Below are 576,716 nucleotides of genomic sequence, written 5' to 3' on the forward strand. Positions count from 1 at the left end.
TTTCTATGGCTTGAGGCTTTGCCATTTGTTAAAATGCAAACAACTTCAAAGAAGTCATGTCTTCAACACAAACTTATTTTCATTAATTCAACAAATATTTATTGAGTTCTTTCTTTAAACCAGGCAGTACCCAGAGTCTGAGAACACAGAAATTAATTAAGTCCTACCCAGAGCCAAACCTTCAAGGAACTGGCAAGCTCTGTGCGGATAGCAGGTGGAAAGTAGGGGCGGGGATGCAGTAAGGAAAGCTGACCATAATGGTGTTGGAAATGATGGTGGGAGCGAGGTGCTGTGGGAATCCCCGGCAGAGATTATTCATTTCAAAGTTGCCAAAGGTGAAGCCTGACCTGGGATCTAAAAGATAAGGAGGATAAAGGTTAGGGGCTGAGAATCCCGGATGGAGGGCACAGCAAGGGCAAATGAATGGAGTCATGAGCCAGTATGGGTGAGGGGGACTCCATTCCACTAAGCAGAGGGCTTGGCCATAAGGCAGGACATGAAGAAAGGGCTGGAGCAGCGGGAGGAGTTCCGATTGATCGGATCACATTCATAATCTCAGGCAATGGCGATGGCGACTATCTCAGGGCTTTGTTTGCCTCCCCAGCCTCCATGTCACCACTTCCCATCAAGTCCACAGACCCTCCCTCAGGGAACTACCCTGTCCTCTCAACACGCGCCCTGAACGACCCACCCTCAGCTCCAGGGCCGGATTCTGATTGGCCTAAGCCGTGGGTCTAGCCTATCTTGCTGGATACAGTGATTGGTTCAGGAAATGGCACATGACCCAGTTCAGACCACTGAAAGGCGAGGAGATGTTTGCTGGGGTTTCTGGGAAAGAGGAGCTGTCCCTCTCTTCAGAGGGAGGTCCCGGAAGCGACTGGCTCTTTTCTTCTGGTCGCTGCAGAGTGAGGGTGTGACGGGCCAGCAAGGACGGCAACAGTCGAGGAGAGAGGAGAGAATGCCAGAGAGATGGAGCCCAAACCTGAACCCAGGATCAAAGGGCAACTGGGTAGCACTCGCTCTGGAGTTCTCGGTCGGCTGCACCGCTGACCTGCCAAATTTGCCTAAGCCCGTTTGTTGGTGTTTGCAGGTCCTAACTGATGCGGTGCCATTTTTCAAGTACAGAATTGGATAAGGGTTGGAGACAGGGAGCATCCAGCAGGTGCAAGCACTTCTGTGGGTCCAGTCCCTTTCCTTCTGATTCTGTCTCCGTGTACACTTATCACAAATCAGGGTCTTGCCCTGGAAAACATCTCCCGACCCCTCTTGCTGGCCTGGCACCTGCACAGTAAGTCCTGGTCGTGCAGCCCGAGTGTCAGGAACCCTGGGCTCTGTCCCAACCCTGTCTGCTGTCTGGCTGTGGGACCTGGGCTGATTTGTGCCCACTCTCTGGGCTAAATTTGTGATTCATCCACCAGCCCATAGACTGTGAACTCCCCGAGGGAAAGGGCGATATCCAACCCATCCATGTGGCCCCCAAGCCCAGGACAGGCCTGGCATACAGCAGGTGTCCATGGAGCTGTTGACCAGTGTGGGAGTGGCACCTTCCTGCTCTAACCTCCCAGGATCAGGGCCATTCATGATGCTGACAGGGACAGCTGCAATTCCTTCTGTCCACCCCAACAGCCTCCTAGAGGCCCCGGCCCGATGCTAGAGCAGCAGGAAATCTCACAGGAAGAGATTTCACATGGAGGCTTTGAGGCAGAGGCCTCAGTTCGCACACAGCCTCTATCTCTGTTGAAGGTTCACTGAGCCACAATTAGACTACAGGGTGAGGAAAATCCCCCAAAGCCTCAACCCTTTCTTTACTCTCCAGCTGTAGCTGACCTGGGCAAGATTTGAAACTCCTTAGTTCATTGGTGTCTGCGGCAGGGATGAAGGAGGAAGAGCAATGATGAGGAGCCCATGTTACAAGACAAGAATCAAAAAGAGAAACAAGGCTGGGCAAGGTGGCTCACGCCTGTAGTCCCAGCACTTTGGGAGGCCGAGGCGGGCGGATCACTTGAGGTCAGGAGTTTGAGACCAGCCTGGCCAACATGGCAAAACCCTGTCTCTATTAAAAATACAAAAATTAGCCAGACATGGTGGTGCGCACCTGTAGTCCCAGCTACTCTGGAGGCTAAGGCAGGCGAATCACTTGAACCTAGGAGGCAAAAGTTGCAGTGAGCCGAGATCATGCCACTGCACTCCAGCCTGGAAGACAGAGGGAGACCCTGTCAAAAAAGGAAAGAAAGAAAGAAAGAGAGAGAAGGAAGGAAGGAAGGAGAAAGAGAGAGAGAGGAAGGAAGGAAGGGGAGAGAGAGATAAAAAGAAAGAGAAAGAAAGAGAGAGAGAAAGAAAGGAGAGAGAGAAAAAAAGGAAGGAAGGAGAGAGAGAGAAAGAAAAAAGAAAAAGAAAGAGAGAGAAAGGAAAAAGAAAAGAAATGGGTCGGGCAAGGTGGCTCATGCCTGTAATCCCAGCACTTTGGGAGGCCAAGGCGGGCAGATTATGAGGTCAGGGGTTCGAGACCAGCCTGGCCAACATGGTGAAACCACATCTGTACTAAAAATACAAAAATTAGCTAGACATGGTGGCAGATGCCTGTAATCCCAGCTACTCAGGAGGCTGAGGCAGGAGAATCATTTGAACCTGGGAGGCAGAGGTTGCAGTGAGCCGAGATTGCACTATTGTACCACAGCTTGGGTGACAGGGTGAGACTCTATCTCAAAAAAAGAAAAGAAACAAATCCATGGTGTTCAGCTAATGTTTATTCCTTAACAACAGCAGAGCCACTCCTCTGCCCTATTGGGTGGCATGGGCTGAACCTCAGATTATTCAGAGGATGAGGACCTGTGTGTCTGTATTCACAGGCAGGAGCAGAGAAGGTGGGGTGGAAAGACCCACTTTCTCCCATGGGGAGAGGGTTCAGTCTAAAGAGAACTGGAGGTGGGTCAGGGGCTCAAAGCGACCCTGTTGTTATGTGTAGGGAGTTTGGGAGGGGAGAGTAAATCTTGTGTGACATGTGAGGGTGGGCAGGGATGAAAATAGAGGAGGAAAACGAGGAAGTGGTGGATGATGATCGGAAAAAGTTAGGAGCCAGAACATAAAACGTTGAATTCCAAGTTAAGGATCTTGGCCTTCACTCTGTGGGCAGTGTACCTCACACCACACACCCCAGAAGAATTTTGGCAGTGTGCCCAGAGATACATGAAGCCATAAGATGGGTATAGGACATCCTCCCTCTGTGTGGAAAATGCCCATTATTTTATATTTTATATTAAAACAATCATGGATATATCACAGAGGGCAAAATATGCATGGCTTTGAAAGATTAGATTGGAGAATTCAAAGAACCTATGAGCCTGTGGCTGGAGTAGACAAAGCCCTGTCTGGATGCAGACCTCTCAGTAACCTGGGTGTCCCCATATCCTAATGCTATTAGCAGGAAGCTCCCAGTTTCTCCTTCCCAAACTTATCAAAATGGAACCTCAGCCTCCTCCATTACTGGGAGGGAAGAAATTGGGGGCAGGGGTAGGGGGCTGTCCATGGTGCTAAAACTGAATTAACCCATTTCCACAGATGAGCTCTGACCTTAAAGTTTCTATTCTGTCTTCACCTTCTGGAAGCTAGATGAAGGAGGGTGGCTCGGGGAGACCCCAGGAAGCTGAGTACTCCAAGGGCTAAGGAAGTAATAATCCTCAGGGCAAGGTAGGGCTGGAGAGTAGAGAGAGGACCTAGAGGAACAAGATTAGGACAATTATCATGTGTAGCATTCACAGGTCCTAGGAAAAATATTTTCTTGAGTTTGGAGACTATCTCTGCTTCCTAAGAACCATTCGATGTTCTTGAAGTGAGCCCTGAAAATGGTCCCTTAGGAAAATAGTCTCCAGGACCTCCTCTTTGTGTGTGTGTGTGTGTGTGTGTGTGTGTGTGTGTGTGTATCTGTGTGTGTAGTTACTTCTGTATGCATGTGTGCGGCTGACTATGCATGTAATAGACTCTGTGTGTGATAATGCATAGCTCATATTAAAACAACTGGCATCTCATAATTCAATTCCTCAGGAGGAAAAATCTAGAACAAATATTTAGCTGGTATTTTATCCCAATTCAAAAATGTGTACATCCTGAGTTGTCTCATCTCCACCCACAGCCCTGTAGTCACAACCACCCAGGTAGCATCTGCTAAGAAGAGAAAGCTCCAGTCTCCAAGTGCAGGGGTGGGGGTGACTATCTTGGAGGGGGCTGAGGGGAAAGCCTGCAAGGATTTCACAGTTCCAGGGAGATGGAAAGCCTGCAGCTCAGCACAGCCAACCTGGGCTTGCAGACATGGTCTCTAGCCAAACTTCTTGTCTGGCCCATCATGACTAAAGGGAAGGGGCCCGCACCCCAGGTGTCTATACCCATCCGTCTAGGGCTGCTCTGTTCCCCAGTCTTGCTGGGCCTTACAGGCCTGGGAATATCCAGCCTTCAGACATGGTGTTAGCCAACTCAGAGCTTTGGCTGCAGGCAGAGCTGGGTTGGAGTCCAGGCTCCACTACTCACCCATTGTGGGACTGAGGGCATGTTGTTTCCACTGCTGCACCTCATTTGCTGTCGACCCCAGTGAGTGCCCCAGTGTGGCTGCCACACAGTCAGTGCTCCCTCACTGTGGAGCGCCCTCTCTGTCTCCATAACAGGAGACATGACAGTTATTTGCTCATGGGTTCTCCATGTACATTTCTTCCTGAGTGATCTATTGACATGAAATTGGCCTTCAGCTTTTTTTTTTTTTTTTTTTTTTTTTGAGACGGAGTCTCGCTGTATCCCCCAGGCTGGAGTCCAATGGTGTGATCTCGGCTCACTGCAACCTCTGCTTCCTAGGTTCAAGTGATTCTCCTACCTTAGCCTCCTGAGTAGCTGGAATTACAGGTGCCCACCACCACACCTGGCTAATTTTTGTATTTTTAGTAGAGATGGGGTTTCACCATGTTGGCCAGGCTGGTCTTGAACTCCTGATCTCAGGTGATCCACCCACCTCGGCCTCCCAAAGTGCTGGGATTACAGGTGTGAGCCACTGCGCCGGGCCTCAGCTTCTTATATATTTATCAATTTAGCCACCATTAATACATAAACTGTTGTCCTCACAGTAAAATTTGTTAACTGCATTCCTTTGCATGTGTGATTTGGGCTTCTGTGCCTCTTCAGACTTCCCTCAACTTGGACAAATCCATCTGCTCCTCCGCATGAACAAGCCCTCTTATCTTCCAGTGGGATGGGTTTTCCAGACTCTCCCAGAACACACACATTTGTAGATTTACAGCTCCTTTTCCCACTTCTGCTGCCACTCTAGCTACTGCATATTGAGGACTTGCTCCTGGCCAGGTATAGCACTGAATGCTTTGCCAAGATTATCTCTAAGAAATGGGCACCATTCTTATCCCCATTTTACAGATGTGAAAACTGAAGTTTAGAACAGTTGAATGATTAGCCCAAAGTCCCCCAAATACTGAGTGGTGGAGCCAGCCTTTGATTTTAGATTTTTCCGATTCTAGAGCCCACAATTTCTGCTTGCATTTTGTACCATAGAATGGAAACAGTCCTCCTCCAAATGTTCCGCTGTCTCCTTCTCTTTGTCTTTCTCTTCCTCCTCATCCTCTCCCACCTCCTCCTTTTCTTCTCACTCTCCTCTTCTTCCTCCCCATTCCTCTGTAAACCTCTTCTTTCTCTCTTTCCCTTCCCCAGATATTTGCCCCCAGCCCAGCACTGCCAAATCTTTGTAGCCAGGATGTTTAAGAGCTGAGATTCCATGTCACCTGTGGGGACAGCAAGGGGAATATGGCTTCAGAGACACCCCTACATTATGGGAGGAAGGATGCCCAAGGCCTCCAGACTTACAACCCACCCTGAGGCCCCTCCCCTGGCTCAGAGCTTTGTGCCTGGAAAAAGACACGTTGGTTTCTCCTTCACTTCTAGCAGCTAAGCTGAGGGACCATTCCTGTCCTCAGCATCCCGTCACTGCAGGTGTGTGGGTGACGATAACACTGTTCCCAGGTTTACTTTCACAGAGTGTGCCAATGAGTTTCTCCTGGACCTCACGTGATCCTCACATCATCCTGGGAAGTGGAGCATTATGCCCCTTGAATGGGGAAACTCAGGTCACACAAGAAGGTAGGGGCAGAACCAGCATCAGATCCCAGAGTCTCTCATTCCCAGGTCAGTGTCTGTAACAAAAGGGCAGGCCCAACCTGTGAGTCGGTCACGATGTCAGTTGTTTTAGTTTTTATTTCAGCACGAGTCTCACCTGCCTGCTCTTCAGAGCCTTGGGAGAGGGTGGGGCCAGAGCTGTCTGGATTCAGCTCAGGGCCCCAGGTCTGCCACTGGCTGAGTGTGTGTGACCTTGGGCAAGTGCTCCTTTGCCTCAGTTTGCCACAGGCCTGTTTTCTCATCTGTAAAATGGTCTTTTATGGGACCAGGGCGCTGAGTTTGACTCCCCGGCAATCTGTGCTCGGAGCATCCTGTTCCCCAGGGGCTTCAGGGCTGGATGTGGCCTGTACGGCCGCTTGGCTCTGCAGCAGCTGCTTCACTTCCTCAGCCAGGATTTTAATTCCTCCTGCTGGAAACTGGGTCCATGCGTTTGGCTTGAATACATTGATTTGTCAAAATTACCATTTCCTGGGGCTGCTCACATCGGAAGCTTCAGGTGGTTCTTTCATGTGCTTCAGAAAGCACCCCAGAGTCCAGCTGGGACAAATCCATCCCTCCAAAGCGGTATCTGCTGGAACGCAGCACTGAATTATGTCGCATTATAACAGCATTTCACTCGGTTCCTATGAACCTTTATTTAGCCAGAGCCAGAATCTCCTGCCGAGAAGCCCACTCCCCTGTCTGGGGACTTTTCCTGGCCTGGACCAGGCAAACTGCGTCATAGCAGGTAGGACGGGGGAGTGAAGGAGTTGATGGTGGGACTAGGGGAGAGCTTAAGAAAGGCGGAGGATCTGAATAGTCCTTGAAGAGAAGGGACTCTGGGCTAGGCGTGGGTGGGCAGGGTTAGGCCCCCTTGATGGAGAGGAGAAGGCAGGTTTGACAGGACCACATCCATGTGGAGACAGTTCTCTCCGCAGGGCTGGTCACCCACCGTGGGTGGCCCTGGAGACTCCTATCCCCTTCATCCATTCCTTTTCTCACTCATTCAGTAAACATTTCTTGGCCACTGATGTGCCAGGGTGACGTGCCAGGTTAAGGGGACACAGAGGTGGGGAAGAGCTTGCTTTTATCTCAGGGACTCACAGTCTGGAACAAGAGACAGCAACTCTGTGTCAAGAAACAATAACAGGCATCAGGGAACAGGAGAGGGAGCAGTTAACTCCCTCCAGGGTTAGGGGGACAGGGGTGTGTCTCAGGGTGGCTGCCCCAAAGGGTGCTCTTTTTGAAGCACATGGATGAACCACCTGCTGCTTCCAATGTGAGCAACCCCAGGAAATGGTAATTTCAACAGCTTGCCCTGAGTCAAGGGCCCCAGTGCTGATAGTTTATCTGAGAGGGGATCCCTCTCAGATAAAGTGTGGAAATGGAGCGACTAAGTGGGGAAAAGAGAAAAGTCAGTGAAGCGTGAACTAAGCAGTGGGTTACAGCGACGGCAGCTTCGGGGCTCAGTCCCACTGGGGAGCCTCTGAGGCCTGCATGGAAGACGCCTCAGAGTCCACTCTCATGACTCAAGGGGCAGTGGGCACTGTTCACCACCTCTCGAGGCATTAACTCCTCCTGTCCCCTGTACTCCTAGCTGACACCTGCCACACAGACAAGCAAGTTCTCCAGGTGCCAGAGAAAGAGAGAAAGAGATACAGGCATTTGAGGCGGGAAGCTGTCAGCATGCTCAGAACTGTCTGTAGCTGCAGAACTCAGAGTGCCAAGGGGAGGGGGACACCAACCACATCTGTTACAGCAGCTTAGGAAAGCTGACATCTGAGCTGGGTTTGAAGGTGAGTAGGAGGTTTGCAGCTGGAGCAAGCAGGGTGAGTGGCTCATCTGGGCAGTACGAACAGTATGTGGATGGGAGGGGAAGAAATGAAAGTGGCTCAAGGGGCCAGAAGATTTCAAGAAAGGAATTTATTTTAAAATTAAATATGGGGGAGATTGAGCAGGCTTCATGCAGGGAAGTCAGGGGTGCTGACAAATGCCGGGGGAAGTGGGGACAGAGAGAGAGAACTCAATAGGGACAATGTCCCACAAAGGCAGAAAGGAATCAGTCCGGAAGGTGGAAACGGATTGGCCCTCAACCAGAGGAGAGAGTCTGTCCTAAGATGGTTAAGAGTCCTCTTCCCAAGCAGGCTGAGAACAGGTTCAGGAGAGAAGGGAGTATTTGAGGAAATCAGGTCACTATTGGGAGTGAAAGAGTTGATGGTGGGACTAGGGGAGAACTTAAGAAAGGTGGAGGATCTGAATAGTCCTTGAAGGGAAGGGAGGTCGGAGCAGATGACAGGGAGCTGGCAGAAACGATGGGCGATGCTGGAGCCCACTGACGTTGGCAATCACCCCTTGGCGATGTTTTCAGTACTCACTGAGTGCAGTTTTCTCAGCAGCTTCCCAGCAGCTCAGAACAGGAGTTGACAAAGCAGATGGCTGCATTGGCAAGTGGCTGGGGGTTGGTAAGGCAGGGAGGCGAGAGGAGAATGTCAGCCACCTGCAGGCACAGAATTCCTTGGGGAAGGTTTCACTGGCTTTCCATTGCCTTCCTACCCTTGGACCTGGGAGAAGAATGGGGAAGGGTTGAAAAGACCAGGGCTGGGGGTTTCAGTGCCTAGGCTCTTATCCAAGCTCTGCTGCTCACTTTCTGTGTGACCCTGGGCAAGCCACCTCCCCTTGTGAGACCTCTCTTTCTATACCTATTAATTCAGGACTTCTCATCCTCAGCACTACTGACATTGCAGGCCAGATAATTTCTTGTTGGGGGGGTCGGGGGGGCTGTCCCATGTATTGTAGGATATTTAGCAGCATCGCTGGCCTCTATCCACAGATTCAGTAGCATAACCACATTGTGATAACCAAATGGTCCCTGGGAAGCAAAATTGCCCCCAGTTAAGCAGCACTGTATTAATCAGAATAACAATAATATAATTGGAATGATAATGTAAGTGGAATAATAATGATAAGATCTATCCAGCCAACCCATAAGAAGAAGGGTTGTCATAAGGATCACAGAACATCATGGAAATTGAGGTGGGGAGAAAGCCTTTGCAGGTCATTAGAGCAGCTTGGATGGAAGTAGGCATCTGACACAACTTCTCCTCACTTTCCCCGCCTGTAAAGGACATAGGTTAGAAGCTGAGCTGGGCCTAGAACCCAGGCATCCTGATTCCCAGCTCCAGGCTTTGGCCTTTCTGCAAGGCATGCTGGGAAGATGCCACATCCTCATCTTCCCCATGTTCGCACAGAAACTGGGACTTGCCAAGACGGATCTGAAAGAGGCAGAGGTGAAGAGACAGGCCAAGAGAAGAACAAGGGGGAGGCCATATCTTCATCTCAAATCTGATTGAGATGGAGGCAGCAAGGAGGCCAGATGCCAGGGTGGAGAGTATGTGAATAGAGACCATTCAGAAGACAGAGACCACACCAGTAACCTGAACATGGAAAATGTAATCTAAAGAACTGTTCATGAGGCTGGGCGCGGTGGCTCACGCCTGTAATCTCAGCACTTTGGGAGGCCAAGGCAGGTGGATCACCTGAGGTCAGGAGCTCAAGACCAGCCTGACCAATATGGTGAAACCCCGTCTCTACTAAAAATACAAAAATTAGCTGGGCATGGTGGTGTGCGCCTGTGGTCCCAGCTACTGGGGAGGCTGAGACAGGAGAATTGCTTGAACCTGAGAGGCAGAGATTACAGTGAGCCAAGATCACGCCACTGCACTCCAGCCTGGGCAACAGAGAGAGACTCCATCTCAAAAAACAAAACAAACAAACAAAAAAAAAAACAAAGAAATGTCATCCGTCTCTATAGCCTTTCAATACCCCTCCACTGCCCTCTATTGACAGAGATTAACATTGCACCAGCCTGCAAACAAATGTTTATAGGGTCCAGCTCCAGTAACACAAAGCAGGACACAGAAGGGTGGACTTGAGAAACAATTGGTGGAACCATCACAGTCCTTGCCTTTGACTAATCAGCTTCCATATATATCTACTACACACCTTTAAACTTCCATTCACAACAAGGCAACTCTGTGTTTCCACCTAAGGAGATGCAGTTATCCCTTGTACACATAAGGAAGTTCCCACTCTTGCCTCAAAATAAGGAGATACATAGTTCCAACATCATTCACCCCTTGCTGGCTATATGAACTACTCCTCAAAATCAGCACAGTCACACTGAATATTCTGTTTCCTAAAGGCCATATGGTAAAGTTAACCTCCAATAACTGGTATATAAATAACAATGGGGAGAACACATGGACACAAAGAAGGGAACAACAGACACCCAGGCCTGCTTGAGGGTGGAGGCTGGGAGGAGGGTAAGGATCAAAAAACTACCTATTGGGTACCATGCTTATTACCTGGGTGACAAAATAATCTGTACACCAAATCCCTGCGACATATAATTTACCCATGTAACAAACCTGCACATGTATCCCCTGAACCTGAAATAATAGTTGGAAAGAAAAATAGGCCAGGCACAGTGGCTCACGCCTGTAATCCCAGCACTTTGGGAGGCCAAGGCGGGTGGATCACGAGGTCAGGAGATCGAGACCATCCTGGCTAACACAGTGAAACCCTATCTCTACTAAAAATACAAAAAATTAGCCCGGCGTGGTGGCACATGCCTGTAGTCCCAGCTACTTGGGAGGCTGAGGCAGGAGAATCGCTTGAACCTGGGAGGCAGAGGTTGCAGTGAGCCGAGATCGCACCATTGCACTCCAGCCTGGGCGACAGAGCGAGACTCTGTCTCAAAAAAAAAGAAAAAGAATAATACCAACGGGAAGAAGGGGAAGGAAACAACATAATCATAAATGTATACACGTAACAATAAATGAGAAAATATGCAAAGCTACTCTAGTCCTCATTTCTGTAACTGACCACAAGGCCATAGTTTATATCTATGATTTCCTTCCACTACCCATTCCGAATCTCCCCTACCCTCAACCAGAACCTCAGCTAGTTGGGGTTTTTTTTACCAGGAAGAGTAAGTCAAAACGTCATTCTTGAATGATATGAGCCCTCAATTATCCTGCCTTTTCTGGATTGATGAAGTTCTCCATTAACATTTACAGCTGGGCATGGAAGTACTGAGAGGCACCCCCGCAGAATCCCCTGAGTTCCAGACATAGCCCTCCTGTCCCCATTGTGTAGAAGCAATCCAATTTTTCCTTGGAAACCAGGATCAATCATTCCATCCAAAAGAGTAACCCTTTTATCGGCCTGTTTGATAGGTGACGTAAGAACCCCAAATGGCTAGAGGCAGTCTCATCCTTCCATTCATTGGAACCAATGTTGTGTCCTCTAGGATTCCCCCCATCCTTGCCTTAGGAACAAAGATATCCAAGCCAGCAGAGCTCAAATTTGCAAAGACAAGAAGCAAACATTCTCCAAGTGGGTGATTAAGAATAATGAGAGGAGCCTGTACCAGTTGTAATTTATTGCTTCTGAGTTCCAAATCCACCCCTCATGGCCTGCTTGTGAAACTAGAACATTTTCTCTTGCAAGCTGGCATGGTGTTGATTTTGTCAATAGATGGCACTGGCAGGATGTTGGACACTCTGATTCCAGAGTACTTGGCTTCCTCTTGCATTCGGTGGTGTGCAGGACACTCAGTAGAGCACACCGCTGGTGATAGCAGCAGCCCTCCCATATCTGGCTTCTCAAAGGCAGGATCTATAGAAGCCCCAGCTCACTTCCACTCACCTTCCCAAAAATGGCTTACTATCCTCCCACCCCAAATACTCTGAGAAACTCTTGGCAGCCAGTGCTCCAGCTGGCTTCCCAGCAAGTTCAACAGAAACCCTCACAGGCAGCTTCTGAATTTCATCAGCATCTCAGCAGGCATGCCCACTAACCTTGGCCCACCATAAGACCATCTCTGGGCTGACAATCCAGTGAAATTTTCTGCCATCCAATAGGCTGCAAGTACACCCTCCTGAAGGGTCTGAATCCCAGCTGTGGAGAGGATCCTCTCTTCCTTCTAAGTTTTGGGCCTTGTACATTCTCCTTCACTTTAGTGGTACTCTTTAGAGTTCTCTTTTATTCCCCCTTAGTTAATCTCATATGTTTTCTGTATCTTGATTGAAAATTGACTGACATAGAACCACTCCCACTTCCACCCCTGATTAACGGACCCAGGTATTCTAACAACGAGGAAGGTAGCACTATACAATGGTGTCTGATTCAAAGCATATATTGCATCCTTTCAGGGAATGTCTCCCAAGTGGTGCCATAGCTGAGCCTTCAGTAAGCCATTCCATCTTTTAATTAGACCGTTCACTTCTAGGTGATGAGTGATGTGGTAAGACCAGTTAATTCCATGGGAATCAGCCCACTTTTGCATTTCCTTTGTTGTGAAATGAGTTCCTTGGGAAGAGGCAATTCTGTGTACTATACCATGATGGTGGGTGAGACATTCTATGAGTACATAGATGGTGGCAGGGACAAAAGAATCACAGGCAGGGACATAAAATATATCTCCAGATAATGATTCTATTTCAATAAGGAAGAATCTATGCCCCCTACATGATGGGAGACATACAATGAAATCAAGATGAAACCTGGTAGATGACCAGTCTATCCAGGGAATGGTGCCATATTATGGGCTCATGTTGGTCTCTTCCGTCAGAAGATTGAGCACCCAGCAGTGGCAGTATCCAAAGAAGTCCTCAGGAAAGGGATGTTCATCTTTTTAAGCCCAGGCATATCTTCCATCCCTGCCACTACAGCCACTTTACTCATGGACCCATTGGACAAGCATAGGGACAGAGGAATAAAGAGGTTAACTGATCATCACAAAGCATGTCATATTGCTCACCTACTTATTGAAAGCCTCCTCTGCAGTGGATGCCCTTTAGCAAACATTCACATGGGACACAAATCACAGTCTATGCCCATTCTGAGAAGCCCATCCACATGACTCTTCTGCAGAATTCCCCCTCATCAATCTTCCAATCCTGTTTCTTCCAAGTCTCTGACCAACCAACCAAACCATACCATTAACAACGCTCATGAATCAGTGTAGAGCCATACTTCTGGCCATCTCTTATTCCAGAATGGACAACCAAATATACTGCTTAAAAGATTTTCCCTCACCACTGTATTTCAAGGTCACCCTAATGGGGCTGTGATACCTCAGTCTTCTGTTTTGGTTGGTATATCGGACAGCACCATCTGTAAACCAGGCTTGAGTTTTCATTGTTCAGCAACTGGTCATAAGGAGCTCCCCAAGAAGCCATAGGCATGATTTGAGGGGGACAAGGCAATGAGGCAGGAGTTGATGATAAAGGAGTTTGAACTACTAATTCATACAACTTACTCATACCTTCCAGACTTGCCCAAGTGAGGTCTCTTTAATATCATTCTCATTTGATGATAGATTGCTGCCACACAAAGCTAACCTTATAACTAGTTGCGTCAACAGAATCTCAATTAGGAATCTTAGGCTGCATGGTCACTTGATGTCCCAATTAGGCACCCAGTCTCTACCACAGTCCAATAGCAAGCTAGAAGCTGTTTCTGAGGAGGAAAAAAGTGGTGTCTGAATAAACAGGAATAGATTTACTTTAGAATCCTAAAAGTCTGCATTGTGATTCCCCTTTAGGGGCTTAGCTGTGATTCCATACAGCATCCCTACCTGCTATGGACAATTTGAGAATCACTGGATCTACTGGATCATCCAAGTGGTAGAAAAACTTTTTCTGAAGCCTCAATTTGCTGCAGAACCTCCTTGACTCAAGACTGGAAGCCTTATGGAGATTTTTGCTCATGAGTCAAAGTTACACACGCAAATGTGACACGTTGCCTCTAAAATCCAAAATGCCTACCAAGTGCTGTGCCTCTTTTTTAGCAGTAGGTAATGTGCAGCAACTTGACTTTCACCTTGGAGAGACATATCAACATGTTCCAGACCACTGAACCTCAGAAACTACCGAGACGGCAGACCTCTGAAATTTTGTGGGATTTATTTCCCACCCTGACATTCACATATGTTGTACTTGCTACTGCCTGTTCATCAGGCATAATCAGCTCATCATCAATGTAGTACACCAGTGCAATGCTTTGTAGAATGTCAAAATGATCATATTATCTGTAGACTATAAAATAGGAGAAAGCAAGAGAAATTGACTTGGTTCTGAGGCAAGACTGTGAATGTGTACTGTTGGCCCTTCCAGGTAAAAGCAAACTGTTTTTGACAGCCCTCACTAATTGGTACAGAGAAAAATGCAGTAGATGGGTCAACAGCTACATACCAAAGTGGTATACTGAGTTGCTCCAGTAAAGATGCTCTATCTGGGGCAGCAGCTGCAATTGGAGTTACCACCTAATGAAATATACAATAATATAGTCATTCTCCAAAACCCTTCCAACCTCTGCATAGGTCGAATAGGCAAGTTAAATGGGGATGGGATAGGAATCACCACCCCTGCATATTTCAAGGCTTCATGAATCTCTGAAATTTCCCTGGGGATATGGAAGTGCTTCCAGTTTGCTATCATGGCAAAGAGAGGAAGTTCCAGAAACTTCTATTTAGGCCCTTTCTTCCATGATGGATCTCATTCCATAAGACAAAGACCCAAAATGGGGTCTCTTCCAGTGAGAGTATGCCAATTTCACTTATACATTCAGAAACTGGGGGAATGACCAACTGAACACATTTGGGCTAAATATCTATCACCTGATGATCTAAGTCAAGACTTTCAGTGGTGGACCACAGTGGCATTTTGCACCCCCAGGAATTATCATAAATTCAGAGTCAATGTCTAGTAATCCCCCAAAGGACTGGGTACTTTCTTTCCCCAAATGCAGTCATTCTAGTAAGTGGCCACAGGTCCCCTTGGAGAAGGCTTGGAGAAAGTTTTTTTTTAATTCTTTTTATTTCAAATGTTTTGGGGGCACAAGTAGTTTTTGGTTACATGGATAAGTTCCTTAGTGGTGATTTCTGAGATTTTAGTGCACCCATCACCCAAGTAGTGTACACACACCCAATATGTAGTCTTTTATCCCCCGCACCCCCCAAACCTTACCCACTGAGTCCCCAAAGTCCATTATATCATTCTTACGCCTTTGTATCCTCATAACTTAGCTCCCACTTATAAGTGAGAACATACAATATTTGGTTTTCCATTCCTGAGTTACTTCACTTAGAATAAGGCAGGCATGGAGGAAGATTTATGGTATATACTTATAGCACTACTGCAAGAATCTTCTTCAAAGGGTCTGGCATCCTCCTAAATCAAGACGCTCTGATCTGTGAATTGCTTTAGGTCTAGAAACCGGATGAGAAGCCGTAACTCCAACATAGTCATTCAAGTCAGGTTTTGGGCACCAGTGCTAGAGTTGTGTTTGTTCATTTGTTTTTCTGTTATACAGATCAAGCAATGCTTTAGTAGGCTATCTGTCTATTTCCTTTCTAGGAACAAAGTGGCCAATCAGTCACCACCAAAGATCCCTATGGGCCAAGGCATTCTAATTACAGGCACATCCATGCTGCCCTTTATGGTACATCACCCATATTGTCTTTAGCTATTAAGCAATCCCACTTAGCCTCTGCAGCTCCAGGATGCTATCATCCCCATGAAATCAAGAAGTTCACAGGAATGATAGCATAATCTATGGTAATAACTGGACTATGAAGGTGAATGTCCACAGAGTTTCTTAAGGATGAAGGTTCTCCTCTCAATAACATATTTCTCAGTGCCTTAGTTAAGAAGGTGTCTTCTGAGAATTTTCATGGAACATAGTTTGCAGGGGTGGTTGTGCAGGTCACACATGATATATTCACTCCAACGTCCTATCTCCTTAAGCCTTTGGATTCCCTCTTCCACATTATGCCATGGAACCTCTGGCATTTCAATTTCATTAAATGTAAGCCACCTTCAAATCCAAGTTTCAGTCAACCAACTGAGTAAACTGTTAGATCCAACTTCAGCTGCACAACTTAACACATTAAATACCAAATCCACATCCATGAATTCAGAATTATTACCTTCCACCCTTAGAATCAGCTCCCATATATATTCCCTGAATTATGTAAAATCTTGCCATTAGCAAAATCTTGCCTTTCTTCTGTTGCGTTGCCTCCTTCTGCATCACAGTGAGTACCTGTCCCCTTGGAGCATGCTGAGATTTGACCCTAGTTAAGGATCTAGTGGTAACAAAGGGTGCTTGTGGCATCTCCTGAGGATAATGGTCATGCTGTCTCAAGGCATCTGCCCCATACGAGGTTATCTCCACGTTTTCAAACAAAGGAAAACTAACCTCCTCAGATACAAGAGGGGAAGATATTTCCATTGGCAAGGGAGGCTCAGAGGGCCTCAGGGAATCAGGATTCTCCATTTCATCTGAGTCCAACCAGATGTCCCTATTCCAAGTTTCAAGATCACATTCTTCCCTGATTTATACCCAAACTTTCACATGAAAAACTTGTGATGCTATAAATTTAACTGACATTTAAATTCTGCCACCCACACAATTAAATTTTATGTTTGGTTTTGAGCAATATCAGCCCTGTGGCTACATGAAATATGAGATTCTTTTATGGATGACATGGAAGCTCTGTGGTTCTCAAACTATGATTTGAGCTGAGAATTAAATAACCTTGACTTGTCTTTTTTTTTTTTCTAGTAAGTGCTCCAGTGCATGCAAGATTCATCCCACACCATAGTCCTTGCGGGCATCATTACTGGTGTAATCATGGTCAGGTGCAGGAGTCACCTGAGTTCTCAAGACACTTGCTCCAGTTGGCATTGTACCAAAATCCATTACAGGTGATAGTAACATTATGGTGCCATTATGCTGTAGATTACAAGCATCCCATTCCCACTGGCAAGGAACTCAGCATTGTGCTCAAGCTCAAAGGCACAATGAAACCTATCAAAATCTCATCTTTGCGGGTCTGTCACCTGGGACCATTCCTGCTCTCAATTCCTTATCAATTAGGATCCAGTCAGGAGACAGAGCTCACACCCATAATCTGAACATGGAAATTTTAATATAAAGAATTATTATCTAACAAAGGATAGTTAATTACTAAAAAGGGTAAAAGAACACTTTATGAGACCCAGAAGCAGCAAGGGCAAAAAAGTAGCTACTGTTTCTAGGCTGAGGGAAAGTGAATAATGAAGGAACTAGGGCCTCAGAAGAAGGTCCTCCCCCTGACACAGACCTCCTCTACGAGGGAGTGATGACCATGAGAACATGCAGCCTCCAGTGGCTAAGAAACCTGCCAGGGAAAGTAAGCTGGCTCAGTCTGTGGACATGGCCATCTTTGTGGGAACCTGATCCCACACGGGTTCAGGCTGGTGTCAAGTGTGAGTAGGGCTGGTCTATAGAATCGATGTCCAGGTGGAGAGAGTGAAGCCTGACGGTTCTTTTCTGTTATACAGAAAAGACGTTTGGAGCTGGTCCACACAGGCCACTGAGGTGATAGCACTGGGCCTTGGCTCCTGTGCTGAGGAAACAAAAAGATGGAAGGAGGACCAGAACCTGGAAGGGAAGTGCCTTCCCGCTGCTATCACCTTACAGTGTCCCTCTAGCGCCCTCTCCTGACAAAGCCTAACATTGCTCCAGCTGGCACAAGAGAACTGTTCACAGGGTCCAGCTCCAGTATTACAAAGCAGGGCAACGAAGGATGTATTTGGAGCTCAGAGACAATAAATTAAGAACGGTCATGGGGGAGAGAGGCAGACATGGAAGGGAGCAAAGGGTTGATTGGGGAAGAGGCTAGAAGGGGAAGAGTTGCTATGCCTTTTGTAGGGAAAGGAGCATGCATGGGCTGGAGCCCTGGGGAGCAATCCCAGCCCTCTTCAAAGAGAGAATGCAGTCACAGAATAAACACAGCTCAAGAAAGCCACATTGTTCCACTTTCAAATGAATAGAAAATAAAATTCCTGGACAGGTTCCCTCTTCCCACTTCTGGGAGTAAGTAGGGAGTGGGTTGAGATACATTTCATTTTTCTTCAAAAGGCTTTCTCAGCTCCTGCTGACTCAGGCCACCTCCACTCTCTGCAGATTCAAGACATTCAATTGTCCAGTCACTGGCTTTTGCTGCAGGCCTACTAGATGCCCAGCCCTGAGCCCTGTTTGACTGTGGGCCTCAGCTAAGCCTGTTTGTGGCTGTGGCTGAGCCTAGCTTGAGTGAGTGTTGAGAGGGCAGACTGGTTCACAGACAAGAGAAACTTCCAGCAGTTAATGTGGTTCAGGTTTAGATCTTCCAGTATTTCTCCAATGATTATAAGAGCAATGGTTTGGAGTCAAGTGACATGGCTTCTAATTCTGTCTTGGCTCTTTTCTAGCTGTGTAGCCTTCAGCAATTCACCCCATCTCTCTGAGCCTATTCCCTCATATATCAAATGGTTTTGGTAACATCTGTCTCTCAGGATTTCTGGGAAGATTAGGGACAATGTCCACATTAGATATAATGCAAGGACCTGCCAAAGTAGGTACAGAGGCCCATCAGACCAAAGCTCAGACTACACCCAAGATTTCATCAGGCTCAGAAAGCAGATGCTTAGGCCAGTGGCCTGGGCACTAATGAGCAATGCCAGCCCCACTGTCTCTGAGGGATGTTGAGCCCATTGCTCTTCAAACAGGGACGCATTAAGAGAATAAACACAGCCCAAAACAGCCACATTATTCACTTTGAAATGAACAGAAAATGACATTTCTGGTCAGGGTCCCTCTTCCCATCCCAGGGAGAGAGTAGGAGGTGAGCTTAGACGCGTTTCCTTTTTCTTGAAAGGCGTTCTCAGCTCCTGCGCTCGCGCTGACTCAGGCCACCCTCACGGTGAGAATGCAGCAGACTAGGATGATCAGGCACTGTTTCAAGCCGGCCCTGGGCCTGGAGAGGCTGTTGATGGTGAGGCACAGTGGAGATGAGCCCAGCTAGAGCAGGGTTGGGAGAGCAGCCTGGCTGAGGGTTGAGAGCAGCCTCAAGCAGCTGGTGTGGCATACACTGGCTGTTGTTGCTGAGTTTGCAAGAGCACCGGCTTTGGAGTCAATCCCAAGTTCTAGTCCAGAGACTGAATCTTTTCTAGCTGTGACATTGAGAGCTCTGCCCTCATTTCTCTGAGCTTCAGCTTTCTTGCCTGCCAAACGGGCTTGGTGATACCCACCTCTCAGGATGCTGGGGAGATTAGGAACAATGTCTGTATTAGGGACAATGCGCAGAAGTCACTATTGTAATCACCAGGACCAGCCAGGGTGGGGGTACAAGCCCATCAGACTAAAGTCAGTGTAAAGCCACCAGCCTGATGCTTAGGCCAATGGCCTGGGCCCCACTGAGCAATGTCAGCCTCATTGTCTGAGGGATGTTGAACCCGATGCTGTCCTACTTAGAATGAGCTCCTAGAAAGCACCTAGTTCTGCCTCCTCATGGACAAATCAGGAGACTGAGCCCCAGATGTTTGCTCAATGCCACACAGCATGGTGGTAGCTGAGCCAGCATTGGAACCCAGCCTCATGACATCAAGCCATGTGGTCATCCAAGGACTAAAAATTATGTGCTTATTAAGAGTATAGGCTTTGGAGCCAGACAGACCTGAGCTCCAGTCCCAGCTCGCAACTTTCATTCATTCAACAAACACTCATTGAGTTCCTGTCATGTGCCAGGCACCATGCCCAGTGCAAGGGACACCAGGAGGACAAGATCTACATGGCCCTGGCCTCTCACTGCTCACAGTCTGGTGGGAACAAATATCCAGTGAATGAACAAGCTCATCACCCACTGTGAGAAAGCAGTGAGGCACAGACACAGGACGGGCCCTGAAAGAGACAGGGACAGTGGGTGCTGGAGGGCCACTCAGGGCATTCAGGGAGGGCATCTCAGGAAGGGGACATCTGATCTGGGAACTGGACACCAGGCAGGAGCCAGGTATGCAGGACTGGAGAAGGGTGTCCATGCAAAGAGCTCAGAATGATGGGGGAAGAAGAGCCTGGAGTGCGCAGGAGCGTTCAGGAGGGACGTGGACAGAGAGGGTGGAGCCAGGACAGGTGGGCCTCAGAGGTCATGGTCAGGAGCACAGTGCTCATGCACACAGCAGCAGGAGGCCCTGGAGGCTTTGAGCAGGGGAATGATGGGGTCTGGCCTGTTTTCTCAAAGGATCACATTGGTTGCTTTTGTTTGTGTGACCTTGTTGGCTCTCTGACCTGGGGCAAGTTGCTTAAGCTCTCTAAGCCTCAGTGTCCTCGTCTGTAAAATGGCGATGATCACAGTACCCACCTCACAGGTGGAACTGGAGACTGACACATGACAGTCTACAGAGAGCACTGAGCAATGTGCATTTCAGTGCCGAATAAAGCTTTGCTTTCTCACATCCCCATGTCCAAAGCCCTCATCCTCTACCAGCTGGCCATTCGTTGCCTGACTTGAACCTGTTGATCCTGCCTATGCAATGACTCCATTATTTCTGCACTGCCCTTAGCCATGGGGGTGTTGAGGCCAAAACTCATTAAGCTCCTGTCCATCAGAGGTCACGAGGGGGAGGTCCATGGAGCCCAGGGAGAGAGAGTAGCCAGGCCGCACTCCCAGTGAGGGCCTTGCAAGTGGCGTTGGCATCCATCAATGTCACGGCTCCATCTCCTGGGTGCCTGGGATATATAATGCATCCCAATCAGGGGCTGAGAGAGGTTGTGTGAAGTAATCATTGCTTTCACTGACTCCTACGGCCAGATTTATTATGGTATAAAGAAACAACTTAGCTTCTGGCAGTAACAGGCAGCTGGCCTAGCTGCACTTGTAGAAATCTTATTTGCTGGGGCCTGGGTGGCTGGAGGTTTCTACCCACACCTGCTCAGCCAGAGGCCCTGGACAGAACCCAGCTGGACCATTCATCTTCCTGTGCTCCAGGCCACCTTGTCTGAGAGGCCGCCACCTCTGACACGTTTCACAGCATTTGAAAAGCAGTGCTTAGGCCACAAATTCCCCATCTGGTGTTACACCAAGGGGATCCTCAGGCTTTTGACCCCAGGGAGGCCACAGAGCAGAGCAGTTAAAGGTCAGGTGTTGGAGTCAGCCTAAACATGGGTTCAAGTCCCTGCTCTGCCATATATTGGCCAGGTGACCTTGGGTGAGTAAACTCACTTCCCTGAGCCTCCATGTCTTGTCTCTAAAATTGAGGGGTAGGAATCCCCGCTTTAAAGAGCTGCTGTATGGAGTAAGGAAGAGCTAAAGGGTGTAGGACACATAACACAGGAATAGGCACTAGATGAAAGGTGACCGCCACCATTTTCATTATCCAGGGGCTTCAGTATTACGGCATGAGATGCCCTTTATTGAGGGCCAGTTATGTTACCAGGGACTATGCTGGTTCCTTTTCAATATTTTGTCCCTAGACCTCACAACCAATCCTGCAGGTAGGTCCTGTTATGTTTATTGCAGGGTTGTTAGGGGATTGTGCAAGGTCACCCAACTGTCGGTTGTGGAGCTGGGGGCGGGACTATGGGTTCTGGAGCTGGTGCTCCTCCTAATACAGAGCCCACCTCCCCAGCTTCTCTGAGAGGCCACACAAGGCCCCTGGTCAGTCAGGCAGGCAAGTCCAACCTCTCCTTCCTTCCCTCCCTCGTGCCAACATTTCCAGGGCACTAGCTCCATGACAAGCCCCTTACTGGGCAATGGACACAAGATGGCACAGAAATACTCCCCGCCCTTGAGGAGCCAGCACCGAACAGAGCAAAGGGCCGAGCCGCATCCAGACTGCTCCACACACGTGTGTATCAGTTAGCAAAAGCTAACTGTGTATGTAACAAGTGATTTCAACAGACTGTCTTCAAAAAAAAAACCATTTATCATCTCTCCCAGTTCTAGGGGTTGGTTGGGCAGTGTCTTCTAAGCTTAGCCATATGGCTACACTTACCTGACACGTCAGCTAGACTGGAAGGTCCAAGACAGCCTCACTCATAGCCTGGGAGTTGATGCTGACTGTTTATGGCACGCGCTGGTTCTCCTGTGTGTGCCCTCAAATCATCCGGTAGGTGAGACAGGTTCCCTTGTATAGCAGAGTTCCAGAAGAGCAAAAGCAAAAACTACAAGGCCTCATGAGACCTGGGATCCAGAACTCACATGCCGTCACTTCTGCCCATGCTATTGGGCAAAGCAAGTCATATTCTATCGCTTGACCAGTACCCGTGACACACATTTGTGATCCATCGCGTAAGGCTCAGAGGTCAGCTCAGAATGAGGATGAGGGGGTCAGTCTGTGCCCTGTCCAAGTGCGATCCTAACTGGCCAATTAATTTTTAACTCAGATTAAAGTATGCTGAATTGTGAGGTCATTAGAATGGGTTGTATCCTCTGACCAATGGAGAAACTGAGGCACAGAGGGTCAGCTGGTGTGCAAATAGAATGAGTACATCATAGAGTCAGCCTTCATATGAAGAAACTGAGGCCCAGAAACAGGAACTGTCTTGTCCAAAGTCAGGCAGCAAGTCTGTGACAGAGCCAGGAGTGACCAGGGTCCCTACCAGCCAGCCTGCTCCTCCTCCCTCTCTACCCCATGAGGAGGCTGGGGCTGGGAATGGGCTGGGCTGGGGCAATGGGACGGTCATCCCCAGCAGGGCTGTGTCTCCTCTGCCCCCGTCTCTGCCATGTTTGTAAAGTAAGCCCTTTCAACACACCTGACACTGCATAAGGCACTTAATCATTACCTCATCTGATCCAAACAGGACTGTCCCCACTTTACAGATGATAAAGTAGGCCCCCGAAAGGGCACTAAGTCGCCCAGGGTCTCGCAGCTGCTGGGCCCATCTGCCTGACACCAAAGCCTGAACCTCCCATGCTGCCCCAGAAAGAGCTGAACCTGATTCAGGGCCCCCAGTGGAGTGAGAGGCAGCTCTGTGGCCCTCAGGGGTCTCGAGATGATATACTCTACCTGAGGAACTGCTTCAGAGGCCTGGGTGGGGACAGCAATGGCCAGGGTCCCTTGGAACCAACTCTGAAAGTGGAAGGACCCTGAGTGATGTCCTGGTCCACACTCCCACCATTTTACGAATGGAAAAACCAGGACCAGATCAGAACCCAGGCTTCTCCAGGGCCCTCCCACTGCACTGGAGGCTGGGGGCAGGCGAGCAGGCCCCATCAGGCTGGTGAGACACACACAGGGCTGCTCTGTGGCATTCAGAGAGCATGTTTATTTACAAAGCGCTTTACAAACATCAGCTTATGCCTCCCCACAGCCCCCTGCGAGGTAGGTCAGTAGTCATATCTACAGTTTACAGATGGGGAAATTGAGGCACAGAATGGGGATGTGGCCTGCCCCATTTTAAAGAGACCTTCCCACCCACCCATCCAAAAATAACAAAAGAAACAAAAAAGCACTGGTCCTACCTCTTCCTCTGAACTCCAGAGGGTATGACCAGCCCTGTTCTAACACTGCCCCTCTCCACAATGGGCAGCCTGACCAGGAGCTACAGCGGCCTCAACCCCAGGGGCTGTTGTTCAGCCTTGCAGATTGTCACTGGCCCAAGCTGAGCAGGACAGACCAGTGAGGCCTGAAGATTAAAGGAAGAGAGGAGCGAGGCGACTTCATTCTGCAACAGTGGGTCAGGCAGGGAAGGAGCCCCCCATGGGGCACAGCAGGAATAGGCAGATCCTGGTTCAGGGAAGCTCAGAGCACATATCAGGGAAGCAGAAGTGGGGAGGGATAGTGAGCAAAATATCCCAGGGGCTGCAGGGGGCAGTGGGGAGGAGGGCGCTGCAGTTCCCCTGGGGAGGACAGTGTGCCCCACTGGCTATTCAGAACAGAGTCCTGCTTCCCCAGGACCCTCAGGGGCTGGGCCAGATGGAATACTAGATGCTAAGCCCCAGTACACCCTCTACCCACATGCAGAGGGGGCAGGCTGAGTGGGAACCTTGGCCTGGGATGCTCTCTGCAGGGCCTCACTCATCCCTGCCAAAAGCCAGGATGGTGCCAAGGGGCTTGGCCTGAGTCCCCCAGAGCCAGCCATCCTGAGCCCTTGTCACTCTGCCAGGCAGCACCAGGCCTCTCAGCACAGGCCTGCCGGACCCTATGGAGGTGGGGCTGGGCTGCAGACTTGCTAAGCTCCTCCTTGGCCCACGACCTGCCCATGGGACAAAACGAAAGGCCCTGCCCACTGGAAGGGGCAGCGAGATAGCCCAGCATCCACTCCAGTGCCTGCCCCATGGGAGTGTGTTTGGGCAGAGCAGGAGGCACTGATCTTCCTCGCCAGTCCAGGATGGTGGGTCTGGCCCTGAGTGTGCAGTGGGTGCCCCAGGCCAGGGCCCTGCTATCTTGACTCCAGCCCCTCCAAGTACTCCAGGGCCACATCGTAGCAAAAGTGGTACTGATCCTGGGGAGAGGAAGAGAGGGAGGGAATCATGAGCCTGACCCCGACTCCAGTATTGTGGGGGGAGGGGAACGGGGAGCGAGAGGGCAAGCACAAGCCCGAGCCCATGCCCGCCCTCGGGGAGAAGGGGGAAATGGGGGTAATGTTTTAGGACCACAGGGCTAGAACCAAGGCCCAATGGTGGGGCCCAGATATGGGAGAGTGGGTGCTAAGGAACCTGGCCTGGCATGGACCAGGAAGGTGGAAGTGGCTGGGCACGGGACACAGTCCCTCACCATGGTCTCCACCATGTTGGGTTTGTAGTTCCGGAGGGTTTTGGCAGCAAAGAAAACGTCCACCAAGTTGTGGCAGCGGATCATCTCCAGAACCGTGGCGCAGGCGCAGAAGGTGCCGCTGCGTCCTCCCCCGTTTCTGAATGAGAGATGCAAAAGGTGAGGGGCGGGGCCTTGGAACCTGAAGGTAAGGAAAGGGCCAGGGAACCACGAGGGAGGGGCAGAGAGCCTAGAGGAGAGGGACGGAGCTAGGGAACCTAGAAGGGTGGGGCAGAGAGCCCAGAGGTGAAGGGCGGAGTTAGAGAACACAGAAAGGAGGGGCCCGAGAGCCTAGAGGAGAGGGGCGGAGCTAGGGAACCCAGAAGGAAGAGGCCAAAGAGCCCAGAGACGAGCGGCAGAGCTAGGAAACCCAGAAAGTAGGGGCCAAAGAGTCCAGAGGTGAGGGGCGGGGCTCGGAAACTAAGGAGGGCCAAAGAGCCCAAGGTGAGGGGCAGAACTAGGGAACTCAGAAGGGCGGGGCAGAGGACCCAGAGGTAAGCGGCGGGGCTAGGGAACCCAGAGGGAGGAGCAGGACCAGGTTAAGGAGGATTAGAAGCTAGGACATCTCAGAAGACATATTCTCAAGGCGAAACAGACTGCGGATTCTGAGAAAAAGGAGGCCAGACACATTCCAAGATAAACACTCGGAGAGACAAAGACAGTGACAAAGAAGGGCGGGGGAGCAGCAAGCGCGTACCCAGAGAGCAAGGTGGAACAGGAACTCTGAGAAGACCGGTCACCACCTGGCAACGTGGGCACACAGGCACAAACGTACCCACACCCCAAGTCAAGCCCACAGCCTCCCACAGAGCTCCATCCCCTCCGTGCCTCCCCCTCCTTCCCCGTGACTCCACGTGTGGGGTGCCTCCTGGGGAATGGCAACTGATACGGCCCTCACTCCCCTTCTCAGGGGTCTTTCCCACCAGAACCAAAACCCCTGGGGGCCAGACCCGGACTGACTCAGCTCCCCACCAGCTTCCAGTAGGCCCAGCCTGCCACTCGAAAGGCTCAGTAAGTGCTGAAAGCATGAAAAACTGGGGAGCAAAGGAGTGACTGCACCCAGACATGAGTGAATACATGAACTTATGAATGGGGCATGCAGATGGATGCATGGATGGATGGATGGATGGATGGATGGATGGATGGATGGAAAAAGTCGCATGTGTGCATGCATAAACAAAGACTGGAATTCTGTTGGCATAAAAAGTGTGCCACAATCTCATGGGGTAAAAAATTCTGACCAAGGACTCTAATTAAATTGGCAAAGTCAGACATCACACAGAGGGTACTGGGCAGTTGTTCAGGGCTGAGTCTATAGCCTGGAAACTCACTGGATTCCTCCAGAGTCAGCCTTGGCTGGTTGGGCAGCATCCAGGCCACAGCCATCTGAGAGCCCAGGGGTTTCGGTGCCAGCTTTGCAGTCCAGCCAAAGCTGGCACCCTTTCAGACTGGACCTCTGCCCCTGGCTCCCCAACCCCTCCACCCGCCCTCCCACAGGGCAGGTACTCACAGGCAGTGCACAATGGTGCGCCCATCCCCACTCTCGGCCTGCCACTTGTCCACCTCAGCCAGCAAGTGCAGGAAGGCCTTCTTGGAGTCAGGCGTGTCCCGGTATGCAGACCAGCGCAGGAACTGGAAGTGCCGCACCAGCAGGTGCCCCTCCTGCAACTGGGGACAGGGGCAGCCAGCCAGGGGGGACATGAGCACCAGGGTCCCAGGGGCCCCTGATGACACAGAGGGTCATTAAAAGCTGCCCCAGCCACCACCCAGGGTCCTTCCCTGGGGCTCCTCAGACCACTCACCCGAGAGATGTTCTGCACCCGGAAGACTCGAGCCACTAAGTCTTCATCTGCTGTGCCCGACATAAACTCCACCTCCATGAGGCCATATTGCTGCCGGCCTGGCTCTGGCCAGTACTGCAGGCAGGGCTGGGCATGAGCACGGAGAGGGGAGAGCTGAGTAGAGCCTGGCCGGGGCTCACCCCACAGCCATGCCCACCCCAAGGGCTCCACACTTGCCCTGTGGCTCCCACGCACCCTGGCCCACCCACTCACTCCAGACTCACCTTCAGCAGCCCCCCAATCACCACCAATCGCCCACAGGCTGCAAGGCCCACCCGCCCCAATGCGTTCTGCACTGACACGTTCAGATCAGCCAAGATGAACCCTTCGCAAACAGTGCACTGATGCCTACTGCTGTGCAGCTAGAAAGCTACACCTTAACCAGTTCACACGCTCCTACGTGAGGCTGCCTGCTTCCAGGAATAGGCCTGGATCACTCCCACCCACCCCAGAACCTCCCCCCAGCCTTCTCTCTCACTGCCTCTGCCCGTCAGCACCAGCTCACAGAGGTGAGGTGTCCCTGATGCTGCAACACAGTTCAGTACCCCCACTTCTGCCCCAGGACCCCTCCATGGAGTCAGGGTCCTAAATACAACCCCCTCCCAGACTCCAAACTATGGAGGGACAGAGGAGGTACAGCCCTATGACCTCACACACACAAACACATGTACAAATACACACATACGCGCGCACACACACACACACACACACATCCTCCAGGCTAAGTATCCTGAGCCTCAGTTTCTAGTCTCAGCTCTGCCTGAAGCCCAGGAAAGGCTCTTCCTTTCTCTTGGCCTCAGTTTCTCCATCTGTAAAATGACTCCCATCCTCTTCCAAAAAGACACCGTGCTCATCAATCCCCTCTGACCATAGCCCATGACAGGAGGACACCTTCTGTTTTTGCCTCAGGTCCTGGCAACCCTGTGCATTCAGAACCCTGCACAGGCTGCACCCTCTCCACGGGTCACTCTTCCTCCACCTCCTCACCTTGTTAACTCTGCCCTTCCCACACATCTCAGCTCAGACACTACCTCCTCCAGGAAGCTGTTGCCAATACATGATCCCCTGGGCTTCTCTGTCCCTGTGCCAGCTCTTTGATAGCTCTTTTCCCTCTGTGCTGTCCCTATCAGTTTTTCTACCTGTTTCCTCCTGGACCATGAGATCTGGGAGGGGCTGTGTCTCTTCTCCCTGTCTCCTCCCTGCCCACTGCAGGGAGCTGTTCATGGGCAAAGTTGGTTGAGCAGATGAGCAAATCAGTGCCCAGTGAACAACGTCTCTGTGAGCCTCCCTCTGGGCCTCTCCCCTCTACCCTAACAAGGATGGTTCCTGCTGCACCCAGGGCTGAGGCCCATTATCCTGTAGTCCTGGGTCATTTTCACAAAGTGCCTGACTCATAAAGAGCCCAGTTAATGAAATCTTCTCCAGGAGGCCATTAAGAAGCTGTTGTACTCATTTTACAGCAGATCTTCCTAGCCCCCTGGGCCCAGCAGAAAGCTGGGGTGGGAAGGGGTCCAGAGACCTAAAGCACATGGTCAGGCAGGGCTGGAAGGCTGGGTATCTGTACTTCTTGGGAGCTCCAAAGGGAAATGGGGGAGTCAGAGGGGCTGCCCCCAGGCTGAGGTCACTGCAGCAGTGTCTGGACCAATCTCAGATGCAACTATCACCCTCATCATCTTTGTCCCTGCCACATACCACATGCCTACTGTGCAGCAGACACAGCAGTGCCACACATCCTGTGCACACCTGACCTGGTCCTCACAATAACCCCATAAGAACAGGTCCTGTGATGGCCCCCATTTTACAGAGAAGGAAAGTGAAACTCAAAGAGGTCAATCAACTTACCCTAGATCAAACAGTCAGAAAGTAGGGGGCTTGAATTGTACTCTACCTCGGAGGCCCCCGTGATGGGCGCTTTAGTGGAGCGACTAAAAGAGCAGAAGCTCTGGAATGAGGCAGCCGAGGCTGGGGAGCGCAGCTCTGCCCCTCCTCAGCCATGTGGCCCTGGAGAAGGCACTGAACCTCTTTGGGTCTTAATTTTCTCACTGAAGCCTTCCCTCCAAGGTCATTATAGATTCTAAATAAGACCATGAATGCAAAGCAGTCCCTGGCTTAGCAGGGGGCCAATAAAGAGCAACTGTGGCCAGATGCAGTAGCTCATGCCTATAATCCCAGTTCTTTGGGAGACCAAGGTGGGAGGATCACTTGAGGCCAGGTGTTCAAGACCAGCCCAGGCAACACAGTGAGACCTTGTCTCTACTAAAAAAAAAAAAAAAAAAAAAAAATCAGCCAGCTGTGGTGATGCAGCCTGTAGTCCCAGCTACTCGATAGGCTGAGGTGGAAGGATGGCTTGGGCCCAAGAGGTCGAGGCTGCACAACTTAGTGAGCTATGATCGCGCCACTGCACTCCAGCCTGGGCAAAAGAGTGAGACCTTGTCTCAAAAAAAGAAAAGAAGAAGAGCAATTAGTGGTCTCCCATCTGACACCCTTGTTTACAGATGAGGAAACTGAGGCTTTGGGAAGGTGTATGATTCATCACACAATAAAGAGATGGCGGAGCTGGGACCCAACTCTTGGCTTTGGGGACCATGCCCCTGAATACACAGAGGACCTGGGCAGCAGGCAGCCCATCGGCCTGGCCAGTGGAGGCCTCACCCAGGCGGAGTTGGACTGGTTCAGCTGGTTGAGCATGACGATGGAGGTGCACCCGTAATCGTAGACCAGCCGCCAGAAGTCGGGCGTGGTGCTCTGCAGCGGGTGCAGGGTCACGATGAAGGCTGCGCTCCGTGTGTAGCTCTGCAGGGAAACCGGAACTCAGCAGGGCCCTGTTCCCGGCCCCTGGCCTGGGCTGAGCCTCTGCCCCAGGCTGTCTTCCCGCACTGCCCACCCTGAGTTGGACGGTTGTGCCCCACAGGACCAGGCTGCCTCCAGTGGGCCATTTCTGATGTTGGTCGGCACACTGAGGCCTGGGTTGACAGGGTGGGCCCAGGCCTCTGGGGACCAAGCCCATGACCCCCCAGAACTAAACAGCAATAGTTTCCAAAGGTATGGCGAGGGGAGCTTACGCATGAGGCTGAGCTCAAGGCAGAGGCTGGCTGAGCTTACTCCCTGCCTCTGCGCTTCGGCATCTGCTATTTTGGCTGACTAGGCCAAATTTCCCAAATGTCCATATGGCTGTCTCCCTCACTTCTTTCTGGTCTTTGCTTATCACCTCCTCAAAGAAGCCCTCCCCTACCACCTCATCAAAAATAGCCCCCCACACACCCCAAATCCACATTAAACACTGCCTGGCTGTTTTTGTAGAAATTTCCAGTTGATGACATTTCATTATATATTTCCTGACTATCCCACTCCACCTGCTAAAAGCAAGGTTCAGGAGAGCAGAGCTTCTAGGGTATGGTCTCCACTCAGAACCCTGTAGGGGCTCAATAAATATTTTGAATAAATCTCTAGGTCTCTTCCAACTCCATAAATGAAGGGTCTGGGGCCCCAGGCTCTCCAGGCAGTGACAGGCCCCGACGCTGCTCACTGCTCCCTTGTCCTGCCAGGGGGGCTGGCACCTGGCCTTCTCCCATCAAAGATCTAGCTCCCAGGCTCCCCTGGTGACCTGCCCTGCCCCACCCTGTGCCATGTCCCCCTCCCTTTCCTGAGCTCTTCTCCTGACCCCCGGTCTTCCTCGTGACCTAGGGACTGGCACAGGCTCCCATGACCCTGGTCTTTGTCTGGCTTCTTCTGGCCTTGACCCTGACTTGGGCCCTGACCATGACCAAATGTTGATTTGCCCTTTGCAATCCTGCAAGGTGCAGTGCAGAGAAACAAGGAGCCCCCCTGGTCCCCCAGCGATCTCTCTCCAGGACTCTCTGAAGGCTTATGATTAACAACTCAAGGCCAGGCCCAGCCAGACTCCAAAACTCAGGCCTGGGTGCCCAACAGGGCTCCTTGCAGACTTGACCACCACAAAAAGACTCCAGCTGGCCCCTCACTGACACGTTCAGGGCCTGTCTGAGAAATGGGACCTCCTGGCTCCAAGCCAATAGGACCTGCATGGGTCAGACGTCAGAGGCATCAACGACCTCAGGAGGGGACAGGGCTGTCTCAGAACTTCTCCACGTGATAACCCACCCATTAGGGCTAGGGAGCCCCAGCTCAAGACCCTCAGACAGTCTCCCTTACAGGCCCCCAATGTGCAGATGGGCAAGCTAAGGCCAAGGAGGAGGCTGGGCGGGAGGGCACAGCTTCCTAAGTTTAATTCAAAAATCTTCCCAGTGCTACATGCCACCCCTCCAGGACCCCTGACCCCTCAGCAGGCCAGATGTCCCCAGGCGAGCATGTGGGCACACACATTCCATCCACCAAGCTGAGTGACAGTGACTGATGGGCCCCTCACATCTCTCTCATCAGTGGCTAGGGCAGCTCTTCCCCTCCCCTTCAGCTGACACCTGGAAGCCCCCAGGGTGGTCACCCCCTTTAAAGAAACCCCGCTGTCCCCTGCACTGTCCTGCCAAGGAGTTCCTGGCCAGGCATCAGGCCACAAAAAGCCCATCTCCCTCTTACCCGCTGTGGGAGAACCTTTCCCTTCGGCATCCCTCATTTCTGCGTGGAGAGACGCAGCAGTGACACACCTGGCCCTGGCCCACCCTTCACTCACTCCTCCCATGAGCAAGGCCGCTTGGCTCCACTCCTTCCTCTTTTTCCAGGCCAGCCTACCCTTGGAAAGTGTGCACTCAACTGCTCCTGCTCCCTGCCAGTAAAAGCCAGTCCCTGATGGGGAGGGGTGGCCTGCGGTTGCACGGCTATATCGGGGAGGGGTGAAGGAGCAGCCCACCCATTGGCCACACATCTCAAACTCCATCTCCAGTTTTATCCATAACATATGATCTCCACCCGTGTGTCTCCTGTGTCTATATCTGAACTGGTTCCAGTGTGGGAGAGGAATAGGGATAATAATCCTAGACCCTTCCCGCCTCAGACAGCAGCATCTTGGAGCCATTTAGCAGGGGCCTAAAATGCCAGCACCCATCTCCTGCGCTGCTTGCAACCCTCAGTAAAGGAGGCAGAGCCCCTGAGCTTGGAGCATGGAAAGAGACTTCTAAAAGGCTCCTGAGCCCTCAGAGGGCCCATGCCCACCCAGGGAAGAATGGGGCCAGAGATCACTGTCCCAGGCCCGGTCCTGGAGCAGACTCCAGCTCATTCTCCCCAGGACAAGCTCCCCTGGCTCCAGACATCAGGTCTCGAGTTCCATCCCCAAACCCTCGAGGTCTCCCCAGCCAAAGTCCCCTGAATCACTTGCTGGGCCTAATCCTGGAGACAGCCCTGCCTCAACTCCACAACCAGACTCCATTCAGGCAGAGTGTGGGGGGCACTGGCTTGAATGCCCTGAATGGAAGCTCCCTAGGGGTAGGAGGGTCACACACGGGCCTGTTCCCCAGAATGGGCAGGAGTCCCCCCAATCAGAGCCTTCAGCTTTGTTCCCTTGGCCCCTGGACCTTCCCTGATGCTGCTGGGAAGGGGAGCCCCAGACCCCACTCCACCCGGAGCTCTCACATCAGTCAGGGCTGCATTAATGTAGTTGTTGGGGTCCCCATCAGTGGAGATGAGGAAGGGCAGGCAGCGGTCGGGCGGCAGGACGTCCATGCTGCGGTTCTTGTCGCGGTTCCGGGGCAACAGGGCAATGCTGCACTCCTCCACGTCCAGTGGCGGGGTGACCGAGTTCAGCGTCTAAAGGGAGCGGGGGTGGGGACAGAGAGTTACGTCCAGGGCTTGCTGGGCCTCCTCACATCCCCATGAAGGAGGCTGGACTGAGTTACTAATCCCATTTTATGGATGGAGAAACTGAGGTCCAGAGAGAAGGGTACAGGGCAGGGAGCCAGACTCCCTGTCTCTAGGCCATTGTAGGGCCCACACAGAGCTCTAGTGACCAGAGTCTACCTCCTTGCCACCCACATAACCTCAGACAAGCTACTGCATCTCTCAGCCTCAGTTTCCTCGACTGTAAAATAGGGAAGTAATATGCCCACTTCATGGGGCTGCTGGGAGGCCAAAGTGAGATCATGACGAGCACTGGGCTGAGCTCGGCACACACGGGCACAGTAAGGATCTTTACTAGCTGACCAGTGTCTTCACTGAGGCAACCCCTGAAACCCCACGCCCTCCACAAAGCGGACTCCAGGCACTTGGAGAGGGGGTCACCTTCCTTGGTCATGGCCCTGTCTGAACAGAATGAAGTCCTAAGCACCGGGCACTGAATCACACTTGGATCTCCGGGGCGTCTCCTCCGCCCGCGTGCCTTCACACCTCACGCATCCAGACCCAGGGGCTCTCAGTTTCTTTCTCTTGTTCTTGGAGATCCCTCACAGAGAACCACAGTCTATCATGATCCCCAAAGCCTGATACCCTCCTCCGGGAATCCTGCACCTCCTGTGAGAAGTGCCAGGTCCCCAGCACGTGCCATCCTGCTGAGCCGTTGCAGGAACCCTGGAGTGGAGGGGACTTCTGAGGTCTCTGCCCACCCAATGATCACTCTCAGGCTTCTCTGGAGAACCAGCCTTTTCCCATCTCAGCCATGTGATATGGTGAGGCTGGTCCTGCCCCAAGAGCCAGGCCTTGGGCATGTGACCAGAGCCAGGGGCAATCAGTGAGCTCCACCTCTCCAACCTGTGACTGGTCCAGGGATGGGTACATGAGAGTCTGATCTAGGACTTTTAGGGGGATACTGGGAGCAGCAAGTGCCTTTTTCCAAAGTCACCGGACAATAGAGATGATGGGAGCCCAGCGCTGCTGGGGGCCAGGTGCAGGTCTGAAAATGAAGCCAAAAATAGGAGAGCAGAACCAAGGCAGACAGAAACCACCTGTTGGCATCATCATCTGAGCCCCTGGATCCAGCCACAACTGAAGCTGCACAATCCTCAGACTTTTAGTTACAAAAGCTGGATTTTTATCACTCACAATCAAAAGAATCCCAATGAATACAAACACTCCAAGGGACATAGTAACTACTTTTCTTCTCTGGGTAACAAAACTGAGGCTCAGAGAGGTAAAGGGAATTGTTCAAGGATACTCACAGCTTTTAACTAGGTAAGCCAGGATTTGAACCTGGGTTTATCTGACTTCAAAGCCTGGGCTCTTAACTGCTTTGATGCACCCCCTCTTCCGCTGTCCCAAAGTCCTTCCTAGTAGCTCAGCTCTGTCCCTCCAGCTGTGGCCTCAGGCTGGTCCCTGCTTCTTGGCCCTCAATGACTCCTGCAGTACTAAGGATGCCCCAACACACACACAGACACACACACACACACACACACACACACCTATACACACGCACTCGTCCCCCACCTGGAACTCTTCCCGCAGCTGGGAGGAATTACTCTGAGGATCAATGCGGATCATCTCCTTGTAGGTGGCTTTGAACTCACTGACAGGGATGGTGGTCTCCCCACACAGGCAGGCCTCCAGGATTGCATCATGAATGAAGATGTACTGCTCCTGGAACACGAGATGAGAATGAGGCCGAGGAGGGGCCTACAAGCTGGAGATCTGTGGTGATGGGGCTTAAGCAAGCTCAAGGTTGACGCAGGGTGTCCTGAGGTGGAGGCCAACCGTGTTACTACAGGCTGGACCAAGCCTACCTGAAACAACCTCCATGGACGTGCCCCTTTATCTCCTATTTCATCCCTACCCCCTATAACAACCCTGTGAGTGCTCTGAGAACTAGGGGACAGCTCACGGTCACACATCCAGTGAGGATGCAATCCCAGGTATGTCAGCTACAGGACCCGTTGTCTGACCCCACCCAACAGAACACAGGGGAGCAGTCCAGGATGACCCTATGTGGTTGGCAGCCCAAGGTCAGGGATGATCTAAGGGAAGGGAAGAGCCTCAGGACACCCTTTGGGCATGCCCCGCCGGCTCCAGGATCCTTCACGAGAAACTCCAGTCCTAGAAGTAATGGTGAGGACAGGGCCAGGTCCCCGCACCTCAGTCTGGATCATGTTGACGCGCCGGGAACAGAGAGTCTTCACACAGTTGTAAATGTCCACGACGCCCTCACACTCTGCCATGTCCAGCATCACATCCAGGACGATATAGCAACCTGTGCGGCCGGTGCCCGCGCTGGAGAGAGAGCAGCCCCAGACCACGTCAGAGCTCTGGGGAGGAAGCCTGGGACTAAGGAGAAGAGAGGAGGGCACTGGCCATGCCTACACCATACAGAGGACACGGACACAGAAATGATTGCCCCTCCCCCAGTGAGGAGCCAGGACGCAGCCTGCTGGATGGAAGAGCTCTGGTGAAATGTGCTAGAGAACAGAGATGGGATGGGCCTTGGGGAAGGAAAACAAAGAGGGTGGGGAGAATGCAAAGGTGACACTGGCTCAACCTAGCAACTTAGATTAGGAGAGAACAGAAATGATGATCCTCCGAGCTAATTCAAGAATGTTCTTTCCTCCTGAAAACCACCAAATCTCCTACACATCCTTGAAAAGCCCACACACTCATACCCATTCACATACCCGTTGGAGCCTCCCTGACCCCTTCCAGGATGATGTCATTCTTCTTAATTCCCAAAGCAATGTGGGCAGGTTTTTATTAAAACACTCTTCATGGCCAGGCGCGGTGGCTCAGGCCTGTAATCCCAGCACTCTGGGAGGCTGAAGTGGGTGGATCACTTGAGGTCAGGAGTTCAAGACCAGCCTGGTAACATAGTGAAACCCTGTCTCTACCAAAAAATACAAAAAATAGCCGGGTGTGGCGGAACGTGCCTGTAATTCCAGCTACTCAGGAGGCTGAGGCAGAAGAATCGCTTGAACCCAGGAGATGGAGGTTGCAGTGAACCGAGACCACACCACTGCACTCCAGCCTGGATGACAGAACAAGATCCTGTCTCAAAAAAAAATAATTAATTAATTCAATAAAACACTCTTCCTGCTACATGGTCACTGTTTATGTGGCTGTCTCCCTAACTTGACTGGGGGCACATCAAGATTGTTGTCCTCATGCAAGGTTTGTGCAGAGTTGAGGGGGAAGGAGAGTGGACAAAGATGACAGCAAGATTTCAGGTTTGAAAACGGTGCTGGCGAGGACATATAGCAACTGAATACCCCATATACCCCTGGTGGGGCTTAACTTAGCACAACCCCCTTGGAAAACTGCTCAGCAATATCTCCTAAAGCTAAACATTCACACAGATAACAGTTCTACTCCTACGTACATACCACACAGAAAGAAATACATTTCTTGGCCAAAAGACATACAATTGAATGTCCTTAGCCGCACTACTCATAATAGCTTAAGACTGGAAACAACCCAAATGCCTATCATGGCAGAATGGACAAACACACTGTCATTTATTCACTCGATGGAAGATGATCCACTGTGGACAAGCCTCACAAACCTAAGGCTGAAGAAAAGAAGACAAACAGCAAAGAGCACATGCTGTATGATTCCATTTATGACAAGTCCAAAAACATGCGAAACTAACTGTGCTTTAGAAGTCAGAATAGTGATTTCTCTGGGACTGGGGATGGGGGAATTCAGGCCAGAAACGGGCTCAAGGGGGCTTCTGGGAACTGTTCATGTTCTGTTCCTTTCTTGACTTTAAAAAAAATTTTTTTTTAGAGGCAGAGTCTTGCTCTATTGCCCAGGCTGGAGTACAGTGGTGCAATTACAGTTTACTGTAAACTGGAACTCCCATATTCAAACAAACCTTCCGCCTCAGCCTCACAGGTAGCTGGGACTACAGTCTTGTGACACCACAACCCACTAATTTTTTTTATTTTTGTAGCAATGAGGTCACACTATGTTGCCCAGGCTGGTCTAGAACTTTTGACCTCAAATAATCCTTCCAACTGGGCTTCCCAAAGTGCTGAGATTACAGGCATGAGCCCCTGTGCCTAGCCAATGTTCTGTTTCTTAATCTGAGTAGAGCTGGTTATTTCACAGGTGTGCTCAGTTTATGAAACTTCATATTTTTAAACATATTTCCGCACTTTAAGTGTATATAAATCAATAAAGTTTTGTTTTTAAAAGATGGCATCTTAAGGCCTAAAGAAATCAAAGACAAGCTGGTTTAGGTGGCAGGGCAGGGAGGACGACTCTACCATGCGGCAGTTGGGGAGCTGATGAGAACACAGTAGAGGAACCACAATGAAACACAGAGGCCATGGACAAAGCCACAATGGTTGGGGGTTAGGCGCTCCAGGAGGAGACAGAGGGCAGGCCAGGAGAGCGTGCTGGGTCCCCATTTAAGAAGCAAGAGAAAGATGTGGAGCCAGGGAAGAAGCAGAGAGAGGAGGAGAAACTGGGGTCACGGGAGCCAGTCAGGGTCTGCAGAAGGTGTGAAGGCCAAGGGGTGGGCAAGGCCCACTGGGTTTGGTGGAAAGAAGTGAAGTCCTTCCCACCCCCAGGCCAGACCTAGCACGCAGCAGGTGTGCAATGAAAAGCTGCTTACTAAAAGCAGGCAGAACTCAATCGTGCCTGGCACCTCACCGGCCCCTAGGCCCCTCCCTATCTCCAGTGCCTCCTCAGCACCTGGGTCAAGGAGCTTCACAGGTCTTGGGCGGCACATGAAGGTGCCAACCTCAGAGCCAAAGCTCAAAGTGGACAGGGCCTTTGGGGGTCATTCCCTCCTGCACTCCGTCTCTAAGCAGGAGAACCCAGGCCTGGTCCCCACTACGGATCCTGAACCAACTCAACCCCAAGCCCAACTTCCCAGGGAGAAGGGCCCCTTTTCTCCTTGGGATTCCCGGTGTCCCCACCTGCAGTGGATGACAATGGGCCCAGCATCAGGTGGGGTGGAGGCCTTCACACGCCGGATGAAAGCCAGCAGCCCCGTGGCATGGTAGGGGACGCCATGCTCTGGCCACGCTGTGAAGTGGAACTGGCGGACCTCGTGCCGGGCAGAGTAGCCTCTCTGGGGAGACAACGGGAATAATAGTCAGAGTCCCTGGCAGCATCTGTCACCATTAGACACCTGCTGTGTACCAGGCACTGCGGTGAGCATCTCATTGTATAATATCAACTAATCCCAATGATCAATTTATTGATGAAGTAGGTATTAATGTCCCACTGTACAAACAAGAAAACTAAGGCTCAACGAGGAGAAACCACTTTCCCAAGGTTAGAGAAACCGACAACAAGCAGGATTTGGACAATGGTCTGCCTGATGCCTAAACCTGGGCTATGAAATACTCACCTCTGCCACCAGGTTGTTGTGTAAGCATAGACCATTTTGACTCCCAGGGTCTTAATTTAAAGGAAAAAAAACTATCTTTCTTCTGAGGACTTTACAGAGCAGATCAAATGGGATCATGGACAGGACTCGCCGGCCAGCCACTGACTATGTGGCCTGTCTCCTGTCTGGCATAAGCCCTCTGAGCCTCACTTTCCGTATCTGGGCTAATCCCATGGAGCTTTCCAGGACTGAAACAATATTTATAACAGGCTCCTGAGTTAGAGTAGGAGCCAGCACCTGGCAGATACTGTCACTCCCTTCATTGTCTCAGCTTCTTCCTATGGGCACCAACAAAGGCAGTGACCTTCCTGCCCTTCTAGAGTGCTCCCAGCCAACAGTGACCAAGTAGCTTCCTTGCTGGGCTGGGCAGTGGTGCGTTCCTCACCCTCCTGCTCCCAGGGCTGGGGGAAGTGGGAGTGGGCTCTGATCCCTGCTCAGGCACCCTCTGCAGGGAACAGGCAGTGGGGAGACTCACCCGCTCCAGGGCAAAAGTGCGCACGACATACTCAGCCAGGGTCTCCGTCTTCACCAGCGTAATCTTAATGTCCCCGTAGGTGTCTGAGTCCTCCGGCCAATACCGTGAGCATTTCACCTGGAGGCCCCACAGGACGGGACTCAGTGGGCTCTTCGCTGCCCCCTTGGCCTGCCATGCGCCCCAGCTCACCCCACAGCCCGGCTTACCCTGCCCACCTCGACCAGCTTGGTGATCATGACGATGCTGGAACAGTGCTCCTGCCACACCATGCGCCAGAAGTCGTAGACCATCTCGGGCTTCGGCCCTGGGGATGCAGAGGATGCCTGTCCCTGAGAGAAGGTCTCCACCCCAGGTCAGCACATCCAGCACCATCCAGCACCACACCCCAGGCCAGGAGGCCTCCTGAGCCCCAACGGGGGCTTCATGCCACCCACAACACCCAGCTTGCAGCTGACGCATGCCTGTAGGGCCCTGAGGCTGGGTCGCATCAGGAGAGGGCCTGGCTAAAGAGCCCGCTCATCCTGAATGGGACCCTGGAGGAGGACCAGATGGTTGGGCAATGGCATGAGTGTCCAGGAGGGACAGACAGATGGACAGTCGTGGAAAGAGATGCAAACAGAAGAACCCAGGCAGCCACCAGACCGAGAGGCCCAACCCACACCCATGAGGCCTGAGCCCGGCTGGCCCTTTTGCAGACACCACTTTGGAGACAGGCAGGTGGACCAGGAGCCGCAGATGAACTGAGCACATCAGGGAGACACAAACACAAAGAGGGGACAAAGGCAGTCAGCCAGATTCCAAGAGACCCAGCAGAATAGGGAGCAGACGAACAAGCAGGGAGCCAGAATGTGGCGACGGTGGGGAGACATTCAGGAATCAAGCGGATCAGCAGGGGAGGCAGAAAGGCAAGCTGAGGGCATTCCAGCATGCCGGGAGGCACACGGGAAGGCGCATGTGGGCAGAGGTGCCAGGTACCTTGAGTGGCTATGAAGTGGTTTGACCTGTGGTAACCCTGGAACAGGAGGAGAGGGCACGGTTAGACCCCAGGGAGCAGCCCCTCACTCCCTCACACCTCCTCTGCCCTCCCCTCCCAGCAGCAGAACCCCTACCCCACCAGGGAACTGCTCCCTCGCATCCCTAGGACCTCCCAAGCAGGGTGACTTTGCATCCCCCCCGGTCCCCAAGAAAGTGGAGAAGTGCAGCTGGGACACCAGAGCCGTGGGCCTAATCCAACCTGGGCTGTGCAACCCCAGGGAGGAGATGACTCCTTTATGTGCCTAGAGGGACCCCCCACCCATAAAGTGGAGAGAGGCATCTGCTTTCAGCCAGGCTGTTGTTGGGAGACAGAGTCCCTGATGGCCCTGCCCTGTTCCCAGGGTTCCAGAAGCTCTAATCAACCCAGATCCCAAATGTGGGGTAACCAGAGCTTGTCAGTTATCTTAGCCCCCCGCCACTCGGGATAACCAGAATGGACAGTAACCCTCCCCACTACTCCTCAGTCACTCAGAGTGTGGGGGGCCTAGATGAGGGCTTCAGGATGGAAGTATATGGGCACAGGCGTTACTCATGGCCCTTAGATAAAATGTTAAAATCTTTAAGATCAATAATAATGACCCTGTTATGGTCACATACTGTGCTAAGCACTTTACCTGTACCACCTCCCATGAGAGAGAGGCCAAGAGCTACTTCATCCTCCATCCCCAGAGCCCCCAAGCTGAGGAGAGAAACCTGCCCTCCGACACACCACCCCAGGGCCACAGCCACCCATGAGGTCCTGCCACAAGGCCTCATCTTTCTGAGCACAAGAATTCACCAGATACCAAGGGCATCAATGAGGGCAATTCGGAAAGGGAAATTAGTACTGCAGGGCTGGCGCTGAGAAAATTAGCCCAGCCCCCTACCTCAAGTTTATACTCTCGACACAGCTCCCAGCAACTCCTCCAGTCTCGTGAACTTCCCAGGCCTGAGGAGACCGGGGGCCAGACTGCCAAGGTTCAAATCCCAGCTCTACCTCTCACTAGCTGTGTGCCTTTGAGCAAAAACCCCTTCATTTCTCTATGCCTCCATTTTCATGTCTATAAAATGGAATAATTACTGCATTTACCTCTGAGGGCTGTTGTGAGGAGCAAATAAAGTAGTATGTTAAATGTCTGGCACTGTGTCTAGCACAAAGTCAGTACTTAGCCATTATTATTACTACTACTATTTTAAAGCTGAAGCAGTATCCCTGAAGATACAAATGAATCAAGTGTATCAAATGGAAGTCAAGAACTGCTGGGGCAGAAGGCGATTGACTATGGGGTGAAGAATCTGAGTCTTGGAGTTGAATGGACCTGGATCCCTACCACAGCTATGCCGAGTACTATCTGTGTAACTCTGAGCACTGAGAAGCCTCAGTCTTTCTTGAGACATAAATCTCCCGGGGGATCTTGTTAAAAGGCAGATTCAGATTCAAAGGTCTGGGGTGGGGCCCGGGATTATGCATCACCAGCTCCCAGGTGGTGTCCATACTGCTGGCCTCAAAACATCCTGAGTGGCCAGGCTCTTGACCTCTCTAAGCCTTTGTTCTCCTCTGCAATATAAGGATAATAGCAAGACAAACACTCACAGATTCTGCTGGATACCTGCTCACTGTTCCCACGACAATGACCAAAACATAGTCAAAGTGACTAATGACCAAAAGCCTCCCAGTGACTCTCAGCCCTCAGCACTGGAACTTCTCCATGTCTAGCCCAATTCCCTCCTGCTGTTGCTCCATGCCACTGTCTCCACTGCAGCCTCAACCTCCAGTGCTCAAGCAATCCTCCCACCTCAACCTCCCAAGTAGCTGGAACTACAGGCACAGGCCACTACATCCAACTAATTTTTGTTTGTTGGTTTGTTTGTAGAAATGGGGTCTCACTACGTTACCCAGGCTGGTCTAACTCCTGGGCTCAAGCAATCCTCCTGCCTCAGCCTCCCAAAGTACTGAGATTACAGGTGTGAGCCACTGCACCCAGCCAAGAAATATATTTTTTAAAAGAAAAAGGAGACAAAATGGAAAAAGCACCCACAAAATAGCAAATAATCACATCAGTCATTAAATATTATGAAAACAGTATATATGTATTAAAAATCCCCAGCCTAGGCAACATAGTGAGACCCCATCTCTCTCTCTTTTTTTTGAGACAGGGACTGGCTCTGTTGCTCAGTCTGGAGTGCAATGGCATGATCTCAGCTCACTGCAACTTCTGCCTCCCAGGCTTAAGCAACCCTGCCACTTCAGCCTCCCCAGTAGCTGGGACTACAGGCATGAGCCACCATGCCCAGCTAATTTTTGTATTTTTTGTAGAGACAATCTCACTATGTTGCCCACGCTGGTCTTGAACTCCTGGACTCAAGCAATCTGCCTGCCTTAGCCTCCCAAAATGCTGAGAAGACCCCATCTCTTAAAAAAAAAAAAAAATGAAAAAAATTAGCCGGGCATGGCAGCACATGCCTGTAGTCCCAGCTACTCAGGAGGCTGAGGTAGGAGGATTGCTTGTGCACAGGAGTTCAAGGCTGCAGTGGGCCATAATCACACCCCTGCACTCCAGCCTGGGTCACAGAGCAAGAACCTGTCGCAAAAAAAAAGAAAAAAGAAATCAAATCAGAGAATAGCTAGATGAATTAGGGTAGTTTTTTTAATTTTAAAAGGCTAAAAAATGGGCCAGGCGTGGTGGCTCATGCCTGTAATCCCAGCACTTTGGGAGGCCAAGGCAGGTGGATCGCCTAAGGTCAGGAGTTTGAGACCAGCCTAACATGGTGAAATCCCACCTCTACTAAAAATACAAAAATTAGCTGGGCATGGTGGTGCATGCCTGTAATTCCAGCTACTTGGGAGGCTGAGGCAGGAGAATCGCTTGAACCCAGGAGGCAGAGGTTGCAGTGAGCCGAGATCGTGCCACTGCGCTCCAGCCTGGGCAACAAGAGCGAAACTCCACCTCAAAAAAAAAAAAAAAAAAAAAAAGCATAATTTTTAAAAACAGAATATCCAAACTGCTTCCACCAAAAAACATTCAAATTAAGGCTAAAATGGTTGGGGTTGAGTTTCAGGCAAACTGATCATGAAGGTATTTGTACACTAGGGAAAGTAGTTTTAGGAGGCTGACCTGGGGCTGTCCAAGATCTTGACCCTCAAGCAGCAGAAACAGGGCCCTCCAGGGCAGCTTCCCCTGCACCCTCCAAAGGGTCCTGTAGAAGGTGCAGCTAGGGAGGACTCCTTGGGAATGGCGGAGCCAGGGAAGGGAGGTGACAGACTGTGGTGACCAGTGCAGAATGGGGCAGGGGAAGCACCCCCAATACTGCTGCCCCTGCTCAAGGCAGTGGAGGATGGGAGGAAACTGCTTACAATAGGAACACTCTCGAATCTTCAGCCCTGGGCGGCCCCTGGCCAGGCTGCTGAAATGGACGGTTGGTGCTGGGCACATAAGTAGAAAGGAAGGACAGAGACAGAGAGAGAGAGACAGCCAGAGACCGTGAGAGAGTCTGAGATACAGCCAGTCAGACAGACAGGAGGAAGAGGAGGAGGAGGAGAAGGGGAGAGAGATACTTACTTCTCGGTTTATCCGAATCTTAATGATTCCAGTGAGGGAACAGTACAAAGCAAAAGAGACAGATATTAGGCCAGGGGCAGATGGAGGTGGACGGAGCACAGGAGTGGCCAGAATGGGCGATGTGAGCAGGGCAGGCAGAGCGGACACGGGCAGGCCGGGCCGGGCTGAGCCACAGAGCGGGGAGTGGCATGTCCCTGCCAGGGCCCAAGAGAAGCCACCTGGGACCTTGACAAGACCAAAGAGAGGCCTGCTGTCACCAAAGCTGCCCAAGTCTGCGAGGCCGGGCCTGGCCCTGACTCCAACCAAGGGACAGGATGAGTGGGGGAGGCAGCAAGGGATTCTGGGAAACATTGCATGGCACATCTGGCCCCAGGAGGAGGAGAAGAAGAGGGAGAGGAGAGGCCACCTCCAGAGGCCCTGACTACCTCGGCTCCCAGACCTGTGCCTTGCTCTGCCTGGCCCCCCAGGCCTTTGCTTAGGTAGCTCCCCATCCGGGATACTCTTCCCTCTCCTCTCCAGCCACCCAGAGGCAGCTCAAGCCCTGCTTCCTGGCTCTGCCACTAGCCTGCTGTGTAACACTCAAGCTGTGTGATCTCTCTCCTGGCCTGCACTTGCTCATCTCATCTGAACTTATTTTGATTTGTAAACATGTCTATCTGTCTCAACCACTCGAATAGATATGTTCAAGGAAAGCAGAGGCCATGACTGTCTTGTTCACATCTGTATCCCTGGTGCCCAGCACAATGCATGGCACAAAGGAAATGCTCAAAATATATTTCATATGTGATTAAATGATGCTCTCCCAAACTTGGTTTGCTGTAGGGATTAGGGGCCCTGTCCCGTCTCACCCCTCTTCCACACCTCGGGAGTAGACTCATCACCTCTCCTTGACACCCAAGCCCAGGCCTCCTGGCTGCCTGCTCTGTCTCTGGCCCCTCCCTCCAATCCATCCAAGTCCTGCTGCTGCAGCAGGGGACAGGACAGTCTCACAGCAGCAAAGGCTTTAGAGACACAGACAGGCTGAGATTTGAGTCCTTTCTTTACCACTCACTAGCTGTGCAACCCAGGACAAGTCGCTCCACGTCTCTAAGCCCCGGTTTCCTCACCTATAAAGTGAGGTCATGGTTCTAAGTGCCTCAAAGGGTGGGTGGAGGGATTACAGAAAAGGAGATCTTGGGTGTAAAGTGCTTAGCACAGTGCTTGGCACTCAGTACGTGCTGGATAAACATGCATTATTATTCTTAAAGGACCACTCTGATCATGGTCAAAACACTTTAACAACTCCCTGGCGTCCCTAGGAAAAAGCCCCCACTCCTGAGCCTGCCATCTGAGGTCTTCACAATCCAGCCCCTGCCTACCTCTTCAGCCTCATGGTGCTTGATGAGAATCCCATTCTGCATGCCTCCCGCCTTCCTCACCTCTTGGCCTAGCTGTCTGCCTCTTCCCTTTGCTTTGCTTCTCTAAAGCACCTCATCTCTCAGGCCAACTCCAGCCTACAGAAAGCCTTCCAGAAGCTGCTGCCCACTGTCCTCTCTCCTCTGAGCTCCCTAGCACTGACTGCAGAGATGGGGGCACTCCGAACTCAGCCATTTGAACCCCCATTTATCCCGACAGGTTTCTGCCCTGCCTGGATAGTAAGCCTGGAGTGGGCAGGGCCAGGTCTGCAGAAATGACAGGGCAAGGCACTCACATCTATGTAGTTGGCATTAATGTAGTCAGCATTGGGGTCTCCCAGCATCGGGTGCAGTTTCACTCGGTGCCGATCATCTGTAAACACAGAGCAGGTGGGCAGGGGCTGAACTGGGGAGCCCAGAGCTAGGCAGTCAGGGAGGGATTCCTGGAGGCTGAGGACAGGGCACAGGCAGGGCAGCCAGGGAACCTAGAGTCTCAGGGCTTACCAGTAGTCTCTGAGCACCATGGGAGTCAGGACATGCCAGGGGGTAGAGTCTGGGCTATGGAGTCAAGGAGGCCTAAGAGTGTATGCTGCTCAGGCAATTACTGGCTCTGAGACCTTGAGCAGGAATCTTAATCTCCCAAGCCTCAGTGTCCTAATCTGTAAAATGGGGATTATAGTATTTCCCGCTTCACAGGGGAATTGAGGGGAATAAATGAAACAAGCACAGGGTGTGGCATGTGGTAGGCCCTCAATAAAAGGTGGCCAATGCTACTCACCTCTGAGGCTGCCCCAGCTCACCCTGGCTGTGCTCCCCCTCCTGATGCCCTCCCGCCCACTGCCCTGGACCCCAGGCCCTTCCCCAGGACTCACAGGCAGGCATTGGCTCCTGCCGGCTGCCCTTGACCTTGTCTTTCTTCTTTGTGGCGTCCCAGCCTTCAAAGAAGCTCTACCAGTAAGGAAAGTGGTGGTCAGTGGGAGAGAGGGACCCTCCCTGATAGGGCCCCTTCCCCTCAGTGGGGATGATGTAGGCAGGATGGGGGTGGGACGATAAGGGCCAGATTCAAGCTGAACTTGGGCCTGAAATAAAGTCACTGTGTCACTGTGGGTCCTTTTATCCGCCAGGGACCAGGCTCAAAACCAAGGCATGTGGAGGGAAGGGAAATGAGAAAAGAGGAAAAGATGGTCAGGGTTCAAAGACATTTTGGAATAAGGGTCAGGCTTAGAATAATGGTTAGAAAGAAGGTAAAGGTGAGGTCAGATTTAGATTAGGATAAGGGCGATGTCAGAGTCCAGACAGAGGTGGGATGAGATCCAGAGTTCAAATGGAGCTTAGGATGACAGTCAGGATCAATGTCAGGCTGGGATTAGGTCAAGGTCAGTGTCGGTGGGCAGGTTCAGTTTAGCGACAGAATAAGGATCCCGATCACAGTCCACATAGAGATGGAGACGAGATTCAAGGTCAGATTTCAAATCAGGGTTAGCATGAGAGTGAAAAGCCAAATCAGTCTAAAATTAGGATGAGAGTCAGAGTCAAGGTAAAAAAGGTTGAGTTGGGAACTGTCAGAGCAGGGGTCCAACCAGGGCTAGGCTGAGGGTTGCCACGGTCAGAGTCCACAGAGAGTCAGAGCCAGGTGAGGCCTCTGCAGGGGTCCTGCTGGCCTGGGGCTGGCGTGCACCTCGTACTCCTGCTTGAAGCCGTAACCCTCCGCCGTCTTCATCTGGTTGATGTGCTGCAGAAGGTCTGCGACACGCACCGCAGGATGCAGCTGCCCCGTGTGGTATGGGGAGCCCTTCCGGCCACAGGGACGCCTCGGGGAGCCCCCCAGGAGGCTGCTGGCCTCAGTGACCCCACCGCTGCGCTGGTCTCCTGCAGTCAGAGAAAGACAAAAGGGTTCTTGACACACACGCCCCAGCCTCGGGGGTCCCGGAGAGACTGGGGTCTATGGGGGTGGGGAGGCACAGCCAATGCCAAGGATAGCTGGGTTGTTGGCTGGAGCCAAGCAGCCTAGCCAGGCCCACCCTGTGTGGTCCTGGGCACATTCCCTCCCTCCGAATCTCGGTTCCACCTGTAGAATGAGCAGGTCAGATCAGGTGGCCTCCAAGGGCCCTTGCGGCCCTGCCTGGCTAGATTTCATTATCCCCTCACTCCACCCGGTGAGGCTTCACCACACTACCTGCAGAAGGCAGCACTCCACAGAGCCCATGACAGCCGCTTCTTCCTCCCCCTCTTCCAGAGAACAACCTGGAACACTGGCAACTCCCAGCAATTACCCCCATTCAAAGACAAGCAAATCGGAAATTAGCAGCTGCTGCCATCCCCTCTGCAGATTAACACGAGGCACCTGAATAGGCGCCTTTCTCCTGCGCAGGCAGTTCCACCGTCAGCCTGTGCGGGGCTGCAGCCAGTGGGGGAGTGGGTGGAGAGGTCCACAGCTCCTCACACACCCTGGGAAACCATCCTCCCCACAGCCCCCAGGACCACCCCGTCCCCGGCTGTTCCGCTCAGCATTCCCAAAGACGTCCCACTCTGGTCTTGGAGATCAGGTCCTGGGACTGAGAAAATAGCCACACCCGCCTTGGGACATGCACGCCCACTCACTCACATAATACTTATGCATCGCTTAACAACAGGGATGCATTCTGAAAGATGCATTGTTAGGTGATTTGGTCTTTGTGCGAACACCACAGAGTGTATTTACACAAACTCAGATGGTAGAGCCTACTCCATGGACCTGGGCTGCACGGCATAGCCTATTGCTCCTACACTACGAACTTGTACTGAATACTGTAGGCAATTATAACACAATGGTAAGTATTTATGTATCTCAACATAGAAAATGCACAGTAAAAATACGCTATAGAACATAATAAATGGGCCAGATGTGGTGGCTCAAACCTGTAATCCCAGAAATTTGGTAGGCCGAGGCGGGCGAATCACGAGGTCACGAGTTCGAGACCAACCTGGCCAACATGGTGAAACCCCGTCTCTACTAAAAATACAAAAAATTAGCAGGGTATGATCGCACGAGCCTGTAATCCCAGCTACTTGGGAGGCTGAGGCAGAAGAATCACTTGAACCTGGGAGGCAGAGGCTGCAGTAAGCCGAGATCGTGCCACTGCACTCCAGCCCAGGCGACAGTGCGAGACACCGTCTCAAAAAAAAAAAAAAAAAAAAAAACCATAATAAATGATACACCTATATAAGGCATTTACCATGAATGGAGCTGCAGGACTGGAAGCTGCCCTGGGTGAGTCACTGAGTGACTGGTAAGTGAATATGAAGGCCTAGGACATTCCTGTACACTACTGTGAGCTTTATAAACACTGTATGCTTAGACTACAATACCTTTATTTAAAAATAGTTTTCTTTCTTCAATAATAAATTAACCTTAGCTTACTAAAATGTTTTAATTTGAATTTTTTGACTTTTGTAATGACATGCACATAGTACAGCTATACAAAAATATTTTCTATCTTTATTCTATATACTTTTTTCTATTTAAATTTTTTTTGCTTTTTAAATTTTGTTAAAAACTAAGACACACACACGCGCGTGCACACACACACACACACACACACACACACTAGCCTAGGCCCGCACAGGGTCAGGATCATCAGTATCGCTGTCTTCCACCTCCACATCTTGTCCCACTGGGAGGTCTTTAGGGGCAATAACACACATGTAGCTGTCATCACCTATGAAAACGTTGCCTTCTAAGACTTGGAACCAATCCAAATGTCCATCAGTGATAGACTGGATTAAGAAAATGTGGCACATACACACTATGGAATACTATGCAGCCATAAAAAAGGATGAGTTCATGTCCTTTGCAGGGACATGGATGAAGCTGGAAACCATCATTCTGAGCAAACTATCGCAAGGACAGAAAACCAAACACTGCATGTTCTCACTCATAGGTGGGAACTGAACAATGAGAACACTTGGACACAGGGCGGGGAACATCACACACCAGGGCCTGTCATGGGATGAGGGGAGGGGGGAAGGATAGCATTAAGAGATATACCTAACGTAAATGACGAGTTAATGGGTGTAGCACACCAACATAGCACATGTATACATATGTAACAAACCTGCACATTGTGCACATGTACCCTAGAACTTAAAGTATAATTAAAAAAAAAAGAAGAAAATGGTGCCTTCTTCTGGGACACTTCCTGAAGGACCTGCCAGAGGCTGTTTTACAGTTAACTTTTTTTAAAATAAGTACACTCTAAAATAATGATTAAAAGTATAGTATATTAAATACATAAACCAGTAATAGTCATCATTAATTATTATGTACTGCACATAATTGTATGTGCTAGACTTTTTTACAACTGACAGTGCAGTAGGTTTATTCCAGCTTCACCATAAACAAGTGAATAATGCATTGCACGACGACATTATGACAGCTACAGTGTCACTAGGTCATAGGAGTTTTTCGACTCCGTTATAATCTTATAGGACCACCATGGTATATGTGGTCCATTGTTGACCAAAACTTCATTATGCGGTGCATGACTGTACACATGTCCCTTCTCCTGCTCTGGGTGAGGCTGCAAGGGGCTTATTCAACTCCAGCCCTCCCCGCATTTTCGAGCCAATCTCTGCCCAGGTCTAAGCTGGCAGGGTCCAGTGGGGGACTGTCAGTGGGGCCTAGATACCTGCCCCCACTCCCTGTGCCTTCACATATGCTGTCCTTCTCCCTCCAAAACCCCTCCTCCCCCTACTTTTCTTGCCTGATGAACTCATACTCATCCTTCAACTCTCAGCTGAAATGACCCTCCCTGCAAGAACCCTCTCCGGTGCCTGGCCCAGAATTCCTACTCAGCAACTAACTGGCAGAATGAATGCAGGATCACCAGGAGACCTCCTGATGAGCTCAACTTCCTCAAACTCCAACCAGGTCAGGGAGGCTGCCCCATTGTGCTTGGGTTCCACCTTCCTGTGCCATGGTTTGAAGATGAATTCACCTCATTTGTTTCTCTGCTCTCAGGAACCACAGTCTTCAGCTGCCTATGGTTCAATGTCTGAAAGCAATTGATTCCTATATTTTAGCTGGATTTCTGGTTGCTTACAGCTGGATGGCAAATCAAGTACCAGTTATGCCATTGTGGTGGGATGCCCAAACCCTTAATTTTACAGATGGGGAAACTGAGGTCCAAAGAGAACAGACTGGCCTAATATGGTGGTTGCCAAAGTGTTTCAGAAAATCGTAGGTATGCAAGATGATTAAGTGGTGTCCCATTAAAAAGAAGAGCAAGAGGAGGAAGAGGAATTCTGTGTTTTAAAGGAGTCTGTGAAATTCTGGTTTAAACAAAAACAAACAGGTTTCTTCCCTGCAAGACCTCTCGGGGCTTTCGGCATGTTTGTGTGCATTTTAAATCTTCAAGAGAGGAGTGGAAACAGCAATGTTTCATAAACATCTTTTTCCATGGAGGGCTTTTCTTGTTTGTTTCATGAAACATCCTCAGGAGAACACAGTGCAATGTAGACACTGAGAGATGGGCTCTGGAAAGACTTCAGATCAATTCCCAGCTCCGTATGTGACCGTGGGGATGTTACTTACTCTCTCCAAACTTCCATTCTCACAAGTCAAGTGAAATTAAAAATTGTTACAATCCAATATGATGATGTAAATATTAAATATAATAATGTATATAAAGCACTCAGCCCAGTGCCTGGCACACAGCGAGCACCTGCAAGGGCAACTGTTGACATCACTAGTCATTTCCAGGAAAGGAAGGAAGCCCCTGAGTGCCAGAAAGCCATGGCAGCTGGCTGACAAGAGTCTTGGTCCTTCTCTGCTGTAAGATCTTGGGTCTGGGACCTAAAAGGCAGCTTGCAAAGATGATTCCAAGGAGCATCTGTAACGCACCACAAGGCAAGTGCAACAGTTTCAAGAAGAGGGACTTCTGTTGGCTCAAAGAACTCAGAGAATAAACTGGCGAGATGGAGAAGCCCTCGTGCTCTTTGTGGAAAGTGGGCCGACAGCTCCACAGAGAGCTCTCCTGGCAGAGAAAGGAGCAAATGAGGGTGGCAGAGAATCAAAGAGTTTATCCCAGAGATCCTGAAGGGCTGGCAGCCCTGGCACAGCCCTACAAGGAGGCGTGCAATCAGCGCACAGTGGCTGAGGACAAGCAAAAAGTCCCGCCTGGAAAGCCAGAGCCACATCTGGGCAGCTGACAGCTGAGCCTAAGAACAACACAAGATGTTCTACAAATAAGACCACCAGAGAAGGACGGGATGATGATGTTCCCAAAAGGACCCTCCAATTCCTAGGCCCAGAGAGGACAGGTCCCTACTCTCCTTGCCTATGAGTTCCCCTGTGGGACTTGAGACACACTTCCTACCCCACCCCATCCCCTACCCCTAAGAACCAGTTTGCCCATAGGCCCACCTTCAAAGTCTCCACTCTGGGGCTCTCCCAGGCTCTTCCTAGCTCCATCGTGACTGTGGAACATCTTCTGTGAGTAACCACTGGACAGCTGATGCTTTATGGGGAGGGCTGAGGCCCAGAAAAAAGAACACTAGGTTTGGAGTCAGAGAGACCTGAATTCAAATTCTGACTCAAGTTCCTTGACCTCTCTGGGTCTCAGTTTCCTCATCTGGAAATGAAAATCCTCAGCCCTCCCTCAGTGATGGCACTTTCCCTGATTCCCACCACCCTCAGATGAAGAGAGGCCCCCAGTTATTCAATTTGGTAGCACCCCAAACTTTTCCTCCACTGTTTGCAATTAGCAAGTAAGTTTCTTTCTTAAAGAAGCACAGCCTGTAATAAGAGCTAGCCATATCTAACATGCTGAGTGCCCGGCACAATTCTTAAGTCACTTATTCCCTAGAATATCCGTATGGCAGGGGCACTATCATTGTTCCTCTTGTGCAAACGAGAAAACTGAGGCCCAGAAGAGTTAAGCTACTTGCTCATTAAATGGCAGCACTAGGATTCAAACCCAGGCTTGAATCCACCTGACTCTGAGGCCCTGCTGTCCCCACTGCTCTCTCTGCTTCCCTGATTAAGGGGCATTGATGGGCATGAAGAAACCTGGCACTTATTTGACAAACAATTTGGCCAACACCGACTGGCACCCACAGGAGTCAACAGCTCCAGAAGGACAAGGCCCAGGAGGATCTGAGGGTTTTCGCAGGCAGGACTTCAGAGACAACAGGCTCATTCCAACACCTTGGGAAGGTTCCAGCTGGCTTTTTCACACCAGCCCCGCCACCAGTTACCCACGGTGATAAGTCCTTCATTTAAAATTTGCATAGAAGGATCCACCAAAATCAACATCGCTTTCCATTCTAAACCACAAAAACCTGGCCTCCACTGTTTGGAAAAGAAGGAAGTGGAAGCCAGACCAGCAAGTGGAGGGCAGAGAAGAATAAAGAGAGAGAAGGTGCTGAGGCGCAGCTCAGCTCATCTCCTGGACACGTTTTGTTTTTTTTGTTTGTTTTTTTTTGTTTTTGAGACAGAGTCTTGCTCTGTCTGCCAGGCTGGAGTGCAGTGCAGTGGAGTGATCTCAGCTCACTGCAACCTCTACCTCCTAGGTTCAGGCAATTCTTATGCCTCAGCCTCCCAAGTAGCTGGGATTACAGGCGCCCACCACCATGCCCGGCTAATTTTTGTATTTTTAGTAGAGCTGGGGTTTCACCACGTTAGCCAGGCTGGTCTTGAACTCCTAACCTCAAGCAATCTGCCTGCCTCTGCCTCCTCAAGTTCTGGGATTACAGGTGTGAGCCACTGCGCCTAGCACCTTTTGAGTTTCCAACCATCACCTCTGCCCAAGCTCAGTGCCCCTTCCTCCTCACTGTCAGTCAACCATACCCATCCCACCAAAATGCTGACCACTCCTGCCCAAGGGCATATTTTCTCAAAACTAACAACACTGATCGTCCCCACTATCCACATAGCAATTAGCCTGGTCCCGACTTCCCTGGGTCAGTCCTGACTCCCCAACTCATCAGTGAATCCCAGGAGCGGAGCCCGTGTTTCCTGCCTCTCTCTGTCTCTCAACAAGACTCAGCGGTTAGGCATGAGCCCACACCACCCTGATCTCCCGCTATCTCTAGCACCCACTGGAGGATTTAGTGCAGTCACACCTCTCCCTGTCTCCTCCCATGCCTATCACCACACATTTGCACATACGGTGCCTCCTCTACACACGCCCTTTCCTTCCCATCTCTGCGGTCTGAATCCTACCCATCCCTCAAGGTGCAGCATGATGCAGTAGAAACAAATTTGCAATTCAGAAAGACTTGCATTTAAGTCCTGACTCTGCCACTTTCTGGCTGTTTAACCTGGACAAGTGACTTCCCCTCTCCAAGCCTCTGTTTCCTGATTTGTAAGCTGAAGGGTTAATAACAGCTACTAAGCAGGCAGGTGCAGTGGCTCACACCTGTAATCCCAGCACTTTGGGAGGCCAAGGCGGGCGGATCACTTGAGTTCAGGAGTTTGAGACCAGCCTGGCCAACATAGTGAAACCCCGTCTCTACAAAAAATACAAAAATTAGCCAGGCGTGATGGCAGGTGCCTGTAATCCCAGCTACTAGGGAGGCTGAGGCAGGAGAATCACTTGAACCTGGGAGGCAGAGGGTTGCAGTGAGCCAGGATTGCACCACTGCACTCCAGCCTGGGTGACAGAGTGAGACCCCGTTTCAAAAAAAAAAAAAAAAAACAGCTACCAAGCAGGGTAAAATGGTATAAAATGGTGAAAATTTAATGAGAGAGATTACAAGGAGAATATGATTAATAAGCGCATAACACTGAGTTTAAAAACATAAATAAAATGGCCAAATACCTAGACAAATATAACTTATCAAAAATATAACTTTCTATTTTTAAAAAAATAGAAAGGCTGAATAGTTGTTTAGTCCTTTAAATATATCAAATTAGAAGTTTAAAATCTGGCCAGACACGGTGGCTCACACCTGTAATCCCAGCACTTTGAGAGGCAAAGACAGGTAAATCGCTTGGGCCCAGGGGTTCGAGACCAACCTGGACAACATGACAAAACCCTGTCTCTACAAAAAATACAACAAAAAAAAAAAAAGTAGCGAGGCATGACAGTGGGCACCTGTAGTCCCAGCTATTCAGGAGGCTGAGGTGGGAGGATCACCTGAGCCCAGGAGGTTGAGGTTACAGTGAACCATGATCACACCACTATAGTCCAGCCTGGGCAACACAGTGAAACCCTATCTCAAAAAGAAAAAAAAAAAAAAAGAAAAGAAAAGAAACATCATAATCATCATGACCAAGTTGAATTTATCCCAGGAATTTAAGGTAATTTTTTAAAAATCTAAAAATATCACTCATCCCATTAGCAGACAAAAGGGGAAAAAATAATTATCACAATAATTGCAGAAAAAAGTATTTGGTAAGTTCAATGCCCACTTAAAACCTCTCAGCAAACTAAAAACTAAAAGGAACTTGGTTAGCCTGATAAAAACATTTCTACCAAAACCCCAAAGCAATCTTCATTCTGTGTTTAAATGTTAGAAACATTCCTGTTAAAGTCAGGAAAAGAAGACAAGGATTCCAGCTACAACCACTCTATTCAACACAGTACCGGAGGTCCCAGCCAGAAAAACATGGGGAAAAAGAATAAGAAGTGGGAAAGAAGAAACAATTATTTCTTCTGCAAAGGATATTCACAGATCCTTTAACTGCTCAGAAAGCCTGAAACATTCTACAGACAAATGAGAATAAGAAAGCATATCAAGAAGTATGAATATAAGGCTGGGCACAGTGGCTCACGCCTGTAATCTCAGCACTTCGAGAGGCCAAGGTGGATGGGTCACCTGAGGTCGGGAGTGCAAGACTAGCCTGGTCAACATGGTGAAACGCCATCTCTACTAAAAAAAAATACAAAAATTAGCTGGGCGTGGTGGCGCACGTCTGTAATCTCAGCTACTTGGGAGGCTGAGGCAGGAGAATCACTTGAACCAGGGAGGCAGAGGTTGGAGTGGGCCGAGATTGCGCCACTGCACTCCAGCCTGGGTGACACAGTGAGACTCCGTCTCACAAAAAAAAAGAAGTATGAATATAAGATCAATATGCAATCAAAAATAAACTGCATTTCTCTATATAAGAAATAGAAATGTAATATTTGAAAAGTGTACCATTTGCAATAGAAGTCAAAAATAAACAACCTAGGGACATCTATCTAAAAAAAGATGTACAAGATTTTAAGAGAAAATTATTGAAAGACATTCAAGACCTAAATAAATGGGGCAATATACATCACTTTCATGGGTGGAAAGACAATTTCATAAGATGGCGATTCTTCCCAAATTATCTATAAATTCAATACAAAACCATCCAACAAAGTTTTTCAAGAAACTTAAAGAGATGACTCTAAAATTTACAACAAAGAGATTTAGCCAGGTGTGATGGCTCATGCCTGTAATTCCAACACTTTGGGAGGCTGAGGCGGGTGGATCACTGGAGCCCAGGAGTTTGAGACCAGCCTGGGGTAACATAGTGAAACCCCATCTCTACCAAAAAAAAAAAAAAATGCAAAGATTAGCCAGGCATGGTGGTGCGCCCCTGTAGTCCCAGCTGCTCGGGAGGCTGAGGTGGGAGATCGCTTGAGCCCGGAAGACGAAGGTCGCAGTGAGCCCAGATTGTGCCACTGCACTCCAGCCTGGGTGACAGAGCTAGACCCTATCTCATTAAGAAAGAGAGAGAGAATGAAAACAAAAATAGCCAAGACATCCTTGATGAAGCACAAAGTTGGCACGGCTTCATGTTTCAGATATCAAGACTTAAATAGCCTCGATAATTAGACCGTGTGGTTGGGAATCCACCAAACCGACCAATGAAAGAAACAGGGAACTGAAAAATGATCTACGTATCTGTAGAAATGTGGTGTGCAAAAAAGATGGCACTGCAAATCAGCAGGGAAAGCGTGAACTATAATAAATGATGCTGGGACAGTGGCTTATCGCCATGGAAAAAATAAAATCCTTAATTTATACCACCACACATAAAAATCAATTCCAGATGGATAAAGATTTAAATATAAAATGTAAAATGTTATAAGTTCTAGAAAAAAAGCAAAAAATACTTTATAACTTTGGGTAGGGAAAACTTCTTTAAAAAACACAAAAAGTAGAAATCACAAAGAAAAAGACTGATGAATTTAAATACGCGAAAATAAAAATCTTCTGTTCATCCAAAGACACTATAAATAACCTAGGAAGATAAGCCACAAATTGGGAGGAGATATTTGCAATTCATAAGTGACAAATGATTATTATCCTAAATATATAAAGAACTCCTAAAAACCACTAAGAAAGCAACAGAAAACCCAATAGAAAATTAGGTGAAAGACATGAACAGGCATTTCATGGAAAAAGAGACCTGAATGGCCATTGATGACTTGAAAACATGTTCAACCTCATTAGTCATCAGTGAAATGCAAATTAAGACTATAGAGAATTACCATTTTATACAAACTAATGTGGCAGAAGTGAAAAAGGCTGGCAAATTTTGATCTTGATGTAGAGCAACAGAAAGTCTTACACACTGCTGCTAGGAAAGAAAACAGGCAGAGTTGCTTTGGAAAGCAACTTGGCACTCTTATTAAGCTGAAGATGCACATACTCCATAATCCAGCAATTCTATTTCTAGAACCTTGTGTGCAGGTGCATCTAGACATCCACATCAGAATATTCACAGCAGTCTCATTTGTGATAACAAGAAAACTAAAAACCAATCAAATGCCCATGGATGGCAGAATGGAGAAGTCAATTGTGATACAGCCATACAATGGGAAACTACGCATCAGAGAAAGTAAATGAACTGCAGCAAAACATCCACATGGGTACATTTAAATATGATGTGGAGTTAAGCAGCAGTGTGTGATTCATTTTTATAAAGGATGAAAATGAGCAAAACTATACAATGCATTGTTTGGGGATATATGTACACATGGTAAAACCACCCCCAAAAGTCCGGGCGCCATGGCTCACACCTGTAATCCCAGCACTTTGGGAGGCCGAGGCGGGTAGATCATGAGGTCAGGAGATCGAGACCATCCTGGCTAACACGGTGAAATCCTGTCTCTATTAAAAATACAAAAAATTAGCCAGGCGCAGTAGTGGGCGCCTGTAGTCTCAGCTACTCGGGAGGCTGAGGCAGAAGAATGGCGTGAACGCGGGAGGCGGAGCTTGCAGTGAGCAGAGATCACGCCACTGCACTCCAGCCTGGGTGACAAAGGGAGACTCAGTCTCAAAAAAAAAAAAAAAACTACCCCCGAAAAAGGTAGGAAAATTATAAACACAAATTTCAAGGGAGGCTGGGCACAGTGACTCACGCCAGTAATCCCAACACTTTGGGAGGCAGAGGCGGGCAGATCAATTGAGGTCAGGAGTTCGAGACCAGTGTGGCTAACATGGTGAAACCCTGTCTCTACTAAAAATACAAAAACTGGCCAGGCGCGGTGGCTCACACCTGTAATCCCATCACTCTGGGAGGCCAAGGTGGGTGGATCACCTAAGGTCAGGAGTTCAAGACCAGCCTGGCTAACATGGTGAAACCCTATCTCTACTAAAAATACAAAAATTATCTGGGTGTGGTGGCGCACACCTGTAATCCCAGCTACTCAGGAGGCTGAGCCAGGAGAATTGCTCCAACCCAGGAGGCAGAGGTTACAGTGAGCCAAGATCGTGCCACTGCACTCCAGCCTGGGCAACAGAGTAAGACTCTGTCTCAAAAAAACAAAAAAATCAGCTGGGTATGGTGGCAGGTGCCTGTAATCCCAGCTACTTTGGAGGTTAAGGCAGGAAAATCGTTTGAACCTGGGGGGCAGAGGTTACAGTGAGCCGAGATCATGCCACTGCACTCCAGCCTGGGTGATAGAGTGAGACACCATCTCAAAAAAAAAAAAAAAACACACAACAATTTCAAGGGAATATTTACATCTAAGAAAGAGGCAGGGGATATAGCCAGAGAGGTGTACCAAGATAATGTTCTAATTCACCAATGAGGTTCACTGCTGTTTGTTGTATTGTTATGATTTTATGACTTTCATAAACATTATGTATTCTCTTATGTACAAATCAACACTAAACAGAATAAAAAGATGTGGGATGAAGCAAGTTATGACACAGACCTAGTACATAACGGCTGACTCACTATATTCTGTGAATACAAGCACAGCCCTAAGTGATTTTGCACACATTATCTCATTTAGTCTTCACATCAGCCCTACTAGCAGAGGCAATCTGCATTCCCATTTTATACACAAGGAGACAGACATCCAGAGGGCTTAAGCAACTTGCCCCAGGTCACACAGCTAAGAAAGGGAGAGGCAAGCCCAGGTCTGACTCTATATCAGTCTCTCTCAGCCACTGTATCCCCACCTCTCACATAACAGGTGCTCAATAAGGGGTGAGGCCACCCTGATCCCTCTGATCCTACAGCAGCACCTCCTCCTTGACAATTGTCACAATGGACCTTGCATTCCTCTTATTCTAGCGGAATTCCTTGCAAGCTCCTCCAGTACACAATGCAAAAACGCCACCTGTGCTGGCTCTGTATCCAGAAGGTATCCAGCAGGAGCACCATAGATGTTTCACTTTTGGTTGCAGGTGTTACAGAACTCACCTGATGTGGGGACCCTATTGTCTCAGGTCAGGAACCCCAGAGCCATGAAGAAGAGGTACGAGGGTCAGGCACTCACCCCGGGTGCTATAGCCATGGGTGTCCATGAAGGACAGGCCCAGCCGCTCGTCCTCCTGCAGGGTGCTCTGGTCTGTGAAGCTGCGGTCCACGGCGCTCATCATGTGTGTCTTCTCCTGGCGGTAGTTGACGGTGGCCTTGGTCATGTTCACCGGCTTCCTGGAGAGGGGGGTTGAGGGGAGACACAGGCACTGTGTGGGGCCAGACAGCACCCAGAGGTGGCTGGGGAGGCCCTGGAGTAAGGGGACCTCAAGGCCAGGAGCCAGCAGCTGTCCTAGAAGCACCTCTGGATGCTGAGGGCTCTGCCTCCATCCTTCACTCACTAGACCCAGAGCTGCTTCTTCCCTGAAAAGGGCTTGGCAGAGCCCATCCTAGGGACCTTTGCTAAGGGAAAGGGGTGGAGCAGCAGTGGCTTCAGGCTGGGATCTCACTCCTAAGTTTCACTGACCCCCTGGGCTTAGGAAATGGGAAAGAAAGTCACTCCAGGGCTAATTTGGTGTCACAGCAGACAGCCCCCCTCACCCCCACTGCACCCCAAACTAGGAAAATGGCTGGCCCAGCTCCAGGCCCAGCATGTCCCCACCTCTCTCCTCCCCATGTTAAACAGGGACCGCTCTCCAGACTCCTCTTTCTCCTGCAGGAAGGAGGGACTACACCCCTCCTTCCCCGCAGAGGGTCTGGCTCGTGCTCAGCCAGAGCTCCGGGGCTTCCCCCACACACAGAATAAACTCCACCCTTGGCTTCTCCCTACTCCCAGTAGCACCTAGGATGGTGTCAGCATAGACCACCACAGACTTATAAAGAGACCCACAGAAGGTCCAGATTCCCACCACTGCCCACCAGTCCGTCCTGCTGCTCAGAGCAGCAGGAAAGAGAAAGAGTGACCTCCTCTCCCTCCAGGCCCAGCTTCATGGATGAGGATGGCAGTCTGTGACTTCGAAGGAACTTGGAGCAAAGTGGGAGGGAGAAAAGGAGGTGGGGAGACAGGGCCATGGACAGAGGACAGCCAGCCAGCCTGGCTGAACATGGAGCCCAGAGAGGACCCGTCACTGAGCAGATGCTGGCCTAGAGGGCGGTCTCCGGGGTGTGCCACAGGCTCTGTTCCCAGCCCAGGACTCCTGGCCTACCTGGAAGAAGAGCTACAGAAACAAACCAACCCAATCCCCAGAAGATGGAACCCGGGAGGGACACCTAACGCTGTTGGCATCCAGCTGAGCTCAATGCGAGATTAAGCAGATGGAATTTAATACAGATTCTTTGAAAAGTTCTGCATCTGGTTTTGAAAACTAACTGCACAAGCAGCAGGGAGGGAGAGCTGCCTGTCCACAGCCCCTGCAGGAGCCGAGCTGGGGGCTCAGCACGAGTCGCTGGGTGTTGAGTTGTTGGAAAAGCTCGTGTCAGGAAACGCTAAGGTAAGGAGCCGTCCAGGGAGGAGGAGGTGAGAGACCCACTGTCCTCAAGGCTGGCCTGGCACTCTCCGGTCCTGCACTTCAAGGGAGGGAAAACCAGCACAGGTGCAGGAGGAATGTTCCGGAAGGCTTGCAGAGTAGAAGACAGAGACAGAAGACAGAGTAGCATCGGCAGGCTATGGAATCAGCAGGGGCCTGGGTTGTATCCCAGTTCCAGCGCATTCTGCGACCTCCCACAACTCCCTCGGTCTCTCTGAGCCTCAGTTTCCTCATCAGTAAAGTGGGAGTGATAAAAGCTCCTATTTCTCAGAGCTGTTGTGAGGACTCTGTCAAGAACTGAGCACAGGGCTTGGCCCAGAGGAGGCGCCCAGGAAATGACGGGTCTGCACAGCTGAGGCTGCCTGGCTGGAGAAGGGACTTGTAGGGGCCTGAGAGTTGCCTGTACTGTGGGAGGAGCTGCCAGTCTCAGAACAGGTAGGCCCCACCCACATGCACACAAGCACACACATGCACATGGACGTGGGCTCCAGAGCGTGTCCTGAACGTGGATTTGGTTGGAGGTCAGGACATCCTTCTAACCACGAGGAACAGTAGACGTAAGGGGCTGCTCTGGTGGTGAAGGGGACATTGAGGCTCAGGGACTTGCTGAGGGTGACTCAGCAGGGCCAGCTCTGAACCCATGCCTCTTAGGGGCAGAACCAGCACTCGTGACCACGACTTGAGGAGGAAGATGCAGAGGGGAGGGACAGAGCAGAGGAGAGAAAGTCAGAGGCCGAGGTGACCAGGGAGAACGGGGTGGACACCAGGCCAGGCTGGGTGCAGCGAGACTAAGCCCAACCAGAGACGGCAGGGGTGGGGGATCTCCCCCTAGGCAGGGCCGAGGACTCCCAGGCAAGGTAGAGCTACTTACGGGTAGTAGGAGTAGGCATAGTGGTCTCTCCTGGCAGCGTGCAAAGAGAGAACAGCACAGTTGTGTCCGAGGTCCGTCCACCAAGGCCAGGCTGAGGCAATGCCCAGGCAGCAGGGCAGGGCCTGGGTGCCTCCCGGGCTGGGGAGGGGGCTGGCCAGGGACTGGACAGGTCAGAAGGACCTTCCTGGTCCCAAGAGCTGGTCAGGCTCAGATATTAATGACCAGGACCCAAGGCCCTTCTGAAACCTTCCCTAAGCCCACTGCAGGAGTGAGGAGGAGGTGGGAAAAGGGCCTAGGGGGCCACAGAGCTTTCACACACAGTCATACACATATGCACACTCACACAGACACACATGTAGATATATGCTCACATACACTCATACATGGAGAAACACATACCAACACACACAAATGCAGACACACAGGTGCAGACATGCATACGCATGTATTCAAACACACTTGACACACACTTAGACATATATTCACAAACACACACACATACACATTAGACATCCCCTGACACACACAGACTCATACTCTCTAGGCTAACTGTGCTGACCAGGGCTGTTCTCATCCCTGCAGACAGCACCCCACCCTCCCTCCCTGCACGGCCCTCTGCCCCTAAGGGGTCAGCCCTTTGCCTGCACCTCCGCCTGGGTGGGGACAGAAAGGGGGCAGGGTGGAGAGGACTCCAGATGTCTGCCCAGGACACACCTAGGGCCCACCCTCACCCACCCTGCCTGCCCCTGGGTGTGGGATCCACTAAAGGAGACAGGTCATCCCCTCTGGGAGCACCTGGGGCACAGCTTCCATCAAGAGCCCTACCCTACCGCAAAGCACCCACAGTGTAAAGCAGGTCAGATTCCCATTTCACAGGCGGGGGAAGCTGAGTCAGGGAGCATGGGCTGCCTGGGCCTCTCTGGGGGTCAGTGGCAGAGTCCAGAGCAAACACCTGCCCCGGGACCCTGGTCCTGGAACCTCCTCTGTGCTCCCCTCCCAGGCTCTCCAGAGGCCTCCATTCACTTGCCCCCACATCACCCTGTCGGCAGGGACCCCAAAGAATGGCCTTCCACAGGAAATCCTGCAGATGAAGGGGAGGAGAGCGAAAGACGCACCAGCAAAGGCAGGAGCTTGGCCCCAGGTCACAGAGCACATCTCCTCCATCCCAGGGAGAGAGGGGAGGGTCCAGGGTGCTGGGGCTGTTGCAGAGGCCCCACGAGGGAGGACACAGCTGAAGAAATGGCATTCTTCTGGCCTCAGTTGACACATTGTGCCTTCAAAAGGGCCTTCCCGGACCACTCTCCCATGCGTGCCAGCTACATGATGTCTCCTGTATTCTCTTTGCCCCCAACACCCAGCACCCTGTTCTTTTCACATTTGTGCTTTTTCTAATTTCATGCCAGGCTCTCCACTGGCTACAAAGTACAGGAGGACAGAATCCTTGCCTTTTTGTCTCCCTTGGTTTCCCCAGGGCCCTACACATTGTAATCCCACAATAAATATTTTGTTGAATGGAGTAATCAATAAATAAGTAAAAATAAATAAAAGAACTTCACCTCCATGCGCTTCCACTTTCTTCTTTAAAAAGTGAAGTTAAGCCTGGGCACAGTGGCTCAGGCCTATAATCCCTGCACTTTGGGAGGCCGAAGCAGGTGGATCACCTGAGGTCAGGAGTTCGAGACCAGCCTGGCCAACATGATGAAACCCTGTCTCTACTAAAAATACAAAAAATTAGCCAGGTGTGGTGGCAGGCACCTGTAATCCCAGCTACTCAGGAGGCTGAGGCAGGAGAATGGCGTGAACCCGGGAGGCAGAGCTTGCAGTGAGCTGAGATCGCGCCACCCCACTCAAGCCTGGGTGACAGAGCTTGAGTCCGTTTTAAAAAAAAAAAAAAACACACACACACACATACACAGTGAGGTTAATAATCATCTCCCACAAGGACTGCTGTGAGGCCCCAGCACCAGGAAGTACCCAGCAGTGCCCACAAACCACTCCTCCCTACACCTCAGAGTGGGGAGACCCAACTCCCCTGGGCTAGACTATGGAGATATAGACAAGGCTTTCTCTGCCCTTCATGGAGCTCTTAACCCAGGAGGGGAGGCAAGCATTGAGCAAAACACTACAAGTAAGTAAATGACAAAGTGCAGAGAGAAGAAAGTGCTGCCACGGAGAAGTGTGGGGTATGGGGACTTCTGGAAGCAGAGCCAGGGGATCTGACCTGGCCTGGGGTCACCAGCCTCCCTTCCAGGCCCTGGAATTCCCCTACAGCAGATGCATCCAGTCTGATCGTCCACAGAGGCAGGGCAGGATGCAGAATCTGAAATCTCCTTCCAGCTGGCCTCTATTACCCATAATCCCCCTGGGACTCCCTCCTGGGGGCGTGGTAACTGCCCTCCTCAGCAACTTCCTACTCGTTAGTTATGTTGGCACCCCACGTTGATCTGAACACCCCCATCCCTGCCAGGGCTGCTGCATCCCATGATACCCACAATGCAGACTGCAAAAGCCCTGAGGAGCACGGAAGGCCCTGAAGGCCAGGCTCAGATCCAGGGGGATGCAGTAGGTGCTACACAGTGAGACTGAATGGCTTTTAGAGGAAGTAAGGAGGTCCAGGGTGATGGGGGATGAGGGGTTCCTGGAGGCATCTGGGATAACCTGGGTTTATGGGGTAGCAAATACATAATGGAAGGTTTCCTAGTGAGACCCTGACAACATTTCTGATCCACCCTGTCCTAGGCCCAGTGCTCTCTTTGCAGCGCTCTCTGTGACACCCCCCACTCTGCCAATCCTCTTCTCCTTGAGGGTAGATTTCTAGGACCTCAAATACCACCTGAAACTGAAATCTGCCCCCTCCATTATAGCCCTCTCCAGCCCCAGCCCTACTTAAAGTCACTTCTCAGGCCTCCTGCTGGGAGAAAGTCAGGGGCTTGCCACTCTGGGGGCACCGCCTGTGCACCAGACTCGCTGAGGCCTTCACATTTGTAGGCGAGCCTGAGTTGAAGTCAGGCCCTACTGCTCATCAGCCAAGTGGCCTGGGCAAGGTGCTTTCATTACAGTTTCTTCATCCAGAAAAAAGGGAGGAGTCAGTCAAGATCCAAGAAGGAAATGTTCTCTGACACATCCTGAGTGCCAGAACAGTGCCTGGTACACAGTAGGTGTGCAATAACTAATATACTCATGGATGATGTGTGTGAAGCTCCTGGCACATGGTAATCCCTCATTAAATGATACTTTAAAATAGTCTCTCTTAAAGCTGTGCAGGAACGACGACGGGAAAAATCAGAGTGTATCGCTCTGGCTGGGCCATCCCCTCCACATCTCCTCCACTCCGCTGCACACTCCACCCCTAGACTCTCTCTCTCTTGCTGGTGTCTGGCCTCAGGCAAGGTGGCCCCAGCTAGCTCTCTCTCATCTTCCTGGATCCTATTATCTGCTCCCGGTAGCCCAGAGATACAGCCAACTCATCCACGTGTGCCCAGCCTGGCAGCAGTAGGGGCTATAGAAGCCAGAGCCCAGGTGGGGAAGGGTGGAGCTAGCTCTGCCTCTGGCTCTCTGGGTAGCCTTGGGCAGCCCTGCGTCCCCTCTAGGCCTCAGCATCCCCATCCCTCATTTAAGGTGCTTGGACCACAGTGTCCCACGGCTGCCTGGTGGGGAACATGGTGGGGCAGAGCTGGCAAGTAGAAAGGTCCCAGAAGCCCCCACCCGGCCTCCGACCAGCACTGCTGCTCAACCTTCATGGGCTCCATTTACTAGGCTCCCAGGGAAGGGTTTTCTGGTGTTTTGAAGGCAGGTTCTGTTTCTTTAAAAAGATTTGAAAACCACTAGACTAGATGGCCTTGAACTACCTGGCAGCTCTTACGTTCTGGGGCTCTGAGCCTCTACAATTCTAAAGCCTAAGATTCCTAGAGTCCTAAATCCTACATTTCTGAAACTGCAAGATCCTAGGTTCTGGATTCTACAATGTCCTGGGATTTATGCTGCCCTCTGCAAATCTGCTAGGAAACACATTTCGTGCAAACACAGGCTGGACCTTTGAGACATGAGGGATAGTAGGGGCAGCAGGGGGAGGGGTTTATCAGTCACAGGCCCAGGAGGGCTCGTCAGATCCATCTGTAGAGGCGATGCCCAGGCTGGCAGCCCTCCACACAACTGCAGAACAGCTGCCCTACCAGCTCTTAGCCACTACTCCTCTGTGCCACCAGGCCTCTAAGGGGTAGAAACCATTGGTGGGACAGGGCACCAGCCTCACTCACCCTTTGCGGATGATGACAATGATGGCACCCAGAAGAAGGATGAGGACAGCAAGCCCCCCTGCACAGATGCCTAGGATAAGCCCCATCTCCTCCGATCTCTGGGACACCTCCAGGGGCCGCTTGCTTTCCTTGCAGGCAGCTGGGGAGAACAAAGCAGAACATGGGATCAGAGGAGAGACAGGGACCATCAAGCCCCTCCTGTAGGTGGCTGTGCCCAAGGAACAAACTGGGCTGCACAAACCACCCCACACCCTCAACATGTGTCCTGCCTTTTGAGCAAATCTACCTCCTCACCATCCCTGATACCTTCTGCACTTCCACGCCACAGTCCTCACTGACATGGCTCCTTTGCCAGGAATAGCTTCCCTCGCTCCCCACTTTCTCAGATCCTCCCAGCTCTCAGTGGATAGAGGAGAGCAGACACCTGGGCTTCAGCCCCACCCTCTTGCCCTCCTGGGAGGTAATAGGGATTAGGAATTGTGTACCTAGGGCATGGTTAGTCCATCTCAGGATGGGAAACCAACCACATTCCCTGTCTGGAAGCAGGAAAGATACCTACAGCACAGGGCCCATGCTGACCTCACCTTCTCCCCCACCACAGGAAAGCCGGGTAGATACGTAACCCAGAACCAGCACCCAGTACCCACCACCCCCAAGGCCCCATGGCTCCTCTCCACAAGCCTGCTCCAGGCCCCTGCTGTCAGCCTGGGAGAAGGCGCCCTTGAGGTAGGGCACATGGAAACCCAGCAGAGAAGCCCCTCCTAGCCTCAGGCCTGCCCAACCACCCTCCTCTACTCCCACAGCCTTAGGTCCTCAGGATCCACCTCCCCAGCGCTCGGCAGGTGAGAAACCTGCCGCTGAAAGGCTGCAGGAACTCAGCGGACTTACCTTTCCTGGCAATGCGGATACAATTCAGCCGGGTCTCCTGGAGGCACAGATGGGGGTCTCAGCGCTGCTGAAGCCCCGACCTCTCCCTCCCCAGGGTGGGAACCTCAGACAGCGTTTCTTGGGCCTGTTCAGGGCTTTGTCTGGTGCTGATGGCATCAAGGGACACCCCACCCGAAGGCAGGCCTGGGGGGACCCTTGAGAGCGGGGCCTAGAGGGGAGGCACCTGCAGTGCCTTAGGAAAGGGGGATGAGATCGGAGGCAAAAGAGAAACAAACGTCATGGGGAAATGGGCGGGGCCTCGGACATCGGGGCGAGGCCTAGGGCCAGAGGTCCAGCTAGGAAGTCAGAAACCAGGCAAGAAACCAGTCATGTAGCAGAGGAGGGAGGAGCCTGGAGGATAGGGTGGGGCTTCAGGGAGGAGGCGGGTCCTAGGCCTTAACACAGGAACGCTGGAATCTGAGATGGACTCCTCTGGGAAGAGAAGCATCTAAGATAGAAGGCAGGGCTTCAGGAAGAGGCAGAGACTAGACTGGGGACCTGGATAGAAAGGAGGAGACTGGGAAAGAAGGCTCAGGAACGGGGTAGTGCTCTGTGGGAAGGAGCCTGGGGTCAGGAGGGCTGGCTATGGGAGGGGGTGGGACCACGGGGGCGGGGCTATGGGAGGAGGGACTATGGGAGGGACTCTGGGAGGCGGGGCTGTGGGAGGACGGGCCGTGGGGGTTGCTCTATGGGAGGTAAGGCTATTGGAGGTGGGGCAATGGGAGGTGGGCAAACGGAGGCAGGGCTATGGGAGGGGCAAGGTTATGGGCAAGGAGCTGTGGGGCCAGGGCTATGGGAGGTGGGGCTACAGGAGGTAGGGCTACAGGAGGTAGGGCTATGGGGGTGGGCTGTGGGAGGAGGAGCTGTGGGAGGTGGGGTTATGGGAGGTGGGGCTATGGGAAGGGCTGGGCCTGGAGTATGTGCTGGGCCTGCTCCAAGGTATCCCCTGTCTGCCATCCCCCACACCCAACCACGCCCACCATGACCCTGGCCCGTCCCTCACCCCCTTCAGGTGGCTTGCTGCCTGGAAGTAGATGAGATAGGCCTTCCTAGGCTCAAGTGGTGGGTTCCAGAAGCCTCGGTAGGTCTGGTTGTCACCCACGGTAAAGGGCATGGCCTCAGGTAGACTGCTGGCCGCCAGTTCGGCCCCGAAGTAGTGCACCAGGCCTCGGGCCAGCGCTGCCTCGAAGGTCAGTGGCACTGGGAAGCAGTCCTGTCCACCTGGCTCCCGCCGCAGCCTCCGCGCCCGCTCCTCCTCCACAATCACCTGGTACACACTGGACAGGGAGGAGAGCGTACAGGGGATCACAGGCGGCCAGAGGACTGGGAGAGCCAGCTAAAGGCATGGGCTTTGTGGTCAAGCCCTCCTGGGGACTAACTTCCACACACTGCTCCTTACTAGCTGGGCAAGTCCCCTAACCTCCCTGGGCCTCGGTTTCCTCCCCCATAAAATGGGAGTAATTGCAAGACTGTTCCAGAAGACAGATGGGAAGAACAGGCAAGTTAAGCAAGCAGCCAGCACCTGTCAGCGGTTATTCCTGTTACTAATCCAGGCTAAGAGGATCATGGACCCTGCTCAATATAACCAAGCCATAAGGCCCCAGCCTGCTTCCTCCATGAGTCCTCCTGTGCGTGTGACACAAGACCTGGGAAACCAAAGCTACTGAAAGCTCCCTTCTGGGACTCAGTAAATGACAGGGTTAGCCAGGTTCATTCATTCATTCATTCAGAAAGAGATGACTGAGCTCAGACGATGAGCCCTGTGCTAGACACTAGGCATCTGGGCTCCCTAAAACTGACCTCTAGTGAGAGACAGTCATTTAGCAAACAAGGACACCCAACACTATGTCTCTAGCACCCTCCCAATGCCAAGGCAGCCTCTGATCAGCAAATCGGAGCCCTGCTGTTTCAGGATCCTGACTGCCCACTCTGGTTCGTGCTCCCTGGTCCCAGCTGTGTTTCTATTCTATCTCTTTACTAAGTAGGTTTCTGCTATGAGCTCCTCCAAATCCTCTGCAGAACAAAGTGGAGAGTAAATAAGTGAATCCTGACAAATTTAAATATTTCCAGTTACAGTCTCGGTCACGTCTTGGCGTGTGACATCCCATACTGACAGCCTCTGCTCGGGGAAGCAGAAATGCCTTTTCCTTGCTCACCAGATGTTTCTTTGGAGCATCTAAGTTGTGGGGAATCATCCCAGAGTGTTGGACACCAGCCCATGGCTTGTCACTAGCCCATTATAAACACCAGTCCAAGCCCCTTTCAGCCTCCATTACCCCAGGCTAAGGTCAGGCCTCTCCTAGCCCTAAATCCCACCAGGAGGTAATCATTAACATTAGCCATGAACAAAGTGCATCTTAATCTAGAATAATCCCCATTGAGGCTCAGGAAGGTAACGGGACATGCCCAGGGTCATGCAGCCATCTTGCCGCTCCCCTCCCACCAAGCCTGCCCCCACCTAGCCTTGCAATCATCATCCTGAGGGACCCTCACCAATGCTGCTCACAGGATCCCTCAAGAGGACAAGGAAGGAAAGGTTCCCAACCCATCCCAGACTCAGCGGCATAAGGGCCCTGAGGCTCCAGCAACAGGCAAAAGGCCCTGCAGACCCCATGACTTTTTCCTGGGTCTTCCCTGAGGGTCTGGGAACAGCCCAGGGCAGGATTTGCAGTGGCAAATACAGGGAAGACAAAGCAGAAGAGGAGAGGATACAGTGGGGAGTGAGGAGGTGAGGGACTGCCATGGTCACCCGGGCAGCCCACTCTCTTCCTGGGGAACTGACTAGGACCCTCAAACCCCCCCACCTAAAGGCTGTCACCCTCTCCCAGAGCAGGTACCTTCGTGGAAAGAAGGTGTGGACCAGAAGGGCAGGGAGGCTCTATAACTTCTAGAAAAGGTACAGGCACAGCAGATAGACCTGGCTTCCAAATCCCAGCTCCACCACTTACTAGCTGTGTGGCCTTGAGGGCAAGTGATTTAGGCTCTCTGAGTCAGTTTCCTGATATGTAAAATGAAGGTAATAATACCCATGCCACGGGGCTGCCATGAGGATAAATGGCTTCATGCAGATAAAGCCCCTAGCACAGGGTCTGGCTAACAGTACGTGCATACGGTTGCACAAACATCCTCACACTCTCACACAAATGCACACTTATGTCTCCCATACACACCTCTCACACACTCTCACACCACACATCTCATGTCTTTATCACAAAGACACACCCAGGTTCACACCCCACGTACACACACACACACACACACACACACACACACACAGTCTTGTCTCCAGCACCCTCTCCCCAGCAGAGGCAGCCACCACGGCACCAGCAAGCCCAGCTTCCTCTGGGGAGAGGAAGTGGAGAAGCCAAGCTCCTAGCCATTCCAGAGAGAAGGCCCTATCTGGCTGGCTGCCCCAGCATTCTAGAAAGCCCATCTCTGTGCTTCCAGGAAAAGGCTGGGATGATATAAGGCCCCCAGAGTTTCACTTCTCCAAGGTGTCTGAGGAAAGGCCCCCTGGACAGGCCTGGACAGTCCCCTCTCCAGGCTGGACCTATCCAGGGTCCTCCTGACAGTCATCATCTGAGACCCATGGCCTCAGAGGGGAGGGACTGCAGGCTTCTCGCCTGCCGAGCATCACAGAACAATCTCCTCCAGACACTCCGAGCTCTGCGTGGGAGACTGAGGGAGGAAAAGGGTGAGCTGGCCTGGGTTGGGGCTCTGGGTCAGAGTGGGGGCCTCTTCCCTAAGGCCCTGTACTCCCACCCCTCCGTCCCCGCTTTCCCACCTGATGGGCGCACCGCGGCCCTGTGCCGGCCTCAGCAGCACGGTGATGGTGTTCTCAGACTCGCCCAGGGGCGACGGCATGTCGGCATAATCAAAGCTGGGAGCTGGAGAAGGGGACAGGGTCACAAGCTGGAGCTTGGCCACTGGACCAGGAAGACCAGGCTTCCAGCCTCCTTGACCACAGTCCTCAGATCTCCCCTACTTCAACCTTAGCCTCTTTGTTCCTGCTGACATGACCTGAGCTACCCTGGCCCCTGACCTCAGGCACCGGCCCCAACCTCAATCTTCTGATTCCACTGACCACAGTCTCCTGACTCCTCTGACTTCATCCTCCCTGAGCCTGACTTTAACTCCTAAATGGCATATTTATCTCAGCAGGGGCCCTCTGTAACTACCCCCAGGATGCCCCCCATTTCCCTTCTGCCCATGGAACCCTGGGATTCTGGGCCACCTCCAAAGAGGCTGGACCGGGTCAGGTGGGGCTCACCAGAGATGTTAGTGGTTATCTCAGTGAGTGCCGCCTGGCCGAAGCCTTTGCCTGTGCGGGCCCGCACGGAGAATAGGTAGGTGGTGCCTGGGTGCAGGTTGGAGAAGACGTGGTAGGTCTCATTGCGGAGCTTGGAGATGGTACGTCGTGGGCCTGGCACGTTCACTGCCGGGTCTGATGACTCGATGCTCTGGTAGCTGATCTGGGGGCAGGATTGGCAGGCAGGTGGGCACTGGATGGGCAGAGCATCCCTGACCAGCAGCCTCCACCCACCATGTTCCAGGGAAGTGAGAGATAAGGCTAAGCAAAAGAGACTATGGATGCCATCAAGTCAGGCTTCTAGTCATCTTCGCCTCTCCCTCCTGCCTTCAGGACCCTCCTCTAGAATGCACAGAGCACAGACCTGGCCATAGTTGAAGAAACTATGACAATCACATCTGTCCTCCCATGCACCTCCTACCGTAGCAGCAGAGAGAAAGAGGGTCACCTCTCACCTTCGACCAGGGTCCCCAATGTAATAGGGTCCCAAACCCACCTCATACTGAGTGATGAGACCATTGGGCTCCTGGGGCTCCTCCCACTTGAGGAAGATCATGTCCTCCAGTGGAGTGAAGGTCAGGGACTCGGCTGCAATCCCACTGGGCACTGCAAGGGAAAGGCGGCAAGGGCCAGGGGAAAGTGGGCTTTGGTGCCAGACACCTGGGTTTAAATTCCAGCCTTGCCGCTTCCTACCTGGTTCTCATGGACTATTCAGCCTCTCTGCACCTTACTTAACTCAGCTGTGAAGTGGGAATGATATAACCCCTCTCAAGCCAGGACTCAAATGATGTGATGTACATAAAGCCCCAAGGCAAACATCAGCAATTGCATATGGTTCAACCTATTACTAAGTACTCAAAATGGATAGCTGGCATTTTCATTACTGGGTAGGTTGCATTCAGGAGAGAAATACGTTTGAAGGCTCCAATTTTGTTCCAGTTGGGTAGTTTTCAGAAAATATGCACATGGGCCAGAGAAATGAAAACAGCAATTGCATTGCGGTTATCGGGATTATGGGTGGAGATATTTTCCTGTCTAAAAATTTCTAATTACATAAATGACATGTTCAATGTAGAAAATCAAAATGAGCTTAAAGAAAATCAATGGCATCTACAATTGTATCACCCAGAGATACTGTTAACTTTTTAGCATTAACACTTGCAGGCATGGCTTTGTTTTGTTTTCCTTTGTGTACATGTATACTGTAAATGGCAGGCACAGGAGTGTCATTTAGGAAAAGAATGGTCTTTGTTTGGGAAAATACCTTGATAAACCACTACGGGAAAGCTGAAGTCCTAAGGCAGAGAAAAGCAGAAAGTAAGGAAGGAGCTGAATTTTGCATCTAGGCCATTGCTGTGCAGAACAGAAAACTGTGGATGTGCGGCAGCAAGACAAAGCCATAAACCAAGGAGCTTAGGGGTAACTGGGATCTATAGGAACCCAGGGAAAGGCTTCGGACCTGTGATAGCATTCGAGTGTAGCTCTTAAGAATGACAACTGGCTGAGCACGGTGGCTCACGCGTGTAATCCCAGCACCTTCGGGAGGCCGAGGCAGGCGGATCACTTGAGGTCAGGAGTTCGAGACCAGCCTGGCCAACATGGTGAAACCCCCGTCTCTACCAAAAATACAAAAAATTAGCCGGGCGTAGTGGTAGGTGCCTATAATCCCAGTTACTCAACAGGCTGAGGTGGGAGAATCACTGAACCAGGAAGGCAGAGGTTGCACTGAGTTGAGATTGCACCACTGCTCTCCAGCCTGGGCAAGAGAACAAGATTCCATCTCGAAAAAAAAAAAAGAATGACAACTGTGAAGCCAGATGGTCAGGTTAGAAAGCCAGGCTTTCTGTGACCTCTTCTGTAAAATGGGAATAGAAATAAAATGGGAATAGAAATAGTAACCTACCACATAGGGTTGTCATGGATATTAAATGCAGTAATATATTAAAACCATTCGGAATGGTGCTTGACATGTACTAAGGGCTAAATATTAGTTTGACATATGTAGAACACTGCATTCAACAGCAACAGAATACATGTTCTTTTCAAATACACATGGAACATTTACCAAAATTTAACAATATGTTGGGCCACAAAGTAAAGATCAAATTTCACAAGATAAAATTTAGAGTATATACTCTGACTACAGTGGAATTAACCTAGAAATCAATAATAAAAAGACAATTAGAAAAGTCCCAATTGCTGGCCAGGCGCAGTGGCTCATGCCTATAATCTCAGCACTTTGCGGGACCAAGGTGGGCAGATCACCTGAGGTCAGGAGTTCTAGACCAGCCTGGCCAACATGACGAAACCCTGTCTCTACTAAAAATACAAAAATTAGCTAGGCGTGGTGGCGGGCACCTGTAATCCCAGCTACTCAGGAGGCTGAGGCACGAGAATCGCTTGAACCCAGAAGGCGGAGTTTGCAGTGAGCCAAGATTGCGCCACTGCACTCCAGCCTGGGTGACAGAGTGAAACTGTGTCTCAAAAACAAACAAAAAAGAAAAGTCCCAATTGCTTAGAAATTCAGCAACATAATTCTAAATAACTCAAGTCAAAGAAGAAATTATAACAGAAATAACAGTTCAATTGTATAGACAACAAATTGAACTGAATGATAATGAAGATAGGAAATATCAAAATTTGTGGGACACAGCTAAAGCAGGACTTAGAGGAAAATGTGTAGCTTTAAACGCATATATTAGAAATGAAGAAGGGCTCAATATTAATGATCTAAGAAACTTCTATCTCAAAAGGCAAACAAAACAGCAAATCAACTCCAAAGAAAGTATACCAAAGGAAATAAAAAATAGAAAATAAAGAAAATCAAGTAAGCCAACAGTTGGTTCTTTGGAAAGATTAATTTATACAGTCCTCACAAGGGTAAACAAAAAAAAAGAAAACAGAAATTACCAATATCAGAAATGAAAAAGGTGTTATCACTATAGAGCCTACGGGCATTAAATAAATATAATAAAAGAATATTGGCAAATGAAGTGGCTCATGCCTGTAATCCCAGCACTTTTGGAGGCCAAGGTGGGTGGATCACCTGAGCCCAGGAGTTCGAGACCAGCCTGGGCAACATGGCAAAACCCCGTCTCTACAAAAAATACAAAAAAATTAGCCAGGCATGGTAGTGCACGTCTATATTCCCAGCTACTTGGGAGGCTGAGCTTGAGGGATCATTTGGGCCTGGGAGGTCGAGGCTGCAGTGAGCCATAATCGTGACACTGCACTCCCACCTGGACAAAAGTGTGAGTCCCTGCCTCAAAAATAAATAAACTAGCTTGGTGTGGTGGTGCATGCCTGTAGTCCCAGCTCAGGAGGCTGAGGTGGGAGGATCGTTTGAGCCTGGGAGGAGGAGGCTGCAGCGAACTGAGATGGTGCCACTGTACTCCAGCCTGGGCAACAGAGCAAGACTCTGTCTCTAAATAAATAAAAAAAATTATAAACAACTTTATCTCAAGAAATTTGACAATTTAGGTGTAATGAACAAATTCCTTAAAAAATACAGTCCATCTAAACTGATACAAGAATAAAAAAATCTGAATATCCCAATATCTATTTTAAAAACTAAAATTTACTAAAAACCTTGCCACAAAGAAAACTCTATGCCCAAATGGCTTCACTGCTGAATTCTTTCAAACACTTAAGGAAAGAAATTAGACCAATCTAACCCAAAGTCTTCCAGAGAAAAAATAGGAGCTATCACTACTTTGGTGTTATACAGTTGCTTTAATTCTAAGCAAAAAAAAAAAAAATACCCTCAGTAAATTCCAGTCTCAGACATGGCGTATCTGTGGGAGGTACACAGGGCCCTGGGAATTGGGACTGAGACTCTTACCATCCTCATCTGTCTGGAAGGTGACCTCCTTGCCCTCTTTGCGCCCCTCAGGGTTAGTGAGGACAAGCCTCACGTGAACGTTCCGATAGGGCAGCAGGTTCTTGATGGTGTAGCGGCTGACACCTTGCTCTGTCTTCACACACTCTCGGATGGTCTGGTTGTGGCTGCTGCCCAGGGTGTAGTGATAGCACAGCGACACAGTATAGGTGTGGCAACGCGTCACGTTGTAGCCCAGTGGTTCCCATTGCAGGGTCAGCTGGCGGGCCTGGATCTCAGCAAAAGCCAGGCCTTTGGGGGCCCTCATGGGCTCTGGAGAACGCAGGAAGCAGAGAGAAGAAGTTAGAAGAAATGGGAAGAGAAGAGGAAGAAGAACAGGGAGAGAAGGCATCAGTCAGCTGCCTGAAATCATCCCTCCATTGCCTCCAAGAGCTCAGGGGACCCCTAGAACATCAAACAGGGAGTAAAAGTATGTGCTTTGGAGTCAGGAGGACTACATTTGAATCCTGGCTCTGCCACTTGCAGCTGGCAACTGCTGGCTGAATCACTTCACCCCTCTGATCCTTAGATTCCTCAACTACAAAATGAAAAGATAACAGGCCCTGCCTCATAGGATCATTGTAAGGTTTAAGGAAATACGCACAAAGGATACATGACAATGGCTAATATACAATAAGCCCTCCAAAATATTAGCTTTTTTTTTTTTTGACAGAGGCTCACTCTGTCACCCAGGATGGAATGCAACGGCACCATCTAGGCTCACTGCAACCTCTGCCTCCGAAGTTCAAGCAATCCTTCTGGCCTCAGACTCCCAAGTAGCTGGGATTACAGGCGTACACCACCACACCCGGCTAATTTTTGTATTTTTAGTAGAGACAGCGTTTCACCATGTTGGCCAGGCTGGTCTTGAACTCCTGACCTCAAGTGATCCGCCCACCTCAGCCTCCCAAAATGCTTGGGTTACAGGCGTGAGCCACCGCACCCAGCCAATAATTTATTTTTAATAGCACAGTTCACCTCCTAATTCAAGATCACCCTGGACTACAACAGGCCAGTCTGAATCAAACTGTTGATATATTTTTCTTAAGGTATTAATTCCAAACTTGTTCTGAAACAACGTATAGTAATACATATAATATAATAACATACAGAAATCAGGGTAATGAGGGAAATGAGAGCCAAATAGTTAAATAAGGCCAGAGAATGACAAGGAAACAGAAACAGAAACACATGACATTAGGTCCTATGTGGAGGTCTAAAGATAAGGTTGAAATTCAGTGGTGGGTTCCCTGGCCGTCAAGGCAAAAAGGGAAACACAATCTATTATATAATGATAATAATAATAAAGGCAGTTAACAGGTATTGGGGGTTTTGGATAGGCCAGGCATTGTTATTGAGTCTTGAAAATGCTTTATCTCGACCGGGCGCGGTGGCTCATGCCTGTAATCCCAGCACTTTGGGAGGCCGAGGCAGGCAGATCACAAGGTCAGAAGTTCAAGCCCAGCCTAGCCAATATGGTGAAACCTCATCTCTACTAAAAAAAAAAAAAATACAAAAAAATTAGCCGGGCATGGTGGCGCGTGCCTGTGGTCCCAGCTGCTTGGGATGCTGAGGCAGAGGAGTCGCTTGAACCTGGGAGGCAGAGGTTGCGGTGAGCTGAGATTGCACCATTGCACTCTAGCCTGGGCAACAGAGTGAGACTCCGTCTCAAAAAAAAAAAAAAAAATGCTTTATCTCATTTAATCCTTGTAATCTAGTGAGACAAGTGCTATTATTAGCCCTGTCATACAGATATGAAAACAATGGCACAGAGAAATTCAGTAACTTGCCCACAGTCACAGAGATGGTAAGTGGTGAAGCTGGGATCCAAACCTGGTCAGGCTGGCTCCGAAATCCATGCTCTTAACCACCACTCCCCACCTCCCCAATAGGAATTCACTGATGCCTCAGGAGAGAGAGAGCTACCCCAGCAGAAGGGAGGTGCATGTTATGTTTTACGGTTTCTTGATGACTCTATGGACCAGAATGTTATCCCCATCTTATAAATAAAGAAACTGGGAGAGGAACCAAGATGGCCGAATAGGAACAGCTCCGGTCTACAGCTCCCAGCGCGAGCGACGCAGAAGACGGGTGATTTCTGCATTTGCATCTGAGGTACCGTGTTCATCTCACTAAGGAGTGCCAGACAGTGGGCGCAGGTCAGTGGGTGAGTGCACCGTGCGCCAGCCGAAGCAGGGGCGAGGCATTGCCTCACTCGGGAAGCGCAAGGGGTCAGGGAGTTCGCTTTCCAGGGGTGACAGACGGCACCTGGAAAATCGGGCCACTCCCACCCGAATACTGTGCTTTTCTGACGGGCTTAGGAAACGGTGCCCCAGGAGAGTATAGCCCGCACCTGGCTCAGAGGGTCCTACGCCCACGGAGTCTCGCTGATCGCTAGCACAGCAGTCTGAGATCAAACAGCAAGTCAGCAGCGAGGCTGGGGGAGGGGCGCCCGCCATTGCCCAGGCTCGCTTAGGTAAACAAAGCAGCCTGGAAGCTTGAACTGGGTGGAGCCCACCACAGCTCAAGGAGGCCTGCCTGCCTCTGTAGGCTCCACCTCTGGGGGCAGGGCACAGACAAACAAAAAGACAGCAGTAACCTCTGCAGACTTAAATGTCCCTGTCTGACAGCTTTGAGGAGAGCAGTGGTTCTCCCAGCACGCAGCTGGAGATCTGAGAACGGGCTGACTGCCTCCTCAAGTGGGTCCCTGACCCCTGACCCCTGACCCCCGAGCAGCCTAACTGGGAGGCACCCCCCAGCAGGGGCAGACTGACACCTCACACAGCCGGCCAGGTACTCCAACAGACCTGCAGCTGAGGGTCCTGTCTGTTAGAAGGAAAACAGAAAGGACATCCACACCAAAAACCCATCTGTACATCACCATCATCAAAGACCAAAAGTAGATAAAACCACAAAGATGGGGAAAAAACAGAGCAGAAAAACTGGAAACTCTAAAAAGCAGAGTACCTCTCCTCCTCCAAAGGAACGCAGTTCCTCACCAGCAACGGAACAAAGCTGGACGGAGAATGACTTTGATGAGCTGAGAGAAGAAGGCTTCAGACGATCAAATTACTCTGAGCTACGGGAGGATATTCAAACCAAAGGCAAAGAAGTTGAAAACTTTGAAAAAAATTTAGAAGAATGTATAACTAGAATAACCAATACAGAGAAGTGCTTAAAGGAGCTGATGGAGCTGAAAACCAAGGCTCGAGAACTACGTGAAGAATGCAGAAGCCTCAGGAGCCGATGCGATCAAATGGAAGAAAGGGTATCAGCCCTGGAAGATGAAATGAATGAAATGAAGCGAGAAGGGAAGTTTAGAGAAAAAAGAATAAAAAGAAACGAGCAAAGCCTCCAAGAAATGTGGGACTATGTGAAAAGACCAAATCTACGTCTGATTGGTGTACCTGAAAGTGACGGGGAGAATGGAACCAAGTTGGAAAACACTCTGCAGGATATTATCCAGGAGAACTTCCCCAATCTAGCAAGGCAGGCCAACATTCAGATTCAGGAAATACAGAGAACTCCACAAAGATACTCCTCGAGAAGAGCAACTCCAAGACACATAATTGTCAGATTCACCAAAGTTGAAATGAAGGAAAAAATGTTAAGGGCAGCCAGAGAGAAAGGTCGGGTTACCATCAAAGGGAAGCCCATCAGACTAACAGCTGATCTCTCGGCAGAAACTCTATAAGCCAGAAGAGAGTGGGGGCCAATATTCAACATTCTTAAAGAAAAGAATTTTCAACCCAGAATTTCATATCCTGCCAAACTAAGCTTCATAAGTGAAGGAGAAATAAAATACTTTACAGACAAGCAAATGCTGAGAGATTTTGTCACCACCAGGCCTGCCCTAAAAGAGCTCCTGAAGGAAGCGCTTAACATGGAAAGGCACAACCGGTACCAGCCACTGCAAAATCATACTGAAATGTAAAGACCATCGAGACTAGGAAGAGACTGCATCAACTAACGAGCAAAATAACCAGCTAACATCATAATGACAGGATCAGATTCACACATAACAATATTAACTTTAAATGTAAATGGACTAAATGCTCCAATTAAAAGACACAGACTGGCAAATTGGATAAAGACTCAAGACCCATCAGTGTGCTGTATTCAGGAAACCCATCTCACGTGCAGAGACACACATAGGCTCAAAATAAAAGGATGGAGGAAAATCTACCAAGCAAATGGAAAACAAAAAAAGGCAGGGGTTGCAATCCTAGTCTCTGATAAAACAGACTTTAAACCAACAAAGATCAAAAGAGACAAAGAAGGCCATTACATAATGGTAAAGGGATTAATTCAACAAGAAGAGCTAACTATCCTAAATATATATGCACCCAATACAGGAGCACCCAGATTCATAAAGCAAGTCCTGAGTGACCTACAAAGAGACTTAGACTCCCACACATTAATAATGGGAGACTTTAACACCCCACTGTCAACATTAGACAGATCAACGAAAGAGAAAATCAACAAGGATACCCAGGAATTGAACTCAGCTCTGCACCAAGCAGACCTAATAGACATCTACAGAACTCTCCACCCCAAATCAACAGAATATACATTTTTTTCAGCACCACACCGCACCTATTCCAAAATTGACCATATACTTGGAAGTAAAGCTCTCCTTAATAAATGTAAAAGAACAGAAATTATAACAAACTATCTCTCAGATCACAGTGCAATCAAGCTAGAACTCAGGATTAAGAATCTCACTCAAAACTGCTCAACTACATGGAAACTGAACAACCTGCTCCTGAATGACTACTGGGTACATAACGAAATGAAGGCAGAAATAAAGATGTTCTTTGAAACCAACGAGAACCAAGACACAACATACCAGAATCTCTGGGATGCATTCAAAGCAGTGTGTAGAGGGAAATTTATAGCACTAAATGCCCACAAGAGAAAGCAGGAAAGATCCAAAATTGACACCCTAACATCACAATTAAAAGAACTAGAAAAGCAAGAGCAAACACATTCAAAAGCTAGCAGAAGGCAAGAAATAACTAAAATCAGAGCAGAACTGAAGGAAATAGAGACACCAAAAACCCTTCAAAAAATCAATGAATCCAGGAGCTGGTTTTTTGAAAGGATCAACAAAATTGATAGACCGCTAGCAAGATTAATAAAGAAAAAAAGAGAGAATAATCAAATAGATGCAATAAAAAATGATAAAGGGGATATCACCACCAATCCCACAGAAATACAAACTACCATCAGAGAATATTACAAACACCTCTATGCAAATAAACTAGAAAATCTAGAAGAAATGGATAAATTCCTCAACACATACACCCTCCCAAGACTAAACCAGGAAGAAGTTGAATCTCTGAATAGACCAATAACAGGAGCTGAAATTGTGGCAATAATCAATAGCTTACCAACCAAAAAAAGTCCAGGACCAGATGGGTTCACAGCCGAATTCTACCAGAGGTACAAGGAGGAGCTGGTACCATTCCTTCTGAAACTATTCCAATCAATAGAAAAAGAGGGAATCCTCCCTAACTCATTTTATGAGGCCAGCATCATCCTGATACCAAAGCCTGGCAGAGACACAACAAAAAAAGAGAATTTTAGACTGATATCCTTGATGAACATTGATGCAAAAATCCTCAATAAAATACTGGCAAACCAAATCCAGCAGCACATCAAAAAGCTTATCCACCATGATCAAGTGGGCTTCATCCCTGGGATGCAAGGCTGGTTCAATATATGCAAATCAATAAATGTAATCCAGCATATAAACAGAACCAAAGTCAAAAACCACATGATTATCTCAATAGATGCAGAAAAGGCCTTTGACAAAATTCAACAACCTTCATGCTAAAAACTCTCAATAAATTAGGTATTGATGGGTCATATCTCAAAATAATAAGAGCTATTTATGACAAACCCACAGCCAATATCATACTGAATGGGCAAAAACTGGAAGCATTCCCTTTAAAAACTGGCAAAAGACAGGGATGCCCTCTCTCACCACTTCTATTCAACATAGTGTTGGAAGTTCTGGCCAGGGCAATTAGGCAAGAGAAGGAAATCAAGGGTATTCAATTAGGAAAAGAGGAAGTCAAATTGTCCCTGTTTGCAGATGACATGATAGTATATCTAGAAAACCCCATTGTCTCAGCCCAAAATCTCCTTCAGCTGATAAGCAACTTCAGCAAAGTCTCAGGATACAAAATCAATGTACAAAAATCACAAGCATTCTTATACATCAATAACAGACAAACAGAGAGCCAAATCATGAGTGAACTCCCATTCACAATTGCTTCAAAGAGAATAAAATACCTAGGAATCCAACTTACAAGGGATGTGAAGGACCTCTTCAAGGAGAACTACAAACCACTGCTCAAGGAAATAAAAGAGGATACAAACAAATGGAAGAACATTCCATGCTCATGGGTAGGAAGAATCAATATCATGAAAATGCCCATCCTTCCCAAGGTAATTTACAGATTCAATGCCATCCCCATCAAGTTACCAATGACTTTCTTCACAGAATTGGAAAAAACTACTTTAAAGTTCATATGGAACCAAAAAAGAGCCCGCATCGCCAAGTCAATCCTAAGCCAAAAGAACAAAGCTGGAGGCATCACGTTACCTGACTTCAAACTGTACTACAAGGCTACAGTAACCAAAACAGCATGGTACTGGTCCAAAACAGAGATATAGATCAATGGAACAGAACAGAGCCGTCAGAAATAATGCCACATATCTACAACTATCTGATCTTTGACAAACCTGACAAAAACAAGAAATGGGGAAAGGATTCCCTATTTAATAAATGGTGCTGGGAAAACTGGCTAGCCATATGTAGAAAGCTGAAACTGGATCCCTTCCTTACACCTTATACAAAAATCAATTCAAGATGGATTAAAGACTTAAATGTTAGACCTAAAACCATAAAAACCCTAGAAGAAAACCTAGGCATTACCATTCAGGACATAGGCATGGGCAAGGACTTCATGTCTAAAACACCAAAAGCAATGGCAACAAAAGCCAAAATTGACAAATGGGATCTAATTAAACTAAAGAGCTTCTGCACAGCAAAGGAAACTACCATCAGAGTTAACAGGCAACCTACAAAATGGGAGAAAATTTTCGCAACCTACTCATCTGACAAAGGGCTAATATCCAGAATCTACAATGAACTCCAACAAATTTACAAGAAAAAAAACAAACAACCCCATTAAAAAGTGGGCGAAGGACATGAACAGACACTTCTCAAAAGAAGACATTTATGCAGCCAAAAAACACATGAAAAAATGCTCACCATCACTGGCCATCAGAGAAATGCAAATCAAAACCACAATGAGATACCATCTCACACCAGTTAGAATGGCAATCATTAAAAAGTCAGGAAACAACAGGTGCTGGAGAGGATGTGGAGAAATAGGAACACTTTTACACTGTTGGTGGGACTGTAAACTAGTTCAACCCTTGTGGAAGTCAGTGTGGCGATTCCTCAGGGATCTAGAACTAGAAATTCCATTTGACCCAGCCATCCCATTACTGGGTATATACCCAAAGGAGTATAAATCATGCTGCTATAAAGACACATGCACATGTATGTTTATTGCGGCATTATTCACAATAGCAAAGACTTGGAACCAACCCAAATGTCCAACAATGATAGACTGGATTAAGAAAATGTGGCGCATATACACCATGGAATACTATGCAGCCATAAAAAATGATGAGTTCACGTCCTTTGTAGGGACATGGATGAAATTGGAAATCATCATTCTCAGTAAACTATCGCAAGAACAAAAAACCAAACACTGCATCTTCTCACTCATAGGTGGGAACTGAACAATGAGAACACATGGACACAGGAAGGGGAACATCACACTTCGGGGACTGTTGTGGGGTGGGGGGAGGGGGGAGGGATAGCATTGGGAGATATACCTAATGCTAGATGACGAGTTGGTGGGTGCAGCGCACCAGCATGGCATATGTATACATATGTAACTTACCTGCACGTTGCGCACATGTACCATAGAGCCTAAAGTATAATAATAATAATAATAATAATAATAAAAAGAAAAAAAAAAGAAAGAAATTGATAATAGAGAAAAAAAAAAAAAAAGAAACTGGGCTGGGCACAGTGGCTCATGCCTGTAATCCCAACACTTTGGGAGGCCAAGACAGGAGGATCGCTGGAGCCCAGGAGTTTGAGACCAGCCTGAGCAACACAACAAGACACCATCTCTACAAAAAGTTGACCAGGCGTGGTGGCTCACACCTGTTAATCCCAGCACTTTGGAAAGCCAAGGCAGGTGGATCACCTGAGGTCAGGAGTTTGAGACCAGCCTGGCCAACATGGAGAAGACCCATCTCTACTAAAAACACAAAAATTAGCCAGGCATGGTGGCATATGCCTGTGGTTCCAGCTACTCAGGGGGCTGAAGCAGGAGTATTGCTTAAACCTGGGAGGTTGAGGCTGCAGTGAGCCATGATCGCACCACTGCACTCCAGCCTGGGCGACACAGTAAGACGCTGTCTCAAAAAAAAAAAAAAAAAAAAGAAAAGTCAAGGCTTCTGAAGCAAAGGCAAGATGGAGCCCAGGACTCAGCCCTTAGTCCTGCATCTGCACTGACCAGCTGTGTGATCTTGGGCAAATCTCTGGGCCTCAATTTCTGGATCAGTAGAATGAGGGAAGACACCAAGACTGCGTCAAATGATCCTTTTCTCTCTTGTACTCTGATTCCATTACTGTCAAGTTCTGTGAGCTCCTGCAAAGTGTCCCCAGCTAGAGGGACCTCAGCATCCCTTAATGAACAGGTGAGAAAGCACTGCTATACAACCTCTTAAGAAGATTAAGTACAACCCCTAGGAGCATTTTTTTTTCTTTTTTTTTGAGACAAGGTCTTGCTCTGTCATCCAAGCTGGAGTGCAGTGGCAGGATCACGGCTCACTGCAGCCTTGATCTCCCCGGCTCAAGTGATCCTCCTGCCTCAGTCCCCCAAGTAGCTGGCACTACAGGTGCATACCACCAAGCCCAGCTAATTTCTGTATTTTTTGCAGAGATGGGGTCTTGCTGTGTTGCCCAGGCTCATCTCAAACTCCTGGGCTCAACTGATCCTCCTGCCTCTGCCTCCCAAAGTACTGGGATTACAGGCTTCAGCCACCGCACCCAGCCCCTAGTGGCATTTTTTATGTGATTAATTTGTTCAGAATTCCCCTTATGAAGAAGATGCAAAGGAAAACATTCGCCCAGGCTGCTCCTATCTTGGGAGTGCACCAGTAACACAGTCTTCAACACTGGCCCCAAGTACAGCACAATACAAGTTTCTGTTTCCACCCAGAAGGTTTCCTTTCTTCCCTGGAACGTAGGCAAGCAGCATGTCTCCAGTTATATATGGAGCCATCGAAGAGAGATTTCAGCACTCACTAGGAACAAAGCCTGCCTCCTGACTGGCTCCCTTCTCCCCACAAGCAGGGCCCACCCAAATCCCATCCCATATGGACACTGAGGGGCTGGCTGCCACTGCTCCCTGTATCCTGGGTACTGTGGGCTGCAAGCCCATTCACCACACTTGGGTTTTCTCTCCCATTCCTGGCCCATAGAGATTTTTCTAATTTTTTTAATGTAGTTTTGTTTTAAGCCATCATTCTTCTATGTTTGTGCCAGAGGGGGCAGATCTGGGGTGTGCTCACTCGCCATCTTTCCCAGAGGTCCTCACGTTATTCTCCAATTCTCTGGCTGTGGTCCTGGCTGCCCTGTGTGCACTGTCCTGGGAGTCTACAAGAGCCGAGGTACCACTGCTTTATTTGCACTGCTGGGAGTGGCTCCCTGTTCCCTGCAGCTCAGCTCACACCATCCCCACCCCCTGGAATGCAGCCCTGCATTCCTTTCCAGCCTCTAGGGCTTGGCAGAAGCATTCTGCTTCCTAGTCCTCCTGCGGCATTTACAGAAGGGCAGGAGAAGTTCCATGTAAACGGGGGACATATGCTGGGTGAAGACCACGGCAAACAGGACAGTAGTGTCCCATCCAAAAGGGGCAGCTACTGCTCACCTCTAGATGACTGCTGCCATGCAGGACTACAGGTTCAGAGTTGCCAGATCCTCCCATTTTTCAAGAGGAGCCAGAAATTCCAATTTGTATGTGAAATCTCCAGATTTTTAAATACTGGCAACCTACTCAAGCTTCTTAAAATCACCTTACAGGGCCCAAGATAGCAACTTTGGAGGATGAAACTCCCAACTTCAGACTTAGGCATCTCATTCTTTGACAACTGTGCCACCTCCCATCCACCCAGGTAGACTGAAAGCTCTTTGAAAAGAAGGTCCACTTCTCTTTTTTCTTCCTGCCTACCCTGATCATATCTGGACAGATCCAGGGAGCTCAAATAGTTTGTTGACTACAGACTGACATGTTGATTGAGGGGTTTGAATCCATGAGTTTCTCCATGTTTCTAAAAACCATCTGGCACCCAGATACACCCTCTTCAACTGTCAACACACACTGACAAAACAGAACTTGGGGACCCCAAAGCCTCATCCCTCTAAATTACACAGGGCTACAGGTCACTCCGAGATCAGAAGTCAAAATGCACATTAAAACAATGAGGATAACATTTAACAGCTGTTGAATTAGGCCACCATGTGTTGACTTTAGTAAGGCTAAACAAGATGCAATAACCCTGAAATGTTCAACTTTTTCTCATGGGAGGAGCTTTGGACTGGGATCTGGTACACCCAACTTCACATCCTAACTCCACCCCTTGTTAGTTCTTTTTGTCTTTGTTTGTTGTGTTTGTTTTTTTTGAGATAGAGTCTCACTGTCACCCAGGCTGGAGTGCCGTGCTCCTATCATTGGCTCACTGCAGTCTCAATCCTCCCACCTCACCTTCCTGAGCAGCTGGGACCACAGGCACATGCCACCATGCCCCTGGTTAATTTTTTTTGTATTTTTTGTAGAGACGGGGTTTCACCATGTTGTCCCAGGCTGGTCTCAAACTCCTGAGCTCAAGTGATCCACCTGCCTCAGCCTCCCAAAGTTCTGGGATTACAGGCCTGAGCCACTGCACCTGGCCATAGTTCTGTGGCTTCAGGCAAGTTACTTAACCCCCTTGAATGTCAGGTTCCTCCACTAAAAAATGGAGATTATGGCTGGGTGCAGTAGCTCACGCCTGTAATCTCGGCATTTTGGGAAGCCAAGGCAGGATCGCTTAAGCTCAGGGGTTCGAGACCAGCATGGGCAACATAGTAGTGAGACCTCATCTCTACAAAAATATAAAAATTATCCAGGCATGGTGGTACGCGCCTGTAGTCCCAGCTACTCGGGAGGCTGAGGTGGGTGGATAGCTTGAGCCCAGGAGGTAAAGGAAGCGGTGAGCCAAGATCATGCCACTGCACTCCAGCCTGGGTGACAGAGTGAGACTCTGTCAAAAAAGAAACAAAAACAAACAAATGGAGATTATGCTGCCTACTTTAAAGAGCAAGTGTGAGAGTTACATGAGATAATATGAGTCAAATTGCCCAGCCTACAGTCATTACCAGCCTACAGTCATTACCAGTCTATAGTAATTAATAAACATGTGTGCATTAACATGAGATGCCAGTAGCAGTATAAATTAGCACAACCATTTTTTAAAGCAATATATTTAAAAGCCCTTTCTTCACCCACTCCTGACTCTTTATCCTAAAGAAATAACTCGGGGTGGGGGGAGAAGGGAAGAACTATAAGCGCTAAGTTTCTCAATATAGTATTATTTATCATTATAGAAGTCTGGAGGCAAACAGTCCAGCCAAATGGGGACATTCAATGGACTTCTAGAGTCAATAAACATAATTATAAACAACATAACACACGTAACAACACCAAGCAAATGAAGCAGCATACGGAATGCTTTCTACATCCCAATGCAAGGGTGTAAAAATGTCTACTGCAGGCATATAGGCAGAGATGTGAAGAAGTCAGAAAAATTAAAACAGCTGTTGGGCTAGGATGATGAGCTTCGGAGTGCTTATTTTTAAAAACGCCTTCGCCTGATGCTATATTATTGTTTTTACAGTAAATAATATAGTGTGAGGGGAGTTTCATGGGGATGGAGGAGATGACAACACAGCTGGCCAACAGCAAAACAACTGCCGGCCAACGCGCCTAAGCAGGGAGGGGCCACGATGTCAACAAAGAGAAGCGTGTAATTCAGAAGGGCAGGGGGCCGTATTTGCACCCTGTCTGCCAGGCCCCTGCCCCAGCTTCCGTCCTGGCCAGCCTATGAAAAGTGTTTCGCAGTGCCCAGCACAAAGTGGGCATTCAGCCCATGATGGTTGCAGCAGCTGCTGCTGCTGCTGCTGTTAAAAACACTGGATTAGGCTGGATGCACTGGCTCCTGTCTGTAATCCCAGCACTTTGGGAGGCTGAAACAGGAGGATCCCTTGAAGCCAGGAGTTTAAGATCAGCCTGGGCAACACAGTGAGACCCTGTCTCTACAAAAAAAAAAAAAATAAATATATATATATATATATATATATATATATATATATATATATATATATATGTATATAAATTAGCTGGGCATGGTGGTGCAAGCCTGTAGCCCCAGCTGCTTAGGAGGCTGAAGCAAGAGGATCACTTGAGCCCAGGAGTTCAAGGCTGCATGCAGTAAGCTATGATCATGCCACTGCACTCCAGCCCAGGTGACAGGGTGAGACCCTGTCTCTAAAAACAAAATAAAATAAAAAACTAAAACAAAACACTGGATGAGAAATCAAGAGATTCAAATTTTGATTCTAGCTCTGCCATGGACTCACTGTGTAGATTTGTACAAGTGGCTAAATTTCTAAATCTGAGTTTATTCATCTGTAAAATGGGAATAATCAACAGCCATCATCATGAAACCTGGGTTCTTGACCCACTGTCTGATCACAGCCAAGTCTCTTCCCCTCTCTGGGTTTCAGCTTCCCCATCTGTACACTAAGGGGAGTGCAATAGAGATCCTCTACGGAACCCTGTGCTATGATTCCTTTTATCCTAAGTGGCAAACCAGAACTGCCTTTGAAAGATTAAAAATACCATCATTTACTGGGTGCTTACTGTGTGTTAAGTGCTATACTTCACATGCATTTAATGCATTTCCCTGCAATTGTCTGCATTTAACCCAAAACACTGGAGGCTCCAAGGTTCAGGCTTTACAACTCCTCTTTCTTCCATCTACATTTATTCCCTAAAAATCTAAGGACTAAATCGGGGATTCTCAACCTCAGCACTATGAACGTTTTAGACTAGATAATTCTTTCTTATGTGGCTGTCTGTGCATTGTAGGGTGTTTAGCAGCTTCCCTGGCCTCTATCCCTTTATATGCCAGTAACACTCCATTGCCGCCATCCAGTTGTGACAACCGTTATGTCCTAAGTCACTGCCAAATGTCTCCTAGGAGACAAAATTGCCCCTAGTTGAGAACCATTAGCGTAAAAGATCTCATCCAACCTCAGGGCTTTAGATGCCATCTATACCATCTCCACGCTGATGACTTTCAAATTTATATCTGCAGCCCAAACCTCTTCCCTGAACTCCACACTCATGTATCCATCTGCTGATGAATATCTCCACTTGAATGTCTAACAGGGATCTCAAAGTCAACATTTCCAACACAGAACTCCTGATCTATGACACCACGTCAAATCAGCTCCCACCACAGTCTGCTCCTTCACAGACAGCTCCATCGTTCCTGCTGCTCTAGCAAAACACCTTGGAGCCATCCTTGACTTCTATTTCCCTTTCTCTCATCCCATATTCAATCCATCAGCAAATGCAGTTAGCTCTGCCTTCAAAATAAACCCAGAATCTGACCACTTCTCCCCACCAGCACCACTTCCACTTGGCTCCCAGCCATCACCACCTCTTAAGCAGATCATTGCAGTAGCCTCCTCCCTGGTCTCTGTGGCACCTTTGCCCTCCTGGAGAACATTCTCCACAAAAGGGCCACAGTGATCCTTTTAAACAAAAGTAGATGATGCTCACTCCTGCTCTCTAAACTCTTCAATGGCTCCCCAGCTCTCTGTGTACAACGGCTCTAAGTCCCACATCTGCAGCTCAACTTCAGCCTCTTCTCCTGCCATCTCCCACTCAGTCACTAACACAGTGACACTGGTCTCCTGGATGCCCCTTGCATGTGCCAAGCATTCTCCAGCCTCCAGGCCTTTGTGCTGGCTGCTCAGTCGGGCTGGTGCTTGCTTCCCCCAGCAAGCCCCCAGCTCTCTGCACGGCTCAGTCCCTCACCTCCTTCAGATCTCTGCTCAAATGTCAACTTCCCTTGAGACTTTTAAAAATAACCCTCCAGGCCCCACTCCCTGCTTTTATCACCGTCTGACAGGCCATAAAGTCCTCCCTCGGTATATGCCAGGGATTGTTTCTAGGACCCCTACATATAACCGAATTCACACATATTCAAGTCCCATAGTTGGCCCTTCATATACGCAGGCCCTAAAAACACTGGAGTTTTTTGTATTGTTGGTTTGTTTGTCTCTAGATAAGATCTTGCTCTGTCATCGAGGCTGGAGTGCAGTGTGAAATCTTAGCTCACTGCAGCCTTGATCTCCTGGGCTCCAGCAATCCTCCTGCCTCAGCCTCCTGTATAGCTGCGACTACAGGCACATGCCACCACATTCAGCTAATTATTGTTGCTGTTGTGTTGTAGAGACAGGGTTTTGCTATGTTGTCCAGGCTGGTCTCAAACTCCTTCCCTCAAGCATTCCTCCCATCTTAGCCTCCCAAAGCACTGGGATAAAAGGTATAACCCACCATGCCCAGCCCGCAAATACCGCATTTTTGATGCACGTGTGAGTGAAAAAAAAATCTCTGTAAGTGGACCTGCCCAATTCAAACCTGTGATGTTCAAAGGTCAACTGTATACTTCACTTGTTTACTCATCTATTATCTATCTCCTCTTGCCAAAATGTGAGTTCCATGAAGAACTCACATGTTGGTGGCCTTTGTCTGTCTTGGTTATAGTCATATATCCCTAACAACCACAATAGCACCTCGCACGTAATAGGCACTCAATAAGCATTTGTTGAATAAATCTTCAAACTAACCCTATATGGTAAATGCTATTATTCCCATTTTGTAAAACAGGGGGACTGAAGCTCAGAATGGTTAAGTAACCAGACCCAGACCCCTTCGCTAGAAAGCAATTCCCACTGGAACACTCTGATCCACCACTCAAGGGTCTCCCAAAGTGTGACATTAAACCAGATTTTAGACCTAGCACCCAAGGAGTTCCCAAAGTGTGGCTTTAAACTGGATTTTAGATAATTCACAGATCAGCTTTTTAAAACACTTAGGAATATTGATTAGCAACAAGTAACATTGACCTAAACCTCACACTTTACCCAAAATAGATCATGAACTTAAATGTAAAATGTAAAACTATAACACTTTCAGAAAAAAAACAGGAGGCCAGGCGCGGTGGCTCCTGCCTGTAATCCCAGCACTTTGGGAGGCCGGATCACCTGAGGTCAGGAGTTCGAGACCAGCCTGACCAACCACCTCTACTAAAAATACAAAATTAGCCAGGCATGGTGGTATATGCCTGTAATCCCAGCTACTCAGGAGGCTGAAGCAGGAGAATCGCTTGAACCCGGGAGGTGGAGATTGTGGTAAGCTGAGATCATGCCATTGCACTCCAGCCTGGGCAACAAGAGTGAAACTCCATATCAAAAAAAAAAAAAAAAAAAAAACCCAGGAGAAAACCTTTGGGAGACAGGGATAGGCAAGGAGTTCTTAGACTTGATACCAAAACCACAATTCATAAAAGGGAAATTTTATAAATTGAACCTCATCAAAATTGAAAATAGTTCTGTGAAAGTCCATATAAAGAGGGTGAAAGGACAAGCTACTGGGAGGAAATATTTACAAACTCCACATTTAACAAAGGACTGGTACCTAGAATGTACAAAAAACTCTTAACACTTAACAACAACAACAACAAAAAAAGAATAATCCAATTAGAAAATGTTCAAAGACATGAACAGATGATGCACCAAAGAGGATGCACAGATGGCAAACAGCACACGAAAAGATGTTTGTCCAGGCGCCGTGGCTCATGTTTGTAACCCCAGCATTTTGGGAGGCTGAGGCGGGCAGAACACTTGAGGTCAGGAGTTCAAGACCAGCCTAGCCAACATGCCAAAACCCCATCTGTCCTAAAAATACAAAAATTAGCCAGCCGTGGTGGTGTGTGCCTGTAATCCCAGCTACTTGGGAGGCTGAGGCACAAGAATTGCTTGTACCTGGGAGGTGGAGGTTGCAGTGAGCTGAGATCATGCTGCTGCACTCCAGCCTGGGCAACAGAGTGAGATTCCATCTCAAAAAAAAAAAAAGAAAAGAAAAGATGTTCGACATCACTAGATGCTGAAGAAATGCAAATTAAGACCATGATGGGATATCACTACACAACTCTCAGGAAGTCCAAAATAAAAAATAGTGACAACACTAAATGCTGGCAAGGATGCAGAAAACTGGATCACTCATACGTTGTTGGTGAGAATATAAAACAACACAGGCAGTTGTTTTATATTCTCTGGCAGTTTCTGATAAAACTAAACATGCAATCACCATATGACTCATTGATTGTACTCTTGAGCATTTATCTCAGAAAAATGAATAGTTACGTTCATGCAAAAACCTCTGTATGAATGCTCACAGAAGCTTTACTTGTAATAATGAAAAAGTGGAACCAGCCCAGATGTCATTCAACAGGTGAATGGTTAAACAAACTGGCATTTCCACCGCATGGAATAAAAAGTAATAAAAAGCAATAAAAAGTAATAAACTACTGATATACACAACTTGGATGAAGGAAACTATGCTGAATGAAAGAAACCAATTCCACTGCCAAGATAATTCAATAATAATAGACTTTTCAACAAATGGTAATGAAGATCTACATACAAAAGAACGAAGTTGGCCGTGCATGCCTATAATCCTACCACTTTGGAAGGCTGAGCCAGGTGGACCACCTGACATCAGGAGTCTGAGACCAGCCTGGCCAACATGGTGAAACCCTGTCTCTACCAAAAATACAAAAATTAGCTGGGCGTGGTGGTGCGCATCTGTAATCCCAGCTACTCAGGAGGCTGAGGCAGGAGAATCGCTTGACCTGGCAGGCGGAGGTTGCAGTGAGCTGAGATTGCGCCATTGCACTCCAGCCTGGGCGACAAGAGTGAAACTCTGTCTCAAAAAAAAAAAAAAGAAAAGAAAAGAATGTGGTTGGATCCCTACCTCACACCACATTTGAAAAATTAACTCAAAGTGGATCAAAGACCTGAAAGTAATAGCTGAAACTATAAAACTATTAGAAAAAAACACAGGAGTAAATCTTCATGCCTGTGGATTAGGCAATGGTTTCTTAGGTATGACATCAAAAGCACAAACAACAAAAGAAAAAAATAGATAAATTGAAAACTTTTGTGCTTCAAAAAAAAACTATCAAGAAAAAGAAAATATAATCCACAGAATGGGAGAAAGTATTTGCAAACATAAACATCTGATAAGCATCTAGTGTCCAGAATATATAAATAACTCTTTTTTTTTTTTTTTTTGAGACAGAGTCTCAGTCTGTCACCCAGGCTGGAGTGCAGTGGCACCATCTCAGCTCACTGCAACCTCCACCTCCCAGGTTCAAGCGATTCTTGTGCCTCAGCCTCCCGAGTAGCTGGGACAACAGGCGCCCACCACCACACCTGGCTAATTTTTGTATTTTTAGTAGAGGCTGGGTTTCACCATGTTGGCTAGGCTGGTCTTGAACTCCTGGCCTCAAGTGATCCACCCTCCTCGGCCCCCCAAAGTGCTGGGATTACAGGCGTGAGCCACCACCATGCCTGGCCTACTCAGAATATATAAATAATCTTACAACTCAACAATAAAAAGACAAATAACCCAACTTAAAAATTGGTCATTTTTAACACTCTGAAGACATTTCTACAAAGTAGAAGATATAGAAATGGTCAATAAGCACATGAAAAAGTGCTCGATATCATTAGCCATCAGGGTAATGCAAATCAAAATTACAATGAGATACCATTTCATATACACTAGAGTGCTTATAAGACGACAGATAATAACAAGTGGTGACAAGGATGCAGAGAAACTAGAACCCTCACAGACAAGTAGCGAGAATTTAAAGTGGTACAGCTGCTTTGGAAAACAGTCCAGCAGTTCCTCAATGAATAAACACAGAGATATCTTATGATATATATGGTACATAAGAAAAATGAAAACATATATCAATATAAAAACCTGTACACAAATATAGCAATACTGTTCATAATAGCCAAAAAGTGTAAACAACCCCAATTTCCATCAACTGATGAATGACAAATAAAATGTGATATATTTGTATAATGGAATATTATTAAGCAATAAAAAAGAATGGAGTATTGATACATGCTACGATGAGGATAAACCTTGGAAACATCATGTTAAATGGAAGAAGGGTCAGGTGCGGTGGCTCACGCATGTAATCCCAGCACTTTGGGAGGCCAAGGCAGGCGGATCACCTTAGGTCAGGAACTCGAGACCAGCCTGGCCAACATGGCGAAACCCCATCTCTACTAAAAATACGAAAATTAGCCAGGCGTGGTGGCAGGTGCCTGTAGTCTCAGCTACTCGGGAGGCTGAGGCAGGAGAATCCCTTGATCCCAGGAGGCGGAGGTTGCAGTGAGCCGAGATCACGCCACTGCACTCCAGCCTGGTGACACAGTGAGACTCCATCTTAATAATAAATAAATAAATAATAAAATAAATGGAAGAAGCCAGTCACAAAAGATTATACATTGTATGATTCCATTTATGTGAAATGTCCACAGAGAGGCAAATCCATAGGGACAGGAAGGAAATTAGTGGTTGCCTAGGGCTAGAGGTGTTCGAGTGAAATGGAGATGACTGCTAAAGAGTACAAAATTTCCTTCTGAGGTGATGAAAATGTTCCAAAATTGATTGTGTTAATGGTTGTGTAACTCTGTCAATACAGTAGTCCCCCCATATCCACAGGGGACACTTTCCAAGACCCCTAGTGGATGCCTTAAACCACAGAGAATTCCGAACCCTAGATAAACTATGTTTTTCCTATACATACACACCTATGATAAAGTTTAATTTCTACATTAGGCACGGTAAGAGGCTCACAACAATAACTAATAATAAAATAGAACAATTACAACACCACACTATAATAAAAGTTATACAAATGTGGTCTGTCCCTCTCTCTCTCAAAATATCTTATTGTACTGTACTCACCTTTTCAAGCCTCAAGTTGACCACAGGTAACTAAAACCATAGAAGGAGAAACCTCAGGGGACTACTGTATACTAAAAACCACTGAACTGTACATTTTAAGGATTGAATTGTATGAGATGTGGATTATATTGCAATAAAGCTGTTATCCAAAAAAAGCCAATTCTAGAGGTTATATACTCTGATTTCATTCATATAATATTTTTGAAACAACAAAATTTTAGAAATGAAGGACAGATTAGTGACTACCAAAAGTTGGGGAGTAGAGGAAGAAAGGGAGGTGAATGTGGTTATCAAAGAGTCCTTAAGGGGATTGAACTATTCAGTATTTTGACTGTAGTGGTGAATACACAAACCTACACATGTGATAAACTGTGCAGAACTACATACACATATACACACACACAAACAAGTACAAGCAAAACCAGAAAAGTCTGAATAAGATCTGTGGTTTGTATCAATGTGAATATATTGATTGTGATATTATACTATAGTTTTGCAACATGCTACCACTGCAGAAAATAGGGTGACGTGCACAGAGAATCTTTCTGTATTTTTTTTACAACTGCATGTGAATCTACATTTATCTTAGTAAATCCATTAAAAAAACACACTAAGCCAGGCACGGTGGCTCACGCCTATAATCTTAGCACTTTGGAAGGCCGAGGCAGGTGGATCACCTGAGGTCAGGAGTTTGAGACCAGCCTGGCCAACCTGGTGAAACTCTGTCTCCAGTAAAAATACAAAAGTTAGCCAGGCATGGTGGCACATGCCTGTAATCCCAGCCACTCGGGAGGCTGAGGCGGGAGAATCGCTTGAACCCAGGAGGCGGAGGTTGCAGTGAACCAAGATCGCGCCACTGTGCTCCAGCCTGGGTGACAGAGCAAAACTCTGTCTCAAAAGGAAAAATAATAATAATAACAACAATACTAAAGTCACAAAAAGAAAAACCTGTTGTGTTCTCAATTTCTCTTCTGATTAAACAAAAAGACCCTCATCTGGCACAGGTGTACCATCCTCCAACAGCTGCTTTGCCCTTTTTAACAAGGAAGAGCAGACCTCAGGCTCAATGCCCAGACAAGAGAAACCAGCTAGAACGTATAATATACTTGTATTTGATGGTGTTTAGTTGCTTATTTTATCTAGATGTAGAATTAAGAACACAGATTCTGGAGCCAGTCAGTCAAGAGTTCCAATCCCATCTCTGCCACTTACTAGCTGTGTGCTCTTGGGCCAGTCACTTAACATCTCTGTACCTCAGTCACATCTGTAAAATGGGTACGACAAGAGCACCTACATCGTGGTGGTGTTGTAAGTTTTAAATCTATAAATATGGGTTTGTGTGTGTGTCTACACACAGATATGTTTAAGTGCCTGACACAAAGTAAAGTATTCGCTATCATTATCTTTACCATAACAAGGGTTGAGGAAAAATCGCAAAGTTTTAGAAAGGTTTACAAGCACAGATCCAGGCCACGCTACCTCTCGAATGCGCCCCTCCATAGCCCTGGGCCCACCAGGGACTGAGGCCAGGGGTAGCGGCTGCACCCACCTGCGCATTTGGTGCGGCTGATGAGGGGTGGCCCGGGGCGGCCAGTGCCGCCGTCTCCGGGACGCGTGAGCAGCACGCTGATCTCATACTCTGTGTCGGGGTCGAGGTGCCACAGCTTGTAGGTCTGCAGGCTGACGGCGTGCACCTCAGCCCAGGGCCCGCGCGCCATGCGGTATTCAATCTCCTTGCGCACGATCGGCCCATCGCCAATGATGGAGTTGGTGTTGAGCTGGATGATGAGGTAGGTGGGGCCAGCACGCAGCAGCTGTGGGGGCGCGATGGGAGTTGGGGGCTCTGCGAGGAGATGGGGGAAAGGCGAGGCGGACCGATGCTGCTGTGAGACCTCAGCACCCAACCCTGAGTTCCACCACACCCAAATCCCTCTCCGTCCTCCCAGGGCCTCTCACGCTGCTACCAAGCCCTCAGCCAGACGCGCTCTCCTACCCCCACTAAATTCCGGGCCCTAAGGGGCACCTGGCTCCAAAGGCTGACCCCGCCCTCGCCCATCAGCCCACAACCCCTCTCTCAGGCCCCTCCTAATCCCCCAAATCCTCGCCTCCCGGAGCCGACCGCAGGCCAGCTAAGATCAACACAGAGGTCACACAGCCAGAACCCCACCCCTCTCTAGGCTCTCACCTTGACCCTGTCCGTTCCCCTCGACGCCAGCCCCGATCCCTAGATCAGATCTCATCCCGGCTGGGCCACTGCCATTTCCACATGCCCATCTTCAGATCGCGCCCCAGCGACACTCTGCCGGCCCCACCCTCCTACGGCCACGCCCCCGGGCAGAGCCCGCCCCCGCCGCCGGCCCCGCCCCTCGAGGGTGAGGTCCTGGCGCTCCCCGGCGTCCACCAGCTGACCCTTGACGATGAGCTCCGCGAAGTTGGAGACGCCCGCGCCGCGCGGGGCCTGGGACACACAGCGGTACAGGTCCTGCTCGGCGCGGCTCACGGCAGCCAGCGGGAAAGTGGCCAGGAAGCGCCGGTGGCTGATGTGCCGCACGCCCGCCGCCGGTACCAGCGCCCCGCTCTGCCGCTGCAGGGAAGAGAGTGAGAGGGTCAGGGGCGCCTCCGAGTGAGGGGTCCCGATCTCGCTCTGACCCGGGCCCCATTTAGCCGTCCCTACTACACCGCGCGGACATAGGTTCCTGGAGCCGCGCTCTGACCTGGGGGAATGGGGGACCCAAGAGAGCGCAGAGCAGAGCTAGGGGAGGGCAGGGACGCTGTGCGCGGTGCTGGAGTATGAAGCAGGGACTCAGCAACCTGCCGGGAGTCAGGGCCAGAAGCAGCCACCAACCCCCTCCCACCCCGCCCCCAGCCAAGGTCACCGCTCCCGCTCACCTGCAAGAGGAAGCGTTCGGCCTCGGCCGCTCTGCCCGCGGCCATGCACTGGAACGACGCGTTCTGGCCCGCGTTGACCTCCACGTCGCCCAGGCGGGAGAAGTGTGGGGCCTTTGCTGCGGGGTTAGAGCCGCGTCGTGAGCTGGGCCTGCGCCCCCTGCAGGCAGGAGCCGCGGCCGCCCGCACCCCTTACCCCTGCGCCCCAGTGGGCTGGGACTCACCGCAGGGGTAGCTGAGAAGCAGGATGTCATCTAGGCCCATGTAGCCCCTGCGGTCTGGGGAGATGAGGGCCTCAAACAGCACCTGGGGGAGGCGGGAGGGCCCCTGTCATACTGATATTCCTCCAGCCTTGCCTGGGGAGGTGCCCACTTTCAGCTCGGCCTCAGCCTCCTCTGCCTCAACTAGCAGAGGTCAGCCCCGCTCACACTGACCCTCCCTCCCAAGCCAGGTAGTTGGGGGTGGGGTCCCAGCGCCCATAGTGAACAAGGTGGAGGCCAGAGTTTCCATCCAAATCCTGGACAGTTACCCTCAAGCAGCCAGACAGCATTTCCAGGCCAGCACTGTTCCAACTCACCCTTGACCTGGGCCAGAGGCTATTCCTAGGAACAATGACCTCAGATGCTGAACCCAGACTGGCCCCAGACTGACCCCTGGCCTTGACCACAGGTTGCCTCTGATACTGAATGCAGACACATTCTAACTTCAGCCACTCATCTACTCCAACCTCAATCTGACATCCATCTGCCCCACCTCCAGGCACAGACTGACCGCTGACTGAACCCAGCCCACCTGATATTCATTGGGCCAGAAAGTGCTGACAGCCAGCTCAGCCTGGTGCCACTGACGGCCGTGGGATCCAGTCATATTCCACACAGCACTGCCCAGGGGGCCCCCATTAACGCGCACGTAGACGCCCAGGGTGCCCGGGCTGTGCCCGTCCCGGCTGTACAGGAAGTAGCTGAACTGCACACAGTGGGTGTCATTCTCGCTCAGGCTCTGGAAGATGACATGGGCTCGCTGGCCTGGGGCATGCTGGGAAGTGTTGACCATCAAGTAGGAGCCTGGAAAGAAAGGAGGAAGAGGCAGGAGATGAGGAGACCTCAGGGGAGGGCCAGGGCCAGGGGGGCACTGAGGAGGACTCCAGGCATCGGGACCCACCAGGAGTCAGGGATTCTGAGTTCTGGCCCCAGCTCCACCTCCCTGGGTGAGTCCCTTCACTTCCTAGCATCTGTTTCCCATAGGAGACCTGGAGCAGTAAAAAACACACAAACCTGACTTTGTCAAAACCATTTAAAGGCTGGGCGAGGTGGTTCATGCCTGTAATCCCAATGCTTTGGGAGGCTGAGGTGGGTGGATCACCTGAGGTCAGCAGTTCGAGACCAGCCTGACCAATATGGTAAAACCCTGTCTCTACTAAAAAAACAAAAATTAGCAGGGTGTGGTAGCATGTGCCTGTAGTCCCAGCTACTCGGGAGGCTGAAACAAGAGAACTGCTTGAACCTGGGAAGCAGAGGTTGCAGTGAGCCAAGATCACACCACTGCACTCCAGCCTGGGTGACAGAGCAAGACTCGGTCTCAAAAAAAAAAAAAAAAAAAATTACAGCTCCTTACAATCTGCAGGTCACAAAGCCCATGCCCAGCCTAACCACAGCTTTCCCCATGTTCTGAGCCATCCCTGGAGGCAGGGACTAGGTCATTCATCCCTGGAGTCAAGAGCTTGGCACACAACAGTCCCTCAAAGGCCACCCCTTCCAAAGCCCTCCCTCCACCTCCCACCCTGGGCTTCTCTCCTGCCCCCTGGGTTATTACTAAAGTGCCTGTATGTCTCCCACCAGACTGTGAGGCCTCAGGACGCAAGCTGAATGAATATGTAGAAGAGAGATTGAATGAAAGGATTCCAATTTCCCTTCCAGTCCCCATCCCTGAGTCTAAATTCCTGGGATACAAATCCCCTTGACTTCCAACCTGGAGAAAGGCAGCCTGTCCCTCCCCAGAGACCCAGGCTGGGTACTGGGGGAGTAGAAGCGGACTAGGCTGGCTCAGGACCTGGCGGGGGGATTTGGGCTTCCCAAAGGGCACCCAAAACCACCCAGCGCTGCCTCCTCCTGGGCTTGGCTGCCAGCCAACACAAGCTCATTCAGATCCCTGCTCCAGGAGGGCTCCCCAGGGACTCTGCTGGAGGGGATCTCATTCATCTCTGTAAGCTAGAAGCCCTATGGAGGCGGCTCCTGGATCAGTCCCAGCAGGGCAGTAGTAAACTAAACTCAAGTCCCCATCCCCACCCAGGAAGGGGCACTTCCCAACCCCCAACACACTCCCTCTTGGCCCACTCATGCTACTTCTCTCTCCTCTCCCTGCGAGCAGCTGTGTGCATCTTTCTCCCTCTTCCAATCTGACACTTTGTTCTTTCCTCCTCCTCCTGCTCCCTCTGCCTCCCCCTCGGCTCACTGCATCCCTCCCCTTCTCTTTCATTTACTCCCTTTGTCCCTGTCGCTCTTCCTTCTCTTCTCTCCAGCTCTCCATCTCTGAGTGAATCTCTCTCCTTTCTTCTCCCTCCACCACCAGCTCCCTTTCCTAGAATGTGAGAACCAGGAGGACAAAGACTGTCCATCTGGCTCACCACCACATCCTCAAGACCTAGCACAAGGCTCACACTAATTGCTAAATTCCCTCTCCCCTTTCTCACTGGGTATGTCTCTGCTTGCACGTGACAAGAGAGGCAGCGTGCCCTCAGGGTGGTCAGGACTGTAAGAGGTGAATTCCAATCAGCTGCCTTGTACCTGACTGCCAACCATGTATCAGACTGAGGCTGGGCCCTGGGAATATGGAGAGGCCCACACAAGGTTCCTGCCATGGTGGGTACCTTTACAGATTATTTTCAGAGAAATCAAACTGTGATACCCACTAACACCTGCAGAGACAGAGGTAAGTGCCCCAGGAAGGGCACAGTGTGAGCAAATGCACAGAAGGGGAGGCAGTGCAAGCCATGAGACTCTGCAGGAGGTGCCTGTGCCAGGTCATGAAGGTCTTCTCTCCTAGTGGCTTCAAGTCCTGGCCCCACCACTGAGAATCTTTGCTGCCCCTCCCTGACAACAGATGCAATCTCAGCCATGCTGTGAGCTGGGCAGTAAAGACCCTGGGCACTAGTGTGGTGGGGCAAAGGGAGGGGGCTTCAGACTGTGGAATTTCAGGATTCACTCAGAAGGCCCATTTGATACCCACACTATCTATGTCCTCTGACACAGCCCTTATCAGTAATAAAGTTGACAATTTGGCCTTTATTTGTCTCATTCTTTTTTAATCCCAGTTGTTTCTGCATCCAGTGAAGAGCAGCACTAGTAATCAAGGCCCCCAAAGACCCTCAGCCATAGCAATTAAATAACTGACCCTGCATGCCACCCCTGTGCTCTGTACTTTATATGCATCATCTCGTGACCCTCTGAAATGGAGTCCTGTTTGCCTCATTTTACAGTGAAGACAATGGAGCCTCAGAGACGTTAAGTGACACTGCTGGTAAAGTGATTGGAGACAGGGTTTGAGCCCAGGTCTTCATGACTCTGGAATGAGTGTTGTAGGGGCCATGATGAAAGCAGGAAGTGAGTACTATAATCCATATTATTAGTCTCCTGACTCCCAGTCCAGAGCTCAGGATGACAAAGGTGCCCCATCTTGAAATAGGAACAGAGCAAGGTAGAAGTCGAGAAGGATCTGGGACTTCCAGGAGGAAGAGGGCAGAGGAAGGAAGGTTTTATACACATCTAGTCCCACTGTTACTGCTCTTTTCAGCATCTTCAACTCCTGGAGAGACCAGGATTCAGGGGCTCTTTGGGAGAAAAGAATCTCTGAAGAGAGCCTCCCAAAGATGGAGGATTTAGGAAGAACTGAGAGTGGGAGTGGGCTGGATCCTGAGCTAGGCAGCAAGGGGAGTAATTGGAAGTGAGTTTTAGCTCACAGCCATGAGGGCCTGCACTCATTTTACACACGAAACTAGCTGACATGCACAATTAGACAGTGTCCAGAGAAAGCCACATTCAGTGTCACGTATGTCATTAAAGACGCAAATGTAGATGGGGCCCAGAGAGGTTAAGTAATGTGCCCAAGGTCACACAGCAGGTGGGTAGAAGTGCCTCCGGAAGGAGAAGAAGGGGTAATGGCGATGGAGAGTAGACTTACCGTGGGGCAGGTCCACAGGTGCCCGGGTGCCAGGGTGGATTCGCACTTGCTCCCACTGGAAGTCATCATACTGGGCCTGGCTGTACTCGCAGGGCACTGCTGGGTCACTTGCCTCCTCGAAGGTGCAGCCAGCTATGAGAGCAGGGCCTGGTTAGCCCAGGCTAAGGCAGGGCTGCTGGCCAGGAGGGCTCCTGGAGGGTAGCCCCACTCTCCCTTCTACCCAGGCCCACCTGCCCTCCTCCCTCTCTTCAGGCCCTTCTCCACACTGCTCCCTCCCTCTAGCGAAATTCTCCCTCCTCCACCCTCTCCCTCTACCAAGGTCCCCTCCCAATACCAAGATGTGCCTACACTGCCAACGCCCCCAGTACTTCCCAGGACCCCCCAACCACCACTGGCTCAGTCATCCATCAAAGACCCTCCTCAAAAACTAGTTATCAGGATTGCTATATTATTGGAACTTCACAACAATCCATAAGATCAGGAATAGAATTATCTCCACTTTGTGGATAACGAAACTGAGACCCCCAAAAGGCTGAGTGACTTCATTAGGGCCACACAGCTCACTGGTGATGGAGGTGGGGTTTGAACTGAGATCTCCGGATTGTTACTCAGTGTTCTGTCACCTGCCCCTCTATCTTCCCATAGAGGACAGACAGTGGGCCCTGGGCCTGGCAGGACCATGCATGCCATAATCCAGCCCAATGAGATCTCCTTTAAAAACAACAGTTGCCACCAATCCACTCAAGCCAGGCACGATGCTAAATGGCGTAAGTACAGAGCCTCGTTCAGGCCACGCATTCTGAATCAGGCACCACTATTTTTCCTACTTGACAGATGTCAATGGGATTCAGTCATTGCCCAAAGTCAGCCAAATTAGGTCTCTGCCTGCAGGAATGTGACATGCAAAAAGCACAGTCATGTGTGGACTAGGCACATGTATGACTAGATGAAGCAACTTCCCATGATTTGCAACCAGTACTAACAGTTTAAATGAGAAAGGGGGGAGGAAGTGAGGATTGAAATAGATGTGAGTCCTTCGGTTGGTAATGAGGTCCATATATCTTAGTGAGTTCATCAAAGGCCTGAGCTAGTTGCCTGATAAACCTGAGAACACTATTGGTTCAGAAAGGAATTGCAAGCTTCTCCCTGGCACTCACTCCCAAACCTTAGTGTTTGGAGCCCCATAAGGAGCCTGAGGCATCAGAAACCCAGGAAAATGCCCAAGTAAGTGGCGAGGAAGCAAGCGCAAACCATGCCAGACCCTGTCCTGGGTGCCTGCCAGCCACTGGTACTCCTCCCGATTTGACAGATGACGTGACTGAGGTTCTGAGGAGTGAAGGGATTTGTCCACAGCACCATGTGGTGGATCAATGAGTGGGCTTTGGTATCACAGACTTGGGATCGAATCTTGACTGCAATTTGCCAACCCTTGTGACCAGGGGCAGGTGGTTTCTCTTTCTGAGCCTCTGTTTCCCTATCTGCACATAGGCTTGTTGAGGATTTGATGTAGCAGCCCACTCAGCACAACGCCTAGCATACTTAAGCACTCAGGAAATAGCAGCTCTTATATGTACCATGCAAGTCTACTAAGGAACAGAGGTGGGATTTGAATCCATGTGGGTCAGATGATGAAGTCCAGGCTTCCTACAAGAGGTTTCGATACCAGAAGGAGCAGACCTGAGCTACTTCCCAATCTCAAGAAGAGGGAGAGGTATAGATAGTTGTGATATTTACATATATTTGGTTAGTGCAAAAGTAATTGCAGTTTTTGCCATTTTTTTAAAGTAATGGCAAAAACAGCAATTACTTCTGCACAACCTTATATTTATTTATATATATAAAACCCTTTGTACAGTCTTATGTTATAATGTTGGACACTTTAGGCCTCAGAAACAGGCCTCAGGAAACAAAATTTCTCTCTAACCTACTCCTGTCCTCCTTTCACCTGTCCAAGGCAGGGCTCTAATCTAATCATGGGTCATTCCAGAGACGGTCCTGCCCCATACCCTAGAGGAAGGAATGCCACGGAAAGGCCAAGTAACATCTAAGCACACAGGCCTTGCTGGGTTTAGATCGGGCACTTTATGTGCAATCACATTTGTCAATCATGCTTATGTAAGGAAACCTCCGTAAATACCCAAAAGGACAGGGTTCGGAGAGCTTCCAGACAGCTGAACACATGGAGCTTCCTGGAGGGCGGTGGGTCCAGAGAGGGCAAGGAAGCTCCACGTCCCTTCCCCCATACCTCACCCTATGCATCTCTTCATCTGTATCCTTTGCAATATCCTTTATAATTAACCAGTTAATGTGTTTCCCTGAGTTCTGTGAGCTGCTCCAGCAAATTAATCAAACTCAAAGAGGGGGTCGTGGGAACCCCAACCTGCAGCTGGTCGGCCAGAAGTTCTGGAGGCCCAGACTTGCGACTGGTGTCTGGAGGAGGAGGCAGTCATGGGCACTGAGCCGTCAACCCATTGGGATCTGACCCTTGTGCTAGAACTGAATTGGAGGACACCCAGCTGGTGTCTGCTACAGAATTAATTGCTTGCTTGGTGGTGGGGAGACGCCCCCACACATTTGGTCACAGAGGCCTCCTGTGTTGATGACTGCTGCTGTGGTGGTGTAAGGGCAGAGGAAAAACACCGTTTGAGGGAGCTTTTCCCTAACAACAGTACTTGGGGAGTGAGTGCCACATGATATTTGAGGAAGCTTTTCCCAAACAACAGCACCTGGGGAGTGAGTGCCATGTCACAGGCACAGTGCTAGCCATCTTCACATGCAGCAAGCGACTTCGCTTTTAGGAGGCTCTACTGTTTCATCTGCCGCTGCAACTCCTCTAGGGTGTGATGTGGATGATGTGAAGTAGCACATGAAAAACACACCCAGGCCAGGCGCGGTGGCTCACACCTGTAATCCCAACACTTCGGGAGGCCAAGGCGGGCGGATCGCCTGAGGTCAGGAGCTCGAGACCAGCCTGGCCAACATGGTGAAACCCCATCTCTACTAAAAATAAAAAAATTAGCTGGGCGTGGTGGCGCGTGCCTGTAGTTCCAGCTACTTGGGAGGCAGAGGTAGGAGAATCACTTGAACCCAGGAGGCAGAGGTTGCAGTGAGCTGAGATGGTGCCACTGCACTCCAGCCAGGGTGCCAGAGCATGACTCTGTCTCAAAAAAACAAAAAAAGAAAAAAGAAAAACACACCCAGAAGAGCCAGGCACAAAGGGGCTCCTCACTGCTGGGGGCTCCCTGTCTTTTCCTGAAATGGTGAGACGTGTGTGTGAGGATGGCACCAAGCAGATGGGATGAAGTAACAGAAGACTCTTTCCAGAGCTGGGGCAGGACCTTGGCTGAGCTCTTTGGCTCTTTGTTTGAAAAGCCCTGGTCAGCATCATACCCTATTGCCTGTGGGAGGTGGGTTTTAACCCCATCTCTACCCGGAAGGTCTCAGCTTCCCCTCTAGAAAAAGACCCACAGTGCAGCAGAGAGAGAGAACATGGCAAGTACAGAAAGAGAGCATGGTAGTCAGGGAGGACTTCCTGGAGGAGGAGGCCAGCTGACTTCAGCTTGAGCTGGGCCTGCCCTGAGGCTCTTAGCCAAGGCCTCCTTGAGGTAGAGGGGTTGCCAGAAAGGGAAGCCCAGGATCTAAAGCCCTGGCTGGGGTTCAGGCCTTTCCTGTTCCTTCACAAGTAACAAAGCCGCTGCCCTGATGTCTCACTCACCACCCTGGGGAGAGCCTGGGAATGCCAGCACCTTGGCTTCCTCTTGTTCATCCTGAGCCAGGCCACACGAACAGCCAGGACCCCCAGACTGACTAACCTGCACAGTGACACCCAGACCACCTGACCTCAGTCACAGGAGCCCCCAGATAGACTGACACCAGTCCTGTGATCCCCAGACAGACTGACCCAAGTTGGTGACCCCCAAATAGGCTGACCTCAGCCAGCCTGGCTCCCAGCTGACTGTCCCTGTTGAAAGTGGCCTCTGCCTCATACAGATGACCCCCAGACTATCTCACTTCAGCCAGAATAACCATCAGACTGACTGACCCCAGACCTGCCCACCCCAGCCACAATGACCCCTGACCTCTGCCAAATGACCTCTACAACTGACCCCAGCTAGGGTGACCTCCAAGGAGTCACTCTGGATGGGCTGACTGACTGACCCCATCCAGAGTGATTCTTTTTTTTTTTTTGAGATAGAGTCTCGTTCTGTTGCCCAGGCTGAAGTGCAGTAGCATGATCTCAGCTCACTGCAACCTCCAGCTCCCAGGTTCAAGCTATTCTCGTGCCTCAGCCTCCAAAGTAGCTGGAATTATAGGCACGTGCCACCATACCCAGCTCATTTTTGTATTTTTAGTAGAGACGGGGGTGTCGCCATGCTGGCCAGGCTGGTCTCAAACTCCTGGCCTCAAGTGGTACCCCTACCTTGGCCTCCCAAAGTGCTGGGATTACAGGCATGAGCCACTGCACCCAGCCTCAGAGTGATTCCTTAACCAGATTCACTCCCTCTCCCTGTCCCATGTCTGTCTCTAGACCTGTGTCTCTGGGCCAGGCCCAGTTCTAGCTCCAGCCCATAGTGGGTGACATCTCTGGGGCCAGGCTCCCCAAGGAGAGCCCCACCCTCACCCCTTCCCCTGGTCCCCTGAGATGGGAATGGGCAGCTAGGAGCCAAGAGCCCCAAAGCCAAGTCCCAGTTCTGCTAGAGACCCAACTCCTGCTGGAGGCCACTAAATCTGACTGAGTTCAGAGCAAGAATGGTAGCAAGGAATCCTTCTTGACTCCATGGACACAGACATGGGCACAGACACGCACATATACACATCAACACCTCTACGAGGGGACTGTGAATTACCATCATGACCGCCTGTGCCGGTGAATCCTCATAGCAACTCAGAAGGTAGGTAGTATTATTTTTGTCTTATTGTTAGTTTATTAGGTACTATTGTTATTCCTAATTTACAGATTAAAACAGGCTCAGAGAGATACAGCTGCTTACTCAAGGCCATACAGCTACAATGTGCAGATGCTCAGACTTAAACCCCCTATCTTTATTCCAGGAGACTGGGCACAAACAAAACAAAGCCTGCCCTTCTGCTGGGCATAACTGTTAATTCAGCTTCATTCACAGGGGATTTTTCCCTGCCAGTACAAAGCAGGTCCCCGACTGGCACTATTAGAGGTACAAGGATGATGAAGACTCTGCCCTGCCCTCAGGGACCTCCTAGTCACAGTAAGGGTGAGGAAGAGGGAATGAGGGAATAATGGAAGAGTCAAGGCCACAAGAGGGGGTCCAGGGGAGGGGGCCAGGTAGAGGGGAAAGGCCTCCTGGAAGAGGCGGCATCTAAGCAGAGCCAAGAAGGATAGGTAGAGATGGGTGGAAGGCATTTGTGGCAAAGGACTCGGGGGAGCAAAGCAAGGCGGTCAATAAACACAGTTTGTCCAGGGCACAGAAAGGAGCCCAGGTTGGCTAAAGCCATGGGAGCTATGACTGGAGGGAGGGGAGGTTGAGGCCAAATCATGGAGGACCCTGAACGCCAGGGTGAGGAGCTGGGCCTCATTTTGAACTGAGAAGCCACAGTAGATGTTTGAGTAGGAAAGTGCCTGGATTCAGATGAGATAAATGATATATCCTATAAGCCATGAGTAGGGCAGGTGGTGTCTCCAGAGAGCACAGCAGGATCCAGAGGGAGCTTGGGACCAAGCCACCAAGGGGTCCAGAGTCAGATGTCAGAAACTGGTGAGGACAGGGGCCTCAAGTCCCCTTCCAGGATGTAAACGGCACATCCTCCAATCACACTCAGAGAGGTGCACAGCACACAACACACATATGCCCTGAGCCCCGCACTCAGTGTTCACACACACTCCCTTTCTGCAGCCTGGGCCAAGCCTGGGGATGCAGTCTCAGACTGGGAACAGGGAGAATGCCTGCCCCTGGGCACCCCATCTCTACGGAGGCCTCCCTGAGAGGGTGAATTGAATCAACCCAAGACCCCCAAGGGCTCCCCCAGCCTCAGTTCAAACTGGCCCAGCTACATTCCTCAGCTAATCTCCCCAATCTGGCAGGCGGTTGCCTGAGCAACCGTCAGCCACAATTTGGGAAGGCAGGGGGATGGTTTAGCCACATCCGGCTGGGCTCGGGATGGGGTGATGTAAGGGGCAGAGCTGCCTCTGGAGGAGTGTGGGAGGGGTCTCCCTGGTGGGAGGGGCTCCACACCTCCACGTGCATGTGTCCACATGCAGGTGCGTGTGTGAGTGTGTGCAGGTGTGCGTGTATGTATGTGTGTGCACACGTGTGCTCATGGCTCTAAGATGACAGGACAGCCTGGTACTGAGTTTCAAGTATTCAAATGGGAGGCGGGAGACCGGGATCTCTTTCCCGCTGAGCCTCTAAGTCCCTTTGTGACCTTGGGCAGGTGACTTGCCCTCTCTGAATCCTTACCTCCTCACCTGTAAAATGAGAGTGGGGACCGCTAAGGTCGGATGACAGGTTGCAGTTGCGTGAGTGTGCACGTGAGCAAGAGTCATCTTGGGGCAGAGGTGCATGAGGGTGGGCATGGGTGTCGGAAAGGGGAGGTCTCCCGGGCAGGCGCTGTGAAGCCGTGGGTGTATAGACGTGCGTTTACAAGCAGAGGTACAGGGCATATTTAGTGGTAAGCCTGCACCTAAGGGGGAGGTGGGTGTGTGCAGTAAGGTAGATGGGAGTTGGGCATACGTGTGTGTGTGTGTGAGTGTGAACACCACAAGCACTGTGCACCACACTTTCCTCACACCAGACAGGGAACAGCACTCCACGCCCAATGCGGCTGCAGCTGTAACCAGTATTTTCTGAAGACACCTGGCAAACAGAGCCTGTTTGTAATGAGACTTTTCTGCCCTTTGGTTTGTCAATAGAACATCCAATTCCCAAGAGTGGTCCCAGGAGAAGCAAAACTTCTCCCAACAGTTTGCAAAGTTAGGGGCTGGGATTTCACCCAAGCCCAGGTACATGCCCAGTTGTGGGTGGGGGAACTCAAATACAACCCCAACAACAACACTGGACTATTTCATCATCCAGGGTTGTACCCCTATTCTCAGCAGCCCAACCCAAGCGTGGAACCAACACTGGCCTCACCCCTGACTTTCTTGCCTAACCCAGCCCCATCCTGGGTTCTCCACCCCAACTACAGCTCCATCTCAGGCCTGTCTAATCCCTACCTCCTCCCTGCCTGAGGTCAAGGACCATCTCTCATGCATCTGAACCCCATCCCAAGCCCTGTGTATAGCCAACAGTGCCTGGACTTATTGACCCCATGATCCCAGCTAGTCTGACCCTCACCAACCACACCCAGCTCTAGGACCATGACTCCAGCCCAGAGGCCTGGCCCAGCCCACCTTGCTACTCTCCTTGCCCAAGTCAACTCATCCAGACCTAGGCCGAGGCTCCCAGAGCTGCCCGAAGAGCCCTGACGAACTGATGGGTCATTAATTGTAGTCAGGGCTGGGAGCAGTATGCCCATTTTCTAATCACCCAGGAGTCACCATAGCTGCAACCAGAAAGATTGCCCAGGGCTGGGCCACAGGGAAAGTTGAGCTAGCACCACCCACAGAGCCAACACACAGCCTGACAATGCCAACATCTTGCCATCTCCACTGAGAGTGGAAGTAAACCAAGTACAGCAGGGGATCTTATGCCAGGCCCACTCCCCACCTCCCTGATCAATATGTGCTGCAAATCCAGAGTTAGCAGTAGAGCTGCCACCCTGGCAGTATGAGGGGAAGGCACAGGCCAGGGCTGGATGCCAGACAGAGGAAAAGGGCCGAATGGAGGACTATGTTGTGCAGTGGTGCAGTGGGCAGAGTTCACAGATCTGCCCTGCAGACACCCTGCGACATATGAAGACAGAGTACAGAGTAGAGGGGCATGAGGCTGTGCACAAACCCGAGCAGTGTGAAGATCTGTACTTCATAAAGGTCCATGGAGAGAGGCCTCTGCTGTGCCACAGTGCAGTGTGTGGAGGGTGCAGTGCAGCAGCTTTGCAGTGTAGACACAGAACACAGTTACACAATGCAGGGAGCAGAGCCCACAGTGTGCACAGGCCTCATTACAGACATCTGGTACAGCATGGCAGAACTGGCCAGGGCCATGATGCAGCATGGGAGTGCCACATCCATCACGGGCATGACCCAGAGCTGCACAAGGCACACCGCGCCACTGCAGTGCATTTAGTGGTACACTGGGCTGGCACCCAGTTCTACGTGATAGGTGTATGGAGGAATGCCAAGATGGTAAGTTTAAGTTCAAGCTTCATGCATTCTCAGGGGAAGGGTGTGTGCCCTGCATAGACATGCAGCACAGGCACACAGAACAACAGAGAGATACAGGGATGGGAAAGGGGCAGTGAGTGAAGAAGAAACTGCTGGGTGCAGCAACCCAGCCTAGAATATAAGCCCAATAAATACAGTCCTGAGGAACAGAGTAGATGCAGACTCGAAGCAGGGGTAGGAAGTGGCACAAAATGGAGTACAATTAAGATGCTGTGTGGAGCTGGGCGCGGTGGCTCACGCCTGTAATCCCAGCACTTTGAGAGGCCGAGGCAGGTGGATCACTTGAGGTCAGAAGTTTGAGACCAGCCTGGCCTACATGGTGAAATCTCATCTCTAGTAAAAATACAAAAATTAGCTGGGTTTGGTGGCACATGCCTGTAATCCCAGCTACTCGGGAGGCGGAGGCAGGAGAATCACTTGAACCCAGGGGGCGGAGGTGGCAGTGAGCCCAGACCGCTCCATTGCACTCCAGCCTGGCCAACAGAGTAAGACTCCATCTTAAAAAAAAAAAAAAAGATGCTGTGTGGAACCAGTGGATTCAATGCAAGGGCTCTGGGTCCCGCAATCTGGTAGAGTGCACACAACCCAACAGTGAACAGGTTCATTGCAGGGTAGAGGCCCTGGGCAGTAATCTTGTGCAGTGCACAAATGCAATGTCAGATACTGTGCAGTGGTGCTGCCTTTGCAAACCCAAGCCAGTCCTGAAGCCCAAGAAAGTGGTCCCAAGCTGTACTATAGGTATAGACTCCCTGAGTCACGTGCAACATGGGGCAGTGAGGACACTCAATGCAAAGATGTTGTTCACGTAGGGCTGACAACAAAAACCTGGAAAAGGACACCAGCCTACAGATACCATGCTGGTAGGACAGTGAAAGGCCAGGACACCATAGGGGCAGCGTTTCAGCAGCAGTGGTGCAGTGCAATGGCTGGGCCATGAGGCACATATCCAGTGCAGCAAAGCATTGCACAGGCACAGAAGTGCTATGTGGGGCAAAGTGCACTGTTGGTACAATGCAACCATGGAATGCAGAGGGGCCGTGCCCAGAAACTCAGGAAAAGTTCACAGTCCTGATGCAATACTGACGTCCATGCAATAGTGCTGTGCAGTACAGAGATGCTGTGTGATGCCAAGATGCGATGTTGTGGTAGCATGCCATCTGTTGGCACGGTGCAGTGCTGCAATGCGAGGAGCTATGCCCAAACCCCAAAGGAGTCCACGTGCCCAATGCAATGTAGACTGCCCAGTGAGGCACTGAGGTGCAGAATATAAATGCTCTGTGATACAAACATGCAATGTGGCCACAGAAAACCATGTGTTGATCTCAGACAGTGGTGCAGTGTGAGGGGCTCCGCCCAGAAACCCAGGAGAATCCACCTTCCCAATGCAACACTGACATCCAGCAGAGTGACACAGTATACAAGAGAGCAGCAAAGACACACACACGGCAGGACCACGGCAGGATGGAGGCATGGTCCAATGGGACAATGCAGAGGCAGAACATGCAGAAACTCAAGAGAATCCACACCCTCGATGCAATGCAGCAATCCCAGTGAAGTAGAGGGCTGAGACACAGGGCAGTGTGAGGAGGCTGGACCCAGGAACCCCAGATAGCACACATCCAGAGCAGTCCAGAGTCTGGCACACTACAACAGTGTTGCTGGGAGGGTCGTGATGCCTCCCTGTGATGCACTGGAGGAGAGGGGAGCTCAGATCCCTGGAAAACCCTCTACCTACAGCTCTGCCCAGCCACACTGGCTCACCCCACAAGTTGGGGGCCGAAATCTCATCTGGCTTGTCTTCCTCCCTCCAACATCTTCTATCCCAGGGACTCTCCAAGGGCAAAGGATGGAGCCACTGCCACCCACAGGATAGGCCATCTAGAATCGAGCACATTGTCTAGGTATTATAACTGAGCAGAGCCCCAGCATGCTGGCAGGAAAACAATGAATTCAAATTCTGCTGGTAAAGCTTTCAGATAATTAAAGTACAGCCCCTGGCCCCCAGCCCAGGGCAGGACAGAGGAGTGATAGAGAGAAAGACCTATTATTGGATTAGGCCCTGGGACAGGGTGGGCAGGAAGTAGGATGAACAAGAGGTTAGGATGTCAGAGACAGCCAGACTCAACCAACCTGGCTAGTCACTCCCCAACCACCATCCCCATCCCCATCACTATTACTCCCTCCCAGGCCTGGACTTCATCAGAAACCAAGAACAAACTTTTCTGGGCACACAGGATGCCCGCATGCATGCACATACACACATCATAACAGTGAACACTTACACAGTGCTTACTATGTGCAGGACCTGTTCTAACCTACATAATCATAACCATAAAACATATCCTCATGACAAATGCATGCAGTGTGTTCTATTATTATCCCCATTCCGCAAATGAGAACACTGCCCAGAGAGGTCAGTAACTTCCCAAAGCATCACACAGCTAGAAGTGGTGGGCTTAGGATTAGAACCCAGATGGTCTGGGCCCTGAACCCATGCTCTTAACCACCACACGCTAGACAAACACATATTGACAGGCATGCACAGCCACAAGTCCACAGGCACACTCCTGTAAACACACATACATACACATTCTGAGCAATGTACTTCCCACTCTCAGCTGAGACTCACCTGTCCTATCCACTAGGTTTCTGATACCTCCCAGTTGTCACCTCTTATCTCCAGCTGTCCCACATCTCCCTGTTCTATCGTCCACCTGTCCCCCAACCCTCAGTTGTTCCCCCAATACCACCTGTCCCTTCACTGTTAGCTGTCCCATCCCCCAGTATATCTTTCCCACCAGTTATCTTCTATCTGCCAGTGGTTCCCCAGGCCTCAGCTGTCACCCACCATAGTGGACATCTGACAATGTGCTGCGGTTTTCCATCCCCTTTTTCCACTAGGCTGGGAGCCCCCGGGGGCTGAGCTGTCACCCCAGCCCCAGCTTTAATCTTGTCGTGTCAAATATCCTCAGCATCTCCCCTTCCTAACAGCCCCATCTCAATCTTTCTCCCCAGCTTCTGCCCTCAAACTCCCAAGCCTCAGCGGCCCTCCAAGCCCCCTTTCTCCTTGTCCCTTCTGAGTCATCACAAGGTCCTGTGGTTTGCATCCTGGGAATCTGCCCAAGACCTCCTGCGTCATCTGGAAGCAGCATCTTCTGAGCTGTCCCCCTCAGGGGTCTTCCCACAGTCATTCTGCAAGCAATGGCAGCCCCCCACCCAGAGCCAGAGGAGGAGGCATAGCCAGCCCACCCATGACTGTGCTGCAGAGCCCCAGCTCCTGCCTTCACCCCTCCAAGCCTTCCCTGTGCACCCAGAGGCATTGAGATGCAGCCACTTAGTGGGCATCTGCCACGTATAGGCCCTGGGGACCACAGATGGCAAAGACACAGCTCAGCCCCTGGGGGCTCCCAGCCTAGTGGAAAAAGGAGACGGAAATCTGCAGCACATCCGCAGCACATCGTCAGACGTCCACTATGGGAGAAATTCGACCAACTGCACCAGGAGAGGGCTGGGAAGGCGTCACTGCATCAGTGACAATGGAGCTGAACTGTGAAGGGTGAACAAGTAGGTAGATCCCCCACCCCCACCGCGAGGTGAGAAGTGGGGAGGGGCACAGTGTGTGCAAAGGTAGAGAGGTGTGAACCAGCATGGCAGGATCCTGGATCAGCAATTTGCCTGGTGATTTGGAGCAGACAGTGGATAGGCAGGAGTTGGGTCAGGGAAGAAAGGCATCATGTGAAGCTGCTTCAGAAAGAAAGGGCTGGTCACGCAGGGCCTCATCTGCTACGCTAGGGTTTCGGTTTTGTCCCATGAGTTCTGGGGAGCCTTCAGCTTGGGACAAAGGAGTGGCAGCATCCTATGTCTGCCTTAGAAGCTTATTCCGGCCACAGGATGCTAGAAGCATTAGAAACCAAAAGCCTGGGCCAGGCCCGGTGGCTCATGCCTGTAATCCCAGTACTTTGGGAGGCCGAGGCAGGCAGGTCATGAGGTCAGGAGATCAAGACCATCCTGGCCAACACAATGAAACCCCATCTCTACTACAAATACAAAAAATTAGCCGAGCGTGGTGGCACACGCCTGTAGTCCCAGCTACTTGGGAGGCTGAGGCTGAAGAATTGCTTGAACCCAGGAGGCAGAGGTTGCAGGGAGCCAAGACAGTGCCCCTGCACTCCAGCCTGGGTGACAGAGTGAGACTCCATCTCAAAAAACAAAAGAAACAGAGAGCGTGATGGCAGGCAGAATAGAGGCCAAAAAAGGCTACCAGGCTACTGCAATAGTCCAGGCAAGATCTAACAAGGCTGCAGAGAAGGGGCCTGGATTGAACAAAACCTTTTGTCAACAGCCACTGCCACTGAGTCACGGTCCATCCAGACCAATTCCCCTCCCAGAGATGCCCAGGCCTCAGTGAAGGTGCTGCAGGCCGCCTCATGCCTCTAGACCAGTGCTGTCTGCAGAACTTTCTGAGAGGATGGCAATGTTCTCTGCCTGCATTAACCAGTACAATGAGAGCCACTAGCAACATGTGACTCTTGAGGACTTGAAATCTGACTAGTGTAAGTGAGGGACTGAATTTTTGTTTTAATTAATTTAAATGTAATAGCCATACAAGACTCAGGAGCCACTGCATTGGAGAACGCAGGTAGAGGACAATTTCCATCACCACAGAAGCTTCCATTAGATAATGCAGCTCTAGGCTGACCGTTGAAAAACAGAACTATCAGGGCCCCTTCCAAGGCTTCTGGCTTTGGAGTCTGAAGAGCGATCAGGAGGCAAGTCCCAGGGAAGGAGCTACCAGAGGTTGAGTTGGGTACAGCCACCAGGACATTCCCACCCAACACATCCACACCCCTCGTGGACACATCCTGGATAATTGGACACCACCATAAGTCCCAAGGGCACCTCCACATCTAAACATACAAATAGACACAAGAGGCCAGGCGCAGTGGCTCACACCTGTAATCCCAACACTTTGGGAGGCCGAAGCAGGTGGATCACCTGAGGTCAGGAGTTCAAGACCAGCCTGGCCAACATGGTGAAACCCCATCTCTACTAAGAATACAAAAATTAGCCAGGCATGGTGCCGGGTGCCTGTAATCCCAGCTACTCGGGAGGCTGAGGCAAGAGAATCGCCTGAACCCAGGAGGCAAAGGTTGCAGTGAGCCGATATCGTGCCATTGCACTCCAGCCTGGGTGACAAAGTGAGACTCCATCTCAGAAAAAAAAAAAGAAGAAAAGGCCATGCGCTGTGGTTCACGCCTGTAATCTCAGCACTTTGGAAGGCCAAGGCAGGCAGATCACAACGTCAGGAGTTCAAGACCAGCCTGACCAAAATGGTGAAACCCAGTCTCTACTAAAAATACAAAAATTAGTCAGGCGTGGTGGCGTGCGCCTGTAATCCCAGCTACTCAGGAGGCTGAGGCAGGAGAATCACTTGAACCTGGGAGACAGAGGTTGCAATGAGCTGAGATCGCGCCACTGCACTCCAGCCTGGGCAACAGAGTGAGACTCTATCTAAAAAAAAAAAAAAAAGAAGAAGAAGAAGAAAAACAAAATAGACACATGGCACCCCACACCCAGACTCACTAACAACTGGATACTTCAATGACTGGGTCCCTGTTGTTTCATATACAGACACCCCCACCCTCAGATACCCGGACACTTGGGGACCCCTACAACCAGACACTCAGGCACCTGGCCAGCCCCATACCTGGACACAACACAGAGACACTCCCCACTTATAAATACCACTAACCTGAGGACTCCCAGACACATGGATACACCCACCTCCAGACCCAGGGATGCTGGGATAGCCTCTGTCTGCACACCCTGATCCTCCCACATGCTGGTACTGGGATGTCCACACCTAGATACTGAGACACCACCCATCCAAATAGCTCTGCACCCAACTCCAGGAATGTGATACTTGGATAGCCAGACACCCTTAGCACCAGGCTCCCCAGGGGTCAAAGCAGCTGGTTACCTCCCTACTCCAAACTCAGATCCTGCCACACCACACGATAACCAGATGGCTAGACACCCTAACAGGTCACATGTGTCCATGCCCCTAGCTACAATCCCTACACACCCCCCACTCTGACTGCCCAGATGCTGGAGTCACATCTGCACACACCTCAGCCAGCCTCCCCAACCCCATCTGCCACGGCCACCACGGGACACAGTTCTCCTCCCTTCCCTCCAGTGCACAAGCGGTCAGAACAGAGGCTGTGACCCCACCCGCCCACCCTAAGATCTAGGACTGAGGACTGAGGGAGGGTCTTCCAGGAAGCTTCCCTCCCTCTCCTAACACAGGGCCCTGCGGTCTCCCTGCCCCCTCCCCAGCCACTCACACAGACTGTTGAGACTCAATGTCTCACTAACTGCCAGGCCCCATCACAAAAGGCTGAGACTGGGGGCTGGAAGGGCCCTGCCAGCTGCCAGGGGTGGGACCAGAGCCTGGGGGAGGGGCTGGCAGGCAGGAGGCCCATTCCCTTCAGTCTCTTGCCAGGGACTTAACCTCCCCAACTCAAAGCTCCCAGATGACACTCTCAACATGGCCTTTTCACAACATAACACCATTCCCCACCCTCCAGGAATTTTCCAGATTCCTGGAGGGAAACCTGGTTCTTCAATCTCTACCTTCAGTGGAATCAGTGCGCCCCCATCTGGCATCTCCACTTCTCAACTTGACCCCGTTAAACTTTATTCTTTCAGGCCATATATATTTATTCAGACCCGGTGGGCCAGGCCTTGTACCTGGCACTAAGATTCAGAAGTAAACTAAAAACCCAGTCTCTGTCCTCAGCTCTCGGTCTGGTAAGGGAGATAGCACTAATAAACTGTAATTACAATAATTACAATGCTATGTAAAAATCCAATTGACCCTCACCCCCCACTTCCTAGGCTAGAACAGGGCATCACTGAGGAAGGCTTCAGGGAGTGGATGGTGCTTAGAGCTGAGAGCCGATCAAGTTGCAGGAGTTCACCAGTGAAGAGCTGGAGTTAGAAAGTTCTGCAGAGAAAGCAAGGCTTGCCCAAAGGCCCAGAGAGGAGACAGCAGGCTGTGGGCATTTGGGTCTTTGGTAAGGTCAGGCTGGCCAGATCATAGGGTGCAAGGGACAGTGACACAAAACAAGATGCAGCTGGACAGGCGGGCAGGAGCTACAGCCAGCAACAGGGCCAAGGGATAAGGACTTCACCCTGAAGGCAATGGGGAGCCTTCAAAGGGTTTTAAACCCTTTGAGTTAAAACGTGTTTTACAAAGATTCCCGGCACCATGAGGGAAAGAGGGAAAGAGGAGGCTGGAGCCTTCCTGCAGGTGAAAGATAGCTGAGGATGGACAGAAGGAGACAGATGAAAGAGTCTCTGAGAGGGCAGACAGGACGTTCCAGGATGCAGGAGGGCAACTAGGAAGAGAAAAGGGGGGAGCGGGAGGAAGGAGGAGCACAAGGTACCCCCTGCAACTCTGGCTAACCCAGTCCTGCATGGAAAGGCCACCCCATATGCCCAGCTTAGCTGATGAAAATCATGGAAGGATAGTGGCCTGTCTCCATCAAGCACAATGCTTGCCCTAGGTTTTTTCTGACACCAGAGCTGGGCAGCAGGCTGTCCAGGAGCTCAGCGTCCCCACCCCGGCCACTGTCACTGCTTCCTGCTAAGTCCCCTCCCCTAGCCCCAGGGAAAAGGGAGGGATGCCCAGACAAGCCTTTATTGCCCAACCTGAAACCACTGGGCAGCCGCTCCCTCATTCCTGCCGTCCACAACTCCTGTGACCAAAGGGACAAAATAGCAAGAACACAGCAGAATAAATAACTACCAGGTTTGCAAGGCTGAGAAGGCATCACACACCGCCCCTACCCGGAAGCTCCGGAGCCATTCAGGGAGCTAGGCTGACTCTGTCAAGATTGGGGACAAGGGGATATCACATCTATTCTACTTGGGCTTCTGAGTTCATCTCTAAGAATAACAAAGGCGGCCAGGAACTTTAGAAGTGAAGTGATTTGCCAGTGGTCACATGAATAGCAAGTAGCAGAGGCAGAATTTGACCCCGGATCCCCCACCTTTAAATCACAGCCTCTGTCTGGGGCTTTGCAATAACTCTCAAATCCATTTTTTGTTCCCTGGCACTCACAGACAGAGCCTTACTTTACAAGGTACTTGGTATCTACCAAAAGTGCCAGACACCATTATCATGATGGCTATGAGGCAGAGGAGGAAACTGAGGCATCAAAAATGGAAGTAACCTGCTCTAGGCCTCACTCCCAAACTTCAGTTCCTGACAGTCCTCCTGCTGGCAGGGCTTGGGGCTTTTGAGTGTTCTTGAAATCAAAGCGATGGTGGTAGGAGCGGGGGTGGGGCGCATACGGAACCCCGAGGGTTGGATTTCACGGTGGGAGGGGGAGGCAAAGTTGCTGCAGGACATGGGGGAGAAGTTGGGGAGGATAGGGTGGGAGGTCGCCTTGGGCGTCCTTTCGGGAACGGGGAGGTCAAAGCTAAAGCTGTGCCCTATGGCCCCGGAGCTGCAGGGCGAGGCCCAAGCGCTGGCCAGTGGCCGGCGCGAACGCGGGAGCCACGGGAGTTCCGGCCCGAGACACCGGAGCCGGCAGCAGGGCCGCGAACGCTATGCCGGGGAGGTCAGTTGTCTGCGGCTGGCGATCGTGAGGAAGCGGCTCCGCTCCGGCAAGTGTCTCGGCTGGGATCCCGCCCCGGGCGTCTCCCGGCTACCCGGAGCCCGCGGAGCAGCCCCGCCGGTGGCGAGGGCGGGGGAGGTCGCCGGGAGCAGGGCCCCGAAACTCCGCGGGAAGGGGCCGCGGTCTAGGATCCCAGGCCTCAGGGTGGGATGTGGGACACGCGCACGCACACACACCCGACACACCGTCCACACTCCGACGAGCACACGGACACACAAACACAGGCTCCGTATACATACATTCAGCTGCGCGAACACACACACGCGCACGCACACCAAAAGACACCAGACTCCGAAACACACCCGGAGAACGCGACCACACAGCAGACAAGCGCGGAGACACACGCTCACACTCACGCTCACACTCAAGCACACACCTGGCGGTCCCGGCCGGCCGAGAGGCCGCACAAAGTTGCGGGCTCCACCGAGGGAGTGTCCCGGGAGGCCCGGGAGGCCCCCGCGCGTCCTGCGCGCCAAGGGAGGGGGCGCCGTCCCCCGGCGGCGAGCCAGGCCCTGCCCGCGCCCCGACGTCGCAGCCCAGCCCGGGGACAGCCCCCGCCCGGCCGCCCGGGGCGCAGCCGCGGCCCGGCCACCTCAGGAGCGCCCGCCGGCCCGGCCCTCCCCTCCCCGCCCGCCGGCCCCTCGCTGGGCCCCCGCTGGCCCGGGCGCCCCGCAGCCCCGGCGCCGCCTCGGATCAGCCGCCCGCCAGCGCCGCGCGGAACTTGCGAAACAACAAACAGTCCGACATGCCCGAGGCGGCGGCCGCGGGCCCGGTCCTCCCCTGAGCCTCGGGCCCTGCCCGACCCGGGCAGCCCAGGGGGCGCCGCCGCGACAACTTGTTCCGGCCCAGCGCGCCACACACGCGCACACGCACACGCGCGCACACACGTCCTGCCACCGCCCCCTCGGGCGGCCCCGGGCCCAGGGCACACTCGCAGCCGCGGCCCAGGCGCGCTCCACAATCGCAACATTCCTGGACGCGCAGCCAGCACACACGGACACATTCGCACACACTCACATCCGTTCCAGACTCGCTCCCACACACGCATTCCCGGCACACTTGGCATTCACTCGGACCCACGCGGCCCCCGGCGGCACACACCACATACCCCAGACACTCCGCACACGTACACAGCGCACGGACACACACGTTCCGGACCCGTTCCCACGCCTTCACACATGCACACGGACCTCAAAAGCACACACGCCACACACGCGTTCCCGGATCCACACTCAGGCGGGATCCAGAGAGCACCCCCGGCCACAGGCATAACACAAACACACAACCCATTCTCAGACACAAAACAAACAGCACTCCCGGCCAGGCATGCAAAATGCAAACAAATGCAACACATTAGCAGATACAACTCCCGCAACACAACCAAACTCAGATGCACACACAACCCACTTGGCCACACAAACACTACACACTGGCAGACCCACAAGACACTCAGCGCACACCCAATGCCTCGATGCACACAACATTCACCCCCAACATACTCGCAGACACACATCACCTTTTCTTGCGCACAGAACTCACGGACACACAACATTCGCAGTCACGCAACACCCCGGGCACACAATCGCCCATCCTACGCTCAGACACACACAGGGAGCACGCTCGTAACGCCCGGTCACTCAACACTCACACTTTCTTCCGAGCTACGCCACGGGCCCCGAGGCTCGCCGGGGCAGGCTTGGTCCGGCCGCCGCGCGCTTACCTGCCGGAGTCTCGGTCTCCGGCGCGCAGAGCTGGAAGGTGAGCGCCAGCACTAGCGCCTGGGCACGGGCCATGGTTGGAGCGCCGCCGCCCGTCCCGGGGCCCGGCGCGGGGGACGCCGCCGCCGGAGCCCGAGCCCAGCCCGAGGCGAGCCGGAGCCCGAGCCGGAGCGGAGCGGCGCGGCGCGGAGCGGGACTGGCGCCGAGTCCAGAGCGGGAGCCGGAGCAAGCGGGGCGCTGACGTCAGGCCCGGCCGCGGGTTCGGCGGTCTCGCGGCGCTCCCTGCTGGCCACGGCGGGTGCTGCAGCGGGTCCGGCCGCCCGCTAGCCCTGGCGCGCCCCTCCCCCGCTCCCGCATCCTCCCCGCCATGAGGCCCCGCGGCTGGGCCTGGACGCCCACGGACGTCTCCATGGACCAGGCACCAACACTGCCAGGAGAGCACGCTCATGGCCCACGCCTTGCTCCCGTACAGCGCTCTCAGGGACGGTGACCCAGGGACACCCGGCCTCTGTCCCATCCGATGCCTGAATCCCCTGTACCTTGGCGCCTTCAAATGCATGTTCTACATACCTCCAGGAACAGGGCGCTCATCACCTGGCCAAGAGCGGTAGCTGGGGCTTTGGAAACGCCGGCTTTTAAAAAGTTTTTCATTTCATGACGTGCAAGTCTACCTCCCTCACTAGCCCTCACTGGTCCTACTCTACCTTCTGGCTACACAGGTTAAATATATTTGGGCCTCTACCCAGAATGAGCCCTTGCACTACGATCTGCAAACTCGTTGCTCATTACTATGTAAGACCAGGTACCTTCTATGTGTTTTACCCACATGGACTCATTTAATCATCATATATTAGGTATGCAACAATTATACTGCATAAATACTGTTATGCAACAGTATTTGACAGCACTGAGATTTGAATCAAAGTTGTTTGGTTTGAATTGAATAGGGGCTGAGACCTTCCTCCCATCTGGACACCTATTCATTCAACAAATATTTATTGGGGTCTATTCATTTATTAAACAATTACTATAGGCCAGGGTGGAGATATAAAACAGACAAAAATTCCCTACTTTCATGGACCTTACATTCCAGTGGGAAGACAAGAACAGTAAACAACCAAAAAAAAAAACAAAAAAGCAAACCCTCTGGTGTACGTCCCTTATCACTGTCTCATACACCAGGAAATTTGGGGGTGGTGGGGGGACAGGGAAGGGAAGGGGAATTGTTGCAATTTCAAACAAAGTGTGGGCTATATGATGAGTTCATTATCTGTCTCTACCTCTAGAAATGAGCTCCCTTGGGAAAAGACTCATCTTGTATTTCAGCGCCCAGTATCTGGCATTTTTTTTTATTTTATTTTATTTTATTTTATTTTATTTTATTTTATTTTATTTCGAGATGGAGTTTCACTCTTGTTGCCCAGGCTGGAGTGCAATGGCGCGGTCTTGGCTCATTGCAACCTCTGCCTCCCAGGCTCCAACAATTCTCCTGCCTCAGCCTCCCAAGTAACTGGGATTACAAGCACCCACCACCACACCCGGCTAATTTTTGTATTTTTAGTAGAGACAGGGTTTCACCATGTTGGCCAGGCTGGTCTGGAACTCCTGACCTCAGGTGACCCACCTGCCTCGGCCTCCCAAAGTGCAGGGATTACAGGTGTGAGCCACCGCGCCCGGCCTCTGGCATGTAATTGATGCTCAATAAATACTGACTGGATGGAATGAATGAAAGGGAAATGGTCCTAGCCTTCATGAATCTTACATTCTACTAGGAGAGCCCAACAGCAAACATGTACATAAATATATCATTACCATCTAAGATATGCACGCTAAAGGAAACGAGGGAATATAATGATAAAGAAGATAGGGAAGGGGCATCTCCTCTAGATAAGTGGTTCAAGAGGGCTTTGCTATAGAAGTGACACGGTGACATTTGAACTGAGACATGAAGTATGAGAAGGAGCCAACCTCATGCAAATCAGTGGAGAGGAACATTGCAATCAGAGGGGACAGCCTGTGCAAAGGCAGGAGCTGGTGGGTACAAGCAGCTGCAAGGAAGCTGGGCAGCTGGCATGGAGTGAGTCGGGGGCAGAAGGGAGCCAGGTGCAGCTAGACAAGTCAGCAGGGTCTGTAGGTCAGGGAAGAAACTATGAGCAAGGAAGGGGCTTGAGGTTCAACCCTAAGAGTAATGGGAGGCCACTGAAGTGGAGTAATTAAGCAGAGGAGTAATAAGGAGTAATAAGTTCTGATCTCTGGTTGTTTTGTTTTGTTTTGTTTTTACAGCTCCAGCTATAAAGACTGCTGAAGTAGGGAAAGCCATGGGCAGATGGGTCTGACCGCTGAGTAGTGACACGGAACAGAGCGTAGGAGTTCAAGGTATATGTAGGCCCTCCCTGGGCCCTGCCCCCTCTCCTAGCTGGCTTCATGCTGAGATGGGCACACCTTGAAGCTGCCCTGGGGCTGGAGGAGGTATCACTGAGCTGAGAGTTCCTGGGCTCTTGGTCTCCTCTCTTGTGAGAGCTGATGAGCTCAACGCTGAGTTAGGAAAGGGACCAAAAGACACAGGGCAGGCAAGAATCAGACACAGATAATTAAATAGGGAGAGGGAAGCAGAAGCAAGAAGAAACCAAGGGGAAACCTTAGGGAAGAAACTAAGATACAGAGACGCTGGAGCAGAGAGGAGCCAGAGAGGCCCACTCAGAAAAGGAAAAGGAAACTCAAGGAGAGAAAACCAGTGAACAGAAGAAACAACCAAGGGTGCTGTTTGCAGAGGGCTCTTGAGGGAGCCTCAAAACAGGAGTTTAACCAGTGATCCCATTTTATGGGTGTGGAAACTGAGGTTCAGAGAGCATATGACACTTGCCCAAGGTGACACAGCTAGTAAATAGAGGGTGGGCCCTAGATTTGAACCCAGATCTGACTGATTTCAGATCCCTTTGCTCTTTGTGCAGGGGAAGATGGCAGAGACTATAATGGAGGGAGAAAGAGAACACGAGCAACAAGTAGACAGATGAGAAGAGGACATTCTGCTTTACTTAAAAAGACCACAAACTTCACCTGTAATCCCAGCATTTTGGGAAGCAATTACCACCTGTAATCCCAGCATTTTGGGAAGCAGAGGCGAGGTCAGGAGTTTGAGACCAGCCTAACATGGTGAAACCCTGTCTCTACTAAAAAAAAAAAAAAAATACAAAAATTAGCCAGACGTAGTTGCGGGCACCTGTAATCCCAGCTACTCAGGAGGCTGAGGCAGGAGAATTGCTTGAACCTGGGAGGCGGAGGTTGCAGTGAGCCGAGATCGCGCCATTGCACTCCAGCCTGGGCGACGAGCAAAACTCTGTCTCAAAAAAAAAAAAGACCACAAACTTCTATAATCCTTGAGAGAAGAAGGAAGAAGGGAATTCCTGGCCTAGAGTGACCGGCCCAAATCTAGGGAAAAGGAGATGGCACCACAGACAGTTCTAGGCCATGAGGAAATTCAATTACCTGCAACTCATGGAATATTTATGACACCTAACCCGTGCCAGGCTCATATCGGGTGCTGGTGTCATGGAGATAAACCAAACATGGCTCCACTCTTGCCTGGAGGGGAATAAATAAGAGACGATGTACTAAAGGCCGTAACACAGCTCCAGAGAAAACACAAAGGCAGCAGCAGATGACCTAGGGAGTTGTGAAACATCAAAGAAATGACATCTGAACCTGGAGTTTCCGAGGCAGGGAACAGCATTTCAGGCAGAAGGAGTGGCCTGAATAAAGGCACACGACACACTGGGGAAGACAGGTATCAGATGCAGCTGGATCACAGGCTATGCACGGTCCAACAGGAGAATATGAAACTGGGAACGCAGCGTGGGAGTCAGAGTGCAAAGAATCTTGAATGCAAGGCCGGGAAATTGGACTTGAACCCCTCAGTCAGTAGCTCTCAAACTATGCCCCTGCAAGAACCCAGATGGCCTAGACTAAAAGTGAGGGCTATTGGGATGCACAGGAGGCTAAAGTCCAGCCCCAAGGAGGAGGACTTGCTGGATGATTCTTCAGGCTTCCTGACTGGGCTCCCCAGAAATTCAGAGGAGCCAATTTGGTGAAGAAGAGAATGTCAACATCTCAATGTCACCTAGGGAGTCTTACAACAGAAGGTTACGTTGTACTTCCCAGCTCAAGTAGGCCTATGTGTCACTGGGGAAAAGGGTAAGCAGGACTGGTCATCGTGTGTGTGCTGGCACATAAATGTGGGGCAAAGCCTTTCCCCCACCATGGGACACCAACTTTCTCTAATAATGAAAACAAGTACAGACATTTAGTGAGCACATACTATGAGCCAGACTCTAGTCTGAGGGTTTTATGTGTGATATTTCTCATTTAATCACAATAACACCCTGATAATATTTATCAAATGCTTCCATGTGCCAAGCATTGTACTAAATGCTTCAAGTGGATAATATCTCACTTGACCTTCACAACAATCTTGAAACAGATAACTAGTATTCCTTCCATTTTAAGAATAAGGAAATGAAGACACAGAGAGGCCTGGTGACTTGTCCGAAATCAAATGGCTGGAAAATGCCAGAGCTAGGACATAAAGCCAGGTTTGTCCAAATCTAGCTCACAGTACTTTGCTGTGCTGTCTTCCTCAGAGGAAAGGCTTGGAGATGGCAAGCTTCAAGTCAATAACATCCAGAGAAAGGAACTCTTCCTTATCCTTCAAAGCCCTGGCTCAGTATCTTAAAACCTGTTTCCTGGGACACCTGCATCAGAATATTCTTGGGAGCTTGTAAGGATGTAGATTCCTGGAACCCCCATCCGCAAGATTCTAATTCAGTAGGTCTAAGATGGGACCTCGGATTATTTTTATGCACACAGAAGATTTTGAATCACAGGGCTGGCTCTAACAGCACCTCCTCCAAGAGCCCCCACCCCATCCCACCCCATCCCAGAGCACCTCTCTTCAGACTACAGCATTGCACTCTGGCACGAGCCACAGCTCGATCTGGGGTTTTAGTAATGTTCATGTCTTCCCTACACCAAAAATAAGACTAGATCCTTCATAGGGCTACACCTTTTTACAAGCATTTCCAGTGTTCCACTTAATCCCTTTCTACACTGTGAGCATTTTGAGAGAGGGCCCTTCTCCTTGTGATTCCTGTCTTATATCTGAACAGAGTTTTTTACAATGCATTCTCCCACCCACAATAACATTCCTCTATTATTTCATCCAATCCTCACAACAATCTGGAAGGAGGCATATTATCCCCACTGTACCGATGAGAAAACGAATTCAGAGTTTCACTTGCCCAACGTGGACAAGCTGGGAAGTGGCAGGGCTAGGATTTGAACCTAAGTTTTCTAACTCCAAGCCCCATACTCCTGCCTCCACAGCAGCTTTCGTGTACTCTCCTTAGTGTAGGGAAGTAAGCTTTGCCTCCCTATGCCGTTACATGGTAGTGGAGATTAAATGAGATAATACCTTAAAGAGCCTGGCTCGGTGAGCACTCAATATATTATGTGAAGGGTAAACTGAAGCCAGGGAGAGTAAATGATTTCCTCCAAATCAAACACCAAACTGCAGGCTGTAGACACGACTTTGGACCAGCCCCAGACTCTCCTTGTTGAGACAACAGCTTTGGCAGCCTCGCAAGCTCCGCACCCCCCAGGTCCCTCCGGGACCCACACGCAGTCTAGCCACGCGCCACCACGTGGGCAGCGGAGGAAGGAAACGCCCTTCAAAGGGAGCGAGGGGGAGTGGTCACCCGGCGGGGCAGGGGCGGGGCGCAGGCGCGCGGTCGCTGGAAGATGACGTAGCCGGGGGCGTCAGGCTCTGTGTTGGTTGGAGGGAGCATGTGGGTCTGCGGTACCGTGTGGCGGGTGCGAACCCGCGCCCGGCAGTGGCGGGGGCTGCTCCCAGCTTCAGGCTGTCACGGACCTGCCGCCTCCTCCTACTCCGCATCCGCCGAGCCTGCCCGGGTCCGGGCGCTTGTCTATGGGCACCACGGGGATCCAGCCAAGGTCGTCGAGTAAGAGACGGCGCCGAAACCGGGGAAGGGGACTGGGGTTTCTGGAGGGCTTTAAGACGAGCTGCGGACTGGGAAGAGAGGGACAGAGTCCGAGGAAGGGGGCAGAGAATAGCAAACCGAAGCCGAAGCCCAGGGCGCTTTGGGTAGCTCAGAAGACCGTACTTGAAGGTAGCTGAAGACCTGAGAGGCAATTATCAGGGTATTGATGGCTGATGTTCATTGATCGAATATTGTGTCAGGCAATCCCTTGTTTAAATGGATGCTCTCATTTAATTGTCGCAACAATGTTTTGGGGTAGTTACTTGATTTATCCCCATTTTGCGGATGAAAACTGAGGCAGAAGAGGTAAAATCACTGTCCAAGGTCACACAGCCAGTAAGTGACAGAGTCAGAATTTAAACCTATGTCTGACTGACTGGCCTGCCTGAGTTCTTACTATTATTATTATTTTTTGGAAGAAGTTTTCAGAATACGTTTACATCCATTTGGATCTTCACTTGTCAGTAAAGAGTAGATCATAGATCATTGTTTCCAGAGGGCAAGGGACATGCCCAGAGTGATCGCTAATAAGTGATTGGAACGGGGACGGGAATCCATGGCTTCTGATTCCAAACTCATGTGAGTTCTCTCCACTGCATCTCATATGCATCTTGGCTTGGTTAAAAAGAGCTGCTTTGGTGCCATACAGACCCAAGTATCTATATTTGGTCAAATACAGGCTCAACCTCTTAGTAGCTGTTTGGTCTTAGAGAAGTCATTCAACTTCTCGTTACTTTTATGACTTTGTCCTCCTCCTAAAATTCTGTTGGATCTTAATTCATGCTTTTTGCATATGGTTGATAAAAACAGTATGTCAGTTGCCAACCATTATAAATCTGCACATAAATAGCCATTCAGAAGAGGTATCGGGGCCACTGAAGTGGAGCTAAAGCAAAAGCACAGGTCTGGGAGTCAAAATACTTGGAGTCAAATCCTTGTCCTAGCTTTGCATTTGGCAAGTTACTGAGGTTCTCTGAGCCTCGGTTTCATCATCTTTAAAAATGGAGATACAGACAAAGTTCATAGTGGTAATCACCTAAGATCTGTGTAGTGCTCTCCACCAAAAAACACCTGCATACTCTTGTGCAGTACCTTCTTTTTAACTCTTTGATTCCCAGCAAATAGTTTGATTATTTTCCAAAGGATAGGCAAATGTGGTATTACTTTAATGGTTAAAATTCAGGCTAGAGCTGGGCACGGTGGCTCACGCCTGTAATCCCAACACTTAGGGAGGCTGAGGTGGGTGGATCACCTGAGGTCACGAGTTCTAGACCAGCCTGGCCAACGTGGCGAAACCCCATCTCTACTAAAAATACAAAAAAAATTAGCCGGGCTTGGTGGTGGGCACCTGTAATCCCTGCTACTCGGGAGGCTGAGGCAGGAGAACCACTTGAACCCAGGAGGCAGAGGTTGCAGTGAGCCGAGATTGTGCCACTGCACTCCAGCCTGGGCAACAGAGCGAGACTCCATCTCAAAAAAAAAAAAAAATCAAGCTAGATGTTTTGACAGGTGGTGAGGATAAGCCTCAGATAAATTCAAGGTCATGCGATCAGCCTAACCACATCCAGCATTACAGAAACGAAAAGAATGTCAAGAAGACACATCAGTCAGTAAACTCCAAATTGTATGTTGATCGTAGGTAATAAAGCATTGTGTCAGGGAAGACATCTCACTAAGGACTGTGTTGTAAGGAACTGGTACAGCTCTGATGAACACTCCTCCATTTCCAGGAATGTACCCCAAATGAGAACCATGTAGTGTCTCTCCCACGGACTTGTAGTTTGTGTCTGCAGCAGGACCTGCCACAAAACAGGTGCTCCTAAGATGTTAGTTCAATCTAAATCTAAATTTCTGAAAAAAGTGAACGTTTTATTAAGTTCTGCTGCGGTGATGACGAAGGCCTGGGAAAGTTCAGCTGAATGCAGTTGCCTCCTAATTGATTCCCTCCTCTTGGAGAGCCAGAGAAGCTGGAACAGACCGGTCTGTTTGCAGATGCCACTTGGAAAAAAAAAAAAGACAGCTTCTATTATGTCCTCTGTGGAACTTCAGTAATTTCCCTCTAGTTCAAAACATACTTCCGGCCGGGCGTGGTGGCTCATGCCTGTAATCCCCGCACTTTGGGAGGCTGACATGGGCAGATCATGGCGAAACCCTGTCTCTACTAAAAATACAAAAATTAGCTGGGCATGGTGGTGCACGCCTGTAGTCCCAGCTACTTGGGAGGCTGAGGCAGGAGAATTGCCTGAACCGGGAGGCGGAGGTTGCAGTGAGCCGAGATCAGGCCATTGAACTTTAGCCTGGGTAACAGAGGGAGACTTCCTCTCAAAAAAAAATAAAGATACTTCCACAAAGCATTATATTCAACTTTGGCTTCACAGCACAGTCACCATTTGTAGTGCTTTTATTTTTTTTATTTGCCCACATAAATATCAGACAGCTTTTATTTTATATATATATATTTATTTATTTTGAGATGAGATCACGCCATGTTGCCCAGGCTGGTCTTGAACTCCTGGGCTCAAGGGATCCTCCCACCTCAGCCTTCTGAGTAGCAGGGATTGCAGGTGTGTACCACCACAATCCTGTAGTGCTTTTAGAAACTACCATATGTATTCCTAGGCCCCACTCCTAAGGTACTTAGTAGGTCTAGGATGGCTTGGAGCATCTGTTTTTTTCAAAGCTCTCCAGGTGACTCTGCTGCCCAGGCCAGGCTTGAGAACCACTGCCCTGTGGATACAGATTGTCAGACAAGCAGTAATTCTCCCCGTGCTCCAGAAGGGCAACTTTCCTTTCTGACCCAGATTCAGGCGGCTTTACTTGTTCTTGTATGGACCGAAGCCAGAGACTGGGATTCTCTTTGTAGTCATGTCTTACAAGGTTTAGGGTAACCACACTGTCACAGAAAGAATCAGGTGTCCTTTACACATCCTGGTAACTGGGTGTCTGGGTCAGGTTACACCAGGTAGGGGTCATGGGACTACCTAGAGTCTGAACAGAGCATTCTCAGAACTGGTGTGGGTGTGGTTTGTGATGCTTGCGCTGTGGGCCACACCTCTGCAAGCAGGAGGGAAGGAATGAGGAACAGCCTGCTCAGGTCTGACTCCTCAAAAGGAGGCCTCCAGGTTTCTCCTGTTCTCACATCCCTATTTTCATTCCTGTTGGCCTCCAAACATTGCAGCTGTTCTCTCCTAAGCCATTTTCCCCTGTTGCTTAGTTTCTTTCCCTTTCTTCCAAAATGGGATTCCCTAAATAAGTATTTGGGCCTTTTTTATTTAAAAGATTAAACTGCGGATCTAAGTAAAGTAAGACTGTGCAGAAGAATGACAAACATTTGAGAAATTTTAGAGTTCTCCATAGCCACTGTCCTTTGTGCAGAGTTCTAGATTCCCTATGAGATAGTTCCCAGAAACCCAGGGGCCAGCCGTGGTGGCTCATGCCTGTAATCCCAGCACTTTGGGAGGCCAAGGCGGGCGGATCACCAGAGGTCAGGAGTTTGAGACCAGCCTGGCCACATGTTGAAAGCCTGTCTCTACTAAAAATACGGAAGTTAGCCGGGCGCAGTGGTGCATGCCTCTAATCCTAGCTACTTGGGAGACTGAGGCAGGAGAATTGCTTGAACCCAGGAGGCAGAGGTTGCAGTGAGCTGAGATCGCACCACTGCACTCCAGCCTCAGCGACAGAGTGAGGCTCTGTCTCAAAAAAAAAAAAAAAAGATAGTTCCCAGAAACCCTTAGTTCTTCTCTTGCCTTCTTTTTTTCCTGAAAGTCCCCTCAGAACTTTGCCATTCTCTGGATCTTCTGGTGAAAACAGCTTTCATTTATTGTATACCTGCTGTATAGCAAGCATTGGACTAAATGCTCCCTGTATATTACAGGGTTTTAAAATCACAACAATCCAGTTTGGTTATTATTACTTCTACTTTACAGATAAGGAAATTGAAGCTCAAGTAGATTGAAAGTCTCAAATGATTTTTGAGAATGAGATGGACTATAAAATTGGGAAAAAAGTCAGAAGACAAGGTGAAATTGTAGGTCATTCAGGTAACCCCAAATTTCTACGCTATAGAAAGGGCAGCCCCAACCCTGGGAAAGTTTAGAAATACCATTCTCTGTCTCCTCCCCTTTTCAGGATCGCGAGGCTTTTGTAACACAGCATCCTGATCATCTTGGCTTTCTCACCTGCCTGCTGCTAGTACAACAATGAAACTAAGCTGGAAAACCCGTGGACATATACCCATTGTGTTTTTTGTTTTTTTTTTTTTTTTTTTTTTTTTGGATAGAGTCTGGCTCTGTCCCCCAGGCTGGAGTGCAGTGGTACGATCTCGGCTCACTGCAACCTCCACCTCCCAGGTTCAAGTATTCTCCTGCCTCAGCCTCCTGAGTAGCTGGGATTACAGGCACGTGCCACCACACCCGGCTAATTTTTGTATTTTTAGTGGAGACGGGGTTTCGCCATGTTGGCCAGGCTGGTCTTGAACTCTTGACCTCAGGTGATCCACCTGCCTCAGCCTCCCAAAGTGCTGGGATTACAGGCATGAGCCACCGCACCCGGCCTACCCATTCTATCTTAAGGCAGATGGACTTTGGAGGAGCAGGTGGTGGGCCCCAGGCTATCCATTCTCACTATAGGGCACTGTTTACTCTCAGGAATTTCTTCTTTTTATAGTTAATATGAAGTAAAACTACAGGTGACTTGATTTTTAAACCCAAATTTTAGTACTTTGGGAAAAAAATAGCATTTTGGGTTTGGTGCTCTGTTTAGAGCTCTTTATTGTGGTCATGAATGGAGTGGGAACAGAAGGCATTGATGTAGTAAGTTGGCCAGCATGTATTCTTTGAGAGTTTACTGAGTACAAGGCACTGAGGGTACAGAGTTGAATCTGTTGTGGTCGTTGCCCTCAGAGCCTCACAGCCTAATCCAGGAGAAAGGCCACCATAGTCCAGTGGGGTAAATGCTGTGATGGAATATGTTCAGAGTGCTGTGGACACCCAGAAGGGGGGTACTTAACCCTCTTGGGTTAGAGTGTTCTCTGAAGAGACAGGGTGTAAACTGAGTGCCCCAGAGATCCAGTGAGCAGTACATGAGGAGAGAAAGTGGAGAAATGTCCCAAGCAGAGGAACCTGCATGTGCAAAGACCCCGAGGGAAGAGAAAACATGGTGTGTGTGATCAGTCCGTATTTGTTGACTGCCTATTGTGCACTCATGTGTAATCCTGTGAGAAAGGTATCTGCTGAAACCAGCTCAGAGGGGACTACCCTTAGATCACAGGGCTCAAGCCTAAGAGGATTCCACATCCTATAACTCGTACATTACCTTCCATCTGGCCTTCAGACTAGGCTGTGGAGTTTACGGCCAAGCCCTGCTACCCTGGTTTTCTCATTGTTGCCTCTGAAGGTGAAAGCTGCAGGCACACCCCCCAGGAATCACACAAAAGACTGGGGTTTTCTCTCCGTCCAGAGAGTCTGTGAGGAAAGCTGCCCCTCGGTGCCACTCCAAGTTGTCTCTTGCCCTCTCCTAGCAGCTCTCTGGGATGAACTGGCCTTTCCCACCCTGGGTGAGGTGGGAGGGGTCCTCATTTTAGAGAAGGAAAAGCAAAGATGACACAAGGTGAACCTGTGACTTGGGATGTTTCTTGCCTGTGTTCCAGTCCCACCGCTGCCACTAATTATGGCAGTGAGGAAATCACGATAGTCTCCAATTATCTTCAGTTACTCCTTGATAAAATGAAGAGAGTGACCAAGGTCAGCAGTGGTAAATACGGGTATGTGTGCTGTCCCCATGCAGACCTTCACAGTCCCGAATTCTATAGACCTCAAAACCTACACTCCTCTTTATCACATTCTCCCCAGACAACGCTCTTCCTGCCAAGACAAGATGGGCCCTCAACATCCTTCTCAGCATAACACTGCAGCCGTGGAAATCACCATGACACATGAATCATCTTTGCTCCAACAATTGTCCAGCTGTGACAATTCTATTAAAGTAACGCAGGCATTGACTGCCTGCTCACCAGTGGTTGTTCCAGCAGCCTCCAGGGAGCAATGATTTGGTTTGAAATCTGGGATCCTGGGCACAAGATGTTACCAAGGACCCCTCCTTGGCCCTTGGTTGGTTACACAATCAATAGCCCTCCCAGCCTCCAGCCAGACAGGAGCTGCATGGTTGTGTTTTTACCTGTCAAAGGGATCCAAGCAGCTTGCAGGCAGGGACTGTGCCCCCGAGAGTTGGTCCTCAGCAAGCTGAGTGACAGACTCTGCAACTCCCTTGTAGTGGAGTTTCCCTGGTGTCAGCAGATGTAGAATATCATGGGGCCCGCAGACTTTCTGGTCCTCTTAGTTTAGAGAACGTAGGGGATTGAGAAGGTTTCTTTGCCAACTGGGTAGAAACTTCCAGAAGTTGCTCTAAGTCTCTGATTCCTTCAGTTCAAAACGATTGTGCTAAAGAGCCAAAAAATGAGTCCTGAATGGTGGGAGTCCTAGAAGCCATAAGAGGCGCAGGGAGGGCGTGGTTGTGTCCAGCACACCAAACCACCTGGAACAAAGGAGCTTTGCTCAGGGAAAGGAGCTCTCCCCGAGAGCCCAGGACTCCCTTAGTTCCCTGGGAGCCAGGCCCTTACAAGCTGCGAGCTGAGGAACTTCTTTCCTTCACAATTGCCTAGTTGTGCCCTGCTTATTAATTATTAGTCAAATCCCGGAACAATGTACCTAGCACACCAGGCATTTCACTGAATCACAGAAGGCAGTTTGGTGACCAGGGGACTGCAGACAGACTGGGGAGGACCACGTGAGGGTCAGTTAGATTCACCCAGTGCCCTGTGATGACACAAACATTCTTGGTTCTGTACTAAGACGAGAAAGTCTCTGGCCAGTGACAGTTTCTCCCTACCTGTTCTTCCTGCTCAAAATGATATTGACCATTTGATGTGATTGAGTAAAAGATGAAAGATAAGTACAAATGATTGCTAATTAAATGTGGAACGCAGGAAAGATATCTCAGCAGAGCTAGCTAATGCCCACCTTACACAGCAAGTATAACTGTGCCAGTCCCCAGAGTACTGGCCTCTTTTCCCCCCTCTCAAAAGGCTCTTTCTTCTGCCTGCTTTTGTCTCCCTTGTACTTCATATGGCATCACAGGTGTACAGCCTTGGCCTCAAAGGAGCCATTGTGACCTTATCCAGGCTGGGATCTGTTGATTGAGGACAGTGGCATCCCCTCGAGTTACATGGCGCCATTACACTCACAGAGGGAGGACGTGAACGGTATGGGGGAAGCAATTTGAGATCTAGCCAGGCTGGGTTGGGTGCCTCATTTGTACTCCAAAACATAGCCACTGTTTCCTTTGGTGAGTTTTCTTTCTTTTTTTTTTTTTTTTTTTTTTTTTTTTTTAAAGAACAGGGAAGAAATTGCTATCATTACACTAGAGGTTTAACTCTTGGAATTCAGACTTGGTCCCTGTTTTCCCTCCTGTCTCAACAGAATGGTATCCTTGACGACGTGGTTAGCACTGTCTGCGGGAACAGCAGTGTCTGTGGTATTGATGGCATTCCCTGGGGCAGGCCAAGGCTGGCCTCTCTGGTGAGAGGCAGCTGGACCCCCCCCACCCCCAGGCTTGCAGCAAGTGTGGGGCCAGCCCCCGCCGCCATCCACCTGTGTTTGCAGCTTCAACTTAACTTCTCATCTCCTAAACCCTCACCCCTGCTTGGCCCTCTTCACTCTACTTCCCTCCCACTTCGGTGAATCTCAAATGGCAGAGCTGCTGGGCTTCCCAGAAGACGAAGAAGAGAACGAGGGGCCCAGAGCATCTCAAACTGCTGTTTGGGGCAGGCTGTGCTGTGAAAACACTGTAGTGTTCCCAGCCCGCGTTAAATCTGGAAAGCTCTGGATGACACAGGCCACATGGGTTTCTTTATTCCAGGACTTCTCAGAGCCTTTTTGACTAATGTGTAGTCAGAATCTTAGAAAAGGGGCTTAGTAGGCAGCATTTCCCAAATGAATTGGATCCCAGGAAATACCTAACAGCCGGGCGCAGGGCTCACACCTGTAATCCCAGCACTTTGGGAGGCCCAGGTGGGTGGATCATGAGGTCAGGAGTTTGAGACCAGCCTGACCAATATGGTGAAACCCTGTCTCTACTAAAAATACAAAAAAAAAATTAGCCAGGCGTGGTGGCATGCACCTGTAATCCCAGCTACTCAGGAGGCTGAGGCAGGAGAATTCCTTGAACCCGGGAGGAGGAGCTTGCAGTGAGCCGAGATTTCTCTACAGCCTGGTCAACAAAGCGAGACTCTGTCTCAAAAAGAAAAGAGAAGAAATACCTAACAGTATCTCCAAGAAAAATTCAGCACACACAGCATAGTGAATGCTGGCGTAGGGTTCAACAGCCTGCCTTTTGGAGTCTAGCTTAAGATCAAGACTCTTGAGCAAATTATTTCTGTGAGCCTCAGTTTCCGTTCCTTTAAATTTGGGTGATACCACCCTCCACATAGGCATTTTGAGGACTGAACAGCGATCAGTCCTCATGTATATAAAGTGTTAAGCATACTTGGAGCTCAGTAAGCCATCGACATAAGTTGTCATTTCATTGTTCAGTGAAATCACCCAGAATAAGTTTTTCGACTCTCCTAGACTCCACCCACCCAGCCAACTCACAGTTCTATATGTCTAGCCCTGAGCACTCTCTGCTGTGTATCCATACTGCAGGTCACCTGTGTCCCCTCTCCAAATCTACTCTTCCTTCCTCCCTAGCTCAGCATTCACTTGTCCAAGCCAAAGGCCTGGGAGCCATCAAAGACTTCTCTTCCCTCCCGCCACATGGAACTGGTCACCAAGTGACATTAGTGTCACTTATTTAAGAGATTTTGCGTTATTGAATCCTCTCCATTCTCCTGGCTCTTACGCAGATTACACCTGTTGCCTGGTCTACTCCTGGGTCAGATTCTTTGTCATTCCCTCTGGCAGGAAAACCTTTTGTCTTTTCTCCATCCACCCTGTAAATGCCTATTTATCCTTCAAACTATGGTATCCTTTCTTCTAAAGACCCTTTTCTAATCTTCTGTTTTCTTCCTCCCACCAGGCTAGACACTGTCAGCCAAGCTCAGCACCACAAGCCTCCCTCTATTATAGCCCTTCTCCCAGTGTTTCCACGGATGGGTTCCCAGTCCATCAAGGCCCTGAGAAGGGGATTTTTTTTTCCCACCTGAGACAGGGTCTCCTGTTGCCCAGGCTAGAGCGCAGTGGCCATTCACAGGTGTGATGATGGTACACAATAGCCTTGAACTCCTGAGCAGAAGCAACTCTCCTTCCTCAGCCTCCCAAGTAGCTGGGACTACAGGTGCATGCTACCATGCCTGCCTTTATTCATCATGAAACCCCTTGGCACAGCATCTGGTACTTCGACTGTCCATAGATATTTGTTGAATTACGTTTACTTGAATTTTCCACAAAGTTGCTGTCTTCCTTTCAGTGACTCAGTGATTCTTTTCAGAGGTATAACCAGGGAATTGTTTCAGAGGTTTCCTTGGATATTCCTACAACTGATAACAGCTGCCATTTCTTCAGCATCTACTGTGTAGGTACTACCATAAATGCTTTACATACATTAACTCATTTAATCCCGTGAACTGAGTTCTCGTGTTATCCCATTTTACGGAGGAATATTCTGAGGTTTATCTAGCTGATAAATGACCAAGGTAGGATTCAAACCCAGGGCTGCCTGCTTCACTCCAGATCCGTGCTCTCCCATCATCTATGAACTGAGATCTACCTGTATTCTCATCTTGACCACGGTCATCTAGATTTTTAAGAAGTGCAGTCTCACTGCACATGTGATGTGTAGGCCTAGACTGAATGCTCTTAAGGATAATCTCCATCTTTATTTGAGCCCATCTTGCAGGAGTATTTTCCTAAACAGCCTAGAATGAGGAAGAGCAAGTTCAAATAGCTAAGTCCCTTTGGTTTGGGCCCTGCGCCTGATTTCCTAAATGACTGGCACTTTTTTTTCTTTTGGGACGAAGTCCCACTTTGTCGCCCAGGTTGGAGTACAGTGGCATGATCTCCACTTGTTGCAACCTCCGCCTCCCAGGTTCAAGCAGTGCTCCTGCCTCAGCCTACCAAGTAGCTGGAACTTCAGGAGCTCACCCGGCTAATTCTTGTATTTTTTTTTTTTTTTAGTAGAGACGGGGTTTCGCCATGTTGGTCAGGCTGGTCTCCAACTCCTGACCTCAATTGATCCACCCACCTCGGCCTCCCAAAGTGCTGGGATTACAGGCGTGAACCACCGCGCCCGGCCATGACTGGCACTTATGCCACATTTTCTCACTAGTGAGAAAAGTTCGATCCTAGACATTTGCTTAACAGTGAGTTAAGACTAAAAGTTCCCTGCCCTTGGGGAGCTCACAGTCTAACAAGGAGACAGCACATACACAGAAATTCCGACTGCAAAACTAGGTGATAACTAAAAAGAGCTCTGAACTCAGAGTCTGAAAGACCTGAATCCAAGTTTAAATTTGTATCTGCAGTTCTAAAATCCTGAAAGCTGTGGAAACTGACAGTTTTTTTCTGTAACTCATTGGAAGGAAACTGATCTACCATGAGGTTTTTATGTGGTCTTTTTTTTTTTTAATTTATGAAGTATTTATTGATGATTCTTGGGTGTTTCTCGGAGAGGGGGATATGGCAGGGTCATAGGATAATAGTGGAGAGAAGGTCAGGAGATAAACACATGAACAAAGGTCTCTGGTTTTCCCAGGCAGAGGTCCCTGCGGCCTTCTGCAGTGTTTGTGCCCCTGGGTACTTGAGATTAGGGAGTGGTGATGACTCTTAAGGAGCATGCTGCCTTCAAGCATCTGTTTAACAAAGCACATCTTGCACTGCCCTAATCCGTTTAACCCTGAGTTGACACAGCACATGTTTCAGAGAGCAGGGGGCTGGGGGCAAGGCCATAGATCAACAGCATCCCAAGGCAGAAGAATTTCTCCTCCCAGACGGGGCGGCCGGGCAGAGGCGCTCCTCACTTCCTCCCAGATGGGGTGTCAGCCAGGCAGAGGCGCTCCTCACCTCCCAGACGGGGCGGCCGGGCAGAGGCTCTCCTCACTTCCCAGAGGGGGCGGCCGGGCAGAGGCCCTCCTCACTTCCCAGACGGGGCGGCCGGGCAGAGACGCTCCTCACTTCCTCCCAGACGGGCTGGCGGCCAGGCAGAGGCGCTCCCCACCTCCCAGACAGGGCGGCCGGGCAGAGGCGCTCCTCACCTCCCAGACGGGGTGGCCAGGCAGAGGCGCTCCTCACTTCCCAGATGGGGCAGCTAGGCAGAGGCGCTCCTCACTTCCTCCCAGACGGGGTGGCGGCCAGGCAGAGGCACTCCTCACTTCCCAGACGGGGTGGCCGGGCAGAGGCGCTCCTCACTTCCCAGACGGGGCGGCCGGGCAGAGGTGCTCCTCACTTCCTCCCAGACAGGGTGGCAGCCAGGCAGAGGCGCTCCTCACCTCCCAGACGGGGTGGCCGGGCAGAGGCGCTCCTCACCTCCCAGACGGGGTGGCCAGGCAGAGGCGCTCCTCACTTCCCATACGGGGTGGCGGCCGGGCAGAGGCGCTCCTCACCCCCCAGACGGGGTGGCCAGGCAGAGGTGCTCCTCACTTCCTCCTAGACGGGGTGGCAGCCGGGAAGAGGCACTCCTCACCTCCCAGACGGGGCGGCCGGGCAGAGGCGCTCCTCACCTCCCAGACGGGGTGGCCAGGCAGAGGCGCTCCTCACTTCCCATATGGGGTGGCGGCCGGGCAGAGGCGCTCCTCACTTCCTCCCAGACGGGGTGGCGGCCGGGCAGAGGCGCTCCTCACCCCCCAGACGGGGCAGCCGGGCAGAGGCGCTCCTCACTTCCTCCCAGATGGGTTGGCAGCCAGGCAGAGGCGCTCCTCACCTCCCAGACGGGGCGGCCGGGCAGAGGTGCTCCTCATCTCCCAGATGGGGCAGCCGGGCAGAGGTGCTCCTCACTTCCTCCCAGACGGGGTGGCAGCCGGGAAGAGGCACTCCTCACCTCCCAGACGGGGCGGCCGGGCAGAGGTGCTCCTCACTTCCTCCTAGACGGGGTGGCAGCCGGGAAGAGGCACTCCTCACCTCCCAGACGGGGCGGCCGGGCAGAGGCGCTCCTCACCTCCCAGACGGGGTGGCCAGGCAGAGGCGCTCCTCACTTCCCATATGGGGTGGCGGCTGGGCAGAGGCGCTCCTCACTTCCTCCCAGACGGGGTGGCGGCGGGGCAGAGGCGCTCCTCACCCCCCAGACGGGGCAGCCGGGCAGAGGTGCTCCTCACTTCCTCCCAGATGGGGTGGCGGCCAGGCAGAGGCGCTCCTCACCTCCCAGACGGGGCGGCCGGGCAGAGGTGCTCCTCACTTCCTCCTAGACGGGGTGGCAGCCGGGAAGAGGCACTCCTCACCTCCCAGACGGGGCGGCCGGGCAGAGGCACTCCTCACCTCCCAGACGGGGTGGCCAGGCAGAGGCGCTCCTCACTTCCCATATGGGGTGGCGGCCGGGCAGAGGCGCTCCTCACTTCCTCCCAGACGGGGTGGCGGCCGGGCAGAGGCGCTCCTCACCCCCCAGACGGGGCAGCCGGGCAGAGGCGCTCCTCACTTCCTCCCAGATGGGTTGGCAGCCAGGCAGAGGCGCTCCTCACCTCCCAGACGGGGCGGCCGGGCAGAGGTGCTCCTCATCTCCCAGATGGGGCAGCCGGGCAGAGGTGCTCCTCACTTCCTCCCAGACGGGGTGGCAGCCGGGAAGAGGCACTCCTCACCTCCCAGACGGGGCGGCCGGGCAGAGGTGCTCCTCACCTCCCAGACGGGGTGGCCAGGCAGAGGCGCTCCTCACTTCCCATATGGGGTGGCGGCCAGGCAGAGGCGCTCCTCACTTCCTCCCAGACGGGGTGGCGGCCGGGCAGAGGCGCTCCTCACCTCCCAGACGGGGCGGCCGGGCAGAGGTGCTCCTCCCTTCCTCCCAGACGGGGTGGCGGCCGGGCAGAGGCGCTCCTCACCTCCCAGACGGGGCGGCCGGGCAGAGGCGCTCCTCACCTCCCAGACGGGGTGGCCGGGCAGAGGCGCTCCTCACTTCCCAGACGTTGGGCGACTGGGCAGAGGCGCTCCTCACTTCCTATAAGGAATAGCGGCCGGGCAGAGGTGCTCCTCACTTCCCAGATGGGGCGGCCGGGCAGAGGGACTCCTCACATCCCAGACGATGGGCGGCCAGGCAGAGACGCTCCTCACTTCCTGGACGGGGTGGCGGCGGGGCAGGGGCTGTAATCTTAGCACTTTAAGAGGCCAAGGCAGGAGGCTGGTAGGTGGAGGTTGTAGCGAGCCGAGATCACGCCACTGCACTCCAGCCTAAGCAACATTGAGCATTGAGTGAGCGAGACTCCGTCTGCAATCCCAGCACCTCGGGAGGCCGAGGCAGGCAGATCACTCGAGGCCAGGAGCTGGAGACCAGCCCGGTCAACAAGGCGAAACCCCGTCTCCACCAAAAACACAAAAACCGTTCAGGCGTGGCGGCGCACGCCTGCAATCCCAGGCACCCGGCAGGCCGAGGCAGGAGAGTCACAGGAGCCCGAGGCAGGGAGGTTGCAGCGAGCCGAGATCACGACAGCACAGTCCAGCTTCGGCAACAGAGGGAGACCGAAGAAAGGGGAGAGGGGAGAGGGGAGAGGGAGAGCTTATGTGGTCTTTATTCATCCCACTTAGCCTGAGTATTCCTATATTTTGCTGCAGAAACATTCATGTATCTGATCACAGGGTGCTACAACAGCCCCCATTGGGTATGTAGATAATACATGGCCCCAAGAGTTTTGGAAAAGGGATTGTGAACCTATGTCTTGTCCTGATCAATTGACAAAAATGTATGAAATGGCTTCACAAACTAAACATTAGTAAACTCATATGAGATAGTCTTAAATAGCATGATGTATAATTCTGTACAATGGGAACACCGAGCAAGTGATTTTTTTTTTTTTCTGGACTAGGAAGAGGGTCAAAAGATGTCTTAAGGGAAGTAAACTTTGAACTGGGCCTTGAAGGGTGAGTTGAATTCCTCACTTCATAGAGAAGCTGTGGAAGAAACATTCTGGGCTGTAGGAAGAACGTATAGAAAATGTGCAGAAAAAATGTCTTTAAACAACTTGAGCACATGAACTTTGTCAGCTTACAGAAAATCTCTGATGATCTGTGAAAACGCAGGAGAGAAGCACTGTGGATAATATAAAGGGGCAGCTAGTCCGAAATCCATTTGCTCTGGGCAGGATTTTTCTTTTGAATGCAGACTTAATACACACATTGAGAGTGAAACATCACTATCTGGACTGATGCCTCCTTGCTTAGTGCCCACCTGTTAGCACTCCCTCCATCTCCCCATAAGGCAACGGCAGCCAGTCCAGCCTATGCTCATTTCACTGCCTTCTGCTTGGTGTGGGGTCAGCCCCTTACCTGCTGGCTTCTCTAGATCACACTGCCAGGTTCAAATCGGGTCAGCCACTTGCTACTTTGTAGTGGCCATAAGCAAGTTGTTTACCTCTTAGAGCCTTTGTTCCTCAGCTGTAAAAGCAGAACAATAGTATGAGAGCTATTGTAATAGGAAAGCTGGCAGGTAAAGCACTTAGCAGTGTGCCTGACTGGTAAGCACTGAATAAACAGTAGTTATTACTATTACAAGGACTCCCTGTCCTCCAGCTATGTGTAAATACATACATTCCTTAATTGAGTAGCTGGGACTATAGGCACACACTACCACACCTGGCTAATTTTTGTATTTTTAATAGAGATGGGGTTTCACTAGGTTGACCAGGCTGGTCTCAACCTCCTGACCTCGTGATCCATCCACCTCAGCCTCCCAAAATGCTGGGATTACAGGCGTGAGCCACCGCGCCCAGCTATTATAAAACATTTCTTGAAAATCACACTTTTACCGCAAGATCAAGCCTCCAGTATAATTAAAAGGTCAGATTTCTGCAGGAAGTAGGTGGAATTACATCAGCTTAGTTGGTGATACTGTTGCCTAATGCTAAGAACCTCTTGTTGGCAGTTATATGTGTCTTGGGTAAGTAAAAATGAATTATTACTTAATAAATGCATTTGGGCAGAGGGAAGCATTGCAAACATGAAATCTTAGGGCTGTGGAGAAAGAAAGAAAGCAGTCACTGGTGATTAAAAAGTCACAGGCCCCATGGGTCCAGTACACTGACCAGTACTATCTGGTTGGCAGAGCTCCTTTTTTAAAAAGCTTTTTTGAAATAACAAAAGTAACACATGCACATTGCCACTTGGCCTACCTCAAAAGCCTTCTTGCAGGTTTTGCCCATTAAGCAAAGTTTCACTGGGATAAAGATGTTGCCACCGTGGTGTCCAAGACCCACCATGAGCAGAGGGACTTACCACTTAACATGGAAGAGGCTCCCAGAGGGGATCAGGTCCAAACCACCACTGCAACTCTGTTTTACAAATGGAGAAACAGAAGCCTAGAGCAGAGAAGAAACTTGCCCATAGTGACCCAGGCATCCTGCAGTGGAGCTTTATACCCAGGACCTTCAGCCCTCCACCCAGGGTCCTTTCTGCCAGACAAGAATCCTCCTCCAGAAGGGACATCACTCAGAATGAATCACGGCCACCCAGGGAATTATTTGTGAACTACATAGGCCATCTCCCCATTACGCCCACACTCTGCAACTAACAGAAATATCTCCTCTCCCCTGTATATGTTAGGACCAAGAATAAAATCAAATAGGTGGAGGACATGTCAGCTAGCCTGGGATTTCCCAGATAACCCCTGTTGGTAAGAACTACTTGGGGTGCCCTCATCTGGAGATTCTGGCTTAGTAGATCAGAGGTGGGCCTGAGAATTTATATCCATGAGCGTACCAGGTAATTCTTATAACCAAGCAAGTTTTGGGAAACACAGGGCGCATCTAGGACAGCAGAGGTTTCCTGTCCCAGAATGGGCAGTGGGGTTGAAAGGCCGGGCGCAGTGGCTCACGCCTGTAATCCCAGCACTTTAGGAGGCCGAGGCAGGCGAATCACGAGGTCAGGAGTTCAAGACCAGCCTGGCCAACATAGTGAAACCCCATCTCTACTAAAAAAAAAAAAAAAAATTAGCTAGGCGTGGTGGCAGGCACCTGTAGTCCCAGCTACTTGGGAGACTGAGGCAGGAGAATCGCTTGAACCTGGGAGGCAGAGGTTGCAGTGAGCCGAGATTGTGCCACTGCACTCCAGCCTGGGCAACACAGTGAGACTCTGTCATGAAAAAAAAAAAAACACTGTGGATTTTCCACTTGCAGTTAATGAGAGTCAACCTCTATCCTATGTTGATTTCTTTTTTTTTTTTTTTTTTTTTGAGACAGAGTCTTGCTTTGTCACCCAGGCTGGATGGCACAATCTCAGCTCACTACAACCTCTGCTTCCCACATTGAAGCAATTCTTCTGCCTCAGCCACCCAAGTAGCTGAGATTACAGGCACTCACCACCACGCCCAGCTAATTTTTGTATTTTAGTAGAGACAGGTTTTCACCATGTTGGCCAGGCTGGTCTTGAACTCCTGACCTCAGGTGATCTGCCTGTCTCGGCCTTCCAAAGCGCTGGGATTACAGGCGTGGGCCACCACGCCCAGCCTCCTGTGTTGATTTCTTATGGTACCTCTCTTTTATAACGGAACCATAATTCCTGGGCACACATGGCAGCTCAGAAATGTTGCCTGACCTACTTTGGGGAGATGATTTGAGCGAAACACCCATTCTAGCCTGCATGACATGAACATCTCTGTTTGGCTTTGTGCTTAGACTCAAGAACCTGGAGCTAGCTGCTGTGGGAGGATCAGATGTCCGTGTGAAGATGCTGGCGGCCCCTATCAATCCATCTGACATAAATATGATCCAAGGTAACCTTGGTTTCTGTGGCTTATGTTAATTGGCTTTTTTGTTCAGCTGCCACCTCGTTTTCATTCCTCCTCAGGTGTGGGTGTGAAATGCCTGTGATTAGCAGCAGCTGTTCTCCAGATGAGCCGTCTGCAGGCTGTGTCAGCCCTGTCTGGCCTCCCTTTTCTGGAATGTGAGGCTTTTTGAGAAGAAGATTGCAGTGGGGAGTAAACTAAGCATTGTGAAGTGCCTGCGACATGCTGGTTTCATTTCATATGTTACCTGATTTTCATGATAACCATGAACACTAAAGAATATTGTCCCCCTAAACAGACAAGCAAGCTAAGGCTCAGAGGTTGGTTAGACAGGCAGTCCAAAGCAGAGCCCAGATCAGGCCTAGGATGGCGTGGACTCAAGTCCATGCTGTTTCACTGCCCAAACATCACTGGTTGACCCTTTAATGCTCTTCTCCCTCAGGAAACTACGGACTCCTTCCCGAACTGCCTGCTGTTGGAGGGAATGAAGGTGTTGCACAGGTCATAGCGGTGGGCAGCAATGTGACCGGGCTGAAGCCAGGAGACTGGGTGATTCCAGCAAATGCTGGTTTAGGTGAGTTTCTCCAGGTGTCAGCTGCCTATTCGTTATTCCAGATCCTATTTCACCCACTCTGTCAACATCCACTGATTGGCTCAGTGTACCTGGGTAATGCAGGGTTTATTTATTTATTTATTTATTTTTTTTTTTTGAGACAGAGTTTTGCTCTTATTGCCCAGGCTGGAGTGCAATGGCGTGATCTCGGCTCACCAAAACCTCCGCCTCCCCAGTTCAAGTGATTCTCCTGACTCAGCCTCCCAAGTAGCTGGGATTACAGGCGCCTACTACCACGCCTGGCTAATTTTTGTATTTTTAGTAGAGATGTGGTTTCACCATGTTGGCCAGGCTGGGTCTCAAACTCCTGACCTCAGGGATCCGCCTGCCTCGGCCTCCCAAAATGCTGGGACTACAGGCGTGAGCCACCACGCTTGGCCTTGTTTTGTTTTTTTTGAGACAGAGTCTCACTTTGTCACCTATGCTGGAGTGCAGTGACGCGATCTCGGCTCATTGCAACCACCCAGGTTCAAGCGATTCTCCTGCCTCAGCCTCCCGAGTAACTGGGATTACAGGTGCACACCATCACGCCCGAGAAATTTTTGTATTTTTAGTAAAGAGGGGGTTTTATCATGTTGACCAGGCTGGTCTCAAACTCCTAACCTCAGGTGACCCACCACTCAGCCTCCCAAAGTGCTGGGATTACAGGCATGAGCCACTGTGCCAAGTCTGAATTTTGTTTATACATGGAGATGAGCCAAAATTCATTTCATGTGGAGGATGTAAAATGAGGAAAGACACAAAGGTGAGATTGGGAAATGGTGGAAAATCCATTGTAGCCTCAGCAGAGGGTTTGCACATGGGAGAGGATTGCACGAGTGAGAAAGAAGGCCAGAAAGGCAGGTTCAATCACGTGAGCCCAGGAGTTCCAGGCTACAGTGAGCTATGATCGCACCATTGCACTCCAGCCTGGGCAACAGAGTGAGACCTTGTCTCTATTTTTTTTAAAAAAGGTAGCTTGGGTCCACATGGGGTAAGGCCCTGCCCAAGCCAAGCTAATGAGTAGGATTTTCTTTGATATATTATAAGGAGTCATAGGTGAGTTTTGTGTTTTAGCACTTAACAGTTTTCAAGGCACATCTGTTATAAATCCTCACAGCAGCTACAAGAGGGAAGCAGGGCAGGTATTATCCATCCATTGGACATAAACTGAAGCTTGAGAAGTAAAGCCCTGGCCCAAACTCAAACAGCAAAATGAGAGTGCCCACTGGATTCTTTCTCCTGGGTTCCCATTACACACCAGTGTTATGATCTTCTGGGTTGTAACTTACGGCGACCCAGCTCAAACTTGCTTTAAAAAAAGAAGTTGGGGCTGGGCGTGGTGGCTCATGCCTATAATCCCAGCACTTTGGGAGGCCGAGGTGGGTGGATAACAGGAGTTCGAGACTAGCCTGGCCAACATGGTGAAACTCTGTCTCTAATAAAAACACAAAAATTAGCGGGGTGTGGTGGCATGCGTCTGTAGTCACAGCTACTTGGGAGACAGAGGCAGGAGAATCTCTTGAACTCAGTAGGTGGAGGCTGCCGTGAGCTGAGATCACACCACTGCACTCCAGCCTGGGCAACAGAGCGAGACTCCATCTCAAAAAAAATAATAATAATAAGGCCAGGCGCAGTGGCTCATGCCTGTAATCCCAGCACTTTGGGAGGCCGGGGCAGGCAGATCACCTGAGGTCGGGAGTTCGAGACCAGGCTGGCCAACATGGTAAAACCCTGTCTCTTCTAAAAATAAAAAATTAGCCAGGCATGGTGGCGTGCACCTGTAGTCCCAGCTACTCAGGAAGTTGAGGCAGGAGAATCACTTGATCCCAGGAGGCGGAGGTTACAGTGAGCCGAGATTGTGCCACTGCACTCCAACCTGGGCGACAGAGTAAGACTCCACCTCAAAAAAAAAAAAAAAAAAAGGTTAATTGATTTGTGGAACTGGGAAGTATAACAGAGTGAAAGCTTTGGGTTCAGCTAGATCCAGGAACCCCAGTACTATCAGAGTCGTGTCTCTCACTTGTTCTTTGATGAGATCTCCCCACGTATTGATATAATCAAACCAACAAATATTTATTGGCCACTCTCTTTGTGCCAGGCACTGCTCTAAGCACTTCATGTATATTAACTCAATTGTTCCCACAAGATGAGGTGGATACTTCATCATTCCCACTTTGCAGGTGATATAACAGTAAATGCAGCAGAAAACTGTAAACTGTTAAGCAGTTTGTCCAAGGTCACCCAGCCAAAAGTGATGGAGTTAGAATTCAGATTCACTCTGATAACTTACCTCTCGTAGATGGCCACCAGCAGCCTGAGGTTCATATCACCCTAAAAACAAACAGATGAGCATATCCTCCACAATCATGTCCAGCACAACCATATCCATCCCCGAGAAGGGCCCTGAATGGGCCTTGCCCGTCCCTGAACCAGTCCCCTGGGGTGGGTAGGGCCACTCACCCTCCTCTGTGGTACAGAAGGTGGGGCCTTGTGGTTGACAGCCCCGGAGATTAGGAAAGAGCACTTGTAGAAAGAAAAAGATACTAGGCAGGAAAAAAAAACAGTAATAGGAGTCTACTACAAGCTCTTTGCTTCTCTGAGATCAGGAAGGCTACCAAGAATGGCTCCACCGTCTCCTACACCCACCTGGCGGTGAAGGAGCTCAGCCATTTGAGCACATTGAGAGCTGCAAGGATTCACTGGATCCTGATGCCAGTGCTTCGGGCCAGCCCCTGTGCTGAGTGAAGGTCCTATCAAGGTGAGCAGACAGTTCCTGCCCTCAGAGTGCTCTTGGCTGGCAGTGGGAGGCCCAGGAATGGAAAAACAACACTTAATACAATACAGTATTACAAGTGCTATAATCACAGGATTGACACAAAGACAAGAGTCCTCTATCTTGGAAAGCCTTAAGAAAGGCTTCCCAGAGAAGTGATACTTGAACTCAGTCTGGAAGAGCTGCTGGAAGTGCAGCCAGTGGGCTAGGTGAGGAGGGGCTTGCCAGGCACAGAGTGCAGCATGTGTGAACGTAAGTGATGAGAGAAGGCACAGCACTGGTGGGGAACTGCAGGTAGCTCAGGGTGGCTGGCTCATGGGTGCGAGTGGGAGAGAAGTGAGATGGAGCTGGAAAGGTGGGCTGGGGCTGGGTCCCGGCAGGCCTGCATCCACAGTGTGAGGGGTACCAACAGAGAGTTAAGTAGAGGAATGATTTGATAGGATTTGTGCAATGCAGAGAATGGTCTGGAAACCATTGGTCTGGAAAGGCAGAGGGTGGAGGCAGAAAGCCAGTGAGGAGGTGGGCAAACAAGTCAGTCTTCAGATGATGAAGTGTGAGGGTCTGAATAAGACAGTGCCATAGGGCTGGAGAAGAGGGCATGGAGTCAAGAGCTAAAGTAACAGGACTTGGCAATACTTTTAGTTTGGAGAAGAGAACAATAAAGGATGTCTGCCAGGTGTATGGGTAATTGTACATGTGGTGGTGGGGGTACCCAGAACAGGGATTCTTCCCTGGAGAAAAGGTGATTCTTTTGTTTTGTTTTGTTTTGTTTTTCTTTTGAGACAGAGTCTCGCTCTGTTGCCCAGGCTGGTGCAATCTCAACTCACTGCAACCTGCAACCTCCACTTCGTGGGTTCAAGCAATTCTTCTGCCTCAGCCTCCCGAGTAGCTGGGACTACAGGCGCCCACCACCACACCTGGCTAATTTTTGTACTTTTAGTAGAGATGGGGTTTCGTCTTGTTGGCCAGGCTGGTCTTGAACTCCTGACCTCAGGTGATCTGCCCGCCTCGGCCTTCCAAAATGTTGGGATTACAGGCATTGAGCCACTGCGCCCAGCCAACAGGTGAGTCTTTTAAGCAAGGTGCCAGCCAGAGAGGATGAGGATTTTTATAATTGTGAGGACTGCAATTAACTCAGTGTATTCAGTAAACATTTTGTGAGCATCTGCAGCATGCTGGACTCGAGGACACAGCAGTGAACAGACATGGTCTTTCTTCTCATGAAGACTGCCATTTAGTAAGAGTGGCAACTATTAAACACATAAGTTATTAGCTGGCCACAGCTTGGTCATTTTTCATGGTTCTGAGCTGCCCAGCTGTTGCTAAGCCCATAGCCAGCCTTTTCCCACGTGTAGCCAATCCCAGGGGAGACTAGACCAGCTGGTGTGGCTAGATCTTTGCCAACTGACTTTCTCCTTGGGAAATATGCAAAACCTTCCTGAGGAAGCACAGAGCCGTAGAAAGAGCACTGGCTTTGGAATCGGGCAAGTTCTCTTTCCAGCTCCACTGTATGACCTGATTTAAGTCACAGCTACTTTGAGCCTCAGTTTTTTTTATCTCGAAAATGGGACTAATAGTCACTGCCTAGCATGTCTCAGCAGTACTCAACTGAGAGAATATGTGCAATGACCTTTTCAAATGCCAAATTTCTGTATGCATTAGATCAGGAGTTGGCAAACTTTTACCTTAAATGGCCAAATAGTAAATATTTTAGGCTTTGTAGGCTATACCATCTTTGTGACTACCCAACTCTACTATCGTAAACAGCCACAGACAATATATAAACAATTGAGTGAGCATGGCTGTGTTCCAATAAAACTTTATTTACAGGACCAGGCGTGGTGGATTATGCCTGTAATCCCAGCATGGGAGGCGGAGGCAGGCAGATCGCTTGAGTCCAAGAATTCAAGAATGGCCTGGGCAACTTGGTGAAAGTCCATCTCTACAAAAAATTAGCCAAGTGTGGCAGCATACACCTGTAGTCCCAGCCACTGGGGAGGCTGACATGGAAGGATAGCTCGAGACCAGGAAGCAGAGGTTGCAGTAAGCCACACTCCAATCTGCGCAACAGAGTAAGACTCTTGTCTCAAAAAAAAAAAAAAAAAAAAAAACACACTTTATTTACAAAAACAAGTGGTGAGGCAGATTTAGCCCACAGGCCACAGTTTGCTGACCCCCAGGTTCAACAATGGACATGGTTAAGGGTCAGTTGCATATGAGTGAGGAATTGGGAATCCTCAGAGCTAAGGTCTGGGAATTAGCATCATTAAAGGAAAACAATGTGTGTTATACACCCACTGTGTACTAGGCATAGTGATAGTCTCTGTACAGATGTCTTTAGTTTAATCTTCACACTATGACATAAGTGTTACTCTCTGCGTTCCACAGATTAGGGAAATGGAAACTCAAAAAAGGTGAAGTGATCATTCAAAGTCACACACTAGTGAGTGGTAGAGCCAGGGTTTTTAAGCAAGTCTCTCCAACTTCAAGCCTAAGAGTTCTACTTGAAACCCTGAAAGCCCTTGTCTCTGACCACGGGTGCTGCCTCCCTCCCACCCAGAGTCTCTTGAGAAGAGGATTAGGGACTGCTAAGCCCCAGAAATCCATATCAAGGGTTGGATTTCCATTGTCGTTCCATAAGGGGAATTAGAAAATGCCCTGGATTTCATACATAGAAAGCCCTGCACTAAGCATTTGGTGCACGGTAGAGTGCAGTAAGTGTTAGCTGAGATGAATGGGAACAATGATTTGAAGGCCAGTCCAGGGGAAGCCCACAGGATGCTGGGGCACTTCCTGGATTCCAGAGGAATCCTCGCCTTTTCAGTCTTTTATTTTCTCAGCCATAGACCTACTCTAGGATTGACACAGCCTTCTATAAAAGGTGTTCCTGGGCCGGGTGCAGTGACTCACACCTATAATCCCAGCACTTTGGGAGGCCAAGATGGGCAGATCACGAGGTCAGGAGATGGAGACCATCCTGGCTAACACAGTGAAACCCCATCTCTACTAAAAAATACAAAAAAATTAGCCAGGCATGGTGGCGGGCGCCTGTAGTCCCAGCTACTCGGGAGGCTGAGGCAGGAGAATGGCGTGAGCCTTGGAGGCGGAGCTTGCAGTGAGCTGAGATCGCGCCACTCTACTCCAGCCTGAGCGACAAAGCGAGACTCCATCTCAGGGAAAAAAAAAAAAAAAAAGTGTTCCTGCCTCCTGCCCCCAGTTCTTGGTCCCTAAAGCCCACACTGACATCCCCGTTTCCTATAGCACAGTTAGTGATTACCCAGGCTGCCCCCTGCTTCCCACAGCTGACCCACATAGGACCAGGACACCATTAGAACCCCAGCAACTGGATAGTGAGCAGGCACGCCCAAGAGCTTTGGAAGCATAGGCCAAGGGCCCCAAGCTGCCACAATGACCAGACGCTGAGCCAACAAGGCTCCAAGCAATTTCCCTAAGGTGACACAGTGAGGACACTGTGGAACCAAGGCTGGAGTCTCTCTGACTCCAAAGCCTACCCTCTTCATCCCTTCTTCATACAAGATCCTGCCCATGTGAGTGCAGACCCCTCACGCAGTCCTCACCAAATCCTATTGATTCTGTCTTTAAAATAGAACTCGAATCCATCTTCTGTTCCTCATCCCCACTGCCAAAGTCCCAGTCTAGGCAGCCATCATCTCATACCTCGACTTCCACAAAGACCTCTGGCTTCCACACTGCCCCTCCCCACTCCACAGACTTTACCCAGCAATAAAGTGATCTTAAAGCATACATCGGATCATCTCAGTCTCCTCTTAAAGCTTGTTACAGGCTTCCCACTCACTCATTTACTAAAACAAGATCAGCTCTCCATACCACGGCACTGAGGTCATGTTCTCATACCACAGGTTGTGACCCATTCGAGAAATCAATCTAGTGAGTTGCAAATAGCACTTTTTAAAATTAAAGTTGAGCAGAAAAGAATGAAAAATAGCAGAGTATCTCACACATAGTAAGGGTAAGTATTCTGTGAAACACAGGCTTGTGTTACATGTATATTCATGTATGTATACGTACGAATTCACAGTGGAACTCATGGTTACTGTGGGTCAGAGTTCTGAAAGTCTAATATCACCTGCCCCACCCCTGCTGCATCAGCCAGGCCAGCCGTGTCTGAAGCCACTCTTCCCATCACTCTCCACCCTGCGGTGCAGCATCATCCCATCCCAGTCCTGTGTCTGTCCTGCTACAGCATCTCTGCATCTGCTGCGTCCCCTACCTAAGATGTTCTTTGTGTGCTCTGAGTGGGTAGCACCTCTATCCTTTCACTCTTAGCCTGTCACCACCTCAGAGAAGTATCCTTGACTCCCATCTAAAGTAATTCTCTTGATGTTACTGTCTCTTTATAATTTATCGTTATCATATCTGCTTTTTTTCACCTGTTCAACTCCACTAGAATGAAATTAAGGAAACTGTCTGTATTGTTCAAGTGCCTGGGTGCAAGATAAATATCTGTAGATGGAAGGAAGGCAGCCCAGATACCCAGGTTCCAGCTCCAACTCTGCCTAGATAAGCCAGGGGGCTCTAGGCAAGTCACTTCCTCATTTCCTCCCCTGTTGCATGAGGGGTTCAAAGTCGATGCTCAATAAGGGCTTTCTCAGTACTGACATTCTAGAATTCTTTTGTCTGGAACTGGAATGTGGGCTGGGAGTTGATGCTTATTTCTTTCAAGCTTATAGAATTTTTCATTTCCTTATCTCATTTGATTTCTACAGTAGCTCCTGGAGGAGGCGAGTCAGGCTGTTCTTGCCTGTGCCATTTACACATTAGAGTAACTGAAACTCAGTGACAGGAATTTTCTCAAACTAGCAGAATAGCAAAACCAGGTTTGGCATCTGTGCTCTTGACTTCTACTTTTATGCTTTGTTCCCTAAAACTACCTGAGTCAGGCCGGGTGTGGTGGCTCATGCCTGTAATCCCAGCACTCTGGGAGGCCGAGGCGGGCGGATCAGCTGTGGTCAGGAGTTCAAGACCAGCCTGGCCAACATGGTGAAACCCATCTCTACTAAAAATACAAAAATTAGCCGGGCATGGTGGCAGGTGCCTATAATCCCAGCTACTTGGGAGGCTGAGGCAGGAGAATCACTTGAATCCAGGAGGCAGAGGTTGCAGTGAGCCGAGATCATGCCATTGCACTCCAGCCTGGGAGACAAGAGCAAGACTTCGTCTTAAAAAAAAAAAAAAAAACGTGAGTCAACCTGCTCTGGATGAGAAGAATGAGGACTGTGTAGGAAAAAGGGGGTTTCTCAGCTTCTCCTGCCCTGGTGGTAATGTTACTACTGTCTTACCCTTAGATTGCAGCAATTTGAGGTCATTAACTACCTGCGCGGTGACATTAACTAAATCTAGTGGTAACTCAGAGAAGCAGCCTCTCTGAATCGCCCTTACAATGCTATTTGGCATTTTTTGTTTTGGTTTGTTTTTTGTTTTTTGGGTTTTTTTGAGACAGGGTCTTGCTGTGTCACTGAGGCTGGAGTGCAGTCACACAATCATAGCTCACTGTGTCCTTAAATTACTGGGCTCAAGCAATCTTCCCACTTCAGCCTCATGAGAAGCCGGGACTGCAGGGCATTATGCCCAGCTAATTTTTTTTTTTTTTTCTTTTTTTCTGTGGAAACAAGGTCTCACTATGTTGCCCAGGCTGGTCTTGAGCTCCTGGCCTCAAGCAGTCCTCCCACCTTGCCTCCCAAAGTGCTGAGATTATAGGCATGAGCCACCACATCCCATTTTTACTACATGTTTAAGATAAGAATAACTATCTATTTTGGGCCAGGCACAGTGGCTCATGTGTGTAATCCCAGCACTTTGGGAAGCCAATGCAGGCGAATCACCTGAGACCAGGAGTTCAAGACCAGCCTGACCAATAAGGCAAAACCCTGTCTCTACTAAAAATAAATTAGCCATGTATGGTAGTGCATGCCTGTAATCCCAGCTACTCAGGGGGCTGCAGCATGAGAATCACTTGAACCCAGGAGGCAGAAGTTGCAGTGAGCCAGGATCACGCCATTGTACTCCAGCCTGGGCTACAGAGCAAGACTCTGTCTCCAAAAAAAAAAAATTAAAAAGAATAACAATCTATTTTGCGTAATTATCATGAGGACTCAGACATTCAGAGGAAAGTCCAGATTTTCTTCTTTTTCTAAACATCCTGGATGCTTCCAGTGGATGCTACCCACTATCCTGGATGCTTATTGGCCAAGGAGGGTGAGCTGGGGTTGAATGTGCACAGGGCTCCTTCCTTATGATCCTGGCTTCATCCTCTGACTCAGGAACCTGGCGGACCGAGGCTGTGTTCAGCGAGAAAGCACTGATCCAAGTTCCGAGTGACATCCCTCTTCAGAGCGCTGCCACCATGGGTGTCAATCCCTGCACAGCCTACAGGATGCTGATGGACTTCGAGCAACTGCAGCCAGGTAGGAACCCACAGCATCCAGGATAGCATCCAGGATGTTTAGAAAAAGAAGAAAATCTGGACATTCCTCTGAATGTCTGAGTCCTCATGATAATTACGCAAAATAGATTGTTATTCTTTTTAATTTTTTTTTTTGGAGACAAGAGTCTTGCTCTGTAGCCCAGGCTGGGGTGCAATGGTGTGATCTGGGCTCACTGCAACTTCCGCCTCCTGGGTTCAAGAGCAGGCCAGGGTCTTGCAACTAGGGTGCCACTCACATCCTGACCCCAAGGCCAGGAGAACTTGCAAGGTGGAGGTTTTGAGGGGGTGATGGACCTCTCACCTGGGTGAATGTTGTTGCTTTCACTTAGAAAGATGTTAGCTTGGTTCCTAGGAAACATGCTGAAACCTCATGAGGAGTACACTCTCGAAAACTGCTGCAGGGTCACGTTCTCTAGAGCTTGGGATTGAATTCTGTCATTCAGCAAAAATGTGTTGAGCTGGGCTAAGCTCTGGGATACAAACGCAGACAAGATAGACACAGTCCCTGTGTTTTCAATAAAATGCTGAACTTAGTGTTAATAATTCCACTCAGCATTTACATAGTACTTTCCAGTTCACAGAAGTGCCTTGACAGGCATTATCCCCATTGAGGGCATTAAATCTTCAAAGCATTGCAGTGAGGTTGGTACCATCATTGGTTAAGAGCTCAAGCTCTGGGCAGATAACCTGGGTCTGACCCCAGGCTTCACCTTTCCCTGACTGAATTCGCCTCTCAAATCAGATTTTTCTTCTGTAAAATGGGGAGGATAAAGAACGTGGAGGGTGAAACACTACAGCATAATACTTCACACAGTGCTGGGCATACAGTGCAGAGACTGTCCGCTGCTTTTATTCTTCTTCCCTTTCATAAATGGGAAAACTGAGGTCCAGAAAGGTAAACTGTTTGCATGAGATCAGCCAGCAAGTAAATGATAGAGCCAAGAGCTTTTATTTGGGTTTCCCTGAAAGCGGAGCCTAAGACCAGGACTAGGTGCAGAGTTTGTTTGGGAAGAAGAAATGAGGGGGAGTGGGGAGAGTGAGACAGAGATGCAGGCAAAGCCCATGAAGTCCGGTTACTGCTGCGGGCAACTACTGCTCTGGCTGTTTTTTTTGAGATGGAGTCTCACTCTGTCGCCCAGGCTGGAGTGCAGTGGCGCGGGCTCACTGCAACCTCCACCTCCAGGGTTCAAGGGATTCTCCTGCCTCAGCCTCCCAGGTAGCTGGGACTACAGGGGCCTGCCACCACACCTGGCTAATTTTTGTATGTTTAGTAGAAACAGGGTTTCACCATATTGGCCAGGCTGGTCTCTAACTCCTGACCTTGTGATCCGCCCACCTCAGCCTCCCAAAGTGCTGGGATTACAGGCGGGAGCCACCCACCCCCAACCGGCCTGCTCAGTCTTGCTGGGGCCCTCCGAAGACTCTCATAGAACCCGCCGCAGAATTAACCCTTAAGGCTGGGCATGGTGGCTCATGTCTGTAATCCCAGCACTTTGGGAGGCTGAGGCTGACAGATCACTTGAGGTCAGAGGAGGGCATTAACCTCCTGGGCTGCCTCTGCACACCGTGCACATCCGTGAGCCACAGTGGCTGTAGAACTCACCCAAGCCATCTCTCATGCCAGCAAGGAAACTGAGGCCCACAGTTGTTGGAGTGTGATGAAACATGGTGCCCAGCCACTGTCCAAGGCCTGGCTGAAAGCCAGTTCCCACAAAGAGAAATATAGGTTTCTCGCAACTATGGCAAATGGTTCCTGGGAGCCTTTGGTGGAGAAAGCCAGTGGCTGTGACCAGGGACCTTTGCTGGAGTCCTAGTGCAGCAGACGCTTTGTTTGCCTGCATCCCATGCCCTAAAGCCACCTCCCATTTAGACTGCAGCTGTGGTAACAGATGTAGGCGTTTTGACGCTGCCCACCCTAAGTACCCACTGCGCACCTCTCCACTTTCCTGCCTCTAGGCTGATATGGCCTGAACTAGATCACTGTTGAATAAACTTAGGATCTTGCCACATGTTAAGAATTACATTTTACATTGTGATCAGTTTATACAAATAGGGATATATATATATAATGGAAACCAAAGTTTCGTGAAATACCCTTACTATGTGTGACACACTCTGTTATTTTTTATTCTCTTCTCAATTTTAACTTTAAAAAAAAAGGTGCTTGCAACCAACTAGATTGATTCATAATCCACTAGTGGGTGACAACCTGTACGTTGACCCCTGGTGAAGGAGAGTGGGCATTCTTCTTCCAGGAAGTCCTCTATCTCTAGTTTCAGCCCATTGTGTGACAGATCCCTGCTGCCTCTCAGAAACCAGATAGCATTTCAAAGTCAACAAAGCACTGTCCCGGATGCAATGCATTTGACTCTAATCAGGGGCACTTTTTTTTTTTTTTAAATAGAGGGAGTCTCACTCTGTCACCCAGGCTGGAGTGCAATGGCGTGATCTTGGCTCACTGCAACCTCCACCTCCCGGGTTCAAGCAATTCTCCTGCCTCAGCCTCCCTAGTAGCTGGGATTACATTTTAAGGGAAGGAAACTGAAGTTCACAGAGGTCATGACTTGCCCTGTCTGTTTAGTTACAATCATTGGTGAAGCTGAGACTCATGCCCAGATCCGTCTCATTCCAGAGCCCACATTTTTCCCAGCATGCCACACTGCCTTCCCCAATGGCCAGATCCAAAGCTAAACCTGGGCTTTGCCACAAAACTGTAGGACCCTGTTTCAGGGGCTGCCAGTTTCTCCAGCACAGCTCTAATCCCATTTCAAGGCAGTGCACCTTTATTAAACACTGCGGAGGGGAATAGGGCATGACCCTTCCCTCTCAAGAATCTGCAAGCTGTTGATAGAAATGGACCTATATACAATGAAGTGTAAGACGGGGCAGACCATGGTATGTGCATTAATACAGAGGCCCACAGAGCACTGTGGGAGCACATAGAGGGAACAATCCAGGAAGGCTTCATGAAGGCTGCACTTGAGCTGCGCTTCAAAGGATCTACAGGATTTCAATAGGAAGGAAGAGAGAAGGAGGGAAACATTGCAAACCAAGGAAATAACCTAAGCAAAGACTTGAGGACATAAAAGTTGGGAGGATGATGAAGGCTATAAAATCTTTTACATAGCAGGGCAAGGTCTAAATTATATCCAGTGTAGATGCTGAGTTGCCAAGTCCTGGAAGGCATCGCGAGTGTTGTGGAAGTTTAGGAGGCATTAGGAGAACAGTGAGAAACAGTGAAAGATCTGAGAAGACTCAGCAGCCAGCTCCTGGATCCCTGTTGAGTCTGAGGACTCCCTTGCCTACAGAAGGATCCCCGGCTGGGAGCCTTTGACCTATTGCAGATCTATACAGGGCTTGATTTGGTTCTCTTCCTGGCTCCACAGGGGATTCTGTCATCCAGAATGCATCCAACAGCGGAGTGGGGCAAGCGGTCATCCAGATCGCCGCAGCCCTGGGCCTAAGAACCATCAATGTGGTCCGAGACAGGTGCGTGGGGGAGGAGGCTTCATCCCAGACCATGACTTGGGTCTTTCCCACCTCCCATCCCTGCGGTGCCCAGTTGTCCACCAGAGGGCGCCCTTGCATAAGCATAAACTGGCCTTAGGCATCACTAACAGTTGGTGGCTGAAACAGATGAGTCAGCCCTAAGAAATGAAGTCCAGCTGGCTTTTGGCGATAGGATGAGTGAATCTGACATGTAAAGAGAGGGCAGGAAGGAGGTGGAGACTGCCCTTACTGAATGGCTAAGACTTTCTGAGACTTTTGGCTTGTAATAACCTCATGTTATTGCAAATATGAACTGGGCTGGTCCCAGTTCATATTTGGGAATGTTTTGAGCTGTATTATTCTTTCTGTGAACTATCTAACCCAAGGCTCCTTTACCCTTGCTTTTGTGTGGTACTTGGAGGTGCACTAAATACAGACGTGAAGGAGATGGGCAGGTTTGTCATCTGTCTTTTACAGATGAGGAAACTGAAGTTTCAGGGAGCAGCTTGCCCTGGAAGACACAGCAAGTCAGTAACAGACTCGGTTTCCTCACTTAACTCTCTTTCCATCATATCGTCCAGTTTTTCTAGGCCTCACTGTCCATGAATGTGGCTGTGGCTGTCATGGAAGCCCACTCTTAGGATAATTGACACCAGCTTCAGTTCCTCAGTTGTACTTGCAAAAATCATTCCGTTTGCCTTAACCGAAGAGACCCAGAGCCACTCCTGGGCTAGACTGTGTATGTCCAACACCCTGAAGAGCCACTTGAAAACAGGGGGGAAGTGGAGTTTGTCTTTTCAGTAGAAGAAATCAGGAAGTTAAGTGACTTCTCCCTGGGCGCAGATGGCTTCTAGCACTGTTGAGCTGTCAGGGCCTGTGAAAACCACCCAGTCTCACTCTGTTTCCAGTGAGGAGACAGCCAAGAGCTTTTGAAGCTGGATGAAATTAGGTGGCTGGTCCCTGCTCAAGCCTGGCTTAAACCTAATCCCAGCTTCCTGCAAAAAGAAGCACGGGTTCTCCCAGCTGTGGCAGAGAGGTCCTGGGGGACTTTGGTGGAAAAAGCTGGCAGATGTGACCAGGGACCTATGTTTGGTTTCCAGACCTGATATCCAGAAGCTGAGTGACAGACTGAAGAGCCTGGGGGCTGAGCGTGTCATCACCGAAGAGGAGCTAAGAAGGCCCGAAATGAAAAACTTCTTTAAGGTACCTAGGAAGAGGGACATTGCCCCTCCAGTCCACGCACATCTCCCTGAAGAAAGCTGACATGCATTAGAGAAGCTGGGCACTGGCCCCATTGTTCCTCTCTGGAAACCTCCCTTTGCCCTCTTCTTGGTTGGTTAAAGCCCATTCCCCCTAGCCAGACGGTAGGCAGCATGCGTTAAGTGCCCAGATGCTGGGACGGAGGCACAAGAAACAGACAGAGTTTAGGAAACCCAGTATGACTTGCAGTTTTAAACATTTGTGGTGGGCCACATCAGCCCACATGTGTGACTCTTAGAACTGGCCGGACAGGACCTGAGGAAACAGAGACACAGAAAGAGAAAGAAAAGAAGTAACCTTTCCCGACTACCTGCCTTACATTTTATCTGATATTTCCACAAAAGCTCTTCAAAGGAACTGTTATCTGTTTTACAGATTAGGGAACTAAGACTCAGAAAAGAGGAAATGCTTAACCAAAATCATATAGTTTATAAGGGGGAGAGTCAGAGCTGGCCTCCGTCTCTCTGAACTCAAAGCCTCTTAACCTTCCAGAACCTCCACCCCACAACATGCCTAGTAAGTGACCAGACCCTCAGCCCCTTTTCACTGAACCATCTGGAGGAACCAAAGACACACACTCGAGAGCATGCGTTTCTTGCGAACACTTCTGAAGCAGTAGATCAGCATATATAATATCAGCTGAGTCAAAGGACTGAAAAGGGGGGCACCCAGGGAGCTGAAACCCACCAAACTGCATGCAGATGCCCTTTGCCTATTCTTTCCCAGAGAAGATGACTTCTGCCAGGTCCTAAAATGGACAACAGGATTAAGTTGCTACAGAAAAGGCCCTTCTTGGCCGGATGAGGTGGCTCACACCTGTAATCCCAACACTTCAGGAGGCCAAGGCAGGCAGATTGCTTGAGTCTGAGAGTTTGAGACTAACCTGAGCAACATAGTGAGACCTCTATATCTACAAAAAAAAAATTTTTTTTTAATTATCTGGGCATCATGATACTCATCTGCAGTCCCAGCTACTTGGGAGGCTGAGGTGGGAGGATTGCTTGAGCCCGGGAGGGTGAGGTAGCAGTGAGCCATGATTGCACTACTGCACTCCAGCCTGGGTAACAGAGCGAGACCCTGTCTTAGAAAGAAAAAGAAAAAAGAAAGAAAAGACCCTTCCTAAGCAGAGAAAAAGGTGAGTTCAGAGGCATAAACACACACACACATACACGCGTGCGTGCACGCAAACAAAGGCATAAACATCTCATTTACTCCCTCCTTTTAACACAGCACTTGGGCAAGCTTCAGACCCCATATGTAGAGCGGGGATGCTCCCTCACTGCACTTTTGTTGTTTTCCAGGAGATGCCCCAGCCACGGCTTGCTCTCAACTGTGTTGGTGGGAAAAGCTCCACAGAGCTGCTGCGGCAGTTAGCGTAAGTCCCTTGGGCCTGCAGGTCCAGCTCGCCGGAGCTCTCCAGGTCTTTAGCTGGGAGGACCATCAAGTGACTGAGTCCCATGGCCAGTTCGAGCCAAAGCCAGGTCAGCACAGTGTTGAGTGGAAACTAGGACCAAAGTCATCCAGCTATTTGGGCACTGCTTTCTCAGCCTTCCCCTTTGTAGATGACCAAAATTTTGGCCTATCCAGGTTTATTTTTCCAAGGGACCCCAGAAGTAGACTGCTAAGCTGCCTGCCATAGAGGAAGAGTCAAGGATTTACAACCTAGGGATGTCTGAAAAAGTCACTTAGTCCTAGCTTATTTAACCTTTCAAAATTTGTTTTAGCTTTTAAAATAGATTCTAATTTTAAAGGTAACATTATGCTTATTACAAAACATTTTGAAAACATGTAAAAGTGCAAAGGAAAACTTAAGCATAAAAGTTTCCTGTTGGCTGGTCACTGTGGCTCATGCCTATAATCCCAGTACTTTGGGAGGCCAAGGAGGAAGCATCACTTGAGGCCAGGAGTTCGAGACCAGCCTGGGTAACATAGCGAGACCCCATCACTACAAAAAAAAAATAATAATTTTTTTTTTTAAGTTACCTGGCCAGGCATAGTGGTTCATGCTTGTAATCCCAACAAGACAGGCAGATCACTTGAGGCCAGGAGTTTAAGACCAGCCTGACCAACATGGCGAAACTCCATCTCTACTAAAAATACAAAAAAACTAGCCGGGTGTGGTGGTAGGCACCTGTAATCCCAGCTACTCGGGAGGCTGAGGCACAAGAATCATTTGAATCCAGGAGGTGGAGGTTGCAGTGAGCCGAGATCGCACCACTCTACTCCAGCCTGGGTGACAAAGGGAGATTCTATCTCAAAAAAGAAAAAAAAGTTACCTATCACCCCACCACCAAGGGGGATAAGCCCTGTTGACAATATTAATGCATGTCCTTCCATTCTTCTTTCCCTTAATATAAGCTTCTAGGCCGGGCACAGTGGCTCAAGCCTATAATCCCAGCACTTTGGGAGGCCGAGGCGGGTGGATCACGAGGTCAGGAGTTCCGAGACAATCCTAGCTAACACGGTGAAACCCAGTGTCTACTAAAAATACAAAAAATTAGCCAGGCGTGGTGGCGGGCACCTGTAGTCACAGCTGCTCAGGAGTCTGAGGCAGGAGAATGGCGTGAACCCAGAAGGCGGAGCTTGCGGTGGGCCGAGATTTCGCCACTGCACTCCAGCCTGGGCGACAGAGGGAGACTCCATCTCAAAAAATAAAAATAAAATAAAAGTAAGCTTCTTGAGCTAGAGTGTGCGTAAAAAGACACTTCCTAACTAAAGCAGGAACCCCCTCAATAGCATGGATTCAGCTAGCACATACTTGCTGAGCACTTACTAGCTACCAGGTACAGAGAGGGCTGCGACACTGATGTGCCCTCTGAGAATTCACAGGCTAGATGAGCAGGTGAGTCACGTGGCCAGAGCGCTGTGGTGAGTATTCACCATGCACCAGACTGTGTGCAGTGCTTGACTTACCCCTCCCACAACCACCTAGACAGGAGGTGCAGTTCTAACCTCTGTTTTATACTTTTAAACAATGAGGCCCAGGCCGGGCGCAGTGGCTCATGCCTGTAAACCTAGCATTTTGGGAGGCCAAGGCAAGTGGATCACCTGAGGTCAAGAATTCGAGACCATCCTGGCCAACATGGTGAAACCTCGTCTCTACTAAAAATACAAAAATTCGCTAGGCATGGTGGTGGGTGCCTGTAATCCCAGCTACTTGGGAGGCTAAGGCAGGAGAATCGCTTGAACCCAGGAGGTGGAGGTTGCAGTGAGCCAAGATCGTGTCATTGCACTCTAGCCTGGGCTTCAGAGAAAGACTGTGTCTCAAAAAACAAACAAACAAAAAAAAAAAACTGAGGCCCAAAGAGGTCAAGTACCTGGCCCAAAGTCTAGTCAGCAGGAGAGCCAGGCTTGACCCCACATTTGAGCACACCACTTCAGCCCTATACCTGATAGCCCCTGCGGCAGACCTCAATCCCAATGTCATTGGAGGAGGAAGCGTTGTTACGGGTGTAGGCACTGGAGTCAGAATGGCTGGGTTCAAGCCCCAGCTCTGTGACTTACTAGCTGTGGGCCTATAGAAAGTTAGGCAATACATGAAAAACAATCCAGGCCTCCGTCTCTTCATCTGTAAAATGGGGGTTATATAAACCCTCTGCCTCTGAAGGGTAGTCTAACACAGGGGTCCCCAGCCCCCAGGCCACAGACCAGTACCAGTTCGTGGCCTGTTAGGAACCAGGTCACGCAGCAGGAGATGAGTGGTGGGTGAGCAAGCATGGCCGTCTGAGCTCCGCCTCCTGACAGATCAGCGGCAGCATTCGATTCTCATGGGCATGTGAACCCTATTGTGAACCACGCATGCAAGGGATCTAGGTCCCATGCTCCTTATGAGAATCTGAGGTGGAACAGTTTCATCACAAAACCATCTCCCCCACTCCAGTCCATGGAAAAATTGTCTTCCATGAAAGCGATCCTGGTGCCAACAAGGTTAGGGACCGCTGGTCTAAAGGACACTGGGTGATATACAAATTGCTGTACAAATGATGGATGGACTTCAGCTTTCTCGTCTCTAAAACAAGGTTGTTATGAGGATTCCCTAAGGCAGTACATGCAAAATGCTTAGAACTATGCCTGGCACATAATAGAAGCCTGGTAAGTGTCAGCTAGTCTGATTAGACGAAGTGCAGCAGGGATACAGAGGAGAGAGGGCTTGGCTCCCAGGAGCTACTTTCTACAGCAGGTGGCAGTCGAGGGGCACTTAAGACCAAACTACCCAGCAGCCTCAGGGACAGAAGTACCTGCCCTAGGACAGCAGCTCCTTCTATTCGGTAGTTTTGAAAGTCTACCTTGTGTTGTCCCCAAATGTGCCTGAAGTCATCCTTGATCAACAGACTCCTAGAAGAGCCAGGGAGTGGAGAGGAGAATATAGGTGAACTCCAGGCTTATTCAAGCATGTGAACTCCAGGCTTATTCACTTAAAAATTATATTAGCCTCACTCCTGTATGTCAGCTGACGTGGGGGTGTGGGTGTCAGACAGCAGGTACTGAGAAGGCACCTCCTGCAGTGAGAGGATGCTTGTCATTGTTCCCTGCACCGTCCACATCACTCCTTATCTGTAGAGCTGTTTCCTCACGTTGATTCTTAGAATGAGCATTGGCAGATGAAGAGATGAGGTCTGGGCCATTTTCACTGCATCACCCAAGGTCGGACACCTGTGAGAGCAGAGCCAAGGCTGAACTCAGGTCTCGAGCTCATCTGGGGGGAGCATGTTTCTTTTCAGCACTTAATCAAAGCCTGACTGGGTAGGTTAGATCAGTGGATTCCCAACGGTGGCTAAACACCCAAGTCATCCAGAGCGGGTGTGTGTGTGTGTTTAATATGCATTCTCGTCTCCTGATTCATTGGGTCTGGGATTGGACCTAGGAATCTGGTTTCTTTGTTGTTTTGTTTTGTGTTGAGATGGTCTCACTGTGTTGCCTAGGCTGGAGTGCAGCAGTGCAATCTTAGCCCACTGCAGCCTCAACCTCCCAGGCTCAAGTGATCCTCCCACCTCAGCCTCCTGAGTGGGGCCACAGGCGTGTACCACCATGCCCAGCTAATTTTTTTTATTATTATTTGTAGACACAGGGTCTCACTATGTTGCCCAGGCTGGCCTCAAACTCCTGGGCTCAGGCAATCCTCCTGCCTTGGCCTCCCAAAGTGCTGGTATTACAGGTGTGAGCTGCCATCCCCAGCATGCGTTTATTTATTCATTCATTCATTCATTCATTTATTTTCTGAGACAGGGTCTCACTCTGTTGCTCAGGCTGGAGCGCAGTAGTGCGATCAGGGCTCACTGCAGCCTCAATTTCATGGCCTCAGGTGATTCTCCAACCTCAGCCTCCCGAGAAGCTGGGACTACAGGCATGCCACCTTGCCCGGCTAATTTTTTGTACTTTTTTTGTAGAGATGGGGTCTCCTTTTGTTGCCCAATCTGGTCTTGAACTCCTGGGCTCAAGTGATCCACCTGCCTCAACCTCCCAAAGTGCTGGGATTATAGGCATGAGCCACTGCACCCAGCTGGAATCCGTATTTTTCAGCCTTTCCCAGAGATTCTGAGAGCAGGGTTTATAAAGGAACCAGGGCTGGAGTAGAAGCGCCATGGCAGGTTCAGGAAGGGCTCTGTCTCTGCCTTGCACCCACTCTTTGTTCTCTTTGGACTCTTTAGGCGTGGAGGAACCATGGTAACCTATGGGGGGATGGCCAAGCAGCCCGTCATAGCCTCTGTGGTAAGCTGGGTGCGGGGGGAGGCATGCCTGGAGCCGGGCCAGACACCTCAGCCAGGCCACATCCCCTGGCACGACAGCTGTCTAAACAGGCAATGCCCCATCCCTGGAGGGGAGTCTGTACCCTTAAGCGGTGCCTGAAGTTCCTGCCCTCAGTGCCCAGCATGTCCTTCCTGTGTCTGCAGAGCCTGCTCATTTTTAAGGATCTCAAACTTCGGGGCTTTTGGTTGTCCCAGTGGAAGAAGGACCACAGTCCAGGTGAGTGCATGGCCCAGTGCCAAGAGTCACAGATGAGGGCAGTGCCTAAAAATGGCAGCAGAAATGACCAGCTATTCTGAGCCCTGGAGGGGTGATTGGGTCACCAGCCCCACAGAAGGATCAAAGAGAATAGCCTTAGCCCAGCTACAGTCAGCAAATAGTTATTGGACTAAACTGGGTTAGTCTTAGGGGCACAGAACAAGACAGACACTGCCCCCATCCTGAAGAGCTGACAGTGGGGAAAGATGGATAGCCAAGCAGAGAGAATAGACTGGAGCCAGCCTGCCTGGGTTCAAATTCTGCTTCCACACTACTGGATAGAGGTTCTGCCTAGCCAGCGGTGGGACCTTGGGCAAGTTACTTAATCTCTGCCTCAGTTTAAATGTCATAAGTTTAAATTCTTGTTAGCCGTGTTTGACAGAGGAGGAAATTGAGGTTCAGAGTGGTTAAGTAGCATGCCCAAAGTCACCTGCCCACAGGGAGGGATGCAGCCAGGATGTAAACAGATCATCTCCCTGTTCATCTCCTGGAGGACTGGCTCCCCAGAATGGGATCTCCAAACTCAAGACAAAGAATAACATGGAGTTATCCAAGTGAAGGGGAGGAAGATGGTGGCATGAAGGCAGTGTTGCAGGTAGAAAAAATCGAAAATCACATGTGCAACTAGGCACTGAAGTGGTTCTGAGCGACCTGGAGCACTAGATCTGAGCTGGGGCTAGAAAATTGAGTGAGTGGGTTGTGACCAGGTTACAAAGGCCTTACAAACCTGACTAAGGCATTCAGACTCACTGGGGGTTTTTTGCTGTTTTGGGGGGTATTTTTTTTTTAGACAAGGTATTGCTCTGTTGCCCTGGCTGGAGTGCAGTGGTGTGGTCACAGATCACTACAGCCTCAACCTCCTCGGTTCAGGTGATCCTCCCACCTCAGCCTCCCAAGTAGCTAGGCCACAGGCACACGCCACCACATCCAGCTAGTTTTTGTATTTTTAGTAGAGATGGGGTTTCATCATGTTGCCCAGGCTGGTCTCAAACTCCTGGGCTCAAGTGATCCACCCGCCTCAGCCTCCCAGAGTGCTGGGATTATAGGCATGAGTCACCACGCCCAGACAAGACTCATGCTTAAAGGCAACTGAGGAGCCACTGAAGTGTTTTAACCAGTAGATATGACTAGATTTGAAGGCTGAATGAATTTATGTCTATGGAAAAACACCTCTCAGCCGAGGCCTTCACTTCTCAACTTCCTGTACCATATAGGGTCCTTCGCGGGAGGCAGGCCCAGGAAGGGGACATTGGTGGTGTCAGGTTGTGGGGTTCTAAGGGAGTCCTGGGCTCTCAGGGAGAGCACCATTTCCTGAGCAGAGCTCGACCGTTCCACATCACTTGGCGTGCCAGGCACGCCCACTCCCTCCCTGGGCCTCCTCTGGCCTCCCTGCCTCTGCCATCATTCTCCCCCCACCATTCAGTGCTCCTGGCTCCACTGCGGCCAGGTTCTGTGAGTCTGTGCCATCTTAGCCACCACTCTGAAGGGTGGTCTCTGCCTGCCTGCCTGCCCCTCAGCCCCTAGAGCCGCTCCTATGTTCCTCTCTTCCCCATCTGGACCTCACTGTCCTAAAGATAGGCAGGGACCAGGCTGCCTCCATAGCCACCCTATCCTTGGCACAGCCAGGACCCTCAAGGCTTTATTGGAGCTCGGTGCCAGCTCCTGCCCATAGGGCAGCCCCGTGCCACATCTCACCAAGCCCCAGCTGCTGTTCTCCTGTCTGATTTCCTCCAACCTTCTGCAGACCAGTTCAAGGAGCTGATCCTCACACTGTGCGATCTCATCCGCCGAGGCCAGCTCACAGCCCCAGCCTGCTCCCAGGTCCCGCTGCAGGACTACCAGTCTGCCTTGGAAGCCTCCATGAAGCCCTTCATATCTTCAAAGCAGATTCTCACCATGTGATCATCCCAAAAGAGCTGGAGTGACATGGGAGGGGAGGCAGATCTGAGGGGCTGGGTGCAGTCCTCTCAGTTGGGGCTTCCACCTTCCCCAGACTACTGCTCTCCTCAGTGCCTCTTCCTATTAGGAGGATGGTGAAGCCAGCCATGGTTTTCCCCAGGGCTAGCCTTAAGGTATCTAATAAAGTCTGAAGTCTCCCTTCCAAAAAGTAGAAGTCATCCCTGTCGAGAAGGACCATCACTGTGCACTGGTCAGCTCACAGCACCAAGAGGCCCCTTTCCTGCTTTTCTGTCACGTGTTCCCCCAGTAATCATTTTCTGACCACCCTGAAAGCAAAGCCTAGGTGGGTACTGGCAGTGCAAAGGCCAGTAGGCCACCATCCCTGGCCCCATGCTGCACAAGCCCACAGAGGAGGGTCCTGTAGAACGAACGCTTTGATGTGCTTCTCAGGTATCGTGCGGCCCAGTCCAGGGCTGGGGGAGGATCAGCTGCATGGAAGAGTGAATGCCACTCTGAGGTCATCAGAGCCCTGAGGAACTTGGACGTGGGGTCTCCACTGTCATGGAACTACCGTTCTAACTGGAGACATAGACAATATACCAGTGGTTCTCAACCAGAGGCAATTTTACCCCCAGGAGACATTTGACAATGTCTGGGGATATTTCTGGCTGTCACAGCTTGGGAAGGAGGTTGCTACTGGCATCTAGCAGGCAGAGTGAGTGCTGCTGTTAAACCCACCACAGGACACAAAACAGCCTCCTGCAACAAAGAATTATCCAAGGCCTGGCGCGGTGGCTCACACCTGTAATCTCAGCACTTTGGGAAGCCAAGGCAAGCGGATCACTTGAGCCCAGGAGTTCAAGGTCAACCTAGGTAACATGGTGAAACGCCATCTCTACAAAAAATACAAACATTAGCCAGGCATGGTGCTGTGCACCTGTAGTCCCAGCTACTCGTGAGGTTGAGGTGGGAGGATCACCTGAGCCTGGGAGGTCTAGACTGCAGTGAGCCATGATCATGCCACTGCACTCCAGCCTAGGCAACAGAGCAAGACCCTATCTCAAAAAAAAAAAAAAAAAAAATCCAGCCCCAAATGTTCAATGTTCATGAGGTCGTTGATAAACCGTGCATTAAACAATCTCACAGTAATTACCATAGTGACTAATGCTGTAAAGAAGATATGTGGGGTGCTGTAAGAGCAGAATAAAGATCTTGCCCTAGGCCCCAGGGTCAGGGGTATGCTTCCTTGAGGTGAAGTTTGAAGGTGGGCTCTGGCAAATGAGTGAGCTTTGTTCAGGCCGAGAGAAGAGCTTGACATGTGACTTTTTGGTATTTGCTTCACGATTCATTTGCTCAAAGCAAAGCACAGAGGCTTCAGGGTGTCTCCCTTATCACGTGGCCCTCTGTACCCTATACTCAGGAGCCTCATTCAGGACATATTTATTGAGGGCCTAGTGAGTGCCCAAAGCTAAGGATACCAATGAAGAAGTGCTGCTGGCCCTCAGGTTGCTTAGCCTAGTGCAAGATTGACCAGTACAGTATAATGATGAGGTCACTGACATGGAGGTGTTCAGAGGGCCTTGAGAGGACACACAGGGGCCCCAGCTCTGCCTGAGGGCATCAAGGAAGGATTCCTAGAGGAAGTGTCTCCCACAGCCAGTCTTGAAAACCGAGCAGGAAACTGCGTACCAAGCAAAGCCAACAGCACATGTGAGAGTTTAGAGGCCTGGGAGCCTGGCATTCAGGGAACTGCAGTCAAGTGTAGCTGCTGCCTTAGACGTGGGGGAAATATGGGAACTGAGGTGGGAGATGTGGGCAAGGGTCAGATCACAAAGGACCATGATGTCAGGACTTACCCTGAAGCCCTAGGGAGGCACCAAGGGATTTTAGGCAGCGGAGCGATATGGAAAAAACTGGCTCGGAAGTTTTTATTTTATTTATTTATTTTATTTATTTTTTTTTTTTGAGACGAAGTCTCACACTGTCGCCCTTGCTGGTGTGCAGTGCAGCGATCTCGGCTCGCTGCAGCCTCCACCTCCTGGGTTCAAGCAATTCTCCTGCCTCAGCCTCCCGAGTGGCTGGGACTACAGGTGCACGCCACCACACCCGGCTAATTTTTGTATTTTTAGTTTCACTATGTTGGCCAGGCTGGTCTTGAACTCCTGACCTCGTGATCCGCCCACCTCGGCCTCCCAAAGTACTGGGTTTACAGGTGTAAGACACCGTGCCCGGCTGGAAGGTTTAATTGCATGCCAGATTGCACACGGACTCCCAGCGTAATCATCTTTTCTTTGGAAGCATCTTTTGTGTCCACTGGAAAAAAGGACTCAGCTTCAGCCTGGGGCTGGGAAAGGTCTGCATTGCCCTCTGGGGAAAATTTGCCACCTTCTGGGCTCAAGATCAGCCCCAACTCTTTACTGTTCCCTGTCCTCTAGGTTAGTGGGACAAGTGATTGTACAGATGATCAATGCAGGCAAGTGAAAAAAGCCTAAGAAGGAGGGAAGGCTGCCAGAGGCCACAGGAGTAAAATTAAGGTTAGGTTCTTTAGGCCAGTTGAGGTGCCTCACACCTATAATTAGCCAGGTGTGCTGGTACGTGCCTGTAGTCCCAACTACTCAGGAGGCTGAGGCAGGAGAATCACTTGAACCTGGGAGGCGGAGGTTGCAGTGAGCTGAGATCGCACCACTGCACTTCAGCCTGGGCAAGAGAGAGAGACTCTGTCTTAAAAAAAAAAAAAAAAAAATAGGATTCTTCAAGGGGAATCCATAAGGTTGGGGTTTACGGAGAGTGGTAAGCCTGAGTCCTGGTGAAGGAGCAGGCCCCTGGTGCCCACTCTAAGAGTAGGCATATAGGAATGTTCGTAACACCATGCTTCAAGATCTGGAGGAACGTGCAGAATGCCTGAGAACAGTGAAGGCATTGATTCCTTGTACCTTTAGGGGTCTGGAGGTGACATTTGGGCTGGTCTTTAAAGGATGATTATAATTTACTCAGGGAAGGGTGACAAGCATTACAGACTAAGAGACGAGATTAGGCAGTTACAGAGACAGGGCATTTATGTTAGAACTATCTCATTTTCCCCATTCTCTTCCTGAGAATTAAAACCTACAACTTTTAGGTGGGTACATGGTAGGCCGGAATAAACACTGTTTCTCTGCATCCCTTGCAGCTGACAAGATCTGCCCCAAGTGATGTAAGCAGAGGTGTTAGGTGTCAGTTTCTTAAGAACCTCTTTTTTTTTTTTTTGGAGAGATGATGGAGTCTTGCTCTGTCACCTAGGTTGGAGTGCAGTGGTGCAATCTCGGCTCACTGCAATTTCCACCACCCAGGTCCAAGCAATTCTCCTGCCTCAGCCTCCCGAGTAGCTCGGATTACAGGTGCCTGCCACCACGCCCAGCTAGTTTTTGTATTTTTAGTAGAAACAGCATTTCACCATGTTGGACAGGCTGGTCTCGAACTCCTGACCTCAGGTGATCCGCTGGCCTCTGCCTCCCAAAGTGCTGGGATTACAGGTGTAAGCCACTGTGCCCTGCCCAGGAACCTCTTTAAAATATAGCTGGCCTGCATCCTGTACCTTTTTCTTCCCCTTCCCCTTCCACCCTCCTTGTAGCTGTGATACACAGACATGATTCCTGGAGTTTACCCAGCCATCTTTGACTACGTTGTTTTTTTTTTATTTTTTTGAGACAGAGTCTGGCTCTGTCGCCCAGGCTGGAGTGCAGTGGCACGATGTCAGCTCACTGCAAGCTCCGCCTCCTGGGTTCACGCCATTTTCCTGCCTCAGCCTCCTGAATAGCTGGGACTACAGGCGCCTGCCACCGCACCCGGCTAATTTTTTTGTATTTTTAGTAGAGACAGGGTTTCACTGTGTTAGCCAGGACGGTCTCGATCTCCTGACCTCGTGATCCGCCCGCCTCGGCCTCCCAAAGTGCTGGGATTACAGGCGTGAGCCACCGCGCCCGGCCTTGACTATGTTAAGAATGGGACAGCAGCAAGATCAAAGGAGCCTGGCTCCCTGACACCCAGAATCCCCAACTGTCCACCTCAGGACTTGTTTTACATGAGAAATAAGCTTCTGTTTTATTCAAGCCCCTAGTATTTGGGGTTTCACTGAACCTAATCCTAAGTAATACAAATTCAATGATTTAACTTAGATTGAAATCAAGTCAATCTGAAGCCGACAAAGGGAATTGTGGCAGTTTATGATTCCCAGCTAAGGAATTTGGACTTTATTGTGTTGGCAGTAAGGAACAAAAGATTTCTGAGACAGAAGATCAGAACTGCTTTGAAAAAAAATCCCTCCAGCAGTAGCCTGGAGGACAGTTTGGAGGAGGGAAGCACTAAAGAAAGAGATAAAATCAGAGACTCCCAGGTTCTGAATTTCAGGTAGGTAAACCCACCCCGCCCCCTTCCACTAAATGTCAGAGACCAACTAGGGGTTGCCGACATTTCAGAGGCCAACATTGGAAAGGAAACAGTGCCAAAAGAGAATCGGACTTAAGATGGATCCTCTCTTCTCTACTTTACAAGTGCAGGAGATTGTTTTTAATTTCAGATGGTCCGGGCACAGTGGCTCACGCCTGTAATCTCAGCACTTTGGGAGGCTGCGGGGGGCAGATCACTTGAGCCCAGGAGTTCGAGACCAGCCTGGGCAACATGAGACCCCCATCTCTACAAAAATACGAAAATTGCCCAGGTGTGGTGGCTCACACCTGTAACCCCAGCACTTTGGGAAACTGAGGCAGGCAGATCACCTGAGGTCAATTCCAGACCACCCTGGCCAACATGGTGAAACCCCGTCTATGCTAAAAATATAAAAATTAGCCAGACGCAGTGGCTGACACCTGTAATCCCAGCACTTTGGGAGGCCGAGGCAGGCGGATCACCTGAGATCAGTTCGAGACCACCCTGGCCAACATGGTGAAACCCCGTCTCTACTAAAAATACAAAAATTAGCCGGGAGTGGTGGTGCATGCCTGTAATTCCAGTTTTTCGGGAGGCTGAGGCAGGAGAATTGCTTGAACTCAGGAGGTAGAGGTTGCAGTGAGTTGAGGTCGCACCATTGCACTCCAGCCTGGGCAACAAGAGTGAATCTCCGTCTCATACAAAAAAATTAACATAGCCTGGGCGTGGTGGCTCACGCCTGTAATCCCAGCACTCTGGGAGGCTGAGGCAGGCAGATCATGAGGTCAGGAGTTCAAGACCAGCCTGGCCAACATGGTGAAACCCCGTCTCTATTAAAAATGCAAAAATTAGCCGGGCGTGGTAGCGGGCGCCTGTAATCCCAGCTACTCGGGAGGCTGAGGCAGGAGAATTGCTTGAACCCGGGAGGTGGAGGTTGTAGTGAGCCAAGATGGCGCCATAGCACTCCATCCTAGGCAACAAGAGTGAAACTGTCTCAAAAAAAAAAAAAAAGACAAATAGGCATTACCTGCTAAAACAAAGCTTGAGTGCACCTGAAGCCCTGCAGCTTCATGACTCTGCCATCTCTCCCTGTCCTCTTCTGGGACCATCCACCCAGTGACTACCTATAGTTGCTGCCATAATATTGGTAAATGGAGGCCAGGCCCAGTGGTTCATGCCTTTAATCCTAACACTTTGGGAGGCCAAGATGGGCAGATAGCCTCAGGTCGGGAGTTCGAGACCAGCCTGAGCAACATGGAGAACTCCTGTCTCTACTTAATTAATTTGTACTAATTAATTTGTACTTAATTAATTTGTACTTAATTAATTTGTACTAAAAATACATGGTGGCACATGCCTGTAATCCCAGCTACTCAGGAGGCTGAGGCAGGAGAATCGCTTAAACCCGGGAGGTGGAGGTTGCAGTGAGCCAAGATCACGCCATTGCACTCCAGCCTGGGCAACAAGAACAAAACTCCGTCTCAAAAAAAAAAAAGAAAAAATATATATATTGGTAAATGGAGGCCGGGTGTAGTGGTTCACGCCTGTAATCCCAATACTTTGGGAGGCCAAAGCAGGCGGATCACTTGAAGTCAGGAGTTTGAGACCAGCCTGGCTAAAATAGTTAAACCCCGTCTCTACTAAAAATACAAAAATTAGCCGGGCATGGTGGCAGGCACCTGTAATCCCAGCTCACCGGGATGCTGAGGTAGGAGAATTGCTTGAACCCAGGAGGTGGAGGTTGCAGTGAGCCAAAATTGCACCACTGCATTCCAGCCTGGGCAACAGAGTGAGACTCCATTTCAAAAAAAAAAAGTAAACTCCAAATCCTTCCCATGATCCTTGAGGCTGCTCAAGATCTGGTCTCTCCAGGGGTTCGAGGCTAGCCTGGCCAACATGGCGAGACCCCATCTCTACTAAAAATACACAAATGAGCTGGGCATGGTGGTGTGCGTCTTTTTTTTTTTTTTTTTTGACAGAGTCTTGCTCTGTTGCCCAGGCTGGAGTGCAATGGCACAATCTCGGCTCACTGCAAGCTCCGCCTCCTGGGTTCACGCCATTCTCCCCTCAACCTCCCGAGTAGCTGTGACTACAGGCACCCGCCACCACACCAGGCTAATTTTTTTGTATTTTTAGTAGAGACGGGGTTTCACCATGTTAGCCAGGATGGTCTCAATCTCCTGACCTCATGATCCACCCACCTGGGCTTCCCAAAGTGCTGGGATTACAGACGTGAGCCACTGTGCACAGCCTGTGATGTGCGTCTTTAGTCCCAGCTACTTGGGAGGCTGAGGCAGGAGAATCGCTTGAACCCAGGAAGCAGAGGTTGCAGTGAGCCGAGATCGCACCACTGCACTCCAGCCTGGGTGACAGAGTGAGACTCTGTCTCAACAAAAAAAGAAAAAAAAAATTGATAAATGTGTTCTTTCTTGGGAGATGGGATAATTACACCCACTTTCCTCAGGGGAAGACTGAGGCCGAGAAGAATAAAGCTCTTGCAGCCAGGCATGGTGGCTCACGCCTGTAACCCAGCACTTTGGGAGGCCGAGGTGCGCAGATCACCTGAGGTCAGGAGTTCGAGACCAGCCAACATAGTGAAACACAGTCTCTACTAAAAATACAAAAAAAATTACCCAGGCATGGTGGCTCATGCCTGTAGTCCCAGCTACTCGGGAGGCTGAGGCATGAGAATCGCTTGAACCCGGAGGCGGAGGTTGCAGTAAGCCGAGATCTCACCACTGCACTCTAGCCTGGGCAACAGAGTAAGACTTGGTCTCAAAAAAGAAAAGAAAAAAGCTCTTGCGTTAACCTGTGTGTGCCAGGCTGTACTTGTGCATGGAAACTCTCAGAACACCCACCAGCCCCACGCTTATTGTCAGGCACCATGCCCTGAGTAAAGCACTAGGCCAAGCCAGAGCAGCTGGAAATGGTGGAGAAGAGAAGGCTCAGTCCTGGCACAATATCTGCTTGCATCTGAAGGCAGGAACATTCCTGGGAAGACAGCAGGGCTAGCTGAAAGGTAAGTAGAAAGGAGACATTGGCGCTTTATGAAAGAGAAAAAAGAGATTCTTACAACTTTCCTGTGTCATTGAGATGTTAATGTCACCACTTTACAGAAGCAGCAGCCTCCCAGAGATGTGAAGTGAGTTGTTCCAGATCACACAGCAGGCAGCAGAGCTGGCACTAGAAGCCAGATCCCCTGACCATATCTGGTCACTACAGCAGACAGTCCAAATTCTTTTGGTTCCACAGGTGGCCTTGGAGGTCCCACTCTTCTCAAGACTCCTTGATTTTGTTCTTGACATGTCAACTGGAAGAGAGTTCAAATTTCCCTGAGTCTGTGTCTCATGGGGAGGCATGAGAAAAAGGCAGAATCAGGAGGCCATTGAAGTAGTCCAGGTAAGAGATTATTTATGTATTCATTCAATAAGTATTTTAAACACTCTTTATGTGAAAGGCACTGTTGTTAGGTGCTAGGGATAGAGCAGGAAACAAAAAACATGGTCCCTGAGACCAGCGAGCTTACATTCCAGTGGTGGAGAAAGACCATGCACAAGTAAATAAATAAACCAGGTAATTACAGACTGTGTAGTAAGTGTTGTGAAATATGACAGACAGCACTTGAGATAAGGTGGACAAGGAAGGCCTGAGGCCTGAAGAAGAAGGAGCCAGCTGTATTCTAAGCAGAGCGAGTAGCACATATCAAAGCCCTGACTGTGAACAGTCTGATGAGGCCTGAACTAGTTTAGGAAGTGGGAATGGAAAGAAGGGATGAATTTGTGAATATTTAGAAGGAATAATCAGAAGGACAGACTGAATGCAGTGGTTGAAGGTTGAACTTTGGCACCTCGCTGATGGTGGTGCCACTTGCGTTGGGGAAGGAGGAGCAGGTTTTAGGGACAAGCATTTCCCCTCTGGAGGGCTCTCTTTCCCATCTGTACAATAGGTTAATATAACAACCAAGCTTAGTGCTAGGATTTTTGTTTTGGTGGTTTTTTGTTGTTTTTGTGTGTGTGTGTGCATGTGATGGGGTCTCACTCTGATATCCAGGCTTGAGGACAGTGGCATGATCACAGATCACTGCAGCCTCAACCTCCCTGGGCTCAGGAGATGCCCCCCATCTCAGCCTCCCAAGTAGCTGGGACTACAGGCATGCACCGCCATGGCTGGCTAATTTTTTTTTGTTGTTTTTTCTGCAGAGACGGGTTTTTGCCATGTTGCCCAGGCCAGATTGCTAGTTCTTAAGAATGTTATGTTCCTCACACCTTACTGAATTCCAAATGAATTAAAGATTATGGCCGGGCAAGGTGGCTCACACCTGTAATCCCAGCCCTTTGGGAGGCCCAGGCGGGTGAATCACCTGGAGTTGGAAGTTCAAGACCAGCCTGACCAACGTGGAGAAACCCCGTCTCTACTAAAAATATAAAATTAGCTGGGCGTGGTGGCACATGCCTGTAATCCCAGCTACTCAGGAGGCTGAGGCAGGAACCGGGAGGCAGAGGTTGCAGTGAGCGGGGATCGTGCCATTGCACTCCAGCCTGGGCAACAAGAGTTAAACTCTGTCTCTAAAATATATATATATAAATTAGCTTGGCATGGTGGCATGGGCCTGTAGTCCCAGCTACTCAGCAGGCTGAGGCAGGAGAACCGTGTGAACCCAGGAGGCACAGGTTGCAGTGAGCCAAGATCATGCCACTGCATTCCAGCCTGGGTGACAGAGCAAAACTCTGTCTCAAAAAATTAAATTAAATTAAATTTAAAAAATAAAATAATAAATAGGAGGTCGGGTGCAGTGGCTCATGCCTGTAATCTCAACACTGGGAGGTGCAGAAGGGAGGATTGCTTGAGCCCAGTTGTTTGTTTGTTTCTTTTTTGAGACAAAGTTTCGCTCTTGTTGCCCAGGCTGGAGTGCAATGGCACGATCTTGGCTCACTGCAGCCTCCGCCTCCTGGGTTCAAGCTATTCTCCTGCCTCAGCCTCCCGAGTAGCTGGGATTATAGGCACCTGCCACCATGTCTGGCTAATTTTTTGTATTTTTAATAGAGACAGGGTTTCACTATGTTGGCCAGGCTGGTCTTAACTCCTGGCCTCAGGTGATCCACCCACCTCGGCCTCCCAAAGTGCTGGGATTACAGGTGTGAGCCACTGTGCCTGGCCTGAGCCCAGTAGTTTAAGACCAGGCAGGAAAACAATGAGACTCCATCTCTAAAAAAGTAGAATAGGCCGGGCGCTGTGGCCTATTTTTGAGATGGAGTTTTGCTCTTGTCACCCAGGCTGGAGTGTGATGGCACGATCTCAGCTCACTGCAACCTCTGCCACCTGGGTTCAAGCAATTCTCCTGCCTCAGCCTTTTGAATAGCTGAACTACAGGCCCACACAATCACACCTGGCTAATTTTTTGTATTTTTAGTAGAGATGGGGTTTCCCCATGTTGACCAGGCTGGTCTTGAACTAACCTCAGGTGATCCTCCTGCCTCAACCTCCCAAAGCGCTGGGATTACAGGCATGAGCCACCGCACCCAGCCACTAATTATTACTTTCAAAATAGATTTCTTGCCGGGCGCGGTGGCTCACACCACCTCACCTGAGGTCAGGAGTTCGAGACCAGCCTGGCCAACATGGTGAAACCCAGTCTCTACTAAAGACACAAAAAAATTAGCCAGGCGTGGTGGCACATGCCTGTAATCCCAGCTGCTTGGGAGGCTGAGGCAGGAGAATTGCTTGAACCCGGAGGCAGAGATTGCAGTGAGCCAAGATAGTGCCACTACACTCCATCCTGCGCAACAGAGCGAGACTCCATCTCAAAAAAAAAAAAAAAAAATGCCGGGTACAGTGGCTCACGCCTGTAGTCCCAGCACTCTGGGAGGCCGAGGCAGGCAGATCACGAGGTCAGGAGATCAAGAACAGCCTGGCCAACATAGTGAAACCCCTTCTCTACTAAAAATACAAAAAAATTAGCCAGGTATGGTGGCAGGTACCTGTAATCCCAGCTACTCTAGAGGCTGAGGAAGGAGAACGCTTGAACCCAGAAGGCGTAGGTTGCAGTGAGCTGAGATCGCGCTGCTGCACTGCAGCCTGGGCGACAGTGCGAGACTCAGTCTCAAAAAAAAAAAAAGTAGAATAAATAAAAATTTAAAAATAAAATCCAGAATCAAAGAAAAATAAAGGATGGATAAATTGATCCCATAAATATCTAATGTTTTTGCATGGCTAAAAAACACTCTTGACAAAGTCAAAAGTCAACAAATGGAAAAAATATTTGCAACTCGTTTGACAAAAAGCTGATTTTCCTAATATATAGTGAGCACCTATGAATAACAAAAATGGGGAAAGGATATACACAGACACAAATAGGAAAATATATCTCAAACATATGAAGAGAGACTCATATCTCTGCAAAATACGGTATTTGCAAATTAAACCACTTGGAGATAACATTTTTCACCTCTCAGATTGGCAAAGATCAAAAAGTTTGATAACACGGTGTTGATGAGGATATGAGGAAACAGCCACTTAAGGGGAATTGAGCAATAACTTATAAAAACTCTGACCCAAATATCCTATTTCTAGGAATAGATGATATATATAGAGAAAGAGAGAGAGAGAAATGCAAAGTTACTGCAGCAGTGTAATAACAAAAGGTTGGAACTTATTTCAATGTCCTTCACTAGGGCACTGGCTAAATAAATTACTGTGTGTAAAATGGTATGAACCATAAAACTAGTCCTTTTATACTCTTATGGAATGATTTTCAAAATATATTTTGTGTAGAACCATACGTATAGTATCCTACTATTTGTTTTATAAGGGTAAATTAACCTCCTAAAGGACATTTCAGAAACTGCCTCTGGGAAGAGAAACTAAGTGGCTAGTGGACAGCGAAGACTTTTCACTGTATATCATTTGAACCTTGAGTTATCCTTTCAAAATATGCAAAAAACAAAAACAAGCAAAGAAACAAAACCCTTTGTGGTTCTAGGTACATGGAGTTAGTGAGAAGGGAACCAATATTTATTGAGCTCTTACCATGTTTCAGACACTGTTCCAAGTACTTTCACATACACTACCCCATTTAATGACCTGTGTAATCCTTGAGATGGGTATACATTATTCTAATTTTACAGGTTAGAAAATAGATTGGATATGCCAGGCGCAGTGGCTCACGCCTGCAATCCCAGCACTTTGGGAGGCCAAGGCGGGCGGATCACCTGAGGTCAGGAGTTCGAGACCCGCCTGGCCAATATGGTGACACCTCCTCTCTACTAAAAATACAAAAATTAGCCGGGCATGCGGGCAGGCGCCTGTAGTCCCAGCTACTCTGGAGGCTGAGGCAGGAGAATCGCTTGAACCCGGGAGGCGGAGGTTGCAGTGAGCTGAGGTCGCGCCACTGCACTCCAGCCTGGGCGACAGAGCGAAACTCGTCTCAAAAAAAAAAAAAAAAAAAGGTTGGATTGTGGTCAAGTAATTTACTCGGCGTCATGCCTAGTCTAGCTCCAAAGCTCCAGCCTTCTCCGCTTCTCACACTGCTTTTATTTAAGCAGTGTCCTCTCTTAAAAATAATACTGGTCTCATTTATTGGGCACTTGATATGACGAAACTACTAAGTGCTTTATGTACGTATTCTCATATAATTCTCAAGACAACTCTGGAAGGTAGGAACTACTCTCCCCCTTTTACAGAAAAGATAAAGGAGGGTCCGAGACATCGCGCGTAACAAGCCCAAGGTCACGGGTACACAATCGTTTGGAAGCTAGGTTTGATTCCAAAGCTCCAGCTCCAAAATCCAAACCACACCCGGTTCAAAGGACAAAAGCAGGAAGGCTCGCTCGCTGGGCTCTGGGAGGTGCCGACACTTCCGGGGGAGGGGCGAAGCCAGCTGGCTGCGGAAGGCGGTGCAGGAACCCCTTTGGCGAGCTCGCGCGAGGACGTGCTGCAGCGCCGCCTGTCGATCACCTTTCCCCGCCCCACGTCGGCGCGCCCCCGGGCAAGCTCCTCCCCCAGTCCTGGCCGAGCGGGAAGCGAACGCGCGCTCTCTCCGGTTACCCTCCGCCTAGGGGAAGGGCGGGGGAAGTGGAAGCGCGCGCTCGCGAGCTCCGTGCTCGCGTACGTCGCCGGGGTTCGGCTGCGTCCGTCCCGCCGCCCGCCCGTTGCCGCCGCCGCCGCCGCCGCCGTGCTCTCGCTTTGCCCGCCGCCGCCTGAGGGGGGCTGGGGCCGGGGCCAGCCATCACTGCCGTTGCCGGGATGCCGCGGGTGTACATCGGCCGCCTGAGCTACCAGGCCCGGGAGCGCGATGTGGAGCGTTTCTTTAAGGGCTACGGGAAGATCCTGGAGGTGGATCTGAAGAACGGGTGAGGAGGGCGAAAGAGGGTCCGGCCGGGCGGGGACAGACCCCAGCGGTGGTGGGGAGGCCGCGGCGACGGGAGAGGGACGCCTGGTCCGCGCGGAGCGGCTACCGGCCTGGCCAGGCTCCGCCATAGTGGCGGCGCCTCGGGGGCGCGGGTAGGCCCCGGTTCCCACTGCGCCTGCGCGGGTGGGGGTGGTGGAGGCATAATGGGAGCTGTGCTGAGGCCCTGAGTGGGACGGGGAGAAGGAAAGCCCGAGTGGGGCTGGTGCTCCAGGCAGGGGGGCACAGCTTCAGGGCGCCCGGGAGACCTGGGTTTTCCCTTCTTAGGCCCGGAACTGGGGCCTGATTCGTCTCTGGGTAGAGACCAACCTTTCCCGCTCTGAGGACTACTGGAAATAAACAGGATTTCCTGCTCCCTTTCACCTCTTGCCCAGTCTCATGGATCAGACGGTCACAGCGCGTCTTTCGCGAGGACTGGAGCCTTGGAGGGAGGCCCTTTTTAGCCGTGTGCCATGCTCTTTTGGGCGGGAGACTCCAGTTTGAGTAGTCTAGTGACAGTTTCGAAAGTATCGTCTTGCCGTGCTGAAAGCCTTCACCGTTCCCTCTGCAAGAGGAAATTAGTCTTAATTCCTTATCTTTAAGACTCTGTGCAGAGTTTCCACGCTGTGGTTTCCGTTCTCCAGCTTACCGAAAAATTGCTTTGCCGTTGTAGAATTTGTTAGGAGAATAGTGGTCACCCTGGCTAGTATCTGCGTCTGGTTAACGCAGACGGAGACGAAATTGTTAACTTACTGCCTCCCCCAGAGTATGATCTATTACCTGTATTCTTAAATCTACTTCGGCAAAAATAGTGCCAGCATGAGCTACAGGTTTTAGGGAAAACTTGAGGAATCAGGCCTGGAGAAAATACTCAACGGGGAAAACTGGGGACCAGGAGATGTTAGGTAGGGCTTGGAAGGCATGGATATAAAATTAAAAGGACTGGGGTGACATTTTAGGGCACTAAACCTTGGGTGTTAGAGAACTCTTGGCTTAAAAAAAAAAAAAAAAAAACCTCTACTTTGCAACAGGAGTAATATAGCTACCGTTTACTCCCCAGGGTTATGTATAGCAACTGACACCTGAAACATTTTGAAGGTTACCTAAGTATGTTTCAAGTATGAGACAAATTGGTAGCTACCGTATTCTGAAATGATTATCTTGGTTTAAAAAGTCATTTCAAATTAATCGTTAGGAAGAATCGTTTTCTTTCTGAGGACGTCTTTAGTAAAGTACTGATTTCTTTTACAGTAAAAGGCTTAGAAAACTACTCCTTTTCTACAGTAAAATGTTCAGTTCTTAAGGATATATTGAAGTGGCGGGTAGACGTTATTGTGTACATATCATATATGTGAAAGTTAAAACTCCAGTTTTTTTCAGAGCCCAGCTAAATTGACAGAATAACTAACTTTTGTGGGCAAAGTGTGGATTTTGAAGCCAGCCAGGCCTAAGTCAAATCCTGGTTCCACCACTTACTACGTATGGGCAAGTTACTTCTCTGAACCTGGTTGCTCATTAATGTGGAAGAGGAAGATTAGAGATAATAAATGTAAAACGTTTGGCTTAGGCAGTAAGTGGCAGCTATAATCAGAGGGATGAGGAAACATCTTTGCTTGTTGGTGTTTGATAACATAAAGCGTGTTTGGTGAGGTCTATTTTCTAAGGTTACTCAGGTGATAGTGTGCAGGAAATGACAAGACTGTTAATGGGAAACTGATTCATCAACCAAATGTATTGATAACCCATCAAGAAAATGTCCACCACTGTGCTTAATGAATTGGGGGAGGAGGCAGAAAACAGTTCTGCTCTTGAATAAATTAAGCAATTATGACATGTGCACTTTGAATTAAGAAATGTTTGCTTTCGCTTTAAACTCTTAACTAGTAAAGCTTGGAATGATTTGCTTGAAAAGATGTGTTGAAATGGGCTTTGAAGAATAGATTAGAGCTTGAAGTGAAGAAATTTAGGTTTCTGGGAATAGTATATGTCGTAGTTGGGGTTCAGGCATGGTGACTTGTGCCTGTAATCCCAGCTGAAGTGTGAGGATTACTTCAGGCCAGGAGTTTGAGACCAGCCTGACCCCATCTCTACGAAAAAAAATTTTTTAATTAGCCACGCATGGTGGCACTCGCCTGTCGTCCTAGCTACTTCAGAGGATGAGGCCGGAGGATCACTTCAGCCTAGGATTTCAAGGCTACAGTGAGCTACGATTGTGACACTGCACTCCAGTCTGGGTAACAGCAAGACCCCCATCTCTAATAAAATAAGTACAATGATGACTTTTTTTGCTTTTTGATGAATAGGGAAAAAATATTTTTTTAATGTCATAATTGGTGTTGAAGATATGGTCCAGTAAGAAGCAATTATGAAAAATAATAAGCAATCTAGCATGGATCGAGCTTTATGAAGAATCTAGAAATTTAACAACATAAACCAGAAACAACGACTATTAAGATTTTACACTAAAAATTCAAAATCAATGAGTAGGAATTCAAAGGCTCTGGAAGGAAGAAGTGAGCGACCCAAAAGGAAGATGGAGTGATAAGAGGAAAGAGCCTTTCAGGACCCTAAATACCTGGGTGGTTTTTTAAAGAACTGTTCATTCTTACAGTTATGCTGCCAAACCATGATATGCGTGAAATGTCATTGAAAGTCAAGGTTGAAATGAAGTCATTTTAGAGTTTCAAAGACAGGTATGACGGTCACCAAACAGCACACAATATGACCTCCTGGCATCATTGAGGAATCATTACAGAGGAAAACGACTTCTGGGAAGAAGACCAATGGTAAAGATGTATTTCAAGTAAAAATTGCCTGTATAGCAAAAACGCTGGGGAGTCTGAAAGGAAGGAGTGAGTACAAAAGAAAAAGCATAACTTAGCTATATATGTAAGCTTATAGTCCCCAAACAGAAGGGCAGTTTATCTCCCTACTGAGAAGCATGTTTGAGCATACCTAGATTGTGATTAGTAATTGAAACTCAGAGGCTGGGCTCAGTGACCTGTAATCCCAGCACTTTGGGAGGCCGAGGCGGGCAGATCACAAGGTCAGGAGATCGAGATCATCCTGGTTAACATGGTGAAACCCCGTCTCTACTAAAAATAAAAATAAAATAAAATAAAATTAGCCGGGAATGGTGGCAGGCGCCTGTAGTCCAAGCTACTCGAGAGGCTGAGGCAGGAGAATGGCGTGAACCTGGGAGGTGGAGCTTGCAGTGAGCTGAGATCGTGCCACTGCAATCCAGCCTGGGCGACAGTGAGACTCTGTCTCAAAGAAAAAAAAAAAAAAAAAGTAATTGAAACTCAGAAACAGATTTTGAATGCTTTAGATAGGTCTTTGAAGAATTGCTGGAGTTCAGATTTGTAGAAGTGAGATGTATCAGTAGATATGTTAGGCTGAAGGGTTGTAAGTTAAGTTTAGAATTAAACAAGGCATAAAATGCTTGTCTAGACCGGTCACGGTGGCTCACACCTGTAATCCCATCACCTTGGGAGGCCGAGGTAGGTGGATCACTTGAAGTCAGGGGTTTGAGACCAGCCTGGCCAACATGGTGAAACCCCATCTCTACTAAAAATACAAAGATTAGCTGGGTGTGGTGGTGGGCACCTGTAATCCCAGCTCCTCTAGAGGCTAAGGCAGGAGAATTGCTTGAACCTGGGAGGTGGAGGTTGCAGTGAGTGGAGATTGCATCACTGCACTCCAACCTAGGCAACAGAGCAAGACTGTCTCAAAAAGAAAAAAAAAAAAAAAAAAAAGCTTGTATAATAGGAAGATGACCAAATAAGGAAACAAATGAGTTCTTCAAAGGAGATTTAGTGTTCGGAAAGGATTCTGTGGACCCTGAGAGGATTTGGAGAAGAGGTATGTAAGCAAGAGTTCATTGCCTGCCATTTTATTACACCAGGCAACACTAATGTAGATTGCCACTGTTTTAGAGAACTTTTTGAAAGATGGTTTGGGACCACAAATACAATGAAGATCTCCCAGGATCATATAGACCATTCCGGTTCCCATTAAGGTCTCCTGCATTTCTACCCGCCCCATAAACTTCAAGAGTCACTGCAAGGGCCTGGCGCAGTGGCTCACGCCTGTAATTCCAGCACTTTGGGAGGCCAAGGCAGGCAGATCACCCAAGGTCAGAAGTTCAAGACCAGCCTGACCAACATGGAGAAACCCCTGTCTCTACTAAAAATACAAAGTTAGCCAGGCGTCGTGGCACATGCCTGTAATCCTGGCCACTCGGGAGGCTGAGGCAGGAGAATCGCTTGAACCTCGGAGGCGTAGGTTGCGGTGAGCCAAGATCGTGCCATTGCACTCCAGCCTGGGCAACAAGAGCAAAACTTTGTCTCAAAAAAAAAAAAAGAGTCACTGTAGTGAAGGGAGGGGCAGGAATCCTAGATGCACGTCAAGGAAACAACAATATTAGCAACACTTGTTTATACCCTTTCAGCTCTGTGGTAACTTTTGCTGGCTTTGATTGTATATAGATTTTATTTTTTATAATAAGCCACTTCATGTAAAGTGTGAAAGAATTTTGAGTACATTAGTTGCCCTTTTGTCACAAAATCTTCTGGTTTTAGTCAGATATTTTTATCTTAGCTTTTCCATATTTTAGTTAATGAATAAAACTTACCACGTATTAAGATTATTTTGCCTGTCTAGTAGCTAGGAGGATGAACCCCCAGATCATTGAAATTTATAGTTTTATTTTTTAGTTAAAGTCATGAATTAAAACTCTCAAGGGAAACTTGGATTTAAACTTCAGAACCTTTGTTTCATGGAACAGTGAAATCATGAATAGCCTGAATTTTCAGGGGATGTTGTGGTCTGTTTAGTCATGCTATCTAATTATTACCAGAAAATTTTTGTTTTCGCCCTTGTTTAATGCACCATAACTTTTTTAATGTGGAGTTCAAGACTCTTCGAGTGAGGCAGGTCGTTGTTCTGTGTGTCACTGCTCACTGGAGGGCATTATTAAGCCTTAGATACTGAGAAGAATTTCTGCCAACCCCAGCACCTACACAGGGATTTTTCTCTTTTGACTCCGGAATTCTTGACAGATTAGGAAGTATATAGTTAGTTTAATGTTCCAGGTTGCTGGTTTCTGGTTAGATGAGCTGTTACAGTATTTTTTTTTTCTTTTTTTTTTTTTTTTTAAGTTTTTAGTTTTAATTCCAAGGCTTCTGCCAAGAATTAAATGGTTACTGTATTCTTAATCATTCATGGTTACTGTATTCTTAATCATGAGAGGGATTATCTTCACCTACCACCAAGTGGCAGAAAAGTGCTTTATCATTTTTATGATAATGCTATAACTAATGAGTGACAAAAGAAAAAGCAAACACTTTGCCTTTAGGAACCCTACCACCTATTTGTTGTTTTTTTGGTTTTTTTTTTTTTTTGAGATGGAGTCTTGCTCTGTCGCCCAGGCTGGACTGCAGTGGCACAATCTCAGCTCACTGCAACCTCCACCTCTTGGGTTCAAGTAATTCTCCTGCCTCAGCCTCCCAAGTAGCTGGGACTATAGGCGCGTGCCACCACGCCCGGCTAATTTTTTGTATTTTTAATAGAGACAGGGTTTCACCGTGTTAGCCAGGATGGTCTCGATCTCCTGACCTCATGATCCGCCTGCCTCGGCCTCCCAAAGTGCTGGGATTACAGGTGTGAGCCACCATGTCCGGCCACCTTTTTGTTTTTAAGCCCTTCTGCCAGCCTCAGAAATAGCATCCCATTTGCACTGGCAAGTAGAAAGCATTAGAGTCTATGTTAAGACAAGGAAGACATTTGGTTCTGGATTAATTTTAGGATTATCTTAAGAAGAGGTTAAAACAAGTTTTGTTTAAAAGCATGTTTGAACAACTCTCTTTATGTATAGTTAAAATTAAAGACCCACTCTTAATTTTCAAAGTAGCACATATTTATGATTGGAATTTTTTTTTTTTTTTTTTTTTCTGAGATGGAGTCTCTCTCTGTCTGTCACCCAGGCTGGAGTGCAGTGGCACGATCGTGGCTCACCTCCCAGGTACAAGCGATTCTGCTGCCTCAGCCTCCCAAGTAGCTGGGATTACAGGTGTGTGCCACCACCCCCGGCTAATTTTTGTATTTTTCGTAGAAACGGGGTTTCACCATGTTGGCCAGGCTGGTTTTGAACTCCTGACCTCAAGTGATCTACCTCACAAAGTGCTGGGATTACAGGCGTGAGCCACCTCACCTGGCCTATTATAATTTTTTTTATATGGAGAAGGACCAAAAAAAATCCAAAGATGAAACTCGTTGCATTTTGGGTTTTTTAGTTTTGCTTTTTTTCACATACAGGTATGGGCATGTGCATGCACACATTCTGTCTCCTTTTTTTTTTTTAATTAAAAAACCCACCGGCCGGTTGCGGTGGCTCACGCCTGTAATCCCAACATTTTGGGAGGCCAAGGCGGGCAGATCACAAGGTCAGGAGATCGAGACCATCCTGGCCAACGTGGTGAAACCCTGTCTCTACTAAAAATACAAAAATTAGCTGGACGTGGTGGCGCGCGCCTGTAGTCCCAGCTACTCAGGAGGCTGAGGCAGGAGAATTGCTTGAACCTAGGAAGTGGAGGTTGCAATGAGCCGAGATTGGGCCACTGCATTCCAGCCTGGTGATGGAGCAAGACTCCATCAAAAAAAAAAACAAAAAAAGACCTATCTCCTGCACAGTCTCTCCCTTTTCTTATGCCTCTGCCAACTCCTTTTTTTTCAAACTTGGAATCATACTATAAGTTATTTTATAATTTGCTTGTTTCACCCTAACAGCCTGATCCTTTTCCTTTGTCATTAAGTATTCTCCTACAACCTGGTTTCTAATGGCTACACAGTACTCCTACATACATATGTTATTTAATGGACATAATTAGAACCATGTTGCAAGGCATTTAGGTTATCTTTATTTTTGTACTATTTTATGCATGTATAATACTGTTGAATATCCTTTATATGAATTTTTGTATACATTTCTTTTTGCCTTAGGGCAGATTCCTACAAGTAGACTTTGGGAGTCAAAGTATATACACGTTTTTAATGCTTTTGCTAGCTGTTCCATTACTCAGTAAATTAATATTTATGTTTCCACCTGCCGTGTTTAAGAGCTCCTATTTTTCTTTTTTTTTTTGAGATGGGGTCTCAATCTGTCTCCCAGGCTGCAGTGCAGTGCAGTGGCATGATCTCAGCTCACTGCAACCTCTGCCTCCTGGGTTCAAGCAGTTCTCCTGCCTCAGCCTCCCAAGTAGCTGGGATTACAGGCACCTGCCACCACACCCCGCTAATTTTTGTATTTTTAGTAGAGACAGGGTTTCACCTTGTTGGCCAGGCTGTTCTCGAACTCCTGACCTCAGGTGATCTGCCCACCTCATCCTCCCAAAGTGCTGGGATTACAGGCGTGAGCCACTGCACCCACCAAGAGTTCCTACTTTTCTGAACAGTGCCCTTTATTATAATTTTTTAAACTAATTTTTTCTAATTAAAATGTTTAGAATTATATGTGAGGAAATCATCTGGCAGCCTTTAAGGCTTGTCTATTTAGCCTATCAAGCATAACAAATTCAAAAACTTTTTGGACCAGGTGCGGTGGCTCACACCTGTAATCCCAGCACTTTGGGAGGCTGAGGTGGGCGGATCACTTGAGGTCAGGAGTTTGAGACCAGCCTGGCCAGCATGGCAAAACCCCGTCTGTACTAAAAAGACAAAAATTAGCTGGGTATGGTGGCACTTGCTGTAATCCCAGCTACTTAGAAGAAGCTGAGGCAGGAGAATCGCTGGAACCTGGGAGCCGAGATTGCACCATTGCACTCCAGCCTGGGCAACAGAGTGAGACTCCATCTCAAAAAAAAAAAAAGAACTAAAAAAAAAAAAACTTTTTGGGCCAGGCATGGTGGCCCACACCCGTAATTCCAGCACTTTGGGAGGCCGAGGCAGGCGGATCACGAGGTCAGGAGATGGAGACCATCCTGGCTAACATGGTGAAACCCTATCTCTACTAAAAAAAATACAAAAAAAATTAGCCGGGCCTGGTGGCCAGCGCCTGTAGTCCCAGCTACTCGGGAGGTTGAAGCAGGAGAATGGCGCGTGAACCTGGGAGGCTGAGCTTGCGGTGAGTGGAGATCGCACCACTGCACTCCAGCCCGGACGACAGAGCGAGGCTCCGTCTCAAAAAAAAAAAAAAAACCTTTTTGACTCATTAGAGAATAAATGTAGGTTAATTGTAGATCATTTAGATATTATGAAAGCATAAAGTGAAAAGTATCATTAAGAATCCTTTTAAGATGGGTGAGCTTTTACGTGCAATTTTGTGTCACACTTTTTTTACTTAATTTATCTCATGTATTTTCTATTACATTAAAATCTTCCTTATTAATGGCTTCATAAAATCCATTGTATGGCCACATTATGATTTACCCAACCATTTCTCTTATATTGTCTATCTTTTTTTGGTCTCCTAATTCTTGCTGTTATAAGTAACCCTGTGATGGGTATTATCTGCATAAAACTTTGTTTGCATTTTTATTATCCCTGAGTACATATGGATTCCATGAAATAAAATTCATGTGTCACAGCAGGAGTGAACATATTCGAGTATCTCAGTGCCTGTAACCAAATAACTTTGCAGAAAAGCTGTACCAGCTACACTTAACACCTGCAGTGTATGAGCATGCCCGTGTGATGGCCACCTAAACAGCATGGAGTACCCCTGTTGTGTTTGCTGGCCAGGCGTGGTGGCTCACATCTGTAATTCCAGCACTTTAGGAGGCCAAAGCAGGCGGAGCACCTGAGGTCAGAAGTTCAAGACCAGCCTGACCAACATGATGAGACCCTGTCTCTACTGAAATTACAAAAATTAGCTGGGCATGGTGGTAGGCTCCTGCAATCCCAGCTACTTGGGAGGCTGAGGCAGGAGAACCGCTTGAACCCGGGAGGCAGAAGTTGCAGTGTGAGATCACACCATTCCACTCCAGCTTGGGTGACAGAGTGAGACTCTGTCTCAAAAATAAAAAATAAAAATAAAAAATGCTAATTTACCAAGTGAAAAATAATCAGGAAGTTTTTTTTGACTGAATAATAAATAGTGAGAGAGAGGACTATGAGTTAAGTACCATTCTATCATTGTTTTATTAGTAATATAACTGTTACAATTGTGATCAAATTTTTTTTATTAAAAGTCACTTTTTGAAGTCAACTTACCCCCAAAAAAGTGTATTTTTTCCCCCAATACATGGGGAATTTAATTTTTTTATGTCATTTTGAAAAATCAATGCCAAGAGATAATACCACATTGAGATTTTTGACCAAATGTTGCTAGCATAAATTGCCCTGGTTCAAGACCTCCACTCCTTGGTTCTTGGTCCCTTCAGTTTGTGGTATGAATAAACATCATTTGTAATTATTTGCCTAAGTCATTTAAAATCCCTATTCTTCAGTTTAATATACTGTTTTGCTCCTCCTTTCTCATTGAGGTATTGTATGAATTTAAGGGCCATGTGAAGTATTTATCCCTTCTTAAAAGATAGGCACAGGATATAGACTCGGTAATAAAATGTGGTTTGGGTTTCTAGTATTTTTTTATGCTTCCAGGTACCCAGAACCGCAAATTGTACTTTGAGCTCCTCAGAAGAAAGGTGCTCCAGGCATCTGAGAGAATACCATTGGGGTGATACTTACAAATTTGTAAGCTAACACTGAAATCTTAAAACTTTCGAAAATATTAATGCATTTGTATGGCTTATTTTTCAACTGAGTATGTCAAAGCACTTTATAAACAAGTGTTGTCCCTAGTTTGTACTGATGGGGAAACTGAGGCATGGGGTGATAAGATGACTGGCCCAAGGTTACAAAATGAGTTATTGACAGCTCCGGAAATAGAAGATTTTTAAAATTCATATATTAGATACATGTGGGCATTGGCATTCGAAGCTTCCCTCATGCTATTTCCTTTAGTCCTGTTCTTTGGGAACTTGCCTCCGAGGCTGAGAGGGTAGTTCAGGTTTCCGGGCTTGTTCAGCCTTTAGTCTCTGTAGAGGCTTCCAGCAAGCTGACAAGTTACTGCCAAAAGTGAGACATGGTATTTTTTATGGTGTTGTCCTTAGTTGGAGATTGCTAGTGATTCTCCTCCTCAGGCTACTTTTTGAAAAGCTATAAGGTGGTATCAGCTTTATTGTGGTTGGCTGAGGAAGGATTTGTACAAGTAAATGTTCTCTGCCCTATTGTCATTCCTAGGGCCATCTGGTCTTGCAGTATCCTGAAGGTGAGGGATTAGATTATGCTCTGAATTTGTATGCCCATAGTTTGAGGAAATGTTTTACTTGACTTTTCTGTGTGTTGAGATGAAAGTCTCCCAGGCTAAAGATTTCTGAACTGCACACAATGCCTGAAGAAGCACTTGAAAGGCACTTTATTTCTCCCAGGTCCCCAACCATGGGTTTAGGTTTTTATGCCAGAAAGGAGACCTTCATGAACAAAGACCCCCAAGACCTAGAGAGAAGAAGAAGTCTGAAAGAGGGAGGTTTGAATTCAGCCTTCAGGAATGAAGAGGGCAGACAGAGCAGGAGGCTCAGGCAGGGGAGTCAGGAACCACAGACCAGAAGCATGGGCTTGGAAAGGTTTTCATGTAATTGAAATGAAGCTATTGATTCATCCATTTTAAAAGAATTTGAAAAATTCATTAAAATACTTAATTAGTGGCATCCACTAATTAATAAAAGCATAGGGAGTGGCATCTTTAACCAAAAATGAAAATGAAGAAACAGACTCCAGCCCAGGGACCAGGGGCGTTTATGAGGGACATGGTGCCTCATACAGCCAAGATGATCCAAGAGGCATCATCTTTATGAAGCTTTAACACCTGGCAGCCTGCTCATTGTGTTGTTTAAGAGGTAAGTATGAACTGGTTTTGTTTGTAGCTTTTGTGTGGAATCAGGTAGTGCTGTCTGCAGAGTGTAAACCTTTATTTAATTAAGTAGGAATAACAGATACAGTAATTCTATATTAAATCCCAAGAGTTTTATTCTAAATTGGTAATGTGACTTTCATCTCTTGAGTTTTTTCAAATCGTTTTTAATTTGTGGTTGAGTCTTCATGAACTTTTAGTGTGTCATCAGGGAATAGTTGATTCCCCTTTTTTGAAACCTTTCAATTTCATTTATCCTTAGTGTTGAAAAGTGTCAGAAAATTGAAATGGACACAGATGATTGTATCTGCCCTCCCTTTCAGGAAAGCCATGTTGACTTTAAAATATCAAAAAAGAAAGTTCAGTTATGATTGCAGGGGGTAATGATAGTTTGATCCACAAACTATTTGCAGTGTAAAAGTGAAATACCTTAGCTGACTTAGTTCATTTTTGAAAGTTTTGAATAGCTAAAACAAAGTTGGCAAATAGGCTCATAGAGCAGTTACAGAGTAAGACTAAATTCATATTTGATACAGACTCCTTTCTACCTTCCATTCTGGGAGGATTTAGTTTTACTGTTTGGTGTTTAGGATAATGATTGTTCTATTTTTCTCACCCTGCTATGTGAATATATATTCTGTTAGAGATGGGCTGTTATCTGCAATGTGGACTCAATACCATGGGCTTGAGTTTGGTTAGTTCATTATTAGAGATTTTTTTTCAACAGTTGGTTTACTTTATGAGAAAGGATCATGAGTTCAATTTTCCCACTGATATATTTGTGTTCTCATTGCTGAGATATATTTCTTAATGATTTGTTACCTTTTTTTGTTTTCCTAGACTAGTATTAAAATTTTGATGGCATATGGGTTTGGTTCCACTTGTAGAGAATAAATGTTCACAACTTACTGGTATTAGCACACATCACATGCAGAAATGGTATTTTCTTGCCACTTACTCTTTCTCATAAGATGCTTATATTCCTGTGGGCATTTGTCTTCCACACTACAGCACATAATTTGATGAAACTGATTTTCTGTGCAAGAGCTTGCGTTTCTCCAACTCTGGTTTTATGGACCACTTCTTTTCATTGGTGTATAGGAGGCGGTTAGAACGTGGTGGTAGAATGCAGGTTTTAGGTTAGCTGGGTGTGAAGAATCCCAGGTCTTTGGGATAGCCTTGGCAAGTTACTCACCTCCTCTAAGTTAGTTTCTTGATCTGTCAGATGACAGTAAACCTCAGAGTTGTGAAAATTAAATGGCTATAATGTGTGTAAAGCACTTAGCATAATGCTTTATACATCGTAAAACTTTCAAAAATAGGAGTAGTTATTATTACAAAGAAATGTGAAGAAGAGGCCTAGTGGGCTGCATGTTAAAAATAGTTTTTAGTTAATGAAAATTAAATCACATCTTAGATGTTTATCATCTGCATGGTACTTTTCTGGTTGCTGCTTTAACCTTTGTATAGTTGAAAGTCTGTAAACTTTCTAGTATTCTTTGATTTCTGGCCCATTTCCCTCCTACCATTCACGCTTATATTTTTTGGTTCGAGTCACCATTCCTTGCAAAACTAATTAAATACATTCCTAAATACATAATATTGCCAATATTCATTCACATCCACCACGTCTAGGTCCAAGTCTTCATCTTCTTTATGCTGGTCTAATTTTTGCTGAGCCTTAGAACCAAAGACAGACTCCGGGGGTTGATATGGGACCTCCAGAATGGGGATTGCACAGAATAATCTTATTTTTCCTCTATTCTTCTAGTCTGTTATGTTCTGAACCCACACATGTTTTCGGAAGGACCAGATGGCTGACACTGGCTAATGGGAACCAAAAGACGAGTGAAAGTAACCTGGTTGTCACATACCCCCAGCTTAGAGGTGCTTCACCCTGCCCCAAGGTCAATTTCTTTTTTCTCTAGAGACTTTACCCCATTATATCAAAAACCTTTACTACAGCCTGACTTTATCTGATGTTAGAGTATCATTAAGTCAAGCAGCAGCATTTATTGAATGAAAAAAGATGGTACACAGGACTGGAAGAGAAGCATCTGCCTTTAAAATACAGTAGAAGGCCGGGCGTGGTGGCTCATGCCTGTAATTCTAGCACTTTGGGAGGCTGAGGCAGGTGGATTGCCTGAGCTCAGGAGTTCGAGACCACCCTGGGCAACATGGTGAAACCCTGTCTCTCCAAAAAAAAAATATATATATATATATACAAAAAATTTGCCGGGCATGTTGGTGCACACCTGTAGTCCCAGCCACTCTAAAGGCTGAGGTACAAGAATTGTTTGAGCCCAGAGTTAGAGGTTGCAGTGACTGGAGATCGCGCCGCTGTGCTCCAGCCTGGGCGACAGAGCGAGACTATCTTTAAAAAAAAAAAAAAGGAATTAGAACCTTGTGGTTTAGAGCTGGGGTTTTTAGAGTCATGGGTCTGGGTTCAAATCTAGCTCCTTCACTCATGAGCTCCTTGAAAATGAGCAAGTTGCTTAGCCTCTCCAAGCCTCAGTTTCTCATTGTAAAATGGGAAGAAGAATAATACATTCTTCACATTTGATATACGAATGAATGAAATATTATGGATAAATTATTTACTGTGCCAGGCACTGTGCTAAATAGCCAACAGATATTAGCCTTTGTTTTTGTTAGTGAAGAGCTCATAATCAAAAGAGAAGGTAAGCACAAAGACAAAAACAAGACTTAAAAAGCTACAGAAACATGACTGGGCACAGTGGCTCACGCCTGTAATCCCAGCACTTTGGGAGGCTGAGGCGGCCGAATCACAAGGTCAGGAGTTCGAGACAAGCCTGACCAACGTGGTGAAACCCTGTCTCCACTAAAAATGTAAAAATTAGCTGGGCGTGATGGCGTGTGCCTGTAATCCCAGCTATTCAAGAGGCTGAGGCAAGAGAACTGCTTGAACCTGGGAGGTGGAGGTTGCAGTGAGCCGAGATTGTGCCTTTGCACTCCAGCCTGGGTGACAGAGCGAGACTCCATCTCAAAAAAACAAAAACAAAGCATAAAATTGAATAGAAGTGCTAAAGCTAAAGAAAGTCCTAAAATAATTGGAATAGGCAAGTTTCTGAGGCTTCATGAAAGAGGTAATTCTCAAGCATATGGAAGAAGATTGATATAATTCAACTTGTGTAGTCAAGGTGTTCCAAGTTTAGAGAGTGACATAAAGATACTTAGGAGTCGTTATAGACTTCTAAACAAAAAAAAATGATTTAGTAGCTGACTTTTCCTGATACAATGCAAAAGACAAGTTGACTAAGTAAAAATAGCTCTAGCCTAGAATTACATAAATTAATCCAAATGGTAGAGACAGCCCTGAAGGCCCAGCAAATGAGAAAACTGCAGAACTTGGCAGTAGACCCAGTGGGTAACCAAAAAGGTATAGTTAGAAGTGATTACAAAGGTGTTGGGAGCAAATTAGATGGTCAAGGGATCCGGAAGAGAGAAATCATGAGGTAGGTTTTCTTCTTTGAAGGTGGGGAAAGATCAAGTGCAGACTGAGCTGTGGCCAACGTTTGCAGACCAGGAATCCACACTAGCTCTAATCAGAGAGCCCTTGGTGTGCGGGAACTGCCAGTTTGCCGACGTGAAAAGAGTCCCAGACTGGGTAATGGTGAGCCCTGAAGTCGCACCCCAGCTCTGCCACTCAGTGAGCACGGGTAAGTCATCCACCTCCTCCAGGTGGCCTTGATGGCCCTCCCTCCTCTGAGACTAAAGAGAGGCCACGATGCCCAGAGCAGCCTCCTTCCTGTCTCAAGGAAGGAAAGGATCTCAGGAACCCATTTCATGTGGTAGCAGCTTTTAGTTGTGGGTTGTAAACAACCCTCTGTTGCCAGGAAAGTCAAATTGCAACCATAATCACTGATCCTGAGCAGTAAATGTGACACTGGTTAATTCTTCTGTGAGTGCCTGAACGCTGGTTCCCTGGAATGTTGCAGACCTTTGGAATCGGGGCAGTTACTTACACTGTTCTCATTCACAAGCTTTTCTCTGAGTTGGCCTCTTCGGAGCACTAGAGTTGGTTGCAGAAGTGTCTTTCTACAGTTTGCCAAGCACTTTATGCAGACAGCAAGAATTACCGTTTTTTTAGTACTGTCCTATCAGTGTGTCCTGACTTTTTAACCTCATAAGACCAAGTTGGCTGAAGCATAGGACATCACTGAGTGCTTTGAAAGAAAGCTGTTTGATTCCTGTTCACTGAATGCCATTTCTTTCAGGGTAGATTTAAGGGCTTTACCCTTAAAGTACAGTGCTACTGACTCTAGATTGAGGGTTCAAGCCACCCCGTGGGTTAACTTCAACAGATGAAAATTTTTCCTTGGCTACAGCAACATCCCTAATCCTGACCAGCCATGGAGAGGTTCGGTTCTTACAAGGAAAATGAGTGAATGTGGGAATGGCTCACCACATTGTGAAAACAAAACTCACATCCTGCTGATGGTTGGCTGAGGACTGTCATGTCCACATACAAAGAAAAGCATGTGGCACAGTTTTAGAACAAAGGTGAGCAGAGATCCACCGTGGAAAGGGGCATATTTTCTTATAGAGAGACCACCCAAGGCATGCCCCTCGGTAAGCAGTGTTGGTGGGTGACCACGGTCACACGCATGGAGGCTTGCTTTCCCCTGCTCCTCATACCCACTCCCTAGCAGTTTCTGGTATTGAGCACCCCCTTAGTCGTGCCTTGCCCAGTTAGCCATTGATCAGCCTGTTTCCAGAGCAAGCCATGGGCATCAGATTGCAGACAGGACTTAGTCTCCCTGTTCAGTGAAGATGTTTGGAAGACACAAGTGACCCTAAGCTGTTCTGAAAAGGGTTGAGGTAAATCCTATTCAGTAGAACATAACAGAGCAAAGGGCAGACTTGGTGGTGTTTGGGACCATTGGTATAGGCTATTAGGATCAGAGAAAGCATATTTAGCAAGGATACAAACTCAGATAATAATTCTTGCCTGAAGAAGTGTGGTTAACATTTCAAAAGTTGAAGTCTTAGAGTACCTTAGTTTTAAAAATATGTCATTCCAGTTCTACCTTTTCAGAATTATGACTGATAACCTGAACAGTACATCAGCTGTTGAATGAGGAAGATGAGCGCATTGGCAATGGGATAAGAATGGACTAAAGTTTAGAGCAGCCCATGTAATTCAGTGTGGCTTTTGTTTGTGGTATCCAGATACCTGTCTATACTTGGTAAGAATCATGGTGCCTGCCTTTTTTTAGAGGGAAAATGACAGCAACTTCCCCTCATTCTTTTGACTAGGTTTGTGAGGATAGAATGTGACCAGAGGAAAATAGTTTTGGTAAAGACAACACAGTGTTTGGGATCAGACCAATTTTGGATTTCAGGGGGTTTTTTTTGGGATTTGGGAATGTTTGTATTGAACTTAATGGTTGAGCATTCCTAAACTGAAAATCCAAAATGTTCTGGTGAGCAAATTTGAGCATCTTGTTGCTGCTCAGAAAGTTTCAGATTTTCGAGCATTTCCGATTTTGGATTTTTGGATTCAGAATACTCAACCTATTACAGAGAAACATTAAAGAAAGGAGTTTCTTCTTTTACTTGAAGGGTGTTGTATATTGAATAGTGAGGTCTTGCTTTTTATTCTTTCATATGCATAGGGGAGGAAGATTGAAAAGTGTATCGCAGGGCTCTTTGTGTTTCTGTCAATCCCTGCTGTGGAGGGGTTTTTACATTTGTCTTAGATTCTTTCTCTTGAATTCCTGCATCCTATGAATTATTGAAAGATGTTCTTTGTTTTTAATAGAGCAGAAGAGGAAGGATTTCTGCTGTTAGAATTAGAGAAATTTATCTCTTGGGTTGTTTTGTGAGGCTTATTCACAAGTCACACCAGAGATGTATATACATATCATATGTACACACGTGCATACATATAATAGTATGTATACATGCATGTGTGTATTTTATATTCCTTTTTCCTCTGACAGAGGATTCAAAAGGAGATTGCTTTCTGAGAAAAGAGATTTGTTTCACGTTACTTGCTGCAAAGCACAAAGGGAGTGTTAAGCTTGGCTTTAAAAGGCTCTAGTGTTAGTTACCAGGAAGAGCTTTACTTCGTTGAAGGCACTAATTAATTCAGGAACAGTTAAAAGTGTTTAAATGAACTAAAATTGGGACCTATACATAAAAGGTATTTTAGATGATAAAAATTTATCCTTTTTCATCTGTTGGTGTCTGGTGGTACCATCCTAGTGTAGGCATGTCAAGTTTTAGAGTTTAAATTTTCCATTTTTGAAGCCCAGCACAGTGGCATGTGCCTGTAATCCCAGCTACTTGGGAGGCTGAAGCCGCAGGATCCCTTGATCCCAGGAGTTCAAGTCCAGCCTGGATAACATATTGAGACCCCATCTCCATTGTTAAACCAAAGGAGCACTAATTTTAACACTTAACCTGTCATGCTTTTGATGTTAGTCGAAGCCTTGGAGATACGCAGTATACCTCCCTCATTGCATGAATAAACTAAGACCCAAAGAAATAAAATGATTTAAATTTGCTCTTCAAAGTTTATAGCAGAACCAAGACTAGAACCCAGGCCGGTTCTTGCTGCTTCAGTCTTAATAGTTAGGGAGTTTCAGCCCTGGTGTCAAACCACAGGTGTGAATGCCAGCTCGGCGGGGTTTTTTAATGCAAGTTATTTAATACTCTGTGCCTCGATTTCTTCATTTGTAAAACAAATAATAGTACCTAGCTGAAGGGTGCTATGAATATAAACTACGATACCATTGCTTAATAGAGAGATTGTTTAGTCAGAGGTAACATTTTATTTTTATTATCTAGTCTTCTGTCTTAATTTATTTCTATCTTATTCACTCTATTTATTGAATGAAATTAAGTCATTCTTCAAGTAAAGCAGACTTGATAGAAACAACCACACTGATCTGCTCTTTGCTTTATTCTCAGAACAAGAGTCCCTATCAGATATGGTTTGTCGTATGCGAAGATGTTTGTTTTAATCTTCCAAACCCACTCAGCATGTCAGTGGCAGAGAGAAGTGACAGTCAGGTGCCTGATTTGATCCTTGAACTGAATTTTGATATGTTTCAAATAGATTTTTTCACAGAATAGTAGCCAAAATTTTTCTGTAAAATAAATTTAATCTCAAGTCAGCTAATTTAATAAATGTTTTGGATACCCCCAAAACAGGCTTACCAGGTGACCCACTTGCTGGAACTTTTCAGAAGTAAATACTGGGGAAGGCTTGTAGGGATTTTTCTGTAGCATTACCAATTGTCCCTGTAACTCAAAGAAGTTTTATTGGCAAGATATGCCTTGCTTCATTCTCAGCTTGCAAAGAAAGATTCATCTGTCGTAACATTAATTTTTATTTTTAAATTAACCTGCCTCCACTGAACAGATTGTCACTGCTTTCTCTGAAAGGTCAGGATAAGTTCTGCATATGAGCCTTGGAACAGGGTGATCTTTGAGTCTGGGAGAATGTATTACCATGTAGGTCTGACAGAAGCATCACTTGCCATCAGCGGCCACTGGGCTTTCTATTTCAGTTGACCTGCAGAGTTTAGGGTGTTGCATTCTTTGACCACCCCCTCTGCCCAGTAGTTGTAACCCTTCACTATTTTGAGGAAAACAGTTGGTATTTTCCTGTGGTTTGTTTAGTCCTCAGGATTCGGTGATGTCCTTCTGAGATCACGTTAGATCAGTCCTGGTCATTTGGCCATTGAACAGTGCCAAGCCAGAGTGTGACTCGAAGGGAGTGGAGGCCATTCCATCACGCCCAGGCCGAATGTCCCTCCTCCCTCTGCGTGGCGTCAGGCTCTGACATGCTGCCAAAAGCAGTGATGCTGTGGACAGAGCAGACTTGGGACTGGTCTTGACAATTACATTCAGGAGGGCACTTTTGTTGTTATTGTTTTGAATCCATCTAGAGATAAACCAAAGTAGAAAATAGTTGAGTTGGTTTTTTATTTGCCTTAAAAGAAAAATTGTCTCTGAAAATAATAGTATAGTTTTCCTAATGACCCATTCTATCTAAGAAAGGAAAAAGCAGCTACATTATATCATCTATCATAGATTTTTAGTCACTGTAAAGCACTTTTGAACATAGTAAGTCAGTGATTTCGAGAGGCTTTACTTGCCTTGTCTAAGATAACAAGCATGTTCAAAATCCTTCTTACTAAGCTGCTCAGCAATTCTAGCCTATGGAAGCGTGAAACTATGTTTTAAAGACTTCACAGCCCATAAATTGAGCCAGGTGGCTTCTGAATTGTGATACTGCAAGACACTTCCTGTTAAATAACTGGGTGTGTCTGTGTTAATATTTTTTTAATGGAGTTGACATTCAGTGCCACTCAGACATTACAACATAAAAAACCCTCCAACGTTGTTACCTACACATTGTAACCTAGCACATTGTCACCTTGAGAGACTGTTGTATAAAAGGAACTCTTTAGTAAAGGAAAAATTCCGCAATTCTGATTTCTCACTTATTTAACATGTTACTGAGTACAGCATCACATTCTAAAGAAACTGGAGGCTGGGCGCAGTGGCTCACGCCTATAATCCTAGCGCTTTGGGAGGCCCAGGAGGGCGAATCACCTGAGGTTTCGAGACCAGCTTGGCCAACATGGCAAAACCCTGTCTCTACTAAAAATACAAAAATTAGCCAGTCATGGTGGCGTGCACCTGTAATCCCAGCTACTCGGGAGGCTGAGGCAGGAGAATCGCTTGAACCCAGGAGGTGGAGGTTGCAGTGAGCCGAGATCGTGCCACTGCGCTCCAGCCTGGGTGACAGTGAGACTCTGTCTCAAAAAATAAATAAAATAAATAAATAAATAAGTAAACTGGAATCATTTTTTGTCAGCAGGCTGAGTGACCCTCTGACAAGTCTTGTAACTTGTTCGTAGTGTCAGTGTGTTTAAATGCAGAGGAACACTAGTCAGTGTGTGCCCGTGTACACACAGCCTTACTAGAGTTTAAAGAAATGGCTTGTAACTTTCCTTTCTGATTAGTTATGATCAATAAGATGGTTTTGGTTTTTAAATGTAGGCAATGGTCACAAAGCTGGACTTTTCACAGCTGTGTCAGACCAAACTAAATATTTCTTGAAAACATAATTTACAGGGCATTTGTATAACCTTGCTTATAAGTATCTTACAAATTTTGCACTTTAGCTATATAAATTGTACTCTTTAATAGGCATTAGTAGGATGGTGGGGGTTCTTTTGGATATATGTTAAGCCACCAAACCTCTTGGCTGGAAAAGATGTAGCAATACCACAAAGAAGTTTGCACGAGTTGTATACAGATTTCAGAGAATTCCATCCTATTCTAAAACTTCATGGAAATGAATTTGGAATCTCACAGGGAAGTAAATAGCTCCAGTCTTTTTTTCACTGATAATCACATGTGACAGATGTGTTTACGTAGAGGAACAGGAACCTTTAAAAAAAGTTTTTTTCTTTCACACGATTTAACAGTTATTACACAGTGCCTCAATGTAGGTCTAATTGTTCTCTAAGATACCACTTTTAAAGCTAAAAAAGATGAGTTTTATGTGGTGTTTGAAAGAGCGTTATATGTCTTGTAGCATTATATATTTTGGATTCTTATACCAAGCATCCCTGTCTTTGCAGTTGCCACCAACTACTTTGGGAAACATAAGAAGTGTCCTGTGTATGTAGCCAGCCTCCTCCTAGAAAGATAGGAGTCTACTTGAGAAGTCTCCCTACCTCTTGCAGTGCCTGTTGGCACAAAGCAAAGTGGTTTCACCTGAAGAGAAGACAAAGCTGATCCTTAGTTTGCAAAATCCACCTAACCTTTGCTAAGCATGAACCTCATTGCTTTCTCTTTAATGTTAGTGAAGCTGGATGTCAAAATGGTACCAACCAGTATTTTCTTTGCTCTCTTCTAGATATGGTTTTGTGGAGTTTGATGATCTGCGTGATGCAGATGATGCTGTTTATGAACTGAATGGCAAAGACCTTTGTGGTGAGCGAGTAATTGTTGAGCATGCCCGCGGCCCACGGCGAGATGGCAGTTACGGTTCTGGACGCAGTAAGCATTCGAAGGGCATACTTTTATCAGTAACGTGCTTTTGTTATCATGCTAATTTTTAAAGTAATTAATTGATATTACATTTAAACGTATTGATGTTTAAGCTATTTTGTAAATTATGTTTTTTAAAAAATGTAGAATTACAAATAAGCCTTTGATAATGTTTAATTTTAATTAAATTAATGACAATTTCTTGTTTATAATACTTTATAAATATGTTTAATGATGTGTGTTTGTGTTGTTGTTTTTTTCTCTGTAATGCAATTGTTTAACATAGATTTAACAAAGACCTCAATGTTTTAATTAAAAGAATCCTTTGAGGCTAAGATGACTGCCTGTTCCATTTGCTGACCTTGGGTTACCTTTCCATGCGTGGCTCTTGGAACCATTGTGGCCCTTGGCTGACCAAAAACAGGAAGCCATGTGACGACCGCAACCTTTCCCCATTAGACCTGGGTGGTGAGGATCCCAAGGGTTAGACACAGATGAGATTAAACTGAAATAGGTGCCTGAAAATCTTTTTTTTTTTTCATATAAAATATTCACAAAATTTTTAATCACTGTGAGTAACACCAGTAACTGATTTAGTAATTTGGTTACTTATTTCTAAATTGTTAAATTGTTAATAGTTTTTAATTTATGCATGTTAATCTTAAATGCAAATATTAATGAATATGTATACTTACAACTTTTAAAATTAAATGTTTATATTTAGCTGATTGCTTCTTTAAAAATCTATTTTAGAATTAAGGGTGGGAATAGAGTTAAAACGTGCTATTGTTTGGGGTGGGGGGGGGTAAATAATATATTTAAGGAGGAGTGTGTGCTGTGTCTTTTTTTTTCCTTTTCCTCCACTGAAATAATCTTATTTATTTGAACCTTCCAAAGGTGGATATGGTTATAGAAGAAGTGGCCGAGATAAATATGGCCCTCCTACTCGCACAGAGTACAGACTTATTGTGGAGAATTTGTCAAGTCGGTGCAGCTGGCAAGACCTAAAGGTTTGGGCCCCATTAACCTTTTGGGGTAAGGTTGGGCAGGAGTTAAAGTTGGGAAACAGGTAGATTTGTGCAGGCCTAGGCATACACAAAATACAGTGTTACATGTTTGAAAGCCTGCACAGAGCTGGAAATAATTAAAGTGCCATATGAGTACAAAATATATCAGAATTATACTCCTACTGTACATTGTGGGACCATCATTCTAAGGACACATCTGTGAGTTTGGTTTGGTTTGGTTTGGTTTGGTTTGGTTTGTTCTGTTTGTTTTGTCTGAGATGGAGTCTCGCTATGTTGCCCAGGCTGGAGTGCAGTGGCACCATCTCTGCTCACTGCAACCTCCACCTCCCGGGTTCAAGCAATTCTCCATCTCAGCTTCCTGAGTAGCTGGGATTACAGGCACCCGCCACCATGCCCGGCTAATTTTTTTGTATTTTTAGTAGAGACGAGGTTTCACCATCTTGAATTCCTGACCTTGTGATCCACCAGCCTCAGCCTCCTCAAGTGCTGACATGACAGAAACCTGGCCCAAATGTGTGATATGAAATTTCCCTCTGTAAAGAATGTTTGAAACCCCGTCTCTACTTAAAAAGATACAAAAATTAGCCAGGCGTGGTGGTGGGCACCTGTAGTCCCAGCTACTCGGGAGGCTGAGGCAGGAGAATTGCTTGAACCTGGGACGTGGAGGTTGTAGTGAGCCAAAATCACGCCACTGTACTCCAGCCTGGGCAGTAGAGCAGGACTCTGTCTCAAAAAAAAAAAAGGGTTACAAGAAGATGGCAGTGTAGCTACTCACCAGTCAATAAAATGGTTGAAACCACCAGTGTTTCCTGCAGCATTTGCTATAACATGCAAATTCACATCAGCTTCAGTGTGTATCCTTACTGGTGAAATTGACAATCTGACCCATGTTTTTTCATAAGGTTTTTGATGGAATATTTGTCCTGAAAGAGGTTTGGTGTCAAGAATTAAGATTCAGTGCTAATGTTGGCCATCCAGTGTGCTGATTCCAGCTTTTTTTTTTTTTTTTTTTTTGAGATGGAGTCTCGCCCTTTCGCCTAGGCTGGAGTGCAGTGGCGCCATCTCAGCTCACTGCAACCTCCACCTCCGGGGTTCAAGTAGTTCTGCCTCAGCCCTCTGAGTAACTGGGATTACAAGCGCATGCCGCCATGCCCGGCCAATTTTTGTATTTTAGTAGAGGCAGAGTTTCACCATGTTGGCCAGGCTGGTCTCGAGCTACTCCTGACCACAAGTGATCCACCTGCCTTGGCCTCCTAAAGTGCTGGGATTACAGGCGTGAGCCACTGCACCCGGCCCCATTTATTGACAACAGTGTTTTTAATCTCAATAGGAAGAAAAACTCACTGAGCAGTATCATAATCTGAATGGTCTTAGGAGGATGCATGAAACAGGTTTTTTTTTCTGTCTCCCTTCTCGCTTTTTTTGGCCATATTTAAACAAGTCATCTCTAGCCAAATGAATGAGCGTATTTAGGTTCAGGAAAGAATAGTTAGGAATCCTTTACATTTGTATAGTTTAATTTAAAGCACTTTTTTGTTTTTCTTTTTAAAATTTAATCCCAGCAACCTTCAAGTAACAGATGCAGAAGAGCTGGGACCAGGACTCCTGACTCCCAGTCTGCTGTTTTTTCAGGTGCATCGTGCTTATCATCAGCACCGTAGCAGACCTTTACTGAATGTCTGCCAGCAAGATTCTGCTTGCTGAAGGAATGACTCCAGTATTCTGAGAGTTAGGGATTGAACATCATGGGTAGAAACTGGAAAGCTACTCTCTTCATCAGTAGAATGCTAACTCGTCATGTGGTGTCACTAAATGTAGTATTAAATTAAGAAAAAATTAATAAAAGTATTAAGAAAACGTCTTAATTTTTTTGTTAAAACAGCTTAGTTACTGTTGGGGGAAAGGCTTATGGGGTGCCTGTATAAACTGGCCATAAAAATATGGGACAATAAATTGTGCAAAGCCACAAGAGGCCTCTTGTGGGAGGAGGAAAGCCTTATCATCATTCTGTTCCCATGCTCTCAGCAAGACTTGCTCTCTTATCCATAAACACTGTGTTCAAGGAGAAAGACACTCCTTTGAAGCACTGGAATGTGGCCAGATATGCAGGCTCCTAGTTAAGCTCGCTCCCACCAGCTACTCTACGATGAGTTAAAGATATGCTGTTTAAGCACAAAGGAGATTCATTTAAACCACCACTGCTATAGATTACGCGTATGACGCACTGCCTCCCTTTCAGCACTGCCTCCCTTTCACCGTTTCATCCTGAATGTCTGCTTCTTAGATCTAAGTGATTGTACTCAATAAATAGTGTGGAGACCAGAACTCTGAGCCTTTTGCAGCCTCCATTTTGCAATTGGCCCCCTGGCCCCCACTCTTTATGCACTCTTAACCTCTCTATTCTCATTCCTTTGTCGCCACCAGACTTTGGGTACCCTACGGGTGGTGTTGAGGCTGGTACCACCCTTAGTTGGTTCTACATGTCTGTACCTTCAGGCAGTTCCACTCTCAGGAAACGAGAGTAATAGATAATTGAGCAGATTTCCTAGCTCTCAAGGTGGCCAACCTGGATAGAATCCTGGCTCTGCCACTAAGGTCACTTACATGACCCTTAGCAAGTTACTTAGGGACGTCTTATGCCTCATATTCCTCAACTATAAAACGGGGTTAATATTAATTTCTACTCAAGGTTATTGAAAGAATTTAGTGAATTTTATATATAAAAAGCCTAGAACAGTTTCTGGCACAATGTATGTTAGCTATTTATCAAAGAAATGCAAAAATAAAACAAATTAGGGGATATTAGTAGTTTAAAAATTAAATTTTTTTTTTTTTTTTTTGAGATGAACTCTTGCTCTGTCGCCTGGGCTAGAGTGCAGTGGCACGATCTCGCTCACTGCAACTTCCACCTCCTGGGTTCAAGTGATTTTCATGCTTCAGCCTCCCAAGTAGCTGGGGTTACAAAGCGCCTGCCACCACGTCTGGTTGATTTTTGTATTTTTAGTAGAGACAAGGTTTCACCAAGTTGCCAGGCTGGTCACAAACTCCTGACCTCAGGTGATCACCCGGCCTTGGCCTCCCAAGGTGCTGGGATTACAGGTGTGAGCCACTGCACCCGGCCAAAAATAAATTTCTTTTTGTTCTGTTTCGTTTTGTTTTTTGAGATGGAGTCTCGCTCTGTCGCCAGGCTGGAGTGCAGTGACACTATCTCGGCTCACTGCAACCTCCTAATCATATCTCATCTTATTTATATAATAGTTTAGCGTTTGTCTAGCACATTAGTTGTATTCGCTCATTGAACCATAGGAAGTCCTCAAAGAGAATGAGGAAAGAGGCCTGTGGTATTGAAGGGACATGATGGTTATAAACAAGGAATTTGTCACTCTAAGATTTAGAAAATGGGCTGGTCACAGTGACCCATGCCTATAATCCTAGCACTTTGGGAGGCCGAGGCAGGTGGATTGCCTGAGCTCAGGAGTTTGAGACCAGCCTAGGCAATATGGCAAAACCCCATCTCTAATAAAAACAAAAAAATCAGCTGGGTGTGGTGGCGCGGACCTGTAGTTCCAGCTGTTTGGGAGGCTGAGGCACAGAATCACTTGAACCTAGGAGGCAGAGGTTGCGGTGAGCCAAGATCATAACGCTGCACTCCAGCTGCCTGGGCGATAAAGCAAGACTCTGTTTTCTGTTTGTTTGTTTTTAAATTTAGAAAATGATAGCTAACTGAAAACTTCTATATTCACACAAAACTTTATTTTTTTGTTTTGAGGTAGGGTCTTGCTGTGTACCCCAGGCTGGAGTGCAGTGGCACGATCACGGCTCACTGCAGCCTCAACCTCCTTGGGCTCAGATAATCCTCCCACCTCAGCCTACTAGGTAGCTGGGACTACAGGTGTGTGCCACTACACCTGACTAATTTTTTTCATTTTTGTAGAGATAGGGTCTTCTGTGTTGCCAAGGCTGGTCTCGAATTCCTGGGATCAAGTAATCCTCCCGCCTCAGCCTGTCAAAGTGCTGGGATTACAGGCATGAGCTACCACACTTGGCCCCAAAACTTTATTTAAAGGAACAATTTAATGTGTATTTATTGTCTCTCCCACCCACCTAATATGGCTGGTGCTTTAAAGAACCTCAGTACATGATTGATGGGTAGATGAAAATATTTAAGAGTAAACTTTATTCTGCGGAATGCTGGCATTTCTTAAAGGAAAAATTCACTCAGATGATTGCATTAGATATTTTAGCAAAACATATCCTAATGTAGTCACGCTTTTCTTTTCTTCAGGATTATATGCGTCAGGCAGGAGAAGTGACTTATGCAGATGCTCACAAGGGACGCAAAAATGAAGGGGTGATTGAATTTGTATCTTATTCTGATATGAAAAGAGCTTTGGAAAAGTTGGATGGAACTGAAGTCAATGGCAGAAAAATCAGATTAGTTGAAGACAAGCCAGGTTCCAGACGACGCCGGTCCTACTCCAGAAGCCGGAGTCATTCAAGGTACTGTTGATGTCTTTTGTGTGTTGGAGCGCATCATAAATTCATTAGTGAGCACATAGATAATTTATTTACATTTTCCTGTTGAGTTCTTAATAACATGATTCCATCTGGTTCAATAACTTAGAATTTTGAACTGAACATTTATGTGTAAAACTCTCGAACTCTTGGTCATGAGTACAAATAGAAGTCCCTTCTCTTAGAAATCAGAGGCTTTGCTCACGCCTGTAATCCCAGCACTTTGGGAGGCCAAGGTGGGCGCATCACGAGGTCAGGAGTTCAAGACCAGCCTGACCAATATGGTGAAACCCCATCTGTACTAAAAATACAAAAATGCTGGGCGCTGTGGCGCACGCCTGTAATCCCAGCACTTTGGGAGGCCGAGGTGGGTGGATCACCTGATGTCAGGAGTCGAGACCAGCCTGGCCAACATGGCAAAATCTTGTCTCTACTAAAAATAACAAAATTTAGTTGGGCGTGGTGGGTGTCTGTAATCCCAGTGACTTGGGAGGCTGAGGCAGAAAAATTGCTTGAAAATTGCTTGAACCCAGTAGGGGCAGAGGTTGCAGTGAGCCGAGATTGTGCCATTGCACTCCAGCCTGGGCAACAAGAGCGAAACTCCATCTCAAAAAAAAATGGCATGGTGGCGCACGCACCTGTAGTCCCAGCTACTCAGGAGGCTGAGGCATGGGAATCGCTTGAACCCAGGAGGCAGAGGTTGCAGTGAGCCGAGATCGCACTATTGCACTCCAGCCTGGGCGACAGCGAGACTCCATCTCAAAAAAAGGAAATCAGAGGCTGGGCGCAGTGGCTCACGCCTGTAATCCCAGCACTTTGGGAGGCCAAGGCGGGCGGATCACCTGAGGTCAGGAGTTCGAGACCAGCCTCAATATGGAGAAACCCCGTCTCTACTAAAAAAATACAAAAAAATTAGCCAGGCGTGGTGGTGCATGCCTGTAATCCCAGCTACTCGGGAGGCTGAGGCAGGAGAACTGCTTGAACCTGGGAGGCGGAGGTTGTGGTGAGCAAGGCGCACCATTGCACTCTAGCCTGGGCAACAAGAGCAAAACACCGTCTAAAAAAAAAAAAAAAAAAAAAAGATGGAAATCAGAGGCCGCCTTTTTCACATTTCTTCTTGGGACCCCTAGATCCTACTACCTTGGTTGAGGGCACACATGGCAATTTTGTCTTATTTAGCACCTGAACAGGCCAGGCACTGGGCTAAGCATTGGAAAGGCTTTGTAAAGAAGACAAATGGCCAGACACAGTGGCTTACACCTGTAATCCCAGCACTTTGGGAGGCTGAGGCGAGTGGATCACCTGAGGTCAGGAGTTCAAGACCAGCCTGGCCAACGTGGTGAAACCCCATCTCTACTAAAAATACAAAAGTAAAAAAAATTAGCCAGGCATGGTGGCACACGCCTGTGGTCCCAGCTACTAGGGAGGCTGAGGCAGGAGAATCGCTTAAACCCGAACCCAGGAGGCAGGGGTTGCAGTGAGCAGAGATCACTCCACTACATTCCAGCCTGGGCAGCAGAAAGAGACTCTGTCTCAAAAAAAAGACAAATATGGTCCTTGCCCCCCTGAAACTCAGTCTAGTGTAGAAGATGAGTATTGAATAAACCGTGCTATTGTGACAAGAAAATGCACACAGCACAACTAGTCTAGAGAGCTGGCAACAGCTTCCCTAAGGACATGCTATAGAACTGAGCCCTAATGAATAAGGCAGAGAGATGGTGAGCAGAAGAAAATGCCTTTTTTTTTTTTTTTTTTTTTTTTTTTTTTGAGACGGAGTTTCTTTCGCTCTATCACCCAGGCTGGAGTGTAGTGGCACAATCTCGGCTCACTGCAACTTCCATCTCCCGGGTTCAAGTGATTCTCCTGCCTCAGCCTCCTGAGTAGCTGGGATCACAGGTGCACACCACCATGCCTGGCTAATTTTTGTAATTTTAGTAGAGACAGAGTTTCACCATGTTGGGCTGGCTGGTCTCAAACTCCTGACCTCAGGTGATCTGCCCACCTCAGCCTCCCAAAGTGCTTGGATTACAGGCTTGAGCCACCATGCCCGTCGAGAAAATGCCTTTCTATCTAACAGAGAAAAGGGTGTTTCTGAAGGCCTGGGGGCAGGAGAAAGTTTTCCAGAGTAGAGAAGCTAATACAGAGAGGTAACGGGAGGAGAGTGGCTTGAGATAAGGCAGAGAAGGACCAGATATACTGACCATTAGGCCAGAGCAAGAATGGAAGAGTAGTGGGAAGTCATTGGAGACTTTTCAGGTTTTGTTATTTAGGTCTTTTGACTTTTTATTATGGAAAATTTGAAATTTATATATGAAGCATTGGAGAACTCTGAATTGCACCTCCCACTCCTCCAGCTTCTGTAGTTTTTATTTTGCCAGTCTTGTTTCACATCACCCCCTCCTGCTGCATTGTTTTAAGGCAAGTCTAGACATCTATCATTCCACCTGCAACTGCTTCAGTATGTATCTCTAGTATTTTAAAAGAAACCATGATAACATAGCTAGCAAAATTACCAATAATTCCATACTATGATGTAATATCCAGGTTGTATTCCAGTTTTTCAGTTGTTTGTTTGTTTGTTGTAGAAATGCAGTCTTGCTATGTTATCCAGGCTGGCCTTGAATTCCTGGGTTCAAGCGGTCCTCCCACCTCAGCCTCCCAGACTGCTGAGATTACAGACGTGAGCCACTGCACCCTGCCCTAGTTGTCTCAAATAGATATTTTTGCAATTGGTTTCTTCAAACAAAAGTTGAAAGAATAGTTAATGAACACCTGTATACCCTCCTCTGGCTTTAACAGATAGCATTTTGCCTTTTCTCTCTTTGTATGTATGTATTTATACAAGCACACTATACATTTATTTTGTTGTAGCATTTGAAAGTAAGTTGTAGAAATTGTGATACTTTGCCCCTAAATACTTCAGCATGTGTCTCCAAGAATGAGGATAACCGCAGTTGTTTTTTCACCTAAGAACATTAATAGTAATTCCATCTAATTACTAAATGCCCAGGCCAATTCATGTTTCCCCAGTTACTCCATGGATGTCTTTATAGCTGAGTTTTTTCTTAACCAGGATCTAATCCAATCATAGTACAAGGGGTTTTTAGTAGTAAAACCTAATGTAGTCAGGCTTTTAGTGTGGAGCAGTTCCCTTCATGACATGTATTTTGCTTAGGTTTGGTTTTGTTTGTTTGTTTGAGACGGACTCTTGCTATGTCGCCCAGGCTGGAGTGCAGTGGCACCATCTCAGCTCATTGCAGCCTCTGCGTCCCAGGTTCAAGCTATCCTCCTGCCTCAGCCTCCCAAGTAGCTAGGATTACAGGCGTGAGCCACCACGCCTGGCTTATTTTTTCAGTTTTTTAATACTCACATTCTGTATTTATCTGTTTCTTCTTAGTATCATTGAACTTGTATCTTATCCCCTGAACTTCCTATGTACTGGAAGTTAGGTCTGGAGAGGTGTGATTGAGATGCAGGTTAAACATTTTTAGCAAGAATACTTCATAGGTGATGGTGCCTGGGCAGCTTTGAAAGTTTCCCTCTTTCTGTCATAATGAGATGGTGTAGGCCCATCTTTGTGCACTTCCTGTTTTACGCCTGGAGTCAGTCATTTTCCCAAGGAGTCCTGGTTGGTGGAAAATAAGAATCTACAGTCTGGATGCATTAAAAAAATTTTGTGAAGCTTGGATTGTCGGTCTCTTTAAAACGCTCTTGTCACAGTGAGATGAATAGATCGTAAAGGGGAAAAGTATACGCAGAAAGGCTGGTTGTTGAACAAGGGGAGAGATAATGGTGGCTTGCCCAGAGAGGCAGCAGCAGAGGTAGAAAGACCGAAGATCAGGAGGCATGATCGTGGGTGTGTAAGGGGATAGGGAAAAGACGGGGGAGTCAAGGATGGCTGTGATTTCTGTTACGAGGAACCGTATGAATAACAGTGGCATCAGTGCACATAAGGAGCCCAGCAAAAGGAGTAAGTATCGGAAACAGTTAGAATTTCAGGAGCTGGTAAGAGGTTCAGGTGAACCATCCAGATGGAAGGTTTGCAGGTGACTTCATCTGTGGACCTAGAACCCAAGAGAGAGTTTGTGCCCGGACACAGCCAGTGCTGTACATATTGAAAATCTTGGCCGGGCACGGTGGCTCGTGCCTGTAATCCCGGCATTTTGGGAAGCCGAGGCGGTGGATCACCTGAGGTCAGGAGTTCGAGACCAGCCTGACCAACTTGGAGAAACCCCGTCTCTACTAAAAATACAAAATTAGCCAGGTGTGGTAGCACATGCCTGTAATCCCAGATACTCAGGAGGTTGAGGCAGGAGAATCGCTTGAACTCGGGAGGTGGAGGTTGTGGTGAGCCGAGATCGTGCCATTGCACTCCAGCCTGGGCAACAAGAATGAAACTCCATCTAAAGTTCATATATATATATAGATAGATAGATAGATATAGATATATATAAAGATATATATATATATATCTTGATTGATGCTCATCAGCAGCCTCTTGTCAGCAAGTATTAAAAAATATTTTCTCCCCCTAGGTCTCGCTCTCGAAGCAGACATTCCCGTAAGAGCAGAAGCCGAAGTGGCAGCAGCAAAAGCAGTCATTCTAAGAGTAGATCCCGGTCCAGGTATGTCTTCCATGTTATAAGTGGAGGTGGTCAGCAGGGAATGCCTGTACCCTGTCTCACTTTTTTTCTTTTCTTTTTTCTTTTTTCAAAGAGACAGGGTCTCACTCTGTCACCCAAGCTGGAGTCCAGTGGTACAATCATGGCTCACTGCAGCCTCACCTCACTGGGCTCAAGCAAGCTTCCACCTCAGCCTCCCAAGTAATTGGGACTACAAGCACATACCACCACACCCAGCTAATTTTTTAATTTTTTTGTAGAGACAGGGTCTCACTATGTTGCCCAGGCTAATCTTTAACTCATAACCTCAAATAGTCCTCCCAGACTACTGTGATTACAGACATGAGCCACTGTGCCCAGCCTCACTTGGATTTCAATCATGTGACCAGTCTTCCTGCTTTTCCAGCTTCTTCTTCTTTTTTTTTTTTTCCCTCAAGACAGAGTCTCGCTCTGTCGCCCAGGCTGGAGTGCAGTGGCGCGATCTCGGCTCACTGCAACCTCTGCCTCACGGGTTCAAGCGATTCTCCTGCCTCAGCCTCCTGAGTAGCTCGGATTACAGGCGTGTGCCACCACGCCTGGCTAATTTTTGGTATTTTTAGTAGAGACGGGGTTTCACCATGTTGGCCAGGCTGGCTCTTGAACTCCTGACCTCGCGATCTGCCTGCCTTGGCCTCTCAAAGTGCTGGGATTACAGGCACGAGCCACCGCACCTGGCCAGTTTTTCCAGCTTCTGATTGGCATTGTGAGGGTTCAGAAAGCAATCCTCAGCCAGTGCTAGCCATGCCTTATATTGGGGGGTGTAACTCCACATGTATGCCCTTTGGTCTTTTTATCTCCTGATTAGCATGAAGTCACATGTGACACAAACAGTATCCCATGTCTCCTCAGGTCGGGCTCCCGCTCCCGGAGCAAGAGCCGGAGCCGGAGCCAGAGTCGGAGCCGGAGCAAGAAAGAGAAAAGCAGGAGCCCCAGCAAGGACAAGAGCCGCAGCCGCAGCCGTAGTGCTGGCAAGAGCCGCAGCAAGAGCAAAGACCAAGCTGAAGAGAAGATCCAAAACAATGACAATGCCGGGAAACCCAAGAGCCGGAGTCCTAGCAGGCATAAAAGTAAGAGCAAAAGTCGGAGCAGGAGTCAGGAGAGGAGAGTAGAGGAAGAGAAGCGAGGGAGTGTGAGCAGAGGCAGAAGCCAGGAGAAGAGCCTCCGCCAGAGTCGGAGCCGGAGCAGGAGCAAAGGGGGCAGCAGGAGCCGGAGCAGGAGCCGCAGCAAGAGCAAGGACAAGAGAAAGGGCAGGAAGAGAAGCAGGGAGGAGAGCCGCAGCCGTAGTCGCAGCCGCAGCAAGAGTGAGAGGAGCAGAAAGCGAGGCAGCAAGCGAGACAGCAAGGCGGGCAGCAGCAAGAAGAAGAAGAAGGAAGACACTGACCGCTCCCAGTCCAGATCTCCATCCCGCTCCGTGTCAAAGGAGCGGGAACATGCCAAGTCTGAATCCAGCCAGAGGGAAGGTCGAGGAGAGAGTGAGAATGCTGGCACCAATCAGGAGACCCGGTCCAGGTCGAGATCCAATTCCAAATCGAAACCAAACGTTCCATCAGAATCACGCTCCAGATCAAAGTCAGCTTCAAAAACCCGATCTCGGTCCAAGTCTAGATCCAGGTCTGCTTCCAGATCACCCTCCCGATCTAGATCTAGGTCCCACTCAAGGTCCTAACTGGCTACGGCCACAGCTGGAACTACCCGAGAAGTCTTTTGTACATGTTTGGTAGCCGTAGCACAAGTGATTGGAGTAGAACATGTCACTGCTGTACATTTTTAACTCCCCTAATGGTGTGTCTATAATTGTTAAATCTAAGTGCTTCCTCTCAGTAAAGCCTCCTGGCGCCAGGCCTTCCTGCTCGACTGAAAAAAATTTTCTCTTTGAAAATCCCCTTTTACTCATGGCCCACAGTAGAATATCCAAAACGCCTTGGCTTTCAGGCCTGGCGTTTCCTACAGGGAGCTCAGTAACCTGGACGGCTCTAAGGCTGGAATGACCACATAGGTAGGTATGGTGAGTTCAACCATTTTTGCTCTTGAATTGATGCCCTTCGATGTATGCCATTTAGTGAAAGTGCTAAGTCTTAAGTTTCCTACCACTTTGGTTTCATATTTTTGGACTTAACAAAGTTGTGAATAGCACAGTCGAGGAAAATTGATACCTGCAGTAACCTATAGGAAATAAACTGTAGAGTTCCATATTCTGGTATTGTGATTATATTGTTTTATATTAAAAAAGAAAAGAAAAGAATTTTTTTTAATTTTATTTTTCCCCGTCTTGCAAAGTATAGTGACCCCTGTTTCCATTAAATTTGAATAAAGACTATTTTTGCTTGACAAAATTTCATGGTGTTTGAATTGAAGTTGTACTTTCTGATATATCTTGATATGTCTTTTCTTAGCATAAAAAGTTCATGTGTAGGCCGGGTGCAGTGGCTCACGCCTGTAATCCCAACAGTTTGGGAGGCTGAGGCGGACGGATCACAATGTCAGGAGTCTGAGACCAGCCTGACCAATATGGTGAAACCCCATCTCTACTAAAAATACAAAAATTAGCCAGGCATGGTGGTACACGCCAGTAATCCCAGCTACTCAGGAGAATGAGGCAGGAGAATCGCTTAAACCCCGGGGGGTGGAGGTTACAGTGAGCTGAGATCATGCCATTGTACTCCAGCCTGGGCAACAGAGCAAGACTCCGTCTCAAAAAAAAAAAAAAAAAAAAGTTCATGTGTAATGACTGTTTTGTTCCTTGGGATCACCCATCTTAGGGAACCAACACGTTCCTAAAGGATTTTTCTCACCCAACAGAATAAAGGCAGGTTTCCGAGGAATTTATCCTTTCTCTTAAACGTATGGCCAGGCTGATGAAGAATGAATCAGTTTGGAAACTTGGAGCATTACCAGATGAGTTGTTCATGAATATAGAGTTCTGTGCTGTTTTGTCAAAATTGCCATGAATCTGCAGTGTCATGATCTCATCACCTGAAGATCTGAACTAATCAAAAACCAGGGGAAAAAAACTATACTAGAGGGTTTTGTTTTGGTTTTGTTTTGTTTTTCTGAGACAGAGTTTTGCTCTTGTTGCCCAGGCTGGAGTGCAATATAATGGTGCAGTCTCAGCTCAGTACAGTCTCTGCCAACTGGGTTCAAGTGATTTCTCCTGTCAGCCTCCCAAGTAGCTGGGATTATAGGTACATGCCACCACTTCCGGCTAATTTTTGTATTTTTAGTAGAGACGGGGTTTCGTCATATTGGTCAGGCTGGTCTCGAACTCCTGACCTGAGGTGATCTGCCCACCTCAACCTCCCAAAGTGTTGGGATTACGGACATGAGCCACCGCGCCTGGCCTGCTGGATTACTTTTGTCCTAATTATTCTTCCACTGCTTGTTTGGCCTAGCTCTCTAGGAGGCACCAGAAGTACAGTGGTTCCAATCTGGTCTCAGCCCGTGAGGGACTATTGAGGGGCATCACAGCAGGGAGGAAGCTTGAGGGCTTTCATTACATGCTGCAGCAAAATCTTGGGAAAGGAGATTCACTTGACTGCTGCCTGTGACTTTGTTGGGGGCTGTCCCTAGGCTTAAAACAACTGTCCCGTTGCTTCCTATAGACCAAAATCTTAGAATGCACTGGAAAAACAAAAGTAGAGTGTCTCTTGCCCTCCTGGAGTTTGTGATCTGGTGCTAATGATGAAGGCAAAGTGTATGTTCAGAGAAGAGTCAGAACTTCATCTGGGATCAGAGGTAGCACTTAAGCTCAACCTTTTGGGGATGTAGGGTGGGACGCATTCCTGTTGAAAGCCCGTGAGCATGGCTTTCATGGAGTTGGGAAAGCACAGGGTACTGTGCCCAGGGAACATGGAGTTTGATATTGGAGAGTTAGAGTTTAACAAAATGGATTGTGTCATAGAGGGCCATAGATACCAGGAAGAGGAATTTGACCTTTATCCTGTAAGCACTGGGTAACATTGAAGGTATTTGAATAGGAGGGTGCGGGGAAGTAGGGTTATGCTTCTAGACCTGACAGCAACATGAAGGATTGGATGCAGGGAACCCAGCAGTTCAGGGCATGCAGCCCCAGATGATACGGGGCTTGATCAAGGCCGTGATAGGAGGGAGCCGAAGAGGCAAGATTAGCAAGACTTGGCAGATGTCCCGGCAAAGGAGCTATCGGAAGCAGTCAAAATGATGAGGCATCATCTGACGAATGGGGAAGATGACAGGGGAAATAGTTCAGTTTTGAAAACGTGTAATTTCAGAAACAGACTAGGCAGCCAAACCAAGGAACCTCACTCAGTTTCTGGAGAGTTTCCCAAACCTTTTTCTGGGCCCATTCTTGTGTCATGACAAGGTGATGAACCTAATCAGTAAAACTGCCACTGCCTCAGAGTATCTCATGCTGGTCTCCAGTGATGACGATAATTTATTATTCCGATTTTATCTCTATAAGGATAGAGATGTTTGTTGTGGCATTTTGTTTCTTTTAAGTTTTGTGTTTTTTTTGTTTGTTTTTTTGAGATGGAGTCTCGCACTGTCACCAGGCTAGAGTACAGTGGCGCAATCTCGGCTCACTGCAACCTCTGCCTCCCAGGTTCAAGCGATTCTCCTGCCTCAGCCTCCGAAGTAACTGGGACTACAGGCGCGTGCCACCATGCCCAGCTAATTTTTGTATTTTTAGTAGAGACGAGGTTTCACCATGTTGGCCAGGCTGGTCTCGAACTCTGACCTCGTGATCCACCCACCTCAGCCTCCCAAAGTGCTGGGATTACAGGCACGAGCCACCGTGCCCAGCATGCCCGGCTAATTTTTGTACTTTTAGTAGAGACAGGGCTTCACCATGTTGGTCAGGCTGGTCGCGAACTCCTGGTCGCATCCGGCATGTTTATGTAATGTAATAAACTCGCCGGGCGCGGTGGCTCAACGCCTGTAATCCCAGCACTTTGGGAGGCTGAGGCGGGCAGATCGTGAGGTCAGGAGATCGACACCATCCTGGCTAACACGGTGATACCCCGTCTCTACTAAAAATACAAAAAATTAGCTGGGTGTGGTGGAGGGCGCCTGTAGTCCCAGCTACTCAGGAGGCTGAGGCAGGAGAATGGCGTGAACCCGGGAGGCGGAGCTTGCAGTGAGCCCAGATCACGCCACTGCACTCCAGCCTGGGCGACAGAGCGAGACTCCATCTCAAAAAAAAAAGAAAATTTAATAAACTCAATATCATGAGCATTCAATGTTTAAGGCACATGGATTCTAACCAAATGAGTTCAGCACTGTGTTAATAGTAGCAAGGAAATTCCATGTGTACACAGACAGGGCAACAATTGGTCATGTTTTTTCCAGCAATTTTTGAATGCTTTTGTGTTGGATTCTGAATGAGGAAAAATTAACAAGAAAGATGGAAACTGTCATCTGTTGAATTCTGAATGTGCACTGGAGAAAGAACACTGGGTATTTTCATGTTCATTTTTCATTTTGTTTTCACAGCTCCTTGGGTTCAGTATTGCTGGGCCCAATTGCAAATGAGACTAGTACAATGTCCCGCCACCCCCCCAACATTATATTTACATTTGGAGTGCCTTCTGTGTAGACCAAGCACTGTTCTAGCCTCTGGGGATAAAGTATGAACAGCAAGGCTCCCCTCCCATGGAATATATGTGTTACTTGTAGGACTGATGTCACAGGGATTAGTCCATGATGATCTCAGTACTGAACACCTGCGAACCAGATAGTGCTTGGTGAGCATCAGTCAGTGCTCACTGTGTAGCAAATCATTGCAAGGGACTCCCTGCCACCTCCTAAAACATTCACAGTCCAATGAAAGGCCTTGGGTAACCAAAAGGAAGACCCTAAATTTGATTCATTTGCCTACCAGCACCTACTATGAGCGAGTTGCTTTTATGTACATTACATTATCCCATTTTAAAAGATGAAGACCAAAGCTCAGAAGTGGAGTGATTTGGGGCCGGGCGCGGTGGCTCACGCCTGTAATCTCAGCACTTTGGGAGGCCGAGGCAGAAGGATCACAAGGTCAGGACATCGAGACCAACCTGGCTAACATGGTGAAACCCCGTCTCCACTAAAAATACAAAAAAATTAGCCAGGTGTGGTGGCAGGCACCTGTAGTCCCACCTACTCGGGAGGCTGAGGCAGGAGAATGGCGTGAACCCAGGAGGCAGAGCTTGCAGTGAGCTGAGATGGAGCCCATGCACTCTAGCCTGGACAACAGAGCGAGACTCTGTCTCAAAAAAAAAAAAAAAACAGGCTGGACGCGGTGGCTCACGCCTATAATCCCAGCACTTTGGGAGGCCGAGGCGGGCGGATCACGAAGTCAGGAGATCGAGACTATCCTGGCTAACATGGTAAAACCCCGTCTCTACTAAAATACAAAAAATTAGCTGGGCGTGGTGGCGGGCGCCTGTAATCCCAGCTACTCAGGAGGCTGAGGCAGGAGAATGGCATGAACCCAGGAGGTGGAGGTTGAAGTGAGCCAAGATGGCACCACTGCACTCCAGCCTGGGCGACAGAGTGAGACTCCATCTCAAAAAAAAAAAAGAAGAGAAGTGATTTGGTCAGGGATGGTGGCTCACGCCTGTAATCCCAACACTTCGGGAGGCCAAGGAAGGTGGATCACCTGAGGTCAGGAGTTCAAGACCAGCTTGGCCAACATGGTGAAACCCTGTCTCTACTAAAAATACAAAAATTAGCTGGGCATGGTGCAGGTGCCTGTAATCCCAGCTACTCAGGAAGCTGAAGCAGGAGAATCATTTGAAGCCGGGAAGTGGAAGTTGCAGTAAGCTGAAATCGCGCCATTGCACTCCAGCTTGGGCAACAAGACTGAAACTCCCTCTCAAAAAAAACAAAAAGTGGCCGGGTACAGTGGCTCATGCCTGTAATCCCAACACTTTGGGAAGCCAAGGCAGGCAGATCACCTGCGGTTGGGAGTTCGTGACCAGCCTGACCAACATGGAGAAACCCCGTCTCTACTAGAAATACAAAATTAGCCAGGCATGGTGGCACATACCTGTAATCCCAGCCATTCGGGAGGCTGAGACAGGAGAATAACTTGAACCCGGGAGGTCGAGGTCGCGGTGAGCCAAGGTCACACCATTGCACTCCAGCCTGGGCAACGAGCGAAACTCCATCTCAAAGAAAAAAGTGAAATGATTTAATCAATGTAGCACCGCTAGTGACAATGTGGGATACATCTCTAGATTTTTCTGATTCTCTCCTAAAATGTCATTATTTGTGATAGTTACAGGAAGACATTTGAAGTCTCACAAGTGAGTTAATAACAGCTAAGATTTGAACCCAGATTGAAGTCAAGGCAGGATTTCTACAGGACGGAATCTGCTTTCTTCAAGAAAAATATCTTCAAATTGCTGCAGAACAATGCCACTAGCCCACTGCTGTAAATATGTTTTAATTGTTACATCATCATCTGATCAAGACTCAAAGGTCTGTCTGGGAGTACCGGAAGAGTGAAGAGAAGGAGGTTGGCTCAATTTCCTCAGTGGAAAACGATGCATTAATACTGCACTGTTTGTGTGAAAATGCACACAATAGGAAATTTCCGAAAAATAGGAAGCAGCCAGAGAAATACAAAAGTCCACTACAGTCTACCCTTTTGGGTGCTCAAAATCTACACATACTCTTCTCCCCATAATTAACCACCTGGCCCCCAAAATGCAAGACAAAAATAGGAACAAAGAACAATGAAAACAGTAACAAATGTAAATATTAGGCTATTTCTTTCATCACTAAATGTCAATGGCCTAAATAAAAGACTGTCAGAGTAGGGTTTGTTTTTTGTTTGTTTGTTTTTATGAGTTGGAGCCTCGCTCTGTCGCTCCCAGCCTGCAGTGCAGTGGCAGGATCTCGGCTCACTGCAACCTCCGCCTCCTGGATTCAAGCAATTCTCTTGCCTCAGCCTCCCAAGTAGCTGGGATTACAGGGGCCTGCCAACATGCCCAGCTAATTTTTTTGTATTTTTAGTAGAGACGGGGTTTCACCAGGTTGGTCAGGCTGGTCTCGAACTCCTGACCTCAGCTAATCCGCCTGCCTCGGCGTCCCAAAGCGCTGGGATTACTGCTGTGAGCCACCGTGCCTGGCTAGAGTAGATTTTGAAAAGCAAGACCCGGCCTGGCGCGGTGGCTCACACCTGTAATCCCAACACTTTGGGAGGCTGAGATGGGCAGATCATGAGGTCAGGAGATCAAGACCATCCTGGCTAACACGGCGAAACCCCGTCTCTACTAGAAACACAAAAAACTAGCTGGGCGTGGTGGCCTGAAGGTTTTACTTTTAAAAAGTAAAAACCCACTTGTGCACAGACATGGACCAAAAGTAAGGGGCTAGAGAAAGACATACCGTGAAGATAATCAAAAGAAACTTGGAAGGGCCTGGGGCGCGGTGACTCATGCCTGTAATCCCAGCACTTTGGGAGGCTGAGGCGGACGGATCACCAGGTCAGGAGTTCAAGACCAGCCTGGCCAACATAGTGAAACCCCATCTCTACTAAAAATACAAAAATTAGCCAGGTGTGGTGGCAGGCACCTGTAATCGCAGCTACTCTTGAGGCTGAGGCAGGAGAATTGCTTGAACCTGGGGGGTGGGGGTTGCAGTGAGCCAAGATAGCGCCACTGCACTCCAGTCTGGGTGACAGAAAGACTCCGTCTTGAGAAAAAAGAAAAAAAAAGAGCCAGGCACAGTGGCTTACGCCTGTAATCCCAGCACTTTGGAGGCCAAGGCAGGCGGATCACGAGGTCAGGAGATCGAGGCCATCCTGGCTAACACAGTGAAACCCCGTCTCTACTAAAAATACAAAAAAGTAGCCAGGCATGGTAGCGGTCGCCTGTAGTCTCAGCTACTCAGGAGGCTGAGGCAGAAGAATGGCGTGAACCCGGGAGGCAGAGGTTGCAGTGAGCCGAGATCGTGCCACTGCACTCCAACCTGGGCGACAGAGCAAGACTGCGTCTCAAAAAAAAAAAAAGAAAGAAAAAAAAGAAACTTGGAGTAGCTATATTTCAGACAAAGCCAATTCAGAGGAAGGAAAATTGCCAGGAATAGAGTGGCATTACGTAATGGTAGAGGGGTCAGTTCTCTAAGAAGATAGAAAAATCGCCAGGCCCAGTGGCTCACACCTATAATCCCAGCACTTTGGGAGGCCGAGGTGGGTGGATCACCTGAGGTCAGGAGTTCAAGACCAGCCTGACCAAGATGGTGAAACCCCGTCTCTACTAAAAACACAAAAATTAGCCAAAATGTGGTGGCGCATGCCTGTAATCCCAGCTATTTGGGAGTCTGAGGCATGAGAATCACTTGGACCCAGGAGGCAGAGGTTGCAGTGAGCCCAGATCATGCCACCGCACTCCAGCTTGGGTGACACAGTGAGACTCAGTCTCGGAAAAAAAAAAAGATATGAAAATCTTCAATTAGTTTATGTGCTTACATTAAAGCATCAAATGTGTGAGGCAAAAACAGACTAGCAAGAAGAAAGACATTCACTGGTGCTTCAACACCTCATATCAGTAATTGACAGAGGCAGCAGGCAGAAAATTAGTAAGGACATAGTTGAACTGAACAGTGCTGTCAATAGATTTTTTTTTTTTTGAGACAGAGTCTCACTCTGTCTCCCAGGCTGGAGTTCAGTAGCGTGATCTCAGCTCCCTTCAACCTCCAACTTCTGGTTCAAGCGACTCTCCTGCCTCAGCCTCCCAAGTAGCTGGGACTGGGACTACAGGCGCCCACCACCACCCCGGCTAATTTTTGGGTTTTTTTGTTTGTTTTTGTTTTCGTGTTTTTGAGACAGAGTCTTGCTCTGTCGCCCAGGCTGGAGTGCAGTGGCGCAATCTCGGCTCACTGCAAACTCTGCCTCCCAGGTTCACGCCATTCTCCTGCCTCAGCCTCCCGAGTAGCTGGGGTTACAGGTGCCCGCCACCGCACCCGGCTAATTTTTTGTATTTTTAGTAGAGACGGGGTTTCACCGTGTTAGCCAGGATGGTCTCGATCTCCTGACCTCATGATCCACCCACCTTGGCCTCCCAAAGTGCTGGGATTCCAGGCGTGAGCCACCACACCCGGCCCACTTTTTGTATTTTTCTTAGAGACGGGATTTCACCATGTTGGCCAGCATGGTCTCAAGCTCCTGACCTCAAGTGATCTGCCTGCCTTGGCTTCCCAAAGTGCTGGGATTACAGGCATGAACCACCTCTCCCAGCAACCAGCTAGATGTAATTGACATTTATAAAATACTTCATCTGTTGCTGCGTGTGGTGGCTCATGCCTGTAATCCCAGCACTTTGGGAGGCCAAGGCAGGCAGATCACGAGGTCAGGAGTTCGAGACCAGCCTGGCCAACTCAAAAAAAAAAAAAAAAACAGATGATTTCCTCCTAAGGTAGGAACAAGGCAAGGGTGTCATTTCTTATCCTCCTATTCAACATCATAGTGGAAGTCCTAGCTAATGCAATAAAACAAGAAAAGGGAAAGCAGGTATACACATTGGAAAGGAATAAATAAAATTGTCTTTGTTTATGGACAACATGATCATCTTTGTAGAAAATCCCAAAGAGGCTGGGCTCAGTCACTCACACCTGTAATCACAGCACTTTGGGAAGCTGAGGCAGGCTGATTGCTTGAGCCCACATGTTTGAGACCAGCCTGGGCAACATGGTGAAGCCCCATCTCTACAAAAAATACAAAAATTAGCCGGGCATGGTGACATCCACCTGTAATTCCAGCTACTCAGGATGTGGAGGTGGGAGGATCACTTGAGCCCAGGAGATTGAAGCTGCAGTAAGCCGAGATCACGCCAGTATACTCCAGCCTGGGTGACAGCATGAAACCTTGTTTCAAAAAAAAAAAAAGAAAAATCGCACACACAAGACAAGTGAAAAAGAAGCAAACCCAGCACTTGCACCTCTTGGTATAGACCTACTACAAGTGTGTAGGCCATGTTGGGCACAGATGACTCCAGCACAACATATCCTGACCACCAAAACCAAAACAACCTGTAAGCCTTTTCAACAGTAGAATGGACAATTGTGGGCTGGGCGCAGTGGCTCACGCCTGTAATCCCAGCACTTTGGGAGGCCAAGGCGGGTGGATCACCTGAGGTCAGGAGTTCGAGACCAGCCTGGCCAACATGGAGAAACCCTGTCTCTCCTAAAAAATACAAAAATTAGCCGGGCGTGGTGGTGCATGCCTGTAATCCCAGCTACTCAGGAGGTTGAGACAGGAGAATCGCTCGAATCCGGGAGGCGGAAGTTGTGGTGAGCCAAGATCGTGCCATTGCACTCCAGTCTGGGCAAGAAGATCGAAACTCCATCTCAAAAAAAAAAAAAAAAAAAAGGCTGGGCACGGTGGCTGAGGCGGGCAGATTGCCTGAGGTCAGGAGATCGAGACCATCTTGGCTAACACAGCAAAACCCCGTCTCTACTAAAAATACAAAATTAGCCGGGTGTGGCAGCGGGCACCTGTAGTCCTAGCTACTCAGGAGGCTGAGGCAGGAGAATGGCAGGAACCCAGGAGGCGGAGGTTGCAGTGAGCCAAGATCACACCACTGCACTCCAGCCTGGGCAACAGAGCGAGACTGTGTCTCAAAAAAAAAAAAAAAAAAAAAGAATGGACAATTGTGGTGTATTTATATAACAAAGTGCTATGTATTATAGCAATGGAAATGAACAAACTTCAGGTACATGAAGGAACATGGGTGAATTTCACAAACATGAAGAAGCCAGACACAAGCACAGCTCCACACACAGAAATTTCAAACAGGCAAAACTATATGACAGCTGTTTAAAAAACTAAATGAGGGGCCAGGCACAGTGGCTCACACCTGTAATCTCAGTGCTTTGGGAGGCCAAGGCTAGAGGATCACTTGAGACCAGGAGTTCTAGACCAGCCTGGGCAACAAAGCAAGACAGTCTCACTTTTTCTTTTCTTCTTTCTTTCCTTTACTTTCCTTTTTTTCTTTTCTTCTTTCTTTCCTTTACTTTCCTTTTTTTCTTTTCTTTTTTCCTTTTTTTGACAGTCTTGCTTATCACCCAGGCTGGAGTGCAGAGGTGTGATCTCACCTCACTCCAATCTCTGCCTCCCGGGTTCAGGCTAACCTCCCACTTTAGCCTCCTGAGTAGCTGGGACTACAGGCGCCCGCCACCATGCCCAGCTAATTGTTATATTTTTAGTAGAGATGGGGTTTCACTATGTTGCCCAGGCTGGTCTCCACCTCCTCAACTCAAGTCATCTACCCGCCTCAGCCTCCCAAAGTGCTGGGATTACAGGCGTGAGCCAACAGGCTCGGCCAAGACCCTGTCTCTTAAAACTAAACTGTGGTATTAGAATCAGAATAGCACATACTTCTGGATAGAGGGAAGAGGTGGCACTTGGAAAGGGACATGGCGGGGGCTTTCTGGGGGTGCTGGCAGTGTTTTAGCCTTTGCCTGGTGGGGTTCTTACCAGGTTTTTGCTTCATGATAGTTTAATCAGCCAGACCAGGCAGGCAGATCACCTGAGGTCTGAGTTTGAGACCAGCCTGGCCAACATGGTGAAACCCCATCTGTACTAAAAATACAAACATTAGCCGGGCATGGTGGCGGGCACCTGTAATCCCAGCTACTCGGGAGGCTGAGGCAGGAGAATAGCTTGAACTCAGGAGGCAGAGGTTGCAGTGAGCCTAGATGGCGCCACTGCACTCCAGCCTGGGCAACAGAGCGAGACTCCGTCTCAAAAAATAATAATAATAAAAATATCAGCTGAACATTCAAGTTTTATGTAATTTCCTGGAGGTGTATTGTATTCACAATAAAAGGGTTCCAAAGTGGGGTACAGTGGTGCACTCCTGTAGTCAGAACAACACAGGAGACTGAGACAGGAGGATCGCTTGAGCCCACCTCGGCCTCCCAAAGTGCTGGGATTACAGGTGTGAGCCACCGTGCCTGGCCCCCTTTTTTTTTTTTTTTTTTTATCAGATAGAATATTTGTCCTTAATTCACACTTTCCAGGAAACCCTGGTGTTTCTTAGAGAGTCTATTAAGAACTCTGGGATAGTCCTAAGGAAATGCAAATTAGGACAACCCCGCGGTATCGCATTACACCTGGTATCTATTATGAAACCCAGCACACAGCCAGGCTGTGACCATGAACTCCACCCCCACACTGCTGCGGCGGCCAGAAATCACTGGCAGGAGCTGCATGAGAACTCCCACTCCTGGGCATCTCTCCTGAGGTGACAACTCAAAAGCGCTCCAAGTACAAAGGTGTTTAAACTGGTGTTATTTATAACAGCAAGAAAAGTGGAAACCATCCAAGCCCGACACCAGGGCAGGCTGGTGGATCCCCCAGGGCGCCGCTCCACAGCCACCGGGGTTCACACACCGCAATTCCTTTTCCCTACTCCTGAATTTACTTCCAACCGCATATACATCAGCAACTACAACGTGGACAAAAAAACATTGTCGCTTAGCCACCACTAAATTGGACTGTAGATTCTTTTTTTATTTTTTTAGATGGAATTTCACTCTTGTTGCCCAGGCTGGAGTGCAGTGGTGTGATCTCGGCTTACTGCAACCTCTGCCTCCTGGGTTCAGGTGATTCTCCTGCCTCAGCCTCCAGAGTAGCTGGGATTATAGGCGCCCGCCACCACGCCAAGCTAATTTTTTTTTTTTTTTTTTTTTTTTTTTTTTTTTAGTAGAAATGGGGTTTTACCATGTTGATCAGGCTGGTCTTGAACTTCTGACCGCAGGTGATTCACCTGCCTTGGCCTCCCAAAGTGTTGGGATTACAGGCGTCAGCCACCGCGCCCAGCCTGTAGATTCTTTCAATGATCTTTAATTCGTTAATTTTTCCTCTCAAGCATTTCTTGGCAAGAAGAATTAGCAAAGAGGTTTGAAAGGTCTCTAGGGGCATCATTGGCAGTTCTCCCAAACCAGAAATTTTCAAGGACCAAGTGATGTTGCAGAAGCATGTTGAACAAGCACTTCCGGCAGGGGGTTTTGCCTCAGTGATCAGAGGTGCTGGCGTCCCTGGGAAGAAAACCTTCAAGACCTCCAACCATCTGAGGACATTTTCTCCACATCCTTTTGGCTGTCTCTCATGACTGTAATATGATTAGAGACATAACGTGTCTTTCAAAATATCTGTAGAAGACCAAACAAAGGATCTAACATGGACCGTGCACTGAGAATGTGCCAGGCATGAGGAGGGGGTTTCACACGTTGAGCTGAGTGCAAGTGAGGACACTGGAGATTCTAGGAGTGGTATGGCTGTCTCTATTTTCTTGCTGTGTGACCTTGGACAAGTTACTTAAACTCTCTGGGCCATCGCTTCCTCACCTGTAAAATGGGAATAATTCATACCTTTATCTCCCAGCTCTATGTAGAGAGGGCTCTGGAGTCAGATGATTTGGCCTGTAGTCCTGATGCTGCTCCATACTCTGTGTGACTTTAGCAGGGGGTCATTTCACCCCCGAGCCTGGAAGCAGAAGGTAGCTCTGTACCTGCTTCACCTGCAGGAGGTAAAGCCAGTGGCTTTGTGCAGGGCTGGCTTAGAGAGAGCGGGTGACAACTCCTGCCTGCTCTAGGCTGCCCAAGTGCCTTTCCTGCCCCTTTCGGGTTCATCCACACCAGCTCCTCCACTGCTGCTGCCTCCTGAGGTCCCCAGCTCCCTCCTCAGAGCCTTGACACTGGAGATGGAGGCACCACCTTGGGGACCCCGACTGCAGCCTGCCACCTCCTTGGTGGCCTCCTCTGTAAAATGACCTGCCAAGCTACACTGATGCACAGACCACTGTGCATGTGGGGGCAGCTGGCCGCTGGGTCTGGCTGCTTTCTGCGCCTCCCAGGAAGGGGCTTGTAAATGAGGGAGCTCCCTGGGCCTCTTGTCCCCCTTTGCAATGGGAAAGCAATCATCACAAATGTCCAAAAACATGTGACCTGATAAAGAAGCAAACTTCTAGAGGCCTGGGCTGGACACTCACCTAAAGAAGGCCAGGCAAGCTCTGGCCGTGGAGGGTGCAGCGCACCATGGCAGCTCATCTAGGGCCGGATTTGGGCTTAGACTCAGGAAGTCCTGGGTTGGAGCCCGGCTCTGCCATTTCCCCTCGGGTTAAGTCCTTTTGTATGTCAGAGCCTCCGTGTCCTGCCCATGGGGCAGGGACAAAGGCAGTGCTGCCCTCACTGGGCGTTAGAGGAGTACCCGAGACCTTGTTGGAGCCGCACCTAGCAGGGTAAATTTGACTCGACTCCCACCCCACGCCCCCATCGGGCTTGGCGCCATGCGGTTTAGCCACAGCGTTTTGTAGGTCCCCACCCCGACCGCTCCCAGGGGAATTCTTTCTGTCGCAGGCCAGGGACTGTTTGCAAGAGGGCGCATCCTTGAATACCGAGGCCCAGAGGGCAACACGTGAGCGCTGAGGGTCCCCGAGTGGGGAGGCAGCGGAGAGCCAGGCGGGGTGCCCGCTTCCCTGCGCTGAACGCGGCGGGGCGCGGCCTCACGGCCCGGGGTTGGTCCGGGCCCCGGGAGGAGCCCATTCGCCGTCTCCCGCCTCCCGCCTCCGCCGCCTATCCTTGGGCCTCGCTGCCTCCCCCGGGCCTGGGTACGGAGCCCTCTGCACGGCTCCGAGACCGGGGTCGCCCCTCCACCTGGGGCCTGCCCTGCAGGATTCTCACCGGGAATCCCAGAGGTCCAGCCTCTGCTTTCCTTCCCAGCGACGTGCAGCTCAGTATCTCACCAGCAGTGCGATTTGTCACCAAATGGAAGAGCCCTGTCCCCGTGGTGTCTGTGGCAAAGACTCTAAGTTATCTCCCACGTGGCCACGCACCCTAGTTGAGGCAAAGGGCGTGCTGGATGAGCGTTCTGGGTGTGCATTGTGTGCCTTGCAATGGTCTGCAGACTCGGGAGAGGGAACAGCAAGTGTCTTCAACCACCAGACAGGGAGAGTGCCACACCCGAGGGAGGGCAGAGCAACAGGAAGGAGAGGGCCAGGGCCTCCCTGCCCACTCGGAACAGCTACTGCTCCTGCTGCAAGCGAAGACGAACTCCCGTCTCTCTTGCTCTAGCAAGAACCTGCTCTCAAACTATTCTGGCAGCATGAGCCAGGCCCATTGTTCTGTAACTGGCAATCATACCATTTCCGACTATTTAACAAGAGCTTACTACCGCCACAGAGTACCAGTCTGTTGGCAGTGGGTTACACTGGAGTAACAAATCACTCCAATCACAGTGTTGCACGGCGCACGCAGTTTCCCTCCCTCCCTCCCTTCCTTCTTCCTCCTCTTCTTTCTTCTTTCTTTCCCTTTTTCTTTCTCCTTCCTTTTTTCCTTCCTCCCTTCCTTCCTTTCTTCTTTCCTTCTCCTCTCCTTTCTCTTTCTTTCTTTTTCTTTTCTTTTTTTTTTTTGAGACGGAGTCTTGCTCTGTCGCCCAGGCTGGAATGCAGTGGCACAATCTTGGCTCACTGCAACCTCTGCCTCCTGGGTTCAAGCGATTCTTCTGCCTCAGCCTCCCGAGTAGCTGGGACTACAGGCACCCGCCACCATGCCTGGCTAATTTTTTTGTATTTTAGTAGAGACGGGGTTTCACCATGTTGCCCAGGCTGGTCTCGAACTCCTGACCTCGTGATCCACCCGCCTCGGCCTCCCAAAGTGCTGGGATTACAGGCATGAGCCACTGTGCCTGGCCTTTCTCTTTCTTTCTTTCTTTCTTCCTTCCTTCCTTTTCTTTCTTTCCTTTTTTTTTTTCTTCTTTCTTTCTCTTTCTCCTTCCTTTTTTCCTTCCTTCCTTCCCTCCCTCCTTTGTTTCTTTACTTTTTTTCTTTTCTTTTTTTTTTTTTGAGATGGAGTCCCTCTGTTGCCCAGGTTGGAGTGCACTGGCACGATCTTGGCTCACTGCAACCTCTGCTTTCCGGTTCTGGCAATTCTCCTGCCTCAGCCTCCCGAGTAGCTGGCACTACAGGCATGCGCCATCATGCCTAGCTAATTTTTTTTTTAATTTTTAGTAGAGACAGGGTTTCACCATGTTGGCCAGGCTAGTCTCAAACTCCTGACCTCAGGTGATCCTCCCGCCTTGGCCTCCCAAAGTGTTGGGATTACAGCCATGAGCCACTGGGCCCAGCCCCTCCCTCCCTCCCTCCCTCCCTCTCTTTCTTTCTTTTTCTTTCATTTTCTTCCTTTATGTTTCAGAGACAGGGCCTTGCTATGTTGCCCAGGCTGGTCTTGAACGTGTGGCCTCAAACTATCCACCCGCCTCAGCCTTCCAAAGTGCTGGGAGTACAAGTGTGAGCCACCATGCCCAGCCAAATACACATTTCTTGGTGTCAGCCAGGGCCGGCTGTTGCCCTGCTCCCCGTCTAAGGCACACCTTCCAGCACAACAGTGCTTTTTTCTTAATTGACAGTGGCACGGGTGGTGGGGGGAAGGGCATATATGTAATTTCCTCAATGGAAGCTTCTCCTACCCCATGCACCTTGCTGTGACCTGTGACCTATGAGCCCTCCCAAAGGGAGAAGTGAGAAGCAGATCTTCTTAGGACCCTCCAGCCTCACTCCCTTGCTGGACACACAGGTGGCAGGTGAGTGCCCACAGTCCCACTTCCAGCCAGCAGCCCTACTTCAAGCCCTTGGATCACCCAACTCCAAGGTCCAGCCTGCGCATCCCCTAGGCTGCCAGTCACTTGCAGGGACCCCCGTCACCACCTCCCAGGCTTCCGAGAGAATCGACGTGTCCAGCCTGTCCAGGCTTCCTGACCCTGTTCTCTCCCTCTAGTCCTTAGCTGATGGGACTGGAGACAGATGTCTGATCCAGGCTGAGTCCACTGGAACATTCAATAATTTGAAAAAGCTGGGAGCGGTGGCTCACATCTGTAATTCCAACACTCTGGGAGACCAAGGTGGGAGGATCGCTGGAGGCCAGGAGTTTAGGCAACATGGTGAGATTCTGTCTCTAGAAAAAAATACAAAAGTTAGCTGGGTGTGGTGGTGCATGGCTGAGGTCTTAGCTACTCTGGAGACTGATGTGAGAGAATCGCTTGAGCCCAGGAAGTTGAGGCAGCAGTGAGCTGTGATTGCACCACTGCACTCCAGCCTGGGTGACAGAGCAAGACCCTGTCTTAAAAAAAAAAAAAAGAATTTGAAAAAGGCCACAGATATGAGGTAGAACATCAGAGCTCAGTTAATAGAAGCAGAAATAATAACAATAACAATAAAGGCAGCTAAGGTTTATCGGGCACCTCTAGCAGGGCTCAGCGATCTTTGATGACCTTCTGAGATGGGTAATTGACAGGTAGTCTTTTTTTTTTTTTTTTTTGGAGACAGAGTCTCGCTCTGTTGCCCAGGCTGGAGTGCAGTGGCGCAGTCTCGGCTCACTGCAAGCTCCGCCTCCCGGGTTCACGCCATTCTCCTGCCTCAGCCTCCCGAGTAGCTGGGACTACAGGCGCCCGCCACCACGCCTGGCTAATTTTTTGTATTTTTAGTAGAGACAGGGTTTCACCGTGTTAGCCAGGATGGTCTCGATCTCCTGACCTCGTGATCCGCCCGCCTCGGTCTCCCAAAGTGCTGGGATTACAGGCGTGAGCCACCGCGCCAGGCCAAGGCAGGTAGTCTTGAGAGGTGACAGCGTGCTGGCAGTCCTCACAGCCCTCATCGCTCGCTCAGCGCCTCCTCTGCCTGGGCTCCCACTTTGGCGGCACTTGAGGAGCCCTTCAGCCCGCCGCTGCACTGTGGGAGCCCCTTTCTGGGCTGGCCAAGGCCGGAGCCGGCTCCCTCAGCTTGCGGGGAGGTGTGGAGGGAGAGGCGCCGGCTGGAACCAGGGTTGCGCGCTGTGCTTGCGGGCCAGCGCGAGTTCCGGGTGGGCGTGGGCTCTGCAGGCCCCGCCGGCTCCGGGCAGTGAGGGGCTTAGCACCTGGGCCAGCAGCTGCTGTGCTCAATTTCTCGCCGGGCCTTAGCTGCCTTCCCGCAGGGCAGGGCTCGGGACCTGCAGCCCGCCATGCCTGAGCCTCCCCACTCTCTCCGTGGGCTCCTGTGGGGCCCGAGCCTCCCCTACGAGCACTGCCCCCTGCTCCAGGGCGCCCAGTCCCATCAACCACCCAAGGGCTGAGGAGTGCGGGCGCACCGCTCAGGACTGGCAGGCAGCTCCATCTGCGCCCCCTGCGGGATCCACTGGGTGAAGCCAGCTGGGCTCCTGAGTCTGGTGGGGACATGGAGAGACTTTATGTCTAGCTAACGGATTGTAAATACACCAATCGGCACTCTGTATCTAGCTCAAGGTTTGTAAACACACCAATCAGCACCCTGTGTCTAGCTCAGGGTTTGTGAATGCACCAATTGACACTCTGTATCTAGCTACTCTGGTGGGGACTTGGAGAACCTTTGTGTCCACACTCTGTATCTAGCTAATCTAGTGGGCACGTGGAGAACCTTTGTGTCTAGCTCAGGGATTGTAAATACACCAAACCACACTCTGTATCTAGCTACTCTGGTGGGGACTTGGAGAACCTTTGTGTCCACACTCTGTATCTAGCTAATCTAGTGGGGACGTGGAGAACCTTTGTGTCTAGCTCAGGGATGGTAAATACACCAATCGACACTCTGTATCTAGCTACTCTGGTGGGGACTTGGAGAACCTTTGTGTCCACACTCTGTATCTAGCTAATCTAGTGGGGACGTGGAGAACCTTTGTGTCTAGCTCAGGGATTGTAAATACACCAAACCACACTCTGTATCTAGCTACTCTGGTGGGTACTTGGAGAACCTTTGTGTCATATCTAGCTAATCTGGTGGGGAGGTGGAGAACCTTTGTATCTAGCTCAGAGATTGTAAACGCACCAATCAGTGCCCTGTCAAAACGGACCACTAGGCTCTCTGTAAAATGGACCAACCAGCAGGATGTGGGTGGGGCCAGATAAGAGAATAAAAGCAGGCTGCCCCCCCAGCCAGCAGTGGCAACCTGCTGGGGTCTACTTCCACGCTGTGGAAGCTTTGTTCTTTCGCTCTTTGCAATAAAGCTTGCTGCTGCTCACTCTTTGGGTCCACACTGCCTTTATGAGCTGTAATACTCACCGCGGAGGTCTGCAGCTTCACTCCTAAAGCCAGCGAGACCACGAACCCACCAGGAGGAATGAACAACTCCAGACGCGCCGCCTTAAAAGCTGTAGCACTCACCGCCAAGGTCCGCAGCTTCACTCCTGAGCCTGCCAGACCATGAACCCCACCAGAAGAAAAAAACTCTGAACACATCGGAACATCAGAAGGAACAAACTCCGGACACGCCGCCTTTAAGAACTGTAACACTCACCGCGAGGGTCCGCGGCTTCATTCTTGAAGTCAGTGAGACCAATAACTCACCAATTCCTGACACAGTCTGAGGCAGAAACAGGCCTGAGAGGTGAAGCGTCTGCCCTGAGGTTATGGGGGCATGACTCCTCAAGCAGTCAGCTGTGGCTTCTTCCACTTTTGGTGGACGAGTCTTCACCTCAACCCCTGAGGCATCTGGATAGGGCCCAGCGCTGCTTCCTTTCTGGTCCCTAACAGCCAGCCCAGAGGATGTGGCTGAAGAGATGCAAACAGTAGCCTCAGTCTCACACGCTACAGGGGGAGAGGCGAGCACCAGCTGAAGGCCAGAAAAGACATCCCCCAACTGTGCTCTGTGTTTGCTGCTACCAGAGCTGAGGGGTTTGATCCTAATAGGCCTCCGTAGAGGAGGAAACAGACGCATAAAGAAGTAAAATGGCGTCCGGGTGTGGTGGCTTATGCCTGTAATCCCAGCACTTTGGGAGGCCAAGGAGCAGGGATCCCAGCACTTTGGAAGGCTGAGGCAGGAGAATTGCTCAAACCTGGGAGGAGGAGGTTTCAGTGAGCCAAGACAGTGCCATTGCACTCCAGTATAGGCAACAAGAGCAAAACTCCATCTCAAAAACAAACAAACAAGTAATCTGGACCAGGTGCGGTGGCTCACACCTGTAATCCCAGCACTTTGGGAGGTCAAGGTGGGTGGATCACATGAGGTCAGGAGATCGAGACTAGCCTGGCCAACATGGTGAAACCCTGTCTCTGCTAAAAATGCAAAAATTAGCTGGGCGTGGTGGCACATGCCTGTAATTGCAGCTACTCTGGAGGCTGAGGTAGGAGAATGCTTGAAATCAGGAGGCGGAGGTTGCAGTGAGCCGAGATCACACCATTGCACTCCAGCCAGGGCAACAAGAGTGAAATTCCGTCTCAAAACACAACAACAACAACTACAACAAAAACTATGCCAGATGTGGTGGTTCACACCTGTAATCCCAGCATTTTGGGAGGCTGAGGTGGGTGGATCACCTGAGGTCAGGAGTTCGAGACCAGCCTGACCAACATGGTGAAACCCTGTCTCTACTAAAAATACAGAATTAGCTGGGAATGGTGGCCCATGCCTGTAATCCCAGCTACTCAGGAAGCTATGACAGGGGAATCACTTGAACCCGGGAGGCGGAGGTTGCAGTGAGCTGAGATCGTACCACTGCACTCCAGCCTGGGTAACAGAGTGAGACTCCATTTCAAAAAAAAACCCAAAACAAAATAACAACAAGAACAACCCCACCACACCTGCTTCTGACCCTGGCTCTGCCACTGACCAGCTGTGTGACCACAGACAGGGCCGGACCTGGTGAAGCTGTTTCCACATGTGTGCTACAGGTGAGTGCTGCTCCAGGCTCACAGGAGTGTCTTGTACTCTGAAGTGATGGGTACAAAGGTCCTGGTAGCCGGGGCATCTCGGTGAGGTGGTGCTGTTCCTATTGTTATCCCTCCACCAAAGGACTCAGGCAGGAGGCTGGCATCACCCTGTCCCACAGGAGGGTCTCATCTCCTTGACCTTCCCAGCTTTACCCAGGCTCTGCCTCTGTCTTCTCTGGGCTACAGAAAGCCATGGAGATGGGGAGCTCATTCTCCATCAGGCTTCTCCAGGAGCCCAGATTCACCCAAGTCAGAGCTTTCATGCAGTGGGAGATGGATTTGGGGTTCACATTTCAGGACCATTGCCCTCTAAGATCCTGAGTCCCAAATAGGACTTTGTGACCATGGGGCTTGAAGCCCAGCTCCACCATTCCTTAGCTGGGTCACCCTGGGCAAGTCATTGCCCCTCTCTGGGTATTGATTCTGCCTTTATATAATGGGGCATTGAGACCAGGATTCTGGATTCTACTTTCCAGTCATCTCTCCCTGAATCTGCAAGCCAGTCCTACCTGCGAAGGGCTCATGACAGAGGCAGGGGTGGTGAGAAGGGCTGGGTCTTGCCCAGCACCCAGTGGACGACTCAGCAGCAACAGCAAAACCAGGCCCCAGACTATGCTCTCCCCTTTGAAGCTGGGCTCCAAATTCTTAGTTGAGGCTGTGGTGTCTCTGGATAGGAGCCGTAAGGCACAGTGTCCAGAGACCACCTTAGCAGCAGGCTGTGTCCTCTGAGCCCTCCCGGCCACCCTGAGACAACGACTGGAGCCCAGGCAGCCCAGATGGGATGTTCCTAAAGAGGGGATGAGAGAAAATGAATTTGCAGGCCCCACTGTTCCATGGTCCGGAGAGGGACGGACATGCAGGAGGCAACAGCCATTCCTTCTGCGAGGTGGCTTCTGGAGAGGACATGGAGCCTCAGGTTGGCAGGGGCCTCGGGGTCACTGAATCAGGTTTCCTGCTTCCACAGAGAAGGTTAGGGGAGAAATGTTCATCCCCTGGTCCCCAGGGGACATCTCATCCAGGCCCCTCCAAGTTCAGAAGTGGAGTCCAGGTCACACAGATGCCAGGGCAGATTCAGGAAGGGTCCTGGCCTCCTGGGAGCAATCAGTGTCCCAATATTGAGGCCACTAGCTGCTCACACATCTGCATGTTCACAGGGCCTAACCAAGCAGTCCTGGGGAGGGTCCCTCCGAAGAGAAGTGGGCACTGATCAGCCTGGCTGTGCCTGTGGGTAGGTCGCTTTGCCTCTTCCAAACCACATATGTGAACTGGACATAGCACTGACCTCCTGGAGCTCTCAAGAGAATTAAACAGGACATCTGGGAAAGGGGGCCCTTCCCTCCTCTGCCACCCCAGTGACCCCAGGGAAGGTTTCTACCCACCCCAAACACTGCCCTCTGTACCTGAAACATCATGATCAGAAGAGGGAGAGGTGTTTGCTGGAACCCACTTTGTGCCAGGCGCTCAACATGTGAACCCTTTCTTAAATTTTTTTTTTTTTTTTTTTTTTTTTTTTTTTTTTTTTTGAGACTGAGTCTCACTCTGTCACCCAGGCTGGAGTGCAGTGGTGCCATCTCGGCTCACTGCAACCTCTGCCTCCTGGGTTCAAGCCCATATACCTCTTCTCTAAATCCTCTCAGGGTCCATAGAATCCTTTCCTGGACACTAAATCTCCTTTGAAGAACTCATTTGTTTCTTTAGACAGAGTCCGCTCTGTCACCCAGGCTGGAGTGCAGTGGTACCATCTTGGCTAACTGCAACCTCCACCTCCTGGGTTCAAGTGATTCTCCCACCTCAGCCTCCTGAGTAGCTGGAATTACAGGCACCCACCACCACACCCAGCTAATTTTTTTTTTTTTTTTTGAGACAGAGTCTCGCTCTGTCGCCCAGGCTGGAGTGCAGTGGCACAATCTCGGCTCACTGCAAGCTCTGCCTCCCGGGCTCACGCCATTCTCCTGCCTCAGCCTCCCGAATAGCTGAGACTACAGGCGCAGACTACTGCACCCGGCTAATTTTTTTATTTTTTAGTAGAGACGGGGTTTCACCACGTTAGCCAGGATGGTCTCGATCTCCTGACCTCATGATCTGCCCGCCTCAGCCTCCCAAAGTGTTGGGATTACAGGTGTGAGCCACCGCACCCAGCTAATTTTTGTATTTTTAGTAGAGATGAGGTTTTACCATTTGGCCAGGCTGGTCTCGAACTCCTGACCTCAACTCATCCTCCCATCTCGGCCTCCCAAAGTGCTGGGATTACAGGCATGAGCCACCAAGCCCAGCTTCTTTAAAAAATTTTGAAACAGGATCTCACTCTGTCACCCAGGCTTTGCAATCATGGTTCACTATAGCCTCAAACTCCTGGGGTCAAGAGATCCTCCTGCCTCAGTCGCTTGAGTAGCTGGGACTATAGGCATGCGCCACGGTGCCTGGCTAATTTTTAAATTTTTTTGTAGATACAGGGTCTTGCTATGTTGCCCAGGCTGGTCTTGACTGCCTAGGCTCAAGTGATCCTCCCTCCTCAGCCTCTCAAAGTGCTGGGATTACAAGTGTGAGCCACCGCACCCGGCCACATGTGAACTCTTATTTAACCTTCTAAACAACACTGTGGGGTAGGTATTTTTTCTCCCTTTTTACAAATGGGGAGCCTGAGACAGAGGAGTCCTTTCTTTGCTGCTGTCTGGGCCAGGGCACCTGGCATGGAGATCAGGAAGGGATTCGGGCTGGAGGAGACACAGGCCTGCACACCCTCCTCTAATGGGGATGGCCAGCTGTGGGCAGACACTGTGCTGGGCACAGGGCTCCAGAGATGAGCAAGACAGACCTAGTCCTGCCACTCAGAGTCATGGCCAGTGGGAACACAGACAGGAAACAGACTCCACTCCCAGTGGTTTCAGTTTGCAGGTGCACAGGGAAGCTGCTGGAGTTGTGAGGGTGTACAACAGAGCAGGAGAGCGGGTACTGACCTGGTCTGGGGGCTGGGGGAAGACCCAGGGTCTGAAGGATGTGTAGAAGGTGGCAAGGGCACGACCAGGGGGTAAGTGTTCCTGCCAGAAAGCAAGGACCAACCAAGCCCCGAGGGAGCGTAAGAGGCCAGGGGCCAGTTTGTGGAGACAAGAAGAGATTTCCAACTCGATTTGGGGAGTCACTGATGGTTTTAAGCAGGGAGTGGGAGGCTCAGATTCAGAGTGGAAACCCTTGCTGCCTGTCTGCAGCGCACTAGGACGCGGGGAGGCAGGAGACCGTGGGCTCCAGGAGGAGCCTGGACGCCGGAGCAGGACAGTGGCCACGGGAAAGGGAGAACGTGGCTGGCCCCAGATGAAAAGAGCAGGGCCCCCAAGGCTCTGTGGGTAGGATGAGATGGGGAGAGGAAGGGGCCAAGGCTGACCCCGTGCTTGGGTGGACAAAGGGCCCTTCACAGAGCTGGAGGCAGGGGATGATCGAGGGGCCCAGGGAGTCAGACTAGAAGCCGGGCTTATTGGAGGAAGAGCAGTGGGCCGGCAGGGGCAGGCGTGGGGTGGGATTGAGGGAGCCCAGGGGTGGGAGGGAGAGCTGGGAGGCGGAGGTGCGACCGCGGTGGGGTCAGTGTGCGGGGAGTGGACGAAGCGGAGGGTCGATGGGGGCGGGGGTCCCAGGCAAAGGAGCTGGAGGGAGGCCTCCGTGGAGCGGACCGAGACCTCAGGAGCCTCCAGTCGGACTGGGCAGGCAAGAAGGAGGCCCTGGCTTCGCTCTCGCACCCGGACTCGCAGGGATGAAGCCCGGGAGCCGAGGCTCGGTCTTCCCCACTGTGGCCCCTCTGGTCCGCCCGTGACCTCACCGACCCCCCGAGGGGGCTCCTAAGAGCTGGGAGAGGGGGTCCCGGGGGCACTGATGCACCCCTACTCTCCTCCGCCGACCCAGAGGGCGGGAGCTCAGGTTCAAGGCCTGGCCTGGCCGTGCGGCTCCGGGACCCGGCTCCGCCCCGCGTCGGGGGGTGGCCCCGGCCCGCGCCTTCCTCGGGTCCCCTCCCTGTCCGCGGCGCGCAGCCGGGTCTCATTAGCGCCCCTCCCCCCGGCTGCGCGCCGGGGGTCTCCACGGCCGGGGGGAGGGGCGGGCCTTAATCAATCCTAGGCCGGAAATTCCTCCCGGGGGGCCCGGCCTGGCCGCTGAGCCTGGAAATCGGTCGCCGCCTCCCCCGAACCCGCCCCCCGCATCATGGAAACTGGGCCGACCGCCGGCCGCCCTGGCTCCCCCGCTCTGCATTCCTGCCTCCAGGGGCGGGAGGGCGCGAAGGCCGGCCCGCCCCCTTCGGGCTCGTCGGCGGGGTCGCAGCTCTCAGCACCCTCCCCGTTATTGGGAACAAACCCGCTTCCCCACTGGCGAAGGGGCGCCTGTTCTTAGGAGTACCCGGCGGCACTTCCGCACCCCGTCCGGTTCTTTCAGCTACGAGGCCCGCCCCTCCCCGGGCTCTGCTTTCGCTGGGGGTTTTGCGGAGTCGCCCGGGGCTGGCCCGTGGCGTCTGGCTCTTGCCTCTCGGCATCTTGCGAGGCTGACGCCTTGGGACCCATTGCACAGATGAAGTCGGCGAGGTTCAGCGACAGCAAGGGCTGCGGGACCGGGGCAGAGCAGGGATTCGGGCTGCCTCCTCCTGGAAGCTCCCCGGGCGCCTGGGATGAGGGGCTCTGGGAAGCGGGGAAGGACGTGCGGGTGTCGGGGCTCCTGGGTCCCGGGTCTCAGTTGCCCCATGTAGGGAGGGGGCGCCTTTCTGGGCCTTTGCGACCGATGTAAGCTGGGGGTGGGAGAGTGGGGATGGCAGGACTCGGGCCCCGGGTGCCCGGAGTCACCAGGCGCGCACACGGCGCCTACCTGCGATCCTTTGACCTGAGCTGCCGCCTTTCAGCAGCGGTGGGGCCGGGCCCGGCGCGGGTCGGACGGTCCCGGGGGCTGGAGGCGGGGCCGGGGCGGGGCCGGGGCCGGGCCGTGGAGACCCGGGCGGCTCCGGAGCCTCGGCGCGCCGACTGGGACCCGGACCCGCGCGGCGCTGCGGCGCCAGGTGAGCGGAGCTGGGGTCCAGGGGTCCGCACTCCACTTTTCCCAACTTTTCGTTTGGTCCCTCCCTCCCTCGGTCAGGGCCCCTGGGGGCGGGAGCGCGGCCTTCCCGTTCCCCCAGGCGGGAGTGTGGACGCGGGCGGTGGCGGGACTCTGGAGTCCTGGGTACTCGGCCCCAGCAGCTTCCGTCGGGCTGTGCGCTGTGTCCCCAGGTTTCCTCCTCCCTGGTGTCCCCAGCGTCGGCCCACTCCCTCCACGGCGCGGGGTCTCTGAAGGTGTCCCCATGTCCCCACTCTGCTTGTTTTCGCCTCCCTCGAGGCAGCGACGCGCGGGGGCTCCGGGTGACCTTGCTGGAGCCGGGGCTGGGAGCGCCAGTTCTGGCTTGAAGCGATGATCGCTCCTCCGGTTGCGGGCTGGGGAAAGGGCTGCAAACCCAGGGACAAGGAGGGGATGGGCCTCGCTTCCTCCCGGACACTCCCGTGGCTGTCCTGAGAGGGGTCTAGGGCTGGGGCCCCGGAGCCCGGCGTCGGACCTGGCAGAGCCCCCACCTAGTGCGGGGTCGGGCAGGCTCCCTGGCCTCCCTGGGCCGTAGTTGCAATCTGTGAAACCAGGCTTTGGACGCGGGAGAGTGGCAGCTCCCTGCTGGGCCCAGGCCTTGAGCGCTCCAGTCGGAGGCAGGGATGGGTGTCCTGCTTTGAGCTTTGGGGTGCAGATGGGGCGTGGGTCGGGGAGCAAGGCCGCCTCCCCGAGGTTTTGGCTACGGGCTCCAGCGCGGTGGTTCTTTAGGAAGCGGACGCGAGCAGTGAGGACGACCCTGGACAGCTAGGCCCTGAGCCTCCTCTCCTGCGGCCTGGGGCGCCTGGGCGGGGGCCGCGTCTTTTCCTTCGCCCTCCCTTTCGTGGGGGCCACACCGCACGCAGCTCGGCTATTCCTGCTGGGGCCGGGATCCAGGCCACAGGCCGCAGGCAGGGGGCGGCCAGCAATCGGGAGGGCTTAAGCTGTGTGGCCCGGATCCCGAGGCGCAGGGGCGGTGCTGCTCTGACCGGGCCACGGGCCACGGAGGCCTCGGGCGGAGGAGGCGGGAAAGGAGGCCAGGCGGCGGGAAAGGGGGATGATTCATCCGGAGGAGCCCGAATTGGAAACGCCGCAACCTGGGAACAGCCTTGCCCGGGCCGACGGGGGAGCCGAGAGGGCATCCGTCCGGCGGGGCCCAGCGCCTGGCACCGGCAGCCCCGCCTGCTGCCGTGGCCCCAGCACGACCGCTGGGGGAGGGAGAGGCCTCTCATGCGTGGACTTGATGGAAATCTTGGGCGAAGTCGGCGCCGCCTTTCCTCCTCTGCCTGGCTGGTCTTGGTCCGAGCGGTCTTCCTGGTGTCTAGCTCAAGTCGCTCCTGCTGCAGCTTCGGTGCGGGCGGAGGAGGTCTGGAAGGAGGGGGCGGGCAGGGAGAGGCTGGAGCCGGTGACGCCCCCTCCTCCCGCGCTGCGGTATGTAAAGCGCAGTAGGGGGGAGGTGGGGCCCGGCGAGCGACCCCTGCGGACCTGGGAGGCCCGAACGCCCCCGCCCCGTTTGCTACGGTGCAGCCACGTGCGGGGGTGGGGTCGAGCCCGGGAGGTACTTACCCTGGAGACGCGGCTGCTAGGGGCCGCACGTTTCCCGAGGCCCAAGACCCCGCGGGCTTGCGAACCGGACGCAGGCGGCAGGAGATTCGCAGCCCGGGATGCGCCAGGGAACAGCCTGCGCTCCCCTCCCTCCTCACCGCCCGCGGGCCGGGCCAACTCCGGCTTCTGCCGCGCGTCCCTGGCTCGGAGCTCCGCTGCGGAAAACCCGAGCGGGGGCGGCTCCCCGCCTCGCCGCCCGGGAAAATCCGGGGGTGGCCGCCAGGGATCTCCAAGCGGCCTGGGCTGGGCGGCCGGAGCTTCCCTCCCGGATTTGCGCCCCGAACCTGGCGCCCTGAAGCTAGAGGCCCGTCGGTCCAGTCCTTGCCTCCTATCTTCTCTCCGCAGAGCGCCCAGACGACGGCGAGATGACGGCCGGGAGCCCCGAAGAATGCGGGGAGGTGCGGAGGAGCCCCGAGGGCCGCGTCTCTCGCTTGGGCCGCCGCCTGGGCCGCCGCCGGCGCCCGCGCTCCCCGCCCGAGCCTCTGCGGGTGCGGGCGCGGCTGCGGCTGCGCTCGCCGTCGGGGGCGTTCGCGGCGCTGGGGGCGCTCGTGGTACTGGTGGGTATGGGCATTGCAGTGGCCGGCTACTGGCCGCACCGGGCCGGGGCCCCAGGGTCCTGGGCCGCCAATGCCAGCTCGCCCCAGATGAGCGAGCTGCGACGCGAGGGTCGCGGCGGGGGCCGGGCTCACGGCCCGCACGAGCGGCTGCGGCTCCTCGGGCCGGTGATCATGGGCGTCGGCCTGTTCGTGTTCATCTGCGCCAACACGCTGCTGTATGAGAACCGAGACTTGGAGACGCAACGGCTCCGCCAGGGGGTGCTGCGGGCCCAGGCGCTCCGGCCCCCCGACGGCCCCGGCTGGGACTGCGCCCTCCTTACCAGCCCCGGCCCTAGGACTCCCCGAGCCGTAGGCTGCGCAGAGCCAGAAATCTGGGACCCGTCCCCGCGTCGGGGTACTTCACCCGTCCCGTCAGTGCGGAGTCTGCGTTCAGAGCCTGCTAATCCTCGCTTGGGGTTACCTGCCCTGCTCAACAGCTACCCGTTGAAGGGCCCCGGGCTGCCCCCACCCTGGGGTCCACGGACGCAGACTGGCCATGTGATCATCACCGTGCAGCCGTCTGGCTCCTGCATTGAACATTCCAAATCTCTGGATCTGGGCCTTGGGGAGCTCCTCCTTGGGGCCCCAGCAGCTCGGGAGTGTGCTCACCGAAGCTGGCCACGGCTGGACCGCCTCAGTCTTGGGGGCTATGCCAAATTGGGAGGAGGAGGGGACTTGGGGGCCCGGGTCTGAAGAGAGGGGAGACAGCCTGCTCTGAGGCTGCAGCATGGACCATGCTAATAGGACCAGAGGACCAGGAGTCCCAACGTCTAATAGATGTTTCAGTCACATCCCAGGCTGGGGATGGATGCTCTGACCACAGCAGCTGTGAAGGGCATCCTGACCTGCATGTGGGCAGAGAAATGCCAGCTGCACCAGGGCTCAGTGAGCTGGAGAGGGTGCGTTTCACTGTGGAGTGTGGAGGACTCGCCTCAGGAATTTCTTCAGCCTCTGTAAGTGGCCTTAGCCCTAAGGGGGCTGGAGGTCCAGGCCAAGGTGACTGGGAGATGTACCCAGTGTCTTGGCAAACCCAAGAAAGTGGTGGGTAAGGGCCCCTAAGACTGGGAGGTAGGTTGGGATGTTACAGGCTGGGGCAGGTTCCTTCCAAGGCGGCACTGGTGATGGAGTGTGGGGCCTCTGGGAAGATGGACCATGGGATGAGACTCTCCACTGCCATCTGGGACGGGGACTGAGCCTTGAACTCCTACCACCTCAATCCCTTTCTTCCCTCAGCCATCTGGGGTATATCCCTCTAGAGCTACACTACTGCCAATGCCTTCATACTGAGGTCTGGGCACCTCTGCAAATAAGTCTGAGAAGCCCCTTCTCTCCTTCCTTTATTGTGGCCTGTGCTGCAGAATCTCACTGCAGCTGGCAAGAGGCATTGGCCAGCTCTCAGAAATCCCTTTACTCAACGTTGAAGCTGCATTTTGGTCAATGTGGGTAACTTACTTTAGAAAATGACTTGAGTTTAGGTCTCCCCTACCCATATTTAATTTTTCCCCAAGTTGCTGGTAGAAGAGAAATTTAAAAGTGGATCAATCCTCACAGAGTCGGTTCTTTTTGTTGTTTATTGAAAAAAATGCAATACAAGAAGCAAGACCAAACATATATCTAAACACTACAACCACTTCTCCTACTACGAAAGGCCAAAACAGCAGACTTGATTATTGCCTGTGTAGTCTAAGGATTCTGCCAATCTGATTCTGCTGCCCGAGTTCCTATTTTTTCAAGAAATGTAAACAACTACTTGATATGATTCATAATTTTAAAAAAATTTACAAAGCTCCTTCATTTTTGTCACCAAAATAATACATTTGAGAGAGATTTGTAGAAACAACCAGCCTGGGGCTGAGATCCTGGGCAGAAATTTCCCGTGAGCATCAAAGGGCGTCAGTTAGGCCACAGCTCTGGCTCCATTTCCCGAGATTTGTTGTCTCCTCACCCCCAGCTGCCAAGCATCCCCCAACACACACTGACGGGCCTGGCCGGGGTGGGGGTGGAGGAGAGAGGGGGATGGGTCACGGTGCCCTGACAGGTCCCGCAGTTAGGCTCCCTGAGCCCTCGGCTTATAAATACAGGTCTTGCTTTGTGGGTGGGTGCCAGAGTCCTCATGTGGCTTGGAGGAAATCTTTATTTCTCAAATTAAAATAAAATTGCAGCGAGAGTTGTTACTGTGGTGTGTCTGAGTCACTCTAGGAAAACTGTTGCCAAGTTTCTGACCCTGGAAATGTAATTATCTTCCCCCTCTTCACCATTTCTACCTGGACAGTCTGTTTTTCTTCACACAAACACACACACACACACACAACTGCAGAAAGAAAAAAATCCAAACAATTGCCAAACCCCAAGAACTGTTGCCAGAGATGGAGGAAAGGGGAAGAGGCCTGGAAGGACACCCATCTTGCTGGGCTTGTCCAAATCTATGGCTTCTAAGAGCCTGAAAGGCATTAGAGCTCTTCTCATCCAATTTACAGACAATGAAGCCAAGAGAAGTGAGTTGGTGACAGAGCTGAAGGAAACGTTTAGGCCCCTGATGAACGGTCCTGTGCTGTGAAAGCTGCCACGCTGTTCTAGATCACACGGAATATTCAGTGTGTTAGTTTTTAAAGGGACACTCAGTACCCTCTGCCTTTTCCCCATCCTCTTCGTTCCACAGGTCTGGGAGCCCTGGTAGCTCTTTCTACAGGCCATCTGGCCATCAGGCAGTGGGCATGCACTACATGTTCGTTTGATGTAAGCTGCATTTCTCACTTGTCACCACTCCTGGCAACATGGCCAGGCTTGGGTACTACCCCAAAGCCCCACCTTTCAGACCCTCTGCCCACAGCCTGTAAGTTTGTTCCTGAGATAGGACAAGCTCTTTCCCCTAAGCCTGTCCCATGTCCCACCTGGGCTCTTTCCCTCCCTCTTGTTCATGTCTCACATGGGTACCAAAAGAAAAATGCATACACCCGAAATGAGTTCAAACCAGCTGAAACAAAACTCAGGCAGTGGAGACTTTGGACGGTGTTGGGAGAAGCAGCTTTAGACATTTCTCTTGCTCACTGCCCTTGAGCCCCAGTGACTGCTGCCCGATACCCACTGTCTATTTTAGGAAGTTCACTTCTAGCCTGGAACTGGGATTCTAAGGAGCCTTCAGGCCAATGTGTTTGTGGGAAGCAGTTGGAAGGAAGGTTAGAGAAGTTCTGTTAAATAAAAATGCCCCAAATCGGCCGGGTGTGGTGGCTGACACCTGTAATCCCAGCACTTTGGAAGGCCAAGGTGGGGGGATTACCTGAGGTAAGGAGTTCGAGACCAGCCTGGCTAACAAGGTGAAATCCTGTTTCTACTAAAAATACAAAAAATTTGCCAGTCGTGGTGGTGTGCGCCTGTCATCCCAGTTACTTGGGAGGCTGAGGCAAGAGAACTGCTTGAACCTGGGAGGCGGAGGTTGCAGTGAGCCGAGATCGTGCCACTGCACTCCAGCTTGGGCAACAAGAGTGAAACTCCGTCTCAAAAAAACAAAAAACTATGCCCCAAATCCTTACCAGGAATTAGGGCATCATCTTCATTTTCAAAAATCATAACGAAAAAAAGGAAAACTAAGCCCCAAACCCACCACAAAATCAAGCCTTCAAAACCTGACAGACCTCAGCTGGCGAGTGGGAATGAGCAGGGCTGGGGCTTATACCCCTTGTCATGTGGTGTCTTGTGGGGAGAACGGCTCCTAAAAGCCAATTCCTTGCTCTAGAAGGGTGTCCTCAGGCAGGTTCCTGTTGAGAGAAGAAAGGTCAAAAAAGAAAAACTCTTCTCTGAGCCACATTCCTTGTCATTTGGGATGAAAGAAAGGCCCAGGATCTGACAGAAGTAACCCCATTCCCCTGTGTGAAGTGCACACTCTCAAAACTAGAAAACCTTAGTTTAAAAACCTCATTAATTTTCCTTCCCCAAATCACCACTAAAAATGTTCCATTAGAGCTTTTGGCCCAAAGTGCCTATTTTTCTGTGAGATTTGGTCTCCTGAGATGGGAGCTAGGGGGAGCACTTAGCTGAGCCACTGCTTCTGATGAGGTAAAAGGGTAGCTGGAGAGGTGAAGGCCACGGATATGTTCAAACATTCACAGTATCAGATATCTGAAGCAACTTCTATGTCTTTGACCCAAAGAAGCTCCAAAAAGAGCGAGCAGGAGGGAGAAGGGAAAAACAATACTACATTCTCAGCAGAGGGCTCTGCCTTACCAAAACCACCCGCAACAAAGGAACAGGGGCATCGTTCCGAGGTCTGTGGATCAGGGCTGGTGCCCTCCCCGGCATTCTGATACACTCACATCACTGGCTCTAAGAAAGGGCTGGTTCATGAAGTTTCTGCCGTCATCCAAAGGGGATAAGACTGGGGAGAGACGCGGAAGTCCCACTAAGCTGGCTTTGGCCTCCAACACAGCTGACAAGAGTCCTTGGAGGATTTCCCGAAGAATTCCGTGGACCCTGTCAGTGTCTGTTGGGGTTGGAAATAAATGGGCAGAGAGGCTAGGCTGAAGGGGTTACAAACCACCCAATTAAAAAAACCCCAAAACTCTTAAAACAGTCTATAGAGTGAAAAGTTGAACAATTCTGATATCCTAACATAGAAAAAGCTCTTCAAAAGGATCAATGAGATCTAGAAGAATCTCTTGGTATAAACTCCCAATAGACAATGAAATTAATTTTCTGGTGATTTAGAATAATCTTCAAAGTCTGAAGTCTGACTATGGCAGGTTAGCTTCTTTATCATTTTGCTGGTTTCTCTTGGATGGGAGAAGGGCAGAGTTGGGGTAGGTTAGTTCCTAGAGAAAACAAAGAAGCAAAATTTAAAATCCTGCAAAGGAAAAAGCTTCCCAGTCCCATTGCCAAGTTCCTGTGGCCATCAGTGACAACGGGGATGTGAGCAGCTTTACAGGGCCTGGTCCCACCTAGTGAGATTGGAGGCTTCTTCAAGTCTTTTGTAAATTACTTTTAGGCATGAATTTATCTGGATCCCTGGTTCCCAAAAAGCAGCTTCCCTGCTCCCAGCTCTCTACTCTGGTCTCAGAGCTTCAGCCATTCCCTCCCTGCTCTGCACACCCACCCATCTCCAGACAGCCTGGTCCTGCTCTTCTTGGTTTTTTCTTCTCTGGCTCTCCCAGGTTCTGGCTCAAAGATACCTGTGACTGGCCAGGCGTGGTGGCTCATGCCTGTAATCCCAGCATTTTGGGAGGCCAAGCCAGGTGGATCATTTGAGGTCAGGAGTTCGAGACTAACTTGGCCAACATGGTGAAACCCTGTCTCTACTAAAAATACAAAAATTAGCTGGGCATGGTGGCACATGCCTGTAGTCCCAGCTTCTTGGGAGGCGAAGGCAGAAGAATTCCTTGAACCTGGGAGGCGGAGGTTGCAGTGAGCTAAGACCATGCCACTACACTCAAGCCTGGGTGACAGAGTGAGACTCTGTCTCAAAAAAAAAAAAAAAAGAGACCTGTGACAGCAGCAAGCAGAGCAGTAGAGAGAAGAGAGGGGGAAGGTGAAGTGGATGAAGTGGATCTCCAGCAGGATGCATGAAGACTCAGGGGGTAGCTGGGGGCTTATATCCAAGTTTGGGTCCCTCCTCTTACCCAATAATGCTGGCACTGCTACAGGCTGCTTTAGTTGGAGCCAAATACTTAATTTCCTGTATCTCCCGCATCAGCCTCTCCTCTGCCTTTATCAAGTCCCAGGGTGGACACCTCTTTGTGGGGATGGACTCCCAGTGTGTCCGAGGGTCCCATCCAGAGGCCTCTCAGGCTGGGACAGTGGGCACCCTCAGCCCCAGCAGGAATGCCCAGTACCTGAGCTCACTCATCAGTAATCTCGGTCTTCTGGTGGACGACCACCTTGGTCACTGACATGTCTGGATGCTGCTCCTTTGCCTCCTTGATGGCTTGTACAAGGACCTACAAAAGACAGAAACAAGGGCAATGAGGCAGAAAATAGCCTGATGGCGAAGGAAGGCAGGGGTCGTCATTTCTCTGATGTTCTGACAAATCCAATACTCCTGTCTGCAGTACCAGGGCAGCTTTAGGCTAAGCCAAGCTATAATTACCTTACCCACCCTATCCTGCACAGGGAGGCTTCTGGACTGACAACACAGGGACAGGGAAGGTTAGCACTGTCTTCTAGGAACTGGAGAGGGACTTCGGGGGTCACAGCTGTATCTGTTATATGATCCTTTATTTATTTATTTATTTATTTTTGTTGTTGTTGTTGTTGAGATGGAGTCTCGCTCTGTCACCCAGGCTGGAGTGCAGTGGTGCAATCTCGGCTCACTGCAACCTCCGCCTCCCAAGTTCAAGCAGTTCTCCTGCTTCAGCCTCCTGAGTAGCTGGGATTACGGGCGTGTACCACCACGCCCAGCTAATTTTTGTATTTTTTGTAGAGATGGGGTTTCACCATGTTGGCCAGGCTGGTCTCGAACTTCTGACCTCAAATGATCCACCTGGCTTGGCCTCCCAAAGTGCTGGGATGACAGGTGTGAGCCACCACACCCAGCCTATATTATCTATTATACCTATCTATTATCTATCTATTATACCTAGAGGGGTCTGAGAGGATTCACTCAAGACATGAATCTGAAGGACAAAACAAAATCTGTGTTCAACATGGGGTAAGTGGCAAGTTCAGGACAGGAGAGGAAAGTAAAGAAGTGTGCAAGAAAAAGGAAGAGATGTCCTTGGCCAAAGTAGAAGAAAGGAAGGAAGAGGAGAAGGGACTGTTATATGCCATGCACTAGCCTAAGCACATTACTTATTACTTAAACTCTATTAAGTTATCATTTATTAATAACTATATTATTATTAAGATAATATTATCATTACTTATTATTTACTTAAACTTTACAACTTAGTGAATTAAGGTAATGTCATTATTTGCATTTTATAGGTGAGGAAACTGAATTTCAGTAAAGAGTTTATTGTTTCATAGCTAGTAGGTGGTGAAACAGGGACTTTTTTTTTTTTTTTTTGAGACGGAGTCTCACTGCCCAGGCTGGAGTGCAGTGGCGTGATCTTGGCTCACTGAAACCTCTGCCTCCTGGGTTCAAGCGATTCTTGTGCCTCAGCCTCCCAAGTAGCTGGGGTTACAAGTGTCCGTGACCACGTCTGGCTAATTTTTGTATTTTTAGTAGAGATGATGTTTTGCCACATTGGCCAGGCTGGTCTCGAACCCCTGACCTCAGGTGATCCACCCTGCTCGGCCTCCCAAAGTACTGGGATTATAGGCGTGAGCCAACGCGCCCAGCCATGTAATAGGGATTTTAACTCAAGTCGATCAGACTTTCCTCTTTACCACACTGTTGTTTAGTTTCTGAGGGAGTCCCTGTTTGAGAATCTGGAGGAGCTTTGATTACTTTAGAAAAGCTAAAGGGAGCAGGGGGAAAGTCAAAAGAGCAAAAACACCATCCTCTTTGGGCTGCAGTCTCTGAATTTGTAGGCTCCCCTATGGAAAAGGACTCAGCTAGAAATGACCAGCTGACTACTCACCTGGCTCTTAAGAACCATCTCTAGAAGGGGCAAGGGAAGAAAGAAAACCCTCTTCTGGTCTCCTGGCTCTATGAATGGCATTCTTAGAACTACCACCTCTATGGGCCCCTGACCATCCTCCCTGATCCTGTTTGCCCACCCCATCTGCTCACACCTCGGGCCCAGCTCAAGCCTTCTCTTTGTGACTCTGCCTCCACCCACCTCTCTATGAAAGCCTGCTGCTCCACACTGCTTCTCCTTAACAGTTCTTGAAGTGCCTCCCTCCCCAGCCAGAGTGTACCATAGCTTACCCCTTCCATGCACTCTCAGTAACTAGAAAAACTGAGGGACACTGGAGCATCTCTCTGAGCTATCAAGTGTGTTTGGCCCTTATGACCCTGGAAGAAACCTGTGATCATCCTTATTTTACAGATGGTGAAACTAGAGCTCAGATTGGTAATATAAGTTGCTCAAGGGCATATAACCAATTAGGTCGCAGAGTCAGGATTCAGCCCAAGTCTGTCTCACTCCAAACCTCAAACACCTTTCACCCCATTGCTTTTGCTGTCTAGTGCAGACTGAGCACGTAGCAGGGGCTCAGATCACACCAGACTGAGTGGGTGGGTGCAGGCTTCTAAAGCAGCGGGACCCACTGAGCTGGGCCAACAGGCTGCAAGGTATTTAGGCTTTGCAGCCTTCTTTCTGGGACCCTGTGCCCGCTATTCTCAGCTGTAACTCTCAACCCTGCCTCCAAGGGAACTGCCAGCACTGTAGCTCAGTTTTTCTTTTTTTAAAGGCACTCAGCATATCAGCATAAAAAGGCCACAGAATTATTGCTCCAGCAACCCTGTCAATGATTCCAGAAGCATTTGCATGCAGTCTCTTCCACCCCCTCTTCTCTGCAGCTTTACTGTTCTAACCTCACCCAGCAGAGAATTGGGAACATTAATCCTGACCTTATTATTTGCTAATTACTTGCAGCACACAATTAGCACCCAATTAACATAAAAATATAGAATTTTAGCACTCAGGCCCAGAAATTATCTAGATCAACCCACTCTCTTTTAGGAGAGGAGAAAAAAATCAGCGGAAAAGTGATTTGCCCAAGGTCACACAGCAAGTTAGAGATGTAGGGCAGAAAACAAGTTTCGAGTCTGCTGCTGTCTTGTCCACCATACAATGCTCCTGCGCTCGTGTCTGCTCAGCTGTTACAGCTCTCTAAGGGTAGGGGCATGCTTCCCTTTGTTTTGATGTTGTCTAGCATAGGTTCAGGTACCTTTACCTTCGGAATAACAATAGGTCCATTTAACTGAGCTCACCATGTGCCACCAGCTGTTCATCCAGTATTTCACCGGATTGTCACAACAACCCTGAGAGGGAGATACTATCATCTTCATCTTACAGATGCAAAATGGAGGCCCAGAGAGTTAACAGCTAGAATATATTAAGAACCAGCAATTGAATCAAGTCTTGGAATCCAAAGCTCATGTTCTTTCCATTACATTTTCTGGCTCCTCAATCTGTGGCCTCCATCCCACAGGCCTCTTACTTTGATTCTCTTTGTCTTTCTTCTCAATTAAGAGCTAGAGTGGCCAAAGAGGCTTTTTGCAGATGAAGATGGCAAACAAACTCCTGTATTCATCGGTCTTCCTGCCCAGGGACCCCTCCCAGGCCCAGATCTCTTCAACATTCCCACCTGATCATGGTCAATATCAGCATCTCCTGTGATCACAATTCTCTTTTCAATACGCGTCTCTGAAATCCCACCTTTTACAGTCTGGAACCAAAGAGAGGATGTCATATGAGATCAGCGATATAACAAGAATAAAAAAAAAAGAAAAAGAGGCCAGGTTTAGTGGTTCACACTTGTAATCTCAACACTTTGGGAGGCTGAGATAGAAGGAATGCTTGAGGCCAGGAGTTTGAGACCAGCCTGGGCAACATAATGAGACCTTGTCTCTATTAACAAACAAACAAACAAAAAAAGAAAAATAGCAAAGATTATTCCAAAAGCTCCACTCCAAATTTTAATCTACTGCTGGGTACTGCAAAGGACAGCTTTCTAACCTACTTGTCCAAAATCTCAACCAGACCTGCTACTTCTACTCCCTCGTAGAGCACACTTCTACTCCCTTGGATTATTAAAATCTTTTTTTTTTTTTGAGACAGAGTTTCACTCTGTTGCCCAGGCTGGAGTGTAGTGGTGTGATCTCAGCTCACTGCAACCTCTGCCTCCCGAGTTCAAGCAATTCTCCTGCCTCAGCTCCTGAGTAGCTGGGACTACACGCACGCAACACCATGCCCAGCTAATTTTTGTATTTTTAGTAGAGATGGGGTTTCACTATGTTGGCCAGGCTGGTCTCAAACTCCTGACCTTGTGATCCACCCACCTCAGCCTCCCAAAGTGCTTGGATTGCAGGCGTGAGCCAACCACACCCAGTCTTGATTACTACAATTTTTTTTTTTTTTTTTTTTTGAGAAGGAGTCTTGCTCTGTCGCCCAGGCTGGAGTACAGTGGTGCAATCTCGGCTCACTGCAAGCTCCGCCTACTGGGTTCACACCATTCTCCTGCCTCAGCCTCCCAAGTAGCTGGGACTACAGGCGCCCACCACCACGCCCGGCTAATTTTTTCTATTTTTAGTAGAGACGGGGTTTTTTGTTAAGCTAGGATGGTCTCGATCTCTTGACCTCGTGATCTGCCCGCCTCGGCCTCCCAAAGTGCTGGGATTACAGGTGTGAGCCATTGCACCCAGCCTGGATTACTAAAATCTTTATTAAGCTAAACAGAAAGTCACAATTCTGTATTTACTTTCTCCTTTTTCTTCCTCCTGAATACCACAGAAATCTAGCAAGCAAACAAAATAGGACTTTCTGTGCTCTTCTCTTATACATTTGTGTTTTAGAGACCGGATACTGATCCTATACATTTTAATTGATCATTTTCTTTTTCTTTTTTTTTTTTTTTTTGAGATGGAGTCTTGCTCTGTTGCCTAGGCTAGAGTGCAGTGGCATGATCTCAGCTCACTGCAACCTCCGCCTCTTGGGTTCAAGTGATTCTCCTGCCTAAGCCTCCCAAGTAGCTGGGCCTATAGGCGTGTGCCACCATGCTCGGCTAATTTTTATTTTTTTAGTAGAGATGGGGTTTCACCATGTTGGCCAGGCTGGTCTTGAACTCCTGACCTCAGGTGATCCGCCCGCCTTGGCCTCCCAAAGTGCTGGGATTACAGGCGTGAGCCACCGTGATCATTTTCAAGAGGAAAAAAATCTGAAGGCTATGAACAAATATGTCACACAGCTTGAAATTGGACTCTTGTATTTTAAAGCATTTTCATATTATTGATGTCAAAAGGTCCTCACATAATCTCCTGAGGGTGGGTAGATTTCTCTTTCTGGTAGATGAGGAAAACCAAGGTCTAGACACATTAAGTTAACTAGTTTCCAGTCATCTGTGTATTGATGACAGAGCTTGGTCAAGAAGCTATATTTCTTACCTATTAAAAAAAGTATTTTCCTCTAGTGCTACAGCAAACATCAATTGCCTCTGATTTTCTGGGGGTAGTTCCAATTTTAGATATTTTCTCTCTCTTGCTTCCTATAAACTACATTCTAATAATTCCAATATTTCAGCATCCAAACAAGTTCTCATGGCCTTGTCCCTGGAATGCTGTAAAAATTCTTCCTCAGACCCAGAGTTCTGATTTTGGGCTTGGAAAATATGGTTGTATAAAAATACCAAAAATAATTTCCCTTAAGCTGACTTTTTTGTTTTGTTTTGTTTTTACAGAGATAGGGTCTTGCTCTGTCACTCAGGCTGGAGTGCATCACGGCTTACTGCAGCCTTGATGCCCTGGGCTGAAGTGATCCTCCCACCTCAGCCTCCCAAGTAGCTGGGACCACAGGCATGCACCACCATGCCCAGCGAATTTTTTTTTTTTTTTTTTTTTTTTGTACAGATGAGGTTTCACTATGTTGCCAAGGCTAATCTCAAACTCCTGGGCTAAAGGGATCCACCCGTCTCAGCCTCCCAAAGTACTGGGATTACAGGTGTGATTACACCACGCCTGGCCCCTTAAGTTAACTTTTTATTGAGACAGAGTCTGCTCTGTCGCCCAGGCTGGAGTGCAGTGGCACGATCTCTGCTCACTGTCATCTCTGCTTCCTGGGTTCAAGCAATTCTCCTCCCTCAGCCTCCCGAATAGCTGGGACTACAGGTGTATGCCATCACACCCGGCTAATTTTTGTATTCTTAGTAGAGATGGGGTTTCACCATGTTGGTCAGGCTAGTCTCGTACTCCTGATCTCAGGTGATCCACCTGCCTTGGCCTCCCAAAGTGCTGGGATTACAGGTGTGGGCCACCATGCCTGGCCACGCTGACTTTTTAAACTTACTTCCACAGCCAAACAGGGGACTCACTGACCAGACAGACAGATGTGTAAAGAGAACAACCACACCTACCTTTAGGAGACTACTAAGTAGGCAGGGATACTCTCAGGGTATCTCCCTAGATTTATTGCTGGGGAAGGCAGCAGGGCCTTTCCATCCAGGACTCTTTGAATAATGTGGCTTACTAGGGATGGAGCTGAAAATATTTGCTTATGGACTAGGGTCCTTCTTGCAGAGAGGTGGCAGCAAGCTTAGCCTGCCCCTGGGTTCCATAAAGAGGTTCTAGCTGGTCTGTTACCTTGGTAATTTGAGTTGTGGTGGTGCTGCTTGGGGTCTCAGATGTGATAGTCTGAGCTGTCAGCAAGACTCCTGGGTCCAAGTCTCCATTGTTGTCGTCAGTCTGCAGAAGAAAGCATGGCTCATCATCATGCCTCTCAGGAAGACTGGGCAAATGTTGCAGGCTGCAGCTTTGCTCTTCAGCTGCACATTCTGATGCAAAAATCTCATTCCCTTAGAATGATCTCTTTTTTTTTTGAGACGGAGTTTCGCTCTTGTCGCCTAGGCTGGAATGCAGTGGCGTGATCTCAGCTCACTGCAACCTCCGCCTCCCGGTTTCAAGCAATTCTCCTGCCTCAGCCTCCTGAGTAGCTGGGATTACAGGCATGCACCACCACACCGGGCTAATTTTGTATTTTTAGTAGAGATGCGGTTTCTCCATGTTGGTCAGGCTGGTCTCAAACTCCCCACCTCAGGTGATCCACTTGCCTCGGCCTCCCAAAGTACTGGCATTACAGGTATGAGCTACCGCACTCGGCCAGGGTAACCTCTTTTTTTTTTTTTTTTTTTTTTTTTTTTAGGGTGACCTCTTAATAAATAAAATAAATTGGGCCATGCTCAGTGGCTCATGCCTGTAATCCTAGCACTTTGGGAGGTGTAGGCGGGTGGATCACCTGAGGTCAGGGGTTTGAGACCAGCCTGGCCAACATAGTGAAACCCTGTGTCTACTAAAAAGACAAAATTAGCCGGGCGTGGTGGTGCTTGCCTATAATCCCAGCTACTCGGGAGGCTGAGGCAGAAGAAATGCTTGAATCTGGGAGATGGAGGTGGCAGTGAGCCAAGATCCCACCACTGCACTTCCAGCCTGGGCAACAGAGTGAGACTCTGTCTAAAAATAAATAAATAAAATAAAATAAATTCCCTGGGCACAAAGTTCCTTCTAAAAAAGTTGGATGGGTATATTTCCTTAGCATTGAGTCAGTGACAGGAATGGATCAGAAATAGGAGGCAGGGGCCAGGCGCGGTGGCTCAGGCCTGTAATCCCAGCACTTTGGGAGACCGAGGAGGGCGCATCACTTGAGGTTGGGAGTTCAAGACCAGAATGACCAACATGGAGAAACCCCATCTCTACTAAAAATACAAAACTAGCCGGGTGTGGTGGTGCATGTCTGCAGTCTCAGCTACTCGGGAGGCTAAGGCAGGAGAATAGCTTGAACCCAGGAGGCAGAGGTTGCGGAGAGCTGAGATTGCAACATTGCACTCCAGCCTGGGCAACAAGAGTGAAATTCTGTCTCAAATAAAAAAAAAAAAAAAAGAAATAAGAGGCAGGAACGTAGCCACAGGTCAACATTAGTGACAATAATTAAGCACATGTATAGCATTTTATAGTTCACAAATGCCTTTCAAACATTAGGTTTTTTTTTTTTTTTTTTTTGAGACGGAGTCTTGCTCTGTCGCCCAGGCTGGAGAGCAGTGGCGCGATCTCAGCTCACCGAAACCTCCACCTCCCGGGTTTAAGCGATTCTCCGGCCTCAGCCTCCTGAGTAGCTGGGAATATAGGCATGTGCCACCACGCCCAGCTAATTTTTGCATTCTTTTTTTTTTTTTTTTTTGAGATGGAGTTTCGCTTCTGTTGCCCAGGCTGGAGTGCAATAGTGTGATCTCGGCTCACTGCAACCTCTGCCTTCCAGGTTCAAGCAATTCTCCTGCCTCAGCCTCCCAAGTAGCTGGGATTACAGGTGCCTGCCACCACACCTGGCTAATTTTTGTATTTTTAGCAGAGATGGAGTTTCACCATATTGGCCAGGCTGGTCTCGAACTCCTGACTTTGTGAACCGCCCACCTCCACCTCCCAAAGAGCTGAGATTACAGCTCTTTGAGCCACCGCGCCCAGCCACTAACTAATATTTTCTTCAGCCAAGACCAGTCATCTACTTTAGATTCAGACTCAACTAGTATTTATTATACTCCTACTATGTGCCAAGCATATAATTCAACTGTTATCTCAATTATGCCTCTCAATATCCGAGGGAGGAACCATTATTATACACATTGTACAGTTAAGAAAACAGAGCTCCAGAGAGGTTAGGAATTTGTCCAAGACTCTAATGGGTGTTTGAACTAGGACTCAGGGCAAGAAACTCCCTGTTTGAAATCTGGGGTTTGGGTCCCCACTCAGACAGTAACCAGCTGTGGGACCTTGGGCAAGTCACTCTGACTTCTCTGAGCTTTAGTTTTCTCATTTATTTGATTTTTAAATTTTTATTTATTTTATTATTTATTTTATTTTTTGTTGAGAGGGAGTTTTGCTTTTTCCCCAGGCTGGAGTATAATAGTGGGATCTCGGCTCACCGCAACCTCCACCTCCTGGGTTCAAGCGATTCTCCTGCCTCAGCTGCCTAAGCAGCTGGGATTACAGGCGCACGCCACCACACCTGACTAATTCTGTATTTTTAGTAGAAACAGGGTTTCATCATGTTAGCCAGGCTGGTCTCAAACTCCTGACCTCAGGTGATCCACCTGCCTCAGCCTCCCAAAGTGCTGGGATTACAGGCATGAGCCATTGCGCCCAGTCTAGTTTTCTCATTTATAAAAGCAATACTGGGGACTGGGTGCAATGGCTCACACCTGTAGTCCTAGCACTTTGGGAGGCCAAGGCGGGCGGATCACGAGGTCAGGAGTTCAAGACCAGCTGACCAATATGGTGAAACCCCATCTCTACTAAAAATACAAAAATTAGCCAGGCGTGGTAGCACACGCCTGTCATCCTAGCCACTCAGGAGACTGAGGCAGGAGAATCTCTTGAACCTAGGAGGTGGAGGTTGCAGTGAGCCGAGATCATGTCACTGCACTCCAGCCTGGGCGACAGAGGGAGACTCCATCTCAAAAAAAAAAAAAAAAAAAAAATTCCCAGCTACTTGGGAGGCTGAGAGGTTGCAGTGAGTTGAGATTGCGCCACTGCACTCCAGCCTGGGCAACAAGAGTGAAACTCCATCTCAAATAAATAAATAAATAAATAAATAAATAAATAAAAGCAATATGGGAATATGTGTTCTGCCTACACCGTAGCACTGTTGTGAGCATACAAAGAAATTATACAAATAAAATTAGCTTATAAATTGTTATAACATGAATTTGCATGCCAGAAGGGCTAAAGCTTTTTGAAGAACTCCTCTATAAACCTGTGACTCTATCTTTATCTACCTCCTGCCCGCTCTCTCTCGTCTCTTTTCTGTCTCTGAAGAATGCTAAAGATACAGGAGACACTGTTATGTTTTCCTACTTACCCTGTTCCCATACAGGGCCTCTTTTCCTTGATCCTCTTACCAATGTTTCCTCATAATGGTCATTTGTCCTATGACCCAGCAATTTGACTCTTAGATGTTTACTCAAGATAAATGAAACGCCCACAAAAAGATTTGTGGCCGGGCACGGTGGCTCATGCCTGAAATCCCAGCACTGTGGGAGGCCGAGGCAGATGGATTGCCTGAGCTCCCACAGCCTGGCCGACATCGTGAAACCCTGTCTCTACCACAAAATACCAAAAAATTAGCCAGGCATGGTGATGCATGCCTGTAGTCCAGTTACTCTGGAGGCTGAGGCAAGAGGATCGCTTGAACCGGGAGGCAGAGGTTGCAGTGGGCTGAGATCATGCCACTGCACTCCAGCCTCGGCAACAGAGCCATACTCTGTCTCAAAAAAAAAAAAAAAAAAGATTTGTACATGAACATTCATAACAACTTTATTAATATTTTCCCAAACTGAAATTCATCCAATTGTCCATCAACAAATGAATGGATAAACAAATTGTGGTATATTCATTCGATATGATACTATTCAGCAATAAAAAAGAGGGAACTACTGATTCACATAACATGGATGAATCTAAAAAATATTATATTCAGAAAAAAGGCAGACACTGTTGGGCACAGTGGCTCAGGCCTGTAATACCAGCACTTTGGGAGGCCAAGGTGGGTGGATCACCTGAGGTCAGGAGTTCAAGACCAGCCTGGCCAACATGGTGAAACCCCATCTCTACTAAAAATACAAAAATTAGCCAGGTGAAGTGGTGGGCACCTGTAATCCTGGCTACTCAGGAGGCTGAGGCAGGAGAATCGCTAGAATCTGGGAGGTGGAGGTTGCAGTGAGCTGAGATGGTACTACTGCACTCCAGCAGCCTGGGTGACAAGAGTGAGACTCCAATTCAAAAAGAAAGAAAGAAGCCATACACAAAAGTGTACTACTGTATACTTCTACTTACATGAAGTCCAAACCAGGCAAAACTAAGCTATACTGATAGAAAGCCAGAGCACTGGCTGCCTAAAGGGGTAGAAATCAGATGGAAAAGGCTATGAAGCCAGTTTCAGGAGTAATGTTCTGTATCCTAAATGTGTCTTGGTTACACACGTATAGCCATTTGTCAAAACGAATCAAATTGCTAGGCATGGTGGCTCACATCTGTAATACCAGCACTTTGGGAGGCTGAGGAGGGAGGATTGCTTGAGCCCAGGAGTTCGAGATCAGCCTGAGCAACAAAGTGAGTCCCATGTGTACAAAAAATTAAAAAATTAGGCCGGGTACAGTGGCTCACACCTGTAATCCCAGCACTTTGGGAGGCCGAGGCAGGAAGATCATGAGGTTAGGAGTTCGAGACCAGCCTGACCAACATGGCGAAGCCCTGTTTCTACTGAAAAAAGAAATACAAAAGTTAGCCAGGCGTGGTGGCCCACACCTGTAATCCCAGCTACTCAGAAGGCTGAGGCAGGAGAATTGCTTGAACCCGGAAGGCAGAGGTTGCAGTGAGCTGAGATCACGCCACTGCAGTCCAGGCTAGGTGACAGCGAGACTCCGTCTCAGAAAAAAAAAAAAAATTAAAAAGTTAGTCACATGTAGTGGTGCGTGCCTGGAGTCCTAGCTACTCAGGAGGCTGAGGTGGGAGGATCACTTGAGCCCAAAAGGTCGAGGCTGCAGTGAACTGTGGTCATGCCACTGTACTCCAGCCTGCGCAACAGTGCGAGACCCTGTCTGTGCATTTCACTTTATGTAAATTTTACCTCAAACACACCCATATACACACATAAAAAACTACATGTAAAAACTATCCCCTCTGACCATGTTTTCCAAAGCACGGAGACTGTGAATGAATAAAAAAATGGTGCTCAGGCTTACTTATCCAGCAAGATAATAAAAGCAAAAGTAGAAATAGTAAATAAATAATAACAATTGCAAATGAATATCTAGTGCTTATTATCTGCCAGGCACTTTGGAAACATTTATGTGCATTAATTCATTTATTCCTGACAACAATCCTATGAGGTACAACTATTAGCCACATTTTACAAATGAGGAAACCGAGGCACATGGCGATTTAGTAATTTGACTGCACACTAGTAAGTGACAGGGCAGGTTCAAAGCCAGGAAATCTGACTCTGACTTGAAAGTCAACACTCTTCCCCACTCTACCCCACTGTCTAGCATAAGTAATAAAAAGCAATGTGGGCCGAGAGCAGTGGATCACGCCTGTAATCCCAGCACTTTGGGAGGCCAAGGTGGGCAGATCACCTGAGATCAGGCGTTCGAAACCAGCCTGACCAATGTGGCAAAACCCATCTCTACTAGAAATAAAAAAATTAGCCGGGCATGGGGGCGCATGCCTGTGGTCCCAGCTATTCGGGAGGCTGAGGCCAGAGAATCGCTTGAACCTGGGAGGTGGAGGTTACAGTGAGCCGAGATCACGCCACTGCACTCCAGCCTGGGTGACAGAGTGAGACTCCATCTCAAAAATAAATAAACAAACAAATAAATAAATAAAATAAAAAGCAATTTGTATCTTGACTGTCTTAAGCCTGGTTAAAATGAAATAAAGGCAAATGTTTAACAACGCAATATAATAATAGCTACCATTATGAATAGCTAATAAATACCAGGCAAACATTGTGCTTATTTCAATAACTTGATCACAGTATTTTTCAGAAGAGAAAACTAAGGCTCAAAAAGATAAGGGACTTGCCCAAGGTCACAAAACTAGCAAATGTCGGAATTAAGACCTAAATCACTCTAATTCCAAAGCCCATGGGCTCTGTCAAGCATATCACGCTGCCTTTATATTTCTCTAATATGTCAGGATATTTTAAAATGACTGCTTCCATTTCCTTTTTTTGTAGGAGCTACCTACACCCACACCACATGGACTTCTGTGGGCAGTGTGGCTCTAACTTTTAAAACAATTTATTTTGAACCATTTAAATTTTGGGGATGCAGGGTGCAGTGGTTCATGCCTGTAATCCCTGCACTTTGGGAGGTCGAGGCGGGCTGACCACTTGAGGCCTGGAGTTTGAGACCAACCTGGCCCACAAGGTGAAACCCTGTCTTTACTAAAAATAGAAAAATTAGGCTGGGTGCGGTGGCTCACGCCTGTAATCCCAGCACTTTGGGAGGCCAAGGTGGGTGGATCACGAGGTCAGGAATTCAAGACCAGCCTGACCAACATGGTGATACCCTGTCTCTACTAAAAGTACAAAAATTAGCTGGGTGTGGTGGTGGGTGCCTGTAATCCCAGCCACCTGGGAGGCTGAGGCATGAGAATCGCTGGAACCCAGGAGGTGGAGGTTGCAGTGAGCCGAGATGGCACCACTGCATTACAGCCTGGGCGACAAGTGGGAAACTGTCTCAAACAAAAATAAAAATAAAAATATAAATATAAATATTAGCCAGGTGTGGTGGCATGCACATGTAATTCCAGCTAGTCAAGAGGCTGAGGCATGAGAATCACTTGAACCTGGGAGGCAGAGGTTGCAGTGAGCTGAGATCATGCCACTGAACTCCAGCCTGGGCTACAGAGCAAGACTGTCTCTAAATAATAATAATAATAATAAAATAAAATTTTTTGGCTATGTCTATGCTATAGAAATTTTAATACTTCAAAATGTTGTACAGTGAAAAGTCAGTTTCCCTCCCACTCCTGACCCGAGTCCTACAGTCTCAGTCTCCTTCATCAGGGGCCACTATACGTTTTGGTTGTTGGTTTTTTGTTTTGTTTTTTAGTACCCATTCAGAGAGAGTGTATTGATATACAAGCCTAAACACACATAGCTGCAATATACATCCCTTCTCCCCTCCATGAACAGTACCACCATAGTGCACCATGCTTGTTCACTTACCAATTTATCATGTAGCTTGTTCCCATCAGAAGCTTTTATTAAAGGCCACACAGAATTACCTTAATTGGATGTACCATAATGTATTTAACCAGCTATCCACTGATGGACATTTAGCTTGTTTCCATGGTAGTGACAACTTAGAGGGATTCTGCCATATGAAGTAATTATTTCCTATATCCTCTGGCTAATAGCGTGTACAATTTTTAAGTAATTTCCTATTCCTTTCTTTTTCAGTCCCCTTCACTGCCAAGACCTATTCATTCATTTCTCTGTCTCTCTCGACTGACACATTTCTTTTTTCTTGTTTCCTCAGACACTTCAGTTCTTTACAAGCATTTCTCCAGAGATGTTCTAGTCATATTCCTGGTCCCAGACCTCTCCCTACTTTATTTCATTTTGTTTTTTTGATACAGGGCCTCACTCTGTCCCCCAGGCTGGAGTGCAGTGACACAATCACAGCTCACTGCAGCCTCGAACTCCTGGGCTCAAGGGAGCCTCTGCCTCAGCCTTCCGAGCAGCTGAGACTATGGGTGCGTCCACCATGCCTGGCTCATTGCTTCAATTATGCCACTTTGTTAGTATCGATAAGCTTTACGCAACCTCTCATTATTATTTGTTTATTTATTTACTTATTTATTTTTGAGATGGACCCTCGCTCTTTCACCCAGGCTGGAATGCAATGGCATGATCTCAGCTCACTGCAACCTCCACCTCCCAGGTTCAAGCGATTCTCCTGCCTCAGCCTCCCAAGCAGCTGGGACTATAGGTGCACGCCACCACGCCTGGCTAATTAAACTCTCATTATATACCAAACTCAAAATCCGCACTCTAGACCACAAAAGAGAGAATAGGGAAGCATACTGACACTAAGTGTCCATGAACATGCCCAGTGCTTTGCAGACATCATTTCACCTAATTTTCCTCCAAAGCTTGCAATGGTCAGTGGTATTATCCCCACTTTACAGCCAAGGAAATACAAGCTTAGAGAGATTAGCAACTTGCCTAAGGTTACCTAGTTGGTATCTGCCTGATTGAGCTAGGATACAAATTCTATTTCTCTCTTTCTCTTTTCTTTTTTTTGAGATGGACTTTTGCTCTTGTTGCCCAGGCTAGAGTGCAATGGCGCCATGTTGGCTCACTGCAACTTCCACCTCCCTTCAAGTGATTCTCCTGCCTCAGCCACTCGAGTAGCTGGGATTACAGGCGTGCACCACCATGCCCGGCTAATTTTGTATTTTTAGTGGAGATGGGGTTTCACCATGTTGGTCAGGCTGGTCTTGAACTCCTGACCTCAGGTGATCCACCCACCACGGCCTCCCAAAGTGCTGGGTTTACAGGCGTGAGCCACTGCACCCGGCCCTCTGTTTTTTTTTTTGAGACAGGGTCTTGGTGTGTTGCCCAGGCTGGAGTACAATGGCATGATTCTAGCTCACTGTAGCCTTGAACACCTGGGCTCAAGAAATCTTCCCAACTCAGCCTCTGAATAGCTGCGACTACAGCTATGCCACCACACCCAGCTAATATATATAATATATATAATATATATTTAATGTGTAATTATATATTAATTTATATATTTAATATAATTATATGTTGTATTAAATATATATTATATATTATAATTATATAATTTAATACGTATAATTATAAATATATAAATATGATATTTTTTATATACATATAAAAGAGATGGGGGTCTTACTTTGTTGCCCAGGCTGGTCTGGAACTACTGGTCTCAACTGATCCTCCCTCCTCAGCCTCCCAAAGTGACTGTGACCAACCCTAAAGTCACTGTGACCAACCCTGACTCTCTTTTTTCTAATTGCAGTGCACATGCTTTTATTTTATTTATTTATTTATTTATTTATTTTTTTTGAGACAGTTTCACTCTTGTTGCCCAGGATGGAGTGCAATGGCGCGATCTTGGCTAACCGCAACCTCCGCCTCCCAGGTTCAAGCGATTCTCCTGCCTCAGCCTCCTGAGTAGCTGGGGATGCGCCACCATGCCCGGCTAATTTTTTTGTATTTTAGTAGAGACGGGGTTTCTCTATGTTGGTCAGGCTGGTCTTAAACTTCTGACCTCATGTGCTCCGCCTGCCTTGGCCTCCCAAAGTGCTGGGATTACAGGCCTGAGCCACCGCACCCGGTAATGCACATGCTTTTAAATTACCAAGCCACACTGTTTCCTAAATGGAGATAACATCATCCAGTTCATGGTGAGGTGAGGATTAAGTTAAAAGATTTATGTGAAAGCACCTAGCCAGAACTTCACATGGCTATCTCTTTCCCATCATTCAGACCTCAGCCAAAATGTCACCTCCTCAGAGAGGAATTCCCTGATTATCCTAGTCCCAAAGCAGCAATCTTTCATGTAATCCCATATTGTCTAACTCTTTACCCCATTTTAGTTTCCTTATAGCATTTACCACTGTCTGAAATTTACTTATACATTGTTTATGTGCTTTATTACCTGTTTCTCCTAACTAGAATGTAAGTTCCAGAGGGTAAGGACTATGTATACCTTGTACATTGCTTTGGCTTAATATTGTGAACACTCAATAAATATTTGTTGCAGGAATGAAATAGCAGCTCAGTTTATAGAGGGAACTGTTTTTCTTACTTTTGGCTTCTGTGAATAACAAAAGAAAAACAATTCAACATAAATCAGTTCTAGTCCATTCAAACTACCAAAAGTGAAAGAGACATTTTACTGAAAGTGGGAAGTAAAAAAATTTTTAGCAGGGCATAGTGGCACACCTTGGGAGGCCAAGGCAGTTGGATCTCCTGAGCCCAGGAATTTGAGATCAGCCAGGGCAACATGGTAAAATCCTGTCACTACAAAAAATTAGTGAGGTGCAGCTGTGCATGCCTGTAGTTCCAGCTACTTGGGAGGCAAAGGTGGGAGGACTGCTTGAGCCTGGAAGTCTAGGCTGCAGCGAGCTAAGATCGTGCCACCTGCACTTCAGCCTGGGCAACAGAGTGAGACCCTTTCTCAAAAAAGAAAATTTGGCCAGGCATAGTGGCTCACCAGTAATCTCTTCTTTTTTTTTTTTTTTTTTTTTAATGCAGTGGAGCAATCTCGGCTCACTGCAACCTCCTGTGTTCAAGCGATTCTCCTGCCTCAGCCTCCCGAGTAGCTGGGATTACATGTGGCTGCCATTACACCCAGCGAATTTTTAGTAGAGATGGGGTTTCACCATGTTGGCCAGGCTGGTCCTGAACTCCTGACCTCGTGATCTGCCCGCCTTGGCCTCCCAAAGTGCTGGTATTACAGGAGTGAGCCACTGTGCCCGGCCACCAGTAATCTCTTCTAAAAAGAACTATAATCCCAGCACTTTGGGAGGCCGCGGCAGGCAGATCACTTGAGGTCAGGAGTTCGAGACTAGCCTGGCCAACATGGTGAGCCCCAACTCTACGAAAAATACAAAAATTAGCCATGTGCGCATGACTGTAGAGGCTGAGGCAGGAGAATCACTTGAACCCAGAAGGCAGAGGTTGCAGTGAGCTGAGATCATCACGCCACTGCACTCCAGCCTGGGCGACAGAGTGACTGAGACTCCGTCTCAAAAAACAAACAAACAAACAAAAAACACAAATCCTCATAACACCATGAAGTAGATATTAACGTCATGGGCAGAGGAGATCAAGGCTCAGAGATATTCAATTACTTGTCCAAGTCAGTAAGTGGAGGAGCCAGGACTTGAACTCAGGTTTTTTCAGACCCAAAGCCCATGTTCTCAACCATTACACTAGACTGAATTACGCAAATGAATTGGGTGGATATAAGCAATCAGATCTAAGACAATTTTGCTTTAAAAAAAAATTTAGGCCGGGCGCGGTGGCTCATGCCTGTAATCCCAGCACTTTGGGAGGCCGAGACAGGCGGATCACGAGGTCAGGAGATCAAGACCATCCTGGCTAACACGGTGAAACCCCGTCTCTACTAAAAATACAAAAAAATTAGCTGGGCGTGGTGGCGGGCACCTGTAGTCCCAGCTACTCGGGAGGCAGAGGCAGGAGAATGGCGTGAACCTGGGAGGCAGAGCTTGCAGTGAGCCAAGATTGCGCCACTGCACTCCAGCCTGGGCGACAGAGCAAGACTCCGTCTCAAAAAAAAAAAAATTTAGATGGCGTTTCCTGGGCTCAAGAGATCCTCCCACATCAGCCTCCTGAGTAGATGGGACTACAGGAACACACCAGTGTGCTCTGCTCAATTTTTTGCTTTAGATAAAGTCGTCTGGGACCTTCTTAAACAAGTAATCTCTTCTAAAAAGAACTGCCCCAGAAAAACCTGGTATTCTTGGTGATAAATGACTAGAAACTCTGTGAAGAAAGGTTATTAATTTTGTTTGCAGCCTTTGGTTCTGAAGCATCAAACCATGTCCTACCTGGGCAGCCTCATAAGTGATGGTCTTGGTCTCAGTGTGGACAATAGGGACGTCTTTGGTTGGGATTTCACTTTTCACAGCATTGGCATTATCTGAGATGGTGACAGTTTGTGTCTTCACCAGGGGAGGCTGTGAAGCAGTAAGGAAAGAGTTACTAGAGTATTTCTGAAGGCAATGGAGAAGTAATCTTCTGACACTGATCTGATCAAAGTGTTAGCTTTAATTAAGTACAGGGCTAGATCAATCTCCAAAGGTGTTTACCCTGCCCAAGACTTTGACAGTATTCCAAAGTAACCCTGACAAGGTGTCAAATCATGAGGGATATTAAAAAGCAGCATTACTGTAATCACTTTCATAAGCTTAATGGAAAGCTGTAAGAGCAGACAGTTATGATTGGCGAGATAAAACACTTCAGACTGACCTTCAGAATTTGAATATAAAACGATTTGCCAAATAGCAATCACTTTGATTTGTCCTTGTGTCTGTACCATTATAATTAAGAAAATCAGCCACATTTCCTCCACTAAGTACAAATGGTACATGAAACAGCAGTGGCAATGGAATGCATTACCCTCGAATTCATTAACTTCTTTCAAATCAATGTCAGAGATTCACTTTGGAGTTATTGAGAAGAGACAGTATTTGGAAAACTGGAAAGAAAAAAACAATCAGTTCTACCACCACCTGGTGATTAATCCCAGAATTTCAGAAGAATGAACATTAGTGGAATACCGAAGGCCTTCTTGTCCATCTGCTCACCTTCCCCAGGGGTATAAATCACACTGAAACTACCATTTGATTGTGATAAGGTTAAGTGGCCAACCACCTTAGCATAGGAAATCAGTGCCTATGATCCTGAATGCTCTTGTGGGTGGGGTCAGTGGGAGTGGTGGGCTGCACAATGTGGCTGCAGTACATAAATTATTTGGGGCCTGAAATCTCATAAGAAGATGAGTTGCCCCTTTAATTAAGAGTATTTGAATTTTTTAAGCATGGTCTCAGAACACTGAAGCCTCCTCACCACAGAAGTCACCGCAATTCACCTCTTTCCATAGCCCACACTTGAGCAAGGAAAAGATGAACACACTTAACCAGCTTCATAAAGACCGACAGCCGGAGTTTTGTTAAGTTATCAGAGAAGAAAGCATTTCTAGCCATGGAGTTAACTGCTCTGAATGAATTTCTTTGGCACAATCAAAGGCTTTATTTTAGTCTGTGATTTTGAAAACAGCAGGGAGGCCACTACCCTCACCACACCACCACCACCTCCTCCACAGGACAGATTCTGGCCCTCTTCCAAAGACAGTCATTAGACCTGCATCATTGAATAAGTTACTACCTGGAAACTTCGAATGAGGGTGGGGAACTGGTTACCCACATGAAAGTCAAGAAATGATCCATTTTGTTTTCCAAGTGGCTCTCCTGGTGTAACATGTTCTTCACTACTCTCTGCCTTTTTTACACCAGGTTGCAGCTGACAGGAAGCTGGTGTTACTGAGAACTTTAAGGCACTGGCCTGTTCCTCCACTCCTATACATTCCCCAGTTGGGCCTCTTGGCATCTCCTTAATATCAAGATAGCCAGCTGCCCCCTCCTCCTTCTCTTCTGTCTCCTTGCTGCTTATGGAGAGGGAGCCAAAGGCAAAGCTTTGCAGAGACTCCGACGGGGTGGTCATCTGGCTTTTGCTAGGAACTACTGAATGCTTGGGACCCTCCCATTCAGAGTCAGGGTTAGTAGATGGCCCCTTTGTCACGACAGCCACCTCCTCTGTGCGAATGCCATTTATACTCTACAAATGAATGAACAGATACAAAAGCAAGAAGATTAGGTACAAGTGGGAGAATGAACTCTGAGAATCAACAATGATTTTTGGAAGCCTCAAAAATATTGCTACTAATATAAACTAAGAATCTTAGCTGATAACATGGTCAAAAGGAAGAGCTGCTGTTCACTACACATTATCAGCAGCTTAAGCAGTTCCAACCTAAGTTTGGTCCTATTTCTATATCATTGTTAATCTGAAAAACAATTATCCAGCAATTTATATTCCTATGGTCTTCATTGTGTAACATACTTAAAGGAGTTACTTTGTCATTCCTAAACGCCTAAGTTATTACTATGCACAGGACACAATGCAATTTGTATGTCAATCAAAATACATTCTTTTTTTTTTTTTTGAGACAGGGTCTCTCTCTCTCTCTCACCCAGGCTGGAGTGCAGTGGCGTGACCATAGCTCACTGCAGCCTTGAATTCCTGGGTTTAAGGGATCCTCCTGCCTCAGCCTCCAGAGTAGCTAGAACTACAGGTATGCTCCACCAAAACCTGGCTAAGTTTTACATTTTTTGTAGAAACAGGGTCTCACTATGTAGTCCAGGTTGATCTCAAACTCCTGGCCTCTCGTAATCCTCCCACCACGGCCTCCCACAGTGCTGGGATTACAGGCAAAACATATTCTTGAGGAACCTAATCAGGTTGAAAAATGTTTCATATTTCCAAACTGTATGTATCCTCACACTAGCCCTGCATGGAGAAGCTAAAATCTGGACTAGTTTTCAGGGAGATGGAAGTTGAGTACATCTAGCACAGGCTTACTTCAATCATTGTCATGGTATCAAACATGATATCAAAAATGGTGAAATGTTTCTTTGTAAACAATTAAAATGACCCAGCAGCTGAGATGTATTTCTTCACAGATTAATGACACAACACCTCCAACCTCCAAGAGAAATAAATCCTGGAAACACAGAGTTCCCTCCTGGGCCAAATACCTCACTCCACAGGAAAAACAGTTCTAAAGCAAGTAGAGTCAGCACTCTGTATCTGTGGGTTCTGCATCCATGGATTCAACCAACCATGGATCAAAAGTATCTGGAAAAAAAATTGCATCTATGCTGAACATGTACAGACTTTTTTCTTGTCATTGTTCCCTAAAGAATACAGTATAACAACTATTTACATAGCATTTATATTTTATTAGGTATTATGAGTAATCTAGAGATGATTTAAAGTATTCAGGAGAATATGCATAGGTTATATGTAAATATCATGTCATTTTAAAACCAAGACTTGAGCATTTGTGGATTTTGGTATCCAGGGGAGGTCTTGGAACCAAGGCCCCACAGATATTGAGGGACCACTGCACATGGAAGAGAATGTAGATGAGAAGATACCATCCCAGTAGACGGACCTATTCCTAAAGTCAAAAGAAAGGTGCTCTAGGTGGAAGAAGAAGGAATTCACACTAGTATGAAATGAATTAGTCATCTGAAAAATAAATAACCTTGCCACAAAAAGAATAAAACATCTAGAAATGCCAGCTAACCAGGAGGGTGAAAGATCTCTACAATGCTACAGTAACCAAAACAGCATGGTGGGCTGGGCATGGTGGTTCATGTCTGTAATCCCAGCATTCTGGGAGGCTGAGGCAGGCACAGATCACCTGAGGTCAGGAGTTTGAGACCACCCTGGCCAACGTGGCAAAACCTTGTCTCTACAGAAATACAAAAATTAGCTGGGCATGGTGGCATGTGCCTGTAGTCCCAGCTACTTGGGAGGCTGAAGCAGGAGAATTGCTTAAACTCGGAAGGTGGAGGTTGCAGTGAGCTGAGATCAAGTCACTGCACTCCAACCTGGGTGACAGAGTGAGACTCGGCCTCAAAAAAAAAAAATAAATAAATAAGAAAACAACAATAACAAAAAACAAACACCAGCATGGTGTACTGGTATGAAAACGGACATGTGAAACAGAATAGAGAACCTAGAAATAAGGCCACACACCTACAACTATTTGATCCTCGACAAAGCTGACAAAAACAACCAATGAGGAAAGGAAGGATTCTCTATTCAATAAATGGTGCTGGGATAACTGGCTAGCCATATACACAATATTGAAACTGGATCCCTTCCTTATACCATATACAAAAGTCAACTCAAGATGGATTAAAGACTTAAATGTAAAACCCAAAACTAATAAAAACCCTGGAAGACAACCTAGGCAATAGCATTCTGGACATAGGAATTGGCAAATATATATATATATTTGGAGACAGAGTCTCACTTTCTCGCCCAGGTTGGAGTGTAGTGGTGTGATCTTGGCTCACTGCAACCTCTGCCTCCTAAGTTCAAGCGATTCTCCTGCGTCAGCCTCCAGAGTAGCTGGGACTACAGGTGTGTGCCACCATGTTGGGCTAATTTTTGTATTTTTAGTAGAGATGGAGTTTCACCATGTTGGTCAGGCTGGTCTCGATCTCCTGACCTTGTGATCCACCCACCTCAGCCTCCCAAAGTGCTGGGATTACAGGCATGAGCCACAGTGCCCAGCTAAGAACTGGCAAAGATTTTATGATGAAGACGCCAAAAGCAATTCACAACAAAAGCAAAAATTGACAAATGGGATCTAATTAAACTTAAGAGCTTCTGCACAGTGAAATAAACTATCAATAGAGTAAACAACCTACAGAATTGGGGAAAATATTTGCAAATTATGCATCTGACAAAGGTCTAATATCCAGTATCTATAAGAAACTTAAACAAATTTACAAGAAAGAAACAACTCCATTAAAAAATGGGCAAAAGGACATGAACACTTTTCAAAAGAAGACATGCAGGTGGCCAACAAGCATAAGAAAAAAGGCTCAGTATCACTGATCATTAGAGAAATGCAAATCAAAACCACAGTGAGATACCATCTCCCACCAGTCAGAATGGCTATTACTAAAAAGTCAAAAAATAACAGATTCTGGTGAGGTTGCAGAAAAAAGGGAATGCTTATACACTGTTGGTGGGAATGTAAATTAGTTCAACCACTGTGGAAAGCAGTGTGGTGATTCCTCATGGAGCTAAAAACAGAACTACCATTTGACCCAGCAATCCTATTACGAGGTATATACCCAAAGGAATATAAATCGTTCTACCATTAAGACACATGCATGTGTATGTTTATTGTAGCACTATTCACAATGACAAATATATGAAATCAACCTAAATGCCCATCAATCGCAAATTAGATAAAGAAAATGTGGTACATATATACCATGGAATACTATGCAGCCATAAAAAAGAACGAGCTCATGTCCTTTGCAGGAACACAGATGGAGCTGGAGGCCATTATCCTTAGCAAATGAACACAGGAACAATAAAAGCAAATACTGCATGTTCTCACTTATAAGTGGGACCTAAATGATGAGAACACATGGATACAAGGAGGGGAACAACAGACACCAGGGCCTACTTGAGGGTGGAGGGTGGGAGGAAGGAGAGGATCAGAAAAAATAACCATTGGGTACCAGGCTTAGTACTTGGGTGACAAAATAATCTGTAAAACAAACCCCCATGACATGAATTTACCTACATAACAAACCTGCGCATGTACCTAAAACAAAAGTTAAAAGAAGAAAAAGAAATAACCTAACGAAAGCCAAATGTTATGGCAAGTGACATCTGCATGTGCTCACCAGAGAGCTGTATATAAGCCACTTAGGCATGAAATCTTGGTAAGAGCCTTTGACCATATTACAAACCACAGAGAAACAATAAAGAAAGGAAGAAGGTGTTCCTGGCCGGGCACGGTGGCTCACGCCTGTAATCCCAGCACTTTGGGAGACTGAGGTGGGCGGATCACCTGAGGTTGGGAGTTCGAGCCTGTCCAACATGGAGAAACCCCATCTCTACTAAAAATACAAAATTAGCCAGGCGTGGTGGCACATGCCTGTAATCCCAGCTACTCGGGAGGCTGAGGCAGGAGAACTGCTTGAACCTGGGAGGCAGAGGTGGTGAGCCAAGATCACGCCATTGCACTCCAGCCTGGGCAACAAGAGCGAAACTCCATCTCAAAAAAAAAAAAAAAAAAGAAGTTGAGAAGGTGTTCCTATGAGTAAACAATACAGTTTGAACCAGCTTACACACTGTAGTACTCAAATCAATATTATATGTATTATATTAGGAAAATCACTGCTGCTCCTTAACTTGTAAACCAGCCTCCATTGTGATGAATATTAACCAGGGCTCCATAAAGGCAAGGAAAGACACACTGCACACAGGAACTTCAGGCCAGCTTCACTCCCAAGCCATCTTGAAACATGCAACTCAAAAGCATCTCAAACTGGCACCAGCTGAATTCATATTGGGTAGATCTTTCACTGGCTGATAACAAATATGACTTAGGATATGAAAGACGGAACTGAAAGACTGACAACAAGGCTGTCTCTGTCTGCAAATGTATCTGAGATACAGCAATTATTCTTGACAAGAATGTATGAATTTCCTCATATTTAACATGAAAATAATACTTGGTTTGACTTATAGGGTTCTGAGGATCAAATACAATAATATACTGTATATGAAACCATATTGTAAATTCTAAAGTACTATACTGACTCATTTAATTCAACCAACCAATGAGCAGAGCACCTATAATGTCCTAGGGCCTGGGGGACACCAGAATGAATTTGTCATATTGTTAAGATGCTATGCTACTTTCCAGGCCACTTATCTCACTGTTTCTTTTGAGTCAGGCAAGTGGCTATAGAGCTGTCCAAAAATAGATCAGCTGGTATTAAACAAATAGGCTTTCTGAAATTGCTACATGCTAGTCCTAGCATTGTGAATAGCCATCTAAACCCATTCACATGGAGAGGAACTTTGGGCTTCTTCAAATAATTTGTCACAACTGAGAAGGCTGATTAATAATCAGACAAATACCTAAGATAATCAAGTAAGAGCCAATTTTGTGCCAGTTGTTCAAGTGATAAATGGTAGTCTGTCATCAAGAAGCTATTTGTGAACTAAACATTACTTAGGCCAGCACCACCTGACCCAAACTTGCCTACTGCTGAGTTAAATTAGACAGAACAATCTCTTTTTTTCCAAAGCATGTATAGAAGAGAACAATGATAAAAGCCCTAGCCACAGTAATTTCAACTCAACAAATATTTACTGAGCACCTAACATGTACTAGTCTTCAGAAATAAAAGAAAAACATAACAGTTGGGTTGGATTACCATTTATAGCACACTCACATATGGTCAAATCAACTTCTCCAGGTGACACTGTTATCCAGATCTCTAGGACAAGACAGACAACTATTTGTTGAGCATCCTCCCAGGGGTGTAGAATGCAACATGTTGCAAACTAAACTCATCTCTGCTGCTGTCTGGGATTCCCACCCCAACTTCCTCTATCATTTCTTTTTTTTTGAGACAGGGTTTCGCTCTTGTTGACCAGGTTGGAGTGCAATGGCGCAATGTTGGCTCACTGCAACCTCTGCCTCCCAGGTTCAAGCGATTCTCCTGCCTGAGCCTCCCAAGTAGCTGGGATTACAGGCATTTGCCACCGCGCCCGGCTAATTTTGTATTTTTAGTAGAGACAGGGTTTCTCCATGTTGGTCAGGCTGGTCTTGACCTTCTGACCTCAGGTGATCCACCTGCCTCAGCCTCCCAAAGTGCTGGGATTACTGGAGTGAGCCACCACATCCGGCCCCTCCATCACTTCTATCATATTAGTAGAAGGCATCTCCATCCATCCATCCAATCATCCATGCCAGAATTCTGAGAATCTTCTTCAACTTCTTCCTTACATTTATCCGCTAACCCCCAGAGATTATGTCATCAAGGCATTTTTATTCCATTTTAATATCTACTTTATCTATTTGCTTTAATGTTTCCCTCATCAATTCCCACATCTACCTTTGTTCAAGCTCTTCGCCCAGGCTGGAGTAGAGTGGTGCAATCTTGGCTCACTGAAACCCCCACCTTCTGGGTTCAAGTGATTCTCTTGCCTCAACCTCCAAGTAGCTGGGGTTACAGATGCGTGCCACCATGCCCAGCTAATTTTTGTATTTTTAGTTGAGACAGGGTTTCACCATGTTGGCCAGGCTGGTCTTGAACTCCTTACCTCAAGTGATCTGCCCACCACAGCCTCCCAAAGTGTTGAGATTACAGGTGTGAGCCACTGTGCCCGGCCTGTTAAAGCTGTCAGAACGCCTCATCCAGATTACCACAAATGCCCTCAACAGTTTCTTCTTTCCTTTCTTCCTTCTTTCTCATCGCAAACCTTCCTTGAATGTGTCCTCTATTATGCTGCTAAAGTGCTTATTTCTAAAATTAAACACTGAAAATTCAATTTTCTAGTTTAAAACCCTTCATTGGGTTTTAGTAAGACAGAAAATACTTTAAAATCTGACCCTTACCTCTCTCTCCAGCTTCCTCCAGCTATACCTCCACATATATCCTTCTCCCCATTACTTCAAAACTATTTGTAGTCCCTAGGACAGAGCATCTTTCTATTATCTCTGTGCCTTTGTAAATCTTATTCCTTCTGCCTGGAAGTCCACACTTAGCTCAACTGTCATTTCTTCTAGATTTTCCTTGGCTGCCTAAAGTATGTTTAGATACCAGTCCTCTTTTGTTCCCATTGTACCCTATCATCACTGGCATATTCATCTGTCTTTTCCATTAGCCTATGAAATCCTTGAGGGATGAGAACTTGTTACTGTCTTACTTAGCTCTCTATCTTTCTTGTACAGTTTTTGGTATGTAATAGATGCTCAGTAAAAATGTGTTGAAGGTATGTTAGGTAGATCCAGGTCACTTGACAACTTCTTCTTTGTGCTGTGCTATTCAGTAACTAAAATGTTTAGAAAAGCATGTTTAGGAAGAAATAAACAGTGGCTCATTTGACCAGACTCATAGTCTAGTCCAGCATTTTATCTCCTCCATCAGTAAAATAAGAGAAAACTAATTTTTTTTATATTTACCATGTGCCAGGTGCTGTGCTAATCACTTGAGCATGTTTTTTCATTTAATTATTTACAGTATAATTATGAAGTAGTCATTATTTCTATTTTATAGATGAACAGATGAGCAGCTAGTGTTTAGACTCACATCTATCTCTGGTTCTAAAGCCAATCTTCTTCCCATGACACCAGAAGGTATTTCAAGTAGGACCAAAGCACATGTCCTATTTATTTTACTTATGTATATATTTATTTTTTAGACATAGGCTCTCGCTATGTTGCTCAGGCAGGATTCAAATCCCTGGGCCCAAGGGATCTTCCCACCTCAGGCTCCCGATTAGCTAGGACTACAGGCACATGCCAGTGTGCCCAGCTTCAGGACATGTCATATTATGCTCAAAATAACACACAGCAAACCCGACTCTAACTTTGAGACGTACAAACAGCGTCCAAACTCCTCTTAACAGAGTCTGTTCTTGGTGGCTGACGCTAGATTTTTACATATAACAAGGCTGAAAAGCCAGAAGACAAGACTGGCCAGAAGAAAATATAAAGTCTCCATGACACAAGACACCCAGAATCTGGCATTTAATATCAGTAAAGAATTCTAACTGACAGTGTTGTTGCCTTTGGCTGTGACCATCATCAAGGGCCACTGGATTATTTAAGACTGCAACTGCACATACCAAATTAGCCTGAAAACTTTAAAGGGATCTTCTCAACTAGAAGATGAATATATGGCTGTGTCTGAACCATCCTCAGTAACAAAAAGGCAAAGCTGAGACTTAATGTTATTCAAAGGTGTTAATATAGATGTTGCTTACTTGAACTGATGGGGAATCTGTAAGAAAAAAGATGCTGGCCAGGTGCAGTGGCTCACACCTGTAATCCTAGCACTTTGGGAGGCCGAGGCGGGTGGTCACCTGAGGTCAGGAGCTTAGGACCAGCCTAGCCAACATGGCGAAACCCCGCCTCTACTAAAAATACAAAAATTAGCCAGGCGTGGTGGTGCATGCCTATAATCCCAGCTACTCAAGAGGCTGAGGAAGGAGAATCGCTTGAACCCCGGAGGTGGAGGTTGTAGTGAGCTGAAATCGTGCCACTGCACTCCAGCTTGTGCGACAGGAGGGAGGCTCCATCTCAAAAAAAAAAAAGAAAGAAAAAGGAAAAAAGATGCTATGATAGAAAGACTGGCTGCCTATATATATAAAGTACTGCAATGATATCTAGTTGGTTTTAATAATATGAAAAAAAGAATATTAGACAAATATTTAACTGAACAGAAACATTATTTGAAGATTCTCAATTTCATTTAAAAAGTCAATGGCTCCTGCTAAGTATGATAATTCAGTATTTTCTTTGTTTTGGGGAAGAAAACAAGATTTTTTTTCCTAAAGGCTTTCTCTCAAAAACTATTTATGCAAAGGGATTATGTCTCAGAATCATCAGACCCTGTTTATATATATGCCTTTATGAGTTATAAATTACCCCTTTTTTGACCTATGAATTCCAGATATTATTAAAAGCAGGATATGGGCTGGGCGCAGTGGCTCACGCCTACAATCCCAGCACTTTGGGAGGCCAAGGCGGGTGATCACCTGAGGTCGGGAGTTCGAGACCAGCCTGACCAACATGGAGAAACCCCGTCTCTAACATAAATACAAAATTAGCCAGGTGTGGTGACGCATGCCTGTAATCCCAGCTACTTGGGAGGCTGAGGCAGGAGAATTGCTTGAACCAAGGAGGTGGAGGTTGCAGTGAGCTGAGATTGTGCCATTGCACTCCAGCCTGGGCAACAAGAACAAAACTCCATCTAAAAAAAAAGCAGGATATGGGTGTTTTATAGGTATTTTGCTGCTGCTCCAACAAATGCAATCCAGAGTCTATTTCTTTTCAGGTTATTTTTGAAGTAAGGATTTACATATTTGAAGAGACTATCAAAAGAACCACAGCTGGCTGGGCACAGTGGCTCACACCTGTAATCCCAGCACTTTGGGAGGCCAAGGCGGGCGGATCACGAGGTCAGGAGATGGAGACCATCCTGGCTAACACGGTGAAACCCTGTCTCTACTAAAACTCCAAAAAATTAGCCGGGCGTGGTGGTGGATGCCTGTAGTCCCAGCTACTCAGGCTGAGGCAGGAGAACAGTGTGAACCCGGGAGGCGGAGCTTGCAGTGAGCCGAGATTGTGCCACTGCACTCCAGCCTGGGCAACAGAGTGAGACTCTGTCTCAAAAAAAAAAAAAAAAAAAAAAAAGAACCACAGTTAAGCTTACAAGACTGTCTTATCCTTTAAGAGATCAAAGTGAAAATATATCCTGAAAATTTTCCTAAAATTTTGCTACATAAGAGCCATGTAAGAGTACCTGTGTAGTAATTTTATCCCCACATATTTAATCACTTGTTCCCCACTTAGTGAAGACCAATTTTACCTTTTAGTGGCAATAGAAAAACAACTCCTTTCTCTATTAAAAGGAAGAAAACACACTGCTATTGTCTCAATTTATCTTTCTATATAATTCAAAGACTAAACCCTCCTCTTGATCAGTTATGCTTTATTTCTTAGCCATTTAAAAATTATATTTTCCAATGTGTATAAATACACACATGAAAAAGATCTTAAGGTGGCCGGGCGCGATGGCTCACGCCTGTAATCCCAGCACTTTGGGAGGCTGAGGCGGGTGGATCACGAGGTCAAGAGATCGAGACCATCCTGGCCAACATGGTGAAACCCCCGTCTCTACTAAAAATACAAAAATTAGCTGGGTGTGGTGACATGTGCCTGTAGTCCCAGCTACTCGGGAGGATGAGGCAGGAGAATCGCTTAAACCTGGGAGACGGAGGTTGCGGTGAGCTGAGATCGCGCCACTGCACTCTAGCCTGGTGACAGAGCAAGACTCTGTCTCAAAAAAAAAAAAAAAAAAGAAAAGAAAAAAGATTTTAAGGTGTACTAAAATATTAATAATCATGGGATTGCAAACGATCTTTTTGTTTGCGGTTTTTCTCTATTTCCTAACCTTTCTAAAATAAGTATGTATTACTTTTATAATAAAAAGTGGTTATTTTCTTATGCAAGCACTTGTATCTGGTTTCAGTAGTGAAATGATCTTTAAAACCTGAAGAGTCTAGTAAACAATTTATGCAGAAAGTGCTAAAAAATCCTTAACATTTTCCAAGTCTTTTAAAAACAGTAAAAAATAAGCCTTAATAGGCTTCTAAAAGAAAAAAGTAGTTAGAGGAAAGAATTATAAGCTAGTAACTGGTACGTAATATAAAACTTCTCTTTTATAAGGGGAATATAATATTAAACCTTGGTAATTTAGTTAGTTGGTTTTGAAAGTCAAAGTCAGCTGGGTGAGGTGGTTCACACCTTTAATCCCAGCACTTTGGGAGGGCGAGGCGGGCAGATTGCTTGAGTCCAGAAGTTCGAGACCAGCCTGGGCAATATGGCAAGACCCCATCTCTACCAAAAATACAAAAAATTAGCCAGGTGTGGTGGCGTGTGCCTATATTCCCAGCCACTAAGGAGGCTGAGGTGGGAGGATCACTCGAGCATGGCAGGTGGAGGTTGTAAACTTGGGGTAAAAAAGAAAAGAAAAGAAAGTCAAAGTCAATGATGATGAATTTAACATATCTGTATAACTGGTGGAAAAGAAATACTTCAAATTTAATTGTAGCTTCATTGTATTTTAATGTTTTCTGATTTAGAGGTAGAAGGGATATTATCAGGAAAGTGATTTAAAATGTGGTTGTTGGCCAGGTGTGGTGGCTCACGCCTGTAATCCTAGCAATTTGGGAGGCTGAGGCAGGCGGATCATTTGAGGTCAGGAGTTCGAAACCAGCCTGGCCAACATGGTGAAACCCCATCTCCACTAAAAATACAAAAAAATTAGCCAGGCATGGTGGCGGGTGCCTGTAATCCCAGCTACTCGCAAGGCCGAGGCAGGAGAATTGCTTGAACCCAGGAGGTGGAGGTTGCAATAAGCTGAGATCACACCACTGCACTCCAGCCTGGGTGACAGAGCAAGACTCTGTCCAAAACAAAAAAAAAGTGGTTATCTGTGATTTAATTCCTTACTAAACTTTCTTCTTAAGTATCTACCTCTGAAACAGTGAAGATACTCAAAGGAAATTATTACTCTCTTGCCAAAGTCATGACAGCAATAGAGAATATAAAATATTAAAGATCGGCTGGGCATGGTGGCTTATGCTTGTAATCCCAGCACTTTGGGAGGCCGAGGCAGGTGAATCATGAGGTCAGGAGATCGAGACCAGCCTGGCCAACATGGTGAAACCCTGTCTTTACCAAAAATACAAAAATTAGCCAGGCATGGTGGCATGTGCCTGTAATCCCAGTTACTCAGGAGGCTGAGGCATGAGAATCGCTTGAACCCAGGAGGCAGAGGTTGCAGTGAGCCAAGGTCATGCCACTGCACTCCAGCCTGGCGACAGAGTGAGACTCCAACTCAAAAAAAAAAAAAAAAAAAAAAAAAAAGATCAAAGTATCCCCAAAACTGATCTAAACAATAACTTTAGGTTAGTGATATACACTATAGATTGATACTATCACATCACAATTCATATCCAGAATGATTTATATTTCTTAAAATATTACTTTTTGCAAAGTAACGTGAACCAAAGCAATGAAGACAGGAAGTCCCTACATGGTGTTTCTTGAACTCCTGAAGTGGCCCAAGCCTATGGATTTAACTAAAATTGGGCTTCCTTTCAGCTTTTGTTAGCAAGTTCTCAAACAGGTCCTCATTATATTTTAGAGAACATCACAACTTTGAAGAAAGAAATTGTGACAGGAGAATTAAAATGGGTATACTATGAGGCTATTTCGTAAATATTCCCGAACCAAGATCCTCAGGAAGAATACCGTTTATAATGGATAGTTTTGGGATACATACTGTCTGTTAAGAAAGAAAATAGTATATTTCTGATTAGTCACACAATTTGCAACTATTTTAAAATGTCAGATATTTATTACTGTTTCTAGCCTCAAAGCTTATCTTTCTATATTGCTATTACCCACACATTTGCTCCTTGAAATTACTAAATTTTCCTCAAAATGAGTCTGAGATTTAGCATATATCTCTGCAGTCACTTTACACAACTGTAATCCCCAATCCACTATATCCGTTAAACTATAGCATTGTTTTTCACATTATCTTCATTTTATTTTGCATTCTGTCAAGTATAATGAAATTTAAGGCTGGCCCTGTAAGTACTGTTTAATGATATGACCAGTGCTGTAATCAGTCACCATAATCTGTGCAATGACTTTGTGGCTTGCTGAAATGCAAATATGTGAGGAAAATTTAACACATACAACTTTTATTAGTGTTTCTATATGTCTGGGAAAAGTGATTCATTAAACTTTTTAATAAGATTTACATAGATTGAGAAAAAGAAGTTTTGATAAGTAAAAGGAAGTGAACAGAGATGGCAGTGGGAATAGGGGGTGAGGGTGCACAGACACAAATACACCCACAGAGCACATTACCCTTGCTTTGCAAACCCAGTAAGAAATGCTTTGCAGTGCAAATGCCCACAGAACCAGCAGGAATCGAGGTTATCTTGCTAAGCACAGAAGGAAGATACCCAGCAGAAGAGTCCAGCTCCTGGTTCTTAACTAAAGTAAACAATAAATATCACAGTCACTTAAATTATCAACAATGTATTTAAGTAATACCCCCAGATGGTCTGCAACATGCAAACTAAAAAATGTAGAATTTAATCCTGATAAGATCAGTTAATTGCGAGTGCTTTGCTTCTATATTCTTCTCTTTAACAAAACATGACAAGGTTAAGTCTCAGCAAAGAATGGCTTTAAGTGCCTAGAGGAAAACCTCTTAAGAGCAAAACATATGTCTTTATACATTAATATTAATATTTGTAACTTCCTATTTTGAAAAATTATATCAGTATTTCCCTAGGTTGTATAATAATCAGTAGGCACATTAGCCTGATGATTAAAACAATTTTTTTAAGTTAAAACAAATGCTTTTAAATGGGCACTTGCAATAAAAGATAAATCAGATGTGGTAATGGCTTCGTTTGCAAAAGCCATGTGTAAACAGCACATAAAGATGACAAGTCAAGCAGTAGGAGCCCATTCTTCAGCCAAAAAAGGAAACAAATGAAGACAGAAGAACAAAAATTACCGAAAGGAGAAACATCCTCTGGTTCCCACCCCCAAAAACTTGATAAATAATAGTTTTGTACAGTTTCAGTGGAAAACTCAGGCCACTTAGAAGTTTGAAAAAGGACATTAGAATCACAAACACTCAAGATGGGGATAAACTAACAACAGAGTAACCATGGGCTAGCAAAAAGTGATGTTAAAATTCTATCTTTCCTTTCTAGTGTGACATTCTTTATCGTGCAATACATTTCTCTTCATTCTAATTTTTCTCTCTTAGATGTACCTTCTCTCGCCTTTTTTTTTTTTTAAGGTTGTATGTTATTAGTTTCTAGCTAGAAACTATAGTGCTCACTAGCTTCTCCATGAAACTCAGAGTCATTTTCACAGTCTATTGCTATTCTCTGGTATATAAAGATTACATTTGTATAAAATCTGGATAAAGGGGCTTATTCCGGAAGATGTGGGCCTTTACTAGAGTTGATAAAACTGCTTATGATAGGAAAATAATTCCACAATGCAGCCTTTCACAAAGGACAGCAAATGAAATTAGCCAATGATAATTATCCGTCAAACATTGTTTTTATAATTTCCTAAATAGTGCTGTTATTAGATTATCCCCAGAATAGGTGAATGTAAAAGCAAACAGCTTCAAAATCCATGCCGGATGCAAAATTTAACTATTGGGTAATAGAAAATTTTGCCTTTACACTGCACTCACCAGCAAGGACTCCACAGATCAAATGAGTGTTCTCAAATCTGAATAGATCTACAGAGGTCAAAGTGCTTGGGCAAATATTAAAGGTTATACTAAGCATGTCTAACAGACCAGAAGCCTTTGGTGGTCAGTTTTATTTCATTACACTATGAAGGGTAGGGGTGGAGGGATGAAGATGGAGAAAAAGGAGCTATGACCAGCACAAAAACTCTGAAGTTAGAATGGAACAAAATTAAATTTGTTTGGCTGGATTTCACAGAAGTCTCAGTTCTAAAAATTGATTAAAGTCATAATAAGCATTTAAGAAAATATGATATCTAGAAAACAGTTACCTTGAGGCTAGGCCCAGTGGCTCACGCCTGTAATCCCAGCACTTTGGGAAGCTGAGGTAGGCAGATCACTTCAGGTCAGGAGTTCGAGACCAGCCTGACCAATATGGTGAAACCCCATCTCTACTAAAAATACAAAATTAGCCAGGCATGGTGGCGGGTGTCTGTAATCCCAGCTACTCAGGAGGCTGAGGCACAAGAATAGCTTGAACTTGGGAGGCGGAGATGGCAGTGAGCCGAGATCACACCACTGCACTCCAGCCGGTGACAGAGTGAGACTCTGTCTCAAAAATGAAACAAAACAAACAAAAAACCCAAGAAATAGTTACCTTGATTCTACAGAACCAATGCAACAGACAGCTATTATTATAGAAAATTATTATTGAATATTAACTAGCTATGTTTTATCTTTTTGAGAAATCGTATAATAGTGAAAATGGCTTTCTGTGTTAACATTTTCAACAAACTCATAAAAGAAACATGGCTTTGGAGAAATACTACAAAGTTATTTTACTTAGATCACAAGGTACATACTTTGAGCTAGTAAATAGACCACTCTAAAATGTGAAGTGTTAGGTTTTTTTTTTTTTTTTTTGAGATGGAGTTTCACTCTTGTTGCCCAGGCTGGAGTGCAATGGTGTGATCTTAGCTTACTGCAACCTCCGCCTTCCAGGTTCAAGCAATTCTCCTGCCTGAGCCTCCCGAGTAGCTGGGATTACAGGCATGTGCCACCACACCTGGCTAATTTTGTATTTTTCGTAGAGACAGGGTTTCTCCATGTTGGTCAGACTGGTCTCAAACTCCTGACCTCAGGTGATCCACCCGGTTCGGCCTCCCAAAGTGCTGGGATTACAGGCATGAGCCACAGTGCCCAGCCGAAGCATTAGTTTGAAATAATCACCTGAATAATATAATAAAATCTAGAGCTGTGAGAGTTAAGAGAAGGTTTACCCAAGGTGAAGTAAGAGATAAAGTGATATACCTTCTGTCGATTTCACATTACAGGAACAAGCTCTCCTCACACCCACATACCCACACCCACACCATTCTTCACTTTTCAGTAAGATTAGAGTGGCAATACTTAAGAGTTATTAACTACAAATTTGTACAGTGCTTTTAAAAAGCCCATAAAAGACAAATTCATCATACTAAAATGTTTCTAACAGATGTGACAACTACATCTGTTGTAGTGACTAATTAAATTGGTTAGAAAAAAATTATTTTTAAAATTTGGCATAGTCAAATTAGTTCAAAGCTGATTTAAAATAACATTCTGAGAACTGAATGCACACCAGTAGGTTGTCTCTGTCTTACGACTAAGCAAAAGACAACTAATTATTGGGCCACAGAGAAGAGTGAATATAAGGAAAAACAAGAGAAAGACTAGCTGACAGCAATCTCTTGCTGATCGGCTGAAACAGAGATTCATTTGGATTTTTTTGGTAGTAGGTCTATGAACAGCATTATTAACTCCTACTTCCTTAATGATTAGTAGCAACCAGAATCACATTTGCAATAAATAAGATTTATTCATAAGTTTACACATTAACAGAGCAAATAATGTGAGAAAAATATCAAAGAAAATGTCCCAAAGGAACTAAAGATTTCTTAGGCTTAAATATCATGCTGAATTGTTAATGAATAATTAATTTATTCAGCTAAGTATTAGAGCAAAAGGAGCCTGGCCAAGGGAAATGAAAGAAACACGTGCTTAGGGATTTATTAGAAAGCACCTCCGCAAAACCAGGCTTAGTGGCTCACACCTGTAATCCCAGCACTTTGGGAGGCTGGGGAGGGTGGATGGCCTGAGCTCAGGAGTTTGAGACCTGCCTGGGCAACATGGTAAAACCCTGTCTTTTAGCAAGGTGTGACACACACCTGTGGTCCCAGCAACTTGGGAGACTGAGGTGGGAGGACTATTTGAGGCCAGAAGGTCGAGACTTCAGTGAGATGTGATTGTATCACTGCACTCCAGCCTGAGAGACAAAGTGAGACCCTGTCTCAAAAAAAAAAGAAGAAAAGGGGCCGGGCACAGTGACTCACGCCTGTAATTCTAGCACTTTGGGGGGCCAAGGTGGGCGGATCATTTGAGGTCCAGAGTTCAAGACCAGCTTGGCCAAAATACTAAAAATGCAAAAATTAGCCGGTTGCGGTGGTTCGCGTCTGTAATCCCAGCTACTCGGGAGACTGAGGCAGGAGAATTGCTTGAACCCGGCAGGCAGAGGTTGTAATGAGCCAAGATTGCGCCACTGCACTTTGGCCTGGGCCACAGAGCGAAGGTCTGTCTCAAAAAAATAAATAAATAAGTACATTAAAAAGAAAAAAAAAAAGAATGTTGCTTTATTTTATTCTGACTTATTGGTAAATACTGCCCAAAAAAGCTGTGCATTGGGGAATTCTCCTCAGAGAAATATATTTTTTTTTCTTTTTTTTTGAGATAAGAGTTTTGCTCATCGCCCAGGCTGGAGTGCGATGGCACAATCTCAGCTCACTACAACGTCCACCACCCAGGTTCAAGCAATTCTCCTGCCTCAGCCTCCCGAGTAGCTGGAACTACAGGCCCGTGCAATCATGCCTGGCTAATTTTTTGTATTTTTAGTACAGATGGGGTTTTTCCCATGTTGAACAGGCTGGTCTTGAACTCCTGACCTCAGGTGATCCTCTCACCTTGGCCTCCCCAAGTGTTGGGATTACAGGTGTGAGCCACTGCACCCAGCCACTAATTATTACTTTCAAAACAGATTTCTCGCTGGGCGCAGTGAGAGGCTGAGGAAGGTGGATCACCTAAGGTCAGAAGTTTGAGACCAGCCTGGCCAACATGGTGAAACCCCATCTCCACCAAAAATACAAAAATTAGCCAGGCATGGTGGTACGTGCCTGCAATCCCAGCTACTTGGGAAGCTGAGGCAGGAGAATCACTTAAACCTGGGAAGTGGAGGTTGCCGTGAGCCGAGATCGCGTCACTGCACTCCAGCCTGGGTGACAGAGCAAGACTCCACCTCAAAAAAAAAAGGTAATAATTAGAAAGAGGGACCCTTCTAAGACGTTTTCTGTAGATACCCAATCTTAAATTTATACCAGCGCTTAAAACACTGAAGTATACCAAAAGCTAAAAGTAAAAATCATTTTTCTGGCCAGGCGAGGGGGCTCATGCCTGTAATCCCAGCACTTTGGGAGACTGAGGCGGGAAGATCACCTGAGGTCAGGAGTTCAAGATCAGCCTGGCCAACATAAAACCCCATCTCTACTAAAAATACAAAAAATTAGCCGAGCATGGTGGCGGGCGCCTGTAATCCCAGCTACTCTGGAGGCTGAGGCAGGAGACTCACTTTAACCCGGGAGGCAGAGGTTGCTGTGAGCCGAGATCGCACCACCGCACTCCAGCCTGGGCAACAAGAGCAAAACTTTGTGTCCAAAAAAAAAAAAAAAACAACATCGTTTTACTTTCTTTACCATGTTCATTATATATCTCTAAAACTTGGCTAAAGAAAAGGTGAATTTGGGAATTGTGGTTTCTTTATTCCTTAGGGGGAAATAGAGGCAGATCCTTAAAATACAAACCAAATGAAGGGGATATCTAGGATCATCACTGAATATAAGACCACAGTTAACACAATGCAATTTGGAAAACTGGCAGAAACGGGGTGCTGTGGGGGTTACAGTACATATTTTATTATTTATTTTTTGTAGAGATGGGGTCTTGCTCTTGCTTAGGCTGGAGTGCAGTGGCATGATTATAGCTCAGTGCAACCTCAAACTCCTGGGTTCAAATGATCCTCTTACCTCAGGCTCCCGTGTAGCTGGGACTACAGGCATGCCATCATGCCCAGCTAATTTTTTTTTGGTAGAGATGGGTCTTGAACTCCTGGACCCAAGTGATCCTCCTGGCCTCAAGTGATCTCCCTGCGTCAGCCTCCCAAAGCGCTGGGATTACAGGCATGAACCATTGCGCCCAGCAGTATGTATTTTTGATTACAGTTCAGGTGTACCCTGACTGCTTGATAAATAGAAATGAATGTCTCATCTTTTGTTTTCCATTTCTAATCATAAATAAGACAAAAAATACTTTGATATTGAGTGAAGATGCTAAGATCCCAACTACAACTCTCCAAAACAGTACAAAGGCACCAAATATAATAAACCACTTTTCTGGTCTGTACCAGGGGTCCACAAACTATAAGCGGCAGGCCAAATCTCACCCTCTCTTTTTTTTTTTTGAGATGGAATCTTGCTCTTTCACCCAGGCTGGAGTGCAGTGGTGCAATTTTGGCTCACTGCAATGTCTACCTCCCAGGTTCAGGCGGTTCTCAGTCTCCCGAACAGCTGAGATTATAGGTGTGTGCCACCATACCTGGCTAATTTTTGTATTTTAGTAGAGACAGGGTTTCACCATGTTGGCTAAACTGGTCTCAAACTCCTGACCTTAAATGATCTGCCCATCTTGGCCTCCCAAAGTGCTGGGATTACAGGTGTGAGCCACTGCACCCAGCCACCCTCTCCTTATTTTTGTATTGCTATGAGCTAAGAATGGTATTTACATTTTAAAATGGTTAGGAAACTAATAGAATAATATTTACTAATATGTAAAATTATACAAAATTTAAATTTCAGTGTCCATAAATAAAGTTTGATTGGAGCATAATCACATTCATTTTATGTGTTATCTATACTACTTTCACTCTACAGTGGCAAAGCTGAGTGGTTGTGACAGACCATATAGCCTGCAAAGCCTAAAATATTTATTATTTGGCACTTTACAGAAAAAGTTTGCCTACTCCTGATACTCCAAATATATCAAAACCCATAAGAGTTTGATATAGTTGATGTTTCTATATCACGTAAAACACAAGAAAAAGTGTCAAATTGCTCTCTGCAATGTATTTTAGATAAACATAAATGTTCCCTTTATGATATCACACTTATCCGAGATGACTTTATTTATACAGATGTGTACCCTATTCTTGGTAATATGTTCTAGAGTGAGAATAGCTGATTATTACCTGTGGTAAATATATAAGAGCTTTTTTTTTTTGAGATGGGGTCTTGCTATGTTGCCCAGGCTGGACTGGAATTCCCAGGCTCAAGTGATCCTCCTGTCTCAGCCTCCTAAGTAGCTGGGAGTACAGGCTTGTGCCACCAAGGCCAGCTGGATAAGAGCTTTTAATTAAACCAAGTTACAAGACATTAACAATAGAAACTGACACCTACCATAGGGGTATACTAGATTCCTTGAATAAACAAGGGACCATACTACAGGATTAACAAGACACAGTGGCTTCTGGGCTGGATATAGGCTTTCTGGATTACCTGCATATAATGATTGGGCATAAGGTGATTAGTTTGGCACAAATTTATGTGCCAGTACAAGAGATTCTATGTGAAAAGTTATTTATCCATCGCCATCTGTGATTAATCATTTAATTCGGTTTAACAAATATTATTTGTTATATTCAAGGCAACATGGTAGCTGGGATACAAAGGTTATAGATTGGCAAAATCAAGGCCTATTTTTATTTAAAATTTTTTTAGAGACAGTGTCATGCTGTGTCGCCCAGGCTGGAGAGAAGTAGTGTGATCATAGCTCACTGCAGCCTTGAGCTCCTGGGCTCAAGCAATCCTCCTGCCTCAACCTCTTCAGTAGGTGGGACTACAGGCATGAGCCACCGTGCTTGACCTAAAGAGCCTCTTACCTTTGAGAATCTCATAGTTTTGAGGAGAAAGGCGCAAAAGAGATGTATTAACAACACTTCAAATATTTAATATCACTTTTTCTGGTGGGGTATAAATCATAATCAGAAAGTTAAGCAGAAAGTACATTTCCATAATTTTATCATCACACTGTTATAAATTGAATCACTTGGGGACAACTCAAGTATGTAAAGGTTACTCAGACTGTCACAGAAGGAAAGCAGACTTAGAATGCAGGCTTTGGTAGTGTGCTTCCTCAAAATATAACACTGATACTATCTTGTCAACAGATTCTGGGCTACATGAAACTCTCAAAGCTAGAAAACTATCCCACCTCTACTCTTTTACCTAAAAAAATTCCAAGGCCTATGTTATCTATGAAGAAGCTGGGACAGCCAGAAATTTCAAAATTTTTTGGAGAGAGAATGTCAATTTATAGGGACATAAAGTGGAATAATCCACAGTGGGCAACACAGCCAGAAAGAAAAAGCTGTTAAAACAAGGAAAGTTAGAAAAGAAGAAAGGAGGATGACATGCTAGGAGAAAGACTGGAATAGACCTGAATAGCAGATGGTAACTTGTCTGAGGGTAAGAATAGTGACTAGTTTTTCAACATGAGAGTTACCTTTAAGTATGTGAAGAAGTAATGTGGAAAAAGATAGAAAATTCTTTAAAATGCCTCTATTCAGGAACAGTGAGTGAAAGCTACAGGGAAACAGATTTTCACTTAATATATGAATGATTTATATACAAACTCAGAGCTGTCCAAAGATGTAATATGTTATCTCAGGAGATATTGAAACAAAGACTGCAAGACTGGCCTCCAAATCTCTAAATGATATTGTAGAGAAGAGTCAAGCACTGGAAGAGAGAGGAGTTGAATTAGGATCCTATCTAATCCCTAAAATTCTGATAATGCTGACTCTTTGCATCCTTGTAATATATAATAGAGTACTTTGCTGGTGGGTGACAAATAAAATAAATGAATAAAATGAATGGTGGCCATGTTATCCCCTTAAATATTTTTCTATGTGTTTTACTGAGATAGGATCTTATAAATATGAAGACTTTTCTTTGAAGAGGTAGTAGATAAGAAAATAAGAGGCTCACCTGCCTTTGTTGATTTTGAGACAAGAAAACATAGTTGGGACTCTATGTCTTCCCCTACCTTTCAATCTTTCAAATGTCAGAGTTATTCTATCATTTACCCAAAACAGGATTCTATGTTAAAGGGTAAGACACTGCTGCCTTCTAGGATTTTTCTTTTTTTTTGAGACGGAGTCTTGCTCTGTTGCCCAGGCTGGAGGGCAGTGGCGCAATCTCAGCTCACTGCAACCTCCACCTTCTGGGTTCAAGCGATTCTCCTGCCTCAGCCTCCCGAGGAGCTGGGATTACAGATGCCTGACACCACACTCAACTAATTTTTGTATTTTTAGTAGAGATAGGGTTTCACCATGTTAGCCAGGCTAGTCTTGAACTCCTGACCTCAGAAGATCTGCCCACCTCAGCTTTCCGAGTGCTGGGATTACAGGCGTGAGCCACCACGCCCGGCCTAGGATTTCAATCACAAAAGATTTTTTTTTTTTTTTTTTGAGACGGAGTCTCGCTCTGTCGCCCAGGCTGGAGTGCAGTGGCGCGATCTCAGCTCACTGCAAGCTCTGCCTCCCAGGTTCATGCCATTCTCCTGCCTCAGCCTCCTGAGTAGCTGGGACTACAGGTGCCCATCACCACGCCCTGCTAATTTTTGTATTTTTAGTAGAGACGGAGTTTCACCATGTTAGCCAGGATGGTCTCGATCTCCTGACCTTGTGATCCGCCCGCCTCAGCCTCCCAAAGTGCTGGGATTATAGGCGTGAGCCACCGCGCCTGGTCGCACCAAAGATTTTAAAAATTCCTAAAGTGTGTTTTCTCCACAATGTTATCTACACATTTAGTTAGGCTATTATTCAAGTTATTTGGCTTTTAGCCTGCATTTCTGATCTGTGGGAATAAACTACTTTATCTTCTTTTTGTCTTTCAAGTTCTAGGATGATAGGAGTTTTGTTTACCAAAAGGAATCCTCCATGAATTTATAATTGTTGATCATAGCCACTGCTCTTCCTCTAGCCTAACTTTGTATGGCTTCCTAACTCTAATTCCATACCTCCTTAACCATTTCAGGTATGCTTTTAATAGGTCTGCACCAATGTGTTTCTTTTTGTGTCATATTCTGCTGCAGTAAAAGGAGATACTAAGGCATGAGGAGTAACAGCTTCAGAAATGAGAGTGGCCTATTAATACTATCCACTAAAGTGTAGAGGAAGCAGATATGGTAATGCCACATGCTACACAAAACAGAGTAAGAATAAGGAGTTGTTGTAGTTTCTAGTACCAATATTACAAACGGTGTAATTTCAGTATATGAAAAAAAGTGAAGTTTCTATGTATAATAAAAACAATATAATAGTCTTTTTCAAAGCTGCAGAGAATGCTATAGTTTGGGATTTTATAATTCCTGTGAAGGGGAATATAAGGGAAGGCAACTCTGTCAACAAATTTTGTATGTTTTTACTGTATTCAAAACCCTTGGCGAAAAAATAAAAGCAACAATGAGACCATGTCTCATATTAATTTTGCCCTGTTTTCCTGTAGAAAAAATACATGATCACTGGGTAAAGCACAAGTGTAATTTCTGCTCCATAATACCTTCTTAAAATTAATTAGATCTCTAATGCCTCATGTGTCCTATAGGCTTATCTACAGGAAGTACTACAGGCTTATCTATAAGAAGTATTACAGAAGTGACTTAGGAAACTAGGAGAAAGTGAATTGGGTTATTATATCCAAAGAAATTTAAGAGTAAATTTTATAATATTTAATAGAAAGAAATGTACTAGGTCCTAGGATGCCAACTGGAAATCTATTCCGTGTATAATATCCAGTCTAATCTTAATCAACAGAGTCAGCATCTTTTCCCTTCAAAACTTTTACTGAAGATGTAAATAAGTAGAAAACTTGACCCACGCAAACAATTCCCTTCAGATTGTAAGCATGAAAGAAACTGGCTGAAAGAGAGGCCCAAAATATAGATGCTTGGTTTATTTTCAAGTATGATCCACTTTAATCATACCATTTGGATAAGATGAATTTATTAAGAGAAGGATAAATTTGGAAAATTAGTAAAGTGGTCAAATATCAATAAGGAGTAGATGGAAATAAACACAGCTATTTAACGACTTACTTTCAAAATAAAAAGAAGTTAATGTATGTTTGTGTGTTTTTAAATTTTCATCTTCCCAGCTCCCAAAAGACCAAGAATTGACCAACAACCACGGTCTCTGGTTCCTGGAATTTATTACATATTCATTCTCATGAGGTAGGTTTGTCTCCACATTACTAGGTGGAAATCTGGCTGCCAAGTAGTTAAGTGAACCTCTCAGAGTCACCCTAGAAATGAATAATGACAAAACCAAAGCAAAAACCCAAAATGTTATACTGGTCTGTATTGATACCTTTAGTCCAAATTATTTTTTATTTATCAACTTGCCATTAAGAAGCTGAATCAGGGTAACACCAATATGTATTAGAATTTGCCTCTGGTACTGAAAATGAAGGAAGGAAACCAAGAATATTTTCACTTTTTTTTTTTTTTTTTGAGACGGAGTCTCACTCTGTCACCCAGGCTGGAGTACAGTGGCGTGATCTTGGCTCACTGCAACCTCTGCCTCCCGGGTTCAAGCGATTCTCCTGCCTCAGCCTCCCAAATAGCTCGGATTACAGGTGTGTGCCACCATGCCCAGCTAATTTTTGTATTTTTAGTATAGGCGGGGTTTCACCATGTTGCACAGGCTGGTCTCAAATTCCTGACCTCAGGTGATCTGCCCGCCTCAGCCTCCCAAAGTGCTGGGATTACAGGTGTGAGCCACCGCGCCCGGCCCATTTATGCTTTATGTTGCAAATATTGGCAGTGTTACCTTCAGGTAATACAAAGCTGGAATGCCCAATATTTTTCCTCTGATAATTGTGATGGTATCTTTTGAGTCTGCATTGGTCAGCTTCATCCAATACAAGGGCTTGGCCATTCTCCTCTTAATCATTCTTACCCTATTGATAGAAGAAATGGCCTCTCCTTTGACTCTCAATAAAGATCTCCGAGGACTCTTGCTGCATTTCAGAAAACTGAAAAGTATCATTGGCTTAGACTTTTAATGGACTTGGAATAACTCCAATACAAAGAGAAACAAAATTCAGGGTGAAGTTTACAATAGTAATTAATAAAAAGCTGTGTATAAGGATGAAAACTGGAAATTCAGGAATTATAATCTGAAGCAGTTATAAAAGTATAAATAAAGCTCTGATTATTTCCTTTTAATTCCTTAAAAAAAGATTTAAAATAATCTAACCAATTCTATAGTCCCATTTGTTATTTCATTAAGGGAAACTCTTGTATCTTTATTTCCCAGATAAAAGAGAGTACTTATGATTATTACTTTCTGTGGTAGGGAACAGCTTTGTAATATTTCAGGTCCCTCTTATTATGAGTGAATCAATAAATATGCTTATTTACAAAATACGTATTATAAATAGACATAGCCTGTGACATAAAAGATAGATACGCACACCAAATTTTAAATTTTAACCTGGTCCTCGCTTCTTTTTCCATTTCTTGGGAAAGCCTATAATGACAGCGTAGCAGTTTTCAGGAAATACCAGATAATTATTTCTACATGTCTCCAGAGACAAGAGAACAATATTGGTAGATATTGAAGGACAAAAGATTCTTGTCTTTACTGTTCTCTTTTTTTGCTCTAAGAGGCCATCTTCTCAAAAACAAAAAGTCTTGTTTAGAAGTCTCATCAACTGAAAAGCATTGAGAAGTAAAACAAAGTATAATAATCTTAGTTTGATAACCCTATAAACTCAGATTTCAAAACAAATATTTGAGACATTAACCAAATCATCCATATTTGTACATTCAAGTGCCATAAAAAGCAAGCTACATGCAAGGTTTCTTCAATATTGAGGTAAAAAATAACAGGTTAGGCATGTGAGTTGTGTCCTGAAGAGAGAGAGAGTGCTCATATTTACTTCAGGTAAGTCTTAGAAGTCAACATGCAAACAGAGGACACATACTTGTCACAACAGAACTTGAGGTCACAAAGCCATTGATTAAAAACAATTGATTTCAACACGAGTGCACGAACAAACAGGTCTGAAGTATATCAGGAAAACAAAGTATATCAATATATATTTTAAGCTTAGCAATGGCTAACTATTGCTGCTAGCAATATAATTAGTAAAGCCATAAAGAAGTAACACAGTATCTTAATTCAGAGAAGGGTTTATGTACACATCTTGAGTAAATCTGTGTTCCAGACTTTTAAGGATAGGTAGAGCAGTCTGAGAATTTCAGTCCTGGCTGGAGGCTAAGGGGCACCAGCACCATTTTCCTTAAACCATATCAACATTCTACTTGTGAAAAGATGGCATTTAATCTTTGAAGATCTCTTCTATACACCAGGCAGGAAAAAGTTGTCTGTCCCTGTGCAGCTCAGAAATACTCATAAAAAGGCCACAGAAGTCAAAAGCCCTTTTCCAGAAAAGACTTTTGTTTATACTGGTTTGATATCCTAAGAAAAGGAGTGGTTATGGATTTGTAGATTAAAACGTTATCATTTTAAGGCTTCTGAAAGGTTAGCAAGTTGAAATTTTTTCTTAAACTATGAAGCCCATGCCAAACAAATGACTATAGAGTATTAGGAAAATATTCCATCAAATGTATCTAGAGAGTATCCTGGTTTGTGTGAGACATTGGATAGGAGGACATAACAATAGTAAACAGTAAACAGTAAACATGCAGGATAAAAGAGTTTAAGCTTTTGGGAAGATTACCAACCTGCCATATGCTTAATTCTGATTTGTTTAAATTTGTTAAACTTCAATGCAGAAAAGCTGGCTTTGGGCAGTCCATTGCTACTCCTTTGTACCCCACAATACATACTCTACAAAGAGTAACATTTGACAGAAAAGTGATCACAAGAGCTCCCCTAGGACAGTGAACTATCAAGATCAGAGGGTGTCATACAGCAATAACACAGTTGAAGCCAAGGACAGAAGTTCAATGGTCTTGACATTTCAGATGAGCACCCTGTTTTCTGATCACAGAAAGACCAACCACCAAACAGCCAACACAAGGATCACGAGAAAAGACATCATGAAAGGAATACGAGGAGATGGAAAAGCACTAAAGTAGAGGTGGCACTTTTTGAGAGACTTGTGATCCTCAGGGATTGGAATAGAAACCTTGGGAAGAATTTCTTCATTTTCTTGCTGGGGCAAGGCTCTTTCAGTAGATCTTTCTTGCCTTTTAATTTTCTCTTCATCCTGTACTAACAGAGCACGTTCCTGTGTCTGCTTTCACAGTAGAAGATCAAGAAAGACAGAATAAGATGAACAAAATGACAGATGGAAAATGCTCAAAAATGATACTTGGGGATGTGCAAAGGATTTGGAAATATCTTTTAGACACTCTTCATTTTAGCTTTACTTTATTTTGGCAATTTATCCTGGCAAAGTTTCTGTAACACAATAGGGTGCTCAATAGATACCTTTTTGAGTGAATGAACATTAGAAAGGAAAGTTCAAGGAATCACTGGCTTCCCCCTTGCTATGTTATTTATTCTTCCTTTGAGGATATTCACATATGAATTTTAGGTCATTTTTTATTACTTTGGTGCTGCCAATCACTAATTGGGCAATGCCAATAATGAAGCATTCTTCTTGCCATCATAAAAGTTATTTTTGGCTGGGCGCAGTGGCTCACATCTGTAATTCCAGCACTTTGGGAGGCCGAGGTGGGCGGATCACGAGGTCAGGAGTTTGAGACCAGCCTGGCCAACACAGTGAAACCCCGTCTCTACTAAAAATACAAAAATTAGCTGTGCGTGGTGGCACATGCTTGTTATCCTAGCTACTCAGGAAGCTGAGGCAGGAGAATTGCTTGAACCCAGGAGGCAGAGGTTGCAGTGAGCTGAGATCGCGCCACTGCACTCCAGCCTGGGGGACACAGCAACAGTCTCTCAGACAAAAAAAAAAAAAAAGTTACTTTTATTACAAATATAATGGCAGAATATAAAAAGTAATCCTTATATCTCTTCATATAGACTTTAAAAACAACAGTTTTAAAAGCAACAGTTCATTCAGTATAGCAATTAGTTTTTGCTCCAGAAATAAAAATCTTAATCTTATACATTTTAAAGATTGCAAAGGAAAAACAAAAAGTATAAAAGTTTATAATGTCCCTCCAAGGTTCACCAAAACAAATAAATAATAATGACCATCATGAAGGTTTATACATTACTTTAAGCAAATGCTTTAGATACTTTTAAGGAAAGTTTTTTCTCCCCAATTGTCCAATTGAGAAGCTTTTCTTCCCCCTGCAATTTCTGTACTCTGCTATCCATAGTCAAGACAGATGTTATCTATGAAAGGAAAAACTTGGCTCTAAGTTCTCTCAGTTGAGCTAGCCTTCTCTGATCAGTTTGGAAGTTCAACACTGGTTCTTTGCACACCCCTAAGTGATATGTATCAGGGAGAAAGTAGCCAGGGGACTGGTCAGCAAAAAAGAAAAAAAGAAAAGAAAGGATGCAAAATTACAATGATTTTTGAAAGAAAATAAAGTGGGAGAAGAAAGACAACATAAAAAGAATAGGGTATAATTAAATTCATTTTCTCTCTGAATACATATTTATATCTTCATGCAGCTTTTCAACCAGCCATGCGCCGAAATAAGCAAATTGAAAGCTGCAAAAGCTGCAGCAGTGGAAGTGTTATGTGTTAGGCCGAAAGGCTGTGGGTGTGAATTTACTAGTATAGCCAAAAGAAAAAAAAATATTCAGCAGCTGTTGTTCAGTTCTGGGGGATTATCTGCTTAGTGCCATGACAAGAGCAAATTCTGATTGAGAAGCACAAGTCATAACAGCAGCTTTACCTCTGGCCCACCAACCTTTCTTTCCGAGGGTAGGATAGAAGTTTTCTTCACCTGGTCATACACAAATTATATAAAATTCAGTTGCCTTGCAATGCAACAACAATACCGTCAAAGGTGGAAGAGGTATCCCCAGAGAATGGAAATAGTATCCCAATTGTTAAAGAAAAAGTAAGATATGCCAGAAAGTGGAATTACCCAATATTAAAGGTCACCATAATACAGTGCTTATTTATTCCACTATTCATTTACAGGGGTAATAGCATAGAGCTAAAATTGTTCAAGTACTCCCATGGATATTGTTTAGTTTATAAAAAGTTATTTCTTTAAAGTACACAGAATGACATCACCATTCCCAAAACCAACCCTGAGAAGATTTCTGAAAGGTTTCTATTAAAAGATGTAAGATATTTCCTAGGAAATGGAGCCTAATTCAAATTTACCCAGCCTCATCCAAGAGAGGACCAAGTTACTTTTTCAAAGTAGTCGAGTATCTTTTATTACTCGCACAGTCAAAAAGAAAACTTCTAGAAAATACGCAGTTATAGTTTGCAGATAGGGTTAACCGGGTGAAATAGCGACAAGGCATTTTCTCATGGAGTCATAGACTTACAGAATTTTAGAGTTAACAGGGACCTTAAAGACCATCTACTCCATAAACTAAGGCCCAATATGATAAATTACTTGTTCAGAATTGTTCATTTAGGCTTTGACTAGCCAGACCCTCTAAATCAAATCAAGCCACAACCAGAACTGCTAGACCCTTTATGACTCTTATTACTAGAGATACATCAAAATTAAGTATCCTACTGACACTGAAAACAGTGGTCTTGCCCAGAAAGCAGAGTTATTGTCTCAGTTCAGGATACATGCTCTAGATTTAGAACACAAAACTAAAGTCCATTTATATCAGAAAATGGAGGCTGAGAGGACAGTGAGTAGGAAACAATAGCGTCCTGTCATCCCTGGTAACTCTATTTAGCTGCCCATTACTCAGGTATTCTCCAGCCTTATTTGTGAAACTGTTCAGCTCTGTTTGGAGAACTGTTAGCCAATTTTAGTCACACTTTGAAAAATACAAAAAGTACCCTTTGTGAACCAATTTTTTTTTTTTTTTTTTTTTTTTTTTAAGACGGAGTCTTGCTGTTGCCCAGGCTGGAGTGCAGTGGCGTGATCTCGGCTCACTGCAATCTCTGCCTCCTGGGTTCAAGCAATTCTCCTGCCTCAGCCTCCCAAGTAGCTGGGACTACAGGTGCCCGCCACCACACCCTGCTAATTTTTTGTTTTTTGGTAGAGACGGGGTTTCACCGTGTTAGCCAGGATGGTCTCGATCTCCTGATCTCGTGATCCACCCGCCTTGGCCTCCCAAAGTGCTGGGATTACAGGCGTGAGCCACCACGCCTGGCCCCGGCTAATTTTTTTGTATTTTTAGTAGAGATGGGGTTTCGCCATGTTGGCCAGGCTAGTCTCAAACTCCTGACCTCAAGTGATCAGCCCACCTCAGCCTCCCAAAGTGCTAGGACTATAGGTGTGAGCCACCAAGCCCGGCCTGTGAACCAACTTTTATCACCTTCTCCAGTTCCAGAAACTAAATAATAATTTGGATAGTTTACCATAAATTCTGAAAATTAAAAAAAAAAAAAGTTTTAGCCGGGTGTGGTGGCTCATGCCTGTAATCTCGGCACATTGGGAGGCTGAGGCGGGTGGATCTCCTGAGGTCAGGAGTTTGAGACCACCCTGGCCAACGTAGTGAAACCCCATCTCTACTAAAAATACAAAAAATTAGCTGGGCGTGGTGGCAGGCGCCTGTAATCCCAGCTACTAGGGAGGCTGAGGCAGGAGAATCGCTTGAAGCCAGGAGGTGGAGGTTGCAGGGAGCCAAGATCGTGCCACTGCACTCTAGCCTTGGCAACAAGAGTGAAACTCCATCTCAAAAAAAGGAAAAAAAAAAGTTTTAAAATTATTAAGACATCACTTTACCTTTTTAAACTAGAACTGCTATTGTTTTGGGGCAAAAACAAGCACATAATTTTTAAATCATAATCACTTATTGAGTCATTGTGACTATATAAATATTTCATTTATACTGACTAAAGATAAAAACTTTTGGGGTATATGTTCATGGTAACTTTCAAGATATTTTCATTAAATGTTTAATAGATTCATTTATTCGATGTAGGATTTCTTTTTTTTCTTTTTTTTTGAGATGGAGTCTCACTCTGTTGCCCAGTCTGGAGTGCAGTGGTGTGATCTCATCTCGCTGCAATCTCCGCCTCCCAGGTTCAAGCGATTCTCCTACCTCAGCCTCCTGAGCAGCTGGGATTACAGGCATGCGCCACCATGCCCGGCTAATTTTTGTATTTTTAGTAGAGATGGGGTTTCACCATGCTGGCCAGGCTGGTCTCGAACTCCTGACCTCGTGATCCGCCCACCTCAGCCTCCCAAAGTGCTGGGATTACAGACGTGAGCCACCACGCCCGGCCCAGATGTAGGATTTCTAAAATAGGTAATGACAACAATAACAGAAAAAGAAGAGCCCCTGAAAGGTATCTCTGACCTCTAATTGTGACTATCTTACAAAACAGTGTATTAAAAGTTTAACATTACTCATAAAGATAAAAGGAAAAGAAAAACGATTTATTTATTTATTTTTTTTTTTTGAGACAGGGTCTCACTCTGTCACCCAGGCTGGAGTGCAGTGGTGCAATCATGGCTCACTGCAGCCTTGGTCTCCTGGCTCAAGCAATCCTCCTGTTTCAGCCCCCTGAGTAGCTGGACTACACAGGTGCACACCACTATACCTGACTAATTTTTGTAGAGATGGGGTTTTGCCATGTTGCCCAGGCTGGTCTTAAACTCCTGGACTCAAGCAATCCGCCTGTCTTGGCCTCCCAAAGTGCTGGGATTACAGGCATGAGCCATGGTGCCCAGCCCATAGTTTTTCTAAAATTGAAATACAATCATTAATATTTGGAGTTCTGAATTCTCTGGCTTAGGGGCCTCCTTGGTTTACTATATAATCGTGGGGAACCATTCTAGATATTTCTAAGTTGTGCAAATGTTCAAATAAAGCTTTTTAAAAAGACTAATGTCTTTCCTATTTTGACCTTCCTAAATTTAGTAAGCTTTCTAGTCCCTGAAGGCACAGTTTGAGTACAAATAAACCTCTACTGGTTTACGGTCAGTTTATAAACATACATTAGCCAGAAGCATGTAGCTGCAGAGACAGTTCTCAGAGGCTAATCATCTACTGGTGGCTCCAAATAGCTCCTATAATTGCATGGGTAGCCTACCTGACTTAAAAAAAATAAATATTTGATTACAAATGCCTTAAAGCAGCAATGAATATAGTGAGACACCAAATCCAAATTTCAACTCTAAGCTTTCTCTCAGATACAGAATATTAATACATAAAAACATTTATTCCCTCCATTTTCACAATTGGTCATGTGGACAAAGTACTCACTCCTTCTCCTGTGGGGATTTGCCCATTGATGTTAAGAGTTCGGAAGGGGGAATGAGTGGATAAGCGTTTATCCCATTCACTAGGCCGTGGTTCTGGTACAGACTCCATGAAGTTCTTTTTCAGCTCACTGATGCTGGCATGATGTTTTTTGATCTCCTCTTGACTCTTGTCTAAATCCTACAGTTGAAAGGACAAAGATGCAAAACAATACACAATCAGGACAAAGAACATAACCAAAGGCAACCCGTCAGAGACTGGGCACTGGTAGAAAACACACCACATCCAGGACAGATGTTACTAATCTGCATTCAAATTATAAATATACAACATGGTATATTTGCTTGCCTTTTTTTTTTCTTTAAATAAAGTGCTTTTCTTGGAAGCTGTGAAGTATCACAACTCCATAGCTGTTAGCAGTTATATAACCCATAAAGAACTCACGCCTTAATTTATGATTCTTCTTCCCATTATGACACAGCAGCAGATCTCTAACTTCTCATCCCAAGAAGGTAGTTCCACAACTCAATTAGCCTCAGCTTGATAATAAATTATTTTAGGCTCAGCTCAGGAGGATGGAGATAGCAATAGATAAACAAACTGTTTAATGAAGGCATGGTGAAACATACAACTTCCACCATTCTTGTCTTGTTGAGTTGCAAACATACAGTATCCTTCTATTTCTACCTGGAGATGGTTTTACTTCTCTATTACTAGGTGGCTGTTTTTGCTTTTTAAAAAACAAGAATAGCCCTTTTTTGATGTAAGAATTTATTACTGAAATTCCTAGTTAAAGGCTCCAGAGCAGACTGTTACTACCTCTGAAAAATCACCCAGAGGTACATAATACAATGACTTTTTTTCTTTGTCAATAATATGCACATAAACTAAAAGCCTTAGGCTTTCTAACTTCTAACAGCTTCACTTCATCACTTAGTACAACTCAAAACAGGGACTTCTTCCAATAACCTTCAAAGGATTGAGAGTGAGTTAACAAGAGTTCACCAAATACCTTATATATTTCCTTGACAATTTAAAATAATTCAACTGTTCCAGCAGATTAAATTTTTTAAAATTTTTATGGGTATATAGTAGGTATATATCCTAGCAAATTTGAATACTAGGCAACCTGAGGTACAGGCAAGCTATTAAAGGGATATTTCAGGGAGAAATGAACGAAGCTTAGGTTAATAAAGCATGAGCTAGAAATAATATTCAGGTTTACGTGAAAGGAGGCATATAACAACTTTCAAAAAGGGGACTTGGCCAAAAATAGTCTGGTAAATATAACTTGAAGACAAAAACTCAAATGTTCTTTGTCCAACAATACTTCAAAAAACCTTAAAAGATCTATGCTTGAGATCAAAACATGTGGGAGCCCATCACTTGATGACTGTAAAAAATTCTGTGTTTATTATATATCAAGGCAGCTTTGTATCCAAGAAAAGCATAATGCTAAATACATCTCCTAATATGCTGGGTGAATTTTGGATTTAGTCTTTCTTTTTTGGCTCTGTAGGAAAGAGCTGTATTGGGGTAAAAAATCAGAATTCATTTAAATAAAAATTTGCTTAACAGTTTTTTTCTGAGGGTAATACAGGTTTTAACTAAATAAAACTTTTTCAAAAGCAATGTCAAAGGGAAAACAGCATAAGAAGAATAATCAGTGAGACGATTTTGATTCTGTAGATATTCATTCAGAAAATTCATTAACTAGTCTATTCTTTTCATTTTTGCAAGACTGAACCATGTATACCTGCTTTGAGATCAAACAGAAAGCTAACTCCAAAAGGGCAATCCTGTAGCTACCCCAGAAGAGCATGTTTTGCTTGCTGGGATGAAATGTGAGTATATTTTATGAATATGGACTTCACTATGGGGAAACAACAGTTTGCACTTTTCTTCTGGCTGAAAGCAAGAAAAGCATGTCTAGTAGCTAAAGAAAAGCATGAACAAGCCCATTCAAAGACCCAGTGTTGGACTGAGCAACCAGACCCACCAGACATGTAAGGTCCTATGACCCAGCTCCTAACTGGAAATTAAAATCTGTTTGGGCCAAGAACAACTTAATACATTTGGGAGGGTTAAAAGTGTGAATAGAGCAAAACAAAAATGAGCAAGAGATGCTATGTAAAATGATAACTCTCTTAGTTAACCTCTTAATGTAAGAGACTTGTAATTTGCTACTCTTCTTGCCTAGCTTCAGATTGGCTTGGAACCTGGGAAAATAAATGTTTTGGTAAAACCAGTAGCTTCTGAGGGAGCTTTCTCCATCCTTCTTAGCTGGCTTTGTTGAAAACCTGTGGGGGCATAGAGTAAAATTAAGATCTCAAAGGGACTGTTCCAAATAGAATTTGTCATAGACAACTTGCTACAGGTTCTCTCTGGGAGATGGAGGAGGAGGCGGTAGATCTAAAAATGAACTCGACCTTATTTGTGCCAGAACAAAGCATTAGTGGGGGCGGGGTAGGAGAAGGGGGAGGAGGGATGCTTAAAAAAAAAAAAAAAAACCTGCTGGAGTGACAGATAACTTGAGAGAACTTCCTTACCGGGGAAAAAACTTCTAAAGAATGATGGCCAAATTACTTTGGCTGTGTTCAGGTTAGACACTTTTTGATGACTATCACTTCATAATTTTAACAGCAATCAAACAAAACACTTCATTAAATATAAAATGTTCTCAAAAGGCAGTTAGTGGTTTTAATTTTCAAACACACTTATTTAGAAATCCCCTCTCATGGCTGTCAATGAAATGCTGAGGGAAAAACACACCACACACAGGGACTTTGTGAGTCTCAGAAGCCATAACACACCTCATGGAACAAATGACAAATATATGATTGGTACTGCAGGTTCCAGTTAAGAGGAAGCACTGAAGATGAACTAGTCAGGAAATATGCATGTTTAGAATTTCAAGATGTTACACTGCCAAATAAAGGAAATCAACTGACCTTCACTATTCTTCCTAGTCTCTGAAGACGGAACTACTCAGGTCTAGTTTCAGATATGGGCTAAAACAAAGAGATCTAGTTGCCAAGTTTGAAATATCTGAGGGTCCAGCCTCAAAAAACTTCATGTTAAATGAGACAAATATATGTAAAGCACTTGGTATTGCACCCACCACACAATACATGTTTAATGAAGGCTGGGCATATTTTTTCTCAGAGATTTTATACTTAACAAGTACTCAAAATACAAGTATTGACAAGGAATAAGATGAGGTTTAAATAATTATTAGAGGCTATATATTAAGCCAGAGGTCTATCTAGTTTTTAAAGTTTAGGCTGGGTCCAGTGGCTCATGCCTGTAACCCCAGTACTTTGGGAGGCTAAGGCAGAAGGATCACTTGAGTCCAGGAGTTTAAGACCAGCCTGGGCAACATACTGAGATCCTGTCTCTACCAAAAATTTAAAAATTAGCTGGGCATTGTGGCGTGCACCCCTAGCCCCCAGCTACTCAGGAGATTGAGATGGGAGGATTGCTTGAGCCCAGGAGGCTGAGAGTGCAGTAAGCAGTGATTGAGCCACTGCACTCCAGCCTGGGTAACACTGTGAGACCTGCCTCAAAAAACAAAACAAAACAAAACAAAAACAAAGGCCGGGAGCAGTGGCTCACACCTGTAATCCCAGCACTTTGGGAGGCCAAGGCGGGCAGATCATGAGGTCAGGAGATCCAGACCATCCTGGCTAACATGGTGAAACCCCGTCTCTACTAAAAATACAAAAAATTAGCCGGACATGGTGGCGGGCACCTGTAGTCCCAGCTACTTGGGAAGCTGAGGCAGGAGAATGGCGTGAGCCCGGGAGGCGGAGCTTGCAGTGAGCTGAGATCGTGCCACTGCACTCTAGCCTGGGCGACAGAGCGAGACTCTGTCTCAAAAAAAATAAAAAGAAAATAAAAATTATATATATATATATGACCTATGTTGAATATAATGGGAAAATAATCTTACAAGTCCTATAGCAGACAGCATGTTGCTATTTCTGAGTGCAAAACAGTGTAGTTTAATAGAGTTGGATAGATCCTAACTCACATCTTGGCTTTCCAGTTCTGGGACTATAGGGAAATTGCTTAATCTCTTTGAAGTTCAATTTTCTCATCTTTAAAATAACAATCCCATACCCACAGGCCTGTTTTTATGATTAAACCATCTTATAGTAACTACTCATTAAATGCTAGGCTCCCCTCTTTCCTTCTTATATCTTACTTTTTCCCCCTCCCGACAGTTCTTCTGTCATTTTTCTATTATCTCCAATATTTTAAGTCCACTCTGAATTCCCTTCTTTTTCACACTCTCTTAATTCAGAGAATGAAAGAATAGTGCAAATTTGCATCCTGGGACATATGGAAGTTTACACTCTTGGAAAATTAAAGGAACTTTTAGCAATGGTGTAGAACTTTCTAAAGGTGGGTAAAACAATGGAACTATGAGAGGTAGAGGTAGTCCCAATCATATATTTTTCCAGGTAAGTATGACAGATAGAAACTAAAAAGAATCAGAAGGCGAGATGTTTGCATATCTTCATGTTCACCAACATGCAAAAGCATTTTAAACCTAAAGTTCCTTCATGCAATTGCATGCAAAACCAAATGCAGCATAGAATGAAGAAAAGGGGATCAGCAAAGAATGCAGAAGGTTCCAGGCAACCAACTGAAATAAGCTTCAAGTTCATACAAACCTCCAACATTAAATTGCTATGTCTGATATAAATGTTTTCACCATCTAGTCTTTCTCTCTTTTTCTGTGAAAATGAAAGGGGGGAAAAACAGAAAAGCATAAAAAATTAAAATGTTGTTCTTGCAGGAAAAAACTGAAAATTGGCAAACCAAAAAATATTTAAAATTAAATGTCCACAGCGCAGCATATGCCAACATGAAATGGTCAGAGAGCCACAAGGACACAGAGAGAACATGATTACCACAAGAAAATGATGACCTTTTTCATGAATGATGAAAGAATGTGATGATGTTATTTAAATAGACAGTGCTCCTGGCTTCATTGGCTTCTTATGTAACAAGCTGTTTTATCTTCATTTTTGAAACTGAACTGTTCGAGGGTTACCTTAAAACATATGACTAAAAAACGCTGAAACTCCATGTATCATGGAGTGAAGAAATGCTTTAAAAACATTATTTAGTTTTTGGGATGTATTTTATACTTAGTGGCACTGCAGTATGTAGATCTCTAATTATAAAATCTAATAAAAGATTAGATCTCTTTTATAAAAAAGATCTAAGAAAGATTATCATTTTATACATGATCAGCCAATAAATATATTCAGTTAACTGATTCAAACTGATTCATCCCACTCTATAGATGAAAAGAATGAGGCACACAGAAGTCGGTTGTACACAGTACTGGGAGTTGCTGCTACAGTGGGTGTTTTTTTGGAGACAGGGTCTTACTCTGTCACCTAGGCTGGAATGCAGTGGTGCAGCTGTGGCTCACTGCAGCCTTAACCTCCTGGACTCAAGTGATTCTCCTGCCTCAGCCTCCCAAGTAGCTGGGACTACAGAAGTGTATCACCATGCCTGGCTAATTTATTTTTATTTTTTGAAGAGATGGGGTCTCCCTATGTTGCCCAGGCTGGTCTTGAACTCCTGGGCTCAAGGGATCCTCTTGCCTCAACCTCCCGAAGTGCTGGGATTACTGGTGTGAGCCATCACAGCCAGCTATGATGGTTTTCATTTTATGCTAAATGTATATAAAATATTATCAATTATTCCAAGAATATGATGTCACTGTGAAAGAGTTCTTATACATTTTTAAATATAAAAGATAGGTTTGACTCTCACTGATTAATTCATTTTGCTTAAAAAGATATTTTGCTACTGAAAAGTTTACGGAAACTTTTCAACATATAGTACAGGATTATGGTTTCTTCAGTTTATGTAAATATATGTGTACATCTGTCACCCAGGGCTGGAGCATGGTGGCACGATCTCAGCTCACTGCAACCTCCACCTCCCAGGTTCAAGTGATTCTCATGCCTCAGCCTCCCAAGTAGCTGGGATTAAAGGCGTGCACCAACACGCCTGGCTAATTTTTGTATTTTTAGTAGAGACGTGGTTTCACCATGTTGGCCAGGCTGGTCTCAAACTCCTGACCGCAAGTGATCCTCCTGCCTCGGCCTCCCAAGGTGCTGGGATTATAGGCGTGAGCCAATGCGCCTGGCCCATATCCGTTATTTGAAAGTATTAACAACTCCTGATTAAAAGAAATCAATGAAAAGAATGGATCACTGTCTTTTTAATGCACTGTAAGTCAGCATGGGTGAAATGGCAATGTAGTTTTGTGAAAGTGAAAAATGGCTAACCTTCCTCATTCTTATCAGATCTTCAGTTTTTTCTGCAAGCTTCTGTTTTGCCATAATTTAAAAAAGAAAGAAAAATGATAAAATGTTGCTCACTGAAGTTTGTTTGAACCTTCATTTTATAATTTTTTTAAGGAAAAGGGAGTAAGGGAGAAGAAAAAAACTGACGGGGTGGAGGGAAAGAGGAACAAGTGGCCTATTGGCACAAACCTGTGTTTGGTCACCATTTGAGGTGGGTACTGTCACCTCGATGTGGGTTTTTTCCACCTACATTTAAGAAATAAAAGTAGTAAAAACATTTTAGGTTAGTAGGTTTCTATGAATAGTGTTGTTTCCAAATAAGCTGCATCTTTAAGCTGGTTGTGAAATACGCTGATATGTAATCATCATGATGCAGTCTTATGGAGGGTGTTACAGGGAAGGATATTACTCCCAAAAGTCATCTGTGTTTACCATCACATTTTCAAGGCTGAAAAGGTAATATGGATATCCAAATTATCAAAAAAGAAAATTAAGGTAAGTATTCTATTGATGAAGAAAATATATTTTTATACTTATTTATAAAAAAGTACCCACTAAAAAGAATAATTTAGGCTTATTTAATGCAATAGCCCATGTTTTTGTTTTGCCTTTAAAAACTGATCTGGAAGTACTTTAAATAACATTTAAAAACAAATTTACATATGAAGTTATCAACGTATGACATATATGACAAGAAGAAAAAGAAAATCTTTAGTTAAAGCACACATGTAATAAACCACATATGACACCAAACTGGTAAACACAAAGGATTTTGTTAGTTGAACAATATACTTAAAGAGGCACTTCATTCTTCAGTTTATTACACAACAAAACATTACAATAAACCCAATTTAAATTGTAACTGACTCATGAAATTACTCCCAGGGCTGGCTTATAAACAAGCACATGCAGGATTCAGCTGCAACATTCAACACACTGCAATCTCCTCTAGGGAGGTGGAGCCTATGTGTTTGGTAGAAGGGCAAGACTCATCCTTGACATTAATAGCAGAAAGTGAATAGCTAAGGTCTCCTGCCTAGCTTTGAAATACCTTTAGTAACGTCATTTTATACATAGAAAATGGAGTAATTATTAAAAAAAAAAACAGACTATTAAGAGGGAGCATAATAGAGTGAGCAACGCCCAAAGCATTGGATATTTTAAATTAAAAAATTGATTATTTTTACTAAGGGCTAAATCACTTTGTATCATTAAGTTCTTTACAGAACCTCATCAATCTGTGGTGTTGATATTCTTTTTAATCACACTAAGCGGCATTACTTTGGAGTATAATGTCATTGTGCTATTTTCCCTAGACTGAGTCTAAAAAACCTAAGAGAGCACCAAAATTAGTGACACCGTCAAGTGTTAAGTTAAGCACACCCCATTACAGCACTTTAACTACCAGGGGTAATTAACGGTTTGGGGTTATTTCTTTCTTTTTTTTTTTTTTGAGACAGAGTCTCACTCTGTCACCCAGACTGGAGTGCAGGCGCGATCTCGGCTCACTGCAAGCTCCGCCTCCCGGGTTCACACCATTCTCTTGCCTCAGCCTCCCAAGTAGCTGGGACTACAGGCGCCCGCCACCATGCCTGGCTAATTTTTTGTATTTTTAGTAGAGATGGGGTTTCACCGTGTTAGCCAGGATGGTCTCGATCTCCTCACCTTGTGATCCACCCGCCTCAGCCTCCCAAAGTGCTGGGATTACAGGCGTGAGCCACTGCGCCTGGCTGGTTTTGGGTCATTTCTACTTTGAGTCCCAGCATACTTGCTGTGTGGTCATTAACAAGTTTTTTTACCCCTCAGAGCTTAAACTTCTTATGGATAAAATGGAGATGATGTCTTCCCAGAATTGTACATTTAGCAAACAATACCGTTAAATTATTTTACAAAGCTTAAATTCCTTGTTCAAATGAATAATGACTTCTTTTTGCTTTGGATCTTCATTAATCCAATAGCAGAAAACTGAGAGCCTCTACTTCAGTTTAAGAATTGAGGCCAACCTGGGGTGGGGGGAGTAGGGAGGGATAGCATTGGGAGATATACTTAATGCTAGATGACGAGTTAGTGGGTGCAGCGCACCAGCATGGCACATGTATACATATGTAACTAACCTGCACATTGCGCACATGTACCCTAAAACCTAAAGTATAATAATAATAAATTAATTAATTAATTAAAAAAAAAAAGAATTGAGGCCAGCTGGGTGCGGTGGCTCACGCCTGTAATCCCAGCACTTTGGGAGGCCGAGGTGGGCGGATCACCTGAGGTCAGGAGTTCGAGATAATCCTGGCCAACATGGTGAAACCGTCTCTACCAAAAATACAAAAATTAGCTGGGCATGGTGGCAGGCATCTGTAATCCCAGCTACTCAGGAGGCTGAGGCAGGAGAATCACTTGAACCCAAGAGGCGGAGGTTGCAGTGAGCTGAGATCACACCATTGCACTCCAGCCTGGGTGACACAGCAAGCCTCCGTCTCAAAAAAAAGAATTGAGGCCAAGTAGCAACAGTAGTTCTGTGTATGCCCCTACACAGAAGATTAAATGAGATAATATACATGGGGGAGACAGTACCTACCGGCATACTTGCAGAATATATCTCGTTAAAATGACAACAAAAAGCTATCTCTATCTGGCACGAAACTAATGTCAGATAATGAAATTTACAGTTACAAGGCTACTTTATCACTACTATTGCTTTATATAATAAATACGGCTTCAAGTAAATGCCATAGTTTTTTTTTTTTTTTTTTTTGAGACGGAGTCTCGTTCTGTCACCCAGGCTGGAGTGCAGTGGCGCGATCTCGGCTCACTGCAAGCTCCGCCTCCCGGGTTCACGCCATTCTCCTGCCTCGGCCTCCCGAGTAGCTGGGACTACAGGCGCCTGCCACGACGCCTGGCTAATTTTTTGTATTTTTAGTAGACGGGGTTTCACCATGTTGGCCAGGATGGTCTCAATCTCCTGACCTTGTGATCCGCCTGCCTCGGCCTCCCAAAGTGCTGGGATGGGATTACAGGCGTGAGCCACCGTGCCCGGCCCTCTTTTTTTTTTTTTTTTTTTTTTTTGAGACAGAGTCTTGCTCTGTTGCCCAGACTGGCGTGGCGTGCAGTGGCACAATCTCAGCTCACTGCAACCTCTGCCCCCAGGTTCAAGTGATTCTCCTGCCTCAGCCTCCCAAATAGCTGGGATTACAGGTGTCTGCCAGCAGGCCCAGCTAATTTTTGTATTTTTAGTAGAGACGGGGTTTTGCCATGTTGGCCAGGCTGTGATCCACCCGTCTTGGCCTCCCAAATTGCTGGGATTACGGGCATGAGCCACCGTGCCTGCCGCCATAGTTATTTTCTAACTGCTACATATAAAATCAGTTCAGAGTCCCCCTTAATTCTGCCACCACTATTACAATAAGTTATCAGAGGTGGCCTTCAGTCTCATTTCAACACAAGTATCTCGAATCATATATTTATGTAGAATTAATTGGCAACAAAGACCCCCTATTGGCACTTAAAATGGAAAGCATATACCAGGTAGTGATCTGTTCACTCTGCCAAGTTCCCAAGAGCAAAGGGAGCCTATTGTTGAAGATATTTATGTCTGTGTCATAGGCAAAAAGGAGAAAAAGTGAGTCAGCAGAAAGCCAGAGGAATCTTAGCCACTAGGAAGATTCCCCTGACAATTCCAGTAATCCAACACTTTTTAGTTAGTATAACAAATAGAGGGATAGTCAAAAGTGCCTGGTGAGATATTCTAACATTAAGAACTGAGGAGGTAGTCTAACATTAAACAGGCATTGTTGACATGAACCTGATGACCAATGTCATAAACATTTGGCTAGGTACAAAAATGTAAACACCTACCATTCACTCAATCTGTTTTTCTCTCTGGACTCAAGGTAGTACCAAATGGGCAGTAAAACTGTATGTCACATTTAACAGTTTATTTATTATTATTATTTTTTGAGACGGAGTCTTGCTCTGTCACTCAGGCTGGAGAGTGCAGTGGTGTGATCCGGGCTCACTGCAACCTCTGCCTCCCAGGTTCAGGCAACTCTCCTGCCTTAACCTCCCCAGTAGCTGGGATTACAGGCACCTGCCACCACACCCAGCTAATTTTTGCATTTTTAGTAAAGATGGGGCTTCACTATTTGAGACAGGGTCTCACTTTGTCACCCAGGCTGAAGTGCAGTGGGCGATCTCGGCTCACTGAAGCCTCCTCAACCTCTCAGGTTCAAGCTATCCTTCTGTCTCAGCCCCCGCAAGGAGCTGGGACTACAGATGTGCGTCACCATACCCAACTAGTTTTTTTATTTTTTGTAGACATGGGGTTTCACCATTTTGCCAAAGCTGGTCTTGAACTCCTGGGCTCAAGGGATCCGCCCACCTCGCTCTCCCAAAGTGCTAGGATTACAGGTGAGAGCCTCCACACCTGGCCTAACAGTTTGTTTTTTTTTTTAAATATAATCAAAACATAATTAGACTGTCCACTGCTCTAGAGATAAACTAGATATTGATCTGGCTCCAAAAGAACAAGGTTAATCCATCTGCCAAAGCGAGAACACTTACTAAGATCTTATGCAGTTAAAAAAAATTTTTTTTAAATTTCTTAACAGACATATAAAAATGTAATTCTTCTTATGAAGACTGCTTCTCATAATTCCTGTTGCCAACAGTAAGACCTATATTTATTTCAATAAATCTGAGCTAGCACTTCGATTCCATCACTGCTTAAATGTGTTTACAAAGCTTAACATATAAAAGGTCAGTCTAGTCACTGTCTAGGAAATCTGCTAATTAAATTGGTGATTTTTCAACACAGTGCAGTGACTGTGGGTACAATTAACTCAGAACCATAGGCAACTCAGCAGTACAACCTCTCCTACATAATGAATCTTCTCCTTTTTGTGAAGGTACTTAAGATTTGAGCAACCACATAGATGCGCTTTATGTAATACTAGTTCTTTGGAAATGTGCATACATCCATCTTAGAAAATAAAATTCTATTTTAATCACAATAGCAGAGCTTAGTCTTAAAAAGCAATGTGGAGATTCCTTCCAGATGAGTAAAAATTATTTTAAAAAGCAGAGGATCAATCATACTGATGTGTTTTATAAGATCATTAAAAAAAAATAATAGTTGGGGCCAGGCGCGGTGGCTCACGCCTGTAATCCCAGCACTTTGGGAGGCCGAGGCAGGCGGATCACAAGGTCAGGAGATCAAGACCATCCTGGCTAACACGGTGAAACCCCGTCTCTACTAAAAATACAAAAAATTAGCCGGGCGTGGTGGCGGGCGCCTGTAGTCCCGGCTAATCGGGAGGCTGAGGCAGGAGAATGGCGTGAACCCAGGAGGCGGAGTTTGCAGTGAGCCAAGATTGCACCACTGCACTCCAGCCTGGGTGACAGAGCGAGACTCCATCTCAAATAAATAAATAAATAAATAAATAAAAATAATAGTTGGGTCAAGGAGTGGGTCACCTTATAACTTCTGAGATAGCTTACAGTCTTACTGACATAACTCTATGAAAATATTTTACAGGTTCATAGGAGACATCTTCATTTAGAAATAATGAGGAATAACTTTGTTGAGTCTATGAGAATAAGCAATTGCTTTGAAAACGTTCCTGGTCAAAAAGTTAAGGCCTCTAAATCACAAAGTGAGTTAGCTAGGTATTTGGACTGATGACATACCTTCCATGCTTCTGTGGGCTCTGGCTCAGCTTGCTCAGGTGGCTCGTCTTCCTTTTTCACTTCAGCCTTCACTGTTTCCTTCTGTGCTTTAGGGACCACTGTTTTCTTAGCAGAGGCATCTAGGACGCCACCTTCTGCAACCTGACCCTGAGCAATGGCGGGTGCAGAAGTGGGCCGAGGACTTCGGTCTGCCGAATCGACAGCTGCTGCTATGTGAGAAAGGGAAAAGGGAAGCATAAGTAAAGGCCAGAGCTACTGTATTATTTCAAAGTCACCAGGCAAAATAATTGTGAATCCAGGATACATACGAATGTTAGAGTGTGTAGTGGGCTATCACACAGAGTGTAAAAAATAAATCATTAGTGCTCTGCCAGGGAACTGATAGCAACAAGAAAGTTAAATGTACCCTCAGTAGAAAGGCTAAAATGTGTTAATGATCATGTTCCATGAATGCTGAATTCAGGGGAGACAAGATCAAAGAAACAAAATAGAAAATCCATTTATGCTGTAATTTTAGTTTCAAAAACCTGCAATGTTGTCTATGGCAGGAAAAAAAGGGTTAACTAAAAGGTCATGAGGCCTTTTAAAAATAAAGATGTGTTCATTTTTAGGTTATTTCAGGAACCTAAAAATATATTGTAAGAAAAAAGAATTAAGTCTGATTTCTTCTGTAAGCCCCCCTGGAATGATTACAAAATAACTTGATAAATGGCTCTTCTGGTAAGACATGAACTACTTTCTGATGCTTGTAAGGACAAATATTTGAACCAGATGCTCTCCCTTTTAATAATAATATCATTTGATTAAAATAACATAAATTCAAAATCTTTGACTGTCAGGCCTCAAACCTAAACAAAAATATCTTTTGAGTTCTGTCCTACTATCTCTCAGCCTTACCAATTTGTATTACAGCTCTTATTCTCTAATATATTTAGGGCAGTGGTTCTCAACTGGAGTAAATTGTCCCCAGAGAATATTTGGCAATGTCTAGAGACATTTTTGTTGTTGTAACAGAGGAGGGGAGAGAGAGGAGGTACTGGCATCCAGTGCATAGAGGCTGAAGTTACTGAGGTTGAGAAAGCTTAATTTAGGGGAAAAGTTGTATAGACTGTTTTAGAGAGAATAAACTATACAGACTTATGATAAAATCTTGATCTTTTCAAAGAGCCAATTGTTGTTTTGGAATATTTGGTATCTAAGTTTTAGACAGCTTACTTCAAAACAATCACTCATACTCTTTTTATGGTTTTTATGTTCATTCTTTCAGGGATATAAAACATTTACACTTTGTAATAAAACTTCACTTATCTGACAGTATCTAGGAATGAAAGTGTTTTTCTGCATGATTTAGTATTTCTGATAACATATTGCTATCCTCTTTTGTACTGAGACTTTTTTTTTTTTAAAGATGGAGTCTCACCCTGTCGCCTAGGCTGGAGTGCAATGGCATGATCTCGGCTCACTGCAATCTCCGCCTCTCAGGTTTAAGTGATTCTCCTGCCTCAGCCTCCCCAGTAGCTGGGACCACAGGCACGTGCCATCATGCCTGGCTAATTTTTTGTATCTTTAGTAGAGATGGGGTTTCACTATGTTGGCCAGGCTGGTCTCGAACTCCTGACCTCAAGTGATCTGCCTGCCTTGGCCTCCCAAAGTCCTGGGATTACAGGCGTGAGCCACCGCTCCCGGCCAAGACTCTTATATTTTAATCAATTTGCATGGAAATCAATAATTTTTATTATATACTTTCCTGCATTCTTAAACTGACTATAACTGAACATAATTCATCCTGAAAGTTTTAGATTTGTAAACTGTAAGGATCAGATAAAGGAATTCCATGAATCTGAACAGATAAAAACTTTAAATTCCCAACTACTTCATACAACAATATTAACAAAGAAATGCTTGGCCAGGCACGGTGGCTCACACCTGTAATCCCCGCACTTTGGGAGGCCAAGGTGGGAGGATCACCTGAGGTCAGGAGTTCGAGACCAGCCTGGTCAACATGGTGAAACGTTGTCTCTACTAAAAATACAAAAATTAGCCAAGTGTGGCGGTGGGCGCCTGTAGTCATAGTTACTCAGGAGGCTGAGGCAGGAGAATCGCTTGAACCCGAGAGGCAGAGGTTGCAGTGAGCTGAGATCATGCCACTGCACTCCAGCCTGGGCAACAGAGCCAGACTCTGTCTCAAAAAAAAAAAGAAAAAGAAAAAGAAAGAAATGCTCATTACCCTGTCGTAATTTCCAATGAAAGAACTAATTCCTTAGAGGATATATAGGAAAAACAGCAGAAATTCAAGAATCCCCTTTATCGGCCAGGCGTGGTGGCTCACGCCTGTAATCCCAGCACTTTGGGAGGCCAAGGTGGGTGGATCACGAGGTCAGGAGATTGAGACCATCCTGGCTAACACAGTGAAACCCGTCTCTACTAAAAAATACAAAAAATTAGCTGGGCGTGGTGGTGGGCGTCTGTAGTCCCAGTTACTTGGGAGGCTGAGGTGGGAGAATGGCGTGAACCCAGGAGATGGAGCTTGCAGTGAGCCGAGATCGTACCACTGCACTCTAGCCTGGGCAACAGAGCGAGACTCTGTCTCAAAAAAAAAAAAAAAAAAAAAAGGATCTCCTTTATCTTTCCATGAAAAATCTGTGGCCTCTTGCACAGATTGCTACTACTGGGTTAGTAGTAATAACTCTGGATTAGCACAGAGCTACTACTAATGGGTGCTTTAAGCACTTTAAGCAGTCACTGCAAGAATGGCAGATGGCAGACCAAACCTGACAACACAGGGGAATGTGACAAAATATTTTGCTCACAGTTGTGTTTAAGTATCATTATACATGTGTATTCACACCTCCTCTCAAAGAATTAATTCAACTATGCCTGGCATCATAGAAACTTAGCCCATGCTTTCACCATGTGTTATTTTGCCACTTGTCTTTGGTTTCAATCCAGTACTAATATTGCAGAGCCAAATGATTTATGTCTTCAGCATTCCTAGCCTTGGCAATCTGTACTGTATGTGGAAAAGAAGGTATTAGTGTGGAAACTGACAGAAACAGAGTTCACAGATTGGAAAAATAATAACATTACAATAAAAAGCCCTGGCTGTGAAAGGCTGCATGGAATAGAGGCAAAAGCCAAATCACGAATCTTAGGCCCACATTCAGTCACATGTAGTAGTGTGTCCTAAGGCATGGAGCTTAATCCTACAAACTTTAGTTTAATCATCTGTAAAATATGGAAGATATTAACTCTATAATATCATGGTAGTGATCATGGCTTTTTTTAACAGCTTTTTTTGAGATATAATTCACATACCATACAGTTCACTCATTTAAAATATGTAATTCAATGCTTTTTAGTATATTCACAGTGTTGGGGGTAGGGATTGCTTTTTAAGATGTGTGGGTCTTCAGTTTTATTAATTCAGCTATTAATATTTACAATATTTTGGTGCATATATAGACAACACATAACTTTAAAAATCCAGTATCTCCCATATCTGAGGGTCTACATAAAGAAAAATGCTGATGGTGACCCACTAATTTCAATACTATATTGCTCTTAGCTGACAACAGAAACTTAGATAGTTATATACTAGAGCAGTAAAGAATAAAATTCAAACCATCAGACTGAGTAAAGGCAAACAACTTCTACTTCTAGCTGTTATTTACTAGCACAATTTCTGCTAGTATGCAGTAGGGTGGTTCTTTTATCAGAGGACCACATAAATCATTTGTAGATCTTGAAAAACAAAAAAATCAGATGATGCTCAGGCCCACTCTAGTGAGATGAGCTATACAAGAGTGAGGCTTGGGCATGTGTTTTGTTTTAAAGCTCCAAAGGTGATAAGGACGTACACCCGTGGCAAGAATCACTGTAACCACTACTCACCAAATGGATGAACTACCTGGTTGTGTGGCCCTTTCTTTTGTGCTCCAGTTTCCTCATGAGTAAAACTGTAATTCCTAAATGCTTTTTCTTATTGACTAAGTTGCTAGTATTAAATAGGAATACATAGAAATGGTTTGAAAAGCAAAAAGTGCAAGAAAAATATAATCTTTGTCACCATTATTAGCTATGCTTGCAACTTACTACTCTATCATAAAACTGGGATCTGAACCAGTTTTGGTACTCCAGCTGGTGAAGCAGATGCTCTGAGCACCACACATAACAGAAAAGAAAGGGAATGCTCATTTTTATCATTAAAATAAGACCCCTTATAAAGCAATTCTTGTAAAAGTTTCCCTGGTACACCTTTGATACTTAGAGAAGTATCTTAGGAAAGGAGGGAAAAATAGTTCCACAGACATATTTCCAGTTTTTATACTATAGCACAAAGAGAAAAATAAGACATTTAAAAACAGAACTACAAAAAAAATTGTCCTATTCAGTTTATATGCACTTCAGATACTTAAAAGATATGCAAAATGCTTAGAACAGTGCCTGGAACATACTAAGTGCTCAACGAATATTGACTATTAACTTTTATTCTACTCTTTCTAAAAAAAAGAAGTCATCATGGTGAAGAGTAAAAAGCATGGGCCTAGGAGAATGGTCCTGGATTCCCTTCTAATTCTTTCCAACTAGCTATGTGACCTTAGGCAAGTCACTTACATTCTAAGGTTAAGTTGTAAGAAATAATGAATATTAATGAGTATCTAGTTCAAGAAATTTTTTAAAAAACAGCTCAATAAGTGTAAAGAAAATAATAGGCCGGGCACAGTGGCTCACGCCTGTAATCCTAGCACTTTGGGACGCCGAGGCGGGTGGATCACCTGAGGTCAGGAGTTCGAGACCAGCCTCAACATGGAGAAACCCCATCTCTACTAAAAATACAAAATTAGCCAGGCGTGGTGGTGCACGTCTGTAATCCCAGCTACTTGGGAGGCTGAGGCAGGAGAATTGCTTGAACCTGGGAGGCAGAGATTGCGGCACGCCGAGATCGTGCCATTGCACTACTCCAGCCTAGGCAACAAGAGTGAAACTCCGTCTCAAAAAAAAAAAAAAAGAAAATAATAAAGATATGAGCTGCCATGAGTTACAGTATATATAATAGGAAAAAAACAACAAAACCAAAAGTTGGTTCTTTGAAAAAATTAAGAAGACTACTTTGTACCCCATAAATACATAAAATTATAAATTGTCGGCCAGGCTCGGTGGCTCACGCCCATAATCCCAGAACTTTGGGAGGCCGAAGCAGGCAGATCACTTGAGGTCAGGAGGTAGAGACCAGCCTGACCAACGTGTTGAAACCTCATCTCTACTAAAAATACAAAAATTAGCCAGGCGTGGTGGCGCATGCCTGTAATCCCAGCTACTTGGGAGGCTGAGGTGGGAGAATTGCTTGAACTTGGGAGGCGGAAGTTGCAGTGAGCCGAGATCGCGCCATTGCATTCCAGCCTGGGCAACAAGAGTGAAACTCTGTCTCAAAAATAAATAAATAAATACATACATACATAAATTGTCAATTTACAATTTAAAGAAGAAAAGACTAATAAAATCAATATATCTCTAGCAAGGCTATTCGAAACAAAAAGGTACAACTTACCAATATCAGGAATGCAAAAGTGGACCCTGCTATAGTTCTTATAGATATTAAAAAGATACCCAGCTTTATGTAAATATATTTGGAAATTTAGATAAAATGCACATTTCCTAGAAAAACACAACTAGGCCAGGTGCGATGACTCACACCTATAATCCCAGCACTCTGAGAGGCCAAGGTGGGAGGATTGCTTGAGCCCAAGTGTTCAAGATCAGCCTGGGCAACACAGTAAGACCTTGTCTCTACAAAAAAAAAAAAAAATTAGCCAGGTGTGGTAGCGTGAGCTTGTGGTACCAGCTACTCAGGACGCTGAGGTGGGAGGATCGTTTGGGTCTGGGAGGTCAAAGCTACAACAAGCTATGATGGCACTACTGCACTCTAGCCTGAGAGAGCTAAGACTCTCTCTCCAAAAAAAAAAAAAGAAAGAAAGAAAAAAGAAACACAATTTATCAAAATTGAAACAAGAACCAGAACATTTTAATAGTCCCTTATCTAATAAAGACACTGAATCTGTAAGTAAAGAATCTCCCACAGTGCGATCTCTAGGACCAGATATGGCTTCATAGGCGAATTCTTCTAAACAGTAACAAAGAAATGACAACAGTCTTTAACAAACTTTTCCAGAGAACAGAAAAAGAAGGAATTCTTCTCAATTTATTTTATGAGACCAGCATAAACTCGAAACTAAAACCTGACCACAACATTACAAAAAAGGAAAATTATAGGCCTATCTCTCTTATGAAAATAGTTGTAGAAATCCTAAAACAATAAAAAAGAAAAGCGTATTATGACCAATTTGAACTTACTCCAAAAATTCTTAGGTCGTTTAAAAATTGAAAGTAAAAATAATATACCACATTAACATAAAAAGGAGAAAAATCATTTTATTATATCAACTGATGAAATAAAAAGCATTTGAGAAAAGTAACACTAATTCACAATTAAAATGTGTAGGAAATTAGAATGAAAACTTCCTTATATGATAAAGAAAATACCATATAAGGAAGCTTGATGAAATACTGAAGCTTTTGCCCTAAAATTGGGAAAGATGACAGTTATTAACGCTTGTATTCAGCATTACATTAGATGTTCTAGCCAGCAACAAAGCAATTAAAGAAATTAAAAATGCGAGAGGGAAAGGAGGAAATATAACAATCATTATTTTCAGTTGATGTCGAGTACACAATAATGTATACCCTAAATAATCCACAGATAAACCATTAAAATTAATAATAAATTTTTTAGGGCTGGGCGTGGTGGCTCACGCTTGTAATCCCAGCACTTTGGGAGGCCAAGGTGGGTGGATCACGAGGTCAGGAGTTCGAGATCTGCCTGACCAACAGGGTGAAACCTCGTCTCTACTAAAAATACAAAAAATTAGCCAGGCGTGGTGGTGGCGTGCACCTGTAATCCCAGCTACTGAGGAGGTAGCTGGACGCAGGAGAATCACGTGAACCCAGGAGGCAGAGGTTGCAGTGAGCCAAGATAGTGCCACTGCACTCCAGTCTGAGAGACAGAGTGAGACTCCGTCTCAAAAATAAATAAATAAATAAATAAATTTTTTAGTAAGATTACTGAGTATAAGGTCAAACTAGAAAAATTAATTGTATTTCTATGTACCAAAACAATTGAACAAAAAATAAAAAATTTAAAATGCCATTTATTTTATTTTGTTTTATTTTATTTTAGAGACAGGGTCTCACTCTGTCACCCAGGCTGCAGTGCAGTGGCACAAACACAGCTCACTGCAGCCTTAACCTCCTAGGCTGAAGTGATTCTCCTGGCTCAGCCTTCCATGTAGTTGGGACCACAGGTGTGCACCACCATGCTCAGCTAATTTTTCTTTTTTTTTTAGACATAGCATCTTGCCATGTTGCCCAAGCTGGTCTTGAACTCTCAGACTCAAGCAATCCTCCCACCTTGGCCTCCCAAAGTTCTAGGATCATAGGCATGAGGCACTGCAACCAGCCAAAAACCAAAAGATACCATTTAAGATAGCAAAAGATGGCTGGGTGTGGTGGCTCACTCTTGTAATCCTAGCACTTTGGGGAGCCAAGGTGGGAGGATTGCCTGAGCCTGGGAGTTTGAGACCAGCCTGGGCAACATGGCAAGACCCTGTCTCTAAAAAAAAAAAAAAAAAAGAAAAAATAGCTGGGCATGGTGGCATGCACCTGTAGTCCTAGCTACTTGGGAGGCTGAGGTGGGAGGATCACCTGGGCCTGGGAGACCGAGGCTGCAGTGACTCGTGATCGCTCCATCACACTCCAGCCTGGATGACAGAGTGAGAACCTGTCTAATAATATTAATGTAAAATAGCAAACGACATCAAATCTGTAAGAATAAATCTAATGAAAGATGCACAAGTTACCTACACCAAAAATCACTAAACATTACTGAGAGAATTAAAGGAAACCCAAACAAAAGGAGGGTTATAGCATGTTTGTGAATCAGAAGACTCAATATTATACCAATTATCTCCAAACTGATCCATATAATCAACTAAATCCCAATAAAACTATTAAGACTTTTTTAGTGGAAATAGAAAATCTGATTCTACAATATATAAGATAATGCTAAGGGCTAAAAATAGCCAAGATAATCTTAGAGAATATTGTTAGAGAACTTAAACACTTATAAAAGCTAGAATAATTAAGATAGTGTGGTATTGACACAAGGATAGACAAAGATCAATACAAGAGATTAGAGAGACCAGAAATGAACTCCCAAATTTATGGTCACCTGATTTATAACAAAGGTGACATTGGAATGCATTAGGGAAATAATGATATTTTATTTTATTTTATTGTTATTTTTGAGACGGAGTCTCACTCTGTCATCCAGGCTGGAGTGCAGGCGTGATCTCAGCTCACTGCAACTTCTGCCTCCTGGGGTCAAGCGATTCTCCTGCCTCAGCGTCCTGAGTAGCTGGGAGTTCAGGCACATGCCACCATGCCCAGCTAATTGGCTAATATTTTTGTATTTTTAGTAGAGACAGGGTTTCAACATGTCAGCCTGGCTGGTCTCGAACTCCTGACCTCAAATGATCCACCTGCCTCAGCCTCCCAAAGTGCTGGGATTACAGGTGTGAGCCACCACACCCAGCCAATATTTATTTATTAAATACACTGTAGCAAGAACTGTGGTAATTACCATGACAAGTTAAGACCATACACCTTAAAAAAAAATTGAGAATATAAATGTAATACGGCAGTCAAGATGTGATTTCTGTAAAGCTTTCTAACTTGTTCAAGGTACCAAAGCTCATTAACACTTGACTCTTTGGTTATCTTTGCTATCAGGAAAAGACAATACATCAGGCATAGTATCTATATAACCATGAAACTCCATTTAGCAGGGAAAGCCATGGAACATGCTATCAGACAGACCTGGATTTTTGTCATAGTATGCAACTTAACTGTGTGTGAGATGCTGAACAAGTCACTTAAACTTTCCAACCTCAGTTTTCTCACCTGAAAAATGGGGATAAAAAGATAATTCCCCACACATAAGGTAAACTAGAAGTAAGGTGATTTACTGGACAAGGAAGGAGATGCCTGATATTATTATCTGAATATGGCAAAGACATGAAGATTAAATGATTATGCCTCAAACTTAACTTATCCACAATAGAAGTTTTTATTTTCCATATCCCCAACTCTGCTACTCTCCCAGATTTTCTCATTCTACTAAATGATTAAGCCAAGCAATAAAATTTGAGTTTCTTTTCCTTATCATCTCCAATACTTAATTTGTCAGCAATTCAGTCAGCCCTATCTCCAAATGTATCCCTGACTACTTTTCCCTGTCTTTGTTGCCAACACTCAAGTCCAAGCTGTCCCAGACTCTGCAACAGCCTTCGCCCTGCTTTTCACTGACACTTCAATGGACTATTCAGCTGTCAGCAATCTTTTAAAAATGGGATTCAGATTACATCACTCCCTCTAACAGCTTCCCAGTGCAAATGAAATACAATCTAAACTCTTTACTGTGGCCCACAAGGCCCTGTACAATCTGGCTCCCACCTACTTCTCTGACCTCACTTATTTTGTACTCCTCACCCCTTCATTTTGAGGAATCTAGACCTACGCTGTCTGATATGAGAGCTACACGCCACATGTGGCTATTTAAATTGGAATTAAAATTCCGTTCCTCAGTTACATAGCCACATTTCAAGTTCTTAGTGGACAGAAACATATAGCTATTGGCTGCTGAACTGGGTATCACAAAATGAAAGATTTTCATCAGCACGGAAAGGTCCATGGGACAGCACTGCTCTAGACACATGGCAAGCTCATTCCTACCTTCAGGACTTTGTACTTGCTACTCCCTCTTCTGCAAGGCTCTTTCCCCAGATTTTGAGATGGCCAGCTCCTTCCATAATTCAGGTCTCAGCTCAAATGAAGCTCCTCAAAGAAGCCTTCTAAATTAGATTGGACCATCCAATCTGAAATACTCCTCAATTTCCCCCATCCCCAGATAGTCTATATCCCTTATCCTGTTTTATTTTCTCCACAGCATTCATCACCATCTGAAATTATTTTGTTTTATTCTTCTCTGTTTCCAGTGACAGAATGTAACCTCCATGAAGGCAGAGACTATGTTTGTGTGCTCACAGCTGTATCTCTAGTGACTGGAATACCACCTGGCCCGTAGGAAAAATTGTTGAACAAAGTAATAAATATGTACCTGAAAGAACATGAGTTTTGGAGTTAAACCAACATGAATTTCACTCTTAGCACTTCCATTTACCAGATGTCATGTCTTAAGAAAAGTTATGTAATCTCCAAGCCTAGTTCATAGTGTTTTCATGAAAATTAAGACAAAGCAGGCAACATGCCTTGTATTGTTACTATTAAAACAGCCCCTCAGGAGAGTAGAAAAACACCAAAAAAAAGAGGTGGGGGGTGTCATGTCTGTAATCTCAGCACTATGGGAGGCTGAGGCAGGCAGATTACTTGAGGCCAGGAGTTCAAGACTAGCCTAGCCAACATGGTGAAACCCCATCTCTACTAAAAATACAAAAATTAGCCAGGTGTGGTGGTGGCACATGCCTGTAATCCCAGCTACTTGGGAGGGCTGAGGTGCGAGAATCACTTGAATCTTGGAGGCGGAGGTTGCAGTGAGCTGAGACCGTGCCACTGCACTCCAGTTTGGGCGACAGAGTGAGGCTCTGTCTCAAAAAAAACAAAAAAAAACAAAAAAGCATGACTCACAGTATGGAAGCACAAAAGTCCTACTGCTTAGGTGATCTTTTTTCCAAATGTGGCTGACCCCTTCCTGATTCCTCTAAATTAAGGATATATGCTCTCATAATGCCTTGTTTCTTCCACTATGATGAATATTATAATATCCTCCATTACATTAAGAATTGAATGAGGGCAGGGACTCTCACTATAATATCTCTTGCACCTAGCTCATTACCTAGCACAAGAGATGACTAAACTATGAAACCAAGAGGAACATTGTAAAAATGATCTTTTCACATTCTATTATAAAATTTCCTCACATCATGGAAAGAAATACTTGCTCAATTAGTAGGGAACTTCCAAATGGTGACTATGGCTGCTGTACAATGGTCTACATATCTCATGAGAGGGTCTGTATACATCAACAAACCAGAATATAGTAGCATGGTTCCAGATGATACAAATGTTACAACCAGAAAAACAGTATCTTAATGATAGCTAACATTTTGTGGGGGGGAACTTATTAAGTGCCAGCCATCGTGCTAAGTACCATACATATGCCACCTCATTTATTCCTCATGAAAACTCTTTGAGGTAGTATGATACTATCATCATCTCTATTTTACAAATGATAAAACTGAGGCACAGAGAAATGAAGTAATTTGCCTAGGAACATAGCTCATAAATGCTAGGGTTGATATTGGAATCAGGTCTGTCTGATTCCAGAACCCAAATCCTTAACCTATTCTATTAATAGATGGTTCTATTAAGATTAGACAATTAGTAAGATCCCTTTCATTTTACCACTGAGCTGCTTCTTTTTTTTTTTTTGAGATGGAGTCCCACTCTGCACACTATATATGCACATAACAACATGTATCTTACTTTTACAGTAGATAGCATAGGCTTGTTTGTACAATGGTAACAAATAATTAAAGGTAATCAATAATACCCTATTTGGGTTATTGCCTTCTGAACTTACATCTTTTATTTTATTTTGAGACAGAGTCTCACTCTGTTGCCCAGGCTGGAGTACAGAGGTGCCATCTCAGCTCACTGCAACCTCTGCCTCCTAGGTTTAAGCAATTCTCGTGCCTCAGCCTCCTGAGTAGCTGGGATTACAGGCGTGTGCCACCAAGCCCAGCTAATTTTTGTACCTTTAGTAGAGGCAGGGTTGTGCCCTGTTGGCTAGGCTGGTCTTGAACTCCTGACCTCAAGTGATCCTCCTGCCTCGGGCTCCCAAAGTGCTGGGATTACAGGCATGAGCCACCATGCCCGGCCTTTCTGAACATTTATTTATTTATTTATTTATTTATTTATTTATGAGACAGTCTCACTCTGTCTCCCAGGCTGGAGTCCAGTGGCGCAATCTTGGCTCACTGCAACCTCCACCTCCCGGGTTTAAGCAATTCTCATGCCTCAGCCTCCTGTGTAGCTGGGATTACAGGCGTGCGCCACCATGCCCAGCTGATTTTTGCATTTTTACTAGAGACAGGGTTTCACCATGTCAGCCAGGCTGATCTCAAACTCCTGGCCTCATGTGATCCATCAACCTTGGCCTCCCAAAGTGCTGCGATTACAGGTGTGAGCCACCGCAACCAGCCTGAATTTTTATTTATTAGCCACTCTTTTTTTAGTGACATAAGGAACTGAATGTAGCTTATTACCTCATTTCAGTAATGGTCTCAAATGCTAACTTAGAAGATCCTCCCACAATGTATCAATTCAGACAGATCTTCTGTCAGTATATATAATCACGAAATTTGTGTATTTCCTCCCTATTTTATTTAAACAACATTTGGAGACCCCAACAATGGGATATTGGAGTTTCCTATCCATAATTGCCACGTGGCAAACTTCTTTTTAAATTATTCTTGTATGGCTGGGCATGGTGGATCACACCTATAATCTCAGCACTTTGGGAGGCCGAGGTGGGTAGATAACCTGAGGTCAGGAGTTTGAGACCAGCCTGGCAAACATAGTGAAACCCTGTCTCTACTAAAAATACAAAAATTAGCCAGGAATGGTGGCATGCGCCTGTAATCACAGCTACTCAGGAGGCTGAGGCAGGAGAATCACTTGAACCTCAGCAGGCAGAGGTTGCAGTGGGCTGAGGTTGCGTCACTGCACTCCAGCCTGGGCCACAGAGTGGGACTCCATCTCAAAAAATAAAAAAATTAAAAAAAAAAAAGATTGTTGTAGTAAGGCAGACCCTTTTCCTCTTTTCTACTATAGAAAATAGCTATTATTTATTTATTTATTTTTTAGAGACAGAGTCTCACTTTGTGGCCTAGGCTGGAGTACAGAGGTGCACACTGCAGCCTCCACCTCCTGGGCTCAAGCTATCCTCCTGCCTCAGCCTCCTGTGTTACCAGGACTGCAGAAAAATATAATAGCTATTTTTAAATGCTAAGAGGGCTTCAGTTCAGCATACTACATTAGATTTTTACTCTGTGGTAGAGATTCTGATAGATTTAGATTTATAATTCTAATTCTGGTACTGTTTGATCCACCACTACCTAGCAGTGGAACCATGATCTAGTCACTACTCTCTGAATCTCAATTTTCCTTTTCTTAAGATGGTTCTATTAAGATTAGACAATTAGTAAGATCCCTTTCATTTTACCACTGAGCTGCTTCTTTTTTTTTTTGAGACAGAGTCCCATTCTGTCAGCCAGGCTGGAGTGCAACGGCATGATCTCGGCTCACTGCAACCTCTATCTCCTGGGTTCAAGCAATTCTCCTGTCTCAGCCTCCCAAGTAGCTGGGATTACAGGCATACGCCGCCACGCCTGGCTAATTTTTTGTATTTTTAGTAGAGACGGGGTTTCACTGTGTTGCCCAGGCTGGTCTCAAACTCCTGAGCTCAGGCAATCCACCTGCCCCGGCCTCCCAAAGTGCTAGGATTACAAGTGTAAGCCGCCGCACCAGGCCCAACCCTGAGCTTCTTTAATTTGGTTCTCTTATAGATAATTGTACTTCCTTTATCTTTCCAAATGAATTATGATCACAAGAAATCATTAATATTCAATACAAACCTCCATCGAGGCTCCGGGACGCCCGTTTACTTGCTGTACGCTCAAAGCGTGGGGCAGGCCTATCAATTAGAGCACTAGCTTGCCTGGTCTGAGCTTGAGTCCGGCCACTGTATCGAAATTTGGATCCTAGCGCAAGAAATTTGCTTTTGGGAATGGTGTCTGTAGATGTCAATCTGGGGGGAAAATCGTAATAGTCATATTATTATATATTCATCTTATTATTCTAAAACTGTAAAATTAAAAAAAAATCAAGAACAAAAAAGTTTCACAATTCCCAGGGTTTCCATATAGTTACTAAGAAATTTTCAATCAAGTAATCATTATTTTAGTTCTTTGTCATTTTTCAAAGCAACGAGTTGGGACCTATATTAATTTTATTTATAGCTCTATAGAAAGGGCCTTACAGTTTTCAAAATGTTTTTACAGCACTGCAGTATTTTTACTACAACCTTGTAATGTTTTCCCCATTTTATAGATATAGGAAACTGAGCCTCAAAAAAGAAGTTACTTAAGGTCACACAGCTGTTAGGACATTGGGCGGTAACAAAGTCGAAGCCCAGAGCTCTTTTTCCACTCTACTAGAATGACAGTTTTGTCAAATGCACTCCAAACTCAATTAATGCCTGGTAATCTATTTAACAGGTTATTTGGTATATTTTTAAACTCAGTTGGGAACCCCATCTTTTTCCTATACGGTACTCTATGTACTCTTTGTACCATACTGAATTAAAACAATCTATTTCTATGCTGGTCTCCCTTATAAGACAGAATTCTCTAGGAGTAAAGAACAAAGACCATGCCTTATTCATCTTTGTGTTTTTGCTTCTGGCATAGTGCCTGGCACAAATATGATACCCAATAAATGTTTGTTGAATAAGTACATAAATTACTACATCAAATACTACCAAAGAGAGAGTATTTTTCCCTTTGAGGTAATTAATTTCAATTCAGCAAACATATACTTTCTTTTATGTAAGGGAGTATTACATTTTAAGGTATCCTCTTATTTTGATGCAATGGATTTAAATATGCCATCCTACAAGTAAGTATACTGGCTGCAGCTGAAATCTATACCACAGTTATTAGACATTCAAAAATCACTTTTTTACTCCTCCTTGCTCTTTTTAAAAAATTCTACTTTTGTGGTTTGATTTTAAAGAAGGAGGGGATGATGAAAGCATAAATAAATGTGTTAATGCCAATAATTAAGATTCTTTAATTGGGTGTAAAGTGTACCCTCATGTTTTATTTTGAAATAATTGAAATATTTCCTTGAATTTTCTTCTCGTTGACTGTGCTATAGTGCTATTATATGAAAATATAAATAGAAGGAAAAGATATCAGGATTATCTCTCTCTCTCTTTCTCTTAAAGAATCAAGTTTATTTATGAATGAAATGACGTGAGGCCTGGGATTTGCTTCAAAATAATCTCAGAAGTAGGGGGAAGGAGTGGATAGGGATATAGATGAAACAAGACTGGCTTTGGGGTGATAATTATTGAAGCTGGGTGATAAGTACAAGGGGATTTTATTGTACCGTTGCTACATATGAAATTTTCCATAATAAAGAAACGTTCTTAAAAAGGCAAACTGGGCCGGGTGCAGTGGCTCACGCCTGTAATCCCAGCACTTTGAGAGGCCAAGGCGAGTGGATCACTTGTCAGAAGTTCGAGACCAGCCTGGTCAGCATGGCGAAACCCGGTCTCTACTAAAAATTTAAAAATTAGCTGGGTGTGGTGGTGTGCACCTATAGTCCCAGCTACTTGGGAGGTTGAGGCATTGCGCCACTGCACTACAGCCTGGGCAACAGAGTGAGACTCTGTCTCAAAAAAAAAAAAAAGGCAAACTGATAAATAGCCAACTCTCCTTTCAATACAAGTAATTACTTGTCTAAGGTCTGTCTTCTCTACTAGATTGGGTGTTCCACCAGGAGAGAGATTAGAACTATCTTGTGATACCCCAATGCCTAACATGGTGCATACAAGAAGGGTAAGCACACAGAAAATGCTTGGTAAATGAATTCAAGGGGTTAATAATATGGCCTCTTGGCACGGTGGCTCACGCCTGTAATCCCAGCACTCTGGGAGGCAGAGGCGAGCGGATCACTTGAGGTCAGGAGTTCGAGACCAGCCTGGTCAACGTAGTGAAACTCCATCTCTACTAAAAATACAAAAAATAGCCAGGCGTGATGTTGGGCATCTGTAATCCCAGCTACTTGGGAGGCTGAGGCAGGAGAATCACTGGAACCCAGGAGAAGTGAGCCAGGATCACAGACTGCACTCCAGCCTGGCAACAGAGCAAGACTCCATCACAAACAAACAAACAGCAGAGGAAATACTTTCTTCTGTCTTCTGATTATTGGGTACTATTGGGCTTCAAATATGGTTCTGTGTGCTCCCTTTCTGGGTTTCATTAGAGCTAAGCTAACAATCAGCTTCAAGGTTGGCCAGGCACGGTGGCTCACACCTGTAATCCCAGCACTTTGGGAGGCCAAGGTGGGCAGATTATGAGGTCAGGAGATCGAGATCATCCTGGCTAACACAGTGAAACCTCGTCTCTACTAAAAATACAAAAACAAAAACTAGCTAGGTGTGGTGGTGTGCACCTGTAATCCCAGCTGCTCAGGAGGCTGCGACAGGAGAATTGCTTGAACCCAGGAGTAGGAGGTTGCAGTGAGCCAAGATCCGCCACTGCATTCCAGCCTGGGCGACAAAGCGAGACTCTGTCTTGAAAAAAAAAAAAAAAAAATCAGCTTCACATCTTTAACCTTACAGTATAAAAGCTCCACAAAAAGTAGTTAAGCATTGCTTAGAGAAATTCCATGTGGAAAAAAAAATAAACAAAAACAAAAATATAAAAATTCCGTCCAGGCACGGTGGTTCACGCCTGTAATCCCAGCACATTGGGAGGCCAAGGCAAGTGGATCACCTGAGGTCAGGAGTTTGAGACCACCCTGACCAACACAGTGAAAGCCTGTCTCTATTAAAAATACAAAAAATTAGCTGGGCATGTTGGCGGGTGCCTGTAATCCCAGCTACTTAGGAGGCTGAGGCAGGAGAATCACTTGAACCTGGGAGGCGGAGGTTGCAGTGAGCCGAGATCACGCCACTGCACTCCAGCCTGGGCAACAAGAGCGAAACTCCGTCTCAAAAAAAAAAAAAAAAATTCCATGTGGAGGTAAGTGAGGGTAACTCCCCTTAATCAGACTGACTTTAGCTACAATTAGTGCAATCCCAGAGTCCCTAGTAAATACAGGTTCCCATTCCTTACTCCTCTCTTCCTTCTACCATACACAGACAGGTGCTTTGGAAATGTTGAGGCTTACTTTTCAACCCAAAGGGAGAGAAATGGATTCATTTTGTCTTGCTTAAGATGATCTCACCTGAGCTAAATAAAAGAGTGCCAGTCATACAATGAAAGGAATTTTAATAGCAGGTTTAAAATAGAAACGTTATAAATAATTTATCCTTGAAAAATACTTAAGTGAGAATAATACCTGAAAAACGTGTGATGTTCTACACAGACTTTCCATAATTTCTTAGCTGCTCGGTAACTGGGAAGTTTGAATCCGATGGTACTTTCATACTGCTCTTGCTACAAAAACACAAATAAACATGGGACATGAAGTATTACATGTGATACAGTACCAGATTACAGTGATACAGTACCAGAGAAATATGGTGCCACAGAAGAGGCCATTGTTACCAATTTAAGGACATAAAATGTCATTTGGGATTTTTTCCTACTTACTGAAAGAAATTCACTCACTGAGGGTGGCCTTTTCCAAAGCAAGAAAGCCAGAGAATGCATCTCATATAATTTAAGCTCTTTTTTATTTTTTCCAGAAAACACACACACATTCATTATACATTTTTCTGAGACACAATTAAGTCACCTCTTGATTGTCCAGACACTGCTTTTCCTTAGTCACTATCTGCATTTGGGACACTGTTCAGTGAACAGGGAATGGGATATTGACCAAGTCCTCCAATCAATCAATATTATTATGCAATAGAAATTAGTAATAAGAGCTAAAGACTTTAGTTCAAGCCAGATTTTTAAATCAATTTTTTAAATTGACAAATAAAAATTGTACATACTTATCATCTACAACATGTTGTTTTGAAATACATATACATGCCAGGTGCGGTGGCTTATGCCTGTAATCCCAGCACTTTGGGAGGCCGAGGTGGGCAGATCACAAGGTCAGGAGTTCAAGACCAGCCTGACCAACATGGTGAAACCTCGTTTCTACTAAAAATACAAAAAAAATTAGCCGGGCATGGTGGCACGTGCCTGTAATTCCAGCTACTCAGGAGGCTGAGGTAGGAGAATCACTTGAACCTGGAAGGTAGAGGTTGCTGTGAGCTGAGATTGTGCTACTGCACTCTAGCCTGGGTGACAAAGCAAGACTCCCTCTTCCAAAAAAAAAACAACAACAAACAAACCCAAGAAACATGTATATATTGTGAAATGGCTAAATTGAGCTGATTAACATATGTATTACCTGACACACTTATTATTTTTTTGTGGTGAGAAAACTTAAAATCTACTCTCTTAGCAATTTTTCAAGAGAACAATACATTGTTATCAATGATAGTCACCATGTTGTACAATAGATCTCTTGAACTTATTCCTCAGATTCTTGAATCATTAAATATTTCTTTTTTCCTTTGATTGATCATTAATTTATCCAGATTCCTCTTACACTGAAGCAAACCATATTCTGCCAGGGTTACTAGAAACACCGTCCTGCTGACCTCTTGCCTCTTTGTTTCTACTTTAAGCATATTTTATAAGATGGAAAGGAAACTGACATTTATTTTGAGTGCCTACTATTGTCAGTAACACTATGATTAGATAGTATCATCTATATTTTTACACATGAAGAAACTGAGGTCAGAGAAGTTATTTGCTCAGTCTGACAGCTATGAAATGACAGAACCAGATTTTTACCCTCTTCACCATACCATGCCACTGCTAAATCATCTACTGCTGCCATAATACTGTTTCTCAAAATCCTGTTGTTCCTGATTGCCTTCTTAAATAAGAATTCTACATTTTTAGAAGCTAAGGACTTCCCATTATCATATTAACGTGTGTGAGGGATGAGATTCTAATTTGCTGTTATATTTCTAGTTCCTAGAATAGTATCCAACACAGGAAAGCTCTCAATAAATATTTGTTGATTGAATAACTCTTGAATTTGAAATTTTAAGGGAAAACACTGATTGCTCTGTGCTAGGCATAGGTAAAATAATTATGGTACAAAATAAATGCTTCTATGGTAATCCCTATCCAAGATTTTTAAGGCTCCACATCCAGAATTTGCAGGCACAAATAATGAGCCATTATTCACCAGCAGATGGTGATATATACACAAAAAAGCCACCTTAGGTTCGTATCATTTCCTATATAGAACTTACACAGCTGTCATCTCATTTGATCTTCAAATAACTATGATGGAGAAGGTATTATCCTGCTCAAATGATAAGGAAGCTGAGCCTTAGATTTGTCCAGGTCTTTTGCTTAGTATGTGGCAGAAAAGAAGTCAGAACTTTTTAAAAAAACTTTAATTCCTACTTAAACAATTTTATGCTACTCTATAATGGCTCTTCAATACAAAAGTTAAATTTGGCCAGCATTACTATATCCCAAAACCAACTAATAAATGAATTAACTGGTACAAAGTTGAACATCCAACTCTTATTAAAAATCTAGAACTTGGCCCTAGAACTCACTCTCAGTAACCACGAGAAGCTATGCATACAAATAAATTTTAATTATATAAGGTATGGGATTGGTGATGCCAAACATGAGTAATTTATCCCCATAAATAATTTCAAAATCTCATGCTACTCAATTTAAAAATATTTTTCCATTAAGTTTTTGCTTGGAGTAAACAAGGAACAAATGTATCAGTTCAAGTTTAACTTTTTGCAATGGTATATTTACTTACAAAAAGTGAAATGTCCAGAAGACCAGTAGTAAGGAAAAGAAGTAGCATCACAGGACTGATCAACTTAGAAAACGGAATTATCAGCCCTTGAATAGTTAACTATAGAGACTTCTCAGATGACTTAATAAGGAAAATGGAAATGTAGATATTTCAGATACAGACTGTGTCTGGTTTGGGAGGAAGGAAACATAAATTCTGTACCTCTCCAGGCCGAATCTTGATGAAAAAGCTACTACGTTTATAAGAAATCTTCAGCACTTTGGGCCAAGGGAAGCGGTTAATTCTCAGCTTATCTTTGTAAACCAGAAGGCCACTAGAGCAGACACCTAGGATGATATCTACTCCTTCCAAGTCCTGAAAAAGAAAAATGTTAGTATTTCAGTCTGGAGCAAAGCACTCAATACACTGTTGACTATTACTAGATAATCTGAAGATAACAACCAAAAACAGTTACAAAACATACAATGAAAAATAAAGCTCAGCCTAACAGTTATAATTTATGGACCTATTATGTTTAAATCAGCAGTCATGACTTCCTGGAGAGCAGGGCTTAGAGCTATGTATACTACCAAATATACACACACAATTATTAATATAATTCTTGTTTTTTTATGATAAAGTGTTAACGGCTCCAGAAATCATGTTAAATGTAGGAGTTGACTCTATTCCTATATAAACTCAGCATAAGACAATCTTAGGTTCTTAAAATTGATGTTAAGTATATTAAATTAAAAATATGATCCCTAAGTCAAGAAGTTACATTAAGGCACAATGAAATCATATTTATATGCCTCTTTATTTTTTATTTTTTTTTTATTTATTTATTTATTTTTTTTCTTTTATTATTATTATTATTATTACCATTATTATACTTTAGGTTTTATGGTACATGTGCGCAATGTGCAGGTAAGTTACATATGTATACATGTGCCATGCTGGTGCGCTCTTTATTAAAGACAACTTTAAAAAATTAAATATGTAATATTAATCATCTATGTCTGTAATTCAAAGAAAATAAATTTCACCTAAGTTAGTCCCTACAGCTAACAGTTTGTTTAGCTAAGTAATCAAAACACAAAGTTAAATGCTTCTTGACTACTCTTTCCCCCAAAATGAGTATAGAGAAATATATTAGTGCCTACACATGTTGTAACAGAGAAGTAGGAATTACATACAGTTCCAATTCAGTGACTATGTAACTGAGAATTTCCCAGAAGATGCCCTCTTAAAGTTTTAGATCTTGTGGGTATAACTACATTTCACTTTGGAGAAACAATTTGCTTTACAATATTTGGGAAGGGAATATGCTGCCTGACTCCATCAAAACCTGAATTGACACCAGCTTCCAGCAGGAATTGTGAAGCAAAATCTAACCATTTCAGTTTTAGAAACATACCTAATCTGATGTACTGATCTTCCTACAATATACTTTAGAGATTCATAGAAGTTGTAGTACCCAGCCCAAAATAATCCAGAACAACTTTTTTCTTTCTTTCTTTTTTTTTTTTTTTTTAAGACAGAGTCTCAACTGTCACCCAGGCTGGAGTGCAGTGGTGCAATCTAGGCTCACTGCAGCCTCTACCTCCTGGGCTCAAGCAATCCTCCCACCTCAGCCTCCTGAGTAGCTGGGACCACCAAAGGCACGTGCCACCATGCCTGACTAATTTTTTGTATTTTCTGTGGAGACGGGGTTTCACCACGTTCCCCAGTCTGGTCTTGAATTCCTGAGCTTGAGCGATCGGCCACCTCAGCCTCCCAAATTGTTGGGATTACAGGTGTGAGCCTCCACGCCTGGCACTGAACCTCCCCAGCAACTTTAGTAGCTGAAGACGAGAGAAGTAAGGAGAATTTCCTTAAGGATTCATTCTGTTAGGTTGTATTAGGTAGAACTAGGATTAAAGCTCAAGTTTCCAGGGCCCTACCCAAGTGATTTTTGAATGAGCCACTGTGGTTCATTCAGTGTGCATCAGAACAACCTGGAGAACTTATTAAAATGGATTGCTGAGCTCCACCCCCAGAGAGTCTAACTCAGCAGGCCTGGGATGGGGCCTGACATGTGCATTTCTAACAAGTTCCTAGGTGATGTTAAATGTTGCTGGCTCAGACACCATACTTTGAGAACCACTACTCTAGGCCAGTGGTTCTCAGATTCAGGCATGAATTAGAATCATTTGGGTGCTCATTAAACCAGGAGATTCTAGAACCTCTCCTCCAAATTAATTCCATACATCTGAGAGAAGCTCAGGGATCTACATATTTAATGAACATCCTCGGTGATTCGATGTAGGTGATGCTGGCTGTGAAACAGGGCTTGCTGCCCACTGCTCTATATTTTCAAATGTTACTGCATGTTAGGAAAATCAATTTCTTTTTCTCTAGGGGCTATCTTTTGATCTTAACAGTAGCTTGGATATGAAACTTTATTCTGAGAGTGGAATTGCTATGGCGCAAATTCAATTGATACAGTTGACTGATTTAACTGATACACTTAAAATGCTAACAAGAGGTCGGGCGCGGTGGCTCATGCCTGTAATCCCAGCACTTTGGGAGGCCGAGGCGGGCGGATCACGAGGTCAGGAAATCGAGACCACGGTGAAACCCCGTCTGCTACTCAGGAGGCTGAGGCAGGAGAATGGCGTGAACCTGGGAGGCGCAGCTTGCAGTGAGCCGAGATCACGCCACTGCACTCCAGCCTGCACGACAGAGCAAGGCTCCGTCTCAAAAAAAAAAAAAAAAATGCTAACAAGAACTACTGTTTCTCTTTTTTTTTTTTTTTGAGATGGGGTCTTGCTCTGTCGCCAGGGCTGGAGTGCAGTGGCACAATCAGGGCTCACTGTACGCTCAATCTCCTGGACTCAAGTGATCCTCCTGCCTCAGCCTCCCCAGTAGCTGGGACTACAGGCATGAGCTGCTGCGCCCAGTCTACTATCTCTTTTGAATGTTTTAAAATACCCCAGATGTTGTTAAGAAGTATTATATGACACAGATGTGATACATACATAACAGACATGTATCATATAATGTCTTCCACATGCATATTAATAAAGGGCAAAGTTATCATTACCTTTGCTTTATGAAGATCAACTCCATACATAGACAACTTTTTGGCATTCTCAAGAAACTCCAAGTCAGCCTGAGCTGGAGTCATGGACCTTTGACAGAATAAAAACATAAAATTCTTTTAGTGTTATAGTGTCATCATTTATAGTAACATTTATATATTCACTGTATTTTAAACACATGAATATATACATACCATTATATTAAGATATATTTCCTAGTCCTGAAAGTAGGTTATTATGGAACAGAACTCATCACTGCCTGTATCTAAATAATTAAAATATACCTTAGAAAAAGACAACGTGAGCAAACAAAAAGTCACCAAAAAGCTACAAAAAAAATTTTTTTAATCCTACTAAACAATTTCCTTAAAGCTATTTCATCTATCATTAGTTCTGCCCCCTTCTCTTCACTCTTTTTCTCCAACATACATAAGCTCCTCCCGCTAATTTTTCTTGCCAAGGAGATGACCAAATTAAATCCTCAGAGGGCATGGTGTAATTTACAATATCCTCTTATAGCTGCCTTTTTCTCTCCATACCCCTGAATTGAGTTATGGAAATTAAACAAGAGGGCAGCTGATGTTACTTAACTGAGGACTCTTAATCGGGGCAGGCTTGACAAAAAGAAAATTTCTGGTAACAGATGGTGTCCTGCCCACTGATATAAACAAAATAAACTGGTTAACAGAAGCACAGAGATAATGGGGCTGCTTTCTCTGTTATTAATATGTCTTCAATACCAGGCATATAATGAATTAGATTTGTTTGAAAACAGTCAGTCTCACTGTCTAAACACTCGCTGTGACAGTCTTTTCTTCTCCTCTATAAATTTCCCCTCTTTTGAAAAGTGTTCATGAGCTGTTATATAGAGCTTTCAAAGACAAAAATATCACTCCTAATGCTGCACAATTCAGACCAATCAAGTATAACTTAACAGTAACAATAATGCAGCCATATCCCCAAGGAAAAAACATGTAAACGCCAGTTTCCCATAAGACTGCCTCAAGCTACAGAAAGCTGCAGGGGTCTCTTCATTTCACAAGGAAAAGTCTCTTCCAAATCCATCTGTCTTTATTTACCCTAATTAAAAGGACAAAGGATTCCTTGGAACAACCACCACCAAAATATGTATATAACAGGAGACAGGGTGCAGATTTGCTACTGATTTAGCCTTCATGAACAAACTTATTTTCACAAGCACTGAAGCATCACACCTAATTCTATTTATTAATGAACCTGAAATTGAAGATTAAAAAAAAGGAGAATGGGAAAATTAGCCCCTTATGCAAGTCTATATATTCAAGTCATTAAAAACATTTCATGAAAGTTTTGTAGTTTTTAATTTTTTTCCATCTAAGTTACATTTTTTTCTAGTTAACATTACTCCTATTTTATGTTTCTGTTGTTGTTACTGTTATCGACGAGATGAATTTTAGAATTTTTTTTTTTTTTTGAGACAGGGTCTCACTCTGTCACCCAGGGTACAGTGCAATGGTGCAAACACAGCTCACTGCAACCTCCACTTCCCAGGCTCAAGTGATCTTCCCACCTCAGACTCCTGAGTAGCTGGATCTACAGATGCATGCCACCATTTCCAGCTAGTTTTCTTATTTTTCGTACAGAGGGGGTCTCAGTATGTTGCCCAGGCTGATCTTGAACTCCTAGGCTCAAGCCATCCTCCAGCCTCAGCCTTCCAAAGTGGTGAGATTACAAGCATGAGCCACCACTCCAGCTGAATTTTAGGATTTTGAAGCTGGAAAGGAGCTTGAAGTTTAAAGAGTACAACAATTTCATTTTGCTGTTGAAGAAACAGGTTCTCAGGGATCACATTACCACAGGCAAGTTAGGACCCTTAGTTGAGACAGCAGACTTAAGTCAAAACTCAAGTCACAATACTTGGGCTGGAATCCAGGCTTCAGTACTTGTAAGTGGCCAGCCAGTGTCTGCCTCCATCTCCTCTATAAAACAAGAATCATAATAATGCGTATTTCCAGATACTAGGATAGGCAATGACTTTTTTGTTTTCGCTGAATGAATGAATGTTACTATTGGGATCGAAATGAGATAATGGTTGTAAAACTGCTTTATAGACATGAATAGTTATTATTGCAGCCTTAGTTTTCTGATAGTCCAGTGGTTCATCTACACACAAATCATAAAATTAAGAGACACAATTTGGATCACTTGAATTTGAAGACAAATTTTAAAACATTAAGTAAAGCAATTATGATAAAATCTTCCCTATACTCACTCCTCCTACCCTACCCTAAGGGACATTAATGGGGTCAATCAATTTGAATACAGATTTAAATTTCACAGTATGTAGTTACATGCTTCTATAAATAAGCATGCTTTAAAAAATAAGGAGAGATCAGGCCAGGCGCGGTGGCTCACGTCTGTAAACCCAGCACTTTGGGAGGCCGAGGCAGGTGGATCACCTGAGGTAGGGAGTTCAAGACCAGTCTGACCAACACGGAGAAACTCCATCTCTACTAAAAATACAAAATTAGCTGGGCATGGTGGCGCAGGCCTGTAATCCCAGCTACTCAGGAGGCTGAGACAGGAGAATCGCTTGAACCTGGGAGGCAGAGGTTGTGGTGAGCTGAGATTGCGTCACTGCACTCCAGCCTGGGCAACAAGAGTGAAACTCCGTCTCACAAATGAATAAATAAGAAGAGATCTTTAAAACTTCCTTGTTAGTTGAAAACAATATTTATATTTGAAGTTTGGCTGATGTTTGCATGTAAAATTTTTTACCTAATTTTTAGCCAGGCTCAGTGGCATGCACCTATAGTCCTAGCTACTCTGGAGGCTGAGACAGGAGGACTGCTTGAGTCTATAAGCCTAGGCGACATAGAGAGACCTTGTCTCAGCTGGGCGCGGTGGCTCATGCCTGAAATCCCAGCACTTTAGGAGGCCGAGGCGGGCGGATCACCTGAGGTCGGGAGTTTGAGATCAGCCTGACCAACATGGAGAAACCCCATTTCTACTAAAAGTACAAAATTAGCCGGGCATGGTGGCACATGCCTGTAATCCCAGCTACTTGGGAGGCAGAGGCAGGAGAATCGCTTGAACCCGGGAGGCAGAGGTTTCGGTGAGCCAAGATTGTGCCATTGCACTCCAGCCTGGGCAACGAATGAAACTCCATCTCAAAAAAAAAAAATGCTGAGAGACCTTGTCTCTAAAAAAAAAAAAAAGAATAATTTTAGCTGGGTGCAGTGACCTGTAGTCCCAGCTACTTGGGAGGCTGAGGCAGGTAGATTGCTTGAGTTTAAGGCTGTAAGTGAGTTATAATCACACCTGTAAATAGCACTGCACTTCAGGTTGCACAACATAACAAGGTCCCTTTACAATTTTTAAAAAAATATAATTCTAACTTAAGAATTTTTTTTTTTTTGGAGATGCAGTCTCACTCCATTGCCCAGGCTGGAGTGCAGTGGTGTGATCTCAGCTCACTGCAACCTCCGCCTCCTGGGTTCAAGTGATTCTTCTGCCTCAGCCTCCCAAGTAGCTGGGCGCCCGCCACCATGCCTGGCTAATTTTTGTATTTTTAGTAGAGACGGGGTTTCACCATATTGGCCAGGCTGATCTCAAACTCCTGACCTCGTGATCTGCCCATCTCAGCCTCCTAAAGTGCTGGGATTAAAGGCGTGAGCCAAAAAAAATTTTTTTAAGAGACAGGGTCTTGCTCTGTCACCCAGACTGGAGTGCAGTGGCATCATCATGGTTCACTGCAGCCTTGACCTCCCAGGTTCAAGTGAACTCTTGGGCTCAAGCAATCAGCCCACCTCAGCCTCCAAAAGTACTGGAATTACAGGCATGAGCCATCATGCCCAGCCTTAAAATTTCAATTTATTTATTTATGTCAGTATGGACTCATGAATTTTCATTTTATTCAGTGCAGTATATCAATTATTTTCCTTATCTATTTTGATGCTTAAATTGCCCCAGATTTGGTAGTGGGAACCTCTCCAAGCTGGATTCTGTGTCCTTCTGACCATTTCCCATCATTTTTCCAGTACTTCCTTCTGACACAATGTAGAGTTGGAGTATGTATCTGTGTATGTATCTACCTTTTTACATCTATATTTCTGTATCTACCTATCTATATACTGGAAACCACAAGTTCACATTGAAGCCTCCAGTTTTAATGCAATATCCTAACAGGGTTCATTTTAGTTTCTCCCTTTCCATAATTTGTGTCTCACTTTACTGACAGTGAGAAACCTGGCTCCCATTACCCTGAATACACTGACTAATTTGATCAATCCCTCTATATAATCATATAATCTCTCACTGCAGCCACAAACCCCTACCGTAATGTGGATGTCCTCCTCACTCTACTTGAACCCTGAATTCCCCATTCTGGGCTACTCAGCACACGTGGATGTCCTCCTTACCTCACCAGGGTTCTGATTGCTGGTGTGGGACCATCTCTTCACCCTGCTTAGGCTTTGACATTCTGCATCAAGCACCACCCCGTATGGATGCCCTCCACATCCTGTGTAGGCTTTTCCCCCACATGGATGCCCTTCTTGCTCTGCTTGGCTTCTGAAACCCACCACCAGGTGCCCACACATGACTACCATCCTCATCCACTTGAGCTCTGACTCTTCATGCCAGGCTGCCTTCCAACCCACGGATCCACTCCTCACTCTGCTTAGGCCTGAATATCCCAAGCCAGACTGCCCCTCTGCACGGATGACTACCTTGCTCTGCCCCACCTAATGTTGCCAGAAAGCTTTATCTGATTATAAAAATCATACACATTCACTGTATAAAATTTGGAAAATATCATTAAGAGCATAGAAAAGAAAATTATAATCTCACCACCCACAGACATCTGTGCATGTTAACACAACACGTATATTTGAAAAATTAATATCACAAAATAAATTATTTTTTGCCTTAAATTTTAATGATGAAGGTTTTCCCTAAAATTTCCAAGACCTTTGAAAGTCATAACAAACCAGCTGGGAAGAGATTAGATACCTCTAAACCATTAGAAGTACTGTCTTGAATTTATTCACTAACACCTAATAATTTACTACTTGTAAGTACTGCAGCTTACAAAAGTACCTGACCAGGAAGCTCCAGCACTGGTTAACTCTTGCTCATTAAAAAGAGAAGTTACAACAAAGTTTCTCTGCATTTATTTCAAGCAAGTGTGATCAGGATAGAGCTATTCGGTGTGTTCCAGTGTTATGTGACCCCCTTTTAATAATGTTTGTTATATCTCCTAATTAAGGATTGTGATTTCAAAGAATTAAGTGGGGGACAATAGACAAGTTTACATATCTTCCTAATACCCATAAATAGAGGGCAATTAATTTTAAAGCTTGATTTGCTAGTGTATATTTAAAGTGTTAATTATAGCTTTAAAATCCCAGTCTGGGCAAAGGGCCACTACTAAGGATTCCATTTATGCAGGCTGTCTTCTATTTGAGAAGTGCTTGTACTGCACTTTCCAATGCATAGTAAAATGCATATGCCTCAGCGGAAGTTTCTTTGGATTAGTTAAAATGCCACGTTGTTGGACATAATTAAATTGTTCCTTTAGGTTTGTGAGGGTTGCAAATCTCCAAAAAGGAGTAACTAAATTCCAAGATGACAGACTCCTAAATGTTCTGGTCACGGTGATCCATTATTGCTCAATTTCTACCACATCTCTAACAGAACATCAACTGAACTATATCCATTTGTCCCCTGAGATTGTTTCACCTAATTGGGTTTACATTCTGATAAAGGTTAAAACTAGTTCTCCAAACCAAGACACATACATTCATCACTTGTGAAGTGAGGATAAGAATTTTTTTATTTATATTTATTTATATTTTTTATTTATTTATTTTTTGAGACGGAGTCTCGCTCTGTCGCCCAGACTGGAGTGCAGTGGTGTGATCTCGGCTCACTGCAACCTCCGCCCCTCCAGGTTTAAGCAATTCTCTGCCTCAGCCTCCAGAGTAGCTGGGATTACAGGTGCTTGCCACCAAGCCCGGCTAATTTTTTGTATTTTTAGTAGAGACGGGGTTTCACCATCTTGGCCAGGCTGGTCTTGAACTCCTGACCTCGTGATCCACCTGCCTCAGCCTCCCAAAGTGCTGGGATTACAGGTGTGAGCCACCATGCCCAGCCTTTAATTTATTTTTTTTTAGATGGAGTCTCACTTTGTCACCCAGGCTAGAGTGCAGTGGCATGATCTCGGCTCACTGCAACCTCCGCCTCCTGGGTTCAAGCAATTCTCCTGCCTCAGCCTCCAGAGTACCTGGGACTACAGGTGCGTGCCACCATGCTCAGCTAATTTTTGTATTTTTAGTAGAGATGAGATTTTACCATGTTGGCTAGGATGGTCTCAATCTCTTGACCTCGTGATCCACCTGCCTTGGCCTCCCAAAGTGCTGGGATTACAGGTGTGAGCCACCATGCCCAGCCAAGAATTATATTATCCTAGCAGATATTTGAACTCTTACTATATACTGTCATTGTACTAATCACTTTATATAAATTTTCTGATTTAACAATTAGAAAATTCACATTATTGCCCTTATTTTTCAGATGAAAAAACTGAAGCTTAGAGAGCTTAAGTAACTTACTAAGAGGCACACAGTTAACAAGGAATGGAGTCTGAATTTAAAGAAAGGCTGACTCCAGAACCCAAGCTTTTAACTATGGTGCCCTATTGCCCCAACTCAGTGGTTCTCAAACTTTTTTGATCTCAGGACCTCTTTATTCTCTTAACAATTATTGTAAAAATTATTGAGGACCCTAAAGAGCTTTTCTTTCTTTTTTCTGTTTTTTGAGTCGGAGTTTTGCTTTTGTTGCCCAGGCTGGAGTGCAATGGCGTGATCTCGGTTCACTGCAACCTCTGCCTCCCGGGTTCAAGCGATTCTCCTGCCTCAGCCTCCTGAGGAGCTGGGATTATAGGCATGTGCTACCATGCCTGGCTGATTTTGTATTTTTAGTAGAGATGGGGTTTCTCCATGTTGGTCAGGCTGGTCTTGAACTCCCAACCTCAGGTGATCTGGCTGCCTTGGCCTCCCAAAGTGCAGGGATTACAGGCATGAGCCACTGTGCCCGGCCAAGAGCTTTTCTTTATGTGACTTATAGCTATTAGTATTCACTATATTAAAATTGTTTTAACTAAGGAAAATTTAAAATGTTTATTAAATTTCTAAAAAGTAACAGTAATCCGGCCAAGCACGGTGGCTCATGTCTGTAATCCCAGCACTTTAGCAGGCCGAGGCAGGCAGATCACCTGAGGTCAGGAGTTCAGGACCAGCCTGGCCAACACGGTGAAACCCTGTCTCTGCTAAAAATACAAAAGTTAGCCAAGCATGGTGGCAGGCGCTTGTAATCCCAGCTACTTGGGAGGCTGAGGCACGAGGATCACTTGAATCCAGGAGGCGGAGATTGCAGTGAGCCGAGATCACACTATTGCACTCCAGCCTGGGCGGCAAGAGTGAAACTCCATTTCAAAATAAAATAAAATAAAATAATGGTAATCCCATTACTTTTTAACATAAATAACATAATTTCTGAAAAATACCAATATTTTCTGAAAAAGTGATGAAAAGGTAACTTTGCTTTACATATTTACAAATCTCTTCAATGTCTGGCATAGAAGACAGCTGAATTCTCCCAACTGCTTCTGCATTCAATCTGTTGCAGTACATTGATTTGGCAGTATGTGAAGGAATCTGATCTCACACAGACATGTAGTTTGAAAAGGGGTGACTATGAGTTTAAAATATTCTTTTTTCTTTTTTTTTGAGATGGAGTCTTGCTCTTGTCGCCCAGGCTGTAGTGCAATGGCACGATCTTGGCTCCCTGCAACCACCGCCTCCCAGGTTAAAGTGATTGTCCTGCCTCAGCCTCCCAAGTAGCTGGGATAACAGGTGCCCACCACCATGCCTGGCTAATTTTTGTATTTTTAGTAGAGACAGCGTTTTACCATATTGGCCAGGCTGGTCTCGAACTCCTGACCTTGTGATCCGCCTGCCTCGGCCTCCCAAAGTGCTGGGATTACAGGCATGAGCCACCGTGCCTGGCCCAAAATATTATTTTCTGGTATTACACTAAAATTTATCAATGGCAGTTTCTTAAAGATAGTTTTCAATGTGAAATGTAGAAACTTATCAATGAACTTTTTGTACTGTTACCTTAAAATCCATTGGTCTATCTTGCATTTTGAATGGATCTTTTACCTGTGCATGATTTTTTTTAACATTGTGCATTTCTAATCTGAAAAATACTTGTTTACCAAGTTATGAAAATCTTCCAAACCTTGATACAATATGTGTATAAAAAAATCACACTCATTAAAATCACCACCGACCTTAGCAGAAAAGTCTTTAAAAGCTGTCAAGATCATGGGGATATATAAAAGTTTTCCAAAATTCTAATTTTTACCAGAAAGCTTGAATTTTGTCATTAGCAACAAATACTGTCAGTTGCTTTCCTAAAAGTACTAGCTCATTTCATTTTTGAGAAAATGTGTGTCAAATAACCAAGTCCGAATAATCATAGTTTGTCATTTTTTCAAGAAAACATGGTGTTTTATAGAAAAGATGGCTGCCGGGCGCGGTGGCTCGTGCCTGTAATCCCAGCACTTTGGGAGGCCCAGGCGGGTGGATCACGAGGTCAGGAGATTGAGACCATCCTGGCTAACACAGTGAAACCTTGTCTCTACTAAATATACAAAAAATTAGCCGGGCATGGTGGCTGGCACTTGTAGTCCCAGATACTCAGGAGGCTGAGGCAGGAGAATGATGTGAACCCGGGAGGCAGAGCTTGCAGTGACCGGAGATCACCCCACTGCACTCCAGCCTGGGCGACAGAGCGAGCCTCCGTCTCAAAAAAAAAGAAAAGAAAAAAAAAAAGATGGCCAATTCAGCTCACAACTCAATTGCACAAGTGCTTTTCCTTGAGACAACTGTTGTGCTTCAGTATGCAGCAGAAATGCTTTGTGTGTACTTCCCATCTAATCACACAGAATATTAAATAGAAATGTACTCAAGACTTAATAAAATTAATACTTTTTGCTGCTTCGTTAGGAAAATTCTAAGGTAAGCTGGCTTTCTTTTCAACTGCAAGTGCATGCTGGAGAACAATATAGTGACTCTTAGTACAGTTTGCTGCAACTGCCTTGATTTGTGCCCCACCCATTTTAACACAGTGAAAAAGGCAAATAACATCTTAGCATTATTACAAAAATAATTTTGACTTCATGGACCCCTTGAAAGAATCTTGAAGATCTCCAGGGTCTGTAGACCACCCTTTGAGAACCGTTGTCCTAACTCAAAGGGTGGTTATAAAGATTAAACGTGATGTTTTACATAAAGTGCTTATCATAGTATCTTGCACATAATAATAGATGCACAATAACTGGCTAATTATAATGATTATGTAACAATTCTATAAAGGAGAATCAAGCATTGGATGAGAGACTATAAGTCCTCTCAAACCTGAGATTCTATTATGATCAGATAACCATTAAAAGACTCATTAGGCCAGGCGCAGAGGCTCATGCCTGTAGTCCTAGCACCTTGGGAGTCTTGAGGCGGGAAGTTTGAGATCAGCCTGGACAACAAGGTGAGACTACCATCTCTACAAAAAAATTTAAAAATTAGCTGGGCATGGTAGCACACACCCATAGTCCTAGCTACTCAGAAGGCTGAGATGAGATGATCACTCGAACCTAGGAGATTGAAGCTGCAGCAAGCTATGATCACACCACTGCACTCCACTCTGGGCAACAGTGACACTCCATCTCTCTTTAAAAAAAAAAATCAGAGACAGATTTCAAGTATCAATCATAATCTGACATCATCATTTTCTGCAGTTCAGCTCTATGGCAGCAGTAAAATATTTTCTTTTACTATTTTACTGATTGCCCAAAGGTTATATTATAACTAATAAAAAATATTTTTAAATTATTAGGTAATAAAAATAATATTTCCCTACAGTATTGACATTCTAATTAATCAAATTATTTTGTTTCTTTCCAGTACTTTTCTATGTATATATGCATATATTTTTTATATGTCCATATATTTTTATATATGTAAATGTTGAGAATCATAACCAGAATATAAATAAAAGTGCTGTAATCCCAGCACTTTGGGAGGCCGAGGCAGGTGGATCGTGAGGTCAGAAGTTCAAGACCAGCCTAGCCAAGATGGTGAAACCCTGTCTCTACTAAAAATACAAAAAATTAGCCAGGCGTGTTGGTGGGCGCCTGTAATCTCAGCTACTCAGGAGGCTGAGGCAGAGAATTGCTTGAACCCGGGAAGTGGAGGTTGCAGTGAGCCAAGATTGCGCCACTGCACTCCAGCCTTGCCAACAGACCAAGATTCCGTCTCAAAAATAAAAATAAAAAATAAAAACAATAAAAATGAATTCAAAGACAATGTAACATGCTTAAGTTATAATCATCAACAAGTTGAAAGTGGTGTATTTAGTGATTCCAGACATTGGTACTGGAATAAGTCCAAACTTAAAAAGCAAACGTGCAGTTCTCTTTGGAAATAGTGTGACCCCAAGAGAGATGGGTAACTCTTATAAGACTACTGCTATGTAGGTTGTAGATTTTAAAGTCCTTAGTATGGTCCTCATGACTGAGGTACCTGAACCTACAGGAGCAATAACGCACCTAGAATTCAGACACCTTAAGTTACAGCTCTCTCATTTGAAGCATCCCAATCCATGCAATCCTATTCCAACTACCCCAAGGAGAACAAGATGGCTCAATGGCTGGAAAGAATATTTTTTACTATCATGGCAAGCCTACTGACACCACTCTTTGGATTTCTCTTTGAGCAGTGTGATCCTTTGGAGCTCTGCAACCTAACTCATGCTAACGTAACTTAGGGTACTAATTCAAGGCCAAGGTCAGACTTTCACATTAATATGCTAAGGCAGTTTATAGAACTAAGCTATAGCAAGTCACTCAAGTAACAATGAATGTATGTGGAGGAAGAAACACAAATTATTCTGGCATTTTAATATTAGCTAATATTTACTGAATTTTTTTACCACTTGAAAGACATTGTGACATTGTATTCAGTATTTTACACACATCACCTTTCAATGGTGTGATCTCAGCTCGTGGCAGCCTTGACCTCCCAGACTATCCTTCCACCTCAGCTACTTGCCACAGGTGTGCTCCATCATGCCTGGCTAATTTTTAAATTATTTGTAGAGACGAGGTCTTGCTATGTTGCCCAGGCTGGTCCCAAACACTTGGGTTCAAGTTATCCTCCTGCCTCGGCCTCCCAAACTGCTAGGATTTCAGATGCGAGCCATCGCGGTCAGCCCACAATACCTTTTCTAAACCTAGCAGTCCCCCTAGTTTCTCTGAGGTGATAATCTCCATTAGAAATATAAGAAACCTGAGGCTCAGAGACGTTATAATTGAAAGACCTAAGGTCACAAGGTTGGAACCAAGGTCAAGATTTCAACCCAGCTCAGACTGACTGTAAACTCTTGCTCTTGATCACTTGATAACTCCCAACATTACCAATCATTTTCATGTATAAAAGCAGTATAGTCAGTAAATTTAATAAAGACTTTTAAAAATACTTCCAAGAGTTTCACGGGCCCTCTGAAATCTATCCATGTATAAAGATCTCAAATTAAAAACCCCTGCTCTAAGGATCTCAAGGTACCTAATGCAGCATAATGAGCTTTAAATCTAATAAAAAATAAAAGGTAAGGAAACAAAAATAATAATAGCTACCATTTGCTGAGCACTGAGCCAGCCACTGTGCTAAGTGCTTTACATACATTACCTCATTTAGTTTTCACCCTGCAATGCAATGCCTATTACTCTGATGAGAAAGCTCAGATTAAGAGAGGTTAAGTAACCTGCCCAAAGTCAAACAGTGGAGGAAACTGACTCTCTATGGCACCATGATCCCTCTTAGGCAAACACTGAACCAATACCATGTTAAGTGTTTAAACTAATTGCCAAAACAAACACCGAACAAACCCTGGAGACATATTCACCTGTATGACTTATGCAGTTCCATGACCTTCTCTTCAAGTTCCTTGGTCTGATTCGGGGCCAGTTTAAAATCACTAACATAATCCACGCCATGGAGTTCTGGGTCGTAGTCTCCCAGTTCAGACTGGATGGTGTAAGAACCTAATAATGCTAAGGTTGCAAAGGAACAGGGCAGACGTCCTGCAACTATGTCCTGCCGAAGCTGAAGACATAAATAATATCTACAGCCAAAAGAGAAAAAATGTTATGTCAGCAACAACAACAACAAAATATAGAGAGAGAAAAAGGAGAAAAGGGGAGAAAGAGAAAGGGAGAGAGAGAAAAAATAAGGAGACAGAAGAAAAGAAAGCAATTAAGTAAATATGAGATAATATTAATAACTTCAATCTAGGTAGTTGGTATATGGTAGTTCATTGCACTATTATTTCTGTGTGTTTGAAATTTTTACATATTAAAACTTAAAAAAATACTGTAACTATATTGGACACATGTTTAGAAAGAGGAAAGGCTGGAAAAGTCTAAAGGAAGTAATGAAACTACTATTTTTTTTTAAGTATACTAAGTACCACAGATATATAAATTATCTCACCTAATCTTCACACATACACACACACACACACACACACACAAACTTGTGAGGTGACTATCATTGCCAGATTATAGATGAGGAAGCAGCTCAGAAGCTTAGCGTGCTCGGTGTGAGGTAGTAATAAAGACTGGCTCCAAAACCAGGCCCTTTCTTTTCTATCACATTGCTATGCCAAGTGTGTAGATATAGTCCTTCATATACAAAGATGACATTACTGACATTTTCACTAGGATATAAATATTCTGGTGTATTTTCTCTCCAAGATGAGTTAAGTCGCATGCAGCCTTCTACATACTATTAGCCACCTTGTAAGACTAATCCCATCTGTGTGCTAAACTGTTGGGAACTGCACAGTTTGCAGTTAAAACAGTTGGGTCCAACAAACCAACTGAGTGCCTTACCACGTTGACACTTTTCTCTCCATCAGTGTAACGTTCGCACCTATGGCCCTGACTTCCTTACCACGTGTTCTAATTGACTGAGTTGACCAATTCAGACTGTTTTACCAAACAGGAAAGTATTATTAAATTGACAATTCCTAAATTAATTAGAATCATATATTTGCTTCTATTATAAGATATTAAATAACATTTTGCTATAATTAGTCACAACGTACATTTTTTAAAAAATGTCAGAACAATGCCAAACAAGGCACAAAAATTTTAAACTCCTCTAAAATGTAAATAATTAGCAAAGATTTTTAGAAATGTGTTTTGTTTTATACATAAGCCTAGATGAAAAAAGACGATTAAGTAGCAACTCCAAAAGACAAATATTACTGTGAAAAAGAAATAACCAAAGGAATTTTTTAAGGCAGAAATCCGGCATCTCAACTTCAAGAATGTACTGAGGATGACTAGACGACAAATAATAAGAAAAAATGGCATTGACTTTGTATAGAACTTAATAATCAGATTTTTAAAGAGGTTAGTCTATTCTCTTATTTGAGAGATATGGAAACTATCTAGGCCTAAAGACTGTAAATCTGCCTGGAATAAGATAGTTGGCAGCAAAATCAGAAATAGAAAGCAGTTACTCAACAACCAACAGTTTAATTTAAGAAACATTTGACAAGCATCTCCTATGGATAAGACCCTATGCAAGATGTCATGAATATAAATATGCACAGTAGTACTTTATAATATATTGATTTTCCATTTTCTTTTTTAGTTAATATTTTTATAGAATCCAATAAAAGCCATTTTCTGAAAAGACATCAGTAGGCTGTTTTTAAAGAGTACAAGATTTCATAAATTAGGTGGGCTCCAAGGAAGATTCAGTTCAGGGGATCAAGTACTTCATCAAACATTTTTAAAGGGAGATAGGAAGAAATAATAATAACACTTAGGCTTTCAGCTTTTTTGATACCTATAAGAAGGAAGATGGTGGGGCAGGGTGCAGTGGCTCAAGCCTGTAATACCAGCACTTTGGGAGGCCGAGGCGAGCGGATCACCTGAGGTTAGGAGTTCGAGACCAGCCTGGCCAACATGGCGAAAACCTGCCTCTACTAAAAATACAAAAAAAAAAAAAAAAATTAGCAGGGCGTGGTGGCGCACATCTGTAATCCCAGCTACTCGGGAGGCTGAGGCAAAAGAATCACTCGAACCCAGGAGGCTGAGGTTGCAGTGAGCCAGGATCGCGCCATTGCACTCCAGACTGGGCGACAAGAGCAAGACTCCGTCTCAAAAAAACAAAAAACAACAACAAAAAGAAGGAACATGGTGGGAAAGGAGTATGAAAAGAGACCCCAAAAAACAAACAAAAAAAAAAACAGTAGAGTCATTTTACCACTATATTTGTGTCTTGCCCTTTGGAGGGTGCTGGTAGAAGCCCTGCCCACAGCTTGGCATAATATCCATGATAAGCAAGGCCAGTTCCCCTGCCAATTTCCTGATACTTGTGATACAGGTCACAGATACTTAAGGCTTTTAGATTCACTTATTTGTGTGCCTGCCTTGAAGTGACCAGAAACTTTCAATCTTAGGCTACTTAATATCATTATTTTTCTTCAGTTCTGAATAGGGAATTAGCAGAGCTTATGGTGGTAAGAATTACTATCTCATCATACACATTACTATATGATAAATTACATATTTAACTATTACTTATTTACCTTGTTATGTCTTCTGTTAACTGTGCTGGGTCAGGTGGATAAAACTTTACATTAAATGTAAAATTCCAAGGGACACCTATAAAAATAAACACAAAAGAATTTTACGTTTATACCTAAGTTTCTAATTGTTGGAAGTACCTCAAAATATTCAAACATTTCTCTTTTTCTTTTTCTTTTTTTTTTTTTTCTTTAAGACGGAGTCTCACTCTCGTTGCCCAGGCTGGAGTGCGGTAGCGTGATCTCTGCTCACCACAACCTCCACCTCCCAGGTTCAAGCGATTCTTCTGTCTCAGCCTCCTGAGGAGCTGGGATAATAGACATGCACCACCACACCCGGCTAATTTTGTATTTTTAGTAGAGATGGGGTTTCTCCATGTTGTTCAGGCTGGTCTCAAACTCCCGACCTCAGGCGATCCACCTGCCTCGGCCTCCCAAAGTGCTGGGATTATAGGCATGAGCCACCATGCCCAGCCTACATTTCTCTTTTTATATTAATACATCTTTAAATATTTTCATGCTTGGTGGATAAAGCAATTTTTTAAAAAGAAGAAAGTTGCTTAGATATCACTTAAGGATTTGCGCTAGAGGATTTCATTTTTTTGCCTGACTTAATATAATCGTTTGATTTATAAAGGATTAGAACTACATAAACAAGGCTGGGCACAGTGGCTCATGCCTGTCATGCCTCACTTAATGACAGAGATACTCTGAGAAATGCTGGGTCTACAGGCATGTACACAACACTCAGCTAATTTTCAGATTTTTTGTAGAGACGGGGTCTCCCTATGTTGCCCAGGCTGGTCTCAAACTCCTGGGCTCATGCGATACTCCCACCTCAGTGTCCCAAAGTGCTGGGATTACAGGCATAAGCCATCGTGCCTGGCCTAAAATTAAGAGATGAAATAAATGTATATATATTGATATGGATAGCACTCCAAATTATGTTAAACAAAAAAGATTGGTTGCATATTTATATTAAAACACACGTTCATGTGTGTGTGTCTATATACATTCAGATCAGCCAGGCGTGGTGGGTTACACCTGTAATCCCAGCACTTTGAAGACTGAGAAGGGAGGCTCTCCCGAGTTCAGGAGTTCAAGGCTGCAATGAGCTAGGATTGTGCCACTCCACTCCAGCCTGGGTGGCAGAGTGAAGCCCCATCTCTAAAAATATATATACATATTTAAAATATATATCATATATTATTACACTCAGACCGTCTCTGGAAAGAACACGTTACCATGGTTGCTTCCAGGAACGAAAACTGCATGACTAGGACAAGGAGAGAAGGGAGATTTACCTCGTACTATACTCATATGTATCTTTTTATTTTATACCACATATTTATAACATCTATTTTAAAAATTAAATTTAAAAACTATGTATAACATACTTGTAATTTTTATTTATTTATTTTATTTTTTTCAGACGAAGTCTTGCTCTTGTACCCCAGGTTGGAGTGCAATGGCATGATCTCAGCTCACTGCAACCTCCACCTCCCAGGTTCAAACGATTCTCCTGCCTCAGCCTCCCCAGTAGCTGGGATTACAGGCGCCTGCCACCATGCCCAGCTAATTTTTGTATTTTAAGTATAGACGGGGTTTCGCCATGTTGGCCAGGCTGCTCTCGAACTCCTGACCTCAGGTGATCCACCTGCCTCGGCCTCCCAAAGTGCTGGGATTACAGGCGTGAGCCACTGCGACTGGCCATATACTTGTATTTTTAAAATGCAAAATTTATATATGCCTAGAAAAAAAATTGCAGATTATATAAGTTTAACAGTGATTATATCCAGAGGACAGGATTTAGAGGACTCTTACATTCTTCATGATAATTTCCTATAATGTTTAAATTTCTTACAATGGGTATATATTACTTGCGTGATAAAAAAAAAAAAAAAAAAAAAAAAAAAAAAAAAAAAACTTAAGGACTGGGCGCAGTGGCTCATGCCTGTAATCCCAACACTTTGGGAGGCCAAGGGGGGGTGGATCACCCGAGGTCAGGGGTTCCAAACCATCCTGGCCAACATGGCGAAACCCTGTCTCTACTAAAAATAATACAAAATTAGCCAGGTATGGTGGCACATGCCTGTAATCCCAGCTACTTGGGAGGCTGAGGCAGGAGAATCATTTGAACCTGGGAGGTGGAGGTTGCAGTGAGCTGAAATCACACCATTGTACTCCAGCCTGGGCAACAAGAGTGAAACTCCGTCTCGAAACAAACAAATAAACAAACAAAAAAACAAAATAAAAAATTTAAAAAACTCCACCTTTGCAATAAATGTCACTCTTCCCTTTGGCTTAAAAAAAAGTTTACAGTTTGATTCTCTATTAAAGTTTTTGTAAGGGACATGGTGTTTTTCTTGTTTTGTTTTGTATTTTTCCCCCATGTTGAAGAAAACATTTTTATTATCCTGTAATTTTTTTTTTTTTTTTTGAGATGGAGTCTTGCTCTGTCGCCAGGCTGGAGTGCAGTGGCACGATCTCGGCTCACTGCAACCTCCAACTCCCTGATTCAAGCAATTCTCCTGCCTCAGCCTCCTGCCCAGCTGGGATTACAGGCATGCGCCACCACACCCAGCTAATTTTTGTATTTTTAGTAGAGACGGGGTTTCACCATGTTGGCCAGGATGGTGTAATTTTTTTTAACTGAAAAATATTAAGGTTCCTTTTCTTAGCAAGATTTTTTTTAAATACCCAGGAAGATAATCTACTAGATATTCTTTTTTACTCATCATAAACTCTGTTAACTTTTTCTCTTAAAGAATCTTCTTAGATAATCATATGTTCCTAATATTTCATATTAAAAGTATTTTCATTGAAAGGAGCAAGGAGTTATATTTTTCTTGTGGTGTCTCAAATATTCTGAATACTTGTTTGCTCTGACTTGCATTTTAAAACAAGCTTTTATAGGTAGAACGCAAATACAGAGAGTTATCAGTCCAAAAGAGTATTTTGTTTCTTCCATTAAGAAAACTAAACAATTACAAACAGGGTCTAAAGAAAAACATTTCACCATAACAAAAGTGTTTTCTTCTAAGAAACAAATGAAAAGTAAAGTTTGTTTTCAGGTGAGTGTTAAAACTTACTAATCATGATAAATAACAACTATTGCATTTCCTGGAAGTTTCTTTAAAACTAAACTAAAAGGACAGGTAGTCTTAATTAGCCACTGGGCCTGGGACTGCAAAATACTAATCTGTACTTTTTTCAACCCAGAAATATTTATCCCAGGACACCAGTCTGATCAGGGTGTAAAGTGGGACTATGCATTAGAGGTAGAGCTAGGAGCAAAGCCACAATGTCAGAAGGGTCAGAGGCAAGCAATTCTTGTCCTTCCATTCTTTTTTTCTTCCACAGTCCTTTATACTGCAGTTTGGAAGAGGACTGTTAAAAGGGATGAAAACAACCATAAAGAGGAAAACATAAAATTTATAATGCAATAGTTCAGAACAGTTTCAAAGGAATAGGATACGGCAGCAAACTCCTAGTAGGCAACTGCGGTTTCAGTCACTACCATTTTGAGAACTGACTCCCATATCCTTTTTCTTTTCTCATCTTTGTTCTTTTCCACCTTCTGTTACTCTCAACTCTTCCTATATTCCCCAACTTTGCCCAGTTGTAAAAAAAAAAAAAATCAACAAAATCTGACCTACATCTCAATAGTATCCACCTCTGCTATATTTTTCTATTATGGAATCTCCTCCTTCCAGGAGAAGGCTTTATCTCTATTTCAAAGCAATCTGCAGTAGTCAGGATTCTAAAGTGACTGACTCACAGCCAGAAATGGTTGGAAATCCTCTGACCTACTAAAAGAAAGAAAGAACTATAAAAAGAGCTATATCCACTTACCACGAACCTGCTTTTTTATTTCTTTGGCGGAATCCAGCCATGTCTGTAAAAAGGAGAAAAGGCATTAACACAGAGCTCCAAAACACATAAACAACAGAGTACTGGAAGCAAGATCACTGACTATCTTCAAATAGTGCCTCCAGATCAACCTGCATTTCCTTTGATAGTCTTTGCATTAATTTCACAAAGCATAGTGATTTTGAGCAGACAAAAAGGGACCCTGACATTTGGGGTGAATATTAGCTCCACTACTTCCTGGCTGAGTGACTTTAGGAAATCTGTACCTCAGTTTCCTCATCTATAAAATGAGATATTGGTAGTAGTGCCTACTTCATAGTGTTACTGTGAAGATAAAATGAGTTAATACATGTAAATATATTAGTAAACAGCAAATGCTAAGTAAGCATTGGTTATTTATATTATTCTATAAAGACTAGTAGATAGCTACAACCAGAATTAGTTGACAGCATCCACATTTTATTTTCCCCTCCAACCCTGACGTTTAGTCTCCTTCAAGTTTTTTCTTTTTTTTTGAGGAGTCTCACTCTGTTGCCCTGGCTAGAGTGCATTGGCACAATCTCAGCTCACTGCAACCTCCGCCTCTCGGGTTCAAGCAATTCTCCTGACTCAGCCTCCCAAGCAGCTGGGATTACAGGCGCCCGCCACCACGCCCGGCTAATTTTTGTATTTTTAGTAGAGATGGGGTTTCACCATGTTGGTCAGGCTGGTCTCCAACTCCTGACCTCAGGTGATCCGCCCAGCTCAGCCTCCCAAAGTGCTGGGATTATAGGCATGAGCCACTGTGCCTGGCCAAAGTTGTCTATATCAGCACAGTATTCAGTACATGGCTTGTGCCCAGTTAACGTTTACTGAATGAATAAATATTTTGTTTTCCTGAACTACTCTTGCCCACGCCAATCTTGTCCTTCACTGTTCTCTCACTCCACTTAGAATCTGTACACCACTAGGCTAGGGCTCCTCAACCCATGGTAGACCATGCAAAATAAGGGCACTGGAAAAGAACCTCACCATTAACATCTTTCATAGGTCCCTTTGAGAAATGTTTAAAGACAGAAATTTCTAAATTTCTAGAATGTTTAAAACATTTTAATGGAATATAAGATACGTGTCAAAAAGTACATAAAACATAAGTATAAAGATCAATAAAATATCAAAGTGAACATATAAGAATTATAACGTTACTAGCACCTCAGGAGCCCCTCTCTTGCCTCTTCCTAATCCCTCCCCTTCCCTTGTCCAAAAGATTTAAAATTGAATTTCAGTGGCATTTTATTTATTTATTTAGACAGGGTCTCGCTCTGTGGCCCAGGCTGGAGTTTAGTGACGCAATCTTGGTTCTCTGCAACCTCCGCCTCCCGGGTTCAAGCGATTCTCCTGCCCCAGCCTCCCGAGTAGCTGGGATTATAGGCGACCACCACCATGCCTGGCTAATTTTTTTGTATTTTTAGTAGAGATGGGGTTTCACCATGTTGGCCAGGCTGGTCTCGAACTCCTGGCCTCAGGTGATCTGCTCACCTCGGCCTCCCAAAGTTCTGAGATTACAGGTGTCAGCCACCGCACCCAGAGACAGTGGTATTTAGAAAAAAGGAGTAAGGTGTCCCCTCCTCACCCTCTACCAACAAGGGCAAAGCATATGGTGACTATTCCATTTGCCCTATTGAAGGAATGGGCTTGAACACCATATTTTTAAAATTGATTATATACTACTTTGACTATTATATAATCATTACAACAGACAATAAATGTAAGAATGGGGACTAGTTTTCTTTTATACTCCCACCACAATTAAACCAGAAAATTAATATATATAATAAATGCCACATATTATTAAATTGTTCTAAGGTATAAAAATAAGCACATACTTGTTTAAGCCCTGTCAGAAAGGGGTGACCTGGGTGTTTTCTCCTTAGTCTTTCATTTAGACTAAAGAAAATTTTTAAAAAGTTGCTGTATTTTCAAAGGCAAAGGAAGACTTTAAAAGCACCAACTGAGTTTCATGAAACCTCTGAGAACTTTGGTTTATACCACGCAATCCAGAACTACTACCACTTTTTACCACTTTGGAGTAGATATTTCTTACCATAGAAGACTCATGTTTTCCATTATTTTAAGAGAATCTCCCTAGGTAAGCTGAAGCTGCCAAGTTCCTTCCAGGGATTCTATGAGCCATTCTGAGTCCGTGCTAGAATTTCTACTAACTTGACATAGGGAAGGCAAACCCAGTTTTGTGTCAATCATATAAAGACTCCAGGGTATAAGCTACCATGTAGAATAAATTGTTATTGCTTCAATTACCTACACCTCCAAATCAAAATCAAAAACAAAATCTTCTGGAGATAATACAAATCAATGTGTACAAGAACAGGTACTTTTATGCTCAGTTTAAATTGTTTAATTCCCAGCATTTTAGTTAGCCAACAAATATTTGAGGAATGCTTCCATGTGCTAGGCACTGTGGTTACAAAAAAAAAAAAAAAAAAAAAAGAAGGATTAAAAACTAGCACTGGTCCTTAGGGAGCTGTGATTCTAATCAGGAGGCAAAAAGAGAACAATCAGTTTGTTCGAGGAGGTGTGATAATTACAATGATAAAAAATATGTGCTAGTGCTATGATAGAGTATAGGGTATTCTGAGAGCACAGAGGACATGCACCAAAATGGTTTAGAAGTCTGTTAGGAAATGCTTCTTAAAAGAATGTCTGGGGTATCTAAATGGAGTCTTGAAAGACAAATGAGTTAGCCAGGCAAAGAAGAAAACGAAATAATTAGAAAGGCACAAAAGTATAAAAGTGACTGCAATACACCTGAGTTGCTGCATGTGGTTCAGCATAGCTGGAGCACAGAGGCAAAGAGGAGAGATGTAAAACTGAAAAGAACAGTAAGGACCAGACACGGAGGGAGAGTATTCCATGCTAAGAACTTAGACTTTATCAAGTTCTTAGCAAGCAGGAGCCACTGAAGGATTTAAAATAAAGGAGCGACATCAATTAGAGAAAGCATGACTATAGCCAGGGGGACCAGAAAAGACACTGTTGTTGAGAATGATAACTGTGGTCCAGCAGAATATAATGGTTAAGGGTACAGGCTTTGAAGTCAGACAGTCTTGAATTCCAATCCTGCCTCACCCTCTCTACCATTTAGCAGCTGTGTAACCTTATATAAGACAGTGTTTCTGAGCCTCAATTTTCTCATATGTATAATTGGGATAAAACTACCATCCTCACAGAGTTATTGTGGGTTAAATTATTTGATGTATACTAAAAGCACACAGCCAGTATTCAATAAATGGTACTGATATTGATCAAAAGGGTCTGATGGGATAAAGTCTATGGGACAGAGGAAAAAAAAATTAGGAGTTAAAGCTATTAGGATTTGTGACTAAGCAAATGGGATGTAGGGGAAGGATGGGCTCATGATGAGGGTTGGTAAGGTATAGTGGTAAAGAATAATTCTCAAGTTGCTGGCTTGGGCAACTGGGTGGATGTGGCACTATTCACTAAAACAGGAAATACAGGAAAAGGAACACATGTTATAAAGGAGAAAAAAATAGCAACAAGAAACAACTTACATGTACATCAACAATTGAATGAATAAATTGTAAAATATTTAAATAGGTATATGTTTAAAGTATCTTTGGAAATCCAAGTGGAATATTTCATAGAAAGCTGTATAAGCAGGTCTGGCACTCAGAAAAGAAATTTGGACCAGATATACATTTGGGCACCTTCCTCATGTAGGTGGTAGATGAACCCATTAAAGAAGATTTAAAAATCACCCAAGGAGTATGTATTAGAGTGAAAATAAAGGGGGACACTTGGGGAACACTTGCATTTAAGGGATGGAGAGAGAACAAAGAGCTGAGAAGTAAATTGAGGAGAAGAGACTACGGTGGTGGGAGAAAGACAGGAAAGGCTGGTATCACAGTATCTAAAGGAATAGGAAGTTTCAAGGAGGGAGTAATTAAGATCATCAATACTGCAAAACAGACAAGTAACATGAGGATAAAACATGTCAGATTTATCTTGGTAAGAACAGTTTCAGCAGAGCAATAAGGGCAGAAATCAAAATGCAATGAGTTATATCAAGTGCAGATGAGGACATGGCACAGCTGAAACTTTCGCTCATTACTTGTGAGAGTGTAAACTGGTAAAACCACTACAGAAAACTGTTTGATAGTATCACTAAAGCTGAACATATGCCTTCTCTAAAATCCGTCAGTCTCACACCTAGGAACATGTCCAACAGAAATGTTTACGGTGAGATGTATACCAAAAGGCACCTACAAGAATATTCCTAGCAGAAGCTTTCATAAAAGCCCCAAACTGTAAACAAGCCAAATGTCTATCAATAGTAGAGTACATAAAATGTGGTGTAGTCAAGCAATGAAATATTATACAGTAACGAGGCCGGGAGGCTGAAGCAGGAGGATCACTTGAGCCAGGGAGGTGGAGGATGCAGTAAGTCAAGATTGTACCAGCCTGTTACCCAGGCTGGAGTGCAGTGGCACAATCTCGGCTGACTGCAACCTCTACCTCTCCGGCTCAAGCAATCCTCCCACCTCTGCCTCCTGAGTAGCTGGGACTACAGGTGCTCACCACCACACCTGGCTAATTTTTTTGTATTTGTAGGGACAGGGTTTCACTATGTCGCCCAGGCTGGAGGAAGAAGTTACTTTTGATGGGGAGTGGGGAGGAGTAACAACTGATAAGGGGTTGGAGGTAGTGACTGGAAGGGACACAATAGGGGATTTTAGAGTTCTGATAATGTTCATTTTTCTTATCTTGGGGGCGTTTACACAGATGTGTTCACTTTTAAAAAATTCTTTGGCCGGGCGCAGTGGCTCACACCTGTAATCCCAGCACTCTGGGAGGCCCAGGCGGGCGGATCATGAGGTCAGGAGATCGAGACCATCCTGGCTAACACAGTGAAAAACCATCTCTACTAAAAACTCAAAAAAATTAGACGGGCAGGGTGGCTGGCGCCTGTAGTACCAGCTACTCAGGAGGCTGAGGCAGGAGAATGGCGTGAACCCGGGAGGCGGAGCTTGCAGTGAGCCAAGATCAAGCCACTGCACTCCAGCCTAGGCGACAGAGCGAGACTCCGTCTCAAAAAAAAAAAAAAAAAAAAAAATTCTTTAGGATGTATATGTATGATTTACACCTTTCTTGTGTTATGTTAAGCTAATATGCAGTAAGGCAATAGAGAATAATATATGCAAACCAATTTCTCAAAGAGTATGGTTACAGCGTGGAAGAAAGGGTTAGAGCTAGAGGAAAAAAGCAGGATCTTCAGATGTCCCCTAAAATAGCAATTCTGGATAATCTAGTTCTATTTGAATATTCAGTGGTATGGATTCTTTTTGAAGAGTCCATTTTATCAATCACATCTTGAGAATTAAATATATTAACACTTTAAGCAGAATTTAAGCTTGTGCATTAAAAAGAATTATATTCCTTCTCTGGCTTAAAAAACAACTTTCCAAATAATATAGAGATGAAGAGCAGCAATATCCTGATATAGATCTTCATTCATTTGGCTAAAGTATTACCCGTCTCCTATGGGTTCTTCTTTCAAAACACCTTCTCACAAGTGGTTTCTTCTACTTGGAATACTCTCTCCCTACTTCTTCATCTGGAAGATTCCTGACTGTCTCTTATAATTCATATCTGTTATTATCTTCTCCAGAAAACCCCTTCTGACTCCCCATCCATGTGGGTGTCCATCTTACTGCTATTGCCTAGTCAGTCTGGGAGCTCCATGAGGAAAGAGACTGTCTTTTATAGCTCTGCCCAGCACAAGGCAGATACTACCTGAACAATAAATGTTTATGAATAAATGAAAAAAGAATAGATGAATGATGCTACTGAAGTAAACCAGGATAGATTAATAAAGTTTCAACTACAGAAATGGCATTTAAAGAGGTAAAATGAATAGGAGCAGATATAGTTTGGATGTGTATCCCCACCCAAATCTCATGTCAAATTGTACCCCCTAGCGTTGGAGGTGGGGCCTGGTGGGAGATGACTAGATCATGGGGGTAGATTTCCCCCTTTGGTGTTGTTCTCATGATAAGAGTTCTCACAAGATCTGGTTGTTTCAAAGTATGTAGCATCCCACCCCCTCTTCCTCCTGCTCTGGCCATGTAAGACGTGCCAGCTTCCCCATAGTCTTCTGCCATGATTCTAAGGTTCCTGAGGCCTCCCCAGAAGCTGATGCCACCATGCTTCCTATACAGCCTACAGAACCATGAGCCAATTAAATCTCTTTTCTTTATAGATATTTCTTTATAGCAGTGCAAGAATGGACTAACACCTTTCATATCTTCGGCAGCATTTACAACCTTAGGTCATAATGTTTTAAAAAAAAGAACTCCATTCCCTGAGTTAGTCATCAGCTACCCTTATATGGAGGTCCTAAAACCCCCATGCATACACATAAGAGATTTATACAAATCCTTGTCCTTTTGAGGTAAAAGACTTTTCTACAGCTCCAGAAGTCTATCTGTCTTAACTCAAGGAACAACCGTTATTTATGCTGTTAGGATGTTGACTTCAAATCACTGCTCCAAGTTATGTTATAGAAACTCTAGAGCACAGGTAATTCTAGGTCTCATTCTTTAAGTACTAAGTTAAAACACAAAAAATAAAAAACAAAACCCCAAAAAACTACATTTAAATTCATTAGAGGTGTTGACCCAAATCTCTGTAGCAAAAGACAAGATAACAAATGCAGCCTCCCTATTCTGCAAGTATATTTACAAAATTTCCCTTTGTCTTTCTAATTTGCCAGACAATATACAACCATGACTGCCACTTGCCTTCAAGGCCAGTCATGAATCAAGGAGAATCAATCCTTTCAGATAACTATGAACTAAATTACTCATACTCTTTATTTAATAGTCACTCCATTGGTGTTTGCTCTTTGCCTGTGAAGGTGAGCAAAAGACTTCTGTTTGACTGATGATCTTTTCAGACTGATTGTCTGACTCTAAAGGTAAGAAAATTCATCCACACAGAAAATGGATGGAAAAAGACAATGACTATATACCATTGAATTGCATGTAGTCCTAATTTAAAATTCTCATTATTTACCAGAAGAGCACAAGTTTTCTGCTTAGAGATGAAATTTGGAGGGAGGTGGAATTAATGTAACTGACTTTTCTCCCAAGGAAAAAATCCTTGATTCATTAATAAATAATTCTAAGCAGGAAAAAAATATAGGAAGCAGCTATTTAACTGACAATTTTGATTCACAGTGGTAACAAATCTCTCACAGAGCTATAGAAGTTTGCTTCTGGGCTGGGCGCAGTGGCTCATGCCTGTAATTCCAGCACTTTGCGAGGCAAGGCAGGTGGATCACCTGAGGCCAGGAGTTAAAGACCAGCCTGACCAACATGGTGAAACTCTGTCTCTACTAAAAATACAAAAATTAGCTGGCTGTGGTGGTGGGCGCCTGTAATCCCAGCTACTTGGGAGGCTGAGGCGTGAGAATCGCTGGAACCTGGGAGGTGGAGGTTGCAGTGAACTAAGATGGCACCACTGCACTCCAGCCTGAAAGAAAAAGAAGTTTGCTTCTTACCTCTTTTCCACTTCTCTTGCCAGACCCTAGCAATAGGCCCATTATCATGCAGTCAGTAGGAAAAGTGAACAAGCAAGCCACTCCATATGAGGGAAAACTTTCCTCCCTGCTAAATGTACTCAATTGTCTACAAACAAAGCACAAAGCTCTTAATGACAGAAGTTACATATACAAAGGACAAATCTTTACATATACAAAAAGAAGACACCAGAGAATGGAAAGAAGAGAAAACAGTTGTCTTTCGTTGTATTATGGCTCACATTTTTTTCCTACAACATAAACTAATTCTGTAGAGGAAACAAAAAAACTACAGATGAAATGTAAAAATCAAGGAAAGGAGTAAAAAGCTAAAGAAGAAAATAACTTAGGAAGGGGCAGCAGGCAAGGAGCTACGGGAGTAAACTGACTGTGCAACTAGAGGATGTCACTCTGCCTTTACGTGCTTCAGTTTCCTCATCTATAAAATGGGGGGATGAGCCCCCAAAGCCTGTATAGCTCTATTACCTTCTGTATTTTCAGAATGGCAGAAAACTTAGATGACCATGATTTACTATGAACTTTACGGATTCAATCATTTCACAAATATCTGTGTACTTCTAGAAAAGGTCTTATCTAGAAATTTGGCTTATTGACAGTACATATACATGGAATGATAGTGTTAAACAAAAATTATGGAAGGCCATTGTTTTGGTCTAAGCTTCTTCACTGGCTCCAACAGATCAGGCCAAACCAAAACGGAGTCACTCATACTAAATACCACATAATCAAACTGAAACCTAAAGGAAGTGGGTAGATGCTAAACAGACCAGTTTTTCCTGAAAACAGGAGATTCCAGTATACCTGAGTCAGTTTAACAAGAAAGTCCTCTCTGTTTTAGCATTTAGAAGAAAAGTAACGTGATGTAAACTAATCAGCTTTTTCCTATTACTTGGTTTCCTTATTCCTACCTTACAAAACCCACTGTTCTGCCATTGCTTATTGGGAGCCCTCATTCTATTTTGTAGAATGAAGGCTGCCTAATACACGAATCACAAATAAAAGCCAATTAGATCTTTAACTAAATTTCTTGTGATTTTATCTTTTTCCAATAGTTAAAATAAAGCCATATAGTCTTGCTAAATACAATCAATTTTAAGTAAAAGATACACTGTTCTTTTGTACACCCTACCTAAGAAAAGAACAGGTAGAATATTCAACCCGAAGGATGCTCCAGAATGCATCTCTAGATTATGACACACAAATCTTTTAAAGCCAACGCCTTGATTAATTGGTAATTTCATTTTAAAACAATAATACTATCTTTTTTTTTTTTTTTTTTTTTTTGAGGTAGGGTCTTATCCCTATCACCCAGGCAAGTGCGGTGGTGTACTCATGGCTCACCGCAGCCTCGACTTCCCAGGCTCAGGTTATCCTCCCACCTCAACCTACCGAGTAGCTGGGACTAGAGGTATGTGCCACCACACTCAGTTACTATTTTTTCATTTTTGGTAGAGACAGGGTTTCACTAGTCTCAAACTCCTGGGCTCAAGTGATCCGCCTGCCTCTACATCCCAAAGTGCTGGGATTACAGGTATGAGCTACCATGCCCAGCCAATAATACTATCATAATAATAATGATAATACCTTATTTTTATTGAATGCTTACTACATGTCAGGCATGATTCTACATGCTTTCATATAGATTGTCTCATTATCATTCCCATTTTACCAATGAGAAAACAGAAGGACAAGTAACTTATCTAACTTGCAACTAGTATGTGGCAAAGCTATTCTCTCAAGTGTAACAATATGTCTCACTCTTTCAATAAACATCTGTTGAATGCATACCACATTCAGGCCAGGCAATATGCTAAATAACATTCTTTAGGAAATCAGTCTGGTAAAAAATAGACGTGGGCCCAGAACAATAGATGAAAATCAACCCACACCAAGATATATAATTGTGAACTCTCAACTTCATAAGGACAAGAAAAAAAAGATCATACTCGCTTGATTGTGTAAAGGAGGAGGGAGAGGAACAAAAGTCATACAAAAGATCAAAAATCAAAATAGCTCTGGCCTTTTCAAGAGCAACACTGGAAACTAGAAGACAATGAAGCAATGCCTTCAAAATTCTGAAGGCAAATAATTTCAAGCCTAAAATCCTACACCCAACAAAATTCAAAATCAAATATGAAGGCAGAATAAAGCCATCTTTTCAGACATGTAATGTCTCAAAAAACGATTACATCCCATGTACCATTTCTGAGGAGTAGCACTATCAAAACACAAAGAAAAGCAAGGATAAAGGAAACAGGAGAAACATCACAGGAAAGAGGCAAAGCACATCCCCAGGATGATAGTGATGGGAGATACCGGGGACAGCTGTGTACAAAACAGACCATGATACCCATCCAGACTAGAAAACTGTGACTTAAGAGACAGCATTATTTTTTTTTTTGAGACGGGATCTCACTCTGTTTCCCAAGCTGGAGTGCAATGGCATGACCTCGGCTCCCTGCAACCTCTGCCTCTTGGGTTCAAGCGATTCTCATGCCTCAGCCTCCCACGTAGCTGGGATTACAGGCATGTGCCACCATGCCTGGCTAATTTTTGTATTTTCAGTAGAGATGTGGTTTCACAATGTTGGCCAGGCTGGTTACGAACTCAGGTGATCCACCCAGTTCAGCCTCCCAAAGTGCTGGGATTATAGGCATAAGCCACCACACCCAGCCAAAAGACAGCATATTAAGGAAGGCCTGCCATCACTAAGGTGTTTTTGCTACTGTATTGACCCTTTCACTTGACAATCCTAAGGTGAATCTTCCCCAGATTCATTTTTGTACAAGATTTACCTGGGCCATGTGCTAATGAAGTTCCTACTTTCCCTTCCATGCTCTGCTTCTTAGATCAGCTAAGGACTCTCGTTTTAATTAAAAATAAAAATTTTAAAAAAAACCACTCTGTTTTGACTTACTTCTGAGCTGGAGGTTGACCATGATAAACTTAAAAGCATAAAATATAGAGTAGCCCATTCCCTTTGACAATGTTCCCGCTGGAGGTCCTATAAGAACCTGGTCCATACAGACCTGCCGATGCCCTGACTATGATAAGGCCAATTTTTCCCAGGATTCACTTGCCCACTGACTTCCCCAGTAGGGGCTCTTATAAACTATCAGGGAAGTTGAAGCCAGATTATGATTCAGAGGTACCAATTTTTCTTTTCCAAAAATACTTACAGGGACAATAATGCCCTTTTCTTACACAGCCAGGTTTGTACTTTGTTATTAAGCTTTTATATTAAGCACTTTTAACAACACTTCACACATAAATATATAAGTGAACATAAATAAAGCAATTTAACATTTGCTCATTAAAAACTAATTACGGTTGGGTGCAGTGACTCACGCCTGTAATCCCAGCACTTTGGGAGGCCAAGGTAGGTGAATCGCCTGAGGTCAGGAGTTCGAGACCAGCCTGGCCAATATGGTGAAACCCCATCTCTACTAAAAATACAAAAAATTAGCCAGGTATGGTGATGCATGCCTGTAATCCCAGCTACTTGGGAGGCTGAGGCAGGAAAATTGCTTGAGCCCAGGAGGCGGAGATTGCAGTGAGCAGAGATCACACCATTGCACTCCATACTGGGTGACAAGAGTGAAGCTCCATCTCAAACAAACAAAAACTAATTACAATAGTGGCAAGGCATAGTGGGTCATGCCTGTAATTTAGCACTTTGGGAGGCTGAGGCAGGAGGATTGCTTGAGCCCAGGAGTTCAAGACCAGCCTGAGCAACATAGTGAGGCCCTGTCTCTACAAAATATAAAAATTTAAAAATTGGCCAAGCATGGTGGTGCGTGCCTGTGGTCCCAGCTACTTGGAAGACTGAGGTAGGAGGATCGATTGAGCCTGGAAAGCAGAGACTACAGTGAGCCAAGATCGCACCACTGCACTCTAGCATAGGCAACAGAGTTAGACTCTGTCTCAAAAAAAAAAAGTGAAAACCACTATAAAGAAAATAAACTTGGTGACAGGACAGAATATAAATCCCAACAATGGTGAAAAGTTTTCAGTGTAACTGAAAATTTTTGTCCCAACATGGGCCCTAGAAGCTCAACTGTAAGCGGAAATTATTTCTTCTGCTGAATGGCTTTAGATGAGCCAGCTTCTAGAAATGTAAGTATGCTTAGATCACAGAAAAAAATATTTCCAGCCATATTAAACACGTGGGTAGTTGGTGACTTTACATGCCAAATTAAAGGATTCTTAATTATTCTCAAATCAATCTGGGTTGTTTTTTTCCCCACAATGTAACTATTCAATTTCTGGGAATCAAAATTATCTCACTGAGCTTACATAAAACACTTTTCAGAGTATTTCCATTGATTCATGGGAGAATTTTCTTTTTTCTTTTTTTTTTTTGAGATGTAGTCTCACTCTGTTGCCCAGGCTGGAGCGCAGTAGCACGATCTCGGCTCACTGCAAGCTCCTCCTCCTGGGCTCACACCATTCTCCTGCCTCAGCCTCCCAAGTAGATGGTACTACAGGTGCCTGCCACCATGCCCAGCTAATTTTTTTTTTAGTAGAGACAGGGTTTCACCGTGTTAGCCAGGATGGTCTTGATCTCCTGACCTCGTGATCTACCCGCCTCGGCCTCCCAAAGTGCTGGGATTACAGGCGTGAGCCACTGTGCCCCACCAATTCATGGGAGAATTTTCTAGCTCACAGTTGTAGAAAGTTTTTCACTGTAGTTTTGAGGGCATTGTTTGGTTTTTAAATTAACTTCAACATTCCCTTACTAATGGGAAATAGGGGTTTCAATTAAGGCTAGACTTTTTAAAATTATTCATTGAAAAATTATAGTTGTATATATTTATGGGGCAGAAAGTGATGTTATGATTTTTTAATACAATGTGAAATGATTAAATCAAATGAATCAAACTATCCATCACCTCAAATATTTGACCTTGTGATGAGAACATTTGAGATTTACTCTCTTCGTGATATTGAAATGTACAGTACTCAAATATTAGCTATATTTACCAGTACAAGCTAGTTTGAGCCCTAAGGGAGACAAAGTAAAGGTTAAGTCTTTAAAGAATAATATTAACCTAGTGCTCAAACACAGTTCTGTTTGAGTTAGCAGTCATTCATAGAAGGAACAAATTTTTGTAAACTACTAGGTATATTCTACAAATACATTTTGTTTAGGCAAAGGATAATTCCATGTCTTCTAGTTTGCATTATCTAACTCACACGACCTAATCTACAATTTGCAGATGTTAAAGGCTGCTGCCCTTCAACTTTTCTTAATAAACTGAAATCATCTTGGAGAAAGGATGAACTTAAATGGCTTAAATTCAGTGTCTACAAGACTCTCTCCAAGATCTCCCACTTTACACCCACCCCCCCAACCTGGTGGTATACCTCTTCAGATTCATCTGTTACTCTATTCCTCATATCCTATGTTCAGCCAGGCTAGATGGCTTTCAGTTCCTGAAATGTTAGTCTCTCAACTCCAGGTCTTACACAAGCCATTCTCTCTCCACCTCACTTGCTCATTTTATCCTTCAGGTCTCTCTCAGCTAAGGCATCACCTCCCCAGAGGAGACTTCCCGGGCCATACTCTCCCCTGACAACCTGTATTTCCTTTTGTATAGCATTCATCAAACCAGTAATTAATGTTATCTTCATAATAAACTGGAAGTTCCAGAGGGCAGGGACCTTATTCACAGCTGCATCCATATCATCTAGTACAGCACCTGCAAATACTTGTTAAACTGGACTAAAGCTTTCATCATTAGATTTATGTTAAATATTTGCAATTTTCAATTAATTGGCCCAGGAAATAATTCAAATGTTCTGAGGTAAATACCTGACTTTTAACCTTTCTTCCCTCCTGCAAGTCCATTCTTTTACTTCTTTCAAAAGTTAACAACTGGTTTCCTTTTAGGTTGGAGGAAATATCAGATTCATCGTTATGACTGTTTCAATAATATTGGGATTTTATTCTGTTTCATAATGTTGCTTTCAAATTATAATTATATATCATAATTATATTTAATTATGTCATAATATTAATAACAGATCATCCATTCAACAAATATTTGTTATAAACCTCCTATGCATTAGATACAATACCAATTGCATAATATATTAAGTTATTGACATCTACAGTACTTGCTAATCAGTGCATCATACCTCTTTACTTTCCTTGACTTTTAAAAACATACAACATATACTTTATTTCAATGATGAAAGAACACACCAGCAATGGTCTTTCCTTTAAAATGTTAATTCTAGAAGAAAAATAGCAGGAAAATCTAAGAAATAAGAGTAGACAGGAATAACTTGAAGAACACTGGCTTAGAGAAGCAGGTATAGATACATTCTTAACAACAAAAGAATTAAAACAAATTTTTTGTCAGCTTCTTAAATTGCAAGCAGTCTCCTCACCTTAGAGGTTGCGTTATCCCAAATGGCTAGACCAAAATAGTCTTCTTCCAAAAGATTGAGATGCTCACATACTCGCTTAAGCAAATCTTGTCCCTTAGCATGTTTCTGCAAAGACATACGTGTCTTAATTGAGTTGAGGTTTCTTCTTTTATTTTTTTCCCAAAAGAGATGAGGATTCACTGTGTTGCCCAGGCTGGAGTGCAGTGGCCTGATCATAGCTCACTGCAGCCTCAACCTCCTGGGCTCAAGTGATCTTCCCACCTCAGCCTCCAGAGTAGCTAGGACTACAGATGTGCACCACCATGCCTGACTAATTTTTAAAATTTTTTGTAGAGAGAGTCTCATTATGTTGCCCGGGCTGGTTTTGAACTCCCAGGCTCAAGTGATTCCCTCGCCTCAGCCTTCCAACGTGCTGGGATTACAGGTATGAGCCACCGCACCTGGCCTGAGGTTTCTTCTTATTTCTACATCCATCATGAAATAAAATAAAATGTCACTTTCCGATTTCTTCTTTCATCTTTGGTTACCAACAAACTTTCAGACATAGTTTAAGCAGAAAATATGATTTATAAAATTCCTGTTCTTCAATTTGTCAGTTTACATATGTAATACACATATACTAGTTTGGAAATTGTGTTACAATTCAAAGCAAAATTCTACCTTCCTTCCATCTCATATTCCCCATCTCCATCCCACACATCACATTCTTTATTTTTGGTGCAATATATCCTGTAGCATGCTATGAGCAACTGTCAGTTACCGTGACCACTTAAATTACTGAATCAACTGTCCAGAGTGACATTTAATTGTGGCTGTGGAAATCATTAGACTCTATCACTTTCAGACCAAATGTCCCAAAGAAAATGAGCTATGCCTCAACTCCCTACAATCTCTTTCAGAAAAATGAATAAAGTAAAATTCTAGATAGCCAACAGACACTACCCGTTGGAGTGGCTCCTTCAGTGGTGCTAGGAATCATTTTCTTAACGTTTCTTAACCTAGAGAGTCAAACCATTCCCAAATTTGGGTTCTTTTACTCCTATTTATAGGAAGAAAATACCCTAACTTAAAGACTGAGATTTAGTCAGAAAGTCCTGGCTCCTCCATTTACGAGCTAAACAAGCTGAGTAGATTCAATTAACTTTTCTGAACATTAGTTTGCTCAGCTGTGAAATGATAAGAATATTTACACTCATCCTACCTCTTTATTGGAATTGTTTAAAAATAATCAAATATGTGAATGTCTCTTGAGAAATATATATGAAAATACTTCAAAAAATTAGAATCATTTTTTGGGCAAACATATATGACGTCTCCTCCTCTCAATGAGATGAGTTATTTTTAATGACTATTAATAATTCACATAAATGTTCATTCATTGTCAGTCTTAACTCATCCATATCAAATCATTTTCTTCTTTTTTTCTCCCATGTTTTCATTCTAAATGACAGAAGATGGTTTGAAAATGCTTCATGTATTTTCCCTAATCCCTTATTCATAATTCTAAAATCCAAATGGCAAATTTTGACTTGAACTGTGAAGAGACTATTTATAATCTTCATTTATCCATCTCAGAATGAATCTTCATATATTTTACCGTAGAAATACTATGTTTGATCATGTGGGTGCTGCTACAGACACTGCTGGGTGTATTATAAAATATGCAGAATATGTACTTATTCCCTTGCTAAACTCCACAACATTCTGAATTCTAGTTTTTGTTTTTATTTTTGTTTTGTTTTGTTTTGAGACGGAGTCTCGCTCTGTCGCCAGGCTGGAGTGCAGTGGCGCGATCTTGGCTCACTGCAACCTCCACCTCCTGGGTTCAAGCGATTCTCCTGCCTCAGCCTCCCAAGCAGCTGGGACTACAGGTGGGTGCCACCACACCCAGCTAATTTTGGTATTTTTAATAGAGACGGGGTTTCACCGTGTTGGTCAGTATGGTCTCGATTTCTTGACCTCGTGATCCACCTGCCTCGGCCTCCCAAAGTGCTGGGATTACAGGCGTTAGCCACTGTGCCCAGCCTCAATATATTCTGAATTCTATAACACATCTGTCCCCAAGGGCTTCATATATAAGAGATCCATATCTGGATCTTGGTCTGAATGGGAAGAATAGGTGTAAAATCGCTTTCCCCATCTCTAAATTAGTTAGTGCAAGAAGCAGAAAAAGCAGACCCTAAGTCTCTAGTTAGGTGTATAGTACCTGTTTCAAAGTACAATTACATCTTTCTTGATTTCCTTTTTAAACTTAGAGAATACCTATTAGTAAATATAGCATAATATTTTAGATGATTTGTGATTGAACATATTTACATTTGCACATAAATAACGTGATTAAGAAATAAGGCTGGGTGCAGTGGCTCATGCCTATAATCTTAGCACTTTGCGAGGCTGAGGCGGGCAGATCGCTTGAGCCCGGGAGCTCAAGAGTAACCTGGGCAACATGGTGAGAACCTCTCTCTACAAAAAATAAAAAAAATTAGCCAGGCATGATGGTATGTGTCTGTAGTCCCAGCTACTTAGGAGGCTGAGGTGGGAGGATCACCCGAGCCCAGGAGGTTGAGGCTGCAGTGAGCTGTCACTGTGCCACTGCACTTAACCTGGGCAACAGAGCAAGACCCTGTCTCAAATAAATAAATAAACAAATAAATGAAATAATTTGTTGCACACATATGTGAATTATACACTTTGTCAATAAAAGTTGTTACTAGTAACAATTACAATTGCTTATATATCAAGCATATCATAATAAACAACTACTGTTCTAGTTTGAAAAATATACAGTTAGTAGATTTTTTTAAATTTCAACTTGCTCTGGCTGGGCGTGGTGGCTCAAGCCTGTAATCCCAGCACTTTAGGAGGCCAAGGCAGGTGGATCACGAGGTCAGGAGATCGAGACCAGCCTGGCTAACACGGTGAAACCCCATCTCTACTAAAAACACAAAAAATTAGCCAGGTGTGGTGGCGGGCGCCTGTAGTCTCAGCTACTCTGGAGGCTGAGGCAGGAGAATGGGGTGAACCCGGGAGACGGAGCTTGCAGTGAGCCGAGATTGCACCACTGCACTCCAGCCTGCACGACAGAGCGAGACTCCGTCTCAAAAAAAAAAAAAAAAAGAATGTCAAGTTGCCCTGAAGGAGCAAAAAGAGTAGCTGAATAACTCTGATATTTTTCTTCAATCCTGATTCAATCACTTATTCTTTCAGAAAACAGAAAATTTTAAGAAATGGCATTTACTGGACTTAAAGACTTACTCATCATCTTCCCATAATCCCACCTCCAGAAAATCACCATTAATACTTCCATCCACAGAAATAATCATTAGAGGCCGGGCGCAGTGGCTCATGCCTGTAATCCCAGCAATTTGGGAGGCCGAGGTGGGCAGATCACTTGAGGCCAGGAGTTCAAGACCAGCCTGGCCAATATGGTGAAACCTGTCTCCAGTAAAAATACAAAAAATTAGCCCGGCATGGTGGCACATGGCTGTAATCCCAGCTACTTGGGAGGCTGACAGGAGAATCACTTGAACATGGGAGTTGGGGGCTACAGTGAGCCAAGATCGTGCCACTGCACTCCAGCCTGGGTGACAGAGCAAAACTCTATCTCAAAAAAAAAAAAAAAGAAAAAAGAAATAATCACTAGAGTGAGTCTTATCGAGGGCAAAATCTCCACTTACCCAACTCTAGATGAAACAACCTGTAAGAGTTCTGATTGTTGGAAATGAAAACATACTCACCTCTACAACACATTCATAAACTGTGTCATCCAACAAAGAAACCTTGCAGTGCATGTTCCTGTGTTTTCTGATTGGTTTTTGGGAAGCTTTTAATTCTCTTTCTGCTTTTGATTCAGGGCTTTCTTCTTTTACTTCTATTTTGGAGCACTCTTCAAGTCCTTCTCCTTCCTTAATTTCAAAATCTGGATCTTCTCTGAGTTCTTCCTGAGCAGGCTACATATCCATGACATTGCCAAGTCAGTAATAAAGACATTTCACAAAACATGCTGTATATGCTTTTACCTATAATAATCTTACCAATAAAAGCATGAACTAAAACAAATATAGGTGACATTAATATTATTTTTCTATAAAAAATAATATGATCCCCCAAATGACCTAAAGACTTTGCTATTATTAAAACTTCTCAGGTAGAATCCCATCAAATCAATAAATGAAGGTTTCAGGTAAACCGAAGGATACCAATCCATTGCTCTCAGCATTATATATTCTTCCTGACCAAGCCATTACATGGTATTATTAAAGTTTAACAAAAACGTTATTGTCTCTGCCTACGCTCCTCAATTTTAGCAAGGTAGCCTTACAAACTGCAAAATAAGATGTGACTTGTTACACATTCTAAATTTTAAATTAATTTTAATTCTAAGAGAAATGCTTGGGACCAATTTTATATCATTAAGCAAACATGTAGTAGGCTAAAAATTTTAACTACCAGTTAACACCCTTCTACCCAATATTAATCATGTTAAATGCAAAGAAGATTCAACGAAGGAAAGAGTTTCCTGGTGCAATCTTAAATTATCCCAAATAATACCGATAAATAGGGTAACATTGTTGGCATACATTTTTTTTTGAGATGGAGTCTCGCTCTGTAGCCCAGGCTGGAGTGCAGTGGCGCGATCTCGGCTCACTGCAAGCTCCGCCTCCAGGGTTCAAGCGATTCTCCTGCCTCGGCCTCCTGAGTAGCTGGGACTACAGGCGCCCGCCACCACGCCCAGCTAATTTTTTTGTACTTTTAGTAGAGACGGGGTTTCACCATGTTAGCCAGGATGGTTTCGATCTCCTGACCTCATGATCTGCCCGCCTTGCCTGGCCAGCATACATTTTTACTTTTACTTTCAACACAACAAAACTACTGACATATTTTTATCTAAACCCGACTAATTATTTTCTTTTAAAAGAATATGTTACTTCCTTGTGTAACAGTTGGAAAACAATTAAAAGAAAAAAAGAATGCATGGTTGACAATTAGGAAAAAGGAATTAATTATTTGACTCCTGCATTAAATACTGGAAGTAATCTAAAAGACTCCTTCCGATCTTTCATGACCCTCTCACTGCAACCTCAGGAAGGCCCTTCATCGGCTATCCTATCTATCTATGCCCACTCCACCGTCTTTCATATCAGTACCCTGGTGCCTTCATAACTTATTACAATAAATAATTATTTTTATTTACTACTTTTTTGTCTTCTCTATTAAAGTCCACAAGGGTAGAAATCATGTCTGTTTTATAATAACAATAATACCAAACATTTATACAACAATTACAATGGGCCAGTTACTATTCTAAGAAAATTACTTATATGAACTCACTCAATCCTCATAACTACCCTTCGAGGCAGGTAGTATTATTATATCCGCACTTGACAGAGGGAGGATAATAGTACCTGGCCTGCAGGGTTGTAAAACAGGCCAGAGAAATTAAGTAACTTGCCTAGGATCATACAATTAATAAGTCACATACCAGTCTGGCTTCAGAATCCATGATTTGTTTTTGTTTTTTGTTTTTTTTTTTTTTGAGACAGAGTCTCACTCTGTCACCCAGGCTGGAGTGCAGTGACATAATCATGGCTCAATGCAGCCTCGCCCTCTCAGACTCAAGTGATCCTCCCACCTCAACATCCCAAGTAGCTGGGACTACAGGAGAGCCACCATGCCTAGCTAGTTTTTTAATTTTTTGTAGAGATGGTGTTTCTCCATGTTGCCCAGGTTGGTCTCGAACTCCGGGGCTCTAGTGATCCTCCTGCCTCAGTCTCCCAGAGTGCTGGACTTACAGGCATGAGCCACCACACTCAGCCCCAAAATCCATGATTTTAAACCTCTTCACCATATTGCAGTTTTTATTTACCAAGGTATATCCAGCCTAGGGCCTGGCACACATGGTAGGTTTTCAATAAATATTTGTTGAATGAATAAACAAACATTAAAAATTTACATAGGCTTCCAAAAAATCCAAGCTACTCTGGATGAAGACTGGTACAATCCTATATTTATATATATTATATACTTAAATGTAATATAAATATATATTTATATATTTATAATACAAAGCAAACACGCTTTTTAAAAAATTCTGGATAAAAAAGGACCATTTAAATAAAATCCTATTACATGTACAGAAACATGGTTAGGCAAATAAACCTTTATCCAGAAGACTCTGATCCACAAGGTTTTGACTATAAATATTAGTTTCCAAAAGGCCTAAAATAGTTTGTTCTTTTAAATAATATCTCCTTGAAATTTTATTAACAATATCGTTTCTTTTTCTCCACATGAAGACAAATAACCTACGGACAATTTATTTCAATTCTGAATTAAATCTTAATGAATGAGATTTTAGTTAAATCTAAAATTAACTGTCCATCATCTGTGTCAACTTGGGTACAAATCTATGACCTTTAGACAATACAGACAAGTTCTGATTCAAATGTTAATTACAACAAGATATGGATTTTCCCCTGTATAAAGCTGAAGGAGAAAAAAGCAGTTAAAAACCACTTGAGGCCAGGCACACTGGTCATGCCTGTAATCCCAGCACTTTGGAAGGCTGAGGCAGAAGGACTGCTCGAGTTCAGGAGTTCAAGACCAGCCTAGGCAATAAAGCAAGACTGTCTCTACCAAAAAATTAGAAAATTAGCTGGGCATGTGGCATGCACCTGTAGTCCCAACTACTCAGGAGGCTGAGATGGGAGGATAGCTTGAGCCTGGGAGGTTGAGGCTGTAGTGAGCCATGATCACACCACTGTATTCTAGTCTGGGTGACAGAGAGAGACGCTGTCAAGAAAGAAAGAAAAAAAGAAAATAAATAAAGAAGGGGAATGAGGGAGGGAGGGGAAAGGAGAGAGGAAGAGGAAGAGAGGGAGGGAGAGAAGGAGGGAGGGAGGGAAGGAAGGAAGGAAGGAAGGAAGGAAGGAAGGAAGGAAGGAAGGAAGGAAGGAAGGCAGGAAATTTGAAAAACTCTTGAAAGTACCGGGCTTCCTGAAAGATAATGTAATTTTTTTTTTTTTTTTTTTTTTTTTTTTGAGATGTAGTCTCGCACTGTCACCCAGGCTGGAGTGCAGTGGCGCAGTCTCGGTCCCAGCAATTTTCCTGCCTCGCCTTCCGAGTAGCTGGGACTACAGGCACCCGCCACCATGCCCAGCTAATTTTTTGTATTTTTTGTAGAGAAGGGTTTCATCATGTTGGCCAGGCTGGTCTCAAACTCCTGACCTTGTGATTTGCCTGCCTCGGCCTCCTAGAGTGTTAGAATTACAGGCGTGAGCCACTGCGTCCGGCCGATAATGTAATTTAATTCTTTTGGTATTCCTAAAATAAAATGGTATTAAGATATGAATGGTTTCTTTGCCTTTACTGTTTGTGTTTATTTACTAGCTAACATTCATTGAGTATTTATTAAATGCCAGGCAATGTTTTAAGAGCTTTTACCCATTTCACTCTTTTAATCCTTTCAATCCCAAATGAGGTGGATATTATTATCTCCATTGTACAGAGGAGGAAACTGATAAAGTGAAAAGTGTCACTTTTCTTCGATTTGAACCGTCTAGTCGGATTCCATAGCTTGCATCTTAACTATTACAGAATATAGTAAATCTTGTTTTCAACCTTGTTTCACTAACAGCAAGTGTGTAATTATAATTTTATCCTAAATTTTACCCTCAGCACTTTGAATATACAAGTAATAGTTCTAGAAATACATGTAATATTCTAATAAGACTCTAATAAAACTATGGAGTCCAAATCTCAGACCTATAATAGAAACATGTAGGACTTATACTTTTTTCCCCCCAACACTGTCAGAGTTCTAGAAGGACTTACACTTTTAACAATGCAGATAATATTCACATGCTTCAGAAATAAGAAGACTTTGAAAATAATTATTAATTGTAATGGAAAGGCTGAAAATAAATGACATTCTTAGAAAATAGTCTGAGTTACAGTACTAATGTTTTCCCATTTTTTGGGACAAATAAACAAACTCACAACTCGTGTTTAGTTTAACAACACTATGTCACAATTAAGGCCCCAGACTAATATACATCACACAGGTGATAGAAAGAGCTAGACTTCCTCATCTATATCTTACACTCTGTGGCAATATGATCTAGTTAAAGAAGATGATCAAAATAAGGTAGACATGACTTGACTCTATCACATACCTTCAAAGGGCTTGAATTCATCACACAGCTTTTAGGAAGATTTACGTAAAAGAACCACAACTGCTGATAACTGTCCTGTTCCTAATATTTCCACAAAAATGAACTCTAAACCATCTCATTTTTCTTTTCCTCTCTCATGAGAAATCTTCAATTTGTTCCATTATTATAATAAAATGATATATGGGCTGAACACATTCATTTGATACTTTTTTTTTCTCTTCTATTCTTTGATTTATAAACAGTAAATAGACAGGCATGGTGGTGCACACCTGTAATGCCAGCTGCTTAGGAGGCTGAGGTGGGAGGATCACTTGAGCCCAGGAGTTTGAGATTAGCCTGGGCAAAATAGCAAGACCCTTTAATACATATAAAGTGCAAGTATCTTTTTAAAAAGTAAGTTTCCAATGACTACATTAATTTTTTTAGAGTAGAAACTATAAGCCGGGCATGGTGGCTCACGTCTGTAGTCCCAGCACTTTAGGAGGCTGAGGTGGACAGATTACCTGAGGGCAAGAGTTTGTGACCAGCCTGGCCAACACAGTAAAACGCTGTCTCTACTAAAAATACAAAAATTAGCTGGGCATGGTGGCCAGCACCTGTAATCCCAGCTACTTGGGAGGCTGAGGCAGAATAGCTTGAACCCAGGAGGGGGAGGTTGCAGTGGGCCGAGATCGCACCACTGCACTCCAGCCTGGGGTGACAGAGCAAGACTCAGTCTCAAAAAAAAAAAAATAGAGTAGAAACTATAAAGCTTTATGATGCTACTTATCGCTATCTTTATGATGCTACTTATCGCTATCAATACCTAAGTCAACTAGCTAGTAAGAAATAAAACCAAGTACTTTTTTCTTCCCCTGTTGTTGAGATGGAAACTTGCCCTTGTCGCCTAGGCTGGAATGCAGTGGCACAATCTCAGCTCACTGCAGCCTCCGCCTCCCGAGTTCAAACTTCTCCTGTCTCAGCCTCCTGAGTAGCTGGGATTACAGGCACCCACCATCATGCCTGGCTAATTTTTGTACTTTTAGTAGAGACAGGGTTTGGCCACATTGGCCAGGCTGGTCTCGAACTCCTGACCTCAGTTGATCCGCCTGCCTCGGCCTCCCGAAGTGGTGGAATTACAGGCGTGAGCCACCGTGCCCAGCCCAAATACTCTTAAATGAAAAATAAAGTGTATAACCTGCCTTCCTTTGCCCACCTCCCATATCCACACATCCTTACCTGTGTTTCTGCACTGCTTAATGAATGAAGATCCAAAGATGGGTCTGTTTTGAGTTCAGGTTCAGGAGCTGCAATCGGGGCCTTTAAAATGATCTCTTCATCAAGACTGGTTCCAAATTCTATCTCTTTCTGACCTCCTTCACCTTTTTCTTTATCTGACTCTATTTCTTTGCCTTCTTCCTCGGACACCTGATACTTGGGCCTTTTGAGAAACGAGGAGAATAGTCGTGAAAGGCCTCTGCTTTCTGATGTCCGCTCCTTGTTCTTGGTCAAGTCTTCATGTGTAGGAGTGTCTCCATTAGAAGCTTTCACCTTCTGTTCACACTGATTATCTCCTTCGGCTGCTGTTTGACAAGATTCCTCCTGCTGAGGTTCTTGTTGGCCTGAGTTTATGGCTTCCTCACCCTCTTCCTTCTGTTGGTGCTGTGAATTTTCGGCCTCAGTCACTAAACTCTTCTCTGTTGTCATGATGTTGCTATTAAAAAGAAGATAGAAAAGGGGGGCTCTTTTAAGCAAAACACATTACTGTTGGCAAAACCCTAAACCCTAAAAAATTAATATACTTAGGTATTTAATTGCCAACAAACAGAATTCAAACCCATTAAACGTGAGACTTTCCATTAAATTACAAAAATATCTTATCTACACATCCTGAATAAAATATTAATGCCTTGAGTCACTAAAGATATGCACATAGAGAGAGTAGCTTAAAATAGTACCCACTGAGGCCACCTTAGTGAAATACATCACATATTAAATCCAATGCCTATAATTGTATATAGTAAATACAGTTTTATCCTTCCTTAAAAAAGGATCGTGGTTTAGTGTCCTTTAAGAGTATCAATCTGAAGGTGTAGGATTTGCAGGAATTATTCCCTGCAAAATTCTCCACACCCCAAGAGACGATGAAATTTAAAAGTTCCCCCAGTCTTTATTGTTCTTTTTCTTTACATTTCTTAGGATGCAGAGACTTCTCTATTAGAATTGCAAAAGTAAAATTCTGATAGTTTGTTGTAAGACTGGATAACAGCAATGACAAGTATACAGTTAAAATAACTGCAAAAAATTTCCTTAGGTTTTCATGTTACAATTCCAAATTATGACCTATTTCAGAGATATCCCTTTTTTTTTTCTTTTTGTGGAGAATGGTGTCTTGCTATATTGCCCAGGCAGGTCTCGAACTCCTGGGCTCAAGCTATCCTCCCACCTCTGCCTCCCTAAGAGCTGGGATTACAGGCGTGAACCAACCACCATGCCCGGCCAGAGGTATCCCATTTTAAGCTCTTTCAGTCTCTTTTTTCTCCTGATAAATATGATTTTGAAAGCTCAGAATTTTTAAGAGTAGGAAGTGAAACTAACAATCGAGAAAGGAGATAGAGAAGAAAAACTTAGAAAGCAAGTGTTGATTCACTCGTAGGGGAGGAGGAAAGATCAGGCAGCTGACCTTACATATTTCAAACATCTTGGCTTCTAGCCTCTTGATCTCAAAATCCCAGTATTATCAGTCAAGCTTCAACAATAACACCCAACAAGCATTGTCACGTGTACTTTACTAAAGAATAACCAACACATGTGGGGACTTTTAAAACACTGGGCAATTAAGTTGACTATTGATGATCTTATGCTTTGATTCACTGCTATCACTAAAAGTACTTCCTCCCCATCACTCACAAAGCAGCATTTAGATTGTCTTCTCATCTTCTCTGTATTAAATAAAGTAATTTAAGAAAAAATTTTAAGGCTAGTGAAGTGAAGCAGTGGGAGTCGAGAAGAAACAAAGACATCTATAACTGGTTGTGATCAATTAGCTGTAAGCACCACTGCACTGGACAAGCCTAAATGAAGTAACTTTATCTGGATGTTAACAATCTGAATGAATAAACAACTATATTTAGCTCATTCCCTCCTCAGGCCCTTCACATTTGCTGCTCTCTCTACTTACCATGCTCTTCTCCTGGCTATTTGAAGGCTGGTCTCCTTCATATCATTACTGTCTTACGCCTTAGGAGGCCTCCCCACATAACCTAGCTAGAAGTATTGGCCTTCATGCCCCCAGATACCCTCACAGGACTACTGCACTTATTATCTGCAATTATTTTGTTAACATATTTGTTTACCAGTTTATTGTCTTTCTTCCCTCTCTCCAGCTAAAATGTCTTTCTTCCCTCTCTCCAGCTAAAAGTTCTATAAGGACATGAACCTTGACATATTTTTTTTTTTATCATTGTATAAATGCCTAGAATAGTACCTGACACATAATAGGTATTAATAAAAGTTTTAGGCCAGGAGCAGTGGCTCACACCTGTAATCCCAGCACTTTGGGAAGCCGAGGCGGGCGGATCACCTGAGGTCGGGAGTTTGAGACCAGTCTGGTCAGCATGGTGGAGCCCCGTCTCTATTAAAAATACAAAAATTAGCCGGGCATGGTGGCAGGCGCTTGTAATCCAGCTACTTAGGAAGCTAAGGCAGGAGAATCACTTGAAACTGGGAGGCGGAGGTTGTGGTGAGCCGAGATCCTGCCATTGTATTCCAGCCTGGGCAACAGAGCCAGACTCCATCTCAAAAAAAAAAAAAAGTTTTGGGGGGCTGGGCATGGTGGCTCACGCCTGTAATCCCAGCAATTTGGGAGGCTGAGACAGGAGGATCACTTGAGCTCAGGAGTTCAAGACCAGCTTCAGCAACATAGCAAAACATCGTATTTATAAAAAATTTAAAAATTAGCCAGGTATGGGTGGCGTGTGCCTGTAGTTCCAGCTACTTGGGAAGCTGAGGCAGGAGAATCACTTGAATCCAGGAGGCTGACGCTGCAGTGAGCCATGATCATGCCATTGCATGCCAGCCTAGGTGACAGAGCAAGACCTTGTCTCAAAAAAAAAAAAAAAGCCTAAGTTTTTTAAAAAATGAATTGATTTCACTGAATATATCTGATAAATACAAACTGCAAAGGCATTCTCTAAATATATTCAAGCAAATTTACTTCAAATGCACGATACTAATCGATTCGTTCAACAAATTTTTATCAGGCACCTAGTACAGGACTGATGCTAGGTGCTAGAAACACAACAGTAAACAAAACAGTCAAGGTCTATGTCATCATGGAGTTTACATTCCTGTTTCAACTTTAACCAGTATAATGAAAGAAAAATTCAAAATAAATTTTGTTTAAAACCACTATTGATACAGACAGAGGGGCAGAGAAATTCTAGGCAGAAAAGGACGGGTCTCTGATGAAACCCTACCCTCAAACAGAAAAGCAGCCCAAAGTGAGAACTTTTATCCCTGTTTTCCCGCTGGAATGTTGCCTTTTCCTAAACCACCCATTGCCCCACCTCTCCCCATCCTGTGCCTATAAAAACCCCAGACTCAGCTGGGAGGGAGGAGAAACGGCTGGATGTTGGAGAGAAGCAGCTTGACTTCAGAGGGATAGCTTGATGGTGTAACTTCAGAGAAGAATTTGGCTGGAGATGGCTGTATTTCAGAGGAAGATAATCTACCCACCCCCGGCCCCTTTTCAGCTCCCCTTCCCGCTGACAGCCACTTTCATCAGCAATAAAATCCCCTGTATTTACCATTCTTCAATTCATTCCTGTGACCTCATTTTTCCTGGACACCAGACAAGAGCACGGGAGCCATGTGTGCGGATACAAAAGGCTGTCACACTGGCCCTCTGCCCCCACTGGCAGAGGGCAGCACCTCACTCAAAAAGGCAAAGGGCCCACTGAGCTGCTAACACTTAAGCTGTTTGTGGATGGCATGGCAAAGCTAAAAGAGCACTGTAACACGCCCTCTGGGGCTTGGAGGGACACAGATACTGCCCCCTGGATACTGCTGTGAGGCCCGCATGGCCTTGAGTCCTGCAAGCACCGAGGCAGTCAGCTCTTTCCAGCGCTTGTGCACTCCAGTTCCCACCTCGTTCACTCGCACGCTCCTTCCCACAAGGAGTTGAGTGTGGCAGGCTCAGTAAACAAGGTAAACCTGTCACAATTCCCATGAAGAAGTCAGGCAAATATCCTGCTTCACTATAAGGGGTCTGATTCAATAGGTCTGGAATGGGGCCTGAGATTCTACAATTCTAATAAGATGTTGCCAATGCTGCTGGCCCACTGAGCACATTTTGAGTAGGAAGCACAGAAAACCACCATTACAATCACTTTGAGAACGTACCTCAAAATGCCTAAAAAACAAAGACTAAAAAGCTGCTTTTACCAAGTGGAATATGAAGAGCGGGAAATACTTGACACAATAAGTGCTCAACAAATGCTTGTTAATTAATGAATGAAACAAATGATGCAACATATTAAATATGAAAAGTGAACCACTAACATTTTTAAAAACTCTTTTTGGTGCTTAATCAGACTTTGTAATCTTTAAACATAGAGTATGGCAATTCCAAGTCTCCTACCCAGCTGTGACAAGTGCCCAGATTCAGGTTCTGGGTATCTCCATTGATAATATCTCTGTGCCACATTTAGGAAGTAATGATTAGGACAGGAGCCAATCATAATCCCGAAAGACACAAACAATCCTTAATGGCATAATCCTGAGTGCTGAAATCCTAAAAGACCAAAATCCCAAAAATATAATTCTGGAAAAAGGAATTTAAAAAAAATTTAAAGATATTTGTTTACATTTTTAAGGGGGATTTATTTGAGAAACATAAAAACATAACAGAACACTTCATAAGCCACTTTACATGATAAAATAGGCAAAAACAACATACACATTTTGCAAGCATAAACACTCGGGTATACTAATGACAGTCATACAGGTATAAGTTATGAGCAGGTAAGTGTATTCATAAAAAAATAGCTTATATAACTGCAGTCATCTGAAATACCACGACAAACAACCTAAGTCTTAAGATCAATCAAAAACCACGATGGGCTTTTTTGCTGTAGGCCCGAGTGGTTGCTGCCGAAATGGGCAAGTTTATGAAACCTGGGAAGGTGGTGCTTGTCCTGGCTGGACGCTACTCTGGACGCAAAGCCGTCATCGTGAAGAACATTGATGATAGCACCTCAGATTGCCCCTACAGCCATGCTCTGGTGTCTGGAATTGACCACTACCCCCACAAAGTGACAGCTGCCATGGGCAAGAAGATCACCAAGCGGTCAAAGATCAAGTCTTTTGCGAAAGTTTGTAACTACAATCACCTAATGCCCAAGGCCCGACGAGAGGCCAAGGTCAAGTTTGAAAAGAGATAAAAGACAGGCAAGAACAAGTAGTTCTTCCAGAAGCTGCGGTTTTAGATGCTTTGTTTTGGTCACTAAAAATTAAAAAGAAGCAGCCATAAAAAATGATGAGTTCATGTCCTTTGTAGGGACATGGATGAAGCTGAAAACCATCATTCTCAGCAAACAATCGCAAGGACAAAAATCCAAACACCGCATGTTCTCACTCATAGGTGGGAATTGAACAGTGAGAACACATGGACACAGGAAGGGGAACATCACACACCGGGGACTGTTGTGGGGTGGGAGGAGGGGGGAGGGATAGCATTAGGAGATATATCTAATGCTAAATGACGAGTTAATGGATGCAGCACACCAACATGGCACATGTATACATATGTAACAAACCTGCACGTTGTGCATATGTACCCTAAAACTTAAAGTATAATAATAATAAAATTAAAAAAAAATAAAAATAATAAAAATAAAAATTAAAAAGAAAAAAAAACATGATGAGCTGCCACCACATACTACAGTTGCCCAAAGAGCATTTTACATACATGCACAATGCTTACACACGAAGTCAATGTTGTGAAAATGGACCTTGTGGAGTCAAATTTGTAAATATGCAAAAAATGCATAAAACACATTCGAACTCTCTAAAAGTCTTTACACAATTTATACCTCCAGTAATGGAAATGATGTGAAGACAAAATACAGAGCACAGCATATTGTAAAAAATAATGCTGGCAATTTGAACAAGTGGGGAAAAAAACTTTTAAAAACTAAAAAGAAAACTCAACATATGAAAAAGTATATTACAGCGATAGATTCTGGGCAATTGTGCACAGACAGTCCATAAGAGCAGGCAGACTTTCACAATCATTTATATTTTGAAGTCTTGCATCACAACGAATAGCTGCTTTTTTCCTTTTAGAGCATGGCTCTCCTCAGAGAATACATTCATATTCATTTTATACATGGTGCTGCTCTTTTTGAAATTCTTCTATGATTCGACATACATGGACATGAGCATTTCCTGTTAAATTTTCCCATCTTTTGTGTCATGCTTATATGTTGTTTTAGGTGTGCAGAAATTTGTCTCCAAGTACTCATATGCAGACCACAGATTTGGTGGAAACAATACTGGTCATCAAACAGAAACACCATTGTGTGTCTTCTTATCCTACTGTGCACATAATTATTTTTGAACCAGTCAGTAACCTCACTGGTTTCTTCAGAGAGATGCAGTTTTAATTTATTAAAAGCTCCTGGAGGACAGGCGCGGTGGCTCACGCCTGTAATCCCAGCACTTTGGGAGGCTGAGATGGGCAGATCACCTGGGGTCAGGAGTTCGAGGCCAGCCTGGCCAACATGGTAAAACCCCGTCTCTACTAAAAATACAAAAACTAGCTGGGCTTGGTGGCAGACGTCTGTAATCCTGGCTACTTGGGAGGCCAGGCAGTCGAGGTTGCAGTGAGCCGAGATTGCACCACTGCATTCCAGCCTGGGTGACAGAGTGAGACTCTAGCTCAAAAAAAAAAAAAAAAAAAAAAAAAAAAACCTCCTGGAATATCATCAGCTGGAAGGACTGCCAATGCAGGCAAATAATGCACTTTAAAAATAAAAATAATGCACTTTTTTTGAGACAGGTTCTGACTCCACCCAGGCAAGAGTGCAGTGGCACAATCTCGGCTCACTGCAACCTCAACTTCCTGGGCTCAGGCAATTCTCCCACCTCAGCCTCCCAAGTAGCTGGAACTACAGGTACACACAACCATGCCCAGCTAATTAAAAAAAAAAATTTTTTTTTAAAGATGGAGTTTCACCATGTTGCCCAGGCTGGTTTCAAACTCCTGGGCTCAAATGATCCTCCTGCCTCAGCCTCCCAAAGTGCTGGGATTACAGAAGTGAGCCACCATACCTATAATGCACTTTATTTTTTTTCTCAACCCTCCCCTAGTGACATCATAATGTGCTTTTTAAATTTTTTAAATTTATTATTTTATTTTTTTGAGACAGGTTCTGGCTCTGTGGCCCGGGCTGGAGTGCAATGGCATAATCTCAGCTCACTGCAACCTCCATCTCCCCAGCTCAAACCATCCTTCTACCTCAGCCTCCTAAGTAGCTGAAACTACAAGCACGCACCACCAAGTCTGGCTAATTTGTTTTTGTATTTTGGGGACAGATGGGGTTTCACCATATTTTGCCAGGCTGGTCTCGAACTCCTAGGCTCAAGTGATCTTCCCATTTTGGCCTACCAAAGTGCTGGGATAACGTGAACCTGCCACAATGCACTTTTAAACTGAAACTTTCATCCTTGCTGTATTGTGTGGCCAATCCATTCATCTGAATTTCCTGCCAAATGCATTGGGGTTGAATGGAACAAAGTTTATTCATAACATTTTGAAATTCACTTTTAGAAGCCTTGATTGTACCTCATTCCAAATCTGTCATTATGGTTCGGGGATTCAATCAAAATCCATTTTCTTCTGCCAAGTCTGCCAAATCTTCAAATAAACATTTATAAGGTGTTTCACTTTTTCCAGTCACTAATACATAAACTAGTAGATCAGTTCTAGAATTTTCAGATTCAATGGGGGCATGAATTGTATACAAATGATTAAAAAAAAAAAGTGAGGACAGTTTCAAAAGTACCATCCATTAGCCAAAGTGAAGCATGTGCTAGTTTTGCTATATTAGATTTAGTGGTAAATATAAGAAGTCTATCCACTTTGACAGTCAAATCCCTAATCAAGAATAGTTCACCATTTAACATGTTTTGCAACAGTGGAGGAATCTCAATATCGACAAGTGTTTTTGGTTCAGAAGGTCACCGAGCTTGTCAAATTCTTTTTATTCTGTAATGAAGGGTGTTTTTTAAAGGCAAGTATGAAGGGGCACGTGTGAAGGGGCAGTAGTCGTACACGATTGAATATAATTTGGCAGGGGAGATTTCTTGTATTTTTCGCATGCATTTTCAATTCTTGTATGATCTTCAAAACACTCACTGCACTTGTATTTGGAGAGTGGTTGTGGTCTACAAATTTTGTAAGTATATGTCGTCCATTGGAAAGTTTTGGTATTGCTTGGCCATTGCAGTTAAGCAACACTCTGCTTTCACAGCAGCAATAATAATTAGCTTTTAAACTTTTATCTTTCACCATTAAGTAGCCTTATACACTTAACTTATCACAGCCTTTCTCCGAGGAAACAATTTCACAGATATTTCATTGTGTTGCAAGTAAGAAGGAATGACATTCAGCTTCTCTAATACCAAATCTGTATTAGTCAGGGTTCTCCAGAGTGACAGAACCAATAGGATATGTATATAGATACATGACGGGAAGATTTACTAGGGGAATTGGCTCACATGATTGTGGTGGCTGAGAAGCTCCACAATAGGCGGTGTGCAAGCTGGAGACTCTAGGATGCCAGTGGCATAGCTCAGTCCAAGACTAAAGGCCTCAGAACCAGAAAAGTTGATGGTATAACTCTCATCCTCAAGACCTGGGGGGGCTACTGGTATAAGTCTTAAAGGCTGAGAAGCCTATAGTTCTGATGCCCAACACAGCAGAAGAAAAGTCTGTCCCAGCTCTCAGAGACACACGTGTCTTCTGTATTTGTTCTTTCCGGGCCCCCCAGCCAATTTGATGGTGCCCACCAAATATGAGGGCAGATCTTCCCCACCTAATCCACAAGACTTACACACTAATCTCCTCTGGAAACATCCTCACAGACACACCCCAAAGAATACTTTACCAGGTTTCTAGGTATTCCTTAATCCAGTCAAAATGACATCTCCAAAATTAAGTCTATAAGTCTACCCCTTGTCAACTTGGCATCTATATGCATCTCCTTAAACCATATTTAATTTCCAAATAAACACAACATATTTAATTTCCAAATAAACACAACATATTTAATTTCCAAATAAACACAACATATTTAATTTCCAAATAAACACAACAAAGTAATAGTTCTGCCTAACATGAAGCAACTACCCTGTGATTGTGATTTTGGGGATTGTAGACATTAGGGATTTTAGATTTCAGGGATTTAGGCTTCAGGGATTTTGATCTTTCAGGATTTTAACATTTCAGATTATGGTGTTTAGGATTTTGTCTTTTGGGATTATGATCCAAACCCAATTAAGACATATGAAGAGTTAGAGGATAACATCTATGAGTACAAAACTGAGATATTTTGCCACATAATGGGACATATGTAAAAAACAAGCCGAACATAAGAATAAATGAAAACATAATTAAGGAACAGGCACAGAGGTAGAAAGGCAAAAGAATTCTACTGAAACATACTGAAACCAACTTCAGTTAATACCATACATTAAATGCTAGAAAACAATCAGGAATTCAAACAATGCAGTATTCAGCAAAGATGCTACAACTCAGTCTATACAAGAAAAAACATAAAAATGAATGATTAAGGAGAGTTTGCATCTATGTTCTTTAAAAAAAAGAATATAAAATGAAACTGATAAAGCTCGCTGATACTTTCAGTTAGCTCTGAGGTTAATATGAATTAAACAAATAAAAAATAAATAGCAAAAAGAAAAAAAAATCCTATGGATCACTTACTAAAAGCTCAAATATACTTCTCCGGACAAATGCCATGCAGTCATATTCTTCCGGACAAATGCCAGGCAATCATGTTCCTCGTGTTACAAATGATAGGATGGGTACAGAGGAAAAGATACAAAGAAGTCAAGCAGCAACAACAGGATAAATGCTCTACAAACAGGTTCTTCCTATGTAAATGACACTATTTTCATTCTGGATATAAAATCCAAAAGGAGGTATCCATTTACTTAATGTCAGAAAGAGGTCTTTTGATTTAAACAAACAAACAAACAAAGAATCTACACAACACTGAAGAAAAAGTGATGAGTTACCGTTCCATCTCAATCCTAATCCTCAAAACCCTATGAATTACACCCCATCTGGTATCAAAGATACACTTGTTTTAAAAGTGTGCATCTGTTAATTTCAGACAAATCAAACCTTTAAAAAAAAAAAAAAAGAAAAACATACTGAACAGACTGAAAAGACTGAATGGTTATCTTTCATTTTTTTTTTTACATCTCTTTGTAACATTGAGTCAGTGCTCCATTAATGCTTCTTGAGTTGAAAACTTCACAAAAACATTGCAGTTTGGCAGCATTAATAAAATTTCCTTTATAATCACCATTTAGGGATGAAGTTTGATGACTTAATTCTAGGTATTACTCTTTAAATTAGCTCACTGAGAAGAAAAAAAAAAAAAAACCGCTGGGCACAGTGGCTCACACCTGTAATCCCAGCACTTTGGGAGGCTGAGGCAGGCAGATCAACTGAGGTCAGGAATTTGTGACCAGCTTGGCCAACATGGTGAAACTCTGTCTGTACTAAAAATACAAAAATTAGCTGCACATGGTGGTGCACACTTATAATCCTAGCTACTTGGGAGGCTGAGGCAGGAGAATGGCTTGAACCCAGGAGGCAGAGGTTGCACTGAGCCAAGATCCCACCACTGCACTCCAGCCTGGGCAAAAGAGTAAGACTCCATCTCAAAAAATAAATAAATAATGCTTTGAGGGAGGAGTATAGATGTCAATAGAAAGAGACTTGAAGGGCAATGGGCAAATGGAATTCCACGCAGGAGAACCAGTATTATTAAGAACATTGTAAGTCCAAAGAAACTAGTAAGAATTCCAGACTACCTGAAATAGGGCTACAACAGGGCAGCAGGGGGAGATAAGGTTAGAAAAGAGCTACCGTTTAAAATTCCATGGCCAGGCACAATGGCTTACACCTGTAATCCCAGCACTTTGGGAGGCCAAGGCAGGAGGATAGCTTGAGCCCAGGAGTTTGAGTCCAGCCTAGGCAACATAGAAAGGCCTCGTCTCTGCAAAAAATAAAAAATTAGCCAAGTATGGTGACATGCCCCTGTAATCCCAGCTACTTGGGAGTCTGAGGTAGGAGGATCACTTGAGCCTCAGAGGTCAAGGCTACAGTGAGTCATGATCCTGCCATTACACTCCAGCATGGGTGACAAAGTGAAACCCTATCTCTCAAAAACAAAAAAATTAGATTCCAACAGCAACAATAATAATAGCAGCTAGCATGTATTGAATACCTAAATGCCACACATTATTCTACATGCCTTAAACCACTCTACAAGGTAGACATTCTCATTTCCCAGAAAATAAACTCTGGGTGGTTAAAAAATTTGCTTCAGATCATGGACTCATGCATTAATGAAACCTTTAAACATGGTGATAATTCTGTGGTAAATTCTCAGGCTAGTATCTGTCTCTGTAAAACACAGTACTTCAGATGCTTCTACCCCAGAGATGCTTCTCTGTTAATAAAACCCCTATCTGTTGAGAAGTTATGCACAGACTATTCAATCTGGCTAAGACCACCTCTATTTCTACCAGTTGCAAGTTCCCTGCCCATATACATATGTCTTTCTGTCTTTTTTTTTTTTTTTGAGATGGAGTCCCACTCTGTCGCCCAGGCTGGAGTGCAGTGGCGCGATCTCGGCTCACTGCAAGCTCCGCCTCCCGGGTTCACGCCATTCTCCTGCCTCAGCCTCCCGAGTAGCTGGGACTACGGGCGCCCGCCACCACGCCCGGCTAATTTTTTGTATTTTTAGTAGAGACGGGGTTTCACCGTGTTAGCCAGGATGGTCTCGATCTCCTGAGCTCGTGATCCACCCATCTCGGCCTCCCAAAGTGCTGGGATTACAGGAGTGAGCCACCACGCCTGGCCACATATTTCTTCTTTTACTCTTTCAAGAGTGTACGTGAAGATGGAATGAGACAGGAAGAGACAGGCAAAGACACATTATGAAATGACTTGAATATCATGCTAAATTGTTGGGACTTGATTCCTGAGAGCCACTGAAAGCTTTTAAGTAGGGAAGTAGATAAAGTGGAGGCAGAAGAGGCTAGAGACAGAGGGAAATTCAACAAATGACTGGGTAAATTCAGGTTATCAGTGAATATTCACAATGGGAATCCCTAGGGAAGCTGAAATCAATACTGAGCAGAGAAACTTGAAAAGCCTTGCAACCAAGGTTTAAGAACTCCTGCTTCCCTTAGTTTCTCTAGCTTAGTCTCACTAGCACACTTCTTATTAATCCAGGCAGTTGCATATCAGAGCCTAAAGGCATTTTTATAATATGCCTCCTTTGGCCCACTTTGATAAATGGTAATAGAACCAAAATAAGGCCGGGCACAGTAACTCACACCTGTAATTCCAGCACTTTGGGAGCCTGAGGTGGGTGGATTACCTGAGGTCAGGAGTTTGAGACCAGCCTGACCAACGTGGTAAAACCCCATCTCTACTAAAAATACAAAAAAAAATTGGTCAGGCACGGTGGCTCTTGCCTGTAATCCCAGCACTTTGGGAGGCTGAGGCAGGTGATCACCTGAGGTCAGGAGTTCGAGACCAGCCTGACCAACATGGAGAAACCCCATCTTTACTAAAAATACAAAATTAGCCAGGCGTGGTGGCACATGCCTGTAATCCCAGCTACTTGGAAGGCTGAGGCAGGAGAATCGCTTGAACCCGGGAGGCGGAGGTTGCAGTGAGCCGAGATCACGCCATGGCACTCCAGCCTGGGCGACAGAGCAAGACTCCATCTCAAAGAAAAAAAAAAAAAAAAACTGAAATAGAGAAGAGAGATTAATATCTTGCAAGTATCTCAATAAAACATGTCCAAAATTAAGTTCTTAATTCTGTTTTTCCTGTTCCCATAAGTGGCTCAATCATACCATCCAGTATCTCAAAGCAGAATCCTAAGTGCTGTCCTTCTCTTAGCCTTCTCCATTTCCGTTCCTAATCAAATCCATCTGTTCATCCTATACACTCTACCACCAAAATATATTTAGAACCAGTCTATTTTTCAGCTTCTCTACTGTTATTATGTTTGTATGAGTCTTCTTCACTTCTCACTTAAATTACATCCTAGAATGATTTGGCTTTTGCCTACCTCACTAACCTCCACCCTTGGAGGTTACCCAATTTGACAATAGTTCACACACTAAAAAGGATCTTAAGTCCTTGACAGAACATGCCCCAACAGAAATGAAATTCTAAAACAGCTTACAATCTTTATCAGCATTTCTAGACTTATAGTGACCAGAGCACTCCTATGCTAAGTAGTGGGGCAACTCTAGTAAGAAAGACAAACTTAGTCTCTGACCTCCTGGATTTGATTCTCTATCCAGAAGATTGTGGACAGTAACAACCCCTCAGTTCTCAGTATTTATATTGCATCTTAAATCTTACATTCAGTTCTGAGCAATCTATTTTAGAGAGAAAAAATCTGTCAGAGATAGAAGATAATGATGGAATTTGAAACCATGTCATAAAATAAATAACTGAATGATATTGGGACCTTTAGCCTAGAAAAAGAGAATTCAAAGCAGGAAAATGATTGCTGCTCTAACAAATTTCAAGAGCTGCTGAATTTCATCTGACTCCAAAGGGCAGAATTCATTAGCCCACAGAAATTACAAAGACATAGTTTTCATCTAAATAAAGTAAAAGGAAGAAATTGCTAATAATTAAATGAGCTGCTTGGGAATAGTGAGCTTATTATCATCAAAAATATTCACTCAAGCTGAATGCCCATCTGTTGTAGATGCCAGAGAGAGGATTCTTCTAGTAAGTGGGTCCTTACATTAACTGAATTCTCAGGTCCTTACCAATGCTAAGATTTTACAAATAGGAAGGAAGAAAGAAAACAAACGGGGTTGGGCACAGCGGCTCACAGCTATAATTCCAATACTCTGGGAGACCAAAACAGGAGTATCACTTGAGACTAGGAGTTCCAAACCAGCCTGGGCAACACAGCAAGATCCTGTTTCTAAAAAAAATAAAAATAAAAAAATTAGCCGGGCATGGTGGTGCATGCCTGTAGTCATAGCTATCTGGGAGGCTGAGGCAGAAGAATTGCTTGAGCCCAGGAATTTGAGGCTCCAGTGAGCTATCACTGCACCACTGCACTCCAGCCTGGTTGACAGAGCAGGACCCTGTCTCTGAAAAATAAAAATAAACAAAAGGGACATTAGAATAGTTACACAATGGGTTATTTTTTAAAGGCTATATTATTTCTCCCCCACCCCCAATATCCCCATGGACACCAGAGAAGGGCTATATTATAAACTCAAGAGTTACCATTTGGATTAGGAGAATAAGGGGGTAAAAGCAAAAGTAAAGGATAATAGGCCCTTTTACTTCCCTAGTCAGAGAACAGAACCTAGTGACATTCTTTCAGACAGGAAGAAAATATGTTCAAGTATGAACGTTTCAAAACTATGCTAGAAAACAGCTTCTTTCCTGATAAAAATCAATCCCCTAAAACCACAGGAAAGTATCTTTCCTTTCTAACTCAATTTAAACACACTAATTAGCACCTCTAGAATAGGATAATCACCAATGTGGTCTTTGGATGAAAATGGTAATTTAAAATTTACAAAAGAGTTTCTTCAGAATTCTTCCTCTATCCTCTCGAAATTATTTGGATCTTAAATTACTCTTTATGAAGGCCTGCAGTGGCTCACGCCTGTAATCCCAGCCCTTTGGGAGTCCAAGGTGGGAGGATTGCTTGAGCCCAGGAGTTTGAAACCAGCCTGGGCAGCACAGTGAGACCATGTCTCTACTAAAGGAAAAAAAAAAAAATTAGCCAAGCATAGTTTCATGAGCCTGTAGTCCCAGCTACACAGGAAGGTGAGGTGGGAGAACTGCCTGAGCCCAGGAGTTGGAAGCTGCAGTGAATCATGATCACACTACTGCACTCCAGCCTGGGCAACAGAGCAAGACTCTGTCTAAAAAAAAAAAAAAAATACTTGCCATACTGAGTGAATCAGGAATGTCACTGAGCATGATCATGCTGTTTTCAAAAACGTGGTTTTTAATTTAAGTCATTTCTATGGTGACTAATACCGCTGAATCAACTCATTCAAAGATATTTTTAAATAAACAAACTCTTACTCATCTTCTTCTAAGAAGATGAAAACACATTCTTTACTTCTCTAGAGAATTCAGGCATATACTTAAAAGATGTCTGGATATAGTCTAAAAGTACACCACCTGGGCTCGGGCCCTCCCAGAAAATACACTACTGGATCAATGATTACTGAGCATCAATGAGGACGATGTGAAACAAAAAAAAATTCATCTCCACCGAATTGAGTTTTATTCCTTTTAAGTGTCAAAGTGGGCTGGGTGTGGTGGCTCAAGCCTATAATCCTAGCACACTTTGGGAAGCCTAAGCAGGCAGATCACTTGAGCCTACGAGTTCAAGATCAGTCTGGTCTAGACAACATTGCGAAACCTTATCTCTACAAAGGATACAAAAAATTAGCTGGGCATGGTAGCGTGCACCTGTGGTCCCAGCTACGGGGGGAGGGTAGGGGTGGGTATGGGGTGGTGAGCCTGAGGTGAGAGGATCAGCTGAGCCCGGGAGGTCGAGACTGTAGTGAGCTGTGATCGCTGCACTCCAGAATGGGTGACAGAATGAGACCCTGTCTCAAAAGAAAAAAAAGTGTCAAAGTGTATTATTTTAGCCATTCTAGATGCAAATCTTTATGAAATGGATTATATGTTCCTTGTTTCATTTTTTAAATCTATAGACCATAATTGAGTCGTTACTGATTTAGTCATCATTATGAACCCGAATTACTATGCAGTGCTAATGTCCTCATAGGCTACTGAAGTCTATAGCAATGATTAGCTCTTTCAGAAAGATATCTGAATACTGTGCTTTTTTATTTTTTGTATCTGCCTTTATTAGGTTTCTTATTTGTTCATTTGAAGAGTTAACTCACATTTCTTGCTGATGTCAAAGTGGCCTGCCAACAAGCATCTTCCAATGTCTCTTCTTCTAATCTGTTATAGGCTAATCTACATTGATTCAGAAACCAGATAGCCAAGTGTGTTAAAATTTTGTTTAAAGAGTAAATGCAGCCGGGCGCGGTGGCTCATGCCTGTAATCCTAGCACTTTGAGAAGCCGAAGCAGGTGGATCACTTGAGGTCAGGAGTTCAAGACCAGCCTGGTCAACATGGTGAAACCCAGTCTCTACTAAAAATACAAAAATTAGCCAGGCATGGTGGCGGGTGCTTGTAATCCCAGCTACTTGGGAGGCTGAGGCAGAATAATCACTTGAACCTGGGAGGCAGAGGTTGCAGTGAGCCAAGATCGCGCCACTGCACTCCAGCCTGGGCGACAGAGGGAGACTGTCCCAAAAAAAAAAAAAAAAGAAAGAAAGAAAGAAAAAGATTAAATGCGGCCGGGTGTGGTGACTCATGCCTGTAATTCCAGCACTTTGGGAGGCCAAGGCAGGCAGATCACATGCGGTCAAGAGTTCAAGACCAACCTGGCCAACATGGTGAAACCCTATCTCTACTGAAAATACAAAAATTAGCCGGGCATAGTGGCACGCACCTGTAATCCCAGCTACTCAGGAGGCTGAGGCAGGAGAATTGTCTGAACCTGGGAGGTGGAGGCTGCAGTGAGCCGAGATCGCAACTTTGCACTCACCCTGGGCAACAGAGCAAGACTCCATCTCCAGAAAAAGAGAGTAAATGCTAAGGAAGAGTAAGAGTAATGCTTCACATTACTGGACAACTTCAATGCATGGATTTTATGAACTCACTTTTAGCTCTTCAAGTACCACATAAGCCTACTTTGAAGTTTCCATTATATTGTGTCTAGTTGAGGCTATAAGGTAAGTGACCTTCAGATCAATCACACCATGACTATTCTTTTTCTTTCCAAGTTGAGATTAAAAGTCTTTAATGCCATTATTTATATAAGGTGTTGTATCCATATAAACTCTCCAAGAAAACATAAAACAATGGAATAATTTAGCCTGAAAATGTAACTGAAAGGAAGGAGAACCACACATAAAATGCTTACTAGCCTTAAAAATTTCAAAGTAAATATAAACAAAGCCTGAAGATTTATAGCTACAAAGAGGTTTTAGTTAAGAGTATGGAACTTTTCTTACTTTCTTATTTTTAGTTTCTTAGAGCCAACTCAATCTAACAATATTTACTTTAAAATTTTGAAACTCAAATACCATAAGATTATTTTAGTAAATTTCACTTTAACCAGAAAACTACAGTAAATTAACTGACTATCAAATATCATCTAGTAAGAATACAAGTGGGAATCACAAACATGAACTGGATCATGCATTGTTTTAGCAGATACTCTGGAAATTGGATAGATGCAGCAGTTGTCTCTCACCATTGTTAAGTATGAAAAATATACTACAGACCACCAGAAAATATAATACTGGCACAGAGACAAGATTTAGTACCAGTTTGAATATTTCAAATAATCCGCTATTTGCTGAAAGTATTCAATAAAATTATTGACTAAGCTTGATGACAGTTTTCTCTCTCAGAAAAGCCTCTGCTATGGTGGACTGAATTCTAAGCAATAAACAATAATTTTTTGGTGATGTGAACATATCAGAAACTTTGGCAGAGAATAATAATTTCACACAGTTTTGTGTTTGTTTGCTTGTTTTTTTGAGACGGAGTCTCGCTCTGTCGCCCAGGCTGGAGTGCAGCGGCACGATCTTGGCTCACTGTAAGCTCTGCCTCCCAGGTTCACGCCATTCTCCTGCCTCAGCCTCCCGAGTAGCTGGGACTACAGGCACTCGTCGCCACGCCCGGCTAATTTTTTGTATTTTTTTATTAGAGACGGGGTTTCACCGTGTTAGCCAGGATGGTCTCGATCTTGTGACCTCGTGATCCGCCCGCCTCAGCCTCCCAAAGTGCTGGGATTACAGGCTTGAGCCACCGCGCCCGGCCAATTTTTTGTATTTTTAGTAGAGACGGGGTTTCACCATGTTAGCCAGGATGGTCACGATCTCCTGACCTCGTGATCCGCCCCCCTCGGCCTCCTAAAATGCTGGGATTACAGGCGTGAGCCACCACGCCCGGCTAATTTCACACAATTTTTATGCTGAGAAAAGAGGTCACAGTCAAACATGTAAGCTTACTACAAATAAATTCTAAAAACATTTAAAGAAAAGTAAGGCATGGGCTGGGCATGGTGGCTCACTCCTGTAATCCCAACACTTTGGGAGGCCAAGGCAGGTGGATCACTTGAGGTCAGGAGTTCGAGACCAGCCTGGCCAACATGGTGAGACCCTGTCTCTATTAAAAATACAAAAATTAACCAGGCATGGTTGTGGGTGCCTGTAATCCCAGCTACTGGGGAGACTGAGGCACAAGAATCACTTGAACCCAGGAGGTGGAGGTTGCAGTGAGCTGAGATTGTGCCACTGCACTGCAGCTTGGGTGACAGGGCAAGACTGTGTCTTAAAAAATAGAAAAAAAAAAGTAAGGCATGATTGTATGCCCAAAGATTCTATAAGAACATAGAACTTGTTAGGATAAGGCAATTCTAGAAAGTGAAGTTCATTTAGTTTCTGTTTTTTGGTTTTTTTTGGGGTTTTTTTTTTTTTTTTTTTTGGAGACAGAGTATCACTTTATCCCCCAGGCTGGAGTCCAGTGGTGCGATCTCAGCTCACTGTAACTTCCGCCTCCTGGGTTCAAGCGATTGTCACATCTCAGCCTCCTGAGTAGCTGGCATTACAGGTGCGCGCCACCATGCACAGCTAAATTTTGTATTTTTAGTAGAGACGGGGGTCTCACCATGTTGGCCAGGCTGGTCTCGAACTCCTGGCATCAGGTGATCCACCCGCCTCGGCCTCCCAAAGTGCTGGGATTATAGGTATGAGCCACTGCGCCCGGCCTCATTTAGTTTTATAATTGCAGTTTTTGCCATTGAAAGTAATGGCAAAAACTGCAATTACTTTTGCATCAACCTAATACATTTCACAGTTTTATACTAAGTGTCAGGTTCTTTTCTAAGCCCTGGGAATATGGCAGTGGAATTTTCTCTACACAATCATAAATTTTTAGAAAAACATGAGGAAATATGGCAGTGGAATTTTCTCTATACAATCATAAATTTTTAGAAAAACATGAGGAAATGATTAAAGACAGTCATGAAGAGTGGGGATATTATAAGGACATATGTACAAAAACAGGTTTTTTTTGTTTTTTTTTTTTGAGATGGAGTCTCGCTGTATCGCTAGGCTGGAGTGCAGTGGCATGATCTCGGCTCACTGCAACCTCCACCTCCCGGGTTCAAGTGACTCTCCTGCCTCAGCCTCCCGAGTAACTGGGACTACAGGAGCGCCACCACACCCAGGTAATTTTTGCATTTTTAGTAGAGACGGGGTTTCACCATGTTAGCCAGGATGGTCTCGATCTCTTGATCTCATGATCTGTCCGCCTCAGCCTCCCAAAGTACTGGGATTACAGGCGTGAGCCACCATGCCCAGCCAAAAACGAAGTTTTAAAAACAGCCTTGCAAAGGATTATCTACAAAAATAATGGCCAATAGTCTGGCCAACATGGTGAAAACCTGTCTCTACTAAAAATACAAAAATTTGCCAGGCGTGGTGGTGCACGCCTGTAATCCCAGCTATTCGGGAGGTTGAGGAATGAAAATCACTTGAACCGGGGAGGCAGAGGTTGCAGTGAGTTGAGATCACACCACTGCACTCCAGCCTGGGAAACAGAGTAAAACCTTGTCTCAAAAAATGAAAATTAAAAATTAAAAAACAGAAAACTGCTGAAAATGAAAGGGGAGAAAGAAAGGAAGGTCGAATTCAGACTACAGCTTGAGAGAAAAACAGAATAGTGTTAACATGGGTCAGAAGCAAAATTACCAAAGGTTAAATATCCCCAGATCCTTAAACTGTTCCTCACATTAAATAGTTTACCAGTTCCTCACCATTCTAGACATCCTCTCCCAAACAGATTCCAAAGTATCAGTATCTTTCTTTTAAATGAGGTACCTCGAACCAAACACATTTTCCTGAAGAATTGAAATCATAAAAGGGCCGGGTGTGGTGGCTCACACCTGTAATCCCAGCACTTTGGGAGGCCAAGGCGGGCTGATCACGAGGTCAGGAGATCAAGACCATCCTGGTTAACATGGTGAAACCCCGTCTCTACTAAAAATACAAAAACTTAGCCGGGCGTGGTGGCATGTGCCTGTAGTCCCAGCTACTCAGGAGGCTGAGGCAGGAGAATCGCTTGAACCCTGGAGGCAGAGCTTGCAGTGAGTGGAGATCGTGCCACTGCACTCCAGCCTGGGCAACAGAATGAGACTCTGTCTCAAAAAAAAAAAAAAAAAAAAAAAAAGTTCTCATATGAATCTATCCTTAAAACCTGATTCTGAACTGAAAACTGAAGTTAGTTATCACTAAAGGAGGTAGCATGATCCTATTAAAAGTACAGTTAGATCATCTACTGACCAGAAACCGTCCAAAGACATTTCCTGCCATTCAGAATAAAGGCCAAAGTCCTTGCAATTGCCTGTCCTGTTCCAGCCACCTGGGTCTCCTCGTTATTAAACATGGTAAGCATGCTATTTGCCAGGACCTTAGGATTTGTGGTTTCTTCTGCCTGGAAGTCTACCTCCCAGATGCCACGAGGCCTGCTTCCTTTGGGTTTTTATTCAAATATCACCTCCAGTGAGGCTTTCCTTGGTCACCCTACCTAAAATTGGAGGCCCAGCTGCACTTCATTCTCCTGCTTTATTTTTCTCTGTAGCACTTAACTACTCTTTAATGACATACTATATGGTTTTTACTTAATTTGGTTTATTGTCTACCCCCACTAGAATGTAAACTCCATTGGAGCAAAGGATTGTGCTTGTTTTGTTCATTGTTTCATCCCTGTTGCCTAGAATGTTGCACCAAAAAATATGAGTTGAACAAATAAATGAACAAAAGAAAGAAAGAGACTGATTTTGATATGTCCAAAGGCCAGAAACTACTTTCCTCATAATAAAAGATGTGAACGAGTCATCTGGTGAAGGGTAAAGAAATCAACAGAATCTAGATATACCCAAGAAGGAATACAAAATGCTTACTTACATATCCAAGGTACTAAGATACTTCAGATGTAGATATGCTAACTGTAATTTAATTACAAAATAATTTTTTCTTTTTTTTTTTGAGACGGAGTTTCACTCTTGTTGCCCAGGCTGGAATGCAATGGCGTGATCTCAGCTCACCTCAGCAACCTCCGGCTCCCAGGTTCAAGTGATTCTCCTGCCTCAGCCTCCCAAGTAGCTGAAATTACAGGCTCCCGCCACCATGCCTGGCTAATTTTTGTATTTTTAGTACAGATGAGGTTTCCTCATGTTGGCCAGGCTGGTTTCGAACTCCTGACCTCAGGTGATCCATCCGCCTCAGCCTCCCAAAGTGCAGGGATTACAGGCATGAGCCACCACGCCCAGCTTACAAAATAATAATTTGCTAAATTATTGCGTGCCAGCCAAAAGGAATTAATAGTCATCCCATGTGGGAGTACGAAACCTTGAAAACGCTAGAGTTTATTCCAAGTATTTTCCTTTCTAGTGTAGTCTCTAACAAAGGTAACACTGAAAGATCAGAGTGAAGTGCATCACTACAAATGGTAATGAGTTTGAAATCCCTAAGGGCATGCAGTTCTGGGTCAGCTCCCAGGAATCTGAGTCCAGAGAGAGGCAGTCCTACCCATTCCCACCTAACCTCCAAGTCATTCTTCATTTATATGTGCTCTGAAAAAAAAAATGAGGTTGTGTTTCAATGGTGTTGAAAAGATCATGAACCAAACAAGAGACTCAAAAACCCTGTTACCTCATTCTGTATCTATACCTGATTCATTCACCTTCTTTCTCTTTGATACAGTCTCCAGACTTACACCTTATTCTCTTAAGTAATAATACCCTATACTAAACCCCAACAGGAAATCAGTTTCAAAAAAGTTCTAAAAAAAAAATTATAAAATGCTTTCCTGGGTTACTAGGTTCTATGAAAACATTAAAACAATAAAATAAAATTCTCATTGGAGGCCTATGAGAATTACAAGATCAAAAAAAGATTTTTTCCCCATAATTAAACAACTAAATATTTTTCTTTTTTCTCCTTTGAGGAAGATGATAATTAAAGTTTTACCAAAACTACAAGCAATATTTAAAAACCTATTCACTAATTCAAAAAACCCCATGCGATAATTAAATAATTACTGAATTCATCATAAATATGTTTATTGAATATATAATATTTTAGGCACCAAGATAAGAGCCAATGTTGCAAAAAAATAAGATGTGGCTTCTACCCTCAAAGAGTACACAGTCTATTTTAAAAATCAGGCAAAAGCAAGCAATTACATAGTAATATATGCAGAGAATAAGCGGAGCACAGAGTCAGAGAAAAGGCCTTTGATATACAATCTGAGCTAAGCTTTAAAGGATAAGTAGGACTAAGTTAGGTGAAGAAAGGAGGAGAGGGCATGATCAACTGGATAAGCATCTAGAAAAAGCATGTGCACCTGAATGGCAAGCAGCACAAAGTTCACTATAGCTGGAGTATAAAATACAGGACGACAGAAAACAATGGAGGTTGAGACTGGGTTGAGACCAGGCAAGGGTAGATTAGGGAAAGCCTGCTTTTGCAATGGTCAAGAATTTATATCTTATTCTCTGTAAAACAGGAAGCCATTAGACAATTTTATTTATTTATTTATTTATTTGAGACAGAGTCTCACTCTCACTCTGTTGCCCAGGCTGGAGTGCAGTGGCACAATCTTGGCTCACTGCAACCTCCGCCTCCTGGGTTCAAGTGATTCTCCTGCCTCAGCCTCCCAAGTAGCTGGAACTACAAGTGTGCACCACCACGACCAGCTAATTTTTTTTTTCTAGACAGAGTCTCACTCTGCTGACAGGCTGGAGTGCAGTGGCATGATCTCAGCTCACTGCAACCTCCGCCTCCCAGGCTCAAGCGATTCTCCTGCCTCAGCCTCCCGAGTAGCTGGGGCTACAGGCGCGCAACCATATCCAGCTAATTTTTGTATTTTTAGTAGAGACGGGATTTCACCATGTTGGACAGACCAGGGTGGTCTCAAATTCCTGACCTAAAGTGATCACCCGCCTCAGCCTCCCAAAGTGCTGGGATTACAGGCACGAGCCACCCCACCAAGCCTGCCTTTAGAAGATGTTAAATATGGAAGTACCATAGTAAAATATGTGTTAATGTGTGTGTGACAGAGAATGGGTACAGGAAATAGAAATAGACTAATAGGAAGCTCTCCTAACAAGTTTGATGAAAGATCATGAGAGCCTGAATCAAGGTTTGTTGAGATGGAAGAAAAGGAGGAGGATTCAAAAAGTACTGAAGAAAGACAGTATGACAGAGTGGATTATAGCACCAGCTTCAGAGTCAGAAAAAAGCACTAACTGAAGGATGACTGTTCTGTTTTTAGAAAAGTTGAGGCGTCTATGGGATATCCAAAATAGTTTAAATGTGCTAAAAGTCATTCTGAGTCTTCAAAGACAATGTTGAGTGTAAACTCAGAGTGTAACCCTGGGTATATAAGCTGGTCAAACCAGGGTTATAATGAAGCATCACGAAATCTTAAACCTCAATCAGACTGATAAATCATCTGGTCAAGTGGTTCTTTTTGTTGCCATGAACCATCTGAGAATCTAATGAAAGCCACAGACCCTTTCCCCAGATATGTCCCAAAATAAAATTTTGCAACAATAGGTTAAGAATCTCCTGACCCATTCTCCTCCAGAGGGACTATGAGATACAATTAGGCTGAGTTACTGCTCATCAGAGGCAGAGCCAAAACCCAAACCTAAGCTTCTTAACTCTCTATTCCATGTTATTTCTCCATTATTACCAGAAACTTGAAATGATTCTTTCAGATTTACATTTTATTTAGTTGGTCATACAAGGCTAAAATCACACACACACACACACACACACACACACACACACACACACACGATTCTGATTTTACTGAATGTAGCTTGTAGCCCTCATCAGGCTTTCCAGATCCAATGGCATTTCTCAGAAGTCAGTTGTTTCCCATTCATGCTAACAAAATTGGCACTCAAAATAAATAGAAGCATTGATGGTGGGTTCTTTTCATTTGTTTGTTTTTGTTATTTCCTTATATATATATATATTAAAACAACTTCTTTTATTTTAGAAAAACTGATCATCCTAATGGGAGCTGGTTTCTTTAAGAGTAATGAATGCAATTACAATTTAGTTCAATTAAGACTACTGTCACTCACCAAGTACAAGGCACTAAGAATGCAAAGATATCTAAAAATCCCACAGTCATCCATTAAAAGAAAAAATATAAATGTCTAAAATGTTACACAAAGGAATAGAGAATATCTTTATTTTTATTATTATTACAAACACTCATTTAATTTTACATTAAAAAAAAAACCATAAAAATCTGTGGTAAGAGAGAACCCCACACCCAACTACTGACAGTTCAACACAGACTGCGAGCCATAAATGCTCCAGCAGCTATATAAACAAAAAGTTATGGGGACCTAAACTGAGGGGCAATGGGGTTTGGATTCTGACAGACCTGAGTTCTAACCCAGTCAAATCCAGAGACAGAAAGTTCTAACCTAGTCAAATCCAGAGACAGAAAGTTCTAACCTTGTCAAATCCAGAGACAGAAAGTTCTAACCTAGTCAAATCCAGAGACAGAAAGTAGATTAGGGTTGCAGGGGCTGGGGAAAACCGAAATGGGGAATGACTGCTAATGGGTACAGAGTTTCTTGCTGGAGTGACAAAAATGTGCTGGAATAAGATAGTAGTGATAGTGGCACAACTTTTGAATATACTAAAAACCCCAAATTACACATTTTAGTGTACAGTGTAGAATTTATGGTATATGAATCATATAGGTTGATGCAAAAGTAATTGCGGTTTTTGCCATTAAAAGTAATAGCAATTATAGCCGGGAGCGGTGGCTCACGTCTATAATAATCCCAGCATTTTGGGAGGCTGAGGCAGGCGGATCACCTGAGGTCAAGAGTTCAAGATCAGCCTGGCCAACACGGTGAAACCCCGTCTCTACTAAAAGTACAAAAATTAGCCGGGCATGATGGCGGGCGCCTGTAATCCCAGCTGCTCAGGGGCCTGAGGCAGGAGAATCGCTTGAACCTGGGAGGCGGAGGTTGTAGTGAGCCGAGATAGAGCCACTGCACTCCAGCCTGGGCAACAAGGGCGAGACTCCATCTCAAAAAAAAGAAAAAGTAAAAGCAATTACTTTTGCACCACCCTAATATCTCCATTAAAAAAAAAGTCCAGGCCGGGCGCGGTGGCTCAAGCCTGTAATCCCAGCACTTTGGGAGGCCGAGATGGGCGGATCACGAGGTCAGGAGATCGAGACCATCCTGGCTAACACGGTGAAACCCCGTCTCTACTAAAAATACAAAAAAATTAGCCGGGCGTGGTGGCGGGCGCCTGTAGTCCCAGCTACTCGGGAGGCTGAGGCAGGAGAATGGCGTGAACCTGGGAGGCGGAGCTTGCAGTGAGCCGAGATCGCACCACTGCACTCCAGCCTGGGCGACAGAGCGAGACTCCGTCTCAAAAAAAAAAAAAAAAAAAGTCCAATATCAACTAGAGAAATCAATTTAGGAATAAGAGCAAAAACCAACCTACAATTTAACGGCAAATACACTAAAATTACTATTGCCAAAAAAGCTGTAAACCCCCGACGGGTTTCTATATAGAGGAGGAACCAGTTTGCTCTCCTCAGAAAAGAAGAGAAAATTGATGGGAGTTTCCTCTAAAGATTTAAACTGTACTCTAAAGATTTATTGCACTCCTGGATCTGGAAAGGAAGAATCAAACTTGAGTGATGATAGTAATTTGCATTGGCATAAAGTTGAATTTCTCATTTTTATTTTTGTGAATGTATGAGAATCATAGTGTTAATATATGTATTCCTGAGAAATGTATTACATATTCCCACACACATGGAAGGACATGACTTGGTCATCAGTGTTACCTCATTGTTCAAGTAGAGAGAAGAGATATTATCCCCATGTTATCAAAATAGATACAATTTCAGATGAGTAACATCACCTATTCAACGTCCTACAGTGGCAGAACTGGGACTATAAACTGGGTGTTCAGATTCCCAGCCTGGTTTACTTTCATTACATCAATGATCTTTAGCTTTAGTGTGCTACTTTCTCCTTTATTCAACAACTCTATCACTCAACCACTTATTAATTCTTATTAAAGTACAACGTAATAAACCAGGACACTCTCGGAGAGCACTTAACATTTAAGGTGATTTTTCTTAAAACTGCAAATGCCATAGGAATTAAAATAAAAAGCACTATAAAACACATATTTATTATATAGGAAAGCCCCTTTTGGCCCTCAGAGTCCCTTTACCTTTGTTTTTTGCCTAATTCTAACAAGTTTGTCAAATGTAACAGATGAATTTAAAGTAGAAGGGGTTATGATTCTTCTAGATACATAGAATGAGTAAAGAAACAGCCTAAAAGAAAGAAAGAGACACATCAAAATCCAAAGTGATAGCCATCTTTTTTTTTTTTTTTTTTTGAGACAGGGTTTTGCTTTTGTTGCCCAGGCTGGAGTGCAGTGGCACGATCTCGGCTCACTGCAACCTCCGCCTCCAGAGTTCTAGTGATTTTCCTGCCTCAGACTCCTGAGTAGCTGGGCGTATAGGTGTCTGCCACCATGCCTGGCTGATTTTTTGTATTTTTAGTAGAGATGGGGTTTCACCATGTTGGCCAGGCTGGTCTTGAACTCCTGATCTCAGGTGATCCACCCGTCTCGGCCTCCCAAAGTGCTAGGATTACAGGCATGAGCCACTGCGCCTGGCCTGGCCATCTTTTTTTAAATTTTTTTGCGACAGGGTCTCTGTTGCCCAGGCTGGAGAGCAGTGGCACAATCTCAGCTCACTTCAGCATCAACCTCTCAGGCTCAAATGATCCTCCCACCACAGCCTCTACAGGAGCAAATCACCACACTCAGATGATTTTTTTTTCAAGTTTTTTTTTTTTTTGTAGAAACAAGGTCTCACTACATTGCCCGACTGGTCTCAAACTCCTGGGCTCAAGTGATCCTCCCACCTCAGCCTCCCAAAGTGCTGGGATTACAGGCATAAGCCGCCATGCCTGGCCAGTTATAGCAAACTTGACCATTTATTGTAGGGGTAATAAATCCTATATAGCTCAAAGTTCTTATTCATAATAATGCAGTCTCCCTAATAAAAGGATGACTCAATTCCAAACACTTTATTCAAGAAAGCAAGGAAAGACTGGATATGGTGACTCACGCCTGTAATCCCAACACTTTGGGAGGCCAAGGTGGGCAGATCGCTTGAGCCCAGGAGTTCAAGACCACCCTGGGTAACATGATGAGACCCCCACCTCTACCAAAAATAAAAATTAAAAAAAATTAGCCAGGTGTAGTGGCATGCACCTGTAGTCTCAGCTTCTGGGAGGCTGAGGCAGGAAGACTAACTACTTGAGCCAGGAGGTCGAGGCTACAGTGGGCAGTGATTGCGCCATGGCACTCCAGCCTGGGAAACAGAGTGAGATCCTGTCTCAAAAAAAAAAAAAAAAGAAAAAGAAAAGAAAAAAAAGAAAGGGCCTCAAGAAGTGGCTCACGCCTGTAATCCCAGCACTTTGGGAGGGAGGTCGAGGCAGGCAGATCACTTGAGGACAAGAGTTCAAAAACCAGTTTGGCAAACGTGGTGAAACCATGTCTCCACTAAAAATACAAAAAAAAAAAAAAAAAGAAGAAGAAAAGAAAACGAGAGCAAGGAAGAACATAGCTCCCATTTTCCCAAATTCAAAACCTTAAATTCTTCTATTCCCTTTTTCATTAAAAATTAGTTAAACCCAATCACTTGCCAAATCCTGTCAAGTCTACCTCTACCTCTGCATTTAACTACATGTTTCTATTTTTACTGTTTCTGCTCTAATTCACTCGACTATAAATAACCTGCTATTTCCAGTCCCTCCTGCTATAAAAGTTTTCTCTTCCAAACAAAGATTTAATCATATCACTCTTTTATTCATCAGTTAACAAATATTTATTGAAAGATCAAACTTTTGGCTGGGTGCGGTGGCTCATGCCTATAATCCCAGTACTTTAGGAGGCCAAGGCGGGTGGACTGCTTGAGGTCAGAAGTTTGAGACCAGCCTGGCCAACTTGGCAAAAACCCATCTCTACTAAAAATACAAAAATTAGCTAGGCGTAGTGGCACAGACCCGTAATCCCAGCTACTTTGGAGGCTGAGGCAGAAGAATCGCTTGAACGCAGGAGGCAGAGGTTGTAGTGAGCCAATATTGCACCATTGCACTCCAGCCTGGCAACAGAGTGAGACTCCGTCTCAAAAAAAAAAAAAAAAAAGATCAAACTTTTAAAGGCTCCGTAGTAGCTATGGTATAAAATCCAAACTCCTTTCCCATAGCACCCCAGCTTGGCTGTGATCTGCCCTCACTAGTCTCTTCTCTCACCAGCCCCACCTAGAACTACTTGCTGCTTCCTAAAAGAGCCTGCACTTCCCTGCATCTGCCTTCTTTATAATACCCCAAGCCTGCATCTCCACCTGCTGAAATTCTAACCCTCCTTCAAAGCCCTGCCCACATGCCATGTTTTCCATGAATTTTATTTCTGTAATCCTTATAGTCAGAATTAATCCCTATACCTAGACATCTTTATTAAATATTGGACATCTTTGCATAAATATCCAATTCATTATTTTCTTTTTTTCTTTTTTTTTTTTTTTTTTGGAGACAGGGTATCCCTCTGTCACCCAGGCTGGAGTGCAGTGGCACAATTATGGCTCACTACAGCCTCTACCTCCCAGACTCAAGCAATCCTCCCACCTCAGCCTCCCGAGTAGCTGAGACCACAGGTGCATGCCACCATGCCTGTGCTCAGCTAAATTTTTGTATTTTTGGTAGAGACAGGGTTTCACCATGTTGCCCAGGCTTGGTCTCAAACTCCTGACCTCAAGTGATCCACCCGCCTCAGCCTCCCAAAGTGCTGGGATTACAGACGTGAGCCACTGTGCCCAGCCCCATTATTTTCAGCAGTTACACAGTATTCCACTATCTAAATGCCACAAGTTTGACTCAAAGGTAACACACAATTTTTTTTTTTTTAAGACAGGATATCACTCTGTCACCCAGGCTGGAGTGCAGTGGTGCAATCTCAGCTCACTGCCACTTCAATCTCCCAGGCTCAAGCAATCCTCCCACTTCAGTCTCCCCAGTAGCTGGGTTACAGGTGCATGCCACCATACCTGGCTAATCTTTGTATTTTTGATACAGACAGGGTTTTACCATATTGCCCAGGCTGGTCTCCAACTCCTGAGCTCAAGGGACCAAGCCACCATGCCTGGCTCATTAATTTTTTAAATATAGAGAACATTAAAATAATCCTGTAATCCCACTGACCAGGTAATCTGTTGAAGCTTCTTTTAAATAAATAAAAGTAGGGTGCAGTGGCTCAACACCTATAATCCCAACACTTTGGAAGGCCAAGGCAGGAGGATTGCTTAAGACCAGGAGTTCAAGACCAGCCTGGTTAACATAGCAAGACTCCATTTCTAAAAATAATAATAATAAATTAAATTAAAAAGTAACACATGGCCATGGTTAGAAAATTCAGACAGTATGGAAAGGTATTTGATAGAATTATAACAGTAATTTCAACTAAGTAAAAAGTAAAGAGAATCAAACTAGAAGAGTATGAAGACGGTATAAGGAATTGGAGGAGAAGCACAGGTTCATAAAACTGTAAACGTTCACTGAAATTGATTTTTTTCCCCACAGCAAAATAGGCCATTTTTAAAGACCAATTCTTAAAAACAATGGCCCAGTATAAAAATATTTTAGCTGGAGGGGCATGGTGGCTCACATCTGTAATCCCAGCACTTTGGGAGGCCAAGGCGGGTGGATCGCCTGAGGTCAGGAGTTTGAGACAGGCCTGACCAATATAGTGAAACCTTGTCTCTACTAAAAATATAAAAACTGGCTGGGTGTGGTAGCATGCAACTGTAGTCCCAGCTACTAGGGAGGCTGAGACAGATGAACTGCTTCAACCCAGGAGGCGGAGGTTGCAATGAGCCGAGACTGCGCCACTGCACTTCAGCCTGGGTGACAGAGTGAGACTCCGTTTCAAAAAAAAAAATTTTAGCTATGTTTCTGTCAGGCAGATTGAACATTCTTTTTCCTTTCCTTTTTTATTATTTTGACAGTCTCTACATATAGTGGAGGAAAAATGAATTATCTAGAAGCAATCATTATTGGCAAAAATCAATGGGCATCCCCATGAAGATGCCTAAAAACTATTTCTAATGTTCTCTTACTTCCCCTGCAGAGTATTCCTCATGACAAAGGATTTTACTAGGTAGTGTGGTACTATTCTGCCAAAACCAGATCTGACAGATGTTAGCCATACCTACAAGATACATGGCCTATGCCAACTTAAGCTTTAATGCAAAAGCTTCAAAACAGGGCTGACTTACTCCAGATTCAACCACAATCCTATCCACTCTTCACACGACATGCAATCTAGTCTTTTTAAATGTTTTCTTCATGTCTTGCCTATAGAATTATTTTCACTATTTCAAGGCTAAGCTCAAGTTGCAGCTCATGTAGGAAGCCTTTCCTAAACTCTAGCACTCAGTGATTTCCTCTCCTTGAAATTTAGACAGCTTCTTTATATCATCCAGCATTACATTAAACTCTACTGTGTCCTCTATTATTTCATGTATATTGCTAGACTGCAAGCTCTTTGAAGGTAAGGTTTATCTGTATTTAAATATCTGTATCTCCCACAGTACCTAATCAGAAGAACTGTATAGTAGGTGCTTAATAAATAATATTTTAGATGATTCTTACTCTGAATTATTCTGTAGTGATATAAATATTAAAGTGTTACACATAATTATCTAATAATGAAATTCCTAAGGTTTACTTGTGGTTTTGTGTTGCATAAAGGCAATAATATAATATTGAGTACAACCCAACAAAGATTAATTTGTCAAGCAACTTTCCAAGAGACAAATAACTCAACCTACAACTGTTCTCTAGTTTCACGAAAATGTTCTTGTTCTTGAAGACCTACAGTATAGATGTGCTGAATAAGCCAGCAGTTATTTACTTTCAATTCTTCAAAACTAATTTTCCATACAGCTGTGTTTACTCACAGCATGTCTTATTTATGCTGGAGGTGTAAAACAGCAAAGCCCAGATCTCTCCCTCTCTTGCCTTTGTTGCCTTTGTTATTTGCCTTGCTGCAGTTTGCTAGCCAAAGCTGTAATTAGTACCCAACAGAGATATATACTTTTCTAATAAAAAACAGCCTACCGCACAATGACATGTATACACACACAGCCATGTGTGTTCCTAGTGAATTAGGAATATTTTACACATGCAAGACTTCAAAGGCTTTTTAATAGCTAAATGAGAGCACTTTACATGGCAGCTGCAACTGACTCACAGCACTGACTGCAGATTGATTCATCCCTTTCTCTTACTGCACACACATCTAATTGCAAAAAGGGAAACAACTCATTTGAGATTAAGTAGAATTATGCATATGGTCCTAAAGCAAACCTTAGTAAGTAAACTGCATTTGTCAACGGAATTTCTTTTCAAATTATCACAAAAGTTATAGTGTTTATTATATAACAGTTTACTATGATTTTTCTGAAAAGTCATTGTTTTCAAACAGATTAATTAGTACTTCTTACGGTAGTTAAAACAGACAACATATACTGTATATATGCAGGCCGTGGATCCTATTCTCCATTCCCTTCACTGTCCAGTCTCCGATGACTCCCACCCAGCATCATCTCTCACTCAATCTTCTCCACAACCTGTCATTAACCTTGTGAAGTTCCCACCTATACCCACTCAGTAAACGGAGGACAGTCAAGTAGAAAAATAGATCATCAGGGCCGGGCGTGGTGGGCTCATGCCTGCAATCCCAGCACTTTGGGAGGCCGAGGTGGGCGGATCACGAGGTCAAGAGATCAAGACCATCCTGACCAACATGGTGAAACTCCGTCTCTACTAAAAAATATACAAAAATTAGCTGGGCATGTTGGCGCACACCTGTAGTCCCAGCTACTCGGGAGGCTGAGGCAGAAGAATCACTTGGACCCGGGAGACAGAGGTTGCAACGAGCGGAGATCATGCCACTGCCCTCCAGCCTGGCGACAAAGTAAGATTCCGTCTCAAAAAAAACAAAAAAAAAAAGAAGAAAAATAGATCATCAGATTGTCAAGGAGAAACCAACAACTTACTTGTTAAACATTTCATTTACAAGTATAATTCAAATAGGAAGATAAGACTTGTCCTTTCCCCACTAGGGCAATATGAAGGAAAATTCCTTAATTCTTGTACAAATACCCATTGTAACTGGCCTGTGTACTTGCATTATTAGCAAGCAGTAACATTAGTAACAATAATAGTCAACCTACTTCCCTGAAAGTAGAGGCCATGGACTCTTGGAGGCTTTCAAGTTTATCACAGGGGTTCAAAAGTCACATGCACCAATACTGCTTGTAGACTGAATAATGGCTCCAGCTACTATTTTTCAAATGTATGTAGATGCTGTTGTGATTAATAAAATCAAAGCACATTTATTAATAAAAGATGTACTGATTTATAATAGCTTTATCATGTGTTCTGCTAATCAAGAATTATTAAAATTATAACTCCTATCACACGAATGGGGTCTACATAATTAATGGTTACTAAGTAAGATTGGAAATCACTTCATCAGACTGGGCTTGAATTGGAACTATGTCTAAGTCATCTTTTTGTTCCCAGTGACATATAGGGAATGTGCTTTTGAACTAAACCAAACGTGCCTTAAACATGGTGGCATGAAATCAACCATCGGCATGTTTTTCAAGTTAGTGAAAAATTTTTAAACCCTAAAATTGGGAGACTTGTGAAGTGTAAAGTAGAAGTATTAGTATATTGTGTGAAGTTTGAGCCTTTCCTTAAAAAAAAAGTTACTTAAGAACTAAAAATTTCTTATCACACTAATTGGCATGTCTCCAAAAATGAGTGAAATGTCATCATTCATTATTGGCTCACACATACATTGGCTAATGGAAAGTTCAGGATCTAATGCTAAACAAAGGGGTTCCCTGACTTGAAGAACAGCAACCTCAAACCAAACTATTTTCAATTTTCCTTTGGGAAAAATTAATAATCTTAAAATAGCAGTTATCTTTGCAGCAAGCAAGAGCATTAATACTGATTTTCCAGGACAGGTGCCAATGGCTCTTTGTTATTTAGCACTTTTCTTTTACCTTACCCTCTACAACAATGATAAATAGCACAGTATAAAACAATGAATCCTTCCTAACCATGTGCCTCATTTAAACAATATTAGAAGTCTTTTAACATTTTGAAATGAATAATGAATGAGCATTTCTTGGGAAATATGGAGGAATAAACTATAAATAATTACAGCAGCAGTTCTCACCTGGGTTGCGCATTAGAATTGTTATGGAACATGTTAAAATATAGATGCGGAGGCCTCTGACTGGCATCTTCAAGAGTTTTTTAAAGCTCCAAAGGTAATTCTAATGCAGATCCTTGAACATCAGCCTAATAGTTCTCAAAGTGTGGTCCCCTAACCAGGAGCACTGATATCACCTGGGAACTTGCTAGAAATGCAAATCTCAGACTAGACCCTGACATATGGAATCAGAATCTCTGGGGATGGTGTCCAGCAATCTGTCTGCAAGCCTTCCAAGTGATTTTAATGAATGCTAAACTTTGAGAACCTTGGCTTCGGACCCTGGTGTCCATCCATTCTTTATTAACTACATAAGATGAAAATGAGATCTAACTAATACAAATAAATTGAAAGCATGTTTTTCTCACTAAAAAAAGTTTAGTTTTGTCTTATCATTAAATTAGTCTAATGTCACCTTCACTGGAAAACAGTTCAATTCATCAGGTTCTTGGATCAGGCATGCATGCGTGTATGCATTCATACATTCATTCAGAGACAGGGTCTTGCCCTGTCAGCCAGGCTAGAGTGCAGTGGCATAATCCAGGCTTCCTTTTTAAACACAAATGTGTCCAGATTAGGCAAGAAATCCAAAGTTAACATGCCCTCTTGTCTATGTTTCATCTGGTCCCTGGGCAGCAGGGATTTCTCAAGTCAGCTGATTAATTGCAACCCTTGAGATGGCAAAAGGCCCACATGGTTTTCCTTCTCAATTTTAAGATTCAATTATGTGTAAATTCAAATAATTTACAGGAAATACAAAAAAAAAAACCAAGAAACCTATTAAACTCTACCATGGAACTGAAATCAACAAAATCCAGACTCAGTAGAAATTCTACAGGATAAATGATCCAGTTTCTTCAACAAACACATTATAAGAAAAAGAGAGAGAGAGATAAGAGTATACCTATGGACTGAAAGAAACTTAAGAGACATATCAATCACTTGCAATATGTAGACCTTATTTCAATTCTAATTCAAATGAAATTACCAAAAAAAAAAAAATTCCATTTGAGACAACTGGAAATTTGAACACTAAATAGGTATTTGGGGCCGGGCGCAGTGGCTCACGCCTGTAATCCCAGCACTTTGGGAGGCCGAGGCAGGCGCATCACCTGAGGTCAGGAGTTCGAGACCAGCTTGGCCAACATGGTGAAACCCCATCTCTACTAAAATACAAAAATTAGCTGAGCGTGGTGGTGAGCGCCTTAATCTCTCACATTGTTTCCAAGAAAAGACAAGTTAAATCTCTAGCTTCATCTAAATTTACACAAGAAATTTACAAAAAGAAGCAATGGGCAAAAATGGAGAAAAATTCCTAGATAATAGCCCTTGTCTGGAAATATTTATCTTCCATAATACATATTATACCATCATTGATAACCTAACACCATCATTGTGGTTACAGTATGTTTAAAAAATACATTATTGAAGAAACATACCAAGAGTGGTTATCTTCCTATGGAGGAATGTTTCCCTTTCCCCTTTTCTGTATTTTCCAGATTGACTAAAATGAGCATAAACCACTTTTTTTTAATTATTATTAATTTTTTTGCAATGGAGTCTCGCTCTGTTGCCCAGGCTGGAGTGCAGTGGTGTCATATTGCCTCACTGCAACCTCCGCCTCCTGGGTTCAAGTGATTCTCCCGCCTCAGCCTCCTGAGTAGCTGGGATTAAAGGCAGGCACCACCATGCATGGCTAATTTTTGTATTTTTAGTAGAGACAGGGTTTCACCATGTTGGTCAGGCTGGTCTTGAACTCCTGACCTAGTGATCCGCCTGCCTTGGCCTCCCACAGTACTGGGATTACAGGCGTGAGCCACCGTGCCCAGCCGCATGAACCACTTTGACAACTGAAAGAAAAAAAAAAGTATCTCCTCACTACAGGAAGGGATAAAATTTTATTTTACTATATCAGGTAGTAAATTATAAGCATAAAGTCTCATTACACAATTCAATTTGACCCAATTTAATACAGGCTATAATTCTGTTTTTCCTCTAACCCTACCCTTGCTTATATCCCCAATATGAATTAGACATATTTTTCTCAGTTCCCCTAACAAGTGAGGAGGCAAGGTCACCCCTGCCTCTCCATAGATTGAAATCAAAATCAAAGAGTAACACTAATTTTCAAGCCAATTCCTAGTTTTCTTAAGTATAGTGATCTCCTGATTTTTATTTATTTATTTATTTATTTTGAGACAGGGTCTTGCTCTGTCATTCCCAGGCTGCAGTGCAATCGTACAATCACAGCTCACCGCAGCCTCAACCTCCCAGGCTCAAGTGATCCTCCCACCTCAGCCTCCCAAGTAGCTAGGACCACAGGTGTGTACTACCATACCTGGCTAGTTTTTGTATTTTTTGTAGAGACAGGGTTTTGCCATGTTGCCCAGGCTGGTCTCAAACTTGTGAGCTCAAGTACTCCTCCTGCCTCTACCTCCCAAAGTGCTGGGATTACAGGCATGAGCCACCACGCCCAGCCTGATCTCTTGATTTCAAACAATGTTCATAGTATCTTTTTCCTGGACAACTTCTGTCTGCCTAGGCCAAATTCCCTTAGTAGAAAATCCTCTCACTTCAAGTCTTTTCTGATTTGCTTCTACTCCATTACTGTAGTCCTTTCAGTCTCCTACTCCAATTCCTCCAACACACATCACATTTGTGTGTGTGTGTGTGTATATATGTGTGTGTGTGTGTAAGACACAGGGTAAATGTATAGGAGTTGGGGTTGTTTTTTTTTTTTTTTTAAATGGGGTCTTATGTTGCTCAGCCTCTTGAGTAACTATGACTACAGGCCCATGCCACTGAGCCCAGCAGAAGTCAGCTTTTATAAATATATTTTCTCAATAATTAAAAACCAAAAGCTATGATACTATCCTTGGTAAACTGAAGAGGGTTATATATCTTCACCTGGCCTTGATATAATAGCACAGAGGGCCAGGCACGGTGGCTCATGCCTGTAATCCCAGCACTTTGGGAGGCTGAGGTGGGCGGATCACCTGAGTCAGGAATTCAAGACCAGCCTTGGCCAACATGACAAAACCCCATCTCTACTAAAAATACAAAATTAGCCAGGTGTAGTGGCACAGGCCTGTAATCCCAGCTACTTGGGAGGCTGAGGCAGAAAAACTGCTTGCACCTGGGAGGCAGAGGTTGCAGTGACCCAAGACTGCACCACCGCACTCCAGCCTGGGCAACAAGAGCAAAACTCCGTCTCAAAAAAAACAAAGTACAGAAACTGCTAGGTGCCTAATCAAGATGTCTCTTCCCTCTTGGGAGGCTGCCTCTATCTGTAAAGAGAGGTAGGAAATGTGGCCTTTTAGTTGGAAACAATCTGCTCTTAATTATATGGGGATTTTTGTTAATAAGAACAAGCTACTCAAGAGGCTGAAGGTCACAAGATGGCTCTTCTCTGACCCAGCCAGCCATCTGTGTTCTAAGCAAGAAGCGAGAGGGGAGGCCCTTTGGCCTTCTGCCTTCCTCCTGCTCCCTTCAGAATAGTAGCCATATGTTAAGGTTGGCAGAGCATAAATATAGGAGACTGGGACCAAGACAGTTTTTTATTAACATATACATAGATTTTACTCTTCAAAATAGACATATGCCTTAAACATTCACACTAAAATAAATCCCAATTATACTATATATAAAGCCTGATTATGGACACTTACTATAGAAAGACAAAACAACTTACTGCTAGAGTCTGGTCCTAAAGTTAAACAAATATGGGTTTGAACTTGTTCAGCCACTTGCTATCTATGTGGCTTCTTGGATACATAACATCTCTAAGCCACAGTTTCTTTATTAAACTGTTGATAGTTACAGGTTGTTCTGATTATTAAATTAAATGCTATCATATCTTGTAAGGCTCAACATGTACTCTATGACTCAGCAATTCTACTCCTAAGTATCTACCTTAGAGAAACTTTGAGATGCTTACACACACCTACACATCCAACACACTAACACACACATGTACAAGGAGACATCACAGGCATAGACAAGAAGACGTACATGAATGTTCACTGCACCATTGCAATGTGTATTATTAGGAAAATGGATACATTAATTATGAAATAGTCATACAATGGAATATTATACCGCAGTAAAAGTAAATTAACTGAAGCTATATGCAGTACCATAAATAAATTTCTCAAAAATAACAGAGTGGGGCCAGGCACAGTGACTCACGCCTGTAATCCCAGCACTTTGGGAGGCCGAGGCGGGCACATCACAAGGTCAGGAGATCGAGACCACCCTGGCCAATATGGTAAAACCTCGTCTCTACTAAAAATACAAAAATTAGCTGGGTGTGGTGGCATGCACCTGTAATCCCAGCTACTCCGGAGGCTGAGGCAGGAGAATCGCTTGAACCCAGAAGACAGAGATCGTAGTGATCCGAGATTGGACCACTACACTCTAGCCTGGGTGACAGAGCAAGACTCCATCTAAAAAAAAAATAAAAATAAATAAGTAAATAACAGAGTGGAAAAAAGTAAATAGCAGAATTCAAAATATACCATTTTTATAAAGCTCAAAACCAAGCAAAACTAAACAATATATTTTTAAAGATCTATCTGTTATAATACATATCTATATATAGTAATATAGAGATGGTAAGTTTTTTTTTGAGACACAGTCTCACTCTGTCACTCATACTGGAGTGCAGTGATGCCATCATGGCTCACAGCAACCTTGATCCAGGCTCCAACAATCTCCCACCTTAACCTCCCAAGTAGCTGGAACTACAGGTGTACACCACATGCCTGGCTAATTTTTAAAATTTTTTGTGGAGATGTGATCTCACTATATTGCTCAGGCTGGTCCCAAACTCCTGAGCTCAAGCAGTTTTCCCACCTTGGCCTCCCAAAGTGCTGGGATTACAGGTATGAGCCACCAAGGCTGGCCTAAAATTATTTTTTAAATAAATGTGAAATACAAAATGCTTAGCAGCAGTTATCATCTCTGAAGGGAAGGCAGGAGAATGAATGGGGGAAGAGAGCACTGGTAGATTCAACAGTACTAGTATAGTTCTAGTTCTTAAGTTGGATGGTAGGTTTATAGGTGTTACTTTAATATTATACTTCCTAAACTACATTTTATGTTTCATAGATTCTTTTTTTGAGATGGAGTCTCGCTCCGTCACCCAGGCTGGAGTGCAGTGGCGTCATCTTGGCTCACTGCAACCTCAGCCTCCTGGGTTCAAGTGATTCTTCTGCCTCAGCCTCCCAAGTAGCTGGGACTACAGGCACGCACCACCATGCCCAGCTAATTTTTGTATTTTTAGTAGAGATGGGGTTTCACCATATTGGCCAGGCTGGTCTTGAACTCCTGACCTTGTGATCCACCCGCCTTGGCCTCCCAAAGTGCTAGGATTACAGGCGTTAGCCACAGCATCCGGTTCATAAATTCTTTTTAATAAATCAAATATCACATAAGCATATAAAAATAGCGTATAAGGATACTAAGCACAGATTTACATCACTTAAAAAGGACATTCCATTCTTGCTATACTCCAAATGTTGCTACTTCACTTTCTTTCTTTTTTTTTTTTTTGATATGGAGTCTCCTCTGTCCCCCAGGCTGGAGTGCACTGGCGCGATCTCAGCTCACTGAAAGCTCTGCCTCTCGGGTTTATGCCATTCTCCTGCCTCAGCCTCCCGAGTAGCTGGGACTACAGGGGCCCGCCACCGCGCCTGGCTAATGTTTTTTGTTTTTGTTTTTGTTTTTGTATTTTTAGTAGAGACGGGGTTTCACCGTGGTCTGGATCTCCTGAACTCGTGATCCGCCCGCCTCGGCCTCCCAAAGTGCTGGGATTATACGCGTGAGTCACCACGCCCGGCCTGCTTCACTTTCAATAATCCATTCTCCCCACTTAGCACAAGTAAATTCAGTACCATCCTAAGCAGCTTTCTAAGAACTGTTGTTTGAGTATGTTTCAAACTTTTCTTGAAAAAACAAAATTCCCAAATGATTTGAGATATATTAGATATAACTTCTACAGTGTGAACAGTATTAAGTAGACAATGTCCACAAGTATGTTTTATACAGAATGAGGGGAATGTTTAAAAATAACATAAAAAAAAACCATTTCAATTTGTAGCAAACCAAAATGCATTCTAGTCAGTAGACTAACATAATTGAAAGAATTTCGCTGGTTAGCAAGAACTAATATAAAATTCCTATAATAAACATTAAAGTGGCTAAACTATTCTGTGGTATATCTAGAATAACTGTTGTTTGTTTGTTTGTTGAGACAGAGTCTCACTCTGTTGCCCAGGCTGGAGTGCAATAGCCTGATCTTGGCTCACTGCAACCTCTGACTCCTGGGTTCAAGAGATTCTCATGCCTCAGCCTCCCGAGTAGCTGAGATTACAGGATGTGCCACCACACCCAGCTAATTTTTGTATTTTTAGTAGAGACAGGTTTCATCATGTTGGCCAGACTGATCTCAAACTCCTGGCCTCAAGTGATCCGCCCACCTCGACCTCCTAAAGTGCTCGGGTTATAAGAGTAAGCCACCACACCCCGCTGAATAACTGTATTTTTAACGGCATCCAAACACTAGACTTCCCTGGTTGCATCTAACAAAAAGAAAGCCATTTGCCCTCAAGAGATTAAAAGGCCTTTTTTGTTTGTTTGTTTGTTTTTTTGAGACGGAGTCTCGCTCCGTTAGCAGACTGGAGTGCAGTGGTGAGATCTCCGCTCACTGCAACATCCGCCTCCCGAGATCAAGCGATTCTCCTGCCTCAGCCTTCTGAGTAGCTGGGACTACAGGCGCGCGCCACCACACCGAGCTAATTTTTGTATTTTTAGTGGATTTGAGGTTTCACCATGTTGGTCAGGACGGTCTTGACCTCGTGATCCACCCGCCTTGGTTTCCTAAAGTGCTGGGATTACAGGCGTGAGCCACCCAGCCCGGCCAAGAGATTCAAAATTAAGCAACAAGTTTAAAGTTACACTGATCCATTAATTTGGACTTCCCTTGCATATCTGGTGGTATTCCATTCTCGTTTCTGAATAATTAGGCACCCTGCCTTATCTCCCTTTTTGTGGTTCCACCATGCTCTGCATATTAGCTCTATACACAGGATATTTTCCTTCAGTCATAATGTAGGTTTCTCTCCCTCTCTCCTTATGTATGAGTTTATTTAATCCCACATTAAAAACATAAAACATCTAACATATTTGCTAATACCTTGTTTGCCCTTATGAATGTCTTTAATATATCAAACAGCATGAATCAGACCAGTGAACCCTAGGGCAGCCCTTTGATATTTAAACCAGTCAGCTATCTTCTTCATAATTTTATCTTTATTGGTCAAAGTGACATGCTAAGTATTGAAGCAGGGAGGAGTATAGGTATGAAACAAAATGCAGTTACTACTTTAATGAAATGAAAAGTAGAGTCGCTATTTCAAGTAATCATGTGTTATTGAAGTTGCAATTATTTACGTGTTACAGAAATCCCAGAATTTTTTCTACTGGAAATCAGTAGACCAAAATAAAAAGTGGAATCTAAAATGTCAAATATCCAAAACTGTCACATTATGTCTAGTTAATCCTAAATTGTTTACATCCACATTTTGCCCAGTTCCAATCCAACTGATGATAGGTGTTATAGCAGGAGATTCTTTTTTTGAAAAAGAAGTTGGCCAGGTGCAGTGGCTCACGCCTGTAATCCCAGCACTTTGGGAGGCCGAGGCAGGTGGATCACAAGGTCAGAAGATCAAGACCATCCTGGCCAACACGGTGAAACCCCTTTAGCACTGCAAGGTGAAGGCTGCAGCGAGCCGAAATTGCGCCATTGCACTCCAGGCTGGGCGAAAGAGCGAGACTTTGTCTCAAAAAAAAAAAGAAGAAATTGAAGTAGACAATGTTAAGGTTCTTCTCAATCACAAAAGTATTATTTTTATTAGTAAAAAGGAATAAACATTTAGTAAAAGAATAAAATTGTATACGTCATCAAATATCCAAATCTTTCTCAGCAGCGTTTTCACTCTTATATTCATTCATTCACAGTATGGATCTGAAAGGCATAAACTCACTTTTTTCAAAGATGAATTTCCCATACATCATACAACGTCTACTTTCCTATCACAGTTGGGACACTCTGGCTAGTTCACAAGTATAACAGCAGTCTGAGGCCACCTTGCAAAACCAGGCTATATTAACCAGCACTACTACAATGTTTCTGGCAAATCTTGACTAATGTCAACCTAATTCAGCTAGCCCAACAGAATTTTGTATCACTGAAAGGAAATCTATTTTCTAGTTTTGTGCCAAACCTATATAAGGAACCCCACCAAAATACACTAGAGAAATAAATATTCAGTGGCCTAATATACAGTATTCTGACGTTAGCCTCACAATCCACATCAATCCATTAACTTTGGCCCATTTCCTAACTTAAAGAAAATTTTAAAACAGAATATTAAACACTTATACTTAATATATTCACTGCTCCACAATACCTTCCTTCCTTTAGAGTTATGAAACTCCTTTTTTTTCCCCTTAGGGTGATGCTATGGTTGCAGTATAAAAGATACATTTAACACTATTTGGGGTTGGTGATATAGCTCATTTTAAAAATTATCCATTTAAAACCTCTCAACTACAGGTACCAAGTTAACTGAACTACAGGTACCAAGTTAACTGAACCAAGTTAACATTAACTGAACTCCTTTATGTGACAAGGACATCAATAAAGAGAATATACACCGTCTTTATCAATATAACACCCACCCCCCCAAATAAAAGGAGGAGAATTATGTCAGAGGTGCATTTCTCTTCAGGAACACATATTATCTGTATGTAATTTTCACCACCAGATAATTAAACAAGTAACAACAGAGACTTCACTGGAATAAGGGCAATTACAGCATAATTCAGTTTATATCATTATTAGTAAGAACAATTTTAGATGGTAAAGTATTACCTCCAAATTTAAAGATTTATAAACAGGATTATATTCTGGTTCTTTTTTTTTTTGTTTTCTTTTTTTGAGACATGATCTCACTCTGTCACCCACGCTGGAGTGCCGTGGCATGATCTCACTGTAACCTCCGCATCCCAGATTCAAGTGATCCTCCCACCTCAGACCCCCAAGTAGGTGGAACTACAGGCGCACACCACCATGCTCGGCTAATTTTTTTGTATTTTTGGTAGAGATGGGGTTTTGCTACATTGCCCAGGCTGGTCTCAAACTCCTGAGCTCAAGCAATCCTCCCGCCTCGGCCTCCCAAAGTGCTAGGATTACAGGCATTACATTACACACCTGTAATCCCAGCACTTTGGGAGGCTGAGGCAGGTGGATCACTTCAGGTAGGGAGTTTGAGACCAGCCCAGCCAACATGGTGAAACCCCTTCTCTACTAAATACAAAAATTAGCCGGGCATGGTGGCACGTGCCTGTAATCCCAGCTACTCTGGAGGCTGAGGCAGGAGAATCACTTGAACCCAGGAGGCGGAGGTTGAGGTGAGCAAAGATGGCACCACTGCATTCCAGCCTGGGTGACAGAGCAAGACATCTCAAAAAAAAAAAAAAAAAAAACAGATCTGAGAGTTTTGTTTTGTTTTTAATTATTGTGAGTACACAGTAAGTATATATATTTATGGGGTATGTGAGATGATTTGATATGGCATGCAAAGTAAAAGAAGCACATCATGGAGAATGGGGTATCCATCCTCTCAAGGATTTTTATCTTTTGAGTTACAAACAATCCAATTACATTCTAAGTTATTTTTACATGTACAATTATAATTGACTATAGTCACCCTATTGTGCTATCAGATAGTAGGTCTTATTCATTCTTCCTATTTTTTTTTAACCAATTAACATCCTCATTTTCCTCTCCTCCCAGCCCCCGCCTCCACACTACTCTTTCCCCGCCTCTGGTAGCCATCCTTCTCTCTATGTCCATCAGTTCAATTGTTTTGATTTTTAGATCCCACAAATAAGTAAAAACATGAGGAGTTTGTTTTCCTGTGTCTGGCTTATTTCACTTAATGAACTCCAGTTAGTTCCATGCATATTGTTGCAAATAACAGGGTCTCATTCTTTTTATGGTTGAATAGTACTCCAATGTGTATATGTAGATTTTCTTTATCCATTTATCTGTTGATGGACACTTATGCTGCTTCCAAATCTTAGCTATTGTAAACAGTGCTGCAACAAACATTGGAGTGCAGATACCTCTTTGATATATTGATTTCCTTTCTTTTGGGTATATATCCAGGAGTTGGATTACTAGATCATATGGTAGCTCAATATTTAGTCTTGTGAGGAACCTCCAAACTTCTCCAAAATGGTTATACTAATTTGCATTCCCACCAACAGTGTACATGGGTTCCCTTTTGTCCACATCCTTGCCAGCATTTGTTATTGCCTTTGTCATGGATGTAAGCTTCTCGTTGCAGTTTGTGTGTGTTTTTTTTTTTTTTCCTGAAACGGAGTCTCGCCCTATCACCCAGGCTGGAGTGCAGTGGCACAATATCAGCTCACTGCAGCCTCCGCCTCCCAGGTTCAAGTATTTCTCCTAGTCTCCCAGGTAGCTGGGACTACAGGTGCGTGCCACCACACCCGGCTAATTTTTTAATTTTTTAGTAGAGACAGGGTTTCACCATGTTGGCTAGGCTGGTCTCGAACTCCTGACTTAAGGTGATCCACTCACCTCAGCCTCCCAAAGTGCTAGGATTACAGGCATGAGCCACAGCACCCGGCCTCATTGTAGTTTTGATTTGCATTTCTCTGATGATCAGTGATGTTGAGCACCTTTTCATATGCCTGTTTGTCATTTGTATGTCTTCTTTTGAGAAATGTTTATTCAAATCTTTTACATATTTTTTAACTCAATTAGTTTTGAAATCTTTATTTCCTTCCTTAGAATCAAAGGAACTGTTATTATGGAAATTTTTTACCAAATTAACATATTTTGCTTGTTCCACTGGCCAGAGTTGAAACCCACACTCCTGGTATATAAGTAGGGGAAGAACTTTTTCTTATATCTTTTATTCCAATAAACTGAGTTAATATTCCTATTACAATTTAAAATGACAAAGTAAGATTTCCCAATGGAATCAAAATGTTGGGGGGGGGGGAGCTAGAGGAATGAAATCCACAAAGCTCCATACTACCTCACGTGATATTGTGATATAATAAGAAATATATATTTGGTCTCTGGTCCTGGCACATACTTCCTAAAACCCTTGGAATCTCCAAAGTGCTAAGGGTCTCTGTGAATACTAATGAATTGAGTGATGGCTAGGGCTCCAGGATAGCCTTAGGATGGGGGCTGGTTGCCAGGGGAACCAACCATGTGATTAGAGAGATAGAACTTTCAGTGCCACCACCACCACACAATCTCCAGGGAGGGGAAAGGAGCTTTAGGTTGAGCTGATCACCCATGCCCCATGATGTAATCAATCAGGACATAATGAAGCCTCCATGAAAAATCAAAAGGACTGGTTCTGAAAGTTTCTGGATTGCTGAACACATGTAAGATCCTGGAGGTTGGTGTGCCCAGAGAGGGCAAGGTAGCTCCATGTCCTTTCCCCCCATACCTTGCCCTATGCATTTCTTCAACTTTGCTTTTCATCTGTATTCTCTGTAATATTCTTTCTAACAAATGGGTAAACATAATTAAAGTGTTTCCCTGAGTTCTGCGAGCCCCTCTAGCAAACTGATTGAACCCAAAGAGGGGGTTGTGGGAACCCCAATTTGGAGCCAGTTGGTCAGAAGCACAGGTCACAACCTGGGTCTTGTGAATAGCATCTGATATGAGAGACAGTCTTGGTGGGACTGAGCCCTCAACCTGTGGGATCTGATGCTATCTCCAGGTAGATAGTGTCAGAATTGAAGTGAATTATATAGGACACCCAGCTGCTATCCTTTGGAGAATTGCTTGGTTAGTGTGTGGGAAAAACCACGCCACACATCTGGTGTCAAAAGTGCTGTGCTGACTATGTGAAAATAGGAAAAACATTTTGGTTTTTGTTATCTCTGTACTTTTTCAAATAAAAAATTTATAAAAAGAAAGAAGGAACATCAAAATGTTTATAGTATTAGCATTAATAGGATTATGGGTAATTTTTAGTTTTGGTCTTTATCGTTCAAATTTTCTAAACTCTACAAATTTTCTAAAACTTGTAAAGTCAGGGAGAAAGGTTTTGTTTTGTTTTGTTTTGTTTTTTGAGACAGAGTTTCACTCTTGTTGCCCAGGCTGGAGTGCAATGGCACCATCTCAGCTCACCGCAACCTCCACCTCCCTGTGTTCAAGCGATTCTCCCACCTCCGCTTCCGAGTAGCTGGGATTACAGGCATGCACCATCACCCCCTGCTAATTTTGTATTTTTAGTAGAGACGGGGTTTCTCCATGTTGGTCAGGCTGGTCTGGAACTCCCAACCTCAGGTGATCCGCCTGCCTCAGCCTCCCAAAGTGCTGGGATTACTGGCATGAGCCACTGTGCCCGGCCTGAGAACGCATTTTAAGTCACTTATTTATGTGGATTTTCTTTGCAGAAAAACTATCTGTTAATAAATCAGTACTACAGCTTAGGTAACATTTGACAAATATTTCTTATGACTCAGTAAAAATTCACTGCAAACGTTTCTTCTTCCAAAGGATACTCATCTTAAGAAACCTGCCTAGAACTATACCTCGTTGGACTTATACCTCATTTTTCCCCATTATTTGTTTTTTATTTTTTGAGACAAGGTCTCACTCTGCCACCCAGGCTGGAGAGCAGTGGTGCGATCACAGCTCATTGTAGTCTTGACCTACCAGTCTCAGGCGATCTTCCCATCTTAGTCTCCTGAGTAGCTGGGACTACAGGCAAGCACTACCATACCTAGCGTTTTTTGTTTTTTGTTTTTTGTTTTTTGTTTTTGGTAGAGACAGGTCTCAGGAGGCTAATCTCGAACTCCTGAGCTCAAGTGATCTACCCACTTCAGCCTCCCAAAGTGCTGGGATTACAGGCATAAGCCACTGAGCCTGGCCCTTCTTCATTATTTAACTTCACATTAAATGTGATGATAATGTGATATTCTGTTTAATACTGTGAAATACGTTCTGAAAGCCAAATTCACCATCTAGTGATTTTTTTATGTGCTTTCCATACCCTATACCTCAAGGTAATAAATAGGTGATGAAGACTTTCAGACATGAAAAGTCCCCAGTAAGAAAAGTAAATGTCAGTGCTTTCGTTTTCTTATCAAGCAACGCAATGGATATCCTAATGCATATTTCCTGGCATATAACATGTCAGACGGTTGTAAACATTTTCTTTTGGTCACACAACATACATCCAAACTCTGGATGTTTTTGTTTCCCTACTTAGGACTAGGATAACTCACCTCAAAATTAAATATAATTGCAACCAGTCTAGAACAGTTTCCCCAACAGACTTGATTTCCAAGAAATACTAATTTTTTTTTTCTTTTTGACACAGAGTCTCGCTCTGTCGCCCAGGCTGGAGTGCAATGGCACGATCTCGGCTCACTGCAACCTCCGCCTCCCGGGTTCAAGCGATTCTCCTGCCTCAGCTTCCAGAGTAGCTAGGATTACAGGCGCCTGCCACCACACCCGGCTAATTTTTGTATTTTTAGTAGAGATGGGGTTTCACCATGCTGATCAGGCTGGTCTCAAACTCCCGTCCTCTAGTGATCTACCCACCTCAGCCTCCCAAAGTGCTGGGATTACAGCCGTAAGCCACCGCCCCCGGCGAAATACTAATTTTTGCACCTATCAAACATAACATCAAAACTGGTTACTTCAACCATTTCCCAAGAAACACTTTACTATCTGATTTCGTATATTTTAATGTTAGTTATCTAAGTTTAATCAAGGCACTTCTAATAATTATTCTGAAAGTAATGCCCAAAACAGTCATTTAAAATCAAGATTTAAGCTTTCTCCTTGATGTACGATTTGTTTAAGAGCTCTGGTAGTTTGGCTACAAAGTTGGCTACCAACAACTTCTCCTATCAAGTGTTACAGTCATGAATAAGGACCAGCCTTCTCAAGCCAGCCCCCAGATGACTGAAGCATCCAAGTTGAGGCACCAGACATCAAAGTAAGGCCATACTGGATCCTCCAGCTCCAGCCCAGCCACTGTAACTTACGCCACATGAAATTGATAAGCTGCCCTAGTTTCTATCACATGGATCAGAAATAAGCCATTTTCACAGAGCCCTGCCCAAAATCCTGATTCACAGAATCATAGAAAATAAAATAGCTATTATTTTAGATCATTAAGTTTTGAGGTGATTGTGTAGCAATACATAACTGATACTAGGGCATTCTGATTCAAAAATATAAGAAAAATATTAAGATCTTTAAAAAGTGCTTGAGGCCGAGTGCGATGGCTCACGCCTGTAATCCCAACACTGTGAGAGGCTGAGGTAGGCGGATCACTTGAGGTCAGGAGTTCTAGACTACCCTAGCCAACATGGTGAAACCCCGTCTCTACTAAAAATACAAAGTTAGCCGGGTGTGGCGGCGAGTGCCTGTAATCCCAACTTCTCCGGAGGCTGAGCCAGGAGAATCGCTTGAACCTGGAAGAAGGTCATTGCAGTGAGCCGAGATCGCACCACTGCACTCCAGCCTGGGCAGCTGAGACTCTGTCTCAAAAAAATAAATAAAAATAAAAAATCAATAAATATAGACACAAAAACCCTCAACAAAATACCAAATCCAGTGGCTATAAAAAAGGATTATATACCATGACCAAATGAAATTTATCCCAGGGATGCAAGATTGGATTAACATACAAAAGTCAATCAATGCAATACACCACACCAATAGAATAAAAGACAAAATCCACATGATCATCTCAACAGACACAAAAAAAGCATTTGAAAATACCAACATCCTTTCATGATAAAAAAAAAAAAAAAAACACTTAACAAACTAGGAATAGAAAGGAATTTCCTCAACCTGATAAAAAGTATCTAAAAAAAATCCACAGCTAGCATCAATACATCCTGTAACAACATACAGAGCAAGGCTGAGGGTTTTTATCCTAATGTCAGGAATAAGACTAGAATGTCTACTCTTACCACTTCTATTCAACACTGCACTGGCTACTCTAGCCAGGGCAATTAGGCCTAGAAAAGAAATAAATAAAAAGTATCCAGATTGGAAAGAAAAAATAAAACTATCCCTATTTGCAGATGACATAATCTTGTAAATAGAAAATTCTAAGGAATCCACACAAAAAAAACTACTAGTTCTAACAAGCAAGTTAACCAAGGTTGCAGGATACATGATCAACATTCAAAAATCAGGCCAGTTGTGGTGGCTCATGCCTGTAATCCTAGCACTTGAGCCCAGGAGTTTGAGACCAGCCTGGGCAACATGGCAAAACCTACTCTCTAAGAAAAATTTTTAAATTACCCAGGCGTTGTGGCACATGCCTATGGTCCCAGCTACTCAGAAGGCTGAGGTGGGAGGTTTGCTTGAGCCCAGGAAGCACAGGCTGCAGTGAGCAAAAATCCCTCCACTGCACTCCAGCCTGGATGACACAGCCAGATACTGTCTCAAAAAAAAAAAAAAAAAAAAAAAAAAATTCAAAAATCAACTGTATTTCTATATATTTGCAATAAATAATCTGAAAATTATAATTTAAAAAATTCCATTTAGCATGCAAAATAACGAAATACTTAGGAATAAATTTAACAAACAAAGTACAAGACTTGCATTGAAAACTATAACCCATCAATGAAAGAAATGAAGGAAGACCTAAATAAGTGGAAAAAATCCCATGTTCATAGATTAGAAGACTTCATATTGTTAAGATGGCAATATTCCCAAATTAATCTACAGATTCAATGCAGTCGATATCAAAATCCCAACTACCTTTTTCACAAAAATGGACAAAACTGATGCTAAAATTCACATGGAAATACAAGGGATAGCCAGAACAGCCAAAACAATGTTGAAAAATAAGACCACAGTTAGAGGACTCACACTTATCAATTTCAAAGCTTACCACAAACCTACAGTAATCAAGACAATGTGGTACCCGCATAAGGATAAACACGTAGATCAATGGAATGGAACTGAGAGTCCAGAAATAAACTCATACATCTATGTCCAGTTGGTTGCAACAAGGGTGCCAAGACAATTCAATGGAGGAAAGGAAAGTCCTTTCAACATATAATGCTGGGACAACTGGACATCTACCTGCAAGTGAGTGAATCCTGACAGACCCCTGTCTCACCTCATATAAAAAATTTAATTCGAAATGGATCAAAGATATGAATGTAAGAGCTAACATGATAAAATTCCTAGAAGAAAAGATACACGTAAATTTTCATGATTTTGATTTAGGCAATGATTTCTTACATATGACACCAAAAATTTTTTTTATAAATTGGACTTCAAAATTCAAAACTTATGGCCAGGCGCAGTGGCTCACGCCTGTAATCCCAGGACTTTGGGAGGCCAAGGCGGGCAGATCACGAGGTCAGGAGTTCAAGACCAGCCTGGCCAACATGGGGAAACTCCGTCTCTACTAAAAACACAAAATTAGCCGAGCATGGTGGCCCATGCCTGTAATCCCAGCTACTTGGGAGGATGAGACAGGAGAATCGCTTGAGCCTGTGAGGCGGAGGTTGCAGTAAGCCTAGATCGCGTGCCATTGCACTCTAGCCTGGGTGACAAGAGCGAGACTCTGCCTCAAAAATAAATAAATAAATCAAAACTTTTGTACTTTAAAATGCGTCAAAAAAGTGGAAAGACAACCTAAACAACAGGAGAAATTTGCAAATTATATGCCTGATAAAGGTTTAGTCTACGGAATGCATAAAGAACTCTCACAATTCAAAGACAAATAACACAATGTAAATGAGCAAAGTACTTGAACAGACATTTCACAAGAGAAGATACACAAATGGCCAACAGCACATGAAAAGGTGTTCAACATCATTAGTCATTACGGAAATGCAATTCAAAACCTGTATGAGGTACCATTTCACACCCTTTAGGATAGCTATAATTTTTTTTACAAAGGAAAACAAGTGTTAGTAAGGATGCAGAGACATTGGTACCCTTATGCACTGCCTTTAGGAATGTAAAATGGTGCAGTCACTGTGAAAAACTGTGTAGCAGTTCTCAAAAAGTTAAACATAGAATTACCATATGATCCAGCAATTCTACTCCTAGTTACATATCCACAAAAACCAAAAACACATATTCAAACAAAAACTTGTGGCTGGGCACGGTGGCTCACACCTGTAATCCCAGCACTTTGGGAGGCCAAGTGCCTCTGGGCGGATCACGAGGTCAGGAGATCGAGACTATCATGGTTAACACAGTGAAACTCCATCTCTACTAAAAATACAAAAAATTAGCTGGGCGTGGTGGCGGGCGCCTGTAGTCCCAGCTACTCGGGAAGCTGAGGCAGGAGAATGGTGTGAACCCAGGAGGCGGAGCTTGCAGTGAGCCGAGATAGCGCCACTGCACTCCAGCCTGGGTGACAGAGCAAGACTCCGTCTCAAAAAAAAAAAAAAAATTGTTTATGAATGTTCATAGCCAGCATTATTTATAATAGCCAAAAAGCACAAACAACACAATATCCAGCAACTGATGAAGGGATAAACAAAATGTGATATACAATGGAATATTTTTGTGTGGTACTACAGTGGAATATTATTCAGCCATACAAAGGAATGAAGTACTGATACATGCTACCACATGGATGAACCTTGGAAACATGCTAAGTGAATGAATCCAGACATAAAAGACCACATATTATGTGATTCCCATTTATGTGAAATGTCCAGAATAAGTAAATCCATACAAACAGAAAGGATGGTGATTGTCAGAGTCTGGGGGACGGGGAAATGTAACTGCTAACATGTAAGGGGTTTCTTGTTGGAGTAATGAAAATGTTCTGGACTGAAATAGTGGTAATGATGAATATACTAAAAGACCACTGAATTGTACATTTGAAAATGCTAAACTTTATGATATGTAAATTATATCTCAATTTTTTTTTTAGGATACAAGTTAGGGAATGAGGCATGAAGCAGCTGCATATGTGAAAACACAGTACAAAGTGAGAGAAAGCCAAAGATCCAGCTCCGTCTTTGCCATCACTTAGTCAAGACACTCCAAATCTTGGGGCCACAGTTTTCTTATCTCTAACTGAAGAAATAGGCCAAATGACTTCTGAAGTCCCTTCTAAAGTTTTAGATTGTGCTTCTAATTTTGACTATTAATTACCAAGTACAAAAAACATACAAGTCTAATAATGCAAAAAGCTAGAGCATCCTAAGATAAGAATGAAGAAAGTGGGAATTAGACTTGGAAGGTCAGAGAAGAAAGGGCAAATAAATCATGCCAATGTTAGAACAGTGTAAGAAGGACATGAGAGACAACCTTTAATAATGAGAAGTATACCAGGTGAGGCAAAGGAAGCTAGGCTAAGGATATTTGATCATGTAAACAATAGTAAACTACAGTAACTTTTTTTTTTTTTTTTGAAACGGAGTCTCGCTCTATCACCAGGCTGGAGTGCAATGGCACAATCTCGGCTGACTCCAAACTCCGACTCCCTGGTTCAAGCGATTCTCCTGCCTCAGCCTCCCGAGTAGCTGGGATTACAGGCATGCGCCACCACGCCCAGCTAATTTTTGTATTTTTAGTAGAGACGGGGTTTCACCATGTTGGCCAGGATGGTCTCAATCTCCTGACCTCATGATCTGCCCGCCTCAGCCTCCCAAAGTGCTGAGATTACAAGGCATGAGCCACCACGCCCGGCCTACATTAACTCTTAAGGAGAGAGATTACCTACTAGATGGAAGCTCTATTTGAAGAAGATGAATATGGCAAGATAAACTGGAATGAATATGGCAAAATAAACTGGAAAGGAAAAAGACTGAAGGGAAGAAGATCAACTAAGCAGTTAGTGCGTAGATCTTGTGGGGGGGGGGCGGTGTGTGTGTTTGTTTGTGTTTTGAGACAGGATGTTGCTCCGTCTCCCAGGCTGGGGTGCAAATGGCGTGATCTTGGCTCTCTGCAACCTCTGCCTCTCAGGCTCAAGCAATTCTCGTGCCTCAGACTCCGAGTAGCTGGCTACAGGCATGCGCGCCACAGAACTTGGCTAACTTTTTTTTGTATTTTTTTGTAGAAACAGCATTTCGCCATGTTGGCCATGCTGGTCAAGAATTCCTCAGCTCAGGTGATCAGCCTGCCTTGTCCTCCCAAAGTGCTTGGATTACAGGTGCAAGCCACTTCACCTGGCCAGATCTTGGTTTATTTATTTATGTTTTTTCTTTTTTTGATACAGGGTCTCACTTTGTCAACCAGGATAGAGTACAGTGGCATGAACATGGCTCACAGCTGCCTCAACCTCTCAAGCTCCAGGGATCCTCCCTCAGCCTCCTGAGTAGCTGGGACCACAAGGATGCGCCACCACCCCTGGCTAGTTTTGTTCATTTTTTGTAGAACAAGGCCTCACTATGTTGTCCGTGACTCAAGCAATCCTTCTGCCTCAGCCTTCCAAAGTGCTGGGAGTACAGGCGTGAGTCACCGTGCCTGGCCAGATCTTGGTTTCTAATGCCATTATCCAATAAAAGGAATGGAGACTCCTTGGAGAAATGACTGATTCTAGGACTAGGGCAGGAAACATGCAAGATGAGCCTGGAGCATTTTGTAGTACCAGAAAGTTGGAAAGTATTAAAATACACACACACACACACACACACACACACACACACACACACACACAGAACGTCAAAAGAACCAGAGGCCAACCAAAAGAGGACTTAATGGCCAAAGCTGGAAAAATTTGAGCAACAAAATAAATGAAGTAATATTGGATTATAACCCAAAGTGTAAAACAAATACCCATATCAGTATGACTCCACACTGATATAAATGATTGAATAGATGAGGAAAAATAACAAAGTCTCTGATGCAGAATTACAAATAATTCGTGTAGATATTTTGCCCTCAAGGAGGTAGAGCACAACTCTCCACTCCTTAGGTGTAGGCTATGCATAGTGACTTTCTTCTAAAGAGTACAGTATGGAAAAGGGGGGAACGTATCTTTACAGCAGAGAAACCTGACAAACTACCTTAAGCCAGGTGACCAAGGTCAACATCAGTAGTGATAAGTCATATTGATAGGATGTACCCTTGATAGGAAGTAATGAGAATGATACTTTACCTCTCTGGGTCTTCCTCCCAAAAACACATTATCAAGTCTAATAACGACAAAAACATCACACAAATCCCAGCTGAGGCAATCTTACAAATACCTGACCAACAATCTTCAAAACTGTCAAGATCATCAAAAACAAAGCAAGTCTGAGAAACAATCACAACCAAGAAAACTGTAAGGAGAAATGAGTACTAGATAATAATGTGGTATCCTGGATGGTATTCAGGAACAGAAAAAAGACAGAAATTTGAATAAACCAGGAACTTTGGTTAATAATAATGTATCAATATTGGTTTACTAATGTTAAAAATCCACTATACTAATATATTAATAATAGAGGAAACTGCAGTGTGGGGTATATAGGGACTCTGTACTATCTTCACAATAAATCTGTAAATCTAAAACCGTGTGTGTGGTTTTTTTAGACTAGGTCTTGCTTTGCCCAACATGACATACTGAGGACACATCACCTCTGTATTCTTCCCAAAAATCTACTATCTAATCGTGGAAAAAAATCAGACAAACCCCGACTGACATTCTATAAAACATCTGGCCGATACTCTTTGAACGCATCAATGCTATCAAATGCAAGGAGATACTATCACAGATTGGAGAAGACTAAGGAAGACATAACCACTAAATGCAATGTGGTAGCCTAGATTGAATCCTGGTCATCCTAGGTGACAATAAATGATGACTTGTGAAAATCTGAATAGGATGAAAGTTTACCACTACCCTAACCACAACAGAAGAGAGTTCCAAACCTAATCACGGTGCTGCACGTCAGTTTTGAAGTCAGCTAAACATTAAGTCTTAGCACCCTCAGTTACTAGCTTCATGACCTTAGACAAGTTACCTCTCCCAGTCTCACTTTATGATTCATAAAAGGAAAATACCACCAGCTAAGGTGTGTTATTGCTGTAAGAATATTAAGCAAAGTGCAATAAATCTTACTTATTTCTCTCTTCCTATCTTTTCTGCTTTTTGAGCAGAACAAGATAGACTCGAAGACAAATGTTGCCACCTATTTATCATCAAAATATAGTGAACATGGCAAATATGTTCAATCCAAAATGCTTTTCTGTTGCTGCCCTTTATTGATTCAAGCTCAAATGTTAAAGAAAAAAATAGATAAAGACAAAACTTAAAAAAAAAATTAAATATACAAACTAAATATACCAAATATATTCAACTCAAATATATTCACAATACTAACAGTATTGGGCTCTCAACATTTAAATTGTAAACTGAGGTATTTAAAAATCTAACAAAATGTCTATACGTTTCTTTGTAAAACAAGAATATCTTGGAAAAAAGCTTTAGTTCTTCTGTCACTAACTACTCACATTTCTGTCCTACTTGTAAACCCCTGACCTCCAGAAAGTTACCCCAAAAATAAAACAACGAATAATATTAATGACAGATACCAAGGCCATACTATCACAGAGCAAGTTTGCTTCTAAGTGATTTGCAGAGCATGTGGTCTTTTAATATTCTACTTGATTTTCACTACCAAAAGAAGAGATGAAGAGAATTAGAGTTGACATGAAAGAGAAAATGTACTGAGAGCCTGACAAAAAGAGAATATTCAGTCTGAAACTTAACAGAGGAGAAAGATCATAGACTGAAAATATATAACTAGTTTGGCCTGTTTTTCATCTCCACATTAACAATAACATGAATTATTTGGGGTAAAAAAGATATCTGCTTTTTTTTAAAGGAGGTAGGAAGGGAAGTGTAAAAAAAAAAAAAAAGAAGAAGAAAAAGCAGCAGCTTTGGCTCCTGGAAGAAAAGATAAAAATATACAAGCCAGGCACGATGGCTCATGCCTGTAATCTCAGCACTTTGGGAGGCCAAGGAGGGTGGATCACCTGAGGTCAAGAGTTCGAGATCAGCCTGGCCAACATGGCGAAACTCCATCTTTACTAAAAATACAAAAATTAGCCAGGTGTGGTGGCACCCACCTGTAATACCTGCTACTCAGGAGGCTGAGGCAGGAGAATCACTTGAATTCGGGAGGCGGAGGTTGCAGTGAGCCGAGATAGTGCCACTGCACTCCAGCCTGGGCAACAGAGCAACATTCCGTTTCAAAAAAAAACAAAAAAACAAAAAAAAAAACACTACAAGTTTCTAGTTGAACATTAAATCCAAGAAAATGATTCACATGAAGCAACTTATAATAACCAAACAATTGCAATAAATGCTTAAAATATAGACTAGGCATATTACAACCTCTTGGTTCATCTCTTAAGAGTACTTACTATGCAGAAGTAGATTTACTGTTAAAATAAGCTTAAGCTCAGGGCCCTCATTTGTACTGGTCCCTGCCAAGGCCACCAAGCTAAAAGGAAGACTGAAATATCTTTGTGCTGTCTCTATTGAAAATATTACAGTCATTGGTCGGGCACGGTGGCTCATGCCTATAATCCCAGCACTTTGGGAGGCCGAGGCAGGTGGATCATGAGGTCAGGAGATCGAGACCATCCTGGCTAACACAGTGAAACCCTGTCTCTACCAACAATCCAAAAAAAAAAGAAAATCAGCCAGACATGGTGGCGGGCGCCTGTAATCCCAGCTACACGGGAGGCTGAGGCAGGAGAATCACTTGAACCCGGGAGGTGGAGGTTGGAGTCAGCCGAGATCGCACCACTGCACTCCAGCCTGGGCAACAGAGCGAGACTTTGTCTCAAAAAAAAAAAAAAAAAAAAAAAAATTACAAAGTCATAATATAAAACTCTTTAGAGGAGTATGAAGCCAAAAATACAGAAAAAAATGAACTATGATACCATATCAGTTAATTAAAATGTTAAGCTATTTTTCTAAATTTTGTGATATTTGCGCTATTTTTCAGCCTTTTTTTTTTTTTTAATGACAGAGTCTTACTCTGTCACCAAGGCTAGAACCACCTCAGCTTCCCAGGCTCAAGTGACCCTCCCACCTCAGCCTCCTAAGTAGCTGGGACCACAGATGCATGCCACCACGTACTACTAATTTTTAAATTTTTTGTAGTGGTGGGGTATCATATGTTGCCCTGGCTGGTATCAAATTCCTGGGCTCAAGCTATCCTCCTACGTCAGCCTCCCAAAGTGCTGGGATTACAAGCATGAGCCACCATGCTCAGCCTATTTTTCAGCTTTTTAAAATATGTAACTTGTGGTTTTCTCATTCTAGATAAGTATTTGTTTTCATCCCTAGTTTTGTATTCATAATTCTGTATTTTTTTCCTAAAAAGTCTCTGTTGTTAAGTATTCTGAATACTGATGGAATAATTTAGTCTGCCTCATACTTTCAATATCATGTATTTACGATATGTTTAAAAATCTCCCCTCCCATCATGGATCTTGGGTATTATTCATCACAAGGTACAATATACCACAGGATTTTTATTGAAAACTTTTATTTCTTAAAAGCATATTCAGCCAGAGAAAAATTACAGGTAAAAAAGGTGATGAAATGGGCCAGGTGTGGTGGTTCACGCCTGTAATCCCAGCACTTTGGGAGGCTGAGGTGGGCGGATCACCTGAGGTGGGGAGTTCGAGACCAGCCTGGCCAACATGGTGAAACCCCGTCTCTACTAAAAATACAAAAATTAGCCAGGCATGGTGGTGTGTGCCTATAATCCCAGCTACTACGGGGTCTGAGTCAGGAGGATTGCTTAAACCTGGGAGGCGGAGGATGCAGTGAGCCGAGATCGTGCCACTGCACTCCAGCCTGGGCAACAGAGAGAGACTCAGTCTCAAAAAAACAAACAAACAAACAAACACACACACACACAGTTCAGGGCAAGATGTAGTGGTTCACGCCTGTAATCCCAGCACTTTGGGAGGCTGAGGAAGGACAATGTCTAGAGCCCAAGAGTTCAAGACCAGCCTGGGCAACATGACAAGACCCCGTTTCTATAAAAAAATTTTTTTTTTTTTAAATTAGCTGGCGTGGTGGTGTGTGTCTGTAATTCCAACTACTCAGAAGGCTGAGGCAGTAGGATCACTTGAGCCCAGGAGTTCAAGGCTGCAGTGAGTTATGTTGGTGCCACTGCACTCCAGCCTGGGCAACAGAGTAAGACTGTTTCTTTAAAAAAAAAAAAAAGGAAGCAACATATTGTATAATTCTCTTTATATGAAATGTCTAGAATAGGTAAATCTAGAGAGACATAAAGTACTTAGTGCTTACCTAGGACTGGGGTTGCAAGGTGGGGAATGGGGAATAACTGCTAATGAATATGAAGTTTCTTTTCAGAGGGATGAAAATGTTCAAAAATTAGATTGAGATGATGGCTGCACAACCCCATAAACACACTAAAAAACATTAAATCATATACTTTAAATGGATAAATCATACGATATGTTAATTATATCTCCATAAAGCTTTTTTTAAAAACAAAAGAAGGCCCAGTGCCAGGCGCAGTGGCTCACGCCTATAATCCCAGCACTTCGGGAGGCCAAGGCAGGCAGATCATCTGAGGTCAGGAGTTCGAGACTAGCCGCCTGACCAACATGGATAAACCCCGTCTCTACTAAAAATACAAAATTAGCCGGGCGTGGTGGCGCATGCCTCTAATCCCAGCTACTCGGCGGGCTGAGGCAGGAGAATCACTTGAACCCGGGAGGTAGAGATTGCTGTGAGCTGAGATCTGGCCATTGCACTCCAGCCTGGGCAACAAGAGTGAAACTCCGTCTCAAAAAAAAAATAGTAAAAATTGGCCAGGCGCGGTGGCTCACGCCTGTAATCCCAGCACTTTGGGAGGCCGAGGCGGGCGGATCACAAGGTCAGGCGGGCGGATCACAAGGTCAGGAGATCGAGACCATCCTGGCTAACACGGTGAAACCCCGTCTCTACTAAAAAAAACCACAAAAAATTAGCCAGGCATGGTGGCAGGCGCCTGTAGTCCCAGCTACTCGGGAGGCTGAGGCAGGAGAATGGCGTGAACCCGGGAGGCGGAGTTTGCAGTGAGCCGAGATCGCGCCACTGCACTCCAGCCTGGGAAACAGAGCGAGACTCTGTCTCAAAAAAAAAAAAAAAAGTAAAAAGTAAAATAAAAAAAGAAGGCCAAGGTCACAGCATGTATAAGTCAAGAACCATTTAGATTATAAAGGAACATCATTTAAAATAATAATTAGTTCCCATTCATTAAGAGCACATTATGTGACAGGTACTATGTTAAGCATATTACATATTATTTCTGATCATTTTGGCAGTTCTAAAAGGGAGGTATATCATGTTAAATGTTATACAAATTTAACAGATGAAGAAACTGAGAAGCAGGGAGAATGTGTAACTTGCATAAAGACAGACACACAGCAGTCAGCACCACAGCCAGGATTCTAAACCACATTTATGATTCCAAAGATCTTTGACTGTATTGCACTGTTCCTTAGAAACAAACCCAAGGACCTTGAATCAGTAACCTAGTTCTTCCATAATTAATGTTATATGTTACAAAGGACACCCCCTTTAACATTTAAACTCAGCCTGCTCTAGGCACCAGGTGTTCTATCTTGATCACACCAACCTACCTTTATCACCACTTTCCTCAACCTAACTTTGGACCTGATTAAGTACTAGAGCTCCTCAAACAAAACTCTCAGAAATAAAACTGCAACAAACTAAACAGTAGTTTTCTCAGGTATCAAATGGCATTAAGATTATAAGAACCGGAAGGGAATATTTACTGAGAGCTATTTTGTTCCAAGTCGTGGAGCTATAACCAGAGATTATATGATCTGTGGTAAATGGTAAAAGGAAGGCCTCCCTACCTCTACCCCAACACCCCTGTACTATTTGTGTTTCTCTTCTGTGAATGGTAATTAGATATTCCGTGGGTAACTGTAGTCTCCCCTAATGGTTATATAGACCTGGTGTTGATCACATGAAAGAAGTGGGGCCTGTATCAGATATAACCACAGGCTGGTAAGATAAAGAATTTTTTTTTTCCCTCTGGACCTTCTTCTCTGTATTTAGAGAAATCTGGATATGCTGGAGGCACTCCCAAGTAGCAGAAGTAAAGATGGCTTCTGCCACTAGAAAACATATGTGTTGTGGGTCAAGTAAGGGAGGTATCCCAATAGAATACCACAAATTACAGAGGTGTGTATTTTATCTTGTGAGCCAGATATTACAGAAGCATACTAGTAACTCTGTACTTATTTCCCTTTTTCATCTCTGAGCCTTTAGTAACATACCAGATGTTACAGCCTGGTCTCAGCTGTGTTCTGCAGGAGTATTAAGAGAAGACTCTCCTCTGGGGCAGAAAATTAAAAGAAAGCAGCACCTCTGAGGTCAGCAAGGGATTCCCCAGGGAAAGTGAATCTTTAGGAACAAAAGTCCTTGCTGTGAGCTCCAATTACTCCACCCCATGTGCAGAATCTCCTTCTAAAGCCAGCTCTGTGGGACCCTGGCTTTTATTTATTGAGATAGAAAGCAGTTTTTCCCTATCAAAAACAAAACCTTACTGTAAATTCAGGTCTGACTCCAAATCCCATATCCTTACTGGCTGTTACATCATACTGCCTCCCAAATATACTATTAATAGAAAATTGTTCAGCCAGAGAATCATTTAAGAGGAGAAGGAGAAAGGGAGAGATGAGAGGAAAGAAGGGGGAGGGAGGGATTTCATCAAAGCAATAAAAACTCATTGTAGATTGGATGTAAAAGACAGAAATATTTAAATTAATTAGCATATATGGAGAGTAGTATCTGATACATAGCTAGCATTCAGTATGTATTAATTCCCTTCCTTAGGAACAAAGACCATAGAGCCAAGTAGAAAAATGCAGTCTTATGTTTTGACTTTTGAGGAAGTCCAAATATAATGATATTAGAACAGATATCCAACACGAACAACAAAAAACTCCATGCTTCCTTATTGAAAATTTTTTGTCACAGGTAAAAAGAACCCAGAATTGGGGTGAATTCATCAGTTCTCTGTTTCAATCAAAAAGAGGAACACAATATGCACTTCTCCAAAATGTATAAAAGCAAAAATATACGTAAATTCATGAATTCATTAAACTGCAAAATCACTTGCTATTTTATTTACTTTAAGACGATAAGGTATATCTTTCTGTAAAAGCTACACTTCAGATTGCAGGTCACTTGTGTACAAGTTCCCCTTTCAAAAACACCCTCCCAACTCAAACCTCTTCCTGTTTTTCAACCTTGTATGTTTACTTTCACATCTGCTGCAAAAGATAAAAACAACAATGGAGACATCAACCACATGACTGTGTTCTACCCAACCGGAAATAAAGCTCTGAAGCCAGACTTGCTGTGAAATGGGTCTTTAGAATACTCACACTCAGGCATAAAAATGTTACAATATAAGTCTGGATCAAATCCAAAGATCAACACTAGACAAAACCAGGTGCAGCTATATTACACATGTTTATATATAATAAGCATTAGACAGATATCCAATTTAAGTAGAAAAATGCATAAGTCAAGAGGTAAAAATTATTCTCATTGAAAGATTATTCTCTCCCATCTCCATGAGGTCAGATTTTATCAAAGGGAAAAGGCAACTAACATTTATTGAGTACCTCTGACAGGCACACTACAAGGTTTGTTTTTATTAGTTATTCTATAGATTCTCTGCAATGTGAGTATTATGCCCATTCTACAGAAGAAACTGAGGTGTGGAAAAGTCCTTTCACAAGATCACAATTAGTAAGAAATCACTGGCTTTGACAGAAGAAGATCCAAATCTCTCCTTCCCCACCCACTCATGGACATAAGTAAAGGTATAGTCGTAAAAAATACTGGCTTTGAAGCGAATTTTCGCTTGCTAGTTGTGTAACTTTGGACAAGTTACTTAACTTCTGGCCTGGTTAATACCTACTCCAAAGAGCTGTGGTGAAGATTAAATGCAAAAATAATAATGGGTAACATTTATCTGGTGCCAGGCACTGTTCTAATCCATTTAATTATCAAAATAACCTTAAAAGATATATATTTGTATCATACCTACATTACAGAATGATTAGAAGTGAGGTGATATGGTTTGGCTCTGTAGCCCCACCCAAATCTCATTTTGAATTGTAATTTTTGTATTTTTTTTTTTTTAGTAGAGATGGGATTTCACCATGTTTGGCCAGGCTGGCCTCGAACTTCTGACCTCAGGTGATCCACCTGCCTCGGCCTCCCAAAGTGCTGGGATTACAGGTGTGGGCCACTGCATCTGGCCTATAATTTTTTTTTGAGACAAGGGTCTCTCTATGTTGCCCAGGCTAGTCTCAAACTCCTGGGCTCAAACAATTCTCCCACATCGGCCTCCCAAAATGCTGGGATTACAGGCATGAGCCTCATCTTTTATATTTTTGTGATCACATATATAAACAGAGTCCTGCTCACTTAATATGTATTAAATGAAGGATCATGCCATTCTTCTGCTCAAAATCCTCCCAAGAACTCCTGTCTCCAAATAAAATGAGAAGCCATTAACACAGGCAATAAGGCACAATGCCTTATTGAGCACAATGATTTGCTCCTTCTCCTACCTATGACCTCTCTGAATTAAACTCCTGCTACTTTTCCCTGGATCATTTTGACCCAACATGCTGGATCAATGTTTCTCATACACACCAAACCCGCTTACCTTTTGTGCATTTTGTTCCTTCTGCCTGGGATGCTCTTCCCCAGATACCTGCACAGCTCACTGTCTTACTCCACTTAGGACTCTGCTCCAATGTCACCTTATCAGAAATATCACCCTTATCTAAAATGTACACCCCACCTGCCTCACTGTCTCCCATTCTACTTTCCCTGATCCTCACTAAAATCTGATGTCTTATGTTCTATCCCTGATTTATACATTTATTATTTATCCCCTACCACTAAAATGTAAGCTCCAGGCTGGGTGTGGTGGCTCATATCTATAATCCCAACACTTTGGGAGGCCAAGGCAAGAGACTACTTGAGCCCAGGAGTTCAAGACCAGAATGGGCAACATATGGAGACCCCATCCCTACAAAAAATTTCATTTAAAAATTAGCCAGAATGGCCAGGCGCGGTGGCTCACGCCTGTAATCCCAGCACTTTGAGAGGCCGAGGCGGGCGGATCACAAGGTCAGGAGTTCGGGACCAGCCTGGCCAATATGGCGAAACCCTGCCTCTGCTAAAAACACAAAAATTAGCCAGGCATGGTGGTAGGTGCTTGTAGTCCCAGCTACTCAGGAGGCTGAGGCGGGAGAATCGCTTGAACCCGGGAGACGGAGGTTGCAGTGAGCCGAGATCGCGCTACTGCACTCCAGCCTGGGCGACAGAGCGAGACTCCATCTCAAAAAAAAAAAAAAAAAGTTAGCCAGGCATAGTGGTGTGTGCCTGTAGTCTCAGCTCCTCAGGAGGCTGAGGTGGGAGGACTGCTTTAGCCCAGGAGGTTGAGGCTGCAGTGAGCTGTGACCGCACCACTGCACTCCAGCGTGGGTGACAGTGCAAGACCCTGTCCCAGAAAAAGAAATAAGCTGCACAAGAACAGATACCTCTATTTTATTCACTGCTATGTCCCAATGTACTTATGATAGTGCCTTGTAAATAGTGAACAATCAATAAGTATTTATTACATGAATAAGTGGTAGATGTTTTAGTTATCTATTACCTTACAGTAAATTACCCTCCAAAACATGGTGGCTTAAAACAGCAAACATTTATTATTGCACAGTTTCTATGGATGAAGAATCCAGGCATGACTTAGCTAGGTGACTCTGGCTCGGGGTCTTTTTTTTTTTTTTTTTTTGAGATGTAGTCTCGCTCTGTCACCCAGAGCTGGAGTGCAGTGGCGCGATCTCAGCTCACTACAACCGCCACCTCTCAGGATCAAGCAATTATCCTGCCTCAACCTCCCAAGTAGCTGGGACTACAGGTGCACACCACCACACCCAGGTAATTTTTGTATTTTTAGTAGAGATGGGGTTTCGCCATGTTGGCAAGGCAGGTCTTGAACTCCTGACCTCAGGTGATCCACCCATCTTGGCCTCCCAAAGTGCTGGGATTACAGGCATGAGCCACGCACCCGGCCAGGGGCTTTCATGAAGCTGTAGTAAAGCTGTCTACTGCATTTGCATTCACCTCAAGGCTCAACTCTGCCTGGAGAATCTGCTTCCAAGATCACTCACACGGAAGATCTGCATCCAAGTTTACTGACAGACGTCGTTTTTAACCACAGGGACATCGCTACAGGCTGCCTGAGTGTTCTCAGGATATGGTAGCTAGTGGTCCCAGGGAGAGGGAGAAAGCCACAATCCCAAGAGAGAAGCCACAGTATCTTATAACCTAATCTTAGAAGTGACATCCCATCACTTCTGCTGTATTCTATTCAACAGCCCCCACTCAAGGGGAGGAAATTACACTAAGGGTATGCATACCAGGAGGGAGGGATAATTGGGGGCCATAATAAAGGCTGCCTACCACAGTACGCATAATAAAAATTTAAAAACAAAAAACAAAAAAACTTGCCCTTTAGTTATATATTCTTTAGTATATTTATTTAAATATGATTCTATGATCATTATGCAATTATTCATCCCAATGCTAGTCTTTTCCACCTTACAAAATACCAAAGAGAATACATGAAATATTGAACATTTCTTGTTAACCAGTGTCCATTAATGGTCATATTAGAGATAATACAACTAGCAAGCATAAGTCAACAAAAATAGCATCTGGAGAAAAAAAGACTTACTGGGTAAATCTTGCTAAGTAGATGACACTAACCTTTACTATTTCATCATTATAGGCATCATCTTTAGGAGATGGAATGGCACTTAATAAAAGATCAGCTTTTTATATTATAATTAAAGAAATAATAAAAATTCAAAGGTTACTTAGTAAGCTAGAGGATATATCAATCTACTGTTAAGAAATAAAAAGGTTGCCAAGTGCAGTGGCTCACACCTCTAATCCCAGCACTTTCGGAGGCCGAAGCGGGTAGATTACCTGAGGTCAGGAGTTCGAGACCAGCCTGACCAACATAGTGAAACCCTGTCTCTACTAAAATACAAAAATTAGCCGGGTGTGGTGGCACACGCCTGTAATCCCAGCTACTTGGGAGGCTGAGGCAGGAGAATCACTTGAATACGGGAGGTGGAGACTGCATTGAGCTGAGATCCCATCACTGCACTCCAGCCTGGGTGACAGAGTAAGACTCCATCTCAAAAAAAAAAAAAAAAAGAAAGAAAGGAAGGAAGGAAGGAAGAAAAAGGTTTAAGGCTAATTACACATACCTGATTATCAGAATCAAACAGTGCATCACGGCTGAGTGTGTTGGTTCATACTTATAATCCCAACACTTTGGGAGGCCAAGTCAGGAAGATCTCTTAAGACCAGGCTGGGCAACATCATAAGATCATCTCAGCCTGGGCACAGTGGCTCATGCCTGTAATTCCAGCACTTTGGGAGGCCGAGGCAGGCGGATCATGAGGTCAGGAGTTTGAGACCAGCCTGGCCAATATGGTGAAACCCCGACTCTACTAAAAAATACAAAAATTAGCCGGGCATAGTGGCACACACCTATAGTCCCAGGTACTTGGGAGGCTGAGGCAGAAGAATTGCTTGAATCCGGGAGGCAGAGGTTGCAGTGAGCCGAGATCACGCCACTGCACTCCAGCCTGAGCAACAGAGTGAGACTCCATCTCGGAAAAAAAAAAAAAAATCCTGTCTCTAAGAAAAAATTTTAAAACTGGTGGGGCACAGTGGCATGCACCTGTAGTCCCAGCTACTCAGGAGGCTGAGGTGGGAGGACTGCTTGTGCCCAGGAGTTCAAGGTTAGAGTAAGCCATGATTGCCCCACTGCACTCCAGCCTGGGCAACAGAATGAGACAGAGGATAAAAAGATAACAATAAATCTTCAGAGAAGAAGATATCTTTAAAACCTCTTTCCTCTACCAGGCTTCTTATTCTTGGTCTACTTTCCCTCAAGTAACTCTCCTTTACTTTATTTACTTGGCAACAACTATTTCCAACCTAACACAATTATCTCGAGACTATCTAAACATAAAATATAATTTTATAGGCCAGGTGTGGTGGCTCATGCCTGTAATCAGAGCACTTTGGGAGGCCAAGGCGGGCGGACCACGAGGTCAGGAGTTTGAAACCAGTCTGACCAGCACAGTGAAACCCCGTGTCTACTAAAAATACAAAAATTAGCCAGGCATGGTGGCACATGCCTGTAATGCCAGCTACTTGGGAGGCTGAGGCAGGAGAATCGCTTCAACCTGGGAGGCAGAGGTTACAGTGAGCCAAGATCATGCCATTGCACTCCAGCCTGGGTGACAGAGAGAGACTCCGTCTCAAAACAAAACAAAACAAAAAAAGTATATACATATATGTATATATATATATAATTTCATAAATAAAATACTATTTATATTTTCACTGGAAAAACCACAAAATATACTATGTGGATTTTCTTGCCTCCAAAAGCAATTGTGTTATTTCAAGTGTTGAGGATGCCAGAAAGCTTGAAGATTTAAAAATAACCTCACAAAGAGCTCATTTTCAACACCAGATGGAAAGAAATTACTCTAAAGACACATGTGTAGGAAGACAAATATACAATATCATATGATACCATGCAAAAGGTTTATATAATTACGTAATACCATCAAGACTGGAAAGACTGCAGGTAGTAAGCTGGCAACAGTGTTGATCCTCTGAATCATTAAAAAAAAAAGAGAAAAGGGCAAGAAACAGCAAGTGGGTGGTAGCAAAAAAATTTTTTAAAAGCCTTTACTTTAAGCTGCCTTCCATGTGTCCCTATCGCATGCTGAAATGGTAGGCAGGTAAAATTTGAGGGCTTAAATCCTTGGCACTCCTGAGAGTCCTGCCTGTGTCCATATGGCCAAAAACTGGGGAGGGAAGAGGGAATGGGATGAATTTCAACAATCTGTATGAAATGTATTATTAAGGTGAAACACTCTTCACGTGAATACATATAGAACTTCTAATTGGTAAATTAAAATACGTGCTTGGCATCTAAGTTAAAGCAGCATTTCTTTATAAGATATGTTTTAAAGATATGCCATTAAGATCCCATTGTGTTAAAATGATTTTAATAGGATTACTTAAGAATATATGTAAGTACTAATAGCTGTATATGAATCACAACTAAACCTTGGCCTAATACTATGTATTCGTAAATCACCAAAAATATACATTTCTATTACACTTGTGGGTTATACAGGCTTAAATTTAACCAATTCAAAACAACTCTATTAGCTAGAAGTGATGGCACACACCTGTAGTCCCAGCTATTTAGGTGGCTGAGACAGGAGGATCACTTGAGCCCAGGGGTTCAACACCAACCTCAGCAACATAGAGAGACTCCCCATATAAATTTTTAAAAATTAAAATAGGCCGGGCGCCATGGCTCACACCTGTAATCCCAGCACTTTGGGAGGCCAAGGCAGGCAGATTTCTTGAGCCTAGGAGTTCAAGACCAGCCTGGTCAAGTGGGCAAAACCCAGTCTCTAAAAATACAAAAAATCAGCCAGGTGTGGAGCCTGTAGCTCCAGCTACTCAGGAGGCTGAGATGGGAAGATCACCTGAGCCTGGGAAGTTGAGGCTGTAATGAGCCATGATCGCACCACTGCACTCCGGCCTGGGTGACGGGAGTAAGACCCTGTCTCAAAAAATAAATAAATAAATAAAAATAAAATAATCCTGTGCTTTAATATAGTTAAATCACGGGGAGTTTCTCACTTGAAACTTTTCTAACATAACTTTTTTATGATTTAATGCAGATATAACAAATATAATGCATGGGCAAAAGTTTTCTGAGTGAATATTAATGTAGAAAGTACCAAAACCTCAGTCTATGTTGTGTCCAGTGCTATGATTCAAACATATAGAGGGCCTACCAAAAGCTGATCTGCATTAGGGTGACTTTTGTGGAGGATGGAATCAGGTTGCATCTATAAATAACAATTAACTACAGGAGTATAGATTATATCCAATCTTATTTGATTATTTCCACCTATTTCCAAAAAAAAAGGAGGTGTTCCTGTCTCTATTAATAGATATTAGATAACAGAATAGAATTATAGATATACCTTGAATATAGAATTAAATAGAAAATAATCTTAATAGACCATCTATTGCTTCTTCCAATCTAATCAATATAAACTCACAGTCATATTTCTTATCTATTCCATCAGAAAGATAATCTTGCCCCTTCCTACCCACCCTGCCAAAATTTATTTAACCTTACCCAAGCTCTACTCCACATAGCTTAGAAACAATTTTAATCTCTACAAGCAGAGATCACCCTGAGAGTTGAGGGCCTAGATTAATTGGGTGGAACGGACTCAAAGAGTCATCAGCTACAGAAGAGGGAGAGCAGCAATTCAATAAACAATCACTGTTTAATCCACATAGATTTAACTTGGAGATAAGGGATAACTTGCAAAAAAGAGAACTGCTCTTAATTGCAATAATAAAATAATAAAAATAATAAAACAATAAATAAATTAAAAGCATGATGCCAGAATGTCTCTGGAATTTCTATATAGAAAGGACTTTTGGGCTGGATGCTGTGGCTCATGCCTGTAATCCCAGCACTCTGGAAGGCCAAGGCAGATGGATCACTTGAGATCAGGAGTTCAAGACCAGCCTGGCCAACATGGTGAAACCCCGTTTCTACCAAAGAATACAAAAATTAGCCGTGCATGCCTGTAGTCCCAGCTACTCAGGAGGCTGAGGTGGAAGAATCGCTTGAACCCGGGAGGCAGAGGTTGCAGTGAGCCGAGATCATGCCACTGCATTCCAGCCTAGGCAACAGAGCAAGACCCTGCCTCAAAAAAAAAAAAAAAAGAAAAGAAAGAAAGAAAGGACTTTTAAGGATAGCAATTTGACTGGAAGGAGAGACAGAATATTTGGATATCAAGCTCCCAGTTCCTACCCAGATTGCATGTTTACTTAGGGTGACTTAGTGGGAAGCTGACGAAGTTAGTGGGTAGGGGATATTAAAGTCTCTTCAAGCTGCTCCTTGAATTATACTGGCTGCTGTTCTCCAAAGTTCAAAGAGCTAGCCAATTTATTTTCAAATATTTTAAGTGGATACAATTCAATTTCAATAAAAAATCAGCAAAATAAGTATAAACAGACTTTCATCATAATCGCATTTTCCCAAAACCAATATTTGAAGCAAAGTGTCAGTAAGGTGGGGAGTTCTAAATGAGATCAGCACTCAATATAAAATATCAAAGTTCTCCTGTCTAACACCTCCAAGTTCTGAATACTCCTCACTGCTACAGCATTTTTCTTTATCTTTCTATGTATTCATTAAATAGCAGCAGAGTAAATCAAAATACTAATCTAACCCAGTGTGCACTCCAGAGTAAGTTATATTGCATTTTACTAAACACACCATGAACCCACTCTTAAAAAGGATACACAGTAAAAGCCACCAGTGACATACCAAGAAACTTAAATGAACAACAAAAAATAACATACATTTGGCATCTGCCTCTCCTCTCCTCTAACTAAATGTTATGATAAATGCAATCAAGCAGTTACTTTTTCTTTTTTCTCTTTGAGACAGAATTTCACTCTGTTGCCCAGGCTGGAATGCAGTGGTCTCAAACTCAAAGGCTCAAGTGATCCGTGGGCCTCGGCCTCCCAAAGTGCTGGGATTACAAGCATAAACCACTGCACCTAGCTAGCAATTACTTTTCAATAATTTTGGATCCTTTACATACATAAGGCCCATAACTGATTAATTCAGAGGCCATCTTTGGGGGCTTTATTTAGAGGAGAAAAACAAAGTTATTCATAAGAAGTTATTGGAATTATTGTTGTTTAGCTCACAAACAAAATAAAGTGATTCCACGTTCAAGTAATTAAAGAAAAAATTCAAATATAGAGGTAGCAATGAATCCACATCTGAATATGCATTTAACCAAACACAAACTTGATGAAACTCAGAAAAATACAGGCCATTGGCTGGGTGTGGTGGTTCGTGCCTGTAATCCCAGCACTTTGGGAGGCGGACGTGGGCAGATCACGAGGTCAAGAGATGGGAGACCATCCTGGCCAACATGGTGAAACCTCGTCTCTACTAAAAATACAAAAATTTAGCTGGGCGTGGTGGTGCGCACCTGTAGTCCCAGCTACTCGAGAGGCTGAGACAGAAAAGACAAGAAAAACAAAAATACACTGGCAACACTTATGCTGTCCTGCCTCTTAGATAACAAGGAAACAGACTGTGGTCTACATGTATGCTCCTCTTGATTTCAGAACCAAACTCAGCCTCTGATGGCCATTCATATTCTAAAGTTATGAAATCAGATTAGCAATATGAAACTGGATTACTACATTAAAAAAAATGCAAGCAAACTCTATCATTCACACCAAAAATTACACACCAGGCATGGTGGCTCATGTCTGTAATACAGACTAAGCTGGGCACAGTGGCTCGTGTCTGTAATCCCAGCGCTTTTGGAAGCAGAGGTGAGACGATCATTTGAGCTCAGGAGTTTGAGACCAGCAGTTTGAGACCAGCCTGGGCAACATAGCAGGACCCCGTGTTTAAAAAACCAAAAAAAAAAAAAAGCTGGGCATGGTGGTGCACGTCTGTAGTCCCAGCTGCTCAGGAGACTCAGGTGGGAGAATCACTTGAACCCAGGAGTTCAAGGCGGCAGTGAGCCAGGATCATGCCACTGCCCTCCAGCTTGGGCAACAAGGTAAGACCCCTGTCTCTAAAAACATATGTATACAGGGCCAGGCACAGTGGCTCATGCCTGTAATCCCAGCACTTTGGAAGGCCGAGGCGGGTGGATCACTTGAGGTCAGGAGTTCAAGACCAGCCTGGCCAACATGGTGAAACCCCATCTCTACTAAAAATACAAAAGTTAGGTGGGCATGATGGCAAGCGCCTGTAATCCCAGCTACTTGGGAGCCTGAGCCAGGAGAATTGCTTAAACCCAGGAGGTGGAGGTTGCAGTGAGCTGAGATCACGCCACTGCACTCCAGCCTGTGTGACAGAGTAAGACTCCGTCTCAAAATAAATAAATAAATAAATACACACACACACACACACACACACACACACACAGGCACACACACACACACAGAGAGAGAGAGAGAGATGGCAAAGCAAGGGTTATTACAGAGTAGTTCTATTTGGTTGCACAATACAAAGAATAAGGAGAATAAAGGTGGAAAGGTAGATTGTAGCCATATTGCATAAGAACATACAAGACATTTGGTATAAAACACTTAATAAATGTTGGGAGAGGCCGGGTGAGGTGGCTCACATCTGTAATCCCAGCACTTTGGGAGGCCCAGGGAGGAGGATCCCTTGAGTCCAGGAATTCAAGACCACCCTAGGCAACATAGTGAGACTGTCTCTACAAAAAATAAAAAGACATTAGCCAAGCATGGGGGCACACGCCTATAGTCCCAGCTACTAGGGAGGCTGAGGCAGGAGGATCACTCGAGCCCAGGAGTTTAAGGCTGCAGTGAGCCGTGATCATGCCACTGCACTCCAGCCTGGGTGACAGAATGAGACCCTGTTTAAAAAAAAAAAAAAATTGTTGGGAGAATTTTGGTAAAACCTACAGATTAAAAACATTTATTTCTAAGCCTGAATTCAAACACAGAAGGAAAAATGTATAGTTTTGTTGGTAGAAGACAGAGGAATCAGAAGGTTGGCACTCTGAACTTATGTTCAATAATGAGTTCACCTTTTTTTGAGACAGTTTTGCTCTGTTGCCCAGGGTGAAGTGCAGTGGTGCAATCTCGGCTCACTGCAACCTCCGCCTCCTAGGTTCAAGCGATTCTCCTGCCTCCGCCTCCTGAGTAGGTGGGATTACAGGCACATGCCACCACACCCAGCTACTTTTTTGCATTTTTAGTACAGATGGGGTTTCACCATGCTGGCCAGGCTAGTCTCGAACTCCTGACCTCAAGTGATCCACCCGCCTTGGCCTCCCAAAGTGCTGGGATTACAGGCGTGAGCCACCGTGCCCGACCGAGTTCACTTTTAATAGTGCCAAAAGATACACTGTACTTGTTTCCCCAGGTGTATGAATAATATCTATCTTTACCTTCATTATAAGCTTCTTATAGAAAGCACACTGAATTAACTACTTTGATTCTAAGGCAATCTGGTGTTCAGTTATTACATCTGTTTTTGAATCTGCCATTTATTGAGTGCTTACTGTACGCCAGATAGCATGTACGCTACATGGATTATATTAATAACACCCCAAACCAAAAATTTTACAACTGGCGAAGAACTGATTACACTTTCAATTTACAGAAAAGGAAAATGGAGAGTATATCAAGTTTCCATAAAAAGTAGGGGTTAGTGCTACATTAACAAAATTGGGACGAGAAGAAACATATACAGGCTATACATCCTGCTTTTGATTAAAGGGATCAAACCAACTAAAATTTTTGCCAGGACTGAGAATACAGAAAACAACAATGAGCAACAGCACTGACTACAGTACATCCTCAAGAGAGTATAAATCCACTATAATAATATCCAAGACACAAGACACAATCATTTCTTGCAATTTTCCCTAAAAACAGAAGGGAACAAAATAGCAGCTGTGAAATCATCCAGACTACAAAAAAAAAAAAAGCATCTGAAAAAAAAAGGAAAAAGAAAAAACTATCTCCTAATGAGCAACTACATGCCAAAAAACAAGTCTCCACAGACTAGTCATTTATGGCAAGGTACAGGGTACAGTTAAAGAAACAACAGGATGACAGTCGCTATCATGTGGCCAGAAACCAGTCCATCAGCAATCTGTTTCACGTGAGATCACTTTGTCTCAAGAGAATGCCTGTTCTTGGGGAGCATGACCCTGTTTTGGCAAAACCTCCCCAGGAATAATGGCCTGCTGGTCAATCTCGAAGGGCGAGCCCAGACCCGGCCTCTCCACAGGTACAGCAGCCCAGCGAGCACCGGGGAAGATTTCCAAGCCGACAGATGCGCGAACTGAAAAAGGAGGTCACGACGCTGAGAGAATAGATTTAACCCTCTGCTCGCTGGGAACCCAGAAGACTAAGGGGGAACGTGTTTTTCAATGATGCAGGCGTCGGTGGCGGGAAGGCCTGCGAAGTCTTGCCAGGGCTCCCTGAAGCCCTCAGATTCCGCCTGACTTCTGCAGACAGCCCCGCTTCCTCGCCAGGAAGAAATCGCTCCGCGGCTGCACGCAACACCTTCACCGTCTGAAACCTGCGATTCTCCGCATTTGGTTTCCTCCCGAGGCTCCTGCACACCGCACCGTGATTGACGCACCCGAGGGGACCGATTTTCCCTCGTCAAAAATACATCTCAAGCCTAACTTTCCAACGCTCCCGCGACGCAACCCCTTCCCCTTTCCTCAGCGGCTCTGGCCCGCCCCTCGCTCCTCGGGCCGCGTCCCGGCTGGCGCCCCAGCGTGCGCACGAGGCCCCTCCGAGGGAGACCCCGCGCCCCGGCCCGGGGCCTGTCGGGGGTTGCAGACAAAGAGGCTGCAGCGCCGCCGCGGCCGCCAGGACCGTCCCCACGGGGACAGCTCCACGCCCCCCGCCCCGGCTCCCGCGCCGCCGCCGCCGCCGCCGCCTCGCCTCACCGGTGGCTCCGGGGCCGGGCTCCTGCGCCCGCCACTGCTGCAGCCCGACGAACAATGGCAGGAGGAGGCGCCGGCGTCCCAGGCTCGGGCCCTCTGCGGCTCGCGGGCCCGCCGGCTGCTGCTGGCTGACTGACTAAACCCACCAGCGGAGGGAGGGAGGGAGGGAGCGAGCGAGCGAGCGAGCTAGCAAGCAAGCAGGCGAGCGGCCCTGGCGCGCGCCCTCCCGCCTTCCCTCTGCGAGGCGAGGCCAGCGCGGCCCGCAGCCCGTCCGCCCGCGCCCCTCCCCCTCAGTTCGCCACAACATTGTAGTAAATTTCTATTGGGCCGCGCTGGAGGGAAGGAGGGGGCCGGGCCCGCGGCCCGTCCGCCCATTGGCTGAGGCCAACTTCTAGCTCCCCTTTTTTCCCCCCTCCCCTAGGCCGGTAAGGAGAGGAGAGGGGAAGGAAAAAGAGAGAGGAAAAGGCAAGGGGCTGGCCGCGTGTGCGCACGCGCAAGTCGAACCCGGTCTGGAGCCGGGGTGTTCCGGGATCCCGCAGCACCCACGTGGGGAATGAGGCAGCTAGAGAGCCCTGGACGGTGAGGTCCTTCCCTCCTTCCAAGTAAGAGGCCGAGATTTGGAAGCCTCAGGGAAGTAACTCGCGTAGAGGTTGTAGCCAAGCTACCCCAACTGACTCCCCCTAAACGCTTAGTGACCTCGGGTAAGTCACCCAGCTTCTCTGTGCCTCAGTTTCCCCATCCACTAGTTTGACTGTCTCTAGGCGCCCTTCCAACCCCGACATTCGATGAGACTTTACCTCTCCTGCCAGCTGTGTAAGGCCTGAAATGGAAGCTAAGTGTTGAGACCACGCCGAGATTGAACCTGTCTTCTGCATTTAAGGATCTCCTAATTCCCCCCTGGCAATCTCAACATTATAAAGACCTAGCTTCCGAGGTCTGGTCTCCAGATGAACTGAGGGTTGCTCTGATAATTGCTTAGTGCGTCTTTATTTCCTTCCAGGAGTGTCAGAGACCCCTTGACCCTTCCTACTCCCTGCTAGGCTGGTCTGTGAACAGGCTTCGGACCCACAGTGCAGAAAGAAGGCTTTTGTTTTAAGCATGATACCTAGAAGGTAAGACAGGATCTGGTGTTCTATTTTAGAGATGAGGAAACTGAAGCAGAGAGACTTAGAACTGACAGGATAAGAAGCCAGGCAATCTGACAGCAGAGTCTGTAGACGCCAGCTAGACATTCCTGATATCTAATCACAGCCCCTTCACAATCCCAGCACAGCCTCTGGAAACAGATTGCCTGGGTTCAATTATTAGTCTCCAGCCCTTCCTAATGGTTTGATTTTCATTTTTCTTTTATTTATTTATTTATTTGAGACGGAGTCTCGCTCTGTCACCAGGCTGAAGTGCGCTGCCGCAATCTCGGCTCACTGCAACCTCTGCCTCCCGGGTTCAAGCGATTCTCCTGTCTCAGCCTCCCGAGTAGCTGGGACTACAAGCGTGTACCACCACGCCCAGCTAATTTTTGTATTTTTAGTAGAGACGGGGTTTCACCGTATTAGTCTCGATCTCCTGACCTCGTGATCCGCCCTTCTCGGCCTCCCAAAGTGCTGGGATTACAGGCTTGAGCCACCGCGCCCGGCCGTGCCTCATTTTTCAACACCATAAAAGGGAATAATATGTCCAAGTAGCTGGGACTCCCACCTATAGTGGGAAGCTGAGGTGGGAGGATTGCTCAAACACAGGAGTTCAAGGCCACAGTGAGCTAGGATCATGCCATTCCACTCCAGCTTGGGCAACAGAGCAAGACTCCATCCCTAAAAACAAAAACGAGGGTTGGGGGGAGGGAGAAGGAAAATAATAGTTCCCACCTCACAGAGTTACTGTAAGAATTAGGCCAGGCATGGTGGCTCATGCCTGTAATCCCAGAACTTTGGGAGGCTGAGGCAGGCGGATCACCTGAGGTCAGGAGTTTGAGACCAGCCTGGCCAAATGGTGAAACCCCATCTCTACTAAAAATACAAAACTTAGCTGGGCCTGGTGGCAGGCACCTGTAATCTCAGTTATTCTCGGGGGTTAAGGCAGGAGAATCACTTGAACCCAGGAGGTGGAGGTTGCAGAGAGCCGAGATCATGCCGTTGAACTCCAGGTTGGGTGACAAGAGCAAGACTCCATCTCAAAAAAAAAAAAAAAAGAAAAAAGAATTAAATGAGTTAAAATATGTAAAGGACTTAGAGCAGTGCCTAGCTCATAGGAAGATCTATGTGTGTTGATTATTATTACTATTCAGAGACTAAAATGTGGACTGAGAGGTGTGGAACTGGCAAATATAATAATATATTTGTTAAGCATGCAATTGTTGTCATCACTGAGCTAAGTACGTTATGTAAATTGTCTGTTTGAAACATCATAAAACCCCTTGAAAACCACCCGACTATACCATCTAAAACAGCCTCCACTCAAACACCCTTATCCTGCTTTAATTTGCTTCATAGCACTTACCCTACTTGACTTTCTACTATATATTTATTATTTATTGTGCCTCTCAAATAAATTGCTGTAATCTAGACCCACTAGATTGCAAGCTCAGGAAGGCAGGGACTGTATCTGTATTCATCTCCCAGAACAGTGTACGCTCAATAAATATTTGTTGAATGAGTTAATGAACATCCTCATTTTATATATAACGAAACTGAGTCTTAGTGAGGTCAGGTGACTTGGCCAGGGTCATTCTGTGTACTAGGGGTGAAGCACCTGTTTTTTTTTTGAGAAGGAGTTTTGCTCTTTTTGCCCAGGCTGGAGTGCAGTGGCACGATCTCAGCTCACCTCACCGCAACCTCTGCCTCCCAGGTTCAAGCGATTCTCCTGCCTCAGCCTCGTGAGTAGCTGGGATTACAGGCATGTGCCACCACGCCTGGCTAATTTTGTATTGTTAATAGAGACGGGGTTTCTCCATGTTGGTCAGGCTGGTCTCGAACCCCCAGCCTCAGGTGATCCACCCACCACAGCATCCCAAAGTGCTAGGATTACAGGCATGAGCCACCATGCCCGGCCGCACCTGTTCTTAAATACTCTGGTCTCCTGCCTCAAGTCCTCAGGTTCAGCTGTGCTTTTTATTCAGAATTCTAGTCCTACCACCTCTGTGCCTCAGGCTTCTTTCACCAATCAGACAGGAAAATCTGGTACCTTGAAGGATGAGTATAGGAGACCAATTACCAGTGGTTTACCATCTCCACCACCACCACGTTATCCAGCAAATTCAGATTCATGAAAGCCCAGTATTCTCTATGCCATGAAGTGCTAGCCAATGGCACATCTAATTGGATGCAAAGAATATGTAGCATTTAATAATCATTACCCTGAAAATAAGTAGAGGTCTCAGGCTAACAGCAAAAGGCTAGACACAAGGCAGGTATGAACTACTCTGAAATTCAGAGTGCCATGCAATAACACACCAAAATCCATTGACTCAGGCTTTAGAATCTGAAAGACCTGAATTCCAGTGCTGGCTTTTAACTCTTAGCCTGGAGATGAAAGGGCTTTGTAAACTGTAAAGTACTATCCACACATGAGGAATTTTTGTTATTTTAGACACACATCTTCACTTGTTAGGCTAAGTGCCCAATCTCTGAGTGTTGCCAGGCCTATCACATAGGAAGATGTGGGGGTATAAGTAATGCCTAATATGAAGGCGGAAAAACTACCTTTACTCCTGGGCCCATCTGCCCTCTCAGACTTCTGCAAACCAGATATCCAGTCCCAGCTCACCCTGCAGAGACTGCCATCAGGTACCAAGGGTAAAGGTCCCAAGCACCGTCTCTGAGGCTAATTTCCAAGGCAGAAACAGCTCTGCTCCATGCTCACATCTGGATAGCAGCTGTGCTATGCTCCAAGCCCCAGGATGGGGTCCCTAAGGGCCATCTCTATCTCGCCTGCCAGCTGAGCCCACCATTACCTCCCCACCCCCTACCCCTCATGTTCCTTCCTAGGGAATACAGGCCCCGCTAGCTGCCTGTTAGCCCCTGGAGCAGTCAAGGGCACTAAGCAAAAGAGAAAAAGAAAAAAAAAGACAGCGTGAAAGGGTCTTAATCCTTCCCCACTGCAAACTGAGCCCAAGCAAAAGCAAACACCAGCTGCACATAAGAGGGTGAAATTAGATGGTGAAATTAGGTGGTGACCAGTGGGGAAGGCCAGGGAGTGTAGATGAGGCCTCAGATGACCTGGTAGAGATGAGATTGGAAGAAAGGGGGGAGGGGCGGGGAAACCATACCGAAATCTGGGACGTGGGCGGATTAGGGACACAGCTGGCCTGAAGCCCTGTGTCGGTTGTGGAGGGTGGCAAGAGATTGAAGAGGGTTTTGAAAAGCTGGGCCCACCAACAAAGTGTTCTGAACAGTACTATTGAATGAAAACTGATGCTGGTACCAAAAGTATGTGAAGAGTAGTGCTTGCCATCCTGCCCACAGCAGGATAAAAAATCACAGTTATTTTAGACTTGTAAACACAAATGATAAATCAAACAGGCTATAATGGGATGGGAATTACCATTCATACAGTGGGATGGGGATTATTTTTACTAGTAGTACTTGAATTGTTCATAGAAAATTTAGAAACACAAGAAAAAATGTAAGTCACTATAAAGCCACCAGTCAAAAATAACTACCATCAATATTTTGGGACCTTCCCTTCTAGTACCTTTTCTTACATGTATACTTTTTTTTTTCTTTTGAGACAATGGTCTCACTCTGTTGCCCGGGCTGGTGTACAGTAGCATGACCACAGCTCACTGCCTCGACTTCCTGGGCTCAAGCGATGCGATCCTCCCACCTCAGCCTCCCAGGTAGCTGGGACTACAGGCATGCCATCATGTCCAGCAAATTTTTTAATTTTTTGGTACAGACAGGGTCTCATAGTGTTACCCATACCGGTCTCGAACTCCTGGTCTCAAGCATGAGACACCACACCCACCCTTATATATACTATCTATCTACTGTATTTATCTATTTTTGAGACAAGATCTCACTCTTGTCACCCAAGCTGGAGTACAGTGGCACAATCATGGCTCACAGCAGCTTTGCCCTGAGCTCCAGCAATCCTGCCTCCTCAGCCTCCTGAGTAGCTGGGACTACAGGTGTATGCCACCACACCCAGATAATTTTTTATTTTATTGTTTGTAGAGATGAGGTCTCCCTATGTTGTGGAGACTAGTCTTGAACTCCTGGGCTCAAGCAATCCTCCCATCTTGGCCTCACAGAGTGCTGGGATTACAAGCGTGAGCCACTGCACCCGGCCTTATTTTTATTTTTTTATTTATTTTATTTTTTATTTATTTTTTCAAGAGATAGGGTCTCACTCTGTTGCCCAGGCTGGAGTGCAGCTGTGCAATTATAACTCACTGTAGCTTTGAACTCATGGGCTCAAGCAATCTTCCCACCTCATCCTCCCAAGTAGCTGGGATTACAAGCACAGGCCACTGTACCTAGCTTCTTATTTGTGTACTTTTCAGTGTACATATATTAAGTCATATGAAATTGCTGATTTTATAGGTTAAAAATGATCAAATATGAACAATTTCATATGTCTCAACCTAACGCTTTTTAAAAATTTACACCATATTATTTTAGGACTGACTTTTTTTTTTTTTTTTTTTGAGACGGAGTCTTACTCCATAGCCCAGGATGAGTGCAATGGCCCAGTCTTGGCTCACTGCAACCTCTGCCTTCTGGAATCAAGAGATTCTCCTGCCTCAGCCTCCAAAGTAGCTGGGATTACAGGTGCCCGCCACCACGCCCAGCTAATTTTTTTTTTTGTATTTTTAGTAGAGACATGTGGGATAGGCTGGTAACGAACTCCTGACCTCTGGTGATCTGCCTGCCTCGGCCTCCCAAAGTGCTGGGATTACAGGCATGAGCCACCAGGCCCAGCCTAAAACTGACTTTTTTCATTTAACAATATGTTGTGAACATTTGTATCATCATTTTTAACAATGCTATCAAGCGGATATACCATAATTTAGTTAATCCTACTATTGGACATTGAGTCTGTTTCCCATTTTTCTCTCTTAAAAATGATACTTGGGCCGGGCGCATGGCTCACGCCTGTAATCCCAGCACTTTGGGAGGCCGAGGTGGGTGGATCACAAGGTCAGGAGTGCGAGACCAGCCTGACCAACATGGTGAAACCCCGTCTCTACTAAAAATATGAAAATTAGCCGGGCGTGGTGGCGCACGCCTGTAATCCCAGCTGCTCAAGAGGCTGAGACAGGAGAATGGCTTGAACCCAGGAGGCAGACGTTGCAGCGAGACGAGATCACGCCACTGCACTCCAGCTTGGGCAACAGGGCAAGACTCTATCTCGAAAAATAATAATAATAATAATAACTACTTTTTTTTTTTTTGAGACGGAGTCTCGCCCTGTAACCCAGGCCGGAGTGCAGTGGCACAATCTTGGCTTGCCGCGGGCTCTGCCTGCCAGGTTCAAGCGATTCTCCTGCCTCAGCCTCCTGAGCAGCTGGGATTACAGGTGCCTGCCGTCACACCCGGCTAATTTTCATATGTTTCATAGAAACGGGGCTTCTCTATCTTGGCCAGGCTGGTTTCGAGCTCCTGACCTCAGGTGATCCGCCCGCCTTGGCCTCCCAAAGTGCTAGGATTACAGGCGTGAGCCACCGTGCCCAGCCATAACAACTAGATTTATGACGTATTTACTATGTGCCAGACACAAAGTAAGTACTTTTTAAGCATTATTGCATTTAACTTCTTAACAGTAATACTTAGGCAATATTATTAGCCTCAAGTACGGTTGAAGAAACTACAGCTTAGATGAATTAGGGGCTGTGCAGGTGCTCACACCTATAATCCCAACACTTTGGGAGGCCAGGGTTGGAGGATTACTTGAGGCCAGGAGTTCGAGATAGTGAGCAACATATGGGCAACATAGTGAGACCTCATCTCTACAAAAAAAAATTAAAATTTTAAAAAAATTAGCCAATCTGGCACTAGCTTTGGAGTCTAGGGAAAGAAAAAAAATAGCCAAGCATGGTGACACCTGCCTGTGGTCCCAGCTACTCGAGAGACTGAGGTGGGAGGATCACTGGAACCTTGGAGGTCTAGGTTGCAGTGAGCCATGATCGCACTACCACACTTCATCACTTTGTGACAGAGCAAGACCCTGTCTCAAAAAAGAAAAAAAGGCCAGGCACAGTAGCTCACTTGTTGTCAAGGAATGCCTTAACAACCACCCACCAGGTCCACTTTTACAATTTCAATCTTCTTCCCTCTGGCCCTTGTTTCTTGGCATGTCTGCACAGCAACCCCAATGCATAGGGGTAATGTAATCCCAGCACTTTGGGAGGCTGAGGGAGGAGGATCACTTGAGCCCAGGAGTTTGAGACCAGCCTGGGTAACATAGTGAGACCCCATCTCTATTAAAAAAAAAAAAAAAGAAGGCCGGGCGCAGTGGCTCATGCCTGTAATCCCAGCACTTTGGGAGGCCGAGGCGGGTGGATCACCTGAGGTAGGGAGTTCGAGACCAGCCCATGACCAACATGGGGAAACCATGTCTCTACTAAAAATAAAAATATCAGCTGGGCGTGGTCGCAGGCATCTGTAATCCCAGCTACTTGGGAGGCTGAGTAACGAGAATAGCTTGAACCCGGGAGGCAGACGTTGCAGTGAGCTAAGATCACGCCACTGCACTCCTGCCTGGGTGACAAGAGTGAGACTCCATCTCAAAAAAAAAAAAAAAGGCCAGGCATGGTGGCTCACGCCTGTAATCCCAGCACTTTGGGAGGCAGAGGCAGGCAGATCATGAGGTCAGGAGATTGAGACCATCCTGGCTGACATGGTGAAACCCCGTCTCTACTGAAAATACAAAAAAATTAGCTGGGCGTGGTGGCGGGTGCCTGTAGTCCCAGCTACCTACTTGGGAGGCTGAGGCAGGAGAATGGCGTGAACCCAGGAGGCAGAGCTTGCAGTGAGCTGAGATCGCGCCACTGCACTCCAGCCTAGGCAACAGAGCGAGACTCCGTCTCAAAAAAAAAAAAAGAAAAGTTAGGTGATTTGCCCAACATCACAGCTTAAACTAGGTCTGTCTGATGCCACTGTCCTCTACCACATACTGCTTTCATAGCACTCTCAGGAAAGCACTTTGGAAATGACGTGAATGAGTAATATTAACATCTGTCCCAAGACCTCAGGGAAAGGCTGTCATGGCTACTTCTGATAATAGCCCTGGGACATTCAGGGAGAGACCCACTCATCTGGCCTCCCATGACCCTCTCCAATCCTATTCTCTTACCAGCTGGAATGAGCCTAATGACCCTGATCCAGCAAAGCCTCAGCTCACTCAGCCTTAACCCACTAATTCTCTCTCACTAGGGGAGGGAACCCTCAAGGCGTAGAGGGTTTTCCAAGAAACAGGCTCTGTGCCACCTACTAGCTGACAGTCTTCTAAAACTGGTAAAGTCAGCCTGGCCCAACCCTCACTTGACAGAGGGACAGGGCAGAAGGGGAGATATAAGGAAACAGGGGTATTGGGGGCACAGAAATTGCCAAGTTTGACTTGCCCCAAGACCCTCCAAAGCTGCTACTATAGGACAGGTTCTGAGCTGGCCGGCCAGCACTTGACTAACCTCAGTTTCCAAGACTTCCGGTGACTGGGAGCACTTTAGTGGGGAAGAAATTGAGAAATTGGGGCCACGCACAGTGGCTCACACCTATAATCCCAACACTTTGGGAGGCTGAGGCAGGCGGATCAGTTGAGGCCAGGAGTTCGAGACCAGCCTGGCCAACATGGCGAAACCCTGTCTCTACTAAAAATACAAAAAATTAGCCGGGAGTGGTGGTGGGCGCCTGTAGTCCCAGCTTCTCTGGAGGCTGAAGCAGGAGAATCGCTTGAACCTGGGAGGCAGAGCTTTCAGTGAGCCGAGATCGCGCCACTGCACTCCAGCCTGGGCAACAGAGCAAGACTCCGTCTCAAAAAAAAAAAAGAAAAAGAGAGCAGTCATAAGAGAGACTGCAAATAAGTTGCAGTCTTAGTTTCACAATAAATTCGCTGTATGACTCTAGGCAAGTCACCTACCCTTCATCAGCTCAGCTGCCACAACAAAATGCCATAGATTCGGTGGCTTAAACACAGAAATTTATTTTCTCACAGTTCTGGAGGCTGGAGTCAGAGATCAGGCATGGCCAGGTTCTGGTGAGGGTGCTCTTCCTGGCTGGCAGATGGTCACCTTCTTGCTGTGTCCTTACATGGTGGAGAGACAGCAAGCTTTCTGGGTTTTTTTTTTTTTTTTTTTGAGACATGGTCTTCCTCTGTCGCCCAGGCTGAGTGCAGTGGTGTGATCTCAGCTCACTGCAAACTCCACCTCCCGGGTTCAAGCGATTCTCCTGCCTCAGCTTCCCGAGTAGCTGGGATTGCAGGCATGCACCACCAGGCCCAGCTGATTTTTGTATTTTTAGTAGAGATGGGGTTTTGCCATGTTGGCCAGGCTGGTCTCAAACTCCCAACCTCAAGTGATCCACTTGCCTGAATCTCCCAAAGTGCTGGGATTCCAAGCATGAGCCACTGCACCCAGCTGATGTCTCTTCTTTTTGAGACATAGTCTTGCTCTGTCGCCCAGGCTGGAGTGCAGTGGCGCAATCTCGGCTCACTGCAACCTCCATCTCCCGGGTTCTAGCTATTCTCATGCCTTGGCCTCCCAAGTAGCTGGGATTACAGGCTCCCACCACCACGCCTGGCTAATTTTTTTTTTTTTTTTTTTTTTTTTTGAGACAGAGTCTCGTTCTGTTGCCCAGGCTGGAGTGCAGTGGTGCGATCTCGGCTCACTGCAAGCTCCGCCTCCCAGGTTCATGCCATTCTCCTGCCTCAGCCTCTCAAGTAGCTGGGACTACAGGCGCCCCCCACCATGCCCAGCTAATTTTTTTGTATTTTTAGAGACAGGGTTTCACCGTGTTAGCCAGGATGGTCTTGATCTCCTGACCTCGTGATCCACCCGCCTCGGCCTCCCAAAGTGCTGGGATTACAGGCATGAGCCAACACGCCTGGCCAATTTTTTGTATTTTTAGTAGAGACAAGATTTTACCATGTTGGCCAGGCTGGTCTCAAACTCCTGAACTCAGGTGATCCACCTGCCTCCGCCTCCCAAAGTACTGGGATTACAGCCATGAGCCACTGCGCCTGGCCTTGGTGTCTCTTCTTATAAGGGCACTAATACTATCATGAGTGCCCCACCCTCATAATCTCATCTTATCCTAATTACTTCCCTGATTAATTACTCCATTTCCAAATACCATTACCTTAGAGGTTAGAGCTTCAATGTAAGAAAGGAAGAAGGATCAAATGATGTGGAGAATGCAAAGGGTTCTGCAGATTACAAAGCCCCATACTACACTAAGTATGATTTTTATTTTAAATCTGCTAGCAACCAACCAGAAAGAATCCTCAACCTCAAGGTAAAAGCCTCCCTGGAAGTGGGGACACAGTGGTCCCGCCTTTCTTCATCCATCACACATTTATTGGGCACTGGGGATCCTAGCATAAATGAGTCCAGTGGCTCTATAATAACAGCCATCATTATGATCCCATACTTGAGTGATGGCAAGAAAAAGTTTAAAAAAAAAAAAAAGCTGGGCCGGGCAAGGTGACTCACGCCTGTAATCTCAACACTTTGGGAGGGTGAGGCAGGTGGATCACGAGGTCAGGAGTTCGAGACCAGCCTGGCCAAGATGGTGAAACCCTGTCTCTACTGAAAATACAAAAATTAGCCAGGTGCAGTGGTGGGTGCCTGTAATCCCAGCTACTCGGGAGGCTGAGGCAGGAGAATTGCTTGAACCCAGGAGGTGGAGGTTGCAGTGAGCCAAGATTGCACCACTGCACTCCAGCCTGGGCAACAGAGTGAGACTCTGTCTCAAAAAACAAACAAAGAAACAAACAAAAAAACTGGACTTTTGAGACAGGCCGACCTTGGTTCAAATCAGAACTTCACCACTGAGATGCTATGTGAGTCCAGGCAATTCACTTCCCCTCCCTTCCTTTTCTATAAAGTGGAGCTAATATGTGCCAGCCATTACACCAAGTGTTTTATATCCAATATGTCACTGAACCTTCACAACACCCCCTTGAGGAAGATATGACTATAATTTCCATTGTACAGATGAAGAAATAGAGTCTCAGTCCAGGCATGGTGGCTCAAGCCTGTAATCCCAGCACTTTGGGAGGCTGAGGTGGGCAGATCACCTGAAGATCAGGAGTTCAAGACCAGCCTGGCTAGTGAAACCTTGTCTCTACTAAAAATATAACAATTAGCCAGGTGTGGCAGTGGGCACCTATAGTCCCAGCTACTCAAGAGGCTGAGGCAGGAAAATCGCTTGAACCCAGGAGGCGGAGGTTGCAGTGAGCTGAGATCACACCACTGCACTCCAGCCTGGGCAGCAGAGTGAGAATTTAGCTCAAAAAAAAAAAAAAAAGAAAAGAAAAGAAAAAGAAATAGAGTCTCAGATAAGTGCAAAACTTGTCCGAGATCACCCAGCTAGTAAGTATCAGAGTTAGAATTCAAACCCACATCTGCCTGGCCCTGTTGCTAGTATTCTTTTTACAGATCGCCTACATTTCCATGATAGTCGTTATCATAATAGCAGCAAAGATGTGCAGAGTACCAGCTAAGTGCCTAAGTACTTTAACTGCATTCTCTTATTTAATTCTCACAACAACCCTGTAGAGTGGGTAGTATTTTAGCCCCATTTTATTGCTTTGGGAACTGACGTCAGAGAGGTGAAGTGATTTGTCCAGTGTCACACAGCTAGGAAGGGGTATGGTTGGGAAGCCAGCTGTGTGTGAGTCCAGAACCCAACTCCTTGCTCAAGACACTATCTTGCCTCTCTTCCCTAGTGAGGTCAAGCAGGCGTCTTTATCTCTGTTTGACAGATGAGAAAGCTGAGGCCCATCAAGAGGCAGTGACGTACCTAAGAACACACAGCAAGTCAGTAGCTACACAGCGACTTAAGCTCAGGCTCCTGAGTCTCAAACCCAGGATAATTTCCTCCATCTATAATCTTGAGCATCAGAAAATGCCCCTGTCCACTAGATATTTGGAAACCCTACACCTAGCTCCCCTGAAAGTGTGAGGAACCCCCTCTGTACCAGGCCAGGCATAGAGACCCAGGGGTGTTGCAGGAAAACATTGCAGGATACTGTCCAGGGAAAATAGCAGTTGAGCTGGTGACCCATGTGCCCCTAGCTGTGGGCACCTCTGTCTTGGTCTCCCTAAATCATGGACCCCGAGCTGGGAAGGGGAAAGTTCCAGAAGAAGCTGCTCCAAGCCTGGCTCCCAGTGTCTAGCACAGCTCTCTGCTATGATTTCTGCTGAAAAACAAAAAGCTCAATCCTCTAGGCCTAAGTGCTAATTACCAATAATGACATAATAACCATTGCGGACCCAACAGCCAAACAGCCCCAACTAGAAATTCTGCAAAGCTCAGGCTCCGGAACAAAAGATTTGGGCACTCCAATTGAAACTGATGCCCTGGCAGAAAATATCAGAAGCAATCAGAAGCAAAAGAGCCTCAGGGTTGACCCAGCCAAAGTATGATCTGACAAATGGAAAGGATGATGACCACTCACTTTTTCTCTCATTCATACATTTATTGAGATTCTACTGTGTGCTCAAAATATTCCTAGATCCAGAGAGAATAGGCTTCATATAGTCATTAGTTTACACCCCAAATATTTACTGAGCACTTCCTATGCACCACGCACTGTTCTAGGTACAAGGGATATAACGCTGAATAATATAGACAAAAATCACCATCATCACAGAGCTTACATTCCAAGGGGAGGAGAGACAATAAACAAATAATAAAATACAGTATGTCAAAGAGTCATAAGTGCTATGGATAAAAATAAGCAGACAGTGCTAAGGTTAGAGGACAGAAAGGTGTTACAATTTTAAGTAAGAAGTCAGGAGGCCGGGTGCGGTGGCTCACACCTGTAATTCCAGTACTTTGGGAGGCTAAGGTGGGTGGATCACCAGAGGTCAGGAGTTCGAGACCAGCCTGGTCAACATGGTGAAACCCCGTCTCTACTAAAAATATAAAATTAGATGGGCGTGGTGGTGGGTGCTTGTAATCCCAGCTACTCAGGAGGCTGAGACAGGAGAATCCCTTGAACCTGGGAGGCGGAGGTTGCAGTAAGCCAAGGTCGCACAACTGCACTGCAGCCTGGGCAACAGAGCAAGGCTCCATCTCAAAATAATAATACTAATATAAAAATAGGCCAAGTGCAGTGGCTCGCGCCTGTAATCCCAACACTTTGGGAGGCCGAGGCTCGCAGATCTTGAGGTCAAGAGATCGAGACCAGCCTGGCCAACATGGTGAAACCCTGTCTCTACTAAAAATACAAAAATTAGCTGCACATGGTGGCGCACGCCTGTAGTCCCAGCTACTCGGGAGGCTGAGGCAGGAGAATCACTTGAACCCAGGAGGCGGAGGTTGTAGCGAGCTGAGATCGTGCCACTGCACTCCAGCCTGGTGACAGAGCAAGACTCCGTCTCAAAAAGTAAATAAGTAGCCGGCTGCGGTGGCTCACACCTGTAATCCCAGCACTTTGGGAGGCCAAGGCAGGCGGATCACGAGGTCAGCAAATCAAGACTATCCTGGCTAACATGGTGAAACCCCGTCTCTACTAAAAATACAAAAAAATTAGCCGGGCTTGGTGGCAGGCGCCTGTAATCCCAGCTACTCAGGAGGCTGAGGCAGGAGAATGGCATGAACCCGGGAGGCAGAGCTTGCAGTGAACTGAGATCTCACCACTGCACTCCAGCCTGGGCAACAGAGCAAGATTCCGTCTCAAAATAAATAAATAAATAAATAAAAGATAGTCAGGAAAGGTCTTATTGAGAAGGTGACATTTAAACAAAAAATTTAAAGAGATGAGAGAACAAGCTACAAAAGTGTTTGGGGGTAGAGTGTTCTGGGCCAAAGGACTAGCAAGTACAAAGGCCCTGGGGTGGAAGTGTGCTTGATGCGCTTGCCTGGGATCATGCCTCTAGTCATTAACAGCTGAGGGGCCTGGTGGGAAAGGAATCAGACACAGACAGACTAGTGTACTTCAACTCTCTTTAGCCTCAGGACAACCCGGGAGGTAACATTTTGCCCACTATTCTCACCATTTTACAAACAAAGGTGTGAGACCAAGAGAAGAGAAGTAAATGATCCAGCCAGGCACAGTGGCTCATGCCTGTAATCCCAGCACTTTGGGAGGCTGAGAGGGGCAGATCACTTGAGGTCAGGAGTTCAAGACCAGCCTGGCCAACGTAATGAAACCCCATCTCTACTAAAAATACAAAAATTAGCCTAGCATGGTGGTGCATCCTTGTATTCCCAGCTACTTGGGAGGCTGAGGTAGGAGGTTCGCTTGAACCTGGGAGGCAGAGGTTGCAGTAACCCGAGGTCATGCCACTGCACTCCAGCCTGGGTGATAGAAGGAGACTCCATTTCAAAAAAAAAAAAAGAAAGAAGTAAATGATCCCACATCACACAGCTAGAATAGGCAGGTCTGTCTGACTCCACATTTCTGCTGCTAGTCTCTGGCCTAACTGTGGAAACTCTAAATATTTATTGAATGAATGAATAACTCAATCAATCCTATACATTTCTCAAGTCCTTCCTTCTCAATGAGCTCTTTTATGACTTCTTGTTATCTCTACTGATCATAGAATAACAATGACAACAGCGACAATAATAATTCCAACATGTCTGTCAGCTACGGACTGAGTACTTCATACAAATTATTTAATTTAGCCCTTAAATAATCCTATGAGAAGATGCTAATATTTTCCCCATGTTATAGGGGAAAAAACTGAAGCTCACTTAGGTAAAACAACTTGCTAGAGGTCTCACAGCTGGTAAGGGGTGAAGCTGGGATTTAAACCAAAGTCTCTCTGCTCACAAATCCCTACTTTTAATCCTGTAGTATTAGTAGAAACCTCTGACCTCAATCCATCCCCTTCCTTTTTTAAATCAGAAAATGAAGGCTCAGGAAGGGTAGATAATTTGCCCAAGATCTCACAGCATGGAGAGCTAGGAGGGCTGGTGTTCCTTCCACTCTACCATTTTTGGGGCTGTGAACCAGGTTTTCTCTTTTAGGCCTATTTCCCAGCCTCTGCGGAAGTCTTCAAGTCATCCTAGCTCCCGAGGATGGTTCCAAGGAGTTCACAGTCCATCACTTTCCCACCAGCCTAAGCCTGGATGGCATGGGGCCCTTCCTACTCTCTGCTTTTCCTGAGTGCCTGCAGTGGCATCATCGGAGGCTGCAGAAGGGAAACTGTCTTGGGTGGGGCTAGAATGTCCCAGGAAAGGGGGAAGAGGGGAGGGAAGCATAACAGATGCTGAGCCTCCTGCTTTAGAACTGGCTTATCAGGTGTCATTTGTTCAATAGAAATCATAGCAGATATTCCAAGTCCCTAGATCAGGAAGGGGAAGGGCAGAAGAAGTTTTTAAGAGGCAGCAGCTCTAACAGTAGCTTCCTGCCACTGAGGACTCACTAGGTGCTTTCTGTACATTATTGCCGATCCTTATGGTAAAATCGGTGCCATTCTACAATGGAGAAAACTGAGGCTCAGAGAGGTAAAGTGACAGCCAAGGCCACTGTACCACATGCATCTATAAGACAGTGCAGAGGGTCTGGAGACCTGGGCTTCTACTGTGTGACCTTGCACCGACAGACACTTGCTCTGATCTGAGGTCCCTGTGTCTGTTCCATAAGGGACTTGGTGGCTAGCATCTGTTGCGTGATCCAGAAGGCTGAGGGATCCAGCTCTCCCTGACCACTGGACCTCCAGAAATACTGAACATCACACTCTTCTAGCAAGCACCAGAAAAAAATGGCTTCCTTATCCACTCCCAGAGGAAAAAAAAATAAAGCTATCTATTTTCTAAATATGTGTCCTGTTTCAAGGCTGCTGCTGGCTTTGGCCTCCAGCCAGGGCAGGGCCTCTAGTGCAGGGGCTGGGAGAGTGCCCAGCCCTCAGGACTGAGAATCCTGGGGCCCAAGGCCAAGGCGGGCAAGGGGCAGGAGGGGAGCCAGCTTGGCAGTGGGCCAGGACCCCTCTGAAGACTTGGGCTTGTTTCTTAATCTTTTCCTTCCTTTCTTGGCTAGAACGGGCTGCCAGGAGAGGTAAAGGGGAAGCAGTGGGTGGGGCCAAGGAGATTGAAGAGTCTAAATAATGATGGCTTAATTAGCTCCTGTTTATGGGTGCCCAGTACATACAGACACTGGGCCAGGCCATTTGTGGAGATTATCTCATTGAAGCCTCCACCCTTCTCTGGGAGGAAAGCCTGCCGTTCCCACTTCACTGAGGTGGAAACCGAGGTAGACAGGGCATGTGAGTGACTGGAGGCCACATGGCTTTTCAGTGGCAGGGCTGGCAGGGCAGCCAGGTTATTGACTCCTGAGAGAGGCAGCCACTTGATCTGGCTGGGGTGGTGGAGATGAGGGGAGAAGGTGGGAACTCAAGGGGAGGAGCAGCATGGGAAGGCCTTAGCAGTCTCTCTGAGCAGAACAGGCAGTTATGAGGGTGCAGGAAGGAGAGGGGAGCCAGTGACATCCCCAAAGGTCTGCCTCACGTGGGCCCTACTTCCCTGACCAGCCTCATCTCCTGTCACTGCCAGCCTTTCCCTTTGTGCTCCAGCCACACCAGCAACAGTGCTCATCTATCCTGAGCACAGTATGCAGGCTTGAGCCTTTGCACATGCCATTCCCTGTACCTAGAAAGTTGTTCCTTCTATTGCCTACCTAGAGAGCTCTTATTCATCCTTCAAAGCCTAGCCTAGCTCTTTTCCCCTTGATGCCCCTGAGTTAACCACCTGCTCCCCTGGGCTCACTCTGCACATGGCAGTTCATCCTTAAGGAGCAGGAACACTGCGTGAGTCACCTTTGTGCCCCCAGAACCTAGCCCGTCAGTTCTCAATAAATGTTTACTGTCTGTGGTTGTATTTTATCATTGAATCTTCGAGGCAAGCAAAACAGGTTTTCTTATTCTCACTTTCAAGGCAAGAAAAAGGAGGGCAAGGGAGAGGGAGTGATGGGAGTGCCTTCTTTATTTCTTTTCTTTTTCTTCCTTTCTTTCCTTCTTTTCCTTCCCTTCCTTCCCTTCCTTCCCTTCCTTCCCTTCCTTCCCTTCCTTCCTTTCCTTTCCTTCCTTCCTTCCTTCCTACCTTCCTACCTACAGGGGTTTCACTTCATCACCCAGGCTGGAGTATAATGGTGTAATCACAGCTCACTGCAGCCTCGACCTCCTGGGCTCAAGGGATCCTCCCATCTCAGCCTCCCAAGTAGTTGGAATGACAGGCACATGCACAATGCCCAGCTGATTTCTGTATTTTTTGTAGAGATGGAGTTGCTCCATGTTCCCTAGGCTTGTCTTGAACTGGGCAAAAGTGATCCTCCTGCCTCAGCCTCCCAAAATGTTGGGATTGAGCCATCAGGCCTGGCAATTCCTGAGGTCACACAGACACTCAGTAACACTGGTAGGTCTAGAACCCAGGGCTTTTCTGCACCACACAGCTCCTGCCTGGCCCCTACCCCAAAGAGGTCTCATCCCTACCAGACCTACCAGGGTCACCACAAGGGATCCCCGAGATAGGAGTGGGTACCCTGGGTCCTAGTGGCCACAGGCCTTGCCCCAGTGTCCAGCTCAGACATAGCTGCTGCCTGGGAAGCTGAGGGGAAAGGTAGTGACAGCAGCTGAATGGCTTTTGCCCTCAACCCAGCTCTGCCTCGTCCTCCCAGATATGTCCCTCAGCCAGAGACCCCAGTGGACCCCATTGGCCCCAGGCCCCAAGATCTCCCTCTGGCCCTCTCCTCTCCTCCCTGGACACTGCAGTTCATTATTACGTCCCGCTGGCTCTGCCTCCTAAACAGACTTCATATCGCCCACTGCTCCTCATCCCATGGCACAGTCCCCAGCCCAAGATCTGGGCGTCTCTCACCTGGACAGTTCCTCCTGCCCCTGTCCCTGCCCCTCCCTGCTTACTATCCAGTGATTCCCCACTGCCATAGGTCAAGTCCTCCTCATTGTCTTGAGCCTATCTTTTCAGCTGCATTCCCCCAAGTGCAGGCAGTTGTGTACCTTGGCACATGCAGTTCCTTCCACTAGGAATGTCTTTTTTCCTGCCCTTTGCATAAGAACACCTATTCAATAAAGGTGGAATTGGTGGTTTCTGCATCTTCTTCCCAACTAGACTCCGAGCTCCTGGTGGGGAAGGTGGGGAAGGACTACACAGATTCATCTCTGGGCCCCATGCCCAGCACAGGGCCTGACACAGAGGAAAAGCAGATGACTAGGAAAGGGAGGTACATTCTTACTTCCATGAGGCCACCTCCCTCCCTTCACATGCCTTCAGGAGTCTGTCAGACTAGGCTGCTATCCACATGTCCCCAAAAGTTCCCTCCCAGACCTGGTCTCTCTTGTCCCAAGAGGAACATCTTTATAATCCCCAAATAATATTCATAATTATAATAATAACAATAACCATTGCTACTATTTGTTGAATGCTCACCATGTGCCTCACTATTTAATCCTCACAAGAAGCCTAAGAGGTAGGTAGGTTCTTTTATTTTCCCCATTTTACAGATAAGAAAACTGAGGCTCCAAGAGGTTAGATATCTTGCCTAAGGTCACACAACTGGTAAACAATAGATGCGAGATTCAAAGTCAGGCCTGTCTGACTCTCAAGCACCAAGCTGTCCAGCCTTCTCCTGTTTTCTATTATCTTTTCTCTTTAAAACTCTTACAACAGCAGGCCTGGGTGGGGGTGCAATGTGTGTGCGTGAATTTATTCATCCGACAAATACACCAGTAGCTCCCACCAGCCCTGAACTGGTCATGGGAGATGGACAAAGAGAATTTAGATGTACACTTTACCTCCTTGGGAGAGATATGAGAGTTTCACACTAAGAATTTGGGCCTTAGGGCTGGGCGCGGTGGCTCACGCCTGTAATCCCAGCACTTTGGGAGGCTGAGGCAGGTTGATCACCCGAGGTCAGGAGTTCGAGACCAGCCTGACAAATACGGTGAAACCCCATCTACTAAAAATACAAATATTAGCCAAGAATGGTGGCGCACACCTGTAGTCCCAGCTACTTGGGAGGTTGAGACAGGAGAATTGCTTGAACCCAGGAGGTGGAGGTTGCAGTGAGCCGAGATTGCACCACTGCACTCCAGCCTGGATGACAGAGTGAGACGCCATCAAAAAAAAAAAAAAGAATTTGGGCCCTGGAGTGAGCAGGCTTGGGTCTGAGCCCCAGCTGTACCCCTAAACAACTGTGGGATTCTGGGTGACTCACTTGATTTACCCAGTGCCGTGAAGCGGGGATAATAATGCCTGCTTCAGAGGGTCTTCTAGGTCACTAGGAGGAATGCATGAGATAATGTGTCTAAAATAGCATGTAAACAACCCAGCCCATAAGAAATAGTCAATAAATGGCAATAATACACATGATGACTAGCAAGTCCCAGGCTCCCTGGGCCACGATGGGATGTAATTCTCCAGGGCCCTCCCTAGAGTCGCCTCAGCCAGAGCCAAATAGCATTATGGATAATAATGCCTAATCCACCTATTTTCTAATTAAACAATTCTTCAAGGGAGGTGTCTTTTAATAACCCTACTTTACAGGTAAGGCAACCGAGGCAGAGAAGGGGTTACAGAACCAAGTCACACAGCGAGAGTGGCTGAGCTGGAACCTCCACTCAGCTCCTCCTACACTAGGCAGAGCCCAGCCCTTATCCCAGGGCCCTGGCCAGCCTGCTGGGAAGTTCAGGGGCTCCTGGGATTCCAGTCCCAGCTGGGTGAGAAGTTAAAAGTAGGAGAAAAGAGCCAGAAAGAGGAACACATAGTCCCCTCCCAGAATCCCAGAATGAGCCCAGGGCTGGGAAGTTACCAAATGGGGCCCTGTGTGGGCTCTTCTCATCAACTCCTTCCCACACCTATGCAGGGAAAATGTTGTGATATGTACATCACAGATGAGGTCTCCAAGACTCAGAGAAGAGCGTGCCTTGTCCAGGGTCACACCTGGACAAGAAAAAGTGGCAGTACTAGAAGGGCAGAGTCCCCCCCCATCCCTCCCATTTCTGCCCCAGATCTTCCCAGCTGCCTCTCTCTTCTGATGAAAACTAGAAGCTCTGTCACTCCCTCTCCAGGAAATCCAGTTGCCAGGCCCCTCTCTGTGCTGATTGATACATGCTCGGTACTTGGGCCCTTACTAAGTTCAGAAGACCCAGAGCTCACTTTACCAGAGCCCTGATCCCCAAGAAAGTCACAGTCTATTGAGCAAATAGGGAATTCACATTCACTGAGCCCCTATCACGCTGGGCCCTTTATATCCATTAGCCATTTAATCCAATACAAAGCATGTTGATAGGTACACCGTAAACAGTCAATAAATATCTTCATTCCTTTGGAAACATTCATTGAGCACCTACTACGTGCTACTATACCCTAGGTGCTGGAGATACAGCAGTGAACAGATGAACAAAAATCCCTGCCCTTGTGGGGCTTACATGAATAAAAGAACAAATATACTTGTGTCCCGTAAGTATTCATATTCTTATTTTGCAGACATGAAACTGAGATGCAAAGAATCACCCACCTGTAAGCAACAGAAAAAGGATTCTATTCCAGCCCAGTCTGCCCCAAAGACCTTTGCATTGTATCATGTGACCAAAAAATCAGCACCCAGTGTAATTGGTAGGCTCTGCTTATGGTAGGATCCTAAAATCACAGAGTGCCCTCTCTCAGCATTTCCGCCCCTACCCCCGGGCCTCTCTTCACGCCTCCCAGTGGCCTCAGAGCCACAGGACATGCATTAAAATCAGCTCATGTGGCAGTCGTTAAGTCAAACCATTACTCACCCAGAAGCAGCCATCGGGGTCATGCAGCCAGTCCAGGGGAGGCCGTGGAGCCATCGCCGCAGTGGCACATGGAAGCAAAGGACAGCAGTGAGACACACAGCACAGCCAAAGAAAAAGCCCTTTGGGGCCCCTTCTTCAGCCAGGGCCTGAGCGAGGAGGGAACCCTGCTCTCCCTCTACCTCTGGGGTCTTGCTGGGGCAGACGCCCTAGTCAGCAATAATCTGATAATCCACCCTCAGCTCATCAGGCCTCCAGGGCCCAGCCCACTGGAGGCAGCAGTGTCCCTGTGAACAAACATTAACTGAGCACCTGCTGTGTGCCAGGGGTTGGGGATACGGCCTGAAGAAGACAGACATGGCCCCTGTACTTATGGAGCCTACAATGCAGTGAGGAGACAATCATGTAAATAACTACCGAATTACAACTGTGATGATTGTGTCAAGGAGACTTTAAGAACCTGGGCCAGCCGGGCACGGTGCCTCACACCTATAATCCCAGCACTTTGGGAGGCTGAGGTGCGAGGTTTGCTTGAGCTCAGGAGTTCAAGACCAGCCTAGGCAACATGGGGAAACCCCATATCTACAAAAAATACGAAAATTAGGTGGGTGTGGTGGAGTCCCAGCTAGTCAGGAGGCTTAGGTAGGAGGCTCCCTTGAGCCCAGGAGGTCAAGGCTGCAGTGAGCCGTGTTCACCCCATTGTACTCTAACCTGGGCGACAGAGTGAGACCCTGTCTCAGAATAAAAGAACCCGACACCTGTAATCCCAGCACTTTGGGAGGCTGAGGCAGGCAAATCACTTGAAGCCAGGAGTTTGAGACCAGCCTGGCCAACATGGTGAAACTCCGTCTCTCCAAAAATACAAAATTAGCCTGGCATGGTGGCGGGCGCCTATAATCCCAGCTACTCAGGAGGCTAAGGCACAAGAATTGCTTGAACCTGGGAGGCAGAGGTTGCCGTGAGCCAAGATTGCACCACTACACCCAGCCTGGACAACAGAGTAAGACTCTGTCTCAAAAAAAAAAAAAAGAAAGAAAAAAAAGAACCTGGAAAAATCCTGACTTCACTATTTATGGCTCTACCTTTTGTGACATTGGGGCCATTTTTTTTGTTTTGTTTTGTTTTGTTTGTTTGTTTGTTTGTGACAGAGTTTCCCTCTTGTTTCCCAGGCTGGAGCGCAATGGCGCAACCTCCGCCTCCTTGGTTCAAGCGATTCTCCTGTCTCAGCCTCCCAAGTAGCTGGGATTATAGGCGCATGCCACCGTGTATTTTTGTATTTTTAGTAGAGATGGGGTTTCATCATATTGGTCAGGCTGGTCTCAAACTCCTGACCTCAGGTGATCTGCCCACCTCGGCCTCCCAAAGTGCTGGGATTATAGGCTTGAGCCACCACGCCTGGCCTCGTTTTTACTTGTCTATGCCTCATTTATTCATCTGCAAACTGGAGATAGTATCCACCTCACAGGGTTGATGTGAGGATTAACATGGGTCAATACATGTAACACGTCTGGAAGGATGCTTGGCGCACAGTAAACCGTTCAGAAGCATTTGCTACTATCATTACAGGGGCTGTCAGCATGGGTTTCGGAGGGACCCAGCATGGGTGAGGGGTACCACCTACCTGACAAAGTTGCTGTAGGGGGTTAATGATACAATGAGAGGTGAAGTTGAGTACAATGCCTGGTACTGGCAACTGTGCAATAAATGGTGGTGTTATTCTTTTTTTTTTTTTTTTTTGAGATGCAGTCTCGTTCTTATTGCCCAGGCTGGAGTGCAGTGGCACGATCTTGACTCACTGCAACCTCTGCCTCCTCGGTTCAAGTGATTCTCCTGCCTCAGCATCCTGAGTAGCTGGGATTATAGGCGCCCGCCACCAACCATGCCCAGCTAATTTTTTGTATTTTTAGTAGAGACGAGGTTTCACCATGTTAGCCAGGCTAGTGTCAAACTCCTGATCTCAGGTGATCCGCCCACCTCGGCCTGCCAAAATGCTGGGATTACAAGTGTGAGCCACCGCGCCCAGCCGGTGGTGTTATTCTTAGGGCTTCTCTCCAGCACAACCCCTAGATAAAGCATCTCAACAGAGGAGCTGTCAGAAATGCACCCACCACCATAAACACAAACCCGGAACTGCAGCTTTGGACTGAAAAATGACCAGCAACCACATTCTCACCTGATTTTACAATGCCTCATCTCCTTTAACCTTCACAACAACCCAGGAAGTGGGCAAAGAAGAAATTGTTACTATTCCCACTTTAAAGATGAGGACAGTTAGGTGAAGGGACTCTCGTGTGTCCTCAGGGGTGCCACTTCACACCTCCAAGCCTAGTTAAGTGGCCAACCCAGGATCTAGCTCATATCTGCCTGGATTTTGTTCTCCGGGTTTTCCCTTGGTTTATTTCCCTTCAGTCTGGGATACTGGCTGAACAGCCCCAGACAAGCCTTTGAACCTCTCCAACCTCAGTCTCTTCATCTGAAATAGCTATCAAACAGCTGGCCCAGGATCCAAGATGTTCCTGACCCAAACTCTTCCTTCACAGACTCAGTCGCTGTCACTCCAAGCCCTCCTCTAACACTTTATCCTATTGCTGACCTCAGCCACTAACTCAGGGGTCAAGGAGTGTCTACACTCATTTAAGTCCATGCTTTACAGATGGGGAAACTGAGGTCCAAAGTTGGTCACATACCCAAGGTTGCCTTTCAGTGTCCGGTCTTGCACCTGGGCAGTAGCTGGGTGGGGCTGCCCCTCTGGGGAAACCCCTAGTGGGCCCTGGTGACCTGGAGGTTGCTCCCTCTGCTCCTTTCTCTCTATGCTGGGCCCAGGGGCCACCCAACACAGGCAGCACAGCTTGTTCCCCAGCTCCCCAGCCTCAAGATCCCAGAACTCAGAGCTTGCTCCAGCAGGGGTCAAACAGTTCCACAGGTAAGGGCTGAGCAATGTGGGCACCTCAGTACCCGTGGGGTGGAGGCTCCCACTCTTAGTTAAATCTGGACTTTGGAGTTGAACCTAAGTTCAAATCCCAGCTCGGCCACTTCCCAGCTTTGTGACTTTGGTCAAGTCTGTTCAGCTCCCTAAACTCCTGCAAAACAAAGATAATATTTCCCTCATGAGATTGTAAGGATTGAATGAGTTAATGCAGCATATTAAAGGCTTAGAACAGAATGCTGTGCATAGTAAGTGCTTAACAGGCAGCGGCTGTAATTATGATTAGAGAACACAGGCCAAGAACAGGACTTGTGGGCCCATCATACTCAGCCTTCATCTTGCCATCCTATCCCCTCACGTGGGGTGAGAGTAGGGGGTAGACTAAGTCCCAAACTAGGTCCTGAGGCTATAGTAATAGGTGCTGGAAGACCGATAGAGACTTTAGACTTATCTCCCCTTCATTTCACAGAAAGTGAAACTGAAACCCAGGGAGCAAAGTGACTAGCCTGCAGACTATAAAGGAGTGGAATCCCACCCCCTTTAATAAATACCAGAATCAGCCAGGCACAGTGGCTCACGCCTGTAATCCCAGCACTTTGGGAGGCCGAGGTGGGCAGATCACCTGAGGTCAGGAGTTCGAGACCACCCTGGCCAACATGGCAAAATCCTATCTCTACTAAAAATAAAAAAATTAGCCAGGCATGGTGGCAGGAGCCTGTAATCCCAGTTACTCGGGAGGCTGAGGCAAGAGAATCGCTTGAATCCGGGAGGCGGAGGTTGCAGTGAGCTGAGATCATGCCACTGCACTCCAGCCTGGGCAACAGAGTGAGACTCTGTCTCAAAAAAATAAAATAAAATAAAATAAAATAAAAATAAAAATAAAATATCAGAATCTTAGGCCCTGGGAAAATTCTGAACTCCCCTATCCCCAGGAACTGTCATACAGGCCCATTCTGCAAACCCCTAACAAATCTCAGGACACCATAACTCTGTGGTGAGCCCTCTGTGAGTATCCTGTTCAGGTCTGTGGCTGGCAGACCTGTATATGGTGCACAGCACGTGCTCAAGAAAGGCTTAGAGAATAACCGAATGAAGTTCGGTTTGGTTCCACACCTGGGCTCAGGATTCCTCTCCAGGAGTCCCTCCTTGCACCTCCCCTCCTCACTCCCACCCCAGCCTCTGTCTCACCCTGCAACCTAGGTTCCATCAGCTGGGCCCAGCCCCAGCCAACAGAGGTCTGGACCTCCATGGGGCCTGCACAGCGTCAGCATCTTCCCAGCCAGACGGATGTTCCTGCCCAGCACGGCCAACCAGGCTCCTGGCCATGGTCCATTCCGCAGAGAGGGTGCTGGCCCTGCCCTGACAGGGCTCTACCCGCACTGGTCTGGGGAGTAAGGCAGCCTGGGTGGGAGCTTCTGTTGGCACCTGGAGCCTACAGGAGGGAGGCCAGCCCTGGTCTAGGAGGTAGAGGGATGGGCCAATCAGGAGACAGCCAGTGTGGCCTCAATGAGTACCACCCACACACCCAGGCACTCCACCCAGGCCCCATGTTGCTGAGACCTGGCAGGTGGTGCCTGGCTCTCCTATACATACAGCGGAAACCTCAGGGCTTCCCCACTCCATTCCCTTCTTAAAACACACTACTGGCCTGCTATCAGACCAGCTACCGTTCTGGTCTGCATACACATTGCCTGTTTGATGCTGCTTATGCCTGCAAGGTCCAGATTATTGACCAAGCACAAGCCTGGGACTCAGAGAGGTGAAGTGACTCATGCAGGATCACACAGCAGGAAAGTGGAAGGGTCAGGATTCAACCCAGTTCTGCTGTGTGCAGAGCCTACTGAGCACTGGATGTCCCCTTTCCTCCCTCCCTCTGCTCCCTTCAGCTTCTGGCTCCCTTCTCAAACCTCCTACCTCCTTGCGCAAAGTTTCTCCCGGTTTAGAATTAATAATTCCCGGCCTGGCGCGGTGGCTCACGCCTGTAATCCCAGCACTTTGGGAGGCCGAGGTGGGCAGATCACGAGGTCAGGAGATCGAGACCATCCTGGCTAACACGGTGAAACCCCGTCCCTACTAAAAATATAAAAAATTAGCCGGGCACGGTGGCGGATGCCTGTAGTCCCAGCTACTCGGGAGGCTGAGGCAGGAGAATGGCGTGAATCCGGGAGGCGGAGCTTGCAGTGAGCCGAGATCGCGACACTGCACTCTAGCCCGGGCGACAGAGCGAGACTCAGTCTCAAAAGAAAAAAAAAATGAATTAATAATTCCTACCTCACACCTGCTTTAACGCCTTATTTACAGTTATTTCCGAAGTGTCCGTCTGACACTCCGGAGAGCCTTCAAGGCAGGGAGTGATCCCAGTAGGTGCTCCTTAGACTTGCGGGTCTGTCATTCTATCTCCACCCCCCTCCCCAACATGCAGAAGTCCCTTGAGCCTCCTCCTGCAGATTCCTTCCCCACCCAGCCTCCTGCCAAGACCATCCTCCAGGCCTGAAACTGGGTGGAGGTAGGGAGCTTGCTGAAGCTCCGGGGCGCGTGCCAGGGCTCTGGCCCCTCCCCAGCCCCTCCCTCTCCCCTTCAATAGCTGAGGACCTGACCCTGACGAGACACTAGGCAGCTCTCACAGGGACTCCCAGCTACCCTAAGCCCAGCCCCAGCCAGGCTCTGTCCAAGCCTCCTCCTTCTGGAGGAAAGGGCTCCAGAGGCGGAGAGGGGGTCGTCCGTTCCCGGACCCGGGAGCTATGGGTCCTAGAATCACCTTCCCCAACCCTCCTCTCCCCTCCCCACTCCTGGAGCGAGCTCGGGCTCGGGTTGGTCTGGACAGGTCCCTGCCTCCAACTAGCTGGAGAGGAGGGGTCCTGTCCCACCCTGAAGAGGTGGGGCCTGCCGGGAAGTGTAGGTGAGGGCGAAACAATTCTTGAGGAAAGACAGAGGACAGAGACAGGAAGAGACAGCCAAACAGAGACGAGAGATGAGAGATACAAGGAACCCAGAGATGAGAGCGAACCGGAGCCTGAACCGGACAGAGAGACCTGGGAGACCCAGACAGAGGGAAGTCCCCTAGACCAAGCCTGGCAGGGAGGGTGTGGGGCTGGCGCGGCGGCCGGAGGGGCCACCCTGGCGGGCAGAGTCGGCGCCCCAGCTGGCGGGTCCCTGGGTCCGGAAACTCAAAGTCAGTTACATAAGGGCCGGAGCGGGGCGCGGGGCTCCAGGCCCCGGAGCCCCCTCCCTCTGCGAGCCGCCCGCCAGCTCCAGCGCTGCTGCGGCCCCGGCTGGAGCATGCGGGGCCGGGCAAGGCGGGGCTGGGGGCGGCCCGGGGCTGCGCCGACCTGCAAGGACTCTCCCGCGGACACCGAACGCAGGACCCCCGCCCCAGACAGCCAGGACCGGCCGGACCCGGACGTGTCTAGCTCCGGATCCGAGCTCCCGGACCCCCTCTCCAGACTCTCACGCCCCTCCCTGCACCCTGAACTTTAAGACGCCCAGACTCCTTTGGACCCCAAGTTCGGATTCTGGAGTTCGGGACCCCTGGACCCCTCAGCCCTGGACCCTTCGACCCTGGTCTCGCCTCTCCCGGGACGGTCCGAGCCCTTGGGGGCAGGTTCTTCTGTCCCTCACCCCGTCCCTCCCGGGGACCGAGGGTCGCCCCCCAGGTGGTCCAGGCTCACCTGGGCTGGGTGCGGCGGGGACCGGGCCGGACCGCGTTCTGGCTCCGCGCCGCTCTCGCCCTTTAAGAGGTTCCTGCCACTTTGCCCCGCCGGGGCCTCCACCTGCACTGACAGGGCAACTCCATCGAGAGGCCCCGCCCCGCCCGCTAGGCCCTCTGATTGGCGCAGGCAACTGCCGATCAGCGGGGCGGGGAGGGGGAGGCCCGGGCAGAGGAGTGCGAGAGTCGCAGCTGGGAAGGGGAGGGGGCTGCAGGTGTGGCCTGGTCCGGCGGCGACACTGAGCCGGGGGCTGCTTTGATAGACCCCAGAGGTCAGGGGAGGGAAGGGCAGGGAGTTCCTGGATTGACTGGTGTGACGTCATATGACAAAAGTGTGAAGCAATTTGACACGTGGTACTGCCCCTAAGGGTACTAGGTAGAGGGGTTGGTCAGAGGGGATCTAGGGAAGTGACCCTGAGGAGACTCACCTGGATCACCTGTCCTACCACTTCGTCCGGCGTGACCCTGAATAAGTCACTTCTCTGGATCTGAATTTCGTCAACCATAAATCTTACAATGTTTTCCTGAGAATTAGCGATGTAAGCTAAATGTCAAGCATAGGTCTGGTACACAGTAGGCGTTCCGTAAAAGCGAGTTCTGGATCCTGTCATGCCCGCCTTGCCACTCTTCTCAGTGACTTTTCCCCTCCTGATGGTCCACTCCATCAACGCTGGCAGGGGCTTCCATGGTCACTGGCCGAAGACTCATCCCCTCCCTCCCATTTCAGGCCTAAGCTGGCTTACATATGCCCATGTCAGGAAGCTCACCACCCGGCAGAGTGGCCTCTTTCGTTTTAAAACTACCCCTGACACTTCAAAAGCTCTTCATCACAGAATCATAGGATCATAGAATATTCCAGGCCAGAGCACCGTGGAAAACTAACCCTTTCTTTGGACAAATATGGAAAACTGAGGCTCGCTGAGGACAAAGGGCTTCCTCTGAGTGTAGTGATCTTCCTACTAAATGGGCTAACTCGACTTCCTGTGTTCCAATCCCCAACGCTGCCACTTCCTAATTGGGTTACTTTGGGTGAGCTACTAACTCTCTCCAAGCCAGTTTCCTCCTCTGCAAAGTGGGGTTAATAAAAGTATTTTCCTCAAGGGTTGTGGCAAGAATTGAATGAAAGAATCCATGTCAAGTGCTAAGAACAGTGCCAGTCCCAGGGTAAGCATGCAATAAGCATTAGCATTTATTATAATTATTGATGTTATTGTTATATTGATACATAACTGAATTAAAAGTCATACATTGACTGACTCTCCCCCCCTCCAAATTCACTGAGGACTTCTCTGAGTCAGGTCCTGTTTGAGGCTTCAGGGCCCTGGTTCCTGCCTTCAAGGAGCCCATAGTCTAGCAGAGGAGGGTCAGACTGAGCCCTTTGACTGGGGAGATGTTTTCTGATAGAGGGAGGTGGGCTCCAAGGGACTAGAGAAGTGTTGGATCCTTCGACCAGAAATCAGGACACTTGAGACCCTTTCGGTCTCTATCCCTGTGAATCCCCTGGGGAAGCCTGGTGCACGCGCGCGCGCGCACACACACACACACACACACACACACACACACACAGAGAGAGAGAGAGAGAGAGACAACCAGGCTCCCAAGCACATTGATGTACCTTTCACTTGCCTATATCACACCTGCCCACCAGACAGTATTGCCCAGGGGTTATGAGGTAGGGATTTGGAGGCAGGTGAGTCTGGGTTTTGGGCTTTGGGGCAAGGCACCCACCCCCCACCCCGGGGTAAAATGAGATTAATAATAGTGCTAACTTTATATAGAGCTGTTGTGATGATTAAATGAGAGTATGTGAAAATATATTTGCAAATCGTAATGAATCTAGTAGTATTTTTTAATTGCTCTCACGTGTACTCTTGCACCCAGAAGAGTGCAGGCTGTGAAATTTTTGATTTGGCCTCTGCAAACAGTGGCTCCTCCCCCAACCCCATCCCCACCCCTGACTCAATCAAAGGGCTAGGGAGAGGAAAACCCCAGCAGTCAGGTGGATGGGGTGATTCTGAAGAGCTGCTGTGGGCCCTGCCCCCTCCCTACTGGGGCAGCCACGTGGCTCTAGCTCTGTTGGGCTGAGCTGCCTGTGGGTGACTCAGCAGTGCCAGTGCCTGCCCCAGTCTGATAAGAGTGTATATGTGTGTGTGTGCGTGTGGTGGCCAGGGAGGGCTCTGCGTTTCTGAATTTGTGTGTGGGGAGTGCATTTGGGAATATGCTTGTGATCTTGTATCTCCTGTTTCTGTGCATTTGTGTATGTGTATGTGTAGGGGGGTGTGTTTTGGTGCTTGTGAGGGTGTGCCCCTGTTTGTGAGTTTATATAGAGGGTGTGAATCTGTGTCTGTCTGTGTCCTATAAACAGGTTGTCCCCTGGGCCACAGGCCCTGGGACCTAGAGAGCTCTGCCCCGTCCCACGGCCCCTCCACCCAGGCACCTGTGTGTGTGTTTCTTGTTGAGGTGACTTGTGCACTTGTGTGGGTGAAGGCCTTGTGTGGCTTTGTCAGTCACTGAAGCGGGGAGGCTGTCACTACCTGGACTGCAGGCCCCCTGCCCCACGGCCTCTGCCAGTGACATCATAATCTTCGCCTCCATCCCCAGACTGCAGGGAGCACTTTGCTACCTGAGATGCCCCCGTCAGCAGTGACCTCTTGAAGAAGACACTCACATTTAGCGATCCTGGTTCTTTTACAAGCATTTGCTCATTTTATCTTATTGAATCCTAACAGCCAAAAATATTCTAAAGAGCTTCTGAGGCTCAGAGAGCTAAAGTGGCAACCCAAGGTCATACCACTCTTTTTTTTTTTTTTTTTTTTTGAGACGGAGTCCTGCTCTGTCGCCCAGGCTGGAGTGCAGTGGCGTGATCTCAGCTCACTGCAACCTCTGCCTCCCGGGTTCAAGCAATTCTCTTGCCTCAGCCTCCTGAGTAGCTGGGATTACAGGCACAGACCACCATGCCCGGCTAATTTTTTTTTGTATTTTTAGTAGAGACGGGGTAAGTAATAGAGGGTGTGAAGGTGACAGGCAGGGGGCAGCTTTCCTCCCTCGGCTGAGCATTCAGTTCCCCGGAGCCTGTGGGGCGCTGATAAGCTTGGGGGGTGGAGGAAGGAACCTGTTTGTGTCTCCCCCTCCTCCTCTGAGAGGGCCTGGACCTCCAGGAACTCCTTATCCTGCCAGAGCCTGGGCACTCCCACCAGCTTCAGATGGGCTTGAGATGGGTGATAAAGAAGGCAAGGAACAGACAGGGTGGGGGCGGGGAAGTGCACATGTGGGAGCCTCTGTTCTTTCAGCAGCGCTTCATTGAGCGAATTATTAAAAGTTGAGACTGACAAAGGGGCAGAGAGTCACAAGACCAGGCCACAAGAAATGGTAGAGAGGGAGAGGACGTTCAGGCCCAAGGCAGCGGGTGTGGCCGTTCCAGGTTTGAATCCTGACTCCATCATTTATGGGGCTTATGACTTCCTCCTAGCCTGTCTCCTCATCAGTCAAAGGAGTTAATGGCTCTCACCCTGCCTGCTTTTCCCAGGCCCATGATACTAGAAGGGAAAGGCATTTGCAAAGTGTGGATAATGGATGTTCCTGCTGTTACTCATGGCTTCCTATGAGGAAGGCCCTAAAGCAATTGTATGCCCAGAGCCCAGAGAGGGGAAAGTGATTCCATCTGAGGGAGTAAGGAAGACTGCCTGGACGAGGTGACCTCCCAGCTGGATATTAAGGACTAATTTACTACATGGAAATGAGAGAGGGCATTCCAGGTGGAAGAACAGCCTGCACGAAGGCTTGGAGGTAGGATAGTGAAGGTGTACTCTGGGAACAGAAAATGGTCTGGGATAGTTGAAGGACATGGTGAATCATGAGACCAAATTGTGGAAGGCTTCAAATGCCAGGTTAAGACACAGGGGAAGAGACATTTGGAGATGGTCAGTGAGTCTTTGAGATAGAGGGGACTAGGGTGTGGCAGTCATTTAGGGGTGGGTAAGGGAACAGTGAAAATCAGTAGGCAGTGGGTCAGCAACCCTTCTCCAGGAGAATGCATTTGAAATTTGGGGCTGGGCACAGTGGCTTACACCTATAATCCTAGCACTTTGGGAGGCCGAGGCAGGCGGATCACATGAGGTCAGGAGTTCGAGATCAGCCTGGCCAACCATGGTGATACCCTGTCTCTACTGAAAATACAAAAAAAATAGCCAGACATGGTGGTGGGTGCCTGTAATCCCAGCTACTCAGGAGGCTGAGGCAGGAGAATCACTTGAACCTGGGAGGCAGAGGTTGCAGTAAGCCGAGATTGCACCACTGCACTCCAGCCTGGGCAACAGAGTGAGACTCTGTCTCAAAAAAAGAAAAGAAAAGAAAAGAAAAAAAGATAAGAAAATTGGGGAAAATCCTCAGGAAGACATCGAGGTGGGGATGAAGTTGCAGAGCCCTTCCAAGGGAGAGATGGGGGTTGGTAGGGATGGAGAAAAAGCCAAGTCAGACACTGCAGCCCAGGGAGGGGCCCATGTATGGGCACAGAGGATGCCAACAAATGAACACTGACGAGCCCTGAAAGTCCCCACTGCCTAGGAGTTCCTCGGCTTTGCCACAGCGTGGGGCAGGGGCCAATCCTATCAGGAGAACCCCTTCCCAGGGGAGGTGACATCTCTGGAAGGCCTTGTTGAAACAGCAATGGCTGTCAATGATTGTCGGTGTATTATATACGTGCCGGGTGCTTCACTGACCTGTTTTCACAAGATACCCCCATTTTATGGATGAGTTAAATGAGGCAGAGGGCGGTGAGTTGATCTGCTCACTATCACACAGCCAGAACATGACAAGGCCAGGACTTGAAGGCGATACTCGCTGTTTGCAGGGAGGGGCAGGAGAGAGCTGATGGAGGTGTTTGGGGAGAGCTGAGATTCTGGCTATGTGAGACTCTGAAACCTGGAAGGAGCAGTTGCCAGGGTGAGGGAAAGACGGTGTTTGCCGCCCCCTCGAGGTCATGGAGCAGTTGGGGCGGAAGTGCAGAGCTGAGCCTTCCAGGCTGCCAGAGGCTGAGTTCCTGGGAAAGGCGGGTGCCTTTACATGCACGGGTGTGCACTCAAGGCAGGAGGTGATAGTGAACGGGGAGCTTTCAAGTGGACTATCCTGGATTGCAACCTCACAGCTTGCCACAGCTTGCTGTGAAACCCTAAGTCCCTTATGTTTGCTCTTCATTTTTTCTTCTCTGGGGACTTTGAAAGGAATAAAAGAGATCATCAGTGGCCAGGCGAGGTGGCTCACACCTGTTGGCCCAGCACTTTGGGAAGCGAGGCAGGAGGATCACTTGAAACCAGCCTGGCAACACGGTGAGACCCTGTCTCTAAAAAAAAGATGAAAATACGCTGGCCTGAAAGTGGTGAATTATCTCAATTGATTATTCACTGTCAGTTACAGATCAAACTCCTTGTTCTATTCTTTCCCTCCTTCTCACTACTGCACTTGACTAGTCTTTTAAAAATTAATAAATAAAATTTAATTTAAAAAATAGGCCAGGAGCACTGACTTATACCTGTAAGCACAACAATTTGGGAGACCAAGGCAGGGTGATTGCTTCAGCCCAAGAGTTCACGACCAGCCTGGGCAATGTGACGAAACCCCATCTCTACAAAAAAAAAAATACGAAAAATTAGCCAGATGTGGTGGCATGCGCCTATAGTCCCAACTACTCAGGAAGCTAAAATGGGAGGATCGCTTGAGCCCATGAGGTCTAGGCTATAGTAAGCTGTGATTGTGCCACTGCACTCCAGCCTGGGCAACAGAGCAGGCCCCTGTCTCAAAAATAAATACAAATTTAAAAAATAAAAGAGATTATCTAACATCCTATGAAGCCCTTTCACAGCCTTTATTCTCTCTTTGCAGTTGGGAAAACCGAAGACCCAACGGGCAGATCCAGGATTGTGGGGCCTGAAGCTTGTCTGAGGTGGGGGATCTTCCTAAGATAAAGAATGCAAAGTTAAGAATACAGGCCGGGCACAGTGGCTCATGCCTGTAACCTCAGCACTTTGGGAGGCCGAGGCAGGTGGATCACCTGAGGTCAGGAGTTCAAGACCAGCCTGACCAACATGGTGAAACCCCATCTCAACTAAAAATACAAAAATTAGCTGGGCATGGTGGCGCGCACCTGTAATCCCAGCTACTCAGGAGGCTGAGGCAGGAGAATCACTTGAACCCAGGAGGTGGAGGTTGCAGTGAGCCGAGATCACACCACTGCACTCTAGTCTGGGCGACAGAGCAAGACTCCATCTCAAAAAAAAAAAAAAAAAAAAAAGTTAAGAATACAGAAGGCGGCCGAGTGCGGTGGTTCAGGCCTGTAACCCCAGCACTTTAAGAGACTGAGGCTGGTGGATCACTTGAGGTCAGGAGTTCAAGGGCAGCTTGACCAACATGGTTAAACCCCGTCTGTACTAAAAATACAAAAATTAGCCGCGTATGGTGGCGGGTGCCTGTAATCCCAGCTACTCAGGAGGCTGAGGTAGGGGAATCGCTTGAACCTGGGAGGCAGAGGTTGCAGTGAGCCGAGATTGTGCCACTGCACTCCAGCCTGGAGACAAAGCGAGACTCTGTCTCACTTTAGCTGGGACTATAGGCGCCCACCACAACACCTGGCTAATTTTTTGTATTTTTAGTAGAGATGGGGTTTCACCATGTTAGCCAGGATGGTCTCAATCTCCTGACCTTGTGATCCGCCCATCTCGGCCTCCCAAAGTGCTGGGATTACAGGCGTGAGCCACCGCGCCTGGCCGACCAGTCCTTTTCTAATTCACAGTCTGGTGGTCAAACAAGACACGGACGGAGGCTTAAAATGTTTAGGGCCAAGAAGAACTTAGATATCAACTAGTCCAAGAGGTTATCAAACTCTATTGTTTCTTTCTTTCTTTCTTTCTTTTTTTTGAGACAGGGTCTCACTCTGTTACCCAGGCTGGAGTGCAGTGGCACGATCATGGTTCACTCCAGCCTCAACCTCTCCAGTCTCAAGCAATCCTCCCATCTCAGCCTTCCAAGTAGCTGGACTACAGGCATGTACCACCATGCCTGGCCGATTTTTTTTGTATTTTATAGATACAGGGTTTCGCCATGTTGCTCAGACTGGTCTCGAACTCCTGGGCTTAAGCGATCCTCACGCCTCAGTCTCCCAAAGTGCTGGGATGACAGGCATGAGCCACTGTGCCCAGCCTCAGACTCTTAATCATAGAAGCCCAGTGTATGAAACAGAGGGAAGCAGGGCTGTTCTGAGTGAAGCAGTGGGTGTGGGTGGGTAAGGTGGGGTTGGCCTCCCCTCTCTCTCCCCCTACACCCTCCATGTGGCTTCTTCCAGCTCCTCTAAGGAACTACAAGTTGGAAACACTGCCCTAGTTCAAGCTCTTTGCTTTAACCAGTGAGAAAACAGCAGACCGGCAAGGGTAAGAGACTGGACCAAGGTCACAGAACAAGGGAGTGGCTAAGGCTGGATTCAGACCCAGGTCCAACTGACTCCAGGTTTGAGGTTCTCTTTGCTCAACCTCAATACTGAAGAGTTGGGACAGAACCATCCCTCCCCACCACTACCCACCTCCCCATGCTCATCCACTCAGCAGAGTTGGGATGGTGACAAGAAACTCAAACAGGTCCCAAAAGCCTGTAGGAGTGGGACAGTGAAGAAGGAGCCCATTTCGTGCCCCCACATTGGAATGAGGACAGGGATTGGACTTTTTTTCTTTTCTTTTTTTTTTTTTGGAGACAGAGTCTCACTCTGCTGCCCAGGCTGGAGTGCAGTGGCGTGATCTCAGCTCACCACAGCCTCCGCCTCCTGGGTTCAAGCAATTCTTCTACCTCAGCCTCCCGAGTAGCTGGGACTACAGGCACACACCACCACGCCTGGCTAATTTTTGTATTTTTAGTAGAGATGGGATTTCACCATATTGGCCAGGCTGGTCTCCACCTCCTGACCTCGTGATCCGCCCGCCTCGGCCTCTCAAAGTGCTGGGATTATAGGCATGAGCCACCGCGCCCAGCCTGGGACTAGACTTTTGTCTTTGTTCACTGCTTATCCTTAGTCTGAGTACAGAGATCACCACATTGTGAACAGTAAAATACTAGCTGCATGAATTAATTTAAAGCAGCAGCTCAGGGTAGGAGAACCTTCCCAGTGGTGGGGAAATTATCCCTCCAGGTTGACCTCATCCTGATCCCCTGATTCACACAGGTGTTGAACGTGTGCCCCGGTGGGAGGTGTGGATACAAAGAGGTGCATGCATGTGCGTGCCTGTAATATGAACATATGTGTGCATGTGTATGTTAACAGATGCCAAGAATGAGTCTGTGAGAGAGGACAGAATGTATCCAAGCTGTGGAGGGTGTAGGGGTGGGTGATGTTTGGGTACACAGCTAAGCGTGTACACGCACGGCCTCTGGGTCACAGGTGTATAGGTGTGGGCCTGTTTGTATGTGTCTGCGAGGTGTGTGTGAACTGAATCTGGGCTGGGCTTCCTGCACGTTTTAGTAAAAATTCCCAGCTTCACTGCTTCTTCCTTCTCCTTCTCTTCAGAGCACTTTCCTGACTATCAGAAGAAGGCATTGTGTGACTTTGGGCCAGTCACTTCCCCTCTCTGAGCTCCCATCTCCTCATTTTTTGTTTGTTTGTTTGTTTGTTTTTGAGATGGGGTCTCACTCTGGCTGGAGTCCAGTGGTGAGATCATGGCTCACTGCAGCTGCAGTCTCCCAGGATCAAGTGATCCTCCCACCCCAGTCCCCTAAGTAGCTGGGACTACAGGCCTGTGCCACCATACCTGGCCAACTTTTAAATTTTCTGTAGAGACGGAGTCTCACTATGTTGACCAGACTGGTCTCAGCTCCTGAGCTCAAGTGATCCTCAGACCTCAACCTTCCAGTGTTGGGATTACAGGTGTGAGCCACCACACCCAGCCTAGCCCATTTCCTCTTTTTTTTTTTTTTTTTCCGAGATGGAGTCTCGCTTTGTCACCCAGGCTGGAATTCAGTGGCGCCATCTCGGCTCACTGCAACCTCTGCCTCCCGGGTTCAAGTGATTCTCCTGCCTCAGCCTCCCGAGTAGCTGGGATTACAGGCACCCGCCACCATGCCCAGCTAGTTTTTGTATTTTTAGTAGAGACGGGGTTTCACCGTGTTGGCCAGGCTGGTCTCGAACTCCTGACCTCAGGCGATCCTCCTGCTTCGGCCTCCCAAAGTGCTGATTACAGGCGTGAGCCACTGTGCCTGGCCCATCTCCTCATTTGTTAAACACACTCACTTTAAAGTGTTTTTTTTTGTTTGTTTGTTTTTTGAGACAGAGTTTTGCTGTGTCGCCCAGGCTGGAGTGCAGTGGTGCGATCTCGGCTCACTGCAGCCTCCGCCTCCTGGGTTCAAGCGATTGTCCTGCCTCAGCCTCCTGAGTAGCTGGGACTACAGGCACGCGCCACCACGCTCGGCTAATTTTTGTATTTTTAGTAGAGACAAGGTTTCACCATGTTGGCCAGGATAGTCTCGATCTCCTGACCTCGTGATCCACCCGCTTCGGCCTCCCAAAGTGCTGGGATTACAGGCGTGAGCCACCCCGCCCGGCCTAAAGTGTTTTTAATTCATTTAATTGAAATAGCTGTTAGAACTTTTCGTGGCCAAGCACCGCATCAGGCACATGGATTGAGAAAACAAATATAACAGCTGTAAGGGACAGCAGTGCCTGACATATAACGGACTGTTAGTCAATGATAATTCCCCACCCCACTCACCTCCCTTGTTCGTGCCCCTCTTTCAGGAACCAATTCTAACGCACGGCTTCCAGGGATGAGCAATGGAGGACAGAATGAAACACAGCAGGAACTAAGCAAGGGTGCTAATGCAAGATATAGCCGGTAGGTGGCAGAAGCGTCCGTGAAATGAGCCCGGTCTCGGGCAGCCTTGCCTAAATTTCTCTCAAGCCAAGCTGTTTGACTGTGTGCACGTGTATGAACACAGGTGTACAGGTGTGCATGTGTATGGGTCAGGTGTATGGGTCACAGGTGTACAGATGGAAGCCTATTTGTATGTGGCTGTGAGGTGTGTGTGAACCGCTCCCCGCCGCCCCCACTCCCCAAAGCAGCGGCTCTTAAATTTTGGGGTCCTGGAGCATCCAATGAAGATTTAGGGTCCTGCAGTTGAGTACGAAGTTCGTATTCCATTTAAAAAGGCTCTGGAATCAGCTGTGGACCCCTTGAACATTCTTCTGGGTAAGGAAATACACCCAAATGTATGTGTGTGTATGTGTGTGTGTGTGTGTGTGTGTGCGCGCGGGATGGGGGTTGTTCTTTTCAACTCAAACATATAAATAATTACTTTTAAAAATTTTGGGTCGGGCGCGGTTGCTCGCCCCTGTAATTCCCACCATTTTGGCAGGCGGAGGCAGGCGGAACACTTGAGCCCAGCAATTGGAGACCAGCCTGGGCAACATGGCAAAACTCTGTCTCTACCCAAAAATACAAAAATTAGCCGGGGATGGTGGCACTCGCTTTTAGTTCCAGCTACTCGGGAAACTGAGGTGGGGAGGATCACCTGAGCCTGGGAAGCAGATGGCACAGTGAGCCGAGATGGCGCCACTGCAATCCAGCCTGGAAGACAGAGGAGACCTTGTCTCAAAAAAAAAAAAATTTTTTTTGTAAAAATGTATGGGTGATATGTGAACTTTTGTTGCCTGTGTGTAATACGTACTGATCAAATCGGATGTTTAGGGTGTCCATCCCCTGTGTATAATACATTTTTGTTAAGTATAGTCACTCGACTCTTATCAAACACCGAATTTATTCCTTCTTACTGTATGTTTGTACCCTTTAACCCAGTTCTCTTCATCCTCCCCTCTCCCCCGACTCACCCTTCCCAGCCTCTGCTGTCTTCCTACTCCCTATCTTTAGCTCCCACATATAAGTGAGAACACGTGATATTTGTCTTTTTGTGCCTAGCTTATTTCTCCTTTTTTTTTTTTTTTTTAGTGCAGTGGTGACATCTTGGCTCACTGCAACTTCTGCCTCCCCCCAGGTTCAAGCGATTCTCCTGCCTCAGCCTCCCAAGTAGCTGGGACTACAGATGCACACCACCACACCCGGCTAATTTTTGTATTTTTAGAAGAGATGGGGTTTCACCAGGTTGGCCAGGCTGGTCTCGAACTCCTGACCTCAGGTGATCCATCGAACTTGGCCTCCCAAAGTGGTGGGATTACAGATGTGAGCCACTGTGCCTGGCCTTGTGCCTGGCTTATTTATCTGAAGATAATCACCTCAACTTTCATCCATGTAGCTGCAAATAACGTGATTTCATTCTTTTTATGGATAATATTCCATTGTGTGTATATACCACATTTTCTTTATCCAGCCATCCATTGATGAACACAGGTAGATTCTGTGTCTTTGCTCCTGTGAATAGTTGCTGCAATAAACATGCGAGTGCAGATATCGCTTTGATAAATTGCTTTCTTTTTCTTTGGGTAGATACCCAGTAGTGAGCTTGCTGGATCAAATGGTAGTTCTACTTTTAGTTTTTTGACAAATCTCTACACTGTTTTCTGTAGTGACTGTACTAGCTTATATTCCCAACAGTGTATAAGAGTTCTTTTTTTCCAGCTGGGTGTGGTGGCTCACGCCTGTAATCCCAGCACTTTGGGAGGCTGAGGCAGGTGGATCACCTAAGGTCAGAAGTTTGAGACCAGCCTGACCAACATTGTGAAAGCCTGTCTCTACAAAAAATACAAAAATTGTCTGGGTGTGGTGGCAGACACCTGTTATCCCAGCTACTAGGGAGGCCGAGGCAGGAGAATCGCTTGGACCCAGGAGGCGGAGGTTGCAGTGAGCAAAAAAAAAAAGTAAAAAAAAAGAGTTCCTTTTTTCCACATCCTCACCAACAACTGTTATTTTTTGCCTTTTTAAAAATAGCCATTCTGACTGGGATAAGATGATATGTCATTGTGGTTTTGACTTGCCTTTCTCTGATGACCAGTGATGTTGAGCATTTTTTTTTTATATATTTGTTGACCATTTGTATGTCTTGTTTTGTAAAATGTCTATTCCATGTCCTTTGCTCACTTTTTTTTTTCTTTTTCTTTTCTTTTTTTTGAGACAGAGTCTCGCTCTTGTCACCTGGGCTGGAATGCAATGGCTCAATCTCGGCTCACTGCAACCTCTGCCTCCCAGGTTCAAGCAATTCTCCTGCCTCAGCCTCCCAAGTAGCTGGGATTACAGGCACCCACCACTACGCCTGGCTAATTTTTGTATTTTTTAGTAGAGACGGGGTTTCACCATGTTGGGCAGGCTGGTCTTGAACTCCTGAGCTCAAGTGATCCACTTGCCTAGGCCTCCCAAAGTGCCGGGATTATAGACATGAGCCAATGTGCGTAGCATATATATATATATATATATATATATATATATATATATTTTTTTTTTTTTTTTTTTTTTTTTTTTTTTGAGATGAAGTCTGGCTCTGTTGCCCAGGCTGGGAGTGCAGTGGTGCAATCTTGGCTCACTGCAACCTCCACCTCCTGGGTTCAAGCGATTCTCCTGCCTCAGCCTCCTGAGTAGCTGGGATTACAGGTGTGCGTCACTGTACCCAGCTAATTTTTTATATTTTTAATAGAGACAGGGTTTCACCATGTTGGTCAGGCTGGTCTTAAACTCCTGGTAAACTACTTCAACTCAGGTAATCCACCCACCTCGGCTTCCCAAAGTGCTAGGATTATAGGTGTGAGCCTGTAAGGTACCCGGCCTTTTTTTTTTTTTAATAGTTGAGGTCTCACTCTGTCACCAAGGCTGGAGCGCAGTGGTATGATCTTACTCACTGCAGCCTTGAACTCCTGGGCTCAAGGGATCCTCCTGCCTCAGCCTCCAAAGTAGTTGGGTCTACAAGCATGTGAGCCACCATGCCCAGCTAATCTTTACTCATTTTATTTATTTATTTATTTATTTTTGAGATGGAGTTTAGCTCTTGCTGCCCAGGCTGGAGTGCAATAGTGCGATCTCAGCTCACCTCAACTTCCGCCTCCCGGGTTCAAGTGATTCTCCTGCTTCAGCTTCCCAAGTAGCTGGGATTATAGGCATGCGCCACCATGCCCGGCTAATTTTGTATTTTTAGTAGAGATGGGGTTTCTCCATGTTGGTCAGGGTGATCTTGAACTCCTGACCTCAGGTGATCCGCCCGCCTCAGCCTCCTAAAATGCTGGGATTACGGGAGCGAGTCACTGCGCCCGGCCAGGTTTCTCAGTTTCTATAATGAGCACATATTCCTTTGATACAGGACTAAGAAACCTCATAAATATCACTGAAGAAAAAACCTTAATGTTCTTTTCCACCAGTCTTTCCTTTTTCCCTTAGGGAGGATGGGATTCCCATGTGTTTGGTGGTGCTGTGGGGTCCCTAGCAGTCTACAGAGAGAGAGAGAGAGAGAGAGAGCGGGCAGGTCTTGCTCAGGTGGGGCACCATGATAGCAATTGTAGAAGATCCAGGCAGGGATCCAAGAGTGTAGCTAGAGCCAGCAGAGAATGCTTCCTGGAGGCAGAGGCAGTGGAGCTGACCTGGAAGGGTGATGAAATTGGCACAAGACAGGAATCTGCTCTGCCTGCCCCCTCACTGAGAACTGCCTGCCCTGAGCTGGACTTCAGCAGTCCTCTTCCTGTAGTGGGTCCCCTTACCCGTCAAGAGAGTTTGAGGTTGTAGGCTGGGAAGTTGGAACTTAGATTCCTAGGGTCCCCCATTGGAAAGGGGCCTGAGAGATCATCTGATTTTCCATGCAAGTAGGAACTATGGAAGGTTTAAGGCAGAGTGTGTTTTCCCCCATCGATAAGAATGTACCCTAGTTTCCATGCACAGGTGTCTCATTGGACCCTCAAGAGAGTCCTGGTAAATACACTGTTTTAGTTATTATTGTTATCTTTTTCAAAAGAGGAAAGTGAGGCCCAAAGTGGTCATACGGATAAGGTTTTCCTCAGGGTATACACAAAGGTGAATAAAAAAAAATCTCTGGATAGGCCGGGCGCGGTGGCTCTCACCTATAATCCCAGCACTTTGGGAGGCTGAGGCGGGTGGATCACTTAAGGTCAGGAGTTCGAGACCAGCCTGGCCAACATGGTGAGACCCCCATCTCTACTAAAAATACAAAAACTAGCCGGGCACGGTGGCAAGTGCCTGTAATCCCAGCTACCACGGAGGCAGAGCAGGAGAATTGCTTGAACCCAACAGTTGGAGGTTGTGGTGAGATGAGATGGTGCCACTGCACTCCAGCCTGGACGACAGAGCAAGACTCCCTCTCACAAAAAAGAAAATCTCTGTATACATTCACATCAACACCGAGATGCTCTCACTCATGCTGTGTGCTCACACACACATACACACACACACTCTCTCTCTCTCTCTCTCTCTCTCACCTTCACAGCTGTCCTTCCCAGCTTTGGTGGGAGTTGGCTCTGACTAGATCTGTCAGGCCTCTGTGAAGTCTTCCTGACTGAGTCTGTCTCTATGAGCAGAGTGGGGCCAAGAAGCCACCGCAACCCCCAACCCCGGGCAGCCTAGCCGCCCTGGCCCTGCCCACGCAGCCGGCCCTGAGGCATGCTGAGATCCCAGTCTGCATCAGGGCTGCCCATCTGCATTGGTGCTCATCACTTTGACATGAATAGGCCCCACGGTGGATGGCCCTGGGTTGAGGACTTTGAAGAGAAGTTGCCCCAGGGGTGGGGGAGGCTCCAGGCTCTGGTGGCCTCCTAAGGATGGGTCACATGTGATGGGAAACAGATCTGGGTCAGGAAAGAATTGCCTTCCAGGGAGTTACTTATTAACCACAGGGGCCAGCGACTATTTGAGAACACTGAGGAGGAGGAGGTCTCCTGGGGAACGGGGTTCTAACTCCCACCCCAGGGCTACCTTGAATGCACACAAGGAGGTCTGGTGCTTCAATGGCCTGAAGGAAGGGTCACTGAGGGGCAGAGAGATGGGAGAGAGATTTAGTGGAGCCCCAAGAGGCATGTGGGGTGGGCAGGGCTCTGGAGGACAAGGGACTTAGATTAGGGGAGTGGCGGGGGCGCAGGGAAGGGGAGGAGCCAGTTCGGAGGGTGGAAGGGGAGTGGAGCACCGAGGCCTGGTTTGGTTCAGAGCTTGCTCTAGGAAATGCCTGCCTGTGTGTGTCTCTCTCCCATTAAACTAGGGCTTTTTTTTTTTTTTTTTTTTTTTTTTTACACAGTCTCGTTCTGTCGCCCAGGCTGGAGTACAATGGCGCGATCTTGGTTCACTGCAACCTCCGCCTGCCGGGTTCAAGCTATTCTCTGCCTCAGCCTCCCGAGTAGCTGGGATTACAAGCATCCACCACCACGCCCGGCTAATTTTTGTATTTTTAGTAGAGACGGGGTTTCACCATCTTGGCCAGGCTGGTCTTGAACTCCTGACCTCGTGATCCACCCGCCTTGGCCTCCCAAAGTGCTGGGATTACAGGCGTGAGCCACCACACCCGGTCCAAACTAGGGTTCTTAAGGACAACATTGCCTCTCCCTCTGAGACAGGTCCTCAGGGCAGAGCCAGACTTCCCCATAGGCTTATGTGACCCCCCAGACTGGGGCCTCCTTACAAGGAACCTGGCAGAGGTGAGCAAACAAAACAGCCAGAGATGCAGACACCGAGAAGAGGGCTCACTTTATTGAGAAAACAGAAGGTTGAGTCCTTGGTACCAAGATGGAGCCTGGGGTAGGCAAAAAGCCTGAAAACAAAGCTTTGAGTTAAGCTTCCTTTTTCACATGCCCGCCTTCCTGCCCCCAGTTGGGGCAGCTCCTATTACAGACACCCAGGCATGCTTTTCCCTGTCTCTGGGCAAATGCCCAGTAGATTTTACCAACAGATGTCTGTTTCTGGGACCCAGGAACACGAGGGCAGTGTTTCAGTTCTTTTCCAGGATGGCAGAGCCTTCAGAACCATCAACTCCTACCCCTCCACGGTGCAGAGGCCCAGAGAGGGACAGAGACCTGCCCAGCATCACAGCAACGAAGTGAACAACGAAGATTCAAAACCACATTTGCTGTCTCCTCATTCCAGGAGGAGATTCTAGATGAGCCCCATTACAGGAGTGTATTTGCACCAGCACCTGCCAAGGGACTCCATCCCCATGATGCAGATGGCTCGGGACCTTCTTCCTTTCCAGGCTGTCCCTTCCTCTTGGGTCCCTGAGAGGGCAGTCCTGGTGAGGGCAGGAGAGGACAGCATGGTTAAGGAGCTTGGGGACAAGACGTCCTCTTAAGAACTGCTTTCCAGCACATGTTGTCCCACCTTCTGAAACTCAAGGAGATGGTTAAAAGAGAAAAGCCTTGCTCCAGACCCACCTGCAGCATTAAGAACCGTGGGTTGGGCTGGGCACAGTGGCTCACGCCTGTAATCCTAGCACTTTGGGAGGCCGAGGTGGGCGGATCACTTGAGGTCAGGAGTTCGAGACCAGCCTGGCCAACATGGCGAAACCCCGTCTCTACTAAAAATACAAAATTAGCTGGGCACGTGCCTGTAATCCCAGCTACTCAGCAGGCTGAGGCAGGAGAATCGCTTGAACCTGGGTGGCGGAGGTTGCAGTGAGCCGAGATCTCGCCATTGCACTTCAGCCTGGGCGACAGAGTGAAACTCTGTCTTAAAAAAAAAAAAAAAAAAAAAGAAAGAAAGAAAGAAAAAAAAGAAGCATGGGTTGGTGCAGGCACGGCCTAAAACATTAGATAATATGAAAAAAGCTGCATTTGTTGAGCACTTCTATGCACCAGGGACGTTGTTCATTCGCTCAGTAGATAACTGCTGTGTGCCCATTTGCATTTCCTGGGAACACTTTCATGACCAAAACAGACAAGGTCCTTCACTCATAGCCTCTTTCTGAATCTTCTCAACTTCTCACCAGGTAAGTGCTGTCATCCATGATTGAGAAATGGCTCAGAGTGAAATGACTTGCCCAAGGTCACATGGCAACAACATGGCAGTCAGTCAGAAAATTATCAAACAAGCAGGACTTCCAAGGCAAGGAGGAAATGGATGGGGAGAGGGACCTACCAAGGTTACAGCAGTTTTTTGAGCAGCTGGCACGTGCCTCTGCTGCCAACATGATGAGGTGCAGAACCCAGCACAGGGAATGCTCAGCCTGTGACTGTGAGCTGGATGTGAGAGTCTCCTGAGGACCCTCGGTATACTCAGAGCATTTCTTCTCAGGGGGCAGAAGGAGGAAAGCAGAGGAAGTGGACCTGAAGGACCAGAAGTGGGATCCTAGCTGGGCCAATCACTGAGAAGCCATGTGGTCTTGGGCAAGTCATTCCCTTCTCTGAGCCTCAGTTTCCCCATCTGTAAAATGGAGGTAATGATACTAATGCCTACCTCATCATCACGCTGTGAAGATCAAATGAGGTACGCCATGGAAGTGCTGTACATTACCCATTGATAATGTGTCAGTGGCCTCTCAATGAAATGGAGTGTGACAGAGTGCCACACTCTGAAACGGCTGGTCCCCGGCGATGGTGCTGGGACTAGAACCCGGGCAACCTCGCAGCACCATGCTCTACTGCATCACTACGTCCACCTCGAGGGCCCCCTCCAGCTCCTCTCTAAGCCCCATTTTGAATTCCCAAGCTGCCTGCAGCCTGAACCACACAGCCAGCTGTCACCCAACTCTCAACATCTGCAAGCTCAGCGTGGGGTGGCCAGGTCCTGATTTGCTCCCATCACTCCTCTCAGCTTCCAGAAATAAAGGAATAAATACATGATGAAAAAGAGACATGTGTATGTGTTTTGTGTGTGAGTGCAGGGGCCAGGATCTGGGTGCCAGGGATGGGGGGTGGTCACTTCCTAGGGGCTTTGGGGCCGCTGGGGCCGGCTTCAGTCTGGATCTGCAGCAGGTGTTAGTGGGAGCTGGCAGCCAGTAGTCAGGCCCTAGGTGAGGGATCTGCCGCTGACACAAAGAGAGGGCTGGCCTTTGGACAGAGACCCAGCAGGTGCCCAGCCTGGACTATTGTTCTTCCAAGTCCTCTCAGGATGCTAGTGGGCCCTCTCCAACTTGAGGAGCATTTCTTTTTAATTTTTTTTTTTTTTTTAGACAGAGTCTCGCTCTGTCACCCAGGCTGGAGTACAGTGGCAAGATCTTGGCTCACTGCAACCTCCGCTTCCTGGGTTCAAGCGATTCTCCTGCCTCAGCCTCCTGAGTAGCTGGGATTACAGGTGCATGCCACCACGCCTGGCTAATTTTTGTGTTTTTAGTAGAGATGGGGTTTCACCATGTTGGTCAGGCTGGTGTTGAACTCCCGACCTCATGATCCACCTGCCTCGGCCTCCCAAAATGCTAGGATTACAGGCGTAAGCCACTGCACCCGGCCCTTGAGGAGCATTTCTAATTCCAAGCCCAGCAAGCCTCCTTAGAGCAGCTGCCGCTGGCACCTGTGTAATTATCAGAGAATAATCCTGTATCGAGGCCCCACTCTGTGCCAGGCACTTTGGTGGCACTTTGCTCACCATATCTCTAGCTTTCAGAGAGTGCTCATGGAGGTGAAGTGACTTGCCTAAGATCACACTGCTAGCACGTGGCCAAGAATTCGGCAAAGCTAGGACTCTTATTAAGTGAGACTGACAATCGTATTAGAGATGGACCAATTCCCACACCTCAACTCTAGAAGGAAACCGAAGCTCAGAGAGGGCAAATCCCTTGTCCAGGTCACACAGCCAGTTAGCTTGAGAGCTGGGATTTGATCCAGGCTTGGGGGCTGCCTGGGCCATGTAAAAAACTAAATTGGAGAGCTCCCATCACCCTCCTGCCCTCCCTACTCCCATCCTCTCTTATGACACTTGACATTATCCATCACTCCCTCCCCCTGGGAACGCCCTCCTCCTCCAGTTTCCATGGTAGCACATTCTCTCCATCCTCCTCCTGCTTCTCTGGCAGCTTCTCACTTTCCATGGAGGCTCCTGAGCCAGGAAGCAAGGGGATCCCCAAGCTGGATCTCCAGTCTCTTCTCTCTCTCCATCACTAGCCCTGACAGCTCACCTACTCTTCCCCGTAGGTCTCTAGCTCTGACCCTGAACTCTGGCTCCACTTGTAAGCAGTAACTGCCACTTACCATGTACTTAGAGTTTACTTATGTTCTGGGCCTTATCCCTATACATACATTAAATCCTCACAACCACCCGTGAAGGAAGTCTACTCTACAGATGAGGAAACTGAGGCTCAGAGAGGGAAAGCCAAGATGTGATTCCAGCCTTAACCACTACTTCTACTGCATCAAGACGAGGTATGAGAGCTGGGCACAGTGGCTCACACCTGTAAACCCAGTACTTTGGGAGGCCAAGGCAGGAGAATTGCTTGAGGACAGAAGTTCAAGACCAGTCTGGACAACACAGAGACACTCTGGTCTCTATTAAAAAAAAAAATTGGCTGGGCTCGGTGGCTCACGCCTGTAATCCCAGCACTTTGGGAAGCTGAGGCGGGCAGATCCCCTGAGGTCAGGAGTTCGAGACCAGCTTGGCCAAATGGTGAAACCCCATCTCTACTAAAAATTCAAATATTAGCTGGGCTGTGGTGGTGCACACCTGTAATCCCAGCTACTCAGGAGGCTGAGGCGGGAGGATCACTTGAACCCAGGAGGCGGAGGTTGCAATGAGCCGAGATGATGCCACTGCACTCCAGCCTATGCGACAGAGGGAGACCCTGTCTCAGAAAAAAACCCAAACAAAATAAATGAATAAAAATAAAAATAAAATTGCTGGGCATGGTGTCACACACCCATCGTCCCAGATACTCAGGAGGCTGAGGTGGGAGGATCACTTAAGCCCAGGAGTTTGAGACTGCAGTGAGCTATGATTGTACCACTGCACTTGCACTCCAGACTGGGCAACAGAGCAAGACACTGGCTCAAAAAAAAAAAAAAAAAAAAAAAGATGATGAAGAAGAAGTGATCTGAAACAGTAGGACATTTTGAAATCAGGGGCAAAAACTTCCCTCCCTCCTCCTGGAGGGAGAGAAATGGAAATTTTGGGGGAAACAGACCTACTCTGCAGTTTTGAGAACCCTGTGACGATCTAGAATTACACTGTCAATTTAGAGCTTTAAAATGCACCATGCACAGTACATTCTGAAACGTGAAGATTTGGAGAGCTTCAGGAGGAACAAAAGTTCATGGAAAATTGCTCGTTTCCTTTAGATTTTTCCATTTGGTTTTAGGTCTTCAAAAACCTCATTCTGGGGTTCCAGCTTCTAAGGCCTTTCTACTTCACTGATGCCTGGAATTAACTGGAAACATGGACCCTGGAATTCCAGGGACCCAAGATCTGCCACTACGAACAGGCCCTGTGACTTAGGAGCAAGTAGCCTGAGCTCTCTCAGCCTCAGCTCTCTTTGTCCTCAATGGGGGATAACACTACTTCCTCACCAGGCTGTCCTGAGGATCAGGTGGGCTGATGCACACAAGACACCCGGCAGAAAGCCTGGCACACAGAAGAGCTTAGTTAAGCCCCATGCTCCAGCTGCACCCAACTTGTTGGGTTTGCCAAGCATTTAAACATCCCCATGCCTCCGCATACGCTATTTCCTCTTCTTGGTGGCCAACTCCTATTCATCCTTCAGGGCCCCCGACCCTTTTTCACCTCTTACAGAACTGCTACAAACATGTGTTTTAGTGAAAAGCTAGAAAAGGCACTTCCCCGTGACACCCTCCCTGGGGCTCCCTGTCACTGCACTCATCACACTGAGGTGCAATCATCTGTTGATGCTTTATCTCCCAACACTGGCTCAGGCTTTCTGAGGGCAGGGCCAAGGCTGACTCATTTCCAAGTCCTGATGCCCAGAGTGCATGCTTGGCATGAAGTAGATTTCAATACAAGTCTGCACTACCTTAAACACACGTGGTCCGGACCCGGGCCCTGCTGACCCCAGGACAGATTTATATATCAGAAGGGGCAAAAAACAGCCAGATCTGTTACAGACACAGGAGATGGCAGTGAGTGGGCTTCAAGCAGCCTTGAAACAGGCCTATCCTGGGAGGGGACACAGTTCCTGCAGGGAGAGTAAACAGCCTGACTCCAATGTCACCTCCTTCAGGAGTCTTCCCCAGTTCCTAGATTGTCCCTTTTTCTGCCATACCCCCAAAGCATTCACAGGAGGAGCCCCTGATGAGGAGAAGTGTCTCCTGCCATGCTGACGACCTCCCACCCTCAGACACAGGGGTCTCTGTGGTCACAGGGTAGTGAGAGTGATCTAGGTGGCTTGGGACCCCAGGTCACAGTGGCTTGGCAGGCTGGATGTGAGTGCTGGGCATGGCCCCACATCTTTCCAGGACCCGGGGGAGCCATTTCCCAAAGGAGGCACATCCCCAGGTCTGGGGCTGCTGGGAGCCTCACCCTGAGAAGCGGGCTGTGCTTTGCCCTCTGAGAGCATCCCTTCCCCCTAATGTGCCCAAAGCCCCTCTTGGTGCCTAAGTCCCCAGCCCCCTGCACGCTCTTCAGTCCCTGCTGGAGTGACAGCCTCCCAGCTTTTGTTCCAAAGACATGGCTGTCAAAAGGAAAAGAAGTATATTGTTTCTTTTTCTTTTTTCTTTTGTTTGAGACAAAGACGTCAATTTCTTTCCATCTGTCCCAAAAAAGGAATAAAATTAAATTTGTTTTTACAAGGATGTCAGCACACTGCTTCAATAGGGAGTCAGGGGTGCATTACTGAGGCAGTGTTGGTGAGGGAGGGGAGAGCAGCGGGGGGAGAGGAGATGAAGCACGGGGGAGGTACAGGGAACAAGGACAGACACTGATATTCTGGGAAGCAAAGATCCAGGAGTGCCTGAATAAAATGCCGAACCAATGAAAAGAAAAACTTCTACACCCAACTCCAGGTGGATGCCACTCTCAGCAGCATGAAGGGGGCAGCTGGGCTGGAGCAGGTGGGGGACCTGGGGAGCCTGGGGGGAAAGGCAGAGGGGGACACACACTGATGCCAGCATTGCAGTTACAAAAGCTTCTCCCCCCAGTTCCTTCAAGGTCAGGTCCCCATATGGGCAGCTCCAGTTCACTGGAGTCATTGACACCAGACACATGGATGCAGCCAGATGTTGGGAGAACGGAAGAGGATTTCATCCAGGTTCTTATCAGGGCCCAGGACCCAGCACCAAGTGCGAACTGATGTTTCTCATACCCCGCCCTCCGCCCCCAAGAGTCCCAGGCACCACTTACCATCCACGGGATAAAAGTAGGTGGGCCCCTGTCCTCCAGTATCTGGGCCAGAGAAACTAGGGCCCTGGGGACTCACAGAAAGCATCCACCTTCCACTGGAAGACCTAACCTTGAAGCAGGAGCCCACCTCTTCCTCCACCCACCCACCACCACCCCTTGGCAGGGAGGTCCACTCTGAGTCTGGGTTTTCGAACTGGTTTTGGAAGCCTTCTCCTTCCCAAGCCTCTGGGCCCCCATTAGTACTCAGTTCTGGGGACCCTACCCCAACCAAGGTCCTGTCTTATTACCCTATCCTGGAGCGGCTGCCCCCCACTCTGCTGTCCTGTCCCAAGCCCCACTGTGGCCACTTCCATTCTGAGGCATTCCTGCCCATTCCAAGGAAATACATGCCTGTCAAAGAGATAAAAGGTATATTATTTCTCTCTCTTCCTATCTCTTCTTCCCTCATTCTCCCTCTCTCTCCTTTTTTAGAGACAGGGTCCTACTCTGTCCCCCAGGCTGGAGTGCAGTGGCACCACCATAGCTCACTGCAGCTTCAAACTCCTGGGATCAAGCGATCCTCTCACCTTCCAAGGAGCTAGGCCTGCAGGTGCGCACCACCATGCCTGGCTAATTTTGTATTTTTTGTAGAGACAGGGTCTCCCATGTTGCCCAGACTAGTCTCGAACTCCTGGGCTCATGTCCGTCCACCCGCCTCAGCATCCCAAAGTGCTGGGATTACAGGCTTGAGTCACCACGCCTGGCCCCTCAGTCTTTTATATTCTATTTATAAAGGTGTCAAGTCGGACCTGGACCTCAGCAAGCCTTGCCCCTTGCTAGAACTCAGGGCTGGGACTGTATCCTGTATCCGAAGTTGAGGCCACAGGCCCTTTGCACAGGCCCCCTATCTGGTGACCAAATCTTCAGCTGTAGCCACACCCAACTATCCTGTCTCTGGGTCTCCCCTCACAGAAGGCTCCTCCCTACTGCACAGAGGCCCAGTCTTGCAGCTCAGTTTAGCAACTGTCCCCACCACTGCCCTTTCTGGGTCCTGGGCCCGGACCCCCAACTCCGAAAGTCCAGCTCCAAGTTAGAAACCGAAGCCGTCTCAGGGTTGAAGCCCCGCCTTCCTGGAGATGCCCTGTTTAAGGACTCAGTTGTAGAGCCACAGGTCCCGCTCCTCCCCTGGAGTCACTGGCTTTCCCGCCCCACCTACAGCCGTGGACGGGGCACCCAGCCCAGAGGCACTGCGCCATTGATCTGTCCTCTGCCTCGCCCCAAACCAGAGGCCCACCCCATGCCCATCTAGCGGCCCGGTCCCGTCTCTGAAACAGAGGCCCCCATCTGGCGGTCCCAAGCCTCCGACCTTCTACTGTCCCATTCCACATGACGGCTCGCGCCTCCCACTGGGACTCATGTGGCCGCCGGGTCACTAGGGAGGGGCGCGCTGGGGGCCGGATGGCCTGGTCAGGCGGCGGCGCCACCGCCGGGACCATCTGACGGGGTGCAAGCGGTGACACGCTCGCGGGCCGTGGCTTCGCGGGCGCGGCTGAAGCTGCTGGGGTCCGGGCGGCCGCAGGGCTTGCGGCAGAGCTGGCGGAAGCAGCGCTTGAAGTTCTCGTCGAGGAAGGCGTAGAGCACGGGGTTGAGGCTGCTATTGGCGTAGCCCAGCGCGATGCACAGGTGCAGCGCAGCCACCACCAGCGGGTCGTGCCGGTCGATGTCCACCAGCGTCCAGACGATGACGAAGATGTGGATGGGCGCCCAACACACCACGAAGGCGCCCACCACCACCAGCACCATGCGCGTTATGCGCCGCAGGCTGCGGTCCTTCTCCTTGGAGCCCGACAGCAGGCGCACACTGCGCAGGCGCAGCAGCATGAGGCCGTAGCACACGGTGATGATGAGGATGGGCACCACGAAGGCGAAGAGGAACACGCAGATCTTGGTCACCGTGTCCCAGTACCAGCTGGGGCTGGGGAACTGGAGCATGCACACCACTGCCCCGTCTGGGCCGCGGAAACAAGGAAAGACAGACGGCGTGAGGGGCCTGTGTGCCTAAGGGGTCCCCACCTGCTTGCCCACCCTTCCAAGGCTTGGGCAAGTCCCACCACCTCCTCCCAGCCTTTGTTCAAGGGGATTCTTCTGTCTGGAGTGTCCTCCTCGGCTTCGGGACTTGGTGAACTCTTAGTCATCCTTAAAGACCTAGCAGGATTGGCCCTCATCAGGGAGGTCCCCTATGTTCTCTCCTGGCCCCTTTTCAGCCTTTGTGTCCATGCGTGGCCGTAGTGAAATCGTTTAGCTCAGCCCACTGAATGCCAGTCATTGCAGTAACTCAAAACACCTTGACCCATTTCCAAACTAGCTCCACTGGGGACAGGACTGCTAAGACAGACAACATGAGTTAGGAGCAGGACTCAGGCCCTACTACATAGTGTAAGGAAATTACTAAACCTCTTGGAGCTTCAGTGGAGTGAGGCTAATGACAGTACCCACATCTCCAGGATTGTCATGAGGATTAAATAGGCTAAGGCGGCCAGGTGCGGTGGTTCACGCCTGTAATCCCAGCACTTTGGGAGGCCGAGGCGGGCAGATCATGAGGTCAGGAAATCGAGACCATCCTGGCTAACAAGGTGAAACCCCATCTCTACTAAAAAAAAAAAAATACAAAAAAATTAGCCGGGCATGGTGGCGCCTGTAGTCCCAGCTCTTCGGGAGGCTGAGGCAGGAGAATGGTGTGAACCCAGGAGGTGGAGCTTGCAGTGAGCCGAGATCGTGCCACTGGACTCCAGCCTGGGCAACAGAGCGAGACTCCGTCTCAAAAAAAAAAAAAAAAAAAAGGCTAAGGTACCTAAAGCATTTAGCATAGTGGGGTTCAAACTCTTGGTGTACCCACAGGGAAGAGGGGCATATATGTGGGGGAGTCCAGGACTCAAGGATAGGGTCAGCCTCCCCAGAGGGAAGCAGGTCTCAGCTTAATCACAAGAACCTCCTGACCAGGCATGGGGCTCATGCCTGTAATCCCAGCACTTTGGGAGGCTGAGGCAGGTGGACTGCTTGACTCCAGGAGCTGGAGACCAGCCTGGGCAACATGGCAAAACCCCATCTCTACAAAAAAAACAAACATTAGCTGGGTATGGTGGTACATATCTGCAGTCCCAGCTACTTGGGGGGCCGAGGTGGGAGGATCGCTTAAGCCCTGGAGGTTGAGGCTGTAGTAAGCTGGGATAGTGCCACTGCACTTCAGCCTGGGTGACAGAGCGAGACCCTGTCTCAAAACAACAATAAAAACAAAACAAAACAAAACAAAACTTCCTTCCTTCTGGGAGGAAAGCAGACTTCAGCTTAACTCAAGGACTTCCTTCTTGACATAGGAAGGGTGCCTAGGATGAAATGAGCTCCACATTCCTGGAGTGTAGGCTTGGGCTGGATGAACACCTTAGGGGGTGTTGTGGGATTCTGATACAGCCTTGAGGCTGGCCCAGGGTACTCCCAGGATCTCTTGGAATGCTAGGATTTAAGAAGCCACACAATGGACTTGAGGCTAAGAAGTGAGAAGGGGCTGGGGATCCACAGACAGAGTGGGTCCACAGGACATCAGGCTGGCAGGACCCCTAGAAATAACTGAATCCAAGACCTTCATTGTATAGGAACCAGAACAGCACTTGTTTAAGGTCACACAGCAAGTGGCCCACAGGTTCAATAAGTGCTGATGGCACACACTGGGAAAGTGTGTGTGTGAGGGATTGTGGAGTCAGGAGGCCCATCTGGTCCAGCCCCAGCAGGGATGCAGTTAATGGCCCGTAAACTGAAGGCTGACAGTGAGGAATGGGGCTCTGCTGCTGAGTCAAGACCAATGGCTCACAGGCTGTAAAAGGGCACCAGGGGCTCTGCCCTTGTGAGGGTCAAAGGTAACCAAGAAGCTTGTTCTCTCCCACCCACAGCATCAATCCTCTGCAAACTTCCACCCAAGGGACTAGAAGGAGTAACAGACCTGGGGGCAGGAACCCTAGGTTGCAGGCCAAATTCCACAAAATGCCTGGCTATGTGACCCTAAGTAAACCACTGACCTCTCTGATTCTGTTTTCCTACAGTCATATGGAGGTAGGAGTCCCGGCCTTGTCTATCTCACAGGCTTAATCATTTAATAGCTGCTATTCATTGGGCCTTGGCGATGAGCCAGGACTTGTCCTAAGTATTCTACACATATTCTCTTTTAACCTTCTCAACATCTCATGATACAGTGTGACTCAGAGAGATTAATTAGTTACAGTGTCTGTGGTGCCCTTCTAAACAATATTTCTCACTTCCTTGCATTAAGGTGGGGCCATGTGACCAGCTGTCACTAGGAAGAAATGGGCCATAAATTTTTTATTTTTATTTTTTTACACAAGTCTCGTTCTGTCGCCCAGGCTGGAGTGCAGTGGCACGATCTCAGCTCACTGCAACTTCCGCCTCCCGGGTTCAAGTGATTCTCCTGCCTCAGTCTCCCTAGTAGCTGGGACTACAGGCGTGGGCCTGGCTAATTTTTGTATTTTTAGTAAAGATAGGGTTTCACCGTGTTGGCCAGGCTGGTCTGGAACTCCTGACCTCAAGTGATTCACCCGCCTTGGCCTCCCAAAATGCTGGGATTACAGGCGTGAGCCACTGCACCCAGCCAACATTTAAAGTGGCTGTGCTTTCTCCCCACTCCCTCTCCATGTTCATCTGCCGGCCAGATGCCAGCAGTAGAAGATTCAGAAACCATCAACAGGAGGCTGGGTCCCTGAATGACTGTGCTCCTCCTACTCACACTGGATTGTGATGGGAGTGAAAGAGAAACCTCTACTGTGTTAAGCCCCTGAGCTTTGGAGAATGTTATTGCAGCTCCCCTAATACAGGCAGTTACTATAATAATTACCACTTTAGTTCCTATTTGTCATTCCCTGCAGACCATTCTCTAGACATTGCTTTGGTCATCCAGGCCAATGGTTTTCAAATTAGGATGAAAGGGAGTTTAAAATGGGACCACAGATCTGGCAGCCTCCACTGCTCACTGGTCAGTGACACCCTCACTTCATTGGACATCCATCCATCTCCCTATAGATCAGTCATCCACACATCCCTGGCCAGCCACCTACATGTACATAACCAGCCATCCATAATCCCCTTCATAAATTCATACATTCCCTTTGGCCAGCAACCCATATGACCACTGATCAGTCATTCATCTTCACAATAGTCAACCATCCACATGCCCCACTGGCCAGCTATTCCCATTCCTATTGTTTGACCTTCTACACTCCCACTGGCCAGCCACCACAACATCATTGATCTTGATCGGAATCCAACCTCTGCTGCAGAGCCACCTACACTCACCCTGGTAAGTGCCTTGCAAGCCCACAAAGGCCCATGTACTGCCTCTTGTGGTCAGTGGCCTGTGCCACGGTGCACTCACTCACTCACCCCGGGGACGGGTCACAGCCATGACCATGATGGGCACGCCAACGCCTGAGGCCAGGACCCAGATACAGATGTTGATCAGCTTGGCCTTGGCAGGCGTGCGGAAGTCCAGGGCCTTGACAGGGTGGCAGACAGCGATGTAGCGGTCAACACTCATCATGGTGAGCGTGAAGATGCTGGTGAACATATTGTAGTAGTCGATGGAAAGCACAGCCTTGCAGAGCAGCTCGCCGAAGGGCCACGTCTCCATCAGGTACTTGGCACTCTGGAAAGGCAGCGTGCTGGTGGCCAGCGCATCAGCCAAGGCCAGGTTGAAGATGTAGATGTTGGTGGCCGTCTTCATCTTAGTGTATCTTAGAAGGAAATGCATGTGTAATTAATCCCATTTCACAGATTTCAGTTTCACGTGAAACTCAGGGAAGGGAAGTAGCTTTCCCAACATCATGCAAAAGGTCAGGGGAGGCTGGGCACAGTGGCTCATGCCTGTAATCCCAGTACTTTTGGAGGCCAAGGCGGGTGGATCACCTGAGGTCAAGAATTCAAGACCATCCTGACGAAACCCCATCTCTACTAAAAATACAAAAATTAGCTGGGTGTGGTGGTGGGCGCCTATAATCCCAGCTACTTGGGAGGCTGAGGCTGAATTGCTTGAACCTGGGAGGCGGAGGTTGCAGTGAGCCAAGATCACGCCATTGCACTTCAGCCTGGGTGACAAAAGTGAAACTCTGTCTCAAAAAAAAAAAAAACAGGGTGAGGGGCAAAGGTGGGACTAGAACCCTGCACTATCTGATTTGGCATTGCTCCTTTCCACTACAACAGAAGCAAAAGGATTTCTCTGGTTGTGAATAACTTTGGCAGAAGGTGTTTTAAGAAAAATCCTAGGCCGGACGTAGTGGCTCACACCTGTAATCCCGGCACTTTGGAAGGCTGAGGCGGGCGGATCACAAGGTCAAGAGATCAAGACCATCCTGACCAACCAACATGGTGAAACCCTGTCTCTACAAAAAATACAAAAATTAGCTGGGCATAGTGGCGCACGCCTGTAGTCCCAGCTACTCGAGAGGCTGAGGCAAGAGAACTGCTTGAACCCGGGAGGTAGAGGTTGCAGTGAGCTTAGATAGTGCCATTGCACTCCAGCCTGGGCAACAGAGCAAGACTCCATCTCAAAAAAAAAAAAAAAGAAAAATCCTAGGCCAGGTGCAGTGGCTCACGCCTGTAATCCCAGCACTTTGGGAGGCCAAGGCACGCGGATCACTTGAGCCTAGGAGTTCAAAACCACCCTGGGCAACACAGTGAAATCCCATCTCTACAAGAAAAAAATAATAATAATAATACAAAAATTAGCCAGGCATGGTGGTGCGTGCCTATAGTCCCATCACTCAGGAGACTGAGGTGGGAGGGTCGCTTGAGCCCAGGAGGCAGAGGTTGCAGCGAGCTGAGATCATGCCACTGTACTCCAGAGTGGGTGACAGAGCAAGACACTGTCTCAAAAATAAATAAGTAAATAAAATAAAAGAAAAATACTTATCTTCTGAGAGTACTAAGCAATATGTTTAAAAATAAAACGGCTCCAGCAGAAAGCAGATCTGGGTTCTAATCCTGCCTCTACTACTTATTATATTAGCTGAGTGACTCTGAGTTAGAAACTTGAACTCTTTAAGGCTCTGCATCCGTAACTGTAGAAAGAGGGGTGATGTTTGTAGCAACCTCTTCAGATGGCTGTGAAAATTTAACAAGCTAACACAGCACTTAGCCCCAAGCCTGATGGATGGAGAGCACTCTGGACACAATCGCTGTTCTTTTTCTTCATAGGTGAAGAATGGAGCTGGGGGCTAGACCAGAGTGACTTGATTCTCTAGCTCCTGGCACTGACCTGGCCTTTGGGGAGTATGATGGGTCAACTCTGAGGAAGGGACACTGCCTAGTAGACTGGCTGGGGCCTGAGGCCCCCTCGGTGTCCTCAGTGGTAGACCAGAGCCCCCAGTCCTTCCTGTGGCTCCATCCAGGCCTCCTCATCCCCATGCAACTGGACTCACCTCTCTGCAGAAGCCACAGTGCATCCCTCTTCCCATCCACAGTGGTGTGGGGAAGCGGAGCAGGTGACAGGATCACATATCCAACCCAGGGCATGAGCCCAGGGGTCCAGGCCAGGTGTCTGCAGCCAAACTCTGCACCCAGCACTCCCAGCATCCCTCCATGCTCTCTGCCCTGCACAGCTATCTAAACTACAGTTGGCCCCTTGTTTGGCCAACGTTTACAGCCATGGCCCCTTCTGCACCAGGGCCTGGGCGGGGCACCAGGTAGCCTGGGAGAGACTGCATACACTGAGCCAGACCTTCCCAAATGCAGTGTCACCACCACAGCAACACACAGGCACCCCGAGGCAGGGCTATATGACACTGCCCTCATGCCTCTGGAGTGATCTGAGATACCCAGAGGAGGGTTACATGAGTGACTCCTCGAATTCCAGAGCAGGAAGAGAGACACATTGAGGGGAAGTGATTTTATTAAAGCGTGGCCCGAGGGCTCGCTTCAGAGTTACCGGAAGAGCCTGGAAGAAATGCAGGGTCCTGAACTGCACCTCAGATCTGAGCAATCTTTATTTCTGGAACTGGGGCCTGGGAATCTTCATCTTTAAGAAGCACCTCCTCACCCCAAGTGATTCTTATGAACTCAAAAGTTTGAGAATTACTGTGTAGCCTAAAGCCTCCATTTGGGAGAGACGGGGAGATTGAAGCCCAGAGAGGCAGCAGGACTCACCCAAGGTCACGCAGCAACAGTGGCGGAGCCAAGGCAAGAACTGAGACCTCCTGACTCCCGCACTCCCTCTTTCCACCACCCCAAGGGTGGTCCCATACTGTATGCCTCCATTCCTTTAGAATCTCTCTGATCCCATGCCCAGCCCTGGACACCTAGGATGAGGCACTCAGTGTTTTTGAATGATGGAATAAACTCGCACCAGCTAAGGCTGTTCCTGCATGAAGTGATTGGTATTTTTGGTTGAAAAGAAATTGACTCACTCATTGTCCTCCAGGGCAGCATCTGTCCTACTCCCTCCCAAATAGCTGTCATTTGCTCCGGGGCTGGAGAAGGAAAAAGTTTTGCTCAGAAACAGCAGAATTGCAAGTCTCAGGAAGTGTCTTCAGTGGGGTGTGGGATCACAGCTGTGTGGGAGGCGGTCTCAACCCCACAGCTGACTCGTCTAATTTCTCTGCTCTTACGCAGAACAATTAGAGGCTGTTCTTTGCCTGCTATTTTGATTTGTGAAGGATCCTTCCATTCCCAGAGGGGGCTGGGATGCTGGGAAGTGGGTGATGAAGCTGCTGTAGTTGGTCCAAGCGGGCTGAGCGGCCCAGCGCTGATTGCCTGCCAGGCAGGGCCCCGGGTTCCTCTCCTCACAGCCCCCCTCTCTCCCCTCCACCCACAGCCATGCCCCATCCTTCTGGCCACCTTAGACTCCCTTCTCCAGCCCCAAGACAAATCACACCACTCCCCTGCTCTCAATCCCCCAGCGACTTCCCAAAATTCTCTCTGTTCTGCAAGCTGCCCCGACTACCTTTGGGATCTCAGTTCCCAGCATGTTCCCCTCCACCGATGTGCCCCTGCCACACACTGGCCTCTTTGACGTTCCCTGGACACGTCAAGCCCGCTCCACCTCCCCACTTCGGGGCCTCTGGACTTGCTCTTGCCTCTGCCTGGAACCCCGGTCCCCCCATATTTTGCATGGCTTGCTCCATCACTTAATTCAGGACTCTATTCAAATGTCACCTCCTCAGAGAGGCCCTCCCTGACCACTCTATCTAAAGTACCATCCTCCCCACCAACTCTCTCTAGCTCCTTCAGCGGCTTCATTTTTCACTACAGCACAAACCACTTCCTGACTTACATTCATCTTCTTTTCTGCCCACTTGGGTCTCTCGCCCATGTAAGTTCCCTGAAGCCAGACGACTTCGTCCATTTTGTTCCCTGCTGTATCCTTGGGCCTACCAGCAGTGCCCAGCAAAAAAGCAGGCTCTCAGCAAGGCGCAGTGGCTCATGCCTGTAATCCCAGCACTTTGGGAGGCTGAGGTGGGCGGATCACGAGGTCAGGAGTTCGAGACCAGCCTGACTAACACGGTGAAACCCCGTCTCTACTAAAAATACAAAAATTAGCTGGGCGTAGTGGCATGCTCCTGTAATCCCAGCTACTTAGGAGGCTGAGACAGAAGAATTGCTTGCACCCAGGAGGCAGAGGTTGCAGTGAGCCTAGATCATGCCACTGCACCCCAGCCTGGGTGACAGGGTGAGACTCTATCTCAAAAAAAAAAAAAAAAAAAAAGCAGGCTCTCAAGAGACATCTGTGATGTGGATGTCTTAGTCCAACCTCACCAGCTCGCACGGGGACACTGCAGCAGCCTCCCTCTCCCACAATTCATCACCCACGTAAGTTGGCGTCTCACTCTAAAAGGCAGATTTGGCCAGGTATGGTGGCTCATGCCTGTCATTCATCCTAACACTTTGGGAGGCTGAGGTCGAGGACTGCTTGAGCCCAGGAGTTTGAGACCAGCCTGGGCAACACAGCAAGACACTGTCTCAAAAAAAAAAAAAAAAAAAAAATTAGCTGGGCATGGTGGAGTGTGCCTATAGACCCAGCTACTCAGGAGGCAGAGGAAGGAGGATCACTTGATCCTGGGAGTTTGAGGCTTCAGTGAGATCTGATAATGCCACTGCACTCCAGTCTGGGGAACAGAGCAACACCCCATGTCTAAAAACAAACAGCTCCCTAGACTGGCTTTCCATCTGGGTAGCCTCCTTTCCCACAGTGCCATCCTGGGTCTGGCCATATCTGTAGTTCCTCACATGTTCTGTGTAGCATGCCCTCCCTCCCAAGAGACAGCCACTATCATGACTTAGTGGGGATCCTTCCAAATTACATATATATATATATATATCTTTTTAGAAAATTTTATTTCTGGCCAGATGTGGTGGCTCATGCCTGTAATCCCAGCACTTTGAGAGGCCGAAGAAGGCAGATCGTTTGAGATCAGGAGTTGAAGACCAGCCTGGATAACATGGAAAAACCCTATCTCTACAAAAAATACAAAAATTAGCCAGGCGTGACGGTGAGCACCGTAATCCCAGCTACTCAGGAGGCTAAGGCAGGAGAATCACTTGAACCTGGGAGGCAGAGGCTGCAGTGAGATCGCGCCACTGCACTCCAGCAGCCTGGGTGACCGGGTGAAACCCTATCTCAAAAAAAAAAAAAAGAAAAAGAAAATTTTATTTCTGCCAATGTAACCCAATTACATAGTGTAAAAAGTCATGCAGGACAATAATGAGAACAGCTGCCCCTCTGCCCATCCTTGCTCTCTTACTCCTCTGTCCTGTTCCCCAGAGGCAACCGCTTTGAATGTTTTTCGCTATTCTTATAGCGATTATCTCCACAATTCTAAAGAATATGCTTATGTGGCTATTTCTTGATTCATCCATTTTAGACAGTACTTGTTGAAGCCTGGATTTGGTTAAGCAAGGCTATGCCTAAATACCCAAATCCCAGTGGTTTAACAAATGAAAGGTTTATCTCTCACAGAGTCCATTCAGTGTTCCCAGGACAATCTAAATTCCAAGAGGCAATGCCAGGCTGCTTTACTCCTGCGGCCCTGCTATCTTAACCCAAGGCCCCCTTGATCACCAGAGAGGGAGAAGAGGCAGCTGCAGGATCATCTAAGCTTTAGTCCGGTGGCGACACATCACTTCCACCTGAAGCTGACGGGCCAAAAGTAATCATGTGGCCATGCCCAATTGTAAGGGGTTGAGAAATAGTCTTCTATGTGACCCAAAGCAGGGAGAAGCAGATATTAGTGAACACTAGTAATGTTCCTCACAACGCCCTATTACAGTAGATGAGGGCTAACTCATCATCTCACCCAACTGTTCCTCTCTCCATCCTCCCAACATAGTTGTTTATTTGTTTGTTTCTAAGAGACGGGGTCTTGGCTGGGCGCGGTGGCTCACGTCTGTAATCCCAGCACTTTGGGAGGCCAAGGTGGGTAGATCACCTGAGGCCAGGAGTTTGAGACCAGCCTGGCCAACATAGTGAAACCCCTTCTCTACTAAAAATACAAAAAATTAGCTGGGCATGGTGGTGAGCACCTGTAGTCCCAGCAACTCGGGAGGCTGAGGCAGGAGAATTGCTTGCACCCAGGGAGGCAGAGGTTGTAGTGAGCCAAGACCATCCCATTGCACTCCAGCCTGGGCAATAAGAGCAAAACTCCATCTCAAAAAAAAAAGAAAAAGAAAGAAAGAAAATCCTAAGAGATGGGGTCGTGCTATGTTGTCCAGGCTAGAGTGCAATGGCTATTCACAGATGCAACCATAGTGCACTACAGCCTCCAACTCCTGGGCTCAAATGATTCTCTGACCTCAGACTCCTGAGTGGCTGGGACTACAGGTGCGCACCACCATGTCTGGCTCCAATATAGTTTTATCACCATTTTTAGCTAACTCAATATTTAGGGTTTACATTCTAACAACTTTGTAGATATTGTCCACTGCTAAGCCGAAGAACATACTATAATTATATTTTTTAGTGCAGACATTTAAGTTTCCCAGAGGTAATAATTGCGCCAATTTTCTCCACTTGCTTAGTTCTGTGTACATATTGCTAAATCTCCTCAAACACTCCAAAAGACCTATAAGATGCCTCTTCCACCCAATTGCATAATCTACCAGTTCTTTTTGTTTTCCTAGTGAGCTATGAGCTATGTCCTGGACCTTTCCTCCCCACTTTCTTTTCTTTTCTTTTTTCTCTTTTCTTTTCTTTTCTTTCTTTCTCTTTCTTTCTTTTCTTTCTTCCTTTCTTTCTTTCTTTCTCCTTCCTTCCTTCTTTTTTTTTTTTTTTTTAATGGAGTCTTGCTCTGCCGCCCAGGCTGGAGTACAGTGGCATGCTCTCAGCTCACTCCAAGCTCCGCCTCCCGGGTTCATGCCATTCTCCTACCTTAGCCTCCCGAGTAGCTGTGACTACAGGCGCCCACCACCACACCTGGCTAATTTTTTGTATTTTTAGTAGAGATGGGGTTTCACTGTGTTAGCCAGGATGGTCTTGATCTCCTGACCTCATGATCCGTTCACCTCAGCCTCCCAAAGTGCTGGGATTACAGGCGTGAGCCACCGTGCCTGGCCTTTTGTTTTTTTTTTTTTTTTTGAGACGGAGTTTCTCTCTTGTTGCTCAGGCTGGAGTGCAATGGTGCAACCTCCGCCTGCTGGTTCAAGCAATTTTCCCGCCTCAGCCTCCCGAGTAGCTGGGATTACAGGCATGAGCCACCACGCCCGGCTAATTTTGTATTTTTAGTAGAGACGGGGTTTCTTCATGTTGGTCAGGCTGGTCTCGAACTCCCGACCTCAGGTGATCCGCCCACCTCGGCCTCCCAAAGTGCTGGGATTACAGGCGTGAGCCACGGTGCCGGGCCTCCTCCCCACTTTCCATCTGCATTGTTTGCTTTCTATTCTAGACCAGCTGCGCACCTGTCCTCGTCAGCTAGAGCGCCTGTTTCTTGGCTTGCAAGTCCTCCTCTGTCTGATCTATGCCTTCATTTTGGTGGAAGACATCCTCTAATCACTTCCTGAGAAAGGGCACATAGGAGGTACAATATTTACACCCTTGCTTGTCTGAAAATGTCGTTATTCTGTCGTAATTTCTGATTTCTTTGACCGGACATGAAATGGTAAGTTGGAAGTAATTTCCCATCAGAATTTTGAAAGCATGGCTCCCTCATCGTCCAGCCTCCACTGTTGCCACTGAAGCATCTAAAACCATTCTGATTGCTGATGTTTTGTATGGGATCTGTCTTCTCTACCTGCATAACTTGTAGATTCCTCTCTTTATCCTGGTAGTCTGACACTTTGTGACGGTGTGCTTTCAAGTGGCTCTTTTTCATTTCTTTTGGGCCCTCTAAGGGTAACCACTCAGTACTTGTTACCTTCCTTCCTTCCCCATCTCTCCTAGGTGAACTGGCAGCTCCGTGTGTGTGTGAAGATTCATGTCCTTCAGTATAAAACGTTCTCATACCATTTCCTCCCCTTTGCCTTCTCTGGGATCCCTGGAAAATCCCTTAATCAGATATTGGGCCTCCTGGATAGATCCTCTAATTTCCTCACATTGTCTTTTTGTTACATCCTCTGGGAAATTTCCTTTTTGTTATCTCTCGATTCTTCCATTGACATTTATTATTATTATTATTATTATTTTGAGACAGATCTTGCTCTGTCACCAAGGCTGGAGTGCACTCGTGTGATCACAGCTCACTGCAGCCTCAACCTCCTAGGCTCAATCGATCCTCCCACCTCAGCCTCCCGAGTAGCTGGGGTCACAGGTGCACCATCATGCCTAGCTAATTAAAATTTTTTAGGTTGGGCACAGTGGCTCACACATGTAATCCCAGCACTTGGGGAGGCTGAGGTGGGTGGATCTCCTGAGGTCAAGAGTTGGAGACCAGCCTGACCAACATGGAGAAACCTCATCTCTACTAAAAATACAAAATTAGCCAGGCATGGTGGAGTGTGCCTGTAATCCCAGCTACTCTGGAGGCTGAGGCAGGAGAATCACTTGAACCCAGGAGGTGGAGGTTGTGGTGGGCTGAGACTGCGCCACTGCACTCCAGCCTGGGCAAAAAGAGTGAAACTCCGTCTCAAAAAAAAAAAAAAATTTGTAGAGATGCAGTCTCCCTATGTTGCCTAGGCTGGTCTCGAACTCCTGGGTTCAAGTGTTCCTTACACATTGGCCTCTCAAAGTTCTAGGATTACAGGCACAAACGATCGTGCCTGGCCCCTGTCTTTTTAAAAAGTTTGACTCTCGGCCGGGCGCCGTGGCTCAAGCCTGTAATCCCAGCACTTTGGGAGGCTGAGGTGGGCGGATCACGAGGTCAGGAGATGGAGACCATCCTGACTAACACGGTAAAACCCTGTCTCCACTAAAAATACAAAAAAAATTAGCCGGACATGGTGGCAAGCACCTGTAGTCCCAGATACTCTGGAGGCTGAGGCAGGAGAATGGCGTGAACCCGGGAGGCGGAGCTTGCAGTGAGCCGAGATCACGCCACTGCACTCCAGCCTGGGCGACAGAGCAAGACTCCGTCTCAAAAAAAAAAAAAAAAGTTTGACTCTCATGTTTTATTTTTCCAGTGCCCTTTCTTCTTCTCTTGTTATTCCTTTTTCATATAGCATTTATAGTATCTTATTTCAGGGACATGATACCTTCTCCTAACTCTCCAAGGACGCTAAGAAGCCTTGTTTAGTATTTTCTTCTGCTCTCTGCATCTTTTACTTGCTTCAAACATTTTTGTTCCTTTGTCTGCTTTAGCCTTCCTCTCTTATCCTGGAGAATTCCTTCAAGTATCTGGTGATATATAATTAAACGCTGATTTTTAAATGAAGCACTAAATAACTGGCAGCTCTGTGCGTGTGCGCGTGTGTGCGTGCATGTGTGTGTGCCCCTGTGTGTGCATGTGTGTGCATGTGTATGTGTGCGTGCGTGTGTGTGTGCGTGTGTATCAGTGTGAGGGCTCTGTCAACTGGTGGGCTTACTGTAGGGGAACTGGGTGATGAGCCGGCTTTTACACTGAGGGACATGTAAATATCAATTTCCGTAGGTCTCTTCTCTGGCCTTCAGGCCTTCAGAAAATAATCTCCCCATCTCTCACCCGGGTTGCATACCTCTGGCTGCCAGAATTCTGTTGGCAGAGCTGGAGAAAGGGCCCGGAAGTCCCCCCATCTCCCCATTAAAAAAAAATTAAAATAGAGATGAGGGTCTCAATATGTTGCTCAGACTGTTCTCCAACTCCTGGGCTCAAGTGATCCTCCTACCTCAGCCTCCCAAAGTGCTGGGATTACAGGCATGAGCCACCGTGCCTGGCTTCCCGCTCCCCATTTACCTTTGGTATCTTGTCCTGACCCTTTCTGTGTCTGCTGGCCCTGAGTCCAGACTTCCTCCATGTTAACTTCTCCAGGAAAAGAAAAAACCTTGCCTTATTGCAGAGTGGAGGGGTATAGCCATCTGGTTGTGCAGGATACAAAGATGGGGGTGCCTAACAGTCCCAGTACTCCCTCTAGACAATCATCCTCCTGCCCCTGTTTTCTGTCCCACACCTCACCCCTGCTGTCATTCCTCTTCCAGTTGCTTCTCGTGGTCCAAATATGTATTGACATCTCTTAGAGAAGGTAAACTGAGGCACAAGAGGCGAGGTGATTTATCCAAGGTCATATGACCAGTAAGTGGCAGAGCTGGTATTGAACTCAGTCTAAGTGCCAACATCTGGTAACCACTCAGTACTTGTTACCTTCCTTCCTCCCCCACCTCTCACAGTGAAAAAGTCAAGAATGTGAACTTATTATAAACTGGGGTTTGCTCACTCATCTAACAGGTATTAAGTGGACACTCGAACTGTACCAGGCACTGAAAAAGGGATCTAGGAGTAATGGCGACAGTCCAGCCTCTTAAAATCTATGACCTTAGGGAGGGAGCAGACATTCAACAAACTGCTGCATTAATTAATGGACAGTTACCTGCTATTACCAAGATGCCGTGAAGGATAAGAACGGAGTATATTGATGGACACTGCCTAGCGGGGATGACAGGCTGGGGAGTGTGGAGGGACCCTGGCTTAGATTAGAAGGTCAACAATGGCTTCTCTGAGGAGGTGTGCTATGGACCGAATTCAGTTCCCCCAAATTCATATACTGAAGCCCTAACTCCCAGTGTGACGGCTGCCAATTTATTTATTTATTTTTTTTTTTAGACGGAGTCTTGCCTTGTCCAGGCTGGAGTGCAGTGGTGCGATCTCGGCTCACTGCAACCTCCGCCTCCCAGGTTCAAGCGATTCTCCTTTCTCAGCCTCCTGAGTAGCTTGGGATTACAGGCACCTGCCACCGCGCCTGGCTAATTTTTGTATTTTTAGTAGAGACAGGGTTTCACCATCTTGGCCAGGCTGGTCTGGAACTCCTGACCTCGTGATCCACCTGCCTTGGCCCCACAAAGTGCTGGGATTACAGGCGTGAGCCACCGCGCCTGGCAATTTTTTTTTCAAATAACTGGGTTTTTTTCTTTTTCTTTCTTTCTTTTTTTTTTTTTTTGCTTTATTCTGCAGTTTACATATGAGAGCCCCAAGCCCAACACAGCACTTGATTTTCTGGTTTTGTTTATTTATTTTTATTTATTTATTTTTGAGGCAGGTTCTCACCCTGTTGCCCATGTTGGAGTGCAGTGGTACGATCATAGCTCACTGCAGCTTTGGCCTTCTGGGCTCAAGCAATCCTCCCACCTCAGTCTCCCAAGTAGCTGGGACTACAGGTGCACACAACCACACCTGGCTAATTTTTGAATTATCTGTAGAGACAGGGTTTCACCATGTTGTCCAGGCTGGTCTCAAACTCCTGGGCTCAAGCAATCTGCCCACCTCAGTCTCCCAAAGTGCTGGGATTACAGGCCTGAGCCATTGCGCCCAGCCTTTGTTATTCTTTCAGTATCCATGTCCACAGAGACTGCTTCTCCCAATAACACATGCCATTTTATCCTCAGGGTACACGTAGAACCTCAAAGAACCTGGCTCTCCAGCACTCATACCTGGGCCCTTCCACTTAAGTGCACTCACATCTATTTGGGCTGGACCTCTGCCCTGGTCCTGTCACCTCTGAGGTGTCCTCAGATCAGAAATGCAAACAGGCTCAGCCGGGCACGGTAGCTCACGGCTGTAATCCCAGCACTTTGGGAGGCCAAGGCAGGTGGATCACCTCAGGTCAGGAGTTTAAGACCAGCCTAGCCAACATGGCAAAACCCCGTCTGTATTAAAAATATAAAAATTAGCTGGGCATGGTGGTGGGCACCTGTAATCCCAGCTACTCAGGAGGCTGAGGCAGGAGAATTGCTTGAACCCGGGAAGCAGAGGTTGCGGTGAGCTGAGGTTGCGCCACTGAACTCCAGCCTGGGCATTCAAAAAAAAAAAAAAAAAGAAAGCAATTCAAACAGGCTCCATGTGATACAACTCTGAATAAATACAATGGGGTCTTTGGGATGGTGGGATTACTGCACTTAGAAGAGATGCCCCAGAGAGCTTGCGCTCTCTCTCTTTGTTTTTTTCTTTTTTTGAGACAGAGTCTTGCTCTGTTGCCTAGGCTGGAGTGCAGTGGTGTAATCTCGGCTCACTGCAACCTCCACCTCCTGGGTTCAAGCGATTCTTGTGCCTCAGCCTCCCTAGTAGCTGGGATTACAGGCGCCCACCACCACGCCCAGCTAATAGTAGAGATGGGGTTTCACTATGTTGGCCAGGCTGGTCTCGAACTCCTGACCTCAGGTGATCCGCCTGAGTTTGTTCTCTCTCTCTCTCTCTCTGCCACGTGAGGGCAGTGATGAGGCAGCCATCTAGAGGCCAGGAAGACAGCCCTCACCAGAACCTGACCGTGGTGGCAGCTTGATCTTGGGCTTCTGTCCTTATGAACTGAGAAACTAAATCTCTGTTGTTGAAGCCACCCAGTCTATATTTTGATCTAAGACACAGCAACATTTCTGCCAGGTTGGAAGGATGAGAGTTAGCCACGTGAAGAGAAGGATGAAGGTTGGTCCAAAGAGAAGGAACAGCATGTACAAAGGCCCTGTAGCAGGAAAGAGCCTATGGGCTGCAGGAATGGTCAGAAATCACATGTGACGACAGTGCAGTGAGCCAGAAAGGAAGCAACAGGAGAGGCTGCAGCGGAAATCTGCAGGAGTCAAATCACACAGGGCCTTTGGGCTACGGCAAGAAATTTGGGTTTACTCTGAGTGTAACAGGAAGCCATTGAAGACTTTAAACAGGGAAGTGATGTGGTTCATTTATGTGAGTTTCTTAAAAGATCATGCTGACTACTGTGTGGAGGCTAGATGGAGCACAGGGCAGGAGGGGGCAAGAGACCCAACTTTCTAGAAAGAGAAATTGTTTATGGCTCCATTTCCCAAAACTCTACTGTTGTTCCCTAATTTTTTTTTTCTATTACAAAAGGTTGTGGATATGAAGTTGGGCCTTTCCCTTACACCATATACAAAAATTAACTCAAAATGGATCAAAGATGTAAGAGCTAAAACCATAAAACTCCTAGAAGAAAATACAGGGGAAAAGCTTCATGACACCAGATTTGGCAATAATTTCTTGTGTTTGTTTGTTTTCCTTTCTTTCTTTTTTTCCTCTTTTTTACGTTTCTTTTTAGATCTGGCAGTGATTTCTTGGATATGACACCAAAAGCCCAGGCAACAACAACAACTACATCATTAAGTTGGACTATATCAAATTTTGTTTGTTTGTTTGTTTGTTTGTTTTGAGATGGAGTCTCACTCTGTCGCTCAGGCTGGAGTGCAGTGGCACAATCTCAGCTCACCGCAACTTCCACCTCCTGGGTTCAAGTGATTCTCCTGAGTAGCTGGGACTACAGGCCCATGTCACCACGCCCAGCTAATTTTTTTTCTTTTTTTTTTTTTTGAGATGGAGTCTCGCTCTGTCGCCCACGCTGGAGTGCAGTGGCGCAATCTCGGCTCACTGCAACCTCTGCCTCCCGGGTTCACACCATTCTCCTGCTTCAGCCTCCCAAGTAGCTGGGACTACAGGAGCCCGCAACCACACCCGGCTAATTTTGTGTATTTTTAGTAGAGATGGATGGGGTTTCACCATGTTAGCCAGGATGGTCTCAATCTCCTGACCTCGTGATCCGCCCGCCTCCCAAAGTGCTGGGATTACAGGCGTGAGCCACCACGCCCGGCCTCTTTTTTTTTTTTTTTTGAGACGGAGTCTCGCTCTGTCTCCCAGGGTGGAGTGCAATGGTGCGATCTCGGCTCACTGCAACCTCCGCCTCCTGGGTTCAAAAATTCTCCTGCCTCAGCTTCCCAAGCACCTGTGATTATAGGTGCCTGCCACCACGCCTGGCTAATTTTTTTTGTATTTTTAATAGAGACAGGGTTTCACTATGTTAGCCAGGCTACTCTCGAACTCCTGACCTCAAGTGATCTGCCCACCTCGGCCTCCCAAAAAGCTGGGATTACAGGCATGAGCCACCATGCCCAGCCCCAGCTAATTTTTGTATTTTTAGTAGAGATGGGGTTTCACCATATTGGTCAGACTGGTCTCGAACTGACCTCGTGATCTGCCCACCTTGGGCTCCGAAAGTGCTGGGATTATAGGCGTGAGCCACCACGCCCAGCCGACTATATCAAATTTAAAACTTTTGTGCCTCAAATGACACTATCATCCCAGGACTTTGGGAGGCCAAGGCAGGTGGGTCACCTGAGGTCAGGAGTTTGAGACCAGTCTGTCCAACATGCTGAAACCCCATCTCTACAAAAAAATACAAAAATTAGCCAAGAGTGGTAGTGCACACCTGTAATCCCAGCTACTCGGGAGAATGAGGCACAAGATTTGCTTGAACCTGGGAGGCAGAGATTGCAGTGAGCCGAGATTGTGCCACTGCACTCCAGCCTGGGTGACACAGTGAGACTTTGTCACCCCCCAAAAAAAACAAAAACAAATGACACTCAACAGAATAAAAAGGCCACTTATGGAATGGGAGAAAAGATTTGCAAATCACATACCTGATAAGGGGTTAATATCCAGACTATATAAAGAATTCCTGCAACTCAACCAAAAGCAAATAAGTTAATTAAAAAATGAACAAGGGCCCAGCATGGTAGCTCATATCTGTAATCCTAGCACTTTGGGAGGCTAAGGTGGGTGGATCACTTGAGTCCAAGAGTTTGAGACTAGCCTGGCCAACAAGGCGAAACCTCATCTTTACAAAAAATACAAAAATTAGCTGGGCGTGGTGACATGCGCTTGTAGTCCCAGCTACTTGGAGGGCTGAGATGGGAGAATCGCTTGAGTCTCAGAGGTCAAGGCTGCAGTGAGCCATGATTGCACCACTACACTCCAGCCTGAAGGACAAAGTGAGACCCTGTCTTGAATATTTCCCTAAAAAAGATATACAAATGGCCAACAAACCCATGAAAAGATGCTCAACCTCACTATCATTAGGGAAATGCAAATCAAAACCACAATGAGATACCACTTCACACCTATTAAGATAACGACAAAAAAACAAACAAACAAACAAAAACAGAAATCAAGTATTGGCAAGGATTTGAAGAAATTGGAACTCTTGTGTGCTGTTGGTGGAAATGTAAAATGGTACAGCCACCGTGGAAAACAAAATTGTAATTCCTCACAAATTTGAAAATAGAATTGCCTTATGATCAATCCAATTCCTCTTCTGGTAAAAGAATTAAAAACAGGGTTTTGAAGAGCTGTGTGTATACCCATGTTCATAGCAGTATTCTTCATAATAGCCAAAAGGTGAAAGCAACCCACATATCCATTGACAGATGGAGAAACAAAATGTGGTATAGACATAAAATAGAATATTATTCAGCCTTAAAAAAGAAGGAAATGTCTAGCTTGGGCAACATGGCAAAGTCAGTCTCTACAAAAAATACAAAAATTAGCCGGGCGTGGTGGTGCACACCTGTAGTCCCAGCTACTCGGGAGGCTGAGGTGGGATGACTGCTTGACCCCGGAAGTCGAGGTTGCAGTGAGCCGAGCCGAGATCACACCACTGCACTCCAGCATGGCAGCATGGGTGACAGAGCAAGACCTTGTCTCAAAAAAAAAAAGAAGGAAATTCTGACACCCGCTACAACATGGGTGAACCTTGAGGATACGGTGCTAAGTAAAATTAGCCAGTCAAAAAAGACAAACACTGAATGATTCCACTTATATGAGGCACCTAGAGTAGTCGGATTCATAGAGGCAGAAGCCCTGGGGTTACAAGGGGCTGGGGCAAAGGGAGGATGGGCACTTACTGTTTAAAGGGTATGGAGATTCAGTTTGGGAAGATGAAAAAGTTCTGGAGATGAACAGTTGTGATGGCTGCATAACAGTGTGAATGTACTTAATGCCACCGAACTACACCCTTAAGAATGGTTACAATGGTGTTTTTTATGTTGTGTATATTTTATCACAATGAAAAAAGGGGGTAATCAAGAGCTATTGCTGTGTTTATTTTTTAAGCTTGGGAGTGGGGTGAGGGGGTCCTTTCGAGCCATTCAGATCTTGGCTCCTCAGCATACATAGCTCAGTGATCTTGAGCAAATCACTTCACCTTTCTGAACCTGCTTCCTTGTTGGTAATTTCAGTGTAATGATGCTTTCCAGGAGCCACACGTGTGAAAGTGTGCAGTGTATAGGTCACTGTGTAGTTGAAAACTGCAGCCCTTTTAGTACTCCCCAACCTGGTATTTTTCTTTTTCTTTTTTTTTTTTTTTTTCCAAGTAGCTAGGACTACAGGTGCGTGCCATCACACCAAACTAATTTTTTAAAATTTTTTTTTTGTAGAGATGGGATCTTGCTATGTTGTCCAGGCTGATCTCAAATTCCTGGACTCAAGTGCTCTCCACTTCGGCCTCCCAAAATGTTGGGATTACAAGCATGAGCCACTACACCTGGCCTGCTTTTTTATTTTAGGGTTTAATCATCACCCTTTGGATCCAATCAGGGGGTAGCGACTGGAAAGCTCTGGCTGAACCTCTGTTGACCCTGAGATACCTTTGTGAAACCCTTTGCTTTCTTTCCGATTCCAAATCCACAAAGCTTCCTTAGCACCAAGCACTGAGTGGCTATGCATGTTCCTTTCAGAGCCCTACACTCCTCTGTTAAACAAGCCCCCACTGCAGGAGGATCATCACCACCTCTATTAATTTTCTTTCAGTTTGATGGAGACTGGTTGTACCCTGCACAGCCAGGCCACATTCGATCCACACTCATTCCTGGGCCTCTGGAAAGCTGGGCTTCTCAACTGAATACCCAAGTGCCGACTGACAAGTAAGCTCCTGGTAAGAATGTTCTCCCCAAGCAAAGCCAGAGCAGTTGGTCAGAGCGGCCAACGTCTAAATGCCCGGTGCTCAGGCTGGGTGCAGTGGCTCATGCCTGTGGTCTCAGCATTTTGGGTGCCAAGGCAGGTGAATCGCTTGAGCTCAGGAGTTGGAGACCAGCTGGGGCAACATGGCGAACCCCCATCTCTACAAAAAATACAAAAGTTAGCTGGGCGTGGTGGTGCATGCCTATAGTTCCAGCTACCCCAGAGGCTGCGGTGGGAGGATCGCTTGAGTCTGGAGGTTGAGGCTGCAGTGAGCTATGATCGTGCCACTGCACACCAGCCTGGGCGATAGAGTGAGACCCTGTCTCAAAATAAAAATAAAAATAAGGCCGGCGCAATGACTCATGCCTGTAATCCTAGCACTTTGGGAGGCTGAGGTGGGTGAGTCACTTGAGGCCAGGAGTTCAAGACCAGCATAATGAAAGCCCATCTCTACTAAAAATACAAAAAAAAAAAAAAATTAGCCAGGTGTGGTGATGCATGCCTGTAGTCCCAGCTACTAGGGAGGGTGAGGCAGGAGAATTGCTTGAACCCGGGAGGCGGAGGCTGCAGTGAGCTGAGATCACACCACTGCACTCCAGCCTAGGTGACAGAGCAAGACTGTGTCTCAAAAATAATAATAAATAAATAAAATAAAAATAAATAAGTAAATGCCCAGTGCCCAGAAGATCAATACATTCCCTCCTTTGTGCAAGGTGTCAATGGGAGAGGACCAACAGCTTTGGGTGAGTTGTTTCCTTTAAGCAATATTCTCTTATGTGCCAAGCACTATTGCCAAAAGCAGTGAATGCAGGATTTCATCTCAGCCTCATTCTACAAATGAGCTAAGTTAGATGCTCACCCAAAACACACAGCTAAGAAGTGGCGGTGACAGGACTCAAGTGCAGATCTATCTGGTTTCCAGAGCCTAAGCTCATAACCACTTGGGTCTGTGTCCGCTTTCCCCCAGCCTCCTTGCCACTTGCACCTGTGAAACCTTGGCCATGGTGAGGGGTCGGGCTGGGCTGGGGATGGGCTCACTCCGTAGCATTCATCTCTTCTCACACATTCCCCAACCTGGCTATGGTTTAAGGATTTGGAGACAATGTGCTCACAGCCCAGGTGGGGTCAGGGAGAGACAGACTTATAAACATCAGAACAATGTCACAGGCACAAATGTGGGGCCCAGTGGAGCAAGGAGGACAGGTCAATTCAGAACAAAATGTACACCTCTGGTCCCAAGGGGGTGGCAGCCAGTATTCATGGATAACTGTGTGCTAGGTCTTTCTCAGGTGTGGTTTATGTGCTCCTTATGCCTGTGTTTGGTTTTGTTTTTTAACAGATAATAAACATTTGTTGGACACTTACTATATTCCAGTCACTGGGATAAGCATTTTACTTTATTTATTTTTATTTTTTATTTTTTTGAGACGGAGTCTCATTCTGTCTCCCCAGCTGGAGCGCAGTGGTGTGATCTCAGCTCACTGCAGCCTCCGTCTCCCGGTTCAAGCAATTCTCCTGCCTCAGCCTCCAGAGTAGCTGGGATTACCACTGCCCACCACTATGCCCAACTAATTTTCGTATTTTTAGTGGAGCCGGGATTTCTCCATGTTGGCCAGGCTGGTCTTGAACTCCTGACCTCAAGCGATCCACCCATCTTGGCCTCCCAAAGTGCTGGGATTACAAGCATGAGCCACCGCACCTGGCCCCGTATTTTACATTATTTAATCCTCACTATGGGGCAGACAGTGTTTATTATTCCCAATTTACAGACAGTGGGACTTGCCCTAGGCTGCAGAGTGGGAAATAGGCTGAGCAGAGAGTCAAACCCAGTGCTCTTCCCCAAAACCCCAGTGCCTTCTTCTTGGCTTCAGTTTTAGCTTCTCTCCTGTGGACCCAAAGTACTCTGTGTGTCCTTCACATACTCTTTGTGCTAGGCAGTGGCTCATGCCTGTAGTCCCAGCTACTCGGGAGGCTGAGGTGGGAGGATCACCTGAGTGCAGGAAGTAGAGGCTGCAGTGAGCTATGATTACGCCACTGCACTCCAGCCTGAGGGACAGAGCGAGACTATCTCATATACATATACAAGCTCCCAGAGGGCAGGGATCACGTCTGTCTTGGCTATCACAAAGAGCCTTTGTGCGGCACCCAGCACAAAGCAGGTACTCAAAACACATTTGTGGAATGAATAAATGTTCATGTGTCTGTCTTCCACACTAGACTGAGACATCCCTCAGGCAGGAACTGTGTCCCCTTCACACTGTCTCCCAGCACCCAGCACAGGGCCAGGCTCAGAGAAGACACAGCGCTTACTGGAGCAAGCTCGAGTGCAGGTGTCAGGGTGCCCTGATCCTCAGTAATGAGCCACAGACCAAAGAGATAGAATCAGGGCATCTCTCTTCCTCATCCTCCCTTCCCCTTGCACTGTCTCCTTTCGTCCTTCTTCCCTCCCTCCCTTCCTACCTACCTTCTCCCATGCTCACCCTGGACCAGCCCAGGTGCCCTGAAGGATGCCTGGGCCTGACCCTGTTTGCCCTGAAGTCTGAAGTGACTCAGCTCTGCTGGTCATTGGGGAAATTTGTTGCTAATTTGTCGTTAACTTAACTGAGGGTTTTTTTTTTTTTTTCCCACTGATGCACAACAGCCCATGAGTTCAAAGTGGCGGCAAGAGACCTAAAATCAAAAACAGTAACAACAACAGCAACAAGGTGAGAACATCTACACCCAGTCCCACTGACCCTGTGGTACCTCAGGAACCAAACTGAACAAACGGCTCCAGCCTAGATCAAAGCTCATTTGGTCTCCAACCAAATCCAGTGTGGATTGCTGGAGTATTTAGAATTAATTTTACTCCCAAATGCTGTTCGAGCTCTCAGAAATAACAGCTGCTCACTATAAATGCAAAATCATTTGCAGTCATAATTAAGGATCTCGAGCCCATCTTGGATCATCGAGGGGGACCCTAACTCCAGCAACAAGTGTCCTTGTAAGAGACACACAGGGAGGAGAGGAGAGGGCCGTGTGAAGAGGGAAGCAGAAATTAGATGATGCAGCTGCAAACTAAGAAGAGCCTGGAGCCACCAGAAACGGGAAGAAGCGAGGAAAGATTCTCCCCAAGAGGCTTCAGAGAGAGCACATCCCTGCTGTCACCTTGATTTTGGATTTCTGGACTCCAGAACTGTGAGAGAATACATTTCTGTTTTAAGCCATCAAGTCTGTGGCAATTTATTTTGGCAGCCCCAGGGAACTAATCCGATAAAAGTATGTGTAGTCTCAGCTACTGGGGAGGCTGAGGCAGGAGGATCACTTGAGCCTGGGAGTTCAAGGCAGTAGTGTGCCATGATGGTGCCTGTGAATAGCCACTGTACTTCAGCCTGGGCGACACAGCTTTAGATCCCATCTCTTACAACAACCAAAAAAAGGGCAGCCCAAGAAGCATGGACTTTGACACTGGACACACCTACTGAAGCCCCAGCTCTGTCCCTAACTAATTGCATTGATCTTGGGTGAGCTCTAACTTCTCTGAGCCTCGGTTTACTCCTCTGTGAACTGGTTATCATGATCTTTCCTGCCTCGTGAGGGTGTGGGGAATATCCAATGAGGTAATGCCTGCCATGTTCCTAGCACTCTGCCTGGTGCACCCATATCATAGTGGCTTCTCTTCTTGCTCAAGTGAACAAGATGGATCCAAAATGTACCTTTGAGGCTGCCCCTGGAGTCCCAGGGCCCCTGACTTCTCTGCTGGCTCTTGGTAACCTGCCACCATGGGGGTGAGACACAGAGCCCTGTGTTGGAACTTCAGCGCTGGAAGAGGCTCTGATCTGTAACAATGAGTTCAAACCTCCCCTCCCACTTTACAGATGGGGAAACTGAGGTCTGGAAAGGGGAAAACAGTTGTGCAAGGTCACACAGAAAATCGGTTCTGCTGACTTCTGGGAAACCAAGTTCCTTCTGCTTCTTCTAGCTGACCTAGGAACTAAGTCTCAGATGAGGTTGAAGGTGGCTGAGGCTAAAGGGGAAGGAGAATCCTGTCCAAGACTTCAGAATTTCTGACAAGGCCCCGGCTCTTAGCAGATGTCTACATTCTAGGTCCCTGTGTCTAGTGATTAACCAGTGTAGGGTAGGTCCATGAATGGAACCATGTCAATCACTGTCATCATTTCACCACCACCTCCATCTCAGCAGCTATGTGGACTCAGTGCTTACACAACTGACACGTTCTATTGAATGCTACTATGACATTTACAGAGATCATCTCATTTAATCACTCCAAAAACCCTATGAAACTGCTGCCATCCTCAGTGTACAGAGGAGGAAAGTAAGCCTTGGGAGGGTATACCGAACTCAATGGTGTGCCCCAAAATCCATGTCCACCAGGAACCTCGGAATGTGACACTATTTGGAAATAGGGACTTTGCAGATGTAATTAGTTAAGATGAGGTCATACTAGACTAGGGTGGGTCCTTATATGACTGGTGTCCTTACAAGAAGAGAGAGTTGGGTGTGATGGCTCACACCTGTAATCCCACTTTGGAAGGCTGAGGTAGGAGGATCACTTGAGTCCAGGAGTTCAAGACCAGCCTGGACAATATGGTGAGACTTTCCATAAAACAGGGGTCCTGAAACCTGTTTTTGGGGGGGGGGGTTTGTTTTTTGTTTTTTTGAGACGGAGTCTTGCTCTGTCACCAGGCTGGAGTGCAGTGGCACGATCTTGGCTCACTGCAACCTCCGCCTCCTGGGTTCAAGCAATTCTCTTGCCTCAGCCACCCGAGTAGCTAGGACTGCAGGTGTACACCACCATGCCCAACTAATTTTTGTATTTTTAGTAGAGACAGGGTTTCACGATGTTAACCAGGCTGGTCTTGATCTCCTGACCTCGTGATCTGCCTGCCTCGGCCTCCCAAAGTGCTGGGATTGCAGCTGTGAGCCACCACACCTGGTCCCCAACCCTGTTTTATAGGAACCAGCCCACACAGCAGGAGGTGAGCAGTGGGCGAGTGAAGCTCCATCTGTATGTATAGCCACTCCCCATTGCTCGCATTACCACCTGAGCTCCGCCTCCTGTCAGATCAGTCAGATCAGCAGTGGCATTAGATTCTCATAGGAGCGTGAACCCTATTGTGAACTACGTATGCAAGGGATCTAGGTTGCAAGCTCCTTATGAGAATCTAGTGCCTGATGATCTGTCACTGTCTCTCATCATCCCTAGATGGGACCATCTAGTTGCAGGAAAACAAGCTCAGGAGCCCCACTGATTCTACCTTACGGTGAGTTGTATAATTATTTCATTATATATTATGATGTAATAATAATAGAAATAAAGTGCACAATAAATGTAATGAGCTTGAATCATCCTGAAACTATCCCCCTTCCCCCACCCCACCCCCATCCATGGAACACCTGTCTTCCATGGAAAACCTGTCTTCCACGAAATTGGTCCCTGATGCCAAAAAGGTTCCGGACCATTGCTATAAAAAATAGCTGGGCATGGTGGCACACACCTGTGGTCCCAGCTACTTGGGATTGCTTGAGCCCAGGAAGTCATCAGCTGTGTTCATGCCACTGCACTCCAGCCTGGACAACAGAGAGAGGCCCTGTTTCAAACAAAGGACACTACACACAGAGACACACATAGCCATGTGAAAACAGGAAAAAATTAGAGTGAGGTAACTGGAATGCCAAGGATTGCCAGCAACCACCAAAGCCAGGCCAGCAGGTGTTCTTCCACGGAGCCTTCAGAGGGAGCACAGCCCAGCCAACACCTTGATTTCAGACTTCTAGCCTCCTGAACTGTGAAATGTCTAATTTTTTTTTTTTTTTTTTTTTTTAGATGGAATCTCGTTCTGTCACCCAGGCTGGAGTGCAGTGGCGCACTCTCGGCTCACTGCAACCTCTCCCGGGTTCAAGCGATTCTTCTGCCTCAGCCTCCTGAGTAGCTGGGACTACAGGCGCCCACCACCAACAAGCCCGGCTAATTTTTGTATTTTCACTGGAGACAGGGTATCACCATATTGGCCAGGCTGGTCTCGAACTCCTGACCTCATGATCCACCCGCCTTGGCCTCCCAAAGTGCTGGGATTACAGACGTGAGCCACCGCGCCCGGCTGAAATGTCTAATGTTTTAAGTCACCCAGTTTATGGCAATTTGCTACAGCAGCCCTAGGGAACTAATACGAAGGGGCTAACCATCTCACCAGGCATGGCCTAAACACAGAAGCAATGTCTGTTAAAATTGCTCCACACCCTAGCTCTCACAACAGAAGGACTTTTTTCCGTCAAGAATATAGAAAGTTAGCCTAGCAGGAGAGAGCGTTTATGAGCGCTCACTATGTGCCAGTCTCCCTCCTAAGTGGCAGCCATGTGCTCCATAACCCACTAAATCCGCACAACCGCCACAGGAGGTGAGCACTGCTCTCCCCATCTTACAGGTGGGGAATGTTGAGGCTCAGAGGGATGAAGTAACTCACCCAGAGGCCCACAGCTGGGGATGGCAGGGCCTAGCTTGGGTCTCAGGTTCCTTGGACTCCAGAACCCGCACTCCTAAGCACCACCCAATCTTCTCCCTGCAGGACAAGTTCATTCTCTTGATTTTACAAATGAGGAAACCAAGGCACATCTACAACAGTGATCACAAAGGCTCTGCCCACTGCAGGGGAACAAATAACTTCAATGAAGCTACTGCCAGTCAGCCGGGGTCCAGCTGGGGCTCCCTCTATTTGCAGACAAAGGGTGGTTGCCCTCCACGACTGGCAAAACAAGCCCAGCTGGGCAGCAAGAGCTGCAGGCTGCATCCCTGCCCACCACTTAACGAGTGGCAAGTGGCCAGAAATTAATTAGCTGTCTCAGTTTTGGCACAGCCTGAGGAAGGAAAGTGGTTAATTATAATGAAGCCCAGAGAGCATGTCATAGGAGAAGATTAAAGGCTGGAACAGAGAAATCCAGGCCCCAGAGTTGAACATGAGCAGGGAGGCCAGCCGGGTCACACTCAACAAGAAGCAGGACAGATGCCTCATTCAGCTCAGTTCAAGAACAACACACTCACGGCAGACAGGGAAGAGCAGCTCCTCCCCACCACCCTGACTCTGCTTCTGGCTTAGGGGTGGCTGGACCAGGGATGGGGCAGCTGGCACAATGGGGGCCCAAGAACGCAGACTCCCACAAGGATGTGGCATATCAGACCATGGACCTCTGGAAATAGGACATGTCCTTTGTACAAACACCTAGTGACATGCTGTCTGAGTGTTGGACCCTCTGCTGGGGCTCCAGCTATGAACAAAGGATATACTCCCTCTACCCCACACCCACTCATGGTGGGGAGAGCAGAACAGGGGAGCAAACAGGTGTCTGAAATAGTGCATAGTCCCTATTCCAATGGCGGGGGACACACAGGACACTGTGGGAACACAGAGATGGGTTACCTATTGGCTGGAAGGGTGGTGGGGAGCAATCAGAGAAGGCTCCCTGGAGGAAAACTCTCTAAGCTGAAAAGTAAGGAGTTTCTCTGAAGGAGACAGCAGCCTGAGGTTCCTACACATCTTACTGCCCTCTTGTCTCATAGTTGGGGGATTTTTATTATAGATCCCAACAACTCTACAGACCAAATCTCGTTAACAAAGTGCCATCTGGATATTTAAGGAGTACCTGGATGGGCACAGTGGCTCACACCTGTAATCCCAGCACCTTGGGAGTCCGAGGTGGGAGGATCGCTTGAGCTCAAGAGTTCGAGACCAAGCTGGGCAACATAGGGAGACCTTGTCTTTATCAAAAATTTAAAAATTACCCAGCATGGTGGCACACACCTGTAGTCCCAGCTACTCGGGAGGCTGAGGTGGAAGGATCATTTGAGCCCAGGAGGTGGAGGTTACAGTGAGCCGAGATCGAGCTACTACATTCCAGCCTGGATGACAGAGCAAGACTCTATCTCAAAAAAAAAAAAAAGAAAAAGAAAGAAAGAAAGAAATACTTAGTGATGCCTCCTTAGGGTGAGGGACTAAGCTACGAAACAGGATTGAGGATGAATGTGACATAGTTCCTGCCCTCCAGGAGGAACTAGTAAAAGGGAATGCAAGCATAGAAACAAGCAGCAGCACTGTCATGGGGACACACTGGTTCAAGGCTGGGCGTGGTGGCTCACACCTGTAATTCCAGGAATTTGGGAAGCCGAGGTGGGCGGATCACCTGAGGTCTGGAGTTCGATACCAAACTGGCCAACATGGTGAAACCCTGTCTCTACTAAAAATACAAAAATTAGTCAGGCATGGTGGAGTGCACCTGTAATCCCAGCTACTCTGGAGGCTGAGGCAGAAGAATCGCTTGAACCCAGGAGGCAGAGGTTACAGTGAGCCAAGATCACACCACTGCGCTCCAGCCTGGGCGACACAAAAACAGAACACTGGTTTGTGACCACCTACTTTTGTGTGTGTCTTCCCTCTATCTAGGTGACAGGCACTGGATGAAGGCACTGTGATTTATATCATTGCATTTAATCCTGATAGCCAAATGCAGTAAGCACTATCATGGCATTTGGTAGATGAGGGGACTGAGGATCAGAGAGTCAGGGAAACTTGCCCAACGAAACACAGCTGACAGGCTGTAGCACCAGGACTCAAGCCCAGGTCTGTCTGGCCCCGTGATGGTTAGTCTGATGTGTCAACTTGGCTAGACTATAGTACCCGGCTATTTTATCAGACACTAATCGAGGCGTTGCTGTGAAAGGATTTTGTAGCTGTGGTTAGCATCTGCCATCAGCTGACTTTAAGGAGATTATCCTTGATCATCTGGGTTGGCCTTTTCCAATCAGTTCAAAGGCCTTATGAACAAAACAGATTTCCCAGAAGAAATTCCACCTGTAGCATCAGCTCCTGCCTGAGTTTTCCACCTACCACTTTCAGACTTGCCCAGCCAGACCCCACAACGGTATAAGCCAACTCCCTGAAATATGTCCTACTGGTGCTTTTTCTCTGATAGGATCATGCCTGATACAGACCCAAAGCCCACACTCTAGGCCAAGGCTGGTGCCACAGAGCCACGCAGTCTCCTGAGCTGGAAAAGGGCAGTGACACCCACCATCACATGGGGGGCTTTGCTGTCAGACACTTACTAACCAGGTGCCCTTAGGCAAAAGTCTTTCATCTCTGAGCCTCAGCTTCTTCACCTGTAAAATGGGCACATTACATTGTTCCTACCTCATAGAAGTGTTGTGAAGACTCAGTGAGATTTTGCATGCAAGGTCTCCTGTAGAGAGCCTTCTAATCTTGTCAAACACAGGCTCATTTTTGCCACAGTTGTAATTTCTCGGTTCTTCATGATTTTGAGTCCTCACCATCTGCCAACTTAATGTTTCAGTCCCACAATTCCACATAAATAATGTCCACAAGTTTATTATTCTTAGTGACAGTGATGTAGATGTTACAGTTTCCTTAACCTGTCCCCACCCAGCTCCTCAGCAAAGAAATACCCTTTGAGGACAATGGGCTAGGGAGCCCCTGTGCAGAGCGTCACACACGTTCTCTCATTTGAATCACACCCGCCCCAGGAAGTGGGTCTCAGTATATTCCCATTTTGTTTATAGAAGAAACTGTGACCCAAAAGATGAAAGGCGCTCATCCAGGAGTGTAGAATGAACAGAATTGAGATCCAAAGCCAGGCATTCCGAAAAGCCCAGGAAGACTCCAGGCCTTTGGCCATGCTGTATGTTACTTTTTTTTTTGAGACAGAGTCTCACTCTGCCACCCAGGCTAGAGTGCAGTGGCACAATCACAGCTCACTGCAGCCTCCACCTCCCGGGCTCAAACAGTTCTTTGACCTCAGCCTCCCAAGTAGTTGGGACTACAGGTGTGTGCCACCATTCCTGGCTAATTTTGTATTTCTTGTAGAGATGGGGTCTCCCTGTGCTGCCCAGGTTGGTCTTGAACTCCTGGGCTCAAGCGATTCTCCCACCTCGGCCTCCCAAAGCAGGCCTCCTACTGACTTGATTACAGGCAGGAGCCACTGAGCCTGGCCTTTACTTCTTATGCCATCTCTCTGCCTGGGACCCAAAAGAGCTTCACTTTCCTTTTGTTTATTAACAATGGATTATTTTTAAAATTATTTTAATGACATTACAAATAAGTCTGCTCTGCTCCACAGCCTCTCCCAATCCCTGGCTGTATCACAAAGTCATTTTTCCACAGTGGAAATCAGAGGGTATCATAGGTTCAGCCTTCTTCATGGACATTGCTTCATGGACACTTTGTACCTCTGAGCTCTGAGAGTCAAGGGGCCTCAGTTCAAAGGCCCTGGGCAAGTGAATTATCATCTCTGAGCCCCAGTTTTCTCATCTGTCAAATAGAGAGAAACATGGTACCAACCTCATAGAGTTGGCTGAATTAAATGAGATAACCTACGTGCAATGCTTCATATAGAGCTTGGCACAAAGCTGGCCACCTTGTCAGCATCCAAGAAAGGTCAGCCAGGCATGGTGGCTCACGCCTGTAATCCCAGTACTTTGGGAGGCCAAGGCAGGAGGATCACTTGAGCCCAGGAGTTCAAGACCAGCCTGGGCAACATAGTGAGACTTCATCTCTACAAATAAAAAAATTAGCCAGGCATGGTGGTGCCTGTGGTCCCAGCTACTCAGGAGGCTAAGGTGGGAGGATCACTTGAGCCTTGGCAGTTGAGCCTGCAGTGAGCCATGATCACTGAAAGAACGACAAAAGTCAGCAGTTCTATTTTTGGTGTTAACTCCGACCGAGTCAGTATGCTATGCTTTGCTGTTGAGCCCTCTTTTTTTTTTTTTTTTGAGACGGAGTCTCACTCTGTCACCCAGGCTGGAGTGCAGTGGCAGGATCTCAGCTCACTGCAAGCTCCACCTCCCAAGTTCAAGCGATTCTCCTGCCTCAGCCTTCTGAGTAGCTGAAACTACAGGCGCACGCCACCACGCCCGGCTAATTTTTATATTTTAATGGAGACAGGGTTTCACCATGTTGTCCAGGATGGTCTCCATCTCCTCACCTCGTGATCCACCCACCTCGGCCTCCCAAAGTGCTGGGCTTACAGGCGTGAGCCACTGCACCCCGGCCGAGCCCTCTCTTATATGGGACAAGGCCTAGGCAGGTGGAAGGAGTGTCTTGTGGCTAACCTGCCCCTCCCAGCAGGACAGCTCCATTCGCTCCCCTCAGGGAGGAATGGAAAATCACTAGATGTGGGGTATTTCCCAGCACTGTGGGAGGATGATTTTTGTAACCAAGGGAAACAGATTGTCTCCATCTGTCCTGCAGGGGCATCTGGTGGGGACAGCATCTGGTGGGGCCAGGAGAAGCAGCGTCTCCGCTCTGGCTTAATTCCTGCCCTGGTTCCCAGGTGCTGGGCAATGATCCAAAAGGCCTCATTATCACCAATGGCTTCCTGCTGTGGGCCAGGCCCTGCGCTAAAGCCATACAGCATCATCCCCCTTAACCTTTGCCCTTGCTGTTCCCTCTGCCTAAAACACTCTTCCTCCAAGCAACAGTCCTCTGCTCATTTGTCTCCTCTTCTTTGACCTCTCCATATACAGGTATGCCTTGTTTAAAGCACTTTGTAGATATTGTGTTTTTTACAAATTGAAGGTTTGTGGCAACCCTGCTATGAGCAAGTCTATCAGCACCATTTTTTCAACAGCAAGTGCACACTTTGTATCTGTGTCATATTTTGGTAATTCTTGCAATATTTCAAACTTTTCATAATTATATCTCTTATGGTTATCTGTGATCAGTGTTTTTGTTGTTGTTGTTGTTTTGTTTTTGACTGGGTCCTCACGCTGTTGCCCAGGCTGCAGTACAGTGGTACTATCATAGCTCACTGCAGCCTCGACCTCCCAGGCTCAAGCAATCCTTCCACCTCAGCCTCCCAAGTAGCTAGGACTACAGCCATGTCCCACCACACCTTGCTATTTTGTTTTCATTTTGTACAGATGGAGTCTCATTATGTTGCCAGGGCTGGTCTGGAACTCCTGGGCTCAAGCGATTCTCTCACCTCAGCCTCCCAAAGTGCTGGGATTACAGGCATGACCACCGTGCCTGGCCATCAGTGATCTTGGATGCTACCACTGTAATTGTTTTGGAGTGCCACAAATCACACACCTATAAGAGGATGAACTTAATTGATAAATGTGTATGTTCTGACCGCCCCACTGACCGGCCGTTGCCCCATCTCTCTGCCTCTCCTCAGGCCTCTCTATTCCCTGAGACACAACAATATTGAAATTAGGCCAATTAATAACTCTACAATGGCCTCTAAGTGTTCAAGTGAAAGAAAGGGCCGGGTGCAGTGGCTCACACCTATAATCACAGCACTTTGGGAGGCTGAGCTGGAAGGATTGCTTGAGCTCAGGAGTTCAATACCAGCCTGGGAAAAAAGTGAGTCCCCATCTCTACAAAAAATTAAAAAATTAGCTGAGTATGGTGGTGCACACCTGTGGTTCCAGCTACTTCGGAGGCTGAGGAAAGAGGATCACTTGAACCCAGCCAGTTGAAGCTGCAGTGAGGCATGACTGCATCACTGCACTCCGGCCTGGGCGACAGAACGAGACCCTGTCTCAAAAGATAAAAAGAAAATGAAAGGGTCGCATGTCTTGCACTTTAGATCAAAATCTAGAAGGCCGGGCACAGTGGCTCACGCCTGTAATCCCAGCACTTTGGGAGGCCAAGGTGGGTGGATCACCCGAGATCGGGAGTTCGAGACCAGCCTGGCCAACCTGGTGAAACCCCATCTCTACTAAAAATACAAAAAATTAGCTGGTGTGGTGGCAGGCACCTGTAATCCCAGCTACCCAGGAGGCTGAGGCAGGAGAATCACTTGAATCTGGGAGGTGGAGGTTGTAGTGAGCCGAGATCGTGCCATTGCACTCCAGCCTGGGCAACAGAGCAAGACTCTGTCTTTAAAAAAAGAAAGAAAGAAAGTAAGAAAGGAAACAAAATACACTTAACTGCTGATATGGAGAAGGTTTGAGTGGTCTGGATAGAAGATCAAGCCAGACACAACATTCCCTTAAACCAAAGCCTAATCCAGGGTAAGGCCCTAATTCTCTTTAATTCTAGGAAGGCTGAGAGAGGTGAGGAAACTGTAGAAGAAAAGTTTGAAGGTGGCAGAGGCTTTAAAGATCACTGATGAAGGCAGCTACACTAAACAACAGATTCTCAAGGGGACAAAACAGCCTTCTATTGGAGTAAGATATCATCTAGGACTCTCATTCCTAGAGAGAAGTCAGTGCCTGGTTACAAAGCTTCAAGGAGAGACTGATGCTCCCTCTTTCTCCTTTTTTTTTTTTTTTTTTGAGACAGAGTCTCACTCTGTTACCCAGGGTGGAGTGCAGTGGCGCAATCTCGGCTCACTGCAACCTCCACCTCCTGGGTTCAAGCGATTCTCCTGCCTCAGCCTCCCGAGGAGCTGGGATTACAGGTGCACACCATCACACCCGGCTAATTTTTGTATTTTTAGTAGAGACAGGGTTTCACTATGTTGGTCAGGCTGGTCTCGAACTCCTGACCTCAGGTGATCCACCTGCCTCAGCCTCCCAAAGTGCTGGGATTACAGGCGTGAACCACCGCCCCTGGCTTTTTTTTTTTTTTTTTTTTTTTTTTTTTTTTTTTTAAGAGACTGGGTTTCACTCTGTCACTCAGGCTGGAATGCAGCGGCACGATCATAGCTCAGTGCAGCTTCGAACTTCTGAGCTCAAGCGACTCTCTCTCTTCGGCTTCCAAAGTGCTGGGATTACAGGTATGAGCCACCGCATCCAGCCAAGCTGACTCATTAGGGGCTAACGCAGCTGGTGACTTTAAATTGAAGCCGATGCTCATTTACCATTCAAAAATCCTAGGGCCCTTAAGAATTATGCTAAATCTACTCTGCCTGTGCTCTATAAATGGTACAACAAAGCCGGGATGACAGCACATCTGTTTACAGCATGGTTGTAGAGTATTTTAAGCCCACTGTTGAGACAAACTGCTCAGAAAAAAAGATTCCTTTCAAAATATTATTGCTTATTGACAATGCACCTAGTCACCCAAGAGCTCTGATGGAGATGTACAAGGAGATTAAGTTGTTCTCATGCTTACTAACACAACATCCATTCTGTAGCCCATGGATCAAGAAATAATTTTAACCTTTAAGTTTTATTATTTAAGAAATACATTTTGTAAGGCTACAGCTGTCATAGATAGTGATTGCTCTCATGGATCTGGGCAAAGTAAACTGAAAGCTGGAAAGAATTCACCATTCTAGCTGCCATTAGGTACATTTGTGGCCAGGTGTGGTGGCTCACACCTGTAATCCCAGTACTTTGGGAGGCTGAGGTGGGAGGATCCCTTCAGGCCAGGAGCTCGAGACCAGCCTAGGCAACACAGAAACTCTGGCTCTATAAAAATAAAAATAAAAAATAAATAAATTAGCCAGACATGGTGGCACACACATGTAGTCCCAGCTACTTGGGAGACTGAGGCAAGAGGATCATTTGAGCCCAGGAGTTTGAGGCTGCAGTGAGCTATGATCACTGCACTCAGCCTGGGCAACAGACTAAGACTGTGTCTCTGGGGGGGGAAAAAAAACAAAAAACCAATATTAACAGGAGTTTTAAAGAAGTTGATTCCAGCCCTCATGGATGACTTTGAGGGGTTCGAGGCTTCAGTGGAGGAAGTAACTGCAGATGTAGTAGAAATAGCAAGAGAACTAGAATTAGAAGTGGGGCCTGAAGATGTGACTGAATTGCTGCTGCTGCAATCTCATGAAAAAACTTTAATGGATGAGAAGTTGCTTCTTATAGATGAGCAAGAAAGTGGTTTCTTGAAGCTAGGCGCAATGGCATGCGCCTGTACTACCAGCTACTCAGGAGACTGAGGCAAGAGGATCACTTGGGCCCAGGAGTTTGGGGCTGTAGTGAGCTATGATCGTGCCTGTGAGTAGCCATTGCACTTCAGCCTGGGCAACACAGTGAGACAAAAATCAAAAAGAAAGAAAGTGGTTTCTTTTGGTTTTGTTTTGTTTTTGAGACAGGGTCTTGCTCTGTCACCCAGGCTGGAGTACAGTGGTACAATCTCGGCTCACCACAACCTCTGCCTCCCGGACTTCAGCAATCCTCCCACCTCAGCCTCCCTAGTAGCTGGGACTACAGGCACACACCACCACGCCCAGCTAATTTTTGTATTTTTTTTGTAGACACAAGGTTTTGCCATGTTGCCCAGGCTGGTCTCGAACTCCTGAACTCAAGGGATCCGCCCACCTTGGCCTCCCAAAGTGCTGGAATTACAGGCGTGAGCAACCGCTTCTGGCCGAAAGTGGTTTCCTGAGATGGAACTTACTCCTGGTGAAGAAGATCTGTGAACTTTGTTGAAATGACAACAAAGGATTTAGAATATAACATGAATTTAGTTGATAAAGCAGCAACAGGATTTGAGAGGACTGACTCCAATTTTGAAAGTTCTACTGTTGGTAAGATGCTATCAAACAGCATCACATGCTACAGAGAAATCTTTCATGAAAGAAAGACTCAGTTGATGCAGCAAACTTCACTGTTGCCTTGTTTTAAGAAATTGCCACAGCCACCCCAACCTTCGGCAACCACCACCCCCAACCAGCAGCCATCAATATTGAGGTAAGACCTTTCACCAGCAAAAAGATTATGATTTGCTGAAGGCTCAGATGATCATTAGTATTTTGTTAGCAATAAAAGTATTTTAAAATTGAAGTATGTATATTTTTCTTTAGACATAATACCATGACACACTTAATAGACTACAGTATAAACAACCTTTTTTTTTTTTTTTTTTGAGACAGGGTCTGGCTCTCTCACCCAGGCTTCACTGCAGTGGCGTGATCTCGGTTCACTGCAGGCTTGACCTCCCGGGCTCAAGCGATCCACCCATCTCAACCTCCCGAGCAGCTGGGACTACAGGTGCATGTCACCACACCCGGCTAATTTTTGTATTTTTTTGTAGAGACAGGGTTCTGCCATGTTGCCCAGGCTGGGCTCTAACTCATGAGCTCAAGCAATCTGCCCACCTCAGCCTCCCAAAGTGCTGGGATTACAAGCATGAGTCAGCACACCCAGCTGTAAACAACTTCTATATGCACTGGGAAACCAAAAAATGTGTGTGACTTGCTTTGAGATATTTGCTTTATTGCAGTGGTCTGGAACCCAACCCACAGTATCTCTGAGGTATGCCTGTACAACTGCAGCCCCGCCACCCTCTCACCCAATGCCTGTTTCGGTTGACTTCACTGCCTATAGCCTTGGCCTTACATCTATTTGTTTACTGTCCATCTTTTCCCCACTAGACTGTCAACTCCATGAGGGCAAGGGCTGTGTCTTCATCACTGTTGCATCCCAAGTACCTAGAACTCTGCCTGGTACTTCAGGGGGGACAACCCAATGATGCAGAGTTTTTCTATCATCCCCATTTCATAGATGAGAAAACAGACAGCACGCTGAGTTCAACAGTGGACAGCCAGCAAGAAGCTGGATTTGAACCCTAGTCCCCCTGCTGCTGAAGGACAGGGCTGCCTCCCCTGCTGTTGGCCTTGCCCCAGGGAACCTGGAGTTCTTTAGGCCTATCATGTGTTATCAGTAGCCCCTAGGCCAGGCTGCCCTGTGTAAGAACCCACTTCTTGGGCTGGGCGCTGTGGCTCACGCCTGTAATCCTGGCCCCTTGGGAGGCTGAGGCAGGAGGATCACAAGGTCAGGAGTTCAAGACCAGCCTGACCAACATGATGAAACCCTGTCTCTACTGAAAATACAAAAATTAGCTGGATGTGGTGGCATGCACCTGTAATCCAAGCTACTCAGGAGGCTGAGGCAGGAGAATCACTTGAACCCGGGAGGTGGAGGTTGCAGTGAGCCAAGATCGTGCCACTGTACTCCAGCCTGGGCAACAGAGTGAGACTCTGTCTCAAAAAAAAAGAACCTACTTCTTGTGTTCCCAAGTACTGCTATTTCCAGCCACTCCCTGCCTCTCTCTCACTTTGGAAAATCCCATTTGTGCAAAGAGACACAAGGAGAGGGAGCAAGGGGATAGGAAAAGCAGTTCTAGTCCAGCCTTGACCATGGACTCAAAAGACACAGAACCTTTTCAGGTCTCGGTTTCCTCATTTGTAAATCAGAGGGGCTGAACTTGACACACAAGGTGGCAGAGAACAAGGCAATGGTTAAGAGGGTGGGCTCTGGACGGGCACAGTGGCTCACGCCTGTAATCCCAGCACTTTGGGAGGCTGAGGCAGGTGGATCACCAGGTCAGGAGATCGAGATCATCCTGGCTAACATGGTGAAACCCTGTCTCTACAAAAAATACAAAAAAAATTAGCCGGGCATGGTGGCGGGCGCCTGTAGTCCCAGCTACTTGGGAGGCTGAGGCAGGAGAATGGCGTGAACCTGGGAGGCAGAGTTGCAGTGAGCCGAGATCGCGCCACTGCACTCCAGCGTGGGCGACAGAGCGAGACTCCGTCTCAAAAAAAAAAAAAGAGTGTGGGCTCTGGGCTCAGAACAACACTCTTCTGATTTCAAAATTATCTTGGGACTTTGGGCATGTTATGTCCTTTCTCTGAGCCTCAAGTTTCCTTATGTATACAATGGGGACAACACACTCACCTCTTATGAGGTCTGCAAAAATTATATGGGATAATATATACACATCTCTAGGCAGGGTGCCTGGCACAAAATAGGTGCTCAAGAAAAAGAACCATCAGCCAGGCGCAGTGGCTCACGCCTGTTATCCCAGCACTTTGGGAGGCCGAGGCGGGCAGATCACAAGGTCAGGAGATCAAGACCATCCTGGCTAACATGGTGAAACCCTGTCTGTACTAAAAATACAAAAAAAAAAAATTAACCGGGCGTGGTGGCGGGCGCCTGTAGTCCCAGCTACTCGGAAGGCCAAGGCAGGAGAATGCTGTGACCCCAGGAGGTGGAGCTGCAGTGAGCTGAGATTGCGCCACTGCACTCCAACCTGGGCAACAGAGCCAGACTCCATCTCAAAAAAAGAAAAAAAGAAGAAGAACCATCATCCATGAGTCACAGTTCTATGCCTTGGTCATTTCTACAGGGGAGGAAAATTCTGCCTCTCCCTGTGTAGCGTTCTTTGAATGGGGCTTTTTTTTTTTTGAGACAGGGTCTCACTCTGTCACCCAGACTGGAGTGCAGTGATGCGATCTCGGCTTACCGCAACCTCCGCCTCCCAGGCTCAAGCAATTCTCCTGCCTCAGCCTCCCGAGTGGCTAGGGTTACAGGCATGCACCACTACCGCCCAGCTAACTTTTTTATTTTTAGTAGAGAAAAAGTTTCACCATGTTGGCCAGGCTGGTCTCAAACTCCTGACCTCAAATGATCCACCCACCTCAGCCTCCCAAAATGCTGCAATTATAGGTGTTAGCCACCACGCCCGGCCTGAATGGTGTTTTTTTGACCTCACAGGACCTTGAAGTTTGAGTTCTTTCTACTTATCAAGAAAGACGGGCTGGGCACGGTGGCTCACACCTGTAATGCCAGCACTTAGGGAGGCTGGGGTGGGTGGATCACCTGAAGTCAGGAGTTCGAGTCCAGCCTGGCCAACATGGTGAAACCTTATCTCTACTAAAAAATACAAAAATTGGCCAGGCACAGTGGCTCACGCCTGTAATCCCAGCATTTTGGGAGACCGACGCAGGCGGATCACGAGATCTGGAGCTCCAGACCAGCCCGGCCAACGTGGTGAAACCCCGTCTCTACAAAAAATACAAAAATTAGCCAGGCATGGTGGTGCGTACCTGTAATCCCAGCTACTCAGGAGGCTGAGGCAGGAGAATTGCTTGAACCCAGGAGGCGGAGGTTGCAGTGAGCCGAGATGGCGCCATTGCACTCCAGCCTGGGTGACAGAGCAAGACTCCGTCTCAAATTAATTAATTAATTTATTTATTTATTTATTTATTTATTTAAAAAAGAATAGCCGGGTGTAGTGGTGCACATCTGTAATCCCAGCTACTTGGGAGGCTGAGGCATGAGAATCACTTGAACCCAGGAGGTGGAAGGTGCAGTGAGCCAAGATCACACCACTGCACTCCAGCCTGGGTGACAAAGTGAGTCTCCATCTCAAAAAAAAAAAAAAAAAAAAAGACTAAGAAAGCTACAGAAGACAAGATTCTTTCTGCACACACCCTTCCTGGCCAGAGACAAAGCTGCTGATTTCTGCAGCTGCACTGGGAACTATAAATCAGTAGAACACAGCCCAGACACCCCCTCATTCCACCCCACAGCCCCCAGCCGGTAATGGGGCCACTATAGCCTGCAGAGGATGGTAAATTTTTCATTTAAGCCAGACTTTCTGCTCTACCCCCACGATTATCCCTCTTCCTGTGCATGTTATGACATTCCGTGTGGCCAATTTGATTTTGAAGTCCCAGGACTCTGAGGTTAATGAAATCATGCCTTGCCCTTGCACAGCCCCCTGCCTCTCAAAGTCCAGACATCTGCCAGGCAAGGGGGAAGGAGAATCTGAGATCACAGCATTTAAAAGTCATTCTTTTTAAAATCTCAGGGTTGAGTGCCTGTAATCCCAGCACTTTGGGAGGCTGAGACAGGTGGATCATCTGAGGTCAGGAGTGCGAGACCAACCTGGCCAACATGGTGAAAACCCGTTTCTATTAAAAATACAAAAAAAAAAAAATTAACCGGGCATGGTGGCACATGCCTGTAATCCCAGCTACTTGGGAGGCTGAGGCAGGAGAATCGCTTGAACCCAGGGGAGCAGAGGTTGCAGTGAGCCAAGATTGCGCCACTGCACTCCAGCCTGTGCAACAGAATGAGACTCCGTCTAAAATAAATAAATAAATAAGTAAACAATAAAATAAAATCTCAGCCATGGTGAGAGGGGCCTGAAATTCTGCTTGTCTTTTCTCCACCTGAATCTCCAGGGCCAAACCTCCACCCGGTGGTTTCCCAGTGTCTACTTGCACACTTCAGTGACAGGAAGCTCCCTACCTTACACAGCAGCCCGTACCTTCTTGGAGAGCTTTGATTGTGGGAAAATTTCTTATAGAAATAATGAAATAGCCGGGCGCAGTGGCTCATGCCTGTAATCCCAACACTTTGGGAGGCCGAGGTGGGCGGATCACGAGGTCAGGAGGTAGAGACCAGCATGACCAACATGAAGAAACCCCATCTCTACTAAAAATACAGTTAGCCGGGCGTGGTGATGCATGCCTGTAATCCCAGCTACTCGGGAGGCTGAGGCAGGAGAATCGCTTGAACCCAGGAGGCGGAGGTTGCGGTGAGCCGAGATTGCGCCATTGCACTCCCATCTGGGCAACAAGAACAAAACTCCATCTCAAAAAAAAAAAAAAAAAGAAATAATGAGATGTGCACAAACACACATGTCCAAGAATGTTCACAGCATTATGTATGATTACTTTTTTTTCGTTTTTAGAGACAGGGTCTTGCTATGTTGCCTGTGCTGATCTTGAATTCCTGGGCTCAAGTGATCCTCCCACCACAGCCTCCCAAAGTGCTGGAATTATGGGGGTGAGCCACCATGCCTGGGCAGCAGCAGCATTATTTAGATTGGCATAATATTGGAAATTATAAAAGTCACTGGAAAAAGAACACATTCATACAATGTAGCCATCAAAAATCATGTTTTCAAACTAGAAGAGCACATGCTTACCATATAATGTTAAGTGAATAAGCATCTCACAAAATATTACATGCAATGCGATCATGACTTTGACATGTGACCCTGATTTCACTAAAATGGAAAAACAAAGCTGGGTGTGTTGGCTCATGACTATAATCCCAGCACTTTGGGAGGCCAAGGTGAGAGGATCACTTGAGTCCAGGAGTTCGAGACCAGCTTGGGCAACATAAGGAGATCCCCATCTCAAAAATAAAAATAAGCTGGGCATGGTGGCTCACGCCTGTAATCCCAGAACTTTGGGAGGCCAAGGCAGGTGGATCACCTGAGGTCAAGAGTTCAAGACCAGCCTGGCCAAGATGGTGAAACCCTGTCTCTACTAAAAATACAAAAATTATCCAGGCGTGGTGGCAGGTACCTGTAATCCCAGCTACTTGGGAGGCTGAGGGAGGAGAATTGCTTGAACCTGGGAGGCAGAGGTTGCAGTGAGCCAAGATTGTGCCATTGTACTCCAGCCTGGGTGACAAGAGCAAGACTCTGTCTCAAAAAAAAATAAATAAATAAAAATAAATAAAATTGAGAAACACAAAGAGAGACAGAAAAGAGATGGGAAGGAAATACACCAAGATGAAAAAGCTCTTTTCTTTGTGGTAGGATTATGGATAATGTCTGCCTCTGCTTAAATTTCTCCACATTTTCTGAAATAAGTTTGTTACCTTTTATTGTAGAAGAAAATTTCTTTTTTTTTTTTTTTTTAATATGGGGTCTCAGGCCAGATGCGGTGGCTCACACCTGTAATCCCAGCACTTTGGGAGGCCAGAGGCGGGCAGATCACCTGGGGTCAGGAGTTTGAGATATGGGATCTTGCTTTGTTGCCCAGGCTGGACTGCAGTGGCACAATCATAGCTCACTGTCACCTTGAGTTCCTGGGTTCAAGCCATCCTTCCACCCAAGCAGCTGGGACTACAGGTGCATGCCACCATGCTCAGCTAACTTTTTAATTTTTTTGTAGAGACAGGGTCTTGCCATATTGTTTGGGCTGGTCTCGAACTCCTGGACTCCAGTGATCCTCCTGCTTTGCCTCCCGAAGTGTTAGGATTACAGGCGTGAGTCACTGCACCCAGCTAAAAATTTATGATATTGAGTTGATAAAGTTTCCCTATACCACCCACTCAATAATTCTAGTTCCGGTTCACACCTGTAATCCCAGCACTTTGGGAGGCTGAGGCAGGTGGATCACTTGAGGCCAGGAGTTCGAGACCAGCCTGGCCATCATGGTGAAACCCCATCTCTACTAAAAATACAAAAATTAGCCTAGTATGTTGGCACACATCTGTAATCCCAGCTACTCAGGAGGTTGAGGCAAGAGAATCGCTTGAACCCAGAAGGCAGAGGTTGCAGTGAGCCAAGATCGCGTCACTGCACTTCAGCCTGGGCAACAGAGCGAGACTATCACAAAAAAAAAAAAAAAAATCTAGTTCCTCTAAGGCTCAATAAATGTCAATCAAATGAATGCAAAGCAAGTGTGACTCCTCTTCTAAATAGTCATAAGTACAGAAAATGTTTATTGACCACATACCAAATGCCTAGCTCTGTGCTGAAGTCCCTCACATCAGGCCTCGTGAGCTCCTCATAACCACTCTATGAGGGTCTATCGCTACTCCCATTTCACAGATGAGAAAGCTGAGGCTCAGAGAGGGTGTGTGTGTATTGCTCAAGCTCACTCTCTTAGTAAATGGCACTGCTGGGATGTAATTCCAGGTCAGTCTGGCTCCAATGCCCAGGCTCTCAACTGCAGCCACCCCATGCAGAGGCCTCAGAGATTTGCAGACAGCAATCTACCCTCTACCCCATCCCCGTTCCTAGCTTCTCTACCTAGACGTCCCCAGCACTCGCCTCCATTCCGCCATGTCATGGACAGCAGCAGCGATGGAAACATGGAGTGATTCTGGAGTCAGAGAGGCCTGGGTTGGAATCTCGACTCCACCTGTCTCTTGCTGTGAGAGGCACTCGCTCCCTCTGAGCCTTCTTGTCCCCATTTGCAAATGAGAACAGAAAGCCCCCATCACAGGGCTGTGGTGCAGCTTGCATACTTCAACCTCAATGTGGCCTCTGGCTCCAGAAGCCTCCGGCATGTGGCAGAAGCTTAGGAAGAGGCTTTTCAGTGTTCTCAGTGACTCCTATGGACCCACCCCAGTGCGTCTGTAAGTCACACACACTCCCCAGGGAATGAACACAAGACCCAGAAAGAAGCAGGCTCCAGGCAAGACCAAGAGATGCAGCAGGAACAGCAGCTAGGGCTGCTGCTTGTTCTCTCTGCTCAGCCTCACCAGAAGTCATCTAGCCCAGCCTCCTCCTGCTGCCTCCTTCCTTTTTTTTTTGAAATGGGGTCTTGCTATGTTGTCCAGTCTGATCAACATCTTAGCCTCTTGAATAGCTGAGATTACAGGCATGCATCACCAAGCACAGCTTCCTGCCTTCTTGTTAGGTCCAACAGCCCTCCATTTCAGAAAGGGGACAGCTGAGGCCAGGGTTTTAATGGCCCCGTCCAAGGTCACATGGCTCTCTTTTCAGTGCCCTGAGCCACCCTCTCTAGTCTCCCCACGTTCAGCCCCTCCCCATCCAATCCACCCTCACCCCCACACCAAATTCATTCTCTTGAACGCCATTCTGCACAGATTGCTACAAAATCCCCCTCCCCATGGCCTATGACCCGAAGCTCCCTCATTTCCCAGCACGCCAACCTTACCATGAGACCCCTGAGGACCTGTCCAGCCTCAGCTCCCACATCCAGACTAGAACCTCAGCACGGCCTCTGGCTCCTCACGCAGTCATGCTGGGCCTGCCTCCAGGCCTCTCCTCAGCCCTCCCTCTCAGCATCCCCATAAGAACACCTGCCTCCAATTACCTGGGGCTACTCTACCAGGTGTACCTCCTCGGGAATCATGGGTGGCTCCGGAGCCCAGCCAAGCTCAGCACCCAGCAGGTGCTTTTGACACTATGGTAAGAAGGTCACCTGCTTACGACCCCTTTCCTGCTTTTGTCCCTGCAGCCTCTCCATCCTCACAGCCACCCTGGTCCCCAGCACTCTGGTCTCAGCCTCGGTGAATTGGTGAATCATTGCTCCTGTGGTTCCCTCTATCTGGAATGCTCCACCCGCACCTCTCCAGGCAGCCAACTGCTGCTCCCCTCCATGATGCATAGGCGACCCCTCCTCTGGCTGGGTCTGGGGACTCCCTGGACTCCCGTAGTTCCAGGGAGCTGCACTTGTCCATGGAGTTGCAACTAACCAGGGGGTGGCACGGGGCATAGCTGTGTTAGGAGCCAGGGGGCATATGGAGGTTTAAGCTATGGGTCTGGGCAGTGAGAGCTGAGGCAGGACAGGCCTGGCATGGGTTAGCATCAGCAAATGCTTTACTGACTGAGTACATGTGCAGGCAATGCAGGACATGGGAAAGGGCCCAAGGTGGAAAACGTGGACGACCAGGCCTCAACAGCCCACCTGCACTCTGCCCACCTGCACTCTGCCCACCTGCCCTCTGCCCACCTGCACTCTGCCCACCTGCAGCCACCACAGGAAACCACAGCGCGGGGCATGCCAGGTGCTATGCTACGGCCTTTCCATGCTCGATCTCTTTGAGTCCTCCCAATAACCTGTCATATCACCCCAATTTTTTAAATGATAAAATGAGTCAGGCGCAGCGGCTCACGCCTATAATCCCAGCACTTTGGGAGGCCGAGGCTGGCGGATCACTTGAGGTCAGGAGTTCGAGACCAGCCTGGCCAAGATAATGAAATCCCCCATCTCTACTAAAAACACAAAAACTAGCTGGGCATGGTGGCAAGCGCCTTTAATCCTAGCTACTGGGGAGGCTGAGGCACGAGAATCCCTTGAACCTGGGAGGCAGAGGTTGCAGTGAGCCGAGATCGCACCACTGCACTCCAGCCTGGGCAACAGAGTGAGACTCCATCCAAAAAAAAAAAAAATGAGGCTCAGGGAAGTTAAGTTGTTTTTGCCCAAAGCCACACCTCTGGGACATAGATAGAGACCAGGCGCTCCCTGACCTCTAGCCACAAACTTTACCACTGCACTGTGTCATCTCACTGGAATCTCTCCTGGCCCAGAGGCCCTGGGTCCAGACCCCAAGAGAGGGGAGGGAGACAAGAAGCCAAGGGGCTTCCAAAAACAGAACAGGGATTCAGTGCTACAAATTCTGCTAAGAAGACACTTCAGCATTTTCCCCAGCAGCTTCTGGAACCTTGGCAGCAGACTGAAGAGACAACCAGAACCCTTTATTCACCTATCCAGACCCTGCCACAGCCCACCTGCCTGGCCCAACTCCCCTCCCTGCTGGGTGCTGCAGTCACCTCAGATAGGAGGGAAAACGCGGTGCTTTGTCAACATCATTTCATCCAATCCTGAGGACAAAGGTACCTATGAGGTAGTACTATTACCCACATCTTCTCGATGAAGACAGAGGTGCAGTGAGGCGATCCGGCTTGCTAAAGCTCTTAGTAAGTAGCAGAGCCAGCATTTGATACAAGGAGACAAATCAGAAGAGACATGCGCTGAGGTGAGATCAACGGGCAGAGAAGCACACAGGCTGAAGGCGTCTCATGGAGGCTGGCCGGGGCTGGCAGGAGGCAGGGCGTGCTGCAAGGGTACAAACCTGCTGAAACCTGGCTCAGGGCGCAGAGGAGGCAGGGAGACAGAGAAGGCTGCGGAACAGACAGGAGGCCAGGTGGGAAAGCACTGACTCCTCTTGCCCAGGTTCTGGGTCGGGCCACCCAGGATCTGGGCCAGGCAGGAGGAAGAGGGGGTCACCTGCCACAGGTAAAGGGCCTGCTAAGCCCATCACACCGCACCTACCCAGTGGGCTACCCATGGGAAGTCTCTGAGATGCCAGCCCTGCAGAGGACACTGACTCTGCCCGGAAGGAGGGGTTGTCCAGTGTCTGCTCTGAGGACCAGGGCATCCCCATGGCCAGCACAAGTCATCATGCTGGCCAATCCCACATGCAGGAGGAGGGGGCGATGCTCTGCCTTGGGACCACCTGTCCACAGAAGTCCTGCTAACGCTTCATGGAAGCCTCATTCCCTCCAGCCACAGGCTGTCTGCTAAAAGCACAATTCCCAGAGGCCCCTCTCAGGCCCCCAGGATGAGACAGCTTCTCAGGTGACTCCTTGGAGGGGAGAGAGGACAGAGTGTGGGGCCTGCAGGATGGAGGATGCTTCTGACCTGGAATTCTGAGATTCCTGGTTCTTACGTTCAGGCCCTCATCAGCGTCCTGCTTCCCAGCCACAGCTCCTCCCTCAGCTTTTGACTCAGTTTCCCCTCCTCATCCTTTAGCTCTGCAGAGGCTTCTCTGATCTCTCTGCCCAGCTGATACCCTCCCCTGCCCCCATCATGGGCTCCCAAATCCCCCACATACTTTCACAGATAGCCCCCACCACAGCTACAAACTTCAGTTTATTGGATGACTGGCTGACGAATGTCTGTTTCTCCCACCAGACCCTAAGCTCCGGAAGGTCTGGAGCACGGTGTGTTTTTTTTCTCGGCATTTAGCACAGAGCGTGTAGAATGTTGTAGAATGAGTTAATTCTTTTCAGTCCTTCACACAGAGCCCCTCCACGTTCTCAAAGAGCTTAGGGTCTAAAAGGCTCAGATATCACACATTATGCCACTTAATCCTCACCCCCACCCTGGAGGCGCTGTCGGTGTTCCCACTTTAATGAGAAGAGCTTCAGACAGCTCGTCACTAGCCGGAGTACACAGCAAGTAAATGGCTTTGAACTCAGATATGTCTGGTCCAGAGCCACAGCTCTGCCCACTACACCACCCTGCTTTCCTTCCCCAAGGGTCTCTGAATCTTCCCTTGCACACCTGCCCCCCCACCCCCCACACGCTGTCTAAGCTCAGGACTGACAGGCAGAATTCACTCACTCAACCACTCATTCACTCAACCCAGCAGCCGGCTCATGTATTGGTTGTGGCAGGCCCTGCTTGGGCTGCCAGGAAACCACAGATGGAGCACAGCTGTAGGAGCCCTTCAGGGGAGCAGGGGCCTTTCTCCAGCCCCGGCTGCCCTCTCCTCATTGCCCTTGAGGCTTTTCCAGCAGAAGCCAAGACCCAGGCGGCTGCCCTGCCCTCAGACTCTCGTTCACTGTTCAATGGGGAAGGACTGAGCGCCAGCCCTTATCATTCCCCCTCCCCAAAGGACAGCAGCCTAAAATGCACAGGCTGAAAAACGCAGAGGAGCACAGTCCCCAGGTCTCTGCTCTCTGAGGACTCTAAGACACGAGGAGGGACAGAGCCAGGCACCATGGCTCCTCCTGTAATCCCAGCACTTTGGGAGGCCGAGGTGGGTGGATCGCTTCAGCTCAGAAGTTTGACACCAGCCTAGGCAACATGGCAAAACCCTGTCTCTGCAAAAAAAAAAAACAAAAGTTAGCATGGCGTGTGCCTGCAGTCCCAGCTACCCAGGAGCCTGAGGTGGGAGGATCGCATTAAGCCCAGGAGGTCGAGGCTGCAGTGAGCTGTGATTGCGACGCTCCAGCCTGGGCAATAGAGAGAGATCTTGTCTCAAAAGAGGAGGGACAGAATTCTGCCACCCTCCTTCTAGACAATGCTTTGACTCTCCTCTACCTCAGGCAACTCTGGAGAAAAGTTTTGGACTTAATTCACAGACTAGGGTTCTAGCTCTGGGCCTGGTGCCAACTGTGGTACCCTCCGAGAACAAGTCACCTTGCCTCTCTCTGAGCCGCAGATTCCTCATTTTCTCTGCAGGATGCGGGTACTGATGATGATTCTAATGCCTGTCCCATAGGATTGAAGGTGAGGATTCAATCATTCAGACCCAGAGATACAGTTTTCACATAAATGGTTGACCAGCGGAATGTCTTGGCAACATGGGGACCCCTAGGGGCCCACTAAGCTGCTTGCGTACACTTTGCAATGCGATTCCGGGAAGGCTGTGTGGGAATGCCCCTAGCAGGCTGAGCCCAGAGCCCCCCCACAGTGGACCCTCAGCAGTGGGAGCCCCCTCCCCTTGCTCAATGGTAGTGGGGAAGCTGTGCTCAGTCAGCCCACCAGCCAGAGGCCCTGGGGAAAAGGTTGGAAATGAGACCGAACACACTGACACTCGGCTTTTTCCAGACTTGGGCACCTGGAGCTCCCCTAGACAGGGCAGGTGCCAGGAACCTGGAGCTCTCAGAATCACAGCTACTCTCAGGCCCACCTTAGGACAAGCGCCTCCCTTAAGCTCCCTTCTTTAGTAGGATTCTACAGGATCTAGAAAATCCCTCCGCCTCACTATACAGACAGCGTCCGTTTACTGGGTCCAGGTGCCAGGCCAGTGCGGTATGTGCTCTCTCACTGACACCTCACAACAACCCTGTGGAAGATTTATCATTACTTCATTCTACAGATGAAGAAACTGAGGCTCAAAGAGGCTAAGTGATTCACCCAAGTCACAGAGCCAGTTCGTGGCAGAGCAGGGATTCATACCAGGCCAGCCTGCCTCGAAGCCTGCGAAGTGGGGAGAATCACTGACAAAGACACAAAGCAAAGATCAGTCCCACCTGTGCTTGGGGGGAATTCTCCCACTGTTGCTTGTGATGAGTCATGGAAAGCACAGGAATTCTTGTACCCGCCATTCTTTCTGGAGGAGCAAAGATCCCCCAGAGATCATCAATGCCGAAGCCCACTGACACCCACACACCTCATCCCATGCTCCAACACACCATGTTCTGCCCTGCAGAGACCCCATACCCTGGAATTCATGCTTTCCAATTGAGGAGATTGGGTCTGCATTCTTCGGACAGGGAAACTGAGGCGGACGGGAGGCAGGGCAGGAAGAATGGTGCCTGGGCATCCATGACTGGGCTGAGACTACAGTTCATCTTTCTAACCTCTGAGTCCACGACCTGACCGATGCCCAGCATGGTGGCACCCACAGCCCAGAGAGGTAGGGCCATGTCCTTGGTCCACCAGCATGAAGGACCCATTTTCAACTAACAGTAAATACCAGGGCATCTTTGTTGTTTTAAAGATGGAAGTTTTCCTCTCAACCCTTATTGGCCATGTCTGAGCTTGTGGGGCTGTATCAGGAGGGCTACTTCTGGGGCAAGCTGCCGTCTTAGGCTCTCTGAGAAGGTCCCAGCACTCTCCATAAACTCCAAGAAGAGCACCTCACTTCCTGGGATGAAAACTCAAAATCCACTCCAGCCCAGACCAACCTCTGCTGCCTCTGGCAGAAGAAAAGACTGTTAGAGGAGGCAAAGAGAAAATTGGAGAGGGCATTTGTGAGGAGGGCGTGAGTCTTCTCTGAACCCTATTCAGAATTCCTGACCAGATGGCCACTGCGGAAGGGAACAGAGAACCGGTTGGCGGCCCACAGCTGTTGCCCATGTTATCCAGGAATCACTGGCAAAGGCACACACAGCTGCACAAACACAGGGACGACGGCCACTCTGGATGCTCTGCCGCCCTCGGGGTTTCAAGGGCTTGACAAGAAACAACAGTCACATTGTTACATTCAGACAGAATCACAAACTGACCGTTAGGGACAAGCTCACACCAACAGATGAGCACCAAATATGACTTGGTAAGGGCCCCACGGCGAGGTGCTGACACCCAGCACCCTCCTGTCCGCCCTGCCTGCACGGTGCCCTCACACCAGTCTCCCCAAAGGCCCGCGGCACCTCAGAGCAGCTCTGCCCACCCCATGGGCATGTTTCCGACGTCCAAACATACAGTTGTACTGTCATAACCATCCACTCACAAACTGTGACAGACACACAAACTGACGCCAAACTGTCCCACAAAGAAGCAAGGGGATGCCAACAGATGCTCAAATGTAATTTAGTCAACCGCGGCGCACTCCCCCCCCCACCACACACACACACACAAACACACACACACGATGACACACATTCCTGTGTCCCCCTCGATGTAAGTGGCCTCGCCTCTCTCTGGGCCCCAGGTGCCCCTGCAGGAAGTGCGGAGGCGCGGGGAGTCCAGGGAACCGGCTTGGGGTCCCAAGTTCGTGATCCCCACCCTCACCCCGGGCTCCAGCCCTGCGGCGCCGGCCCGCAGCGGACTCACCGGACGATGCCGAACATGACAAGCACGTTGCCCAGCAGCCCCACGGCGCACACGGCCGAATAGAGAGCGGTGATGGCGATTGCCAGGGCGAGAGACGAGGCGCTCCGCGCGCCTGGCGGCCCCGACGCATTGGCGCCAGCGCTGGGGAAGACGCTAGGGTAGGCGCTAGGGTAGGCGTCCGAGGCGTTGGCGAAGAGCGGGGGCTGCAGCTCGGCGCCGGCGGAGGGGGCCGGTTCCATGGCTGCCGGCCGGCTCCGCCGCGTCCCTCTCCACCGTGCGCCCTGGGCGCGGGGATCCGACGCGAGGGGAGCGGGAAAGGAGAGGCCGCGGCCCCGACGCCGCCGGCTGCAGCGCCCCGGCCGCCCCGCTGTCTCTGCGCTTCCTCCGCCTGCCTCGCCGCCCTCACCGGCCCAGCCCCCGACGTCCGCCCGCTCTCCTCGCCCGGAGCACTGTGAGCCAGGAGCAGCCGCAGGCTCCTCGGACGCGCCCGCCGCGCGCACCACGTGGCCCGGAGGCGGCAGCCAGTCTGCGCCCGCGACCGGGGGCGGACGTTGCACCACCGGCTCGGAGCTGGGCAGGGGAGGCCTCCCGCCCCCTCCCTAGGGATGCTCTGCCGGCTCGAGTGCGCCCCAGTCCCAACCTGGACTCCCCTCCCACCCCCTTGCCACTTTGGTGTCGGAGGGACCTGGGTGTGGATCCCGCCTCCCGCCCCTGCACTAACCGGCGGAGTGACCTTGTGTAAGTCACTTAACCTCCCTCAGCTTCATTCTCTTTGTGAGATGCGGAAAATCGTACCACCTCCCTCAGAGGGTGGTTAGGGAGATTGAATAAAATGATTCGAACAAAGAGTTTAGCCCAGTACCCTGCGCACAGTTACATGCTCCATAAATAACCCGTATTATCCGTGCCTTTCTTGCACCTCATTCATTCGCTCAACAAACATTTTGAGGGTGCCTAATGGAAGAGCCGGGTATTTGGGGGGACCTTCTAGTACACAAAACCAGATGCAGCCTCTGCTTCCTGGGGCTTACAGCCCAGTGCAGGAGAGAGAGAGAGAGAGCAATCCTAAAATGACATTAAGATATAGGTATGAATTGAGAAAGTGGCAGGGTCTACAAAACCCAGGGGTCAGGACAGCTTCCCTGCGGAAATGACACTTGAGGTGAGGTGTGAAGTTTGGGGAGGAACTAACTTAAGGAAGAAACAAGGGAAGAGGATTCCGGATAAAGGAAGCAGAGGGACTGAAAGGAAGCCAGGAAGAGGAGAAGGCAGGAAGTGAGAGGGCGATGAGGTGGTGGACAGGCTCTTGAAGACCACCTTAAGGAGCACTCTGGCTGCAGTGCGAGCAGATAGAAGGGGGGCACTTGGCTAAGTCATCCTTGCCACACCCCTTCCAAGACCTAACCATTCCAGATTAGAGCCATCCTTCTCCTTGGGGTGCCTAGCCTTTCCAGAACATTCTCTCTACCAAGCATTACTCTGCTCCAGGCACTGTGATAAGCACTTTATCCATGCACCAACACTTTGGAGTAGCTTCTATTATTATTGTCCCCATGTTACAGATGAGAAGACTGAGGCTCGGCACTAAATTATCCCAAATAGTAATTATTTCTATCCGAACTGGTCTCCCTCCTTAAAGGGACCAGGCCTGATTGACCCCTGCATCCAGGAGAGGGCTGGGGTCACAGCAGGTGCTCAAGAAATGCTTTTTGGATAATAAAGGTCCCAAAGGGAACTGGAGTGGAACAATATTAGGGGTTCTGAGCTCTAGGCTCTGGGGCAATGCTCTTGGATCTGTGTGTGGCTGGACAAGGAGCCCTCCCTCATCTCACCCTCTAGCTTGAGTCATCCATCTATGTGCAAGGCTCCTACCCTTTCCCAGAAAAAAACAAAGCCAGAATTCCCAGGCTCACCCTCTTCTCCATTTTCTCCACCCCACTTAGCTGCTGTCCAGCCACCTCTACCAACTACAGCAAGCCCCCCACCCCACGGCTTTCTCACTCAACCGCCTAAGGACTTGTCAGAAAGATTTTTGCTGTGGTCACCTGCTGCCAAAACTCCCTCCCCTTCCCAAAGGGCCTGGTACTCAGAAACTTTTCTAGTGCCAGCAGAGAGAAATCGGGACAGGAAGAAGGAGGGCTACTTTATTGAAATTCTGGTCCCCTCCCTAACCCTCCAAGCCAAGTTTTTTCCTACCTCAGGACATTTATACATTCTAGTCCTTCCACTCGGAAGGCTGGGCCAATACCCCAGCCTAAGCGTTATTTATCCCTCAAGTTTCAGCTTAAGTATCACTTCCTTTCTGAAACCTTCACTGATCCCCACCCCACCTCCAACTAGCCCAGCTCTCCTTATTATGCAGTAGCATCACGTACCTCTTCTTTACATATTAATAGTTTCCCATGTATTTATTGTGTAATCATTGGATTTTTTTGTGCATCACCTTCACACAAAAAAGTATTGTGTAAAACTAACCACTGAATACTATGCTCAGTAATTGAGTTGACAGGATAATTCATACCCCAAACCTCAGCATCACAAAATATACCCAGGTGGCAAATCTGCACATGGATCCCTTGAATCTACAAGAAAAATTGAAAAAGGCCGGGCACGGTGGCGCACACTTGTAATCCGAACATTTTGAGAGGCTGAGGCAGACAGATCACTTGAGCCTAGGAGTTCGAAACCAGCCTGGGCAACATGGCAAAACCCTGTCTCTACAAAAAAAAAAAAAAAAAAAAAAAATTAGCCAGGAATGGTAATGTGTGTCTCTAGTCCCAGCTACTTGGGAGGCTGAGGTGGGAGGATCATTTGAGCTGGGAAAATAGAGGCTGCAGTGAGTCGAGATCTTGCCCCTGCACTCCAGCCTGGATGACAGCAAGACCCTGTCTCAAAAAAATAATAATAATAAGTTAAAAAAAATAATAAAAAGATCTTGTGTGTTTCTGTGCCCTCCAGCTTAGTGCAAGCCCTGACACACAGGTGCTCACTTGATGAGTGACTGAATAAAGAAGCTCAGTTCCAACTTTGGTTACTTCGTAATTTTTTTTTTTTTTTAAAGAAGCTCACAATCAAGAAGTTGTGAAAGAGGGCTGGGTGCAGTGGCTCATGCCTGTAATCCCAGCACTTTGGGAGGCCAAGGAGGGCGGATCACCTGAGGTCAGGAGTTCGAGACCAGCCTGAGTTCAAGACAACATGATGAAACCCCGTCTCTACTAAAAATACCAAAAAATACATATATATATAGCTGGGCATGATGTTGGGCACCTGTAATCCTAGCTACTTGGGAGGCTGAGGCAGGAGAATCGTTTGAATCTGGGAGGCAGAGGTTGCAGTGAGCTGAGATGGCACCACTGCACTCCAGCCTGGGTGAAGAGAGCAGAAGTCCATCTCAAAAAAAAAAAAAAAAAGAAGTTGCGAAAGATATGTAAATGACCAAGTACATGAGTGAAATAATTGCTAAGAAAACATATATGTTGGCTGGGCTCCGTGGCTCACATCTGTAATCCCAGCACTTTGGGAGGCCAAGGAGGGCAAATCACCTGAGGTCAGGAGATCAAGACCAGCCTGGCTAACATAGCAAAACCCCGTTTCTACTAAAAATACAAAAAATTAGCCAGGATTGGTGGCACATGCCTGTAATCCTAGCTACTCAGGAAGCTGAGGCAGAAGAATCGCTTGAACCCGGGAGGCGGAGGTTGCAGTGAGCCGAGATCGTGCCTTTGCACTCTATCCTGGGCAACAGAGCGAGACTCTGTCTCAAAAAAAAAAAAAAAAGAAAGAAAGAAAAGAAAACATACATGCCTAGTGCAAGTGAATTTCCCCATTCTGGACACTGGGAGAACAAATGAAAATTCAAAGGCTTCTAGAGGGATTTCCACAATGATCTTCTAAAGTGAAAACTTGGAAATGATCAATTTTTTTATTTTATTTTTTTTTGGGGGGACAGATTCTCGTTCTGTCACCAGGCTGGAGTGCAGTGGCACGATCTCGGCTCACTGTAACCTCTGCCTCCAGGGTTCAAGCAATTCTTCTGCCTCAGCCTCCAGAGTAGCTGGGACTACAGGTGCGCAACACCACACCCAGCTAATTTTTGTATTTTTAGTAGAGACGGGGTTTCACCACGTTGGCCAGGATGGTCTCCATCTCTTGACCTCATGATCTGTCTGCCTCGGCCTCCCAAAGTGCTGGGATTTCAGACGTGAGCCACTACACCTGGCCATTTTTTTTTTTTTTTTTTTTTGTAGAGATGGTGTCTCACTATGTCGCCCAGGCTGGTCTCGAACTCCTGGGCTCGAACTCCTGGGCTCAAGCCTCCCAAAGTGCTGGGATTATAGGCATGAGCCACTATACCTGGCCTTCTAATCTACTTATCTTTAAAAGACAGTCTCATTTCTATGGTCATAAATTCATATAACAACGCTGTTGGCTTCCATTTATGGAGAGCATGTTCTATGGCAGGCACTGGGCCAAATGCTATGTGGATTATCTCATTTAATCCCCAAGCAGTCGTATAAGCATATAGAGTTATTATTATTTCATTTAGCAGAGGTTAGGTTACCTACCCAAGCCAGAACTGAGATGCCAAGCCAGGTCTGTGTGACTCCAAACCCCAGTCTCCTGACTGCTAGACTATGATGCCTCCCAGAACAAAGACTAGAAAGTCGCCCAGAAAAACATACTCCGTCTGCCTCTGTTCAGCAGAGTTTCCCCACTACCCCGGTGAAGGGCATTGACTCACTTGGAGCTTGGGAGATTCTTTTTTATTATTATTATTTTTGAGATGGAGTCTTGCTCTTGTTGCCCAGGCTGGAGTGCAATGGCCCGAGCTCGGCTCACTGCAACCTCCGCCTCCCGGGTTCAAGCGATTCTCCTGCCTCAGCCTCCCAAGTAGCTGGGATCACAGGCCTGTGCCACCACGCCCGGCTAATTTTGTATTTTTAGTAGAGACGGGGTTTCTTCGTGTGGTCAGGCTGGTCTCAAACTCCCGACCTCAGGTGATCCGCCCGCCTTGGCCTCCCAAAGTGCTGGGATTACAGGCGTGAGCCACTGTACCAAGCCACTTGGGAGATTCTTGGGTTCATCCCCACTGTTGGGGGGAACCAGGGTAGACACAGTCCTTCACACCTGGGTCACAGAAGAGTTTGAGCTGTATTTGGAGCTTGTTCATATCCTGACCTCAAGGTAGGAGAAATGAAGAGAAAAACGGATGGGAAATCCTGGGCTAACCCAGGGCATCAGAAGGCGTCAGAAGGAGAGAAACAGAAATCACTGAAGGAGTCAGAGCAGAAAGGAACTCCCTGGGGAAGCTATTAACAATTTAGTATGTGGGAATGTGGCTCCCACCTGCCAAAGAGACAGAGCTGCCTGATGGAAAATACAGCGGCTGCCTCCCAGTGAGCAGGCAGCTCCCCTGGGTTGCCTCTCCGTCTGGCTCCATCAGCAAGCTCCAGGAGGGAGAGGATGGTAAAGATAACTATAAAATAATGCAAAGGACTTTTGACTTTCCAAAGTACTTCCAGGCCGGGGGCAGTGGCTCACGCCTGTCATCCCAGCACTTTGGGAGGCCGAGGCGGGCGGATCACTTGAGGTCAAGAGTTCAAGACCAGCTTGGTCAACATGGTGAAACCCCATCTCTACTAAAAATACAAAAATTAGCCAGGTTTGGTGGTGGGCGCCTGTAATCCCAGCTACTCAGGAGGCTGAGGCAGGAGAATCACTAGAACCCGGGAGGTGGAGGTTGCAGCAAGCTGAGATCGCGCCATTGCACTCCAGCCTGGGCGACAGAGCAAGACTCCACCTCAAAAAAATAAATAAATAAATAAACAAGCAAACAAACAAACAAACAAAGCACTTCCAGATTGATGACTTCATCTTGACACCAGCCTGATACACGGGGAGGTTAGGCTTCATTATCTTCATTTGCTAGCTAGGAAGACAGACATCTAGAGAGCCTGATACACGGCAAATTGGCGAAAGAAATAGGATTGGCACCATCCATGTAGTTGCTCAAGCTAGAAACCTGAGAATCATTCTTGACTCCTCTCTGTCTCTTTCCACCCCTTCTAAGCAATCACCAGGTCCCGTCCATCCTTCCTTTATAATCCCTGAACCCCGCCATTGTTCCTTATTCTTATTACCAATTTCCTCCTAGTCTGACAAACCACCATTTCTTCTTTTTTTTTTTTTTTTCTTGAGATGGAGTCTCGTTCTGTTGCCCAGGCTGGAGTGCAGTGGTGTGATCTCAGCTCACTGCAACCTCTGCCTCCTGATTTTAAGCAATTCTCCTGCCTCAGCCCCCCGAGTAGCTGGGACTACAGGGACGTGCTACCATGCCCTGCTAATTTTTGTATTTTTGGTAGACACAGGGTTTCACTATGTTGGCCAGGCTGGTCTCGAACTCCTGACCCCGGGTGATCCGCCCACCTTGGCCTCCCAAAGTGCTGGAATTATAGGCACCATTTCTTGCTGAACTACTGAAATAGCCTCTGAAATGACCTCCCTGCACCCAGGCTTGCTGCCTTCAAGCAGTAACATGGCTCCAGGGTGCTTCACACCTCCACCTCTCTCTACCTCACCAGCCCCTTGTACCACCTTACATCTTTATCTTTACATGCTGGGTTCCAACAAAAATAAACTCCTTGAGGTTCTCCAAACAACTTGCTTCTCTCACCTCCAGTTTTATCTGAATGGTTAAGAAAAAGGTTTGAGCATCAGACTGGTTGGATTTGAAATCCCAGCTCATCCACTTAACTAGTTGCATGACTTTGGGTGAGTTATGTAAGTTCCGGAAGTTTCATAAACTGGGGACAACAAAAGTACCTACTTTATGGCACCTGGTGTATAGGCATTGTTCAGTAGGTGTTAGCTATTGCTGTGATGATGGTTACTCTGTTTGGAATGCTCTGCTGCACCCCCCGCCCCCGGCCCTCTGTCATCTAACCCACTACAACACCTCCATCACTTCTCAGCTGAGATGCCGCTTCCTTCCCTGCTTCCCCAGATGAGTTTCCATCACATAGTGTCTGTTCCCTCGGGGCATGTCTCTCTCCTGGAAGTACAGTCAAGTCCTGAGTCCCTTGAAGACCATCCTATCCAGGCATTGCTGGGGAGGCCTAGGTCTGTCAGGAGGAGGAGGGAAAGAAGTTGAAGAGGAAGTGATATAGTTTGGCTGCGTCCCCACCCAAACCTCATCTTGAATTGTAGCTCCCATAATTTCCACATGTTGTGGGAGGGACCCAGTGGGAGATAACTGAATCCTGTTTGTATTTTTAGTAGAAATGAGGTTTCACCGTGTTAGCCAGGATGGTCTCGATCTCCTGACCTCGTGATCCGCCCGCCTCGGCCTCCCAAAGTGCTGGGATTATAGGCGTGAGCCACCATGCCCGGCCTTAGGTATGTCTTTATCAGCAGCATGAAAACCGACTAATACAGGGAGGGTGGTCCCAGGCAGGAAGGAGAGCTGGATTCTGTGAGAAGGGGAGGATAGAGGAGTAGTGAGTTCTTTGAGTGAAGACTTTGGTGGGTGGTAAGAGCCTGAGAGAAGTTCTGCAGCAAGTTCAAAGTCAAGGGAACACAGACTGTCTCCCCTCTTTTGAATGGACCCTGAGGCTTGAACAAAAGCTCTTCAGAGATTATTTTGATGAAACAAATGACAGAGGCCTCTGCCCCATGTTTCCTGGATGGTGAAAACCTCAAGGGACCCCTCCTCCCCAGTGACTGGTGGATGGGGCAGAGACAGAGTTCGTTTGACTTTTTAAAAGTTTGTACCGGGCGCGGTGGCTCACGCCTGTAATCCCAGCACTTTGGGAAGCCGAGGTGAGCAGATCACAAGGTCAGGAGATCGAGACCATCCTGGCTAACATGGTGAAACCCCGTCTCTACTAAAAATACAAAAATTAGCCGGGCCTGGTGGCGGGCACCTGCAGTCCCAGCTACTTGGGAGGCTGAGGCAGGAGAATGGCATGAACCCGGGAGGCGGAGCTTGCAGGGAGCTGAGATCGCACCACTGCACTCCAGCCTGGGCAACAGAGCAAGACTCTGTCTCAAATAAATAAATAAATAAATAAATAAATAAATAAATAAATGTTTGTTTTTGTATCTGAGTGTCACGGAGGAAATGCCTACACCTGTTAGAGGAATCATCATGAGGCCTAGAATAGGCATCAACAAGACAGATGGAAATTATGCTTTTCAGAAGAAGGATGGTGACTTGGAGGAACTGAACACGCAAAATCTCCCTCCATTTCCTTGTATCTGGGATTGGTGCCCTGTCCAGACACTTTTAGCTGTCTGCCCAACAGCAGTGTTCCCTCTTCATTCCCTGCAACTGTATCCCCCCACCCCATCAGGGGATAAGGGTTTTCCCTTGATTTGGGGAAAGGGAGCCCCTGCTCTGCCTCAAGGAATGAATTGGTCTAAATACATCATGGTAACCTGTGGTAAATTGCAAAGTGGTCACAATTCTTCATTCCTCTCTATGCCCTTTGCAATGTGACTTTGCAGCCCCTCCCATACAAGTGGTTGAGTCTATTTTCCCACCCTTTGGACCCGAGCCAGCCTGTGACTTGCTTTGTCCAAAAGAGTGGGATGGAAATGAGAGTGCCAGTTCAGAGCCTGCGCCCCAGGAGGCCTTGCATTCTTCCACCCAGTCTTAGAACCCTACTGCTGCCATGGGAACAAGCCTGGGCTAGCCTGCTGGAGGATGAACCCAGTCAACCCAGGACCCCAGTTACAGCCAGCCAACACCAGACACTTGAGTAAGTAAGGCCATCCTAGACTAGCCAACCCCCAGCCGACCCAACAGCTGGCCACAGACACACAAGTAAGCCCAGCCAAGATCAGCCAGGACCACCCGGTTACCCATAGACTTATAGCAACAGTAAATGGGGGTTGTTTCCAGCCACTAGATTTTGGAGTGATGTGTTAAGCAGGAGCCATCATAATACATACTTTCTACAGCACTGACTGGTCTAGGAGTAGATATGTGTCCAATGAGGCATAAAGAGAAATCTGCTAACAAACTTTTTTTCCAGGATAAAAATCAAAGCTCCATCAGGAGAAAACTGTTTGCCCCTGCCCCTTGGGAGGCTGATATGATGTCTGGAGCTGCAGCAGCCACCCTGCAATAATGAAGCAGTACGTGTGAGGATGAAAAGCCAATACGGTGACGTTGTGAGAATGGAAAGACAGAATAAGCCTGGCTCTTTGGTGATGTTGTTGAACTCCAGGTACACCACCTCTGGACTGCCTGCTTCAAGACCTTTTGTTTAGGCCAGGTGCAGTGGCTCACACCTGAAATCCCAGCATTTTGGGAGGCTGAGGCAGGTGGATCACCTGAGGTCAGGAGTTCAAGACCAGCCTGGCCAACATGGTGAAACCCCGTCTCTACTAACAATACAAAAATCAGCTGGGTGCAGTGGTGCGTACCTGTAATCCCAGCTACTCGGGAGGCTGAGGCAGGATAATCACTTGAACCTGGGAGGCGGAGGTTGCAGTGAGCCGAGATCACGCCACTGCACTCCAGCCTGGGTGACAGGGTGAGACCCTATCTCAAAAAAAAAAAAAGAAAAAAAAGACCTTTTGTTTCAGCCACTCCTAGTCATGTTTTTGGTTCCTTGCAGCTAAAAGCGTTCCTAAAGGATGCACTAGTGTGCATTCTTCTTGCACTAACATCCCAAGAAGAATGTCACATGAATAAGTGGGCCTGGTGGATTGGCATGAATACATTTTCGTTTGGAGACTGGGAGCTGGAATTCTGTGATTAAACAGACTCTGGGTTTAAACATTGGGTGGGCCACATGAAAGTGAGGTGACTTTGGATAATTATTTCCATTTTTCCAAGCCTCCGAGTCATCATCTGTTAAGAGGCAATAATAATATCACTCACGCCTGTAATCCCAGCACTTTGGGAAACTGAGGCAGGAGACTTGCTTGAAGCTAAGAGTTTGAGACCAGCCTTGCTAACATATCAAGACCCCATCTCTACAAAAAAAAAAAAAAAAAAAAAAAAAAAATAGCCAGGCATGGTGGTGTGCACCTGTAGTCCCACTTACACTGGAGGCTGAGGTGGGAGGATAGCTTGAGGCCATGAGTTTGAGACTGCAGTGAGCTATGATAGCACCATTGCACATCAGCCTGGGCACTGTCATCATCATATATATTTTGTAGGATTATGAAAGAGATAAATAAGGTAATGCAAGTATAGAGCCTGGCACACAGGAAACATTCAATCAGTTCTTGTCTTAGCTGTACTAACAATAACCGCGTCTAATATCAATAACAATAACCATGTTTAGATCAGCCCTCCTCTCGATCTTGTGGGGCAAAGTGGTCTCAGTTTTAGACCAATCCATCCCTGAGGTTTAGCCAGTGTTGGGTCCATGGACGGCACAGTGCGCTGGATCCTGCCTGCAGTTAATTCCCATGTGTTCAATTGCAGGATTTGTTTGCTTGTTTGTTTGCGAGTGGAGGTTGATGAGGGGAGGGATTAGAAGGGACTTGAAGGATGAGCAGCAGCAGGGATGGCACAGTGGCTGGGAGGACCATGGGACAGGTTCACAGTTCCCAGCCCAGTGCCAACTAGAGCCTCATGAATAGAGGCCACGGTGTTACAGGCAGAAGGCATGGGGCCCCAGCATCCCTTGATCCCCCTTGATCCCCTGGCCATCAAGTGTGACCCAGAGGGGCAAAGGGCCTTCAGACTTCTCCTCTGAGAACGGCCCATAGTGCCTCCCCTGCTCACCTCCTGAGGGCAGTGAGCAAACACCATGATGGCGGAAGTAAACATTCTTTGAAAAACTCGGCCTGGCTCCTGGTTTTTCTATCAAGCTGTCATCTTCCTCAGGCAAAAATCAGTTCTTCCCTTCCCTTTCTCTGGTTTTTCTTCTCTGCTTGCCCCCTTCAGCTTCCTGCCCTATCCTAACCCTTCCCCACCAGGTTGGAGTTCCCATTCCCTCCACTGGAATCCTAAGACCCACCTGCTCCCCTCGCTCCTCCTCCTCTTGCCTCAGCAATTACTGTCTAGAGCATCGAATCAGCCCAGGCCTCATTTGCATACTCTGATGCCGAAGGTATTGAAAATTGCTTTCAGTTAACCTTGTCAGATCCAAAGAATTCTTCCTCACTCCCCCCTCCCATCTAGTCTCCCCCAGCTTCTCTCCACAGAGCATGCCCAGGGCCCTGAACCAGAGGCAGTCACCAGGGAGCCAGACTGAGTGCCAGTACTCCAGCCCTCAGAGTCATCTCTGCCACCCCCTGCAAAGCGCCCTCAGGCTCAGGGCACTGGCCTCCTGATTGGATCCCTGAACCAATCTGGCAATGAGTCAGGGTGGTGTGGTGGAACAAACACAGCTTTAGGAGCCCTGGGATTAGTCTTTTATCACCAGAAATGTAGATTTGTAGAACCAGAAAGAAAATTTAGGCATTGGCCAGATTCGGTGACTCACGCCTGTAATCCCAGCACTTTGGGAGGCCAAGGCGAGTGGATCGCTTGAGGTCAGGAGTTCGAGACCAGCCTGGCCAACATGGTGAAACCCTGTCTCTACTAAAAATACAAAAAAAAAAAAAAAAACTAGCCAGGCGTGGTGGCACACACTTGTAGTCCCAGCTACTTGGGAGGCTGAGGCAGGAGAATCACTTGAACCTGGGAGGCAGAGGTTGCAGTGAGCCAAGGTTGTGCCACTGCACTCCAGCCTGAGTGACAGAGCGAGACTCTGTCTCAAAAAAAAAAAAATTAATACATAAAATTTAGGCATCATCTAGTCCCACCCTCCTTCAGTTTACAGAAAAAGATGCTGAAATTCAGAGTGATGAAGGGACTCGCGCAAGCCACGCAGCAATTGAGTAGCAGAGTCAACACCAGAACCCACATCTCCTGAATCCTATGATAGTTTCCTCCATACTGGACATGACCTTGAACAACTGCATGTCCTTACAAAGTACCAGGCCTTTGTGAAGCACTGTACGTATACGATTTCACTTAATCCTTCAAATACCACTTTCAGGGCATGGGTATTAGGATCCTCAGATTACAGAGGGGGAATTCAAAGCTCAGAGAAGTTCAGGCTGTGACTCCAGATACCCTCCTGGCCAAGGCACAAAACCTCTTTGGGAATGCTAAGCACCCGGGACTCAGTTTCCCCACCTGTGAAATGGAAGCATTGGACTCCATGGCCCTAAGGTCCACCTGTGAGGCACTGAAAGGAATTTCAAGGAGAGGTTGGCTGTTTGCTAGTTGCCCGTATCAGTGGGAGAATTTTTCTGTTTTCCCCATTTTGCTTTAAAACCGTTTGCCCCCAGGTTTACACTGAAAGGAGCCCAGGGAAGGTGCCATGGCAACCGCGGCTGCTGCAGGGAACCAAATTCGCCTGACTTGGCCAGACTGGCAAACCAGTTGACCCAATGTCTGCCCTTCTCAAGGGGTCAGGACAGAGCCACGGACAGCCCAGAGGAATGAGACCCCAGGACACCTGGAGAGGGGAGGAGGAGCCTGCATTCTTCCCTGGTGATTGGAGAGGGTGAAGGTTTGCAGCCTGAAAATAAGGCTCTGTGGTCAGCTCTGTGATATATAAAGGTGGGAATCTCTGGCAAATCCTTTACCCTCTGTGATCCTCCAGGATTTTTTTTTCCTCGCCTAGCACATAAAATATGCACAAAATAAATAGCAGTTTATCATTATTATTTTAGAGAGAGGGTCTCGCTTCGTCACCCAGGCTGGAGTGCAGTGGCGTGATCACGGCTCACTGTAGCCTCAAACTCCTGAGCTCAAGCGAGCCTATCACCTTAGCCTCCTGAGTAGCTGGGATTACAGGTGTGTACCACCACACCTGTCTAATCTTTAATTTTTTTGTAAGGACAGAGCCTCACTATGTTGCCCAGGCTTGTCTTGAACTACTGGCCTAAAGCAATCCTCCCACCTCAGCCTCCCAAGCAGCTGGTACTGCAGGCATGAGCCACTGTACCCAGCTGAGATTAATGTTTAAATCAGTGGACTTTGAGTAATGCAGATTGCCTCCCATAATGTGGGTGGACCTCATCCAATCTGTTGAAGGCCTGAATAGTGCAAAAGATTGATTTCCCCTGAGCAAGAAAGAATTCTGCCTTCAGACCTGAACTAACACACTGGACACTGACTTTTCCCTGGGCCTCCAGCCTGTTGGTCCACCCTACAGATTTTGGACTTGCCAGCCTTCATAATCATGTAAGCCAATTACTTAAAATAAATCTTTATAGGCCAGGCGTGGTGGCTCATGACTGTAACCCCAGCACTTTGGGAGGCCGAGGCAGGTGGATCACGAGGTCGGGAGATCGAGACCATCCTGGCTAACACGGTGAAACCCCGTCTCTACTAAAAATACAAAAAATTAGCCGGGCGTGGTGGGGGGCGCCTGTAGTCCCAGCTACTTGGGAGGCTGAGGCAGGAGAATGGTGTGAACCCAGGAGGCGGAGCTTGCAGCGAGCCAAGATCGCACCACTGCACTCCAGCCTGGGTGAAAGAGCAAGACTCTGTCTCAATTAAAAAAAAAAAAAAATCTTTATATATGCACACATCTTTTGGGTTCTGTTTCTCTGGAGAACCCTGACTCATAGGGCCTACTGTGTGCTTAATTCTGAAGACAGAGCAGTGCACACAGCAGACAGGTCTGTGGCCTTGCTAAGTTCACATTCCAGTTCAGGGAGGGAGCAATAAATAAGAAACACATCATGAAACAGACTAATTAGAGATGTTTGCAAGTGTGCTGAAGGGCACAACTTGGACTGGCCTCAAGGCTGATTCAGGTGGAGGGTTAGACAGGGCAGCTTTTAGGCAAAGGTCAAGACTTCGGGGTCAGTTTCCTCTTTTGTAAAATAGTGCAAAGAATATCACTTTGTTTGTCATAGAGAATATGTAAATTAGTCCATTAATGTTTAAAAAAAATAGATGGATGTGCCTGACAGGTTGGGAAGAATTGCTGTCTTAACAGATGGCAGCAGGTTCCTTAGGGAGGAAACTGTCTCTCTTTAAGATAACACTTTGATAAACCACTGGAGGTGGGTAGTACAAACCTGAACCCAAAGGCATTAGCTCTCAGAGACAAGTGGGCAAGAAAGATCACATTAAAAACAACAGGATCTAGGGTGGGGGATGCAAGGACGTATGACCGGCATACGAATGCATAAGAAAGCAAAGTGGAGAAAGCTTGACACCAAAACACCATCAGGGGCTGTTTCTGGATGAGGGAACGTGTGATTTTGTTTACTTTTTAAAATATCTTTGTGCATCTGTCTAAATCTTTTACAATAAGTAGGAAAAAAATCCAGCAAAGTTACTTTCATTTTGCAACATACATAAATAAATCCTTGCCGTCAATCTGGTGGAAGTGGCCAAGATGGCAGGTCTCGCCTCACTAAGGCAAGGAAGGGAGAAAAGTAAGGAGGGCAGGGCCCCAGGCAACCAGACAGGGGACCCAAGGACCTTCCTGCACAACTATATCAATGTTCAATTTTAGGCTGGGCGCAGTGGTTCACGCCTGTAATCCGAGCACTTTGGGAGGCTGAGGCAGGTGGATCACCTGAAGTCAGGAGTTCGAGACCAGCCTAGCCAACATGATGAAACCACATCTCTACTAAAAATACATAAAATTAACCAGGCATGGTGGTATGCGCCTATAATCCCAGCTACTCAGGAGACTGAGGCAGGAGAATCATTTGAACCCAGAAGGCAGAGGCTGCATTGAGCCGAGATCTTGCCACTGCACTCCAGCCTAGGCGACAGAGTGAGACTCCATCTCAAAAAAGAGTTCAATTTTAGATCATTAGTACTTCTGTGACGTAACCCCACCTGTCAACCCTCTATACCTTAGGAATGTGTGTAAGATGCACACAGCTTCTTTTGTTGTTGTTGTTGTTTTCTTAGATGGAGTTTCACTCTTGTTGCCCAGGCTGGAGTGCAATGGCGTGATATCAGCTCACCACAACCTCTGCCTCCCGGGTTCAAGCCATTCTCCTGCCTCAGCCTCCCGAGTAGCTGGGATTACAGGCATGAGCCACCACGCCCGGCTAATTTTGTATTTTTAGTAGAGATGGGGTTTCTCCATGTTGGTCAGGCTGGTCTCGAACTCCCGACCTCAGGTGATCTGCCCGCCTCGGCCTCCCAAAGTGCTGGGATTACAGGCATGAGCCACCGTGCCTGGCCGCACACAGCTTCTTATGAATGCATCTTTTTCTGGAAATGGAGGAAAGTTCCTAAATTCTAGGTCTCAGTTAACACCAGGCTGTGCTGCCCTGGGAGTTACACACCCCAGCCATCAAAAGGATGCAGAGCAGAGACTAAAATTTCAGCAGAGTTGGGAAGTAGAGGTCAGAGATAACCAGGCCCATGTAAGCCCCCTGGAAATACAAGCAAGTTTTGAGGAGGGAATTGGAATTTCCACTGGGCACAGAAGGAAGGGTTCAAACCCATCTTCTCTCAATCTTAAAACCTCCGGCTGACTTCTGGGTGACCAGCATACAAATGCAGAAGAAAACAAAGTGGAGAAAGCTTGACACCCAGACGCCATCAGGGACTATTTCTGAATGAGGGAACAGCATGTGATTTTGTTTACTTTTTAAAATATCTTTGTGCATCTGTCTAAATCTTTTACAATAAGCAGAAAAACAAATCCAGCAAAGTTATTTTCATTTTGCAACATACATAAATAAATCCTTGCCGTCAATCTGGCGGAAGTGGCCAAGATGGCAGGTCCCACCTCACTAAGAGGGGGTGGGAGAGAGACAGGAGAGAAGCGGGCCTTGTTCGTCCACTGCATTTGGAAACGTGATTCATTTCGCACTTTAAGCTGCCATGAAAATGAAGACAGCGCCAAGGGAGACTTGCAAGAGTTGCCCATCTCTCCCTCTCCCTCCTACTCTCTCTCTCTCCCCCCACCCTTCTCTCTTTCCATAGCAAGTGTGAGAGGAGCCCCAAGTGTCCCGTCCTTCTCTCCAGAGAGCTCATTCCTGGCTATTTGCCTACCAGACCCAGAGCTGCGTCCTGGTTGCTCTCAAGTCCAGGAAAGTTAACAAGGCAGTGTCCGCTCCCACCTTTCTCCCTCCCAACTCCATGCCAGGCCTTAATCAAGTTGCTACAAGGCTCTCGGTCATGGTCACCTTCGCCCAGAGAGGGAGTTGCTATTCTTCACTTCATTCCCCAAGGCAATGCGAGCCACAGGCCAGTTCCAGGGGTGCCAGCTAACAAGCCTTGCTGACAGATTGACGTCTTACAGGAAAACTCAAATGCTGATATCCAAAAGCCCCTCCTGGGAGCCCCTGCTGTGCCCCCAGCCTCCCGCCCTCATGTCAGCGGAGGACTCCCTGCTCACATCAAGCTCTTCTGTTCCTGCCCTTTCTTCGCTGAGCCCAAACTGCCCCACCCCATTTCCTGGATCTTCCAGAGAAAGAAAACCACAACAACATCTGCAACCAAAGACAAACAAACAACAACAAAAACTACTAATAACCAAACAACCTTTCCACCCAGAAAGACGCCCTTCACCTCATTGTGCAAAGCAGTTTAGCTCTGTTAGCCTCAATTTCTCCCACCACATTCACTCTGGGACTTGCATTGCATAACCAGAAGGCCAAGTATGTATGTTGTCCAAAAATAGGCAGTTTTCCACCAGGATGGAATCTGGCTGCGTATAGAAAATGCAATGCTGCCAGGCAGCTTCTTTTTTTTTTTTTTTCAGTTGAATATACATAACAAAATCTACCATTGCAGGCAGCTTTTTAAAATAGGACTTTTGCCAGACGCGGTGGCTCATGCCTGTAATCCCAACACTTTGGGAGGCTGAGGCAGGCAGATCACTTGAGGTCAGGAGTTCAAGACCAGCCTGGCCAACATGGTGAAACCTCATCTCTACTAAAAATACAAAAAATTAGCCAGGCGTGGTGGCTGGTGCCTGTAATCCCAGCTACTCAGGAGGCTGAGGCAGGAGAATTACTTGAACCTGGGAGGTGGAGGTTGCAGTGAGCCAAGATCACGCCACTGTACTCCAGCCTGGGTGACAGAGACTCCATCTGAAAATAAATAAATTAATTAAATAAATAGGATTTTCCCCATCCCTACTACATTATGAATAAAAAGGGGAAATTAAGTCTAAGGAGAATATGAATGGCGGCGGGGGTGGGAAATCGTTTTGCCAGGCAGGTGGCTTCAAGTGTCCAGGAGGTGGCATGCACTTCTCCTTGGCACCCCCAAGTTACGGCTTCTGCTTGCCTGATGACTGCCCAGCTGGGAGTGACTAGCGGTGAGATTGCAAAATTGGGTTGAGGCCCTACTGCAGAGGCCTGAAATGCTACTTATGCATCTTTCCTTTTTTTTTTTTTTTTAGACAGAGTCTCGCTCTGCTTCCCAGGCTGGAGTACGGTGGCGCAATCTCGGCTCATTGCAACCTCCACCTCCTGGGTTTAAGTGATTCTCTTGTCTCAGCCTCCCAAGTAGCTGGGATTACAGGCGCCCACCACCACACCTGGCTAATTTTTGTATTCTTAGTAGAGACAGGGTTTTGCCATGTTGGCCAGGCTGATCTTGAACTCCTGACCTCAGGTGATCCACCCACCTCGGCCTCCCAAAGTGCTGGGATTACAGGCGTGAACCACCGCACCTGGCAACTATGTGCATCTTTCTAATCCACGGGGAGCCACTGAAGGTTCTTGACCATGATCAGAGCTGCACTTTACTGAGATTCATCTGACATGAGGGTGAGAAGAGCAAGGGAAGAGTCCCAGGGTGGGGAGACACATTAGGAGAATGGCAAGGAACTAGCCGGGGTCCAGGTTCTGGCCATACAGGGTAGGGAGATGGAACAGAGACTCTCATGTAAATACTACACCCTAGGCCGGTGCTGTGGCTTACAACTGTAATCCCAGCACTTTGGGAGATGGAGACGGGTGGATCGCTTGAGCTCAGGAGTTCCAGACCAGCCTGGGGTAACATGGCAAAACCCCATCTCTACAAAAAATACAAAAATTAGCCAGGCGTGGTAGCACCGCCTGTAGTCCCAGCTGCTTGGGAGGCTGAGGTAGGAGAATCACTTGAGCCCGGGAGGTGGAGGTTGCAGTGAGCTGAGACTGCACCACTGCACTCCAGCCTGGGTGACAGAGGGAGACCCTGTCTCAAGATAAATAAATAAATATTTATTTATCGTATTTATTTATATCAATAAATTATATAAACTATTTGCATGCACTTAATTAAATTATTAATTATTCATTTACATTAATAATATTTATTTATATATCTCATATATATGACATGTGTACACCAGGGTTGGAGAGAAGAGCCCTGATAGAACAGAGGAGACGGAGCTTGGTTACTGGCACCGTCTCTCCCTGGTTGTGTGTCCTCAGCAAGTTCCTTCCCTTCCTTTCCCCAAGACTCCACGTTCTCATCTAAAGTCTCTTCAGATGTTAAGAGTCCATGTGCAGCTGGAGAGCCAGGCTAAAGGAGAGGGCTCCAGAGGGGCAGCTCAGCTCTGGGCAGGGGGCAGCCATGGCGGGGAATGGGAAGCCCAGAAATAGCTGAGGGCAGTGGCAGGCTAGGGCAGGGGGTGGGGAGCTGGCACTTGACATCTTTGTCCTCACCTGTCCGAAACTCCACTTCCTCATCACCCAGTCAGTCCCTAACACTTCGCAAACTGGCCTCAGCCCCAGCATACTCCTGATACTGCCTCCTCTGTGGCTGCCAAGGACCCAGGCCCCAAAGCGCTTTCTTGGTTTCCATTCCCCTCAGTCTCTCTGGAACGGCTGACACTGTTGTTCCCTATGTCAGCTGGCCTCAGTCCAGGCTTCTCCTGCCTCTCATAGGTACCAGGTTATTATTCCTAAAGTGCAACTAGCAAATCTCATTCTCTTACTCACAAACCTCCAGTGGGTCCTTACTGCCACGGGTTTAAGTACTAACTCATCACGGAAGCACGCTCTGCACAATGTAGCCTCAACCTACCTCCCCAGCTGTCTCTCCCCACCGCTCCCTTGCACAAATTGTGAACCCCAGCTGTACTCTCAACATTCTTTCTGACCTTTCTGCCTTCGCTCACCCAGTGATTCTCTCCTGAAATCTCCTTTCTCTGCTAGTCAAATTACTTTCCATCATCAAGGTCCATACTATCTCTTCCTTTAAGGAAGATTTTTTAAATCTGTCTTGAGGCCTGGCGCAGTGGCTCACGCCTGTAATCCCAGCACTTTGGAAGGCCGAGGCAGACGGATCACTTGAGGTCAGGAGTTCAAAACCAGCCTGGCCAACATGGTGAAACCCTGTCTCTACTAAAAATACAAACATTAGCCATGCGTGGTAGTGCATGCCTGTAGTCCCAGCTACTCGAGAGGTTGAGGCACGAGAATCACTTGAACCTGGGAGGCAGAGGTTGCAGTGGGCTGAGATCGTGCCACTGCACTCCAGCCTAGGTGGCAGAGTGAAACTGTGTCTCAAAAAAAAAAATCTGTCTTGATCATTTCCAAACTTAACCATAAAATAGTTAAGCTGCAGAACAAAGACACTATAAAAAACATGGGTTTACACAAGCCTTCTTTGATTCCTGCCTGTTTTCTAACCCTAGTTCTCCAGTTTTCCCTTTGACTCAGTGAGCTGTTTGATAACCTCCCAATCCATTCCTTCTCTCCTTAAGCTACCCAGAACTGGTTTCTGTTGTTTGCAATCACTAACTGTGACTGATACCCCTGCCTCCCTCCTGGATTGCTATCGAGTGAGATGCTGTCTACACAGGTGCTTTGTGAACAGTAAAACCCAGCAGAAATGTGATTTATCATATTCCACTCTGTATTTCCCCCAACCATCTCCTCCCATCATCCAGCCACCTCCAACAGAAGAGAACCAGCAAAAACAACTCGGAATCACATTAGCCAAAGGGAATGAAGAGCCAGAAGAGCTGGCACTGAAGCCCAAAAATAGAACACTCATGTTACATTTGATAAGTACCTCCCTGACTATGATTTTTGCAATTACATAAGCCCAAACTTTTTTTTTTTTGCATTGTAAACAGATAGCAAATAATCTCCAAAACCACTTACTGATGATTCCTGACTCCATTAACGGAAATTTAAGTGCTTTGTTTAGATCTTCTGTTACTGAGCCACCAAGGGAGACAAAGTGGCCATTTCCCCCCCTGCGTGGCCATTTCCCCCCCTGCAGTTTCTTCTCTGGCCACATGGCCTTTTTTTTTTTTTTTTTTTAGACAAGGTCTCACTTTGTCACCCAGGCTAGAGTGCAGTGGTTCCCTCATAGCTCACTGCAGCCTCCGACAACTCCTGGGTCCCTCCCAAGTAGCTGGGACCACAGGCATGCATCACCACTCCCAGCTAATTTTATTTTTTGTAGAGTTGGAGTGTCACCATGTTGCCCAGGCTGGTGAACCCCTGGGCTCAAGCAATCCTCCCACCCCAGCCTCCCAAAGTGTTGAGATTACAGGCGTAAGCCACCATGCCCAACCTCAAAAATGTGTTGAATCAAAAAGGGTAGAAGCAAAAGAGTACATGCTGTATGACTCCATGTTTATGAATTTCTAGCACCAGCAAAACAATCTGTGGTGACAGAGGTCAAAAGAGCGGTTTCGTCCAGGCTGTTGACTAGGAGGAGGCATGAGGGAACTTTCCAGGGTGTTGGAAATGTTCTTTATCTTGATTTGGGTAGTGGCATCTGGGCGTGTGCAAAATATGCAAAAATTCATCCAATGGTACACTTAAGATTTGTGTACTTTACTGTATGTAAATTATTTGGGAGGCCAAAGAGGGAGGATCACTTGAGTCCAGGAGTTCGTGACCAGCCTGGGCAACACAGTGAGATCCCATCTCTGCAAAAAATTAAAACTTACCCAGGCGTGTGCTCCTGTAGTCCCAGCTACTTGGGAGGCTAAGGTGGGAGGATTACTTGAGCCTGGGAGGTTGAGGCTGCAGTGAGCGATGATCATGCCACTGTACTCCAGCCTGGGCAACAGAGCAAAACCCTGTCTCAAGCAAACAAAAAAACACAGATTTTTGAGTCCCTGGCTTTTTTTTTTTTAGACAGAGTCTCACTCTGTAGCCCAGGCTGGAGTGCAGTGGCGTGATCTCAACTCATTGCAATCTCTGCATCCTGAGTTCTAGTGATTCTCCCACCTCAGCCTCCCAAGTAGCTGGGATTGCAGGGCCCACCAACCACGCCCAGTTAATTTTTGTATTTTTGTAGAGATGGGGTTTCACCATGTTGGCCAGTCTGGTCTCAAACTCCTGACCTCAGATGATCCACCTGCCTCAGCCTTCCAAAGTACTGGGATTACAGGCGTGAGCCACCGCAGCCAGCTATGGCTTTTTTAAAAAATGAAATCTTTCTTAGGCCCTTTATGCTTTGCATGTGAACATGTGAAAGCTTCCTGGCTTATGTACATGTCTTCTCTACTAGACTTGGGAGCCAAGATCCCATTGGATGGCAGCCCCTGCAGGATCCTCCACAAATTAGATGTTTGATAAATAGTTCCCTTATGAATTCACCAATGCGGATCAGAGCTGCTGATCATTTGTTTTTGTTTGTTTGTTTTTATTTGTTTTTGAGGTGGAGTTTTGCTCTTGTTGCCCAGGCTGGAGTGCAATGGTGTGATCTCGGCTCACCGCAACCTCCTCCTCCTGGGTTCAAGCAATTCTCCTACCTCAGCCTCCCGAGTAGCTGGGATTACAGGTGTGCGCCTCCAGGTCCAGCTAATTTTCTATTTTTAGTAGAGACAGGGTCTCTCCGTGTTGGTCAGGCTGGTCTTGAACTCCCAATATCAGGTGATCTGCTCACCTCAACCTCCCAAAATGCTGGGATTACAGGCGTGAGCCACCACACCCGGCCCGCTGATCAGTTTTCTATCTCCCTTTCGGTCCCTGGCACGATGCTGAGCACATTTTTGGGCGCTTATCATGTGCCAGGCTCACAACAAGGCATACACATGAACCCCGCATACACATGAGCTGCACAGCTCACAACAGCCCTGGGGTGCAGGTACAACTTTGTCCTCATTTCCCACATGAGGAAGCTGAGACTTCTCTCAGGTTGGCTGGCTAAGAAGTGACAGATTCAGTCACTGGTCTGTCTGACGCAGAACCCAGACAACTAGCCACTAACCAGCACTGCCTCACATTGAGGAAAGAAGCACACGACTAATGGTCCCAGTGTGCTTTGCGACAGCTCATGAACTCCTCCCTGGGGCCCACATGTTATCACACCCGCCTCCACAGGCAGGAAGGCTGAGGGTCAGAAACACTGAATGCCCTGTGCACACAACTAGCAAGTGCAAGACTGGAAACTAGAATCCGTCTCCACTGAAAGCCCGTGTTCTTTGTGTGACACCCTCAGGCTGCCTTCCCATAGGATGATTCGACTGCAGAGAAGGGCTTTAGCAGCAGATCTCTGTGTAGGCTGGGTGTTTACTTTCCCCAATCAGGAAGATGTCAGGGCTCAGTGGCCTCCTTTAAACCACAGTGTAGAGCCAGGTGTGGTGGCTCATGCCTGTAATCCCAGCACTTTTGGGAAGCCGAGGGGGGCAGATCACTTGAGGTCAGGAGTTTGAGACCACCCTGGCCAACATGGTGAAACTCCGTCTCTACGAAAAATACAAAAATTAGCCAGGTGTGGTGGTGGATGCCTGTAATCCCAGCTACTCGGGAGGCTGAGGCAGGAAAATCTCTTGAACCCAGGAGGCGGAGGTTGCAGTAAGCCAAGATCACACCACTGCATTCCAGCCTGGGTGACACAGTGAGACCCTGTCTCAAAAACAAAACAAAACAAAACAAAACAAAAAAGCACAGTGTTGAAGTACTATAGACTTGATTGTACAAGGCTTTGACAAGGGTGGCTGTGGCTGTGGCAGCATTTAAGATAGCCTCAAATGTTCTTAAAAAAACCAAATCCAAATGAAAAGGACACATCCTTTCATTCAACCAATATGTATCGGATTCATGACAGGCACAGTGCCAGGCACTGGGGAACACGGTAGACCTGGGTTTTAGCCTCGTGGAGCCTGTGGTCCATCAGGAGAATCAGAAGTGGGCAGTAAAGGGCAAGGTTGGGACCATGGGAATGCATAACAGGTTCCTGGCTGAGCCCAAGAGCTCCAGGGAACGTTTCAGGGAGGAATGATACTGAATTTTGATCCAAGTCATGAGCAGGGGTTAGTAGTTGAAGGGAGCGGAGTGTGTGTGTTGGAGCAGGGGGAGTAGTGGAGAAGGCCCTGACACAAGAAGAGAAAGCCCTGGAGGCTTCATGAGGCAGCAGGTTCGCCTTGTTCACACTCAAGCCCCTCGCACCACACCTGGCATGAATGAGGCACTCAATAAATACCTGGATGCCTGAATGAATGAATAAATGAGTATTTAAATTAAATTCAAACTAACTGAAGGAGAGTGGGGATAAAACAGCATGAGATGGAGCCTAAGAGGTGTCAGGCATCGGCCAGATCACACAGTCTTAATGGTCATGCTTAAAGGGCTTGGATTTTTTTTTTCTTGACACGGAGTTTCACTCCTGTTGCCCAGGCTGTAGTGCAATGGCGCAATCTTGGCTCACCACAATCTCCGCCTCCCAGGTTCAAGCAATTCTCCTCCTGCCCTCAGCCTCCCAAGTAGTGGAATTACAGGCATTCACCACCACACCCAGTTAATTTTGTATTTTAAGTAGAGACGGGGGTTTCTCCATGTTGGTCAGGCTGGTCTTGAACTCCCGACCTCAGGTGATCCACCCGCCTCAGTCTCCCAAAGTGCTGGGATTACAGGCATGAGCCACCGTGCCCAATGGGCTTGGATTTTATTTAAGAGAAATAAGAGGGTATCTGAAGAATTTTGAGACATGGTATGATCCTATTTGCATTTTTAAAGAGGCACTTTGGCCACTGAGGAGAGAACGGCCTACAGAAGACGTGGCTCAACATGAGGGAAGCAGTGGGAATGGAGAGTCTTAGATTCAGGAGACACTGAGGGGATGGGATGCTCAGGACTTGAGTCAAGAGTGACTCGCACAGGCCTCTGGCTTAAGCAACGAGTTGGATGATGCAGACATCCACCATGACAGGGACCCTGGAGAGGAACAGGTTCTCTACGGAAGAGGAGAGTTTTTGTATAATTGAAGATATCTTAAGAAACAACCAAGTTAAAAAAAAGTCATGAATGTTGTTGGATATGTGGACTGGAGCCCAGAGAGAAGGCTATGGAGAGAGCTCCGAGTACTGATAACGCCCAGATGGTAATTGCCACGAGGAAGAATGAGACCACACAGGAAGAGAGGTTAGAGCCAGAGGAGGGCAGGGCCCAGAACTGGACCTTTAATGGCTACAGAGGAGAGGAACAGGACCTGGCAAATGAAACTAAGAAGAGGAGAGGGGCAGGTGGCAAACTGAAGAGTACTGGGTCAGACAAGGAGGAAGGAGAATGTTTCAAGAAAGAAGCACCCTCTGAATTAAGTAAAAATGAGGATTGAAATGTTTCCAGTGGACTTCACATGGAAGTGATGGATGACATTGGTTGCTATAAAAATATAAGCAGGACCGGGCACAGTGGCTCACACCTGTAATCCCAGCACTTTGGGAGGTTGAGGCGGGCAGATCACCTGAGGTCGGGAGCTCAAGACCAGCCTGACCAACATGGTGAAACCCCATCTCTACTAAAAATACAGAAATTAGCCAGGCGTGGTGGCACACGTCTGTAATCCCAGCTACTCCAGAGGCTGAGGTAGGAGAATCACTTGAACCTGGGAGGTGAAGGTTGCAGTGAGCGGAGATCGCGCCACTGAACTCCCATCTGGGCGACAAAGCGAGACTCCATCTCAAAAAAATAAATAAATATAAAAATATGAGCAATGATTTTTTTTTTTTTTTTTTTTTGAGACGGAGTCTCGCTCTGCCACCCAGGCTGGAGTGCGGTGGTATGATCTTGGCTCACTGCAACCTCCGCCTCCTGGGTTCAAGCAATTCTCCTGCCTCAACCTCTAGAGTAGCTGGGATTACAGGCACGAGCCACCATGCCCAGCTAATTTTTTTGTATCTTTAGTAGAGACAGGGTTTCACCATGTTGGCCAGGCTGGTCTTGAACTCCCGGCCTCAAGTGATCTGCCCACCTAGGCCTCCCAAAGTGCTGGGATTATAGGCGTAAGCCACCACGCCCAGCCAAAGCAATAATTATTATTGTCTCAGCCCTGAGAAAGAAGACTGTGTTCTGGGGACAGGACTTGAGAATCCTATAATAAGGCTCTGGATGCCAGAGATCTTACTGGTTATTGCAATCCTTCCCTTTTCGGGGTCAGGATTTCTTGTCTTTGGGGTAAAGAAAAGCTGTCTGTGAAGAACTTCTTACACAGGGGGAAGAATCCTGGAATACACATTTGTGTGTGTGTGTGTGTGTGTGTGTGAGATACAGGGTCTTGTTCCAGATGAGTGCAGTAGCACAATCACAGCTCACTGTAGCCTTAAACTCTTGGCCTCAAGCAATCCTCTTGGCTCCTGTCTCCACTTTCCAAAGTGCTGAGATTACAGGCATGAGCCACCTTGCCCTGCTGAAAACACGCTGTTTTTGTTTGTTTTGAGACAGTGTCTCGCTCTATCATACAGGCACGAGTGCAGTGGTGTGATCACAGCTCACTACAGCCTCTACCTCCTTGGTTCAAGTGATCCTCTCACCTCGGCCTCCTGAGTAGCTGGGACTACAGGCATGCACTACCACTCCAGACTAATTTTTTTCTTTTTTTGAGATGGAGTCTTGTTCTGTCACCAGGCTGGAGTGCAGTGGCATGATCTCGGTTCACTGCAACCTCTGCCTCCCAGGTTCACGTGATTCTCCTGCCTCAGACTCCTGAATAGCTGAGATTACAGGTGCCCACCACCATGCCCGGCTAAGGTTTGTATTTTTAGTAGAGGTGGGGTTTCACCATGTTGACCAGGCTGGTCTCGAATTCCTGACCTCAAGTGATCTGCCTGCCTTGACCTCTCAAAATGCCAGGATTACAGGCATAAGCCACTGCGCCCAGCCCAGACTAATTTTTGAAATTTTTGTACAGTCGGGGGGTCTCACTTTGATGCCCACACTGGTCTCAAACTCCTGGCCTCAAGCAATGCCCCCTCTTTGGCCTCCCAAAGTGCTGGGATTACAGCATGAGCCACCACACACAGCATGAAAACACTCTTAAAGTATCAGCAAAGACCTATGATTTAGCAAAGAAACCACCTAGAATTCATGATTCATTCACTCAAGTTTATTGAGCCTCTACTATATGCCTGACACATAAATCTCAATAGAATAACTTTCTTCAGACCCTTCTGTATGCATTGCATTAATTTCATAAGACCATTGTCCTTTCATTGCCTAGGCATGGTGGTTCACACCTGTAATCCCAATTCCCAGACCAGCCTGGGCCACATGATGAAACCCTATATCTACAAAAAAATACAAAAAATAGCTGGATGTTGTGGTGGGCGCCTGCAGTCCAGCTACTTGGGAGACTGAGGTGGGAGGATTGCTTGAACCTGGGAGGCAGACGTTGCAATGAGCCGAGATCACGCAATTACACTTTAACCTGGGTGACAGAGCCAGACCTCATCTCAAAAAAAAAAAATAGAATGGGTGGGGGGAGGGGGGAGGGGGGAGGGATAGCATTAGGAGATATACCTAATGCTAAATGGCGAGTTAATGGGTGCAGCACACCAGCATGGCACATGTATACATATGTAACTAACCTGCACATTGTGCACATGTACCCTAAAACTTAAAGTATAATAATAATAAAAAAAAAAAAGAAGAAGAATGAATGTTGTCCTTTCATTAAAAATGTGAGGCTGGGCTCAGTGGCTCATGCCTGAAATCCTAGTACTTTGGGAGGCCGAGGCAGGCAGATCACTTGAGGTCAAAAGTTTGAGATCAGCCTAGCCAACATGGTGAAACCCCATCTCTACTAAAAATACAAATATTAGCCAGGCGTGGTGGCATGTGCCTGTAATCCCAGCTACTTGGGAGGCTGAGGCACAAGAATCGCTTAAACCTGGGAGGCAGAGGCTGCAGTGAGCCGAGATCAAGCCACTGCACAGCCTGGGTGACAGAGGGAGACTCTGTCTAAAAAAAAAAAAAAAACCAATAAGTAAGGTCTCATCAGAACTTTTTATTTAATCTCCCACACCCACTCAGGATAACCCAGCCATTCTTGGCAATTCATCATTCCCCCAATTTCCCATGAGTCTGTTACCTCTACCCAGAATGTCCTCCAACTGGATAAATTCTCCTTATTTTTATGCCCAGTTCAAATGTCATCTCTGTGAACTTTCCCCAAATGCCTCAAACTTAATCCTCCTTCCTCAGGGCTCCTAAGGGCCAGAATAGCACTTGTCTTCCCATATAGCGCTGGTGGCTCTGTGGGGCTGCAGTCTCCCTGACCCAGCTGTGCCTCTTCTTTTTTTTTTTGAGACGGAGTCTCGCTCTGTCACCCAGGCTGGAGTGCAGTGGCGCAATCTCGGCTCACTGCAGGCTCCGCCCCCCGAGTTCACGCCATTCTCCTGCCTCAGCCTCCCGAGTAGCTGGGACTACAGGCGCCCACCACATCGCCCGGCTAATTTTTTGTATTTTTAGGAGAGACGGGTTTCACCGTGTTAGCCAGAATGGTCTCGATCTCCTGACCTCGTGATCCGCCCGCCTTGGCCTCCCAAAGTGCTGGGATTACAGGCGTGAGCCACCGCGCCCGGCCGCTGTGCCTCTTCTTATAAGCCCGTAATAAATTTTTCAAAAATCACCCAACTCCACTCCCTCTCCCCGGGTCAAAACGGGACTCTGTGCCCAGACTGCAAGGCTCGGGCTGAGCTGCCATCTCAGAAAATACTTCTGTACTGCCACCTCCTGGCAAGATGGGGTATGACAGCTCCTGATTCTGGCTTTTCTGGAGTTCTCTCAACTCCTTGTATTCTTTCATTCATTCGTTCTTTTGTTCCTTCTGTGCCAAACTCAGGTTATCTGGTGAGCCAGAGAGACCTAGTTCCTGACCTCAGGGAATTTAGAATTTAGAGCAGAAGACACACTAGGAACTGGAATGTTATGGGAGCTATGATCCTGAATGTTTTGAGGCCACAGGAAATGGGGTGGCTTTGCCTGTATCTAAAGCTGCCACCCCAGAGGCCATGACTGGGGTATAGTCTGAGCAGGACATTGCCCTGCTGTTTTGGCTACTGAGACTCTTACTTGGGAAGTGCATCTGTGACCAGGCCTGTCCTCCATATCCACCCTCTACACATTCTCCTGTTATGTTTTTTGGGGCTCTGTCGCCAGGCTGGAGTGCAGTAACACGATCTTGGCTCACTGAAACCCCCACCTCCCGGATTCAAGCGATTCTCCTGCCTCAGCCTTCTGAGTAGCTGGAATTACAGGCACTTGCCACCATACCCGGCTAATTTTTGTATTTTTAGTAAAGACGGTTTCACCAGGTTGGCCAGGCTGATCTTGAACTCCCAACCTCAAGTGATCTGCCTGCCTCAGCCTCCCAAAGTGCTGGGATTACAGGCATGAGCCACCACACCCAGCCCTTTGTCATGTTTTTTTTTTAACTTAATGATAACAACGGCCGGGCTTGGTGGCTCACGCCCGTAATCCCAGCACTTTGGGAGGCTGAGGCGGGCGGATCACAAGGTCAGGAGTTCGAGACCAGTCTGGCCAACAGAGTGAAACCTCTACTAAAAAACTACAAAAAAGGCGGGGCGCAGTGGCTCATGCCTATAATCCTAGCACTCTGGGAAGCCGAGGAGGACAGATCACAAGGTCAGGAGTTCAAGTCCAGCCTGACCAACATGGTGCCCTGTCTCTACTAAAAAAACTACAAAAATTGGCCAGGCGTGGTGGTGCGCACCTGTAATCCCAGCTACTCAGGAGGCTGAGGCAGGAGAATCGCTTGAACCAGGGAGGCAGAGGTTGCAGTGAGCCGAGATCACGCCACTGCACTCCGCCTGGGCAACACAGCAAGACTCCATCTCAAAACAAAAACAAAAACAAAAAACAAAAAAATTAGCCAGGTGAGGTGACGTGCGCCTATAATCCCAGCTACTCAGGAGGCTGACGCAGAAGAATCATGTGAACTGGGGAGGCAGAGGTTGCAGTGAGCTGAGATGGCGCCACTGCACTCCAGCCTGGGCTACAGAGCGAGATTCCATCTCAAAAAAAAAAAAAAAAAGATAACAACTAAGAAAAACAGTACACCATACTAAAAACAACTCAGCATCTCTCTCAGTTCCTCTGAATGGCTGGGTCCTGGAATCCATTTCATACATTCTTGAAGTGGTAAGATTAGAACTAATACGTTAGAGCTGGAAGAGACCTTCACTCTTTCACTTATTCATTCTGTAGATATGTATTGAGCATGTATTACGTACTAGGCATTGTGTTAAATGCCGAGGGCGTAACAGTGAACAAGAAAGCAAATGGTGTATACCCTCATGAAGTTTATGTTCTCTGTAGGCAGAGAGAAAACAAAGTAAGTACACAACTTTTAAGTATTTCTTGTTAACAGGTGGTACATAATGTGATCCAGAATGCAAAAGGATGCACAATGAAAAGCTCCCCACTCTTACCCCAGCCACCTAGTGCCCCCCTATAGGGCGAGCAATGTTATCAGTTTCCCCTGTAGCCATCCAGATATAACATATACATATAAAGCAAATGTATTCTCTCCCTCATTCTTGTTATACAAATGGTGGTATTTTATACACTCTGTGCTGTACTTTGGGTTTTTTCCACTTACCAATATATCTTAGAAAGCTTTTTTTTTTTTTGAGACGCAGTCTCCCTCTGACACCCAGGCTGGAGTGCAGTGGCGCAATCTTGGCTCACTGCAAGCTCCGCCTCCTGGGTTCACGCTATTCTCCTGCCTCAGCCTCCCGAGTAGCTGGGACCACAAGCACCCACCACCACACCAGGCTAATTTTTTGTATTTTTTTTTAGTAGAGACAGGGTTTCACTGCGTTAGCCAGGATGGTCTCGATCTCCTGACGTCGTGATCCGCCCACCTCGGCCTCCCAAAGTGCTGGGATTACAGGCGTGAGCCACTGCACCCGGCCAGAAAGCATTTTATATGAATACATGGATTCTTATCTTTTGTTCAGTTGTATAGTATCCATTGTATGAGTATTACATGATTTAAAATAATGTTACAGGGCCAGATGTGGTGGCTCATGCCTGTAATCCCAGCACTTTGGGAGGCCAAGCAGGTGAACCATCTGAGGTCAGGAGTTTGAGACCACCCTGGCCAACATGGAGAAACTCCATCTCTACTAAAAATACAAAAATTAGCCGGGCCTGGTGGCACACGCCTGTAATCCCAGCTACTCCGGAGGCTGAGGCAGGAGAGTCACTTGAACCCAGGAGGCAGAAGTTGCAGTGAGCCCAGATCACACCACTGCACTCAAGCCTGGGTGACAAGAGCAAAACTCTGTCTCAAAAAAAAATAATAATAATAATAATGCTACAATCAGGCATGGTGGCTCACGTCTGTAATCCCAGCATTTTGGGAGGCCAAGGTGGGTGGATCACTTGAGCTCAGGAGTTCGAGACCAGCCTGGCCAACATGGTGAAACCCTGTCTCTACTAAAAATACAAAAAATTAGCTGGGCGTGGTGGCGGGTGCCTGTAATCTCAGCTACTCGGGAGGCTGAGGCAGGAGAATGACTTGAACTCAGGAGGCGGAGGTTGCAGTGAGCCAAGATTGCACCACTGCACTCCAGCCTGGGCTACAAGAGCGAAACTCCGTCTCAAAAAAAAAGAAAAAATCCCAGCTACTCAGGAGGCTGAGGAAGGAGAATCGCTTGAACCCGGGAAGGAAGCTGATGCCACGGCATGGGTAGGGTGACAGCAATGGGGGTGGAGAAACACTGGCGATGTGGGGATTTATTTTGGAAGTGGAGCTCACAGGACATGCTGGTGGGAGGTGGGTTAATCTCACAGATCATGCAGCCCAGGTCCCTCACTTCCCAAGCAGGCCAAGCCTAAGGACTTGCTTGTCACAGGTCAGAGCTCTGTAGTGGTGGATACCAGCCTAGAATCCAATGTTTCTGACTCCCACATCAGTGTTCTTTCACTTCAGTGAAGCAGAAGGAGTTGGAATTTGAGAAGAAAC

The 576,716-nt window shown here is 46.5% G+C and overlaps 7 protein-coding genes and 1 long non-coding RNA gene across 74 annotated transcripts; 5 read left to right on the top strand and 3 right to left on the bottom strand.

Moving 5' to 3' along the window:
• The first annotated feature begins 859 nt into the window (after positions 1 to 859).
• LOC129007899 (uncharacterized) lies at positions 860 to 20,462 on the top strand. Its single transcript, XR_008492416.1, has 3 exons — positions 860 to 1,288; positions 16,774 to 16,916; positions 18,890 to 20,462. It is a non-coding gene; the product is annotated as an uncharacterized LOC129007899 (long non-coding RNA).
• Positions 20,463 to 23,254: 2,792 nt separating this feature from the next.
• Positions 23,255 to 118,875, bottom strand: PTPRU (protein tyrosine phosphatase receptor type U). Of its 11 annotated transcripts, none has more exons than XM_054439291.2 (31): positions 118,669 to 118,875; positions 99,963 to 100,094; positions 96,579 to 96,850; positions 96,011 to 96,092; positions 95,790 to 95,905; positions 95,310 to 95,484; positions 94,450 to 94,743; positions 73,603 to 73,911; positions 70,258 to 70,367; positions 69,723 to 69,924; positions 69,237 to 69,339; positions 66,456 to 66,729; positions 65,414 to 65,450; positions 64,526 to 64,664; positions 60,270 to 60,299; positions 57,952 to 58,109; positions 45,942 to 46,132; positions 45,136 to 45,211; positions 44,560 to 44,636; positions 39,271 to 39,307; positions 38,502 to 38,599; positions 38,296 to 38,412; positions 37,345 to 37,499; positions 34,567 to 34,702; positions 33,926 to 34,075; positions 32,144 to 32,317; positions 29,255 to 29,395; positions 26,564 to 26,689; positions 26,272 to 26,429; positions 24,726 to 24,861; positions 23,255 to 24,453 (listed from the first exon to the last, which is right to left on the bottom strand). In XM_054439291.2, the coding sequence occupies exons 1-31, from the start codon at positions 118,739 to 118,741 to the stop codon at positions 24,391 to 24,393; spliced, it is 4,341 nt and encodes a 1,446-aa protein (XP_054295266.1). In that variant the 5' UTR covers positions 118,742 to 118,875; the 3' UTR covers positions 23,255 to 24,390. The 11 variants fall into 11 exon arrangements, with proteins under 11 accessions (XP_054295266.1, XP_063513884.1, XP_054295275.1 ...); XM_063657814.1 differs by having other exon boundaries at positions 38,511 to 38,599; positions 118,669 to 118,863; XM_054439300.2 differs by lacking the exon at positions 60,270 to 60,299.
• Positions 118,876 to 124,440: 5,565 nt separating this feature from the next.
• Positions 124,441 to 164,317, top strand: MECR (mitochondrial trans-2-enoyl-CoA reductase). 2 transcript variants are annotated; one of them, XM_054497657.2, is made up of 10 exons: positions 124,441 to 124,680; positions 141,515 to 141,612; positions 142,067 to 142,198; positions 151,295 to 151,438; positions 154,845 to 154,947; positions 156,048 to 156,150; positions 157,509 to 157,582; positions 161,856 to 161,916; positions 162,099 to 162,171; positions 163,955 to 164,317. In XM_054497657.2, the coding sequence occupies exons 1-10, from the start codon at positions 124,505 to 124,507 to the stop codon at positions 164,110 to 164,112; spliced, it is 1,122 nt and encodes a 373-aa protein (XP_054353632.1). In that variant the 5' UTR covers positions 124,441 to 124,504; the 3' UTR covers positions 164,113 to 164,317. The 2 variants fall into 2 exon arrangements, with proteins under 2 accessions (XP_054353632.1, XP_054353634.1); XM_054497659.2 differs by lacking the exon at positions 151,295 to 151,438 and having other exon boundaries at positions 124,449 to 124,680.
• A 7,453-nt stretch (positions 164,318 to 171,770) lies between these two features.
• Positions 171,771 to 210,383, top strand: SRSF4 (serine and arginine rich splicing factor 4). Of its 5 annotated transcripts, XM_054497674.2 has the most exons (11): positions 184,423 to 187,791; positions 189,577 to 189,712; positions 191,302 to 191,485; positions 192,155 to 192,329; positions 192,865 to 193,015; positions 194,745 to 194,846; positions 197,435 to 197,855; positions 198,744 to 198,856; positions 203,160 to 203,374; positions 207,925 to 208,014; positions 208,900 to 210,383. In XM_054497674.2, exons 7-11 carry the CDS (start codon positions 197,669 to 197,671, stop codon positions 209,714 to 209,716), a joined length of 1,422 nt encoding a protein of 473 aa, XP_054353649.1. In that variant the 5' UTR covers positions 184,423 to 187,791; positions 189,577 to 189,712; positions 191,302 to 191,485; positions 192,155 to 192,329; positions 192,865 to 193,015; positions 194,745 to 194,846; positions 197,435 to 197,668; the 3' UTR covers positions 209,717 to 210,383. The 5 variants fall into 5 exon arrangements, with proteins under 5 accessions (XP_063522984.1, XP_054353639.1, XP_054353653.1 ...); XM_063666914.1 differs by lacking the exons at positions 184,423 to 187,791; positions 192,865 to 193,015 and adding an exon at positions 171,771 to 171,912; XM_054497669.2 differs by lacking the exon at positions 192,865 to 193,015.
• Positions 210,384 to 233,959: 23,576 nt separating this feature from the next.
• On the top strand, positions 233,960 to 239,175 carry TMEM200B (transmembrane protein 200B). 2 transcript variants are annotated; one of them, XM_054497902.2, is made up of 2 exons: positions 233,960 to 234,750; positions 236,751 to 239,175. In XM_054497902.2, the coding sequence occupies exons 1-2, from the start codon at positions 234,507 to 234,509 to the stop codon at positions 237,692 to 237,694; spliced, it is 1,188 nt and encodes a 395-aa protein (XP_054353877.1). In that variant the 5' UTR covers positions 233,960 to 234,506; the 3' UTR covers positions 237,695 to 239,175. The 2 variants fall into 2 exon arrangements, with proteins under 2 accessions (XP_054353877.1, XP_054353886.1); XM_054497911.2 differs by lacking the exon at positions 233,960 to 234,750 and adding an exon at positions 236,108 to 236,231.
• EPB41 (erythrocyte membrane protein band 4.1) lies at positions 238,555 to 471,649 on the bottom strand. 50 transcript variants are annotated; one of them, XM_063666935.1, is made up of 22 exons: positions 471,365 to 471,649; positions 370,535 to 370,992; positions 364,880 to 365,092; positions 361,143 to 361,247; positions 347,111 to 347,153; positions 343,259 to 343,334; positions 340,559 to 340,777; positions 328,555 to 328,642; positions 325,692 to 325,844; positions 323,028 to 323,125; positions 319,532 to 319,704; positions 305,763 to 305,968; positions 300,267 to 300,323; positions 300,060 to 300,101; positions 298,422 to 298,484; positions 293,746 to 293,922; positions 262,039 to 262,488; positions 260,700 to 260,828; positions 249,174 to 249,275; positions 246,188 to 246,268; positions 242,824 to 242,928; positions 238,555 to 241,806 (listed from the first exon to the last, which is right to left on the bottom strand). In XM_063666935.1, the coding sequence occupies exons 3-21, from the start codon at positions 364,931 to 364,933 to the stop codon at positions 242,830 to 242,832; spliced, it is 2,415 nt and encodes an 804-aa protein (XP_063523005.1). In that variant the 5' UTR covers positions 364,934 to 365,092; positions 370,535 to 370,992; positions 471,365 to 471,649; the 3' UTR covers positions 238,555 to 241,806; positions 242,824 to 242,829. The 50 variants fall into 50 exon arrangements, with proteins under 50 accessions (XP_063523005.1, XP_063523004.1, XP_063523059.1 ...); XM_063666934.1 differs by having other exon boundaries at positions 305,763 to 305,971; XM_063666989.1 differs by lacking the exon at positions 262,039 to 262,488 and adding an exon at positions 290,283 to 290,333 and having other exon boundaries at positions 305,763 to 305,971.
• On the top strand, positions 375,428 to 375,738 carry LOC129042215 (large ribosomal subunit protein eL27-like). The gene has a single exon (XM_054497925.2). The coding sequence runs from the start codon at positions 375,454 to 375,456 to the stop codon at positions 375,736 to 375,738; it is 285 nt and encodes a 94-aa protein (XP_054353900.1). The 5' UTR covers positions 375,428 to 375,453.
• Positions 471,650 to 487,024: 15,375 nt separating the features above from the next.
• Positions 487,025 to 546,052, bottom strand: OPRD1 (opioid receptor delta 1). Of its 2 annotated transcripts, none has more exons than XM_054497935.1 (3): positions 545,600 to 546,052; positions 498,999 to 499,348; positions 487,025 to 495,562 (listed from the first exon to the last, which is right to left on the bottom strand). In XM_054497935.1, exons 1-3 carry the CDS (start codon positions 545,836 to 545,838, stop codon positions 495,021 to 495,023), a joined length of 1,131 nt encoding a protein of 376 aa, XP_054353910.1. In that variant the 5' UTR covers positions 545,839 to 546,052; the 3' UTR covers positions 487,025 to 495,020. The 2 variants fall into 2 exon arrangements, with proteins under 2 accessions (XP_054353910.1, XP_054353920.1); XM_054497945.2 differs by lacking the exon at positions 545,600 to 546,052 and adding an exon at positions 502,016 to 502,057 and having other exon boundaries at positions 489,601 to 495,562.
• Between the last annotated feature and the right edge of the window lie 30,664 nt (positions 546,053 to 576,716).

The sequence above is a fragment of the Pongo pygmaeus genome, chromosome 1 (assembly GCF_028885625.2).
Source record: "Pongo pygmaeus isolate AG05252 chromosome 1, NHGRI_mPonPyg2-v2.0_pri, whole genome shotgun sequence".
Lineage (NCBI taxonomy): Eukaryota > Metazoa > Chordata > Mammalia > Primates > Hominidae > Pongo > Pongo pygmaeus.

Excerpts from the sequence above, each read along its gene's own strand:
- TMEM200B (XM_054497902.2), top strand. The coding sequence starts at position 234,507 with ATGGCAGGACTCGGGCCCCGGGTGCCCGGAGTCACCAGGCGCGCACAC. Across the intron at positions 234,751-236,750 it reads GCGCGGCGCTGCGGCGCCAG|AGCGCCCAGACGACGGCGAG; the intron begins GTGAGCGGAGCT and ends TTCTCTCCGCAG.
- SRSF4 (XM_054497664.1), top strand. The coding sequence starts at position 176,755 with ATGCCGCGGGTGTACATCGGCCGCCTGAGCTACCAGGCCCGGGAGCGC. Across the intron at positions 198,857-203,159 it reads GCAGCTGGCAAGACCTAAAG|GATTATATGCGTCAGGCAGG; the intron begins GTTTGGGCCCCA and ends TCTTTTCTTCAG. Across the intron at positions 208,015-208,899 it reads AAGAGTAGATCCCGGTCCAG|GTCGGGCTCCCGCTCCCGGA; the intron begins GTATGTCTTCCA and ends ATGTCTCCTCAG.
- EPB41 (XM_063666918.1), bottom strand. The coding sequence starts at position 464,796 with ATGACCCCGATGGCTGCTTCTGG. Across the intron at positions 340,778-343,258 it reads TTAACAGAAGACATAACAAG|ATATTATTTATGTCTTCAGC; the intron begins GTAAATAAGTAA and ends TTTTGGCTGTAG. Across the intron at positions 325,845-328,554 it reads TTGATCTTCATAAAGCAAAG|GACTTGGAAGGAGTAGATAT; the intron begins GTAATGATAACT and ends TTTCTTTTTCAG.
- OPRD1 (XM_054497935.1), bottom strand. The coding sequence starts at position 545,838 with ATGGAACCGGCCCCCTCCGCCGGCGCCGAGCTGCAGCCCCCGCTCTTC. Across the intron at positions 499,349-545,599 it reads GTCATGTTCGGCATCGTCCG|ATACACTAAGATGAAGACGG; the intron begins GTGAGTCCGCTG and ends TTTCCTTCTAAG. Across the intron at positions 495,563-498,998 it reads GGCTGTGACCCGTCCCCGGG|ACGGGGCAGTGGTGTGCATG; the intron begins GTGAGTGAGTGA and ends TCCGCGGCCCAG.
- MECR (XM_054497657.2), top strand. The coding sequence starts at position 124,505 with ATGTGGGTCTGCGGTACCGTGTGGCGGGTGCGAACCCGCGCCCGGCAG. Across the intron at positions 124,681-141,514 it reads GATCCAGCCAAGGTCGTCGA|ACTCAAGAACCTGGAGCTAG; the intron begins GTAAGAGACGGC and ends CTTTGTGCTTAG. Across the intron at positions 156,151-157,508 it reads AAATGAAAAACTTCTTTAAG|GAGATGCCCCAGCCACGGCT; the intron begins GTACCTAGGAAG and ends GTTGTTTTCCAG.
- PTPRU (XM_054439291.2), bottom strand. The coding sequence starts at position 118,741 with ATGGCCCGTGCCCAGGCGCTAGTGCTGGCGCTCACCTTCCAGCTCTGC. Across the intron at positions 100,095-118,668 it reads GGAGACCGAGACTCCGGCAG|CTGGCTGCACCTTCGAGGAG; the intron begins GTAAGCGCGCGG and ends CTGCTCTCATAG. Across the intron at positions 73,912-94,449 it reads CAGCCGCACCAAATGCGCAG|AGCCCATGAGGGCCCCCAAA; the intron begins GTGGGTGCAGCC and ends TGCGTTCTCCAG.
- LOC129042215 (XM_054497925.2), top strand. The coding sequence starts at position 375,454 with ATGGGCAAGTTTATGAAACCTGGGAAGGTGGTGCTTGTCCTGGCTGGA.